Raw genomic sequence first — 576,716 nt, 5'->3', positions numbered from 1 at the left:
TTAACATCAAGTAGTAACTGTCTTAAAACGTACTGCGTAATTAGTTAGCATTAAGAGACACTTACTGTCTTATAAAATGTGTATTGTACCTGTACTTGGCTTGTAAAACGTCAGGCTCACAAACGTGTATTTTTTTCTGTCACATCATTCCTATCCTTGAAAATACATCACGTATAACCACGTATCACGAACAGGCGACACTTTTCACGTTAATACACCCTATCAAGCCCGTAACTCCGGGGTAAGTTCTCCCTGAAATGAAGTCACCGCCCACTCCTCTCTCCCGTAAGAGAACAAGTTCATATGCCATCCTTTGATACATCAGTTTTTCTATTTAGTTTTGTTTCTATGACAAAATTTATTAAACTGGAGAATGAGGGATACCATGTACTATGTTCCTTTAGAAATATGTAACCCTATTCACTTTGAATATTCTATTGTCATTACGGTCCCGTCGCGTATAGTCTGTTCATGGTATCACGAGATGAGTACAAACCTAAGTGTTGTCGCGGTTTCGTAATCTGTTTAGCGGCTGTAACTAAAGAAAAGAGCCGATTGTAACCCAGTGGTCAATGTGCCTCAATTTTGAAGTTGAGGCTCTGTGGTTCGCGTTCCATTACTGCTAGAAAAACAAAATATTGTATTCCTCACATTAGGTTCGGAGATACATTATAAGAGAGACGGTCAAATATCGCTATTCGATCTGACAAGATAATCCCAAGGATTAGCAGTGGGTGGTGGTGATTAGTTATCTTCCTTTCTGGTCTATGACATCATAACAAGGTACGTTTAGTCCCCGTGTAGTTTATGCATAAACAAAAGTTAATTCACAAATTGTAATGAAGGAAAACTCTTTATATTTGTTTTGATCCTTGAGATAGTTTTGCAAGTATTTTTCTCTAGTTTCGTCCATATGATGGCGCTTTTTTCAAGCTCTCAGATGCAGTAATATTGAATGTGCTTGCTAATTAATTCGTTTACACTTGGTGTATAAGCTGTAAAGGCTCAGTGGCAAGTCAGAGTGCTTTTTAAGCACAAAATATCGGGTTTCGATACTCTTGGTGAGCACAGCACAAATAGTCTGTTGTGTATAATTTCCTTAACTGTTTGTTTGTAGTTAAGCACAAAGCTACACAATGGACTATCTGTACTCTGCCCCTTCCCCTGAGTATCGAAACCTGGTTTCTAACGTTGTAAGTCCACAAACATACTGTTGTAACACTAGAGGGGAGCGTTTAATGATAAATAAAACATTAACTGTGTGCAGATTTTATATTCCTTTATACAGAATTGCCTGGGATGGCCAGGTGGTTAAGGCACTCGACTCGTAATCCGAGGGTCGCGGGTTCGAATCCCCGTCGCACCAAACATTTTTGCCCTTTAAGCCGTGGAGGCGTTATATTGTGACGGTCAATCCCTCTATTCGTTGCTAAAAGAGTAACTTAAGTGTTGGCGGTGGGTGGTGATGACTAGCTGCATTCCCTCTAGTCTTATAGTGCTAAATTACGGCCAGCTAGCGCAGATAGTCCTCGTGTAGCTTTACACGAAATTCAAAGTAAACCCAAGCAAATCTGCACAATTATGTGTTAAATCTGAAATATATTATTAAATATATCTGGTTTCAATAACTTTGTTGGCAGAGCACGGAAAGCTCAGAATGTAACTTTGTGCTCGGTATAAAAAACGAAAACATTTACGTATACTTATAATAAAGCTCAACAGGAATGTTTCCGAGAACTTATTTTGATTATGGTATAACATTCAGGAATTGTTTAGACTTTTATGTCTAAAATCTAGTTTGTGAAACTGTTAACCAATCAAGTTCTTTGATTTCCTACAATCAGTAAAACTTGTAGGTATTTTTTTTTCTCAATTTATGTAGACCTGCCTGCATTTTATTTCTATAAAAGTACGTCACAATATTTGACAATTAATTTTCAAAAAGTCTGAATATAATGTCTTGTAAATGAAATTATTGTGTTCTTTATTTCTTATTGGTTATGTATTAAAATATTTAATTTTGTTAAGTGTATATTATGCTCTCTTTCAATCTTTCTTACAATATTGTATTTCAATTTGGGGTGGCACATATAAGACTTTTTTAATTCCTATTCACAAGTTGCAAAAAAGTGTTTTCTCTCTTATTTTTACTCATAGGCTTGATAACGATTTCAGTAAATTTAACTCCCCTCTTTCATATGATAAACTTTATTTATATTTTTTAGCTTTATCTACATTGCATGTTTCTTTTAATAGGCCTTTTAAAGTCACTTCATATTTTACACGACTTCAATCTTTTTTTCCAATTAATGTACCCACACCACGTAAAACAGTTACACTTCATCAATATCTTTATTTGGCACCTCGTATTCATAATTTTATTCCTTATAGTATAAGATCTTCTATTAATCGTGTTAATCAAAAGAAATACTTAAAACAATGGATCTTAAATACTGATGATAATATTCTGGGAACTTTATATTGATTTTGTAAGTTTTGATTTTACTTTATTATGTGTTTAACCATCACAGGACGAGTTAACTCTTTGTTGATGGTTTTATATTGATATTTGATTTTTTGTGTCTAATTTATTGCTTAATAAATTTATTATTATTATTATTATTATTATAAACGTTATATATTTTATTTTGTTTTGATAATAACTGTAGAACCGAGGGCGATTAGCTGATAAGAAGATTTTGGGAGAAACGACACAAAATGAGCGGGTGTCTCCCTCTGGAGACCTGGAAAACAGCACAGAAGAATAGGCAAATAAACAGAGAAGTGAAAACGACGGCTTTCCTACAGATGACTACACGGATAGTTTCAAGGGCCTAACAATTCTAGCCCAAAATATTAAGTCAAGCCACCAGGGGGCTCTGACGACAATGGACACAGTGCGTAAACAAATTCGAGGGAAAAGGTAAATATTCTACCTCACTAGATTGTTAAATTTATTTTTTACACTGGTGTTTATACACTGATTACGTAAAAAAGGTAAAACCTCGGGTTATTAACTTGCTTCATTTGGAAGAGGTCACCTCACCTATTTTTTCATGTGATGACCAGCCAAAGAACGAACATAATAACTTGGAGCACCAAGTTCGTTTAATATGCTTTATCCAATTATATTATATTTATATAATATTCAATTATATTATATATATATACATATATATGAGCATACGTATATCACTGTTATGCCATCTACCCTGAAACGTTGAAACTGTAATTTTCTTGATTTCTGGAATTTATTCCTCAAAAATCTGCAAATTACTAGCCAAATGAAACTTTCAAAACAAAAAGGCATAGCATGGCCAGGTGGTTAAGGCACTCGACTCATAATCTGAGAATCGCTGGTTCGAATCGCCGTCGCAACTAACATGCTTGCCCTTTCAGCCGTGGGGGCGTTATAATGTTACTATCAATCCCACTATTCGTTGGTAAAAGAGTAAGTAGCCCAAGAGTTGGTGGTGGGTGGTGATGACTAGCTGTCTTCCCTTTAGTCTTACACTGCTAAATTAGGGACGGCTCATGAAAGGGCGAGCATGTTTGGTGCGACGGGGATTCGAATCGACAACCCTCAGATTACGAGTCGAGCGCCTTAACCACCTGGCCATGCCGGGCCATATGTGCTCTTTTCGTCACCGGTATCGAAAACCGGTTTTTAGGGTTTATAAGTCTGGAAACATATCGTTGTGCCACTGGGGGGCCAGCTAACTGGAAAAACTAATTATGATTGGTCGCTTTAAAATATATATTTTTAATTTTATAGTCGTTTTTGTATAGTTGCTGCTTGTTATTTTACACGTTTAAAAAGAAGATAGTCGTTGTTGGAAAGAAAATATTGTGTATTTGTTAATTTTTATATTTTGAAACAGAAACTCGGCAAACACGCATGATCGCTCTGACATTTACTCACTTAGTTTTAGTACACTAAATCCTGTTGGAGCTTTTGATTAGTTGATAATATTTTTAAACCACGCCTCCGATGAGATCAGCACACCAACCAAGACACTTAACGCTGGCGAAGCATTTGAAATCTGTAAGTATGAAATTTAAAATAAATAAAGATGAGCGGCAGGCCTGAGGGCTTAGGCACAGATAGCCCATTCTGTAGCTTTGTGATTAACAACAAACGAATACAAATTTTCATCGTAGCTTGTCTAATTCCTATTTCAGACAGGTCAACAAAACTGTACAATGAACTCTTCTACACCAGACAGGTCAAATAAACTGTACAATGAACCCTTCTACACCAGACAGGTCAACTAAACTGTACAATGAATCCTTCTATACCAGACAGGTCAACTAAACTGTACAATGAATCATTATATAGCAGACAGGTCAACTAAACTGTATAATGAATCCTTCTATACCAGACAGGTCAACTAAACTGTACAAGGAATCCTTATATAGCAGACAGGTGAACTAAACTGTACAAGGAATCCTTATATAGCAGACAGGTCAACTAAACTGTACAATGAATCATTATATAGCAGACAGGTCAACTAAACTGTACAATGAATCATTATATAGCAGACAGGTCAACTAAACTGTACAATGAATCATTATATAGCAGACAGGTCAACTAAACTGTACAATGAATCCTTCTATACCAGACAGGCCAACTAAACTGTACAATGAATCATTATATAGCAGACAGGTCAATTAACTGTACAATGAATCCTTCTATACTAGAGAAGTCAGCTAAGCTGTACAATGAGAGACAAAAATGTGCCTGTGAGGAGTTAGTTGTATGTTATATAAAACTTTAAATTCCGCTTTCAAACGCCTAAAGTTGACGAAACAAAGGAATCAGTAAGCCTAATATTTGTGATGACAAAAACATGCAGCCTACCCGATATATCATAAGCGTCAAGCCTATTGATAACCATAACATTTAGTAACACGTGCTATCTCGATGTGATCTGAGGCCTGCAGTTTCAAACAGTTTATCATCCCAATAATAATAGCCTGCTGATGAGAGTCGTTCATCTTCAGTGGGAAGAGTTTCACCTACGCCACCTAAGAAGGACGTAAGTTAAATTTTCACTCCTGTGTGTGTGTGTTTGTCACCAAGATATTTCGAAAACAGCTAAATGGATTTAGACTAAAGTTGGTTTACATTTGTACTATAGCCTAACATAGAAACAAATAAATTTGGGAGGGTAAAGGTCACGGCATGTTCAAGAAAATAAAAACAAACAAACAAACTATCTGTTAACATGAGGACTACTTTTCCGCACTATTTTTGCTCCATAGCGCAGTTAAAAATTATGGGATTTTGATGGAACGTGGTGGAAATGTGTAGAATATTGAGTTTAATGTCCTGCCAGAAATAATCCGCGTTCGTTAATAATAACAGACATGCGGACACATTTTAGTGTTATCTGAGTGCCGATTATAACCAACAATTCGTGACGGAGGTTTACGCTCTACTTTATAGAAAATATGCGACGTGATGTTTAATATTTATTATTCGTGTTCGTACATTGCTTAGGGTGGCCCGGCATGGCCAGACGGCTCGGGCGCTCGGCTTGCAATCTGCGGATGTGATCTCGAATTCTCATCACACCAAACATGCTCGTCCTTTTAGTTTTGGGACATTATAATGTTGCAAGCAATCCCATTATTTTTTAGTGAAAGAGTAGCCCGACAATTGGCGGTAGGTGGTGATGACTAGCTGTCTTCTCTGTCGTCTTTCATTACTAAGTTCGGTACAGCTTGCGCGGGTAGCCCTCGTGTAGATGTGCGCGAACTTCCAAACAAACACTGCTTTGGTATTTTCTTTATATGATTTCCATATCATATACAGTATATGGCATCGTACAATATACAATAGTACGGTATTGAACACTCGTGACGTAATTTCTGTTTGTGCTATTGATCGAGATGCCTTGACAATTGGCTTAAAATAACAATCAACGAATATCTGTCTTCTTTTTCCGATAAAAGTTTGTGGTCACTAAGCACTGACATTGAAAGAGATACCTAGTTATCACACAACTGAGAGTAGTTTCAAGATGGTTTTCTCTTTAGAATTGGTAGGAATATTGTCAGGTCAAAATAAGGTCAAAATTTTGGAATCTGGAACTCTGCTAGGCACTTTTAAAGTAGCGCTAGTATAATCGACTTTTTGTGATTTGTGTCAGGAGAGATTAGCGGGAAAATTACTGTGTCCACCAGAATCTTTGAGGTCAGGTAAAGGGCATAACCTGATGGTTAAGGCAATCTGAAGGTTGCGGCTTTTGATCCCTGTCACCGAGCATGCTCTCCTTTCTAGCTGTAGGGGCGTTACAACGTTACGAACAATCCCGCTATTTCATGGTAAAAAAGTAGCCGAAACGCACCTGGTGATTTTTACCTGCACACGACGCCTGGTGGTTAGGGCATTCGACTCGCAATCTGCAAGTCGAGAGTTCGAATATCCTCGCCCTTTCAGCCGTCAGGGCGCTATAATATGACGGTCAATCTCACTATTATTTGGTAAAATAGTCCAAGAATTGGCGTTGTATGGCGTTAAATGGCTGCATTTCTTCAGTCTATCACTGCTAAATTAGGAACGGCCAGCGCAGATAGTCTCGTGTAGCTTTGCAACAAACTAAAACAGATAAAAGTACAGGACGTGAAAAATGTACATGAAACTAAATTGTCATCGTCTCTCGACAATGAAAAGTCACAAGAAGGGAAGTACCTGTAGTTAACCTTGGAGTTACATAAAGCTCAAAACTGATCAGAAAGAGCTTAAAGGGGGGGGGGGGTAGAAAGAGGTAACGAAGTAAAATTAATTGGCATTATCTCAGGTGATGTGTGTGTGTGTGTGATTCGCCGGAGAAACTTCCACATATAACATGAACAGTTATGTGCACATGTTTGTCCAGATACATTTTAGTGTACTTTATAAAAACAGAAGAAAGAGAAACCAGGAAAAAACCTATCAACGATTCATGATGAAAAACAAAGGAAGCTAGACGATTTGACAGAGTTGATATTTAACATTGGGGATATCAAGGCGGAATCTGATATTGTCCTGATGCTCAAATTGTCAGATCTGACAAAGACGTATTCAGGCTTCTATTGGGTGTAACTTAGCTTCTTTCGTTTTCAATAGAAAGGTAAAGACAATTCCCTAGGATAGTGAGTCTGCTCTTTCCTATCAAATGACGATATTTCTGTTATATAATGCCTGACCTTGAACGCTTTGTTACTTTAATGTATGGCAGAACTAGTGTCTGTTTGACAACAGACCAGGTCCGGAAATGTCTTTTCACACGAACCAGAAGGGCAGTTGACCGTATTCCGCCCACTAGAGTTGCTTTGTTCCAACGTGTGAAACGAGTGGCGCTCCGAGCTGGATATTGCTGGAGCCAGTTTTTAAAACAAAAACCAGATGTACCGTGTCCGAGTTGTAGTTGAGGCTGGAAAAGTACAACCAATCAGATTACGGAACCGATTTGGGCACTCCTTTCAGAGCAGTCAAGTCTAGCCTGAAGCTTCTGTAGTGTCGCTGCGAAGTGGGAAATGAATGTGTAGGGAAGTGTAAACGTGTTGAAATTCGGTACCCCACATTATGTAAGTATGGTGGAGATGTCGACCAGGAGAATTAACAAAAGAAATGCTGTTCTTTGTCATAATTCTATATTGGAATGGTTGTTGATTGTTTGTTGTTTTAAAGCAAAGCCACATTTGGACTATCTGTTGTGTCCATGTCCACCGCGTGAAATAGAACCTCAGGGAACTTTTGTATCGAAAAGGGTTTTTGATGTTTGAATGTATTCTCAAGACGATTTGGATGGATATTAGCAATTTAATTGAAATAAAGGTATAGAACAACGTTTCGACCTTCTGAGGTCATCTTCAGGTTGACAAAGATTTTTGATGTTGTTATAGATTGGTAGCCATTTGTAGATTGAAATCACGTGGTGTGATGATGGAATGTGAACCCATGTCGACATACGTGCTATATATTGTGTATTTCATTGTATTTTAGAAATCGTTTTGAGTCAAATTAAAGCGGTTCTATCTGTAAAAATGTTTATTCGTAGCATGTTTGCCATTATCCAAACTGTACATTTTTATAAACATATATTTTTTATTAGGATCTGTGGAGGCCATCTTGACCATTTTAGGACGAAATCCAACTGAAAACATATCTGAAATTGTTTAGATATAGCCTGCCCACCGTCATGGCTTGTTCCATGTTTTTAAACCAAAATTAGCAACTTTAAACTGTAATGTTACTTATTTTTAAGATATCATGATGATCATCTTAGAAAATGGCCTGGCGTGGACAAGTGGGTTGAGGCGTTTGACTCATAATCTGAGGGTCGCAGGTTCAAATCCCCATCGCACCAACCATGCTCGCTCTTTCAGCCGTGGGAGCGTTATAATGTGACAGTTAATTTCACTATCGTTGGTAAAAGAGTATCTCAAGAGTTGGCGGTGGGTGGTGATGTCTAACTGCCTTCCATCTAGTCCTACACTACTAAATTAAGGACGGCTAGCGCAGAGAGCCCTTGAGTAGCTTTGCGCGAAATTCAAAACAAACAAACAAATACAATGACGCACTTACGTCACACCGAACATGCTTGCCCTTTCAGCCGTGGGGGCATTATAAAATAATGGTCAATTTCACTATTCTCTGGTAAAAGAGTAGCCCAGAAGTTGGCGGTGGATGTTGTTTACTACCTGCCTTTCATCTAGTCTATTAGTGTTAAATTAGGAACGCCTAACTCAGATAATCCTCGAGATACTTTGCTCGAAATTCAAACCAATTAATTTTTTTCCCTCCTGTATCACTTTATTAGTTTATCAGTTTCTTCTGTGCATCCAGTTATAAGTAATACATTGCAATGAACTCGCGCTAGTTTACTGAGTCCTCAACGGACTGGATGGTTTATTGAAACATCCTGAAAAGTCCATCTCGCTATGTGAAATGTGATATATAGTCTACCCTCTTTTCTTAGTTAACATAAAATTATATGACTTTAATCTGTGTGGAAATGGAATGTTGAGTACACTTAGGACATACTAATAACATTAAGACACAAGTCATACGAGAGAGTTACAGGTAAAATACATCCTCATGGGTGGAATATCTGCATGCGGCCTCCAACTAAGTGACCTTTATTAGCAGCAGAAGTGGATTCTCCAGGGAACACTTTATTAACAGCAAAAATAGGTTCTCCAAGGGACATTTTATTAACAAAAGTGGATTCTGTAGGGGACATTATTAGCAGAAAATGTGGGTTCTCCAGGGATATTTTATTTGCAGCAAACGTAGGTTCTTCAGGGATATTTTATTAGCAGAAAACGTGGGTTTTCCAGGGGACACTATTAACAGTAAAAGTGGGTTCTCCAGAGGGTATTTCACGGTTTCCACTTTGTACTTTATGTCACAATTAGATTTGATTTTCATGTCGCGTGCGAGGCCAAGCGTGTCTAGTTGTATGTGTAAATCGACTTTGAATCCGAGGATTGATGGTTCCCAACCCATTATCGGAAAAAACAAAACGTGCCCCGCTCTTTAGGACCATGGGTGCGCTACAAGAGTGACAGTCAAATTCCACTACTCGATCAAACGCGAATAGCCCAAGAGTTGACGGTGGGTGTTGTTGAATTACTGTCTTTTATTTTATCACTTGGGTCAGAATTAGGGTCAGTTTGAGTTTTATGTAGCTTTGTGCGAAAACTCTCAAACCAGTTCTGCTATAAGTGCTTTACATAATGTTACATAAGACTCGAGCACTTTGAGGCTGAACCAGTTGTATAGTTTGTTCTCCAATAGCACGCATAACAATACTTTCCCCTCAACTTCAGATCGGCACTTATCTGACTGACTTTCAACAGCCAGTGACATTTTCACTGCTAGGTCTTCATCCACATAACTTTCTACACATAACTTGAAATATCTACACTACGTTGGAATGCATTCCTTTGATGTTTACAAGACATTTGAGAGTACAAGTTTTTAAAAACAGGAACAAAACCGTGTCATTCTGCTTTAATAAACGACGGCTGTTTCTACCTTGAATAAAACGTGGGTATATTGTGTCTGTATAACAGTGGGTAGAAACAAATAATAATAAAAAACAGTATCCGAAACTTTCTCACGTGCGACTCTTTAGAAGTCACTTGGGATTTTCCCCACATCATGATCAGAAGTTTTCAAGTCCGCGAGAAAAGCGGTTGGAACGCCTTATCTGGTTATTACCAGGAGATTATACCAGGAGTCAAGGTTTCAGTATTGCTCATAATAAGTGTACAAAATTATCCATGTGCTTTGCACAGTTTTTAGTGAAACGGCGTAAACCAGTTATGATTTTTGTTGTTGTTTGTTATTAAGCAAAGCTACACAAAGGGCAATCTGTACTCTGCTTACTACGGGTATCCAAACCCGGTTTTTAGCAATATAATAATCAAAGTGAAACCAGTTTAATTCTGCCGTCGACACTTAGTGTTTCTGAAAATCAACTCTCACTGACACGTTAGAAAACTTTGAAGTCATATGGAATCCATTTCACGGCTATCCTATTGCTCGCGTACCCCATTGGCACAGCGTTAATTCGAAGTAGGATTCCTCGCTGTGGATAAAGCGCAAATGCCTGATTGCATAGATTTATGCAAAAGAAAACTAAATTAAAGTAACTGAGGTTCAGTTTCATCACAACAACATTAAAGCGTTTCGTACTCAAATAAAATACAGCAGTACCGAATATAAATATATGACGCTAATACTTATAGTGCATACATAATTGACGTTTGGAAGAACTTTTTGTTTCTCATTGTTAAGCCTAGCTGACAAGTTCTGGTTTTGGATAAAAGAAACGCTATTTTTTTACACGTTTTGAGTATGTAATCCGTAATGGATAAGTTAAGACGAATGTGAGAGGGGGTAAGGATATGAAATCTAAGTGATTTGTATCATAATTATTAGGCCTATTACCTTCTAATGTTTCTCCAGCTTCCATCATTTAAAGCGTAATTTTCTGATAAGTTCGAACTGGTTACAATATTATCAAACATTACACGTGTTGTTGATGGGGTTGATCTAACGCAAAACCATTGATTATTGACTGTATCCGTCCGCTGCAGGAAACTTAATCCCATATTCTAGTGTTGAAAGTCAGTAAACTTACCTCTGACTCACCAGGGGGACCTCTATTGTATTGTTTTTGAATTTCGCGCAAAGCTACACGAGGGTTATCTGCGCTAACCGTCCCTAATTTAGCAGTGTAACGCCAAAGGGAAGACAGCTAGTCATCACCACCCACCGCCAACTCTTGGAATACTCTTTTACCAACGAATAGTTGGATTGACCGTCACATTATAACGCTCCCACGGCTGAAAGGGCGAGCATGTTTAGTGCACCGGGGAAGGGGGCCTCTAACTGGAACTAAACTAAACGCCAACCCTATATCACTTTACAACTTTAACAAGTTAAAATGCAACGAAAAAATAAAGTCTCCTTTAAATACGGATTTTTATATTTTGCAATGTTTCTCCGTTAACAGTGCGTAGTAATAGGTGTAAGATGCATTATTAAACGCAACATAACTTTCTTACGTTCTTCCTGAGATAACGCTGTAAAAATCCTATTCCGAATGTTAACGTTATAACCCTACAAACTTGCCGTTGACCGTGTTCTGCACAATTAGCTTGCCGTTTTATGAAAAAAAAAAAAAATCCTGTCGTTTAAGTTATTCGGTTAATTTATTTGCTTGTTTTAGAATTATTGCTGCAAAGCAACACTAAAGTTTTCTGCGCATATCCGCCCTTATTAATGAAGTTCCAAGTTAAAGGGAAAGCGTCCAACTTACAGCAAGTCCCTCCTCCGCCAATTGTTGAATTATTCTATTCTAGCCAATAAGTGAAACTTGATTGTAACTCTTACATTACACTTGCGGTCCAGAATACAGAGTGGGTATAACGGCAACGAGTCGCGAACCAAGGATCCGAGGATTCATAATTCGAGCACGCTAACCACCCTATCAACAGCTATGCCGGCCACCTTCTAGTCTCTGGCTTGACTGTTCAACGCGCATGTCTCACGATTTGCCGTTCAGATTCAAGATACAAAATATATTGCATGCGAAGTGCACATAAACATATTTATTAATAACCTTGGCTGAATGCTATATTGAACACCGAGGGAAAAACGAATTTTGACAAACAAATTTTTTTTTTTTGCATTTAACGTGTTCCTTATTCTTTCCTTTTTTAAATATATTTATCAAAATTGTAGCTTGGAATAAATATCCTAATTAATGTAATTAAAAAGTCAAAGTTGTATCTCCAAGGACTGCTGTTGGCCGTCTTGACAAGCGTGCAATTATTATGCACCGGAATATTGTAACTACTCCCAATCTTTCGTCGTCAAAAGTCGTTATTTACCTTCTTGAAATAACAATACAGCCCCCTAATTATAGTTCTGTCTTCTTACCGTACTTGAAGATCATCAATTCTTCTATTTATTTCAACATGTTTTATCTCTCTTAGGTTTCGTACAGCGGTAAGTCTACGGACTTACAACGCTAAAATCAGGGGTTCGATTCTACCCCCGATGGGCTCAGCAGATAGACCGATGTGGCTTTGCTGTGAGTTGTTGTTGTTGTTTTGAATTAAGTACAAAACTACTCAATGGTCTATCTGTGCTCTGCTCACCACGGGTATCGAAAACCGGATTTTAGTGTTGTAAGTCCGCAGACATACCGCTGAGCCACTGGGGGCCTTGCTATAAGAAAACACACACACGCACACACTCTTAGTTTTCATGCTTCGAGTATTATATCATGATTAATTTGTTCGTGAAAGTTCGTGACTGTTAAGAGTTTCGTATTTTGCTATTCGAGAAATTAAACTTTTTTTTTTCTTGCTGAGAGTTCTATCTAATAGGACACAAAAAGTTGTTTTCTTTATAAATGGCCCGGCATGGCCAGGTGGTTAAGGAAATCGACTCGTAATCTGAAGTTGCACCAAACATGCTCGCCTTTTTAGCCGTTGGGCCTTATAATGTTACGGTCAATCCCACTATTCGTTGGTAAAAGAGTAGCCCAAGAGTTGGCGGTGGGTGGTGATGACTAGCTGCATTCCCTCTCGTCTTACACTACTAAATTAGGGACGACTAGCGCAGATAGCCCTCGTGTAGCCTTGTGCAAAATTCAAAAACTAATAAACAAACATTAATGTTAGATTAATAAAAAAGTATATTAGATAAATGTAAGGCTTCGAATCTGAAACGTCAAAGTGCTTGCTTATTAGTAATAAGTTGCAATTTAAGATAATTGTGTATAAAATTAGATGTCGTATGATTGGATTTTTATACAAGATCACGTGATTGAGTCAGTAAGAGGTTTCTTTCGAGTGGATTAGCAGATCACGTGATTTTATCTAATCTAAGTAACTTGCAACAATTGACCATACTGGTTATACAAAAGATATATTATATCCAAGTTAACGATACGATTTGTTTCTATTTTAACTGTGATATCCATAACATTCAAGCAACGGCTTCAGAATCTCGCAATTTTACTGAATTTGAAGGTGTTATAGCCCACGTTTGCTCGGAGTGTACAAAAAAAGAAAACCAAAACCTAACATGGATTTCCACGTTGTACATTCTTACTTACTGTCCAGGCAGACACAATCCGAAAGCTTTTCAAGTCTTGTACAGTTTACTATACATAGAACTCCTCTAAAATATTCAACGATTTTTTTCACAACTTTTTAAATCAAATCTCTCGATTAGTGCATAAATTGAAAATGAAAATTATTGAAAATATGAACACAAACATATATATATATATAAGCATAAACGTTATCTCAATAATGCAAGATTTTTTATCGGTTGTACGGAGTAAAACGTTTGTTTATTTTGTTCACAGTGTTCAATCAGGTTTACTTGGCATCTTGTTTGTCACCTGATCATGATGCCTGGTGAACCTAGTTAAACGTTGTGGACAAACGTTTTACTCTGTACAACCGATAAAAAAAACAAAAAAACTTGTGTGAGTTTTAAAAACATAGTTATTTCTAATAATTAATTATCTAAACATTTAATATATACTTCCAAGAGGAAGGATTGTGTTACAAACAAAACAGAGTCTATGATGAAATAGAACATACTTATAATACGTGACAAACCTTATCCAAAACGTTGCACATCCAAGAACACATAATGCAGGGCTTTGATTAAGGCTTGTTTTGTATTATAAAGTATATAAGTACACATACACACATAACAATGTGTTATATATATATATCACACATATATCACACAAGGCTTTTTATATATCAACAATGCTAACTACGCTTCCCACTTCTGTTTTCAAGGTTAAACACATCAAGAATGGTGATATTCTGAAATATCAACCATGTTAACCACGCTTCCCGCTTCTGTTTTCAAGGTTAAACACATCAAGAATGGCGATATTCTGAAATATCAACCATGTTAACCACGCTTCCCGCTTCTGTTTTCAAGGTTAAACACATCAAGAATGGTGATATTCTGAAATATCAACCATGTTAACCACGCTTCCCGCTTCTGTTTTCAAGGTTAAACACATCAAGAATGGTGATATTCTGAAATATCAACCATGTTAACCACGCTTCCCGCTTCTGCTTTCAAGGTTAAACACATCAAGAATGGTGATATTCTGAAATATCAACCATGTTAACCACGCTTCCCGCTTCTGTTTTCAAGGTTAAATTAAACACATCAAGGCTGGTCATATCTCCTCTTAGACTTTCAAGATAAACACATCAAGACAACAACATTTTCTTAAATATATTCCATTTTCTCGTGCAATGAACGAAATAAGTTTGCAAAGCCTGTAGGGGAAACTATGCATACATCAACGATCGCATACTATTTTGAAAAGGAGCATGCGCGTATTATTATTAGGAAGTTAATAAATAAAGCTGATACCACAGGAAAAGTGTGTTTTTACTCTGTGTTTCAGGGAAGATAACAATTAGTTTATTTCAGAGTTAAAGCCCATTTGTTTGAAATCAAATGAGATCCTTTAATACTGAGCTTGTTTTTGTTTGTTTCTTTGTTATATTTTTCTTTCGTATTTCCAGAGAAAACCGATTTGCTTGTTTAGGGGTAAGGGCGATTTATTTGTTGCTATTTGTCTTTTGCATTTTTCGTAAAGCTACTTGCATTCGCCGTCCCTAATTTAGCAGTTTTAGACTAGAGGGAAAGCAGCTAGTCATCACCACCTACCGTCAACTGTTGGGCTACTCTTTTTACCAATGAATAATTGGATTGACCGTTACCTTATGACGTCCCCCACAGCTGACAGGACGAGCATATTTGGTGGGAAGGAATTCGGACCCGTGACTCGCAGACAGCGAATCTAGCGCCTCTCCTTCAGCCACCTGGCCATGCCGGGCCTATTTGCTGAGAATTAACTTGTTTTTATTTTGAGTAAAGCTACTAAGTCAGTTTCTACTGTCCCTTATTTCTGCCTACTGGCCAGAGGAAAGGCAGCCAGTCAGCAGCACACCCTACCAACAACTATCCACACTAAAGAGTTGACTTTCACTCTTATAACGCATGCACAACTTCAAGTATGAGGAAACTTGCGTGATATCGCACTGATTCGAACTCGGATAATCAGCTCCGAAATCAAAATCTTTGCCACAGGACCGTGTCCATTCATTTACATCCATTGTTTTACCTATTATCACGAAAATTACTGAAAAATAACAATCAACTTACAAAAAAAAAGTTAGCATATCAAACACGTTGAACATTTATAGATATGTTATAAACTGTGATGTTAAATAAAATGAGTAGTAACTCAAACATTAATACTAATGTAAAGTTTCAAGTTTCTTCCTCAATTCGCAGGTCCATAGTTTTGAAACTTATTAAAACTTCATAGTTTTTTGTGTGTAATTGTACAACAAGAAGTTTCTTTACGACCTTTATCAGGCTACAGTGACGTATCGTACCAGTCTTTTTTACACGTTCGTTTTCAATCTCTCTCACGCGACACTTACTCTTTCATCGTTATGGAAATGGGCGGTTCACTTTGTGACAAACATTACAGTTGAACCTCTGTGAGAATAAGTATCATATTTTGCACGAGAGATAAGAAAGCAACATCCGCCTTCCCATCAGTTCACGACGGCGTATCGTATCCTGCCTCGGAGCAATTTGGACTTGTTATTTTCAGTGGCAGTCGTTCTCTTTGGTTTTTTATATTTTTTATCACCTGGTCCGTATTACGACCAGGTGTGTTATTTTCGACCGTCTGAGGTTTGGATTCTGGTTGATATCCCACGATATTGTCTCAGACCATGACAATGACATTAAAAAATGAAGGGGAAGGGGAAGAATACTACCTTGGGAACTGTTGAATTTCCTCTGTTTAATGGTTCTGTAGAAATTATACAGTGTATAGTGGGAAGCATATATTTGTGTCCTTTTTTTATTACTTGCTTAAAATAATATATATTATCAAGCCTTCATCAACGTTTATACAAGAAAAACCGAAGGAACGGTTCTCAGCAAACCGAATTGCCTCGGAAAGAACATTCGAGTAAATATTTGAAAACGTGAGCTGCCTTTGCTACGACTCAAAAGACAAAAAAAAAAAAAAAATTGTATTAATAATCGGTAGGTGGAGTTTCGTCTTTCATTTTAAAATCAAAGTTGGCTGAGCCTAGCATAAAAAAAAAAGTTCTATTATTTCACGAAATAATTTGGTTAAAATATGTTAAACACATACGTCTGCCATGTCGTATGTCGACAAGGTCTTTCGTCTGGCTCCAAAAGTCACCAAGTTGGCTGAGATACGACAGACACAGCGGTGTCGTGAACTGCATGCAACAGCTGTTGTGGTGTAGACTAGACATGTGACTGTTATCAGTAGAAGTATGTAAGCACGTTCCGAATCGGATTTACAGAAATTATTAATAGTACAATTAAACTAGTTTGTTTTAACGCCAATCACTTAGTCTTAAAGAGACTACCTTGTTGGGGGAAAAGTAGAACCCTCCGCTGAGAGTCTGTTATCCCCCCCTCTCCCATGGTCCTGTCTCTGATAACAAATGAGCCACACATTCGTTTAAATAATTATACTAAAAACATATTTCATCGCGGGATTCTAAATGACCAATTAAATTGGTGTACCCTGGTGAGACATTTACCAACTTACAAGTCGCCCGGCATGGCCACGTGGTTAGAGCGTTCGACTTGTAATCTGAGGGTCGCGGGTTTACTGTCACACCAAACATATTCGACCTTTCAACTGTGGAGGCGTTATAGTCCTGCGGTCAATCGTACTATTCGTTGATCAAAGAGCAGCCTAAGAGTTAGAGGTGGGTATTAATGACTAGCTGGCTTCCCTCTAGTCTTTCACAGCCAAATTAGGGACAACTAGCGCAGAGAGCTTTGCGCAAAGTTAAAAAAAAACACGAGCTTACAATGCTAAAGTCCGGAGTTTGATTTTCCTATTGTATACACAGTAAATAACCCAATGTGTCTTTATTCTAAAACAAACAACAACAACCACTTAAGTTGGCCAGAGCACGGATGTCTTACTGTGTGGCTTTGCGCTTTGCAACAAACAGGTAATAATACGTGACATCGAACACCTTAACTTATACCTGTTTTCAGTCTTTGATTTAGAACTCACTTATAATATAACAAGTTAACTGAAATTATTTTCACACTGCTATCTGGAATGTGGTCTTTTTTGTTTGTTTGTTTCTGAGGGCGTGGGTTGGCCCTGTGGTATAAGTCTAGATTTCGGTATTGATAAACTAGTTTAAAGTTTGGCGAATATTTCTGTGGGGATAACACAAACTTTACCTCGGACTCTAAGCTGTTGGTTCGTTATAAGAATGACAGTCAAACCCTTAGTTTGGATGGTAGATTCTGATTCGCTGTATCTCCTCTGTTCGTTGGCTCAAAACTAGGAACAGCAGCAGATAGCCCTCGAAGTTTTACATCAAATGAGATAAGAATTTGATTTGTTTCAATATATTTGCATAAAGTCACGCAAAGGGCTGATCGTTCATGATCTACCCGCGCAGGTAGCCCTCGAGTAGCTTTGCGCGAAATTCAAACAAACAAACAAGACCTACCCAATTTTGAAATTATGGGTTAGATCTAGAGAAATCATCTTCTTAACAGCACCCACAAATACATCTTGGACTGCTCTTATCTGGCCAGATAGTAAGAATTGGTCGTCAATCTTTAAATATAAAACCCAAAACTCCAAAGTGTGGAGCGCGTTTTTGCGGAAATAGGCCACGAACCACTCACACAGCCTCGTCTTGATATCAGAAATATCACTTTGTTATGTTACAAGAAAACAGGCCCCGGCATGGCCAGGTAGTAAGAATTGGTCGTCAATCTTTAAATATAACACCCAAAACTCCAAAGTGTGGAGCGCGTTTTTGCGGAAATAGGCCACGAACCACTCACACAGCCTCGTCTTGATATCAGAAATATCACTTTGTTATGTTACAAGAAAACAGGCCCCGGCATGGCCAGGTAGTTAAGGCACTCGACTCGTAATCCAAGAATCACGGGTTCGAATCCCGGTCGTACCAGACATGCTTGCCATTTCAGCCGTGGGGGCGTTATAATGTCACGGTCAATCCCACTGTTCGTTGGTTAAAGAGTAGCTCAAGAGTTGGCTGTGGGTGGTGATGACTAGTTACCTTCTCTCTAGTCTTATACTGCTAAATTAGGGACAGCTAGTGCAGATAGTCCTCGTGCAGCTTTGCGCGAAATTCAAAACCAAACGAACAAGCATGAAAAATGGATAAAAATCAGTCTACGTGTGATTAGACACACAAAACAAAATTCATTTTAGACATGCGCAGTCCTTGACGAACTCTTCATATGATATTACGAAAAATAATACTTTATTTTATGTACTGTCTGTGGCTTGGACTCGTGCTTAAGATAATAAATATTTTTAATAAATATTTTATTAATCAGAGCTAAATAAAACATAATTAAAGAACTCTTGCTTTTAGGATAAAAAAAAAGACTCGCGCATAAATTGCACAAAGGAAGAGTGACGTCATATCCGCAAACTTCGAAAATCATTCGTCAGTTCTATGATGTCTCCATTTGGCTTCCTTCTCATTAGGCCTTTTGACTTTGATTTAAAGCTTCTCTTATCAGTGATGTTTCTGGGATTTTATTTTATATGGGGATATGAAGTGACAAAGGGGTAGTTTGTAGGGTTAGAAAAATTAACACCTTAATTGTAGTTGGAGTCATAATGCGGAATATTTTAAAGTCTTAAAAGACTGTCTCAGATAGGCTGTTCCTGGGACAGGGCCCTCCAGAGGGAGGTGCCATCGCGGTAGACACTCCCTTGTCTCTAATAATGAATGACCCACACAAAAATGCACACATAAAAATACCATTACCTAATTCCACTAATTGTTCGCTAGGTGTTTCACATATAAAGTCGGTGATTTCACCCAGTTGGTCAATTTATTAAAATTAGTGTTAGAACAAGCAACGCCATGAAAGTATTTAATGTGTAACAGTTATGAACGTTGTAAAAATAAGTTGGTAATTTGAGGATTGGAATGTCATTAAGATATATCAAAACTTAATGCATTTCAAACCCATCCGAAATGTCAACTTACTCTCTGAGTAATAGCTATATAAATTGAACAAGACAATACTCCTATATAACCTTATATATATATTGATCGATAATCCGACTGGCTCTAGCAATTACTCTAACTAATTCTAAATTAACATGAGTGACCAGTGAGTTGATACTAACGTTTTTTTGGCGTTATTAAATTGGCAATTTCTTAAATGTGTAGATAAAATACTGAATGCACAATATCGATGTATAGATTTAGCACTGAAAAAGAGTGGCGGTTGGGTCCCCCGCTAGTACAGCGGTAAGTCTATGGATTTACAAAGCTAAAATCAATGGTTCGATTCCTCTCGGTGGACTCAACAGATAGCTCGATGTGGCTTTGCTGTAAGAAAACACGCGTATTAAACACGCGCGTTACGGTTAGAAACCTATAAAAAAAAACCGCCAACTGACAAACCGGCTCGTCGTCTTATTGGTGTTGCGTCATCTCAAGTTTGCTACGTCATTCTATCCAATGAAATGTTTACGTAGATTCAAAGCAGTTCCTCTTATCTTTTACCAATATCATTCGCCTTCCTCCATAGTTTTTCACAATAGCTCATTCACCCCATAAAAACTATTAAATTGAAATGTAAGGTTATGATTTAAATATACATCAAAGTAGAACAATTACAACGTAAAAATAAATACATGTATTTATCAAACTGTAACTAGAATAAATAATAATAACTGATTACTTTTTGGAGGGGGGGAGCTCTTGAATTTGTTTTATAATTGATAACACTCATTCACACTGGTTCTGAGCTCATTAACTGCTGGGTGAACCATTCACCCAGTTCAGAAGTACTGGTATAAACCATCACATCTGTGAAACTGACCTTTAGACATGGGAGTATTTAAATCAGTGTTTTTCGACCCGTGAGCCAATACCTAAAATGGGTCATCGGAATGTGTGAAGCGGTTGCAAACAGATCTTGAAAATAGATAATAGTTCATTTATTTATTTAGTAAACCAGGTGTTGTTAGTTTTAATTGGGGGGGAGGTGCGCTGTAGCTGTTTACCTTGTCGTAAATGGCAATCAATGTTGACAAATGGGTCGTAACCACGAGAGGTTGTGAACCGTTGCTCTGAGTTACATCCGCCAGGTGACAGCACTGTTGTACGTAAGTGACAGAAATGGTTATCATGATGAAGGTGGCATGTGATGATTAAATGTGAGTTTCGAAAACTCGACCTCAGAACAGATTTTTGTGACCCCAACAGTCTAAGTTGTTTTCACTAGGTTCAGTAAGCTGATTAGCCTATGACATGTTGCTGCGTGTGGCCTCTTCAAATGGATGGAGGCGTGACCAGCTTGCTTGTACTGTGAACCTGCGTTTTCATTTTGAAGCTGTAGATGCGTTATAAGATTGACAGTCAATCATCCCCCACTCTCATTCAAAAGAAATAGCCCAAGAGTTAACTCTGAGAATAGTTAACTAACTTCTCTTCAGTCTATCAGTTTAAAATTAAGAACGTCTCTGGGCTGCTTGTCCAATGTATAGAAATGAGCGAAAATTTTAAAACAAACTAAACCGCACGAACGACTCAAACATATAGATAAGTGAAATTCAAAAGTTTCAACCTTGAGGTGATTGTTATTACGATATTTTTATTATTGTTATTGATGTCCGTGCAATTATTTGGGTTGGTGACGTTTACTGTACAGCCGATTTTCAAAACATGTTATTCATTTAAAAGGAAAAGAAACATTTTATTTTAATTACATCTGTAATACGACAAGTGTGTAGTGTTAATTAAATACAAGAAACGTTAAACTTCAGTGTCGCTTCCTGATTAAACCCCATTACTCTCGGAGCAACGACATTAATTTGGTTAAGTTGTACTGCCTGCCATACATTACACTTTTTATTGTTTTGTGAATACAATTACAAACTGTTGTGGTGGGGCTGATGTTAATTGGAATCGTGACGTTTCCTTCAACCTTAAAAAAGAAAGAAAAAAAATCAAACCAGCAATGTGATTGTGTCTCACCCTCTATTAGTCATGTTGCCGGCTAAACAAGATACAATGACGTGGGTTTTGAACAACATCACTCGCTCGTTGTCCCTTAGTGAGAGCTTCTGGGTTTTGCAGAAAACTACTACAGCTAATTAGACGGTTGTCATTGACTGTCTTTGGTACTTGAGAGCACGTGAGAATTTGTAGGTAATAAAGTACAGGTAGACATAGGGGAGGACTGTTTTGTATGTGTTCGTTTTTTTTTAGAAATTATTCTTTAAATACTTGCATACATTAAAATATGTTATTGACAATTATCATATCTCATTTTGTAGGTCTTATTGTAAATTTTGTGTAATAGCAATATTTTCATTGAGTAGAGTAACAGCAGAATATGAACTAGATTTAAAATTATATTTCAATGAATGCTCTTTCAAATTTAAAGAGTTTGTTTTGTTTTTGAATTTCGTGCAAAGCTACTCGAGGGCTGTCTGTGCTAGCCGCCCTTAATTTATCAGTTTAAGACTAGAGGAAAGGCAGCTAGTCATCACCACCCACCGCCAACTCTTGGGCTGCTCTTTTACCAACAAATAGTGGGATTGACTGTAACATTATAACGTCAACACGGCTGAAAGGTCGAACATGTTTGGTGTGACGGGAATTCGAACCTACGACCCTCAGATTACGAGTCGAACGCCTTAACACACTTGACCATGCCGGGCAATTTGAAAAGAAATCGGTTTTGTATGTTGCGTGTGTTTTTGCACTGATGTTGCACGTATATTTCAATTGTGTAATTTCTCATTTTAAATTCCCATTTTACATCCGGGTTTTTTTGTATCTTGATACTCATTATAATTTTCCTTTATTCATCCAATTCGTGTTTTAACATTTTGTGACATTTTCTATATTTCATCCAGATTGTATTTAGATATTTAGTGAAATTTCTGATTGTTAATATGGATAGGACTATGAAAGATATAAAACTGCCCACATCCGAGTCGATCGTCCCGACCACTTGGCCATTTTGGGCCCTCTGGGCAGTTGCTCAAAATTAGAGGTGTCTGCAGAAAGCCTTAGTAGAGAAATGAAGAGATCAAATGTGAACTTCCACAAGATCAACAAATAGTGGTACAATTACATTTGTAATTGTGTTTTCTAACGGAATATGAGGCCTTAAGTGTTTGTATAACTCTGTCGTTCCATTCTATAGCACAAGGAGTAACAACTCTGAAACTTCATTTCGTAAACAACGTATTTATCAGGGTAGTATTTCATCACCACTAGAATAACTTATCAGTCACGAGATCTCTCACCAACAACCTGATTTGTATTAAAGAATTAACAGGCAAGTATATTAACCTAGCCTTTGAAATCGTTCAAACCTTAGTCACTGACGTGAAGTTTTAAAACGAGGAAATCGGTTAACCGTGTTCTTTGTACGAAAAATAAAAAAAGTGTGAGAGAAACCGGCCATAAGACATTATGTAACACAGTGGAATTTCCCGAATATATATCTCTGTCTATACGCTAAAGTGAACGATTTGATTTTACACAATTGTACGTTTGTTCTCTATGAAGATAAGTAGTTCTTATCACTTCATGACAACAAGTTTCTTCATCACTGTTTTGCTTGTCTTTTTTTTTTTGTTTAGAATTATTATTTAATCTGTGTTAGCAATACTTATCTTTGCTACTATTAACAACGGGTTTACCTTCTGGCAAAACAGAAAATATTTCATAAACCTGAAAGTTAGAGGTCACCTGAAAGGCAGTAATGTACCAGTTTAATATCAAAATACAAAATGTGTAAAATATGTTTCTTCTGATGTGATCAAAGCCTTTTTGTATGTATGCCCCGCAGAGGACACAGCAGATACCCCAACGTGGCCTTGCTCTGAAACAAACGCCCTTACTTACTACAGTGTTGCCCCCTGCTAGTATAGCGGTAAGTCTACGGATTTACAACGCTAAAATCAGGGGTTCGATTCCCCTCGGTGGGCTCAGCAGATAGCTCTATGTGGCATTACTATAAAAAAACAAAACACATACTACAATGTTTCTGAAAAATTTAGGGTTAAATAAGTTTCCTGAAAATGTTCTTAATTTTTATTCCAAAGCAACACAGTCAGCTGTTTGCACTCTGTTCATCGCTAGGAATCGAATCTCGAATTTAAGCTTTGTAAATACAGCTGAAACACTGGAAATTTAGTAACAATTAGTATTTATTTTGCATACTGTGAGAATATAAACAGAACTTAATAATATCTTGGCAAGGCTTAGTGAAAGGAATCTCAACGCCTTGATGTCTAGGTGGCGTTCAAGACATTGACTAACATTTCATTTACAGTAGGTTTACAGGTGTTTCAGTAAAATGGTTTTGTTTGCTAATGCTTAAAACTCAGTTCGTTCATAAATTAATATAAGATAATTATTCATTAAATGTGCACTATGTGTGTGTATAACTATAACATCCACCTCCGTAACACCAAATATGCCCACCCTTTCAGCTTTGGGAGCGTTATATGTGACGGTCAATCTCACTATTCGTTTGTAAAAGAGTAGCTCAAGAGTTGGCGGTGGGTAGTGATGACTAGCTGCATTTCCTCTAGTCTTACACTGCTAAATCAGGGACGGCTAGCGCAGATAGCCCTCGTGTAGCTTTGCGCGAAATAAATAAAACAAACAATACCAGTAACGCAGTCTAGCGTAGGGCTTAGTCTTTATATTTATGTTGTTACTCTGTTGATAAGCTATAATTGGAGCGTTACGTGAGTGCCCAACTGTTGTAACTGTTGTGGGTCAAAGAGTAGAATGAAACGGTAATTAAAACGTCTTTAGTGTGGAACTGATCATTACAAATCGATATTCAAATTATGATGCGTAATAACCAGTGGAAAATTGGAAGGTCTGACCGAGAAGCGCTGAAATCCTTAATAAAATAATCATTGGCCAGTTATTTTAAATTCTCACCCACTATTAGGTTGGTGTTTAGTGTACCTGACTAGATCCAAGGTTTACGTCCAGTTGCCGTACAGTTGCACTCTGCATTTTATTCTGTGGGCGTGTTAAAAGAATAACAGTTAAACCCACTATTTAGTTAGAGTTGTTCAAGATGCGACGGAAGGTGCTTTTGATTAGTTGCCTTCCCTCAAGTCTATTGTGTAATATTACTCGAATTTTCCGAAACAAATAAATACTGTCTACTTACATACGGAGAAGAATACGTAAACCCTCCGTATTTTTAATCCGTTTTCTTTTTCCAACCCCACGTTGAAGTAACGGAACGTTAAGCCTAATCTCCATTATCAACAAACTGAAATGAATTCTCTAAACACGTGTTTATATCTGTTCTAGTGATGTTTGTGTGTTTCTTCTCTAGCACTAGTCCTGAACCCAGGAGAGAGAGTCGTCTAACATCCATTATTGACCAGTTGCTAAGCAACAAGACTAAGGACAAGCACCTAACAGAAGTCTATAACAAAAGAAGTGAAAAACTCAGAGAAAATTTGTATGAAAATCAGCCTCACAGTCCAGCGTCTGATAATAATGGTAATAATCTTCTGATTGTCTTTGAACATTTATTTAAACAGATTAAAAAAAAACCTTCGAAAGATTCGTGTTTGGCAAAAATTTAAAGTATAACTGGTGATAAAAAAACATTGGATTATTATCTGTGTTAAACAACTTATCGTGGGTGATCTTCACTTGGAATAACACAATTATTTTACAAATAATTTATTTCTGAAAATATAAAGGTTATAGAAAATTAATTCAAACTTTGAAAACTAAAGAACCGCGATAGAATTATTTTCGTGTGTGGGTTGTAGCTGAATAATTCCCCAAAGGTGTATAAGAAAAGATATGTTGAGACCCAAATCTGTGAAATGTACTTCAAACAAGCAAGTAATCCACGGTATCTTTTTGTCGGGATTTAGGCTTAAGTTTTATATGTGGAGGATTTATTTATTGTACTCTGTAGTTTGGTAATTACAATATTTTGTTTATATTCTTTAACACTGAAATGATATAGTTATTACTTATTACTATATGTGTAAATATAACACAGTACTGTCTGTTGTATGTTCATGTTACTACCTATTTATATAAATATAGCACAGTACTGTCTGTTATATGTTCATATTACTACTTATCTATATAAATATAACACAGTACTGTCTATTGTATGTTCTTGTTACTGTTACGCAAGTTATGGATGAATCTTTACTAAATTTGGTATGATGGTTCATTTGGTCAGTACGGGAGAACACAGACATTTTTATTTCTGCGATTTTTATGGATGTGTTTGTACAACTATTTTGCGTCTGTTGATGAATCTTCACCAAATTTTTCAATTACATCTAAGTGAACCAACTTTTCATGCCCTAAGATGACCTTTCACCTTTCATTAATCATAAATTTACAAAATGTTAGGCCAGGGGACGGATACTCCAGCCAGTAGTAGAATAATTTTACTTAACAAAGACAATTGTGGCCCTCTCAGCAACACTGCAAACAAACGCATCGTTTGTTTGTTTTTTGTATTAATAAAGGGTCAATAGATACTCTCTTTTTGTCTTGGTTACCAGCTATGACTATAAACAAGCTTAATAAACTTTGTTGTCTTGGTTACTGGGCATGTTCTATGACGAGATAGCGTTCCATGTATTATTGACTCGTTGTAATTAAGCAAGGTTAATCGAATGTCTTGTTTGTTGCATTTCGCACAAAGCTACCAGCCGTTACTAATTTTGAACTGATACAACATAAGAAAAGCAGCTAGTCAACTCACGGTTCGCCGCCAACTCTTGAGCTACTCTTCATTAAAGAAGACCGCGAATGGCCGTCACATTATAATCCAAACCCTCAAGATTGAAAGGTTAAGGGGGGGGGTATGTTTGGTAGCGGGATTCGATCTCAAGGCTCTTAGATTGCGAGTTGTGAGGCCCGCATGTTAAGGATCTCAAGATTAGTAAACATTGTTCTGTTAATTACTGATTTTAAGCTCATAAACAAGGCCCCCCAATACAATACACCGTTATAACACTTATCATAATCTTTATAAATTATTTTTAATGGTATTTCTCTGTTTTCCATGTGATAGTACAGCATTATAACACTAATAATGTTCAAGAAGTCTTTCTTTCGTGGTCTTACTCGGGTTTCCATGTGGTATTACAGCATTATAATACTAATAATAACGTTAAGCAAGTCTTTATTTACTGTTCTTACTCGGGTTTCCAAAAATAAAAATATTAGTATCTCAACCCCACACAAACGAAGTGCTGCAAACGAAGCCTTTCGCTCAATACCAGAACTCATCAGGTCGATTAAAAGTATACGGTAAAGATGCTACGTGGTGAACCACAGAAAGGTCTACTGAAACGAAATGTTTAACGTACGGTAAAGATGCTACGTGGTGAACCACAGAAAGGTCTACTGAAACGATATATTTGATGTACGGTGAAGATGCTACGTGATGAACCACAGAAAGGTCTACTGAAACGACATATTTGATGTACGGTAAAGATGCTACGTGGTGAACCACAGAAGGGTCTACCAAAACGACATATTTAATGTACGGTAAAGATGCTACGTGGTGAACCACAGAAAGGTCTACTGAAACGACATATTTGATGTACGGTAAAGATGCTGCGTGGTGAACCGCAGAAAGGTCTACCGAAACGACATATTTAATGTACGGTAAAGATGCTACGTGGTGAACCACAGAAAGGTCTACTGAAACGATATATTTAATGTACGGTAAAGATGCTACGTGGTGAACCACAGAAAGGTCTACCGAAACGACATATTTAATGTACGGTAAAGATGCTACGTGGTGAACCACAGAAAGGTCTACTGAAACGACATATTTAATGTACGGTAAAGATGCTACGTGGTGAACCACAGAAAGGTCTACTGAAACGACATGTTTAATGTACGGTAAAGATGCTACGTTGTGAATCACAGAAAGGTCTACTGAAACGACATATTTGATGTACGGTAAAGATGCTACGTGGTGAACCACAGAAAGGTCTACTGAAACGACATATTTAATGTACGGTAAAGATGCTACGTTGTGAATCACAGAAAGGTCTACTGAAACGACATATTTGATGTACGGTAAAGATGCTACGTGGTCAACCACAGAAAGGTCTACTGAAACGACATATTTGATGTTCATTCGACAGAAAGAAACTGTTAATGTTATTATCAAAGTAACGAAGCTTCAACTTACTTCGGTTAGTTGTTCCAGTTCACTGATGAACAATGTGCTCTCCAGAAACAGAGGAAACGCCACATTTAGATTAATTTAAGAACATTTTTTTAGGGGATGGGTATTCAGTATTACTTTGTTTATGGGGATAGTTAAGAAATGTTTATTATATTTTATCTACAGATTGTTTTAGTTTTAACTATCTGCCCCCTCCCTTAGTGGCACAGTGGCATGTCTGCGGAATCGTGCCGCTATAAACCGAGTTTCGATACCCGTGATGTGCAGAGCAAAGATAGTCCACCCTGTAGCTTAGTGTTTAATTCTAAACACACAGACACACACTTTGAACTATTACCGCGTTTTTGCAAGGTATTTTTTGCAGTTTTATTTTTCATACAAACAGTAAAATGAGCAGGAAGGGAGATAACGTTTATACCCAAAGACCGTTATACAGCCCATTCCGTCCCCGTCTGGGTATAGTGGCCGCAGCAGATATGGTGGTTTACCAGTCTCCAAAGGAGGGCGTACTTGTCGACAGAAAGAGGGAGAGTGGTTTCCCGGGCTAACTTTTTGTACATTTGTGTGTGTGTTTATTTTAGAACAAAGTCACATTGGGTTATCCGCTGTGTCTACCGCAAGGAGTCGAATCCCGAATTGTACCAGGGAACCCTTTTGCACGAATCACTTTCTATACATTATCATTTGTTTTTATGAAACAATTTAACATTGCTTGAGGCATCATATTAATGTACAAATTTAACGACTTAGGAGGAATTCTGAGAAGATAAATTAGACAATGTCACAGAGGGACAGTGTTAACCCTTATTTTATTTCACATCCATGATTTACGCAGTTTCTGTTGTCTTATCAGAGACTTAATCCTACATGAAACAAGCGAGTATTCTAATTGCTCCCCGTATTCTATATAAGTGTATAACGTATCCGATTTCTCAGGTTTTTATTCGCAAACTTTGTTACACCATATAAAAAAAAAAGACACGTATTTTGGCGATCAAAGCTCATAATATTTGCTATATATTACGATAATGAAATTCATGTTATGTTCTATGTATTTTGACAGTTAGAGCCCATGTTTTTTCTGTGCGTTTAGACGATCGAGTTTCGTGTTTTCTTCAATTTAATTTAACTGTGGAATTTCATGTTATGTTCTGTATCGCGTATTTAACGAAGGGCAAGGATTTCCTTCCTTGTTCAGCACAAAATCACTTGTCTCTCTATCTTTTCTTTTTAAATATGTAAAGCAATATAGGGCACATTTTGATTTCGAACTCTGTACTGAGATGTTTAAAGATTAATGCTTGTTGTTTGTTTGTTTTTTTGAATTTCGCTCAAAGCTACTCGAGAGCTATCTGCGCTAGCCATCCCTAATTTAGCAGTGTAAGACTAGAGGGAAGGCAGCTAGTCATCACCACCCACGCCAACTCTTGGGCTACTCTTTTACCAACGAATAGTGGGATTGACCGTCACATGATAACGCCCCCATGGCTGAATGAGTGAGCTAGTTTGGTGTGACGGGGATTCGAACCTGCGACCCTCAGTTTACGAGTCGAGTCGAGTGCCTTAACCCACCTAGCCATGCCGGAGCTAAAGATTAATGCCCAAGCCTAATCCTGTTTAGTAAAACATGTTTATTAACAGTCATGTTCGTGATCTTCAATCGAAACAAACCAGAACAGATTACGATCTTAATCGTTGAACAGCGGGATTGAAACCTGTCGCCGAAAATTTCCTCTCTTTCCCCCTCGCCCTATTTCGTTTTAGCTGTGGAGACGTTATAATGTGGCCATCAAAACCACTAATTCGTTTGTAAAATAATAGCTCGAAAAGTTGGCGGTGGGTGGAATTGACCAGCTGCCTGCCATCTCGCAATAATTCAACAAACAAACAGCTTTTCATTTTACAGTAAAGAAAGAACAGTCAACGCTTAATATTCTCAAAACCAGTTCTTTTCACCTATAGTAAAATTTTGTTTTTTTTAATTAATAAAATATACTGCCATCTGCTGTGGTTAGGGTCGTAGACATCAATACTTTTGACACCAATTCATCAGTACGATGGGCCTGTGTGGTCGTGCACGTGGCGTGTGAGTGCAGGCAGCTTATCGACGACAGGATTGGTTTGTTGTTGTTGTTTATTTGGTTTGGAGCGATACTTTATAGATAACGTTAATTGTAAATCAGCTTATGTTGCTCTTTCTGCTACCAGCAACATGAATCCCTTTGCTTCACTATAAATGCAAAATTTTTCGCAACCCATTTTCGAAGACTAGTATTCTTTAATTATCTTTTTTTAAAGTTTCAATTACCCTTAATGACCGTTTCGCAACAGATTGTATTGAGAATAAAACTAAAATCTAGTTCTAGATTGATGAGGGTACACGTGAAACTAACGTACTTGTGGCCTGACTTTCATCTGGGATTTGCACAATAAAATAGATTATTTCTGTGATGTGAAGGAACGTTACGTTTTTTTATTTACAATGTCTTTGTTAAATTAAGCCAGAATCGGTAACTCGACAGACTAACAGTCTCGAGACCAACTCCTCACTTTTTAATGTGTCTGAGTAAAAATACATCAAAATTGGGAAAATTAATATCACGAAAAAGCAGGAGAATGCCTAAAATTTGATCCAGAACTACAAAACTTCCAGTTTTATAAAGTGAACTTTGACCTCGGCCTTAATCGCTCGGTCAAATAAACCTTGATCCTCCACTTTTAATTTGCTTCCTACACCTCCAATTAACATTACTTGGCTCTATCCCAAACCCTCATTCCCGGAGTCCTTCAAGTAAGTGAACTAAATAGGATGAATGATCCTTCTCGTGCACTGTTCACCCGAGTCACCTCGCAATTGGACTAAACGAACACCAAACGTTCTCGTGCACTGTTAAATTAAGAAGGATAGACCTAAGGCGATGGGACCTAAACAGCCCTTTACAATTCGGTTTCTTACATAGTACGACAAAACTGGGAATATGCAACTGAAATAAGTTTTCACTAATAGTTTTATTTTGACCTTTGACCCCGTAGTAATATACCTGTAAAAATTAGCTTTCTAAAGAGTATCAAACAGTTTATCATACTTGGATTGAGAGAACTGTTGTTGTTGTGTGTTTTTTGGTTGTTGTTTTTTAGCAAAGTCACACTGAATTATCCACTGTGCCCACCGCGGGGCATCAAATCAGGATTTTAACGTTTTAAGTCTTTAAGACATACCGTTTCCACACTTGGAACTAACTCATGTTGTGTTCTGTCTGCAAGTGATAAATAGGTTCAGAATTTTGTCATGTGTTGGTAATGTTTTTATCGTAGAATTGATAGATTATACACTTTCATTCGTAGTTTCTTATTATTGCATTGGTAGATACTAAATTAATAGTCACTGAGCCATTTAAGGTCGTGTCTGCCAGCCTTGACGACTTGGTTATCATTTGGTATTGTTATTTACATTAAGTTATCACCATTAGTACACAAATACACACGTTAATATTAAACCTATTAACTTGTATTCTAGACAACGCATTGTCCAAAAGTTAGCTGGTCAATGAACCTCTGCAAAGATAGTACGACACGCATGTAGAGGTTATTTTTTTAATGTTATACGTACCTGTTCACGGTGTCGTTTTACCAGGCAGCTGATAATTTGGATACGCACATGTGACAAGCGAATTAACTCATTTTTGTCTGTAATTGGAAGAGAGAGATTGGTTTGTTTTTCATTTCCCGCAAAGCTATTCGAGAGATATCTGTGCGAGCCGTCCCTAATCTAACAGTGATAGACTATAGGGAAAATATAGCTAGTCAACACCACCCACCCTGCCAACCCTTGGGTCTACTCTTTTACCAACAAATAGGGGGATTGACCATCACATTATTACGTCCTCACGATTGACAGAGTGATCAGGGATTCTAACCAGTTTAGTTCCATAACAACCAGACCAGGAAGTGGGGAAGAAGGGAAACTGGAGCTCGAAAAGGCACTCATCTCAGTGTACAATTTAATAGTAACAAATCAGGATAAGGTGTGGAGCGAAACTTTTATTGACTTTTCTTTAAGCCGCTAGGGGAATAAATTTGTTTGAGCCAGAAAGAAATTTGGGTATACATCTCCTTAGCTCGAGCCCTGGAATAAGGTAATGCGTATTAAATTAATAATTCGAACCGTTATGGCCATTAGCCTAATAATGAAGTTATACAATGCACTTGTGTTTTTTTCTTTTAAAAGTCAGTTTAGAATATCTATTTATTAATTAATTTTTATTTTTAAGTAATGCACTACATACCCCACTTTTGTATTAAACATCTTCTATTGAAAACGTATTGAAATGTTTTGTGAAAACATTTTAATCAGAAGAATCCTTTAAGTGTTTATTTTAAAGTTACGTCGCGGTTTTTTTTTTTACGACCTTTATCACGATGGTTATTTATTTCGCGTCTTATTTCTTATCTCTTCTCTTGCAGTCTCCGTTGTTTTTGGGTTTTGGTTTTGTTTTGTTTTTCTACCTCAGGAGAACTGGTAAAGCTACACTTTGTGGAAGATTTACGACCAATAAAAACGTCTGAACTCTTATGTACTGCTCGTTTAAATCTGCAGAGAGAGAGAAAAAAAATTGTGCGTGAATAGAAAGGAACAGCAAAATAAGTTTTAGGTTCTTTTCTTTTTCTGGGTTTTATAAATCAATACCTACTATAAGAAGTTTAGACATCTGTACTGACAATTATATAGTCGTTTTTGAAAGGCACCACTAGTTCCACGAGCCTCGAAATCACGTGCCCACTAAAGCGATCGACAGTAAAATAACCGTGAGTGTTTGACGCTCGGGGCGACTTCAGTTTTTGAGCGCTTTCTCCCTAGAAACGGTGGTGTATTTCATGAAGGAATGCCACCAACCTGCCAAACAAAAAACAAAGCTCTGGAAGTCGGTTCGGAGCCCGCGGTTCCTCTTATTGTAACTTCACGTCTCATCTGTTTGCTTGCATGAAAGTTCGACCTTTTAACGCCGATTTGGTAATGGGGCGGTGACCCAACAAATTACCTGTTGATGACTCTGAGGGTGAGAACGCAGTTGTTGTTGTTGCCCTTGCCAACTGGATTTCACCGAGAAAGCAGGTGTTGAAACACCACAGAATAAAAATGACCTATGTATCTTCTTATCGTTTTTTTATTTTTATTTTTTTGAAACTGTAAACAAAATTGACGGACCGATTCGTCATCTCTTGCCGTCCTTGAGCCGGCCCGGCATGGCCAGGTGGGTTAAGGAGTTCGACTCGTAATTTGAGAGTCCCGTCGCACCAAACATGCTCGCCCTTTCAGCCGTGGGTGCGTTATAATGTAACACTCAATCCCACTATTCGTTGGTAAAAGAGTAGCCTCAGAGCTGGCGGTGGGTGGTGACGACTAGTTGCCTTCCCTCTAGTCTTACACTGCTAAATTAATAACGGCTAGCGCAGATAGCTCTCGTGTAGCTTTGCGCGAAATTCAGAACAAATAAGATAAACTATTTTTCTTTCGAGTGTAATAATGAAGTACTTAAAGTAACCCCACCTTTGTAAGTAACGAATAAACGACAAAAAAAAACCGGAAAATTTGATGGAATTCATTAATTAAAACCTATTGTGAATAAACGTGTTTGTACGTTGCTATATTTGTATTTAACTCTTCTGAAACTCGCTCGCCGCCCATTTTTTTTGAAAAACCTAATCTACTATAAGCTTTCTTGTACTACAGAAATGAAAGAGAATACATTTAGCCACATTTGCTCGAAATTATTTCCTAAGCAGCTATAGAATAAACAATTTTTCAATTTTTCATTTTTGCTTTCCAGATTCCGATATTTGTTACTTCACGATCGTATCCTCTACTAATTGTAGACCTTGAAGAGGGTCGTTTCTGTCTGAATGATTTTGTTTTACGTTTCTGTATAAATGCTTTCATGTGAATGCCTTACTGTGTCGCTTTTGTATGAATACCTTTATGTGTAAATTCTGTACATTCGAATGCCTCACTGTTTCGTAGGTGTGTGACCGCTTTTCTGTTTTAGTCAGTTTATTTGGAACTTAAAAGCAACATGGATCTTTGCAATTCTGTTTTTACTGTTTTGTCACGCAGAATTGTATGGGTTTCTTTTCGTTGCCTGCCCTTACAACGATGTTGTAAGTATCGTTCACATCTGGCCTGTACAAGGATGTTGTACGTATCGTTCAGATCTGGCCTGTACAAGGATGTTGTACGTATCGTTCACATCTGGTCTGTGCAAAGATGTTGTACGTATCGTTCAGATCTGGCCTTTACAACGAGGTTGTGCGTATCATTCACATCTGGCCTGTACAAGGATGTTGTACGTATCGTTCACATCTGGTCTGTGCAAAGATGTTGTACGTATCGTTCAGATCTGGCCTTTACAACGATGTTGTGCGTATCTTTCACATCTGGCCTCTACGCGGATGTTGTACGTATCGTTCAGATCTGGCCTCTACGCGGATGTTTTACGCATTATTCAGATCTGGCCTGTACAAGGATGTTGTACATGTTATTTTCTAAGCTCCTGTTTCGATAACTGTCTTGAAGACTGAAGGGCCAATTTTTATCTGTCGTCACAATTGGAACTGAAAAGGAAGTCAAATAATGTTACCAAATGTTTCATTTGTTATCAACACTGAAAACTGTTGTTGTTTAGGCACATTTCTACTTATATAAAAAAAAACAGGTTTTGTTTTCCACATATGTAACTCATCTTTTAAATCTAAACGTTTTATTTTCCATGTGAATACCGATGCAACTGTGGCCAAATTCAACCAATTCTGATAGCTCTACCGCCTGTACAACACCTATTTGACTTCTCCCATCCTACATCATAATTGCATGAGTTCACATACATAAATTATAAAACTTTCTAAATATTTGTTTTTAAGTTAAGCTTCTGTCGTGATGTAGTTAATTTGCTTAATTAAGCTACACACGAAGTGAGTCACAACAGTTCCTGAATAAGGCAATGGGTATTTTGTAACTATGCAGTACGGTTACCTTACTTAATGGCTGCTATTACATGTATTTGGATCAAGGTAGCATTGAATTTGGAGCAGTTTTATATGCAGAGTCCATGAACCAATGGTTCATTAGGGCATGAATATCTAAGCAACGTAAAACTGGTAAACTACTTGTATTTTTTTTTTTTTTTATGCGTAACGAACAATTTTTGTCGATATTCGTACCTGTATGGGCCCTGGACAAAAACGTGATAAGCCAACATTTGGAGAGTTTTTGTTGTTGTTGTTGCGTATTCTCAATCGACGAGAAACGGTCTCGCAGGTTATCAGACAAGCGGGTAACAAAGACGATAGTCATCGCCAGGTGGTGTAACCCCCTGCAACCGCCAGAGGGTGTCCTGTGTTAAAGGTATTCATTTGATGTCAGAAGACGAAGGTCGTACTGATATGTCCAAGAAAAAAGAAACATTAGGAAGAAAATCCAACGTATTCTCAACCCCAGCTCTATCTTCCTATATAGCCCTCTATATTTTCCTCGTTCCTCATGTTCGTCATTTCTTTTCCTAAGAGAACCGGTTCTGACAAGGAATTCTTAATTTGAACTTTTCTGGGGGCTGTCGGTGATAGCGCTTGTCGAGCTGAATTTGAACTTGTGTTTGCCTTGATGACTTTGGTGTGTCGTGAGAAGTTTGCAGATGACACGTGCAGCACGCGCTACTCCCTTTTTTTTTTTTGCCACTCCCAGTGCCCAGGGTTTGAGACTACATCAACGGATTCGTTTTCCGTGACCTCTTGGAGGCCGCGTTAAGAACACGGGCCAGAGATCCTGAACAAAACAAAGAAAGGATCGCCGACGTTCGGTAGTTGATGCCCGCTATGAACAACTCGGCTCTGCTTCTGGAAATAACGTATAATGTCAAGGCTACAGACCCCGCCCTGGCTGGTCGGCGTGTGTGTGTGTGTTGCATTACTGACGTCCAGTCACGAGCGGAAGAGCAAGCTGCCGGAATTTCGAACCCCGGTTTTTTAAATGCTTTCTTAGTATACGTATGATTACATAAATCAAATAGTTTTTGTGATACAGTTTATCTACCTGTGACTATTACATCGTGACCGTGTCATGCCTCTTCAAGTAAAAAATAAAAGTCAACAGTTTCTAAATTATGTTTACTTTTAACCCTCAAAACTACACTAACGCCCTCTTTGACAAGCCAAGACAATATTGAATAAGTGTAAATATATTTAGTTTGCCTGTGGTTTTATTGGGTATTTTTGTACGATTTATTAACTTTTTTTTTATTTACTCTACATGTTTTCCTATCACGAGTATAATTATTTTCAGAGCTAGGCATTCATATTGCTTAATTAATAGCATATTTGTTTTTGAGCTAAGCCATATTTAGCTATTTGTTGTATCCACAGCGGGAGAATCGAATCCAGGATTTTAGCGGTGTCCCATGATTCGAACGAAGTAATGGTGACTGCCAACTTTTACAGACGCTAATGTGTCTTTGTTTCCTTCTTTCTGAAATTAGGAGATTATATTGAAACGGCTTTTGGTAGGGTTACAACAGTTATTTAATGCTGTACATTATCGTGTCTCACTGTTCGAGACCAAACGGTGCAACCAAAGGTAATGCGGCTACTAAAGTCTGTCGTCGAGAGATTTGTAATCTTTCAGTAAATGGAACTGTTTCACGTGCAGACTTCAATAACATAGTTTCCGGGTGTGATGTCACGGTTATTAAAACTTTTGGTACTTAACGCTTAATTCTGTAAACTACGCTAAGTTGATAGCATTATTTAATTTGTTTGTTTGTTGTTAAGCACAAAGCTACACAATGGGCTATCTGTGCTGTGCCCACCACAAGTAATAAAACCCGGATTTTAAGGTGTGACCTCCCAGACTTTCTACTGAGCCACTGGAAAAGTGGTTTTGAAATAAAATGTCTTCTGAATGTTCACAGCCTTACAACTTTCAAATGGGTATGGGTTCGAATCCCTGTTCTACCAAACATGCTCGCCCTTGCAGCCGAGCTGGCATTATTATGTTTTAGTCAATCCCGCTATTTGTTGGTGAAAGAGCAGCCTAAGAGTTGGCGGTGCATGATTATCACTATCTAGATGCCTTCCCTCTCTGTCTGTCACTGCTAAATTAGGGACAGCTAACACAAATAGCCCTCGTGTAGCTTTACGCAAAATTCGAAACAAACCAATTAAAAAGAGGTTTTTGCGTGGTACCTGGGACAGGCGTGGCCTGATGGTTAGCGTGCTGAACTGTGATTAAAGGAGTCTCGTTGTTACAAAACTCTTCCTCCTGCACTTTGGAGCTTTGGATGCGTTATAAGAGTGACAATCAAATTTTTCTGTTACGTCAGAATGCCCTGAAAGTTGACAGCGAATGTTGTTAACTAGCTGTTTTATCTTTTGTCTGTCACTTTGAAGTCAGGCTAACGAATTTTATCCTCCATACCTTTGCGTGCGCGAATATTTAAAAAAACAACAACAACAGATGCTTGGCACATGTGTATATGTGTGCGTTTCCACATTTATGCGTTCTACAGAAACTTACTACATAACTTCACTTTTCTATGTAACATTACTGTCCAAATGTTCAGTTAATTAGCTGATCCTGTTTTGAAATAATATCATGTTGTTTTTTTTCCAATTTCTCCATCAAAGGACTCGTCGGTATGGGAGCTGCCACACTAAATTATATATATATTTTCTTTCCCTTTCCGCTTGATTAAATCACCTGAGTTTGGCGCCATTTCTTTAATAGCAATGACAGAGTCTACTTTGTTTCCCGAAGTCTGTCCCGCTAGTAGGTCAACGACCTTCGTCAGGAATCTAGCTTAATAGCTTTCAAAATTATAACCTTCAACACACACCTTGACATTCACCACGATCATTTTTTTAGATCATTTTGAAATAAAATTCAATGATAAGATTAGGGTTAAAACTCTTTTCGGGACTTTTTTTAGCTATTTTGTTGTGTGTGTGTGTGTGTGTTTTTATGCATACAAGTAGACTTTTTTTCTCTTTCAAATATAAGTCCACTTCACCCAGCCAAGTACATCTACTCTGGTGTTGTTGTTTTTTTAGAATTTTCACCCGTGGGTGAGAGCCACTGTTAAATGTGTTTGATAAATTCTGGGTTCCTTCCTCTCCAACGCTATAGATCCTAATCTTCTTCTCTAAAACCAACTTATTTTCTGTAACTTGGTAACTGGGTTCAATTTACTGGCAGCCAGTAAAGTTTCGATCTTTCATCTTGCTTCGTTTTTCGGGAAATGTCTATTTTTTAAGAGTCACACTTGCCACCAACTGTGCCAACACAAAGGTTAAGTCAACGTAGGTCAACTGGTCTGCAACACGTTTCTCTAATCTAATTGCCTTATAATTGTTTTATTTCTAACGTTAGCTTGTCACTGGTGTAAAGTCAATCAAGTGATTTCTTTTTAACAAACCGAATTTTTGATTATCTGATAAGGATTTTCAGTGGGATTTTACTGGGCGATTAACAGTGTAGGATTAACAGTGCAGATTCTATGCATATAGGACCAGATATTGTATTTTTTTTTCACATTTTATTACCTGGAACAGGGGAAACAGGGAGGAGTAAAGAGGACCAGTCATGCGTACTAGTGTGGCATGTGCTCAAGTGCGTAGATAAAACTGTCACTCGGGTATGACTTTTTTTTTCTCTCTCTCTCTTTTTTTTTTTTTGTAACTGATCCAGGTCGAACGTAGTTACATTGGCAACTATGTGAGTTGAACGACCGATTTGTGTTTTCTGTACAACTTGAGAGTTGAGTGCATTTAGAAAACGCCGCCATTTCATTCTCTTAAAACTTTGACGTGAAGCTTTTATTTAACTTGGAAATTTAAATATATTTAGCAATTAATTTTTCAAAATTGTAATTCAAAAACTCGCCAACAGAGTATAAAATTACTCAGTTTGTGTAAGTAAGGGATTCTTGTAGAAAGTGTTACTAAAAATTTTAAAACAAAGAATCAATTTTTGTGATTTCTTTGAATAGTTACGTCTCTGAGTTACGGTTTAATGATGTTTCGAATCATATTTCGTTTTTGATTTTGATTTATCGGCATATAAAAGGACATTTCTATACAATTACCCACATAAAGCACATGGAATATAACACGTTTTAAGCAGTCACAGAACATGATGAGCAAAGAGTTACAGAACAATACATATTTCTACCAAGTTAGTAACTTATGTAAAAATACACGTGCTAAATTCTACAAATTGACTTTAAAACGTCTGTATACTTTATACTTCTTTCGGGTTTTAACTCAAATTATCAGTATTGCTATTAGATAGTTGTTGTGTAGAAATATTTCCTGATAGATGAGCAACAGATGTACACGATATCGCATTAGCTTGCATAAACTAGTTGTAAGGCAGCCATGTTAGTCTTACGTGCACTCGCTAATGGCTAATCAACATATACGTCATTCAATACGGAAAGAACGTGCAAACGACTTATATGCTACTAAATAATCCATCATGTTACTATGCTGAGTTATTAAAAGGCTTTAAAAACGTGTAATTTCGGGGGGAGGGGGAGTCAGTGATCCCGTCTGAAATGTTTTTTATCATTTTATTTTAGTTAGCATTTTATAACGTTACTTTGTCAGTTCCAGCCTCATTTAGGCAATCGGATCATACAGTCCGTTAATAGAATGCGAGCTAACATTAAGGGAACCTCGTCCCCTCCAGTAATAACTTTAAAGAAATTCTAGGAGTGAAAGAGGAAGAAGAATATGTTATAACAAAGATTCAGATTAGGTGTCTGTATATTATTTCATGAGACTGAACAACTGTGATGGTTGAAATAAATGAATAAAAAAAGCCTGTTGTTTGATCGAAATAAAACAAGTCTCCAAACAGGAGTTATACATAAGGTCTACATTGTGCATATTAACTTATGACCAAATCATGAAGCAATAATTTTTGTTAAGAGCGTATATATAAGGGGAAAAACAAACACACAAAATGTCTACTTTCATCTTGTTTAGAGCAAAACCACATTCAGCTATCTGGTGTGTCCATCTCGCACAAAATGTCTACATTCATCTTGTTTAGAGCAAAACTACATTTAGCTGACTGGTGTGTCAATCTCACACAAAATGTCTACTTTCATCTTGTTTAGAGCAAAACCACATTCAGCTATCTGGTGTGTCCATCTCGCACAAAATGTCTACATTCATCTTGTTTAGAGCAAAACTACATTTAGCTGTCTGGTGTGTCAATCTCACATAAAATGTCTACTTTCATCTTGTTTAGAGCAAAACTACATTTAGCTGTCTGGTGTGTCAATCTCACATAAAATGTCTACTTTCATCTTATTTAGAGCAAAACCACATTAAGCTATCTGGTGTGTCAATCTCGCACAAAATGTCTACTTTCATCTTTTTTGGAGCAAAACCACATTCAACTATCTGGTGTGTCCATCTCGCACAAAATGTCTACTTTCATCTTGTTTAGAGCAAAACTACATTGAGCTATTTGGTGTGTCCATCTTGCACAAAATGTCTACTTTCATCTTATTTAGAGCAAAACCACATTAAGCTATCTGGTGTGTCAATCTCGCACAAAATGTCTACTTTCATCTTTTTTGGAGCAAAACCACATTCAACTATCTGGTGTGTCCATCTCGCACAAAATGTCTACTTTCATCTTGTTTAGAGCAAACCACATTGAGCTATCTGGTATGTCCATCTCGCACAAAATGTCTACTTTCATCTTGTTTAGAGCAAACCACATTGAGCTATCTGGTGTGTCCATCTCGCACAAAATGTCTCCTTTCATCTTGTTTAGAGCAAAACCACATTGAGCTATCTGGTGTGTCCATCTCGCACAAAATGTCTACTTTCATCTTGTTTAGAGCAAAACCACATTCAGCTGTCTGATGTGTCCATCTCAAGGACACACATCCCGGATCTTAACATTGTAAGTCCATAAACTTACAACTCTTGCACTGGCGGACATCTACATTCGAGAAGACATGTTCTCTGGTATCAGTAACATCTTGTTATTTACTTATCACTTACTTCTGTTTATATTTATGGTAAGTTTGAAGCTACCAAGACTACCGATACGTCATCTACAAACTTTAGAGCGCTGCCACAAAGGTCACCTGTATGCACTACGTGTGGTCACTTCAGAAAGATCTATCTATTCGTTATGTCTCACATGTATAATATTATTATGCAGCGTTAATAGTATGAACGTACACTGACTCGCATGTTCAGTCGAATAGGTCACATAACTTTACGCTTCATGAAGCTATTTTGGACATCACGGATCGACGTCCTTTAGGAAGAGTGCACACCGACTTCCATATACGAATTAACTGTTCGAATGATTTTCACGAGCATTTCTATGGATGATCGCGCAAAGCTGTCCTTAATTACAGCAGAGAGAAGGAACTAACCAATCAACAGCACCCACTCTTGTTTTGTTTTTTTCTCTAATTGAATACAGAGATTGGACTGTCATTCTTATAACGCACCCACGGTTCAAAAAGATGCGTTACGCGATTTTGTGGAACGGGACGCGAACCAAGGACTTTTCAATTTTATGCTAGCCACTAGATTCTATCCGGCACTCAAGTGCAAGAAAAGTAGGCCCGGCATGGCCAGGTGGGTTAAGGCGTTCGACTCGTAATCCGAGGGTCGCGGGTTCGAATCCCGGTCGCACCAAACATGCTCGCCCTCCCAGCTGTGGGGGCGTTATAATGTTACGGTCAATCCCACTATTCGTTGGTAAAAGAGTAGCCCAAAAGTTGGCGGTGGGTGGTGATGGCTAGCTGCCTTCCCCCTAGTCTTACACTGCTAGCCAGCCCAGATAGCCCTCGAGTAACTTTGCGCGAAATTCAAAAACAAACAAGCAAGCAAAAAAGTACCACACTGGTGCAAAGATAGAATATTTAAAACTGTTTAACAATCTAACTTAAAGTTTAATTTTATGTTTCTAACTGCTATTAGTTACAGCCGTATTTTTAAGTAGGAACTTGAAAGGAAACACCTTTCTGACTATGTTCAAATTTTTCTCAACGAAACATGTAATAAGGTGTGTTTGTGTGTTTTTCTTATAGCAAAGCCACATCGGCCTATCTGCGGAGCCCACCGAGGGGAATCAAACCCCTGATTTTAGCGTTTAGACATATCGCTGTACTAGTGGGGAGCATATGGCCTATCTGTACTCTGCCCACCACGGGTATCGAAACCCGGTTTCTAGCGTTGTAAGTCCGCAGACATACCGCTGAGCCAAGGGGGCGCCATGTAATAAGGACTGGCTTTTTATTGTATACAGAATATTAATACTAAACACTCAAGTAAAATAAAACAAAACGAAAAGGAAGAACTGCGTTTAAAACAACAAATTCAAATCTTTGGTGTTATAAACAAAAACAGGGCCAAACAAAACTAAAAAAAAAACGCTACACCAATTGAAAGGATCCCCATGTTACAGGCTATAATGTGAGATATAAAATTATCCTAGGTATTGGAGGTAGCTGAAAGGTAGGACCCACATTGAGGTCTGGATACACCGTCTATTATTCTTTACCACTGTTCGTTAGTCTCACATGAATAGTAATTAAATAATATATTTCTATTACTTTGGTTATTGCATTATTAAATTTGATTGTATTTTACTTGGCTATTCACTGTTGGTATTATATAAATGTGTGTGTGTGTATGTGTGTCTGAAATAGCATTTATTATATTTTTTCTTCATTTATTTGATATTAGACTCTGATGGTCAACATCATCAGAAAACCACAGTTGACAAGCCGAGTGTAATCTGTACCAAGAACAATTTTGACATCGTTGTCGAAACTACACAACCTGACCGTCAGCCTCCGGTTAACCGTGAATCACCCACCTCTACGGGAAAGTTTCCCGCGAGTTCTCCCTCAAACGACACATCACAAACTCAGACTTATGGTACGTACGTATGTGTATGGTATTTTATTTCTTTTAAATACTACGTGTTTAAGCCTTTTCACTGCTTTACTTACCCCTAATTTTTGTGTAACTATCTTTGAATAAAACAAATTCCTGAGTTGTTGTTAATTTTTGGTTTCGGGAAAAGAATATGACCGCATATATTCCAAGTTATAGCTGGTTTCTGTTTTGTTTTTTCACGCCCTGTTAACGTATCGTTTGATCGCTAGAACATTTAGTGACAAAGTAAAGCAAGCTCGTGCTGATATTCAGTGAACAGTGTTGTCAGCTGACACAACTTTAAATCCTTCTTTTGTTATTCTTTTAAAGCAGATGTGAAACACAATCGTTGAATAATGTATAACATATTATGGGGAGTCTCAAGAGGTCGTGGTCTTACCCTGTTGGTCTCAGCTTTTTGCAACTTTTGTTTTTCGCTTTATCTTTGACGTTTCTCAAAATGTCCCAGTTTTAATATTAAATTTCGTTAAAATCCATCCCATTTATCCTTGTCTTTTATAAAACTCCAATCAACTTTATCCTAACTTCTTATTGAGATCTTTGTCACTTATACTTACCTTTCTTCTTCTTAGTGAATCTCATATCTGTTTCCCACTCGTTCCACTTGGACTTCAATGTTTCCATTTCCTATTCCACTGAAAACTTTGAATTTAGAGTACGTTTTTTTCTGTATTAAACGTAGTTACTAATTTATCCTAAAGGGGGCCAAAAACCATCTGGAGGGGTCACCAGTTTTAATCACTCGCACCACTTAACAGTCATGTGCTATCTGTCAGTCAGTCAGTAGACACTAGAATGGCGTCACACAAGGAACGCTTAACGTTGCAATTTGTGCTATCGTGACATCAGTAAAATGTGCGCATGCCATGGATCACGAGAATAATTATGCACTGTGTAGGCTACAAAACAGAACGAGAAGTGAATTTCAGAAACAAGGCTTACAAATGTTAGTTACTCTTAATTTTGGTTTTATTTACTTATGAAACAAAACAAGAATGTCTAGTTACCAAATGATTTTTTCAATACCAACGAAACAATTTTTGGGTTTTTGTAGTAAATGGATTTTTCGAATATTTAACGTTACGTGCTACAGCGTGTAAAGTCTAATGCCTCACATACACAATTAATCAGTATTCATTTATAAAAATAAATTGGCAAACTTGGCCTTTTTCTGAATTAACTATATACGTACATATATATATATATATATATATCTGAGATGTAAGTGGCTTAAAAATATTAGAAAAATAAAACATATTTAATTTGTATTTAATGAAAACTAAATCCAGAGTTCAACCAAAAAGCAAAGATTCCAATTATCTATATAATTATAATATTATTGTCTGTTGTATGTCCGTGTAAATAATTATCTATATAAATGTAATATTACTGCCTGTTGTATGTCTGTGTAACTACTTATCTATATAAATATAATATCACTGTATATTGTATGTCCGTGTAACTTTTTATCTATATAAATATAATATTGCTGTCTCTTGTATGTCCGTGTAACTTCTTATCTATATAAATATAATATTACTGTCTGTTGTATGTCCGTATAACTACTTCACACCCTGTTTATTGATAATATGACATAAATGTTTATTAGATCCATCCAAAAACTTCAATTTGACTTGTTCTATTTTGAAGTTTTTATGGACATTTTGTGTTTTTTACAATTACGTATAAGGAAAGCAACTTTTCATATCCTGAGATAACCTTTCATTAATCATGAACTTACATACCTTCCATCCAGAGGACAGATGTTCTAGATAGTTTTAATCATGGCCTTGGTTAATATTTCACTAAATTCAAATATAAAATTGAACAATTTTTTTTTCCTTTTTTTAATCCCCGTAAACGAGTGAATTACATTTACATGCGTATTTAAAAACGTCATATGTGAATCTCGTTTGTGCCAGTGAAACTAACGTGAATTACGGATAGCTGTGATCGAGTTTACATTTATGATCTGTTTACAGTTTCTCACGTAACCTCCCGCAGAAAAGAGTTCCACAGAACATATATTTCTAATTTCATCGTTCACAACTCCAACTGTATCCCTACTTTTATTAAAATTCTCCTTACGTAGTCACGTTGTCTCAAATTTTCTTTACGTTGTCTTTATAATTTTCTTTTAAATTCTTCCTTATGTTGCCCTTACTTTTATTGAAATCATCCTTATGTTGTCCTTACTTTTATTAAAACTCTCCTTATGTTGTCCTTACTTTTATTAAAACTCTCCTTTTGTTGTCCTTACTTTTATTAAAACTCTCCTTATGTTGTCCTTACATTTATTAAAACCCTCTCTAAGTTGTCCTTGCTTTTGTTAAAACTCTCCTTATGTTGTCCTTACTTTTAGTAAAACCCTCCTTAAGTAGTCCTTACTTTTATTGAAATCATCCTTATGTTATCTTTACTTATATTGAAATCATCCTTATGTTATCTTTACTTATATTGAAATCATTCTTAAGTTGTCCTTACTTTTATTAAAACTCTTCTTATGTTGTCCTTACTTTTATTAAAATTCTCCTTATGCTGTCCTTACTTTTATTGAAATCATCCTTATGTTATCTTTACTTATATTGAAATCATCCTTAAGTTGTCCTTACTTTTATTAAAACTCTCCTTATGTCGTCCTTACTTTTATTAAAACCCTCCTTATGTCGTCCTTACTTTTATTAAAACCCTCCTTATGTTGTCCTTACTTTTATTAAAACTCTCCTTATGTTGTCCTTACTTTTATTAAAACCCTCTTTAAGTTGTCCTTACTTTTATTAAAACCCTCTTTATGTTGTCCTTACTTTTATTAAAACCCTTTTTATGTTGTCCTTACTTTTATTAAAACCTTCTTTATGTTGTCCTTACTTTTATTAAAACCCTCTTTAAGTTGTCCTTACTTTTATTAAAACCCTCCTTATGTTGTCCTTACTTTTATTAAAACTCTCCTTATGTTGTCCTTACTTTTATTAAAACCCTCTTTATGTTGTCCTTACTTTTATTAAAACCCTCTTTATGTTGTCTTTACTTTTATTAAAGCCCTTTTTATGTTGTTCTTACTTTTATTAAAACCCTCTTTATGTTGTCCTTACTTTTATTAAAACCCTCTTTAAGTTGTCCTTACTTTTATTAAAACCCTTTTTATGTTGTCCTTACTTTTATTAAAGCCCTCTTTAAGTTGTCCTTACTTTTATTAAAACCCTTTTTATGTTGTCCTTACTTTTATTAAAACCCTCTTTATGTTGTCCTTACTTTAGTAAAACCCTCTTTATGTTGTCCTTACTTTTATTAACATTCTTACTGTTCTTTACTCTTACTTTTTCAAGTCATCCATTGTTAAACTGTTTTTAAAATACTTCCCTTTTCTCTTACTTTATCCCTGAGAGAACTTTCTACTTTTCCTTACTTGTTAGAAAATGTTTAATCTTAAAGTGTATAACGTGTTTTTTTTCTCCTAACAGGCACGATCTAATGGAATATAATACTTCGTTTTGTCAAGCCGTTCCTAGTTATAAAATGATAGGCCAGAAGGAAGGCAGCTAGCTCGTCAATACCCATCCACCACAAACTCATGGGTTACTTTAATCGAATAATAAGATTTGACCGTTACTCTTATAACACAACCACGGTCAAAATATGTAGAGCATGATTTTCTGCTTTTTTTTTTGGGGGGGGGGTAGAATAATTGGATTCGAATAACTACGAAACCTCGGTTAAACCACTGAGCAGCGGACAGACTGGTTTCAACACTAAACACCTTATAACACATTCGAACTAGTATCCATATTAACTTCTGATAAAAGCAAACTACCTACTTAGGCCACAACTAAAAGAATCTACTCAATAGAAACACAGTTTGTGAGATAAAGTATTCAGACTATCCTATTCCGACCAAACTAAACACGTTGTTTCGTTAGAACAGTATCGATGGCCCAGCATGGCCAAGTGGATTGAGGCGTTCGACTCATAATCTGAGGGTCGCGGGTTCGAATCCCTCGTTGCACTAAACATGCTCGCCCTTTTAGCCTTGGAAGCGTTATAATGTGACGGTCAATCCCACTATTCGTTGGTAAAAGAGTAGCCCAAGAGTTGGCGGTGGGTTGTGAAGACTAGCTACCTTCCCTCTAGTCTTACACTGCTAAATTAGGGACGGCTAGCACAGATACCCCTCGTGTAGCTTTGCGTGAAATTCGAGAAATAATTAAATATTTTAAATTTGATCAATTGTTTTCTGATTGAGCGACAGAATTGTTTTTTTATTATTTTATCAATAAAAATTTGCAACCATCAGAAGGTCATGTTACGGTAGGTTCAGTTAGCGATCAGTATATCAATTTACACCGGGTTAAGTATATGACCTGAAGATGACCTAGGAAGGTCTAAACGTTGTTCTCTCCTTATCAGTAAAAGTGTCAATACCCATACCAGCCGTTTTGAGATACATTTTTACTTCAAGTGGATTTCTCGTCATCAAGAACTTACATCACTTTCCATGACGGTTAACATTCACACCTTGTTAAATATTTTGTGTGTGTGTGACGATTTTCCTTCTGAAAAAAAAAATCAATCTTACTAGACCCTGTAAAAATAAACCTAAGAGTATGGTAAACAAACTTTTTTTTCAAAACTATCAACTCCTTATTTTATTTTACGTAGAATAAATAACCTCTGTGATAAGGGCAATCTATCTCGTGCTCCTGGTGCGTTCGTGACGATTATGTTTAATACGCTGCAGGAGGCCGACGTGGAGGTCTTCTCCAAACACGATCACCACCAGACAGGTGACAACCACACTGTCCTGATGTTCGTTACCTCACGATTACACATGACATTCCATGTTGATGTGATTTCTGCTTTTCGCCCTTAACCCACGAATTGGGGTCCAAGGAAGAAAAACCTACAAATATAATATGAGCAAAAACCAACAACAGAATCACTGCTGGACGAATCCGCCAGCAAGACATCACTGTAAGTCGATGTCAAACATTCTATTGGACGAATCCGCCAGCAAGACATCACTGTAAGTCGATGTCAAACATTCTATTGGGCGAATCCGCCAGAACAATGACACTGTAAATCAACATAAAACGTTATGTTGAACAAATCCTCCAGTAGGGGCCTGCCATGGCCAGGTGTGGTTAAGACGTTCGACTCGTAATCTGAGGGTCGCGGGTTCGAATCCTGGTCGTACCAAACATGCTCGCCCTTTCAGCCGTGGGGGCGTTATAATGTCACGGTCAATCCCACTATTTGTTGGTAAAAGAGTAGCCCAAGAGTTGGCGGTGGGTGGTGATGACTAGCTGCCTTTCCTCTGGTCTTACACTGCTAAATTAGGGACGGCTAGCACAGATAGCCCTTGAGTAGCTTTGTGCGAAATTAAAAACAAAACAAACAATCCTCCAGTAGGACGTGACAATAAAGAAATATCAAACGTTTTGTCAGATGGATCCAACAGAACAATAGGCTAAAAATTCTTTTGAATTTTAGGTACAAAAATCAGTAAAGGGTACTGTAAAAAGTTAAATGCTTTAACAAAACAAAAACAAGTGTCACCATCTCGCCTATTGAAATTTTTCTCTCCATCCCTGGATTATCGTTAAATGCAAACCATAGTTCTGACAAACAATTTTAACCAAACAAAGTTCTTGGAAGTTGTCATTTGTTCACAGCCTTCTTCTGCGATCTCTCGGAGGTTCAGAGGCAAATTTGATTATTTTAAACACTAAAATTCGGGATTCGATACACGCGATGGGCATACTTTGCGCTTAAAAATAAATATTTTGTCTGCAGCTCACTCTTTGGTTGTATTTAAATCATTTTCTTTGTTTCTACAACATATTATGGTTCGTATTTCTACGTGTCTGATGCTCAGTGCTATTTATTCTTTATCGCAAAAACAGTATATGTCCTTCAGTGTTTATAATTTATAAAAAAAATACACTGCAAAGTGTTTAACTTTGGTAACTTGCGACATAGAACAATCAGGTTAATGCGGTGTTAGATTCACATTTACTCAACTAGCCTGATTTGTTTATTGAAATACATTTTGCCTGTAACGAGAAACCCACTTGAAATAAAGATGTATCTCAGAACGGCTGGTATCAGTAAGCCCCGGCATGGCCAGGTGGGTTAAGGCATTCGACTCGTAATCTGAGGGTCGCGAGTTCGAATCCCCGTCGCACCAAACATGTTCTCCCTTTCAGTGGTGGGGGTGTTATAATGTGACGATCAATCTCACTATTCGTTGGTAAAAGAGTAGCCCAAGAGTTGGCGGTGGATTGTGATGAATAGCTACTTTTCCTCTGGTCTTACACTGCTAAATTAGGGACGGCTACCACAGATAGCCCTTGAGTAGCTTTGAGCGAAATTAAAAATAAACAAACCAAACCTTATCAGTTATTATGGTAATACCCATACCAGCCATTCTGAGATACATTAAGCTTTGAGTGTTGCTGGTTTTTGTTTTGTTTCTCTTTTTGCTGTTAGAGATGGGGTTGCGAGGTTATGTCTATTGGCACGTGAGTAGTGCCATGCTATTTTGAAAACCAAAACAAATATTCAGTCTACTTTCACAACAAGTCCAAATACAAGATCGAGCCTTTGTCCAAATCTATGCTTCTACCACAATTGTTTCAAATGCTAGAAAGCTACTTTTCGTACATTTGTCAACAGATCTAGATAGTTTTAGAGCACATTTAGCAATAGCACAACAGCTTTACAACTGTTTTAGATTAAATGAGCAGTAAGAAAAAACACAATAATATTATCATTCGTCTTGTTTTCCTTTGTTTGTTAACCACAAGGCTACTCAGTGGGCTATTTATGCTGTGCCAATCATGTGTATCGAAGCCTGGGTGTTAACATTATAACTTATAAACAAGCCTTCGACTTGCCGCTGAGTCACTGTGGGGGGGGGCTCTTATATTTATTTAATTGGTAAAACTTATCAAAAAAAATACAGAGAAAAACCGAAACGAAACAAAGCTTACACGGACTAATGCTGTGTTAGTTTTCATCAGGACAAAACAGTAGTGATAATAAATTTAAAAAAAAATACAGAGAAAAACCGAAACGAAACAAAGCTTACATGGACTAATGCTGTGTTAGTTTTCATCAGGACAAAACAGTAGTGATAATAAATTAAAATAAAAATACAGAGAAAAACCGAAACGAAACAAAGCTTACATGGACTAATGCTGTGTTAGTTTTCATCAGGACAAAACAGCAGACATTAAGAAGAAACGTATACGTCTTCCAACACCAAATTCAGGTTTCTATACCTGTAGTGGGCAGAGTACAGGTAGCCCACAGTGTGTGTACGCTTTAGGCTAAACAACATGATAAGTGTGTAAATACATAACAAGGTCCACAATCTCTCTATATTTGTTTTTAAATTTTTGCTTTTTGTAGTACAGGAGATACACGTATGGAACTTTTGTTGTGTGTGTATTTTGTAACCACTTGTTTGAGCCGTTGCGTCACCTACTAAAATGTGTTTCTTATAAACTTGTGTTAAATGTGCTTCACGTTAACCTCTAAATGATCATCTGATTACTAACGTAATACGTTTAATGCATACAATATTACGAGAAAGTAATAATAAATCTTGCAGTAGCAGAGCGGTTATATGTACTGAAAATGATTGTTGAGAAGAACGGATCTCTTGTTCATCACTCTTCCACAGTCCCTGCCTCTGACTCGCTATGATAATCCATCCAATCAATACTACTCTTGTCATGAGTTCACGAAACACCTGACGTTCTTATCTGGTGGCTTAATGACGTCAGCGTTACCGGAAGCCATTTCAATTCTGGGGTTCCTCATATTGCGGGGAGTGAAGAAGGAAAATGTAATATCTATAACATAATCCCCGTTAGTAGAGGGAAAAAAATCATTTCCGCTTAATCTGTGTTTGAGATTAAGTAGATGTCAGAAACTTTTTTGAGTTCCTTTAGGGCGTGTCGGATTTGTTACGCCTAAAAATGGTCACGATTGCTTAAAAGTCGTGTCCAAACACTTGTACGTGTGCCACCGAACCAGAGAAACAACAGTGTTAAGAGGCGTTCTTGAGGTTTCTTTTTTATATAAAACTTCCAATTACCTCTAGACTGTTCATGTCTACGTATCCAACTATGGGTTTGGGTTAGGCCTAAAATTTATAGATAGTTTCCATTCAAGATAAACAGATTACAGAAATCATTCGTCTGGTATTATTCCTTGAATACGTTACTACGTACACGTATTAAATATTCTAAACCTTACTTTAGCTTTTGAAATCTCAAGTTATATTAACTCTTGTACGTTCTTTTATAGAATGAATGGTCGTGGCTTTAGTTATATTAACTCTTGTACGTTCTTTTATAGAATGGATGGTCGTGGCTTCTTATTTTTAACAGTTATCTAATAAAACTGTGCTACGTAAGTGTTCAAGTAATTTCTTTTGTATATAAAAATAGCCATTTTATTTCATACATATAGTACCCTCCTTATAGAGGATTACCACTTTTCATGTTTTGCCATACTTTTGTTTCATACATATAGTACCTTCCTTATAGAGGATTACCACTTTTCATGTTTTACCATACTTTTGTTTCATACATATAGTACCTTCCTTATAGAGGATTACCACTTTTCATGTTTTACCATACTTTTGTTTCATACATATAGTACCTTCCTTATAAAGGATTACCACTTTTCATGTTTTACCATACTTTTGTTTCATACATATAGTACCTTCCTTATAGAGGATTACCACTTTTCATGTTTTACCATACTTTTGTTTCATACATATAGTACCTTCCTTATAGAGGATTACCACTTTTCATGTTTTACCATACTTTTGTTTCATACATATAGTACCTTCCTTATAGAGGATTACCACTTTCATGTTTTACCATACTTTTGTTTCATACATATAGTACCTTCCTTATAGAGGATTACCACTTTTCATGTTTTACCATACTTTTGTTTCATACATATAGTACCTTCCTTATAGAGGATTACCACTTTTCATGTTTTACCATACTTTTGTTTCATACATATAGTACCTTCCTTATAGAGGATTACCACTTTTCATGTTTTACCATACTTTTGTTTCATACAAATAGTACCTTCCTTATAGAGGGATTACCACTTTTCATGTTTTACCATACTTTTGTTTCATACATATAGTACCTTCCTTATAGAGGATTACCACTTTTCATGTTTTACCATACTTTTGTTTCATACATATAGTACCTTCCTTATAGAGGATTACCACTTTTCATGTTTTACCATACTTTTATTTCATACATATAGTACCTTCCTTATAGAGGATTACCACTTTTCATGTTTTACCATACTTTTGTTTCATACATATAGTACCTTCCTTATAGAGGATTACCACTTTTCATGTTTTACCATACTTTTGTTTCATACATATATTACCTTCCTTATAGAGGATTACCACTTTTCATGTTTTACCATACTTTTGTTTCATACATATAGTACCTTCCTTATGGAGGATTACCACTTTTCATGTTTTACCACACTTTTGTTTCATACATATAGTACCTTCCTTATGGAGGATTACCACTTTTCATTTTTTACCATACTTTTGTTTCATACATATAGTGCCTTCCTTATAGAGGATTACCACTTTTCATGTTTTACCATACTTTTGTTTATACATATAGTGCCTTCCTTATAGAGGATTACAACTTTTCATGTTTTACCATACTTTTGTTTATACATATAGTGCCTTCCTTATAGAGGATTACAACTTTTCATGTTTTACCATACTTTTGTTTCATACATATAGTACCTTCCTTATAGAGGATTACCACTTTTCATGTTTTACCATACTTTTGTTTCATACATATAGTACCTTCCTTATAGAGGATTACCACTTTTCATGTTTTACCATACTTTTGTTTCATACATATAGTACCTTCCTTATAGAGGATTACCACTTTTCATGTTTTACCATACTTTTGTTTCATACATATAGTACCTTCCTTATAGAGGATTACCACTTTTCATGTTTTACCATACTTTTGTTTCATACATATAGTACCTTCCTTATAGAGGATTACCACTTTTCATGTTTTACCATACTTTTGTTTCATACATATAGTACCTTCCTTATAGAGGATTACCACTTTTCATGTTTTACCATACTTTTGTTTCATACATATAGTACCTTCCTTATAGAGGATTACCACTTTCATGTTTTACCATACTTTTGTTTCATACATATAGTACCTTCCTTATAGAGGATTACCACTTTTCATGTTTTACCATACTTTTGTTTCATACATATAGTACCTTCCTTATAGAGGATTACCACTTTTCATGTTTTACCATACTTTTGTTTCATACAAATAGTACCTTCCTTATAGAGGATTACCACTTTTCATGTTTTACCATACTTTTGTTTCATACATATAGTACCTTCCTTATAGAGGATTACCACTTTTCATGTTTTACCATACTTTTGTTTCATACATATAGTACCTTCCTTATAGAGGATTACCACTTTTCATGTTTTACCATACTTTTGTTTCATACATATAGTACCTTCCTTATAGAGGATTACCACTTTTCATGTTTTACCATACTTTTGTTTCATACATATAGTACCTTCCTTATAGAGGATTACCACTTTTCATGTTTTACCATACTTTTGTTTCATACATATAGTACCTTCCTTATGGAGGATTACCACTTTTCATGTTTTACCACACTTTTGTTTCATACATATAGTACCTTCCTTATGGAGGATTACCACTTTTCATGTTTTACCATACTTTTGTTTCATACATATAGTACCTTCCTTATGGAAGATTACCACTTTTCATGTTTTACCATACTTTTGTTTCATACATATAGTACCTTCCTTATAGAGGATTACCACTTTTCATGTTTTACCATAATTTTGTTTCATACATATAGTACCTTCCTTATAGAGGATTACCACTTTTCATGTTTTACCATACTTTTGTTTCATACATATAGTACCTTCCTTATGGAAGATTACAACTTTTCATGTTTTACCATACTTTTGTTTCATACATATAGTACCTTACTTATAGAGGATTACCACTTTTCATGTTTCACCATACTTTTGTTTCATACATATAGTACCTTACTTATAGAGGATTACCACTTTTCATGTTTTACCATACTTTTGTTTCATACATATAGTACCTTCCTTATAGAGGATTACCACTTTTCATGTTTTACCATACTTTTGTTTCATACATATAGTACCTTCTTTATAGAGGATTACCACTTTTCATGTTTTACCATACTTTTGTTTCATACATATAGTACCTTCCTTATAGGGGATTACCACTTTTCATGTTTTACCATACTTTTGTTTCATACATATAGTACCTTCCTTATAGGGGATTACCACTTTTCATGTTTTACCATACTTTTGTTTCATACATATAGTACCTTCTTTATAGAGGATTACCACTTTTCATGTTTTACCATACTTTTGTTTCATACATATAGTACCTTCCTTATAGGGGATTACCACTTTTCATGTTTTACCATACTTTTGTTTCATACATATAGTACCTTCCTTATAGAGGATTACCACTTTTCATGTTTTACCATACTTTTGTTTCATACAAATAGTACCTTCCTTATAGAGGATTACCACTTTTCATGTTTTACCATACTTTTGTTTCATACATATAGTACCTTCCTTATAGAGGATTACCACTTTTCATGTTTTACCATACTTTTGTTTCATACATATAGTACCTTCCTTATAGAGGATTACCACTTTTCATGTTTTACCATACTTTTGTTTCATACATATAGTACCTTCCTTATGGAAGATTACAACTTTTCATGTTTTACCATACTTTTGTTTCACACATATAGTACCTTCCTTATAGAGGATTACCACTTTTCATGTTTTACCATACTTTTGTTTCATACATATAGTACCCTCCATATAGAGGATTACCACTTTTCATGTTTTACCATACTTTTGTTTCATACATATAGTACCTTCCTTATAGAGGATTACCACTTTTCATGTTTTACCATACTTTTGTTTCATACATATAGTACCTTCCTTATAGAGGATTACCACTTTTCATGTTTTACCATACTTTTGTTTTATACATACAGTACCTTCTATATATTAATTATTTTATATTTTCAAATCGTATTTTATCAAAATATTTCTCTACTTGTGTACAATACTTGCTTTGTTTGTTGTTTTTGTACATCGTCTATGTTTCGCAACGTTTTCATTTTCAAAGACTCCGAGTCATCCAGCTGAGGAAATAACGTTCGTTCTGTCAGACTGCAGTTTGTGCTTGAAAATGACATGACGAATCTAAACCAAACGGCCGTTTGATTGCTCGTGTGGACTAGCCTTCAACATACTTACATATTTATGAGTATAAAACTTTAACGATTGGCTCGCCTCAGGGGTTACATTTCTATATAAATATTGTACAATTAGGCTTAGGCGGTCATTTATAACTCGCTTTATGGAGCAAAGATAAAATAAGTAGTGAGAAGAGATCGGTTAATAAGATATGCCTCTTTTCAGTTGACTTCAAGATGTTTGTTTTTAATTTCGCGCAAAGCTACACGAAGGCTATCTGCGCAGGTCTGTGTTAATTAAGGTATCACAACACAAGTGCTTGTGACTTTTAAAGACGTGCTAACTCCGACCCCAAAGATCGCAATATTTTGGTCCCTCTGACATTAATTTCCAATTTAAAAGACCCAAATATCTATAACCAATGTATACAGTTATGGACTTTAGAGCACATTTCTTTAAATGTCACGTTTTAGTCTAAATGTTTTATTGTTATTAAACTTTCATTTTATTGTTCTTTGGGACATTCCGTGAGATGTCGTTGTCTCCTTGGCTTGAACGTCCTTCAGTAAGTGGTACAACATTTCACAGAATTTTTTAAGTTTGCAACAAACAGTTAGTGCTGCTGAACTGATCGTTAAGAGAACGCTTTGAATTTATAGATGCGGGCTCTCAATGTATACCACCAGCGGACATTTCTTAGTGGTTTGGTTTGAATTTTGCGCAAAGCTTTACGAGGGCTATTTACGCTAGACGCCTCTAGCGTCTAGCAGTGAAAATTTAGCAGTGAAAGCCTAGATAGAAAGTAGCTTGTCATCACCACCCACCGCCAACTCTTTGGCTGCTCTTTTACCAACAAATAGTGGGATTGACTCCCACATTATAATGCCCACACGGCTGAAAGGGCAAGTATGTTTTGTGAGACGTGGTTTTAAATTCACTACCACCGACTGCGAGTAGAGAGCGGTAACCAACTGGTCATGCAAGGCCATACATATTTCTTAGTGTATTTCACCAGTGAATATTTCTACTTATGTAGTTGGGCCCCTGAGTATCTGTTTTTGTCTCTGATCGTACTCTGCATCAAGACCTAAAACCTTCTGTCTGATTGAAAAACTTAATCAGTTGTAATGTTCCTAATAGTTCAGTCATTCCTTCCTACACGTAGTAGTGGGTTAAACTTTAGAGATCTCCTTTGTAAATGATTCTTTGAAGTTGATAAAGTTGATAGTGTAGTTATTTGGAGATTTAACTTGCCAGTATAACTTTTAAAACAAAACAAGTACCACTGTGGGTGGGATGGGGAGTGGGCTTACCATCATTGTTACTGTTGTCTCCGTCCGTGGCTTGGACTTGTCAGCAAATATTTTAAAATGTTAAATGGATTAAAGGTCAAGTCTTTTTTACCCTACGTGGTTTTATAACATCATGAATGTGCTTTAAAATGTTTGTAGGTTTAAATGTCAATTACTGCATGCAGGAAGCTACTTTGAGATTATCGGGGGGTACTTCCCCCTCGTTGTTTTGTTATTTTGTGAAGGTGCTTTTAAAAGACTACCTGTACGTACGAGCACTGTATATTGTATTCAACAAACTTTCTCAAAATTCCTAGTGGGGGATTTTTCTTAGTTGTAGTTTCTGCTATCGTTGGCAACAGGTTGATTTCGTCGACATACGTTGAAAAGCCCGTAGTCGAAAATAATTAAAGTAAAACATTAAATACTGCAGGGGAAAACGCAATGTTGAGATTTTTCGTGTTTTGTTTTTCACTGCTTTGTTGAATTTAATAACATAATTATGTAAGCTGCTAATTGTGGAACGGCCCCTTAAATTATCTCAAGACTGCTGATATGGGTGTTAAAGCTTTTATTAAAATAAAGTAGAGAACAGCGTTTCGACCTTTTTAGATCATCTTCAGGTTAACTGTCTTCTCTACTTTATTTTAATAAAAGTTTTAATACTCATATCTTGAGATACATTTGTACTTCAAGTAGGTTTCTCTTCATCACGAACTCCAACGTTAACTGAAAATCGCTGGTGATATGTCACACAAATACGTGTTATAACACTCGCTGGCTTAGCTGTTAGTTCCTTATCTTGAACGGTATTTTACTACGAGAAGTGTCATACGATTACAGTAAAACGTCTGTGTTAAGAAAGCTTTCTGGAAACCTCTTCATTTCACGTCACTTATTGCTTAGAAATATAGTTAGGAAGTTGTAAAAAATAGATACGATATAATTTGTTGTCGAGGAATCTCATGGAGCCGTAAGTTTGTGTTCACGCACGAGAGTCATCCGTTATGTTATGTGTGTGTGTGTGTGTTTTCTTCTAACAAAGCCACATTGGGCTGTCTTCTGAGTCCAAGTCATCCGTTATGCTATAAGAATACTGAAACCAGGTTAAAATATAGTATGATTTAAATTTGAAATAATGCAGAAAGTTTGCAGTTCCGTTATTGTTACCGCAAAAACGCACTCCGCACGTTGGGTTGTGGTTTTGCTGTAAGAACGATAATACAGACCTACGATTATTTTATTACCTTGAATTTTGTTACATGTTCTTCGACAATTCCCGTACGATGAATTCGAAAACGATATCCATTTTTCTCCATCGCGTACAGGTCCACCAGTAGCACAGCGGCATATCTGCGGACTCACGCTGCTAGAAACCCGGTTTTAATATCCGTGGTGGGCAAAGCACAGGTAGCCCATTGTGTAGGTTTGTGCTTTGTTCCAAACAAGCAGACAATCCATCGCGTACTGATTTTTCACAAAACGTCATACGTACTTTTACATAAGTGAATCAGTTTCGTTGAAATCGGGTCACATTTTGTTAGGCTTAAAATGTCGACAACTACTGGCCGTAGATTTCTCTAGACCAATCGCGACGCGAGTCTTATCGATCGTTTTGAAACCAAGACATAATAATAATAAAAGTTATTTAACTTCCCGATTTGTAGAAAACATCCTTACGTCACAGAAAAGAACAAAAGTATTATTTTCAAAATCTGCTCAGCTGAGTTATGGAAAATCTGTTATTAAAACCAAACAGCTTTTGTGAATTTTTGAATTTGCAGATCTGTGTAACTAAATTCTACTATTCGTTCAGTCAGACAAGATTATATTCTCGAAGGTACACAGTAAGGTATGCGTACTCTTTTCATCGCGGAAAGGCCCGGCATGGCCAGGTGGTTAAGGCACTCGACTCGTAATCCGAGGGATCGCGGGTTCGAATCCCCCTCACACCAAACATGCTCGCCCTTTCAGCCGTGGGGACGTTATAATGTGACGGTCAGTCTCACTATTCGTTGGTAAAAGAGTAGCCCAAGAGCTGGCGGTGGGTGGTGATGATTAGCTGCCTTCCCTCCAGCCTTACAATGCACAGTTAGAGACGGCTAGCGCAGATAGTCCTCGTGTAGCTTTTGGCCAAATGCAAAACAAACCAAACCATCGTGTAAAATCTAACCCCTGAATTTAGCACTCACGGCCAGACGAAATAATCCGAAAGTTAGCGATGGATGCTCTTGACAGTTTTGCGCAGATAGCCTGTGTCTAGCAAAAATTCCCGTAAAATACGACAAAAATACTTCAAAATATGTTGATTCAAATTCTCTGAGTCTTTGCCCAATATTTATACTTACTATTAACTGTCGAACAAAATATGGCACCCGCGAGCAATCATAGGTTCTTTCTTCTTTTAGGAAAGATACATAAATAACATTCAAGTCTCTTATCAGAAAGCAGGAAGTATATATCTACACTATTCATCCATGGCCAATGAAGCCCTTCTGTTTAGATTCGGGGAGTGTCAAACCAGTCAAATAAAGTAAATACACACACTAGAAATACACCCACCCCTTGGCGTAGATCTTGTTTATGACCTTCCGTGTGGCCTTGAACTTTAGCCTTCATAAGCTTCACTGTAGGTGAAAGAAAGAGAGAGAGAGAAAAAAAGGCAGTGTGAGACAGAAAGTAAACGTGTGTGGTTACATTCGTGTTAAAATAATTTTAACCTGTGAACCTGTGCTAGGTGAAGTATCAGTTGTTGTTTTTCACCATTCGACGTTGAGGAAAGAGTTGAATAATCTATGACACGTACAAACTCGACAAAATACTTGAGCATTCTCTGAGTAATCCGAGTGAAACCTAAGATTTAAAATGTTATGGTATTTAAACTCTCAACTATTAAAGGTCTTATTTTTTCATACACTTTACTAATTGTCTACGAATAAACGAAAGATTATCTACTTACTGCTTCTATATCAGGACGGCTGATGTGGATGTTAACACTTTTACCCTTCCGAAATACATTTTTACTTCAAGTGGGTTTCTTGTCATCACGAACTGCTTATTACTTGTTAAATGTGTGTTTTGATTGTTCGTTTCTGAATTTCACGCAAGTCTGCACGAGGGCTATCTGCGTTAGCCGTCCCTAATTTAGCACTATAAGACAAGAGGAAAAGCAGTTAGTCATCACCACCCACCGTTACTTCATGGGCTTCTCTTTACCAACAAATAATGGGATTGACTGTTACATTATAACGCCGACACCGCTGAAAGAACGACAGTTTTAGGTGTGACGGGGATTCCAACCCACGACCCTCAGATTACGAGTTGAGCACCCTAACCACCTGGCCATGCCGGGCTTATGTCTTTTGAACTGTCGAACTGGTGGTATGTTTTTGGATGTGATTGGACTCCCTATGACTTAAGGATTCGTATTCTGTATAAAAAAAAGTTTACATATAACCACGTGTCTTTAAAAAAACATCATCTCCGTGTTCAATAACTTACTTACTTTACTTATGAAGGTGCCTCCGTGTTCAATAACTTACTTAGCGTACTTGTGAAGGTGCCTCCGTGTTCAATAACTTACTTACTTTACTTATGAAGGTGCCTCCGTGTTCAATAACTTACTTAGCGTACTTGTGAAGGTGCCTCCGTGTTCAATAACTTACTTAGTTTACTTGTGAAGGTGCCTCCGTGTTCAATAACTTACTTTACTTGTGAAGGTGCCTTTAATTGTGAACATTTAAACTGAACTGATGAATGCAGATTATAAACAGAAACTACACACAGAAAGTAACCGTGTACTACTGTTTCAACACAATGTGATATCTTCGCTGTGTCCACAGTGGGATCGAACCTCGAACTTTATGAAAGGAGCCACGAACCTGGAAAACGTACGGAGACGAGTTTTCCCGAAATACAAATAAATTATTCATATTCCAAGAAATATCCGATGTTGTGCAGCACAGATGAGCACATGGGACTATCTGTGTTGTGTTCACTACAGGGATCGATGTGCACACATCCTGCTTTGTTTGTTTCATGTTGGATTGTGTTATTTTTCTCTACAGATAAAAGGGACACGTCAAGTAAAGAACCCATATGTCTAAGTAAAGAACGATAGTAGCAGAACATTTTTCTTGTGATTAGATGTCCAGATTTTAATGTGTATTCTCCTATTACGTGGCTTTGTCAAACCATGATACAATACTATAATCTCACATGATCTAATTATAGAAATCACGTTTCTGAAACTTCCTCGTTTATTTTCTACTGTTAAGCGAAGAACTGCCAACTTTAACTACAGAATAACGTGACTATTAAAATAACTTTTCTCGCTCCTATTTCGAGATTTATTGTTGAAATAAAATCCAGGTTTTAATGGGAGTTCCTTGTATGTAATCCTACACCATCTCAACTCAGTTAGTTCTTCGTTACGCTCAGCCCACCACATGAGATCTTATCATCTGGAGAAAACGCCCAGTAAGTTTCCATCTGTTACCTTTTCCACTTGTACAAGAACCTGACTGATGCTGAAAATCTCAAGCGAAATACTTCAGTACCTTCTGGTGGCTCGTTTTTACGTTACAAGAAAAAAAAAGTGACTAAAGTTCAATTTTAACTCTCATAAGTTGTTTGTTTGCTATCTGAGCTAGACGTCCCTAAGGTGGCAGTGAACAGCTAGAGTGAAGGTAGCTAATCATTACCATCCACCGCCAACTCTTGGGCTACTCTTTTACCAGGGAACAATGGGATTGACCGTCATATTATAATGCCTCACGGCTGAGGAGGGGGAGCATGTTTGGTGCGACGACGATTCGAACCCGAAACCCTGAGATTAATAGTCGAATGTTTTGGCCACTGGGCTCCCTCATAAGTGGAAAGAACGTTTAAATTGTATTGTCAGTATCTTTGGAAATTTCTTTTTTTGCGTAATAAAGCTTGTGTCTTCATATAGTCCAGAGTTTTTCAGTGTTATTTGGTGAGGATCTATCATATTTTATAAAAACGAACTAAAATATAAAAGAGATTAAAAATTAAAACTCCAAAACAAACGAAATTATATTACCAAATTAGCGGTCAAACCCTCGTTAACAAGCCTTGATTAAACCTAAATTCCTCACCGAACCAATTAGATGTTTTAAAGCTCGGCATAGCCAGGTGGTTAAGGCTCATGACTCATAATTCGAGGGTCGCGGGTTCGAATTCCCCTCACACCAAACATGCTCTCCCTTTCAGCCGCGGGGGCGTTATAAGTTACCATCAATCCCACTATTCGTTGTTTAAAAAACAGCCCAAGAGTTTACGGTGAGTGGTGATGAGTAGTTGCCTTCCCTCTAGTCTTACACTCTGCTGAATTAGAGACGGCTAGCGCAGATAGCCCTCGAGTAGCTTTGCGCGAAATTAAAAAAACAAACAAACAATTAGATGTTTTATTGAGAATTAAATATGAAGCACAACTATCATTCGACTTATCACTTATCATTGAGTTATACAGTTTTCTAGTATTTTAAACAGCTTGTCTTCTGATAAAATCAAGAGAATACATCAGTGTCATCAATGGTGGATATTCTTGAAATCTGCATATAAGATCATAACGTGAATTAAAGACATTCCAAAACATCATACGTATTATCTATTTTGTTCGCGTTTCAATCATGTTGCAATAATAGGCTTAAACAAGGTTTTATAAACATTGTTTACTCGATAAGTCACTCAGTGCTGTCTCGTTAAGATGGTATTGCTTATCCCTTTACTTTAGGCTTAAGCAAAGCTTTAAAAACAGCTTTTGTTCGAAACGTTCCCCCATTAAAAGTTTATTCAATTGAGTAACACTATCCATTCTCCTTTATCTTATTTAAGTAACATTATCTGTTCTCCTTTATCTTATTTAAATGTCAATAAGCTTTATTTATTTTTTTATTATGACCAAGTTGCCATTTTTAGCACCGATATCTCTTAATTAACGATGACGTCTAGAATTCGTTTGGAGTTTCACGCAAAGCTATACGAGGGTTATCTGCGCCAGCTGTTCCTAAGTAAGCACTATAAGACAAGAGAGAAGGCAGCTAGTCATCACCACCCACCGCCAACTCTTGGGCTACTCTTTTACCAACGAATAGTTGGATTGACCGTCACTTACGATGCCCCCACGGCTGAAAGGGCGAGCACGTTTGGTGTCTAGAATTATTACTTATCTGCTTTCAAATATGAAATATCTTAGGAACGTCAAAGCGATCTTTCAACATAAAACTTAATTTTCACGTGCGTGACACGATATGTTTTGCATTTTTGTAGATTCCTAGAAAAATACCGGTTTTAAAAACAAAAAACAACAAATACATTTTCTGGGAAATCTAGTAAAATGATCCAGTTTTAATCGGTTCAAGAACTTGTTACTGAGTGGCATGTCGCACTTTCAGAAGGGCCATGTCTCATCTTAACAAGAATCATGTTTAATTATTAGTATTTAAACCTTAACTGTCTTTTATTTGACACCGTAGTTCAATAAAACTAAATATGTTTATCATGACCAGGTGAGACATTGCCCAGTAATTAAACGTCACGATTTCGTAAAGTAACCTATACATGTTTGTGTCTGCGTTATGAGCCGCTTGTAAAAGCTGATCGTCGAGATGACAGGCAATTTTTGTGGGTTTTTTTTCTTTATCTAGGACATTGCAAACAATGAACGTAGGTTGAAACACAGAGCACAGAGTTTCGCTTGGCGATAAATTTGTGTAAACGTAACATTGTGTTCGTTATCGATGAAACCGTTCCGAAGTTTCGGCATTGTGGGCGAACTGTGTACAGGTTTCTTCTCACGCACCTAAATGCAATATTACGGTTGTAATAAGTGTAACTATAAAGCTTAAAAGTCAGAAACGTTCTGTTACAAGTGGACCTCTCTGACATGAGAAAACTACGACTTATAAATGATACACGCATATTCAACGTGTAAACTAATCACCGATAGTTCAGACCTTGTGGTACGTATACAACTATATAAAGGAGCGATAAACGACTTGGAGGAAAATTGTCGCAGGGGGCAAAAAACAAACGTAATTGTGTAAAGCTATGAAGCCTCGGGCCTATATATCAAAGACGGCAATAGTTACTTAGATCAGATAGGATTGAATGTGCGTTTCGGATACTTATGTTCTCTCTTTTTTGTTTCTCGGTAATTTTAATATGTAAGTTTGGACGTTTAATGGTCACTGAATAACGCTGCAATATTAATGTATTGTTGGCGAAATAGTGCTCGTAATATTAATCTTGTGGTCCGGCATGGCCAGGTGGTTAAGGCTTGCGACTCGTAATCTGAGGGTCGCGGATTCGCATCCCCTTCGCGCCAAACATGCTCGCCTTTTCAGCCGTGGGGGCGTTATAATGTGACGGTCAATCCCACTATTCGTTGGTAAAAGAGTAGCCCAAGAGTTGGCTGTGGGTGGTGATGACTAGCTGCCTTCACTCTAGCCTTACACTGCTAAATTAAGGACGACTAGCACAGATAGCCCTCGAGTAGCTTTGTGCGAAATTCAAAACGAACAAACAAACAAAGTATTAACCTACTAACGTTGCGATTCGACATTTTACTTTTCCGGTATTTCACATCATTCCAGGTTTTAAGGATACCGCGTGCCTGCATCACCGGGTTCATCGGTGCGTCTCTCTAATAAGTTGTTACGCTGTGTCTATTTCATCAATGTGCAAATTTGTTTGGCGTGGAGGGGTGGGGGGTGGGGACAATTACACTTAATTTCAAACAGGAGATGATAGTTTAATATATGTAAATATTCCATTATTGTAAACTAGTTTTTTGAAACCTCTTCAAAATGTTAATTGGTCCGTTTCAGCGCTGAAACTCAACTCTTATTTCCGTGTTATTGTTTTCTTTCTTTCTTTTTTGTGTTTCTTTGAAACAATTGCATTTTGATGATTTAGTGGTCTTACCTTACCTAAACGTAACTATAAAAAGTTTACGTTTGTACTTTTACGAGCTTTACAGGTAGGTTATGTGTTTTAATTGGTTAAAATAAAGGTAATAAGCGTTAAGAACGTTTCTTACTGTCACAGACGTTTGAAGCACACACCAGAACGTAATTAACAGGATACTGTTTCCATAGAAGCTGGGCGGGGTCAAGGAATGGCGCGCGCAATAGGCGGGTAAATTTCCGAATAGAAGATCTGTGCGTTTGATAATGGCCACTGTTGAGCGTTCTTAAAGATATATCATGACTACAATCTTTCCAACACTGGGTCCGTGGGCGCGTGCGTGCGCGTTGACCTGTAACGCTCGTGTGCACGCTTAGGTCATTCTCGAGCTGCTTAAGCTTCTGTTATCGCAACGTTTCACTGGTTTTAAAATAGTCTTGCATGCGTACAAACAGCCAAAGATAAAGAGTAGTTCGTACAATGGAAATCCGCGTTTGAGTTAAGCTGCATCCCATGAAATTAATTACATATATGTGTGAAAAAATAATATATCGCTGATCGAAATTAAACCTCAGTAAATTATTGTTTTCCATGGCCCATCTCTCCACAGATCAGCAGGGCTCCTCGCGTGGGGCACAACTCGGAAACGGTACAAACAAAGCAGAGGGGATTTGTCCTCCAGGCACTGACTACAAGGCACCACCTGGTGGAGGTCAGCGGCAGCTCGAAGCCCCAAGTTTCGGTTATTCGCTTTCTGCCACTTCTCGAGCCAACGACATGCCCACAGACACGTTGCCTGCTTCTGCGATTTCTCTGGAGTCCGTTCCGTTTCCCTTAAAGCCAGAGCGCCTCTCTCCGGAGTTCGAGTCTTCTTCACCGTCCGTTTCACCTCATTCACCGAATCCTGCCCGAGCCTTCCCTTCAACTGTCGGCCTTGGGTTCGGGCTCCGCGCGGCGCCGTTTCCTCCGTCCTCTACGGGTCTGGAAAGGTACACGTCTTCCGGACTGGTGTGTGGAGCATCGGCACTGAAACAAATGGAAATGATGACAAGAAACTACAGCGAGTTCATGCGAAGTCTCGCGGCAAAGTACAACAACCAAAACAGCCGGGAAAGGTAAGGTTTTTCTCGAGCTCTTAACAACTTATTTTGTCACAACATCACGCGGTATTCTTGACCCAGGTAAAGAACATGTTTAACTATCAAACGCTAAGTAAGATTCATGGTTTCGTATTCACCTTTTTCACATGAGTAGAATTTGTGCTCGTGGACAAAATAAATAAATACAAATTTTATGCCGTTTTTTTTCTTCGATGGTTTTACTAGTATTGTAATAAACTTGTAATTTATGTCTTGCTATAAACGCAATCAATATTAAATTGTCCTATCAGAGAGTCTGTGTATTATAATATAATAGTTTAGGAATCCGTGCAAAATCGTTCTGTGTGGTTACTGCCAAGAAATTTCGTAGCATTTGAAAATATTACGTAAAGGCCACGTAGGTTCATTAAAAAAAAATTAAAATGTTTGTAGGATTAAATTGCAACTGAACCCTTTTGGCCATCATCAGCCACCTAGGAATCTACATGTATTAAAATATATAAGAAAGCATGAGTTCCCTACTCTCGGTAAATCACACTATAACGAGAGTACACGTGAGTGTGTGTGTGAGTACATACGTAAACACACATTCCTTTAATATTTGGTCAAGGATCATCACCTTATGACCTAGTAGAAATCTTAATCAATAGCCAACCTGTGTTCCTGACGTTCATTGACACTTGGTTTTCGAGACAATAAAGAAACAACGTTGTATTGGTATATTTACTGCACCAAATAAAGTTCTCGCTAAAAATCTATTTTATTGTCCAGTGTCAGAGTAGTTTTAAAGAGAATATTCGACACGTGTTGAGGGTCTCGAAAGCTTCTCGCAGACCCCTGAAGTATCACTAACAAGGGTTGTTTAAGATAGGAATGAGAAATAGACACGAGAAAGAAATGGGCCGATTAGAACCGAATGTAACTTCTTGGCCGATACAACTTATGCACCGAGACTCTCGAGAACTTTCGTAAGGTGGACATTCCTTTTTCAGGTGAGCATAAATTCCCTAACCCCTGGAAAAGGAGTTTTGTTTGAATTTCGCGCAAAACTAGACGAGCGCTGTACGCTAGATATCCGTAATTTAGCAATGATAGATTAAAGGAAAGGCAAGCAGTCGTTCCCACCCACCGCCAACTCTTGGGCTACTCTTTTTACCAACAAATAGTGGGATTGACCATTACATGATAACGCCACCATGGCTTGAAAAGGCGAACGTGTTCTGTGACGGCAGAGCCATAGGGCGCAGTAAGGCCAAGTCAGGCCATAGCCTATCCACTCTATCATAAGGCCAGTCAGGCCATAGCCTATCCACTCTATCATAGCTTTTAAAGCAACATCTCGCGTATTAAAATTTGCTTCTTACAGTTCAATACATTACGTTGTGTGTTTGTAGTATTTGTATTTAAAGTGGCTCAAGATTCGTTCCCGTAACATTACAATTTCAAACATATCCTGAGGCCGTGCCCCCAGGCCCCCTGTGAATAGCAACGATGCAGTGGTCTTAAATTTATTTTTTAATAGGCATAAGATAGGGATTTAGAACTGCAACCTACAGATTGCGAAATGAGCGCCCCCTAACGACCAGGATGTGCCAGGCCCCGACAAAAAGGGAACGTCTACCCTTCCAAACTGCTCGGATTATCTAGTTTATTATGCTTTGCGATTCATTTAATTATAATTATAAATTATTTGTTATTTTCAATGAAAATTATTGTTTGTTGTTGTTGCTGCTGTGCACATACATTTTGTTGTTGTTGTTTTTGTAGCTGTATATTTTTTAGAACAGATCACCTTCCTGTAGTTTTTGTGAAATATACAAGCAAACAAACTTTCTGCACTTACTACTGGTATTCTTAAGCACGCCTAAATTTTACTTTAATATTTATATGTTGTTGTTTTCACTCTTTTAAATACAACATACTATTCTAACAAAAAGAGGCCCGGCACGGCCAAGTGGGTTAAGGCGTTCGACTCGTAATCTGAGGGTCGCTGGTTCGAGTCCCCGTCGCGCCAAACATGTTCACCCTTTCAGCCGTTGGAGCGTTATAATGTCACGATCAATCCCATTATTCGTTGGTAAAAGAGTAGCCCAAGAGTTGGCGATGGGTGGTGATCACTAGCTGCCTTCCCTCTAGTCTTACACAGCTAAGTTAGGGACGGCTTGCGCAGATAGCCCTCGAATAGCTTTATGCGAAATAAAAAAAAATAAAGAAATCTAACAGAAGGAAACAAACCTCTACAGCTATAGACACCTGTTCCATTTCGTGGGAATGTTGAGCAGGTTGGCCCTGTATTATAGTTCTGGATTTCAGAGACGGAGTTCGAATACGTGCGGTACCATAAAATACATTAAACTGCAGGTAAAGTTTAAAATTAGGAATTGTGGCAAATAGCGTTAATAGTTTTGTGATAAATACAAAATACAAGAACATTTTAATATTTGGATTATCAGCTATCTTGTCTTCCCTCCTCAGTGCAGTGGCACAGCGTTATGTCTGCACACTTACAACGCTAGAAACTGGGTTTCGATATCCGCGAACGACAGAGGACAAGTAGACCATTGTGCAGTTAGTTTTGTGCTTATCTGCAAACACACAAATGTACAAACTGACTTTTAAACAAAATATGTCCTAGTTTTAATTTCTGAAACTCAAACTACACGATGAAACATGTGCTCTGTTCACCGAAGGGAACCAAACCCCGGATTTTAGCCGGCAAGACCTAAGTGACAGTTAAGTGAGGGTTCGACCTGTTCTTGAATTATTATCGGCATAACTTAGTGGAACAAAAGTTTTCATTTTCGACAAGTAAACCATAAAACCTAAAACAACAAGCTAGACGTATTACTGTTTTTTGTGTGTTTTTTCTTACGTCTATTGAATATTTTCGAAGAAATGGAATACAAATGTAAATTAAAGGTAATGATGGAAGATTCATGTTTACTTTTTTTACAGAAAAAAATATACAGTAAATTAATTTACTTCTCTGTTTCCAAATATGTTTTTATCGTGGACTCGTATACATTGTCGTACAATTATACGTGTAATGGCACTAGACTGGACGCATGTAATCCTACACATTAAAACCAGTGATCTGTGAAACCTGTTAACAGAATAAATTAACTTCCAACTTCACGTCTTCTCGCTTATTTTCGACGTGACAACATCAAATATTCTGTTGTGTTCAACGCACCGTGTTTATTTATTAAGTTAACATAATTGTTACGGTAGTGTTAAACCTGAAAGAAAGAGAGCGTAACTTCATGGAGATGATTTATTCAAATTTCGGTAAAATAGGTCAGAAACAAAAGACGTCGTAAGCACACAATCGAAATTAAGGTAAACGCTTTGAATATCGAAACTGCAAAACTTATTCCTACTAAGAGAAGTATGCGCTGAACTAGGCCTCGTATCACTCTGTCTGTTAGATGTAATCTCTATTTATAAGCCTCACGTATAATGTGTAAGCAATTAAACAACTTAAAGATTAGAAATAGAGTTTTTTTGCTGAAGCCTGTAATGTTCCACGTATAAAATAACTTAATGTCTTAAGTTGGTTGTAACAAGGTCGTTGCTCCTAAAGAAACACAAACAAAACATTAACTAAAACAGGTTAATACAAATAAGTCAGTGGAGACGGGGGAAGAAACTGATAAGTAAGAGTTATTTCTTGAAACTGACATATTGGTCCTTATAATGATCCCACTTCGGTCTGAATATCGTATTGCTGTCTAAGGTATGAATGAACACTACGATTATAAGTAGGAAAAGTCGAGTTTATCCTTCGAATTCCAGTAGCGTAGTGCTACGCCCTTCCTTTAAGATGTTACACATTTCCAGTGAAAAACGAAATCTTCACTGAATATGAAACGCTCAATCATAAAACAGCTTTGTTCAGATCAGTTTAACAACACCTTTTTACTTCAAGCAAACGACCTTTAGGTGTGTGTCTTTTTATAGCAAAGCCACATCGAGCTATCTGCTGAGTCCACCGAGGAGGATCGAACCCCTGAGTTTAGCGTTATAAATCCATAGGCTTAACGCTGTACCAGCGAGGGAACAACCTTTAAGAGCATATCTTCACATACGTATAGATTTTTTTTTTTAAATTTGTTCAAATCAATTTCGGAACACCTTACTATTCCCCTGAGTAATGTAAAACTAAGTGTACGTGTTTCTAGAGCGTTTCTCAGAAGTCTGTTAAAATTCGGTTAGCAACACCTTATTTCAAGCAAATAACGTTTAGTCATGGCGACACGTCTGTGGATAATGTTTTGTTTTTTGTTTTTAATCTTGTTAAAATTAGTTTAACAACATCTTACTTCCCACAAGCAATATTTGATTATGGACTCTCATATTTGTATACAACTACCCCAGTGGCATAGCGGTATGTTTCACACCGCTAGAAACCGGATTTCGATACCCGTGATGGGCAGATGGGTTAGCCCGTTATGTATCTTTGTGTCTAATTCCAAACAACCAATCAATTGTAGATAAACTGATAATCTGAGGGTCGCGGGTTCGCATCCCCGTCGCGCCAAACATGCTCGCCCTTTCAGCCGTAGGGGCGTTATAATGTTATGGTCAATTCCATTATTCGTTGGTAAAAGAGTAGCCCAAGAGTTGGCGGTGGGTGGCGATGACTAGCTGCCTTCCCTCTAATCTTACACTGCTAAATTAGGGACGGCTAGCACAGATAGCCCTCGAGTTCCTTTGTGCGAAATTCAAAAACAAACAAACTTTGTTTTGATAAACCTGTTGAAAGCGGTTGAACAACGCCCTCTTGCTTTCCACAAATATATTCATGTTCGTTTCCACACATTATAGATACAGTTTTTGGAAAACCTGTTTAGGCAACATATTACTTCCAGCAGACAGCGTGTAGGTACGATAATTGTGAAAATTCTTCTTTCCCTTACCAAAATGTGTAATTTTTGTGTGTAGTGTGCGTGTGCTTATGTTTTCGAACTGTTTAAAATACATACGTATGTTTTGCGGCCCTCATAACATCACAAAATCAACATGGTAGAAACCAATTTAGAATTTCCGTTCAGTTTAATTGTGTATATTCAGATCGAATTTAGCCACACTAATGGAACGAGGACTTTTTATGTATCCTTGTAAAAAAATACTTGAAAAAATAAAATGGTGTCTGGATGACAATTTTAAAAATTACAGAAACAAGGTAACAATGAATACACAAAACCATACAAAGATTACAACATAAGTAGCCAGATATTTACAAGATAAACTTTTATCTATAACTTAATGTTGAATTCCTTTCATTTGCATAGATTTAGGCTTAATAAAATCAGTAACACTAAATTGTGTTATAAAGTCTTACAATGGCCAATTCACTGGAGGTTATAAGATTGACTCGGTGGCAGTTGTCTTGGTGGACATCACGTGCTGAAATTAGTACTTCTGTATTACTCAAGCATAAACGTAACATCGTGGTGTGTAAACCATCGCAACAACTGGTCAACTAGTCCTTCTGACGCCAGAATCAGAATAACCAATAGGCTGTTACGTTGCTTGCCGGTTCTCTGTTTTAGTTATATCTTGTGACTAAAGTGAAGGTTTTAATACCTATTGAAAAGCTAATTTAGGTTCTTATAATAACAATACATAATATACGGCGGCCATTTTTTTTTCGGGCCCAACCCGATATATTAAGCACTTCTGCGCTCAGCGATAACATGGAATTAAATCGAATTATTTTGTATAATGCTGATCGGTTTTTTTATTATGGTAGATTATCCGGAAATTAGTCTAACCTGGTTTTTATTATGCATAGATTAACCGGGCTTTAAGCCTAGCCGGGTGAGAAACTATATGGAACAGTATGTATACAATATTCTCTACATCAGAACTGAATGACGTAATGTAGTGTATCTTAAACTGTATTTATGCATTTTTATATAAACAACATTATTATTTTGTGGATACTGAGTCAGGCTAACACACTATTCCTTACACTGTCCAAGAGGTGTAAATAATACAACCAAGTACAGTCAAGCTTGGTGTCTCCCGCTGGAGCAGCAAGTTTCATTTAATGTTCATTTTGTTTCTGCTTCAGAAAATATTTCTAGTTATAGATACTTAGGTTGTAGATCAAAAGACAAATGCGTGAAATACTCCTAAATAAGAAGAGCAAACAGCAGATAAGCGTGTGTGTATGTACTTAATCACATGAACACAATAAAACATAATGTTCACCCACACAATTCAACAATATACTGTACTTTGCTCACTTTCTCAGATTTGGGGCTGACGCGGACTTTAGACAAAGATTGACGTCGAACTTAAAACTATATTTTTCTGTGGCAACGGAGAAACTATATCAATAATATTGATCCGTGGCTCAGGAGATACTATACAAATAATATCGTTCTGTGGCTTAGGAGAAACCATGTAAATAATATTGTTCCGTGGCTTAGGAGAAACCATGTAAATAATATTGTTCCGTGGCTAAGGAGAAACTATATAAATAATATTGTTCTGTAGCTTAGGAGAAACTATATCAATAATAGTGTTCTGTAGCTGCAGAGAATCTATATAAATAATATTGTTCCGTGGCTAAGGAGAAACTATATAAATAATATTGTTCTGTAGCTTAGGAGAAACTATATCAATAATAGTGTTCTGTAGCTGCAGAGAATCTATATAAATAATATTGTTCTGTAGCTTAGGAGAAACTATATCAATAATAGTGTTCTGTAGCTGCAGAGAAACTATATAAATAATATTGTTCCGTGGCTAAGGAGAAACTATATAAATAATATTGTTCTGTAGCTTAGGAGAAACTATATCAATAATAGTGTTCTGTAGCTGCAGAGAATCTATATAAATAATATTGTTCCGTGGCTAAGGAGAAACTATATAAATAATATTGTTCTGTAGCTTAGGAGAAACTATATCAATAATAGTGTTCTGTAGCTGCAGAGAATCTATATAAATAATATTGTTCTGTAGCTTAGGAGAAACTATATTAATAATAGTGTTCTGTAGCTGCAGAGAAACTATATAAATAATATTGTTCCGTGGCTAAGGAGAAACTATATAAATAATATTGTTCTGTAGCTTAGGAGAAACTATATCAATAATAGTGTTCTGTAGCTGCAGAGAATCTATATAAATAATATTGTTCCGTGGCTAAGGAGAAACTATATAAATAATATTATTCTGTAGCTTAGGAGAAACTATATCAATAATAGTGTTCTGTAGCTGCAGAGAATCTATATAAATAATATTGTTCCGTGGCTAAGGAGAAACTATATAAATAATATTGTTCTGTAGCTTAGGAGAAACTATATCAATAATAGTGTTCTGTAGCTGCAGAGAATCTATATAAATAATATTGTTCTGTAGCTTAGGAGAAACTATATCAATAATAGTGTTCTGTAGCTGCAGAGAAACTATATAAATAATATTGTTCCGTGGCTAAGGAGAAACTATATAAATAATATTGTTCTGTAGCTTAGGAGAAACTATATCAATAATAGTGTTCTGTAGCTGCAGAGAATCTTTATAAATAATATTGTTCCGTGGCTAAGGAGAAACTATATAAATAATATTGTTCTGTAGCTCAGGAGAAACTATATCAATAATAATGTTCTGTAGCTGCAGATAATCTATATAAATAATATTGTTCCATGGCTTAGGAGAAACTATATAAATAATATTGCTCCGTAGCCCAGGAGAAACTATATAAATAATAGTGTTCCGTGGCTTAGGAGAAACTATATAAATAATTGTGTTCTGTAACTATAGAGAATCTATATAGATAATATTGTTCCGTGGCTCAGGAGAAACTATATTAATAATATTGTTCCGTGATTACCTGGAAATCGCATTGATAACAATACAGAGGTTTTTGATACAAAACTCTTGTACTAGGGTAATCACTGCGATATATGTATAACGGAAGGATATATTTTGAAAACGAGTTATCTTCGCTCTGTTCAGCGCGGAATTCAAAGCCCGAGTTTTAAGTTCGTGAGCTTATCGCTGACCCACCTATGAGGACTATGATACTATGTTAACGAAATTGATGTTGCAAATAATACACATTATTTATTTGATTGTATAAAGTTGCATTGTAACATTATAACACTGAACTTTACGAGCGTTCTGGCCAATCCTGGAATGCGTAACAGATATGTATCTGATTGATGCCAGTATTTGTAAATGTGTAGCGTGAACTGATTGGGTGATTTCTAACTGATCAGAACATCCACAATTCTACATAATTCACACATTTTCCTACGTTTTCGGAGCATGCGTGACTGTTGCTGTTGATTTTTGTTTTCTAATCAGTCAGAACATGTGCAGTGTTTTAGTTTTATAATTATGGCTAATAAGAACATGTGTTATATTTAATTATTTTATTGGCCAATCAGATGATGTGTTTCATAGTAGTTTACCGTTAGATTACAGCAGTTTACACGTTTTTCTTACAAATCTAAGCATGTGCATCACATTCCAGTTACCACGTAATAAGATGTTTTACAGCTCGTGTTTTTTTCTTCTGGCCAGTCAGTATAGCTGTAACTCCTGTGTGTTTTGAACCAATCGTAGGACGTGTGATAAGACCTTACACCAATGACACTTTAGCTTAGAATAAAAACTGTTATTGCCTTCGATTTCACTCTATACCAGAGATGTAAAGCGTATAGGATTGTTATTATTATTAATCACAAATCTACACAACGGGCTATCTATAATCTAACAATCGCAGGTATTGTAACCCGGTTTTTAGCAGTTTAAGTCCGCACCATACTGGGGGACAAGTATATATAAGTGCCCTTCTTACTGCTCAAACAAAATCGAATCATTTTCACGAAGCCTGTTTTAAAGCAATTGTTTGTTCTTTTATCCCATAGAAGTAAAGAAATTTAAAACGTATAGAAAAGAAGGTACGTAGTCAATACGTTCTGCAGTGAGGATGAACCTTTGTTGTGTTAGCGCATATATGTATATATGTCATTACTGAAACCGTAATTAGTATACGAAACTGGAACAATACTAAAAATAATTGGTTCTCCACTGTAGCCACAGCGGGGAATCGAACAAATAAGTTTAGCGTTATATGTCCGTAAAGTTACCGCTGTCCCACCAGGGGGAACTCAAGACGAAGAGCCAAACCAAACCCGTGGTGCGACAAACAGTAGTAACAACGCTATACGTGATTACAATTTGCAAACATTTTGTTCACATCCAGTCGCGATGAGATGAAGGAAGTTATATGTGTTATATGCGTTATAATCAGATTCTTAGAACATTTCAGCTTGTGAAATGCTTGTGAAAAAAAAAAGAGAGACTGTTTTGTCCATTTTAGCATCCCTTGCTGTGGTCCTTCTTATGGTTCATGAAAAGCAGCTGTTACTGCGTAGTTGCTTACAATGAACACAGAATCTTCGGGAAAAGAAATTGTCCCCATTTCGTACTCCCCCTATTTAGTATAAGATGAGTCAGCGAAAGAAATATTACCTTGTTTAGTGGTCGCAGAATTTGTTCTTACGTACCTCCTTTGGCCTAACATGGCTAGCTCGGTCGTTAGAGGGCTCGACTAGCAGTATGTGGGTCGCAGGTTTAAATCCCCGTCACCGAATTTGCTCGCTATTTGAGTCGTGACGGATTTTGTCACGTTTCAGTCAATCCCACTATTAGTTGGTAAAAGAGTAGCCCAAGAGCTGTCGGTGGGTGTTATTAACTAGCTGCCTTTTTTGTAGTCAATCACTACTAAATTAGTGACGGCTAGCGCAGATAGCCCTCGTGTAGCTTTGCGCCAAATTCTGAACAAACCAAAAATAAAATAACTGTTGAAAAATGAATATTTTAAACAATTGTTTAAGAACAAATAGAAAAAGGCTGGTACGCAAAGAAATTTAAGGTTTTTCAGAATCGTGAAGCCGCGAACAGGTAAAAACATGGCTTAAGCTTCAAGATAAGGTTTCGATGACTAATTTCTCAATTTGAGTGAGTAAATATTTTTATGTTGTTTTTTTACTTGAACTTATACAGATGTCGCTTCTAGATTTAGATTTTTTTTTTTTTTTGAATTTCGCGCAAAGCTGCTCGAGAGCTATCTGCTCTTCTAGGTTTAGACAAAAACTATAAAATAGCGTTTGAAATGAACGTAATTTCTTTATCTCCCAGCGTCACACCATTGAGATGATTGGATCTAACTATCTTGCAACCTCTTCAGAAGAATATTTTAATATGCACGTTATAAACGGTGCTACGTGCTGTGGCGCTGTTTATAGGTCGTGTGAGACTTGTATTCATATACGAGTGATGAATTAAAATAAGAAAACCGAGGTGCTTGCACTTTGAGAAATGTTCGAAGAGAGGTCTCGAAAAATTGTAGCTATATCGCGAGAGCAATTAGCCTAAACTTAAAATTAAGAGATGGTTGTGAAATGTTAATGACTCAGTATAGTAGGAGATGGTTGTGAAATGTTAATGACTCAGTGTAGTAGGAGATGGTTGTGAAATGTTAATGACTCAGTATAGTAGGAGATGGTTGTGAAATGTTAATGACTCAGTATAGTAGGAGATGGTTGTGAAACGTTAATGACTCAGTATAGTAGGAGATGGTTGTGAAATGTTAATGACTCAGTATAGTAGGAGATGGTTGTGAAATGTTAAAGACTCAGTATGGTAGGAGATGGTTGTGAAATGTTAATGACTCAGTATAGTAGGAGATGGTTGTGAAATGTTAATGACTCAGTGTGGTAGGAGATGGTTGTGAAATGTTAATGACTCAGTATAGTAGGAGATGGTTGTGAAATGTTAATGACTCAGTATAGTAGGAGATGGTTGTGAAATGTTAATGACTCAGTATAGTAGGAGATGGTTGTGAAATGTTAATGACTCAGTATGGTAGGAGATGGTTGTGAAATGTTAATGACTCAGTATAGTAGGAGATGGTTGTGAAATGTTAATGACTCAGTATGGTAAGAGATGGTTGTGAAATGTTAAAGACTCAGTATAGTAAAAGATGGTTGTGAAATGTTAATGACTCAGTGTGGTAGGAGATGGTTGTGAAATGTTAATGACTCAGTATGGTAAGAGATGGTTGTGAAATGTTAAAGACTCAGTATAGTAGGAGATGGTTGTGAAATGTTAATGACTCAGTGTGGTAGGAGATGGTTGTGAAATGTTAATGACGCCATAAACTTGCCTTGTAACGTTATTAAAATCTGCAGTACTAAACGAAGGTTATCTGCGCGTAGACCTCTATAATATCAATCGGATATGCTATAGGGAATGCATATAGCCGATAGCGTCTACCTCCAACTCTTGGGCAGTCTTTCCAAGTCAAATAGCGGGATATGACTGTCACTTTTATAACGTAGTAACGTAATTTTTGTTCATCGGGACGCGAATCAAATATTCCCTGATGAGCAATCCAGACATTAACCTGTAAACCGTGGTGACCAATCACATATAACAAAATCTTGGAAAAACCATAAACCTAAAAGACCATGCTGGCATACCATAATTTAACTCGACAAAGCGAAATTTGAAATTAACGAACCGAGTATGTTTTAAAACTCAACTTATTATCATGATGACCAAAAACGAAATGCATAAAGATGAAAATCATGGCAAACAAAGAAGGAAAGAAAGGAAAATATGGCCGTCATAGATGAAATCGTCTTCCTTACTAAATTTATGAAATAAGAACGAGCTTGCTTATCTAGAAATTCAAAAGGAGGCGGCTAGGGTTTCCACGCTTGTTAAATGGAAGCTTATTTTCTCAGTGTCAACTCCACGAGACCTTTCTTAGACATGAATTCTCAACACGTATCCTTCGTGTCAGGTCGGTTGGTAGGAACTAACAGTAAGCTATTTATTTGCCCGTTTTTACCTCGCTCTAATTGGCATCGAGGAGAATTTGTCTGTTTTTATCTCACCTTACTATCTAAGATCGTATAAGGTCCCTGTCCGAGACGTGTTAAAAAAGAAATCTTATGTACATTCCATTGCAAAAAAGGGTCGTTTTCGAGTTGGTTTTTTTATATGGTAATTTATTTAAACTCTGGATTCACACTTTAAGTAGTTGGTACATTTGTTTAATGTAAAAAAAAAAACGGGGGGAAGGTAAATTTTGTCCAAGAACAAGGAGTGACTTCTTCCAGTTAAAGGATTTACACTACCCTCCAATAATTCGAAACCACATCCAGAAATGTTATTTTGTTTCACACACGTAATACATATATAACACATCACACGCCCCCCGCTAGTACAACGGTATGTCTGCGGATTTACAACGCTAAAATCAGAGGTTCGATTCCCCTCGGTGGGCCCAGCAGATAGTCTATGTGGCTTTGCTATAAGAAAAACACACACAAACACATCACATGATGTTTAATACACAAACCCGCAGAGGATCTCCTGTGTACGTGTAGACCTGCATAGAATGTTACAAGTGCTGTCGTGTTCTTCAGTGTGTAAAATTACGCATTCAGTACCACACGTTGTATTATTTTACAGGCAAGTAGTGTATTTTTCACTCTACAAAAGTATCCAAGTATACACCAAGATAAGGTTATTGTTGTTATCATAGTTAAAATGTAAATACCATCAGAAACTCCAGATAAATAAATTAAAAAATTAGTGCATCCGACGTTTCCATCTTTCAAGGCTTAGGTAAATATGGTGGTCAGTCGAAACATCAATACATTCAACGTTTTGTTTACATCGAGTTTGTGGTCGTATTTATTTGACTCATTTATATCATCTAGACGTCTAATTCTAAGTAATTTTTAATTACCGCTGTAACTACTGTTCTTTGATTCCTCAGAAGCTTAGGAGACACATTAAAAGGGGTAAGGGAGATTTATTTCAACGAGCGACGTGAGGGGAAGAATGTGCCTCACAGGTGCGCCCTTTACGGCCGGAGTCCAGGGCTCGCATTAGGGTCCTAGAAGCTCTTGAGTTCTATATTAAATTTTATGTATTCCCCTATTTTCCTTATAATAGTTATCGTAGTTTTGATGTATTTTTACTGAGATATACATATTTTTATGGAAAAAATATATATATAGATCTAGATGTACAGGTAGAGTATTTATTTACTGAGTAGGTCATGAGAGAACAAACTCAAGTGATCATAAATTTACATATTCTTATGCTACGTCACCGCTGGGGAAGCTGGTGTCAGTTTCGTCATACACACATATATTTACGCAAAATACAATTAATCATATAGAAGGAGAGTTAGGGTTTTAATGATAGATAATTATTTAGCATGTGCTCCGATTGGCCTTAGTAGTGTTGACTGATTAATTGTAGTTAAACGCAAAGCTGCACAATGGGCTATCTCTGTCATGGCCGTTACGGGTATCAAAACCCTGCTTTTGGCGTCATAAACCTTCAGACTTATCATTGAGATACTGGTGGCAGACATGTTTTTTATGAGTAGGAAACTGAATAAATCGCGTGGAACTTGAACTGACATCTTGTAAGCTCTTTTTCACCCAAGCGATGTTCTCGCCTGAGAATGCAAGTGGCGGGTGATAAGGCGCCACCATACGTGTGCGTATCTTTTAGAAATTAATTTATATTTATTACAACTGCCTGGCCAAAATAAAGTCTTCAGAAAAGTACTTCACAACCATTACATCTATAGTCAGTCCTTCTACGCTAGATTTGTTAACTGGTAACTCATTAATACCCCCAAGCAAAGAGGAAGGGGTGAGCTTCCCATTGGTAGCCAACACGTCCCACCCTTTACTGTGATCCGGTCTTCCCTCGTTCTTAGCCCGGCATGGCCAGGTGGTTAAGGCACTCGACTTGTATGCTGAGGGTCGCGGGTTCGAATCCCCGTCACACTAAACATGTTCTCCCTTTCAGCCGTGGGGCCATTATAATGTGACGGTCAATCCCACAATTCGTTGGTAAAAGAGTAGCTCAAGAGTTGGCGGTGGGTGGTGATGACTAGCTGCCTTCCCTCTAGTCTTACACTGCTGAATTAGGGACGGCTGGCGCAGATAGCCCTCGTGTAGCTTTGCGCGAAATTCAAAACAAACAATCCCTGGTTGTTCTTTGCGGTGGATTAATGTTATTTCTTGTAGCTTATTATGCTTAGCGATGATGGATTTGCTGTCTGGAACTTTATTAAGTCAGGCTTTGTTTTAGCAGTAATTGGCCTGAAATTATTCGAAAATTACGCTATGTACAATAGTACTTCCACTTTACGAAACTCGTTTCGTATTAGCTTATATTCTTCTCTTCTTAAGCACAATGAAGAGGGATATAAGACTACATGTATAATAATCGATTTTTCAGCTACCTCTCACGCACCTTAAAACTCTGATTGTTTTCTTCTTTCGGGTTCGAACTCGGGGACCTTCGTGTAACAGTCTGAGCCGATATTTGCATTCTAACCAGACGATTAACATATATAGATATCTACTTACTTCTACGCATTCGTGTCAGAAGAAAAAGTGCGTTATGTTAATTTTTCATGACCTTAAATAGTCACGTACTCTCGTTGGTCACTGCTTTAAAGAAGGTTCGGCTCTATACACGTCGAATAAAGTGCTCTGTGTGACAACAGCCGATTAGAGGTAGGTTATTACGGATTTTTCTGTGAAGACATAGTCGGTAACCAAGAAATACAGGAAGACAGCGTTCACGCAAACGACGCTAGGCCTACTTTTAGCCTTAAATCAGAGATTTGTGACGTTTCCGTGCAAATCGAAAATATGGGAGCCTTTTATCACCTCGATGACTGATTTAAAAGATAGTACTGTAATTAGTATTATCTCGCATGTAATTGCAGACACTTTTAGTGACTTATTAGGCAAAGTGGTTGGGACACTTGACTCGCAATTTGTTGATCGGGGGTTCGGACGTTATTATGTGACGATTAATCTCGTTATTCGTTGGTAAAAGAGAAGCCCAAGACTTGTCAGTAGGTGGTGATGACTAGCTGCCTTCCCTCTTGTCTTTCACAGCTAAATTAGGGGCGGCTAGCGTAGATCAACATTGTGTAGCTTTACACGAAATTGAAAACAAACAAACAAGTTCGATTCGACAAGACAAAAAATAATGCAGGTTCCAAAGATATGTAAGAGCATTTATGGCTAAAATGGCAGCGGTGACTTGAATGAGACATCACGAAAATGAGGTGGATGTCTTTAAAGACACTCATTTTTGTAATCATATTAACCTCGAGCCTTGCAAGGAAAAATTATGGTTTTGTTAGCTCAGAATATAATTTTGTAATATAAACAGATGATAAATATCTAAAGAACTTAATACTATATTCCTCCCTCGACCTATTTCAGAATAATTTTGTAAATGTTTGTATCAAAGTGTACTTTTTGAGAAAAACAGTCCCCCCCCGATGCACCAGAGGTTAGTCCCAGGGGGCATTTTGCACCATCCTCATTCACTTAGGCCAACAGGTTCAGGTGGTTAAAGCGCTCGAATTATAACCTGAAGGTCGCGAGTTAAAATCTCCATCATACCAAACATGCTAGTGGGGGCGTTATAATGTTACCGTCAATTCCACTATTAGTTGGTAATGGAGTAGCCAAAGAGTTGGTAGTGGGTAGTCTTGACGGGAGACAGCTAGCATAGATAGCCCTCGTGTAGCTTTGCGCGAACTTAAAACAAATAATCAAAGAAGCTCATTTGCTTATGCCATTGAAACCAGGGTTTCATCACTGACCATTTTGTACAGTTTTGGACTTAACTTTTAACTCCACAAAGTCAATGGCCTAAATTCGGTCAATGTAGTAAAAAAATCCGGTTAAATTCATCGTTATAAAAAAGAAATAAAGTTATGAACTATTCTCTATGTGATGTTTATATACAAGGTGTTCGGGAAGTCACTCTGCAGTTTTGTAATCAGCATTCATTCAATCCATTTCAAGCCAGCAATTGATAGCGGTGTTTAGAAACAAAGTAAGAAGGATCCAACGGAGGTCACTTTCGACAGTGTTTATAAATGTCATTCATATTTACCTTCTGTATTCTATATTGAAACATGTCTGTTAATAAATATGACACAGTGATTTTCTGAATACCCTCTATTATTTGTATACCAGCTGGATTATTCGTTCCTTGGACGGAAGTTGTGTAAATTCATGATGAATGAGAGGTTATCTTGGTATATGAAAAGTTGCTTCCCTTATATGTAATTGTAAAAAAATGTGAAAACCCCCATAAAAACTGTAAAACATTTTGAAACCTTAGGTTTGCATGTCTCTCCGCGTGGACCCAACAAACCTTCATGCCAAATTTGGCCAAAGGGGCGAAGTAATGGTAAAAAATATGCAAAACTGAAAATTTGTAGTTCTATAAATATACAACAGACAGTAAAGTTATATTTATATAAGTTACCAATGTTGCATCTTCATTCTGTGATACCAGTAACATTTTTTGTCATAACTCTAAGATAGAGACCACGTTCGAATACATATACCTTGTCTTGACAGTTTTGGATATGGCAGAACTAATCTTGGCAGGATGGATTCGAATCCCTGTAACATCAAAAGTACTCGCCCTTTCAACAATGGGGGCATTATAATGTCACGGTCAATCCCACTATTCGTTCGTAAAAGAGTCGTCGGTGGGTGGTGACGACTAGCTGCCTTTCCTGTACTCCTACACTGCAAAATTATGGACAGCTAGTGCAGATAGCCCTCGTGTAGCTTTGCGCGAAATAAAAAAACAAAATAATATTGACAGGATATCACATCAGGTGGCGCTATTTATATAACGTAACTCTTCTACTGTACTATAGTAAGGTTGAAACACACTCAATGGTTCACTCAGCATACCATGAGTAAAGCAGCATGTTGCCACATTCGCAGAGCTGGAATCTTACATCAAACTTTGTGTTTGTGGCGTCTCTTGGTATTCTGTAGGCTTAATGTCTGAAACTGTATTCATTCACAGTTCTACTCGTAAGCTGGAGGGATCAAACTTGGCATACATATGGGGTTTATTTTGTAGTAGCTATAGACTGTTTGTTGTGGAATTTCGCGCAAAGCTACACGAGGGCTATCTGCACTAGCCGTCCCTAATTTAGCCAGTGTAAGACTAGAGGAAGGCAGCTAGTCATCACCATCCACCGCCAACTCTTGGGCTACTCTTTTACCAACGAATAGTGGGATAACCGTCACATTATAACGCCCCCACGGCTGAAAGGGCGAACATATTCGGTGTGACGGGGATTCGAACCCGCGACCCTCAGATTACGAGTCGAACGCCTTAACCCACCTGGACAGGCCGGGCCTAGTAGTTATAGAAGTAACTGAACTTAGTAGAGGAGTTTATTCAGTATTCTGAAGCCACTGTGAATTACCAGGTGGCGTTTAAACTCCACAGTGAGGCGAAGTGTCTTATGTTAGTATATACAGAGAATGAGGGAGTAAAAATCATGTAATTAAAATTATCAGATATTATTTAAAAATATTTTGAGTTTCGATGTCTCGTGCAGCTGTACAGACGAATGTGTTATTAGAAGGTATTATGGTATTAGAAAGGGAATATGGATTTGAATTACCATCTAGCTTGATTTTTAGTTTCTAAATATGGATTTTCATATTTTAAGGTTTTTGTAATCTATATTTTTATTGTAGTTAAGGGCAAATATATACATTGGGTTACCTGTTACGTGTCGACCATGTTTATCGAAACTAGAATTTTATCGTCGTAAGCCTGAAGGGTGTGTGTTTGTGTGTGGTAACAGTCATTATTAGTACTGAACCACAATATTTCTCGAGCAAGATTGTTTGTTTGTTTGCTTTGAATTTCGCGCAAAGCTACACGAGGGCTATCTGCACTTGCCGTCCCTAATTTTGCAGTCTTAGAGTAGAGGGAAGACAGCTAGTCATTACTACTCACCGTCAGCTTTTGGGCTGTTTACTCTCTTAGGAACGAATAGTGGGATTGGTTGAAACATTACAACACCCCCACGACTGAAACGGCGAGCATGTTTGATGCGACGGGAATTCGAACCCGCGACCCTCAGATTACGAGTCGAGTGACTTAAACACCTGGCCATGTCTGGTCCTCGAGCGAGGTAATACATTTTAAAGCTAACTTAACGGCCGAAAATATCAGTGACAGAAAAGGTACCCAACTGACAAAACAATACATTGCAAGTAAGAACAGGTAAGTTGTTCTGATCTAAGTAGGTAACTTCCTCTCACCTAATTAGGTAAATTGTTGTGATCAGTGTAGGTTAGATAACTTGTTCTGATTTTAGAAGTTAGGTTACTTTTTTAAAAAAAGCTTAAATTTCTAAAAAACATTTATAAACTCGGGCTGTGCGTGGCGTTGTCACAACAACAAAAGGTCCAAGGTTTGAAATACTGCTAAACACTAAAAATGGTAGTCAATGCCGTTATTTGGTTCAAAGAACCCGATAAGTTCCGTATAGCAGCGGATGTCGCTGATTGAGTGGCTATCGTTTCACTGGTCAATAGTTCAAAATTAGACAGATCACGTCAGGGGTTTCTGACCCGGCTTTCAAGCTTACTTATACATAATATTTCGCTCAGGTTAAGAATTCCAGTTTATGAACTTTGTACAAGATGTCCAAATATGGGTATATTATATAAGGCGTAAGTATATCGATAAACCTGTCGAAGTATTTTCTAAAACATTTCTCTCTTTATGGTAAGTAAATTGTCTTTTGCAGACAACCAATGACATCGAATGTTGTACCATATTGCTCCCGAAACGAAATATTTAGATTACGTATTCATTTGTATTTAAGAAACGCCCCCTCCTCCAGTGAGACAGCAGTAAATCTGAAGGTTTATTACGATAAGAACTGGGTTTTGATACCCGTAGTGAACACATCAAAGATAGCCCATTGTATGTAACTTTGTGGTAAAATACAAACAACAATTCGTGAAAACTACTACACATGCGTAACTGAAATAAGAACCTCAATAATTTGGTTGTTGCTTTATAAACATCATTGTTCGTCGCTAGGGGGCGCTTCTCATCTATTTCATTAATTAATTTCTCCACTTGTAAATAGTGTACGTTTAGGTACTGATGATAGAAGTCGCAAGGTATGAAGTATTGTGCACTGACACAGATACACCGTGAACCTAAAGACAGTTGAACGTCCCTAATGCCTTTCTTGAGGCCTGATTTTTATCAAAACACTATTACGAAGAAAAATTTAACGTTACATAAGTGACGGACGTGGAAGTTAAGATAAAACGTTTAACCCATTGTTCTTGCCGGTATCTTATCGCACTCTAGTTCGTACATGTTAACTTTGATCTAGTACTACCGAGTATACTGGTCAGGCAGTGGTGCTGAAAGAGACGTGTGTAGAACACACATCTGGTGTAGAGATGCAAGGAAGGCTCAATCCTTGGGACTGACTTGAAAATGCTACAGATACGCAGGTCGCGAGCGGTTAGGCATGCGGATGTTGTGGGTCAATGTATTCCTAGTCTCAGATCCACGCTTTGCTTGGACGCGGACTTCTTTAGGTGGGGAATGAATGAGCCACGTGCTATATCTGATACTCTATTCACCACCCTCCCCGTCTGTCTGCCACGGCTAACTCGTTAATTAAACTACGTACCCTCTGGTCACTATGAAGGAGGTATACGTGGGCGAAGAAACTAGTTCACACTTGGGTGATAGGTGTACTTGCCTGTGACACGCCAGAATGACATACAATGGTGGACAGAAGCAGGACTGACCACTCTCTAACCCTATCAATAGAATGAAACGCTTTGATCCCCCTTGTTTACGTCATAGATATACATTGTAGATTACTTTGAGGGCACTGTTTATTTAAGCCTATTGGAGCACTATAGTAAAAGCCTTCCCATATGTGTGTGTGTGTGAGTTTTGGTGATACACGTACTATGTTTTTTAATATTTATTCTAGATTTTTTATACCTTAAAATAATTACTTCTCGGCTTTGTAGTTTGTTTTCCTTATTTTTATTTTTAATTCGCTAAGTTTCAGTATCGTAGGCCCGTTGATATAAACCCCGAAAATATAATTTTGTTTTCGCTATTACGGATAAGTTTGTTTTATTATTGGAAAGTCCTTATAATAATTAGATAAGCATATTTGTAGCCACATATTTAAAACAGAATTTATAATTCATTAATGTAATTTTAAAAAATGCGTATGGATTTTTATGTGTTGTTTCTTATCTAGGGACCCGGTATGCCCAAGTGGTTAAGGCACTAGACTCGTAAATTGGGGATCGCCGGTTCGAATCCCTTTCACACCAAACATGCTCGCCCTTTCAGCTGTGGGGGCATTATAATGTGACAATCAATCCCACTATTCGTTAGTAAAATAGTAGCCCAATAGTTGGCGGTGGGTAGTGATGACTAGCTGCTTTCCCTCTAGTCTTACACTGCAAACTTATGGACGGCTAACGCAGATAGACCTCATGTAGCTTTGCGCGAAATTCAAAAACATAAAAGCATAAACATTCAGTGTCGTACTTTGCTATCAAAAAGTAACAAGCGATCTACCAGTTCATCCATACTGCGTCAAGCCGTTCTACAAAATTCTACAATGCTAGACTATGTACCATAGAGAATGTTATTCCAGTTTCTTTGGTGGGTGTAGCAAGAATTAAGATGAGTTCCTTTCATATTCAAGGTGTGGAAAAAAATAATTAAGTGTTTTTGTGATTAGGCAGAAGACTACAGAATGGGCAATTTATGCTCTGCCCAATCAGGTATCGAAACCTGATTTCTTTGAAGTCTATATGTGTTTTAAATGTAAAGACGTCATACATTTACAAGGTTCTAAAAGGAAACGGCATATTTAATTCTGGTTTAATGAGTCTTAATTATCGAAAAATTAAGCTTGAAACTGGATCAAAACTCAGTAGATGTGTTTACCTTTCTCTATACTGCAGAGTTGTTTGGATTTTTTTCAGTTCTTCGCACCAGTCACAGCGAAAGATTTGGTTTGTTTTGAAATTCGCGCAAAGCTACACGAGGATTACCTGCGATAACCGTCCCTAATTTAACAGTGTAAGATTAGAGAGAAGGCAGCTAGTAATCATCACCCACCCACCCACCACCAACTTATAACGACCCCACGGCTGAAAGAGCGAGCATGTTTGGTGTGATGTGGTTTCGAACCCGCGATCCTCAGATTGGTAGTCGAGCGCCCTAACCTCTTGAAAAGAAACGTTCAATTATGGAAATATAACACACCCAGCATTTCCATGTTTTGCCCAGTGCAAAGACTGAACAAATTATTTACTCCCATTAAAGAAAACGGAAACCAGAACTGAACTCGCAACGAAACAGTTTTGTCCAATTGTGTATTAAAAGACTTTTATCCATTGTTAGGACCTGAGTTTTTATAGGTTTTTTTTTTATTAAGTAAATTCATAGATTAATAAGGAGATTTTTTTTAAAATTTCGCAATAACGTGTGTTACAGCGACATAGAAGACGGAACAAATTGGATTTTTATTTGGGGATGGTAGAGTCTCCGACTATGGGGTTCATGTTTTTGATATGCTAACCGTGACACTTGATTTCAAAGTTGAAACAGTGAAAAGGGCACTTCACTACAGGGTCAACATAGGGGCACAACTCCTCCCCCCTAAATTTCACCGATTCTAAATACTAAGCTCTGTGTTTAGTTTCAACCACGTAGTTTAACATCACGTAACGTGACTCTTTGTAAATTTTTTTCTGATGCATACTTTTTGTGTTCAGAACTTATACACGTGAATTTGTTTTTCAGTTTTAGTTTTGTTCAACCGAATGGAACCGCTCGACCCTTCGAAGGCCATTTGTCGTACAAAAGCGGAACTCCACCACTCTTGGGGAGGAGCTTGGAACTGCCGGAAAACAGCAATCTAAAAGTCGAAAATCATCTGAAATCGTCTCCAATTTTGGGAGAAAGTCGCTCAGTTCCTTTCAGTTTCGGGGACTTCTCCTCATCCCAAACTCTTCTAAACTTAGTTCGAACCGCGAGTGCGAAAAGTACATCACAGTTGGAGAACTACCTCCGAGGAGCAAACAAGAGACCATTCGAATCGGAGAACAAATCAGATCCTCTGGATTTAACAATGGGAGCTACGAAGCGCCCTCGTCTGGGTACTCCAGATACGTCTCCACATCACTGTTTGTATTTACCTATTTCACGAGATATTCGTGACATCATTGGCTCCATAAAAACGGACACAGAGACACTAAGAAATAATTACAGTGACACAAAATCAAAGGACAGCTTCCGCAAGACTTCGAGCTGGACAAACTTGTTGGAAGGAAGGCTCCTCAGGTCTGAAAATTCTTCCGCTCAGGCATCGCCGAAATCTTCCGACAGAGGTCGTTGCCCTTCCTTTTGTACTGACCAGTCTTGTTTAAACATATCAGATGCTAGTGAGATTGCGCAGTGGACTGTTGATGACGTAGTAAAGTTTGTGATGTCAGTGGAATCGTGTGCCGAATATGCAGATGTAAGTATAAAAATCATTGTTCTTTTGTCCCATATGTTAAAGAGGTATATCAAAGACCATCCATGTAAAATAAGTAATAGCACATCACGTAAAACCTATTTTCAAACTGCTTTAAACAAATAACACGTGAATTGAGAAAAGTTTGTATTTAACGAGCAAAAAGGACCGGCATGGCCAGGTGGTTAGGGGAACTCGACTCGTAATCTGATGATCGTGGGATCGAATCCCCCTCACACCAAACATGCTCCCCCTTCAGCCATGAGTGCGTTATAATGTAATGGTCAGTTTCACTATTCGTTGGTAAACTAGTAGACCTAGAGTTGGCGGTGAGTTGTGATAACTAGCTGCCTTCTCTCTAGTCTTACTCTGCCAAATTAGAGACGGCTAGCGCAGGTAGCCCTCGTGTAACTTTGCGCGAAATTCAAAAACAAATAAACAAACAAAAGAAACAACGAGCAAACAAAAATGAATAAATCATTGAAAACATTCGTCACTACTTTGTACAAGAAATAAACATAGTTTTAAAAAAAATTAAACATTTTTGTGTGCTCGTAAAGGCGTTGAAACTAATACTTTGTTACGAAACCGACAAGTGTCGCTATTAAAGTGATTACATTTGTTTTTAAGAAGACAGAAGATTGTAGATTGTAATTAAAGTCGACAATTGGTTAAGGCCACTGCATCACGTCATTGGGCTCATAACAATTTGGCAGATCGCATCTTATTAAATTCTACGATATATGCACCTTTAAGTTAACGATGCCGCTAGCTATTGTTTTCCAAACAAGTAGCTGTGCGCTAGATAGCGAGAGAATTATGACTTAGAACATTTTTACTTCCATGCTGTGAGAAGGAAATAAGATAGGAGGGTTACGGTGTAAGATACGCTACAAACTGTAAAACTTCATAGAAAGTGACAGCAAAGATATAGCGTGGAAAAGTTAAGAGGTCAGGTCTGATGCGTGTCTTTGGGCACACCAGGAGTCGACAATTGAACCCGGATGGTCTGTTGACCGTAATTACGTTTGTTTGTTTTTTTATACTTGAATTGTTGCAGTTGTTATAAGCCCCTAAAATATAATTTTGTTTTCGTATAACCTGTTGGTTTCGATTCGGTGATCATCAGTATTTACCTACTCGCAATGACTATCGTTTCTAGCTCCCCGCCAGTACAGCGGTAAGTTTACAGCTTTATAACGCTAACATTAGGGGTTCGATTCCCCTCGGTGGGCTCAGCGGATAGCTCGAAATGGCTTTGTTGTAAGAATACAGTCGTTTCTTTTCCTCTTTCGACTTGGAAATATGAAACTTCCTTTTTTATTTTTCGCTATCACGGATAAGTTTGTTTTATTATTGGAAAGTCCTTATAATAATTAGATAAGCATATTTGTAGCCACACATTTAAAACAGAATTTATAATTTACTGATGTAATTTAAAAAATTTTTTTTCGTATGGATGTTTATGTGTTTTCCTTACCTAGGGAGCCGACATGGCCAGGTGATTAAGGGACTCGACTCGTAATCTAGAGGGTCGCCGGTTCGAATCCTTTTCACACCCAACATTGCCACACTTTCAGCCGTGGGGACTTTATAATGTTACGTTCAATCCCACTATTCGTTGTTAAAAGAGTAGCCCAAGAGTTGACAGTGGGTGGTGGTGACTAGCTAGCTGCCTTCCCTCTAGTATTACACTGTTAAATTAAGAACAGCTAGCGCAGATAACCCGAATGTAGCTGTGGGAGAAATTCAAAACAAGTAAATAAACAGATAGATAAACGTAAGTGAACAATACGTCAACTTGTAAATAAAACGCAATATAACAGGATATATTTATGCAAAAGTAAATCTGAGTCCCAAGCTTTGGTCACCATTTGCGTGGGAAATTAAACTTCACAATAACTTTAGAGACCAACTCTTTTCATATCTCTTCACAATAACTTTAGAGACCAACTCTTTTCATCTCTCTTCACAATAACTTTAGAGACCAACTCTTCTCATCTCTCTTCACAATAACTTTAGAGACCAACTCTTCTCATATCTCTTCACAATAACTTTAGAGACCAACTCTTTTCATCTCTCTTCACAATAACTTTAGAGACCAACTCTTTTCACCTCACTTCACAATAACTTTAGAGACCAACTCTTTTCATCTCTCTTCACAATAACTTTAGAGACCAACTCTTTTCATCTCTCTTCACAATAACTTTAGAGACAAACTCTTTTCATCTCTCTTCACAATAACTTTAGAGACCAACTCTTCTCATCTCTCTTCACAATAACTTTAGAGACCAACTCTTTTCATCTCTCTTCACAATAACTTTAGAGACCAACTCTTCTCATCTCTCTTCACAATAAATTTAGAGACCAACTCTTTTCATCTCTCTTCACAATAACTTTAGAGACCAACTCTTTTCATCTCACTTCACAATAACTTTAGAGACCAACTCTTCTCATCTCTCTTCACAGTAACTTTAGAGACCAACTCTTTTCATCTCTCTTCACAATAACTTTAGAGACCAACTCTTCTCATCTCTCTTCACAATAACTTTAGAGACCAACTCTTTTCATCTCTCTTCACAATCTTTAGAGACCAACTCTCATCTCTCTTCACATAACTTTAGAGACCAACTCTTCTCATCTCTCTTCACAATAACTTTAGAGACCAACTCTTCTCATCTCTCTTCACAATAACTTTAGAGACCAACTCTTTTCATCTCTCTTCACAATAACTTTAGAGACCAACTCTTCTCATCTCTCTTCACAATAAATTTAGAGACCAACTCTTTTCATCTCTCTTCACAATAACTTTAGAGACCAACTCTTTTCATCTCTCTTCACAATAACTTTAAAGACCAACTCTTTTCATCTCTCTTCACAATAACTTTAGAGACCAACTTTTTCATTTAACTTCACAATAACTTTAGAGACCAACTCTTCTCATCTCACTTCACAATAACTTTAGAGACAAACTCTTCTCATCTCTCTTCACAATAACTTTAGAGACCAACTCTTCTCATCTCTCTTCACAATAACTTTAGAGACCAACTCTTTTCATCTCACTTCACAATAACTTTAGAGACCAACTCTTTTCATCTCTCTTCACAATAAATTTAGAGACCAACTCTTTTCATCTCACTTCACAATAACTTTAGAGACCAACTCTTTTCATCTCTCTTCACAATAACTTTAGAGACCAACTCTTTTCATCTCTCTTCACAATAACTTTAGAGACCAACTCTTTTCATCTCTCTTCACAGTAACTTTAGAGACCAACTCTTTTCACCTCACTTCACAATAACTTTAAATACCAACTCTTTTCTCTCTTTTCACAGTAACTTTAGAGACCAACTCTTCTCATCTCTCTTCACAATAACTTTAGAGACCAACTCTTTTCATCTCTCTTCACAGTAACTTTAGAGACCAACTCTTTTCACCTCACTTCACAATAACTTTAAAGACCAACTCTTTCATCTCTTTTCACAGTAACTTTAGAGACCAACTCTTTTCATCTCTCTTCACAATAACTTTAGAGACCAACTCTTTTCATCTCTCTTCACAATAACTTTAGAGACCAACTCTTTTCATCTCTCTTCACAATAACTTTAAAGACCAACTCTTTTCATCTCTCTTCACAATAACTTTAGAGACCAACTTTTTCATTTCACTTCACAATAACTTTAGAGACCAACTCTTTTCATCTCACTTCACAATAACTTTAGAGACAAACTCTTTTCATCTCTCTTCACAATAACTTTAGAGACCAACTCTTCTCATCTCTCTTCACAATAACTTTAGAGACCAACTTTTTTCATCTCACTTCACAATAACTTTAGAGACCAACTCTTTTCATCTCTCTTCACAATAACTTTAGAGACCAACTCTTTTCATCTCTCTTCACAATAACTTTAGAGACCAACTCTTTTCATCTCTCTTCACAGTAACTTTAGAGACCAACTCTTTTCATCTCTCTTCACAATAACTTTAAATACCAACTCTTTTCTCTCTTTTCACAGTAACTTTAGAGACCAACTCTTCTCATCTCTCTTCACAATAACTTTAGAGACCAACTCTTTTCATCTCTCTTCACAATAACTTTAAAGACCAACTCTTTTCGTCTCACTTCACAAAAAACAACAAGTGTGTGTTGATGAACAGAATGTGTGTGAAATATATTATTCCGAATTGTGGAATTAGCCGTCTCTTTGTCCGTGCTTTCATTACTTGAATGGAAATTGTCTAGAATAGGTTTTCATAAAAAATAACAAAAGCTGGTCTGCGACTGGGAGTTACCCGGTGAAAATTTATATATTTGGGAACTCCCACAACAAACGGACCGCAATTCCAAACCGCCGACGCCAGAGTTTCGTTCAGTAGCCTGAGAATTTATAGTTTTATCCGCCCCCTAACGGTGAGCGGCCCAGGCGCACGAAATGATTAAACTCCAACATCTTTTTCGCCGTTAAAGAAGAAAGCTGTGAGATTTTATTAACCAAAATTTCACGAGGATCACTAAATGACACGTAACGAAAAGATTACAGAAAAATAAGGTTCTCTTTAACATGTTAAAGCATTATTTGATTTCTATCCCACCCCATCCACCTATGCCACCCTCACCACAAAAGCGAAAACCGAGAGAGAGTGAATTTGATAAATAACGTCTGTTAAAATCCTGATGACAGACGAGATAGCTTGTACATTATTTTAATGCTAATACACATGTCTTAGGAACAGAACGTATTACATATAGAATCGTTTTCACAGCACTTATTTAAAGGCTTACTAAATTACGCTGTTAATCTTTCAACCGATTACTGCTTGGAAAAACGGCTGAGCACCATAATTAGGCGTTTACTGCCTAAAGATTTACATTTATTAATACCAATTATATTGGCGTTTATAAGCTTCGTACAAGAATTTCTGTGAGTTTTGTACTGATGTCTCTTTTAATCTTCATCTCAGTAATTCACTGAGTTTCGTAGTTTTGTGTTTGTGTCGTCTTATAGCAAAGCCACATCAGACTACCTGCCGAGTACACCGAAGGTAATCGAACCCCCGATTTTAGCATTGCAAATCCGTAGACTTACCGCTGTACTATCGGGGGACTCGTGGTTGTGTTTTTGTAAGTTTAATATTTATGTTTCATAATCGTATTTCCCTAAATTTCTTTCTGGTGTTTCTTTAAGTTTTATTCTGATGTTTCCTTACGTTTCGTATTGATAATTCACTTAGTTTCATGCTTTTGTTCCTGTAAGTAACATACTGACATTTCCTTAGGTTTCATAACATTTCTCTATGTTTCATGTTGATGTTTCCATAACTCTGACACTAGTTCTTCACCTCGTTTTAAACTAATGTTTCTCAAAGTTTATATATAATAAAAAAAATCACATATTTTAAGCCCCTACATATGTACCAGTTCTCCCCTTTTCCCAGTGATCCGTCAACCCTAGGGCTGCTTTGATGAATGACGTGTCTAACATTGATTCTCAGGCAGATGGTATGCGTAACTCCCTGGGGTATGCGAACGTCCTTGGAGAGGTACGCTAGAAACCTGGGCTGGTTATTAAAAATAATAAAGTCTGTAACGTAAAGTTAAACAAATGAAGTTCGAAGAAAGTGATTTAAACTGGCAAATCTCTCAGCCTTTTTGATTAGTTCGCTCAAGGTTCCTATCAGCCAATGACTATTGTTATATTTTAGGCTAAAGAGACACATTCTCACTATGATGTTTTTAGTATAATGATTAAATTCAGCCATGGGTTGGTTCGAAATAAAAACAATTATCTGAGCAACGCGTAACAATGTTCTGTAGCATTTCAGATTACAACAAGAAATTGTGGCTACGTTACTACGCGTGCGAGCCAAACGCGGCTCAGTGGTCAGAATGCTCTTTCTCTCGCTTCCAAAACTCGCATCGCGCTCTGAGACAGTGGACGGGCTATAAAAGCGACGTATCAAATCGTCCCCACCATTTAGTCAGATAGAAGTGGGCAGAGAGTGCTGTTGACCACATTTGCCTTCCACAATATCAGTTCAAATTTGTAGGCAGCTGTGGCTGGATCTCGTGTACCGAAGGAGTTGTAGACGCCGATGACAGGATAAATGAAAAAATAAACGTTCCGTATCTCGTTTGTGAGAATTCACATGAACAAAGCACCTCAAACTGATGTTTCTGTTGACACATGTTCAGAGCGTCTTTGCTCTCACTTCAAACTGATGTTTCTGTTGACATGTGTTCAGCGCGTCTTTGCTCCCACCTCAAACTGATGTTTCTGTTGACATATGTTCAGAGCGTCTTTGCTCCCACCTCAAACTGATGTTTCTGTTGACATATGTTCAGAGCGTCTTTGCTCCCACCTCAAACTGATATTTCTGTTGACTTATGTTCAGAGCGTCTTTGCTCCCACCTCAAACTGATATTTCTGTTGACATATGTTCAGAGCGTCTTTGCTCCCACCTCAAACTGATATTTCTGTTGACATATGTTCAGAGCGTCTTTGTTCCCACTTTTTTTCTAATTGCATAATCTATTACAGATTAACTCTACCCCCACCAAATTATAATTTGGTTTGAACAAAACAATAAATACAGATCTTGATGTAGTTCGCATCATACTAATCGTTGTTCATGAAGTTCGTAACGGAAAGCCTCGTCCTCAATGTGTATGGTTGATATATGATTACACGTTATTTTTTACTTTCACTCTCTAGCTTACATATGTTAATAGTGTTATCAAATAATCGACTGCAATTAACACAACTTTGTTTTATATGTTTCGGCCGTGTTTAAAACACCTTACCTTATCAGAGATACATTTTTGTCTATGCATGTGTTATAATACAATTGGTTTTGGTCCACCTTGTGTGTGTATATATAACAAAACGCCTGCTTCGGATGTGTATTTCACAATATATATGTACTACATAATGATAGCCAGTGAATAGCACCAAAACTGAGAACATTTTCCTGGTACACTGCAAGAGAAGTCTTATCAACAGATCCAAATCAGTCGCTGTTCGTCATCGGGACTGAAGAAGAACCTGAAGATGTTTACTGTAGCGTTATTACTTGTCATCAGGGCTAAAGATGTTTACTGTACCGTTATTACTTACCATCAGGGCTGAAGATGTTTACAGTACCGTTATTACTTGTCATCAGGGCTAAAGATGTTTACTGTACCGTTATTACTTACCATCAGGGCTGAAGATGTTTACAGTACCGTTATTACTTATCATCAGGGCTGAAGATGTTTACAGTACCGTTATTACTTGTCATCAGGGCTGAAGATGTTTACAGTACCGTTATTACTTACCATCAAAGCTGAAGATGTTTACAGTACCGTTATTACTTACCATCAGGGCTAAAGATGTTTACAGTACCGTTATTACTTACCATCAAAGTTGAAGATGTTTACAGTACCGTTATTACTTATCATCATAGCTAAGTATGTTGCAGTACCGTTATTACTTATCATCAGGGCTGAAGAAGAATCTGAATATGTTTACAGTACCGTTGTTACTTATCATCAGAGCTGAAGAAGAATCTGAATATGTTTACAGTACCGTTGTTACTTATCATCAGAGCTGAAGAAGAATCCGAATATGTTTACAGTACCGTTATCTACTTATCATCAGGGCTGAAGATGGATATTAGTAATTTTTAAAACACTGCTGTTACTCGTTGTCTGACCTCGAGATGGACCAGAGTACACAAAGGATCACTTGTAACACATAAATGATGGATCTGAGCATGTTTTAAGTCAGTTATTACTTATTATCAGTGCTAAAAATTGTTCGTCACTGACTATTTTAATTCGAAATACACAGGAACTGCCAAGTTTAGCAATGAAAAAATACAGTGGTATGACATGATTGTTTGTTTGTTTTGAATTTCGCGCAAAGCTACACAAGGGCTATCTGCGCTAGCTGTCTCAAATTTAGCAGTGTAAGACTAGAAGGAAGACAGCTAATCATCACAACCTACGCTCGGGCTACTCTTTTCCAACGAATAGTGGGATTGACCGTAACATTATAACGCCCCACGCCTGAAAAGGCGAGCATGTTTGGTGTGACGGGGATTCAAACTCGCGAACCTGAGATTGCGAAGAGAGAGCCCTAACCACCTGGCCATGCTGGGCCGGTGTGACATGAACTGCGTGATGTGGACATCCTGTTTGGATATACACTGTATCCCACCTTTGCTGTTCACTCGACTGCACGCGGGAAGCCGATGAAAATTCTGCTGTGACAAATGTGCTGACCAGTCTGACAATAAGAAAGACAACTACACAGTTATTATGATGACATCGGGGTCACGCTACATGGTATCTGTAGGTATAGAATTCATTGTTTGAAGGCGTGTTCCTCCTCATGTACTTTTTGTCCAGAGGAATTATCTTCAGTTTAAATGTAAATGCACGTCTCAAAATGGAAGTAACAAACTGACAAGTCCAGGAGATATGTTTGTTAAACTAACATCTGGAACTTCAGACAGATCACGAGGGCAAATCATTATAAGTCATTTCTTCTCATGTGATATCAAAACTATAGATATAGATTACCGAATACTTCATCAACACGTTTAGAACACTTCTTAGAAACGCTAAGGACATCTGTAACAACTTCATATTGTAGTGGCTAAGCAGTAAGTCTACGTGCTTACAATGCTAGAATTCGAGTTTTGATGGTTCTTTACTGTTCGTAACAAACTAGTTACCCATACAGAAGCAGTTTTGAACACGTCTTCCTACATGGCCCAGATTAAAATTCAGCAGTTTCCTGAACGCACTCGTCTGAACAGAGGAAGTAACTATGGAAACACCTGATATAAAGCTGGCAGTGGATGAATAGTGTATTAAAATTACTGTTATTACTAGTTGTGCGGTTGAAATTATATATACATAAGAAGCAAGTATCTCATTATTACTGATTTATCGCTCGTTAAAAAGGACGAGTTTTCCTGAGACGGTGGTTACCGATCATGTAAGTAAATTTGACTTCTGAGTGTCTAACACAGTAATTACTATACTTATCAATTACTTTCGAAGCCCAGGTATTAAATATGAATGTTCTATCATCTTTTCATTAGTTAAAACAACGTTCATTTAAAAAGCCATGAACCTTAGTCTTTTGGAATTAATAATAAACATTTCTAGTTGTTTTTGGTGCTCAAAACGAATATTTCGATTTGTGACGTGGGGAATATAATAAAAAAAAACAATTCCCACCTTAAAATACTTATTAACTAATTAACAACTTTTTTTAACCGAATCACAAAACAAAACTTAAACTAAAGTGATTTCATTAAGACCAACTCAAAAAACGTCTTTTGAAATTCTGAGCTCCAGTTAAACCGACCAGCAATTTATGCACTGCAACAACTGGCAAGAGATTACTGAAAAGTTCAATGTGTTGATCGAAATATAAATTTTTAATGATGCACAGGCCTAGATGTAATGGTACTTTTTTATCTCTGGTGTTTAGTTGTAAAACTCTCCGCTTATAAACCAAGTTTCGACTCGTTCATAATTTCTTCTACATTAAAAATTGTCTGTATACACAAGTAAAATTGTTTTGTACTCCCACAATAAAAAGAAATGTATAAATGAAGGTTTAATGAGAAATAATTAGGACATCTGGTGATAGCTGTACAAAGAAACAAGCGTTTTCTTGTTCTTTATACCAATTAAAAAAAAATGTAAAAAATGTTCCGTATTTTCCCCGGAGTTTTTGAGCAAATAACAAATAACTATAAAAATATGGTGTTATGGCATTTGTTATCGGCTTTCGTTTAATGCAACAATCAATGGGGTGTAAATAAGCTTATACAAACACTTGTGTGGTGTCCTTATGAAGGACTTGAATGGTGTACTTAAAAAGGATTTGAGTGGCGTACTGAAAAAGGACTTGTGTGGGGTCCCTAAAAATTACTTGTGTGGTGTCCCTAAAAGGGACTTGAGTGGCGTGCTGAAAAAGGACTTGTGTGGGTTCCCTAAAATGGACTTGAGTGGTGTATTTAAAAAGGATTTGATTGGTGTACTTAAAAATTACTTGTGTGGTGTCCTTATAAAGGACTTGATTGGTGCACTTATAAAGGACATGCTCGGAATAATATGATATTTTCCTCATTTTCTGAATTAGCACTAGAACTCATTGTAACAAATAAACCTGAACCATTTGTTTCACGCTTTAGAGCATTATGGGGTAATTTCGCAAGGACTAAATGCAAATAAGATTTGACCTAATTTTATGTGGTCTTTAAAAACAGCTAGACATCCATCCACCATTTTTGTTTTTAACATCTTTGATTAGGACCACTTAATATCGGGGAAAGCGTCTCTGCTTGGATCCAGAAAGTTCTGAAATCCGTAAAGAAGCATCAATGCACGAATATTTTCCTTTTCTCACTATTATTATTCTCAATTTGCCGTAAGGTTGCGGGGGTGGACTCCAAGTTTCCGCTAAGCATATCTCCGGAAGAGAAATTAAAAGACGTGTTATTTTACGAGCATGAGTCACCGTGGAACGTCTCTAATCGCTGACCCATGACGCGTGGAAAGACACACTATTTCGTGCTTTTGGGCACCAGATCCTGCTTGCAAATGGGGAGAAACGACCCCACATGTATGTAATGAAGCTAAACTGGCAGAAGATTCGGAAAATAAAGTGAGCATACAGCGTGAAGGTACTTTTTTTTTTTTTTATTCGGTCATATCCGCTTGAAAAGAGACAGAGAAGCCAGATAATGGTAGAATTTGCAACTAGATGATCAAACACGTGACGGGGTCTCCGCACTTGTGGAATATTTAGGATGTTACAATACAGCTAGAAGGGCATTAGCCTCGAGTGCGTTATCCTCGCCTCTCAATCATGAAGAAAACCCGTAATTTGAGCAGTAAGTGTTAAAATTACTCTGTGATGTAATTCCATTTTGTCACTTCGTGGCTGATTCTTCCAAATTTCTCGCTTTCCGAAAGTCATATCAACACTAAACTAGTCCTAACAATGATACACTTTTATTTTTTGTTTTCTACGTTACAGTATCATGAAGGATATTTTCATCCTAATACATCAGATGCATGTGTTACTAATAACTCAGATGCATTACGACGCTGTACAGGACGTACTCAATCTGAATACATCAGATGAGGGTTTCACTTCAACAGCCCTGGCCCCTTCCTCAGTGGCACAGCGGTATGTCTGCGGGAATCGCATCCCTATGGTGGGGTTTCGATACCCGTGGTGGGCAGAGCAAAGATAGCCCGTTGTGTAGCTTTGTGCTTAATTCAAAACAAATAAATCTTTAACAGTCAATAACAACTTAAAATTCATTATCTCATTTCAGTCTTCAGCGCCTCCTATAATACGAGACCGACATTTTTACTTGAAAGAATGGTTGTGTCACACATCGTTGTCCGTGTCGTGTTTTAACTCTTAAAACATCATGTTCCCAATCCGTATGGATTTAAATGTCCACTGGATTTTCTCATAACGATTAGTCCGTTTTCTAAACTGTACCTTCCAAAGGATGGTTTGGTGGTGGTTTTTTTTAATGTTCATGCAAAGTTACACAAAGGCTATCTTCGTTAGCCATCCCTAATTTAGCAGTGTAAGACTGGAGGGGAAGAAGCTAGACAACACTACCCACCACCAACTCCTGGGCTATTCTTTTACCAACGAATATTGTGATTTACCGTGACATTATAACACCCCCACGGTTGAAAGAACATGTTTCGTGTGTCGAAAAGATGGATTCAGTTGTTCGATCAAAATATAAGATTAATGTGATATATAAATATATAGATTTAATGTAATGATATATCTTATATAATAAAATATATAATTATTCTTTTAAGAATAATAATGCTAATAATAATGTAAAATAGCTGATGAATATTTTGTTGCTTCAAAAACTAAATAAAAAAGTCTGTGCTGTTCTTTTGCTCCCCAGTGGCGCAGATGTTGAGTTTTATTTATATTGATTGATATGAATATAAAAAAAACACCTCGTTCCTATTATATCTGGCCTTCCTAGTGGCACAGCGGGCTTACAATACTATAAACCAGGTTTCGATACCGTGATAGGCAAAGCACAGATTGCCCTTTGTGTAGTTTTGTGTTCAACTGCAAATAATAGCTGGTCTTTTGTTTGTTACTTGGGAAATATATGTGTCGTGACACTCTGGAAATCTCCTGTACCCGTGCCTGAAAGGGCCTTGCGGTTAGAGCGGACACTTCGCAACTTATGGGTCTCAGGTTCGAATCCCAATGACAAGCATGCTTGCCCTTTCAGTATGGGCCGTTATAAAATGCTGGTTAATCCAGATTTTCCTCAGTGGAGAGTCGTCAAAGACGCGGCAGTTGGTGGTATTGACGAACTACCTTTCTCCTAATCTCTGACTTCTAAATTAGGGGACTACTAGTGCAGGTAGCTTTCGAATAACATTCCTCAACACAAGCAAACAATCTCATGTCTACCCTAACACTGTTAATTTCTACCAGTTGTAGCGTAAAAAGCTTCATAAATCGTGGTAATTCCTAACAAATAGATTTTCTCAATCACGAGTTTTCGAATTTCTGAAAACATTCATTGATTTGTCCTTGCAATCTGTCATCTACTACTGGATAATCTGTGTTTTTGTAAGCCTCTACATTTCGTGTTCTGTGACTTAATGTGCTACCTTAGATTTTTGTCCAGTGATAATAGATGTTTTGTTAACATGCGCAGCGTGGTTTAAAAATTACATTATTTTTTGAATTTCGCACAAAGCTACACGAAGGCTGTCTGCGCTAGCCGTCCCTAATTTAGTAGTGTAAAACTAGAAGGAAGGCAGCTAGTCATTACCACCCACTGCCAACTCTTGAGCTACTCTTTTACCAACGAATAGTGGAATTGACCGTCACATTATAACGACCCTATTGCTGAAAGGTCGATCATGTTTGGTGCAACGGGGAATTCAAACCCGCGACCCTCAGATTACGAGTCGAGCGCCTTAACCATTTGGCCATGCCTGGCCTAAAAATTACGTTAAGAAACATTAAAATTAATGTAAACAAATTACCAATTTTCAAGCTTTCCTTGCATATATATTATCATTTTTTTTAGTGAAATACAAAACACTTTAATGAAAATTGTACCCCTCTATACATCAGTTTATTTTTTGTTGAATTTCAATGCCCTTTCAGATTAACATGATTAGATGTCTTAAAAAATGTCATATTATGTGGCTCTCTCACACAATTTCTCCTTTGAAAAGCAAAACTGAGTTTATGTTTTATTAACCGACATTGAGTATAATTCATTTTTCGTTTTTTTTAAACCAAAATTGAGTGTAATTCGATCTATGCCTGCTAAATTGAAATTGAGTATAATTCAATCAACACCTTTTTAACTGAAATTGAGTATAATAATTCAGTCTAGCCTTATTTTTGTACATCAGTGAGATGGCTTGTTCTACTAACTCAGGATACGTGATCCCAAGGTTTATCTTCCATTTTCATATTCCAGAACATTTCAACATTATCATACTACAGAGTGTTCGGAAAGTCTCTCTGCAGTTTTGTAATTATATTTTATTCAGTCTCTATCAAGCCAGCAACTGATAGCGGTGTTTAGAAACGAAATATGAAGGATCCAGGCCTGTATTGATGCCAACGGGGCCACTTTTAACATTGTTTAGAATTGTCATTCATATTTACCTCCTGTATTCTATATTGAAACATGCGTGTTAATAAATATATAAGTGCACAGTGACTTTCCGAATACCCTGTATAATGGAACTCTTGCTTATATGATACTGGATTTTTTTTTTTTTTATTACGCCCTAACTTGGCGAAAGTTTTATCCTGTTACGGAGAACTTTATTTTTTTAATTTTCAGGGTGTAAGTATGACGTCATGAATACGTCACACGCGGATCTAGTACGCTGCCGCCATCTATACAAATATAATAGTACTGTCTGTGGTACTATTGGGATAGTGGGATTGACCGTAACATTATAACGCCCCCACGGCTGAAAGGGCAAGCATGTTTGGTGTGATGGGGACTCAAACCCGCGACCCTTAGATTACTAGTCGAGTGTCATAACCACCTGGCCATGCCGGGCCATTTATAAAGAAAACAACTTTTTATGTCCGAAGATAACCTTTCATTGATCATGAATTTACATAACTTCCATCTAGGGTACGGGTGCCCTAGCTAGTATAATTAATGAGTATACTTCACAGCCATACGTGATTGTGGATCAGCCCTGAAGAGCACTGTCTTTTTAGTTTAACGTTGCATTCCAAATGCAAGAACAGGTTTACCAATAGAGGAGAGCATATGTCAAAATGTTTATTACGTCTCGTTGAATCCGCGACGTATTTTTAACATCAATTTGTTCTTAAATTTGATTCACCCATTTTTTTTTAATCAAGATAGAACCTTCGCCTGTATAAGGCTTAACTTGATCTGAGACTCAGCTGACAAAAACAAAATCTTATATCTTGGGAGGTCTTTAAAATAACGATGTGGTGTGAGATACATAGCTTTTGTTGTTTTAGATAGATGCGTTTTTCTGTTTGTGTCTGGTTATCACGTCATAAAGCTTCATACTTTTTTAAATACCTGTTTATTCCTGTTACCTTACACCTTGTTTTTTCCTGACGTTTTTAAAAAATAAACAGTTGTTTTAAAAATATGGAACTTTATGACTTGATAACCAGCCACAAACACGCGAGCAGTCTGCATAACTGAAACGTTTTGACCGTTAACTTTAACAGCGAACGTTCATAAAATAATTTTTTTTTAAGAATCTGATACAGATGGAATACTAGCTAGGGTTAAGACACTTTTTCGTTGAATTCATTCTATCGGATTCCTTGTTGTTGTTTTTGTCTGGATTGAGAAAACCTATCGCGATTACCACAGTGCACCACTATTCTGATTTCTTAACGTGCTATTCGAGCAGTATAGTAAACAATAAGTTGTGATATATTTCTCACGGTTAAACAGAATTAGAAGAAACAGTATGTGGTATCGTTCATTTCTCATGAAATAACATCCGGGAAGTTACAGAACAATTTAGCTCAATATGGTAGTCACGTGTTACGAGCATTGTTTTCCCTGAGTTCGTGAGATCAAGAAGCGTGTGTGTTTTCTTATAGCATAGCCACATCGGGCTGTATGTTGTGTCCACCAGGGGGAACAAGAAGCAACGGATGTGAATACTCGTTATTTCTTTTCGCTACTCAACAGAATATTCAAACCTCGTAACTGCAGCAATTGTCCCGGGTCAACAATCGCGGGTGGGTCCTGGTCCGTTTGCAAACTAGTCCCCTCCCTCATAAGCCAGCCAGACAACTTGTGTGGGGGGGAGGTACTGACGGCAGAATGGATTTAGTCATTATTGACCTTGCACGTAATTCTCTATAAGGTGGCGCTGAACAGGTGGACGAGTCTAGTTGAGTGTCTCGCGGTAAATTCTGCCTGGAATAATCTATTATCGGTCACAAACAATTGGTTGAGAACAGAACAGCGGGGTGTCTTAGAGAAACTTACTCTATAATTGAGAGGCGACCACCTGTGACCTTGACCACGAGAAGAACGGAAGTGTACAATCGAGTCCGAAGTCGCTGTTGGCTATTTCAATGACTTTTTTTTTTTTTTTCCTCTCTCCTCTCCGTGAGCGGTTTGGACAACAGCCTGTGGACGGTATAAATCAGAGCACAGATAGCACTGACATGTGATGTGTAATTAACGCCTTCGGCACTCAACAAATGGTCTGTTCCGGGAGCGAAGAGAGATCCGTAAAGTCGGAAACAAACCGCTGCAGACCATCATTAAGGATTGAACAAAAAAAACAAAACAACACCTTGTTCCATTAACCAATTCCTAGAGTGTTTGTTGTAGGGAGCGTGCCGCGTGCATTGACCTTTGTGTAATAGGCCCTGCAAGTGCGAATTAATACGCAAGACAATAAGCCCATAAATTACGTCCTTTGCCAACATAAGCAATAAAGACTGGCAAGATTATACGAGTTTCATACAACTGTTTTTGTTTTTAAATATAGCTAAACATATACTTTTCACTTTATAAATGGAAAATTCCTTATTTTATCTGAAGATTTGTTGTTTGTTTTTTTTGTTTTCATAGAAACTTTGCCAATTTTTAAGCCTCTCACGTAAATTTCATTTTAGATCGCACTTTGCTCATAAATAAACAGGTTTATCTTTATAGACTCAGATGCAATGTATAATTCATATATATATATTTTACACACACACACACTCGCTCATGGCTATATAAGAATATTTAGTGGTCAGGCACGTATGAATTCGTTTTGGTTTTATCGACAATTTCGTGTAAAGGAAGCCATTCTTATAAAGATCAAACTGTTGAACGTCCTACCTGGTATACCAACTGTTATCTGGACACCTTTCGCGGTGGTGCTGTAGACACATCGGTAATCATCGTAAAGACCGAATAAGCCACTGTCATTAGCGTGGACCCTCCTCCCCTGATGTGACCTTCCCAGCATTTCAACTGCGTTATGTGCTGAAGATGTAACTACATACATATCAGTGATAATAAATACACAGCTACATATTAATACGTCATCAACTGAGTTATGTGCTGAAGATGTAACTACATACATATCAGTGATAATAAATGCACAGCTACATATTAATACGTCATCAACTGAGTTATGTGCTGAAGATGTAACTACATACATATCAGTGATAATAAATACACAGCTACATATTAATACATCATCAACTGAGTTATGTGCTAAAGATGTAACTTACATCATCAGGTGTAAATGGACTCAACAACGGAGTGGAAACATCTTGAAATGTAATCCAAAAATTGGGAAAGACAAATATGGTACGAGAAACAAAATGTCAGAAATGCGTGTTGGCATGAGTGATGTATGTTTATATGTGTGTGTGGTTACTTAATAGTCGATAAATACAAGTTTACATTCACTGTTACAATAAACAAGCTTTGACATATTCGCTTGTATTCTTCAATCCAATTTTGTTTCATATGTTCACTTATCCAGTATATATTTTCTGATGTTTGTCATGGGTCCGGTAATCCGGATTTTTTTATCATTATTTATTACCCTATTTAGCAATAAGCCTAGCATGGTCATATGGTTCCCGGGTTCGAATCCACGTCGCACTAAACATGCTCGCCCTTTCAGCCGTGGAGGCGTTATAATGTTACGGTCAATCCCACTATTCGTTGGTAAAAGATTAGCTCAAGAGTAGTTTACGGTTGGTGGGTGGTGATGACCAGCTGCCTTCCCTCTAGTTTTACACTGCTAAGTTAGGGACGACTAGCGCAGATAGCCCCCGATGTAGCCTTGTGAGAAATTCAAAACAAACAATAATTAATAATATTAATAATGCTAGTTAATTATCAAATGTAACTACTATGTATTTTTGTTAGTCGTTTAATAATATACATTTATCAGAAAGGCTGTTCTGTCTTTTCGTTAGCCTAACATCTGTATTGGTCAAACCTCGTGAGATATTGTTGGCCGTAGTTCCAGAAAGGTTACCTAGGTGACTAAATAATACTTTCTACTTTTTATGTTAGAAACGGTAGAAGAGTAGATTGAATTTTCATTTCGCCTTAAGTACGTAACTTACTCTGATTCATCACTAATTGTATAGACTGCCGGTAGGGGTCCACGTATTTGATCTTTCTATAACAACACTCATTTTCTATGAAAAATATAGTAAGATACTCCAGCAAAAATTATTTGGACTAATTGCGGAATGAATGATGATTTCGTTTGTTATGTAATCAACGAAAATCATTGGTTGGTGCATACAAATTTAGAAACGTGTCAACAAAACACTACGGAAATCCACGTGAACCCAGTGTGTAACGGTAGAATTAAAATATGTATTTTTTTTAAAAATTAATAAATCTTGGAGAATATTCAACCTCACGAACACAGGTGAGCGTGTTATTTTATGTTATGCAGATAAAGCAGTCTCAAAGACGCAACTGAGCACATTAATTTATAAACTTGACCAAAACGAAATTCGGGGGAGCACAGCAGATAGCCCAATGTATTTATAAACTTGACAACAACAACAACAGCAGACAGCCCAATGTGGTTTTCCTGTAGAACAGTGTAATAAGTAATGGTATCAATACGCTAACTGTGGGGCTGACGTAAGTAACAAGTCCTTACTTATGTTTCTGATTCTTTCAACGTCGGATTTATGTCTTGAATGACCTGGGAGGGTCAGGTTCGAAATGACCTTTTCCACCATTCTTTGTTGTTGTTATATGTTTTCTTCTAACTGATTTAATGTGTGGGCTATTGTATAAACATGTTTTAATTTTGTTTGCATGTGTATCTTCTTTTCAGGGCACTGTCCGTGCAGTGTTATCTGGTTTCTGTTGTATTTATTGTACAAGCATTATTTTCTTTCTTGTGCCGTAGTATATTGTATATTTTATGATGTAAGGTTCATGATCTGTTGTATTATCTGTGAATTAGCGGTATAAAGTACTGTTTGGATATGTTTATTATTAGTGTGATGTAAGGTTCATGATCTGTTGTATTATCTATAAAATTAGCGGTATAAAGTATTGTTTGGATAAGCTGATGCTTAATGTGATCCAGTCGTCTTGTATGTTTCTATATTCAATAAAATCACAATTTTTTTGCTGCTTCAATTATTGGGTTTAATATTTGGCTTGGACATTTTCTTCTTGTGGTTTTGTGTTATGTTTACTGTGAGTTTTATGTTTTGTTTGCTTCGTTTGTTTGTGCGTTTCGTTTTTCTGTAATTTTGTGCTTGTGCTACCTGAGCGTGAGTGGGAGTTTTTGTGTTATGAGCGTATTTGTTAGCAGTGTTCTTTTTTTTGTGTTGTCTAGTATGTCTGTTTGATTTTGTGTGTTTTAGATGCATGTTTTGATGTCTTTATATTTGGAACAACCTTTGAAGTTGGCTGTAAGTTGTTGCTGGCAGTTGCAGCCGAATGGTCGAGAACTACTGTCCATCTGGTTTCAGGATTTTGTCCTTGATGACCTGGGAGCGTCAAGTGCTTTTGACCTCTTCCTCCAATGAGTGCTGTTTGTGAATCGGAAATAGTAAAACCAAATAACCCGGTTTGAATGGACAGCAACAAACTGTTAATTGATAGGGTAGGGATGACGTTTCGGGTTTTATAGTGAAGCCTTTTTCAATATAGAAGCCGAAACGTCGTCCTCTTTGCATTCAACAGGCTGTTGCTGTCCACTAAACCTACTATGTCTAATCTACCTCAAGTTCCACTGAAACATTCTTGTCTTGTATTACAGGATCGCATAATAATAATATAAATTTCCCTAGTCGTCCTGTACCTTTGCATTCATAAATTCTCAAAAGAATAAAGATTAGTTTTTGTTAGCTCGAATCCCTTGGATTGCTAATTTTGCTTTCCCAAAAAGAACTTCGTGGTTCAGAAGGAGGTTTGGGGGATAGCGGCTGTCAAAGAACAGCAAACAGTACTGTGATTCTCTCGGAAAAATTACCACCAAATCTCTTTGCATAAAATTAGAGTATGTTCTTGGTAATTTGTTTGTTAGCAAGCACAAAAATACACAATGGACTATCTGTGCTATGCTTGCAATGGTTTGGCGTAAAAGCTCTCAAACATACGTACCGCTGAGCCACCAGGGGGCAAATTAGTGGAAGTAACGGTCAATGTCCATTAGAAATTCCACCTTTAAGGTGTTTTTAATATTGTAGGTAGTTTAAATACATAATTAACCAAGTAGTGTGTATCTGTGACTTTTGCTCTGTCTTCTACAGATGAAGAAACCACACACACACACAAAGAAAGAGAACAAAAAGGAAACTGAAACTTAACTATACTGTATTTGATATTTTCTACTTAAACAGCGTGTAACGTTAACCTTAATTCTGAAATGCTAGTCATGGGAAAGACAACAAGTCAGCTTATCTGTCACCTGGATAACCACTCTTGAGTTTACCGTATGACAAAATTAACTGCGACAATTATAACACCCTCACAGTTGTAGCCCTCCAGTGGCACAGTGGTATGTCCGTGAAATTATTAGGCTGGAAACCGGTTTTTGATACCTGTGGTGGGCAGAGCACATATAGCCCGTTGTATAACTTTGTACTTAAACTCCCACTTGTACGTGAGGCGTGTTCAATTGCACACTGTGGTTCGAACGTTAGACACTCCAATTCTTTGCTTGTAAAATTACCACTAGGATGACTAGGCCATGCCTGCCTTCCTTTAGTGAAAAGAAGTAATAAACCATATATTACTGATTCTAGTTGTTGTTTTGTAAACTATATGAAAATACATGTTACTATTATAACACTGCACAACAATTTTTTTTTTGAAAGGTTTTGCTTCATGAAAAGTTTTTGCTGATTGTGACAGGTATCTGGTGGGTGTGCACAAACACAGTTTTGGTTTTGCTTCATCACGTAGGATCTCTGACAAATAGACGTTAACTGTTTACCGGCAATAACGTATTTAATTGCGTTTATGTTTCTAATACGCTATTAAGTTCAACATAAAAGTGTTTTGCTCCTGATTTTCGTTTGTATTCAATGTCCGGTGCATCACGTTGCAGTGTCCAACAGTAATCAGCAAGCATTGACGGATTCCAGTTGCCCTGATATCGTTTTTTTATTGTAATGTCCTGGTGAAACCTTTCACCGTGTTCGTCCTGACAGCACCGAGATTTGCGAAGAAGAAGTCCAAGTGTGATTGGAAGAAATGAATCTTGAGTGACATGTTGCACTTCATTGTTTTGTATGCTTTGAGAAGCTTGTCTACCAGGTGAATGTAATGTGGAGCTCTATAAATTGTCAACATCGTCTTTGAAGGTTTTCCAGGCAATCTTTTCCGGCCCAACTAACAGATCTTCGAACCGCTTGTCACTCATAACATGCCTGATCTGAGGGCCAACAAAAATACCCTCTTTGATATCAGTTATTCTTGGGAACATCTGTTTTCAATAACGAAAACCTTTGCCTTCTTTGTTCATTGCTTTCACGAAATTCTTCATAAGTCCCAATTTTATGCGAAGAGGAGGCAAAAAAATCTTTGCCGGGTCGACAATCGATTCATGCGCCACATTTTTCTGTCCTGGAACTAACTTTTTACGGCGTGACCAGCTCTGTCTAGAATAATGTGACTCTTTGGCACAACTGTCCCATTCACAGATGAAACAACAGTACTTTGTATAGCCGAGCTGCAGTCCCAGTAACAGAGCAGCGACTTCCAGATCTCCACAGATATTCCAGTTGTACTTGCTGTACTGGATGTGCTTCAGCATCATTTCCATGTTCTCATAGGTTTCTTTCATGTGTGCTGCATAGCCAACAGGTATTGAAGGGTGAACGTTGTCATTGTGTAACAGAACAGCTTTGAGGCTTAACATTGATGAATCAATAAAGAGACGCCACTCTTGCGAGTCATGGTCACAACCCAAAGCAGAGAACAATCCTTCGATGTCAACATACAAACAGAGACTGTCAACTTGTGCAAAGAATTTGGTTATATCATCTTGGCGGCTTCGAAAAACAGAAATTTTCGTACCTGGTGACAGCAAACACCATTCCTGCAGTCTCGAACCCAGTAATTCGGCTTTTGCTTTTGACAGACCCAAATCTCTGACCAGATCGTTTAATTCTGACTGTGTTATGAGATGTGGATCGCCTGAGGAGCACGGTTTAAAATCCGGATCAATGTCACTGCCAGTTCCCTATATTTCAGTTTCTTCATCTGGTTCGTCTAAGGTCCATTCCTCTGGTAGTTTCGGAATTGGAAGACTGTCGTCATGTGGCACGGGTCTCATTGCTGAAGACAGATTAGGGTATTCAATTGACTTCTTGTTTTTGGCAGAGAAACCAGACACATTAGTCAAACAGAAGTAACAGTCCGTCACATGGTATTTCTGTTCTCGCCATATCATCGGGACAGCAAACGACATTGTCTTTCGAGTGCCTCTGAGCCAAACTCTCAGACAGACATCACATGTTGCACAACAAATGTGAGGCGCCCATTCCTGGTCTGGATCACCAATTTTACAGTCGAAGTACAGATGATATGCTTTCTTCACAAGAGCAGTCATTGAGCGTCTCTGATGAACGAGCGTATACTCGCCACAAATATTGCAGAACGTATCGCGGCTGTTACGACATTGACGAGACATATTGACCGATACCAATCGTCCTGTAAAACGTCTAAACATCTAACTTGCTTGTTACAATGCTACTGAAGCAATGCTATATTCTGAAACAATACGTGCACATTATAAGTTTTGTATTAATCCAATGAGCAGCATCTATGTATGCAAGCCACATTTATAGCCTGCTGAGACAGTGTCAAGCTGGCTGCGGCCTGCCCAGGCATGCCCGGGCTGCATACTTCCACAGAACAGCTTCAAACCTCTCCTGATTTCATGGATGGACATGCCCAGACTGTACAAAACATTGTTCATAGGTCTCTTACAGAAACGAAACTTTTTGGACACAAATATAAGACAAAACATGATAAAACTGAAGATTTCGGTGAAACGGTACGTGATGGGCAAATCTGGATGTGATTTTCGTGATCAGCAGCGAAAAATATATAAGGAACACCCAACAGTGTTCAAGAAGCAAAAACTTTGTTGCGCAGTGTAATCTGTTATTCCGAGAATAAAACGATGAATAAGATAAAAGTCAAACTTACTTGTTAAATTTCATCTTCTTATCATAGGCACGAGCGTAAGAAAAGGCTACTGTGAAGGTTCGCTTAAAATATCACGCAAAGCTTCATGAGGGCTATCTGCGCTAGCCGTCCCTAATTTAGCAGTATAAGGTTAGAGGGAAGGCAGCTAGTCATCACCACCCACCGCCAACTCTTAGGCTACTCTTTTTACCAACGACTAGTGGGATTGATCGAAACATTATAACGCCCCCACGGCTGAAAGGGCGAACATGTTCGGTGCGACGGGGATTTGAACCCGCGACCCTCAGATTACGAGTCGAACGCCTTAACCCAACTGGCCATGCCGGGCCAATTCAGTAATGAAAATCCAGAGAGAAGCCAGACAGTCGATACAACTCTTGGGCTACTGTTTTATTAGCGCCTAATGGGATTAATCATAAAATTGTACCGCCCCCACGGCTTAAAGGGCAAGCATGTTTGGTAACGGGGATTTGAACCCGCGACCCTCAAATTCCGAATTTAACACCTTAACCACTCAACCATGTCAGGTCTTACCGTGAAGTAGTTGGAAGTCAAATAGCATAATATTTATAGAGAACATTTTAATATTTAAACTTGGCCCTTGAAGTAACAGTGCTCCAAAAGTTTACACTACCCACAGTTCTGTGTGCCGTTAATCGAGCTTACGACACGCTGTGAACGATAATGGCTAAAAATATCTAGCCCCAGTGATACACAGTAACTATGTTAATGTCACTTTAGTTTTCTGTGGAGGTTGACAGTGGGTTTCGTGGAATCTTAAAACAACAAATTTTATTCATATCTGTCGGATTTCGATCTGATTCACATTTCAAAGGAGAACCACAAAACAATTTGTTGGTTGTTGGTTTTTATAAATATCACATAAAACTTTATATATACTCTTTTTTTTGCCAATGATAGGGTACATCAACACGCATGAGCAAAATGTGATTGATACCTCCTTTAATGGTGACTCCGCGCGCCCCCTGTGATCAAGGTGAGACTCCAGCCGCGAGAGCTTCTGTGCGATATTCAGTGCGTGCAATATGGCTTAGTGGCCGTGAGAAACCATTTGACGCCTTCTAGACGTTTGCTCGTCTCAGTGTGTTCATTTTTAACCCCGTCTAGGACATCTATTACTGGTTAGGTTAACTTATGTTCTCGCTGAAGTCACGTGATGTGACGTTTTTCGGTTGTTTGTTTTTTTTTACTTAAGACTGGGCTAATCCTTAAGGTTGCACTGAGACTTATTATCGTACATAGGATGTTTATATTAAATAACATTAAATACACACGTTGCCATGGAAGATGGACGTCGTAATTCTAAAAACACATGAGTGAAAGCAAATGAAAATATGTTAGTATATATTAATTACCATTAATCTGTCATGTCCAGTGTCGACGAAGCCTTTCGTTCATATCCAGTTTTCATCGCAGAAGAAAAACATCTTCTGTATTTTATGAAGTGGTGAATGAACTGTCAAGTTCTTATGAAAATATTTTGTGTTATAGGAGGATATTTATTGTCTTGTATACACGGAGTCCAGGAGAGTTATTGTCCAGCATATACGGAGTCCAGGATATTTACTGTTTAGTATACACGGAGTCCAAGAGGTTTATTTTCTAGTATGCTCAGAGTCAAAATAATCTCTTCGTCTTTTTCCCCGTTCTTAATTCAATATTGTCATCTGGAAACTTACTATGCTGTATTAACTCTGTTACCTGTACGACGCCGTTCTAAGTGACTAAAGTAGTAACAAGCATCAAACCCGGTTCATCCTGATTCGCATGCAGTACTTTTCCAAAAGTAACCGAACTTTAAGTCAAAGATGAAGGAGGGATGTAGTCATAGAGATAATAGATTAATCTGGTATCGTTAAACGCCGCCTTTCGCTCAAATATATGTTTCTAATTTGCAAGGCATACTCCGATCCATGAGTTTCCATAGGTGTTTAATCCAATGGTGTTCCAATTAAAGACACAGGAAGGTTATATTCTAACATTCCAAATCAGTCCCCTTCAGATGGTACCAAAACTGTTCTATCGGACTAGATACAACTCTGTATTGATTATTACAAAATTACATAATATTATTTGGATTTTTGTAAAGTCTGGCTTCACTCATTTCAGTTTTGTGGAGTAATGTATTTATTTTCCCTAATGGAACGTCTTAATTAGTCTCCAAACTAAACAAACAAACAAAAAACACATTTCTGTAATATTTCTTGACATTCGTGGTCAAATAGGTTCACATCCAATGTAGTTAATACAATAAAGCCTCCTTCGTAGCTGGCTTGACACAATCGTGATTGAATTACTCACCTTTTGATCCAGATCCTTATTTACTAGTTCTTATTACTCTCCAAAGTCCATGATCAGTCAGATCTGGATCCTTATTCAAGTACCTCTTATTACTTTCCAAGATTCATGATCAGTTGTCATGGCTCTGTTGTTTATCAGTTTCCTCACCAAACTTATTGGTGTCGTCAATTTTTATGATTATGTACAATTTGCATAACCTAGCCTTTCTAACGTTTTCTTGGTCCAGCATGGCCACGTGATTAAGGCACCCGTAATCTGAAAGTCGCGGGTTCAAATCTTCATCACACCAAACATGCTTTCCCTTTCACCCGTGGGGGCGTTATAACGTGGCGATCAGTCCCACTATTCGTTGGTAAAAGAGTAGCCCAAGGGTTGGCGGTGGGTTGTGATGACTAGCTGCTTTCCCTCTAGTCCTACGCTGCTAAATTAGGGGCGGCTAGCGCAGATAATACTCGTGCAGCTTTGCGCAAAATTCAAAACAAGTAAACTAAACTTTCCCCATTCGTTTGAGAGAATGCTGCATCAACATCACAGATGGTACCTGAATACGTGCTCAACGCACACGGATCAGATGTAGAAAAATCGCAGAGAATTTGTTGCACATATTATTTCTTTCTCATTTTTTAGACAGTCTTAGAAAGATGTCCCTTGTAGGACGTTGTAGATGATCAGATATAATCAACGCTGTTTCCGTAATTTGTTTAGCGTCGTACATGCACACACACACACACACACACATATACACTCCTTTAGCTTTTGTTTTTGTCATAAAGAAATATTTATAACTGTTGTGGCACTAGGTAACACGTGTGTGTGTGTGTGATGGTGAAACTTGTGGTAAATACAAATTTTAAGTGACCAAACGAACGTACAAAAACTTTGACTATTGTAATATTGAATTATGGGTGAAGATTTTGTTAAGTGCGAAAGAAAATCGTCTGTGCATATGTGTAAAACTTGTGTTTATAAACACGCATGAGCACGAAGTACTTCATGATCGTTCCATTAAGTTGCAGCATATAAGGGTGAGCAACAGGTTAGATGTTAAACTTGAAAGAAAATCAATGATACTCGTAAGTAATTTGAAAACTAGGGGGCCTGTCTGTGAAATACCACGTTCTGTGTGGCTAACGACTATATACAATAAATTTTCAACCCCTTCCTTACATTCTTGTACATCCTTTGACCCCTGAATCACAGTTGCAACCTTGCGGGTTCTGTTTAACCATTCTTATGCGTTGGTAGGTGAGCAGGTGTCTATTTCATAGCTAAATCACGTGAACTCTTGTTTAATGATGTATGGAGCGCGTGACCTGAAGGCCGAGACCTCTATGAAACGTATGTATTCGCGGTAGCAGCGACGAACAAAGCAGCATCATACAAACAGTGGTCGTAATTACTGGTTTTATTGACCGGTATCACGTTGACATTTTTGTTAGCAGCGTCCCAGCCGTTTCCTCGCTACAAAATATAAAGTCAAATTATTATAATTACCACTGAATATCAACCAAAAGAAAAATTATTTTGCAAAAACCAAGGGGTTCAGAATTTCACTTTTGACCTTTACTGCCGGCAGAGGGCAGTCAGCCTTGAGAGTTGTTGGTGTACAGGTTGCTTTTTAACCTTTGCTTTACGCAAGTAGTTTCTTTTGGTGTTTGTTTTTTCAACGACTAATTTCTCTTTCGTTAACATACGTACACTGTTTTCTGTTTAATTTTTGCATTGTGAAGTGATAAATTAATTATAAATGTCAACATTTGTCCATAAACTTAGCAATATAAGATTAATTTCAGAAAGTATCTACTCTGAACAATACAAAACCCTGTCAAAACTGGAAAGGTAAGGTTATTGATTATCTAACCTCGGTATAAGAAACAGTGCACATAAATAGACTTACATTTATCCGTCATTAACGTTCTGAACTTCAAGTATTAAACTTGTAACGAGAATAAAATTCTAAAAAGGTGTGCAGTGTGACTAAACACCTTCTGTCAGTGTAACGTTCTGAACTTCAAGTATTAAAAACACCTTCTGTTTGTAACGAGAATACAAATTGTGACACAACACCTTCTGTGTGCAGTGGGACAGGTGTGCACTACAGGTGTGCAGTGTGACAAAACACCTTCTGTTGCTGGGACAGGTGTGCATGTGGACAGGTGTGCAGTGTGAGAAAACACCTTCTGTTGCTGGGACAGTCACAGTTTCTGATGGATACCTTCTATCCGTTGTTAGGGAAATAAAGCACTTGATTCGTTTGTAGCGTTGTGATAGAACCACTTAATAACTATCTATTTTTGATAGCCCTGGCCGGGCGGTTAAGGCGCTCGAATTTCTGTCCCACCCCACAGGCCCAGCATGGCCAAGTGGTTAGGGCACTCGACTCGTAATCCGAGGGTCGCGGGTTCGAATCCCGGTCGCACCAAACATGCTCGCCCTTTCAGTCGTGGGGGCGTTATAATGTGACGGTCAATCCCACTATTCGTTGGTAAAATGAGTAGCCCAAGAGTTGGCGGTGGATGGTGATGACTAGCTGCTGTCCCTCTAGCCTTACACTGCTAAACTAGGGACTGCTAGCACAGATAGCCCTAATGTAGCTTTGTGCGAAATTCAAAAAACAAACAAACAAAGCTTCTGATCAGAAAACATGGTGATTCATGGTCATTTTTTGTTAAATCTTAACTTTGTGTATTGGTTGATGCTACAATTAAGATTTCGCAGTAGGTTAGAATAAACATTTTATCCAACTACCGGCAATCTTGTGAATAATGTAATGCACCGAATCCTATACTTAAACCACGGTTACATTATTCAAACCTGAATTATGAAATTGAAACATAGAAGTGGTTTATACACTTTTAAAATAAACTCAAAGAAACCATAAGAGAACCCAATCTCTTAAGTAATAAAGGAGTGATCGTCAGTAGGTGGCAATGATGTAATGACTTTTTTTTATCTCTATGCGAATTGCGTAAATATTAAATAATATATTTTTATACCAGTTATCTCCAAAAGTGAAGTTAATAGAGGTGCATAAGACACCTATTGGTATCGTATTTTAACACGTTAAAAGGCTTAACTATTGCACAGTAGTTGGAGTAACACACTATCCATGTTTTATCTTTCTTTTTGTGTTAAAAATATCAAAATGTGTCATCCATTTCTATTGTGGTTGAAAATTTTTCATTTCGTTAATTGCATCGTAACCATATTTTTCACATTGTAAACAGAGACATTGGTTCTGTAATAGATAAAAATGATCCTTTGGTTTGTGATAGGCGAAAATGGCCCTCAAAAGTTTTCATTCATCGATAATTTTAACCTTTATCAACGTTCAAATTTTAAAAGTTTCTTCAAGAACTAGAACGTTGAACCTTATCTAAAGTATCGACTTAGGTTATTAATTTATTATTTGCGAGGACTTTACATTGTTGGTTCTGACACGAGCTACATCTGGTAATCTTTATCGTCTGATTTGGTTGCGTGTCAGTTACGTTTTTTTTTCTTTTCTTTTTTTAACAGGTGGTTATAAGTTAGACTTACTTTGAGCACAGTTGTCTGGTCTTCAAGCCATTGACGTCAGTGTGTTTTCAAATATTTAAGCCAACAAAACTTGTATGTTAGTCACGCAATCTCGAAAAAAAAATAAAAGAAATGTCTTTTAGCAGAAAACTGAACAGAAGTGTCATCGACTTGTCAGTTCATACAGTGTAATCTCCAACGTGGCTGAAGTTATCACCTGGGTCATTATCTACATAATGGTATTCGTTTGATAAGCCTGAGGTCACATTAAGCTTTCTTAAATTCTAGGCTTGCTGAAGGTCGATCTTTGAAAACTTGAACCTGTTGTCCTGATCCAGTTAACCAAGAAGCTTCGAGTTTATCGCACGTTATTGGCCTTATTCGATTATCCGAACTTCAAGCGTTTATTAAACTAACACGTGCATTTAAATTCTCTTTTTTTACGAATAGAAGAAATAAGAAACAATATTTTTTTTCACTTACGCATATTTTTTGTGTAATTTGCAAGTTTTCCTTAAAATATTTCAAACATTTTGTCATCTCAAACTTGCAGTTTGTGTCCACACAAAGACATTCACAATTAACCTTTTATTTAACACTGGAGGTCAGAAGCTAAAAGGGTCCCGGCATGGCCAAGTGGTTAAAGCGCTCGACTCGTAATGCGTGGGTTGCGGATTCAAATCCCCGTCACACCAAACATATTCGCCTTTTCAGCCGTGGGGGCGTTATAATTTGACGGTTAATCCCACTATTCGTTGGTAAAAAAATAGCCAAAGAATTGGCGGTTGATGGTGATGACTAGCTGCCTTCCCTCTACTCTTACACCGCTAGATTAGAGATGGCTAGCATAGATAACTCTCGTGTAGCTTTGCACCAAATTCAGAAACAAACAAATAAGCTAAAAGTTAGTGAAGGTTAGAGTACATTTAGTTGTCTGTGTTTCTACGTACTTTTTTTATCAAATAATATTGTATTTCGGTTGCTCAGATATAGGTTTAAAGACTTACAATTCTATTATTCGGTGCTTAAACTCCAGTATTCTTTACAGCTAACATTAAAACATATTTGGTCATAAACTTAAAATCAAAATCTCAATATTTTAAGAGCTTAACCTTTTAGCACGATAATGAGTTCTTGTTTGGTTTTTGAGAGGCACTAAGTTCGATCCCTGCAAAGGGAGGGCCATGGACTTAGAATATTTCAAGCATGTGTCAGTATTTCAATATTTAAGGAAAATGTATCGCTTCTTTTAGGTATTTTCAACATTAAACGTGTCACTTAATTTTCTTATGATCAGGCTTAACATGGTCAGGCGGTTAAAACATTCGACTCGTAATCTGAGGGTCCCAGGTTCGAATCCCCATTGCACCAAATATGCCCACCGTTTCAGCTGTGGGTCGTTATAATGTTATAGTCAATCCCACTATTCGTTGGTAAAAAAGTAGCCCAAGAGTTGGCGGTGATGACTAAGCTGCCTTTCCTCTAGTCTTACACTGGTAAATTAGGGAGGGCTCGTGTAACTTTGCACGAAATTTATAAACATTCTTATGTCCAACCGTTTCGTGGTTTTCGATTTAAACAATTAATAGCTACTCAAGAATATGGATTTTTTTTTTAATGACGTGTGTATTTCATTTAGTTCAATCTCCATGAACCATAAAATAGAAACATTACGTCAGTTCATTGTAATTTAAATATTTCGTTTGTTCTACTTTCCGTTCCAATGTAATCAAAATAAAATAAACGTTTACGTCATAATTCCAAAAGAAAATTTAAAATCAATGTTTTTCTCTTTTAGAATTTCCGGGAACAGTCGATTGATGGCTCCAGTTTACCACTTCTGAGTGAAGATCATTTGAAGACCTATCTAGGGATGAAACTTGGACCTGCATTAAAACTTAGGTCAACAGTAGCCAAAAAAATAGGACACTGTGTAGTGTGTATGCATTGTATCCACTGTCATTCAGAAGAATATGAAAAACAAAACGAATGGTCGACACTGGGAAAGTAACATAAAGAACACCAGCTTGTGGAACAGCGTTATTGGTGTAAATTACAATATATATATTTACAAGAACCAACTGTACAATATAATACCCTCCGAATATTGTGTCGCACGAGACGATTGGTACAAAATAATTAAGACAATTTTCAATCAATGATAAAACTCATCAGGGCCTTCCAAACTCAACAAACAGCCAATAGAAGGTCACCAACGTGGAACCTTTTTGACCCTTGTGGAAAGAACACGTGGACTGTACACAGTGATCAACTTGACGCTAATTAACGTTTGTTTGTTTGTTTTTCTGCCTCTCAACATTGTAAGTTCAAACCGGGATTAAAATTATTGTTTATTACACAAAATTTGCGCTAATTCTATAATCGCGAAACAAGAGACAGACGTGTTTCACGAGAAAACAAAATAGTTGTAAATCATAACGGCTGATATCTTGGAAGGAAAGTGGAATGAATGTCATCAGAAACCGCCTTTTGAAACCCAAGCATGAAACGATATACGAACATTTATTATACAATGAAAGGGCGTTATTATTATTATTATCCTTTCCCCCTATTTTGTTAAATATTACTCATGCACACTTAGTTTTGTTCTTTGTTAACAAAAATGATTGAAGTTTGTCGTAAATGATGGTCTGTTTGAATGACGTATGGTACAAGTTTTACCGGTGTATCTATAAAAACAAAAAGTTTAATTTATAGAAATATTTAGATATTATAGAAGAACTGGATGTCTTCCTTCAACTATGGAATTAAGAGAAGATTGTATATATTTATATATATTATTGACTGGTTCATTTAATTGTAAGAAAATTTGTCTCTTATTCGGTAAGAGTCCAATAATATTTTTAACACAAGGAGAATATTTTCTCCTCGACCGTACTTTTAGGACAAACAACAGACAGTGTTCCTACAACAGGCAGATGTTAAAGAAGTTTATATGCTAAAACTTATTGTCTTTTAACATCTTTCTGTTTTGTTTTTGTCTTTCGTTTTGTTTTTAGGTTTGGTTTCGGGTAAAACTTAATTAGTGATAACCGCGTGCAAAGTGATACGTATCTGTAAGTGCAAAAATAAGGCCTAATGTGAATTAAGTCTACTTCCCACTCGCAAATATGGCGTGTAAGTGCAAAAATAAGGCCTAATGTGAATTAAGTCTACTTCCCACTCGCAAATATGGCGTACAACCTTATGAATGACCATTGTAGAATTATTCTTTCTTCAGTTCTTAGGAACGGATATGTTGGTCCTGTTATTATGTATTCGTGCTAATTCAGCCTTTCCAAAGACAGTCTTCGTCAAGAAATGAAACTGTAAAACCGGTATAAAACTATACTGGTTTCAACGAACCCGATTCGTCACAATATTGTGGCTTTTTAATGTGTTCATTGTAATCTATGGTTGTTATTAACTGTGATATACATTGTATGAAATTTTGTGTTGTTCAAACTAAAATTTTCGCATAAACGTATGGTGTCAGTCGGTGACTTATTTTAATTTCTTTTTCCTTACGGTGGTTTTTGTTTTCTCCTAATGCTTTTTTATTTACTGTCATGTTTTTAAGTTTTAGTTTTGTTATGAATCAAATGCGCAACTGTTATATGTGTCTTAGCTGAGACAAGAGAGACCAAAACTCTTACTACCGTTATGACAGATTATCAAAATATAAAAATAAAAATATTTAAAAAAAATATTGTCTAAAAGATATTTACAAGATGCTTAATTTCTTGGATTTCAATGTGTTGTTTATAATCAAAACATTCAGTTTAACCTAGTAACGTTGTAAACTGAGAAGTGTCCCAAGGATATTTTGTTGGAACTCCACAAGTTATCGAGTACAAAGTAGGCCTAGAGAAAAAGTGAGGCCTACTTTTTCCTATTAAACGTTACCATTTCGAGACAAAGTCGCTAAATATCTTCACTGTAAAAAGTCTCTAACTGCCCAACAATGAAACATAATAGAAAAATAAATCATAAGTAAAATCCATAGCACGTTGCATTCTCCCAGTGTACATTCGCCATGTACATATGTCGACTTCTCAACTTCGTGAAATAGAGATAACATAATCTAATGATTTTATAGAATCTATATAATTCTTGCTTTATTAGAAATGGACTTTTAAACCTAGATTCAAGCATAGCTGTACTTACTTTATTTTGATCTACTAGCCTGTTGGAAGACAACCAGCCACCAGTAACTGTTAACTGAATAGCAGTATTGATTGCCACTTTTACAACTCGTGCATAGCTGAAAGTATGGGGCTTATACAGTGTTGCCATGTCTGGAAACTCTGAATTCATCGATATGTAACCCAATACACTTGTAAATCTATACCTTAGAATGTGATTTAAAAGAAAATCCTGCAATTTGCATAAGATAATTTTGGATTCTAAATTTCATATTCATCAATACAACAACAGCAACAAAAAGTTTGAACTATTGCCAAAAGGGTGCTAAGCCTAATTTTACCTTCTATCTCATGAAATAAAGCAAAAATGCCGATTTCATTATGGACGCTGCCAAAATGCGAATTGATTTCATGAACTTCTTTGGCGTCAGATTCGTACTTTAAAGATTTGACCCAACTAAAATGAACTCTGGCGAGTAAATGAATATTCTGCTTCGTATTCAAGTAAATATATATGAACGGAATCTAATTAATTTTTATGGTAGATTCTTTATATTGTATTTTCATCCTCAAATTTCGGGCTAAGTCATCAAAGATGTAACGACGTTAAACTACGGTCGTATTAAAATAATCGTTCAATATAAGTAATTATATTGTTTCTTCTCCAACTACTTTGTAGTCTGACACTGTGAATTAATATCAAATCCGATTTGAAACAAACTAAAATGTTTTTTTTTTTCAAAAGTAAAACACTTGCCAAAAAATATTACAACAACAACAACAACAAAACCAATGAATGCATTTGGAGAGCTGAAATTGTTTTGGGTTTTTACTAATTGTATTGTGCCTGAGTTTTATTTTAGATGTAAAAAAAAATATATATATATATATATATATATATGTTCCTGACATCGTGATGTATAAGAAGTATCTGAGAATTTCATGAACTTTGATCCCAAAGAAACTTGTTTTATTTACAGTGTATTGAGAACAGTGTCGCCCTCACCGTAAGTAGACTGAACTACCTTTATATATATATATGTGTGTGTGTATGTGTGTGTGTGTGCGCGCATGTGTACAAATGATATTTAAATAGATTTGAAAGTAAACATTCAGCGACGAATTTTATAAGGTGTACATCATGTAGTATGGGCTTTAATAAATCGGTTATCCTTGTGATTCTAGAATGTTCTTGTATTGTTATATTGCTTTTTAATCTCCCTTGGAAGTGAATTTTTCATAGCTTTCCGAGGACAAAGGGCCCGGCATGGCCAAGTGTCTTAAGGCGTTCGACTCGTAATCCGAGGGTCGCGGGTTCGAATCCCGGTTGCACCAAACATGCTTGCCCTTTCAGCCGTGGGGGCGTTATAATGTGGCTGTCAGTCCCACTATTCTTTGGTAAAAGAGTAGCCCAAGAGTTGGCGGTGGGTGGTGATGACTAGCTGCCTTCCCTCTAGTCTTACACTGCTAAATTAGGGACGGCTAGCGCAGATAGCTCTCGAATAGCTTTGCGCGAAATTCAAAAACAAACCGAGAACTAAATACTTCGAACGGTTTCACGAAGTGTCGTAATTGCATTCTTAATTCTGGACATAGTCTTTGCCCAGAAAAGTATGTTGAAAGAAAAGAAACTTCGATAGAACTATTCGATCATGAACAATCTTTTTTTGTACTACATTAGAATTGACCATCGATTGATCATTTTGGTAATATTGATATAAAATCATTTCGTAATTTTGTGAAGAAAAAAAAAAACAGAGAAATATTTCATTTCCATGAATTCGGTTGATTTTTAACTTATAAATAATGCCAATAATAAGCTGGCGTTTATTCGAAACGCAGAACTCAGCGGTTAGTCTGAGGGCTTAAAAGGCTAAGTATTAGGTTTCGATACCCATAGTAGGCAGAGCGCTGATAATCCGTTGTGTAACGACGTGCTTAACGAAAACCGAATAAATCGAACCCATTGGTTATCACATTGCTTTATTGTTAAAATGCTCGTGACAGGTATTTCAGGCGATCACGTCATGACATCCGGGTATGTGAATTATTACCTGACGCCACGATGTAAAACTGTCTATGATACAAACAGCATTGTAGTTTGACAACCTTTCAAAGGCATTGGTGTGAAAAAGTTCAGCAGTTAAGAGTTTTTAATTGTTTATCAGAAATCAAAGAAAGCTTTAGGACTTGCATGAAATAATTCAAGAAATCACATTTGAATGTGAACTTTTATATCCAGTGAAAGCTCAACAGTACCTCTCCTCGATTTTAAACTTGTTTGTCTTTAGAATAATGCCACATTGGGCTACCTGTTGTGTTCACTGCGGGGAATCGAACTCCTGATTTCAGTGTTGTGAGTCCGAAAATTTACCACTGTTTCATCGGAGGATTAAATACCAACTACTATTTGGATTCCCATTAAACATGCTCGTCCTTTCAGCCATAGGAGCGTCATAATGTACGGCCAATTTCATTATTCGTTGGTAAAAGAGTAGCCCAAGAGTTGGCGGTGAATGGTGATGACTTGTTGCCTTCCCTCTAGTCTTACACTGCTAAATTTGGGACGGCAAACGCAGGTGGCCCTCGTGTAGCTATGCGCGAAATTCAAAAAACAAACAAACAATTTCTGCTACAATAAAATAATATAAAGTAAATCACAGAAAATAAATCGACAGGATTAAAACTTTTGTAAACAAACGCTTTTATAGTTAGTAACTAACGGTAAATATTACCTACAAATCTTGGTATGCATAATACTTATACGAGGTCTGTTAAAAAAAATACGCGGACTGACGTCATAAAACAAAATGTACTTTATTTAGAAGTTACAGGTCTGGGACCCCTTCAAAGTACTCTCCTCCCCAACGCACACACTTATCTCAACGGTGTTTCCACTTGTTGAAACAGTCCTGGTACGCTTCTTTTGTAATGTCCTCCAGCTCCTTCGTCGCATTTGCCTTAATCTAGGAAATCGTCTCAAATCTTCTTCCTTTCAAGGGTCTTTTGAGTTTGGGGAACAAGAAAAAATCGCAAGGAGCAAGGTCAGGTGAGTAGGGGGGGTGGGGAAGAACAGTGATCGAGTGTTTGGCCAAAAACTCACGAGTTCTGAGGGCTAAATTTCGCAGCAACGCGGTGCATCTTCAATTTTTCGGTCAAAATCTCGTAACAAGATCTAACTGATATCCCACACTCTTCAGCAAGCTCCCTGACAGTCAGACGTCGATTTGCTCGCACCAGGGTGTTGATTTTGTCGACGTGTGGGTCGTCAGTTGACGTGGAAGGACGTCCAGGACGCTCATCATCTTCAATGGGCTGTCGACCATCCTTAAAACGTTCATGCCACTTGAAACATGCCGTACGCTTTATAGCAACATCACCGTAAGCCGTGTTAAGCATAGCAAAAGTTTCAGTTGCAGAGTTTCCAAGTTTAACACAAAATTTCACAGCAAGTCGTTGCTCCTTCAGGTCATTCATTCTGAAATCCGCCAAACGAAAAAATCGCACTTCACTTAAAACCGCGTAGCTAATACACAAATGAAGATATCTGCAATCGGGAAATGGCGTCGTAATCAGCTGATCTGTGCGAACCTAGCGACACCAAGCGGATTTCCATGGAACCAACTGGAGCCGCGCAATTGAAACAGTCCGCGTATTTTATGAACAGCCCTCGTACTGTGTGTTTGTATTTATAATAAAATTAAGGCTTAATCGTTTACTTTTTGAGACGGAATGAAGTGCTGTGCTAACAGAAATTGTCTTTCCTAACGTTTTGTCATTGGATATGGAGGCACGTGATTATTGACGTCATTGCTTCAGTTTTTATAAATTTCACGATTCTATCACCTACGTATATTATACATGAACGTTTTTATTTAATAAATATTTAATTAGTTTAGCTGTAAAATATTGTGTAGTGATTATAATTTTAACTTACTGTTATTACACCAGATGGCGTACAGAGGCTTTTTTTTCTTCTAACTTTTATTTGGTAATATTGAATAAAGTTATCTAAGTTCGATATGAAATCTTATCATGATGGAGATTGTGATGTATACATACAAAACTTGGGTCTTGGAAACTACCGATCACAATTGGTTGATATTTTTATAACGATAGAATATTTTGACAGTTGAGCTATAAATAAAACAATTGAAATTTCCACAAAAATTTGTTTTGGATTTATTCAATAAAAATTACAAACAAAAAGGAGTAAGTTTCATATAACAACAATTAAAAAACTTAAAATATCATTTGTGTTTCTTTAGTGAAAATGTCATGAATGTTGCAACAGGAAAAACAAAACACTGTCATTGCTATCTGCGTTTGGTTTGGTTTGTTTTGAATTTCGCGCAAAGCTACACGAGGACTATTTGCACTAGCAATGTAAGACTAGAGGGAAGCCAGCTAGTCATTACCATCCACCGCCAACTCTTGGGCTACTCTTTTACCAACGATTAGTGGAATTTACACCATATTATAACACTTCCACGGCTCAAAAGGCGAGCATGTTTGATGCGACAAAGATTCGAACCCGCGACCCTTAAATTACGAGTCGGCCCTAACCTCCTGGCCATGTCGGGCCTTTCTGCTAGTAATGCTAAGTTGATTTATTTTGCTGTATTTTATGGGTTACCATCTACTGCTTGCCCTCCCCATGCAGCTAATCAGTTGTAAGTCCTAAGGCTTATAATTCAAAATACGGTTTCAATACAAATGGCTGGCCCTGCACAAAAAGCCCATTGTGGAATTTTGGACTTAATGCAAATAAACACCTACTGTTCAAGATAGAGTAAAATATTGTGCTTTTTGTTTTCATTGGAGCGTTTTTAGACGGATTTCACGTATTTTATTTTACTACCGAATACACTTACACCGGAATCACTGTTGTTCAACTAAACCTTTTAAGGGATGCAACTCGCACGGGAAAGAAAATGGTATTGCATGGGATTTGTAAGTGTGGTTAATATCTTACACTTTCAAGAATACTGAGAAACGGGTAAGTGCTTCAGCTAAGGAGACGCAGGTTTAATTCCTTACTACTTGCCAATAGAGCTGCGATTAATATATACCATAAGATTTGCAAGAGCGAAAGTAAAAAGACACTGGCCGTGGTCGCTAGGTGCTCGCTTTGCAAGCGCTCACTCCAGTAACATTCGCTTAATGCATTTGACAAGCTTACGTGAGCCCGACATGGCCAAGTGTGTTAAGGCGTTCGACTCGTAATCCGAGAGTCGCGGGTTCGAATCCCGGTCGCACCAAACATGCTCGCCCTTTCAGCCGTGGGAACGTTATAATGTGACGGTCCATCCCACTATTCGTTGGTAAAAGAGTAACCTCAGAGTTGGCGGTGGGTGGTGATGACTAGCTGCCTTCCCTCTAGTCTTACACTGCAAAATTAGGGACAGCTTGCTCGTGTAGGTTTGCGCGAAATTCAAACCAAATCTTTTCGCTTATTTTAATGATAGTTAATGCGTACATTACAACTAGGCATCCCTTCCTCGCCGTTTGTTATTAATGTTATTAATTTATTCTAAAATATTCGAAAAGCTTACTGGGAGACACAAGTGTAGATGACGACGTTTTGAAAGTCTTTCGCCTGAAGACGAAAGGAGGAAGACTTTCAAAACGTCGTCCTCTGCGATAGGCAGATGCCATCCATTCTACAAAATATCATCGTGAATACTCTGCCTGAACAATCTATCAAAGAAAAACGTGACGAGTTTGGCTTCAGAAGGACATCATGTTTTATAATGTCAACAAGTGTATCGAGGCACGTGTTTTGTGGTTTTCTTTCTCGTCAGAAGTACTGGCCTTCCGATGTACGTATAAAACAGATAAAGTGTGACACTCTGTGATGCTGGGATCCACCAATAGCTTTATTTGATGCAAAATAATCGGTTTCAATCATTTTCTCTCATACATATACAGCTATCCTAATATCTTGAGCCTTGATTTCGAAACTATTTCATCATTAAATGAGATTTCTTTTTAAACCTTTGACTGCACGAGAAAGGTAAAAATCAATAATGCTTCGAATGAAAAAGGGAGGCGGTATGAGCGGCTTGTGACACAGCAGATAAGAAGATGGATATTTATTTGTTTCGGAGACCACAGTAGTCTTTCCCTAACTAATGGGTGTATAGTAACAATGATGTCCTCAGTTGGTGGTACATCAGTGTCAGGGTGCGGTGGTTTTACTTGGAGATTATTAGTTATGTTGTTGTTGTTTTTTTAAGAAAAAAAAAAGAATTTTATGTATACGAGCATCAGAGTTTTGTGGGTAACACCATTTAAAACACGTATAAAAGTTTTGTTTTGTTTTTTGAATTTCGCGCAAAGCTACTCAAAGGCTATCTGTGCTAGCCGTCCCTAATTTAGCAGTGTAAGACTAGAGGGAAGGCAGCTAGTCATCACCACCCACCGTCAACTCTTGGGCTACTATTTTACCAACGAATAGTGGGATTGACTGCGACGTTATAACGCCCACACGGCTGAAAGGGCGAGCATATTTGGATGCGATGAGGATTCGAACCCGCCACCCTCGGATTACGAGTCGCACGCCTTAACCCACCTGGCCATGCCGGGCCACGTATGAAAGAGAGAGAGAGAAAAAAAAGCTTGCCACCTAGTGGTACAAGTTCGAAACATTTTTATACAATTTCTGAATAAATATTTTATTTGTGTATGAATAAAATAGTGTTATTAATTGATAAACATGTTCTAGAACTGCAGTGTAGAAAAATAACGAAAACAAATGTACAAGTATTTAAAACTTTAATGTTAAAGCAGCTTCTGGTGTTCAAAAGTCTCTAAATCAACAAACATTTCCTGAGAGCGCTAACATTATGGATACTCGTTTAAAATATTTAATACTTGGTTGAGAAATTGTAATCACATTTTTGTTTAAAATGTTAAAACAAAAAACAGAACATGTGAAATAATTTCACGTCAGTGTTTTCTCAAATCCTGAAACAGATGAAGAAAAATATCAAACGAACAAGACATATGAATCCTTGAAGAGTTATATTTTTAAACTCCTAACTGAAATGTTTAATTCTGTTATGCCTAAGTAGGTGTTTTAAAGTCATCACTTCTGGATTAATAGTTACGAAAAATTAGCTTCTAGGAATAACTTCAAAAGACGTTTTTGTATACACGTCAGTAGTTATTTATTTATTAATTTGTGTAAATATCATGGTTCTTAAAAATTCATAGGATTTCAAAAAAAAAAGAACTTTTGACGAGAATAAACAACAGTGCCACCTAGCCAAATTTTAATAAAGCTTTAATAAATTTAAAAGATATTACTTCTTATATACGTGACCAGCTATTTATTTATTAATTCACATATACATCATCGTTCTTTAAAAATCCTAGGATTAACAAATGTCGTTTTTGGCAAGAATGATCATTAGCGCTACCTAGCTGAAATATGATAAAACTTCCTTTCCTTCAAGCTTATCGCGAAGCAGTTTCTACCACTACACAACCCTTAATTATCAAACATTGACTTTGTTTTTATATTGATCTATACCACAAATGTATTTTAAGCTGATTATCATAAGCGGATTATCTAACCAAGTTTATCATTCATTGGTGACACCTGGCGGAACGAACGTTCATTGTTTTCTTTTGAATTCATAAGTGGCTTTGTCAACAGGAGGTGATTATTTATGTGAATTCACTATTTTTTGTGCATGTTTGCGCGATATATAGATATTTTTAATTTTTTGGTAAGCATTGTTACTGGTAACTTCGAATCATTTCTTTAACAAAATGGTTTTTATGTTGTTGTGTTAAAAATGTTTAAGAGAATGAGCCCTTAAAAATGCTACTCGATGAATTTTGTCGTGATATTACAATCACGTTCCCTCGAGCTCCTCATTGTAGAAGGAATAACAACTGGAATCCTTTAAGCACTGACACGTGTACGTACATGACCATTGGAAGTAACAATAGCTTCGTGTTTGTTTGTTTTTTTGTCGCTGTACATTTGACACGTCTGACAAAGGGAAACTCCAAAAACTAAAAAAATGGATGTAATGGCAAGATGGTTAAAAAATACATCTTCCTAAAAGGAAGGAAATAAACAAGAACAATACACTTGTAAGTTTGTGATTTTTACGCAATTTCCATTATAACTCATGTTATTCTTACTGATTTCTAACCTCATAGTCCCCCGCTAGTACAGCGGTAAGTCTACGGATTTACAACTCTAAAATCAGCAGTTCGATTCCCTTCGGTGGACTTAGCAGATAGCCCGATGTAACTTTGCTATAAGAAAAAACACACACACACCATATATTCTGTGTAACAGTATTGGTAAAATAACTTTGGATGTCATAAAGTCTGACTACCACCACTCACACGCTGGAGATACAAAATGTGGCAGATATATGAGAGCCAGAATGGCAGAAATTTTTATTAAATTTTAGCTTGAGTTGCTGCTAAAAATATGAAAACGTTAATGAGGACGGAATCTCTGCATGTTAAGTTTGGAAAGTATCGACGCTTACTTTGTTTCTCATTAGTTTAAACGCCGTATAGGTGAACTAGGAAACAAAACTGGGAGTTTAGTTTTGATATAGCAGAACACAATATTCTAGTTTTGTTCTAATATGTCAGAACATGCTGTTTTAGTTTTGATTTAGTCTGAGAGAACACAGTGTTTTAGTTTCGTTTAATTATTCCTGAACAAAATATCATAGCATTATTCTAACAGCTATCTGCTGAGCACACCGAGAGAACTCGAACCCCTGATTTTAGCGTTGTAAATCCGGAGACATACCGTTCTACTAGCGGGGGGGAGGCGTAATACGAAAGAACACAGTACTGTAGGATTCGTTGTTTTTGATTCAGTGACACCAGTATTGATGTAGATACGTTAACAAAACATGGTCAATACGACTGTTGTGCTGCGGGTGACCTCTGACTTTTCGCTTTCTTCCCGTTTTCAGTGTTTGCGCAATTTCTGTAACAATATTGAAGCAGGTGGGCTCCATTCAGACTGTCCCTTTGTCAGCACATGGTAAACACGTTCTGTGGGATTTCCAAGCAAAGTTCAAAGGTCAGCCTCACTTCTTTCCTGCCCTGTTTGTCAGGCTTTGGGCGTGGTCCAAATTTGCGTTCTGGTTCTTCATCCCTTCTCCAACCTTCACCACGGCCCACTTGATCTTTCTGGCACTGCTTCCCTCAGAAGGGGTCGTTCGTTCTGGCAGCGAGCTTGTTATTATGCCTTATGAATAAACAACAGAAGATTTATCTCTCTAGAAGATAGCAGTCTATTAACCTGACACAGTCAGCTGAGCTGAGGGGTGGGGCACTCTTGACCGGGTGCGCCTGGGTCACCTGACGCTTCTGCGTTCTACAACAAGGAGGGAAGGTCTGAATGAAGGTTTGATGAGGAGATTTTTAAGTGGCTAGATATTCAGCAGAACGTGTACTGATAAATACAAGGAGTGCCCAGTTGATGTGGGAAGAAAACGACATATTCACAAGTTAGTTTGCTATTAGATCAGAGCGTTTCACAACGGAAAATTTTTATCTATTTTTACGCAACAGGGGGTTTATTACCCCTTCTCCCCCCTCGTGTGAACTTTAATTGTTGCGAGTGTAAAAGCTGACAATTTAGCTTTTCGAATTTTGTTTTTTTGTTTTTCCTTTCCTTTTGGCCTGGTATGGCCAGGTGGTTAAGCTACACGAAAGCTATCTGCTCTAGCCGTCACTAATTTAGCAGTGCAAGACCAGAGGAAAGGCAGCTAGTCATCACCACCCACCGCCAACTCTTGGGCTACTCTTTTACTAACGAATAGTAGGATTGAACGTTACATTATAACGCTCATATGGCTGAAAAGGCAAGCATGTCTTGGTGTGACGGGGATTCGAACACGCCACCCTCAGATTATGAGTCGAACGCCTTAACCCACCTGGCCATGCTAGACCTTGTTCCTCGTAATTATGGTTTTATTTACTCTAGAAACAAAACAGTTTCTGGTAGATCTAATATTCCTTGGCCAAAAACTGAGTACCATAAGATTAATGAAATGAAATCTTCTCTTTGAAATAGAATAATAATTATAATAAAGAAAGTGTGTGGAAAGGATAGCAACATGTATATATATATATTATTATTATTTATTTATTTATTTGGAGTAAACATTCTTTTCCCCAAAATGTTTGTGTAATACATTTGTAGAGCCACTGCCGCATGTTGACTGCAACTCGAAAGTTATTATCATATTTTCTCCTTGTTATACTATTTTCAAACAACTTTAGTTATTTTAATCGCTTGTTCTGTTCAACAAATAGAGAGAAAAGAATATAAAACCATATTTCAGTAGAATAGAACCATTTGAATGGCTCTGAAATTGTCAATAATTGAGTGTGTATTTCCTTATAGCAAAGCCACATCGGGCTATCTGCTGAGCCCATCGAGAGGAATCGAACCCCTGATTTTAGCGTTGTAAATCCGTAGACTAATCGCTTTGCTAGCGAGGGGCATCAGTAATTGGAAATACAAATATAAAAAAAACACTTTAAACTTTTATAATCAATCAGTGACAGGTCAAATAATCCCACCTCTTGAGTGGTGTTAATTACTTGTTCAAAATCGCTGATGCCCGGCATAGTTAGGGCGCTCGACTCGTAATCTGAGGATCGCGGGATCGAATTCCGATCGCACCAAACATGCTCGCCCTTTCAGCCGTGGGAGCTTTATAATGTAACGGTCAATCCCATTATTCGTTATTAAAAGAGTAGCTCAAGAGTTAGCGGTGGGTGATGATGTTGATTAGTTGCCTTCTCTCTAGTCTTACATCACTAAATAAGGACGACTAGCGCAGATAGCTCTTGTGTAGCTTTGCGCGAAATTCAAAAACGTACAAACAACATCGTTGAAATAAGAAACTCGAGTGAAGAGTGGGTGACTCTTATTTTGACAATTCACATAAAAAATCAAACAGTTGAGTTAACCCTCATTGTGAATAACTAAAACATACTATATGCTCGTCCTCATTGTGCATTCAAAGCTCCAGTTCAGAGGCGTGACAGTTACGTTTCAAGTCAACCAGTCGCTTCCTCGAGCCATTTTTTTTTTTCCTTTCAGGTGTGGCTGAATGTTCTCGAAATTTCTTGACATGGTTTTTGTGTGATTTGAAAACCTTGAGGCTTATCTTAACCTTCCTAGCGTTAAATTGTAACAACTACACGTTGCACTGATCGTGGTCGTTCATTGCAAATACTTTATTTATGTTTCCCAGAACTTGTTTGAACCCTTAAACCAGTGATATATTTCTATTCGGTGTCATCGATATAACAAAGAAGTGTTGCTACCGAAAGATGGAGTCAAATATTAAAAATCGTAAAACTAAATAAATAAATATAAAGTATTTGAACCATACAAAAGTGTATATTTTCTTGAATCAACTAAATTATTTGAATGTTTTCACGATGGTTTGTCAAGGTTTTGATGACCTCTAACCTAGGTTGCTGACTGTATTATGATATATAACACCAGTTGGGTAATGTAGAATAGTTTTTATTTGTTGTTCTTGTCGGATGTGGCTCACTTCCCATAATGTTAATACTATATCTTTTTGTTTTATGTTCATCTTCATAATGAGTTATTGCAGATAGGGTTAAAAGTAAACTCAGTGTGGTGTTAAGAATGAATCCACTAAAAGGTTAAACAAAAACTATGTATGGTTTTAAAAATAAACCCAGAGTATATTTGAAAGTAAATTATTACTAAATAAAGACAAGTATGATTAAGTTGTAATTAACTGACGATTATATGATAGAACTTTCAAGGCGTGTGGTTTCTAGTTAGTCCAAAGACAACATAAACTTATTTTTTAAAGTATAAAAATAAATAATATTGTTTAATGGTGGATAAGATGAATGATGGCTAATTGAAGATATGAACAGGAGATTAGTGAGTCCTAGTGTTTCTTGAAATATTGTTCTATGAAGTCGTATTGACAGTTGGAAAAGGTACTCGTAACCACAAATACTCAGCATAATGGTAAGGCTTGCAAGAACATTCCCTCTATAAGCCTTGGTTTAAAATGAATTGATACTCTTCCTGCATACAGTATGAACAGTATGAACTCTTCCCAGCCATGACTTAAAAGATATAACTAGTTCATTTTGTACTTACAGATATCGTCGGGTTTCCTTACATCGGTAAAGTTACATCATCAGAACACTCGTCTATTTCTGTCCAAATTAACCCATATTTTTTTATATTATTTTAACGATAAATTATGCGAGTACCTAAGTTTTCGGGTTTTAAAAATGTTCTACTGAACTTTAGTTTTGTACGAAACTGGTAATTTGAACCTTCCTTGGTGAAAGAGTCAGTCATAACTCCATAAATGATTGTTTTTGTAACGGGTAGCGCAACACTGCATAATGGCTGACTGTGTGGAAGAGGTGCAGATGTTTCACGAGTACCACGGTTTGTGCAACACGACAAAATGGATGTGACAGATTTACTGTTATACGTTTAGTTTAATACCAGGCCCGGCATGGCCAAGCGTGTTAAGGCGTGCGACTCGTAATCTGGGGATCGCGGGTTCGCATCCCCGTCGCGCCAGACATGCTCGTCCTCCACGCCGTGGGGGCGTTATAATGTGACGGTCAATCCCACTATTCGTTGGTAAAAGAGTAGCCCAAGAGATGGCGGTGGGTGGTGATGACTAGCTGCCTTCCCTCTAGTCTTACACTGCTAAATTAGGGACGGCTAGCACAGATAGCCCTCGAGTATCTTTGTGCGAAATTCAAAAAAAAAAAAAACAGTTTAATATCTACGCTTCTTACAGTATAGTTTTTGTTTTCATATGTGACGTATATTGTTGGATATTTATTACGTAAGTTCTGCCTGTTCTCGAAATTTGTAGAGTATTCTTGAGAGTAAGAATCAATAATATTTGTTTTGAGAAAACGCGTAGCGCGTTTTCGAACATTGTTGAAACTCCGAGAAACTCGCATGATTTGTATAAAAAGAAGCTAGCGAGAGACAGAAGAAGAATATTATTATTATTAGACAGCTTCAGTCAGTGCGCTTTAGGCCTCGAAAGCTATAATTGTGATTAACGTCTATTGATTGGAAGATTACAGAATGTTATTATTTCTACGAGCACACTGAGTATCTTCGCCGATAAAAGTCAGCTTGTAAGGATGTGAGACTAAACAAAAATATTCTAACTAGCATTCCCATCGAGTGAAATGCATCTGTGTATCAACATAAAAGTAATTTACGCCACGTGGACCTGGATCGTCGATGTTGTTGTTGTTTTGAACTAAGCACAAAGCTACACAATGGGCTATCTGTGCTCTGCCCATCATGGGTATCGAAACCCGATTTTTAACGTTGTAAATCTGCAGGCATACCGCTGAGCCACAAGGAGGCTCGATAAAATATTAAGTTCCAGAATAGATATGACTCAGTATTGTTTGTACAACTTTTGTATATAAACCATCATTTGTAATAACTATTAGTAATAACCGTTATTATAAATTTTATTACTATTTGTATATCAAAATATATTTGTGTTACGAAAGAAAATTGTGTGTATTAATCTTGTTGACAAATATAAATTTGATATACACTGACATGCAATTAAATTCTAAGTTCAAATTCAAGTTTTCTTTTATTTTAAATAGTAATACGTAACGTACGTAACATAATAAGGCGGAGACTCGTCTGAAATAAATTATAATACGTAACATGGGTTAATACGTGTAGGCGCTACAGAGTTTCACGAGTACCATTGGTTAGTGTAGCCCCATATGATGAGAGGACTACGTGATATGGTACAGATGTTTCACGAGTACCATTGGTTAGTGTAACCCATATGATGAGAGGACTGCATGATATGGTACAGATGTTTGACGAGTACCACGGCTGTAGTTTCACGAGTACCATTGGTTAATGTAACCCCATGTGATGAGAGGACTACGTGATATGGTACAGATGTTTCACGAGTACCATTGGTTAGTGTAACCCCATATGATGAGAGGACTGCATGATATGGTACAGATGTTTCACAAGTACCATGGCTGGCGAGATTTCTATAACCTTCGAGAAATATCCTATAAGCATCACAGTTAGTAACTGACCCGTTTCTGTTAATATTAACATCTGTTAAATTTCGCATAGAGCTACACGAGGGATTCTGCGTTAGCCCTCTCTAAGCTAGAGAAATGGCATCTGGGCAACAACACCCATCGCTACTTCTTGGGATAGTCTTGTCAGACCCAAGTGTGATTTGATCGTCACTTTTGTAATGCACCCGCAGTCCCAAAATGGGGAGCGCTGTTTCGTTTTGGTGCTGAGCACTAACTATTGAACTTTAAATCAACACTCCGGCACGATGACTATTGGGCCACACTCGGCCTTAATAGTAATTAAATGACGTGACCATGATTTCTATAGCATTGTATTTCAGTAAAACTGGTTTTATTGATTTTACCCCTCATGGCTCTTTCTCCTCACATGAAAATTGAGCCGATTTCTATAATCTACAGAGATGCTTTAAGCGACTAGTTTTAGGCCTAAGGTTTTAAAATTTAATTTTTTCTTAGGTCCTTGAAGATATTGCTGTAATGCATTTAAATATATTTTTATAGCACTTCATCTATTTGCAAGCGGAGAAAACAATAATGAGAAAAAATTTTTAAATTTTTAATTCAATCTACGGAGATGTTTATTGCTTTAGGCTTAAAGGCATATTCAAATTATATTTAGACCAAGGCTATTTAAGTAAAATTTTGCAGTAAAATTGTTTTTGAATTTTTTTAGCAGTTTTTTATTGTCTACCGTTGTTTTTTTCGGGGGCTGTATTTCAGTACGAGTCAGTAATGATGTTCTTTAGAGAGACTGACGGATCGTCTGTTCTCTGATGACACATTGTCGTTTCATATAACCGACCATACTCGGGTATGTACTGAGTGCACTAGGTCAAGTCCAGAAGACGATACGGAGGTGTATACGTAATAATTGTTTGTTTATTTGTTTTAATTTTTGCACAAAGCTACTCGAGGGCTATCTGTGCTAGTCGTCCCTAATTTAGCAGTGTAAGGCTAGAGGGAAAGCAGCTAGTCATCACTACCCACCGCCAACTCTTGGGCTACTCTTTTATCAATGAATAGTGGTATTGACCGTAACCTAATAACGCCCTCACGACTGAAAGGGCGAGCATATTTGGTGTGACAAGGATTCGAACCCGTGACCCTCGGATACATAATAATATCTTATTTGCCCTTTATTAGCAGGATTTGTTCAACAAGGGGTGGTAGTCTATCCCTGAACATGGGGTAGAGGTTGACAGATCAGTCGTTGAACTTTATTGTTTAATTTATTATTTTAGTTGGCCATATTGATCAACTGATTTAATCTTCACTACAGAAGGATTATTAGTTCCGCACGTTGTGTGTCAGTCTCTGTGGTTATAGTTGTTTTAATGAAGCGCTAATTTGCAATCTTATCAAATATTTCTGTTTCCATTTTTTATGGCATAAACTGAACGATGACCCTTTTAGACAACCAGTAAAATGTACTGTCTATAAAGGTCATTAATACAGAAATAGGGGAATTCCCTTTCTGTCTATACTGTGTTGTCGAGAGTATCTGTATCATTGCCAATTTTATTTATTATTAACAATATGCAGGGGGCGCTTCGGACTGAACAGTTTACATTTTAATGAAGGGCTGTGTGTCTGTCAATCACGCAGCACATTATGCTGTGTTCAAAGATAAACTGGATAATTAATTGTATAAAAACGTTGTCACCAGACTGACTTACGACTAGTTTTGGTCTATTAACATAAAGACTTTACACAAAAACTTATGTTGATCACAGCTTTTCTCGTTAGATGGCACGCGTGAAAGAATTTATTACAATAACATGAAAAAACAATATTTGCTGTGCAAACGTGGCAGAATGATCAGAGTTTAATGTTATTTTTAACATTTGCATTGGCTTTAAGCGTTTGTAATCTTCTAGGCGTTAAAATGTTAATTATCATGAGAGTAATATGGTTTAACGATTTCGTTGTTGTTTATCACCGACTCCCCAGAAAATTTAGGAACTTAAAAAGCTAACGTTGGTATACGGGGTTTAATTCTCTGCGGTAAACAGAACACAAATAGCTCATTGTGTAGTTTTGCAGTCAGAAGACATTTATCGCTGAAACATCCATACCTTTTAGAAGAGCGTCCCCTCAAAATGTAATATAAAAATAAGATTTGATAATCAAAAATAAATTAAAACCCACCATTGTTACATCATACGTATTTTAATAAATACAAGAACTATATCTCGGATTTAAATTTAAATTTCTATTAAGCCATCAACTATGTATCTCCTTTTATTTTTTAGTTGGCAACATTCGATTGATATCTCAAGAATCTTTACTTTTACAGATGCGAAACTCTCTGATATTTCGACATTTTTTTACCTCTTTCAGTAGTTGTAATATGAGTCTGCTTCCGCTTCGTTCATTGTTCGACTCACAATAGGCTGGGAGCGGCTTAATGGTTAGTGTACCAGTACAAGCATTGTGATAGCAGGGAAGCTCGTGCACTGCATTTCTATGCTCTATGAGACCGATGGTCAAGTCCAACTATTTGGTCAGACAATAGCAACTTAAGAGTGAGTGCTGTTAACTACATGCTTTCTCTACAGCCTACCAGTTCGAAATTTGGGACAGCTATGCGTAGAATGGCTCTTCATTTCGCTTTACCTGAAAATTCCAAAACAAGTGTTTGTTTGTTTGTTTTTTGAATTTCGCACAAAGCTACTCGAGGGCTATCTGTGCTAGCCGTCCCTAATTTAGCAGTGTAAGACTAGAGGGAAAGCAGCTAGTCATCACCACCCACCGCCAACTCTTGGGCTACTCTTTTAACAACGAATAGTGGGATTTACCGTCACATTATAACTCCCCACGGCTGAAAGGGCAAGCATGTTTGGCGCAACGGGGATGCGAACCGCGACCCTCAGATTACGAGTCGCACGCCTTAACACGCTTAACCATACCGGGCCCCCAAAAGAAGTGAAAAAAACAGTTCAAAATTAGGGACAGCTATGCGTAGAATGGCTCTTTATTTCGCTTTACCCGAAAATCCCAAAACAAGTGAAAAAACAAAATCAGCTAACAAAATTTAACGGCAAGCTACCTTATGTATTTTACGTAATTCATATGTAATATGTGATCGTCATACTTTGACATTTGCTGGACTTAATTATACTAGGTCTGAACTCGAGGCTGGTACGTAGTTTTCACAAACTCGTAACCCAAGCTACATAGTCCGTCCAAACTATTAACTCGCTTACCTTATACCCATGTTGAGTTACTGAAGTTTACAACCATAGCTAGCTGCTAAAGTTGTTTGTAAGGCAAGTTCTGAATTTTGCGACTACATCATTAGTTGTCTACCTTATGATGCGTGGAAGGACTGAAGCTCTGACGATAAGTAACGAATGAGACACTTTTTTAAAAAATAATAAATGAAAGACGAAGTTCGAAAACAAAGAAATAATACTAAGAGGGGAACCACCGAAAACCCCTTGTAAATCATTTTCGAGATTGAATATCAGAAGTCAGACAGAGAGTTCGAGAAAAAAAGAAATATATCCATAATCGTTGTTGCGTGACTGGACGTACAGTTTATTAATGTATTCCAAGTATGGTTTATTGTCAGTTTCAAATACTCCCAGAAACCACTTTTTCTTAAACTGTCTTTCGAAACATCAAACAATTCTATTCAAAATAAGGAAAATAATTACATTAAAAATAGTTTTGAACAACATAATAAGGAATTACAGAAAATACTAAGTATTGTCTTGGTAATTGTTTGAGTGGTATTCACGTGCGAACAAACTATTTAATAATGAGTGTGTGTGTTTTTCTTATAGCAAAGCCACATCGAACTGTCTGCTGAGTTCACCAAGGGGAATCAAACCCCTGATTTTAGAGTTGTAAATCTGTAGACTTACCGCTGTACTAGCGACGGAGGTTTAATAATAAACGACACATGAAAATGAAGTATTGTACGGTGAAATATTCCAGATATTCTAACCAATAAGGAAAAGGAAAATATAATTTTTTATATGTTTAACTTATTTGTAAATTAGTAAGTATCATAATTTTTACCATTGTAAGTTTACAAAAACAGAGAGAATATATATAGTAATAGAAACGAAACTTATTCGATGGTAAGATTTAGTTTTGTTAGATATAATTTCTGATATTTTTAATCGTTTACCTGGAAATATAGTTTAGAGAAAACAAACACGAAGAAGTGGTGTTTTGATTTACCTAGTGAATGGTAATACTTGGCCAGTGTACCTAAATTCGAACCCGAGGAATGCGCTTAGAAAGTAATTTGCAAATAAATATTTCTCTCGTTTCATTTCTTAGTATGACAGATCTTTTGTTGTTGTTGTTTTAATATATACATCAGCACCTTCGAACTTCACAAAAAGATTAAATTCTATTTGTTGTATTTGGTGTTTTCTATTGTAAGGAAGGTAATTAGCCAACAGGACCCGCAGCTAACACATGAACTACCTTTATCTGACTGAAAATTTAATTACGACCAGACACAAGAATTTCAAATGTGGTAATATCTTTTTTTCACATAAATAAAAATAATTATCTATTATACTTAATTTACATGAATATTACGTATTGAGTAGGCCCGTCATCGTCAGGTGGTGAAGGCACTCGACTCGTAATCCTAGGGTCGCGGGTTCGAATCTCTGTCACACCAAACATGCTTGCCCTTTCAGCCGTGGGGGCGTCATAATGTTACGGTCAATCCCACTATTCGTCGTTAAGAGAGTAGCCCAAGAGTTGGCGGTGGGTGGTGATAACTTAGCTGCCTTCCCTCTAGTCTTACACTGCTAAATTAGGGACGGCTAGCGCAGATAGCCCTCGAGTAGCTTTGCGCGAAATTCAATTTTTTTTTACGACGTTTAATTTACATATTTTTAACAAAGGGTCGCTGTGTAGGACCTAGAGAAAACTTGTTTGATATTGCATTTTTTGCTGTTAAAGTTATTCTTTGTGTGATAGCAACAAACAAATAAACTATAAGTACATATATATATCAGGAATCATCACAATAAGATTGCTAATAGATTTGCTATTTCGTTCTCAACTGGTTAGCTCAGACTGCATTGTTACCAAAATCGTACACACAAACTGGTATTATTTTCTGTCGTCACTTCATTCTTAAAAGATTAGCTCAGGGTACATTATTACAATATTGTACAACAGAACTTGTGTTGCTTTAAATCACTATTTCATTCTTAATCCATTAATTCACGGTACATTGTTATAATATTTTAGAATATAACTTGTATAGCTTTCAATAACTATTTTATTCACAATTACATCTGCAAAAAATATTTGTGATGTCATATACTTACTACGAAACTGATAATATGTGACCAAAACACTTTTGGCTGCTGCCACTTTACACGCAAAATGGCGAATTACTGTACCTCAATTGCAATGCGACGTCTAACGGAAACAAAGGCAACTAAGTGATAAAGATTTATGTGGAAAAGATAATGTATTTTAACAAGAAAAGACACTTTCATTTCGTCTCTACACCCGTTCTTTAAAACTCGTTTTTGTGGTATCTCATCATGATATCTCCCTATACCATTTAGACTTCAAAAATTTACCTTGCATCGCAACCTACCTACCTCTTTGGAGCATGTGTTAATAGTAACGTCCTAATGGGCTCTTTATCTTTATGTGATATTCCATTCTTTTGTTATGGCATCCTGATTCACTCCTTAAAGGCCTTGTTAGGAGCCAAAATCCTTTCGTTTTTTATTGTCCAGAGAAAATTAAAATAACCCGTTGAAGCGATGTAATTTTAACTCTATAAGCATTGTTCTGCATGTTTCAGTTAAAAAATAGTCAGTTACGGAGAACGTAAAATATTTCAAATAGACTGTTTAATGACTTAAACTGAACTCCCTGAAGAACTATAATTGGACCATAATAAATTATCGTGTACACTATATACATAATCATTACAAGTATACCGTACCGTAAACTTGTTAAGTCAATAAAATATTAAATTAAACGAATATAAACGAAAGGAAAAGTGACGTGTAGACAAAGGGGACAAAAATTAAAATAACAATAAACTAAGAAGTAGCTAAAAACATTTTTGCGAAAATTGATTTATTCCTTTTTTATATAGAGGTGGGAATAAATTTTGGGTCCTAACTTAATATTTTTTTGTAATGTGTTTCATGTTCATTTTGGTCGTATTGTTATACCTGTTTAATTTGATTCTAATATGATTCATGTTCATTTCGGTTGTAGCATGTTTGATGTTAATTTCAGTTACAATGTCATAAATATTTATTTCGGTTAAAACATGATTCATGTTTATTTCAGCAGTATTGTGATTCGTGCTCACTTCAATTCTAATATGACCCGTGTTTATTTCGGTTGCAGTGGGATTCATGTTTGGCGGATATGGCTTCTTATTTCTTAAGATAATATCGAGACTATTTTAGATCTTTTAGTTTCTTAACAGTCTGTGTTGAACCATAACTTCGTCCTTTGAATATAAGGTAGGCCTATTTCGGTGCTTTATTATTTTATTTGTTTGTTTTGACGTATTATAATCACTGTCTCGTTTTTCCATTATTAACAAGAGTAGAACTTTTTTTTTCTCCTTCTTGGTTGAACTAAGTGTTTTTTGTAATAAAGTATATCACTTACGTGAAATAAGACACCCTGTAAATTGTATTAACATATTAAAGTTCTGTTGGCAAAGCGAGTTCACGATTTTCTATGTCACGAACTAGATTGCGCTAGTCTCGTGCAACCGTAAGCTCGTGACTCTTTCTAAGGATGCAGAATATCACTTTGGTTTTCAATGAAAAGTTTAATTTCTTAAATTTTGTTTGTTTTGACAGTTTTATTTCCAACTAGAACATTGGAATAAGTGTGCTCATGAATTATAAGTGTATTAACAAGTTAAACGACTATTTATTTCAACAGGTGAAAACGAAAACTAATTAAATGAATAAGTTTTGCTAAATCTACATTCACAATAATATTTTAGTTGAACTATAAACTCGCGCATTCCCATAACATTCATAAACGAGTTAACATATAATTAATTCTTAAGATAAACCGTTGAATCAATCTTTCAAACAAATCACCAAAGAAGGAATCTTTCAAAAACGTTATCATGAAAAAAAAATAGTCTAGCATAAGATACAGATCAGATTAACCCTAAACCTCCCTAAGCTGGTCTAGCACGTGAATTATAATTGGGATTACGCCGAAAATACCACTAATAGCGAGTTCTTTAACTGACGAAACAATGCATTATTATTATTTTTTCAATAAAAACATAAGTTTGGTTTGTTTTGAATTTCGTGCAAAGCTACACAAGGGATGTTTAGGCTAGCCGCCCCTAATTCAGCAGTGTAAGACTAGAGGGAAGGCAGCTAGTCATCACCACCCACCGCCAACTCTTGGCCTATTCTTTTACTCACGAATAGTGGGATTGACCGCACATTATAACGCCCCGCAATTGAAATGGCGAGCATAGTTTGTGTGACGGGGATTTGAGCCCGCGACTCTCGGATTACGAGTTGAGTGCTTTAACCACCAGGCTATGTCGGGCAAGAGCATAAGAACAGCATAACATGTTTATTAGCTGTATATATTACTTGGTTGATTTTAATTTCCAGTCTGTAAAGGAGGCTTGCATTCATCAGAATTCAATATTAGTGAAAATTAACATTTTTATTTCTTTAAAACAGCATCATAGAATTATTCCTTCAGGCACTAGATCCTTTAATTAATACTTCAAGCAAAAGTTCTAAAATTAACTTTTGAAATAAAATAAGTTAAGATGAATATTTAATAAGAAAAAAATTATGTCGTTACTATATTATCCTAATGTTACAAAATTACTCATTAATTAAAATTATATAAAATCATTTATTCTTACGTAGCCGCATGGAATTAATCGTTTGAGCAAGTTGTCTATTAAATACCGTCTAATTATAAATGAAATTAAGCGTTTTTCCCCTGGTGGTTGAAATGTGTAAATTATACCGATGTTGAAGACAGACTTTTCTGTTGTTGGATAGAAGAGGGATAAGTAGTGTTAGCTGTGGAAATAAATGTAAGTAAAGCTAAGTCAGCTCTACATGAAAAAGTATTTTTAACAAGTTTAAATGTATTGGATAATAAGAACTATTTGAGTATTTCCAATATTTAATTAGCCAAAACTTCTAAGTTCTAGCTTTTAACTTAAGTTTAAACTCAAGCCTATATCCTATCTAGGCTTAACACAATGTTGAACTGTCAAAATAATTCTCTTGCATATATATTTACGATTTTGCATATTGTTGGCTGGTTTTGATATTTATATTAAACAGTAACTATGCAAAATCGTATGTTATTGGCTGGTTTTAATATTTATATTCAACAATAGTGATGTGTCTCTATGTTAGGTCTACTTTTTTATGGTTTAAGACATTTTTGGGCTTTGGGAACAAGCGATGCGTGAGCCGAGCGATAATAAATTATCTAGTTTGGTGCAAAAATAGGGGTGGTGTGAAACGTGAAGACTAAGAGAACAAATAATAAATAGCTAAGATAATGACGTTTTATTGCAAAATGAAACACATCCTGACCTAGTAAATTATAAAATGCTATAATTTTGATGCAACCACATACAGTTCACTCCCATTACATTGGATAGTTGTCTGGTCACAGACTCGCTCATACATACTAAAAGGACCAGAACAAGGTGTTTACATGACCTGGTGATGCCACAACAAAACTAAAACCTTTTCCAGTCCACTGGACATAATAGTTCTATCAATCATAGTTTAAAATGTAGATGTGATAAGCTGGTTCTTAACCTCCACATTACATACATGCAACTATACTGATATATGTCTCTTATATTACATCAACATTTTTCATAGTTCGTATCCCTACATTTAAATTTGCATTCTTGGCACTTTAACCTAACTTTATTGTAGACCATTCTCACATTTCTTTGAGGTTATTAAAAAGAACGCTGAAAACCATGTTTCCATACTCGCGGTGGGTAGAGCACAACAGATAGCCCATTGTGTAGCTTCGCGCTTAACAACAAACGAGCAAAACTTGGCTAATAGTCCAATGTCATGTTCGTCCATCCTTGTTCAAGGTTATTCAACACAAATGAAGTCGTTTCGATCGAACTGTTACCTGCCCATTCTATGATTTTGACTATAAAAAAATATTTTTTTTGTACATTCATCTTTGAACTTCAGTTCCTCCAGTGGGTCAGTGGAAGTTCACGAACTTACAATGATAAAAATCAGGATTCGACTCACCGCGGTGGACAGCGTGTAGGTAGCTCATTCTGTTGCTTTTCACTAAAATAGAAAATATATCTTGAAACTTTCGACTAATTGAAAAGCTTCTAGTGACTCTACGATAATTCTAAATACGTAACAGCGCTAAAAACCAGGTTGCTATACCCATGATGGACACAACACCTAGCCTATTGAGTAGTTTGTGTGTTTAACTATAAACAAACTAATGTGAAAACTATTACCTAATCAGTTTTTGAGATTTAATTTGTGTATTAGAAATTCTGTTTCAGTAGTACCTAATGATAATATCAGTTACGCACGCAAGTTTATACTGAACGTCCTTTTGTATTCAGGCCTAAAATTTGCCGTTGCAAATATTATTTGCGTTTATAGAGGTCGCCAACTTTGAATTGAAAGTATATCTAGGAGCTACGTGTACAATTAACGACGTTCCACGTAAAACTTAACAAAACGTATTTCCAAGTCGACGAGGATCCATTATTAACATACAAATAAGTGGCTATTGTTAGGGTCCCACTTATCAGGGATTTTTTTTTTTTTTTATGGATGTAAGAGGCCTAGACAAAACAGATAGGATCTCGGAAACAATGGCAACCCTAATGTCGGTTTCCAAGTCATTCATCTGTTGTTCAGTTTTAAGCCATTGTTTGAAGGTGGCGCCAGTACAGTTAGCTCTATCGGTAATCGACGCAATTCAAATATTTGTATACAGAATGCTGCACTAATTGCGAACGTTACTGTTTTTTATTACAACCCGATCAGTGTTTCTCCAGTTTGTTTCACAGGTTTTATTCTATTGTTTTGCTACCAAGAAATTTTCTTCTCTCCAATTGTACAGGGTGGTCCGTAAGTCCCTACCCATCCATATATCTTGTGTATCCACTGTATCTGTGTGCTGTCCCTCATTCTCGCTGCATAATATTATGCGACGCTATGTTCTGTGAGACATTTTCCTCAACATAGCAGGGGTAATTGTTACCAATGCCGCGCTAACAGCTGCCTTCAACTCATCATTAGTATTATAACGTTGTTTAGACGCAATGTGGATGGGTAGGGACTTACGGGCCACCCTGTAGAAATATGATATGTAGGAGTAAAATAAATAGTATATTCTAAATACTTGTGTAATGGCGTGTTTATTAAACAACATTGGTTTTGACCTGTAGATAGAAATAGAAATATTCTGATAAGATGACTAGAATGTACACAGACAAAGAACTTTAAGACAGATAAAACATGAAAGGATAAACTTTACGGGTGGCATACAGTTTTTTTTCCCCTTCAGAATTAATTATTAATTACGTTTAATGTTAAGGGAAACGTAAATTGTGTCAATTTGTTGTTTTATTTTTTGTTTTCTCAGAGAATATATGTAAATATGCAATGGCCTTTGATCTATCAAGTTAAAAGGTCATCACATGAAATATTCTTACGGAACCCTAAACACGTGAGCTTTCAAAATAATTTTAACTAACAATATATTTTGATTATGCATTCATCTTTGAACTAACAAACTCAGAGTGTTGATGGTCACTGTCTAATTTATTTGTGAAAGGCTGGGCGTGCCCTATTAAATAGTGTGCTTAGAGTGTGAATTCGAAGGTTCAACGTCGTTCGCGGTCCATTACCGAAAGAGCGCTATCCGTATTCTAGGGACGTCAGTGCAAGTGTCAGCAGGAGATGATAAAGACAAACGGTTTTATCTCTATTGCATCAGTTTAAATAATAACTTTTTGTATCTTTTTGTGTGAAATTTCATAAACAGTTATTTCTAATGCACAGTTAATGACAACGACCATGATTTGGGCTAGAAACATATCTTTTGTGTAAACTAGTGTTTGGTTTATTGATGCTAACCCCAAAGATACACAATGGGAAGTCAGTGTTCCGCTCACCACGGCTGTCGAAACCCAGTTTTTAGCGTCGTGAACACAAACATACTGCTGGGTATCCGGGATACTTAAACTAGTGCTCTTAGTTTTTATTGGTTTGTGAAAGAGCGAATTTATGGTTCATTTATCATTTCTTCTATCGTTTATTTATGAATGTTTAATTACATTGAAAACGCTGTTTCACTTTCTAGATAGGTTTATTTTGAGTATTTTGCGTGTATTATGAGACTGATATCAGTTCCCTTATCGGTAACGTACAGACATTATCAATGTTGCATAAGAGTATGCAAATTATGTACAAATATTTTGCACAGGATTATATAAATTCCAGTCACCTGATGTGTAATCTCGTGATCTAATCAGTGAATAAAAAAAACATTGAAATGTAGCAAGTTAGTTCACAGTATTGGTGATCATTACGAGACATTGTCAATGAGTTTTGTAATTTAAGTACAGAATATTGTGGTTTGGAATTAGTTTTTCTTATTTGCTTTTGTTTTTCTTATTATTTTTTGTATTGATTGAAATATTTATTAACGTGTTTTTTTTATATTGTATTGTTAGTTTCGAGTCCTGGCCAGCTTTACTCTATTTTGGTAAGTTATGAACTTTGTATTTCAAAAGTTTGAAAGCTACGGTTTGTATTTTTGTGGTTGTTAAAGTATAATAATGTTTTTTGTTATTTCTGTTCAACCATAGTTTCAGTGGTGAGTTATTTTAGGCCGTTACAGGTTAATTGAGAGTTCAGTTATTAGAATTAGACTATGACGAATTCAAATCTTTTATAAATATCTTCCCACCTCGACGTCTCGGCGGTAAATTATGTAGCGTTAAAATCAGGGTTTTGACACCCGCGGCATGCAAAGTAAAAGTAACTGACTTTTTTGTGCTTTACAGTAAACAAGGTAAATGTGATAAATTTGACATGAGTTCTTACTAACTGTTAATGGTTAATTTACTTTTAAAACAGGAAATAATATCACGGGAAGAATAACACATTAATAGACGACTGTAAACTGTACGCAAGAGTTGATAACAATTGATTTGTGAATAAGCGTTCTTGATCAAACAATAGCTCATGCGTTACTGTTGCTTAGTGCTCCGCTTGTGTCTGAATTTATTCAAGTTTTTATACTAATGATTATTTAAAACAGCGACACGTTCGCATGTGGATTATATTCCCCACGTTTAGTTGCTTAGAAAGGAGGACGATTTATTTTATCTAGTCTGGTGTCTTCGTTGAGAATTTGTGTAAAAAGGAAAACAAAAAAACGTTATATAAGTGATAAGTTAAAACTTATCAGGCCAGGTGGTTAAGGCACTCGACTCGTAGTCGGAGGGTCGAGGGTTCGAATCCCCGTCACAGCAAACATGCTCGTCCTTTTCAACCGTAGGAGCGTTTTAATGTGACAGTCAATCCAACTATTCGTTGGTGTAAGAGTAGCCCAAGAGTTGGCGGTGGGTGGTGAAGACTAGTTGCCTTCCCTCTGGTCTTACACTTCTAAATTAGGGACGGTTAGCGCAGGTAGCTCTCGAGTAGCTTTGCGCGAAATTCAAAACAACTCAAACCAAAAACTTATTAGCCGTGGTTCAATATCGTATCTAGCCAATACGAAGTTGACAAATAAAGTTCTGAAAATAATAAATAAAAATAATTTATTAGTGTCTGCAATATTGTTTCAAATATCCGATGTGGTACTGCTTATTTTTTTTTTTTTTTTACATAAATTTAATTAATATAAATAATAAAATAATCCGATTAGGATGTCAACAACCTCGATATCATTGTTTCTGTTTTTTTCGTGTACTAACTTAGTCCTATTACATATACATGGACAAACAAAATAATAGGGTGAAGGAACATCTTTATTTGTAACACTTATTTAATACCGGAGGTATGCTTTATGTAAAACTTTTATCGCTACATGCAATGGACATTTTAAAAGGGAATTACACATACAACTCCTGTGCAAGCACATACTTATTAGGTCCGGCATGGCCAACTGTGTTAAGGCGTTCGACTCGTAATCCGAGTGTCGAGGGCTCGAATCGCCGTCACACAAAACATGCTCGCCCTATTAGCCGTGGTGGTGTTATAATGTGAGAGTCAATCCCACTATTCACTGGTAAAGGAGTGGCTCAAAAGTTGGTAGTGGGTGGTGATGACTAGCTGCCTTTCCTCTGGTCTCACATTGCTAAGTGATGGACGACTAGCGCAAGTAGCCTTCGTGTAGCCTCGCGCGAAATTCAAAAACAAACAAACTATGAAATTCACTATCAAAGGTACTAACGGCCGTATAAGTCATAATGTTTCTCACAAGAGACTGGAAAAAGGAGGGAAGTTTTTATCATGAAGATGAAACAAGGAGCAGTTATTTTAACACCATTGAAATTCTTAAAAAAAAAAAAAAAAAGGCCAGGTGGGTCTAGACTCGTAATCTGAGGGTCGCGGGTTCAAATCTCCGCAGCACCAGACATGCTCGCCCTTTCACTCGTGGGGGCGCTATAATGTGACTATCAATCCCACTATTCGTTGGTAAAAGAGTAACCCAAGAACTGGTTGTGGGTGGTGATGACTAGCTGCGTTCTATCTGTTCTTACACTGCTAAATTAGGGACGGTTAGCGCAGATAGCCCTTTGCGCAAAATTCAAACAAAACCATATTTATTTACTCTGTTTTGGTAAGTTATGAACAATAATACAAACGTTTGGAAGCCACACTTTAGATTTTTGAGGTTGTCAAAGTATAATAATAATTGTTTTGTTTTGTTCAACTCTGGTTGTGATGGCGAGTTATTTTAGGCCTTTATAGGTTAATTGAAAGATAAGTTATTGAGTTTAATTTACGACGAATCCAGATATATATTTTATAAATATTTTCCCCCACCCGTAAATTATTCACCACCAAATGCCTGTGAAGAGACACCAACTTCGGTTGAATTTGAGCATTAGAAAGTTTATATCGGTTTCAGAACTTGAATACCAGGAAGGTAACAACACTCAAAATTTGTTGTGGATATCCCCTTAGTTCAGTCACATGTAAGACACAGGTGCTTCCCCTCGGGAGTCCTCCTGTGGGACAGCGATAACTTTATTGACTTACAATCCTGGGCTCGATTCCCTTCGGTGGACACAGTAGGTAGTCAATGTGGTTTTTCTCTAAAAACAAACGAGCTTATCACATCGATGGTTTAGTGGTAAACCTGAGAGTTTTAACGCTAAAATGCAGGTTTATATACTTGAGGTTGGCATATCAAAAACAGATTCTTATGTAACATTATGTTTAAACACGGGTGGGATACTTTTTATTTTTTATGTTGCTACCATAGATACCTTTTTGGAATTATATTCTTTCCATTGTTTTGCCAACTTTAGGACATATTAACTTCATTGATTTTATCCTATGCCATATCATGGAATATTGTCAAACATTAAAAAAAAAATTTAGCAAGGTTTTCTCTGTCTTCTCAAGATGGTTCCATACACTTTGTTCCAATTTCTATAACATTTTACGCAGTTATCATGAGAAACCGGCTACATAGAATTCATATTTTCATCTTTTAAGAGAGAAACTAAAATTCTAACATTTTTCGACATTAAAAATTTCGTTCGTCAAAGAAATATATCTTTGAAAGCATCAGTGAGATATAATAATAACGTTATTCTTTATTTTTGAGGCCTGGCATGGCCAAGCGCGTTAAGGCGTGCGACTCGTAATCTGAGGGTCGCAGGTTCGCATCCCCGTCGCGACAGACATGCTCGCCATTTCAGCCGTGGGGGCGTTATAATGTGACGGTCAATCCCACTATTCGTTGGTAAAAGAGTAGCCCAAGAATTGGCGGTGGGTGGTGATGACTAGCTGCCTTCCCTCTAGTCTTACACTGCTAAATTATGGACAGATAGCCCTCGAGTAGCTTTGTGCAAAAATTAAAACAAATAAACAAAATCTTTATTTTTACCTGTTGTTATTTGATAGTACGAGAATTAAAACTACAACTTCAGCGGTTGCTTGTGGCGGCATCTGTTATCGTTGTGTTCAATTTTAGAAATATTTCTTATGTTCTTCGTTTATTTAACTTGTGTTATTTGTTTATTGCTATAAAATTCATTTAAAACATTATGAAACTTTTAGACCAAAGTTGTTTTGTTTACTGTTTAATTATATAAAAATGTAAAAACAATTTCTCAAATCATTGAAGAGAAACAGATGTATATAAAAATTTACTTTGAACCTTATTAAATAGTTTCATGGTGTCTTTTATAGATGAAAAAACATCACTAAATAAACAAATAAAAAAACGTTTTCGTAGGCCATCTGTAGGAAGACAGAAGAAATTATTTTAAACTCTTAATTGTCCTTATTTTGTCGTTTTTCACTGTAATTGAATCGAACAAAAAATGGGTGAGCAGTAAAAATGTTGAACTATATTGGTGCTATTCATGCAGCTTTTAAAACATGCGCAAAAATGTTGTCTAAGATGTTATTAATAAATATAATTTATCAGAGGTGACACTGTTTGCGAAAATGCTGATTCGAACTGAGATTTTAAAACTTATATGATGGAGATTGTTGTACATAGTCCTAGGTATGCAAAATACTGAAATGTAGTATTTTTGAAGTATTATAATACATAATATTTATTCAGTAATATATACCAGTCAATCAGTTTAACTTATTCTGGTCATAGCGTTCATGTTGTGTTCACGTAACGTTATTTGTTAATAGTATGGACATTTTTAATTTTTATTTCTAAATTTGTGAATAGTAATAATGCAAACAAACAGATGGCGACTCTAAAAAGATTGCCAAAGCGATACGTCAATTTGTTAAACATATGGATCAATGTACTGGAAAGTAATTAAACGTAAAGTAAACAAGTTTGCTTTTAAAGATTTATAACATGTGTTCCTTTTCATACTTTAATTTATATCCATTAACCTATTTTCTCTCCCCAAATTTGCAAAGATTGTTTTTTTGTTCTTCGTTATTTAAAAACTAATAATCTTATCTCGCAAATTTTGAAACCAAAAGATGTGACCAAAAATTTGTTTTACTCTTATCGATAAATTATGCGTTCGCATTCAACCTTTAAACATTGATTTATTCATCAGAAATGTAATTGATTATTATTACAAATGTGTAGCTAGTCCTATGTTCGTTGTGCTGCTGCTCGGGAATCACATTCCTGACGCTGTGTATGCCCCCAGCCCACCCATTATCCTTACGCCTACACAACATAGATAATACCAGGTGAGTATAGCTGTGTATCTCCGACTTTCGTGCGAAAGCAAGCTAAACTTGAATCTCTGCACGGAAAGGGTTATTTCTTTTACTACCGAACAATACGCCGTACAGTCCAAAAGACGGATGTTCATGTGCGTATATGTGATACCACCTGCTTGAGCCAGTATACATCCAGTGTTAATGATCCAAAAAAATTCTTTGAGTCTAGTCTGTTGAATTGTTTCACCAGCTCAAGCATGTGTTGTGTATCAACATAACCTCTGTATTTTGTACGAGGAAAGACCAATAGCAATTGTCGCAGAAGAGCACTAGCAATCTTCCCATGAAAGAAACCTGCTGCCTGATCAGTATCTTCCACTGTTTTATGCCATAATCTGTAACTTCTTTAACACAACGTACTGTTGAGAGTAGCCTCGAAACACTAGATTTGTCTGCATTATTACACAGATCACGCAGAAAGGAATGACACGTGTACAACTTCTGTCAGTTTCGTTGTCACCTGGAGGGTTTTAAATAAGGGCAGTTAAGAAATAAAACACTGGGGCTTGAACTAAGGGCTTTACTAAGGGCATTAAAAAAATAGATATTCGTGACATTTGATATAAATGAAATAATCTTCGACAGTAGTTCAGCTCTTTCTCATTGAAGGTTTTTTTGCTGATGTGCTTTAGGTCCGTGCTTCACGTACCTTATAACACCTGTGTTGTTTCTCTTGATTGAATCACGTGTCAATAACATTAATACCAGCCACATGTACCACGTGGCAAGAAATGTGTAGAACATTGTTAGCTCCACACCTACAAAAGCTCTTCAAGTTTTTTGGACAATGTCGTTTTTGATGTGTAACCATGTGATTGGTTTCGTTGGTTAATAAGTAGGACGTACATGAGGTTTAAGGTGGGCTTGTTCAGATTTTTTGTTCTGTTTCGTCAGTGTTAACATATATATCTCATAATTCAGGTGTTAAACTTCTGAATTAGGAATATTGTTTAATGCTTGAATACCTTTTACACTTTAGGTATCAGTTTCGCTTTTATAACAATTTATAGGATTTATTAACATGCTTTGAAAAGAATTTTGGACACGGATTGGCCTGTCGTAGAGCTGTGGGTTTATGATGTGGCGACGCTGGTTCCATCCCTCTACATTGGTAATTATTGATCAGTCACCTGTGGTCAAAATGAGGGACGGTGGTAGATAGCGTAAGTGGCTTTATCATAAATACAAATTCAAAACTAGAAACACTCATAAAGGGAATTTTATTAGTGAATGAAAATAAACAAACGCGGACAGTACCTAATTGACGAACAAAGAATATCACATCGGTAAGAGTTTCTCAACCCTCTAGAAGTGATGTTTAATAAAATAAAACAGCTTAACAAGATTTAAAGTTCTAAAACTTTGTGTTTAATATGATCCATTCCTCTTGTTATCATAGAGATGATGATATCGGGCACAGGACAGGCAAAACTTTCGGCGCCTGTCCTGTGAAAGTGGGTTTTCTCGGGGCACTCCCGTTTCCCCCCACAGCAAAAACTTAGGCATTGGATTTTTAGATCCCAGCACAGGCAACTTTTTTGCCAGACCCTGAGTCGGGTCGCTTGATTTCATGTTCATATTTACTTTGACTTCTGCCTTTCGGGACGGGACCTGGCCTTTCTCTCCGGTGCTGCCTTTGCCTCGGTCTAGGATAACATTAAGAATGACCTCCTTCACCCAAAAAAAAAAAAGAGTCAAAAATTATTTAATAAATAAATAAATAAAAATAAACCTAATAACCTTTCACGACAGGGGACGAAGAGGAACCACAACGTTCCTGAACACCCCAGTTGGAGAGAGAATTCTTACGATTTCTCTCTCTCTAAACTAAACCCTTGCCACGTTAGTTTGCGTTTATCATAGAGGCAGACTTAGCATAACCGGAGAGTTAGGAAACATGTAATCAGAGAGTTTTTATTTTCTAGCTGTTGTTGTATAGTATCAACTAAAGTGTACGGAAGAGGAGAGGGTACTGGTTTGTAGGTACCGTAAGAGCAGTAAATTCTCCGTCTACTTTCTTAAGATGTCGTTGTAGGTGGCGCTGGTGCTATAACGAACATTTTTATGTCCAGAAACACGAAATTTTCACTTTGCAGTGAAAGCGTCTCTTCAAAAAAGGAACTTCAGGTTTATCGTAAAATTATAAAGCTAGTTCTAAAGATTGTTGTTCACTGTAAAAGATAAAAACAGGAGGGTAAGATAAAAGTTTTAAACTGTTTGCGAGTGTATAGAAACCAGTTTTGTAATTTCCTGAGTCAGTTGATTCTTATTAATAAAAATAAGCGAAATACAAATAAGGTCACTATGAATTCAGTTCATCCAAACAAACAGAACTAATGGAAACATGTTGAGGGGTGGAGAGTTAATAAAACTGGAAACGAGCCACGTTGTTCGATGTAAATTGGAAAATAAATTATAATCTTCTTACCTGAGATCTTACTTTATACACTTTGCAGTTCTCGGAGCCTAAACTGATGTTTCACGAAAGATGTAGATACATACGAGTGGAACAAAAATGTATATGTGGTGTGCTATTATGAGGAATAAATGAGATATGTCTATGGTTTTGAATAAAAGTGTCATGAAAGACACTAATATTCGTGGATAAAAGTGACATAAGTGCTTATATTTAAAACATAATTAATTAAATTTTATTAGAGTCTCTTGAAGACCGCTAGGGGAAATACCCCGTCACTAACGTCATCTCTGCTTTTGAGTTAGACCACATCTTTTGACTTTATATGCGGCTCGTTCAAGGGGGTGTGGTTCGATATATTCTCGCGCAGATATTTTTTTTTCAATTTGCATTAGATACGTGGATTAGATTATCGTAGATCCGTGGGCATTGTATTCGTTTTATTCCTTTTATTCGTTTAAGTATGTGACCAGATGATAATATTAATTAGCGCTTAAGAAATAAAGATAAGTGACTGTAGCCCAGGGAGTGGTTTGTTGTTAAAAGACGGCAAGAAAACATTTTCGATTCATTTATCTGATACCACTGCTCCATCTTCTGGTCATAATAGGACTTACATTTCGAGCGTATCGAGTTTCATTTCTTAAGACTAAATGAGGGTTAGTTATGGAGATTTCGTAAAAGGACTACACACAATCAGACCATATATCTAAAAACTTCGAGGAAGCGTATATTTATGAACGCCGTCCTTAAAGGGATTGGTAGGTTTAACGGATTAAAGATAAATTGCGTGATAATGCCTTGTAATTTGGAGTATAATTACCAACTATATAACGGTCTACAGTTTAGTTACAATGTTAATTATAGTATTCCTTCTACCACGTCGGAATAAAACCGAAAAAACTATTTTCTTTATTTTTGCGTCTCACTATATAAATACCGGGTAGCTACTTCGTTGTTTAAAATAAAGTTAAACACGTAATGAAGAGCAGCTTGCAACAAGAAACACGGAAGGAGGTATCGCACGTTGGCCCACGTGGGTGGGATGAACTGCACGAGGCATTTCCCGGAACGCGCCGTGAATCATATATCACAAAGTAACCAGTATGTTCGTCTGTGTAATAAACTCCTGTATCAGTTGTTTGTTTTATTAGAGGGTGTAACTATAAAGCGCTTCGTAGAATAAATCACAAATACGAGATTAAAATACACAGATAACAAATACTTTGTGTACAAGCTTATACTTAATATGCAAAATACAGTGGTTTAAAAACACCCGTGTGATGTGTGAGAAGATAAACCACTGCAGATAGCCTCACTGAAACCTCTTCACAAACAGCATAAACTTATGAATTTACAAGGATAGAAACCGTGTAAAAGCATTAGTTGACAATAAAATAAATTATGTAAACTCATAAATCAGTTGATATAAATATACACGCTATTTACGGATTTTTCATTAGGTATGATAACCCAGTGAGTCCACAACGTGGAATGGAGACAGGGGAACGACCAAATATTAAATCCACTAGATGACATCAGTATCCCACACGTTGTAAAGTTTAATATAAAAGTTTTACGAGTTTCCACAGTTTCGCAAGAATGAACTTGAATCAAATCGACCGCTAGAGGGCATACAATGGTTGGGTTTATGACTTGTTTTTAAAGTGATGCCAGCAACATATTTTAATGTATATAAATTTTAAACTTTATAAAACAATTGTATAATTGCTTACTTTCATAATTAAAGTATAGCTCCGTTTAATATTTAATTTTAAAATTTTGAATTACATGATTCTGGCCGTGTGAATGTTCAGTAACAAACTATGAAAAGTTGTTTTGGAATAAAAGATATTTGTTCATTACTGGGATAGATCTCAGGAAGAGTAGTTATAAGACACTTAAAAACAACTTGTAATTTAAATTTTATATACACATTCTGAATAAATTTGTTTTATTTTTATTTTGCATTAAATAAACTTTTGAAAATACATTTGTAAAACTAAAATTTTAAAACCATAATACTAATACACAATAACCGTATAAATCTAACACACACTTCAACTTTTTATTGGTCTTGCGCTGACGTCAAAAAGTCACGTGGTCACATATTAGTTTTAGGTCAGTGGTTCTTAATCTTATTGGAGGTACTGAACCCCGGAAGTTTCGTACTTGCATTCACTGAACTCTTCGTAATTGGAAAAATAAAATATGATTTTTTCAAATTCAAAACATAAGTAGATATTTTATTAGTGAACAAAATGAACCATGCATCACTTGCATACAATATCGCTGTGTTCAAAGAACAAAACCAACAAAACATGAATTTCACACAAAAGCATATATTAATGAATATTTACTGCGAATCAATGTGACTTTTGCTGTTGCCTTTCAGAAACAAGTTCAGAAATGCGCGGCTTCACCTTGGCAAGTGCCACTCTCATATCATTTTCGCAACAAAGTCTTCGTTTTTATGTCTACCATTTTCGAAAAGGATTGCTCGCTAAGATACGTTGTAACAAACGGTATGAATATCTCAAGGGCTTTCTCAGCAATAAGAGGGTATGCTACGATTTGGTGACACCAAAACGTTGAGAGCGTTGTTCTGAAAAGTTGCTGTTGAACCTGGCTCTGCTGAAGTTCGTCGACGTATTGATCATTGACATCTGCTGTTGCAACACCAAACGTGAACGTATCTCTCACCCATGCTGGATATGACTCTCTGGTGGGGAAGTATCCGTCGAGAGACTTTGCGAACTCATCTAAGTGCATGGCACATGCTTGCTTCAGTTCCCCGGGTACAGAAATGTCTCCGATTTCAGACGCATCTTCGATCTTTCTTACACAGTCGTCCAGCAGGGGAAAGTTTGCGAAGTTATCATTCTCTGTTCGTCTTTTCCATAACGGTAGCTTTTTTTAAAAGCCTTCAGGTTTTCTTCCGCTTCGATGATGTTAACTCCACCGCCCTGCATCTGTTGATTGAGATGATTGAGAGCATTGAAGATATCGGCCATGTACGCTAAAATGAGAATGAACTCAGATTTTTCGAAGCAATCTGCATGACAATGTTGGTGCTTTTTCAAAACAGGGCTAATTCCACACGCATGGCAAAAACACGATTCAGCACTTTTCCCCGGGATAACCACCGAACGTTAGAATGGTACAGAAGTACCTCGAATTCAGAGCCCATTTCATTACACAGCTCTTTGAAGATGCGATGCTTCAGGGCACTATTTCGCACAAAGTTCACACATTCCACTACAATTTTTAATACTTCTGCTAGTTTTGAAGGCAAGGTTTTTGTTGCCAACGCACGCCTGTGAAGAACACAGTGCGTTATAATGATGTGTGGTGCATCGGCTTTCACCAGTGCACCAAAACCCGAGTTTCGTCCCAGCTTGACTGGAGCTCCGTCCGAACAAACTGCAGAAACCATATCCCACGAAAGATCGTTGTCTCTGAAGAAGTCATCCACAAGTTTCTTTACGTCGGCTGCCTTAGTTATTGTTGTAAGAGGTTTACAAAATAAAAAATCTTTTATCTCGTTGTTCTTCACATAGCGCACGAATACAACAAGCTGGCTTAGATTGGAAACGTCGGTGGTCTTGTTGAGTTGAAGACTGAATTTTGCTGGGCTTGAAACCAGATCTGCAACTACTTGAGCCAAGATGTCATCGCTCATGTCATTTATTCTGCTGCTTATGGTGTCATTTGAAAGAGGAATTTGGGATAACTTATTTTCAGCAGCTTTTCCCAGCATGATATTCGCCATCTTCAATGCAGCTGGTTTTACGAGTGCTTCACCAATGGTGTGTGGTTTGCCCTGCTTTGCGATCAAGTACGCAACTTCGTACGATGCTATGAGGATCGGTTTGTCTATGGGTGCAAAGCCGAGAACAGGCAAAGTAGCCTTTTCATCGAACCTGGCTCTCTTTACCTTGAATTCAGCAAGCGTGTTGTGTTCTTGTATTTCCCATCTCGATGCAGCTTTAGGGAGCGTTCTCTTAGCTTTGCCGGTGCTAGATTAGAATTGCTCAACTTGGCATTGCAAATTATGCATTGAGGACGCTGACTCCCATCATGTTCCGTTATACACGTGAATCCATATTGTACGTATTCGTCCGACCACTTTCTGTTTTTGCTCGACATAGTTAGTATGAAGGGATTGAAAGATTAGGAAAAAATCACAAATGCCGCACGATTACTACAGTCACAAGTCGACTGCTAAGCGCACGAAGTTCCCTGCAGTACAGATATTAAGGCCGATTGATGTGACGTGATCAGCCGCATCCAATGATGGCCAAGTGGAGCATGACATTAGCGAATCATACGAGTGGGGTGAAAGGAACGAAACTCTGCCGAACACCTGAGACTGACTCACCGAACTCCTGGGGTTCGATTGAATCCAGGTTAAGAACCACTGTCTTAGGTGGAATTTTTTCCTGATATGTTATCAGACGTTATGAATTAACGATATTGTAATGAAAGACGTATCAAAGAACTGACCAGTAAGTGTCTGGGCTTACAATGTAAAAATAAGGTTTTTAATTTCCCTTGGTGGACACTACAAATATATGGCTTTACTATCAGTAAAACACATATCTTCTGTCAAAATTAATTTTTACGCAGTAAAGCTTTCGCGGATTTTCTGTGATATGCACTGCTATTGACCAGTATGATGCCTTCCCTCTAGTCTTACGCTGCTAAATTAGGGACAGCTAATGCAGATAGTCCTCATGTAACCTTGCGCGAAATAAAAAACAACAATAGAGATATATTTATTTGTATTTTATGTTATATTATTTATTACTTGCCCTAATATTGAGTTTCGTTTTTTGTAATCTACATTTTCTTCGTAATGATTCTCATCGTGCAATTTTTTCCACTTTGTTATACGACATTCTTATGAAACTCGCGCCCTCCAGTGGCGCAGCAGCATGTCTGAAGAGTTACAATGCTAGAAACCGGGTTTCGATACCCGTGGTGGGCAGAGTAAGATACCCCAAGGTGTAGCTTTGTACTTAACCCTAGTACACACACTCAAAAAAATTACGTTGCCCACACTGGGGGTCATTTTTGACCCCCACCAAAAATATTAAAAAAAAATCATTTTCATATAAGCAAAGTATAAATTTGGACAAATTATTCATTCTATACAATTTATGAAGAGGATAGGACTAACCACCCCTCCCTGAGAGACACCTGCCTCTGAAGTAAATAACTCTGAGAAGGTTCCCTTTACATATATTCCGCATTTTCTGTTTTCCAAAAAGTTTCATAGCCAGCGGTAGTTTTATTTCTGCCATTCAGAACCGGAGACTGTTCTGCCATACAGTGTCGAAAACTTTCTCAATATCAAGAAAGCATGCGACAGTGCATTCTTTTTTATTAATCTGTTCAGTGCAGTAGATGAGATAACTCGTCCAAGCCGATCGGTAACACAGTGTCACGGACGAGTTAATTTATTTTCAATAATACCTAACTTCAACGATAGATGTCAGCACCATGCATGCATTTGACCTACTTACAAATTGTTTCACTTTCGATCCAAAATGGCGTCACGAAAAAGTTAGAAAATGAAGAAGCATTAGAGTTGTATTGTAGCAGCTGAAATACTTTGCAGTAAACAGGTTAAAGCTTTCTACTATTGATTCAGGAAGTCTGACTAAGTGATCGGTCATCTGAATTTTCTGAAATCGTTGTGTACTTAGGTGTATTTGATGTTATCTCCAAGATTGTGGAGAGTCTACACAACTGGTTAGGCCGATTGGTCGGTAGCAATTTTGTTTATTGGCTGACTTTTCTTCTTCATGGAACATTGGTACTTTTCATGCTTCCAAGAAACTGGGATATATCTAAAGATTAGTGGTTGGTTGAAAATTGATGTTAAGTGTTTATATAACCTCTTGAGTTTTTTCTTTTTAAGGAGGATGGTTTGTATGCCATCTTTACCCGGAACTTTGTTTTTTTTATTGTTTTTCTGAGTTCCTGTTCGTGTTTTTTTTTGGTAACATCGTGGATGTGGAGTTATTTACTATGTTGGTGTTTCTGTCATTGAAATTATGGTTTGAATAATTATATATTATTTGTTATGTAGTTAAATGAGTAATTAGTTTGTTTTTTAATTTCGCGCAAAGCTACACGAGAGCTATCTGGGCTATCTGTCTCTAATTTAACAGTGTAAGAGTAGAGGGCAGGCAGTAAGTCATCACCACCCACCGACAATTCTCGGACTATTTTACCAACGAATTGTGGGATTTGTCGTCACATTACAACGCCCTCACGGCTGAAAGAGCGAGCACGTTTGGTGTGACTGGGATTCGAATCCTCGACCCTCCGATTACTAGTCGAATAATTAGTACTACATATTGTCTTAATTTGTTTAATTAAAAACATTACAAGCGAAGTAATATAACGATAACAAAACAGATTGACATATTAAACTTTTTTTTTTGGTTTATCAAATCTGAGAATTAAAAAGAACAATTTTACGCTGTGAAGTATTTAAACAAGGCAATGTTAGTAATGTAGATAAATTACAGGGAAGACTGTAGAACTTTGTAACAAACCGTTGGTAAAACTTTTGTATCTAAATACATATCGTATCGACTACTGTGGTGAGATGCAGATCACTAGTAATTACTAATGTTTCTTTTATCTTTCTTCTTGTGAAATATTTTATTTTCAAAGCTTCATTGAAAACTGTGATTAACCCTCGCAAGGTTTCTTGACTCTGAGTATATCCAATGTTATTTGACCATTTCCAGACGCTTGTTTATTTCTTCATTTGCTTCATGGCATTTTCCACTCCTAATTGATAATACATCTGTGTTATGTGGGCTTGTATTTCTCTTCCGTGTTTTCTTTTATCAAGACGTCTAATTCTTTATTTAATTCTGCGCTTATTAAAAAAATTATCATATGTTGTTTGTTATGTCTCTATTTCTGTACCACATTTCTTTAGACTCCTGACCTCTCTGTTATGCTCTCTCTCTCTCTTTTGTTCATTTTTTTAATTAACTGTCCTAATTTTATTTGGGAAGCTCCACCTTCTTGTTACCTGTATATTTGTTTCCGTTCGTCTGCTCATAAATGTTTCATATGTGTTTCCGTTTGTCTGTAAGGTCTGGCATGGCCAGGTGGTGAAGGCACTCGACTCGTAATTTGAGGGTTGCAGGTTCGAATCTCTGTCACACCAAACATGGTTGCCCTTTCCTGGGCTTCCACTAGAAAAATAACTCTCTTAGCCTCTGTTGCTAAACAAAGTAATTTTCTTTTAGCCACAGTGACAGTTGTTTAGCCCCAATTTTAGGTCGCCAAAAACTGTGTGGTGCGAGGCTTTTAATATGCATCAATTCCATCCAGTAAAAAATAGTTGTAATTATATGAAAATCTACAAGACATTAAGTTTTGTACTATTTTTTATTCCCTAGCAATCTTCCCCACCAAAAAAAAAAAACAAACGAAATAACATGATAAAGAGGAAAATGAAGAGATGCATTTCTCAAAATAACACAGAAACAAAAAATGACTTAAAACTAGAATACGGTAGCATGACTAGTAAGTAGATAAATCAAATGGCAGTTCTTTAGCCAACTCATTCTCAACAGAAGATGTGGTAGAAGTTGACACCTGAGGTTCTGAAGCACATTTCTTCAACAGGGAATGGTACCCACGTCTGTCTTTGTGAGTGATCCAGTATCTGAATGCAGAGTCGAAGTTAAAATGATCTAAAGGTTTGGACTCCATGGATAAGTTCAGTAACATTTCTGTCTTGGCCACAGACAGACTGCTCCTGGCATCTGTTTTGATGCTGTTGTACCTGCTAATTTTCCGCTCACAGTCAACAGGTGTAACTGGAATTATTAATCCAATTGCTGCAAGCTGAGACAGATTTGGAAAAGTTTGACGGGTCTGGTGGATGTATTCCTTGTAGAAGCTCTTCATGTTTCTGTTTTTTGTGAGCATCCTGTTCCATTATGTCCCTTAGTAGCAGCCATTCAGTCAGTGCCTTATTGACGAAAGGAGAGAAGTGCTGGATGAGTTTCTTCAGATCATCTTCATGAGATACTGCTCTGCTGTGGCATGGGCTAAATATTGAAAAAATGACATGATGTTTGTGTCTGGGAATGCTACTTGTAGTCTTGTGACCACCTCTTCAACAAATGACTCAGCAGTTGATCTGTACTTTTCACGTTGTTTATCAATATCTTTGATGTCATGGTCTCTGTAAGAAGTGTAACCACTGGCATCAGGAACTTGTGGGAGTTCCTTCAGTGCAATTTGAGTGTAAGGACCAGGGATGTGTACCAACAACTGAATTGACAGAATTGATCCATCAATAATTGCTTTAGCCTGATCATAAGATAAGTCAGCTCTCTGTAGAGATCTTGACAAAAGTTCAAGAATGCCAACAGCGTCAGCCAAAAAAATGTTTCATCATAACAAAGCTATAACATGATATTTGCTGGACTAAGCCATGCAGCAAGGCTCGGTCTGGAGTACCACATTCTATTGCTACGACCTACAGGCAGTTTATCACAGATGCAATACAGTTGACTAGTGCTTGGACGGACTGATTAAAAGTGAGCCATCATGTGAAGACTTGTTTGATTTTGTTGTTTTTCTCTCCATGCAATGCTTTGCTTTCTTCCAGAACCCGACACAGCTTGGGAGAATGTTTCAGGCTTTTTGCAAACTGGTTCAAAACTGAAATGTACTTCACCAGATATGGCACCTGGTTTGCTGCCTTTTCAGCTGCCAACTGTAATCTGTGTGCCAAACAATGACTTTTTATTATCCAGGGGCATTCCTCCTTACATTTTGTTGCAACATCTGTTTTTATTCCCACCGTGACATTTGCACCATCAATTGCAAGTCCAACCAAATCAACATCAAACAATCATCAATCTGCCATGACTGAGCGCATTGTGTTGTAGATAGAATCAGCCCCAGTGTTGGTCAACTCACGCACAGCAAGGAATCGACTTGTAACTACACCTAATGATGAAAGATACCTGATATAAATTATCAGTATAGAGGTGTTTCCTGCATCAGTTGCTTCACCTGCTTCAAGTCTGCCTGCATTTCATTCTGAACCATATGATTTAGAACACTGTACATATCATTCAGAGACTGGCTGTGGGTGTATATGAAGCTCTCTGTTCCACTTTGTGACTGAGTCTGTAATTTCTTTAGAGAGGTCACTTCTGTTAAAAAGTATACAAGAACTTGTGTTTTGAAATAAGACCACCAATTAAAGTAATAAACAAAGATATTTGGAAGAGTTGGCTGGCTACTTAATTTTTGGTGGATTTTTTCAAAATGTTTCACTTTTAGAAAATCGTCAAATTGCCTTTTGTTTTAAGAAAATACTGTAGAAAACAAAGTATCTTATTAATACTAGAATGAAGAATATTCTTACATGGAATACTTGTAGTGAAAGGAGGGATTGAAACGTCACAGTTGGGATGGCTTCCTTTGCTTGTACAAGTAATGTGGTCATCTGTGCCTGAATGCCACCTTTACACCCCACATACACATTCACAGCAGCAGTTGACATGTCCTTCTTCAAAACTTGTGATGCTACTGCACTGCGATGATCTTCTGACCGTGCATGCTTCACCAAGTCGTCTTTTTTTAGGCTTAGTAGCAGTTTTCCCAGTGGTAGCATAAATATTTGTCTTCTTGTTGTCCGTGCATAATTTGCAATGAAATGTATTTTGTTGGGACACATGTTCCAGCCAAGGAAACTGTGAAAACCAAGTTTCTTTAACAACTCTGTGAAAATCGCGGGTATATATTTTTTTTCACACCGACAGTCTGATCACTGTTGCAAGCTTCATTTCCTTCAGAGCTGTCTTTTCTTTTGTAAGTGGATTTCCCACCATCAGTTGATGTTGTTGCTTCGACCTTCTTTTGAAAAAAAAACTTTATATCTAACTGTTCAGACGTCTTTTTATCTGATCTAAGAATTGTCATGATCTCAATTCAAACAATTGTCAAACGAAACTTGGGATTTCCACTTTGATACAGACCATATGTTGGTTTGACGAAAGTTAGGCTTTCTCTGATTACTGTTTGTGTACCGCGGGCTGAATCAAACATGTAGCATAAGAAATGAAAATAAAAGAAATCATTAGCACAGCTGAGTAATTTTTTAAATTAGTTGTCATATCAATGAAATCATAAAAATACATATATAAATAAAATATAGATTACAGTCAGTGGTAGTTTTTAAATACGTTTCTTGTTTCTTCAACTCACTGGGGGCGCCTCAGGTCATTTTTCATCATTAATGGCGTGCATGGCGATAAAAACCACGAAAGCTGTTAAGACCGAAACGTGAGCAGAATAAATAAAGAAAAACCATCCAAGATCAAAAAATTATCTTTCGCCACTGTGGCAAAACTTACACTAGATTTTTTAGCCACAGGCTGTTTCTTTTCGCCAATGGCGATGTGGCTAATGACTAGCGGAAGCCTAGCTTTCAACCGTAGGGGCGTTATAATGTTACGGTCAATCCCACTATTCGTTGGTAAGAGTAGCCCAAGAGTTGGCGGTGGGTGGTGATGACTAGCTGCCTTCCCTTTAGTCTTACACTGCTAAATTAGGGATGGCTAGCGCAGATAGCCCTCAAGTATCTTTGAGATAAATTCAAAACGAACCAAACCATTTGTTTGTTCCAAAGTGCTTCATATCTGTTTACGTTTGTTTGCTCATAAGTGTTTCAGATCTTTGTACGAGGCTTATTCACTTCAAGCAGTTGTTTGTTTATCAGTGGTAGTTAATTCTTCGTTTTGTCTCAATTCTGGCTAGTTTTTCTTAAATATGTTGATTTTTGATTGTGGCTACTTCCAACATCAACTTCGTGATGAGTACACCACAATGGGCATCAACAACCTTCTATATAAAAAAAAAAAAGTGTAGAGGACAACGTTTATTTTTTTCATCGAAACGTTCTCCTGCAACAGGCATGTGATACCTACTTCAGTTCACTCATCATGAATACTCTGCCTAAAGAATCTATCAAATAATATTAGGTTGTTAGTTTTGGCATTGGGATAATCCCATGTCTGGCATCTGTTCATTGCTTTCTTGGATAGGTTTATCATAATAATTGTACACATGTTTTTCCTATGGCAAATTCAATCATCCTATTTCCTCTTTCATTTCTTCCTCCCATGATTTTGGTGTTGAAGTTTCTTGTCCGGTGATATTTTAGATGTCTTTCAGTACTTTATCAACGTTTTCCTACGTTATTTTTAGTTTCTTGCCATCGTGACATATCAAACTTTATTCCGTTAAGTTTCTTTTAGATAGAAACCCGTTTTAAAAATGGCTGCCATACTGATATATAAGTAACAATAGGATTTCCTAAGTAACCGCTGTAAATGATACTTATGGCAAAAACATATACCGTAAGTAAGTTGTGAACGTGACGAGTGTATATGTTCTACAGAACAACTGTTCTTAGATGATGTATTACTAGTGTTACATCTTGAAGTAATTTTCAGTTGATCTGGCTTCCTTCTCCATGATGACGAGAAACCCTCTTGAAGTAAAAAATGTATTCTAAAGGCCTAACAAACGTTTGTTAACCTGAAAGTGACCTCTAAAGGTCGAAATGTTGTTGTGTACTGTATTTTAATTATTGCTTTAGAATACATTTTCTGGCTTCCTTCGCTCTCTTGTGGATTGATTTTTTTAAAAAATGTGTGTGTATCTCCGGTCGCTCAGCGGTACGTTTATGGGTTTAAAACGCTACAAACCAGGCTTTGACGACCGTGGTGGACAAAGCACAGTTAACATATTGTATAGCTTTGTGTTTAGTAATAAACAAAGAAACAAAGCCTTTTTAAGCATTTTTTTAAAATTTTTGTTGTTCTTCTATCCATACGTCTACCAATTTCTATTTCAGATATCTTAAGAAACCTCATAAGTATACTTGGTGTATTGTCATCCAAATAGGAATTTACTTCGTAAAATCTACATTTGTTCATTTAAAAAAAGACACGTAGAGTGAAAACGATAAGTGCAAAGAAAGTGTAGACTTGAAAAAACCTCCGTAACTGTTATAGTAATTATTCACATATTTATCCGTCTTATTGTCCGATAAATCTCTGTTTTTTTTTTGTAGGCTTAGTTATTTTTAAAAAAACCAGAAAGTGATGCAGTTATTTTAAGCAATGTTAGTCCTCACATTTGAGAAACGAAATTTCGAGACGGTAAAACTATCATTTTTGCTTCAGTATTCTTTCCATTGTTAAACGTAAGTGGACTAGAAAATAGTTATTAATAGCTCACGTCAGAAGAATAATTAGTTTGAATAACGCTCTCATTTCTCATATAACACTATGTAACACAAATTTTGTTCCTGGATAGTATGTGTTATTTCTTAATTGCTTGTGTTGCAAAAGTACAGAAAATGGCCTTTATTCCCTTCAAACTTTGCTTTTGTGACCTGAATAATGAAATTTATTTTCTATGTAAAAACGGGCAAATTTGCACATTTTTATTTACATAAGATCCGAATAAAATAACACATGAATCAAGATTTACATGTATTTATATTAAAGTTATACAAAAATGTTTAGAAGTGTGTAATTTTTCGAGATGGCTGCTTTCTCCCTGGCAGAGTGGGTACAGAGAACTCAGGGCAGAGTAGCGCTGGAGCGATAGATGATGGAAGATCCGGATACATGATAGCAGATGCATTGTTGCCAGCCCAACGATTGGAAGGGTCCACCATGCAGAAGTAGCAGTTGCTTGAGTGGTCAGTGGGTTCACACCAAATTTTTGGAATAGCGAACTTCATGGCTCTCTTTTCCCCTCTGTACCATCCTGCAAAAGAGCAAAATAAAATTGTTATTATGAAGAAAAATTTATTTCATCCACAACTGATGTGTATGAGGTTCATGCAAAATATTTTATATGTGATATGTTTTCTATAGTATTGAAAATAAAAAATGAAAGATATTTACATTTTAAAAGGTCTAAAATTTGTATAATATAAAATCTTACTATTCACGCAAGCAAAAACTGTCCGTCTTACCTTCTGGAGTTTTTATGCTGTGCTCGCAGGTAAAATGAGGCGCCCAGGGTTTGTATTGATCCCCGACAAGCATGCTGAAATATGCCTTGTAGGCTTCACACATTTTAGCAGATGCTGTCACAGAGTACTTTTTCGCTCTTGTCTTGATAAATTGGCCACATACATTGCAGAATGCGTCTGGAGAATGCTTGCAGCTTCTTGGTGCCATCTCTGATAAAATCATATAGGTCTATGTGTTCACTTAAGCAGCTATAACTAAACTGAAGTGGTGAGTGGTGAACCCCTGTATATATATTAATATGGAAAGTTCTCGTAAATTCTACAACATTCTGGAAAATTCTTGAAAGTTCTTGAAAATTCTTGTAAGTTCGAGAAAATTCTCTGTCAGCTACTCAACAGTGAATCTACCTGGAATGTTTTTGAAAATGGGTAAATTTGAAAAGTTCATTACTCAGGTCACAAAAGCAAAGTTTGAAGAGAAAAATAGGTCTTTTCCATTTACTTTAGGCATAAGCAATTGGGAAATAACACTTTCTGCCCAGGAACAAGAAAAAGTAAAAATTTTGTTACATAGTGTAATTCTTTAATTGACCGCGATATTTCTTATAACAGTACCACCTAACCTATTATCATAAGAAACAGACTTTAATCCCGTTCACTCAAGCTGTGGCCCGGCAGAGCCAGGTGGTTAGGGCGGCTGTCAACTCGTAATCCGAGTATCACGGGTTCGAACCTCCATCACATCAAACATACTCGCCATTTCAGTCGTGGTGGCGTTATAATGTGATGGTCAATCCTACTATTAGTTAATAAAAAAGTAGCCCAAGAGTTGGCGGTAATGACTAGTTGTTTTCCCTCTAGTCTTATACGGCTAACTTAGGAACAGCTAGCGCAGATGGTCCTCGTGTAGCTTTTCGCGAAATTCAAAAAACAAACACTCGAATTGTAAAGAAGATAATCAGAGTTTCAACGAACGTTGTTTTTATTAAAATAATCATCAAAATGAATCTATTGGGTTGATGAATAATTCGTGAGCGTTTTTTCAAGTTAAAAAATATATTCATAAATGAAACGCTTTCGCAAAATATTTCATGTCATTTGGTAGATAATTTTTTGCTCTAATAGATGGTGTGTTTGATTTTCATATGTCTTTAATTTTTGCTTTCATTTTCAGCTTATTAAATGGAATGTCAAGTGGACAAAATCGAACATTTTCGACACCATCTGCTTTTCGCATTTAATTTCTTGCAATTTCGTTTAAAACAATGCATACTATATACCTAGGTATTACATGAAATAAAGTATCATAATAAATGTTTTGGGTGTAATGTGTTCATGCATTGAAGTATTGTATAGTCTTGCATGTAATGCTTGAATGAAATTATTTAAAAACGCTCACGAATTATTCCTCAACCTAATATTAGGCACTTGAAGAAACCTAAATATCAGCTGACAATGAAAGGGATACAAAGAAGTAACTGGCTCAGTTAGTCCACGTTTTATTATTGTTTTGTAGTAATTAGAATTAACGTAGACGCGAAAAAATGCGTTTTCATCCTTTCGTATGCCAGCGTTAATACTTTGATCAGATTTACTAACATGACTCAGATTTAGAAATATTAAAAGATTAATTAATTCACTTGCCCAGCATGGCCTGGTGGTTAGAGGGCGCTATCTTCTACCGAAATGCGTGTATCGGGGGTGAATCCTCGTTCCGTCAATCATGATCGCCCTTTCAGCTTTCAGGGCGTTATAATGTGTCGCTTAATTCCACTGTTCGTTGGTAAGAGAGTAGTCCAAAGCTAGAAGTGGGTGGTGATGACTAGTTGTCTTCCCTGTAGTCTTTAAATGCTAAATTATGAACAGTTAGCACAGATAGCTCTCATGTAGCTTCATGAGATATTCCTATGCTAACCATCGGATTTAAAAGAGTCATAAGCTGAAAAGTTAAGTGTCGGAAAATATTTAGAATGCGTGTTATTCTTTCAAAAAATACCTTTTTATACTAAAATCATTTTCAGTAATATGATAATCAGTGATTTGGTGTTGAGCCCCCTTTATATTTACCAACTGCATGTTGCTATACACTACATACAAAGTTTAGTTTTTCACGATTCTAAAAAAACTTTAAATAAATACCTTGGCCGGATAAAAGCGAATATAATAATAGTTATTGTATGTATTATAAAAGTATTTTTATAATTTCTTTATTTCTCGGGGATTGGCATACCAGACTATATCTGCGAGTCCGTTGTTCGCGCAAGTTGAGACCATGAGCTTGTTATAAGGGTGACTGTCAAACTCAAGCATTCGGTCAAATAAGAATAGTGTAAGAACTGGACCGGTGGATACTTATGACTAACTTGCTTTGTCCCTGGTCTATTAGTTCATTAGGGACAACTAGCACAGATAGTCGTTGAGTAGCTTTGTGCGAATATTCAAAATAAACACATTTTGTTATTAGAAAAGTCACTTAACTAGTAAAAATAATAATAATAATAAAATAGGTTTAAAATATGAAAGAGAACAAGTTTCGTTTGTTTTGAATTTCGCGCAAAGTTACACGAGGGCTATCTGCACTGTCTGTCCTTAATTTAGCATTTAAAGACTAGAGGGAAGACAACTAATCATCTCCACCCACCTCCAACTCTTGGGCTACTCTTTTACTAAAAACAGTAAGACTGAACATAATGTTATAATGACCACATGGCTAAAAGAGCGAGTATGTTTGGTGAGACCGGGATTCGATCACGTGGCCCACAAATTGCGACTAGAACGCCCTCTAACTGCCAGTCCGTACTAGGCCTAAGAGATTAAGTAACCAGAGATAATTGAGCATTTTAACTCGCTGTCACAAAACAATCTGAATAATAACAATTAACTGATGTTAATATATGTAATTTTCCCTGTTAAACGATATATATTATCATATATTCATGTGAAGAATTTTTACCGTAACTTATCTATATAAACAAAACCAACAAAAAAAAAGGCTAAGCTTTCCCCGAGCCAGACGAAACTTAAGATTCGTAGTTTGAGTCCTATCACCATAAACCGCGCAAAACTAAAGACTTTATACATCATTTCAAAATTAGGATAATATCCAGGGATAAATAGCCCTTTATTTAGCTTAACGCGATATATCTGGTACAAATATTCAAGGAAATTTTCAAAAGCGAATGAGACTTGAGCTTTGAAAAGTATTTTAAATCTGTTTCCTTTTGTAAACTAATCTGTTCTTTATATTATATTAAACATCCGACAAATCGCCTTTTTAAACGATATTATATATATATGTCTGTCTCTGTGTGTAATCCGTCTTGTTAGGAAAACAACTTTAATTACAGTTTTACCTTCAGCTATCTTCTCAACCATTCCTGAGAACCAATCATTAAGGTTTTGTCGAGTGTTTCTTTTTGTTACTGATTCCAAAGTTTAATCCTTTATAATAAGGCAGAATCTCCTTAATAATATGTTCTATACGTTTTTTCTTAGTGTTCTTGGTTTTATTAGAACAAGTTTTCCGAAGTTTGTTATGGTCTACAGAGAAACTGGCTTCCATCTTTGTAAATGTAATAGGTATTGGTCTGGGTTTCCGGTGACGCAGCGTTAATTCTGAGTGCTTATAGTTGTAAAAGAAATAGGGTTTCGATACCCGCGATGGGAAGAATACATATGGCCCATTATGTGCTTGAGAATAAACAATGTATTGGTTTGAATACACAGTAAAGAGAAGAAAACGTTCTTGTTTGTAAACTGAGTTCTGTGTTATACCGTTATTGTGACGATCACAGACTATAAGTGTGGGTCTCTAACAACTGAGAAGTACAGATACATAACCTCAACAAAGCCCAATAATTGAACTTTACATGTCTGTTTGTGTTTTTCATGCTGCCCCCTCCATGGTGGCACAGCAGAAGGACTGCGGGCTTACATCGCTAGAAATAGGGTTTTCATATCCGTGGTGGGCAGAGCACAGATAGCCTATTGTGTAATCAGTTACCTACTGATTTGTAGGTAACTTCAAACAAACTAATTTCCATACTTTTATTTTGTAATAAATATTAACCTCAAAAATTTTTTCCCAATTATTTAAACTAATTAGTTTCCCCTCGTGATGGAAACTACAGATAATTTAAAATATTTTTTGATTGTTTCTATTAGACAAAGCCACATGGGGCTATCTGTTCTGTTCACGACAAGGAATCAAACCCCACCTTCTAGCGTTGACAATCCTTAGACCTACCTCTGCCCCACCGGGTGATAAACTTTAAAGGCAATTCTTTTAAAATCAGATAAAACCTTTATCTGAGTAATCCTTTCTCTCCTACTTGTGCGTATCATTCAGGAACAAAGAAAAAACCTTAACAGAATAATGGAACATTACTCCAAGTTAACAACTGGTAGACATACCTTCATTGTTAAAGTAGTTTCTAAAGGACTGAGGAATTATAAGATTTTAAGAGTAAGCCACGTTATGAACACTTAATACTGAGTGAACACAACTTAGGGAGTAAAAAAATGACTTTAAATGTGTAATATGAAAGTTAAGAGTTTGGACAGAAATGTTAAACAGTATCACATTATTGAATATTTGAAACAAATCTAGAAAGAAACACGATAGGGTGGATAATATCTAAGATACAGTAGATAGTACATAAGATAAAATGGATATTATCCAAGTTACGATAGATAGTACTTAAGATAAGGTGGATAGTATCGGAGATAGAATAGATAGTACCTAAAATATGGTAGATAGTACCTCAGATAGGATAATAGTACTTTCTTTAGACAGACGTTCACATGGTTTAAGTGTTACAGTATATTAAACTTTATCAAGTAGTAAACAGTGTGAGGTGGGTACCGTGTTATAAGCTATTTTACCTAAGTACGAATCATCGTAGTTGGAAAGAAACCTTTCTGTGACCCAAGACAGCTAGTTATATCTCTTAACACCAGAGCACACGTGTAACAAAACTCAGGACAGCTATCAAATTATTGGAAGCTTCGCTTCTGGAATAGATTGGTTCACTTGCACAACTAAATTATATGTTCTTTATTCAAGAAACGTTTGAACGAAGTTCATACTAGGAGATGATCATTGTAATGCATTACGTATAAAATACATTATATAAGCCCTACAAATGAGCTAATTAATGAGTTACTTACCTCAAAGTCAACCATCAGCCATTCAGTGAATCATTATCCAAACAACAAATAGTTCTTCGTAACCATGTGAGATGGTAGACAATTCAAACCGTCTGTGAACTTTCATTACTTTGTTATTGAATAAGAATCACAGATGGAAGACAATTCAGACTGCCTGTGAACTTTCATTACTTTGTTATTGAATAAGAATCAGAGATGGAAGACAATTCAGACCGTCTGTGAACTTTCATTGCTTTGTTATTGAATAAGAATCACAGATTGAAGACAATTCAGACCGTCTGTGAACTTTCATTACTTTTGTTATTGAATAAGAATCACAGATATAAGACAATTCAGACCGACTGTGAACTTTCATTACTTTTGTTATTGAATAAGAATCAGAGATGGAAGACAATTCAGACCGTGTAAACTGTTATTGAATAAGAATCAGAGATGGAAGACAATTCAGACCGCCTGTAAACTTTCATTACTTTGTTATTGAATAAGAATCAGAGATGGAAGACAATTCAGACCGTCTGTGAACTTTCATTGCTTTGTTTTTAAATAAGAATCAGAGATTGAAGACAATTCAGACCGTCTGTGAACTTTCATTACTTTGTTATTGAATAAGAATCAGAGATGGAAGACAATTCAGACCGTCTGTGAACTTTCATTACTTTTATTATTGAATATGAATCAGAGATGAAAGACAATTCAGACCGTCTATGAACTTTCATTACTTTGTTATTGAATAAGAATCAGAGATGGAAGACAATTCAGACCGTCTGTGAACTTTCATTACTTTATTGAATATGAATCAGAGATGGAAGACAATTCAGACCGTCTGTGAACTTTCAGAGATGAGAAAGACAATTCAGACCGTCTGTGAACTTTCATTACTTTTGTTGTTGAATATGAATCAGAGGTGGAAGACAATTCAGACCGTCTGTGAACTTTCATTACTTTGTTATTGAATAAGAATCACAGATTAATTTGTAGGTTGAATACAAACGTTACATAATAATTCATTAGTTCTCGAACTCATTAAAGTCGTTAAGTGATAATTCGCAAATTTTGTGTTAGTTTGTAAGCTCAAAAATAAAAATATTTTTGTAAGATTTTTGTGGTGGTTTGTGAGTTGTATACAAACATCTACATAAATGTAATAGTACTATCTGTATGTCCATGTAACAACTTCGCAGGGTGTGGATGGATCTTCACCAAAACTAGTATGGAGTTTTATTCGGTCCAAGCTGAAATACGTACAATATTCTATTTTATATTTTGCTTTGTTTGTTTGTTTATTTTGTTAACCACTACGTCACCTCCAGAGGGTGAAACTTCGCAAAATTTGGTAAGAGGTTCATTGGGTCCATGCGAATATATATTCACATGTTGGGTTTTGTAGCTTTTATGGACTTTTTTACAATTACATATAAGGGAAGCAACTTTTCGTGTCCTAAGATAACCTTTCATTAATCGTAAACTTGCATACCTTCCGTCCAGGGAACTGGAACTCCAGCTAGTTATGTAACAACTTTGTGTTAATTTGTAAGTTCAATACAAACATTACTTGATAATTGTGTGTGTGTGTGTGTATACATTCCGTAAATGGATGGTCCTCTGTATTCATTTGTTTGTTTCTTTTTTTAACTTCGAGCAAAGCTACATAATGGCTATCTGTGCTAGCCACTCCTAATTTAGCAGTGAAAGACTAGAGGAAAGCTAGCTAGACATCACCAACCACCCGCCAACTCTTGGACAACTCATTTCCCAACGAATAGTGGGATTGAACATAACATAATAACAACCCCAAGGTTGGAAATGCGAGCATCTTTGGTGGGACGGGAAACGAATAGCCTAAGAGTTGGCGGTGGGTGGTAATGACTAGGTGCTTTCCTTCTAGTCTTACACTGCTAAATTAGGAACAGCTAGCGCAGATAACTCGTGTAATTTTGCACAAAATTGAAACCAAATCAAACTAAATACAGTTTCAACAAGCTCTGGGACGGCAGCGACACCGACCATTAACAATATCGTTATTTAAAATCTTGTTCAAAACACTGTTTAGACCAGTTGAGAATAAAGTTCTAAGTGAAACATTTTTTTAAGTTTTGTGGTATTTTATGTTATTAAATCTTCTGAAGGGAAGAAACAACAAAAAGCTAACCATCGAATAAAGCTTAATTTTAATACATCATTCATGTTTCCAGTTTTTTGTTTTATTTGTGCATCATACAGATATTCACATTTTACATTCAGTGCAGTTGACCAAACACATTACAAGCTGATAGATATTATTTTGATAATACTTAATAATTGCTACTTAAGTTATAGGTTTGAATATTTTCTCTTCCGTCACAGACTTCATATAATGACGATCCAAAAACTGGTCATTAGGTTCCATTATTGACAGGTATGAGTTCTTTTCGGGCTGACATGGCGACGTTTTGTTTGAGACCATCTTTTTCTTGGTGCCAGTGTAAAGGAACCAGATTGTTGTTCTCGTTATCGCTAAGTGGTTTACATCGCCTTGTTTGTTTTTGAAGTTCTGCGAGTTGATGCTTACTGGAAAATTGGTAGTTTGGAACAACACGAGAAAAACGGTGCAGAGGGACGATATAGTTGTCTCGCTTCAGCTCCCACCAGTTGGCGCTACTGTGCCAACGGGGTAGCTTCCCTGCGCGAGCAAGAACAGCAATGTTCCTCTTATGCAATGATGTAGGTTCGTCAATATCATTATTTTTTAAGTCCTTCTCATTACATTCTATTCTATCTCCTGCAAATTCCTTCTCAGTGGACGTGTCTGTATCTTCAAGATTAACAAACTTATGAAATGGAAGCATCTCTCTTTTCCAGTTATAACCAAAGCCTCTCGGAAAATAATTCTTATTGGGTGGTGAAGGTTTATAGGATCTCAGATCTGTTAACCAACCCTTCCGAGCCAAATGAGCAATGTTTCGCTTTTCAGCTGGTTTAGAAACATCTTTAGCAGTAAGCTCCAAAAGAAAACGGTCCAAAGCTTCCTCTTCAGAAGAATGAAGAACCATTCTTGGTCTGTTGGCATATTGCACAGCTTCATCACTAATGACCTCTGCCGGTGACTGAGTGCTGTGACCCAGCAATGGGCTTGATGCCTGTTCGGAATTCCAATAAGAACTATAGTCATCAGACCAGGTAAATGGATGTAAAGTAAACCCAGAGACAGAAGCAGGTAAAGATCTCCAAAACATTTTAACCTCGGCATTCGAGTCCAATGCGTGTGAGATTTGTTCTTCCATGTTTTTCTTGCCTTTGTGAATTATGGGTAGTCGACCATTTTTCGCTAAGTTTCCAATATGTCGCTTGGGTTGGTTCAATTCTCGGCCATTAGGAGCCGCCTTATGAATCTCTCCAGCAGCGCTTGCTATCTGTTGATAAAGAAAAAACTAAATCCATAAAAATCTTATAGCTTTATATATTTTTCGGTCAATTAATGGATATATAAAATGTGAAAGAAAAATCTTTGTTTTAGTAAATCTGGCTGGTAAACCTCTCATACTTGGCCCTTAACAACGGTAAGATTTTAGTGCATGCCAGCACACTGAAGTAACTTCAATGAAATGATGTGTTAATGTGACTAACATAAGTTTGAATTTCGCGCAAAGTTGCACGAGGGCTACCTGCGCTATCCGTCCAAAATTTAGCACTGTGAGACCAGAGGGAAGGCAGCTAGTCATCACCACTCACCGCCATCTCTTGGGCTACTCTTTTACCAACGAATAGAGAGATTGACCGTCATATTATAACGCCCTCACGGTTGAAAGGGCAAACATGTTCGGTGTGACGGAGATTCGAACCTGCGACCCTCAAATTACGAGTCTGTTGCCTTAACCACCTGGCATTGCCGGGCCTAACTAACTTAATTGAATCTAATATATTTTACATACGGGTATAAAGTAGAATATATTTAAAAATCTCATCTTTTTTAAAAAAAAAAACGTAAATTTAGCAAGACGTAGTGTTTTCAAAAACGAGGTTTTTGAATATATTTAGTTGTTTATATGTAAATAACAATATTAAAAAAATGTAAAACCTTTTCGATTTTTTAGAGTGAATATGTACATTATTTAGGTTGAATAAACAGGAATCGGCGCACTCGTATTCTGTCCTTTCTCCTCTACCATCAACATTTAGGTTTCATTTTTCAAACATCTATTAATCCTATAAAATGTCAGAAAACTACATAGACTGAGTGACATTACAACACGGACTTTTTGTGAACTGTTATAGCTCAACGATGATAAATCGCTAGATTTACGGTGGTTACAAAAGTGTTTCCAATACTGAGCTCATCTCACGAACTGTAGAATTACATGGCAACATGAAGCTAATGGTTAGCGTTACCCCAAAACGCGCTCAACACTTTGTGAATGCGTTATACGAGAGACAGTGAAACCAAACTATATCGTCAAATAAAAATAGCTCAAGAGTTGGTGGTGGATGCTGTTGACTAGCTGCATTTTCTCTGGTCTGTCAACTGAAACTTATGGTCGGCTGTGAAAAGGGAAGCCATTCTGTAGCTTTGCGCATGTTTTAAAACAAGTAATATTTTAACACAGATAAGACAAAACAGAAAAACTGTTTCTGGTGGTTCTTCTTGAAATCAGAATTCTAGGTGTTTTTTGTTATATTAAACTCTTGTATGAGTATTATTTAGTAAGCAAACTCAATATTCCGTATGAGAATATTTTCGTTGTTCAGCACAAAAAATATTGCACTTAGTCGGTAACCGCTGTATTCCAACAAATGGTTTATTTCATATTGTTGATTTTACTGGCTTTAAGTCACTAAGAATATGTTTGTTTGTTTTTTTAATTTCGTGCAAAGCTACACGAGGGCTATCTATGTTAGCCGTCCCTAATTTAGCAGTGTAAAAGTAGAGAAGACAATTAGTCATCACCACCCACTGCCAACTCTTGAGCTAATCTTTTATCAATGAATAGTGGGATTGACCGTACCATTATAACGCTCCCACAGCTGAGATGGTGAGCATGTTTAGTGTGACGTGGATTCGAACTCGCGACCCTGGGATTACGAGTCGAGTGCTTTAACCACCTGGCTATACGGTGTCCCCTTTGAATGTATCTTACATTCTGATCTGAACTTTCGTCTAACAGTTACATACACATAAAATCGATTTTTTTTTATTATTGCTACATATTTCGGAGCTGTGAAGTGCTGTTACAGATAACCACGTTAGTACCTGATTTCAGAGAAAGGAAAAGACTGATACTAAAGTGGACTTGCTAATCTACTCTAGTAGCTTAGAAAATCTGGAAAGTTCAATGGATAAACCTAATATTCTCAGGCACCAGAAATTCTAAAATCTCTCGAAGAAATCGGGTTAATATGAAGTTGTTTTTTTAATCAAACTTCTTTTCTTAAACACTTCAGATTTTAAACGCATGTTTTGTTTTTTGTTTGTATATTGACAGTGTATACATAATTGCAGGGCAAGTAGTGATTGACATTTAATATGAAATTCCGACATCAGAGACATCTGGTGGACGATTTCTTTTCCCAAAGTATATCGTAAAAGTATTGTTAGGGAAATATTTTCGGCAATAGCGGAATAATTTTCGACTGTCGAAATACGTTTTAAAATATAATCCAACAATGGCGACATCTAGTGAATGGTTGTGGAGGCATTATTATTTGATTAAAAAAACAACAAAAACGTAATGGCTAAACTTAATCAAATATATTGTACACCAATGTATCGTATTACTTTATACATCAGTGAAAACAATAGACGTCTAGGCTTTGTGCATTGAATACGTTTTATTGATAGCGTCTTCAGTTCTACGACTTAATATACTTTGCTACAACTGAAATACTGAAAGAAACATGATTATCTAAGTTTCTTAAAGCTTCTGTTTCTATCGATTAATTAACATTAATTAGGATACAAAAGAAGGCTCAGGTGTTGTGTTAAAGTAATGCTTTCTTCTCTCGAGGTTGAAAACCAGTGCTGATAAATGAACCAGATGAAATGTTTCTGATTTTATATTCTGGGAGAAAAACCCAACTTTGTATTATTTACATCGCTCAGAAACTGATACAGCATTTGTTAAAGTGTACGGAAAAAACATATGATTATTTGATATCAAGCTCTTCCTAGTGGTATTTCTCATACCGCTAGAAACCGGATTTTGATACCCGTGGTGAGCAGAGCACAGATAGCCCGTTGTGTAGCTTTGTGCTTAATTTCAAACAAACAATAAAAATCTGATATCAATAGTACTGAAGAAGAAAAAAAAACTCATGAGATTTATACGTGTGTGAAAATGGAAGATTTCGAAGAGTTGAAATGGTAACTCAGAGACCACTTGGAGATTATAACTTATTAAATGTAATGAGGTAGAATAAAAGGGGAAAAACATAAGCAGAACAGATCACATAATTGGAAGACATTAAAATGAGACAGGTGAGCAGGATGTATATGTCCAGATAATTAAAGACATCGTCATATTAGATAGATATAATCGAGTACTTCAAATGTAAAGTGGTGTAAATAGCAATGATAAACGTGAACTGTTAAAAATACGAAGTCTTGTATCACTCCTCCAGAAACACCTGTTTGTAGAAAACAGCTAATATCTTCATTTCAGCGTTGATATGGATGTAATAAAAGACATAGGAGTTTATATGAACACTGGCTTGTCGTCTACCAAAATCTACTGTAACGGGACTTTAAGAACATCATTGTGCCTATGACATCGATTTTTTAAATGCCGAGTAGAGTGAGTACCGCTTGTTATTTTGGAAAGCGGTATCAGATGACTTTATGCTTAGTACCTCTCAGATGGATGTGAATAGAGCACTATAACTAACCGTTAACTTGCAGATAATTTGAAACTCGATACAACGTTAAACAAGGTTCTGGCAGATGTAAGTGTCTGTAGCTCTTTAAATAAAAATTTTAAACTACAAAAGCCAGTAATAAAATGAGAGCGACATAATAATGCGCAAGTCAGTAATAAGGGTGAGAGAAATCAGGGTTAGTTTTTCTGAAACGTTTCTTGTCAGATTGAATTAGTCAGCCTTCTTCCCTCCCATTCAGGCCTTTTGTCCAACGACGCTCCTGAAAGGAACACTTTTTAAAACAATTGCACTACTATACAGTAGTATGTTGTCTGTCTGTCTGTCAGTCAATAGACACCACAATAATGTCACGTAAGAGATCGCTTAACGTTGCAATTTATACTGCCCTGGCGCCAGTAAAGCTTGCGCACGCCATGAATCACGAGAATAATTATTCACATTGTAGGCTACTATACAGCATGGCATATGAACTTGAAAAGCAAGAAATTAAAATACATTTTTTTCTTAATTTTGGTTTCATGTACTCTTGAACGAAAACAATTTTGGAGATTTTGCGCAAGTATATCTTGTATATATGTCAATCTTAGTAGCGCCACATATGTCAGTTCAGGGACAACACTTAAGCTAACAGTAGGTACGACAAAAAAATCAGTAGAAAGTAATACTTAAGTAGTGACACGAAAGCCAGTAGTAAAATTGGAGTCCGTACAAGGCTACACTTCGGTCATTACTAAGGGTACTTGCAGTCAGTATTGTTAATAACAAACATCAGTAGAAGTGTAATACTTGAGTCAGTAGTAGGGAAGATACAAAAGTCAGTAGATGGGTAATTTTCAAGTCAGGGTGCCACAAAAGACGTTTCAATCGTACTGGTTCCATTGTTGTGGAAAGTTTTGATCAAGACTAAATTCGAGACACGAACTGAGTCATCTATTCTCTTGCGACTCGGCTTCAGGACCATGGACGTCGTCATTAAAAACAGCCTTCTTGTCTTCTATTCTGCTCGCAACAAAAGACAAGAGGTGTACTACTCTGCTCGTCTCTTAGTTTCATTTTGTTTTATGAAGAAGGAAATGTTTCCAGTTGAGAGGAAATCCCATTAAGACGGTAATGGATCCTCGCCAGAAGCGCTCCACTACAAGTAGTCAGTTGCTTTTAGTTTGTCTGCATGTAAAATTACTTACAACACTCGGAACTCGAGCAAGTATAAACATATATATTTCGACAGTAAACGGGATAATGCGTACTTGTAGTCATGTAGACTTCGATACCGTGTATATCGTATTAAAATTGAAACGTTCGTAATTAGTTCCTGTTACCAGAATAGCGATAAGACCAAAACAATTTGTGATGATGAGAAAACCCATTTGTTCGCTCTTCTATATAGTGCTTTCTCTACCCATACCAGCCGATTTTTACATACATAAAACACAAGAGCATCGTGTGATAAAGCTAGGTTTCTTCAGTTTGTTAAATAATCATGTGGTGCAGTAGTAGAATATAGGGTAAAGACACGCGGACTCGAACGTGTGATATAGTTATGAGAAGATACCAAATGTTTGTTTTTGAATTTCGCACCAAGCCACATGAGGACTATCTGCATTATCCGTCCCTAACTTAGCGGTGTAAGAATAGAGGGAAGGTAGTTAGTCATCACCACCCACCGCCAATTCTTGGGCTACTCTTTTACCAACGAATAGTGGGATTGGCCGAACCATTATAACGCCCCCACGGCTGAAAGGGCGAGCGTATTTTGTGCAACGGATATTCGAACCCGTGACCCTCAGATTACGAGTCGAGTGGCTTAATCACCTGGCTGTGCCGGGCCTAAGACTAGAGGGAAGGCAGCTAGTTATCACTCCTCACCGCCAACTCTTGGGCTACTCTTTTACCAACGAATAGTGGGATTGATCGCTCCCACGGCTAAAAGGACGAGCGTGTTTGTTGCGACGAGGATTTGAACCCGCGACCCTCGGATTACGAGTCGAGCGCCCTGAACACCTGGCCATGCCGGGCCGATAACAAATGTGCTGGCATTAAAAATAAGGTTATGATTCTGAAAGAGAAAATACAAAGGACTTCAGAAATCAAGTTTCTGTTGATGTGTTTTTCTTTTTACGTTCTCTGGGCCCGGCATGGCCAAGTGTGTTAAGGCGTTCGACTCGTAATCCGATGGTCGCGGGTTCGAATCCCGGTCGCACCGAATATGCTCGCCCTTTCAGCCGTGGAGGCGTTATAATGTGACGGTCAATCCCACTATTCGTTGGTAAAAGTAGCCCAAGAGTTGGCGTGGGTGGTGATGACTAGCTGCCTTCCTTGTCGTCTTACACTGCTAAATTAGGGACGGCTAGCGCAGATAGCCCTCGAGATGCTTTGCGTGAAATTAAAAAACAAAACAAACATTTTACGTTCAGTGAGCATGTTTATCGTTGATTAGTTAATTTCAAATTGTTGTCTGTTTTTTCCTTCTATGTTAATCTGTCTGCAGATCAGCCTGAAGGACGACTTTATGTGACATATGAGCTAAACGACCAGGTTAGAAACACGTGGGACTCTCATAAGATGATGAACCCTCTGGCTAAAGGAAGGGCACTTACTTGTCGACACTCACTGGTATTGTGACTTTGGACAGAATGACGTAATTGAAAGGCTGGAGAGTGTTCAGCGTCATTACGGCTCGAACCTTGGACCATTCGAATCACAACCCCGCATGCTAACCATAAGGTCACGCCCGAGCTCTACTTACGGGCTATTTACCCACGAACTTGTTTCAACCGTTGAACAATCTGTACTATAAACTTTATCAGGCAAGCTGAAACGACAAATACATGTATAAACGTGTTTGTTTGTTGTTTTTTTTTACACTAGAACATTTGCTTCCATTTACGATAAGACAGTCGGTCATCGGGTTCACATCATTACCCGCTTTGGTATGTAGTTTTTCGTTTAAGTCTGATGGATTGAAAATATACTTGGGTCCATGCACAGTGAAGTCAGTGAATACTATGTTCACATTTTAATAAGAAAATACCTTCTTTACTTGAATTATTATAAATCAACTGATAAATGTCATGACATGAAAGGAGATATAGACGAATTATTACATTTTGTAGCGAATTCCTTTCTGTAAATATATATATCACTAATATATGTGTTTAAAGAGAGATAGATAGTGAGTGGAGTAAAAAGACCAACTGAGTGTATATGTGTTTAACGTAACTTATTAAACAAGTGTGAAAAAAACCTACACGGTAAAACGCCAACTGGTGCAATCAGTTGAGCTTTTGGTGACCCTTTAAGACTCGGTGGGGATTAGAGTTTCAGCTGCAGTTCTTGTTATCCTTTAGTTCTTTTCAGAGTCTATTCCCAACGTATAAAGAGGTTTTTGACCCCCCCCCAAAATCTGGGAGGAAGTGGGGGAACAGCGAGATTGCACACAAGTAAAAGTTGCCGCTCTGTTTCTATTCACGTCGTGCCATACTTGTCACTGAAATCTTGACGTCTAACCGGAGATGGTTTTCGGATTAGTATATTTATTCTTTGTATTAAGCACGTGCAATTCGATGGGTTTTGGATTAGGGTATTTGCTGTTTGTATTAGTACAAGTATTTGCAACGGAACGACTGTGGCTAATGGAGCGATGATCGATTATTTTAGGCTTTTTATTATTTCTATATTTGAACAATCTGTCGGTGGCTCGGCGTATGTTTGAGGACTTACTACGCTATAATTTAGGGTTAGATCTTGCAGTTCACACGGCGCAGATGGTTCGTTGTGCAACTTTACATTTCAAAATGAACAAACTGTATATGTATAGGAAAAGTTTGGAGACGGGTTTAATGAAAAACACTATTATAAATGTACAACGTTTAGACAGTATTATATCATCAGCAGGTAGGAATAGTCTTATAGATTGATAGATTTTAAAAAACAAAACTTATAAGGAATAAAATTTTGTCTTATAAGTGTGTTAGCTATTGCTTTGTCGTTTGTACAGATTAAGTGAACAAAAGAGCGTGACTGGTGTTTTGTAGATGAAATGTGATCAAATAGTAGGGTAAAGTCTCAGTGAGTGAACCTGGGAAAGATGGGGAGTTGTGAACAAATCCCCAAATCGTGGTTCAAATTGGTGAAGTAGTACAGCTTGTGGATCGTTCTAATCACTTGGCTAGAAATGCGTACTTGAAACGGAAGTTAGTCTGTTTGTTTTCTTGAATTTCTTTCAAAGCTACTTGAGGGCTATCTGCGCTAGCTGTCCCAAATTACTAATTGTCAGACTAGAGGTAAGCAGGTCGCTCAACAGCACCCACGGTCAACTCTTGGGCTACTCTTTATCAACGAATATTAGGATTCAGCGTAACATTATAACGCCCACACACCTGAAAGAGCAAGCATGTTCGGTGACGGGATTCGAATCCTCTAACCACCTGGCCTGTTTGATTTGTTTTGAATTTCGCGCAAAGCTACTCAAGGACTATCTGCGCTAACCGTCCCCAATTTACCAGTATAAGACTAGAAGGAAGGCAGCTAACCATCACCACCCACCGCCAACTCTTAGGCTCCCCTTTTTACCAACGAGTAGTGGGATTTATCGTCACATAATAACGCTCCCACGGATGAAAGAGCGAGAATGTTTGGTGTGACGGGTATTCGAACACCTTAACTACTAGGCCTGTCACATGGAATTAGGTAAAGCAGATTTCAGAGCTGGGTTCTGACATTTTTATGTGATGATATATTTCATGTCTGATTTTATTCACAATTTCTCTCTGTGTCATGAGTATAATGCTGTTTTGCTTCCATTTTATTTCTGCTTCACAATCCTGAATGTGACGTATTGATTGATGTCGAAAGACGTGTATTGTATTTGTGACTGTACATTGGTCTTAATTAATGTTTCTTATTGTGTAACCGAAAGGATGTGTGTTTAACCATTTTCACTTTTTTTTTTTCTGTCTCGAAGTGATTGAAGCGTTTTCAAAAATGTACCACTATATAGCATTTGATGTACGCGTGAAAGAGGGAATACCAGAAATGGGGTGTTACCAGAGAAAAAGGTAACACCCCATTTCAACTTCGGTGACTTCGTAAAGAGTTTGTCTCGAACATCAGTGGCATAAACTACGTATCCTCTCTTAGGGTTAACACATGTTATTTTAAATAGGAACGGCAGTAAAGGGTTGAATCTACCCTGCAGTGTGATTTGGCCTTTCCTGTAGCCCTCGTACTCGGCGAACAACGTTTACTGTTTAAAACTGGTTCATTTCCCATGTGATGTAGAATGCAACCCTCTCAATTTTTGTCTAGCCGACATCAGCGCCCTACCCGGAAAAAAGCTATAAACGCAATTTATTATACTAATTTAAAGTAGAAAATGGCACGGCATGGCTAGATGGTTAAGGCACTCGGCTTATAATCTGAGGGTTGCAGGTTCGAATCCTCGTCACACCAAACATGCTTGCCCTTTCAGCCGTTGGGGTGTTACAATGTGACGTTCAATCCCGCTATTCGTTGGTAAAAGAGTAGCCCAAGAGTTGGCGGTGGATGGCGATGGCAAGCTGCCTTACCTCTAGGGATGGCTAGCACAGATAGCCTTCGAGTAGCTTTGCGCGAAATTCAAAACCTTAGAATAGAAAATACATGAATCCACTGTGGTGAATTTCGACGGAGGCTTTGGTCGAATAAACGGGGAGAAAGAGTAAATGTATATATATATATAAAACTTTAGAAAACATCTCCGTATTTTTGACAAACTTTCATTATTAATGCGTGAGTTTATTGTATGTTTTTGTTTAAATTAAACTTCTCTGTCAAATCTTTAATAAAAATGATTTCGTAGAAGGTACCAATGTGTCAGGGCCAGTTGTACGTGAATTACTGGCGACATTTGGGGTAGGTTTAACCCACATGTAGGGTTAGTCATCTTACCCACATTAATTTTTTTTTTTTCAAATGATTTTCATTGTCTCCTTGGGCCCGGCATTACCAGGTGGCTGGGGCACTTGACTTGCAACATGAGGATCGCGGGTTCGAATGCCAGTCCCAGCAAACATCTTCTCTCTTTGAAGTGTGAGCGGCGTTGTTATCTTACGGCTAATCCCACCATTCGTTGGTAAGAGAGTAGTCCAACAGTTGGCGGTGGACGATGATGACTAGCTTCTTTTCCTGTAGTCGTACACTGCTAAATTATGGATAGTAGCGCAAATATCCCTTGTGTGGTTTTGCGCGAAATTCGAAACAAATAAACGTTCCTTTTCCGTTGGTAATGACAGTTTCAGTAAAACTAGCCATCAGAAACGCTTAAATCAAAATCTGCACAATGCCAACCGTCAGATGTTTGGGAATAAGAAAATAAAAATAAATAAGATATTACCTTAAAAATAAAAAACATCCATTTCGATTACAAATGAGAAAGTGGTCGAGTCTGCAAATCGCATCCTGGAAATGGAATATGTAAATACTGGTTGGCTGATAAATAAATCTACATTTAACTGAATAAACGTGCATGCATAGTGACTGTCTTGATCTGACAGGAAATGTTATTATAGGTACGATTGATAAGAGGTTATTCACAAATTTAAAAAAGTTTATACTCCGTTTTTTGTTGTTTTTTTAATAAATCACCCAACTTCTGGAGGGAATTTTTAAACATTCGCTTTGAGATGTGTGATAACTGAGACAATTCCAGTTAATACAGTTTCCAATCCCCAATGGACTGAATGTGGCTTGGTGATTAGTGTGATGGGCTGCGTCCATGTGATTCAAATCTCGATTCGTGATGCCGTCAAATACGCTTCGCACTTTCAGTGGTGTGTGCGTTATAAATGTGACAATCCTTCCTTTATTCGTTTTCAGAAGCTGAACCAATCTGTTGTGGCGGTGGATGCTGCTAACTGGTTGATATTTGTTTGGTACGTAGTTCCAAATTATTGGGCGATTGTACCCAAACTTTATAACTGGTCACTTCATATTATGGAAGACTGCACCTGAAATTTTTGCCTGGTCAGTTTAAATTATGGACGGCTGCATCTAAACTTTAACCCTGGTCATTTGTTTCAATTGAGTGCAAGTTCGCCGTTCGGATGGGAAATACCAAAATCAGTGTCCTAAAAATTAACGCGTGAATGCATACTGTATTCTAGTTTATATTGAAGTTTTACAGAAAGGCAAACTTTTGTTTTAATAATGCATCTTGTAGCAGCAGCAGACTTAGAAAATAAATGTAATCAACCCCCGAGCTTAAATACTTTATAACTACATGATGATCACTATCGCGTCGCGTGCATCTGTAACTACACTTTTGTTAGTTGCTTTCTGATTGTCATTAGTTCTTTTTTTTTCAATCAAAGAACCAGAACCACTAATGACTCAATTAGAAAGTATACAGAATGATGTTCTGACCAACTTTAATTCATGTATACTTGTTTTGTCCAACATTAAACTGAGTGTCTTGAAGCTACCAACTCTGGATTGCAGTGGAAAGTCACATATCACTCTACTGTTTATGTCTAAACGCTCGAAAACCTAGCTTTAAATGCCAAACTTGTATGTAATTCTAAAAATCTATATAAGTGACAACAAAGAAGAACATGTTGAAACACGTCAACCTTACTACATCTACTGTATTCAATGCTGACAAGGCCTTTCATCCAATACCAGGGTTCGTTAGGCCAGCTGGAACACGAAAGATATACTAGTGGCCCAGACGTTATTTATATCATCAGTTTTCATGTAAAAATTGTTAGGGTGTGAAACACAATACGCACGTGAACTGCAATTATTCAACTTCATTAGTGCTTGGTACTGCATAATTAGGCATAGCATACAGACTTAGGCCTCACTTACACTAGAACTGCCATGTTCTTATTAGTTTGTAATCATGTTAATGGTGTTTTCGCGTTGATTATTATGGTGTTAAATTTTCACAATGTATTACTAACTACTTGTTTATCGATGTAATGTCAACTTGTAATTTGATTTTTGTATGTGTTCAACAAAACACACATGTAGGTATTAACTCCATATTTCAACCGTGAAATTGAATCATATCTTTAATTTTTGTGTAGGCTTTCAGCTTTTAAAATATTTAATAAGTCACGTCTGATACTCGACTTTTGTAATCTGTGGCTGAAACTCCAAAAAGCCATTTTGGTTATATTGTGGTGAAAAAGAAACGTTCCTGTACGTTTAAAGGAAACACTGAAGCCTGTCATATCCAGGTGGCGCAATAAAAGCTTGCGTGGCATGTTCACCATAGCGTAACTTTTTCTGGGAAATATGAAGTTTTTAATATGAATGTAAATATATTATAATAGAAGAGGAAAAGTGGTGATTATAAAATATGAAGAAAAGGTTCTGATGGAAAGTTTAAATCCAAAATTACATTTGAACTTATTTTGACGAAATTCGATGCTAGCATCGGACCTGAATGTTTTAACTAGCGTTAAAATAGGCTTAGTGTTTAAGTTATACTGTATAGGTGGAAACGTCAATTAATGATATCATAGTGTGGTATAAACAATTTTGGCGCTATTTATTTAGTTCCATTTGCAATTTTGAATAAACTTACGATTATTACAGTAATCAATAATTAAGTAAAATTAAAAATGACTGCTGCCTCCTTGTGGTAAGTATTTCAGAATTATAGAGGGCACCACGCTACCTGTATTGCTCATTGACAAACGTTCCGCGACAAGATTCCGTAAATAGAGGGAGGAGAGCTAAACTAAATCATGGATTTAATTCTAACTGGTTGTATACTCAACTTAGGACTTAGAGAGCTAAACGTTTTGGGTTCAATCCCTGCGGTTGACACAGTATGCATTAAGTGTTACACAACAACAACATGTTCTGGTTATACTCGATTTAATCAATTTTCGTTACTAATAATGAAGTGACAAAGAACATCATATATTGATGTTGTGTAAAACAAAGAACATCATATATTGATGTTGTGTAATACAAAGAACATCAAATATACATATATAAATATATTGAACTTGTGTGAAACAAAGAACATCATATATTGAAGTTGTGTGAAACAAAGAACATCATATATTGAAGTTGTGTAAAACAAAGAACATCATATATACATGTATATTGAAGTTGTGTAAAACAAAGAACATCATATATACATGTATATTGAAGTTGTGTAAAACAAAGAACATCATATATTGAAGTTGTGTAAAACAAAGAACATCATATATTGAAGTTGTGTAAAACAAAGAACATCATATATACATATATATTGAAGTTGTGTAAAACAAAGAACATCATATATTGAAGTTGTGTGAAACAAAGAACATCATATATTGATGTTGTGTAAAACAAAGAACATCATACATTGATGTTGTGTAAAACAAAGAACATCATACATTGATGTTGTGTAAAACAAAGAACATCATATATTGATGTTGTGTAAAACAAAGAACATCAAATATACATACATATATATTGAAGTTCTGTAAAACAAAGATCATATATACATACATATATATTGAAGTTGTCCCTTACCTTTTCCAGACTGCAAACAAATAGAAGAGTAAGAATGGTCGACATAAATCGCTTTTTCATCTTCTGCTGGACTTGGAGTATTGGTTGAGTTTCTGAAACGGTCTTATGTCTGGAGTTTTATGCCAACCAGTCTTCTGGACAGTTGATGGAGAAATGAGCGAAGATTTCTCCTGTTGCTTCAATTCTATTCGAGGCGCCGTCGAAACGCTGGACACAAGTTCACATTAACGCTAACCGGTATATATATATACATAGGGCTATAACTGCATCACTGTTGGATGAAATCGATTCGATTACTGAAATGATTGGTCGGCAGAGATTCACGTATGTGCCGCACGCACACATACTACAAATGTATTCCTTAGCAGAAATGAATTTTGAGTTTTGCAGGAAAGCTGTGAACGACCAGGTTTTGAAACTTTCTATACAGAACATGAAGAAACGTAACAGTTTATTAGTTTGATAAGTATATCTGTACCATGCGAGCAGTGTTGAATCCAAGGGGTTTCAGTACCCACGGTAGCCAGAACAAAGATAGTTCAACTTCGTGCTTAACAACAAACATATTTAAGATTTGAGCAGCAGAAGGCGTTAGAAAGCCAATAGAAATATATCTCCAGACGGCTGGTATGGGTATTAAAACTTTTATTAAAATAGAGAACAACGTTTCGACCTTCTTAGGTCATATTCAGGTTAACAAAGATTTTTGTTTTAAAAAAATGGAAAACTAGTAAGTAACAGGTTAAAAATAAAACAAAAGATTAACCTGAAGATGACCTAAGAAGGTCGAAATGTTGTTCTCTACTTTATTTTAATAAAAGTTTTAATACCCATACTAGCCGTCTTGAGATACATTTGTACTTCAAGTTGGTTTCTCGTCATCACGAATTAGAAAACCCATTGGCTAAAAAATCGCTATAGAACAAAGTCTAGTAATTTAGACTTAGAGTTTACAATGATTATGCAATCAGTAGGTTTAAAATTGCTATAAAAGAAATTAAGTTAGTAATTTAGACTTAGAGTATCCAATGATTATACAATCAATAGGCTTAAAACTGTTATAAAACAAATTAACTAGGCCTAGAAATTAAGGCTTAGAGAATGTAGTGGTTATGCATTCATATGTTAAACATGCCAAAAGAATGCCGTGGCCGCACAAAAGGAATGTGAGAGAGACAAGTGTCTTTAAAATCAATATTCCAAGACTTTAATTTTTTAAGGTTTCGAAGCTTATTTTCCTTTCAGCCAAACTAAAACCGAAATTATTTTGTTTTATTTTTAACCCGTTACCTGCTAGTTTTCCTTTTTTTTAAGAAAAACTTTGCCCTGATTAATTACTTTTAATTTATTTTGCTTCAATCCCGGCATTGCCAGGTGGTTAGGGCACTTGACTCGCAATATGAAGGTCGTGGTTTTGAATCCTCGTCGCACCAAACATGCTCGCCCTTTCAGTCATGGGAGAATTATAATGTTATTGACAATCCCACTATTCGTTGGTAAAGTAATAGGAGATGGTGATGATTAGCTACAGTTTTCGTTGTCTGTCACTGCTAAATTAGAGACGGTTAGCTCAGGTAATCCTCATGTAGCTTTGCGCGAAATTCAAACCAAACCAGTTTTGGTTCACATATTTAGCTTCTTTTTTTTAATAAATTACCTTTGTAAGTAAATCGACGGTTTCGTTACGTGACGTTTAGAATTGCAGCGAAATACGAAGCATATGGTAAGTTGTTAATATTTTATTGTTGAAATATCGTGTTTGTTATTTCTCTATCATGATACGTATATAAAATTTGTATACTAAACATACAGTATTTTGTTAAGAAATAGCATTTCGCACTATTATACACTGTTGTCTGTCAGTCAGTCGACACTAAAATGACATCACATAAGGAAAGCTTAACACTGCAATTTGCAGTGTTGTGACGTCAGTAGAGCATATGCATGCCATGAATCACGAGAACTATGCACTCTTGTAGGCTGCAACACAGCATGGCATCTGAACTTCAGAAGCAAGAAATAAATCCATTTGTTAATCTTAAATTTGGTTATGTATATTACTTTTTAAAACTTAAAAAACAAGCTGAAACAAAAACACTGCACTAATTGAAAAGATCCGAGGGTGCAAGCTATAATGTGGGATTATAAGATGTACCCTAGGTTTTGGAGGTGACTCAATAAGTAGGACCCACATTGCGGTGGGGATACACCGTCTAGCAGTCTTAACCTCCATTCGCTAACCTCACATAAATAAAAGAGTAGCAATGGATATAGAAATAGAAATTAGAACAGCGAGGTATGGTTGCTCGAGCCCACAACGTCCTACATCTGTATCACCATAATGTGATTTTAAACCCCACGTACCGTTTGCAAAGAGCCAACCCAAAAGTTTGTGGTGTTGGTTAGTTGCTTTCCCTTCAGTCTATCACTTTTAAATTGGAAACGGAAAGTGGAGGTAGCGAGAAGTATTGTGCGAAATTCAATAAACAGGCAATTTGTCATGTTAAAATGAAGTTCAAAAATTAGATCATAATATTTTGCGTCTTAACATGTTAATGCGTGAATTTCAAGGTCCGTATACAAATTTGAAAGAATGTGACCTTTTGAACCAACTTACGTACTTGTACAAAAGTGGGTCAGGCGTGGCCTAGTGACTAACACGTTTGGCTGTGAACCGAAGGGTCCAAAGTTCGAGATGTGATGCCGCTGAACATGCCCTGCAGTGGCGTGTTTCAAACGTTGGCAGTAAATCCCATTATTCGGTTCAAAGAGCCAGATAAAGCCCTTATAGCGGTAGGTGCTGGTGGTTGGCTACCTTCCCTCTGGTCAGCTGTTCAAAATGAGGGAAGGATTATACTGGAGTTAATTCTAAAGGTGTGTGACCTGGTCAGTTAGCCCACGCATACGTAAGATGTCGTTCAAACTGAAGTAATAATTCGAATTCGTATCTCATCGCAGGCACATTTTATCTAATATTTTCAGTATAGTATAGGGAAAGTTATTTTCTTTTGTGACTTGTTAGCACTGAAGACCATGTTCACCCCCTTAAATGATGCTTTATCTGTTACCCCTGTAATACTGCTTCCATACCATCGGGCTTCTAAGTATAATAACTGTCCCACTCCTGTTTACACCAATAAGTTAGTTGTTTTTTTGTTAAGGTCAAAGATTTCAAAGTGCATGTTTAAACAAACCAAAGGTACAGAATTCCATTGAAGCTGTATCATGGGGCCTGACACACGTGTACATTGTCGAACAGGTATGCTGTAACTACAATTTATTTGGCTATCTTACTCATTAAAATAGTCATTAATATGGAGTACGGATATAAGTTTCTGAACTTTCGTGAACATAGAATGTTTGTCTATTATCACCTTAACGGCACCTGGAGACATGCTGCTCAGCTTCATCACAAACTTTTTTTTTGGTCGGAGGGTTCTCCTTCGTCGCTATATAATCTTTATGTTTCGCAAATACACATAATGAGTTTTCTTGCACTTTGCTCATCACAGGAAATTGAGTCCTCTTTATCGGGATTAAGATCTTTAAACACCAGGGAGGGTCGGGTTCATTAACATCTTGTCTCCTCTACCCCCCGTACAGTGTTATATGGTTGCTGTAGGGCAGTGTCCATGTAGATATCTACAGTTACTTTCCTGTATTATGTTCGATGATACATAGTCCTGTACTTCATAAACAATTCAGTATGTAAACCTCGCACACATTTCATCAGTTCTAATCTAATGTGAGAACGTTTTACATTATTAAACCCATAGAAATGTTTTTAGTTTAGTTTAAAACTGATGTAGATTGGTTTAGTCTAGCTAGGTGGCTTGATTAACTCCATTTCTAAAATATATGTTAATTAGCAAGAGGTGCCTAGATCTATTTCCACTATATATGTAGTAGCGGTCAAGTTCACACAGTAGGTCATTTTTATGCAAATTTTTCAGACGTTAAGTTATAGAATGATTCAAGTATCTATCGGCGATAGTTTGCATATTTGAGTAACTGTGCATGAATTTGAAATATGCGCTACGTGGTACTTTATAAGCTGTTGTGAGTAACGGGCGTTGTAGTGTTTGTATAATTTCACTGGTGAGGTGCTATGTTTATCCATACTGGGCATGCGTATTCTGTGAGTAGTGTGTGTATGCTTTGTATATTTTGATAATAGTAACCGGTGTGGTTCAGTGGATTTTGACTTTTAAATTACTTGCATATTTTATTCTTTTCCGAAGTTTTCTTAACATGTTTATATGTTTAACCCACGTTACTTTAGAATCATAGGCTAGGCCTAAACATTCTTCTGAAGTTGTGGTCCGGAGAAGTGTTTCATTCATATATTATTTTAGTGGGTTATTTTTATGTCTTGTTTGTTTTGAAATTACTCGTAGTTGATTTGGGGGGATATTTATTTTAATTCGATATTTTTAGTAGTATTTTATTATATTGTTTAGGATTGCTGAAGGTTTATAGCTGTTACAGATCGTCAGCGAATTGTGATGAAAATACTGAGTTTGGATATCTCCAGGGCATATTGCTTTCACACAGGATGAATAGAATAGGGCTAACCACCCCTCCTTCGCAGACGCCTGCCTCTGTAATAACAGACTCACAGTAGGTTCTCCTACTATTTATTTTACATTTTCTGCTTTCCAAAAATGAAGATACCCAGTGAATAATTCCACATAATAGATCCATTTCAGTCAAGCGGAACCGAAAACAGTGTGACAGTGTCGAATCGACATCGAGAAAACATGGACAGTGCCTTCATTATAGTTGAAACTATTTATAATAGTTTATGTTAATCTGATTAAGTGGTCAGTTGTTTGATTAAATTTTCTGAACCCATTTTGGATTTCTGGTAAATTTGAGTCCATTACCTTTTTTTTCCTCCAGAATTTTCCCTACACACCTGGTCAGGCTGATCGGACAGTAGTTGTTTGGTTCCTTCTTTAGTACATTAGTACCTTCGCTCGCTTCCAAGAAACTGGTATATATCCAAAGTTTAAGATAAGTTAAGCAGTGCAGTTAGGTGTTCATGCAGTTTATGGGTGCCTTTTTTTAAGAGGACGACCTGTATATGGTTCTTGTTCCCTCGTTTAACGTTATTTACCTTAAAATTTACCGTCGATCCACCAGAGGGCTTTATTCGTGGATGAGGTATTGATCCTTGATTAGCTCGTGATGTGGTTTCGAAGTCCGTTTTGGCCCTTAATGCTCTACTATACATGGAAGACATTGAAGAAACTTGTATAGAAGATTGTATCATTTGGCTCTGTATCGTTTTGTAATCCATCCATATGAATATCACTATTTTGGAAAAGAGATTTTTCGTGCCTCTCAAGACTTTAGTCATGTTTCAAAGAACATTTTACAAGCCTAAACAACACAGTTCGCTTTTGTGTGGGAACCTCGTGGATGAATTTCTATGATCGTCGTGTCGTACGCATGGACTTGTCGCCAATTTAGATGCGTTTTTATGGTCTACAAAGACACCCTCTTATTAAAGTTTTTGAAACGCTTTCATCATATGCAAAATTCGTTGCAGTCAGGGCCTGAACAACTCGAAAATCTTGTACTAGACAATTTGAAAAGACGAACTTTCGAGAACCAAGTCGTTAGCTTGTTTGACTGGCACATATTTAATAGAATTCGTCATGCAGACAATTCCGGTCACAAAGACTTCGAATTCAGTGTAGCTAGCAATGAAAGTCTTGATTTCACGAACAGTGAACATGTATTAACGATGCACGAGGAACAGTAACGTGCTTCGTCCCTAATTCTGTTACAGAGAACGTAATTTGCTACAGTTCTACCAGCTACAATATTGGATTTTCATTGTTTCAACGCTAACGCTATAATTATTTTACGAAACGTTACACACAACCGGCAGTTAAAAAAATAAAAATAAACGACTGTTGCAAAGGTCTAAATTAGCTTACACCTAATGAAATCATATACTGTCTGTCTTGTACTGCTGGAGAGAGACAGCCTTATTACAGTATCTATTATTTATGTTTCTCTTGTCCAGTTCAAGTTTTAGTTTCCAAAACAATTAACCAGTAATATTTATAAAATTACTGATCATTTGTGGCTGGAAAATTTTCTAATATTTTTCTCTTTTGTTGTTTTTAAGTACAACACTACAAAATGGGCTATCTGTGGTTTGCCCAGAGCGAGTATTGAAAACCTATATGTAGGGGTAAAAGCCCTCGGACTTGCCAGTGAATCACCAGAGGGTACTAGGTACTTAAAAGGGTTGCATGTTTAAAGTTAACCATAAAGCTACGTTATGGGCTATGTGTGCTCTGCCCACCATGGATATCGAAAACTCGAATTCTAGTGTTGTAAGTCTGCTGACATACCGCTGTGCCACGGGGTGGCGTACTTGAAAGAAATGTTTGTTTATTATTAAACACAAAGCTGGGCTTTTTGTGCTGTGCCCAATACGAATATCAAAACCTGATTTGTAGCTTTATAAACCTTTACACTTGGCTTAGTTGTTTCTAAGCACAGAGTTACACAATTGGCGACTTGTGATCTACCCGTCAAAGGTATTGAAATCCGAGTTGTATAGTTATAAGCCGACGGACTTTCTCCTGAACACTAGGACGGTAGGTATTAAATACAATTGAAAAATATCTCATGATACAGATTTTTTCTTTAAGCAATTCGATTGATTAGATATTAAAAAAGATTTTATGATTTATGAGTATTTTTTGTATACAACAAAATCGACTATATTAATATTTTTGAAGTCCATTGAAAAAGTTATAATTGATTTTGCTAGTTTTTCCATTAGACCAATTTCAAAGTGTTTCAACCTGATCACTCAACTGAAGATACTCACAGCTTAACAAGTTCATTAGTAAACCTTTATATTCATATTTTATTATAAAAATGTTGTTTAAATAAAAATCTTAAAAGTTATTTCTAGCTATTTTTAGTGAATACGTTTAAGAAGTCAAATATATAAGGATAGTTTGTTTTGTTTTGTTTGAATTTCGCACAAAGCTACTCGAGGGCTATCTGCGCGAGCCGTCCCTAATTTAGCAGTGTAAGACAAGAGGGAAGGCAGCTAGTCATCACCACCCAACGCCAACTCTTGGGCTACTCTTGTACCAACGAATAATGGCATTAACCGTCACATTATAACGCCCCACGGCTGAAAGGGCGAGCATGTTTGGCGCAACGGGGATGCGAACCCGCGACCCTCATATTACGATTCGCACGCCTTGATACGCTTGGCCATGTGGAGCTATATAAGGATAGATTTAACTATTTTAAGATACTCAACTATCCATCTCCGAAAGAAAAATTAATTATTTTAAGATACCGAATTTTGAATGATATGTTTGTTTGTTTAAAATTAAGCACAAAGCTACACAATTAGCTCTCTGTGCTCTTCCCATCACGGGTATCGAAATCCGGTTTCTAACGGTGTGAAGTCCGCAGACATACCGCTGTGCCACGGGGATGCAAAGGATATGCCTAACTATAATTTCACTAGACCTCTAAATAAATCCGAATTCTACAGCTACACCAATTTAATGATACTGTCGTGAAACCACCATCAGAAGCCCCGCAGCAGCAAAGCGGAAACACCTACGGACTTATAATTCTAGAAACAAAGTTTCGATACCTGTAGTGGGCAGAGCACACACAACCCTTTGGGTAGCTTTACACATAACTACAAACGAATATTAAAAACACGCATTGATATTCGTGAGCCTTAAAAACGCTTATTTATCTGTAATTAAATCTAATTTTTATTTTCCTTTATTGCCTTGATACTAAAGCCTAGGCTAATCTGCCCTAAAGTGATTATGCAGTCAAACATAAGGGTGTGGAACGTATGTGCTACCATACTTTAGGTTGTTTTTTCTCAGTCCTGCCTTTAAACTATTTGGTATGTACGTCGTTACACGAAGTTATTGTAAGTTTATGGCACCCCAACCACTTATTGTAGCAAAAGAAAACTGCGATAAGTGAATATAAGCAGGCCTTAGAAATGAAATGCTGATTCAAGCCTTTTAAATAAACTTGTAGTTTTGTATTTCAAAGTAAAGGAAGAAGTTTAAAACCACGTTTTAAAAAAATATAAAGATATTCACAGGGAACCAAAACTGTTCCAAATACGACCTTATAAATGTTGCTTTTCTTAGAAAGGTATGTTCAGTACTATAATGGAACGCTTGCTTACATGATACTGGAAAAACTTTTTTATTACGAGATGTGCAACGCCCAACTTTGCCTAATTTTTATTCTGTGTACATGTAAATTTGCAATAGGGGTCACGATTTTCCCGTTTCGACTAAGTTTCTCGTCACGGAGAACTTTGTCTTTCTCCATTCTTAGGGTGTATATATGACGCCGTTAATACGTCACACGCGGAAGTAATGCATTGGCGCCACGGGTAATCGGTTAGTAAAAACTAAAAACTGAACTAAGCTTATGATTCAGCTTTAGCAGCTCAATGATTGTCTTTGGAAGTTTAGAGCAAATTCAGACACATTTTGTTTTGTTTTTTTATTCTTACATGAAACCCGTAGTTAATTAAACAAACAGAAGTTAACTTGACATGATTTTTTTGTCGTCACTGAGGAAGTAAAATTTTTAAACCTGAACAGTATATTATGATTCAGCGAACGAGCGTCTTTAGGAGTAATCGTCTCTAATTTGGAGCAACTGACCAGATCAGAACAAAGGAAACCAGCCAGTGGTACCCGCCACCATTCGCAAAGATTTCATCTGGCTCTTTGAATTACGATATTAATAATTATTTTTATAGCGCACCCGCAGGTGAAAGTGAGAATTGTATTTACAGCGCCACTTTTCGAACCCCGAACCCTACGCTATGCAGCCTGACATGCTAACAAATAGGCCACAGATGGCCCTTGACCTTCATAATGTCTATAAGTTGATGCAAAAGTGTTTTTTTCATGGTTATGTATAAAATATTTTTATCGAATATTGTGACATACATTGTCTCCCATTGTGTAGATTTGCGCTTAGCAACAAGCAGACAAACTTCTATTGTTGTAAACTAGCTAGAGTAACAATCTCCTGGACGGAAGTTATGTTAATTCATGATTAATGAAAGGCTATCTTATGACATGAAAAGTTGCTTCCTTTATATGTAACTGAAAAAAAAAGGCCCATAAAAAGTTCAAAACACAAAATGTGAAAAAACAAACAAATGTACATGTATCTCTCCATGGCCCCAAAAAACTATCATAGTTAGATTTGGTGAAGATCCATCATTTAGTGGCGAAGTAGTGGTAAGAAACACAAAAGCATCTATTAGAAAAACACAAAACTAAAAATTTGTGTGTAGCCTCCTATGAACCTACATACAAATTTTGGTAAAAATCCTCCCAGATCCTGCGAAGTAGCTTTACGGATAGACAATTGACAGTAATATTATATTTATATAGATACCAGTTCTTAAACGTGGCATTTTTGTGTGATATCCACTAAACTATTTATAATAAATATTTATATTAGAATTACTTTTATGTGTTTGCCCCCCAGCGGTACAGCGAAATGTCTGCAGACTCACATCGTTAAAACCGGATTTCGATACCCGTGGTGGGCAGAGCACAAATAGCCATTGATGTAGCTTTGTGTTTAATTCTAAACAAACAAACAATTTTGTGTTTTCAATAAAATATCTTTAATATGATATCATTTCACTACATATAAGACCGAAATATTAGTTAATAAAATATCACCAGACTGAATTTTCAACGCGTTTCTGATAGAGCGCTTCAGTAGGAATAAGTAAGATGAGATGTAACGCTTCTTGATCGATTTGCTTCTTTAGCGAAACGTCTTACTTAGAAGTTGTATTCATCTCCTTGCGTAAATACGCCCATATTAAACGCATTTGATAAAAAGAAAAATATATACAAACACACACTTAAGGTAACACTTACTCACTTGTAGGAATATAATTTTGTCAAAAGTTCATGACCTATTTATTCTCTTTCTTTCGCCCCCCGCTAGTACAGCGGTATGTCTCCGGATTTACAACGCTAAAAGTAGGGGTTCGATTCCCCTCGGTGGGCTTAGTAGATAACCCTATGTGGCTTTGTTATAAGCAAACACACACTCATTATAATTCGTGGCCCGGCATGCCCAAGCGCGTTAAGTCGTGCGACTCGTAATCTGAGGGTCGCGGGTTCGCATCCACGTCGCGCCAAACATGCTCGCCCTCCCAGCCGTGGGGACGTTATAATGTTTCGGTCAATCCCACTATCCGTTGATAAAAGAGTAGCCCAAGAGTTGGTGGTAGGTGGTGATGACTAGCTGCCTTCCCTCTAGTCTTACACTGCTAAATTAGTCCTCGGGTAGCTTTGTGCGAAATTCCAAAACCAAACAAACACTTTGCAACCCAGTATATTAATGTTTTATGGCGCCATCTGTTGTTTTAAGTGTCAACTATTTCATACAGCTCACAATTACGTTTCATTTTTTGAAATGTATTATTCAACTTGTTTCTTATCTTCTTTTTTTTTATAAAATGTATAAAATTATAAATCGTCCATTCTCAATAAAATTAGTCTAACAGTTAATCACTTCAAGAATATCATTTGAAGAAACAAAATGACCACACCAGAAATATTTTAACATAATTTAACACGTGCAAGAGTTTAGCTTCTTACTTCGTTAAATATATAACCAAATGTTTATGTCAATACCTTTTATTGTATGTTCAGTCCTATAAACTAATTCCCTCTAGTAATTTTTTATCGAGATGAATATCTTTAATATTTATTTGTCTAGCTATTTTATTTAACTCTGAACTTCAACACTATCTAAATAAAATAATCTAAGCGACCTAGTTAACTTAATATAACAACAGAATAACTACTCAAAGATTGCGTCAGTTATTTACCGTCTTTTTAATGAGACATCTATTGGTTGAAAACTTCGTTTGAATTAATTAAAACCTGCCGAAAGTGTTATTAAAATTTTCATTCTGTTTTAAAAGTAACTGCTCAACTTCTCAACTTATATTTTACAAAATTCTTATAAAGGACATTAATCCTATAACAAGTTCTCTTTAATGTGTTTGCAAATTTGTATGTGTTATAGTTCTAGAAAATGTGTCCATTCTATGGTGAAAGATATATCAACTTTATTTTTTCGCAATGGACACATATGTGTTCGCATACACGTGTGTCCTCCGCTGGTACAGCGATAAGTCTACGGATTTACAATGCTAAAAACTGGAGTTTGATTCCCCTCGGTGGGCGTAGGAGATAGCCTGATGTGGTTTTGCTATAAGAAAAACACACACGTGTACTCACCTTGACTTCTTAATAAAACTTATTTTTAAAACCTCTTGTATTGATTGATTCGGTTAAACAGAGATCTTATTATTGGCATTAAGATTACTTTAGTACATTAAGTATGACTGATTGTTTGGAATTAAGCACAAAACTACACAATACACACATACACTACATGGCCAAAAGTATGTGGACACCCGACCATCACACCCATATGTGCTTGTTGAACATCTCATTCCAAAACCATGGGTATTAATACAGAGTTGGTCCCCTCCCCTTTGCTGCTACAACAAGCTTCACTCTTCTGGGAAGGCATTTTACTAGATTGCGGAACACGGTTGTGGGGATTCGCTTCTATTCAGTCACAAGAGCATTAGTGAGGTTGGGCGAGGAGGCGTGGCTCGCACTCAGCGTTCCAATTCATCCCAAAGGTGTTCGATGGGGTTGGGGTCAGGGCTCTGTGCAGGCCAGTCAAGTTCTTCCACTCCAACCTCGGCAAACTATGTATTTTATGGACCTTGCTTTGTGCACGGAGGCATTGTCATGCTGAAGCAAAAATGGGCCTTCCTCAAACTGTTGCCACAAAGTTGGAAGCACACAATTCTCTAGAATCTCATTGTATGCTATAGCATTAAGACTTTCATTCACTGGAACTAAAGATCCTAGCCTAAACCATGAAAAACAGCCCCAGCCCATTATTCCTTCTCCACAAAACATTACAGTTGGCATTATACATTCAGGCAGGTAGCGTTCTCCTGGCATCCGCCAAACCCAGATAGTGAAGCGTGATTCATCACTCCAGATAACGTGTTTCCACTGCTCTAGACTGCTTTACACTCTTCCAGCCGACGCTTGGTGATCTTACGCTTGTAGGCAGCTACTTGGCCAAGAAAACCCATTTCATGAAGCTCCCAACAAACAGTTCTTGTGCTGATTGCTTCCAGAGGCAGTTTGAAACTCGGTAGTGAGTGTTGCAACTCTGCACAGACGATTTTTACGCGATTCAACACTCGGCAGTCCCATTCTGTGAGCGTGTGTGGCCTACCGCTCCGTGGCTGAACTGTTGTTGCTCCTAGACGTTTCCACTTCACAATAACAGCACTTACAGTTGATCGAGGCAGCTCTACCAGGGCATAAATTTGACGAACTGACTTGTTGGAAAGGTGGCATCCTATGACAGTGCCATATTGAATATTACTGAGCTCTTCAGCACGATCCATTCTCCTGCCAGTGTTTGTCTTTAAAGATTTCATGGCTGTATGCTTGACTTGATGCACCTGTTAGCACTATATATTATAAGAGTGATGGTCAACTTTCATAATTAGATTAGGGTAGTCCAAGAATTGACCATAAATTAAGAATTGCTAGCTCAAGCCGCCATTACGTAAATAACAGAAATAAACAAATTTTAGTAATACTTCTTTCTGTACCTTAATGACATCAATATTATTGAAATTTGTTGTTTCTGTTGCTTTAAATGTACGATTTTTTACAGCAATAGCTGCACCAATGTTTAACCAAAAAGGTCCTTCACCAAGTGTGCTTATTTATTTCTGCATTATGTTTTCAACTTCCTTGTGATTATTGTTGTTTTAGTGTAAAACTACACAATGATATTGTATATCTGTAAATTTACCTCTGACAGCAAGGGACTTTTTTTCCTATGAATGGTCATCTAGAAGTTTCAACGAATACATTTTAGAATAATGTTGCGAGTGACAATAAGTTATTCATAGCTTTATGATCCTTGTTCTTAAAACTAAAAGGGAATAGTTCATTCATGGACAAAAATAGTTTGATTTTTTATTAATTTCAGGAAACTGGCTTGTGAAATTGACATTTTAAAATAAGTATGAAAATACAAACACAGTCACTGAGGTTTCGTATTGAAAACTTTTGATAAAACGAGCAATTATATTTGGAACTTTACTGATAAAACAAAGTTCTAAAAGTAGGGGGAGCTTTAATCGTCGTTCAAACCATGAGATATCTATGATTCAGACGGTGATACAAACTGAAAACCAAAACCGAGACATAATTAGCAAGTTACGGTTATGATAATTAAAGTATTTGAACTTTTATAGTTTCAGTTCTTGGAATATGTTCTGAAATTTGTATAAATCAACGTTATTCCTCAATGTAATATTGTGTAATTGGAACATATTTCAAAATTATTAATAATATTAAGTTGATTTGTTTTGCACTGTTGCAGTAAATACTTGAGAAGTTAAATACTACTTGCTAGTGATACTGATAGTGTTATTTATGTCAGTGATAAGATTAGGGGTAGCAGTTTACCGATACTGGCGGTACTTGTTTAATCTCGAAATCGTCAGAATGCAACAAATGACATATACGACTGTTAGCCTGCCGATTGATTTATTGTACACAGGCATAAATGTTCAGGCAGCAGCGATCGCAAATTTTCGAAAGCTGATTCTGTATTTATGTTTAAGCCTAATGATATCAAATACAGTGACTGTGACAACTGCTGTTCAGTCATTGCAAAATGACTGTCAGATTATTGAAGAAAAAGATCCAGTGATGAATAAAAGAGAGAAAGAACTTTTGAGTCGTCTTGATCCACTGAAAGGAAGCATGTATGTTAACAAGTTATATGGCATTGAATTAAAATATTTTTAAAGTATAAAATTTAATAGATTCAGTTTAGTGTAATAAATTAAATACTTTGTATCATATCTGGTAATAAGTAAAACAATAACATTTTCATTAAGTACTTGGGAAAAGTTGTTGTTATTGGATATTAACCGTTGTCATGTTTAGTAACATAAGAATAACAAACTTACAAAAGGAGGTTAGGGTGCTTGACTCCTTATTTGGAGAATCATGGATACAAATCTTTGTCACACCAAACATTGTTGACTTTTTAGTTGTAGGGTCATTATAATGTTACTGTCATTCCCACTATTTGTTGGTAAAGTAGTAGCCCAAGAGCTGGTGGTGGGTTGCAATGACTAGCTACCTTTTCTCTAGTCTCACGCTGCTAAATTAAGGATGGTTAGTGCAGATAGCCCTCATGTAGCTTTGCTCAAAATTCTAGAACAAACAAAGGTCCATTTGGTATTTCAAGGCTGGCTTTTGAAGGCCTTTGAGAACAATAAAAATGTAACCCCACCTTTTATTGTTAATGAAAACATTAATTTTCATCCTTAACTTGAGTCGTGTACTAGCCATCACTACTGCTGATGGAAATTCATTCCATCAACATATCACCTCGTTACAAAAATAAAACTGTTTGAATATGAGGTTAGCCATCATTTCATGATTATAGTTTGTGGTACATCATCCTTTTGTCTTCAGAATACAATATGAAGTCAGAAATGTTAATCATGAATAATGTTGTAAATTTTGATAAGATCACCTCTTACCATTATTTTCTAAAAAGAAAATTAATTAAGAGATTCTTGTCTATTCCTGTAAAATAATCATTCCAGCTTCATAATTGCCCTGGTGCTCCTGCTTTGAGCTATTTCCAATATATCAGTATCTTTCTAGGTAAGGTAACTAAACCTGTATGCAATATTTAAGTGATTCTTAATTTGTGATTTGCACAGAAAAATAATTTTCTCATTTGACTTATAATCAGTATGTCTACAAATAAACCCTAACATTTTGTTAACTTTACCAGTGGATACAGCTGACTGGTTTGAATTTGATTGGTTGAGTGACTTGTTCACCACTACTACAAAATTTGCTTTGTAGAATTAAAGGTCAGTTGCCCAACATTTGTTCAGTTTACCAGTTGGTCTAAATAATTCCTTAGTACTTCAGTGTAGCCAGAAATACCCAAGGGTTTTAGTGTCATAAATATAATATTAATCCCAACTGGCCTGTTTATCTGTGTGAGGTATTGGATGAAAGGCTTTATCATTACTGGATATGGCAGATAGTGTAGTTATGTTATCACACTTTTTTACTTTCTCTCACTCTGTTTTTAAAATATCATTAAAGTAATTAAAAACAACAACAACATAGGCCCACACACACATTTGAGGCACTCCACAACAAGGTTTCACTTTTACTGAAATCCTTTAATAATAAACATCTATCTCTACTTGTCTAACTACTATACAGTCCAATAAATTTTTTCCAAACTCGTATTGATATGATTTTCTCATCTGATCATGTGTGTGGCATCTTAGATATTTTTAATATACCATATTTTTTCAATAATCTACATAACAAGTCACTTCCCCTCAAAACAAAACCTATTAAAGCAAGAGTTTCTTGTAGTGAATCTATGTTGACCTTCTTTTAATATATCATATTTTACTAAATAATTTTGTAAAGTTTCCTTATTTCAGTCTCTACAGAATATTTTGATACTCTGGAAGTAAGGCTAACTGACCTATTGCTTCAAAAGCAACTTTTATTAACGTTTTAAAAATAGTGTTAGCAACTCTTCAGTTCTCAGGCATCTTCTCATTATCTGTTGACCTACAAAAAAATGGAAGAGAAAGAGGCTTTTAAATCAGTCCTCTAATCTCCTTTAAAACCCTGGAGTAAATCTTGTCTGGTGTTTTATGTTTGTACTTTCCACCAAGGGTCCAATACTACAAGATCCAGTAGTTCCAATGGATTCTCGGGGTCATGAACCTGCTACAACCTTTTCTTGTAAAGAAAAAAAGAGATTTTGAGAAAACAGTTGAATTCTCAAATATGCTTGCAATTATTACACTTATGAGTCCAATCCACATTTTAACATTTTGTTTACCTTTAACAGTCTCAAAAAAAAAGACTTTGCTGTTAATTTTAACAATGTTGGCAAGTCGTTTCTCATAAGCTCTTTGACTTCTCAATTTCTATTGTACCCAAGCACCTAACTTTCCTACAATTAATTATTAGACTGTTTAGGCTACTTGTAATCAATATGAAATAATAAGTTGAACAAAGCTGTTAATCTGTATGATCTGGTAAGTGCTAGCTGTAAACATCATCCTTCTGTATATAAAAATATTAAAGAACTTGGTGACAGTTAATCTGTTATTTAATTTTAATATTTTTGTCACGTATGTAGTTCTAACTTGTGTTTCTTTTAAGGCTGCTGAAAATGTTTGTTTTTGTAACATAGTTTTTATTTCCTTACAGATTCAGTACTTTAGATGATACAGAAAGTAAAAAAAGTGGATACTTCTACAAACTGGGAATTTGTAGCAACGTTAGTGATGTACCTTTTTCAGGAATGATGCAGTTCAATGAAACCTTCCCGAATCAGAAATGGTTAATTGGAAGGTATGATGCTACGAAGATCATGGGTGGAAGTGAGTAGTGTTGTTATATTCCAGAGATTGTCTAGATTGGTACCTTAACTCCCTCATTGATTTATGAAATTCGGCACTGTTCTGTAAATTATTTTGCACATATTACAGAAATTAATCATAGAAACGCTTATGACAGTGCATCAGTTTATTTGATGAATAAGCTTGCACTATTCTCTTTACATTCACTGTAAACACATGAGAACTGTAGAAGTTATAAGTTTTATATTTCTTGTTTTAAATTGTAGATTTGTATGCATTGTTTGATATAATAATTAACTATATTATAAATATGAACCTTTACTTTATTATTTCTGGCAAAGCATAGGAAGTAACCTTTTTATATTCATAACAGGACCTTAATTTGGACGTAGTATTACAAATCATTCATATTATTTGTGCAAAACTACAAGTTCCTGAAACAGACTACTTATAAGGTGTTTAATATAGATTTTTCAAAAAGCAACAATGTGTGCTTAATGGGATATTTTGAATATTAACAAATGGACTATGCTTTAGAATTAGTGAAACATTAATGTACTCTCAACCATAATTTCAGAATAGTTAAAACAAAAAGAAAAACTCGTCACATCATAGTTAAACTGTCAAGTTGTGGTTAATTTCATTAATAAAACCTGTATCACATCTCTCTCCAGTAGCTCAGCAGTAAGTCTGAAGGCTTGTAATGCCATTGAGCAGGGCAGAGCACAGATATAAACTGTACATCAGTAGAATAAGAAATCTTAAAACTTAATTCCTAATTCAATTGAAATAACAGTTTTCTCCTTCTAGCTGATTGGATGTTTCTTGCATATGGTAATGGTGAAGAGTACACGTCGAACTGCAACAAATCTAAACGCACAGCCAACATTATGATAGTTTGTGATCCTATTAACTTGAAGGTATGTCAGTACATTAATATCATAACTGTCTCTGTGGTCTTTCTAACCTGAAGGTATGTCAACATACCAACATCATAACTATCCATAGTCTTTCTAACCTGAAGGTATGTCAATATATCAATATCATAACTATCCATGGTCTTTCTAACCTGAATGTATGTCAATATACCAATGTCATAACTGTCCATGGTCTTTCTAACCTGAATGTATGTCAATATACCAATGTCATAACTGTCCATGGTCTTTCTAACCTGAATGTATGTCAATATACCAATGTTATAACTATCTATGGTTTTTTTAACCTGAAGGTATGTCAATATACCAATATCATAAGTATCCATGGTTGGTCTTTCTAACCTGAATGTATGTCAATATACCAATATCATAACTATCCATGGTCTTTCTGACCTGAATGTATATGTCTGTGATAACCGTATCCTGAAAATATTTCAATATATTAATATGACTAATGTACTTTTGTTGGGTTCCTGAAATTTTACTCTTTCAAGAGAAAATTAAGAGTTACAAATAATTTTATTTCTTCCTTTACAAGTTCATGTGTCATGCTTTGTTGTAGCCTGCAGAGTGCATAATTCATACATAATTCATAGCATTATGTATGTTTCATTGATGTCACGGCAGTTCAAATTGCAACGTTTAGCATCCATTATGTAGCATCATTTTATTGTCTGCTGACTAACTGACAGACATCACAATATTGTATACTGGATCAAGTGGTTAAAACAGGTGGTTTCTCTGAGTGGCCTTTGGTCCACTTTTGGGGAAATAACTGCCAATGATTTTTCAGTATACCAATATTATAACTGTGTGATTTTTGTTAAATTTGAATGTCAGTATTATAACTACCTGTGGTCTTTTTGATATAAATTTAACTCATCAGCAACTAAAACTGTCCTCTTTATGGTTTATTTTGAAAGTATGCATTTTCATTGTATTATGTTGTCTTACTGAAAGTTAATTGTTTTTTTATATTTCTATTTAAAGATTATGGCTTGAAAGAATGTCAGTAACATTGTTCTGAAGCTTAACAAGACCTCTAATCAATGTTGTCTTTTATCTGTGTTAGGCACTGCCATGTTCTATTTCATATTATCAATGTAAGACTGTTCAGTTCCACTATCCCTGTATGTAAAACTGTGTGTTTGGAAAATGTTCTATGAATTTTTATCAATTTTGAATCAAACACAGAAATCATAAGTCAGGTGGTAAAACATTTATTTGTTAACAGAAAAGTAATGTGCCAGTAAGTTAACAGAATGCTCATTATGTAAACATAACAATGATTCACATACACTATTATGTTATTGAAAGAAAAGATGATGGTTCTCTTTCCAATACTGAGGCCATCTTCACATAAAATACATTTTTCTAGTTTATTATTTGTGTGTAAGCCAGTGATAGTCATATTTATCCATATTAAAATAAAACATTTTATTGCAAAAACATTTCTGGTTATAACTTAAATTTTAATAATTTAAATATAAAGATATATTTCCTGAAAAATGTTTTGGTATGGAAGCCTTTTTCTTTCAACAGGCAGTTTCAGCCCATTAAAGTTCTCCAACATGTTATGTCTACTCTGTGTAAAATTTTAATGAAACAAATTAAAAACTTCTGTAAACAAATATCACTGTAAATGGTGTCACTATCAAATTCTTTCTTCACATAGGGTACATTTAAGATGCTCGAAGAACGGAGAAAAGACAAAACTGATTACTGCTACTATCTGTTTGAACTAGGCAGCAGTGTTGCCTGCACTGTATCACCAGTGAACAAACAACTAAGTAGTGGTTCTGTGTTTTGTATCATGTAAGTATTTGCCAGTTATGTCCTGTCTTCGTGAGACATGGGTAGATACCCTTCTTAATTACAGGTTTATTGTCGAAACACAAGCGTGAAAGTATTTCCGGTTCACTTAATGTGCGTGTGATTGATCTAATATGTTAATCCTATATTGGAAGAGAAATTTTCACTGTTATTCCAAATTTACTGAGTTTATCCACTCAAAATGTAGCAAATGTTTGGTAAATTTTACAGGTCTGTTGTACCCAAAAGGTCAGATGTGTCATAAAAACTGTCTTTAAACATGTCAATCAGTCAACGACATTAACTCGGACCGACTGAAAAACTGAAGGTAAAGTTAAGGTAAAGAAATGGAAATGTACTTTCACAAATTCTAGTGCTTCTGAAATGCATATTTACAGCTTTTTCAGTATCCCGTTAATTATATGTGGCACTTAGAACAAACTGTCACTAACTCAGCAATGTGTGGTAAAACAAATAGTGGTGACATATCCCATGTTTTGGGAGAAAATAAAATACAGCAGTTATATAGAGGAAAAAACCTGTGATGGAAATCCACTTGTAACATAACTAACTGACTTCAACATTAAGGTGGAGTGGCATAAGATAGACTCTAGCTGTTTTTCTTTGCTTTACAATGTTGTTCTAACTTTTAACTGGTCACTGAAGATGAGATAGCCATTTGAAACTAATGAATATAAGGCAGCACTTTTGTTAAGAAAGTTCTTATACTGTTATAACGTGAACAGTGTGGAATGTCTCCTTATTTGATGTAATTATTTTCATAACAACTTAACACATGTTACATATTGTAATGAACAGTAATAGATAAAATAATGCATATAATACCAAATTGAGTTATTTAAGTACACCTAATAAGTCGAGGATACTTTTACACCTTTAACATCACTTTTCATACGTAACAGAATGAAACACTGTATTGTTCTGAAATAATGTGCTCAAATGAATCACATATTTAAAACTTATTGAAATGTAATTCTTGATGACAAGAAATCCAACTTGAAATGTATCTCAGAATGACTGGTATGGGTATTAAACACTTCAGGTCAACCTGAAGATGACCTAGGAAGGTTGAAACATCGTTCTATCCTTAAGAATAAAAATGTTGTACCCATACCAGCTGTTCTGAGATAAGAATAAAAATGTTATACCCATACCAGCTGTTCTGAGATACATTTTTATTCAAATTTAACTTTGGTTTAGTGTATTAATTCACAAATATATTTAATTTTATAAACTTTATATATAATATATACACCGATGCTTCTTACATACAACTTTTATATAAGTGATAATGTATGTTAATTTTCATACAGCTAAAATTTAATGCTAAAGACAAAAAACAAAAGACAACTATTAAATGAAAGAAAACGTTTGAATTTCAAACAGTGGTGAAAAACTTATTTTATATTTATGGTTTGCTTACACACACAGTGGTGATTTGAGCAGAGAATAGCAAAAACACTTATTTACACTCACATTCCTTGTGTACCAGCTTGTTTCAAACAGTTAAACGTGTTTCCTCTGTTGGCTTCTACACATACTCCTGTGTCAGCAAGTATGAGTCCAAAGTAATGTGTCGGGAAGAGATACACATGAATTCATGTTTCCTGTAGACTAAATTGGCTTGCACATGTTGACACACACACACACACACACACAATATTTTGTTTCACTCACTTTTTTGAGAACAATGAGGATTTATTGTAAGAGAAAAAATTTCTGAATAATTTTGAAATAATGTCTTCCTATTTCCATACAAAACTTATTGCAAGGTTTTCAGCCTTTTCTGCACACACACACACACACACACACACACACACACTGAGTGTATCCTTGCTTTGTAAGGTTGTTGATTCCTGTTTACCATTCGTGTTATTGGTTTACTTAAGTATTATAAATGTTTTGCTGAAGTTAAAGACATGAATAAGTTGAAGTTACAAATGCCAATTTATGTTTAATTATTATTGTAATAAAACTTGTTTACCTTATTTGTAGCTTCTTCACTGTTACTGGAATCTACTTAATTGTTGGATTTTTGTACAAACGACTTTTTGTTGGAGCAAGAGGGTTGGAGCAGATCCCTCACTACTCTTTTTGGAGAGATTTTGGAAATCTACAAGCTGTAAGTTTTTAATAAAATACTTTATACTCAACAAACAAGAATATTCATAAAGTAGATTCCCAGCATATACTACAAGTAGGCCTTCATTCGTTATACCAAATTAATAAACAAGCTAGTAGTTAAGTAGCATAAATAAACAGAGATCATCAGGCTTTTTTTTTACCACTCTAATTTATTCTTAGTTCTGTAACACTTGTATATACGTTTTTTCACAAAATAACTAATATGAATTAAAACAAGTTTTTTCACTTTCATTGTTTATTGCTCTGTTGATGTGTATCAGCACAAGTTTTTTTTTTCATTTTCGTTGTTTCTTTCTTCTTTCATGTGTCTTAAAACAAGTTTTTCACTTTTATCTATATCTCTTTTCATGTGCATTAACCCATTTACACAACAGGCTTGGCATAATATACACTAGTTCATTTATGCATTTGCACATATTAAGTATTTGCACTATAACTTGATACAGCATGTGTATCTTCACAAAATTTGGTAGACTTTTAGTAAAGGTTACAAATTTATGTTTTTTGTAGACTCAAAATCAATTTTTTTAATGAACTATTTATACTAAATATTTGTGTAAATTGTCTGTTTTGTTACTCATCTGAGTGCAGAGTGATTTCATGTTATGATTAAGGAAACTGTCTTTGTTCTCAAATTTCTCAAATATTATTTGCATAGTCTGTAAAACCTCGTAAATATGTTTTGAATGTTTGTTTTCAGTAAGGCTATATTTTATTTTCTATACTCCAACTATATGGGGTGTAATATGACCAACCTTGTAACCATCACAAAAAATTAGAAAATATGTTTATGCTTTTTTCATGCTAGAATGAGCATATATTATGACATGCAAATACAAATGTTCAATTTAAGTAGCTTAAGTCTTGTAATGATATTTATATATATATTTATTATTTTGTATTATATGGACCTTCCAGACATGCCTAGTTAACATTACATAACTTGCATTGACATGGTGAATGTGCACTGTTCTCATTGTACACATCCAGTGATATAAAACTGATCTTTAGTCTTCCCTGTCTTGGCTGTGTTTTGGTGAACTAGTATTTTGTAACATACAATCACATTTCAATTATTATATATGTATATAGATTATTACTGGTTAAAAATACATTATTATACTTATTTTCCTTAAAATATATAATAATAAATCTAGAAGTAAAGTAAACATTTATTTCTTCTTGCTATGACCTTTGAACTCGGTTGCTGCTGGACATAGGTTGCTAATCCTTTTAAACATTCACACATGGAAGATATAGTACAATTTTCTTTTTTAAGTTTATATATACAATTGAATAAAAAACAACTCATAACTATACTGATACCACAGAATTCCACTATAATTTAAGCTTGTTAACTAAAATGTATTTTGATTTAAAACAATACGAAACTTTGAGCAGACTAAAAGACAAAACCTACCTCCATAAAATCTTGGTTCGGAAGAAATGTGGTAGCCTTTTCACAGATTAAAATGGTTGAGAAAACCACTAAGGGGACATTCTAATCTGTTGATTGGTTATTCACAAAATGAAAAGAGTTCAATGGGGCCACTGTGTTTGATTCAGTACATAAGCCATATTTCAGCAAACTAAAAAGATGTGTTTCTTAATTTATATTCTAACTTGTCAATATTAGTAATTTGAGTTTATAATTTGTAACAAAAACTTATAGTTAGCATTTTGACATCACAGACGTCTCATTTTAAATAGTGCTGCATTCAACATACAGCATGACTCACTAAAATCTGTATTTGAGTGTGTTCTTTTAATATTTACTTTTAAGTTAAGAAATGAACTTGTATATAACATTAAAGTTTGAATTGTAATCTACAATTTGATTCCAAACCTATTGACATAAATTAATAAAATATCAGTTCAATAAAGTTTGAGTGCAAGTCAGTGAATGTGATGACATGGTCTTTGACCCTTCGTGAAAGGGTTAAAGTGAGTTTATCAACTCTGTTGTATTGGGTACTTTTTTCTTATTATTAAACCTGATTTTTATGGGTAAAAAATGAGCGACCTTTTCAAAAATATCAAGTAATTTACTGAAGATTTTAGTGCATTTATAAAAACGTAAGCATTGCCTCTTTTGAACTTCTAAAAGGTTTTAAGCCCACATTTGTGTTTTATTATCCAAACCACTTCCTGGATCTACAGAGCTGTGGAAAACTAGTTCTTTCCCTTAAGGATCACAACTGTCATTAATTTTAGATTTATTATTGTTGTTCTTGTCATCAGGAAATTATTGGAGTCAAGTTTATAGTTACTAGAGTTCTCTTAACAAATATAATGAACTCGTAATACCAGAAATAAATGACCTTATAACACCAAAACATTGATTTTATTTAATTAAGACACTTGATATTTCACTCTACAGGTTATTGAGGAACATTCACTAAATCCCAAACCCAAACTGACAGTATAAAGCTTAATTTTCTGAGGCTTCATACCATCAGTTTGAGTGTAGTGAACACTACTGAATAACCTGTACAGTGAAATGTTGAGTGTCTTTATTAAATAAAACCAAAATGTTGGTGTTATAAGGTCGTTTATTTTTGGTATCAATGTCCTATATACACCAACCTGCACCATAGAGATTACCTAATTATGAATTCTTGTTAATTGTTTTTAGGATGGATGTGACTTAATTTGTCGTTGTGAGCCAGAACATGCTTATCGAGGCATTGATAATCACAGACCAACATATGAGGAGGGACCAGATGATCAGCTACTAAACATGTGAATGTTAAGAATACCGACACATGTGAGTCTGTTGTTTTCGGTTTCTTCTGTTTAAGCAGTGAACTTAACACTAGTTTATTAGTTACCCAGTCACTGAAGTTTCACGAGCATCTATACTTGAAGATTCAAGACATTTCAATAAATGAATGACACAATGAATTTGATTCTTTCTCATTTTTAAGAGTTAATGACCATCCATGTTTTTCACTTAAGGTGATGTTTCCCAACCTTTTTGGCCACAATGACCTCTTCTAATACATTTATAGACCATTTTATTACAATAATTTGTAAGGCAGTTATGGTCAATTCTTAATGTTTCAATTTAACAAATACAAATTTGAACTCTCAACACAACTTCTGTCTGTTAGAATCATTGACCTATGTCCTTAAAAGATTCAAACCAGTGCATGTTGAGCCTGGACTTTTTCACATTAGTTGTTTAGTTTAACTAAATAACAAGAATCCTATTTTGCTGACCCATGGTAGCCAGTATGTTTTATTTTTTTCCTACTTCTCCTTAAGATGAGAGTGGAAGAAACTTATATAATTTTAGAAGGGCTGCACAAAAGAATTTTGCCCTTGTTTGAAGTTCATTATGAAAAATAATCTTAAGTTTAGTGAGTAAAGAATAATTATGGAAAACCATTGTGTTTAAGTGTCAGTCAATCCACCTTTATTCTGTAAATATGTTTTAATGAGGCCAAGTTGTAGTACAGTATATATAATCTAGTCTCTTCAATATGACAACTCAAGAATTTTTGTAAAAGATGAATGTTTAATGTTTCTATATTTTAGTCAAGAGCGATATGTTTGTTGTTTCACTAGCCTTTACAAGTACTTTGTGTTGACCATAACTGTGTAATAAGTCAGATATATTGTCTATCTTAATGTGTTGGTTTCTCTGCAATACTTCAACTCTTTTAAAACAAGATAAAGTTTTGTTAAATAAACATTTATACAAGTTGAGTTGTTAATGTGAAAATCATGTATGGGAACTGTAATAAAGCTCCAGGAAAGAATTGACAACAACTCTGTATATATTCCACAAACATAATTTAATACACAAAATGTTTGGTTTTGTGAAAACAGTCCTCCATTCATTGAAGTCGTACATCTTACATTTCTCTCATCAGTTTGCCTACATATACACCTATACACAGGAAGTTAAACCTTAAATTAATTATAAGCCTGTTGCTTTTAACAACTCGGGAACAGTGCTAGTAACTCACTGAATGGGCTTTGTAAAACAATATTAATCCAAATATACTAAGTCTGTTTCAAACATACACCATATAGTTCTTCAAAAACAAAAACTGTGTAAAAAGATTACACAGCACAGAGAACAATCTCTGATAGTAAGTTAAAAGCAGATATATACACACATGCACTAAAAGTGGCAGAGTACTCAACTACTATTAGGTTCTAATGAGTATAAATTAACCTTTGCTTTAGGGACGGATATGAGATATTGTGATCTTTTAAACTCAGTTTGATACTTAAAGCTAATTTTATGTCCCTTCTCTTATAAAATGGTTGAAGAAGTCAAGTAATCAGAGATGTGAAAGGCTTCAGAAACTTCACTACAAATCTAAAAGCAGATATGAAAAACTTCACATACACTTGAAGTAACCAAATCAAAGTATTTACAAAATAAATTTCTCAATCCATATTAACACACAGTAGGAGAATTAGTCTTTTAAGATATTCTTGAGCTTTGTAGTGGTTCATTTATAACATACATCACATGTTAAAATATTGAGTGTACAGAACTGAACTCAAAACTAGGACTAGTTAGTGTGATTAAAAGGTAATTTTGCTAACTTGATTCTCTGATGACATCTATCTTATTAGCTCCTGTAATAAATGCTGAGAATTCAAAACTAATAGGTTTTATTTTTACATTAATAACTTTGGTTTATGTAGATCCATAAACCAATTTAATTTTGGTTTTTTAATTTAATTTAATTTTTTTAATTATACCCATAGTGGAAACATTTGATAAAAATATGGGAAGCCCAGCAGTAATTACTGGGATTTATGGTATATCTGTTTTTATTTGCTTTAATGGAACATTGGGGTAAAATGGAGACTTTTGACTAACAAGCAAAAACATGGGGATCTACTGGGGCTGAAAAAATATTTCAACATGGCAATTTTCATCCAGAAATAAGAAACACTAAACATAAGAATTTCTACTCTACAATCTTTAATACAACCAACTCTCTTTCCTCACAAAAAAAAACAGAGACGTCACTTAAACAACATCAGATATAAGTAAATTTTTTTCAGCTTAAATTAATTATCCTCGAAAAGTTTTGTCAGCTAGTATATATATAAATAACCAAGCTTAAATACTACAGTCACTAATAAGCAACCAAACTCCATCCTGGATCGGTCTTGTCATCAAAATAAATCCAACACACATTTTCAGAAAATAAGGTTTTCTCTTTTGATAATGCAGCTGCAGCATCCATAAGCTACTAAGCCTTTTGTCCCTTACAAAAAACGAACGGTCAATCATTTGAAGTGCTTGTAGTTTGTGCAAACATGCTTAAGGTGAAATCTGCACTAGCCATTCCTAATTTTGAAGTGATAGCTTAGAGCAAAGGCAGCTTAGTCAACACCACTCACAACCATGTTGTGAGGTACTCTCACTAGTGAATAACAAGTTTGATCATCACATTACAAGAGCCCAGGGCTGAAAGGGTGAGCATATTCAGCAATGAGGTTCTAATTCACAAACCCCAGAATATGAGTCAAGATCCCCTAACTGCAGTAACGAATTAGATAAAAATAATCTGTCTACTGTCCGTTAACATTGATAATGGGTTATCTGTGCTCTCTCTGTTACAGCTATGAAAACTTGAATGTCAGTATTGCAGGTCACTTGACTAATAAAACAAAAAGAAAATTTAGGTCTTTAAATTTTAAACTGAGAAAGATTCTAATTACTTAAAGTACTTTTTCCAAACAATTAATTCTTTAAAACATAATTGAAATTTTGTGGATGATATTTAAATCAAAATCTCAAGCACTTGTGTAAATCTATTTATTCTAGAAAATAATTTTCTTTATTACTGCAAGATTTAATAAAGCTCCACCTTTTCTTCAGATACCATTGTTACTACAGATATGCTTTTGTACACCAGTTTCTTCTGTTACAGTTCAGGCACCATAAAATAGTCAAATTAACTTCAATAACTAATTTGTGTGTGCCTGTTGAATTTAAAATAAACTGTTAACTGTAACATTCACTAGTTTCATATCCTAACAGTTGAAAACTGAAATAGTTGCAAGCTAAACTTTTGTTACATTTCTCATTCTCACCACTGGTCAACAAATATTTTAATATTACAAAAACATTAATGTAACAGTAAAGTATTTTTGTTAAAAAAGGTTGAAATAAAAAAAATACTAAAACTTCTAACTGCAACAACACAAGTTCACAATAAGTTTTTCTTTACTATTGGTTATTGCTTAGCACTACAATACTTTTTATATGTGCAATAAATAACCTTAGAATACCAAATATGTGATACTTAGAACTGGGAAACGTATACTATGCTTGATGTAAAAATATACAGTAGAATGGTCAGTTTTCAATATGATACTTCTCCTTCCTAAAGTATTAATGACTCATGTCAAAATGACCAGTAAGTGTTGACCTCTACAGTTAATGATTCATCATTAAATTATTTTAGTGGAATGCACTCTTTTTCTCTTTCATATGTTGACTTCAGTTGTGTGCTGCCCTTTTACCTTTCATATAGCCTATCCATCTGTCAGCAACATATTTAAAAATGGGGTCACTTTCAAATGTACTTAACAGCAGGAGCTGGTTAATGTGAGTGGTATGGTAGTCCCACCGAGCTAAATTGGGTGCAATCCCCAGTGAAAAGTGTCGAAGATCATACATTGACCCTGAACCTGTGTCAAAGAGAGGCAACAGTTGTCTTAAAGAAATCATTCCATCTTCATATAACTTTTCTACTTCTTTACGGTCCTTTTGTGTGCAGGTCATTTTAAGGTCGTAAAGACCAACGAGGGAGTAGATGAACCCGTTAAGTACGTACGAACCAGGAACAGTGGGGTACTCTTCGTACCAGATATATTTTCCTGCAAAAGTGGTCATCACACCGCCATTTTCTGATTGCATGCTAAATGGTTTAACAGCATTAATTGCCGTATGAAGGTAAGTCATATTCCCTGTGACTTTAAAAGCTCGAGTTAGGACAGAGATGGCCTGACCCTGTCCCATTGCAGAGTACCAGCCTGGAGCCAGATCTGCCATCACAGGAGAAAGATGGCGTGAAACCATGATTGGCCAACCACCATTTTCGTCTTGATGACGAACAAACCAGTCGGCAACTGCAAAAAAGTGAGCCATGTGTGCAGAAGTACACAGAGTAATGTTATCAATGTATCCCCACCCCCAAAGTGTAATACTACGAACCCTTAGGTGTCGAGGTCTTGCTCTTTTTTTTGAGCTCCTTATTAAGAGCAGTCCTTTTTGTAGATCCACGCTAAGGTCACGTGTTATTTTCATCCACTCTGTACCAGTTCCTATCCCAAGAAAGACTTCATTTACATGTGCAGACATAAGTGCATCAGTCATCACATAATGCAGCTTATAGATTGTATGTTTTCCTCCTACTATGGTCACTGACACAGTGACATTAGCCACCATCCTCAGGTCAAAGGTTAAAGTCATATGAGTAGAATCTTCTTTTAATGTCAAGGTGCACCCAGTACTGGAATCTGTGACAATTTTACAAAAGAAATCACAAAAATTAAAAATTAGTTTATTTTTAAAATAGAATGAAACAGTATATTCATTTTCACAAATGTAAATGCAGATATAGATATTACAGTAGGAAGCTAAATTCTAAACACTATACACGACCTTGAGGCACAACTAAATCTGTAATTCTTGTAGATTATACACACAAACATGGGTTATTTGAATAAAAAATATTTGTAAGAAGTATTGTGTTTTAAATAATTGACTCCCCCCACATCTAGATGGACAGAAAACTTTTGTTTTAATGTATATTGGGAATAAATATGTAAAAACTGCTTTTTATAAATGAGGCTAACACAGAACAGAATCAATTGGAGATTGCATTCATTTGTATTTGATAATATGAAACTTTATCTTTAAATAAATTCAGAAAATCCTTCTCAGGTCTGGAATGATCCAGATATCTCATCCTTAATGTACCTACTGAATTTAGTACAAATTCCAATAACACTTTACATAATTATTAGCACCAAACCACACAAATGCCGTATCTCCCCCTTATATAAGATGCTTCTAAGTGATACACATGTAGATCTGGACCAAATTGTGGCAAACTATCCTATACTGCATAACAGTTTTGTGTACCTCAATCTATTAGTTCTTGAGATACATTTGACATACCCACAAGCTTGATCCTCACAGGGCAAGGACAAAAGTAGTGTTAACATGTACCATTATACACGTGGTTGGAAGTTAACTGATACAATATCAGATGTCTTCCCTCTACTGTAGAAAAGTAGGTGGTTTGAATCAGGGGGTGAATAAAACACCTATATCGATCAATCCAAAAGCACAAATGTTTTAGTGAGCATCACCTTCACATTTTATTGGGTGTATAAAGCTACAAATGTTTTCTACTTAAAATTGGAGATGGATAAAGATAAGGAACTGTGGGGTGTGTCCATGATACCTTACCACTCAATGGTGTGCTCCACCATGATTTGGAGTGGGGGAGGTATGTTCCTATGAAACTATCTGTACTATTCTCCATACCAAATGCCCAAGTAAGTCACCATAACTTATTATGGATATATAATTATTCATCAAAACCTCACCCAGTAACTTCTCATTTTGTTTATTTTGTGAACGTCTAGTTTTATAAAAATTTCTGGCCAGCTCTTCACTGTAGATCACTTTTTGTTAGGTTGCACTTTTTCTTTGCAACCAGTATTCTGTTGTGATAGCATCCAAGGCATGTTTAAGTATTGTAAATTAGATTTGGAACCATCATCTGATCCATTTTCCCCACAGGTTATGCACAACCCTTTGCCTTTATAAATAACTTAGGAAGGTAAAAATTTGGAAGTGAATATTAGTGTGCCTCTAAATATCTTACAACTCCATCAGGTTTTAATCATCTGTAGTATAAGAAACTTGCAACTTATTTAAAAACCAGATTTACCAAAAATATACTATACTGACTGTCAAATATATATGTAAAACCGGCTCGTTTGGGTTGAGAAAATTCTTTTACATGGAGGAGTGAACAATGTTTCGACTTTCTTCGATCATCGTCAGGTTCACAAAGAAAGAGAGGTAACTGACCGGAAGCTGACCACATGTTTGAAAGGGGTTGTGTAACTGAGTGTCAGAATGTAGAGGGAGGACTTAGATGTTTGAATATATAATTTTATTAAAATTTCTCAACCCAAAGAGCCGTTTTTACATATATATTTCTCTTTACATATATATTGCTCGACGTGACTGTCAAATAGTTGAGAAATGACACCCAGGGATAACAGAACTATAAATGTGTCACTATGTTGTTTAAATACCCTATACACTCCCTATCATTAGCATTACAGAACACATTTAGTGAATTAAAGAAATGGTTTTAAAAGTTTCATGTCTATCTTATCACATTCAAATTACTAAAAATTAATGGAACATTTAACAGTATTTTTTTAACCACTCATTCTTTCACCTCGACTGGTCCCTTGTCACAACACTAATTTATGAACCAAAGAGTTTCCTAGCTAAGGTTCGTAAAGACATATACACAAAATCTCTGGGTTTAAAGCAAGAATAAAAGAGTTAGTTTAACACGTTACACTCATACTAAATATTTGATTGGATACTTGTATTGAAATGTATCAATGCAAGTACCATAAACAAATTAAAACATTTCTAACTCTTATTTATTACACAAGATAGTTTACCATTTCCAAAAATATATAAATCAAACTATGTGATGATAGTAAAATTTTGGTTATAAAAAGGTTATATCTATTTACACTTTCTACATGATTTACTTACAAATCCCAGATGCAGCAATACCATTTCTTATGTCCATCTACAGGTCAAATGTTTGGAAGTGAAGTAAGAAGGAATGGCAGATATATACAATTTATTTTTATTCTTCATTCTAATACCTGGATCATTGTCTTCCTGAACAAACAACTGTCTCCTCTTAATATGATGCTGCAGACATTGGTGATGTTTTTCATAAAGCCATCTGAGTGTGTCCTCCTTTCACTAGGAAGGTTGTTCACGTTGTATGATAACGTATAGTACTTTCATTTGAAATGTTTTAATTGTTAAAATTATGTAACTTTAAAGTTTGTTTTTTCTTTAATTTTGTGCAAAGCTACACGAAGGCTACCTGCACCAACCATCACTAATTTTGCAGTGTTAGACTAGATCTAAGGCTGTTAGTCTCTCTGCCAACTCTTAGACTACTATTTCACCAACAAATAGTGGGTCAGGGCAAGCATGTTTGGTGTGACGGGGATTCAAAGCCACGACCACTTAGCCATGCTGGAGCAATGCAACATTAGTGAGTTTTCTATTCTGTTAATCTAATAATACACTAAAACAATTATACTATAATTTCTTTTAACACTGACTACAGCTGTTTCAAATGCTCCCAGAATGGCTTATGAGCCACACACTCTAATTCAACTAACAAAGGTGGACCTTGGCAGGAAACACCATTTTGGAGTGAAATGGTGAGCCAACATTTTTCTTTATAAAACTCCAATCACAATAAAAGGGTCATATTTGAGCCTATGCTTAAATTCTAGAAAAGACTGCACTTTAAAACACATTTAGGTAATTATAAAAAATTTAACTGTTCAGAAACAAGCAATACATTTATTGTAGCCTGAATGTGGTTACCAGGCAACACTATCCTTCTCTGTTATATAGCTTTCCTAGTGGGAATACATCAAGCTACCCAGTACACTTTGTGAAGCATGATTTTGGAAAAAACATCTGTTCAAGTAGACACTGATTTTATGTAAGAATTGGACTGAAGAAGGATGAACAATATTGTATTTACCTCCAGCCCCTTTGTACATCATTTTTGATTCCATAATTTAGATTGTTAGTATTGTGGTTCACTATCAAAATGTTACCATTTCTTTTGCTCTTGAACTCCAGTACCTTCCCATCAGTAACTGCATCAGTCACCCTGTTTAGTGGGAACTTGACGTTGTTTGTAGATGGTGTCCACTGTACTGGAGGCAGTGTCGCACCAGCATCGAGTAGTTTTATAACCTCATCAGTAACCCTGTTTATGGAGAACCTGATGTTGTTGTTAGTAGACAGTGTCCACTGTGCTGAAGGAGGCATCCTGCCAGCTTCAAGAACTTTCAGGGACGGATTCCTTTCTGTGAGATTCTTACTGAAATGGCTCAGCCCAAACTGGGCAATTTGGATTGGATAAAGATGCCCTTGAGAGTTCCATTGAGTTGAAACAGGAACACCTGGAGGCAATACAAACAGAATTAACACTGGTAAATATAAAATCAGAATACTTCAGCGTCTTCAATAGAAAATAATGATTTTTTTTTTTTTTAGTCACCATAACAAGCAAAATATCAAACTCCATATGATATGAAATATTTCTACAAAAGTTTTTTCTGATGAAAAATAGAAGTATAAAGACTAGCATGTTATAGAAATACCAATGTTTCTGTCGATAAAAACAGTGCAATAAATTTGGAAGTGCAATTATTACTCTACATTGCAGAGCTAAAGAAACTCGTACTTGTGATCTACCTTGTTTATTGGCTTTGATCGTTCCTTAACAAACAGTAACCAGTATATAAAGATACATTTATGTGTATTGAAGATATAGGATACACTTAGATATATGTCTTTTTCCCACTTGGCTTGCGCTCAAACTTGCATGATTTACCAACAAATCACCTTTCTCGTGACTTGTGCACAGTATTTTTCACTGCCCTCATTGTCACGTTCTAAAAATCAATTTTAGTGAGATTCACCTTTGGAACTTGTTTAATTTCGTAGTATTTTTGTTACACTTTAAAGTTTAGTTCTACCCTAATGTTCATTCATTTCTCCAATAACTCACGTGCATACAAAATCATATGACACTTAAATCCTGTTATTATATATAATAGCATGACAAACGTGATACTGTACCATAAAGTAACCACTTAACAGCCGAAGTAAAAACTGCCGTTCCAAAAAGTTTCAAGTAATAGTGACACACTTTCAAGACCCTAACATCTCAAGTATTCAAAGCAATAAATTTTGAATAGGTGAGAGGTATTCAATAACAAAAAGCTTTAAATTCACATTTATACTGAAAACTAGGCAAACACCATGCGTGTGTGTAGTTTTGACGCTTGGAATGCTGTAATTTTTACTATATTTTATTTACCATTTTAATCGACAGATGGCAATACTTATATGATAAATTCATTTGTAAACAAACCTTAAGTTATTGTAAATATTGATTGCACCTGCCTCTCTCAGATACCTAAGATCTAGACCCCCAATAAAAGCTGTGATCTAATGATTTGCATTATAAGAGCAGAGAATTAAAGTTATAGTTTTAGTTGCAGAACATCAAAATCTATGCTATTCTTCCTTTATGGTACACTGCGTACTTCATCAGTAGTACCACCTAGTGGCACGTATATCGTCAACTCACTGAGCTTTGTGTATTCCAGATGTCAATTCTTGACACACTGTTGATTCGCTGTATCGCGTATGCTCCGCCTCCGGAAGTTGAATGAACGTGTGCTGTATATAGTGTATGGCTTGCAAAAATTCCACACACATTTAAAGCGACCACAGTTAAATGATTAAAAGTAATTATTCAAAACCTTCAAACTTATAGGCACAGCAAGTTTTAATGATAATAATTGTCACTTTGAAATAAAAGGTGATGAATTGGGCTGGCCAAGTCATATTTAATGTGACAAGGTTGTGTCGTATATCAAAACTGTTAAAGGACATTTGATTTGATGTGAAAAACGACTCGCGTACGTTAAGTAATTTACTAATAAAGTCACAAAAAAGGTCGCACTGTAAAAACCAAATAACATCTTACATAGTGACACATTTACGTAGGTATATCGCACTAATTTCTGTTACACGTCTATAAATATTAATATTCATTTCTCCCCTCTAGTGATAGTTCTGTTCACTGTGTACATCTTATAAGCGTTAGTCAAACACACTAGCATTGGTGATGACAACAATTAAAATGGATCGCACGCAACACTGAGCATCTAATTTTATTTCTCTTAACCCTAAAATTAATACGTTGTTAGTAATTGACACACTCACACTTGGATAACATGTCATTTTCCGATGGGCTTACATTAAATCTTACATTTACTTATAAATATCGCCTTCTTCACACAAATACACACACACGGGCAGTGTGTCACTGGCACATACACCTATCGGATAAGAAATTAAAAGAGTATACAGATAGTTTTTTCTCCATTCTGCCAGGACATACAATATATTATTAATCGCAGTATAAAGCATACGGGTTTGTTGTTTTTGGTAGATAATTCGCTTCAAATAAATGTGCGCGCGCACATACCTGTTGAAATAAGACGAACATGACAACCGTAATTTATTCATGTATTACCTATACCAATGCTTTTATTTGTTGTTGATCTAATGAAATAACTTATGATTAATCAAGTCGGAAATTTAAACCAGTAAAACCGAAAGTCGTGTTACTTTGAAAATGCAATTTCTGCTCGTGACGATGGTGAAGGGTATGTCAGGAAACAATGCAAGGCCTATTGTCTTCGTGTCACGAAACCATAGTATTATTTTTTTTCAATAAAATACTTTTTTTTTTAAACGTCAGCAACTATCCGGAGAAGAAAACAAAATCACTTAACTTTTCACTTCACATGTGAAAAAATTTGCGACAAAACACGTGAGAGCCAAAAATATTCAGTTTCACTTTTAATGCCTGTATATCGCTTCGCTTCTTCTTTGTGGGTAGCTGGGTATGTTGAAGTTTAGATACCCAGGAGGGTCAGATGCACAAGACCTCTTCCTCCAAGTGCCTGTATACTTTACGTTTGTTTCTTTTTGAATTTCGCGCAAAGCTGCACGAGGGCTAGCCGTCCCTAATTTAGAAGTGTAAGATTAGAAGAAAAGCAGCTAGTCATCACCACCCGCCGCCAACTCTTGGGGTACTCTTACCAACAAATAGTAGGATTGACCGTAACATTATAACGCCCCCCACGGCTGAAAAGGCGAGCATATTTGGTGTGATGGGGATTTGAACCCGACACTTTCGGATTATAAGTCGAACGCTTTAACCACCTGGCCATTCCGAGCCTCCTCTTTACGTAAAAAACAGTTTGCCATCTGTCTGTGACACAAGTTATTATGAGGAAATGGCTGACAATATCGATGAAATTTTGTAAAGAAACTCAAGTTCGAGTATGGCTTCAATTCCATTGTTGTTGCCTCAATGCTTAAAATAGCAAAACGATCGGTAGCAAGATATGCGAAACGGACCCAAAATGACATTCAAAACTTAGGCTTAGCAGATATACCTTTGCCATGGACGAAAATATCGTGTTTTACGGCTCAAAATAGTGGAAAGGGACGGCCCAATTCTCCATTTATAACGTTACTTCTTAATTCCGCAGTACCATGAACCTTAAATGCTTCAAAGTATGCTTCAGATTAGTTCGATGTCTTACTGAGATCATAACCATGTCAATTTAATGGATTTTCTGTATTAGTTACACGCACATACACATGAAAAAAAAAGATTTTTAAACCCCAGAGTGGGATTTCTCAAAAAATCCACAACTATTTTCCTTTCTCTGACATGCTCTTACTCGTACGAGACAATCACCTTTTCTCACCCAATTCGAGTAACATAAAACAAAACAACGTTGAGAATTATGCTTAAAATCATTTAACCTGAATGAAATACGGTGTGTGTCACCACACTTGATTTCTCGAAATAGGAGTCATAAAAGTCAAAATGCATTTATTCAAATATAATAATTCGATAACTGTCTGACCATTACGGTTTTGTTAACGGAGGTGAAAGAGTTGTGAGAAGGACGGTGCCGTGAAACCTTGTAAGTGTAGCGAATGTTGATATAATAAGTCTTACTGTGTGATCACGTAGCCGATTGCAAAGTGCATAAAATTTATCATAAAAGTAAAAATATTGATTCAATTTTAAACTTAAATTGTTTTACATATTTTTACACTTTTGTTTGTACAATTCACTTTATACTTTCAGTAAATATACTGACAATATTAAGTTACACTTTTGTTGCTAAGCTACATGACCAGAAAATCATTATCGGAACCGTCATGTTACTCAAATGGACTGGCTTTTCTATAAATTAGAAGTTGTTAATCTGATTTTTACTAACAGTTATACTATGAATATGCCACAAATTTCAGTTAATAAACGATCTTAGTTTTGATTGGCTCACAAGGAAATGTACTGACGTCTGACTACCCCAGCTGTACTTTTCTGCCTCTTTCATTGTCAAGCTTGACTTCGTGAAATGTATTTGTTTCAGCTAGATATGAGACGTGAGATTAAGGTACACTATGGTGTGGGGGTGGTAGTACTTCATATTTGACAGTCTGTACCCTAGTTCATCTCAAACGGTAAAGATGTCATGCGTGGGTACAGATCAACAGCAGAATTTTTGTCACCATAAAATTCATAACTTTCTTTAAATCACACGAGCATAGAGTGTCGCAGGCGTAAAATGCATTGACTCAGTTTACTGTGAAAATCGTTAATCAAAGCCACGTTGCCCGTATGTGTGACAAACACGCTTCTCTTGAAGCACATCAGACAGCCATGTTTGTGTTTGTCACGTCGCAGGGTAATTCGAGAAACTCGGGTCACTCAGACGATGCAACAAAAGTGACTACGTTTACGTCAACATTAAATCTCGCGTGACCGCTCAGTTAAGTTCAAATTTAACCACGACAAAAATATTTCACTCGACATAATTCTCTGAATATTTATGACTGACGTCCGACTAAAGTTAGAGCACTGTTCCTCACGAGTCGACAAAACCGAGAAGTTGCAAAAACATGCAGGTAGGTATGGAATTAGGAATACAAAGTGTGGAACTATAGAGCATCGAAACCCTAATAACACTGAGTAAGAAGAACGCGGTTTATCCTGCTAGTATCGCAATTACATTAACCATCTACTTCATATTCGAGTATTCACCAGTCGTTACATAAACTGTACATTTGAATCACCGAGTACGTAACTCTAACGCCATAGTTACTGGAACTGGCAACAACGATGCCAAACAAGCGAATTACTGACGTTCATATTATCTTTAAAAAATTAGCCTAATTCTTTTAATTTTTGGCTAACCAGACATTAATGTTCACGAATTTTTATATATATATATATATATTTTTACATAATAGGTGGCGAAAACTTAACCTTTATTCTAAAACGTTTAAACACCAAGTAAAGATTCAGTTTCCCAATAACCCTAACTTGCCACGTGTTGTGTATCATACTGGAAGCAACTTTTACAATTGCTGCGTCTCTCACATACTTAGAACATGCAGCCAGTAGTGTGTGTGGCTGTCTATATTTTATAGCGATTTATTACATACACCTGTCGTATTTTAAATAACCACGTTTGTTTTCTTTACCCAGCTTCGTGACAAAAACAAAACAAATGATAAATAAACAATGGTTGCATTACTAAGAAGGCTCATGTCGATACCGCATATTAATTTCATAAGATAAACTATGGTGATGCCAAATTACAACATATTATAAACACCAGCAGCTGGTTCAGTTTATTTTGGTTGATTACAAAGAAAAAATATAACCAAATTATAACAAGAACGACATTAGTATCCATGGGAACGAGACTAGAAGACGTCAATGTTGACGTCAAAATGGCGGGAATTGATATGACTAATGTGTGTAAATTACAAAGCTACCTTTCATACTTAGATTTTTCATAAAAACTTCAGTCCGTTTCGCTCATCCATAAGATAAATTAATTTAATATAATACAGTTTAGTGGAGATGACACGAAGTGATCGAATATTTACAGCGAAATTTGAGACTATATTTTTTTTTAACTATAAAACCACATGTATTTTGTTGCAAGTCTAATGTGCTTTATAATACTTTATTATACTCGCCCATTCGATTACATTACGAATTTATGCTGAATATTTCCACTTTATGTGTTGTTTTTTCTAAATAATTGAAAGTGTTAAATCTTGACGTTAGGGGTCGCTACGAAAGGAAAAAATTTCAGACAGTCATTGCTTGAAAGTTCAGTAGAGATTTCGGCTAATGATAAAATTTGATATTCTATAAAACGCTTCGCCTCAGATACACGTTACAACCACATCGATTTACGTTTTAATATAAAAGAAACACGGAAAACTATACGAACTCGACAAAAGTAGGCCTCAACTTATGTTACAAGAGTTTCCATAGCAGGCATTTAGTACTAGGGTTAGTATTTGCACTTTTCGATTAGGTTGTTACTGATGTAAGATTATCTTACGTAAGTTACATAGTATCTGCTCCGTTTAATGTCGGGCACTTACGTTAGAAATAAAAAGAAAAAATAATACGATAAAATGGCTAATGACGTAAGTCACGTTTCGAGATATTTAAGTTAATTTTTAGTTAAACAATTATTGCATTACGTACGAACTGGAATAACAACATATAGGAATATAATTTATGTACGAAGCACAGACACGTCACTGGCCCTTGCTCTAAAAGTGGAAAAACAGCGCTCTCTTGTGACCTCACTAACGTGCCAAGTTGAAATCATGCGGCTTGAGTAGAATGAATGAATATCTGCTGTGAGGTTCTTATAAATTTTTATTTACATATTAAAATATGTACAAAATTCACAAAAGTAATAACTGCATATTGCTCGATTTCGTTTGTTTTGAATTTCGCGCAAAACTACACGAGGGGTATCTGCGCTAGCCGTCCCAATTTAGCAGTGTAAGACCAGAGGGAATGAGCTAATCACCACCACCCACCGCCAGCTCGTATGAAACTCTCTTACTAACAGTCGGATTAACCATCACATTATAACGCCCCCAGGACTGAAAGGGGCAAGTGTGTTTAGTGTGACTGATTCGAACCTGCGACTCTCATATTATGAGTCTAGCGCCCTAACCACCTACCTGTCCATGCTGAGCCTCATATAGCTCAGATGATAAAAGTAATCTTACCTAAAACGTTATGGGCCTGTATAATTTGGTAATAAACAGATTAGAAAAATGTTTAAACCTAAGTCTTCAGTACTTCTAGAGTTAAAAAACAAACTGCAAGACGCTCTCGCAATTAAATTAGATTCAAATATACAACACATGAATTAAGCCAGTTGCCAATACATCTCGAGAAATATGAGAGAACCAATCGAAACTATCAACACAATATCGTCAGTTGTTCCAGGTAGTTGGACAACACTTAACAAATTTCACGAAACGATAGCCATGTAGAACAGATACCTGGAGAAAAGGGCGTCGACACCGAACACCATAAGTTTATGTTTGAAGGATTGATGTCATGATGTCTTAACCGTATTCCAGAAGGACAACACAGCCAAGTCTAGTAAATTGTTATATACCCATACTCTTAATTAAAAAAAAAAACAACAGTACATTATTTCGTTTAGAAGTGTGTTTTGAAAGAAGAGAGACCTTAATGGAAAAAATTATATCGAAACAGTGTGGCGAACCCGCTTAAAGACGTTTTCTCTACCAGCTCGGGAAAAACTGGAATCACACCAATAATTAGGAAACTGTGTTTATATACTACAGCCACACGAACGTAACAATACTTATAAGATATCAAATCAAAGTTGTTTCTATCATTATTACTGTACTTAACCGCGTGTTATAAACAAATATGCGCATATTTAAACTTATTTGGTGTAGGATGTAGCACATCAGGTTCTAAATATTGCATACCAGTTTACAAGGCGTAGTGCTTTAGAATACTGACACTGAAACCAGAAATCCAGCCTTTCAACTGTGGTAATAATGGCTCGAAAACACTGAAACCCGACAATTAAACATTTAAACAGTAACCTGTCTGTTATCTCTATCGAACCAGTACAATACCGTGTCTACCTGGTTTGACCACTATCTCGTCCCTCCATCTTCTCTTCTGCATTCTCTAATCTACTTTGTCATTTCATTGTTGTTAAATATGTTATCAAAATATCTTGCTACATGCCCAGCCCATTTCTATTTATTTCTTAGAAGGGACTTCACTGCATCTGTTACATCTGTCGTTTCTTTCATTTCACCAACTATTTTGTAGCGTTGGTGATGGTGTTACAACACGCCCGGTCAGTGAAGGACAAGAATCGCGTTAGAGCATGGTAAGCAGTGATAATGACAATACACTAAAAACAGAGAAAGTTTAAACAGTGATAACGAATAAGAAACAACGGGAAAAAAAGAAAGTCTATTAGGAACCTGCACAGAAAACTACGCAAGTTAAAAACCACAAAGGAATATTATGAAAAGACTAAGGTATGTGAGATGGCAAAAATCTGGAAGAAGGCAACTCATTTGGAACGAATAAACGTATATTAGAATCACATACACAGGGACAACTTACCTTCCGTTCCACTGATGCACAATACCCGATCTCTTACTGCAACATTATAGTTCTCAAACCACATAAAGACACCGTGTGGATCGTACTTCCCTCTCGGGTAGTAAACTTTGGAGTAGCTGTGTTGCCATTCGAAACGTTCTTCCCCATTTTGCTTCACAATCTTCCCGTAAACTTCAAAGTACTCGTGCAAGAAAGAAAAGGGGACATACACCTCATCCTCTTCCTGTTTGCACGGTACGGTGTATTTTTCGTTAATGAGACAATCGATGTCGTCGAGTTTATTCAGTCCTCCTCGTGTACGGACCCGAGGACCGTCTTCCACAGATAGAGGACCAACGCCATCTTCCCAGTAGTTGGCATCGTTCGATTCTAGATTGTAAAGGTTACCTTTAACGTCAGCGCTTGGAACGTCCCCACATCGAATCCAGTAAGTTAAAGTTGTAGCAGTCACGAAAACAATGAGGACAGCCAGTAAAGCTCGAAGGTTTACTCGCATCCTCATTGGACCGCTGAATCTGTGTAAGGAAATAAACAAAAGTTACTTGTTTTCCTATGCAAGTATGTATTGCACTTTCGACTGCTTAAAAAGTGCTAAAAATAAGGTGAAAGTTAGAGTTTATAAGCTTCCTTGTTTTCTTATTGTATACCAGTTGTTAGTAAGTACTTCTACATAAAACCAGTGTTCTACTAGATGTAAAGGGCTGCAAGGTCCCTGAAAGAGTTATTTTACAACGGTAAATAATACCAGAATTAAAAGTAACAAAAATTTGATTCATTGCTTTTGAAGTCCTTATGTCATGCTCTGATGTAGCCTACAGGGTGGATAATTCTTCTCGCAATCCATGGCATGTGCACGTTTTACTGACGTAACGACAATGCAAATTGCAATGTTAAGCGTCCCATATGTGACGTCATTTTAGTTTCCTTAAGCACCTGGCCATGAGGTGCAAAGGTTTCATATTTATGCATATTTTATCTTTTTCTTTTAACGTTCGAAAATATGGGATTTAGTTAAGGACCTTACAAGAAATTAGGGTACAGTTTCACGGGTGAAAAGACCTATCATTTTCAAACCATTTGTCTTTTTACACAAAGTTATTTTTATATATTTTTGACACAACACGGTTGTTGTTCTGCTTTTGCCAGCATTTTTACCGATGGCTGTTCATAAACACTTTTATTCGTTTTTGTTGTTTTTTTTCTATAGTTATGTGTTCTGTATCAGTGGGCTTCAAAATTTATCTTCGCCCCAACTTTAGGATTCGGTTCAAATGGAATGGGATAATTTATAATAAAACCAAATCAGATTGAATCTGGAAAACATATATATATGTATATATTTGAACAAAACTAAATATAATCTCTATGAAAAATAGGCTAGAAATTCAATAAATTCACATACATTTCACAAATGCAAAAAATGAATATTCCAAAAAGTTTGGGACCACTTAAATATTGAACACAAAAACATAAAACATGACATATAGAATAATGTTTACCTAGAATATATCCATTATACATGATTAGATCCATCAACAGGTAGCTCACATTCATTCATACACAGGAGCCATGAACGAGCCGCCATTTTCTGCAAAACCCAAAAAGACGTAAATGCTTTACATCAGCAACTTACTGCGAGAACTATTTTCATTTTACCAATAATTTACCCCATATAGCATCAACTGTCTACAGCCAATAATATATTTTGTGAAAGATAAGTGAATCAAGAATAATGACGCTGGTCCTCAGCAGTCCTCGTGATACGTAGAAAGTTATCTTAAAATACTGGAAGTGAAACTCAAGTGTATTAACGTTTTGACGAGCGATCGGTAACAATCAACCAGTTGATGGTGTTGATAAAAAGAGTGATAACTGAGATGGTTAAAGCAATTCCGTTCAAAATCTACGTTTATGAATTTACAACGTGAAAATCCGAGGTTCGATTTCCCGCAGTGGATAGAGCATAGCTTGAGCTGAAAGAAAAACAGTAGGGACAACCAAAAACTGGAGTAACTTTAATTTGGAAACTTAGGTTTCAAGTTCCTTTTTATTATTACTTAAACTCTTAATGATACAAGACTGGTTTAAATAACTGATTCGTGATTTACAGGTGAAATGACGGTAAAAGAAAAAAACGCCTTCCTACGGTACGAAAACTTGCTAACTTAACGTCCATAAAGACACACACTGGGAGAAAAACAAGTGGATACGATAAGAAATTCACAGTAACGAATATATCTGTTGTTTGATCTTCCATCTCTAAAGACATAAAGTACAATTCTAGTTTAAGATGCAGTGCAGCCACTCTTGCTTTGTTTGAGATTTAACAGAAAGCGTGCAAAAGACCAGAGACATGAATATTAAATGATGCTCATAAGGTAGTAGGAGTAGCTTTACTCCATTAGATAAAACAAAAAGCTCGTTTGGCCAGAAACGAAAAGCAGGAGCTTTAAAAAGAAATCCAGTCCCCATAGAAACCTGCGAGAGATTTTAGAACGTATATAAAGGGTTTCAAGAAGCTTGGCACAGTAGAAATACCAACACGGCTGTAGTAAATAATTCAAAGCATTTGTCGTGTCGCATGGGTCGATCCTTGAAATACGCAACTAAATGAAGTTTGATTTTCACTCGACACATATATTAAAGTTAGATATGGCTATCGAATGTATGTACAGGCCTGATAAATCAATAAAAACAGGTCAGAAGCTCTGTGCACAACTTTTATCTGCCGATATTTGTCTTGACGTAGCCAGATCGTTTAAGACCTACACCATGAATATATACTAGTAATAACACCAGCCCTCCGTGCAGCTATAACTGCTCGTTCCTGCAGAAGGCTTTTGCGCCCAAGGCCTTTTTCTGGAATTGCCTGACGGTTCTACAATAATGTACTTATACTTGATGTTCGGCAATGTTCACCATCCGTGAGAAAATGGATTTTATTAACATTTTAGTTTACAAATAATACATCATAACAGAGTAGATGTTATTGGCATGTTTCTTTCTAGGCCTAGTTATCAATGACACTCTCATGTTTTCCTGTTTTCATGACGTTTTCAGTAAAGGATAACAATTTAATTTTTTTTCTTATTGTTTTTATATTTTAAACTTACACCTTTTGGTTTGTAAATTTTCTGGTTAAGTGTCAAACATATTTTTGTGTAACTTTTAGTTGTTTTATTTATTGCTCAGCTAGAAAAATATTACCCAGTTATGGTTTGTGGCGATCGGTGCGGTGATTTTCGAGACACGAGTTTCGGACACACACATCACAAGCTCTATTATAATAAGATAACGTTGTATTCAGCTACAAGTAAATATGATGCCAGACAAGGGTTTGTCGCACTTGGACACCAGACGATGATAGAAACTAGAATTTATTCACAGCTCTCTATGCGTCTCCACCCAAAACTATTAATCTGCAATTTGCGTCGTTTGGCACCAAACCAAAGGTGACCAACCTTACCTGGTTACAGAGCATGATTCTTAAAGGATAAAGTCAGACACATCCAATTCAAACAATGTGAGCATTATTATCAACACCACAAATAAATGAATAAGCCTTAATTTCTATAATGGTTTATTAATAAATCACTCTAATTTCTTAAACATTATCTTCACCAGGTGTGAATTTCATCATCAGCCTCAAAACTGTTTGTTCCTCAAGCGTGATATGTTCTGCCCGCCGAAGATATCAAAACCAATTTTTACGGTTACACGCCTTATGATTTACTGCGTCCCGCTCGGGATGGGGAACATCTACATTAAAAATGAGAGTAATTATAACAAACGCGAGCAACATTTATTTGTTAATCTGTGAAGATATATAACGGACTATTTTATTTGGGATGCTATTTTGACCACTGGTCAAAGGTCAACTTCACAACGTTATCCCTAGAGGAAACACCAGAAGATTAACTTCACATAACTAATGAGCCATGTTTTCTCTAGTTATTTAAATTAATTATCACATCAGTTTCTCTAGCTTTGTTTTTGCTTTTTGTACAAATCATAAAACCTGAATATAAAAGTCGACGTGAAGGAAAACAAACATAGCTAGATAATTATGCGTGTATGTGATCACTGGTTAAGTAACTTTAACCTCCAGTAAAAGGTCAAAGGTGTCGCATGAGCATGATACAGGTGGACGCCAGAAGATTTGAAGGAGGCTTTGTCGTTTACTTTTCAACTTTACTACACTTAGTTTGTATTGCTAAACTATTCTTAAAAAATAAAAACAGTTTATTATAAGTGTCTGAAAAAAACACGAAATGCTACACCTCTGTACAGGCTGTTCGACGATTTGGTTCTGTACACACCTGGGAGGTCCTGCGTCCAGCAGACGATATAATTCCCTCAGCAGACACTTAACCTGTTCAGTGCCGTAGACGAGATAACTCGTCCAAGCCGATCGGTAACACAGTGCCACGGACGAGTTAATTCGTTATCAGTACTACCTAACTTCAACGCTAGATGTCAGCACCATACGTGCATCTGACCTACTTACGAATTGTTTCACTTTCGATCCAAAATGGCGTCACAAAAAAGTTGCAAAATGAAGAAGCATTAGAGTTGTAATTTGAACTTGGTTCGGAGTTGTCGTAACAGCTGAAATACTTGGCAGTCAACAGGTTAAAGGATTGTTCGCATCCAGCATCCGTGAATATTTTAACATTAGTTCTTTCATCAAGTACACGTACATACAAACTCTCCTTGAAAAAGTGTATTATGGTTTGTCGATTTTATTGCTCAATAAATCTAAGCTTTTACTTCTTTGGTAACTGACAGACGAAGTAATGTCTAAAGAAAACGTTCAGCGACAGTACTGGCCACGTGCTTACTTTAAAACCGAGCCATACGCTACAGATAACGAAACTCGTTTCTCCTTAGAAATGAGGAACTTGTGGTAATAAAAATATCCTTATTGCTTCGTAAAAGTTGCTATCAAACGAAACTATCTTTGAAATAAATAGTTTTTTATTTATTTATTTAAAGTTATTAACAGAGATCGATCGACTATGAAACTCTACGCCATCCTAATCAACAGAACTGGATTATTTCGTGTAATAAATGGTTAGCCTAAAAGTTATAAACGAGGTTTCGATAGAGCAAATGTTTTCTTCATTTTGTAAACCCATCGGAAACGCATCGAGTTGACCTACTTAGTTTTTTTTGCCGCATTTATGATGTGTTATCTTGATAGAGGTCGCTGCCGAGAAATGAATTTCTGTTCCACACGTTTCCTGAACCCTATTAAACTTACTTGTCTCGGATGAGAAGGTAACACAAAACTAGGGAAATGTTTTTGTTAAGTATTTCTGACAAAAGTAACAAATATAGTACGTAGAGTATCTGAAGACAAGGGCCGAAATTACTTTCCCAGAGACACAATCAAATATACATGTCCCTATCTTGGAACAAAATATTGTGAATATAGTGCAAGCAGGGGTAACGTAAAAAAAAAAAAAAAAAAAAGTGCAATATTAAATATGCAACAGTTTGTTGCATGTTATGTCTCGTTGTGTTTTCCATCTCGTTTCTTTCCGATTTTATGTATTCAATACGTTTTGTTGTTAAGCGCAAAGGTGGATAATAGCCTTCCATTTTGTGATGTGCACCCTCCCCGCGACTAACGAAGCCAGAATTTCCACCGTTATAAGCCCCCCCATACTTTCTGCTGGGCCACCAGGGGGCCTTTTATAATGTTAAATAGTTATTTATCAAAGCACGTTCTTGGATACCACAGATACAAACACCAGTAACTGGTTGTGTGTTAGGGGTTCTGTTACAAAGTATTATACCAACAAAAATCAACACCAGTATCCATAATCCTTTATAACTACATTACTGCTGATGTATTATGTTGTAACGATTAGTTATCGTGAAACTCGAAATGCTATTGGATTAAATGGTTTATCAAATGATGTGTGTAGACGAACAGGTGCATTGAAAGACACTGTTTAAAATCTCTTTACATCCGTTGTTTTAGCACCGTTTAGTTATATCAGAGGTCTGTAATTGCGTAGAAATCCTGCGTTTATTTATATAAATTAGTGTTTAACATGTGTGTGAAATTAAAACCTGGTCTCTTAACAGAAACTATAACTAAGAAACTTAGAGCTTTGGTTGGTTTGTTTGCTTTTTTTAATTTCGCGCAAAGCTACACGAGGGCTATCTGTGCCAGCCGTCCCTAATTTAGCAGTGTAAGACTAGAGGGAAGGCAGCTAGTCATCACCACCCACCGCCAACTCTCAGGCCACTCTTACCAACGAATAGTAGGATTGATCGTACATTATAACGACCCCCACAGCTGAAAGAGCGAGCATGTTTCGTGTGACGGGGATTCGAAGCCACGACCCTCAGATTACGAGTCGAGAGCCCTAATTACGTCGCCATGACGACCACACAAGTACATACAAACAGACGTCTTTATGTAAGTAAGATACCTAACACGTAGGAACTTGTTACTGTTATTTGTATCAGCCATGGTATTGCACAATAACCGAATAAGGAGCAGCAAGACAGACACAGCCAGCCATGATTCAGTAATTCGTTATTTTATCAAGACACACGGTAGCAGATACCAAAAACACGAGACGCGTTGTGCACAATGGGTTATTCACGGGAACCAACGAACCGCAGTTTTCAACCATCCGTAACTTGGTGCTCTGTCCATGAAATTTTTTTCTCGGTTCACTTATGTTGCCTCCCAGTTTGTATAACTTACATTCCAAACTGTGGGGTATTTTGAAAAAAAATATATTTCCCAACCTTCGATTTTTACTAAATAAGGTATACATTTAACATACCTTAGGACATCTTCAGGTTAACAAACCTGATATTTGTATCAGCCATGGTACTGTACAATAACGGAATAAGGTTGTTAGCCCGAAGACGACGTAAAAAGGTCGAAAGGTCATTCTGTAGGTTATTTTAATCAAAGTGCTAAATACCCGTACCAGCCGTCCTGAGAATACATTTTTACGTTAAGTGGGTTTTTTTCTTGTCATCACGAATTTCACAAAGTCAATATACAGACTAGACCACACTGTCTCGTAAACTTAAGATACCTTTCATATATGCAACAATATAATATTGTACTATAATACTCTGTAAATGTTCTTCACACTTTACTGTTTCTCACGGTGGACAAACAATTGATATGTAGGTCAAATAACGCTTGACGTCATAAATATACGTAAGTGTGTGTAAAATCAATACACTTAACGGCTCACACTTGTACAAACATACGTGTATTTTTTTAGGCTTTATTGACCGGAAAAAAAAAGCCTAGTGATATCCTTCACAATCACGTGCACATGCTGATTTTTTTTAAAACAACGTCTAAGCCCAAAACGGCCCAGCTGTATAAAAAAAAAAAAAAATGCGGCCGAGAAATACTAACAGATGTGTCAAGCCAGTGTAGTAATATAGTTGACGATAATGTAACATTTGTTACAGATTTGTAACTGAAACATGGACAATGGTGAAACTATATTTGTCTGAAACCCCATTATTAAAATTGTAATTGTGGCCAACAATATTACTAAGGTGGCTTCAACGCCAATTTCTATTCTCACATCTGTTAGTCTTTCTTTTCTACAGTGCACGCGACTATGACATAATGAAGAATTGAAGCACGAGAACCTAGTCGTATATGTAAACGTAGTACCGTGTTTCTCCGAAAATAAGACAGGGCTTATATTAATTTTCACTCCAAAATATGACACTAGGGCTTATTTTCGGGGGATGTCTTATTTTGATATATTAAAAAAATGAAGTTATAAAGTAAAACTATTAAACTAACCATTTAAAATAAACTATTATTAAACTATTAAACTAACTGATTAATACTTAAACAAACTAATTAACTAACTATTAAACTAATTAATAAATTATTTTTTTTATTTCTTTCCTCTTCCTGCCACTCTTAACTAGGGCTTATTTTAAGGGTAGGGCTTATCTTAAAACTATCCCCAAAAATCACACTAGGTCTTATTATCGGAGAAACACGGTATCAGCTGTAGGCTTAACGTTACTTATTGTTACAGCTAAATTTACACAAGGTTTCTTCCACTTCACACTACAGAATAATTAAATATTAAGACATGCCTTGAATAAAAACATTTTTCGCTAACTCTTACACTAGCGAAACTGAAGTAATGAACACGACATTTTAAATATTGGTAAAATCCAATGAACTTCACTTATCCTGATTTTATTTCTTTTTTTTTTCAGACACCTTTCCATTTTTCGATCGGTTTTCATTCCTTGCATAGATTTAACTTAATATTCCAAAATAAGTCATTTTCTCATCGCAATTTTAATCTTTATTTAAAACCTTTCAACAACATAAAATCAGGGCTACGATCAGTCGGACTTTTCTCGCCTTGTGACTGGCTAATTAAACGAACGACTGTCTGATGCAAATTTATTCTATATTGAACTTCCACTTACAGCTTTATAAAACCACCATAAAATCGAAGCTATGACCATTAAAAACTAATGATTTTCTGACGCACATTTTTTTTTAAACTTGCTTATTTCATTCGCAGATTTAAGGAAACGGAAGAACACATTTCCGTACGTATCTTGTTTCTTCTGTTTTTGTTTTTTGAATTTCGCGCAAAGCTACACGAGAGCTATCTGCGCTAGTCGTCCCTAATTTATTAGTGTAATACTAGAGGGAAGGCAGCTAGTCATCACCACTCATCGCCAACTCTTGGGCTACTCTTTTACCAACGAATAGTGGGATTGACCGTTACATTATAACGCCCCCACGGCTGAAAGGGCGAGCATATTTGGTGTGATGGGGATTCGAACACGCGACCCTTGGATTACGAGTCGAATGCCTTAACCCACCTGGCCATGCCGGGCCCCTCCCGTACAAATGAACGAAAGGATTGAGACAACTGTTCGCTCTCTCTCCGTCTCTGCGTGCAGTAAATTTGTTTTCAAAACATTTCGGTCCGGTCTCCAGGTTTGAGATATTAGATGCACTTCCGCATGGTCCCCGAAAATGTTTTGTTTCAAGAGTAAATACAGCCAAAACTAAGAGTAACGAATACCTTTATTTCTTGTTTTGAATTTCATCTGTCATGCTGTGTTGTTACCGACAGAGTGCAAAATTCTTCTCGTGATTCATGGCATGCGCACGTTTTACTGACGTCAGGACAAACTGCAACGTTTAGCGACTCTTATGAGACGCCATTTGCGTCTACTGACTGACTGACACGCTACTGTATTGGTGCCAGGTGACCCCTCCAGACTGTCGTGCCCGACCCTTACCTAACTCTTCCTAGCACAACGGTTTCTCCTGAAAATTAAATATCAGTTTGCTTTGATTGATTCATTGATTTAGTGTTTTATGGCACAAAGCAGCGAGGCTATCTGCGCCAGACATTCGGTAAAAATGTAATAAAAAAATAAATAAATGTAGTAATAGACATAAATGGAAATGAAGGTAAAACAAAAAAGTTTGATTGATTGATTGATTTAGTGTTTTATGGCACAAAGCAGCGAGGCTATCTGCGCCAGACATTCGGTAAAAATGTAAAAAAAAAATAAATGTAAAATAAATAAATAAATGTAGTAATAGACATAAATGGAAATGAAGGTAAAACAAAAAAGTATAAAACCAATGTTGACACCTAGTCTACAATGTTAAGATAGAAGGCAGAGTATAAGAAGTTATAAGGTATTTACTCTAGCAAAAAGGTAATGATCATAACCCGCCAGGAAGATTAACAGGTAAGTTCAAGAACCACCGTCAATCACCTGAAGTTGGCCTTTCCAGTCCTGGTTCCGGGTTATGTGTCATAGCAGCTATTATCAAAATGTAAAAGAATAAAAGTTTTAAAAGACACTCCGCAAAATCGTAATAATGAGTAGCCAAATGTCCAGTAAAAAGATAAAAGTCAAGTAAATGGAGTAAAATTTGTAAAAGTAATTGAAGATAAAAGCAAAACGGCAATTAAAACAGAAAATGGCGTAAAAACCAATGTTGACATCCAGTCAACAAAGTTGTAAAGGACTACCTGTAGCAGAATGGTAATGATCATAACCCGCCAGGAAGACTAACAGGTAAGTATAAAACCACCACCTGAAGTTGGTCTTTCCAGTCCTGGTTCCGGGTTATGAGTCAATATGGCCAGTACTAAAAGTTAAGTAGTAAAGTGTGAAATGATATGCAGCGTATAGTCACCTGAAGTTGACTAACGAGTAGTTCCGGATAGTCCTGGTTCACGAAGTTGGCCTTATGAGTCAATATGGCCAGTACTAAAAGTAAAGTAGTAAAAGTGTGAAATGATATGCAGCAAAGTATAATAACAACTCGCCAGGACGACTAACGAGTAGTTCAAACGGATAGTTCAAACAGTAGCGTTAGTCACCTGAAGTTGGCCTTTCCAGTCCTGGTGTCGAGTTATTTAATGTTCTGGCCATTGTCCAATGTCAAATTGAATGAGAGAGATTAAAACTGTAAAAAAGGAACCACAATTAAAAGGTGTAATGAATAAATATGCAACACTTAAATGAGATTAAAAGATTAATGGCCATTAAAAATTAAAAACATTATCAAGGTGGACAGAGTCACCATCACCAATAACTCTGTCCAATGTTACAGACTGACCCTGGGAAAAATATGTTTAAAATATTGCCGTCGTTGAGAATTGTAACGATGGCAAGAAAGTAAAACGTGGCTGATAGTGATTTGAGTGTTACACAAACTACACATTGGTGCATCAGTTCCAGATAAAAGAAAATGATGAGTTAAAAAACTGTGACCAATGCGTAGCCTAGTGAGAACAACTTCCTCCTTCCGAACTTTACGGAAGCTAGATGGCCAAAGTCCAATTTTGGGTTTGATTTGAAAAGTTTGTTGTCACGTTGCTCACCCAAGTGGACTGCCAGCTGGCACGGAGCCGAGCCTTGAAGACAACACTATAGTCCATGTACGGAATAGGCATAGGAGTGATGGTGCTGAAGCAGATATATTTAGCTGCCATGTCTGCAAGCTCGTTCCCGCGAATACCAACATGGCCTGGTATCCAGAAAAACTGGATTGAAGTAGCTGCTAATGAGAAATGGGACAGTCGGTTTCGAATATCAGCGAGAATAGGATGTGAGCCAACGTGTAGCGATTCCAAGGCAAGTATAGAACTAAGCGAATCAGTATAAATAGTGCAGTTGGAGTACTGCTCAGCTGCAATATGATCCAGGGCAAGAGATATGGCATACAGTTCAGCAGTGAACACAGAAGCTGTAGAAGGGATTCTGCGCGCAACTACTGACCCATAGCAAACCATAGCAGAGCCCACTGAATTACCTGATTTGGAACCATCTGATTGTTTGAAAGATATTCATTGAATAAAAGACGGTACTTCCAATCTGGAGTATCTGCCTTTTTTAGGTGACTGAAAGAAAGGTCACATTTGGGGGCTGTAATAAGCCATGGTGGGATGGGCTGACTTGTGGAATCTGCAATGTTATCCAAGGACAGACCCAATTCATCCAATTGCGCCCGGATGCTAAGGCCAAACGGAGCAATGACAGATCGTCTGTTCTGAAAAAGTACTGCCCACCGAGGAAGGAAAACACATTTCCAGGTGGGATGCTTTGGTAAGGAATGAAGTTTCGAAGTATATTGTAAAGATAGTTGCAAACGGCGAAGGTGTAGAGAAGGTTCATGAGATTCAATGTATATACTTTGAACTGGAAAGGTACGGAAAGCCCCAGTGCAGAGTCAAAGTCCTTGGTGATGAATGGGGTCCAGCATCTTTAAGGCCGAGGGTCTGGCAGAGCCATAGACCATTGATCCATAATCGAGTTTCGATCTAATAAGAGCACGATATACCTTTAACATTGAACAGCGATCTGCCCCCCAACTGGTAGAAGAGAGAACACGGAGGATGTTCAGTGCTCTTGTGCATTTGACCCGAAGCTGCTTTAAGTGTGGTATAAAGGTCAGTTTACGATCAAAGATAAGCCCCAAGAACTTGGTCTCCGGGACCACTGGCAGCAAAACTTCACCGATATGAAGTTCAGGATCAGGGTGAATACCCCGTCGACGGCAAAAGTGCATGCATACAGTTTTGGAGAGAGAGAAATTAAAGCCGTTCGCCAGAGTCCACTTCCGTACACAATTGAGGGCGGTTTGTAGTTGCCGCTCAATAATCTCATGTTTGACGACTGACATGAGATGTGAAAGTCGTCGACATACAGCCCATTCGCAACAGTGAGAGGGAGTTGTTCAGTGATGGCATTTATCTTTATACTGAAGAGTGTAACACTCAATACCCAGCCTTGAGGGACTCCAAGTTCCTGTACAAAAGAACGGGAAAGTGTCGAACCCACACGAACTTGGAATCTCCTGTCCATTAAAAAAAAATTAATAAACATGGGTAGATGGCCACGTAACCCATATGTATGGAGGTCTCGCAAAACGCCATACCTCCATGTTGTGTTGTAAGCCTTCTCTATGTCAAAGAATATTGATACAAGATGTTGGCGGTTGAGAAAGGCTTCTCTGATAGATGTTTCAAGACGAATAAGGTGGTCTGTGGTGGAGTGCTGTCGACGGAACCCACACTGGGTGGGCGAGAGGAGGTTGTTTGATTCAAGGAACCAAACAAGACGAGCATTAACCATCCTTTCTAATATCTTACAGAGACAGCTCGTCAAAGCAATTGGACGGTAGTTTGAAGGAATCTCGGGATCTCTCCCTGGCTTAGAGAAAGGTAAAATAATAGCCTGGCGCCAGGCATCAGGAAAAATATTCTCCTGCCAGATTCGGTTGAAAACAATCAGAAGGACATCAAGAGAAGCAGGAGATAGATGGTGCAGCATGTCATAATGAATATCATCAGGTCCAACAGACGTACTGGCAGATCGATGAAGGGCCATTTTAGTTCCACCAGGGTAAAGGGACAATTATAGTCAAAGAAACAGTCAGTTCGAAAGGAAAGAGGTGATCGCTCTGCCCGAGTCTTGATGGCCAGGAAGGTGGAGGAACAAGCAGAAGTGCTAGATACCCGGCAAAAGCTTTCACCTAGTGTTAGCGATGTTCCGAACATCAGTCACCTCCTGACCATCAGAGAGTAAGATCGAGAGGGGATAGAATTGTAGTGTCCATTAACCTTTCGAATCCTGTCCCATATGATCTTGGAACTGGTGGTAGAAGATATGCTGGTTGTGAACTTAATCCAAGATTCCTTCTGGCTTTGACGTCTTACCCACCTAGCATGTGCACGGGCCCGTTGGAAAGCAACCCGGTTTGAAAGTGTGGGATATCTACGAAAAGTATCCCAGGCCCGCTTTTGAGCCTTCCGTGCTAAGTGGCAAGCAGGATTCCACCACGGACGAGGATATCGTGGAAAACGTGTCGAGGTTATGGGAATACACTGAGCAGCTGCATGTGTAATACAGTCAGTTACCGCTGCTACACAGTCGTCTATTGATGGCTGATTTACGATGGCAGGATCAAGTTCTGCGAGAGCAGTGAAAGTGGACCAGTCTGCCTGATCCAGTTTCCACCGGGGCACGCGGGTAGGGTGGCATCGACCACGGCCAGTCTCTCAAAATTATAGGAAAATGATCACTGCCTAGTGGATTACTGTCAACCCTCCATGAAAAATGGAAGAATAATGAAGGGGAGCAAACTGAGTCATCAATAGCGGTAAAGGACTGACTAGGTGCATGAAAGTAAGTGGAAGAGCCAGTATTGAAAAGAGAAAGATTGTGATCAGAGAGCATCCGCTCTACAGATCGGCTCCTCCCATCAATAATAGCACTTCCCCAGAGGGGATGATGTCCATTAAAATCCCCTAGGATTAGAAATGGAGATGGCAACTGTTCAACGAGAGCATCAAGATCTGATTGATCATATGTCTCTCCAGGGGGACAGGTACAGAGAACAAACAGTGATGGTATGACCCAAGGAAACACGGATGGCTACAGCCTCCATGGGTGTGTTGAGTGACAAGGACAGGGTGGGCACGTGTTGATCAACCAACAGTGCCACCCCTCCATGTACTCGACCGTCACACAACCTGTCATTTCTGTACAGAGAAAACTGCCGAATGGAGACAGTATCAGCAGTTTTGAGAAATGTTTCTTGTAAAGAAAGACAAACAGGATGGTAGGAAGCAATCAGCGTTTTGATATCATCCAGATTAGAACGTAAACCTCGACAGTTCTATTGTATCAAGGTGGCCATTTTTAAGAACGGGTAGGTGAAGTAGCTGGAAAACCCTTCGGTTTACGACCACGTCTTTTTTCTTTACTGTCTTTAGTCGGAGGAGGTCTATCAACCTCCATGGATCCTGCTCTGGGTCGGGTGGGCAGGTTTTTGTTATTGGAAGGGGAATCCAGTGACTGAGGACGCGAACGAATAATTGTTTTGTCTCTTGTGGTGGGAGAAAAAGATGTATCAGAAGAAATGCCTATATTTGAAACTGAAGGACGTGGATCTTGAGGTTTGTTGGAATGTATGGGAGGAACAGAGATGGGTGTGGAAGTCGATTCATCAACCTTTTTTAACCACGGAGGTCAAAAGGCTTTTCATTTGTTTTGAAAACGATTCTCTTGGAGGCACAAAGAGATCTGTCTGCACTCCCACTGTAGTTGTGGAATGAAGTGCAGCAGCATATGTCCGAGATGGAGTTGTGGACAGCAATTTCCGAGCCTCTGGATAACTAATGTTATGTGTCGTTTTCAAACGCTGCACCTCTTTTTCCTCCAACCATTTTGGGCAAGAATGAAAGTAAGAGAGGTGAGAACCATTGCAGTTTACGCAATGTGGGTTCATGTCACAGTCATAGGCATCGTGGTCCTTGCCTCCACAACGAGCACATGTCAGGGAACCACGACAAGATGTCTTTGAGTGGCCGAATCTCTGACATTGGAAACATCGAAGAGGGTTTGGTATGTATGGCCGAACCCTGCAAAATGAGATAACCTGCCTTGATGGTGGCAGGTGCACGTGGTGAAGTAAATGTTAAAACGAGGGTATTTGTTGGCAGTGTAACTCCATCTTTGCGAGTGGAGATGCGCCTCACTGCAGAAACTCCTTGAGTGGAGAGACCAGCGAGAATCTCTGACTCGGGAACGTTCTTCAAATCCATTTCAACAATAACTCCTCGTGAAGAATTCGAGGTAGCATGGGGTGTAACCTCAATAGGTATATCCCCAATTGCCTTTGAATTCAAGAGGAGTTCACTGTGTTGGGATGTGGATTTTTCAACTAATATGTCACCAGATCGAAGTTTCTTTACTGATTTTGGAGAGCCAGCAAGTCCCTCTAGTCCCTTTTGAATAAAAAAGGGGACATTTGCCCTAAAGGTTTTTCTGAAAGAGAATGTAATATAAGAAAATGAGGTACGTGTGTTACTGATGTTGAAGATTGCTGTTCTGAGTATTCAAGACGTGGTCGCTTACCCATTGACTGTTTTTTTACAATTTTATTTAAATTTTTTTGAGGATCCATAGGAAAAAGAAAAAATTTCGGTACCCACTGACCCCACCCACCATGGAGCCCTACAAGGGGACGCACTACAAAGTCATGCAAGAACAATGCAGCAACGCCAGGGTTTCGTGAGCACTATACCCAAACACCAACATCAGGCACAATGGCCACAACACCCGTTGAGAACTTCCAACACTGGTACTTGGTTGACTCTAGCCCAAGTGGACCAGCCGATTGACCAAAGGGGGGCCACCCAAAGGCCGCCCGTCTACAGGAATTCGAGGCCAAAGTGGTGTGTTAGGGTTGGACCCCTCAACCACCAGGATCCTCTCCTCCCCTTCACGGGTCGCCACGCACGGCAAACACGTGGGTGGATGTTTAGATCCCAGAGAAGGTAACCAGATAGAACAGAACCTTCCTGGGAGGTCCCCTCACCACGTACAGGAATCCACACCGAGGGGATATCAGTTTGCAACTGTCCCAAACGAGAAAGCTGTTTTACAGAAGGGATCGATCCCAGAATTGTAGCGTTTTAAGCTCTCAAGCTTACCATTGAGCCACAATGTAGAATTATTACGTTGACGAGAACACAAAGAAAACATTATTTCTGACGGAAAGTGTATATTTTACAGAATATAAAATAGAAAGATTTTCACAGCACAAATGGTGTTCCATTATAAAGAAACTAGTAGAAGTTTAGAAAGAAATCTGTTTAAAATATTATTAGGTTGACAGAAAGGTCACAAAATCGATGCCCATTAAAAAAAAAAAAACACTAATGGGTTCATTTTACTGAATTTTACGAGTCTTCAGAAAGGTCTACACCTCCCACCCCCATAATGTCCCAAATCCCAAGGCAGCTCACATATGAAAACAAATAGGTTCTAGGGTTTAGGTCTGTTTTCAATTTGTGACCATGTTGGTTATCCCTAAAAGCATTAATAATTTAATGTAATTAAAGTGATGTACTAATAAAGCAAAAAAAAAAAAAAGCCCTCCTCCTAAACTGACTATCGTTACAAAATCAAATAAAAATTCCAGGCAGGGCGAGACTAAGTTAACTGCTTCAAGTTAACCAAGTTAGTGGTATACTAAATGTTTTAATTCAAGTTAACCTTTCCAGTCGTGGTACACTAAATGTTTTAAATCAAGTTAACCTTTCCAGCCGCGGTATACTAAATGTTTTAAATCAAGTTAACCTTTCCAGCCGCGGTATACTAAATGTTTTAAATCAAGTTAACCTTTCCAGCCGCGGTATACTAAATGTTTTAAATCAAGTTAACCTTTCCAGCCGCGGTATACTAAATGTTTTAAATCAAGTTAACCTTTCCAGCCGCGGTATACTAAATGTTTTAAATCAAGTTAACCTTTCCAGCCGCGGTATACTAAATGTTTTAATTCAAGTTAACCTTTCCAGCCGTGGTATACTAAATGTTTTAATTCAAGTTAACCTTTCCAGCCGTCGTATACTAAATGTTTTAAATCAGGCGGTAAATTTCTTTTAACTAATATTTAAATGAATTTAAAAATTGAATAAATATATGAAAGCATAACCCAAAGAAAGATGCAAAACTGGATAAAGTGCGTTTATTTCTCGGTGGCAAGAGTACGTTGTTGTGATATCCTTGTAGAGTGCAACATAAAATACATTACCGTGATTGGTTAACTCCTGAAACGAAAAACGTCAGTGGTATAAGCTTTTTTAAATAAAGACAAAACGAGAAAATTTACACCAATTACAGTTCACGTTATATAGAGCTGGTTATCCCTTTTTTTGGAACGAAGGACATGATTTGTCATAATTTCCTCCTCATGTTTCCCTCCCATAAAAGCGCAGTTATTTGTACTTTATTAAGAGGAATATTCAAATCATATACAACTGTTCCTAATATTATTACTATTTTAACAGATAGTTAACTTTCACAAATAAATTAATATTTAATGTATATAAAGCCTTATAAATTAGTATTTTAAACTCATAATAAATATCACCATTTCTTAAGTATTGTTACGATTTTTAATGTGCAATCGTTTATATAAAATTCGTGCTTTCATGTGATATGTACACAACACACCAATAAAACGCTTGCATAGGTTCCGAGACAGCTAAAATAACAGGTTATATTATTTCTACACAACAGATATCCATTAGAGGTCGCTTTAAGGTTTAGTTTGCCCGTATTTTGTACTTTTTCTATTTTCAGTTTATAATAGACTGTGGACAAAATTATTTCTAAGGCTCTATAATAATAAACTATCAACTTTAAACCATTTTAAATTTAAACTTGTAATTACGCAACTGCTGTTAGCATCAGGTGTGTGTGTGCGCGCGCGCGTGTTATGGCAAAGCCACATCGGCTATCTTTCGTATACACCAAAGGGAATCGAACCCCTGATTTTAGCGTTGTAAGTTCGAAGACTTACCGTTGTCTCATCGGAGGGACCAAGTTATTGCGAGTAAAAACACAAACTCGAGCAGACTAGTAATGATAGAAAAGTTACACACACGCTGAACTGAGGTTTGAAAACATTACTTTATAAAGTATATAAGCAAACATTATAGCACACTACTATATATTCCCATAGTTATCTATATTTCACTTTATTCCAGTATACATCTAAAGCTAAAACATTAAATTTTAAAGACCAATAGGGTGTGCCCAGATATACTTAACGTGTGTCTATGTAGAATATAACAACGAATTATATAAAAGTGTCTGGACAGAATCAATGAGATATGTTCATTCTAATTTTGTTTGTAGCAACATGTAGTGAATAAAAGTGTCTTAAGGTTGTACAACCCTAAGGCTGTCAGGTGGCGCAACTACACCCTACACACAAATTCACAAATATAGATGAATTAAAATATCAATATGCAGTGTGCATGAAACAGTAGTTTTAATGTCACGACCGAGTTTTTGTTCACACACACACACACACTTTTTATAACGCTCTTCATCTCCTAACGAAACACAAACTGCACGGCTTGGATACACACTTATGAATATGCGTCTTACAAGTACTTTATGAAATGTGGACTGGAAACATACCACGGACTATCTGGTTAAATAAACTACAAGCCAGTCCAAAGTTTCTTACCAAAGGCGATATTCGCTGCGCAAATAACATCTGAAAATTTCCAAGCAAGATTCATTTAAAAGTTCTGTAATTAGTGGATTTACCATCAGCATGTAACACCTTTTAACATCAAATCGTAGAACAAGTGACTCGTCTGAAGTCAACCCTCACTTCCAACAGGATGCACACATATATAATTACCACTTTAATGTGTTTTTCTCGTCTTCAAAGAGTTCACAGACTTCTACCGCCCCGTTTTTACTTGAGAGAGATTATTCAAGAAAACCTAATAATACCATCAAAATCACTTTCTCAAATCACGATGTCTTATCTGTTAAGTAGAATAAACAAACATTCAACACAGTGTCCGCCTTTCTTTTCCACCAAGGCCCTGGTTTTCCGGACGACAAAATCAAAAGGCAGATTCAGTGTTTTTCATCTGATAAAAATAACGAATCTTGTCGCCATCTGTGAAAGGAGGGACAAGTTAAACTTTCTCCGTCTGTTGCCGAGGTTAATGTAACCGGAAATGATGATTCACAACAACAGGTTGTAAGAACGAGAAATTAATAAGTTGAACTGTCAAGAAAGTTAAGGATCTGATCCCGTAGACATTCCGTCATAAAAACATGTAAAGGTAATGTTTCGTGGCTCGGTAGGCATTCCGTCATAAAAACACGTAAAGGTAAAGTTTCGTGGCTCGGTAGGCATTCCGTCATAAAAACACGTAAAGGTAAGGTTTCATGGCTCGATAGGCATTCCGTCATAAAAACACGTAAAGGTAAGGTTTCGTGGCTGGGTAGGCATTCCGTCATAAAAACACGTAAAGGTAAGGTTTCGTGGCTGGGTAGGCATTCTGTCATAAAAACACGTAAAGGTAATGTTTCGTGGCTCGGTAGGCATTCCGTCATAAAAACACGTAAAGGTAAAGTTTCGTGGCTCGGTAGGCATTCCGTCATAAAAACACGTAAAGGTAAGGTTTCGTGGCTCGATAGGCATTCCGTCATAAAAACCCGTACAGGTAAGGTTTCGTGGCTCGATAGGCATTCCGTCATAAAAACACGTAAAGGTAAGGTTTCGTGGCTGGGTAGGCATTCTGTCATAAAAACACGTAAAGGTAAGGTTTCGTGACTCGGTAGACATTCCGTCATAAAAACACGTAAAGGTAAGGTTTCGTGGCTCGGTAGGCATTCTGTCATAAAAACACGTAAAGGTAAGGTTTCGTGGCTCGGTAGGCATTCTGTCATAAAAACACGTAAAGGTAAGGTTTCGTGTCTCGGTAGACATTCCGTCATAAAACACGTAAAGGTAATGTTTCGTGGCTCGGTAGGATTTCTGTCATAAAAACACGTAAAGGTAATGTTTCGTGGCTCGGTAGGCATTCCGTCATAAAAACACGTAAAGGTAAGGTTTCGTGGCTCGGTAGGCATTCCGTCATAAAAACCCGTAAAGGTAAGGTTTCGTGGCTCGGTAGGCATTCCGTCATAAAAACCCGTAAAGGTAAGGTTTCGTGGCTCGGTAGGCATTCCGTCATAAAAACACGTAAAGGTAAGGTTTCGTGGCTGGGTAGGCATTCCGTCATAAAAACACGTAAAGGTAAGGTTTCGTGGCTCGGTAGGCATTCCGTCATAAAAACACGTAAAGGTAAGGTTTCGTGGCTCGGTAGGCATTCCGTCATAAAAACACGTAAAGGTAAGGTTTCGTGGCTCGGTAGACATTCCGTCATAAAAACACGTAAAGGTAAGGTTTCGTGGCTCGGTAGGATTTCTGTCATAAAAACACGTAAAGGTAAAGTTTCGTGGCTCGGTAGGCATTCCGTCATAAAAACACGTAAAGGTAAGGTTTCGTGGCTCGGTAGGCATTCTGTCATAAAAACACGTAAAGGTAAGGTTTCGTGGCTGGGTAGGCATTCTGTCATAAAAACACGTAAAGGTAAGGTTTCGTGGCTCGGTAGGCATTCCGTCATAAAAACACGTAAAGGTAAGGTTTCGTGGCTCGGTAGGCATTCCGTCATAAAAATAAGGATAGTAAACCTCTTTTCACAGTTTGATCCACGACTGTAGGATTGAACATGTTACACAAATACATCCATACACACACACATCCCCTGGAAAGTTATGTAAACTCATGATTAGTGAAAGGTTATCTCAAAACATGAAAATTTGTTCCCCTTATTTATAGTTGTAAAAAACGCACATAAAATCTACAAAACAAAATGTGAAACCTCAAATTTGTATGTGTGTCTTTCTCCCCAAGACGCAACAAACCTTCATGCCAAATTTAATTCAAAAAATCCATCTACAGGGAAGGAAGTAGTGATAAAAACCGTAAAACTGAAATCTGTGTGTATTCTCACATGGATATAACAAACATCCATAGCAATTTTGATGAAAATCAATCTACACTTTGCGAAGACAACAGAATGGTTATATTTATGAACATATATCCGACATTTTCCATAGTGTAATAACGACCTTAAGCAATGCACATATAAGCACAAAATTATATATATTTAAAAGCTATGGTGTATAAACATTATAAATAAATTACGATTTAAAAAAAGTCACTGAAATCTAGGTAGAAACCAGTGCTGTTACAACACCGATAACAGTGTCTCGATTTTGTTTAGGATACACTAACAATGATAATGGAATAGTTCTTTGTTGAATAGCCCAACTTATGTCGACAGTTATAAAAATATTCGATGCAGAACTGTATTACCAAAACTTGATGGAGCTTTCTAACAAGCGTCGCAAAACTGTGGGTTGTTGTTTTGAATTAAGCACACAGCTACACAATGGGCTAATCTGTGCTCACAAAACTGTGGAGTGAGAAGACGTAAGCTTCTAAAAAACAATAAATACTTACACCCATTTTTTCTGTTTAAACACGGAGACTTTATTTGTTCGTTCACTTCAAGTTTCTTTTCCATCTGTACTGTTGAGTATTGAGGAAAAGTACGGTTTACAGGGGCTACATGCGAGACTAAAGTGATCAAACCAGTTCTCTAATATCGTAAGACCCACTACCAATTTGTGCAGAGTCATGTGGAGAACCACATCTTCAAAGGTCAAACAAGTCACAGTGACTGGTAATCTGATCCGCCTCGTTGATACGCATGAGGCACTGTGGTGATAATTAAATGTATACGGTGTAGAAAAAAAAAAAAAGGTTTAATGAATAAACCAGACCTGCTAACTTTCATATTTAAACTGAACCAATATCACACACAGAGACTAACAAATAGACAAACAATATTAGCTTGTCACTCAAATTGGTTTTAGTGGGATATCACTATGCAACAAAACTGAAAGAAAAGAATAAATATATCAACGTAAAGATCTCCTTTCACTGTACCATACAAAAGGTTCCTGGTTAGTTTTACTTGTTTAATATATATAGGAAAGAACTATACGAACTTTAACTGTGTAGTCATCACAACAACATAAATAACCGTCACGCGTGCAATGAAACAGTAGTGACTGAAATTGTCTTTGAAATAACAAACATATAGAAAAAAAAACTGCTCACAAATCTCACGTGGTCGAATACTTCGGTATCGTCGTCACAATCGCTATCGAAGCTCGAAGGGCGAATTAACGCTAAGCCTTGTTTCTCTTATTAACAAGTTACAATAGATATCTTTACCTTAAGGTCGTGTCAGTCTTTCAGAAGTGAGGTTGAAGGTTATGGAAACACGTGAACCTCAGAGACAACAAAACTAAAATTTTGGTTACAAAGAACAAGTAACTTGATTGTTTAAAAACAAAAGCGTCCGTTCTCCATCCTAGCCAAACAATCACTGCATTGTTACGATACAGAATTAAGCACAAGCCGTCTTTATTGTACTAGGTAAAACTGCTTTCTGGCTGTCGGAAGCGAAACGCGTCCATTCTGAAACTGCTAAAGCCTGCGAGATAAATAAACGCACGTGTTAAACGGAAGAAAATATGTCAATCTCACAGGCTGTTCAACAGCTACTGTAAGTTTGTTCAAAATTCAAGTTTTGTTTTTGTTTGTGATGACAAAACATACTTTACATCTGTTTCAGCTCTTCTTCCAAATGAGTTCGATTTACATAAAACATTTGCAAGAGCGATGGACTATATAAACATAAATAAAAGTAACCATATTAGTCCACGTCGTTGTTTTCATATAACCACACAATTATCTTCTAAAATAAGGTTCAATTCTGGTTCCAAGTATAGGTGAAAAAAACAACAACTCAACCTTAAGCCTAACTGTGTAAAAATATTTGTTATCCATACTTAAGGTATTCAGTGTTATTGCACTTATGACTGTATTATCGAAACAATAAATAAAACAAGACAAAAAATACTATGATGAGGTAATAGATATACAACTGAGATTATCTTTGTGTTCCATCATTTTTCATTCTGCATTACCTGCAATACGTTGTCCACATGAAATTTCTCTTATGGCTATTTTTCAACCATTTTATTAAGTGATTTCGAGAGGCTAAGAATACAAAATAAAAACAAACGATTTAACCATCGTTAACGGTAAGTTTGGTTGGTTAACAACGTCAGTATTGCCCACCATTACCAACAATTTGGGATTGTTAACTTGTTAGAAAATTGTTATAATGTATGCAGTTAATTATTTTTAATTAATAATAGCACCTGACAAACAAAACTATAAAGTAGGGATAAATTTATTAACGTTTAACAACAGTTATTTGTTTCCAAACAAAATACAGAAATAAAACTTAAGTTAAACATTCTGCTCTTAAAATTATATTACAAATTTAAAAAAGAAACTTAAAATTTACTTCAACAGTATTAACTCACGAACATTCAAAAATATAAAAGTTTTCCGCTTCTTTGAATAACACATTCTCGTGAGCTGCCCAACACATAAAAATGTACTTTATGTATACAAACACAAGAGAAATAACCTCGACGTGTTCGATCCCAACCTGTCGATGTTGCCTTGAAACAAATATATTAAAGTCTGATATACCGAATTATTACTTACACGTGAACTATTCTTGGAAAAACGAGATAAAATACACAATAACGCATCAAATATTTAGGCCTTGCCTTTTAAGTTTGTAGACAACCAAAGTTTCAATACCTTTGTTTAAATTTAATCTTTATGTTTCTTCTGTTACAAAAGTTTGTTTGTTTGTTTTTGAATTTCGCGCAAAGCTACTCGAGGGCTATCTGTGCTAGCCGTCCCCAATTTAGTAGTGTAAGACTAGAGGGAAGGCAGCTAGTCATCACCACCCACCGCCAACTCTTGGGCTACTCTTTTACCAACGAATAGTGGGACTGACCGTGACATTATAACGCCCCCACGGCTGAAAGGGCGAGCATGTTTGGCGCGACGGGGATGCGAACCCGCGACCCTCAGATTACGAGTCGAACGCCTTAACACGCCTGGTCAGCGATGCGCGTTTCGAAAATCTGTAATCTACTGTTGTATCGTATCACACACACCGGTTCCCATGATAGAACAACGGGATCGGGGGTTCAAGGTTCGCGGACCATAACCGTAAAAATGCGCTCTCGCTTCGTGGACGTGTGTATTGCAGTAATGGTCAAATTTCAGTGTTCGGTAAAACAGGAGATGACAACAGACGTTGTCGAGTAGCTAACACTAACCTTCCTGTTCGAAATGAGACATCTAAAGAGGTCGCCTTTGTATGGATACATAAACAAAACATTTTTAATAATCGACATCTGATGTCTATTACCTTAACGAAGAAACAGTACCTCTGACGTTGTTTGTTTATACTAAGTGTTCTGTTATTATTCTAATGCATCCTACCACCATCCTACTCGGGGAAGATTTGCGCAAAAGCAATTAGTTTCCGCTAATAACAAAATGAACCGAACAGGGATACTCTATCAAAACGGGATCTGATAGCTTAGCGGTTTGTGTTAGAAGAGTTTTAAAAAAAATCAACACAAAATTTATAACACAAAACTAAAACTACTCACAAACAAATGCAAAAAGCGTACCAAAATTTGATTAGAATGTAAACTCAGGATAACGAAATTAGAAAATTAAATTGAAGTAAAATGATCAGCAAGGAAGGAAAATATAACACTTCAAGTTCAAGCGAGTCGACTCCATGACAAAGAACAAAAGACGAGATGAACTCAAATAGTTAACTTGTTTCATAGATAATATGAAAATATAAAGCTGAGAATTCCAAGCGCGAGGCTGTTACCGTCTCTATATTTGGACCAATTACAAGTAGGCAGCACGGATGAAAAATGATTATATCCAATGTAACGATCTTGCATGTTAATAGCATCCAAATGGCTAGTGAGACAGAGAAAAGAATCCAGAATGGCACTTACTACAGAGGCTACACTCCTAGAGCTATCACTACATACAGTCAATGGATTGCGCTGGCTCACAATGAGCACGATTAAAATTCAATTTTTCTCTTCTTTTTTTTTAATTTCATCTTCGAAATATATAGAAAAGACGATTTTTACCGCACTAACCTAAAAGATGGAGAACCCTCATAACTGATTTACTGTACGACAGGTTGGCTTAATTTATAATTGTTGTTAATCTGTTTGTTTGTTTGTTTTGGAATTTCGCACAAAGCTACTCGAGGGCTATCTGTGCTAGCCGTCCCTAAATTTAGCAATGTAAGACTAGAGGGAAGGCAGCTAGTCATCACCGCCAACTCTTGGGCTACTCTTTTACCAACGAATAGTGGGATCGACCATCACATTATAACGCCCCCACGGCTGGGAGGGCGAGCATGTTTGGCGCGACGCGGACCCGCGACCCTCGGATTACGAGTCGCACGCCTTACGCGCTAGGCCATGCCGGGCCGTTGTTAATCTAACAAGTGGTAAAATAATAAGATTCACAGCAAATCTAAAGATTGATTGTTTTTAATTTCGCGCAAAGCTACAAGAGGGCTATCTGCGCTAACCGTCCCTAATTTAACAGTGTAAGACTAGAGGGAAGGCAGCTAGTCATCATCACCCACCGCCAACTCTTGGGCTACTCTTTTACCAACGAATAGTGGGATTGACCGTCACATTATAACGCCCCCATGGCTGAAATGGCGAGCATGTTTGGTGCGACCGGGATTCGAACTCGCGACCCTCAGATTACGAGTCAAACGCCTTAATCCACCTGGCCATGCCGGGCCAAATCTCAATATAAACGTAAAGGTTTAAAAAAAAATCACAAACTAATACTGATCTCTAAGTGTAACAGCTATAGCAACCTCTCCGATGTCGTGTCCACCACATCTTATTAATATCTCCTTTAAAACCTTTTCAAAACATATAATAAATGCAATTCCATAGACTGATATGTCATCCGAAATGTGACACTACGGGTTTCTTGGAAAACAAGTTAGAGGCGACAGTAATGAAAAATAAAATGTCAAGATGACAGAACCTTCAGATTCTTGAAAGTTATGTATTATGTAAGAGTTCTTGTTTATATTACATTTCATACTTGGCAAATGAATAAGTGGAAACATTTAGAGATGAAAAATGTAATCCTAAAGATAAAATTTTAATTTTCTTTTGAAAATAATTTCACTGGAAAAACAACTCGGTAACATGAACTAATTTAGTGAAAAAATACATATTTACGAAAAGTAAATTATGGGGAAAGGGTCATCTTAATGGTCAGTCCGAAACTTTTCCACGTGGAATTCAAATTCTTCTCTATTTTTACTGTTTATTTGTTTGTTTTGAATTTCGCACAAAGCTACTATAGGGCTGTCTGTGCTAGCTGTCCCTAATTTAGCAGTGTAAGACAAGAGGGAAGGCAGCTAGTCATCAGCGCCCACCGGCAACTCTTGGGCTACTCTTTTACCAAGGAACAGTGGAATTGACGGTCACATTATAACGCCCCCACAGCTGAAAGGGTGAGCATGTTTGGCGCGACGGGGATGCGAACCCGCGACCCTCAGATTACGAGTCGCACGCCTTAACACGCTTAGCCATGATGGGTCCCTATTTTTACTGTAATAGAAAATAAATCTAACCTTATTAACAGTCATTCCAATACATACGGTTAGTTTACGTGCCTTGAGAACAAAAATTAAAACACGGTTATCGGACAAAAACAAAAGAAAAACAACCTTTCAAGATGGTCTAATTTCATCGATCAATTGTTCTGTAATCATAAAAAAAAAAAAAAAAACATCTACTCGTGAGCATCATCCACGTGTCACGAGCCTCGCGTTCGTGCACGTCGGTTGTTGTTCTGAACTTGCACGGATGTCGTATGGACAAGAACGGTGACAACTAACAATTACACACGAGAAAATTCTTTAACATTGGCATAAGATGTGGCAGAACTATTCACGATAGCCGTGTTTAATTGTGAACTGACATACAAGAGGTAAGGTAGCTAATAAAAAGAGCCCACCGCCAAATCCTGTGTTAATTTTGTCTGACCGTATATAAATATGACAAGAAAACAACTTTCATTTTTAGTTGATAACGAGATGTGAACACTGGACACAGACCAGTATCCTAACCACAGACTCAAATATAAACAGAACGGGTGGTAAACAGATAACTAAACTTAGAAAAACAAAATAGTTCAACACGGAAACAGAAAGGGCGAAAGAAAACGTAATTAAACACGTGCAAACTGGAGAACAAAGATCACGAGAAAAACGCAAAGCAATTGAACAGACAAACAAACTGGAAAATAAAAAGACGACCATGTTTAATAATTTTCCAACAAACGTAACAGTTTCCGTTGTACAGGGACACAACGAAATACAGAAAGAAAAGCATATTCAAAATTTATGTTACGTCGTACGGTAGGGCTGTTTGCTTGTGGAATTTAGCAAAAAGCTAATGACCGAAAAGTGGAATGTCACCGTCACTCCTATAACGCACTCGTGATTCCAAACTGCAGAACGTTATTTTACTTTTGGCAGTAAGAGGGCGCCAACCACAGATCCGCAATCTGGGACGGTAACCACTAGGTTACACTCGACCTAGACAGAAGGATGGGTGTTTTCTTGTAGCAAAGCCACACTGGGCTACCTGCTGAGCCAACCGAAGTGAATCGAACCCCTGACTGTAAATCCGCTGTACTAGCAGGGGTGCTAGACAGAAGGAATACTCATACTTGGTCTTGGTTCACATTCCGAATACGTCATTGATGGTTCTTTATTTTACTTGTTCCAGTAACAATTATTATGGACTGTATAAAACATTGCGTTTGTTACTTTGAAGTAACTCCTACTCGTTTCGTGAACGTATTCTGTCAGTACTTTGATTAACGTAAATGGAGTTTGTGCGTGTTTTCTTATAGCAAAGCCACATCAGGCTATCTGCCGAGTCCACCGAGGGGAATCGAACCCCTGATTTTAGCGTTGTAAATCCATAGAATTATCGCTGTACCAGCGGGGGCCCCGGTAAATATAGATCTTGGTTTTATTTATGTAAATAATTCATATTCAAGATCATTAGTGTGTTAAAACATTTTCATCACATGCGAAACCATGTTTGGCTTACCCAAATAAAACTACAATGTTTTAACTCGGGTGTACACTAACAGTACTGAATTCACAGTATTCTGTCAGTACTATACTTAAATATAAACCTCCAAAAATACTAAACTGTCTTCAAGGTGTACCAATCTTAAATGCCTGGAGTTTGTTTTGAATTTCGCGCAAAGCTGCACGAGAGCTATCTGCGCTAGCCGTCCCTAATTTAGCAGTGTAACACTAGAGGAAAGGCAGCTAGTCATCACCACCCACCACCGACTCTTGGGCTACTCTTTCCAACGAATAGTGGGATTGACCGTAACATTATAACGTCCCCACGGCTGAAAGGCCGAGCATGTTTGGTGTGACGGTGATTCGAACCCGCGACCCTCGGATTACGAGTCGAGTGCCTTAACCATCTGACCATGTCGGGCCAAATACGAGGAGATTGCGGCTTAAAATTTTAAAACATGCATCCATCTTTGTACCGATAAAGTAGAGTATGTGGGTTCTATTCCAGCATATCTACAGTAGTTTGATATGGATGAAAAGTGTAAGACTAAAACGTACAGAGTGAGACAAAAGTTACTGTACAGTTCGTACTAAAGAAAATATTACGAAGACAACAAAATCAACCTACTCATTGTTTCGAAGCAATAGCTAGAACTTGCGCTTTATTCTAAATGAAAAAACTGCACAGTCACTACCCACAGACTAAGTATCACACAACCACTTACAATGAATTATGTTAATTTAAAACTGATCACGACCCCAAACCGCTTATAGTAGTTTTCATGCCATTTGCTTGATTTTTCTTTATTCTATCATTTCTCACGCACAGAATTTTAGCTACGTTATGTTGAAGACATTGTGTTAGATCCGATAAATTCTGGTCTGTTTGAAACAAAAATTAGACGGTCAGACAAACAAGTTCACGTGGACATTAATCTATGGAATAACAAAACGAAACCTTGGCAGGGGTTTAGTTTAGAGAGAGAGAGAAATCTGAGGAACTCTCTCCTCGACAAGGGTGTTCAGGAACGTTGTGGTTCCTCTTTGTCCCCGCTCATGGAAGATTATTTATCTGTACGTGGAGGTTTTCCTATCTTTTAATTTGGCTTATTTGAGGCAATGAAGTGAGATGGGGCAGTATGAGAATGTAGAGTGAAATCGCTGAGCGAAACAATAGCAGCAAAAAGAAAGTGGACAAGTTCGGAGCCCGCAGTCAGAAAAGAAGCTGACTGCAGACTAACCCCACGATAATCTGTGGAACGTCCCGTGATCAGGGCCACGGAGTGGCTGGAATCTATAAATCCAAGTTCCTCTCAATGTAGTAATCCAACACAATGCAAATAAAGTAATGATACTGATACTAGTGTACAGAGTGTGGAACAGTTGTGAGCATTCAGCTTATGACGATTTTACGAGTTGAAACAAAAATAATATGGAAAAATAAAACCCACAGTAAAGAAAAAAGTAGCTGAAATGTGTTTAGAACTATACGAAACAAAACCAAAGTTAAATTATTACAAAGTAAAGCAAATGTAAAGTTTTAATGAGGGCAAACTCAGCTGAATATGCCGAAACGTCTGAATAAGTATTCATAAAGCAATAAGAGTAGTAGTTAACGAACTACGCGTGAGTATTTTAGGCCTAGGCAAGTCGGAAAAAAAGACATTTAAATTATATTTGGTGTAACATTAATGTTTTAAGAAATGATATGCGAAATAAGTGTTGTTTGTGTGAAACACTTTGCAAATAACAAAACTAAAGTTAAAATAGAAACCAGTTGTCATGTGATGACAATGACATTGTGCAATCGTATACCATACTTCTTGCATTGAGAAGTTTGACTAAGAAAAAATTGGTAAGGTGATTCTGAATTGAAAGGCCAATATGTAATCCAGACTTCTCTAACAGAAGCTTTTCTAACGATTAGGTTTGGTGCGTCTTATCAAACAATGTACAATAAAACTTCCGAACAGACAAACGCCAGCGTATTACTTGTACAGTTTTTGTTTTGTTTTTATAATAATCAGATGTCCCTAATTCTGAAATGAAAGAGAAAAGGCAGCATGTCAAGAGTACGTACCGCCAATCATTTTGATCTAATACTGCGAATAAAGCGTCACATTTCTAACGCACCCACAAACCAAAAGTAGAGTGCGTTTTTTTTTACGGTAGCAAAACGGGAATCGTGAACCCTGGGATTCACAATCCGTAACGCTAAGTGTTTGGCCACACCTGACAACTATTGCTTTGGTCTAACATTTATATCGTCGTGTATTTCTTATAGCGGTTTCATTCTGAGTCATGCTTACCAAACACACACAATGAAAAAATACAGAAAGTTCTGGCACATGCTGTCACAGACTTAAAATATCTTATTCGACACATTTTCTGTGATAAGAAGTACAGCTTCTACGTAGAGTAAACGTCACATCGCTACATGTTTAAATCTCGTAGATTCTCGTAGAACACACCAGATGTGTGATTCCTTGCTGTATCTTTTTCTCAGACTTTTAGTCTACTAGTCGACAAAAACCATGTTTGGCTAATTTCTCTACTAATGTTGAGTTCGTGTCCAGCCAAAATCTGATAAACGGGTTAATGTGAAGACATAAAATAATGAGTAAACGTACCCCAAAAGTAGGGCAGGTGGTTGATAGCCCCTCAGAATTCTCGTTTCTTCGAACTTCACGAAAAGCTAATCGTGCGCTAGCCGTCCCTAATTTAGAAAGGCTACTATTTTACCAACCAAAAGTGGGATTGACAGTGACATTATAATGATCCCGTGGCTAAAAGGTAAACATGTTCGAAGACGAAAGTTGAGTCCGGAGTTGAACGCCCGAACCACCAAGTCACGCCATACCCATGTAATTTTAAATATATACGTATGTATCATTTGTCTTTTTAATGTTAAAACAGTAACGAACATATTGGGAAAATGACTTACAAGTTCGCATTCCTTACACAGTAGAACTTCCGTTTGAATCACGTCACGTCCGTCTTATTTTTTTTTATATAGATGTTTGTTTTCAATATCCTCGCAAGACAACATCCGGTACGTGTCTCTACAGACTTAAATTCGCAATTAACCCTTTCTCTCTAGGGGCAGCTTTCACCAGAATTTTACTTGGATTGTAAACATTTCCGTCATAATCTACGACAAACATCGTTAGGGTAAAACATACGTCAAGCTTGCGAGTCCAAACAGACCATGAGAGAGAAAAATGTTGGCTAGATTTTTTTCTTTTAATATATACCGGAGTCAGATATCATGTTCCGTATTTTACCACGAAATGGGACGGACTTGCACAGTTATACCATCACAACTTCCTATTCCCCGACTGATGTGGGCAGTTGAGAAGAGAAAAACCATATTAACACGTGATAATAACAGTGCATGTGTGTATTATATAATACAAACCTACACAGTGAAAAGTAATATGCATCTCTTAAAGCTTTTATGTAGCAAATGCAAGACATGTTTGCATCATTAGGTTAAGTAAACAAAATATATACATATGTCCGCGTTTTATACACGTATGAGAAATAGTGGGAAGACTGAAATTGTGCTGCCACCCAACGGTGAAACAAACTGACAGCAAGATAGTTTGTCAGAATAACTAATAACTTATCCCTTTTCACTTTCTTTGATCACTTCCCGTTATATCATATATTGTTATGGTATTAACCGCCAAAACCGGCGATGAAATATGGCGGACAAGAAATAATTTAAATGCTTTTTATTCGCCTCTTACTTGAAATACGTAACTAAGGAGAAAAAAAATTTAGTGCACTTCTTATCACTAGTATTATACCTAGTACAGGGGCGTAGATCCTGGAGGGATGGGTTGGATACATCCCTCCTTTCATTTTAGGTGGGGGGTATGGTGCATACAATCACCCCCCTACAGTTTGGTCTGTTGAATTGTTTTATTGCATCACAGGCCTACAAATTATGTGTTTGTTCTTGTGATTCTCGTGTTCTTACCAATTGAATTACATAATGTAGATTCAGGCTTTTTCAGTAGCCGAAATGTACATCTTTAATATAGGCGTGCTTCTAAGCTTTTCGATCTATGCGATAGTTCGTAAGTATCAGTCAGTAGGCCTAAGTATACATGCAAGTATCGTGGCAACAAGATTACTCTGTGACTGCATGTTTACAGCTTTCAGGTTCACGTAATCTGAGATTACCAATTTGCAAATTGAACAGTCCACATAAGTGGTTGCAAAAATCATCCCCCCCTCGGGTGTAAAAATTCTACGCCTCTGACCTTGTGGGTTTTTTGTCTTTTTCGTCTGACTAAACATTTTTTACATAATACTGTCTTCACAACAAGCAACACCTAGAGTAGCGAACTACCATGATGCCAAAAGGTAACATTAAACACTAACAAACACGATGTGCAGTTTGAAATGAGAAATATCGAAATAAATTAATTATTAATTTCGCTTTTCATTAAAACTTTCCTTTGTTTCTCTCATATATTCCCGAAAAGTTACACGGTTTCTATCTGCGTAAATCGTCCATAATTCCGAGCTGATAAAAATGGAAAGCAGCTAGCCAACAGCACACACACCACCAACTCTTGATCCACTTTAATTGAGCAGTAGGATTATAATGCACCTACGATTTCAAAGTGCAGAGCGCAATTTTGCGGCAACGGGATGCGAGTCACGAACCTCGGATTCACAGTCCAGCCAGCTAACGACTAAGCTACTCCCCATCTTTAACAGTTCTGTGTAGAACCGTTATACAAACTTGAATTTAAACACCCTGAAAGAAACGGTTTTGCAAATAGATACATCCATTAATCCATTATAATAGCAAGATCCAATAAAATACAAAAAAATTGATCAGTTCACTGGCATGTGAAGACTTTTAAAGTAAACTCTCCTAATTTAACCAAAAGGGGGACAAAGGCTTCCTTGTTTCATCCTCCAATTTAACCACTGGCACCACTATAGTATTGTGTTGTCTGCAAGTCAGTCAGTAGACACTAAAATGATGTCACATAAGGAATACTTAACATTGGAATCTAAACTGTTGTAAAATCAGTAAAACATGCACATCCCATGGATCATGAAAAGGATTCTAGAGTCTGTGGGTAACAACATAGTTTATCACAAGAACTTCAAAAATGCCAAATAAAAAATATTTGTAATGGCTTCCAAAAGAAACCCAAATCGAGCACTTTTGAATAATTCATAGCTATTTTTTTTATTTTCCTGAAAAATTGTGACCTATTTGAAAGTGGTCAAATTTTTAAACTCATTTGTAAACCTAATATTATGACTTTTATTAGCTTCTGTGTACTAACTTCTTCATCGGAAAATAAAAATATTTGTTACTCCTAACTTCAGTTTTATGATTGAAACAGAACACCATTAGGGACTCTGCAGAAATACAGCTAGCATCAATGATATGCTTTATTGCCCAAACACTGAAATAATTGGTTTTTAAAGGTACCTAACTTTTGGAGAATAGTTATTACAATAAATACCACCAAGATAAATCATCATGTGAACCCAAACTTTCAAAATGGGTATTGTTAAGTTGGTGCTACACTGGTCCTAAATGCTCACAAAGTCAGTATTTTATTATATTGATTTAGACTATTTAGGTTATTTTTTCAATAAAATGTCTCTAAAATTGACAGCTAAACTTGAAAGAGTAAAAGCTTCCATAAACAACTCAATTACTTTTCACTGTTAATAAATTACAGTTAAAAGGTTCAGACATGTCTACAACCATACTAACTCAGTTGTAAACTAAGCCTAAAACTGAAATTTTCAGTGCCCTAAGATAAACACTGGATTCAAGCTATAATTAATACACCTGTTGAGCACATTCCCTCCATTCACTTGGTGAAATAAACTTTGCTTCCTACATCACTAGGATTGTACATAAAAAGTCAACATTTCATTAAAATAAGATAAAAGATGTGCAGATTGTGTTTATGAAATATTTATTGCTCAATAATGTGAAACTATGCTTAAAAATCCTACAAACTTGACTGATCTTGACCTATAGCCCATGACCTTCAAATGTTCATGATGTCTTGAACTTTGTATGTTGTAACTTCTACACAACTTTGATCACATCCAGTCATGTGATTTCCTGTCCACAATATAGAGAAATAGACCAAAAGGGGCAACCTCATCCCCCTAACTCTTCTTTGCAAAGCAACAGGGGCCATAATAATTTCCACATTCTATGATCACACACAAAATAGTTGATAAGAAAGTGAATATCTTCCATAATAATTTCCACATTCTATGTTCACACACAAAATAGTTGATAAGAAAGTGAATATCTTCCATAATAATTTCCACATTCTATGTTCACACACAAAATAGTTGATAAGAAAGTGAATATTTTAGCAACCATAGAAAAATTTTGAATTTCTGTAAAAACAATTGTGGGATGTAAGCTGTTTTAATTACACCTTGGTCTTGGGTACCAAGATAATCCTTGTAGAATACACCAATAACTAACAAACAGCAGCGAGAGACCACTGTTTTAGATAAAGGTTGTACTTTCAAACCCACTAATGATAATAGAATATTAAAACCTTCACTTTCAGGAATTCATCTTTGTTTAAAACGTTCATGAAATTAGATCCCATGACATACTTAAACATTTAACATACCTTGTTAATTATAATGTACAGTACCAATCCTACATAACATGTACAAGGAGACAATCAGCTAAAGCTGTCAGTTTCATAATCTACACTGTCAAGGACAACATTGTTATGAAATTGAAGAACAGAATTTAATAAAGTGGGTAGCTGAAAACAAATGGAAAATAACAAACCAAGCATCTGTTGACATCTCAGCAGATGTCAAACAATCACCTTGTATGTTGACATCTCAGCAGATGTCAAACAATCACCTTGTATGTTGACATCTCAGCAGATGTCAAACAATCACCTTTGTATGTTGACATCTCAGCAGATGTCAAACAATCACCTTGCATGTTGACATCTCAGCAGATGTCAAACAATCACCTTGCATGTTGACATCTCAGCAGATGTCAAACAATCACCTTGCATGTTGACATCTCAGCAGATGTCAAACAATCATCTTGCATGTTGACATCTCAGCAGATGTCAAACAATCACCTTGCATGTTGACATCTCAGCAGATGTCAAACAATCACCTTGCATGTTGACATCTCAGCAGATGTCAAACAATCACATTTTGCTCAGCAGATGTCAAATCATGCATGTTGACATCTCAGCAGATGTCAAACAATCACCTTGCATGTTGACATCTCAGCAGATGTCAAACAATCACCTTGTATGTTTTAACTCATATCAAACACCCTTAAGCATAAGAAGATGTGTATACAAACTTTTGTGAAACAACCAACATAAAAACCATGTAGAAACAGTAGTCTTTCTGTTTGCATGCAACTAGCTATGTAAATATGTCGCTATTCGTTCAATTATTTAACATTACATCAACTGATACCATAACAAGTAACACTTGTTTCAGCATATTTTGGAGGGTTGTAGAAAGTTTTTCTTGTAAGCTGTTAACATCAAATCTACATCAAGAGAACTTGAAGTCAACATCTAGTATTGGCATGTTCCAGTACGTTAGCTACCGTGTTCCAGTACGTTAGTTACTCAATATTATTACTTTATCACTACTTTTCTTAACAGTATTGGTTAAAATATTTAACATACCTTATTCTAATATTCTATTTTTGATATTACAGAAATTATTTGCATTTTTATCTTAATAAATATGTATTCAGAATTAACCTAAGCCTCCTCAGCTAGCCAAATCACGTTACTGGATTTATGACAAAAAACATCACCAACAATTAGGGTGTTCGGTGTCTAACTGATGGGAAAAAAAATGTACTCTAGTCTTTATTGATAAAAATACACATGAAATCAGTTGTATTCATTATCAAGTTGATTCTTTAGCTTTGCCCAGATAAATAACTAAGTTATTTTGATCAAAGGTTAACAGTAACATTCCTCACAATGTAACCTGACATTAAATCAGGGTCATGAACAGAGTCAGACACGAGCTTCCATACACACACAAAGTTTTTGGTGTTTTTAACTCAAGCATGGATTTTCTAAAGCTCATAAGTACCAAAGATTTGAAAAAACAAAATCCTTTAAAAGTCTAGTAAGTTTCTTGTGCATGGACTTCCAATGCTCACTCATTGGTACATCATATATTGTGTCAACTTGATAGAAAATGTAAATTTAACAAAATCTGAGGATTACAATCATTCACCAATACGTGATGCTATTGTAATAACCTATGTATTCTATTTGAAAGTTTCCACACTTATATATGTACTATTAATTTATTTGCTCATAGTGCTTATAAATATGTTATTTTTTCATAAGTTATTGAGTTTATATGCATTGTTCACAAGCTACCAAGGATACATTTGTCTTGTTTGTAAAACATTTACAATGTTTATTGATTAACAATCAACAAAAGTAAATAACGATTAATTTTAATTTTAAGTAAAAAAATATTCCAATTTAATTGTAACATTCTTACAGATCAAATAAAGATTTCTAAAACTAAATATTCAAGTTGTCCAGTCTCTCACTAATTATTGAAGATTTAATTTTTATTAAAGAAATATGAAAACTTGGAAGATACCAGTCTGCAGAGAGCAAAGTATTTGAATGCAGCTCAAACATATGGAATACTTTCACTTCAGTGATTGTCTAGATTGGGAGGTTTCCAAAAATAAGACATGATTTCACAGGCTGATTGCTCAAGAAACAGAATATTCCTTCTCAAAGGATCTAAAAGATATGAAAATTACTCATGCTAACATGTGTACCTTTGTGCCAGCAAAAGTGGATGATTGTTAGGAAAACAAAATAAGCCACATTAAATCAAATTCTACAAACTTATTGGTTGGAGACTAAGGTTCAGCTTATTTTAGGTTTATAGCACAGTTTTTTTTAGAATCTTTAAATATTTCAAGTTAAGAGTTACAATAATTTCAGAAAAAGCTTTGAAATGCATAATTCTAGGATAAAAATATTCCAGGATGCAGTCTTGAAACAAAAGTAAACAGGTATGTGTGTACATATTCAGTAAGTATAAAGGTTTAGAATCTTTTTGTTATTTCTCATTAAATGTGTATGTCCTATCGTTAGCATTAACATTTATGTAAATGTTAATATACATTTACTCATGTTAAATTAAAAATTATATAATTTGCAGAACAATACAGTTTCACACCACATTATGGTCAGCTCCGCTGTATTGAGGTGATTAAGTGAACAAAGCTGATAAATACATATCTAAACCTAGAACAGTGATCTGAAACTAACAGGTCAAATATTATTCATCCAAATGCATTCAAGTCAGTAACTCATCACACGTAAAGAGTAAGGTTTAAACATTGTTTTAACTTCTTGCACGCCCTAAACTCGCTGTTTACTAAATCTTCAAAACAAATGATACACAACTGAATTCTAATACCAACATACTACCATTGTACCAGCATATTACGATTAATATTAATAATGCTACCACTATACCCCTACTAGTACACATAAATTTACACTAAACTTAGCGAATTAGTTTGCAATAATTTACCTTCTGCATTTTTGCAGGTCTCTATTTCACAACTAAAATCGCTGGATACTAAACCTTTTTATAAAAACTAAAAAACAACAACCAAGGTAGTAAGTGTATACACTGTTACAAAACAGTATTTCATTTCAGCTTCTCACCTATTTTCAGTAGATTAGTATAGTACTTATGACTTATTACGTCTAAAAGTTAAAAATTAAAGATGTTAAGAGACAATTTAAATTTCCTTACATTGAGAAAAGTTAGTTAAAATATTTCATACCTTTAAGAAACTTTTTGGGGGCCTCATTCAATAATACTATCGACAAAACAAGCAACTAACATAACTAGACACACTACGTACGAACTACTGGAAACATTTAAAGTAAAAGCACATCGGAACCAAAGACACATTAGCGAACAGCGACGTCTATCGTCTAAAATCCTAGATAAAGGTAGATAAAGAAAAAAGCTGGTTATGAAATGTATATATGCATGAAAGAATAATGAATCGTACTCAGTAACATGCCAAGACTTTTCTCTTTTGATAAAATTTAAGAGCAAAATGATCTTTACACACTACATAAATATAAAAGAATTATAAAACAATATATATATATCTAGAACGTAAAAAGTCGTTTTTTTCTCAACTTTTAGCAAAATATGTGAATCTCTTGAGTATACACCCAAAATTTTGGAACTTTTCTCTACCAATTCTTTAAAAAATTATTGGATGTTGATGTCACATAAAACTTTTAACACATTACATAAGTGAATGTTAAAAACTTCCAAGGAATACAAAGTTTGTTCATATTTATCACTATTATTATTTAAATATTAAACCCTATAACTGTTTGTTTGTTTTGGAATTTCGCACAAAGCTACTCGAGGGCTATCTGTGCTAGCCGTCCCTAATTTAGCAGTGTAAAACTAGAGAGAAGGCAGCTAGTCATCACCACCCACCGCCACCTCTTGGGCTACTCTTGTACCAACGAATAGTGGGATTGACCATCACATTATAACGCCTCCACGGCTGGGAGGGCGAGCATGTTTGGCGCGACGGGGATGCGAACCCTATAACAATAGATCTAGCTTTCAAATAGCAGTGCCATTTAGATGGGACAGCAGAAAGCTTGTTTGTTTGTTTTGAATTTCGCGCAAAGCTACTCGAGAGCTATCTGCGCTATCCGTCCCTAATTTTGCAGTGTAAGACTAGAGGGAATGCAGCTAGTCATCACCACCCACCGCCAACTCTTGGGCTACTCTTTTACCAACGAATAGTGGTATTGACCGTCACATTATAACGCCACCAAAGTTGAAAGGGCAAGCATGTTTGGTGTGACAGAGATTCGAACCCGCGACCCTAGGATTACGAGTCGAGTGCCTTCACCACCTGGTCATGACGGACCCAGCAGAAAGCGATTACCTCCGATGTGTTGTAATATTATTTATTTATATAAATTTGTAATATGTGATTTGCACTATTTGAATTGTTACTAATTATTGGAAACAATTAGAATAACTACGTCCATAATATATTGCATTTTATATTTTCACCTTTATAAAACATAAGACAGTCAGTCTGTGGACATACTCCCATAGACCTTAAATAAAAGTTCGCTTCCCAGTTGAAATTTGAAATGGTTATTCTACTTATGCTGTGAATTTCAAACTTTTATGTGGTTGGACAAGTTATGCCACACTATCAACAGGTCCCATGTTGGTACAGCGATATGTCTACAAATTTACAACGCTAAAATCAGGGGTTCAATTCCCCTCGGTGGAATTATAGCTTTGCTATAAGGAAAACACAACCACTATTAAGAGATCTATATTAAAAATATCAAAAAGGCAACTTTAAGACTTAAACGTACTAAAATTTTAAAACATTTTTACTGTATCTAATTCTCCCCTTACGACAAATATATGTCTTAAAGCTGTATATGATATTCTTTTGTCCCCAACCCCTCAAGGAAGCAGTAGTTCTATAGGCTTACTTTCAAAGACGAAAAAGATGCTAAAACGTTTTATTCCATCTCTTAAGAGAACTTTCATAAACAGGCTTTAACAATATTAACGTTTAGTGAAAAGCAAAGTAATGTTGCTAATAGTAAGGACAACAACTTGATTTCAGGAGTTCAAAGGCTCATCGACTTGTACAAAGAAATTATGTTATTAATAAACAATAAGTTAATTGTAGATTGTAATTATTTATCAACCTTTCCGTAAAGTGTGTGTGTGTGTGTGTGTGTGTTTCGTATAGCAAAGCCACAGAGGGCTATCTGCTCAGCCCAGCGAGGGGAATCGAACCCCTGATTTTAGCGCTAGTAAATCCGGAGACATACCGCTGTACTAGCGGGGGGCCCTTTTCGTATACTTGTAAACATAAACAATAAGTGGTTTCAAACTCGTTTTGCTTTCGATACTTTACAAAATACAATCATAATATTGGCGCAAAAACTCATTTTGAAACTTAGTTACAGTGATGTGTTCTCTTTTTTTTTACTTGATTAACCTAATTTTAGAGCACTGTTAAGATAATTGAAGTTGCAGAATAAAAGACATAGAATTAAAAACTTAGAAATTATAAATTATTTGAAATATGTCGTTACTTTTGACAACTTAAAAAAAGACTGAAATAGTAAAAGTTTTATTTCTTTTAATTTAAACCTCTTGCTTTTTACTTATATTACTTGGTACTGTTTTGTATTTCTCTGACATAAAATAGCTACATACATATCTAAATTTCGTAAATATAAGACTGTATTACTAAATGACCAAAAACATTAAACGAAAGTCTACAATGACTTCAGTAAAACAAGCCTAACCTTAAGCAATATTGTAACTGTTATTATAAACAGAACACTTCTTACATCACATCTTACGTCCTTTCTTGTCACTCGACACCAACACCCAGGAGTGCGTCATAACACCATAACGCCTACCTTCAAACAACGTTTTTTTAAAATAAAAAATAAAAATAACGCCTGCATCTTGTTACTCTGACGTTTCGGTGTGAGACTCGTCAAGTTAATGTTAATAAATAGAAAAGCATTAACTTGTGGTTGGATTTACAAATGAATATTGAATAATAATTATTTCAAAAGTAAATATATTCAATAACACAATGTGTGGGTTTTGACAGGTTTAACGTATTTGGAAACTTACAACCAAAGAGAAAAAGAAATGCTCAACTCTATTTATCATATAGTAAGCCATACATCATCAAATTACATGTTTATACACGGTGCACTATAAAACCTTACGTATACACAGTACAATCATGTATATAAATTGAAAGGATCATTTTAAAACAGCCCCTTATAAAAATAAATAATTCATAAAATGAAAAATATTTTATAAGAATGAGAGAAAGACATGTCATAATCAAAAAATGTTAATTAAACTTTAGTAAAATATAAATTTTACTCTATTAAATTACGTAGATGTACAAAACGACTAGACTACTGAAAACTTAAACATAGATCTTAATAATATTGGAAAGAGAGGGGAAAAGATGTGACTTACTCTCATAGAAACTTTAAAACTCATGAAGCTACGTCAATAAAGTTTGTTTTTTTGTGTAAATCGATATCACGATAACAGATTTCTAACAAAAAAAATATAGGCTAAACTGTTGGATAGCTGACAAAGCTACGACTTTGATAAATGATTTAGGTATAGTTCATTGTAATTTAACATAATATTTTGCTCTCCTGTACAATATTTTAGGAAAAAAATCTCTCACTAAATTAAGTTACTCTTCATATTTCCTTCCACCACTTTAGTATAAAATATTCTTCAGCTCGATTATATTGTGATAAATATATATCACATATATATTAATATATATATATACACAAACAATAATATATATATATTATTGCGTTCATAAAATATAATCTTAATTTTGTGCCAATTTACTGCTTTTTAATAACATTTAAATTTTAACCGATTAGTAAATTTAAAACTGTAACAGCAGTTTAAGCAATGTGTATATAGCTGACCCTAAATCACGTGTATTTTATATGTAAATACCTGTGTGTGTAGGTTAAGGGACCCTAGGAAAATGTTTATTTTTCTCCTAACCCTCGGGCCCTGTAGCAGTGCTGTAGCTGCTCTAGTGGTGTGTATGCCACTGGATTCACGTCATAATAAATCACACCAAGAGACAGTAACCTCAGTTAACTTTGGTATCATTGTAATACGTTTGTTGTGGCGTCTAATGTTCTTAGCCTGAAAATGCCAAAATTATAGTCGCGTTTTTGATATCGGTGCAAGACATTTCTTGTGGTCTGTCATGTTCCTAGCGACCTAGCCTCAAGATACCGACCTGTAGATTAAAAATCTAGTCACATTTTCTACACGAAGCCAGATTATCAAAACGTTATTTAGATTTATTTGCTGTTTGGTGAAAGCAAAGAGAGAAAAATATGAAGAACTCAATGAAAAATATAGTTCCTATTCTGTATTTATTATAATATTTGATTATTGTTCTGTACTAAGTTTACGTAATAGACTGAATAATAATGATACCTTTGAATAACATTTAGGAGATAAAACTAAAGATATCACAAACTTAGTACTAAGTTTACGTAATAGACTGAATAATAATGACAGTTTTTGATAACATTTAGGAAATAAAATTAAAGATATCACAAACTTTCTGATTCTAGCCTATGGTGTCAAAATTCAGGTTTTGATACCCGTTGTAAGCAGACAATAAACAGTTGTTTGTGATTAACAAAAACTGTGAGGTATAATAAAATGAGATTAAGCATAGTATTGATTGATACGTGATCTTACAAATAATGTGAATTTAAAGGCCACTCTTTTACCAACGCATAGTGGGATTGATCGTACCTTCATAACGACACAACAGCTCAAAGGGGGGACATGTTTGGTGTGACTGGCATTCGAACTCACAACCCTCAGATTACGACTCGAACGCCTTAATCGGCTTGGCCGTGCCAGGCAATTGTTAAGCTAACGTCACTAGATCGTCAATTGTTTCCACCAGGAAAAGTTTAGTTTGTACTGTCCCCTATTTAAATTGCACGTTTTGCAGAGATTGGAGATTAAATTGATTGTAAAGATAGTTGTGCTTTTTTATGTTATGTTAGATTCGTATTTATAAAAACTGCGATGAAAAATATTTTTCTCATAGCAAATGAACCTTAGAATTGGCTTACATCTTTATTAAGATTAGTGTGTTTTTGTTATAGCAAAACTCAACATTGGGCTATCTGCTAAGCCCACAGAGAAGAACCAAACCCCTGATTTTAGCGTTGTAAGTCAGTAGACTTAAGGCTGTACAAGCGGGGGTGGTAAGATTACTGAAACACTTGGTAATTTTAGCTTTGGATTAGAGCAACTTATGTACTAAGAGAGAAACTAAAAATAAACATGGCAATCAGAATAACAAATTAAATATATGTGTTTAGGTTCCTGCTTATACAGACTGGAATACATTGTTTCATTTGTTGCATAGCCTCGCTATAAACGACATTTTTAACCGTAATTTGCTAAACATTCTTTTTAAAACTTGAATGAAGCTGCATAATCCTACTTATAAGATCCCTTGAAATATACAACAATGAATACAAGGAAACATGTCCCATAAAAAATTTTAAGCAAACGTTTTAATTGAATATTTTATGGAGCATGAAATTATCGCCAATAAGAGTAATCAAACATCATTATAACCTTAATATAATTGACATCGCAACAAGGTTATCTTTTAAAATAGTCTCATTAACTTACTTCGTCTGAAAGCTCCTAAAAGGTACAATCTTCTATATATTTCTAATGGAAATGAAAGTTCAAAACTAACGCATTAAATCTTTTCCAGCCCAAAGTAGCGTAAAATAAAAAATTAATGCTAAGTAATCCAAGCTAACTAAACTAAACTAACGTGGCAGGGGTTTAGTTTAGAGAGAGAGAAATCTTCTGTTGTGGTTCCTCTTCGTCCCCTTTCGTGAATTGTTGTTAGGTTTAGTTTTATTATTTATTTATTAAATAATTTTTGGCTTTTTTTTTTTTTGGATGGAGGATGTCACTCTAAATGTTATCTTGGACGGAGGCAAAGGCAGCAACGGAGAGAATGGCCAGGTCCCTTCCCGAAAGGAAGAAGTCAAGCAAATATGAACGTGAATTCAATTCAAACGACACGACTCAGGGTCTGGCAATAAAGTTGCCTGGGCTGGGATCTAAAATTCCAATGCCTAAGTTTTTGCTGTGGGGGGAAACAGGAGTGCCCCGAGAAAACCCACTTTCACAGGACAGGCGCCGAAAGTTTTGCCTATCGTGTGCCTGACATCTGAAAAAAAGGAATACATATTATTGACATGAATTTATTTCTTTAGATGCTTTGTTGTGTAATTTGTGATTATTGAAATATGTTGTAAGGTGAAATGTATTTTGTTGGTGCACTAGTTAATTTGTAAAGTGATGCCGTTAGTTTGTTTCTATTTTCTGCTTTCAGATAATATTTGTGTGATATTTCCGTTAGTCTATCTCTTAGTGTTGGTAAATTGCTAATTTGATGTATATAATTTACTGGCGTGAATGACGGTAGACTGAATGCAGATCTTAGTATTCTGTTCTGTTGAATTTGGATTTTCTGGTGTGTGTTATTTGATATATTGTATACTACTTGACATCCGTACTCTATTAGTGGACGGATGTAGGCCTTGTATATTTGGATAATGGTGTTTGGTGAACATTTCGATTGTCTACTGGTTAGAGTCATTAGGGGTGAAATCCTTTTTCTAATTGATGAGTGTATATTGTTTACATGTTTTTTCCATGTTAGTTTTGTGTCGAAAGTGATGCCAAGGAATGTGATGTTTTTGCTCATGTTAATGGTTGTATTTCCGAGATATAATTTTATTTTTTCTAGATTTTTTCTTTGCTTTTTTAATTTCCTGTAGAAGGTAATTGCTTGTGTTTTGGTTGGATTTAACACAACTCTTCACTTGTTGCTCCATGTTGAGACGTTGTTTAGTGATTCTTGTACGCGAGACATGGCCATCACTGGGTTTCTGGAGGTGCTCCAGATAGCGATGTCGTCTGCGTATTGTGAATTATGCGTGTATGTTAGATTTGGGAAAGGTATGTCACTGACGAAAATTATGTATAGAAGTGGAGAGAGAACTGATCCTTGGGGCACTCCTGCGGTTATATTAAATGATTTGGATATAGTTTTATTGACTTTTACTTGTGCTGTTCTATCTGTTAAGAAATTTGAAACCCATTTAACTATCGTGGGATTTATTTGCAGGTGATTTAGTTTGTATTTGATGGCATTGTGCCAAACGCTGTCGAATGCTTTTTTGACATCTAGGAATACCCCGATGGTTACTTGATTGTTGTTGAAAGCTTTATAGATTGATTCGGTGAGTCGTGTGAGGTGATCTGTTGTTTGTCTATTTTTCCTGGAGGCATTTTGAGATTCTGATAGGATGTTATTCGATTCGCAAAAATGGAGGAGACGGTTGGAGATAATTATCTCCATCAGTTTGCCAAGGCAGCTTAACAGACTGATGGGGCGGAAATTATCTGGATTGGTTCTGTTGGTTTGTTTCTTTGGGATCGTGGTTATGATGGCTTTTTTCCAAGTGTCTGGGTAATATCCAGTCGCTAGTGAAATGTTCATGATCTTTGTGAGGTGTTGTAACAGGAGAGTAGAGCTATTTTTCAGAATACTGTTTGGTAAAGTAATCCAAGAAAACTGTAAAAATTCTTGAATATATTAGTGTCAAAACTGATACGTATTTCTAATTCAAACTGAATAGTATATTGTTTGTTATTCAACTCTATTATCATGTGGCTAATGTTTAAGTGCGATTTTGTTTCCCAAATAAATGTACACATTAACCATAGAAACTATATTAGTTATTTTATTTATGTGGTTTTCACCCTGAAATTTTCCATGTTGGAGCAGTTGTAAAATTACTAGCAACACTAAAATCCAGAATTTGATCCCATTCGATGGACACAGGAAATAGCCAAATTTGGCTTTATTCTAAAGCAAACAAAAAATTCTGTGAATCTTGCACAAAAGCTTTGAATTGTTAAAATCCTGTCGTTAGATGTCGCGTGTGTGAAAAAAAAAGAATATTACACAGGCAAATACTTGTGATTAATTTTAATAAAACATAAGATTAGACCTGTTTGTTATTCATAACAATATTTATAGCTTAATATACGTATAATGTTCCTCATCTTCGTTTTTAACCTATAAAAATATTTAAAATGTTTCCGAATGAATTTCAGGTTTCGAGACTATTGTGTCGCCATTTTGAACTGTGACTTGAGGAGAAGGATCTTTATGAAGTCGATTAATTTTCGGAGAAATGTCATTGACCGATTCCAATATTAACAGTAGTACTTGCAGCAAATATTTGTTGTGGATATTATTTTCATGGAAGTGGATTTAGTTTTATGAATAGCAAAGAAGTCTGTATGTTTGAAGGAATTTGACGAGACAATAGTAGATTGAGGAAAAAATACGATTTCATTTTGTTAAAAAGTTAAGTCAGAACGTCATATACGTAATTTTTCTCAATAAGTTGAATAACTGAAAAAGATCATGGGCCTTAACTTTTACAAACAGTGCATACTACAGCTTAAAGTTAAACTGTAAAGACTAAATGCAATTTGATGTAATGTCAATGTGTTATATGACGTTAAACAGTAACAGTTTGTTGAAAAACAGACTCGACCTACTGTCTTGAATACTTTAAAATTTAGAACAAGAAGTATTATAATTACTGCTAGTACGTTGCAAGTCTCTCTTAAGACTTAGTACTTTAAGATATTTCTGGAACTATAGTTTGTATTGCTAGTACCAGTAGTATAAAAATGAAATTTGGATCATATCATGATTAAATTTATAGACCTAGGGTATGTGTTTTGAAAAATAACTAATAAAAAATGGAAGAAACTAAAATTATCTATCACGTTGAAGAAGAGGAAACACCATATTTGGTAAAATTACCAATTCATCCTGAACGAGTTACCCTGGGTGATTTTAAAAATGTTCTGAATCGACCAAACTTCAAGTTTTTTTTCAAGTCAATGGATGATGATTTTGGGTATGTATGTTATTTTGATATATGTCAGAAGATATGTCATAAATTCTCAGATTCATTTCAACAATACATGTCATTATTCTCATATGATGTGCTTTTTTTGTACAGTTACAATGAAACCAGTGTTGAAAGATATTAAACTATTAATTCAATATCATAATCTTCAAGTGGTTAATTTATTGCTGTTACATTTCTCCAAAATACTGCTAAACATAGATGCAAAATCACCAGTGTAAGTTGTGTTCGTTTTTATATTTCTATTTTAGGCTTAATAATGTTAAGTTGAAATATTAAATGTACTGTTGTTTTTATATTTGAAGTTGATGAGAAAGTAAATTTTTCAGGCTTTTTTCTTAAAGAAGGTGGCACTTTCCCTAACTGCATCACCAATGTTTTATTATCAGTATTATTTTGATGTCAGTTATTAATACTAATTATTTTTATATTGTTATTCATTTACTGATTTATTTGAAATATTGTCACTCAGTTTATCTACTTTGAAATATAGTAAGCATTTTTTTCTTATTGTTTTTATGTTTCTGATTATACTGAGACATCTTACTAAGTTTTTATGGTAACTTATAGTTTTATTATTATTATTACCATAGAATTTAGCTCTTGTTTCAAAATTTAAAGTTAAACCACTAATTTGAATGTATAGGTTATTGGTAGTTTATCTTGATATAAATTGTAAAGAGTAAAACTTGGAGAAATTAGTGACATATATAATATTCCTATCACATTAATTTGACATTGTGCTTTCTTTATGAATTGTTCATATCACTCTAAATTTGTGTATTTAATTAGATTGTTCTCATATTGCTGTTCTTGACAAGTTGAATCTGCATCTCACAATATTGTTAGTATTACTTCCAGAATTTATGTGATACTTGAAAGTTTTTGGCGGAAAATTATCTTTGACTAAGTCTTTGCTACATCCATACATATAATAAAATTTTTTTTTAGCTAACTTTATAAAGGAGTTTTAAAATGTCTGTGGATTATGTGAACACATTTTTCTCTATCATGCTAATTTTGGTTTCTAATTATTTTTTGAAGATACAGATGGTATTGTTATATGCTATACTTGATGGTTACAGATGGTATTGTTATATGCTGCTATGCTTGATGTTTTTTTAATACTAACATTTCTATTAATTAAATTTCAAATAGCGTGATTCTGAATAAAATGATTTATTACGGTGTCTTGATTAAAAAAGAAACTAACTGAATCAAAAGTTTCTCAAAACTTTTGGAAACAGTTGTATCTGTGCCTGTTTTAGTTTGCATGTGCTAGTACTTGGTGTTACCTTATTTGAAGATTTGTCTCAACATGACAATAATAATATAACCATTAGCATTTTTAAAGTATAACTTATTTACTTTTTGGTCTCAGTATATGTTTGAACAAGTTTTGTTCATCATTGGCTCTTGTAAAGAACTTAAAATAATTTGAGTGGATGTCTATTTCACATTTGTCTCAAATTATTTTAAGGTCTTAACAATTACCAGTTGTTTGCTGAGCCATGGTGTAAAAGGACAGCTTGATTATACATCAACTAAAACCAGAGATTCATCATTTAAACTACTAAAAGTGGTCTGGGAATTACAATGACTTACAAGTTTAGAGGACACATTTCTCCCTCTTTCAATGTGCTTTTATCATAAATCTAGACTAACTGCTGAGTTAAAATATTTGTGATACTGCTATCAAAAAATAGTTATAAAGTCAATTAATTAAGCAGATAAATAGTGAATTCTTTAGGGTTGGGTACCAGAAAATATCTGTTTATATTTACCTCATAGAAAGACAGTTGCAGGAAACATGATGCCAAAGAACTTGTATATATTTTAAGACCAGTTGGGCTTGCACTGTGTGACTTCAAGTTAAACAAAAATTGTTCATTTTAGCAAAATTTACTAAAGAGTTTCTTTTAAAATTGAAACTTTAGTTGTGTATTTTAAGAAAACTGAGTATTAATGGCAGTAGTGAATTATGATCTATAGCACACTTACTGGTATGAATGTTTTCTGTCCTGTTAAATATACAAGTGTTTGGTCAGTTAAATATTTTTTTCTGTATTATTCATTGTTTAAGAAAAAAACCAACAAAAAACAAACTTTGATTCATATAAATGTTAAAACTGACTGATGTTGATTAAAACTGTTTCTGTAGCATTACATTTTAGGCTGCCACTTTCTAAATATTAAGACGTTCAGGATAACTGTATTTGAAGGAAGTCTTAAACTAGATTTTTTGTTTCTGAGGTTGTTTAATTATGGTTTCAGCTATGTTACTAAATAAAATCACCAGTATATAACTGAACTTAAGTATGACTGAAGGATTATTTTCAGCATCCGGGGACAAAGTCAGTTTTTGTGCCCCCTCGTGACAAAATGTAAGCCATAACTCCTAATTATGTAACATCAATTTGGTGCCCCCAACCCCCGATGCTGCACCCAGGAACAGATGTACCCCCTTGCCCCCCCTAGCTACGCCTCTGTAAAGATTAAGCCACTGCAGTCTTGCCGTAGGGTAGAATCAATTCAAGACTTTGAAGCTTTGTTCCAAAAATGTTGGTTTAATAAATAGTCTTCTTATTCATAGGTTCTTATTGGTGGGTTACCTTTTGTTTTTACATACTTAACAGTACACATGAATGTTTATAATAAAGTACACTATAGTGGCTGTCTTTGTCCCTTTTCTGTGTGTGACAAACTTAGTTAATGGTTTTTGGCTAAAATACTGAAAACTAAACATTAAAAGCTACAGTTGTGTCAATAAACTGTCATATATACTCGTGACACTCCCACGCATACACACTTATTTACACTTAATTATTGTTACTTAAGAGAGGAAAAAATGGAAAGGTTCTTTGTGAGCAAGCGTGATACTTTTCTTATTTTAAATTCATGTTATCCTCTAGGGTGGTCAAAGAAGAAATTATAGATGACGATGCCAAGTTACCCTGCTTCAATGGAAGAGTAGTGTCTTGGGTAAGTACAAGTTTGTAGTAAGCTGATGTTGCAAAGAGTGAGCCAAAGGTGTCAGCGTTATTTACATTTTTATACACATAAATTTAATTAATTTTGCAAATTAGTTAAACTGCTAAGACAAGAAACTGTCATATGCCTGAAAAATGCAGTAAACATATTACTTTACAGCAGATTTTCAACTTTAGTTAAACTTTTATGAATTTCAAATGGAGGAGGGACATCAAAATATACTCTGAGATTCATTTTCTTGTTTGTATTTTATTTTCCTGGCTGAGTTATCAGGAAGGTTCTTCTTCAGCACTGAAATTGTATACAAGGAACCTCTTGTGCATGTGGTACAGTGATGGTCAGAAGATTGGGTACTTCTGTGTTCCATAGGGTTTAAAATTTTTATTGGTAATATGGCTGTAACAAAGGGTTGGTTTTGATTCTTGAAGGTTTGGAACACATTACTGAACAAAGGTTTTGACCTTTGATGGAACCTGAAAAGTGACACTGATAGTTTGATTAGAATGTAAGTACAGACCTGTAACTACAACAGATGTTTACAAGAGACAGTTACAGTTGTTAGTGTTATTTTTTTATGTTTCATATTTATTGTTACATGTAAGTAGCTTTAAAAGATGGATGTTGCAATGAATCACATTTTTTTATGCAAATCTTTGACTCGCTGTACAAAATATGTTGCAGGAACTGTTTGTATGTGAGGCATTGTATTAAAGCAATGCATCAACTTATTGTACTCCTCTGTGCTCTAGCACATGATATTAGCTGTTATGTATAATGGTTTGGTAGTTTTTTGTTTTATTTTAAATACATCATCTTATGTTTAAGTAATGTGGTTTACAGAACCTTAAATATTGAATCTGAACGATATTTAATACATTTATTATTTAAATATTTACAAACAGTTTTTGTTAGCAAGAGAGAGAGAGAGAAGAGTAGCTGACAGCACTTGAATATTGTCTGATGAACCTTTGAAGGTTTAGAACTGTTTTCACATTTCTAACCAACAAACTTTAGAACACAAACTTACATTTTATTCAAGCTGGAGGTTCTACTTTTGTTACACAATGTTGATCGCGTTTAGTCCTGAAAAAAATACACATTTATTATTTTAAGAAACATGGACAGTTTGGGGCAGGGAAATAAAGAATAATATTCTGGATATGTCCACCACATTTCATCAAAATTCAGTCATTTTTGACTAAGTTATAGTAAAAATATAAAAGTGAAACATTAGATCCCTTGTTAATGGATGTTTATATGTTTTCTTCATGGCCTCGACACTCCAAAAACTAAACTTCTAAGTTGTGTCGTGGTCAGGGGTGAAAACATGATCTTAGTTGCTTATGATAGTGGAGGTAATGATTAAAGACCTTAAAACTTCTGTAACAAATGATTAAACTGTCTTCTTTACCCATTATCTACAAATAAAAACTTGTATCGAGTAAGTGGCAGTAGAAAATATATTTTAAAATTACAACTCAAACATTTGTCTGAAGTATTTCTCAGATAAACAAATATTAGTTTGAATATTTGTAAATTTAAAGTTGTTGATATGAAAGGCAAAGTTTAATGAATTGCTTAATGTGTCATTTTAGGGCCAAATTGGAAGTATGTTGACATATATATAATATAATTAGATGATTTTAAAGTCTCGAGATTTCTGATTATGTAATTCTTTGACATTATTTAAAAATATTATTCATTTAGTCACTAAAAATACATAAATTTTTAGCTAGTGTCTGCTGAAGGGAGCAATGTTTCGGATGGAAATTCTCAGTGTACTGACTTGACGTCTCATAGGTCAGATATTCAGGTTTCTGGTGAGAGCAGGGCTCTTCATTATCGGTAAAACTTTTCTTAATCCATTAACACTTCTTTTGAGATAAGTGTGGTGATGCTATTTTACCCATCTGTATTTGAATTAATTGTCACTTTACTATAAATTGGCATCTTGTAAACTGCCAAATAAAACTATTTTCCAGATTATTTTTGTTAGTCATTATCTAGTTTAAGAACTCTACATAAAATAGAAACCATGTTGAAAGTTATTGACAAAAATATTAAGTAAATTTATGCTTTATGATGGTATAACAGTAGATTTGCTGATTAAACCTTTGTATTTCAGTAATCAGGAATTCTGAAAATAGCAGTTATAATGGTACCAAGACGGGGTTTTTAAAATATCTAACTGTTTAATATGCATTGATGGTGTATGTGTCGTCGTTCTTTTTTATTTCATTTTGTCTTTAAGATAATACATACAAATTAGCTGTGGTTGATTTTTCCAGGTCATTATGAAAAGAAGAAAGAAAGGTTTAGATGACCACACTGTTTTTGGGTGGTCACCTATACCTTTCTGTTCCACTAAAACTGTATTAATACATCTTTAATATTAGGACAAGTATAAGATACAAATGAAAGTAGGGCAGGGTGTGTGCTTTTGTATAGGAAAGCCGCATTGGTCTATCTGTTGTGTCCACTGAGGGAATTCGAATCCCTGATTTTAGCATTGTAAATTTGAATACTTCCGTCCCACTGGGGGATAAGTAAGGCAGACAAAGAACATAAATTGGAATTTGAAATATTTATTAAATACACGTGTGGACGTTTGTTTAGGTACATGTGATGTGTAATAAACGTCCATGTATATTACAAACCTCAACTGTATAAACGTTCACAAAAGTACAGATATTCACCTATTGTTCTTGCTCTTTATCATAAAATTCTGAAACAGTAACCTTTTTTTTTTTAGATTGGAACATTGATTGATTATTTTGATTTTATTTACTTAAGCACAACCGGAGTAGACCACAGAGAGATTTTGGCTGACACTACTTGTACAGAAACTGAGTCTGTGATTAGTTCTCGAAAAGGTAAGTACAGATGTTCTACCTCATCTACGTGACCTGTATAATGAGGTTATAAAAGCCTGTCAATTAGTTCTTCAGCTCATTAAATAATGTATTTCTAAAAATATTATTTTCAGCTGCTCATTTAGAATATAAATTACATTTCTTAGTTGTGGTCATCGACACCTTGTTGCCAGTAATATATTAATATTCATAAGTACAAGGTTAGGAACATTACACTTGCTTGTTGGTTCTTACAGTTGGACATAATTATAATATAGCAACTCTGCAAGAGACATTTTGTTATAATTAGTCTATTTTAAAGATTGACAACAGCAACAGACATTACTGAAATGCTTGGAAATATTTCTTTGAAATGTAATGAAAGAATAAGTGATATAATGTGAGTTGTTTATATGATGTTTTTAATATAAAAATGTAACAGTCATCAACTGCATTTATGCAGCAAAACATTCTTCCCTCTGAACTGGTGATCGAATCAGCTTTTTGTAACACATTTTAGTTATTTTTACCACTTTCGTGTTACACCTTAATAATATCACTGCTCCTAAAAACCCTCTGAACTGGTGATCGAATCAGCTTTTTGTAACACATTTTAGTTATTGTTACCACTTTCGCGTTACACCTTAATAATATCACTGCTCCTAAAAACGATTTGTCTAAGTACAGTTTTTGGCTCCATTATATAACTGTGTATGTAACGGTGAAGAGCTTGTTTCAAATCTGTGCAGTACAAAACAAGCTCTTAACCTGTGTGTGAAGTATAAAAGTGACAGTCAGCCCCTTTGTTTTGGTGTCGGTTTGGGCAATAGTTCATCATTAAGAATTTTGTAACTGAAAACAAAAATCGTTACTCTAAAAACGTCCAGTTACTTAATGCTTTAATTAAACTTTGATAAGAATCTAGAAATGTCTCGTAACATAGGTAGCTGTATGTACGTCTCACACGTATTGTTCCTGTGTTACTAGATCGACACGCCCACAGATCTTCCAAGCATCGAGATAAGTATTTCCACGATGATCATGGTAAGGAACAGTTTGTCAAACATTTTAAATTACTACACACTGAGTGCAGTTTTCTAAGTAGATAATCTCAGAACTAAGAATTTGAGAGAAAACTAAACCCACCCAGTTGCAAAACTATTTCAGTAAGGCTTAGCTGCGTGGTGGAAGAAATCACCTAGCAGGTACCAAGAAGCATGAACTAAAACCACATCTGATTTAGGTTATTCTTTTCCTCACCTGTTTGAGGAGTAAAGATCTTTTAACAGGTACGAAAAGTGTGAATTAAAACTATTTCAGTTAGGCTTAGATGTGTTTTTTCCTTACTACACCCTCTAAAGCAGCCACCTTCAGGACTAAGACAAACTGGCCTGATTAGAGGGGTTCCACTGTACATAATTAGGGATTATGTAAAGAAAAAAAGGGACTGTGATTGAATGACCACTTTCAAAGGGTGACCACTTAGAGGGGTTCCTCTGTATATTTCAGTTGTATGTTAATCCATAATTTTTTTTGATGAGATAAACATCATCTACAAATTATTAAGTTATAGGAAAGATGTGCCAGGGTTTACGCAGACTTGGTTTATTTCTTCCTTTTGTGCGAGTGTGTGTTTAGGCAGTTAAAGCTTGTTCAGCTATTGGGAAGTTAATTTATAATTCTCAATAACTGAAAAGAAAATTGAATCACTTGAACACCAGTTCTAATTTTTTTCATATCAGTTTTGGTGTGTAAAACGTTTTTTTACACACTGTGCTGTTAGTTTAATAAATAAAAAGTAATGGTTTACTCAGTTGTAGAAAGTTTCATGTGGACATTGTTTGAACTTTTCCTCACCTTTTGATATTACTGTTAAATATAAAATATAATTCCATAGTTAGTAACTGAAAGATATCTTCTCCTTTTTTTTCGCAGTTCGTACCAATGGCCATAGCAAGCACGGTGGTCATGGTCGAGGAGACCGCCATAGAAGTGGACACCACTATGAATCTTCATCTATGGTAACTAGTGACATTGAAACCACAAGTTTTCTTGATTCTGAAGAAGAGTCCATTAGCAGGTATTCTTGCTGGTTCTTGTTAACAATAACTTTCTTTTTTTTTAAATGATTGCATTTTATGTACAATAGTGAAAATAAATATGAAAATTATACATAAATGTAATTAGAAACAGTGTACAACATTAATTAATGGTACTTGTCAACAGGCCTCTTACAGTTTGAAATGCTGCATTGTTTATATGGTTCCTCAGGGATTTTCAATGATTAGAAGAGTGTATAATAATAGTATACCAACCATGTCATATTTATTTATTTGAACAGAAGAAGGAGAAAGAAAACCAACTATAAAACTATACATATATCTTACTGTAAAATAGACAATACAGTTGGTGACAACATAGTAGAACATTTTGTTTACATGGAACTCTGTGAATAATTACTATCTATCTAGTAAGACAGTATCATTCAGTCTTACTAACAGTGTAAACATAGTCACTGGTACCACCTCCTCATTACGTGTAGTGAAAAAGACATGGCTTAAAAGAAGAAAATAACTTACCACAAATGTACAACAACTACTGTTTTGGATGTTGAACATTACCGCTTAAAACAAGTTGAATTCAAACTGAACATATCAGTGGTGCTGTTAATTAGGAATCCATTAAAGGAAGAGAGGTGAGTCTTTCCACTGTAATCTTGGTTCAAGCACAGGTGTTTGTCACCTGAGAACAGTTGTAAACAGTTTGATTGAGTGCAGTTTCATTGAACATTCAGCTGCCTGAACATGTTTGTTGTGGAGAATCAACTGAAAAAAAAACTGAAACTGGTGATGTAAATGTAACAATGAAATGAACAAGACTTCCAGAGGGTGTTGTTTACCATTGACTTCATGTCAGCCTTATTCAGCATTCATCAACAGCAGCATATTCAAAGAAGAAAACAGAGACAGTACCGCTACCAAAGTACAACAACTACAGGGTAACGTGGGGTTGAATCTAGGTAGCTATGAATATAGTCTCCTTCAACTGTGTTTGAGGCTTAGTAAATATTGACAACACACTGATGGCATGGAAGTTCAAATGGATTCTAATACACTAAGGCATTCTATTAGGAACCTCTTCCAGTGAGATAGCAGTAAGTCTGTGATTTTTACAGTGCAGAAATCTGGGGTTTGATTTCTTGCAGTAGACACAGGAGATAGTCTAATATTGCTTTGCTCTAAATAAAACATCTAATTGGCCAAGGTTTTGTGTTTCATCAGTCTAACGATTCTAAACATAAGAGGAACTTGTTAAACCCCCACCAGAAAAGTAACATGCTGTCATAACACTAAACTTTTATCTTAGCCTGCTTATAATTCACATCTGTACAACACTGAGGGAATTTAGACCATCAGGGTTATGAGGGTGTCAAGAATTGTGTAATTTGCTGCAGGGTATTCGAAGGAATATTCCGTGCACTTTTGTAAATTAACCTTTACAACATATTAATCAAATATCCCAACCTAAAGAGAACAAATGGTTTACATACCAAGCACTGATGTATGCAGTTACATACCTCTGTGCCATCATATGTCAGCCTATTGTAATTCTAGACCTAATTAAGTCGCTATGCTTAAATGAAATTAATACTTCTGCAGTACATTACTGTACATAAATAAATAGTTTTATAATGTTACCCACTGAGTGAATACAAATGTAAGTTTAAGAGTGATTATTAGCATATGCTAAACATTTGGTGTTGAATTACAAAACATGAATCAATCCTTTGCTTGTAGATTTGTAAACATTAACAGTTATTTTTAGCAGATAGTAATAGTAAGTACCTTTTATGTTATTGGTAAGAAGACAAAAGTTTACAGAAACAAACACATTAACTGTGATTGGTCTTGTCATATTTCTATTCATTAGAAGAATAACACTAAAGGTACAAAACAAATTGAGCCACTGTTTCTATAGATCTATTTGTATTTTGTATTTCAGAATATCAACCACAACTGAGGGGAGCAGCGTCTCCAAAATTAATGGTCGTCATAGACGAAGAAGGAAAAAACACAGGATGCCACCAATGAGTAGGGTAAGTTCAGTACAGAAATACCAGAGGAAATATGTTTAAATATGAGATTAGTTATAAATATTTTTATTCTAGCATATTAAAAGATCCAGTGAAACACGTTAGATTTAAAACTTGCAACTAATGAGAAAGAATTCCTGGTCTTTTTGTAAAGAAATATTCAACAGGAATTATCACTTAACTTTGTTTATAAATTTAAGTAAATCTTCAGAATTTAAACAGCATTTTTTGTTAAATTTATTTACATACTTTACAATATAACATGAGAGATAAGGAGACCTGAATTTCCTTTTTGTCTGAAATTTAAGACAGTATTACCTGTAAAGTGATATAAAACTTTAGCTTTTATAACGTAACAGTAAGTTTGAACGTGGAGAAAAACTGAAGAAATATAAAGTTAAAAATATAATGAATTCATTCATCCAACAGGTGTTTGAGACTCACTTTTCACCTGACATATGGTGTCTTTTAATTGGTACTAAAGCTGTTTAAAAAATAAAACTTAACAAACTCTATTGTATTGTTGTGGTATTTTTCTTTTATCATTATCTGAATGAGATGTTAAACAAAGAACAATTATCAAAAGAGCAAATTAAAACTTTTCATGTGATATTTGATGTTTTAACATCATATTTGTAGACATGTACATCGTAAAAAAAACAAAAAAAACAGTCAAGCCTGAAAACTAACCTGCACTAAATATCTGCTGGACAGTGTTTACACATGCGTACTTTAACCTTGTTGTGTCCAGATGTGTGGGCCACACCTTGAATATTTTTCAAAAATAATATAGCACTTGTTTTTAATCAAACGGTTCTAATCTGATCATGTACTTCAGCATGGATTTAGTTCTATATATTTTAGTTGATCATTGTTTCTTAACCTTGGTTATCATCGTGTTGTATAATTGTCTACATCTCAGCTTTGAGAAGCCATAGACGGATGACCTAAACATGTAGTGAAAGCTCTTGTATTTTTTTGTTCTTTTCAACTGTACAAGTTTTGTTTTAACTCTTTCACTTCCAGTTCAGTGAAGATCAGAAGAAAGTGATAAAAGCTTAACTTAACCGTACGTTGGTAGTAGGAATGTTAGTTTGCGTCATCTTTTGTCATTGTCCATCTCAGTTTGTTTTTAAACTTATGGAAAAGCTACTTATGTGGTACTTCTTTTTTAATTATAATAGAAAAAGAAATTTTGTTCATGGAACAAAATGAGTTATCTTTAGATTAATATGCACTTGACCCTATCAGAAGGTTTGCAATAGGTATTATCACTTTTAGTAACTGCTTAAATGGAGAAAGAAAACTAACTAAAAAAAATTTCAAAATATACATGCATGTAAATGAATGTAAAATGGATTTAAAATTCAATAAATGGAATCTTCTGGTTAACAAGTTTTCAAAAAAGTTCAGTTAGCTTGCTTTTAATTTTGGTATAGTGAAAATGTTTTTCTTGTCTTCGGTGACAGTAAGCACAGTGAAACTGTATGCCATGTTTTGTTTCTAAATCAAAAACTGATAAAGTTAATATTTTTCAGAGGCTACATAGCAAGTAGAAAGTAATTCTAAAGTATCAAACTATTTTATTTTTTAATATTTAAACACATTAAAAAGTCCATAAAACAATGCATTAAGTCAAAATATCTGGGTATTTGAGAGCTGATCAAATTATAACGTGAACATGTGTGAAGTTATGGAATATAGAAATTTCCTTTTGACATTTAATGTTTTGATGTAACAAGTAAAACTAGTGGTGCCATCACTTGTCACTTAAGTCAAACATTGAGTGTTACGAGTGAAAAGACATTGTCAGTAACATTACTAGGTTTTGTACATGTTTAAAATCTCTGTAGTGAAATGTTATGGGAAGCTTAAAAAATGACATTGCACTATGCATGTACATCTTTGAACTCTAACTGTTTGATTGTTTTGCCTTACTTCTTGTAATTGGTAGCATTTTTAAAGAAAATTGAGAACAAGCACTATTCTAACTTTAATTTCTAATGATTAGATCCCAAACTGGGGTTACAAAGTATTCACTCTGTAAGTATTGGTTTCAGTTTAAATCCACCACCCCACCTTGGTTTTTGTTTTAATTTCTTCAGCAAAGTATGACGTTACAGGTAACAGTGTGACTGTCAGTGAAGGAAATGAAACTGGATGCAAATATTTGTCTTGTGCTGAAACAAATCTGCATTTCAGTTTATCTTTGTGAATCAGTATTTGTTTAAAAAAGGTTTGCTTTCTTTCATCACTTGTGTTGTTAGTAAGTGAAATCTCTCAGTATCCTAACATTCTTTAAAAAAATATTAGTTTATGTGCAGAGTTATCCACTGATAGATGCTTTTTTTTGTCTTTTTAGCATGAGAGTTATTTCTCATTAGTTTTTATTTTGTGTATTTTGCAGACTTCATCCATTAGCAGTATTACGGAGTCAACAATGTCCCTTAATATCATTACAGTTACTCTTTATTTAGGTATGTATTACGTAAGCTATTAAAACGTCAAGTAGTCTTGGGTTTGTATGGGTAGAAACAGATTTATGGATACAGTTAGTCATAACATATTAATTAAATAAGTGCCTTTTATGTTGTTTATTTGGGTATAAACAGATTTGTGTATTGTTATCTGTAATACATCAGACAAGAATATTTAAACTCCCAGTTTAGTGTGGCTACCAAACGATATATGAATGTAGGTTGTTCTGAACCTCACCCTGTAGAGCAAATCACAAGAAATAAAATAATTTAGTATTTTTGTTGTTTAATATGCAGGTCTTATCATGTGTCTTTTTTTTTTTTTTTTAATTCCAGACAGTGTTAACTTCTTAGGAATCAGTATTGTTGGTAATTCTTATAAAGGAAGTGATGGTGGAATTTATGTTGGTTCCATAATGAAAGGGTGAGTGACAATAAACGATACTATTTTAAGTAATTGACTATAAAACTTAAGTCCACAATAACAGATTAATACCAAATCTATGTGGATACTAATTTTGATACTGTCATGTTCTGCTATCATAGATTTAAAGTGTATTTTAGCTACCTAGGTTCTACAGTGAAAAGGAAAGCTTTAGTAGAACCTTTCCTCCTAATATGTATGTAAGCATATATAATGAAAGGCTTAGTAACTATTTTTTCTTTCCAAATGAAACCTTAAATATTTTTGATGGTCAAATGATCTTTGCAATATTAGGAAAACACAAAAATTAAAAAAAGCCAGTTAAAGACAAAAAAGTACAAAACTCTTAATCCGAGTGCTTTGACGGTTAAATTGGTAACTAACAAATTCCCACATTTCCTGAAGTGCATGGTTTCTAGAGTATCGTATTTTTGTCACCAAATAACATTGACATTATTTAGTTGTACTTGTTGAAAATGAATTTTTTTACTTGGGGCCTCCCTGCTAGTACAACAGTAAGTCTTCGGGTTTACAACACCATAATCAGGGGTTCATTTCCCCTTAGTGAACTCAGCAGATAGCCCAATGTGGCGTGGCTTTGCTATAAGAAAACACAACTCCTTGGGAGAACATTAAATTGTATTTGTGTCAAACTTACTTGAGTTAGCAATCTTAAATGAAAATGTGTTAAACATGACTTTTTAGAAGTTAATGTAATTTGATGTAATAAAACAGTAATCAGTTGTGATTATTTTCTTAAATGTTTACTCTTACATTTTCTATCTGTTGCACACATTTTTTGTGTTTTAAGATTTAGTGAAATTTATTGATGGTAAATGTTTTTGAACATTTTACGTTCTTAATATTTCAGTATAAACATATACCAGTTTCAAACTAGAACTTAAGAAATAGACATTACAAAGAGAAAAAAATTAAAAGATGTTTGTTTGTTTTTTTTAAAGATGTGCCAGCATTATGCTAGCAAAAATACCCTTCTGAACACCCTGATGCACCATTTCTAATAAAAACCTGATGTATATATATATATATATACTGTCTAATTATTATGATAGTTACACTGGCTGTTTAAATTGTTGTGCAGTAAACAAGTTAGTATGGATAATGAAAGTTGCAGATCACTCCTTAATTAATTTTGGAATTTCTAGTAAATAGTAATGATAAATACATTTCTCCATGATGAACAGATCCCACTATTAAGACAGTTTGAAAATTTACTTTTAAATAACTTGGTATAAATTAGTACTTTTTTTCTTCAGATATCCTTCGTGTTGTTTATAGATTCATTGGCTTATTTTTTATTTGGTAATGAAACATAGCTCATACCTCTTTCGTTCCTTTGTTTTTTTAACCACATCAGACTTTAGAATGGTAGGATAATTTTTTTCTACTACAAATTGTATCCTCAAAACTTAAAATCAATTAGATTTTGTTTGTTTGGGGTTTTAACAAACTTATTTTCTTGCAGTTTAAATGGTTGTGAAACATTCAAGCATTTTGTACAAAGCATAGTTGGTAACAGCTACTTTTAATACCATGCAGAATGGTTATGTGGCAGTTATTAAAAACGAACTGAGCTTGGCTTTCTAAGTACATGTGTGTTTGGAATTTTATCTTGAAAGTATACTGTTTTAATTTATTCTATTATTATTAAAATGTTAAGTTTCGAAGATGTTTAAAGCTTATTGCATTCTTTCAACTCTTCCCGACAGAGGAGCAGTTGCTTTAGATGGAAGAATTGAACCTGGAGACATGATTCTTCAAGTTAATGATATTAATTTTGAAAACATGGGAAATGAAGCTGCTGTCAAAGTGCTAAGAGAAGCAGTTCAGAAACCTGGGTAGGAAATTATGTATACAGCATTGGATGTGTAGTTTGTTATCATGAAAAATGAGGTTTTTGTTACTTTCCCTTTTCCAAATGTTAAATTCTTAACACTTCAGTCAGAAGAAACATGATGTGTAAAGTGTTTGAACATACACGTCCACAACGTTCTGAACATAAAATTCCTTTCTTGTACAGAGAGATGGGCATGTGATATGAAAGTGAATTTGAACAGTCGAATCCGCAAGTTCTAACAACTACAACAGATAAAGAATTATAGTGGAACAGATTTCATGTGTCAAAACAACATTTTAAAATTGTCATTTTATAGGTAGTGTTTTCCATCAAAAGTTGATCACTTTTGGAGAAAATATATAACATCTCTTTCTGGCACAATATATTCATACACTCAGACCTTTACATTGGGAATGCAGAATTTCCATGATGAGAATATACCTTGTGCTTAATGGTATTAAATAACAAAGGATATGGATTAATTTGGGTTACCAGAATCATCCATTAAGATACCTGCAACAAGTCATACAACATCTATGATCAGCAAATGCAGAATGTTGTAGCAGGTGAGATTCCAGAAGAGAAAGATCAGTGGTGAAAGCCATCACATGCACAAGGCAAGAGTATGCAACATAACCAAGAAGGATTTTCATTTGTAAAACCAACAAAAATTCTGTACCCAAGCTGCTTCCACAACATATGTTCAAACATCATATACCTCAAACAACTGAGGAAAGAGATGGTTATTCACACTCTTGGATACAAAAAAAATATACTTGTTATTGAATGCAGCATTTATGGATTTCCATGAAATTGGATTGTTGTAACATTTACACAGAAATAGTCATCCTCATAGACAATGGATTATGGAATTTGGCAGAGTGGAATGATGAGCTTTGGCTGTGACATATTTATTTTCAGATATTTTTGCAATTAAATATTGCATTTTAATAGAATGTACTTTAACCTCTTTATTCAATTAAGATTAATATTCCAATGAGCATTAAACACATACATTTAGAATTTATTCTTTTAATTCTATCTCTTTTCTACACTGCTTCTTTACACCAAGAATTTTTAGTGAGTGTACATAGTATATTATTTAAATGTTTACTTGTTTAATGTTATTATTTTAGTCATTGATAAAAATGAACAGTATACATTTTTATATCGTAAAAAAAAATGTGTAATTATTCCTTCAAAATGTACTATTTTCTTAATTTGATCAATTTGACATATATCTAAATTTTATTGTGGGTTTGACAGCTACATTTTTTTTTATTTTTAGGCCAATAAAATTAGTTGTAGCAAAATGCTGGGATCCTAACCCTAAGGGCTACTTTACCATTCCCTGGACTGAGCCAGTTCGGCCAATTGATCCAGGGGCCTGGGTTGCACACACAGAGGCAGTTAGAGGTACATATATTGCATATTTAATCATAAAATGATAGAACTAAAATATTAATATTTTTGTTTGGGAATCTCAAAGTATTTGTTTTGAATAATCAAATGTAATCAGTATTTTACAATGTAGCTGTTCAGGATGATAGCATGATTGTCATAAATATGCATGGATGGGTGGAAGTTTTTCTGTTTTGTAAAACTGTCAGATACTTGTACACCACTGATTGTTTTTTTTTGGTTTCCCTCCCAGCTGGGGATTATCCATTGCGCCCTCCGTCTGTGAGCACCCTAACCTCCACTAGCTCCTCCATCACCAACTCAATCCCTGAATCTGATCGTGAGTTTATGTTCTTTGTTTTTTTACGACCTGTAGATTAGGGTAAGTTTTTATTTATTGGTTTGACTTGTGCATGGAACCTAAGAAGCTGTTTGTGGAGTTAATGTTTGAGTTTAGAGCACATTGGTGTAGTTACAGTGCCCTAAATAAGGTGAATTTTTTAAAGTATGTTTAGCTTTTCATTTATAAATAACTATTTTATTTAAATGTAGTTTTTGAGTTTAGAGCACATTGGTGAAGTTAGTGTCCTAAATGAGGTGAATTTTTTTTAAAGTATGTTTAGCTTTTTTTTAAAATCTTTTATTTAAATGTAGTTTTTGAGTACATAGATGGAGCTACAGAAAGTTAAATGAAGTGAATTTAGTTGTATTTACCTGCTTTATTAATATAAATAAATTTTTAAAAAGAAAATTAATTTATGTATTAAAGGGAAGTGGAAGCCATAACATCATTAAGTAATCTCTGAGAAGCATCATTAAGTTGTAATTATTAATATGAAATATAGAATCATAAGAATCAGGGCTACTTTTACTTCTTTTGTTAACCTAACCATATGGATACTTGGCTTATATCATTTTGAGAGACTTTGTATATGCTATGTAACCATGAAAACATACATACTGTAACTCGAAATGTACTGAGTGTACCTTCACAATATTTGACAAGCTTTCAGAGAACATTACAGGCCTGTTGTATACAAAAAATTGGATTGTTTGTAGTTGTAAATTGCTCATACTGAAGATTTGCCTGTGAATATTTGAAGCTTCTACTAAGTCAGTTTCAGTGCAAGGTGATTTTCATGCAAAGAAGAAGAATTGTTGTTATGTGTTTTCATATTTCATTTGCTTAACCTGCAGAACCACAATGAATATCAAAAGGTTTTTTGTGTTTTTGGTGAGGGTGTGTGAAAACTTAATACTTTTTCACCAAATATTTCTGTTTTAACACTAACTGTAGTGAATTTATCTATATACAGGAAGTTGTCTCTACAAGGACTACAGTTTGTAAGAGATTGTTTCAATTAACCAACTTCAAAATTTCAGGTTTCTTACCTACTGTGTTTCCTTGTTTTTTTAATTTTTATTACTTTGAACCATCTTTAGTACAGTGAAAAACAATGTATTATGTGGAAGGAACACAAAAAGCTTAAGTTAAAAAAAAACAGTTTGCATACTTTGTGTTAGTGAGTGATCATGTGAATATAAATCTTCTCTAACCTAGTAATTTTCTAGTTTTTACATTTTAGTTACTTGTGTTAAAATATATAACAATAAATAAACAATATAATTTTATGGAATGATATTTAGCCTGTATATGGAGCTTGGTTTAGTAAACCTTTTGTTTCCTCACTATGTCACTTCTCCAAAAAATAATTAATGTTCTTGAAATATGAATTTGAAGAAAAACCAAACTTCATTCGCTAGATTAGGTTGTCCAAAAACTACTATAATTTATCTGATCTTTTAACTAGCCTACAAATGTGATAAGAAAAAAAAGTTATTCTTCAGAGTAGGGTACTGAATTCAAACCCTCATGGCAAATTGTCAGTTTTCGATGTTTAAGTAAGACTGTGTGATTTATGTAGTGTAGAATTTGTTCTTTCTTTTTGTGGTAGACATGTTCAATAGCAATGTCAGAGAGAATTAATAAACAGAGGGTATGAGGTGGGCTTGTCTGTGTGAGTGGAATGAATGTAGTGACATCTCATTAGAGCTGGGAGAGTTTGCAATCTTATGTTTCAATTTGTCAGTATCTATACTGTATGCTTCTAATTGGTTGAACAACCTAAAACCTATGTAAAGGAAGAGAAGATACTTAATAAATGAAATAATACTTCAGAAAATAGGTATCTGTAATGTGGTGAACACAGTGTGGTGTTGAGGCTAGCTTTTCACATCACATTTCCTGTAAGACACTGACATGTGATTTACATGCCTAGTCGTGGGTGATTATTGACTCGTGAATATTAAGTTCCTGCTAACAGTTGGACTTGAATGTTTTTTGGGATCATTGTCATTGCATGACTTCTAGTAAACTTTTTCTTTAGCAGAACTGTGTAACTTTGAACTGTTTAGGGTTAGAAAAACACAAGTTTTTTTTGTTTGTTTTCATTTTAGCTGCACATATAATAGAAATATTCCTCTAAAAGTGTATATTAACACTGTTACTTGTATATGTTGAACTTTACTGCACTTAATAAAACCAATCAAGTTATGACATTGCTCTGTGGCCTGACATTAGATCTTTCTAAAAATGTTAGAAAGTTTTTAATATATTGTTGTACAAAATGCCTACTGAAGTGGTTTTTACATAAATCTACCTTTTGTTTACATCCAGTGAAATTAATTTTGCAAACATGCACACTTAGGTATTAAGTTGTGTGTTATCCAACTATAAGTCCTTGTGTGAATATATTATATTCAGGACAGACAAAAATTGAGTATAATTATAATAAATAAGAAAATTTTAAATAAATTCATATTTTACACTTCTGAATCATATGATGTAGAGGTGCTTTGGTTTCTCACATATTGATTTTTGTTTTTTTGCTTACAAAAGGGCTTCAGTTTGTTCAACTGTTTCTAAACACATGCTGTACTAATTGACAAACTACATTATGTAGTTTCAACCCGTTCTTGCTTGAATGAGATATCACTCTGTTTATTCGACACGTTAACGGGTCATTCCCACGTCTTCTGTCTTTTAAAAAAATGTCCGCAGTTCTCTTTTATATTGCATTGTAATATGTTTATAAACAACAAAAAGTAAACTCTTCATAAAACAGGAAATTGTTTGTTGTTTTTTTAGAGGTAAAAGTCAGTAGTTTGCCATGAAAGCTAAACATGTTTGGAACAATATTCATACAGGATATTATGGAATTTTTTAACCTACATATAGGTTAGAAAGCCAGACAAATTACACTAGTTTTGAGACATTTTGATTTGATGTATTTTTTCATTCTAAAATATATATTTGAAAGCTACATGAATTATTTTTGGACAATCAACATAGTGAGAAAAAATAAGGCTTACTAAACCATGTACTCAAGTGCAAAAGACCTTAATGGTAAAAGTAACTGCTAAAAAAAAGTTATTGTTTTTTATGTGTATTTTTTATTTATTGTCATATATTTTTTATTAAAGTAACTAAAATGTAAATATTAGAAAATTATTAAGTTAAGTAATAAAATTGCAATAAAAACTTGTATTCTGGAGGAATGAAAGAGGGCTACTATCACATGATGTAATTCTATGCTTTGTTTAGTTTACTATAGCTTCCTCTAAGCTCTCCCTGTGTTATTTATTGCTTCACTTCTCTAGTTATACACAGTTAAAAAAATAATAAAACATTAAAATTAAAAGTAGATTTGAAACTGTGAGAAACCTCAGACTTTTTGAGATACCAAAAAAACTCAATTATAAATGGTAGTCAGTGTCATGTTAAAAGAAAACTGTATATTTGATTTGTTCATATTTTTAAACTTTCTTACAAATGATTTAACTTTAATTAATGTTATTAATTAATTAAATTAGAGAACATTTTACTCAACAAATTTAGCATTTATTTAAGAGGTTCTAGAGGTTATGAAAATCCTTTTAGATTGACTCAGAAATGGCTTTGTAAATTCACATACAAAACCTGATTTTTAGTGTGCAGTAAACTTGTTATGTTTACTAAAAGCTCGGTGAATTAAACGAAGATGCACTTAGTACTTTCAGAGTTATATTGTGTATGTGTGTGTGTGTGTACATTGTAACATGGTCAAAAAATTGACTCTGTCCTTATACATGGAATTAAAAAGATAAAATCTACTCCAGGTACATTTGAACAAGTTTCCAATTGTTTAGAGAACTTAAGATTGCATGTTGTTATAGTTTGAATGAATGTGACAGTCAAGAAATTTTCAGTGAAGTTTTATAGGTTTGAGAGGAAATGAATGTCTAATACACGAATTATGGGCTAGTTTAGTATTGAATTCAAAGATTTAGAATCCACACTGAATGTGTAAATAAAGGTCTTAAGTGAAATTTTTCTGTTGAAGATCATAATGCTCAAATGTATTTCTTCATTGCACATTGAATATTTTTACTGTTTTACCACATTCTGCAAAAAACAAAATGCTTAAGTATATTTCTGTTGCACACTGAATAATTGTGTTATAAAGTTCGTGTTCTTTAACAAACAAAATGTTCAAATGTATATCTTTATTGCACATTGAATATTGTTATTGTATCATAAAGAAAGCTTAGAGTTTCTTAAATAACAAAATGCTTAAATCTATTTCTTTATTGCAAGTTGAAATTTTTGTCCTTTATCAAATAAAGCTTACAATTCTATTTTCCTTAAACAAATCCTGTAAGTTATATGTTCTGTTTTATACAGGAAGGTTTGGACATGCACAGTATAAAACTTGATACTATTAAGCTCGGCTATAAAATAAGGTTTTGTTTAAACTAATACTATGTACGTTTAGGCCAGTTTCATGACACTCCACTAACAACGGACACTGACATGGCCACTATTGTAAAATTCATGTCAGCACCAGACTCTGGATTGGATGTCAGAGACCGCATGTGGTTGAAGATAACAATACCTAAAGCCTTTATTGGTATGGTTTTATTTAAATAAAATATTGATTATTTATAAATAGCAAGCTTTAATGAGCAGTAAAAATTTATGACCAATTTTAATTTTTATAAAAGTTAATTTTTTTTTGTAGAAAGTGTAAGACTTAATCAGGAACTTTTAATTTATTTTAGATATCTTGGGAGAATTTTTTGTTTTTTGTATTTTCTCTGTTATGGCCATATGACTATACTTTTTTAAGTACATAAATGTTGTTGATGTTTTGAAATATATTTTTGATATAAGAATAGGTCCACGTGAATGTTTCATTCAGATACTTGCATGTACAAATTAACTTAGTTATGTATCTTTTTGGTTTAGCATAAATTACACAACAGCACTGACATATCTAACTGTATTAAGGGTAAACTTTAAAGTACATGTTATAGAATTAATCAGAAAATGTACTTTTTCATCTTTTTGGTTTAGTGAAACCAAAATACGATCAAGCGAGACTCAAATTCCTAATTAACTTCTTAATAAAATCCTTGTGCTTTATCATTCCAAAAGGTATGGGATTTTACGTTGTCTTGTAAAGCTGGGAAAGTATCTTACAATGTAAATTTAAGGGTTTTCTGAAGTTAGGCCCGTGTGTCTCTTAGATCTTGTATGGATTTTTTTTTTTTTTTTCTGTTGTAGGTGCCGATGTAGTTGACTGGCTGTTTACGCATGTACAGGGGTTTCAAGACAGACGGGAAGCACGCAAGTATGCCACTCAGATGTTGAAAACTGGCTATATTCGTCACACGGTGAACAAAATCACCTTTTCGGAACAGTGCTATTACGTCTTTGGAACTCTGTGCAGTAGTAAGTTCATGTGATTCCTTGAAATTAACAATATTTTATGGAAATATGTAAGTTTACTTATTAAGGTGTAAAAAAATACAGGCATTCTAATCCTATGATGACAACTCCATTTTTAAACCCGTTGTTATGCATGTTATTTGTGTTACATTTAATTATGCTGTTTCACTATAGGTGTGTTCTAACAAAATGGTTATTATCAAATGTACACTGTAATTCTAAGTTCAATATATGTTTTTATTGCAATGAAACCTCTGAAACAATAACTGAAACATTTGGCATATACAGTATTCCCTCGCTATTCGCGGGGGTTACTTTCTTTACCCCAATAGCGAAAAACCGCGAATATTGGATGCAGTTTTAGAACTTCTATGTATGAGATTATATACGGTACTAAATGCTTCCCAGACACTTTCTAAAGACACTCTTACTCATTAATACAGTAATAATGTAGTAATATTGCATGCAGTCATGTATTTCACTAATGTAGTAATGATAATGTAAACACATTTTAATTTTGTACTGCAACAATATTTTAATCAAAAAGAAACGTAAGTACAGGAGGACAGTAACACCGCATAGTATAGTTACCCATACTGTATTACTGTACCGTAAAGTCATTTTCTATGCGTACAACACATGTATTAGAATTGACAGAAAGTGGAACAAATTTAAAGGCAAACTTAGACAGATAAATACAGTATGCACAGTTCAGGTAATAATAATACAGTACAGTACAATTCAATAATAATTGTTCGATAAAGACGTCAATCGATAAAACTGCTTGAGAGAGTAAATACAGACATACCCTCGAAAAAAAAGCGCTTTTAGTCTCTATGACCTACAAAAACCCGGTTTACAGAGCATTCGTTTTTATGACGTTATGACGCTAGCCCGGTATATCGGCATACGATGCGATAGGGTTAAGAGCCTAACCCGCGAATATGCGGGGCCGCGAATGGGGAACCGCGAACAGGTGAGGATATGCTGTATTGCAACCTTGGTTAAAAATCTCAAGCTATATGAAAGAAGATGAGTGCTTAATTAATAGCTTTAAGGCACACGGTATGCTTATAACCAACAGAAAGAGCAAGTTTCACTTATTACTGTAATAATATCATGTCTTTATACATCCAGATTAAATTGAGAGAGGATGAATCTTGAATCCATTGTTGGGAGTGAAGTACCTAGAGTTTGTCTATACTATTTTGGACTACACATGCCATATTGATACAGTGAAATTGCATTTAAGTTTTAATTTTATATATCAGTTAATTATGTGTGATCTGTGCCTTATTTGAAAGGTTTATAAGTTTATATATTTGTCTCTTATCTCTTTAAAACTTCTAAACACAGGATGTATGGAAAATATTTTGCCTAGAGGTAAAGCATGTTTCTCCTAAACTGTTCCTTTATAAAGGCCAGCAGGCACCAGATGACATTTTGATATAATTAAAGACACAATTAAAAATAAACTATGAGTGAAGAAGTAAAGATGTAACATTACACATATTAAAAGAATATATCTAAGATATTCTGTATAAAACTAAAAAGGTATATACGTTTTTTTCCATTTCTTAATTGTGAACACTTCATTACACTGTATATTGATGATAATAACCAGAGGTAGTGATATCGTAGAGAAAATAGAATACAAGACATAAATATTTACCTTAAAAAAGTTCTGATATTCATGTAGAAGATTTTAGAGATTACATGAACAAAAGATGAAAACACTCTAAGATAATAGATAGTATTTTTATATTCTGAGTAAAAATAACCTTGCATATGAACTATTCAGAGTGTGAGTACAAGTGACGAATATTTAATTTAAACAGTAGAAATAAAACAAATTAAAGATTTTTCCGAAACAACGTACTTTTAAGAAAGTTTGTGTCGGATTTTGAACAGTTTCACCTACTTGACATATTTGAAAACCACGTACGTCGTTAACGAAGATTTAGTGGTACTTGAAAAACAAGAATAATTGAGAATTTATGAAAACCCCACAATCAAAACAAATATAGTTTTGAACAAAAATGTATTTTTGATGGGGTGGGGGACAGTTTGGAAGTATTTATAGGTGCGAAAAGGTGGATGTAAGTGTTTTACGCTTCAGGCCCAGTTGAACAGTTGTAGTACAAGAGTCTACTTTGCAGAGAAATATATTACACACTGAATACAAATATGGTGTTCTGTTTTTTTTTTTTATTATTATTATTTAAGGAACTGATTGGTAGCAAAGCCGTAAGAAACATGCCATGAATAAAAAAAACCAGTTGGTTTTTGAATTTGATGAATAAAACCTTATTTAGAGTATGTTAACAACAGTTATATAGTGCATCATTTGAAATTCAGTTCAGGTGGTTATGGTATGCTCAAAGCCTTAATTAAACTAATTTATTATCAGTGTATACAAATCAACTTGGCAACAAAACATGTATAATATTAAAATTTGGTTTATTAACTAAGTTATTTCTTTTAGGTATAATGAAATGTTTAAACAAGTCTTTAATATCTTCTGGTATGAAAATTGTGATATTTATGTTTTAGATCTCCACCTTCTAACTTACTTACCTCTCTTCTATGAAGTAAGACATTTAACATAAATTACTTGTTATAATATGGATAATACTGAGCAAAGTCTAATTTTCAGAACCATAGGTCTTTGTTTATGAAAATTGATGGCTACTTTTGAATTACAAGGTTGGTCACATCGAACAACTCTGTATAGAAAAAGTTAATCATAATATTTCATTATCAAGAAAAAACCTGTATTTCTTTTTCTTCAGTAGATATTGGTTTTGTAATTATCTATTTGACTTGACAAGAAAGTTAAAGTAATGATTACTTTTGCCAAACAAAAACTGCTGTGTAACAACTCATCCACAGTAATTGAATTCAACTGTTTCTAACATTTCTTACTGTTTCCAGCATACATTTAAATATTTCATTTACTTAATTCGTACATTATTTTATGTAATTCTAGACATGGCTGGATTAAAAATAAGTGGAGATGATTCTGTTAGTGAGGCTGACAGAGATACCCTGGGACCACTTCCTCCTCCCACAGTTCAGGCTTCTTGGGGCACACAGATGCCTTACTCTGGTAGTTATGTTCCCCAGACCACTGGTTTTATTCCAATGCCATTCAACTACAATACTGAGACTCCTGTGTACACAAACCTGATTCAGGAAGGGAGCATTCAAAGTGGTTCAGGTACCCAGAAGTTGTGTTTTATACTAAAACAAAAAGTTGTTAAAAGTTCCATAAAGGAAGAACCGGTGGTGAAACTAAAAAGTAACTTTAATTTAAACACAAACTCTTGCAAAAACTTGAGAAATTGAATGATGAGATGGAAAAAAAAGATGTTTAATAGTGTTTAGGTGGTGAGTGAACACATTTTTATCATCTGGAAATCGTCTAAATATCATAACTTGTACGTAGAGATAAAAAGTATCACAGAAGGTAAAACTGTTCTGAAATATGTTTTAAATTATTTAAATATTTTGTGTAGGAGGCAGCAGCAACGGAGGAGCCAAGGATAAAAATAGAAAAAGCGGCAGTCCTGGAGGAAGCGACTCTGAGGTAGCTAGTCAGAGAAGTGGTGGGCGGCTAGGCAAAGCAGTTGGTAGTGAAGGTGGTGGAAGCAGTGAAAGTGAACCTAGTCTCAATACTCAAACATCTCAAAATGTTGCTTGCCTCGAAGCCGTCCCTGCAGAGCTTGCTGGTGGCAGAAAGTCCTTTGGCAGAGATATGGCCAGTCCATGTGAATATTTTGTCGATGTGATGTGATGCTATTCTGGAATTGGTCAAATTAGCAAGGTCTTTTTTTTTTTTTGGTTTTTATAACTACATGCATGTTTGTATTGTGCATTTGGGGTTTCAAGTTTGTTTGTTTTTTCACATATGAGGCTTGTCACAAGTACGTTGTTATAACATATTGGTGCTATTTTAGCTGGAAAGAAGTAAGAATCAGTACCGCATGACTGTTTATGTGTGTGTGTGTATATATATATGTATAGTCTGTTGTTTTTTTTTATAACTACCATAGTCATTTGTTTTGAACATAAATATTGTAGTGCCATTCACTTTTGTAGAAAGTTGGTTTTGTTTTAATGTTTTGTATTTTTATAAATTCTGGTTCAGTGTGGGTTTTATTGACATCCCTTATTTGTCATCAGTTGATTAATTGCAAACTTTGGTCATTGAGGGTCAGCTTTCAGTGTTGATATTCATCCAGTTTTGTTTTTCAAACAACAACACAAGTCACTGAATGTATTAAGTTTACATTTTTTGGATGTTTTAGGCCAAGTATGTTTTGTACTGTATTACTCCTCGTTAAGGCCACGAAGAATATTTCCTATTGATACAAAGTTTGTTTTTTTGCCATTTGTTACCTTCAGAAGTTATAATTTATACAACAATAAAATAATAAATTCCTATAGTATAGATGGTTTGAGTTTGATATGAAGGAAACGCAAAGATTTACTCAATTTTTTTTGCAATAGTCTTCTGCTATAAAGTTAACGATGAACTTGTGTTTTGATATTCGTGGGCACTGACCTTGTATAACGTTACCAGACTCTAGGAGTTGGAGACATATTTTGTTGTTTTTTTTATTCGTGTGTTCTCCGACTGGGATCTTTCTCGCTTTGAACCTGATGTGTTACATTAAGGGACAGGATGTTATTTTTGTAATTTCATGTAATTGTTCTGCTGTAGTTGAGTGCATCTGGCATTCAGATTTAAGATGCATTATTAGATCTGCAAAGATTAACACTGTTTATGGGTTTAAAGATATGTGATTTAAATGGAATTTGAAATATTAAGAGAACCACACCACTAGTGACTTGTTCATCAGCCCTCTCCTTTGTTTAGTCTTCAAGCTGTTTTTTGTTGGTTTTTTTCATTATAGATAATACCGTTATTTTTATGCTTGTATACATGTTCACTGTGATGTATTTCAAATAGGTTATTTTTCACATACAAGAGGCAGTAACATGATGTGCCAGTGAGTCATCATGTTTAGGCTTTAATTCTGAGCAGCTTGTTGCTTCAATTACTTTATTTTTGTTAACCCTAATTGCTAGAGATACTATGTAAAATTGTTCTGCAGACCATTTGGTTTGACAAATGAACTAGTTTGTGAGAACTTTAGAAATGCACTTTGCTTTTTGCAGAATTCTTGTGCATCACATTTGCTTTGCTCAAGGAATCTTGTGCCAGACTAGGGAAGAATGATAAGGAAATTGTATATGCATGTATAACACACAGATATATATGTATATACACACATGTAACTGTTATTTCATCTTTAGTTAGAATCCTGTTTCCAAACCTTGATACTTTAAATTTTCAAAGAAGCACTTCTGTGCTTCAGTTAATTGAAAATGGAAGAAAATATTTCTTTCTAATTCTTGGAAGTAATGCATACTATGATTCTAAAAGCTGTTTTATTTCAGCATAGAAAAATACAATTTAGATCTTTTAAAAGTTGTTACATTACAGTTTCAGTTTTCTTTTTATTTAGGCATAATTAATTCTCAGTTTAGTTTAAATTAAAATATTTTGGACGTTCAAAATCTAAAAGCCATAAAAGAGATTGTTAGACTTGGAGAAAACTATCCTCTTCTGTGTGATTATTAAAAACTAGCATCAGAAATGGACTTCGGCAGAGGTTGAAACTACATTAAAATAAATGCAATAAGTAAAGATAATTTTGTATAACAAATTGATAGGAAATAATGTTATAAATGAATACACCATTAAAACTAGAACTTAGAACGAAAATTATTAGATTGCTTCAGCTCATTTTCAGTTGACTGCTCTCACCGAAAAAATACATAATATCAACTGTAAGATTTATGCAAAGTTAAGTCATCATTACACAGAATTTCTACATGTAATGGGTTTTCCTTTGAGAAAGCAACAAACATCTGTGATCGCAGTTTGGATATTAAAAATGTTTTTGCTGGAACGTCTTGTATGAAAACATAAACTGTATCTTGTATACTAATACCATTAAGAAAGTTTTCAGTGTAGCTGGTATTGTAATTAGATGTTTTAAATGTAGTTTATCTCATTTGCTTGATACCAGTGCTTTTGTTTAAATTAAAATATTGGTGTTTTTGGTACATTTTCTTGCCATAAAATGCAAGTAACCATTAAAATTCTTGAAGCTTAATTGTCAAATGCTTCTGTGGTTAATTAAGGGCTAAGGAAGGCATTAGTGATATAAGCTAGGTTTCATCCATAGATGATGTTTTTGGCTGACTGTTGCTTTCTCACAATTATACTGAAACTTAAGCCAGAAAGAAATTATTTTTACATCTTTTTATATACATGTCTATAAAATGTGGTTATTTTTTTGTGCTGTGTTTTGAGTTGTCTACTAAAACAAAGCCTCAATAACAAATTACACTTATGAGGATGCAATAGTAGAAGTTAATTTATTGCATGACACTATTGAACCGTAGATTTCTCTTGTTTTTTCATGTCTATCAGTTGAGGATGACATATTGGAGTGCCAATTCTCAGACGAAGGAGTTGTGTAATGGAAGGCCTGTATCTTGTTTTTATTTTATTTAGTAGTTCTGCCATTATTCATTGCCATATGTTTTATTAGTTGTTTTAGCCCACAGTTTTGTTTAAACTGATGTCTCTTGGAAATTAATTATTTAGTTAATATGAGAAAATTGAAGCTGTGCAATTGGGAAATAGGTAAGATCCTGTTGTCTTTGACTTGAGTATTTGAAACAAGTCATTTATTGTGATTTGTGATTATACAATATTTCTTGTATTTCAGACTTGAAATATCACTGGTCAGTAAACTAATTAATGGATAAAATTAAAATAAACATTTTTCTACTGTGATAGTTTTTCATCTGTCAGTGCTATTACCCTGTTCATTGGTCATTTATATTAATATCCAAGCTTACTACCATAATTTAATGCACATTAGAGAACGAATCCTGTTTTAATCCAGTGGTCTTAAATGAAGCCATTTCATTCCTTTCATCAAGCCACCTCAACCCTAGATGAAAGTTACCAAAATCTGATGTCATTGTAACTGTGGAGAAGACCAAATATCAACTGACTTGTGATTTTTGAGATTAGGTTTGGTCCCTAACAACAAAAACTATCATTACCCATTGTTTTTGTGGTGAACTCCTGATAACCCTGGAGTTCCATGGAACACAGCTCTCATCAGTTCAGTTGTGTATTAGGCCATTTACCATTATGCTCTGATAAAATAAGCAAAGATTTGTGATGGCTAAAGTGATTGTAATAATTTTTCTAGCCCAAATTGGTGACTGTAATGGTGTTTTTGTGAAGCGTTTTCATAACATGTACAGGTGTGTATTATGGGTTGTGTGTGCCACCACTTTTAAATAGTGCTAAACTAACTTTCTGGACAGGTTTGCAAAAGTGAAACAAATTTGTTAGTAAGACTTGAGCTTTCATGATGGCTTCAAATTAACCGAATTAACTTTTCCGTAACGAGGTTAATGTTAAACCAAGACAATTGTAAATAGCTATAGGTGGAGTGGACTATAATTAACTTAAGTTGTTATAAAAAAAAAGTTCTTTTCATAAACGTGGGCACTGAATGATGCTGAGATAATTTTGATGAAAGAAAATGCATACTTAAAAAAACAAATTGCAAACATGTCCTAAATTGTGTGTACATGTGAAAAAAAGAAATATATATATATTTATACCTTTTTCTGTTGACGTGATTGTTTTAAGAAATTCTTGTCTTTGACAATCACGATAAATAGGCTAGAAAAATAAACTGCTTTTGACTTTACTTGCAATTATGAATGGCAGTTTAGTAAGTGTTTGCAGCAAAAATTATGAATTTTTTTTAACCAAAACAAAAGGGGCAATAATATTGTAAACTTAACTGCTTTATCCATGCCTGTTTAGTATAAAGTTTAAGGCTTATGTTGCTTCATATATAATGTTAAATAAACTGATTAAAACTGTCGAGAGACAAATATTATTGTATTTTAAATTGATATTTGCATTATTGTTCTTATTGAGTTAAACTTTAAGAGAACGTGAATACTGACCATGACTCGAGATTGCCAGCAAGTTTTCATAGCTTGTGAAAAAAAAAAAGTAAAACTTTCATCAGTGGTCTGTTATTAGTCTGTAAGAGGTTAAAACTCCCATGTTAAAGGAAATAATTTCATAGAGGGGCCAATTGTTAATTTGTAAAAAAATAAAAAAAATCCAAGCCGTATTTTCGTGCATTTGCCATGAACAATTTTTTTGCCCTTCAACAATCCAAAGTGATTTTTGAATACGAGTACAGATCTTAAGGATTGACAGGAAAGTATCTTGCACATTAGGAATCTAATTGTACGACATTTTCTCACACTCAGTAGTAGATGTACTGAATATTAATATGTATCTTTCATATTAGCAGAATCTTTATTGTAGTGCTTGTCAGTTTGTTGCATGTAATTTCATTTACTCATCTTTAATCTGTGTTGGAAATACATGTAACAAAATAAACCATTGAATTAACTTCATCCTTTAGTGTTGTTTTTAATCATATCATCCAATCCAGGTCAACCAGGTTTTCGACACACTTGCAAATACAAATTTCACGTATTAAAGTAGAGTGTTAACACTTTGGTCACAAATATTTCTAGGTTAAAACAAAAATGGATTTTTGTTACTTAATGTTTTGATCATTTACAATTACTGCAAAACTACATGTAATATAAACTTAGAAACTGAAAATAAAGACTAAAGTTTGAAGTTCAGACTGTTTGCATGGTCTTGCACTAGAAATAAAAATTCTTCCCGTACACATAAATTGAGTGTTGAAAATTTTTCACGAATCATAAACTACAAAATTTCTAATTTTACCAACTGAACATCAGAGCTATAACGTTGGATTAAGTCAATATTTCAAATAAACTTGCACCTCACAGAAACCTGGATAACTTAATTTTATTAAGCATAATGTTCTGGATTTGGAAACTTGATTATACAAATAAAATGCTATGACACTTTGAATATATTCCACTTAACCATCTCTCACATAACAGAATTTTTAATAACTTGGTGTAAAAAAAAAGGTACCAACAAGTCACTACTATGTTCCTAAATACAAAATGTTTTGCATTAGAATACACATATTATACTCTGAAACTATCACATCTGAATAAATACTCTGTGTATCACAACCACTGATATTTAAGTAGATATTAGACTGTGTCAAGAATCTAAGACAGGAAAGAGAAAACCAGTGATACTTCGTTTTTTTTTGGCATGTCAAGATCAAACATTTGCTTACCGTACTTTAATAAAGAATTAATTTGAGTTTTATTATATATATACACACACACCTACAGAGACAAAGAATAATATTAGCTCTGATATTATGAATAAGAATATGGAACAACCCGAATAAAAAGAAAAGACGACGCACATGAAGTTATTCTTAAACTAAATTCAATAATAATAATACTTTAATACACAATTAAATAATAGGTTAAAAAAGTTTCTCCAAACAAGGATAAACATCACTGTATATAATTTATTAACGTCCTCAACACAAACTGAGTTTATAAAAAACAACTATTAAAGATCATTCACCTGTATGGAAAGGTTAAATCATTTTCCTCACTGTGTGCTGCACCACCACTGAGTGAACTATGATCAAACAGCATTATGATCGTTATAATTAATGCCTTTATTTAATTAATTACATTATGCTGTCAGGTTAGGGATACACTCCGTTTCAAAACTATTACACACGTTAACCAACTACTCAACCGTAGTTTCACTAATCCTAACAAATAACCATTTATTACAGTTTGATAGAGTAATTTCTCAAGCTAAAATTAGAATATATAAATAAATTGGGTATAAATGCACAGTAGTTTGTTGTTGTCATTTATTAAACTAAATAGAAGTCCTAGCTTAAACCTGACATTATTTAATCAGGACCTTATGCCCGTAACAAATACTTTCCATAATTTTACAAGTTCTGTTGGGCTAATAAACTTACAAATTTCTAAAGTTTTAATTTGTTATGATTTAGTATTGGCTCCAAGACTAAATAACCTCAAACTTATCTGTACTGACAAAGTTCAAAACGTTTTCACAAAACTAGCTAGGAGAATGTTCAATAAATTACTTACAAAAATCTCTAATAATAAAGTTAAAACTTCCATTAAAAATAAAACAAACATGTACAACATAACCATATAGACAACATACGTATAAATTATCATTTCAGGAAATTCTCACTAAAACCTTTCTCACACACAATTTTCCTCTACAATGTATAAAACTGTCTTACCAAACACTACAAATATTTAATTTAAATACAAGAACAATCAATAGTAATGGAATTCAACAACTGCTAGACAGAACAATTATTAATGAAAAATCAAGTTTCATAATGAATGGACTATCAAGTCTCACTTATTAATTACTTGGGTTACATGAAAGCAAGCTAAAAATCAATGATTTTGGTCCATTTATTTTCGAATATAAACACGACACTTTTCATAAATATTATTAATAAATACTTGGGTTCAGAAAGACTGATAACTTTTGACAGGTTCATCTTTTGAAAGTTCTACAATTTTACTGTTTTTCATTTATCATATTTTTGTAACAAAATAATAAAATATTTATGTTAATAACACACACATTACCATTATTATCTTTCAAGCTTTTCACTAAGTACACATACACTTGTTTGTCTAAGTATATATCTACAATAATCAATTGACGTTAATGTCGAACTAAAAAACAGGTTGCTCTGCCCACAAATAATTACAGCAGTACGTTTTTTGGGTGTTTTTTTACAAAAACAAGACGGACATTACCAATTTAAACAACTGTAACTAATCATTAGTTTTTTAAAGAGAACATCAATTCAAAATTCTCCTCTTTTAAACATAAATCATTTACTTTAACAGCTGACGATAAATTACTTCACCAAGTTTTTCTTTTCTATATTAGAAGATTATAGATCATCAGAAGAATGTTCTGTGGAATGATTTATTTTAAAATTGTGCACAATTAGATTGGAATTTATTATCAAAAGCACAAACTGCAAAGAGCAAGTTTTATTGGAATGTTTCTCAATTATTTTCTAACTTCAGTGATAAAAAATAACAGAACTAAAACTTAAGCTGAAAGACTGAAAAAAAAGTTGTTCATTTCTCATGTATAACTTGAACTTAAAGTAATAGAAGGAATGTGACATCATTTCTAAAGATTCTTACTTACTTGAAGCTTACTTAAAAACTAAAGTTAACACCAATAAATTATTCACATAAACCTTCAAACCATCAGTCCTTTATCAACTTAAAATTTATAGCACAAAAACTGTTTTTCTCCACTTCGAGTGGAACAAGTAATAATAAAAATTAAACTTCTGCCCTCTTCCACTCATTGTATACAAATCTAACAGTTATAGAATAGCAGTGATAAAAGGAAGTGACTTTTTGTCTATGATCTTCACCGAGTCAGTACTTAATGCACGTACAATTATATACAAATATACTTTAAAGCAAATTCAAATTGTGCATAATATTTTGACTAGATACACCTTGATTAAATAGCTATTCTAAGAGAATATGCAAAATAAAACAAAAAAAAATGGCCAACAGAACTACAATCGTAGGAGACTTTCCTTACTACAAGTCTTTGGACAAAATAGTGAAGTTTAACCATTTTTTGGCTAAATAAAACATTAGCTTTTAATGAAGTGAAACTGATACACCAACATCCTTATTTAACTGTATCTAACACAATCTACAGAAGACCCATGTTAGACCAGAATGCAATGTATATTTTTTCATTTTTGACAGAACCTTGGCATATTGCTGATCATAATTTAAAAAACTCAACGTAATACATTTTTTATTCACAACAATTAGTTGCTATTTATTAATGAAAGAAATTTCAGTAACTCATGTTTTACCAGTTTAATTTTCACTAAATCACAAGATTAAATCTCCAGTTCCTATTTATACTACCAAAGAGTCTAACTACACCCAAAGTAATAATACTAATAGTAAAATAAATAAAAAAAGAGTGAAAGAAGGATTTTAATAGAAACTATCCTTCCTTTGAACTCGAAATATTATAGGACAAAAACATATGCACCGAAGTAGCAGCTTCCTAACAAAAACAATCTTGGCCTCCATCAGTCACAGATATTCAGGAACTTTCTAGAACTCTAACAAGTGGTATGGCACATCCAATTTCATTCTTTATATTCATAACTTCAATGCTCTGAAGCATTTTATACAAGCTCCTATCAGAGCTTATGTAAATACTTAACATTTTACAGGGTGAAACTACTATGAACATTTTAACAAACAGACAATAAAATATTGAGTCTCTGGACAGAAACAAAAAGTTTTAAAATGAGTAAATGCGAAACATAATATGACGATTATATCATAAGTAAGGAAAAAACAACAACTCTGAAGTGTAATAACTAGATGCATGGTGTATTAGCAGGTAATCAAGTTTTAACATGTTGGCAATATAAAAGTACAATTGTGTAAGCAGAGGTATTCAAGCCCAAGTTCAAGCCAGAAGATGTAAACTTCAATAGGAAATAAAGACTAAAAATTGATCAATCAGAAAATACAGGTTTCAGACCTATCACAAATAATCACACCAAAAATGAGGTAGATTTTAGATTTAGAAACGTACACACAAAACAAGCAGTATTATGAACTCGAATGAAATGGAAACATCACAGCATCAATTTCGATATTGGAGGAGAAACTGAAGTCAAAATTTTTTGCTCATTTATGCTCTATTTTTTTTTTCTCTCTCTCTAGAATAAAACTGTTCCCTTTTTTCATTAATAATACAGATCTGTTCAGGAAAAAAATACTGTCATTTTGTAAGCTTGTCCACAAGTACTAATGATACACAAGTGGAGAAACAAAACAAACGTCACTTTCTTTTTTAAATACTAAACATATTTAAAGCTATCACACACACAAAAAAAATAAAATATAAAGCAGACATTCACTTGTCTTTCAATAATTTTAATTCATTCAGAAGGGACTGAAAGTTGAAGCTTTCCAGTAAAGTGTTTGACATCTAGTGGCTGCTGTGGTTCATTCAAGCTTGTTTCTTCTGTTAAACCTGCAGAGATATAATACAAACATATCTGTTAATCCTTTCTTCCCCTCTTGATGACGAGAAACCAACTTGAAATAAAATGTATCTCAGAACGGCTGGTATGGGTATTAACACTTTTATTGATAAACAGTGAATAATATTTTGACCTTCCTGGGTCATCTTCATGCTAATCTTTTGTTTTATTTTTAACCCGTGACTAGTTTTCCATTTTTTGAAGAAAAATCTTTGTTAACCTGAAAATGACCTAAGAAGGTTGAAACATTATTCTCTGTTATAATACCCATACCAGCCATTCTGAGATACCTTGTTTTTCCCTATCTCTCTCTTCTCCTATATCTCTCTACTTAAATCAGAAAACAATTAAGTCCTTCAACTATTATATTATTTCAGTGTTAGCATGTATTTTACAGTAAACTCCACACTGGTAGTTTTAGACACATGTGGCTGTAAAGCAGTCAGAGGACATTAACACTGTGGCTCAGTTGTGTTGCTTATTTGATCCATTCTGGCAACGAATCAATTTAACCTTCAGAGTAATACATGCCAAGTTGCCAATGGACTTTACCAATAAATAATACACTTAGCTCTCTCTTTACCAAGAAACTATTGACTCTTGAGACTATGGTTATCCATGTCTTGGTTCTCAAGTTTTTTGTTACTACAATTGTTCTAGATTTTAACAGTCTAAATATCTCAAAGTTGTTTTTTTGAAACAACTGTAGTAAAATGTAATATGTTTCATACAGTAACTCCAGCCTTGTTTAGAAGTTGTGATATTATATTAAAGTATTACTGGTAAGAATAGAGGCCCTGGAATTGAACTTTGAAAGGAACCACCATAGCACAAGTACCACAGACTTCGTGATGAATCTCTTTGAAGTAGAGTTGAAAGTTACAAATTTCCTTCACAATTTTTGAAAGTATGGAGAAAACCGACTTAACAACTCTACCACTGGATGTTACACAACATGCATATAGAATCTGATCTATAGAATGTCAAGCAATAAAACAAATATTTAGATTGAGTCAACAACTGTTTGTACTTTAACTCATTTTTTCTCAAAGTCAAATCAATGGTTCCCAACCTGTGGAGCACACATCCCTGGGGTAGTAGCACTGAAGGGGTGGGGGTGGAGGGAATGAGCTATCTCAGAATAAGATTGTCATAAACCAGTTATTCAGAGCAATTATATTTTCAAGGTGACTGAGAAAGGGGTGAGAAAACATAGTTTTAGTCTATATTCTCATACAGGGAGATGTGTGTAAAAAAACAGTCATGCTATTGGCCTAAGTAATTAATAAACTTTGTCTTTTTCAAAGCCAGTGGAACAAATAACATCAGGCAAAGAAGATAAGTCGTGTACACCATGCATCTTGGCATGCTTACAACATCAAAGAACCTAGAATACGAGATTTGTTTATGAGGTGACATAGAAGTAAAACATTGAAAACAGTCAGTGCTAAACATCAAGAAGTTTGCTTTAGAACTTACGGTTTTAACAACTCCTTATTTTGGTTTTAATATAACACGTGCTATTGGAGGAGAATGAAACAGGAAGCTGTTTTGTGAAGCAGCCAATACCAGGGTTCATATACCTTTTATTAACAAGAAATACAAGGGGAATAAATACAGCAAATTTTTAAGGATAATTTAAGTCAACAATGAGGTATTCACCTGATATATTACACACACATGTCAAACGTCTAATGCACCATTCTCACACCTGGTTTGTTGTGGTCAAATAATTGCTATAAGGATGGAAAACCCTTCTATGAATGATGAGAGCTTATAAACAAAATACTTTTTCAATCAGTGATTTAGCATCAGTTATCGTAATTAAAATGTGAATTTGTAGTTAGCTCGTTAATCACAGATTTTACCATTTTAATAATTTCTGTTTTAATGGCAGCTCATAAAAGAAATTGATGTTTATAAAAGATACCTCCTTAAGAAAAGGTGAGTATGCTCAGTTGATGTGTTAACTGTACTTTGTTTGGCCTAGTCAGGTTTCTCTCTTTCACGTGTTTAATATTAGAGCTATTTGTCCTTTGTTAGAAAATCCATAGATTTGTTTGAGAGGAAGTAAAAGCTTTGTTTAAATAACTGTTGTCCTTCTTCAATCATGATTTGTTCTCTTCCTTTATCCAGCCATTTATCATCAAAATTAGATAAGGTAATCAATTATGCTAATTAAATCAAACAAACAATGGAAACAATGTAATGTTTTCAAATAATACAATGGAGAAATTGATAGGAGAATATGTGGTGTTTTTCAAACCAATGTACCACAGAAGATGTAACAGTTTGTCAAATATGTTTCAAAGGTTTATCTTTGTTACGATTCAAAAAATATATTTATTGACATAGCATAAATTCTAACAGACCTCAAACTGATCCAACTGTCATAACTGTTGCTTTTATAGGCCCAGGAATTACTTATGCAAAATTCAACGATTATAAAGGGGAAGCACAAATTCTGAATCATTAACCAACCCATTTGTGAAACCTTTCACCAGTTAATATCTATATATTTTATTGTACTTCTTACTTCTCTGAACAATTCATTAAAATATCAGTAAAAAACCATTAAAAGATGCAAAATATTTCCATAAATTAAACTTTTCCTTTGCATAACATTATCTCCACAATAACTGACACATTTTTTATATGCTACATACTACATTATAGCAAAGGTTTACCTACTTTTTTACATGGACCAATAAACAAACCAAATCATTGAGAACAGAAGCTTTCATCACTTGTGTCTCCAGTACAAATGTCCATCTGATTGACCTAAGTTCAGCATGATAAACAGGTTAAAATATAGATGATTACAACAGCATTACAACTGATAAAAACTTTGAATAACAATATGTATTCACAGCATGAGTTATCAGATATCTTTAAATGATCACATGTTATATTAATGGTTCTGAATATGCAAGTCATTAAGTCATGACTACCACTGCCAATATAAAGTTGGAATCAAAACAAATTTATCAGAAATAGATTGTAACATTAGTTAGCATTTCACATATAATGTGATGCCCTGAAAAACTGATCCCTTTTGAGAAGGGTAGGGAAAAGTCCTTTCAATATACAAGATGTTCATACACTCATATCACAAAGATGTGTTTAGATCAAGAATTTAGAATTTCCAATATGGGGAATCTCTCTTGTACTTTGTAACATTAGAAAATAAGGAAAATGGATCAACTTGGAGTTCAGGACCATCCAATAACAGATCTGAAACAAGTCATACTCCAGGCATGGTAAGCAAAGTGCTGCATTCAAAACAAATGTTAAGGATGTAATGTAGTCAAGTATCATGTGTTAAGAACAGAGCATAAATTTTATAGACCAAACGTTAAAGATGTAGTACTCCAACAGGGGCAAGTTCACAAATATAAAGGTCAGTGGCAAAAACCATCAATGTATCCCAGGTACCACTGCACAATATAATCATGAAGGATCTTCACCTGAAAATGATGCTATCTGGGTACAGGTTCACCAAAATAAGGTAAGCAGTTATACCTCCCATTCAACACTTGCATTCCTCAATCAGCTGGAAAATGAAATATACATTCATGCTATTCCATACAAAGAAATACCCAACCAAGTTATCAGGTGCAGTCCCTGTGGACTTCTCTATGTTAAGACTATTAAAATTGGCATTAGGAAATCATCATCCTTATACAATAGTTGAATACTGAAAGTATGTAGGGAGGAAAAATGTGTTTTAGATAAGACAACCTACAATGAAGCTTTTGCAGTGGAAACTATACTGTACACCTATTGTTAAAATGTACAGTTTTTAGATAGAGTAATACTATATCCTGCAACATAGACTGTGATGGTGTAATAAGGCTCAGAAATACTTTCTATGTAACATACTCAACCTCTGCATAACACTCAGGCTTAAAGGTATCTTTGGTTTTTCTCGAAATTCATTACAAAACCAAGTATTCAAAACAAAGTTGTAAAGAAAACTTGTGACAGGCTGTTTAGGACTAATAATGATAAGAAATACCTGCCATGAAAACAAACTTCATTAAAAAAAACACTTTTATTTTGTAGATCCTAAAAGAGTTTGTTTGACTGTTTTGTGCATTGTAGATCATAAAAGCACACTTTTATTTTACTTTTTATATTTCTGCCTACTTTATAACTTTAGTTTCATAAAACATTTGTTCATTACTTTCAACTAAAAACAAGTTCTTCTCAAACTGTTTTGTGTAAGTTACCTACATAGCTTCAAATTAGATACAATTCAGAAAATTAAACTGAAACTATAAGAAACTATACCCACACATACAATCGTTCTTGAATTCTCAAGTGAAAAATGTCATGTTTGAAAACAAGTCAATACAAGTTCTTCAAGTAAAAATTCAAATAATATTTTGTTGTTTTTTAATCTATACTGGATACTGAATTTGAACTCTACAAATTTAGTCCATCATTTTAACCAATCTTGTAAACTCTCCAAGAAACCATATCATAACTCATAATATACCAAACCTATCTTCACAAAATTTGGCAAGCTTTTAGTAAATATTACATATCTATTGCATACAAAAAAATCATATTTTTATCTCAAAGTATTTTTACTAAATCCTTTGTCTATGAATTTCCAAAATCTTCACCAGATCAATCTATTACTTTCAGTATCCTAACATTACTTGCAGTGAAAACAGTAATGTGGAGTACAATTAAAAAGTGAAAAATATGAAATAAATTAAATTGTTTTTTGAATTTTGTGCAAAGCTACACAAGGGCTATCTGTGCTAGCCATCCCTAATTTAGCAGTGTAAGACTAGAGGGAAGGCAGCTAGTCATCACCACCCACCACCAACTCTTGGGCTACTCTTTTACCAATGAATAGTGGGATTGATCATAACATTATAATGCTCCCACAGCTGAAAGGGAAATCACATTTGGTGCAATGGGGATTTGAACCCACGACCCTCAGATTACGAGTCGAACACTTTAACTTGGCTAGCCATGCCGGGCCATAAATTAAATTGATTGTTCTTCTATCTTACCAGAATAACTGCATATTCAAATAAAACAATTCACACTTATCTATTTTAACCTACTAACTAACTCTTAACACCTACTTTCACTTAATCTTACTGCTTCACATAAATACTTAGACCATCACAGAGTAATAAAAAAACAAAATCACCGTGGGGCAGCTTTTGCAAACAAACAATCAAGTTCAGTTTTGAAGATGAGGAACCCACTTTTTATGGAAAATAATCTGGAGACAGAATGAATTGGCAGTGAAAGAAATTTATTGTTTTAACCAGCTTATGTTATCTTCATATACAAATATTTAAATAGGTTTAAAATCTTCATTCTACCTTAGTATGAGAATCGTAATGTTTAGTCTCCAGGTTTTCACCTTTCTCCATTAATTCTGAAGTACAGAATTTAATATTATTACTTATTATAATAGATAATACCAAGGCAAAGTCTGATCCTTATAGCCTTCAATCTTATTTGTCTATGGAGTCATAAACTAAAAGATAGAGATAATAAATACTCTGTTATTTATTGCTAACAAAAAGGCAAAGTTTAAATATATTGAAAGACATCATATTACACTGTTTTTAGTAGAGAGTACTGTCTATCTTACCTTCAGTTGGAATGTTTCTCTCTCAATGTTAAGATCGACATGATGAGAGAATTATTTTTCAGCTACTTATGCCACAGTTAGAAAGCCAGTTCAAATTAAATAGCTATATGACATTGTTTGCTTTGTGTGTTATTATTTTGTGTTGTTAGGTACATTATTCAAGTGAATAATTTAGTGTCATAGTATCATTATAAAAAAACATAAGGTTAAATTTCATCGTTAACCAATAGCAAAATACAAAACAAGGTTAAAAGTTAATGCTATATTTCTTATTTTTCGTGTGTATTCTTTATCATTATAAAAGTAAATAAAATGTAAAAATTAGGAAATTATTAGGTTAGATAATGAATAAGAAGAATTATTCACAGGATATGGGGGTTATTTCATTCAATGTGGTAACATGAACTACATTGTTTGCCGAGTGATTTATAACTCCTATGGTGGAACTTTTAATTAGACATGGGGCAAAGGGCAATAAAACAACAAAGTTAAATATAAACACCTGCACACTGTTACAAGCTTTAAGCTGTTTAGAACAAACAACTGTAGTTTTCTTTTACATCCTGCAGACATTACAGAAAGAAATGGGTAATTTAGATATATTTCATATTTTTATGGTGGTTACAAGGTTGATGAAATCAAGTTTGTATAGAGTTAGGGTAGAGAAAATACCAGGTAAAATACAGAATTTATTAAAAAAAATAATTTATCTCATGTGTATTAGAAGCTATGCAAATGAAGTATAAAAATCTTCATATAAAGAAAAGTATTTTAAACCTCAATGAAAAAATATTTGCAATCTCGGCAGTCAAGACTGATTTTGTACATTCATGAGCAAAACTTTAATAAAAATACTTAATTAAAAAATAAATCTGATTTTTGGTGTACAAAAGACTTGTAATGTTTACTGAAAGCTTGACAACTTTTGTGAAGATACACAAAATATATTAAAAGTTACAGTATGAAATCTTAATGGTTGAATTGTGATTACGAGGTTGGTCACTTTGACCGACCCCATATATAAAGCAAAAACACAATTTTCATGAGTTTATCATTATCATACAACACTATATCCTAATTTATAGTGTAAATCTACTAAAACTTTGGTTTCTTAAACATAATCTCCTTTTGCTAATAAGCTACTGTTGTTTATAAACAGAAAAAAAGTTACCAAGCATTATTGGTGCACTGATATAGGAATCCTTGTAGTCCCTGGGATTCATTTTTAGCACACCCTATAAACAGTGAAAATATTATAAAAAGAACAGAATTAATTTTTCAAAATTTCACTAAGCATGTGAAACTCAAACTTTACATGTACTGATACATATAATTTAGACTTTTTGTTCAATACAAATAATGTATTCTAACATCAATTAAAATAACAGGTACAGAGATAAAATAACTGTGCTGTATTTTTTCTTCTAAGTTCAATCCCCACTTTTAAAAAAATAAATACACCTTTGCATTACATTATTAGAAACTTATGACACCTCTGATAAAGGATCTACATTGATAAATGTATACTACAAGCAAGTGAAGCAGCTGTATAGGTGGGAAACATTTTTAAGAAAGAATAGAATATTTATCAAAAGTGAATTGTTGTAATTTAATCTTACACAACAAGATATCTATATTAATTATAATTCTACACAAGTTAAAATTTAAGCAAATAGATGTTAGAAGCCATCTTTGTAAATTTTCTAGCTTTTATTCTAACATGTTCGTTTTCAACAATATTAACTTAAGTATGAAATACTAATATTTTACCAACCAATATCTAGGCCTTCTATAAAATATACATAAATTGCACTCTCTGCTGTGTTCTGAGAGGAAACAAGCCCCTGATTTTAGTATAGTAAACTCCTAGACTTACTGCTGTCCCAGGAGAGAACCTTCTATAAATTTTTCTTTTCTTCTTCAGAATAGAATAACCCAATTTTTATTGTTCATGTGTTTTAATTATCAAACAATCATCTTGCCCAGTAAGGGAAGTTTTAAAATAATTATTATTATTTTTATTACTAGATCACCACATTTTTATACTAATTAAACATTCAGGATAAGTGTCTTCACGAGTTTGGTTTCCAGAAGAGAACAAAGTACTGAACCTGGGAAATATTGTTTAAAGAAGTATTAATACACGACTGTTGCAGATCCAGAACTCACCTCAATGACTTCTCCTTTCTTCAGACTTTGTTGGACATCACACAGGGGGACAAAAACTTCAAACTGTTGGGATAATCAAAAACACAATTCAAAACGTTTGCTGTTAAAACACAAAAGAACAAAAGCAATAGTTCTTTTGTTTCACTTTGCGATGTCAATGTTAAAAAATGTACCATTAACAATTCAGTTATTCAGATACCAGTGACACATGATAAATTTTTCATTAGTCTTTTTACATGTCAATGTTCAAGTAATTTTGGAAAAAAATTAAAGTATTAAAAATAGGGTTTAGGCCTAAATATCAATTATTTAACTATACAGCTAAAGTTTTACTTGAATTTTTTTATTTATAAAAATCCTAATAAATTAATCACTTTTTTATATACTTTTAGTGCTCTGCAAGTTTTTTACTTAACTAACTCTTGAGGTGGATATTTTACTTTCTTTTACTTGGAGCTATTTTCAAGTAATATTCACATAGAACCAAACGAAACCCTAGTGTACATTTAAAACCAGTTTTTTGTTGGATATACAGAGTACAATATCTATGGTTACAATTCCATAGATCCAATAATAATAACAAATTTTACATTTTACATAAAAGGGTATATCCTTTAATTATTTAAACCAGGAATAGACAGAAAACAAAAACACTAAGTATGCTATGTCAAACAACTATAAAGCATTCAGAAATTACATTGAACTAAACTGTTTACCTGTGGAGGCTAATATTTTTAATGTAACATTTGGACACCCTTTACAGTAGAAACTGTCTTTATGGCTACAACTTTTATATTTTATATTCTGTATATTAAACCAGTTTGCCAGCTTTCTGCACTATAATATTTTCAAAACATTTTATCTTTAACAAATAAAAGTACTCATCTCCAGTAACAGGAAAGGTTTAAGTTAATCTACAAATTTAAATTATTTCATGGACTTTGAATAGGTTTATTGAGTTGAACTCTTGGTTTCACTAAGAGCCAAAGTTTTGAGCTACTTGTTTCATCCACCACAAAAAATAATTGTTGAGTATTTCAGTCATGCTAAGAGCAGGTCAACAATAACATGTGGTAAATGTGCATTTTATTTTTTAAGTTACGTCACATTTTCCAATATGAATGATAGTGTGGTTAACTCCTTACAATGTAACGGTTGTGAAATAAAATTAGGCAACAACACCACTCATGTTTATTATCTCATAATTTCAAAATCAAATGTCAAACTTCGCCTACGTGCATCGTTTTTCAAACTCAGTGCTGGAAAAGGCTAACATGAATGGGATACAGACAAGCACACAGTCAGACATCACAGTTAGCAACATATATAAGATTAGGAACACAAGTTCCACCTTCAGTTATTTTCTTACTATACTAAAACACCCACCTTTGAGTTCTTTCTTCGTTTAACCTTTGAAATCTTTTTATCTGATTCTAATGAGAAAGAAATTAGAAACAAATTACATACGAGCTTCAGTAAAATCAGAGAAAAGTAACAAAAAGGACTTCATACTTTATAAGACAAACAAAGATTTTACTAGGAAAATATTTAATGTGTTGTACATTTTTATAGAAGTTATTTAAAATTAACTGCTTTTGATAATTCTATTAAAAAAGATTCAGTTAAAAAATATTGAATTTGCAGTAAAATTACACAAATGTTACAGTTTATAATTTGCAGTAAAATTACACAAATGTTACAGTTTATAATTTGCAGTAAAATTACACAAATGTTACAGTTTATAATTTGCAGTAAAATTACACAAATGTTACAGTTTATAATTTGCAGTAAGGCAAGAACAAGCAGTTTTGTTTGTTTTGCTTCAACAGTTAACATTTACATCCTAACAGAAAATAACTTAGCTGATTTCATTCATATCAGTTGGCTGTAATTTGTTTTACATACATCTATTGTATTCATTAAAGGGAATTGAGTCCCTAACTATAACATTGCAAATCCACAGACTTACAGTTGTCTTGCCAGGAGGATCTGTTTTGTAATCACTTAAGTTAAAAAACAAAACATTATAATTAAAAGGAACATTCTTATGATGCCCTTAATTTGCTTCTATAGATGAAAATTTGGTTTTCAGCTCTTACTTTTGCTGAGGTCAAGCGTACATACTGACGAAGGTGCTGCAGCTCCCTCGTCAGGTAAACTGGGACTAGTCTGGCCCTCTGCTGGAGAAACACCTGAACCACTGTCAGATTCTGACCTAAAAATTACAGGATTATGATTCATGTTAATACACATCTATAAAAACTTCAGGAACTGTAACCAATTACACATTAAGTAATATAATCATTAATTAATTGTCTTTAAAGTATTATAATAATTATTTTACTTTATTCTTCCCTGGCACAACACACACACATACATTTTGTGTTTATAAACAGCTTTCTATTGTGTATCATCTTCTCCATGTTTCTCAATTTTTAAAAGCTAGATATTTAAAATTTGGTTATTTGTCGTTAAGACTAAAGCTACACAATGTGCCATGTCCACCCAATTAGGAACCAAATTTTTGGTTTTATTAGCCTTCAATTACTAGAGAGTCACCAGGATGCAGATATTTAAGAAACCAAAGCGAGACCTTATGTGATGATGACTAAACTGTCAATGGTCATTTATTTTTCGAAATGCACAGCAGCTAGCCACTATAAAGTTTACTACATAAAGGTACTTCTTTAAAGTTTCATTTGACACTTCACTGGCAAACCTCACATAACATATATATTTTAAAATGTCGTTTTACTTATAAATAGCAAATATTAAGAATCTCAATCCCTTCTTTTATAATTTTTAGGTTTAATAGTAAAAAAAATCCAAGTAATTCTAAGTTTGTTTGGTTTTTAACTAAACACTACTTAAAAATTTGAAATTGTTTCAAAGAGATTTATTGATGTTTGCTTGTAGTCAACTTTTGAAAGCATTAGTAAACAAAGTTCCTAGTAACAGGAAGATATCTGTATAAGGTTACCACTTACTTACAGCATCAGACTTAATAGATCCTGTCTTAACTGCCTCATTTAATACTGCTAAAAAATATTAGAATGTAGGTCAGTATAAAGATAAGTGAAACTAGAACATATACAATATCATTAGACTAATACCAGTAGATTGTGTCAGACACATGTCCTCAGTGTGTGTACATTTTAATTTTTGCAAAAGGAGTAAGTTCATAATACACACTTAAACTTATATTGGTATTGCTTTAATAACTTTATAAGTAGCTAAACAGTTTTTATGCTATTTTTATTTATTAATTTTGAAACTACTAATTAAACTAAAAGAAACTGGCTGTTACAGAAAATATATGTTACTTACAGAAAATAAAGCAACACCAAATATTTATTTCTTTGAGCCACACCTGATATCTTTTTTATATCTTCAAATACAGTTCCAAAAAAATTATTAAAAAAACAAGAGGATCTTACAAGCAAAATCTGAACAGCAAAATCATAAACCACATTAATGGTTCATAATAGGGATCGTCTATTTGTTCTCTACCATTATTTAATATTGTTTCCCCAGCCTACAGTAAAAATAGCTGAGTATTTTAATAAAATCTGGGCAACATTATTAAATACATCATTGCACATTGTTTATGGCAGTTTTTCAGTTTATTTGATTACCTAACAAGTAACAGTGGCTGTATAACTGTTGACACCCAACCATTTTAATGTAGTCTGTAGTTTATATGGAGCCTCATAATCTACTACATGCATAACTATATAGCTGCATGTATGCCATGGATGTAATTTAAGGTTTATATTGCAAACATAGCAGTTATTGATTTATTTTTGTAACTGTTCTGATATTGCGTGTAATTTGCTAATGCATAGACAGGGATTTAAATATTACTTTCAAACATTCCTGAGAAATTTATCTTTGCTTACGAAATATTTATCTTTTTTAGTTGCCTTTTCCAGTTGTAAACATAAGGTACATCCATATTCTCTTAGTTATGACCAATGAAAGTGAACATATTTCATGTATAAATACTCTATTCATAAAGAAATACAACTTTACATAAGGGAATGCAAACTTCCTGACAGCTTTCTCTCTGTTAAATGTTGCAAAACAGTTTTTTCCTTCTTATGATTATGGTTGTGTTTATCATTCATTCATTATTTCCTTCTGTCATTAAGTTTATCTGTGAAACTTTAATTCCATTAAAACTAACTCACCTTTGAGATAATCATTTGTATAAGTATGTTTTGGAACATGGATTTTGTGTGTTTTTGTTCTGATTTTATTATTATTGATTTCCTAATATTGTTGTGAAGTCCCATGTTTTGATAAGCATCAAATTTATTTCTAACTGTTGTTAACATGAAATAATTTTGTTGTTGTTGAAATCCGATTGTAGCAGCATGTTCATTTTAGACAATTACAATTCTTCAATTTTATTTCATTACTTCTAACCATGTACAGAATTTCTGGTCTTCCATACATCACACTGCTGACAGGATCACAGTTTGTTTTTGTTTTTCTTACAACTGCATGATCAATTTTATCCATGTTATACAAACATCCATGCTGTCTCCCATAAAAAAAAAAATCTTTAAGTCATATTTTAAAAAACAACACCAAGCTCAGTTTTAAGCAGCATACCAGCCACTCACAATGATGGCTGATGCAAGTGTTGAAATATACCCAATGATATGTGATTGTGAATTTTACAGATACTGTAGTTTGAAAAGCTACAATATATTACAAGCATATAAATAAAATATGGTATTTTAATCACCATGCATCATATTGATCATATAATGTGGTAAACCAATATTAATGACATCAGGAGCAGCAGCCATCCAATCTGCATGAAGCTAATCCAGAGGATGTCTCTGTTTCCTCATCATGAGAGCATCGTACACCATCTACGTATTTCATTAAACTAAAGTGTTTCAAATAGAACAGCATTGTTATTATGTAGATTTATGTTACATAAAAGAATAAAGAAGCAAAATTATTAAAACTATTACATAAACAAGATAAACAGCTTAAAGTGAAAATGAAATTGCAAGAAAAGCAAACAAACATGTTTAATGTTTGAGAAATACAGTAGCCATTATTTTCTCAATCTACAAATCCCTATCTTGACTCCATTATTAAAAGCTGTAATACTGCAAAGAGTCAAAATAAGGATTTGTATCTTGATGAACAAATACCAACACTATGTCTCAAACCTTAAGCTTGTTTGTTTACCTTTTCTTTGTGACTGCATTTTTGTTTTAAGCTATCGATCTTGTTCCTGCATACTGTAAAATTCCTATTCAATTTCCACATAATTTATAAAGCATAGCTCACATGCATCAACCCACTAAAGGCTTAATATATGATCATCAAATTACTCACCAACCACATTTGTGTGCCGCATGTTGATCTCTAAGGCCACGAGGAAGAAGATAGCCTTGTTCAGTGAAGGAGTCAGAGTGCAGTCGAGGCCGATAGCTCGACGTGTGAAATCTTGCTCCTCCTGAGGAATGAGAAGATGAGCTTGAAGGTGTGGACGGTCCTTTTCTTTGGGGTCCACATCCACCACTTGGACTATGTCTCAAGCGTAACATTTCCCAAGTGGGATCACTTGCCGAGAGTTGTGGCCTCTTCTTTTGGGTTCCACGTTCAGTAAAGCTACGACTCCCAAACTTTGTTTTTGATAGGACCTGGCCTTTTTTCCAACTCTCAAGTTGTAGTCCTGCAGATCTTTGTTCAGGCTTTTCATCTGAACTGGAGGTACTTGTTTTGGAACTCATATTTGTTTTATCTCTCGTGTCCTTTTTCAGGTTAGTAGTTTTGAGAGACAGACTAGCCATACGAGTGTTAACTTCCTCTTCAATGTTCGTTCGGTCATGTTTTAAAACAGGAGTTCTTGCTTTAGCCATCTTCGTGTTAGGTCACTAATAAGAAATTACTTATCATTGTTAAACCAATGGACATTTCAAAGTTTTCACCCAAAAAAATAATCTTAAAACCTTTTTTTCAATTTTCACAATGTACCACTCACTATTTTAGGTTTCCAGCTGCTTAAACAAATAACTTAAAATTGATTTTTCCAAATATAGTACCAAGATATGATTCATTTCTACATTTTAATGTGCAATTAGGACACATTCAATAAAAGACTTCTAGCTTGTCAAGCTAATCATTTGAATAACCTTTTCTAGAAGTCTTAACTTGCAGAACTGTTTCAAATGACAAAATCAAGCGAAATATTTAACTGAATTATATAAGAACCCACAATTTTGTGATAACAATATCAGTAAATAATAATAAAGCAAACAAAACCCTAAATTATTCTACAACCAGCAGGCACTTATTAGCTTTCTACACAAAATGATTAGCTATTTATTCAAATATAGTATGTTGTAAGATAAAAGTTTTTAGGAAGATACCCAATAAGTATTCAAAAGCACCTAAATAACAAACACTGGGAAAAACTATGGTAAACAGTTGGTATTATGTATAAAATATCAGGGTATTCAATACAAGTTTCACCCATAACCTATGCAGAAAACAACAGGGTTAACAGTTAGTATTACCTATGAGATGCCTTCATAACAGTTTCACTTGCATCTTGAATGAAAAACGTCACAATGGATGAGTGACAATCAATGTGAAAACAATGTTTGGCACAAATTACAGAAAAATTTCCTTGTGAAAATAACAAATACAATCATACCAGACTGTTATTACTAAAGATTGAACAAGAGAAACCAGTTATACAGGAAGCTATTTTATTTTATTAATATACACTTTATATTTAATTGGCAAACTAAATTAATATACTCTAAATAGAATTGGTTATAATAGTTACTGAAAAACACAAAACTATATATTCAACTTGGATGACAGCATGAACAACATCTGTAGAATTTTAACGATTTTCAGTAAAACATCAACTTTTATATGCGACTGCAACAAACAGGAAATTACACCCGAGAAACCACAAAACCCAAAATATTTACTAAACCTAGTATAAAACATTACTCAACCTACTGTAAAATATTATTTAACCCACTATAAAACATTATTTAACTAATCTGTGATTTGCACAAGACAATTCAAGCATCCTCAACATTTCAAAACATATTTGCCTAAATTCATTCAGACAACCCATTTCTTATATTTTTAATTGTTTCTCCAAATATATCTGCATTTTATTATGTTTTACAATGAGTGTTCTCTAGATGACATTAAAAACACTGTTTACGGTGATTTCTTTCAGGTTGATTCTAATGTAACATAAAATAAACAACATTCCTATCTGTTACTAAAGTTTCATTACAGATATGTAACATTTGTTTAACAAACACATTCTGTGCAGAAATATTACAAAAAAATCAAAAAATAACTTTTCATTTATACACAAGTATAGACTAAGAAAAAAATCTAAATAGAAAACTTAACTCATTTCCAAAAAAAAAACATTCTGACACAGAAAGAGTTGACATATCATACAAGATACATATTGTGATGTATTTAGAATTTAGCTACATAAATAAGATACTTATTTTGTTGTTGTTGTTGTTCATTTTTTTAATTTAAAGCCTCTCTAAGTACATTTTTGTTACATTAACTATTTTAAATGGAAATCATAGCAAACAAATTAGAAGAACTGCTGACAAAGATTATGTAAAGATGGAGAGACAAGTTTTGCACTTTACACATTTTTCATTTGGAAGTCTCAGTTTAAAACAATTCTGAAAATTAGAGAGAGAGAATATCAAACTTATCTTACTAGATATTATTTCACTGAAACCCAACACAGTAAAAACGTAGCACTGATGACATGGACAAACTTAACTAATACAAAGCTCAATAATCAGACTGTTATCAGAAAGTACAATGTTACACCTCGGATATAGCCTGAAAAAATAGAATAGCAATTTATTTATTGACAATTAAAGGCAATAAAACCTTTAATTTTTTGATTCTTTCAAAAGATTCTTTTAGGACAAGTCCCTGTTTTAAAAATTATATATTGTACAAGATTTTAACATTGTATTGCTTTTAATTGTAGGTAGATCCTTTAACACAAATGTCATTTTTAAACTATTTAGAAAAACAACTGTTTGATGAAAAACAATTTAGAGCAGTTACAGCCAAATAGGCTTGAATGACACAGCTCAGTGCTTCAATGTAATGAAAAAAATAAGGTAAATAATTTTTTCTAAAAGCAAATTAACAATCATATACACATAGGGGTTCATTTTCAGAGCTTTTGATCAGATTAGGTAGATTGGCACCAAAGAAGGAAAATTAGAATTGATATTTATTTACAAACTTAATTCAAAATGTCAGACGTAAATCAAATTTATTTTCTTTGGGTTGATGGGGTATTGCTACCATTGGGATGGGCGTACTTTTGATGACAGAGAAATCACTGTAAAAATTCTACCTATATTCTATAATTCTACACACAAGTCTATAAAAATGGTCATAACCTATGAGTTTTTTTTATGTTTTTAATGTTTTTTCTCAGTGATCAACATTTGTAGTCATTACAGAAATTAAAAGTCATTCTTACATTCTGTGATATTACTAAATCAATGTCATCATTAGGTAAGACTACATTTACTTTTATCTTGTAACTCGAACCAGAAAAAAAAAACCATGTTATGGAAAGTTAATAAAATTTCAAAATATAAAGCAAAACAACAGATCATACAAAAAAATATACAAGTATGTGAGACTGCAAACTGTCTGAATTATTGAGTTTTGGTTTCAGTAGTTAAATGTTTTTTTATAAAAATAATATTTCTTTAAAGATATTATAAAAGAAATCTACTCTGATAACAATCAAGCATTGTTACTATTTATGTACACTAATTAACACCTTTCAGTCAATTGTCTTCTGTCACTTATATATGACTTAAAATGGTCATTTAGAGGTTCAGGCAGATACATAATACAACCAGTGTTCTCCGGATGCATTGAAAATATTGTTTATGGTGATTTATGTTAGATTTATTCTGAATTATGTAGCATGATCAAAGAAAAAGCATTTTTATCATTTACTGTAGTTTCATTAAAATAGTACAGATCTAGATAAGTAACAATTATTTATCAAACATATTTTCTGCAGAAATATTATAACAGACCATAAACAAACTTCTCATTGATACATAAGTATATACTAAGACAGATCTAAACAGAAAACAAATTTTAAATTCAATTTCAAAAAAAGACACAGAAGAGGTTAGCAGATCATAAGATACACATTGTGATCTACTGAGATTTTCATTACATAAAAAAAAAAATACCTATTTGGTTGTTTTTTTAATTCGTAGCTTCTCCGAGCACTTCTTTCATAAACAAATATTTTTTTGATATATTAACTGTTTTAAATGGAAAATGGTAGCAAATAAGTTGGAAGAACTGCTCACAAAGTTTATTGAAAGTGGAGAGAGAGGTTTTTCTCAGAGAACTAGCCAAACACACACAGAGCTCAATACCCAAATGTTTGCTCACATCAAACAATCACAGCACCAAATATTTGCAGAGTAATCTTATGTTCTTCAACCAGGTACAAAGTTCTTATCATCCCAACTACAGTGGCATCATCATGTTGCAACAAAGTAAACCTCAAAATGTGCTTCATAAATTAAGATTCTACTGCTGAATAATGCTGAGTTGCTATGTATAATATGACACAAATAAGCTAAAACTGCATGTCATTTGAAACAGATCATCCACTGCTTTGGCATGATGTAAGAATGAAACTGTTAAAACACTGTAGAGAATGAACTCATTTCTTCAGCTACATCAGGCAAGAGCAATAAATTTTACAGTAAAAAGTTTCATCTAATTATTTATGCAACATACCTTAGAAAGCTGAAGTTCCAGAGATCTGTCTGATGAGCAGGTTATGTTTCAATTACACTGAAGGAAACTGACAGTCAATTGACAACAGTTAAGCATCTTATACTTTGTAATACCACTTAGTGTATGCTTGGATACCCTTTATTACCAACAATTGGCCAAGTATGCAATATCATAATCACTTAAAGTTCTCAGACTAATAGAAAGGGATCACACATGAAGTTACAATGAAAAACAAAACTTAAATCCACTACCTAAGTAATTCATTCTTTACAACTGTATTTCCTGTATGCATGATTACAGAAGGAAAGAGATAATTTTCTTTTAAACACTCTTGAATGAAAGTACCTGACTTAATCATCACCAGACATACCATGTTCTACAAGAAAAATATGTGCACATCCTTAATGTACTGTCCGTCTTACCATTTCCTTGATAGTCGAAGATTTTGTTTTTCCCCACATTTTGGAACTAGTTCTTACACACTTCAGATGTTTTTGTGCGTGTGCCATTATCTCAATTCATGTCATCCATGACAAGTTTTCAAGGTTATTTAAGACATTAATCAACAAGATACATGTATTTGTTTATACTGTTTGAAATACTTTTTTTTCTGTAAAAAGTATGTTCATCAGTGTTAGTGCATATCAGCACAGTTACAGAACCATATCACCTCGTGTACTCCATTAATCCATAATCCTAAAATTTTCAAAAATATCACTGGCTTTTTAAACCTTTTTTTTTTTTTTGGGGTGCCTAACATTGTTGATTACAAAGAACCTATTAATATACAAATCACAAAACAATTTACACAAAAACTACCATCAATATTACAATTCATTACATTTGGGATCCCTTAAGAATTTTAAACAGGAAATCCACAATTTCATCAAACATAAAATTACCTGTAGGGAATATTAGGTGGCCCCACCAGTGATAAAAAAATTAGAACTAGTTAGTCAAATTAGGGTTAAAACTCCACACATTACCTAAAATACTATAACTTCTTCATATTATTAAGGTTCAGAATTTCCTGTCTTTTTTGAGTGTGTGTTAAAAATATTTGAAAACCTTGCATATCAGAACTTTCCTTAAGAAAACATTCTGCAACAGCTGTTTCTATTTTTGCAAGATTTAAAACTACCAACTTTGAGGTTAGAGTCACAGCTTTATATATTCTTTCCTGAAAATCTTTAAAAAAATAGAGAGATACAGATAAAGGAATTCTTACTATCTACCTTTAGGTTGTGCAGATATTTGATTTGATAAAACATACTGATAAAACTTATCAGATTAGTTCTTTATTTAAAAAGTATTATCTTCAGAAATTACCTACATATCACAAATTCTTTGGCCTTGTCATAAAATTAAATTAGTTCAAGTGCTGACAACAGAAACAGAACTGAATAAGTCTGTAGTGCAACCACAACATTACAGAAAAGTCTTACTTTGAATTACAAATTTCCATTATCACTCTGACATGTTGGTTGTAATTCAACGTCTTAGCAAGGAAGCCTTTAATTACCCTGATATATATGAATAACACAATAGAAAATTATAACAAAATAACATATATAGGTATATTTTATACATTATGAACAACTAAAAGGACAAAATCTTACAGACTGTAAATCAAGTTTAACGACTACCAAATGCTGTGAAACTACTGTTAATTTTATCTAATGTAAGTTATTTTATTCTTATATATCTGTCTTGACACACTCTGATGTGAAGCTATTGTTAACTATGTAAGATTTCACATCTTGTATTTCTCCATATCTGTCTTGACACTCTCTGATGTGAAGCTGTTAACTATGTAAGATTTCACATCTTGTATTTCTCCATATCTGTCTTAACACTCTCTGATATGAAGCTGTTGTTAACTATGTAAGATTTCACATCTTGTATTTCTCCATATCTGTCTTGACACTCTCTGATGTGAAGCTATTGTTAACTATGTAAGATTTCACATCTTGTATTTCTCCATATCTGTCTTAACACTCTCTGATGTGAAGCTATTGTTAACTATGCAAGATTTTAGAAGCCATACATTACTGTTGTTTCACATTTGGGCTAGTAATATTTTTTTTGTCTCTTACCAAAAATATAATAGTTTCAGTTAATTTCATGTTATATCCATTACCAATAACATTATCTGCCTTTGGAGAGTCCAATTATATCTTTGAGAGCTGTTAAAAGTAGCATGTAAACTACCACTGGACACCCAAATAATTAACACTCCCAAAACATCCAGAATAATGTTTCGCCAGTACATTTGCATTCCTTTAATCCAAATCCAAAAACCATTTTGTGGTGATTTTATGAAGAAACTGGTCACTATAACTGTGAAGTTACCATTAAAAATATGTAGGAAGTTCCCCACCTTTCTTCTCTGTAAGCCAGTATGACAAAACATGGAAGAATATGAACAAAGTAAGACAGGTATGATGAAAGTCCATGAAGATAACGACAAAATCAACAAAGAAGATAAAGCAAACAGATTAAAACATATGATAAGAATTAGAAAATGCAGAGATAAAACCAGCAACATGGTTCTCTACATCTGCACCGAAATTTCAAATAAAAAACCAATTAACTATGAGATATAAAAAAGGAGAACCAATCTGGTCTAAATCTGTTACTATTACTACGATGTGAACTAATACAGTAGAACCTTCATCAAATTTCAAAACTTAAGTGGCTAGTTCAACAATGTACCCAGTTGAGAAACAAGCAAGTCATAATGAGAAAACTTTGTTGAAAATATATCAAGCTCAGTTTCGAATGGCTTCAAAAGTGAATGGATGGAACAGTGATAAATAAGTCTTCCATTTTGTTGCCCATTTAAACAAGCTTTAACAATAAGCAATCTTACCACTGAGAGCCATAAAACCCATCAGGCATTAGTGGCTGTCTTAACAAACAGATCTGTAGTAATACATCAGAAAGAAGTTTCCAAAGCAAAGTAAGGAGAAGGAAGAATGAGACCATAGCTGAACTTGCAGAAGATGCAAAAAGGCTTTACAAATTATCTTACATAGATAATTTGTAGAAAATGGTGCATTCTCTGGCACAGAACCAATCCATAGACACTATTGATGGATGAGATGTGAATTAGGCTAAAGCAAAGTCAAGATACATCTTTAACTAAGAGCTGTACCTGTTGGTAAGAGGCCTAGAAACAACGGAAGTCAGTCTTCACAACCTGCAGCACCCAAGACTTTAATATTGTCAGCAAATGTAAACACTGCTTATACAATTAGTAGCTCTTAATGGATGTCTGAAATTTAAGAAAATAAACTTGAACTTTCTCTGTTTCTCATGGCTTATTGTAAGATTTTCAAAAATATTCTTCAATGTCATGGCAGTCTGCCTCTAAATCTTTTCCAATAGGTCAATATCTCTTTAGACAAGCAGACCAAAACAACATATACCAACTAAGGTATAACTAGTGATTTGTACAGAGAGAATATTATCTCTTTTGACTTGTAATAAATATGCCTATAATTTATAAATACATCCTTGAATTTTATTAGTTTTCCTAATCAAGAGAGAACCTCAATTTAGTGGCTTTAGAGATTTAGTACCCACTGTACCAAGATCTTTCTTAAATCACATTACTAAGCAGATTCCCATCTACTGTAAAAGTGTAAATACAAAAAAAATTCAAATCATATCCCAAATTAATTACCAAAACTCATCCAAGTCATTCAGCAGAACTTCAACATCCTCAAGACAGTTACTGAGTTTGGAATAACTAGAAGTTTAATGTTATGGGCAAATTCTACTAATGCATTAGCTATACCCCAATGGCACTAGGAACAATAGTCCAGTTTGAGTCAAGTTCATTACTAAAAATTAAATTCCTTGTTCACACTCAACAAGCTTCCTTAATAACCAATTAAATAATATTTCTCCAAATGCCACCAGTGTAATTTAATAGTTTATTTATTCTTCTGTATGGCACATAATTAAGTCTTAAAACTTAATGCTGAAAATGCAAATAAAGTATTAACCACGTCTATCCCATAAGTAAAAATTGGAATCAAAAGGCTGAGGCTATGAGATTAATTTTCAAAACGCTAAACCTTGCTGAGCCCATGTTCACCATATTCTATCTAACCTTAACTTATAAATAACTTTTCAGGAAAATTTAATCCCAGGAAAATCTCACATTTCGTTATCACTGCATGGTTATATTGGATGGTCAAAATATACTTAAAATACTTTATTTTAGTTTATATTATATAATCTGTACAACATTACTCGCTGCTTCGAATGACTTTGATTCTCACACACTAGTACGAGTATGACACCGACATTGCAGATTATACATATTAATTTACAATAAAAAATTAAACTTTTATTTTAAAATTGTAAGATATCTTTACTTACATAACCTTCACGATATCTCCAAATCCAACCCTCTTCGTGCAGTAACAGAGACCAATAATACATGAGCCAGGTAAGAACAGTTTGAAAATTTGCTCAATAACATCTTACATCATGACTATCTGTTGATTCTATGTTAGAGCGTATAGGACGAGTATGGAGTGTAGCGTCCTCTGTTGTTTTGTAAAATAGTTCTATAAATTTCAGTATTTTTAGTGTTATGTATTAGATGTGTTTTTCTTATAGCAAAGCCACATCGGACTATCAGTTGAGCCCACCAAGGGGAACCGAACTCCTGATTTTAGCGTTGTAAATCCGTAGACTTACTGCTGTACTAGCGGGGGGGCGTTATGTAATAGATCCGAAGAACATTGTGCTTGTCTCACGGTAACGATAGCCAATTATTGGATAGATGAAAGGCATGTCCATCACGATGGCGTGTGGAGCAAATCCTCATTGGAGAGCTATACCTCTCATCTAAACTATTAAGGTTTAGGTCTTTAAGGATTTTCAAATTCTCCCGACTTTATAACACCTACTGACATGAAAGTGTTATTTTTGGATGGACGCCTTATCCATACTATGGACCTCAAATCAAAAGAAGTATCTTCAATCAGATTGAACCCAGGGGTGGATTTAATTATAGTTTGAAATAGCATTAAATCTTCAGAAAGCTGTGCAAAGAGAACACGATGTAGCTTTAACTTTACATGGGGAGTGGACGGTAATTAAAATGAAAAACTAGACACTTAGTAAAGGCAGAAAAAAGCATATTTATTTTGTTTTTTATAAAATTTGACCCACTTCTATACTCCTCCTCCTAATCAACTCTTTGCTCCTTCTGTTCTCACACAAAAAATTCTAGTAATGCCACTGGTTTATATGAACTCTCAATATTCACTATTCTCAAATGGGACAGCTTTAAGTCGATGGCTTTCCAACGCTAAAACCAGGGTTTGATTCCCCACAGGAGCCTGGCATGGCCTAGCGCGTTAAGGCGTGCGCTTCGTAATCTGAGGGTCGCGGGTTTGCGCCCGAGTCGCGCCAAACATGCTCGCCCTCCCAGCCGTGGGGGCGTTATAATGTGACGGTCAATCCCACTATTCGTTGGTAAAAGAGTAGCCCAAGAGTTGGCGGTGGGTGGTGATGACTAGCTGCTTTCCCTCTAGTCTTACACTGCTAAATTAGGGACGGCTAGCACAGATAGCCCTCGAGTAGCTTTGTGCGAAATTAAAAAAAAACCAAAACAAACAAACAAATTCCCCACAGCGGACGAAGCAAATGCCTAATGTGCCTTTTTATTAAAAAAAAAAAAAAAAGAGAGACACAAAATGTTCAACTTTCAGTGTATTTATTCTACTTCTTCATTTTCTACCTTAACAATTTTAATTTTGCAGCTTTTGAAATGTATACTTCTTAAAATCAAAATTAATTTATTAGATGTGTATCTACAATAAAACTGTTTATAAATTATATTTCTTTTTAACAAACTCTCTTTTATGTACCCACGGAGGTCAGATGTAATTTTTTGGCTTTATGACGGTGGAGTCCGGGTATAATACCCTGCAGTGGACAGAGCATGGATAGTCCGTTATTTAGCTTTGTGCCAAAAACAAACAAAACCAAATTTGAATAAATTAATGTGAAATACTGATTCATTCAAAATGGAAGGAACGTTGGACACAAGTGTGCATCAGCTGGGGAAGACTAATTTGAAGGGGATAGCATATAATTCTGATGTATGTACATTATTCTTCGGAACAAAAGTGAAGTCTTATAACTTTTTGCTCACACCTCGTATATGTTCATTTAACACTCCTACGAAAAGACGTTTCTAGTCCTGATTTCTCCAAGCCCGTTCCCCTGGCTGTGGTTTCGCTAGATAGTAGATAGGGACAGTGGGAATCTCGTTAATCCATTCATTAATGGATTTAAATGGCAATTTCATTTAAATACAAAATTATTAGCCTAATATTAATAACCTTTCAAGTTGCTCTGGGGCCTAATAGGCCCCAATTTTCGTAGGAGTGTTAATCATGATCATTAGCTTAAAACGTGCTTGAGTTAAGGTTGTATCTCAGTTTAATGTGATAGTAAGATAATTCGCCCATTTTACACTTTAATTACTTACAGAGTATAGTTTATAAATGTTTATAGCTGTTATCAAAACTGTGTATGTTAATTTAAAACTTAAAACACATGAGATTGGGTGAGTCATTCTTCTGAGACTGAAAGGGCAGGTGCATGATGGAATTGAACACAATTTGTACTATTTTATATGCTAATAAGTTTATGAAATATTTAGATGTATTACATTGTTTACACTCACGCTTTAAAATTTACACTGAAACCACTAATTTGATAAAACATACCAAACATATGGGCACCATTCAATCACTCTCCCTTAAAGTAAACTTACTGTTAGGCCATGTACTTGCGAAATACACCGTTAGCCAAAATCTTAAGGTCAATGAACATAAAGAAAAAATATGCACTTTGCGTTGTTAGACTCAACCACTTATTTGAGTAGAGCTTCGAAAATGAAAATAAGAAAAGGGAAAATAAAAAAAAAACTTTTTTAGCAGTTAATAGGGAAAATGTGAACACTATGAAATTAGCCTAAATACTATCTGGTCAAAAGTTTAAGACCATACTGAAACGAAGCGTTAATCGGTAAACACATAACGAAATTTAGTCATTTGTGTTCAAGCATGACGTTAACATCTCCCACTGACATCTCCTGTGTTATATTGGGTAAAAACATGGCAAAGGCTAAAAAGCTGACAGAGTTTGAACGTGACAGAATTGTCGAGCTGCAAAAGCAAGGCCTCTCTCAGCGTGCCATTGCTGGTGAGATTGGGCGTAGTAAAACTGCTGTTGCAAATTTCTTAGAAGACCCTGAGGGAAACGGAACGAGAATTTTAAGTGGTCGGCCCAAGAAAATTTCGCCGGCGTTGAGCAGGAGGATTAGACGGGTTGTCCGGCAAAACACCAGCCAATCGTCGAACCAGATTAAGGTCCTTACAGACGCAGAATGCAGCTCAAGAACAATAAGACGGCATCTTCGAGAGAAAGGCTTTAAAAACCGAAAACGTCTTCAAAGACCACGCCTCCTTCCACACCACAAAACAGCTCGGCTAAACTTTGTTGAGAAGCACCAAACATGGAACGTAGAAAAGTGGAAGAAGGTTTAGTTCTCTGATGAGAAAAAAATTTAACCTGAATTGTCCAGATGACTTCCAACGTTAATGGTACGATAAGGATATCCCACTGAAGATATTTTCTATACGATACAGTGGAGGAGGTTCCATCATGATTTGGGGTGCTTTCTCTTTCCATGGAACAATGGTGCTTCAGGTTATACAGGGGCGTCAAACAGCAGATGGCTACATTGGCATGTTGGAGAGAGCATCCTTATTGCCTGAAAGCCCTCGCTTGTGTGGAAATAACTGGATCTTTCAGCAGGACAATGCTGCAGTCCACAATGCCCGCAGAAAAAGGACTTTTTCATGGCAAATAACGTGATTCTTTTGGACCATCTAGCGTGTTCGCCCAAACTGAACCCCATTGAAAATATTTGGGGGTGATTGGCAAGGGAAGTCTATAGAAATGGATGTCAATTCCAAACAGTGTATGATCTTCGTGAAGCCACCTTCACCACTTAGAATAACATTTCAGCCAGCCTTCTGCAAACGCTTATATCAACCATGCCAAAGCGTATGTTTGAAGTTATTCGCAATGACGGCCATGAAACTCACTACTGAGACTCCCTGTTGGACATTTCCTACCCTGTTTAGGGCTTCTTTTTGGTATGGTCTTAAACTTTTGACCATCTAGTATTCAGGCTAATTTCATAGTGTTCAGATTTTCCCTATTAAATGCTAAAAAATTTTTTTACTTTTATTTTCCCTTTTCTTATTTTCATCTTTTGAAGCTCTACTCAAATAAGTGGTTGAGTCTAACAACGTAAAATGCATATTTTTTATTTGTGTTCATTGGCCTTAAGATTTTGGCCAGCAGTGTATATATATATTACAATTATCAATTAAAAAGTTAGAAGAAAGAAAGAGGTAAATGTAACAGTTTACCACAACATTACAGCATACTTTAAACATTAAAAAGAAAAGGAAAACACTAAAAGTGACAATAACTTACTGCCTAAGAAAAGAACCTGTATAATATATTTTGTGGAATATCTCATTATGTTTTTGTAATAAAATAGAAAAAAATAAAAGGGAAACTATATACAGGTTCCTCAATTTCAGTGCCATAATTTCCATTTTTGGCATTTAACACAACTCTTAGGTGACAGGTAAAATAAAATGAACAGGAAATGCAAGATGTAATACTCATTCAACTACTTATAATGATAGATTTGATTAAAAATATAAAAGTTGATTTCACTTCTTTTCAGAATTTGAAAACCTGAAAACAAGTAATGTTTGTGTTCAAGTACTATACAACCTTGTTTTCCAACTAATTGAATTACATTGGTAACTACACATCAGAACAGACTTTCAAATTAGCAGATTCATCACAGTTTGTAGAAAAATATGTAAATATTTTGTTTAATAAAAACTGTCAAAGATGTGCCACATAGTTCCAAATTCGATTTTTGGTTTAAACGTATTTTTGTAAATTTTTGTCTCATGATCCAAGACTGTATTTTGAAATTTTTCAGGCGCTTTAAATATTTTATAGTTAATTTAAATTGGAATTATTTAATAGTTCAAAAGTTAATACCAATTGCAGAGTGGCAGAAAGCACTAATGTACCACTTTATTACATAATTTTAAGGTTTCGTGTGGTAATACATAATATATAAACATGTATGGAGCTACTACTTTACTAAAAAATATGTTTCACAAATTTTATCTAAATTTTATTAGTAGATTCATAATAAGGAAGTTGGGTAAAATAATGGTAGTACATGATTTAAACTAATTGTTTTCATTGTGTTCAGTCTTATTTTTCTTAATATTAAATCACACAACAATAATCAGAGTAACTTTGTGATTAAAGAATGTAGCTTTGTCAAAAAAACAAACAACAAGGTTTGGTTTTTTGAATTTCGCACAAAGCTACTCGAGGGCTATCTGTGCTAGCCATCCCTAATTTAGCAGTGTAAGACTAGAGGGAAGGCAGCTAGTCATCACCACCCACCGCCAACTCTTGGGCTACTCTTTTACCAACGAATAGTGGGATTGACCGTCACATTATAACGTCCCCACGGCTGGGAGGGCGAGCATGTTTGGCGCGGCTCAGGCACGAACCAGTGACCCTCAGATTACGAAGCGCACACCTTAACGTGCTAGGCCATGCCAGGCCACAAACAACAAATAAAAAGCACTTATTTTTTAAAAACAATGTTAAAATTAATAATTATTTTTTGCCAAGTTCCCCCTTTTTATGCAAGTTTTTTTAAAGATTGCATTAACTCAGAGAGTAAAGCCTGTTATTAGTTTCTAAATTTCCTGGGCCCATTGTTTTAAAAATAGTGATTGCAGTAGCAGTCTTTTGGTCACTAAATCCTTATTTGAATTCAAGGTTTTGGGATAGATCTTGTAGGCATAAGAGTTTTATTACACATTTTTCAAACTTTTTTGGGATAGCTACATCAGCATACATACAATTTCCACAAAGCCTTAAAAGGTCTTAAAAATACAAACAAAATCATACTATACAAAAAAGAAATTGATGATTTTTGCTCAATTAGAAATAATGCACTTTAATTTTTTTTTTTGTAAAAATCATCTCGTATTGGACTGGTCTCTTTTTGTTGCATTTCATCATATTGTACTACTTATTGTTAACTCATGACAGAGCTGTTTTTTTTTAAATGCCAAATGCTATATTTTAATCAAAAACAAATTTTAAACGTGTTTTTTTCAATAACTAGTCAAGTAACATCAAGAAAAAATGTTAAAAATCTCCAGAAGAGAAAGGGTAAGAGAAAGAAGACACAGCTGAAGTTCATTGTGGATTGTAGTCACCCAGTTGAAGATGGAATTGTGGATGTTAACAACTTTATAAGATCAAAACAGTTTTCCTGTTTTATATTGTTACACTGTTGATGGAATACCTTTTTTAGTCTTAGAAAGCATATTAACTTAATGTTCTATTTCAGTGAAGAAATTATTCACAATTTTAGCAAGTATTCATATAAAACCAGAATATTTGAAAAACTGAATGTTGGAGGAAAGTTTTACCAAAAAGTGTTGCACATTGCAGTGTAAATTTGAGAAATAGAGTGAAACAAATTTCAGTATTTTTGTATTTGATGTAATAAATATAATTAAAATATTTGTGAGCATACATTTTTTGTGAAAGAACTTTAGTTCAAAAATGACAACTTGAAACATGCTTAAATATATACATGTGTGTGTGTGTGTGTGGGTTTACAATTGTTTCATTTGACTTAATAATAAAATCATTTTAATATTTTTTTGCAACAAGAAAAGTTGCTGAAAGAAAGGATAAGAGTGGAAAATTAACAACCTTGGGAATGTTGGAACTGAAGAAAAAAGTAAAATATAATTGTTGGTTAATGCAGGTGTACGGTTCTCAAGAAGGTTAGCTAAGTGTTAGTATTACAGCATGCACATGATTTGCCATATTCATTTTGTGGAAAATTGAAATATATTAATAAACCTTTGATTTAACCAACCTACAGTAGCTTTTCACATGAATGATAATAAAAGCTATTAATAAATATTTTCATTTTTAACCTTAATCCTGTTTTGTTATTTACGTTTTTGTAAAGAAAGTAAGTCACATCGATTGACTTTTGAATTTTTTTAATGTACGTTTAATAACCAACAAAAACATTACCATTTTGGTTATTGGATATTTTAAAATCTCTTAGATTGTTTTGTTCCCCATTAGTGGACAAATTAAAACAAAAAATAAAGGTATTCTAGCTGCTTGTAGGTAACTGGAAAAAATATTGTGCATTTCTTTAATTATAATTAGATTCACAGTTGTCAAGTTTGTGACGTTTTAGTTGTCTTGGTTTCTTTTTCATTTTGTCAACTCAATTATGAGTGAGAAATTTAATTTGATTGGATGTACATTAACTTCCATACAGTTAGCAAATTTGACAATTTTTTAAAATGATAAACAGTAAGGGTGTTAAATTTTTGGGGAAAAATGTACTTCCTCCTTTCAGCCCCACAAACCACACATTAAAAGGTAGAACATAACATTGTATAACTACTTTAATGTTGTGTGTCATTTATTATTTTGACATTATACACAAATGTCATGAAATAACTTAAAACTGTTGAAGTTTCCTTAATTATTCCAAATTAGTCATATCAGTTGGTGAAAGATAAAACTTATCATAAAATTTCTTTATATACACATTAAAACAGGATTACATGAACACATTTATGTTAAAAATTTAATAATTTCTTTTAATTTTTCAGGACAAAACTTTTGTTTAAAGAATTTTTCAGTCCACTGAGCTCTGTACATTGGATGAGTCTGTTGGACAATATGGATTTCACGTCTCTGAATAGTAATTCCATTTTTTTCTCCTTTAATAACAGCAGTATATTTTCACAAATGTTTTAGGTTTGTGAAATCTATGTTACATCTTTTAAGAAAACTGACAAATTTATCTTGGAATGGGAACAAATTAGAAATTTCAATAGACTGGTTTATTCCATTACATCCATGTCTTTGTAATGTACATCTTACAACATGTATTTTCCTTTTTTTTGTTTCCAGATACCTTAAATATTTGACAAAGAAATATCTGAAAAAGAACAGTCTACGTGATTGGTTAAGAGTTGTAGCTGCAAGTAAAGCTTCCTACGAGTTACATTACTTCCAGATTAACAAGAAAGAGCAAGATAATGAATTTGTTTAATTAAAATCAGTCATTTTCTTATAAATTTTGAATTTGAAATAACATTTTAACTTGAGTAAAGACTATAAAATATAAGTTGTTAGAGCACTATAACTTTTAACTGGTTAATATACAAAGTATGCAGTAATTATTTTAAATACATAAAAATTGGTAAAATTGTAAAGACAGTTAATTAAAAGAGATTTTGATTATTTTTAATTCAAAAATCAGGTAGAATTGTGCTGAATGTGAAATTAACTTAAGTGCCACCTGGACACAGTCATTAAAATTTATAGGTGCTAGAAAAATTTTTGTCCAATTATTGCTAAGTTTTTTTTTCCCTCTTCAAATACATGAAAGTTTATTATCAATGCCCAGCATTATTATGGTAAACTTTATTACTGGTATCCACTGTCTCCCTTTCACTGATGAACATTCCTGAGTGTGGATGCAATGTTTGCACCATGTTATCCTTTCCCAAAACAATCTCACTTTGCACTTTGGGGCTGTACTACTGCTGACAGTTAAATCCCATTATTTGGTTACAGTAGTCCACGAGTTGGTAGTGGGGGTTTTCACTAGTTGCCTTCACTCTGTCTAGTCTGTTACTTCAGAATTAGGGAAACTTTGAGTAGATTTGTGTAAAATTCAACAAATAACAAAAGCCTCTTTTCTCTACGTTTTGTTTTAATTGGCTAGCCTACATGTATGTAGATCTAGATTTGGATCTAAGTGGTTAACTTAGATTGAAACTGACAATGAACACACATCCTTCTAGATCTAGACATTTCCAGTGCTTGGATTGCATAAACTTATAAAAGAAGAAATTAATGAGAAAACATTTTTCTACTGTAGTAATTATGTAGATTAGGTCACCAACTTTCAAGTCTTATAGATTTTGCCAAGTCTTGTATCTAGGCTTTCCAACTGGCATTAGATACCCATTAGTTCATTTCTCTTCGTGTTAGCCAAACTAGTTTAGGCTTAGATTTACTGTAAGGGAAGTAATAAGTATGTATTTGCATGTTGAGGTTTAAATAGGTTGGAAAATATGTACAAACTGGTAATTGCTTACACTGGTATTAGATATAATAGTTTCAGTTTATACAGTCCCCTATGACTTTAATAACTAGTATTAACCAAGGTTGAAACAAGATAAGGCCTGTAATAGTTTTAAGCTATGAAATAAAATGCATGGTACAAAAACACAAAATCTTAATTTACACTGAGTACTCTTTTAGGTTTAAGCTCTGTACAGAACATTCCAATTTTCTAGTTAAGAGTTTATACATACAATTCCATAAATTTCCAGGTTATCTTGGGCAGTTTCAACTTTCTTTGCAGCATGCTGCAAAGCTCTTATCCCTGGCGTGGCATTCCACTTAGCAGCGAGTCTTTGTACCTTGAACTATGCATTTTGGGAATAGGCTGTCTGCTTTTACTACATTTGGCCTTTGTACCAGGCAAAGTTGATTAAGATGGGTCTGACTTTGGATGTTACAGCAGAATACAATATTTAACTCATTTTACCATGACTTGTTACCATTTCCCAGTCATAAGCTTTCTTTGAGTCACTTGATACATCATATATTTATGACAAAGTATACACTTATATTTAACGAATACCTTTTAAAGTATCTTTAAGAACTACCCAAGATTTTGTGACTGTGGGCTCTGTCATAGTTTGCTGTGGCTCTGTAGTTGCTTACAGTGTCTTTCTACATATTCTGTGCTAATTACTGAGTTGTATCCAATATTTCTCTTGCTCTGAATCACATAAAAGTAGTATATACTAATTGTACCATCTATAGTGACATGCTTAGCTCTTTGAAGCTCAAAAACGATTTAACCTTACTTCATACTTATTTTGTTTGAAAAAAACATCGACTCATTTATCATTATTGTCAATCTCTATTTAGTTTTTCCATAAACCTAACCATTGGTGGAATCCAAAGGAAAAAGCTCTTTGTCATCTTGGCCAAACTAGCTTCTGCAAGTTTTATGACAGTTCTGCTTTTTTTTATATTTGGATTTTAAACATGTCATCAACATTTCAGTAGGAATTTGCTGAGTGCCTTGTGGTTTGTGTAGGAATCTGAAAAAGGAAGTTGTCCAACCAAGGCTCCTTTGTTGCCTTACAAACTATTTTCATTTACAAGAAACAGATTCATTAGCATGTAAGCACTTTGACAATCAAGTCACAATTGTCAGCATTTCAGTTCTGTTCCTGAATATAATGCTGAAAAACAGTACCATTTAACACATTTTAACTTCATGAGATCCTTTAAATTGGACAATTTTGCTAACAATGACACTGTCTAGATTAATTGTATTTTTACCTTTTTAAACTCCATTTAAGGTTTTTATCAACTTTTAAATAACATTAATGCTTACTTTCACACACACAAAAAAACACACACACACACACATAAACACAAAATTCACAACAAAACTCTTTTGGAATGATAGCCTGTGTAATTTTGCACCAATAAATAAACCACCAACTAAACACTTCTTTTTATACTAACTGGAAATGGCAGTTTTAATTTATTGAGTATTGTATGGTAACAACAATACTTTTAAATATTTTACATGCTGCATGTGACTTTTAAGAACATTAGACTCTATGTACCTATTAATTTCATTCCTTGTCCTGGAATCATACATGATGTAATGTGGTGTGCAAGTGCCAAGACAGAATCAATTAATTTTGTCTATCCAATCAAACAACAGCAGTGTCTGGTTTATTTAAATACAGTATTCATAATGTAGATTTAGGGCCGAGCACATTTTAGTGCTTTGAGTTTTTGTATAATAATGTGTTAATGATGCATGAAAAGTATACATTCTGCTCAAAAACTTCGTGTAACACTTGCCAATTTGAGAAGCAGGTTTCAAATAGTGTTATAAAAACCAAAATGTGCTATATTTGGCAATATTATACATGAAAGGCACTACTATTAACACTTGAGAGGAATCTAAAAGTTTGAACTGCTTGGCTAAAGCAATGTTTCAGGATGATGTTTCAGTACTGGTGAAACCAAATATCACAATGCTCGAGTATCTTTACAAAAACGCTATATTATCGTTTCCTTCAATATAAACTCATCGCAGCTTAAAAAATCTCAAATCCAAGTTTGATTATTTGTTAATAACTGCAAGTTTTCTCAAAGTTGATAGAATTTAATAAGTTTGAAACTGCACAATACTTATAGACTACTCAAGTATTTAGCCAAAGGGCCAAGGAAGTGTTCAACATAATGCTGAAGTCGAAAGCATCCAGATTTAGTAGACACTACAGCCTGTTTTTCCCATATAACCACTCCATCCATACTGAATTTGAAGGCTTGTCCCATGGTGTTGAACAAGTCTGTCTGAAATGAAATGGTATCCATGAGCACAGTTATTTGTTAAATGTTGTACAATGACAAAATAAAACTATTTCCTAGCATATTCATAATTTTTGTTATAATATTCACTATGAACTATTTTGATTGTTTTTGTTATTTTTCTGTTTTGTTTTTTTTGTGGAAATGTGTTAAAGAAAAGTGTGCATGTTTCTTATAACAAAGCCACACTGGGCTATCTGCTGAGTCTACTGAAGGAAATGGAACCTCTGATTTTAGCATTGTAAATCTATAAACTTAAGCTGTATCAGCAGGGGACATTAAAGAAGGAGAAGCTAGTTTACTGTGACATAACATGGGAATAAATTTGGACAAATACTTAAAAATACATGAAACTGGCTAAATATATTCATTTATTTATGTAGTGCCTTTATGGGAGCATTACATTTCACCATGTAATAGAGTTTACGACTGGTGTTCTCAAAATAAAAAGTTCCTTTTGTTTGTTTGTTTTTTTGAACAATATACAAATACTTCATTATGTGTTAGCTCTACACAAGTTACATAAAAAAACATATTTAGAGTATAGAACATTAATTCTGTTACTTGTTAAAAACATACAATTTGAGTCTTATTTCCATATAAATTATCACAACATAATTTTAAAATGTTTTCATTTTTTTACAATAGTGTAAATATTTCTCGTACTGAGTGTTCTTTAAACTGATGCTAACAAAAGTCGGGTGAACCAAAAAATGTGATTGGTTTTACTTACACTGGAACAAAAACTTAATACCACACTTACATCACAGTATAGTAACTGATTGGTTTTACTTACACTGGAACAAAACTTAATACCACACTTACATCACAGTATAGTAACTGATTGGTTTTACTTACACTGGAACAAAACTTAATACCACACTTACATCACAGTATAGTAACTGATTGGTTTTACTTACACTGGAACAAAACTTAATACCACACTTACATCACAGTATAGTAACTGATTGGTTTTACTTACACTGGAACAAAACTTAATACCACACTTACATCACAGTATAGTAACTGATTGGTTTTACTTACACTGGAACAAAACTTAATACCACACTTACATCACAGTATAGTAACTGATTGGTTTTACTTACACTGGAACAAAACTTAATACCACACTTACATCACAGTATAGTAACTGATTGGTTTTACTTACACTGGAACAAAACTTAATACCACACTTACATCACAGTATAGTAACTGATTGGTTTTACTTACACTGGAACAAAACTTAATACCACATCACAGTATAGTAAATGATTGGTTTTACTTACACTGGAACAAAACTTAATACCACACTTACATCACAGTATAGTAACTGATTGGTTTTACTTACACTGGAACAAAACTTAATACCACACTTACATCACAGTATAGTAACTGATTGGTTTTACTTACACTGGAACAAAACTTAATACCACACTTACATCACAGTATAGTAACTGATATTTAACTCAGCATTCATGTGCAATAATACAAACATATTTGTTACTACTATTTTTTTTCACTGGTATTCAGAGTGCAAAACTAGATAAAGAAGTATTTCTCAAAGTGATATGTGTTGTAAAGAAAGTGTGTGTTAAATTAAAAATCAAACTAAATTGCACACACAGGATGACAGTAGTATGTTAGAAGGTTGGTTGAACCTGAAACTCAAACTAAATCGCACACACACACATGGGATGATAGTAGTAGGTTAGAAGGTTGGTTGAACCTGAAACTCAAACTAAATCGCACACACACACATGGGATGATAGTAGTAGGTTAGAAGGTTGGTTGAACCTGAAACTCAAACTAAATTGCACATGCACACACACACACAGGATGATAGTAGTGTGTTAGAAGGTTAGTTGAAACTATGTACCTTCCAAAATTGAGAAGCTGAGCATAATACGAGAGAAAAACTTTTTTAAAAAGTAGTTTTTATCTTTCCAAGTATAGAAAGGTGTTGCAGAGTATAACTGGAATTTTTCTTTTGTAAGTAACCATCCGTTACAATGGAGAACAGGAGTAAACCATTTGTCTTCCAGTAGAGGACGGAATACAAAGTTTTAAAAAACAGCGTAAACCAGAATTTACTTTATAATACAAATACTTAATACATACCAAGCAGTACTCATGATTGTAATCCCTGTAAAATATCCTCATGTAGGGATAAGCTATAATTTGATGTTTCACAGACTTCATGACACGTTGAGTCTCTGAAAGGTGACCATAAACATACAATGCTCTCTGATCTGGTGTCATGCCTGTATGTGACAGATAGATTGATGGATAAAGAGCGCTACTTGCTTCAAATAACCATGATAACCTGTAAAATTATATTGTAAAGAGTAAAATTATACAACTGTGTGTGTAAGTTTTTTGCTTTGTAAAATATGTCAAACAAGAAAACTAGCTACAATAATTCAGGTAGGTCTGCTCTTGTAAAGTACATGATAAATACAATACAAAAAATTATTTTCATTTAATAAAACACACACATATAGTGCTGGAAATTGTTAAGAAAACCAATAATGTAGGTAATACTATGTGAATATTGTGGCATCACTTTCCTTCTATTATGAGAATGAACCTCACCAGATCAGTGTATTCATGCAGTGATAGTTTACACTGTCATTGGACAGTAGCACACTATCCTACTGCTTATATGTACAGGCAATCATTCCCAGTAGTACTGTAGTGAATGCATTCCTTACTCCCACAAGATAAATACTTGCATAAAAAATGGTGTAAAGTCAAAAGCTGTGGCTGGTGAAGGCTACTCTGTGTGACAGATTAATACAAAATTTCAGGATTGTGTAGAAACTATACTGAAACTAATGAGGGTATGTTGAATTAGTAGAGCTAATAATGGAAATAATCATGGGAGAAAACCAAACTTCTTCAGATGTGATGTCACAACACTTGGGGTAGTCACCACGCAATACATCACAAGTACTAACAATGTCATTAATAACCTAACTGTAAGTACAGATGTGGACATTACCTAAAAACTGCAAGACAGAAGTTAACATCAAGAGGCCTCAGTGTACATCTAGCAACTGAAAAAACCACCATTAAGAAACAAAAGCTTAAACTAGGTTCAAGAGTTTAAACTGTGGAATGAGAAAAGGTGGAAGAGGGTGCTTTTTACAAGTTAATTTAAATTTTGTGGAAGTAATGATGGTTTGTTCAGCAACACAGAATAGAATAGTGAAACATGCTGGGGGGGTCAATATAAACAAAAGCTTCATCTCACCCTGACAATTAACAAGTGCAAGCAATTTCTTATCCATAATCACATAACACCTTAAACAAAACCTCACGAGAAGGGATTCATCTTTCAGCTAGATTGACATACCAAGTGTGCATCAAAATGGTGAAATATTTGAAATGGAAAAAAAACAAACAAAAAACTTACAACCATGGTTTCACTTAAACAAACAGAGACTTCATATGATCATTATTAAGGCTGTATGGGATTATACAATCTAAGATTAAATAGCAACCACAATCTTAGCTTAATTATAAGATATAACAGGACATTTGGAACAATGCATTTCTACAATCACACTAGGACACAAAATTACTAATACTGGGTGGCACTAAGATATTTTATAGAGATAACTATAATACAAAAACATGTACACATCAATTTGGAACTGTGTAAAAACTAGGAGTATAAAACAAGTTTTACTGTTGTTTCTACAGCACACAGAAGGTAATTGTTTTTGCTTTATACTTTCTGTAATAATGGATAAATAATAAAACTTACCATACATTTCTAGTTATTTTCAGTACTGTATATATATATATATATATATATATATATACACACATACAGGACTTTATTTTTTGAATCACAAATTTTTATTTATTTGTATAAAAATATTAAATACTAGTACCACACTACCGTGTAACTTTCACCTGTCATTTTCTTCCTTTATTTTCACAGAGCAGTCTCTCTGACCTGGATAGTGATTATAACAATCTGGAAAACCATAATAACCCCACCAACCCAGAGGTCTCAAGGCCGTTATTACTTGTAGTGTCGTTTCCATAAATGCTCTGAAAAGTGAAACGTATAAAATTGTGCTATTCATCAGAAAAACCAGAGTAAAGAAGAAGAAAAAAAACGTAATGTGTACATTAAATAGTACGTGTTCTATAAAAATTACGAAAAATATATCTTCTTTTCGAAACTATATGGATTTTTTTAAATTTCGTTATAACTTAAACAATGCTTGACCTGGATTTTTCTATTCATTACTTTTAATTTTAACTTAAGTAATTCTTTTTTTTTTTTATCTTAGAACCTAATCTAAGTGTTTCTGAATTTCGCGCAAAGCTACTCGAGGGCCGTCTGCGCTAGCCGTCCCTAATTTAGCAGTGTAAGACTAGAGGAAAGGCAGCTAGTCATCACCACCCACCGCCAACTCTTGGGCTACTTTTTTTACCAACGAATAGTAGGATTGTCCGTAACATTATAACGCCCCCACGGCTGAAAGGGCGAGCATATTTTGTTGCGACCGGGATTTGAACCCGCGACTCTCGGATTACAAGTCGAACGCCTTAACACGCTTGGCCATGCCGGGCCCCTAATCTAAGTGAGAAGCACATTAAATTAATAAAAAAAATACTAGATCGTGCCTAAATATTCAATTTGGGGCAAAATAATTACCTGGCAGATAATTCAAACTGACACTTGGCTTCCTTTTCAATATCTTCTGGGTTCCATGTTGGGTGTTCTTTACGAACTAGGTTTCTTGATTCTGAACGATATACTTCCATCTTGTCCCAGTCTCGTTCCCATATAGGTCGCCATTTCTCTTGGTCAATGACACCAAGACCACGAAAGTCTCGTTTAGGAATTGTTTCTTCCACGTCTCTTTTCACTCTTTCGAGGTGATGGCTTAAGTTCCCTAGCTAACAAGAACGTTACAGAATATATTTATAGTTGGCCATGCTGCAGTTAAAAAGATGAATCACAATGGAAATACACGTATGACATATTATATCAATTTCTCTAACTTTTTAAGTCTTAGTTTTTAATTTGAAACACAATTGTTGTTTTAACTGCTCTTCAACCATGTAGCTTTAAATGAAGTGTTAGAATTTAATAAAATAGTCACAATAGCCTTGGTATTATACGATAAACCTCGACGGCACTTGCCATGGTAGACATGCACTACTTTCACGCAGTTCTAAATAACCATCAAGGTAAAATATTTTTAAGTTTTAACTTAGAATGTGCAAATTGCTTAACTTTACAGCTATCAAAAATCTTTACACTTTAGCTAATACTTTTGAAAGATCGCTAATGTTGTTGCTCCTTTATTTTAACTGTACAATTTCTACTTTATTATTTATGTGTAGGTAACTCTAGTGTTGTTTCAAAAATGTAAAAATTACATTTTCAAATAAGATTCACGCATATCAACGTGTAATAAAGCATATTTTGGAAATATAGTACAGCAGACGTAGTTAATTTTAATTTTTAATTGAAATTTTAAATCTTACTTGAGGAAGACCTCCATTGAACCATTGATTATTGTCGTCGATATACGGAAATAAACCAAGATCATAAAATATATTAATGGAATTACCAGTAAAACTTTCATTTAAATTCGAAATAATTGCATAATAACTAAAATTTAGAAAACAGCCAAAGGTGTGACATTTATCGCTAGGAATATTCCATACGACGGAAAAATTTGGTTTTCGATGGTACGGTCGAAATTCGTCTTTCTTGACACGGTAATGCGCGTTTTTGTTAGATAATTCATCTTCACTGCTGTAGAAAAAATTTAACTCGACGATATTAGCAGTTTTATAAATTTTAAAATATACTATTGCACTAAGTACAATTACAAACTGAGCAAAGATTTTCATCTTGTGGTATCTTGCAAAGCATTAAGCATTATCACGTGAACTATCACGTGATGCACGAACAGTTAATTTTACGGCTAGATTTTAAAAGTAGATAGTGATTTTTAATTGTTATATATTGCTTTATGTTGGAATATTGAATATTAACATTTGAGATAGTTGTACTTAATTATTGTTAGTAATTATTATTTTTCTATTTACATACCCTTTTTATATATCATGTGGTTGAATTTATTTATGGATAATTCATGATAAAACCTAATTAGAATTAAAATGATAAAAATTATTGATGCTGGATGGCGCTGAAGATTTTGTAGAAAGAGCGATAGCGCAAGTCATAGGTAAATTGATATGGCACAGTATTAGATTGACGCAATGCTTTGTTAATAGCCAATAATCATTTTATGTTGAATTGAAATTATACTGTTGTCGTTTAATAGCAAATCTAAATTATTATCTACCAAGTAATAACAGTAATAACTGGTAAATCGCGTGACCGATTGTTACCAATTCTGGCATCAAGCCTCACAGACCACCGTGGAAGGACACAGGTTTTTCATACTTTTACCACCAGAGCTACAGAAAAAAACCCAAAAAACCTTCGGTTACTTCCTCAGCCTCGGGCTCAAGATATACATGATTTATTGTATTAATGTAACACTCCATGATATCTATGAGATAATTCAATGAATAGTGTAGTCCCTAGCTTACGACGCTTAACATAAAAACTTTACTATCAAATATCCACGTTTTGTTGCGATTTTCAACAATCTATTTATTGTGTGGTTAGGGTAAGGGTACTCATGGCTGGTTGTGTCTTTTTTGTGTGTGTGTGTGTGTGTGCATGATGTTCGTTTGTTTCCTTTTTTTAATTTCACGCAAAGCTACTCAAGGGCTGTCTGCGCTAGCCGTCCCTAAATTAGCAGTATAAAACTAGAGAGAAGGCAACTAGTTATCACCACCCACCCCCAACTCTTGGGCTTCTCTTTTATCAACGAATAGTGGGATTGACCATCATATTATAACGCCCCCACGGCTGAAAGGGCGAGCATGTTTGGTGCGACGGGGATTCGAACCCGCAGCCCTCTAATTAAGAGTCGGACGCTTTAACCCACCTGATCATGCTGGACCCTTTCCTGTTTGTCTCCATCTCCTTTGGAGTGTTGGCAGGCTAATATAGCTTATAATTCCTTCAAGGTTATATTCTTTTCCACTTATAACATGATATTTTGTGCCGATTTTAATACCCATAATTAGATTTGGAGGTCGGATCATTTTTATCACAACATTTTGTTGTTTTTGTGTTAACTTCGCGCAAAGCTCCACGAGGGTTATCTGTGTTAGCTGTCCCTAAATAAGCAGTGTAAGACTAGAGAGAAAGCAGTTAGTCATCACTAGCAACTGTCAACCCTTGGGCTATTCTTTTACCAACGAATAATGAAACTGACCGTCATATTATAACGCCCCCACCGCTGGAAGGCCGAGCATGTTTGGTGCGACGGGGATTTGAAACCCGCGACCCTCAAATTACGAGTTGAGTGCCCTAACCACCTGGCTATGCCAGGCTGATCACAAGAGAGAACTATAGAAACATTATAAGATCTCTCTGGAATGATTTCACTGAATTATAATTTCCACTGTAATAAGAAATAATAAACATTATCCTCTTGATTTAACCCTTATTTCTAGTCACTTGACCATATTTTATCTGACTTATTAAGTAATAAACGCTTCCTGTTATGTTTTCTATTTATATTACTCTTCCAAGTTTCTTTAAACTTTGATACGTTCGTTGGAGAAAAAAAGATGTACTGAAAATTGCTTTTTGTTTTTAATCTATTGAACCTATTCTTACAATGTAGGTCATTTTGTTTCTAGAGTTGTCCCCCGCTGTTACAGCGGTAAGTCTACGGATTTACAACGCTAAAATCAGGAGTTTGACTCCCCTCGATGGACTCGGCAGATATCCCACGTGGCTTTACCATAAGAAAACACACACGTTACTGGAGTCAATGGCCAAAACAACTAATTCACAAGGGAAACTTCCATTACATTAATAAGGATGGTAGGCTCCTTGGTTATATACTAAATACAGTTATATCATAGAACTTCCCCTGATTTTAGAAGGCATGATCTCAATGCATTGACACTTTATTGGTCAGTTAGGGTGAAATGAAAAGATATGTTTATATACGCAGAACGATTGTTGCAAGCATCTTCCTTTTCACCCTAATCTTTGACTCTGTCTATATCTCCATCAAAATGTTTTTTATCATTCTTCGAACTTTTCATAACTCTGCTGTACTTAATGATTTTCTTCACTTTCAAGGGGGGTACGGCATGGCCAGGTGGATGAGGCACTCAATTCGTAATCTGAGGGTCGCGGGTTCGAATTCCCGTCACACCAAACATCCTTGCCCTTTGAGCCATGGGGACGTTATAATGTTACCGTCAATCCCACTATTCGTTGGAAAAAGAGTAGTTCAAGAGTTGGCAGTGGGTGGTGATGACTAGCTGCCTTCCCTCTAGTCTTACACTGTTAAATTAGGGATGGCTAGCGCAGATAGCCCTCGAGTAGCTTGGCACAAAATTCAAAATAAACCAAGGAGTTTATTGTTGCATTACATCGACGCCCTTCTATTGGACTAGATAACGTATACCATGTTATTTCATATTGCTATTAATTCTTGGACTTTTCTGTGAAGACTGCATTATAATCATGGTTGGATGTCAGGGAAACAAGTGATTATTACTCCTGTTCTTAAACTTGAACATCCTTTCTCTTTTATGTTTTTATCCATTTTTTTCTTCATGTGTTGCTAAAATACTAGAAAGTATGGGTCGTAGAATATTACGTACAGCTCTCTCTCATACAAGTTGGATTTCATAAACGTATAAATAATCTGGATGTTTTATATATATTCAGAAATACATTATTTTAGCTTCAGCTAGTTGTGGTTACATTGCTACTGTTTTTTTTTTTTTTATCAATGTAAACTGCCTTTGACAATATTTATGTTGATGGACCTTTTAGGATATTTTATATCACTTCTCATGGACTCATCTTATGGACTCCATAATGAGTCAAATTCGATATAATTGTTCTACACCTATATTTGCCATAAGAAGAATGCCATAAGGCTCAAATCTAGTCCTACACTTTAACAATAAACTCAGTGACCTAGAGAAATCCTGTAATACTTCCTCATGTTATTCCCTATAGCAAGTTTTTGATGGATCTAAAACTTAAGCTGTTTCCTTGAATGATCTTTTGGTGGGAAAAAAGATAAACATACGGATTTTACTTTCTCACGACATTTTTCTGTTGCATACCTTCATATACATGTATATAACTCTGTTATCTCACCAGTAGATGAATATTTAATTAGAAATCACCCTTGATTAGAACTGGAGCTGTAAACATAAAATTTATCTGGGGCTCCTCATGGTGAGCCAATAGGCTCAATTTATGGCTCTTATATCATGGATTAATTTGTTCCAAGATGGATGATGGGTGAATCCTTTATGATTATGGATCTTCTCTTTCACTGAAACACTTATTGTTCCTCAATCTAAACCTTGTGTTTCTGTTTGGCAGCCATGTCACGTATCCCCTCACAAATAATGGTCTGAATATTATAGCTGGCACTTCTCCCCTGTCTTTGAGCTGGTAATATTCCAAGAGTCAGTATGTAATTAACTTACTCTGTTTTATTGGAATATATATCTAGTCTTTCATTTACAATTTTAAGCTTCTTAATCGCTGTAAGTTAGGGTACAGAACCTATACAGATTTATTTAACTTTCTCCATACATTTTCATTCTCTTTGTAATAATAGCAATTCTCTTTTGCAAGTTTCTTTGGAAACACAAATTTGGAATTTTATCACTGCACTATAACTTCACAATCCTGTCTTAGCCTTTTAAAACAAAAAAAATTTTAAAGTTTATTGCATAGTCCATATTCACGCTTTTAAAAATTCCATGGGTATTTAAACTGATGGATCTTATGACCCGGGTGTGAGTAGAATATTTTGCTCTTTTTTTTTTAAATATTAGATCATTTCAATTTATTTTATCCTATCATCCCCAAGACTGTTCGAGAAGTTTTCGAAGGTATTATTATTTCCTAGTCAGATCAGTCTGATACCTTCTCTTTGGATTTATGTTTTCGGACTGTCTGTTTCTTTTCAATCGTCTTAATCGCAGTAATAATCAAACGTGTTGCAGGTGAACCATATAGTTTCTACGTTCTCACATTAATGTATAATTTTCTTCTTTCTTTCGTTTATTTTTAAACATATGCAACTTTTACATATGACGTCTCCAAGAAAGTCACTAATTTGAATTCCCTCTATCTAGCATTGTTCTTTTGTCATTCTATGTAAATAACACCTACTCTGCTCATGGGAAGCATCTATATAAAGTTGCACATTGTGCAAGAACGTAGTCAACAGTGATCTTTAATGACAGGTCAGCTGGTATCTCGAGGTTACAAACTACTCTATGTTTGAATGAGAATGACCAGACACGTTGTAATATTAGTTGCTACGGGTAAATCTAATATTTCCCATTAAGTAAGAAATATTAGATTTAAACATTCATGCACAGAATCTTGAGTGAACTGGTTAATGTGAATGCGTCAGTCTAATCTACTGATGAATCCATCAAACACAAGTAAATAAGTAACTGTATTTTGCGTCTTTGAACAATAACAATTGTTTCATTGTGTTTTACACCTTCTGCTAACTCTATTTATTTATTCGCCTAAACTAATTTAGGTTTAGTTAAATTCAATGTCACTTCATAATATACTCTGTCCACACTTTCACTCATTATATAGTGAACTTTCCTAATACTTCTTGAGGAATTTAGTTTTCTCTGAGACTGTTTCAGAGTTACGTTCCTTTGAATTTCTGGATACCCTGATATTCCAAGAAATGAAGCTACTGATTACTGATATTCCAAGAAATGAAGCTACTGATTAAGTGACAAAAATGGCATTGTGTATCGACAGGTTTTCAGTTGTGATACCTATCAGCATGTTATGCCAACAGAATTGATTATACTTCACAGGAGTATTCACAAGTTTGGTTGTACATCCTCTCAATACCATCTGGTCAAAGCACAAAAATTGAAACTTCTCTCACGACGCTATGGTATTTTCTGATTCGTAAATTTCCCTCGGAGTGAGCAGATGTCGCCTAATAACTGTAGATTTTGAAGAATATCAAATAATGGAATGCGTGTCTGTTTATTTCTCCAACCTGTAACAGAATTAATTAGAAAGAAGAGTCGAATCATGGAAAGTGCAAAATAGCAGAGCTATTTACAGTAGGGTTTGAAAAATCAGTCCCCGAAATTTTCTTTCAAAATATTTATGTATTCTATTTTATTTTGAGTATTTTTAATGAGGCTTTCCTATGAAACTTGTTTAAAAAGTCAAAGTTCTTAGTTCCAGAAAAGGAAAATATCCAACAAAATTGAAAATAAACCAAATAGACTGCTGGAGTGAAAACGTCGTTCAATGGGAGATAATAATTTATCTAGGTACATTTTTTCTCCAAATTAAAGCTCTGGCCACGGTCTTACAGAATAACATTCTTCACTGACAAATAATGACTAAAACACAATCACAAATAAAACAATGAAACAAGAGAAAATGTGTATTTGATGTGGCTGAGTTGAACTGTCAAGAGCAGTAACGTGTAGAAGACATCAAGGAGGCACGGACTCATTGCTAAAAAAGTGATATTTTTCAACTATTATAAGGAAAGAGTTTTGATGGGTGTTAAGGAAAACTATGGATACTGTGGGTTGTCTTTGCTACATGTAAGATAGAAAACCACAGGAAGCAAACAGGTCTTTTTTTTCTTATTCAATCAGTCTTATAAACACTTAAAATATAAAACTAAACACGAATTATTGCATATTAAGACTTAACAGATTATCACAATTACTTTTTTGCTATAAAGACCAAAAAGTCTCCGTCTGTCATTCGCTTGAAACTTGATTTTTTTGATAGTTAGGTGTGAAATCAAACATGCCTTTTAGTAGTTGTGGGCAAATAACTTTTTTATGTTATGACTGAGAAAAAAGCTCGGTACTTTTGCAGTATAAAAGGAGGAAGGCGGGTGATTGAGTTCACCCAATTACCCCTCTGTATACGTCACTATGAGAAAAAGAGAGAAAGACGGGAAATAAAACCTTGGTGAGTTCTCTATCACCAGTTCAATGTGTGTGCTTCCTACTAAGGTAAAGTACAACTAAATGAAATTACAAAATGAAAACAAAACAAAATTAAAATAATATTTGAAAACATAAATGCTAAGATCTCAGCTAAAATAAGCCCCCCCCCAGTGACACAGCAGTACGTCTGTGGACTTGCACCGCTAAAAACTGGGTTTTTTATACCCATGGTGGGCAGAGCACAAAGAGTCCACTGTGTATCTTTGTGCTTAGTTCCAAACAAACAGCTAAAATAAAATAACATTATATCTTACAAAAATTTTACAGCACAAAGTTAAGTCAATATGATACAAAGATCTCTTAGTGCACTAAACAAACTTTAGTAAAGAAAAATCTGCCTGAAATGGAAAGGTCTTGCTTTTAATACTGGAAAACACAATACACGAAACACCTTTCACTCATGCTCTAGTGCAAGAAACTTGGTCGAATGTCAATCAGTAGAGTAAATTCTGGACAGAGTTAACCAGATGCATAATTAAGATGAGTTTATGTGAAAGAAATTTCTGTGTCCAAATTTGAATTAAAAAAAGTATAGAAAGTTTTAAAAATACATATTAACAAAGAAAGTAGAAAATACATGGTAGTCTTCTGTACACACCACACTACCAAGTTTCTATGGTGCATATTATTAGGAGGCATTAATATAAACTATTGCCAGTCAGTTAATTTTTTTAAGCATATAATTTATTTAAGATTGTAATGTTTTTGAATTTTTTGCTCCTTACCATGTTCACTGGGTTTGAAAATAAAATAAAATGTTAGAAGTGTTTTCAGGTCTTATTTGAGGGTCGTGCACTGATGTAGAAGTTTAATTTTACACCCGCTTCGGATGTTAACCAAAGATTCACCATACACAAGACAAGTGTTCTTCCATGCTAGGCTGACACTTGTGAGTAGACTAATAACTCAAACTACTAAATGCTTAAAATTTTCAAAAGTAAAGCTTCTAGTTTATTTCTAAGGAACATAGTTTCACTTTCCAAAAAAAACCCTATTCGTGTGTGTGTGTGTGAATTACTGTTACACTAAGAGTTATGCAGAAATATAGCTCCCGGCATGGCCAGGCGGTTAAGCCATTCGACCCGTAATATGAGAGTCGCAGGTTCGAATCCCAGTCGCACCAAACATGCTCGCCTTTTCAGCTGTGGGAGCGTTATAATGTGACGGTCAATCCCACTATTCGTTGGAAAAAGAGTAGTTCAAGAGTTGGCGGTGGGTGGTGATGACTAGCTGCCTTCCCTCTAGTCTTACACTGCTAAATTAGGGACGACAAGCTCAGATAGCCCTCGTGTAGCTTTGCGCAAAATTCCAAAAACAAACAAGTAGAAATGTAAATATACACACATGAATGGCACTTTATTGATGTGGCAATGATATATTACTGAAAAATTACATTAATTAAAAATAAATAATAATGGTGAATGTTTGTTACTGTGTAAGTACTTCAGTTTATATTTTTATCTAAACCCGATAAATAACAGAGAATCACGTTAGAGATAGATAAAGCATCATAACGTTGTACACAGATAATTATTTGCATATCTCCAAGTAGACAAGCGCCCTTTGCTACAATGAAACTGAATGAATGGGAAACTGGTAATTTAAAACGAGCACTGTTTGTTTGCTGAAATGATTTTCAACCTGAACACTAGTGTTTATAACTGAATATATTTGAATTTTGTTGTATTTGTTTTGTCTCTTAATGTCTCATATGTTAAAAAATAGTTGTAATGAAAGAGTAACACAGCGTTGAAATCACAATATAATAAGAGGTTTTCAGTTGTTTATATATAAAATAAAACAGTGTGTATAAATTAATACTTTGAGATGTCGCCTCAGTCTATATTTTAGAAGGGGTAAACCTGATCACCACGGTATAATTGCTGATGTTATTGTAGTTATAGTGGTGTAATTTTTTTAAAGTTTTGTTATTTCATTTACAGGCTTTTCTCAGTAAGTGACGTTAAATGACATTATTTACAGCAGAATGGAGCCCACTGGGCAAGAAAGAATATTACAGAAGGATAGAACTTTATTCTATCGAATGGGGCGAGCAACTCAACTTATCAGACTACATAGTTGCTGCAGGTCAGTTTGGAGGACCAATAGCTATCGTACGTGATGATAAACAAATACAACGAGTCCAAGTGAGTGGAAAGCCAGTTGTATATATTTTCTCGTCGTGTGGACAGGCAATATCGTCATTTAAATGGAAAAGTGGCCGCCTAATTCACATGGCATGGTCGTCAACAGAGGAGCTTATATGTGTGCAAGACGATGGTAGTGTTCTGTTGTACGATTTATTTGGCAATCATCAATCTGCTTTCAGCATGAGTCAGGAAGCAAAAGATACAAAGGTTCTTGAATGTAAAATGTTTAATGGAAATTATGGAACAGGAATTGCTATATTAACTGGATCATACAGAATTTTTTTAACAAATAATATTAAGGATCCTAGGGTTAGAAGATTAGCAGAAATACCTGGGCTTGAAGCACCACCTAGTAGCTGGGCAGTAGTAGTAGACGATCGTGAGAGTAAAGTTTACGTAGCTTGTGAAGCATGCCTTTACAGGTTGGATCAAAGTGAGAGACGTTGCATACAAATGAACCCTAGTTTTGATTCACCAATCAATGCCATTATAGAAATTACAGTTTCTTGGGATGGACAACATATTGCTTTGTTCTCTGACACTGGTGCTCTCTGGACTGGATCCAGTGACTTGGAAAAAAAGTATTCTGAATTTGATACCAAATGCAAGTCCCGTCCACAGCAACTTGTTTGGTGTGGTACAGCTGCTGTTATAGGTTACTGGCAAAATATCCTGCTTCTAGTCGGTATGGAAAAAGACTGGATTAATTATGTTATGGATACTTCTGTTTTTCTTATACCAGAGTTAGATGGAGTTAGAATAATTGGAAATATGACACATGAATTTCTTCAGAAAGTACCAGATGCTGTATCTGAAATATTTCGTATTGGTTCTTTGGCACCTGGTGCTCTGCTTTTGGAAGCTTCTAAGGAATTTCAGCGAAAGAGCCACAAAGCAGATGAATACATTCGTATGATTCGTGAGAAAGATCAGTTAGAGGTTGCAGTGCAGCAGTGTATTCAGGCTGCAGCCCATGAGACTTTACCAACTACCCAGAAAATGCTCTTAAGGGCTGCTTCTTTTGGGAAGTGCTTTGTTCCAGAAATAGATTCAGCGACATTTGTTAAGGTCTGTCAGAATTTGAGGGTGTTAAATGCCATTCGTGACCATGCAGTTGGGTTGCCACTGAGTTGGATGCAGCTGGAATATTTAACCATTCCTATGCTATTAGATCGTTTGGTACTTCGCCGCCTGTACTGCTTAGCCATTAGAATATGTCAGTACCTTAAAGTACCAGATGTGCAAGGAGCCAGCCGCATACTGAAACACTGGGCATGTAGCAAAGTGAGACAGACTCAGCTGGATGATGACAAGGTTGCTAAGCAGATAGCTAATAAACTGGGTTTTAACCCAGGAATTTCTTATTCTGAGATTGCCACCGAAGCAGTAGAACATGGACACACGCAACTAGCAATAAAACTTCTGGACTTTGAACCCCGAGCTTCAGAACAAGTTCCATTACTAATGAAACTGAAGCAAAATCCTCAAGCTATGAGTAAAGCAATTGAGAGTGGGGATTCAGACTTGGTTTATTCTGTAATACTTCATCTTAGAGACACGATGACAGCAGGTGAATTTCATATGACCATCAGGAACTTTCCTGAAGCCTATTCTCTGTTCTTGAAGTTCTGTAAGGAACAGGATTTGGAGCGTCTGAGAGACATGTTTTATCAAGAAGATGATTATGGGAATGAAGCAAACTGTCGAGTATTAGAAAGTTACCTAACAGCTCGTGTAGAACGTCGTATTAGTTGCTTGAAGTCTGCTTCTGAAGGGTACAGAAAGGCAAAAAATGAATTTAATGCAACTCAAACTGAAGATGAAATCAAGCTCTTAAAATACCAGACAAAACTTGAAGAAAAGTACGTCGAACAAAAGTTTTTAGATCTCTCTCTTCATCAGACAATCCAGCAGTTGCTAATTGATAAACTGCACAAGTTAGCTGATGAACTTGGAAAGGAATTTAAAGTTCCAGACAAGAGGTTCTGGTGGCTGAAAATAACGGTGCTGGCCGAAACTGGAGACTGGTTGGAACTGGATAAATTTTCTAAAAGTAAAAAGTCTCCTGTTGGATATGAACCTTTCGTTGATGTGTGTTTAAAGAATGGTAACAAATATGAAGCCCAGAAATATGCAAGTAAAGTACGTGACGACAATAAAGTAAAATACTACATTAAGGTTGGGCTTCTTGACGAGGCTGCAAAGGTTGCTTTTGAACAAAAGAACAAAATGGCTTTAGATATGGTACAGAGTCAGTGTGGAATAATGAATAGGGCTTTGGCAGAGAAAATTAATTCTATGAAAGCTCAGCTGGGCTGATATTTTTGTAAGAAATAATTTGTGGTTATTAATTAACTATTTTCACAAAAATGTAGCCAGGTTCATTGCAAACTTGCCAAGAAACTGAATACTTCTATCACTCTAATTTAGTCTTGATTAATTGTGAAAGCCCAAAGAATGGACTTGTTTCAAGTATATATATATATCAGTAGTAAACCAATGTTTTAAATAAGCTAACCTCTAAAGTGGTAATTACCAGTTAAGGAAATTTGCAGGTTTAAAGATATTACACACACATAATTATGTAGAAAATCAGAAACCTTCATAGGACTTAAAGAGCTGATTTTTTATGAACTGATTGTAATGACTTAATGTTAACTGTTTTAAGGTAGTTTTATTTCCTCAGCATAATTTCTCAAAACTAACAGATTATTATATAAAAAATAACTTATTTTCTAAATTGATTTTGGATGTCTTCTTATCACTGGCTGATGATAGCCTATTAAAACTGTAATTATTAGTTACAAAAAATATTCACAATTTTGGTCTGCTAAGGCATTTGAGCCATGGAATCTTGCTTCCTTCCCATTGGTAGAAGAAATACCTTGTAACTGTTTTTCTTAAACATTGGCAAGAATGTCTTTGTGTCTTAAAAGTGGGAAAAGTGACAGCTTTTTTCTTTAAATGCATTGCTTGTTATGGTGCACTCCAATTCTAGTCCAACTGGAAGTTGCTGTTTGTTTAGTGTTTCTTCTGTATTATAGATGAGTTGTATTCACTCGCTACTGTTGTTACTGAACCATTACTTTTGTAAAATGTTGTACATATTTAAGTGAAAGTTGGATATATTAATAAAGGATGATCAAGATATAAAAAATATTTTCTGCCACCTTGGTTTTTGTTATGCTTGTAAGTATAATTCTAGTATGTTAATGTAAAAATCCTCTGCTGGTACAGCGATAAGTCTATGGATTTACAATGCTGAAATCAGGGGTGCAGTTCCCCTCGGTGGACTCAGCAGATAACCCAATGTGGTTTTGTTATAAGAAAACACATTAATATAAAGAACTCAGAAAATATGGAAAACGTGAATTGTGTTTTGGTAAGAAAGAGATGAGGTGGTGGTGGCAGTGTGGGCATAAATCAGATGCCTGGTTCTGCTCAGAGCTGGTTCAAGGTTACAAGTACTTGACTTACTTGAGCAAGCCAAGAAATTTTTATAAGGATGTATTAGTTAATCATGTAAAAGCATGTTATAGTACATTAAATTACAGAGAGACAGAAATAAATGTGTTTGTAGACAACTTTATTAATAACTACATGTGACTGAGGCAAGAGAAAAATATTAAGTCTTTGTTTTTTAATACGATTTAACATTATTTTTTATTTATAATTTTACTTAAAATATAGACAAATATTTTAATTTTATATTTCCATTCCATGACGTGGTTGCACTGACCATCTGCTTTTTATGCTAAATCTTTTTTTATTCTTGACCATGACAATTTCTCGCTTGTCCCCACATTCTTCACAAAAAAAAAAAACTAGTGTTGTTTTAACAATATAATTGATAACCAGTTTCAAAAACAAAGGTACCTGTCATCTTGTGTAATTAAGGTATTTGTATACTGATAAAAATTTACGGGCCATTTTCATGGTGAGTTATTAAAGTAATATAAATTTCACTATATCTTTATTAACTTGTGCAAATTTAAGTGGAAAGGTGAGAAGTGTGAAAATAATGTTTTATTAAATTTTGATTATTTGTAGTAATTTTGATTCATTTGCTAAGCTATTTCACAAAGTCACTAATTCAAATGTCGAGTTACACTTCATCTTTATCAACGGAGATGGTAAGTTCAAGGAAAAGCTTGATATATATTTGAGTGATAAGCACAGGTGATTTTATTTTGTCTCCATGTCTTCAGTTTAGTGGATGAGACAATCACAGTGCTTGACATACATTTATTCTTAAACATTAACCCTCTTTTGGACTAATTATGAAACTGTTGAAAAAAATGTATTTTTTAAATTTCCTACTTACATAAATGTGTATTGCATAAAAAACACATTTTAGTGAAATATATTTTGATAAGTTATACGTGAGTGAGTCACATAAAACTAACAATATTCACAACGTAAAGTTTTGGGACCTGTTGGTCCATCTCGACTCTTCCATCCTCTAAATTAAATTAAAATATTAATAAATAAATTTCGAAAAAAAATTTAAAACCAGCCCAGTCCTCAAACGTGATAATTAGCATAAATAATTCTATGGTTTATTCAGACTTTTACCTGGAAGTAAGAGTATCCAGATACAGTATTGAAATACTTATCAAGGAACAAGTGCTTTTATTTATAAGTTACAATGTGCAAAAGAGGGTTATTGAGGCAAGATGTTACTTGTCAAGAAACTTAATTTACAAATTCTTAACTAAATGGTGAAGTAAAGTTCTCAAAGATTCTTTTCCAGTTAATATGGTTGATTTGTGGTACAATAATTTGTCAGTCTTTTATACAGGGTGGCCCATAAGCCCCTACCCATCCATCTATCTAATGTATCCAGTTTATCTGTATGATGTCCCTCATTCTCACTGCATATTATATGACGCCATGTTCTGTGAGACATTTTCCTAAACGTAGCAGGGGTCATTCTTCCAAATGCTGTGGTAACAGCTGCCTTCAACTCATCATTAGTATTATTAAATATAATATAATATAACATATGGATGGGTAGGGACTTATGGGCCACCCTGTAGTTAAAGAATTGAGCTAAGACTAATTAGTGTTCATTTGAGGTACTGTTTTGAAAATTTTCTTGAAATGCTTTCTCTCAGTTTTATGGAGCATTTTGATAATGTTCCAGAAACCAGAATAACATGCAGGAGAATGGGTGTAGAAAACCTTTTTGATTGGAATAACATACGAGTGAAAGTTCAGAAGCATGTAAAACAGTGTAAACTTTAAAGTAAGACGTTTATTGTTAATTTACTGTTTCATTCAACACCTGACTGGAAATGTACGTGGGTGTAGTGGCTTCGTGAAGGTGTCTGATACAGGGAGCAAAACAGAATTTGGTACCCCACCAAACCTCAACTTTGGTGTTCACAAAATTACTGAATTTCTTATCAACAGAGAGATGTTAGTTATTTTAATCAATCTAACACTGAAACCCAGGGAATCCTGTAGGCTTAGTATTTTTGATATGGTAATATATGATGTCGAGCATAACATTTTCTTAAGCCTTATGAAAACTGCTCAATTTTGGGCAAACTGGTCGTTAATATGGCGCCCGGGGACAAATTCTTTTAATGTACCTCATCTTTTCAATGTTACTGTCTTGAGTGGAATAAATGAAAGGGTATTCTTAAAGGGTAGGATACGTGTGAAATTTTGGGCCGAGAATGCATTGAATAAAACAGTATTATATATACAAGTTGAAAACACTAGATAAAATATTAAAAATAGGGAATTTAATTATTATACTTTATTTTGAAGCAAAAACAACAACGTTATAGATATTTGTATATTTACAAATGTTATTGTGAAAATGTTTCAAGAACTACCACTAGGTGGCAGCCGTCACAGTAAATACCCGCGTGTAGTGCGACGTTGAAGTTAAGTGTGCAGAGCAGGTGTAACAGTTAGTCGACATTTTTGTGGCCAATTTTTCTCATGTTTTTATGTTCAGTTATAACTAAAACTGCCAACTACTTAACTGTATTGCTTGATGAACAAAAATAAATTCGTGATTAGTGTGAATGTAGCCAGTTGTAAGTTTAACTACAAGGCTAAATAAAGAAACTGCTGCAGAATAGAAGATTCGAGGTGTGAAAATTACAATTTGAGGGTGAAACTATGTCACTTTGAATAACATTTACTTGGTTATTCCACGGAAAATTTAATCGCAAGTGTCAGTAACGGATTTATAAACTTAAATTATTTTTAACAAGTCTGAGGAATCGTAAACAGTATATTTCGATTTTGGGATTAATTTTTTTCCTTTTATTAAAACGCATCACATTTCAATGTTTTAAACAACAAACATCCGTTTGTAATTTATTATTTTTCTATACAAAATAATCCTCGATATGTGAATTTAAATGTTGCAGAATTCGAAGAAGGAAAAAGTCTAGACACAAAGTAACAGAAATGATGAATGAATAAAACAAATTATCACTTTCCAGGGGTAAGTGCCCCTCTTGTCTCCCTTCCCCCTGGTAGATGCTCATGCTTGGCGATAAAAAAAAAGTCACGAGACTGAGAGAGCACAACATTTAGATTTTGTTGTACTAACAGTGTTCAGGCACTACCCACGTCATTGTTGGCCATTCACAATAAAACATGGAAGATTTATCTCACACTATCATCTGACATGCTGATAGAAAATATCGCTGTGTACCTTTTTATAACCTATTTCGCTATACAGCAATCTTTTCAGTAAACAAAAGTAAAGGTAAATGCCCTAGGGGAATGGATAATTAGGGGCAAAGAAATCAAATGATACGTTATATATAGCTACATTATGACGTAATAAACATGTACTGTATTGTAACTTATAACAATATCAAACTCTCCTTTTTTTTACATATTTAATTTTCATTAATATGTTACAAGACTTTACAGTGCATTTCATACTATCTTTTCCCTCAGCAAGGACCCGGCCTGGCCAGGTGGTTAAGGCACTCGACTCGTAATCCGAGAGTTGCGGGTTCGAACCCCGTCGCACCAAACATGCTCGTCATCTCAGCCGTGGGGGTGTTATAATGTACGGTCAATCTCACTATTCGTTGGTGTAAGAGTAGCCAAAGAGTTGGCGGTGGGTGGTGATGACTAGCTGCCTCCCCTCTAGTCTTATACTGCTAAATTAGATACGGCGAGCGCAGAAAGCCCTCGTGTTGTTTTGCGCTAAATTCAAACCAAACCCTCAGGAAGACTTCATAAATTTCTCCGAGTCAATGCTGTTAAATACACGCACGAACATGAAATAAACAATAAAACTTTTGTGTATGTATTTATATTTTAAAAAATTACGTTTAATCTTAAGAGGTACGTACATGAAAAATTACAATCTTAGTTCAATTTTTGTCGTTCCAACATAACGCCGTTACATTCAAGGCCTGTGCGACCGGGGATGCGGCACGTGCACTTCCGCAGGGCGGCAGGTTCTTCAGTGCGTAACCGTGTAGAATTCCTACAATGGCGGAAGAGTTGAAATGACGAGTGGGCGGAAGGGTTAGCTTTTACACATGGCGACAAAACACGTCGTGCCGGCCCCGATTCAGTTTGTTTGTTTGAATTTCGCACAAAGCTACTCGAGAGCTATCTGTGCCAGCCGTCCCTAATTTAGCAGTGTAAGACTAGAGGGAAGGCAGCTAGTCATCACCATCCACCGCCAACTCTTGGCCTACTCTTTTACCAACGAATAGGGATTGACCGTCACATTATAACACCCCCCCCGACTAAAAGGGCGAGCATGTTTGGCAGGAGGGGGATGCGAACCCGCGACCCTCAGATTACGAGTCGCACGCCTTAACACGCTTGGCCATGCCGGGCTACTGATTCAGTTTGAAAATGTATGTAAATATATAATAGAAGCTACTATAACAGATACGTGAAAACAGAGAGAAAGTTTATTCATTTACCTTTAGTGAATTACACTATGAAGACCAGGTGATGGTGGTTTTAAATTAATACAGAAGGATGGGGGGCTTGCTGAGGCTAACGATACCTCAGAACGTGCTTCTAGATCTAGCATCCTACCAAAAGTAACAACAATATTATCGAACCTGGTTACTTCCTAATTTTTACAGTAAGAGTGCACGCAAGAGACACACCACAGTCCTTAATGTTTTGTCTAGCTCCCCCTGTTGATATGTTAAAGTAATTCAAGCTGTCGTAGTCACGTGATCAAGTAACGCGAGGCCGAATGTGTGACAGTAGTTTACTTCCAGATACCAAACGATGTGTAACAATGCCCGATGAAACGTATATACTTTAAATATGTACCCCAGTAGCACAGCGGAAGGTCTGTGGACTTAAAAAGCTAGAAACCTGGTTTCGATACCCGTGGTGAGTAGAGCACAGATAGCTCATTGCGTAGGTTTGTGCTTAATTACAAAAAACAACTTTAAATATAGTTTGTTTTTTTTTCTAAAGTACTGATTAATTAAAAGGCTTCGCTTCTTCTGTGTGGGTATTTGGGTAGGTTAATTTTTTTGAATACCCAGGAGGGTCAGGTGCACGAGACCTCTTCCTCCATCCCTAACTTTGGGCCAGAGTATTACCCAGTACTCCGGCCCTTTTCAGGTCAATGTCAATGTATTGTCTTGAGTTGCCCTTTTTCACTCATATTTTTTATTTTTTAAATCTATTTATATATATATTTAACGTGAAAGAGAAAGAAAGAAAGAAAAATAAACTAATTATAATAATACAAAAAACAATGAATATTATACTAGTTTTAAGCGTCTAGTGCATGGTGGCCAGCTTGATTTATATTTCTTAAATATAAATTCACAGGAGAGAGGTACTTAGGCCTGTGTTCATCATGTATGTGGTATCTGTCGTGATCATACAATAAATCATTTTTATGCTAATTTTTATTATAATAATTTAGTGTATTATGCAGGAGTCTTACAGATACTGTCTCTATGTTTATATACTTGTGTATGAATGTGTATGAAGTGCTACATGGTACTTTATAGGCTGAAGTTAGAATTGAGTTTTGTATTCTTTGTAGTTTCTGTAATTGTTTTGTGTTATGTTTATCCAGGCAGGAGATGTGTATTCTATTACAGGTCTAATGTATGTTTTGTAGATTTTTATTATATTATCAGGTGATGTTCCTTGGTTTTTACCTGGAAGACTTCTTCCATAATTTGCTCTTTTCCAGATTCTAGTCAGGATATTGTTAGTATGCTGTATCCACGTTAATTTGGTATCGTAAGTTAATCCTAAAAATTTATCAGAAGTAGCAGTCAGTAAAAGTGATCCATTCATGCCATTCATGTATAACTTTGGTGGGTCTTTTTTTAGTTTATGTAATCTACTGAATAATATTATTTGGGTTTTCGGAATATTTATTTTTATTCTATATTTCTGGCAGTATTCTTCTATATTATTCACGACTGGTTCGAGGTTTGTTACTGCTATTGAAGGAGTGGGGGCGCTTTTCCAGATTGCTACATTGTCAGCAAATTGTGGTGCAAAACCTAAATTTAGGTCCGACAGTGGCATATTACTCACATGCATGATAAATAATATAGGACTAACTACCCCTCCCTGCGGGACTCCTGCCTCGTGTGAAAAGGACCCAGTGTGGGCCCCATTCACACCTACTTTACACGTTCTGTTTTCCAGGAAGTTGGATAGCTGGCGAATAACTCCCTGGGGTAAAGCCATTTCCGTTAACCGATGACGTAACCGTTATGCCACACCTGTCAAAAGCTTTCTTAATGTCGAGAAAGCAAGATACAGTGCATTCGTTTTTGTTAAAGCTGTCTGTAATTGATTCTGTTTGTCTAATTATGTAGTCTGTAGTTTGACAGTATTTTCTAAATCCGTTTTTAATTTCGGGTAATTTTGAATTTATTTCTAAGTATATTGATAGTCGATTACTAATTATTCTTTATAAAAATTTTGCCGATACAACTGGTTAGGCTAATTGGGCGGTAGTTGTTTGATTTATTAAAAAGCATTTTTTCGATTTGGTTTGTTTTGAATTTCGCGCAAAGCTACATGAGGGCTATCTGTGCTAGCCGTCCTTCATTTAGCAGTGTAAGACTAGAGGGAAGGCAGCTAGTCATCACCACCCACCGCCAACTCTTGGGATACTCTTTTACCAACGAATAATGGGATTGACCGTAATATTATAACGCTCCACGGCTGAAAGGGCGTGCATGTTTGGTGCGACGGGGATTCGAACCCGCGACACTAAGATTACAAGTCGAATGCTTTAACCACCTGTCCATCCCAGACCCCTTACCGCTGGACACTCGGAGAGCAACGGAAAACCAATCTGTAGCGTTGTCGGTCAGCTAAAGATTTCGGAAAAGTCAAATCTGGCAACACATCTTACATACGAGTACAAAACTTTAAGATTGCTGATAAACTATATTTGATCAACACAATATTCTTTGGCCATACTGTTTCTAACAATAAAGTAATGTGTTATAAACAAAATGCTCAATAGTAAAAACAAACATGAATCTTGGTTACTAAACACATAATATAATATGTAAACAAGGAGTACTTTCAATAGTCTTGAAATTCTTAAAGACAGGATTAGAGTACATTAATCTAGGCTACTCCCCCCCCTCCCATTTATTATAAGCTATGTTTTTGTGAAGCAGCAATATCAAACGTCGGCTTTGCGCGTACCGATTCGACTGCATTACTTATCATGAACTCTACCAGCCTACCCTCAAACGGAAATTAGTTTTGGTAGAATTAGAATAAATAAATCTGTGTTATCTTAGGCGTGGTCGAATATGCCAATCGAAAGGGTTTGACTCTTGAGTCCAAAACTCAAAATCAAATAAATATCAAATCGGTCAATAGATGACGAAGCTATGAGTTAAAAGTTTGTACTTGGAAAATAATCAGTACCATTTTATGAGCCGATATGCCGCGGCTAAAACCTGATGTGGAATGTTTTCTCAACATTTAAATATTTTCCCTCTAATTGCCCGATGAAGGGGGTGAAAGCTCGCAATTAAAGAAATAGTTCTTTTAATGTAAAGAATGACTGTATAAATAAAACAGTGCCCTTAAAGGCAGGGCTTCTGTGTCATTCAGTTTATTGATCAATTCTAAACTGATTTTTTTTTAAAAAAAAGGCATACAAGCATCTTTAACATACAAGGTGAGTATATTATATTAAAAATCACGAGAAAAGTTCATGGTATCAGTTGGTTAAAATAAGCCTAAAACACTGTATAAGGATTAACTAAAATCTGTGTCCCCCCATCTATTTAAATATCTTTCTGTTATACCGTGGAATTTATAACGCATAAACTTGTTGGCCATTCTTAAGTTTATGTACTATGTTTATATGTTAATCTGATCTGAAGTACGTGGGGCAGTAGTTTCCAAACTATGTCACGAGAGTTTCATCAAAAGAAGAATAATTAAAAGCATGAGTAAAAACTGTACGAAAAAAAAAAAATTGCACGTGAAAGCAAGGGTGTCGCGCGAATCACAGTTAGTGGATTAGGGTGACGTCAGAGAAAAAATTGGGGAGCCATTGATGTGGAAATTTTAAAACTTATATTGCTCTGAAGCGATTATCTTTGGACGACCCTGTACACGCATATTTTAATAATAATCTGACAAGTAATTAAGTTGTTTGTTGAGGGAGAAATATTTTAAGTTTCCACGTGGAAACACACTGGTATCAGGTTTGATTTCACCTCTAATTATTCTGTAAATAAAATAATTCACTTCTTGAAGGAGCGGATTATTTATTAGGCACAATAGGCATAGTGCCTAAGGCCTACGGAAACTATGAGTCCAATGGAATTTCTAGGAAATCTTCGTAAATATTTGAATGATAAGTAATGGTCTTAAGTGTCTTATTTTAAAGTTTAGTTTAGTAGATAAGATGGCCCCATAGGCCTCTTGTTGTCGATGAATCACACGTATAACAGCTAGATACACGATATATTTCAGTTGAGATGGCAAATCTGTTAAATTGGCAGCACTGTGTACAACATATTCTGACTGTTACTATTTTTGTAATAGTAATCCCCCTACCCAGATCTTTAAACATGCATGAAGGTCTTGATACACTGCAAGTTAAAATGTTTAACATTTTCTAACATAAACATTTCAGAGATACAGTGTTATTACATTGGACAAAATTTACAGAAAACCACAACTGCCACTGCATGTGTACGTGTATCTATAAAATGTATAATAAAATATTGCTAAAACGAGTTATTAAATATACAGTATTAAATACCGGTTATTAAAAAACATTAACTTCTGTAATAAAATCTAAAAAGTAAGTTATGTTAATAAAAATAAGAACAAAAACATTTCTATTGCAAAGTTTACTTAACAATTTCGATTCCAATGGATGAACAATTAAGAAAAATAAGTAAAGAAAATTCAGTTTCTGTTAGGTCAGAACACTGATAATGAGTCATCCCTAATTTCAAGGAAGGCTGCAGGTTAAAGGTTAGCAAAAACATAAAATCAGACGATGTCATTCTGGGTGTAAAATTTAAGGCTTCGGTTTCCTTTCTGGCTAACATGAAAAGTTCTATATCCTGGATAAAGTAAAATATTTTTTTAGTATATTACACACTAGTAATAAATCACAATAATTACACCTTTACACTAGAAAAAAGTAAACTTAATTATAGAGAAGTGACTTCATCCATGTTCAATTGTTGGCCCAGTCATTTTTACTTCTGTTTTTGAAGTGAAATGTTATTACTTGCCTTCAGATTACAAAACAAACAACAAACTTTTCACAGTGTATTTGAACTAAACTGTGTCACACTTCTAGTTTAAATTATAACAAAATTTGTGATATTACTATATCACTGATACAGAACCACTGCGACAGAACAATATCAATCACCCCTCCTACTATATTGTTTTAAAAATTAAGACACTGGATGACCAATCATATCATGACCTGAAGCGAATGATGGTCTCATGTAATGCTGTTTAGCCACTTGTCGAAAGTTTGAGGTGACAGAAGCATCATTTCACAAAAGGCTTATGGGGTAAACAAAAACAAATACTGATATTAGTGTGGCCCCACACTAGCTGGGGGTATTGTACTATGGTTTAAATTTGCATATGAATGTGTTAATCTGGTCTAATTAGAAATATCTCAAACTGCTGTTTGGTGTTCCCCTTCCTGAGTATGAAGGGAGCAAGACCCACCCCATATTAAGAATCATATTGTTTAAAGTACCCCAAACTGTTCATGAATAATGACTAGATATGAGAGAACAGAGAAGGCATTTGATTGTTTCACTCACTAGAAAAAACATCAAATAAATAGATGCCAGCCAATTTCAAGTTTTCACAATTGTCATTGCTAGAATGTGAAACTGCTTATAAACCAATGGTATGGTTTTTTCAGATACCTGAATAAGGAAGTGGGTGTCATTTATGACACCACAATGATCAACATCTGGCGATCTTGGCTCACTGGAACTGTAGAATACATGCACTGAGATTGAACCAAATGTACCAATATTAGATAGGTAGCATTAACATAATAAGTCTGGGCTGCATGTGCCCAATGTTCAGAGTAAGTCATAACAACAACATGGGGCAATAATGTACAGAAAACATCTGGCTGAGGGCAGTGAGTGCAGCAGAAGTGTGATTTCTTTAAAGATGAGCCACATTTCAGTCTGTAGCCAGATAATATATATCACATTATATTCACACATAGAATGGCAAATGATCAGAAACAGACACATGTGAACATATGACCAGTACATCCTGTGCAGTGGTATCATTAATGTCATAGACGAGAGAAACCACATGTTACAAACTTTTGTACCACTATATCTTGGTGCAATCAGCTTTGACTTCAAACAAATGGGACATAATTTTAACCTTGCCATGCAAGCAAAACTGGTCACTACGTTACTAAAACGAATAAGAGAGTTGATAAATGGTACGACATTAATGCTCGGTGGACTTCAATTTCACGTGAATCTTATATTCATGAAATGACACCATACAATAAATATGCCTCAAACTGAAGTTTTCATTGGTGACTCTGCTCTGTGAAATATTACAAACACTGTGTAATCCATATCTTAAAAGTGCTCACTTGTGGGCACAGGATGAAAGGTTAATCAGGTGGCTAATTTGCAAAAACTAAAGGGCACCTGAAATCATTTTTACAATATTATTTTTAAATAATCATAGTTACAATATTATAAATTATAATTATTCTTTAACTGGTATAAATGTAATGTAGTTATCAAGAAGAACAATATACAGTGTCATCAACTTTAAGTAACGTTTCAAAAACTTCTAAAGAACAGAACTGGAACACAAATTTGAAGGTCAGTTCTGATTTTTTTTTTGTACACAAGTTAAACACAAACTGTAACAGAAATTTTGCAGAATAAATTAAAATATCTGTAGAAAACAGAAGTAGGGCAGAGCTTCCATTTCAATTAATAGGAATGAAATATAACCAACTGCTGTTATGAATATTTGCTAGTTGATGCATCGTAAGATAAGTTTTTCGAAGTAATACTTACTTAAATGGATGTAACTTTCTATAGTTCTGCATCAGAAAAGTATTCTGAAAATATAAACAAACAAATAGTATTTTTTGTCAAAGCAAATCAATGTCTAGTTAATTTTTTGTATTTATTAGATTTCACAAATTACCATTTCTAAAATTAGTTACCACTAAAGAAATTAATAGCTGAATTAACATTTGATGTACTTCAGTGACTCAGCAGTAAACTTGCATTGAGCACACAGCACAGATTTCCCATTGGGCAGCTTTAAGAACAAACCTTTAATTTAGTTTATTTAAAAGAAAATTAAATAAATTAATTAGAGCTGTCATCATATGTTCATGCCAAATTCAATTTTTATCACCAAAACAGGAGCTTGAAAATATTTTAAAATGAATACTATTTTAGCTGTATTTTACTTTTTAATAAAATATGATTTGTTTAGTTTGTTTTGAATTTGGTGCAAAGCTACATAAGAGCTCTCTGTGCTAGTTGTCCCACTAGCAGGGAAAGGCAGCTTGTCATCACCACCCACTGCCAACTCTTGGGCTACTCTTTTACCAACAAACAGTGGGTTTGACCGTCACATTATAAACACCTCCACAGCTGAAAGGGTGAGCATGTTTGGTGTGAAGGCAATTTGAACCAGTGACCTTCAGATTATGAGTCAAGTGCCTTAACCACCTGGCCATGCCAGGCCAATAAAATATGAATAGGATATTTTGCTTTGTCCACTTTGGAAAACTGAACTCCAGATTTTAGTAATACAAATCTGAAAACAACCACCAAGCACACTATGGGAAAATGTATTTGAATGAAGTTGTAAATTAATTATTGTTAGGGTAAAGACATGTAAACATTCTTTTAATTTTTTGTAATAAATAAAACAATCATTTGCAGTCTGAACAAATACAAAATATACAATATACTGTTAATAATTGAAGTGCTAAAAACATATATGTACCCAATATCACCAAACTTCACATTTTTTGCTGGGGTTCATGTTGCTACCAATGGGACACTGAAATTCCTCTGCAAACTTGTAGAAGTTAGACAAAGCTCCATTGACACTATTAGAAACAAAAGCAAACAAACTAGAAAATACTTCAAGAAAATAAAACTTTATTAACACTTGGTTTTATATATATGAAATAGACAGTGCAAAAAACACATAAAAACACCTGTAATAAAAATAATGATTTCATTTCCTTCTACAATACTTTCTTTCAAGATTTCAGTTGTGGTATTACACACAAATATGTACACCTAAAATATAACAATAATTGGAAGAGATGTAAATCCCCCCTCCCTGTATATTTATGGTAAATAATTCAAACCACATTTGAATTTTCTATCATACACAAATACGGACTGTTCTACCAAACCTGGTATAGCTGTAAGGTTTGTAAATGTTAACAATTTTTTTAGTAACACATTACTTTATCAAATTACTTGTTTTAAACATGACCATTTCCTTGTCATGCAAATATCTGAATACATATACTTAGTTCAGACTTATTGAACGTTTTGTAAGCTTTTGATACTTTGAAATAAGTTAATTTCAGGTGTAAAATTAATAAATAAAAACTATTACAAGTCTAAATAAAAGAGTGGTTAAACACACATTAATTACTAACTTTTAATGATATGAAAGAAGAAATTATGTATGACAATATCTGCGAAAAGTCTGATAACAGCAGACTTTACATCAAAAAAGAAAAATCACACATGCATAGACAAAGTCTAATTGTCAAGCTATTCCCTGAACATACTGACAGATTTCACTGTAACTTAGATACACTGAGAAGATAAAATCTCTTTACTTTATCATTGTTAGTTAAGGCTCTATAATTAGTATTTTTAGATATGTTGTTCTCTGCTGAAAAAATGTATTCCAAAGTTCATCCATTTTTCCACCACAGCTCAAATGTGTAACACATTTAGCACATTATTGAGTACTCCCGTTTTTTAGTCACATTAAGTTTCTCTTACTTAAAAAAGCACACATTAAACAGAAACAAAATATATTACTTCAGGCAATCTTTTTCATTTAAAACTTGGTAATGATATTACGACAAGCTGCTTAGCAGAATATCGTTTTTAATTCAGAATTAAACTTGCAAGGAAATTGTGAAACACGTACTGACCGATAATTTGATGGACTGTGCACATCATTTAGAATTTGGAGCTGTTGTGTTTTGGGAGTGCTCACTGAGCACCAGACCTGAGAAAATCCTATGAAAATCAACTGTCTGTGTGTAAGATTAACACCTGGGAGAGGCAACTCCATCTGGTGTGAATTACTCCATTCTTCATAAGCCTTAACAACAACAACAACAAATTAAGTTTAATTTTTCAGAACATATCACAAGTTTCTAAATAATATTACAAGAAGTAAGAGAAATAACAAGTTTAAAAGGTAATTAAAATGTAGGCAAAATTAAAAATTATTTTATATTAATTTATTAATCCTACCTTTCACAGATACCTAACTACATCATCGAATTATTAACTACAAAAATTTTAATATTTTATAATTATAAATTATGCATCTCAGTAAAAGTAACACATATTTCAGCGACTGTGAGAAGAACTCAATGAGTAAACAGATGACGTTAGGTAGAAATAAACTCCATAAGATAAAGACACTTACACGAAAAGCTGCTTTGATACCACCATTGTCAGCTATATTTTCTCCAAGTGTTTGTTTTCCATTTATCTGTATATTAAAAGAGAAAGTATACAGCTATATGTACTTCAATTGTAAAGTAACTGTTTTTATGTAAACATTACTGTTGTTTTGGGTGGATACAATGTCAAATTGTATTATTAATGTTTCATTCTAACTAAACCACATCTAGAGATTAGATTGATATGTGGAATATCAATCATATATATATACATACATCTTTTATAAGTTTTGTTATGACTGGACGAAATTTTTTACTTTCATGTAATATAGAATGAGTTTCATAGAGTGTTTCAATTCAGTTAACCCATATTATAATTTTCAATCTTATTTTTTTAGTACTTTTTTTAATTTTATTTTATTTCTGGAATTTTATTAGTAGGAAAGGCTTGTAACGGTTTTTACTAAATATAAAATGGCTCCAAAGAAATATCACAACTGTGTAAATACAAAATAGTTTCTAATAAAACAGCTACAATAATGTGTTTGGTATCCTGTTGGAATCAACAAGCACACTAAAGATCCTCGACCATGTGGAAGTTCGAGAAATGAACACCCAGGTGCAAAAGGGTGGAAGATTGAACCTATAGATATATTACCACAACTCTAGTACGTATAACGTACAATAAGGATAGACGAGACAAGTGAAAAAGATTGAGCAGCAAGCATATACATTTTCAGGTGCTTACTTTCAGGTTTACTTTCATAACCAGTTATGATGTCTGAAAGATGGAGATAGAGGTTAAATTATAGCATCAACATTTGAAGTTATTACGTCACTTCTTTTTTTTTTTTAATTAACTTTCTTATACTTTAACAAAATGAATAAATACTAATGATAGAATGTGCAAAGACATAAGAAATACTCCAAGATGTGAACACCACTGTTTGCTTGTTTTGAATTTCGTGCAAAGCTACAGGAGGGCTATCTGCACCAGACATCCCTAATTTACCAATGTAAGACTAGAGGAAAGGCAGATAGTCATTACCACCTACTGCCAAACCTTGGGGTACTCTTTTTACCAATAAACAGTGAGATTGACCACAACTTTATAATGCCCCCATGGTTGAAAAAGCAAGCATGTTTAGTGTGATGGGGATTTAAATTCTTAACCCTCAAATTCCGAGTTGATTGCCCTAACGATGAGAAAAGTATTCCCAGCCATAAGGCCAAACAAATTTCACTGCCCTTAAAGTACTTTTTCCTGACAAAAAGGTAATAGACGTTAAATTTTTAATGGCTTCCATCACTTTTTCTCTCATTTCTTCAACTAACCTATCATACAATCTTCTGATAACCATAGATAGTTTAAACATTTTCAGAATATGTCTTTATATAAATGGACAAGTTATACACATCACAGAAATTGTATGACATATATATGATATACAAAGACAGCATGAATTGAATGAAACTAATCACTTTGTGAAATTTGTCATCATTGGTAGAATATCAGATTTTGTTCACCAATCTACAAAGTTTCTTGCTTGAACCATCTAGTGCCATAAAAAATACTTTCAATAATGTCATTCACTCATTTAATAAAGTGAGATTAAAAGCTAAAAATCATAAAACTTATTTAACTCTGTACTCAATTCGGGTTCCAGCTTTTCTTAACTGTGGATGAGGTGTTACCTTTTATAGGATCTAAACCTAAAATAAATATAATATTATTGGATGGTATTACCTTGGAGGGGGGGATTTAACCCCCTCCAAAAATGCTGAACTAGTTGAAATAGTATGCTTATTGACACTATAACTGCGAACCTACAGACAAGTTGTTGAATATTTTTATTTCCAAGAAGATCTATAACTGTAAAGATTACACACGAGTGATTAACAATCGTTCTATACTCACGTGATTACCGTTAACTGAGTAGGAAGAATACTGGTCGATGAAACACTTTGCTCGTTTCCGAAATTCCTCAATCGTCTTGTTCTTCCACCACTGTTTTAGGTTTCCATTTTTGTCGTACTTTCTGCCTTGGAGTGAAATATAAAAGAAAGGACTATTTGTTTTTTTTACAATAAAAAGATAATTATGATATATTCAGTGTTTCTAAGTTGTAATTTCATTGGTTAGATTTGTGTTTTTATCTCTTTACCTTGGCATTTCTTATCTTAAAATAGCGTTTTCGGTATTACAAATTTTCTTCAGTACATACTCGTAACTTGATAATAAACATTGTTAATTCATTTCACAGTTAAAACTTTCTTTTGAAAAGCAAGGGGGATAATTCTTTGAGTAAATACAAATCTAGTAAGAAAAACTATATAAAATGAAAGCACATTTTTTTTCAATAAAGATGAATAAAAACTATAACCCAGGTTTATAGGGTTTTTATTCATTTCTGTTAAGACTTCATGAACTTATGTGTTCTTCTAACATCATAAATATTCATGAATGATAAAATTCAGCTTAACTTTATTTGTTTCTTATGTTTTAATTGCTTCACATTTATTTAGGGATATTTCAAATTTTCTGGGACAACAAAACATGAAATGCAGTGGGACCTCAGTTCTTGAACTACTCCCTTCTTGAACAATTCAGTTTTCGAACATATTGTTTGAGAAAAAAATGTCTTGATTGTTGAACATAAACTCGGTTCCCGAACCAAGCTGTCGTGGCCCGAACCCTGGAAATAACCTGACTGATGACCCAAACGACCCTTCGTCCATTTTGGCCCACGCCAAGCTTGCCCAAAACATTTTACCTGCCCCTGTCGCTCAGTCCACACCCCCGCTAAAATCTGCTGTGAACGTTCTCATTTTACTTTGTTGTTTTTATAAATATTCTGATTAAATAAGCCACCATGGGATCAAAGAAGGATAATGAAAGCAGCAAACCAAAAAGAAAAGTTGTTAGAGCCACAATAGAGGTGAAAAAAGATCTCATAGTGAAGTATGAGAGTGGTGTTCACATGTCTGATTTTGCTACACAGTTTGGTATGGTGAAGTCTACAGTCTGCACCATACTGAAAAATAAAGAGGTCATTAAAGGAGCTGATGTTGCAAAAGGAGTAACAGTGCTTACGAAACAAAGATCACAAACAATGGAAGAGGTAGAAAAACTTTTGATTTGGTAAACGAAAAACAGTTAGCTGGTGATAGCATTTCTGAGACCATCATTTGTGAAAAGCAAAGCAGTTGCATGCTGACCTCCTGAAAAACAGGAAACCCTAGAATGAGTGCTGATACAAGTGATGCCTTTAAGGCTAGTAGGGGGTGGTTTGAAAAATTTAGGAAGAGTAGTGGCATACTGTGGTGAGACATCGGGAGGGTGCCAGTTCCAACAAAGACGCTGCTGATAAATTTGTTAGGGAATTTAAGGACTATGTAGAAGCTGAGGGTTTTATTCCCAACAAGTGTTCAACTGTGATGAGACAGTCCTTTTGGAAGAAAATGCCAAAGAGGACCTAGATCACCAAGGAGGAGAAGTCACTGCTAGGACACAAGCCAATGGAGGACAGGCTAACTCTATTGTTATGTAGTAATGCAAGTGGGGACTTAAAACTTAAGCCTTTGCTTGTGTACCATTCTGAGAACCTGAGGGTTTTTAAGAAAAATAATGTCCTGAAAAGTAAACTAAATGTCATGTGGAGGGCTTATAGTAAAGCATGGGTAACCAGGCAATTTTTTATGGAGTGGGTCCATGAAGTGTTTGCCCCAAGTGTAAAGAATTACCTCACAGAAAAACAGTTTCCACTCAAGGCCTTTCTTGTGGTGGACAATGCACCTGATCACCCATCAGGCTTGGAGGACGGGTTGTTGGAGATGTACAGTTTTATTACAGTGAAGTTCTTACCCCCTAACATGACTCCTCTCATTCAGCCCATGGACCAGCAGGTCATATCAACTTTAAGAAACTACACCAAAGCATTGTTTCAAAGGTGCTTTGAAGTGACCTCTGACACAGAGTTAACCCTCAGAGAGTTCTGGAAAATCACTTTAATATCCTCCATTGCTTGAGGATCATAGACAAAGCCTGGATGGAAGTGTCTTTGAGGACCATGAACTCGGCTTGGAAGAAATTGTGGTCAGACTCAGTAGCAGATAGAGACTTTGAAGGCTTTGAGGCTGAGCCTGTTGTCGAGGCTATTGTCTCACTAAGCAAGTATATGGGCTTGAATGTGAGTGGTGATGATGTGGAGGAGTTGGTGGAAGACCACAACACTGAGCTCACCACGGAAGAACTCCAAGACCTTCAGAAGGAGCAGCAACAGAAGGCAACTGAGGAAGTGTCTTCAGATGAGGAGGAGGGAAGAAAGGATGTCCCTAGTTCACTAATCAAGGAAAATGGGGAGAGTTACAAAGTTTTGTGGAAAAATTTCACCCTGGCAAAGCTGTAGCAAACCGCAACATAAACCTTTTCAATGACAATGTCATGTCTTACTTCAGAAACATTTTAAAATGCAGGCAGAAACAAACCTCATTAGACAAGTTTTTAGTGAGAAATAGGTCCAGTGAGTCTCAAGCAGGTTGTAGCAGTACAAAGAGACAGAAAAGAGAACCCCAGAAGGAGAGTTACCTGATGTTTTTATGGAAGGTGACTCCCTTCCAAACAATAATAACCCTCCTACTCCAAGTTCCTCACCACCTTCACTTATACCATCAGCTCTCCTCAGCACAGGTAAAATGCAGTTAATTTTTCATTTATTGTTTTTTTATTGTGTTTATAGTTTTTGTGGTTGACTTTTTGCTTGCAAGTCTTATTATACAGGTATAAATAAGCAATATTTTTACTTAAAATGCTTCATAATGCATAATTTTTGTAGGCCTATAATGGATTAATTTAATTTATAGTATTTCTTATGGGAAAAATTGATTCAGTTTTCAAACAGCATTCTGGAATGGATTAAGTTCGAGAACTGAGGTACCACTGTATTTTAACTTGACAGCTGTTTAGATATTTTTCTAAAAGTTATATAATAAATATATGTTCACCTTGGTCATCAAAAGCATGTGTCAATTCATGCCCCATCACACCTCCCATTGCCCCAAAATTGAGTGACCTAAGTTGACAAAAAAAAACAAAAAAACTGGGAAAAATAAAATCAGTAATGCAAGAACATTATTGAAGTATCTTCACATTTGTGTTCTCATGAAATTTAAGGAAAAGAAACTATAATTAATCCATTACTGAAATAAAACAGAAAAATTTAAAATTATGAAGTAATAAAAATATTCATATGTTATAATTTATCAAGCTGAAATGTAAACAAAGCTGCTTGTTAAAATATTTTAATTTCATGTGACAAAGTGTTATTTTTTAGTGTTATATATACTATAACTTTTGAGATAAAACATCAGCATTTTGTTTAATAAGAATTTCAACATTAAACACTGTTCAATCTACTTTCTCACAAAGCCTAAAATTCTTATAATCACACAGTATTTTTCTACTATGAACATTACAGTCCTTCAGTCATAATTATGAATTCAACTTACATTGGGTATTCTTTATCATACAATGGACTCTGAAGGATTCCAGCTGGAAAAACTGAAGAAAGAACCACAATATTTTAAACGTACAAGTTTGGGGAATTTGTTTAATTCATGCTAAATTAGTAATTTACTCCAAAATATATAATGAAACAGTATACTTATAAATCCTAATATTTTAACAAGTCAAAGAACCAAGAAATAAACTTTGTATCTGCAGTTAAACAATTAACTTATGAACAATACTGCGTGAACTAAAAAAAAGTTTATTCTGTTAAAAGCTCTATGATGGATTTGACATATAATTCCTATAAAACTAAATACTGTATTTAATAATTCTTTCTTATTGAGTAGCTGTAACTGGATTTGTCTTTATTTATTATGAAATTTAAAGTTTTAAAATGACTATTTTTTTTGTAGGAAATGATTTCTATATACTAACCATTACCATATGTTATCATACATCAAAATTTTGCTCAAATTCATTAAGTTAACTGAATATTATGGAAGAACATATCATACAGTTATTGAGACTTTTCTGTTAAGAAGTCTGAAGGTGTCTCCATAAATCAAAATCTCAAAACATGACACATATACTTAAAATTAATTTACCAATTCGATTTTTTGTTGGAGTGTAATATGCATTAACAGTAGCAGGCGACATTTCCCATTCCGTTTTGCTTACTGGCTGGTCCAAATGTTTCATATTTCTGATGAGAGAAAACTTTTTGACTTGAATGTTGTTTTCAAAATACTCATTTTCCATAAAAGTGAGCTAAAAAAAACAATATATTGCTATTTAATGAAGGAAAAAAACAACCCTTTTCTAAAATGCATTCTATTGATAAAAATACATGAACCATGTTCCATCTAATAGAAGATTAATAGCTTATGTGTATAAAACCAACACAACTGCAGGCTACTTGTCTTATTACTGTTCTATAAATGAATTTTCCCATTCAAAAACACTAGATGGGGCTAGCCAAAATAGTTTGTATAATATATAATCCTAAAGATCTGAGTAACAACCCAAAGATATTGACATTATCCATCTATAAGTTTGACATTACTAACAACTGTAAGAAAATATGAAATAAAATAACATACAGTTAATCATAATTTGCACATTTAAACCCATTTTGGTATGCACAAGTGCTTATCATTATTCTCTCAACTATTGGAGAGTTTGACAACCATGCTTAAACAAATTCACATTTTACAGTCCAAGCCTGCAGGCTTATTATGCTAAAAATCAGGTTTCAATATCCATGATTTGCAAAACACAGATAACCTATTGTGTAGCTTTGCAGCTAACAACAACCAAAACGTAACAAACAAGGTTGAAAACTGCAAAAAGAACTTACCCCATTGTATCTTTCATCCAGTTTATCGGGGCTCATTATGAAATCTGGAAATCCAATCATTTCAGTGATTGCATCAGCCTATAAAAACAGATTATTCAAAATGTAAATTACTAACCACACAAACTGAGCTTATTTCACCTTCTTCAGTTTTACTTTATATTGCTAAAACACATGTGAATGCAATATCTGATCATACATATAATTACTTTGAAAAAAAACCAACTTGTATCCTATATGTTAGAAAAACAACAACTTTAATCTTGTAAATATAAAATGGATGAGAAAATGTACATTATATGCATATATAAATTCTTTTACAGCCTTAACTCCAACGAGTTTGGGGTTGGGCATTAACATTATACATCAAGAATCTTTATACCCGTGTGGTTGGTTCAACCACACAGAATGAGCACATTTCGTGATGAGGGTTTGAGCATGTGACCTTTAGCTCCCTAACCACCAGGCCCCATCACAAGTACAACAGTAATTTTCATAATACTTCATAGCATTGCTTAAATAAACTATAATCAATTCCACTTGACCAATAACTAAATGTTAAAATTTAATGTGTCATGAAATGGATTGAAAATTTAAAGTTATAAACAAATAAAGTTTTAAAGATTTAGTGTAACTAGAAAAATTAGCTGAGGTTATCTGTTTTTTAGAAAGTGCAGAAAACTATTAAAATTTGTTTCCCCCTTAAGTTTTACACCACAAAGATCATTCATTGATTAATCAATTCTACTTTTATTTTTATTAATTTGTCTCATGCCAAAACTTACTTTAAAAAAGTGTTTTATTTTGAGCTTCTTGCAAAAGCACATGAGGGCTATCTGCACTAGACATTCCTAATTTTGCAGTGATAGACTAGAAGAAAGGCAGCTAGTCATCACCACCCACCACCAATTCTTGGGCTACCATTTTAATAACGAATACTGCAATTCAATGTCACATAATAACACCCCCATGGCTGAAAAGACAAGCATGTATGGTGGAGCAGGGAATTTGAACCAGCAACCCTCAGCCTGCAAGTCAAGCATCCTAACCACTTGCCACCCAGCCAAATTTTGTTGTATTTTAAATTACTTAATAATTGGTTTTATGACAGCACTAGCTTAATATAACTTTTTACTCTAAAAGCTTTTCTTTTAAAGTACTTAACAAGTTTGTATTAAGTATATTATTTAAATAATCAGTGCCTAGCTGAACCTTGACAAACCTAACTGAAAATATGTTATATTTGTTTCTAGCATACCACATGAAAATAGTGTGTGTGATGTGGGAAAGAATATATGGACAATGAAACAGATTACCTTTTCTTTAGCCAGATGTCTTGTTTCTTCATCCATCCAGTCTAAAAGAGGCATATTATCTTTGAAAGATTTCTTTATCTCACTGATCATGTTTTCTGCCTATAAAAGAACCGGTACAACTTCACTGTAAAAACATAAACTTCCAACACAGTGGTAACTCACTCCTACATTTTCTTAATGTTGGATGTTTCCTGATTCCAACCTCTGCAGTATTCTGTTGGTAAAAATCTAGTGCTTTTACCTTGTTAGTTAATACTTGTCCTACCTAAATGTAAAACGAAAAACTGGTTCCACCCACCCATGTAGGAAGTTTAGTTCCAAAAGAAGAGTATATGAAAATAATCTGATACATACATTTTGGGTGACATCCATTACCAATTATCAGGTTTATACAATTTTCCCATGAAATTACAGTCGTGGGAATGGTGAATTTTCCTCCTGTTTCAGTTGACACATTTAGTTATAGAGTACCTTGAAATTGTGTTGGTGACATGTTGTGGGAAAAAGAACATAAATCATCTGATATTTTAATAATTATTAAATAGAGGCTTGCTTCCCAAACAATTAATTGGTATGTATATTAATGTTTTTTGGTTGTTATTTTTTAAAAAAAACAGGCCTGTCACTGTTTTGTGCATCTGTTACCAATTTTGATGTCTCTACAATCTTTATTGGTTATTAATGATAAATTTTATTTTCAGCAAATCTTTTTATTTCAGTTTTTATACATATATTCAAGAACATTTTTAAACCACCCCAAAATTTAAATTCATGACAAATTTTGTTATGATGAAATCTGATGAAAACAAAATATAATTAATTAAGATCACAAATATTCATAGGTAATTACTATGAACTACAGTACTGCATAAATTTACATATCATTACCACCTACTACTGAACGTACAGTAAATGCCGTTATAGGATAAAAGTTCTATTTAATTGCTAAAGGTCTAAGTTTCAGTGTGAATGAATACAACATTAATGCCACCAACAAATTTAGTTTCAGAAATGTTCTTTCGTAAGCAATAAGTTTGAGGACATATGGTGCTAATATAAAGTTTAAATTCCATAAGGTTTGCAAAGCAAAATAAATAAATAAAAAACAAAATCAAAGATGAAATAATTCCTCAATAAATGTTCCATAGAAGTACTATAGTAAAGCATTAGCAGTGACAAGAAAAGAGCTAACTTATTAGTAAGTGTAATTTGTAAGGTTATTAAATTATTAGTAGAAACATCATGGGTTACTTTTCATCATTATATAAAAACAACTTGACAAGTAACTTCATTGAAACTGTACTGACACCTTGCTTTAAGTGAAATGACAATGAAACTTAACTAACAAATCAATAATGTTACTACTTGTGAATATGTGATAATTTCAAACCATATGTTTTACTCCAGTAATGTATATCTGCTTCATTTTTCTAAACTTTCATGAAAATTCTGCATATGTTTAGTTACATCCACATTAACAAGCTGTATAAAGGTTGTAAACATGTACTAATATTTTTTAAGTAAAGGTCACAACATTAATTCATTCTTAGAGCCCATACAAACACCAATCTGTCAAGCTTATATGTACAATGTTTGGAAGAGGTTTTTTTTTCTAACTTGTGAGGAAAAAGCCAACACATATTATGCAATGAGTATGGGGATATGTCATGAGTTGACATGAGCTAGGATTTATTACCCCCTTAAATATATTTCAAATGACTATTAGTGTAGGTAGACAATGGATTATGGGATACTGCACCAGGACCTCAGTCTGACTACAATAGTGAAGGCATCAACATAGCTCTCTATATACTCTGAATTTGCATTTTGTTTTGTGGACATATTTAGGAAGCTAATGTAAAGTCGAAACACAAAACAGAAGACAGATGATTGGGGGGAAAAAGTGTGTGTAAACAAAGCATTTTATTTCACTTCAATGTTCGTGTTAAAAAAATGTTCTCTGCATAACATTTTCCGAGCTTATTGTATTGTGGATATTTCACAGCTATTCTAGTTAAGTTTATTTATACTGTGTTTCAGTACACTGATAGTTACCTCATTAGTCTTAACACAAGTAACAAGATCTTATAGTTCTTTCTTTTTTAATTATTATATGGTATTTCAGAGTAGCTATTAGGTAAACAGTTTTCATTGAAGTTATTTTCAAGGTGGTATTTTCATAAATATCATTAATTCACTTTAAAAAACAAATAAAAGGAGAGAAACCTTAGCCTTGCTGTCTCCCTGGAAAACATTTTGCACAAACATGGCACCTATGGCAAATTTAACTACATTGTTCGTTTCTTCAACGCAGTGTCTCCAACGTACTTTCACACCTTCAGAACCAGTCAAAGCTTTTAGTAAAACCTTTAGAGAGTCTCTGAAAGGCGTGGACAGAAAAGAAACCAGACTTTTCACAACAGACCATCCTAGGTAATTGTTCAAGGTCCTGTTAACAAAATACATAGTAATGTATATAATAAAATACAAAATTGTCTACACTTAAATCTTCAAATCGCTACTTACTTATTTTCTTAGTTATGCAAAGCCAATCAATAAACTATTTTGTGTCTTCCTACTTGGGAAAATAGCATTTTCCTTAAAAACTTAAAGCCTTCATTTAATATGACTCTTAATCATAACACAATGACCATACTATAGGAAGGTAAACTGTCTATTGTTTTCATCTGTCTTGGGTATGGACTACAGTAATAATTGTTATAATATTGCAAATGACTATCCTATTCTCATTTCAGATTGCTTGTAAGTTATTTCTTGGCCTGAAAATGAAAAATACTTATGTGTAATAAATCACTCTGTGATTTCATCATGGTGAAAGGTGTGTCCAAATGGTGGACTAGAACAGAACAGCTGTAAGTTCATCATAGTGAAAGGTGTGTCCAAATGGTGGAGTAGAACAGAACAGCTGTAAGTTAATCATAGTGAAAGGTGTGTCCAAATGGTTGACTAGAACAGAACAGCTGTAAGTTCATCATGGTGAAAGGTGTGTCCAAATGGTGGACTAGAATAGAACAGCTGTAAGTTCATCATAGTGAAAGGTGTGTCCAAATGGTGGACTAGAACAGAACAGCTGTAAGTTCATCATAGTGAAAGGTGTGTCCAAATGGTGGACTAGAACAGAACAGCTGTAAGTTTATCATAGTGAAAGGTGTGTCCAAATGGTGGACTAGAACAGAACAGCTGTAAGTTCATCATAGTGAAAGGTGTGTCTAAATGGTGGACTAGAACAGAACAGCTGTAAGTTTATCATAGTGAAAGGTGTGTCCAAATGGTGGACTAGAACAGAACAGCTGTAAGTTCATCATAGTGAAAGGTGTGTCCAAATGGTGGACTAGAACAGAGCAGCTGTAAGTGTTAAAAGAAAAAAATAGGAGTAAATAGTAAGATACCCATACATTTTAATAGTTCTGTTCAAAAGGCTCATCACTACATAGGATAAGCAGGTGAAGTGATTTTACACACTTGTTTTGTGATATTTAAAAGAGAATTAATTTGTAGAAATCTTATATTAACTAATATTTTTTTATCCTGATCAAACCACCTTTCTTCTGTCATAAATAAGGATATTTGGAAACTATATACTCTATTTAATCTTCAAATGCTTTTAACAACAACTTACGTTTTGCCTTCAGGGGTAGACAAGTATTTAGTAACTAAACTTGACATATCACGCAGGAACTCTGGGGCATGAACAACAATATACTCTGAACTCTTAATATTTCTCCCAATTTTTTCGAATCCATGGTTAAAGTACTGCACCCAGTCGATCACAGGAGCAAGCTTTTGCAGCTGAGCAATGGTCATCTTGTGGTAAACCTTTGCTTCGCCTCTCCGCTGATCATTTGGTATGGTAATCTATATTATACAGAAATAGAAAACAAACTCAGTGATAAGAAAAGTACAATTACACAAATTCAAAGGAACTGCTTCCTTTACACACAATACATGCCATGTGCAGGTTATATTCTGAAAAGCAAAAAACAACCTAATATATGAATTATTCTGATATAAACAGCATGTATGACAGTTGCATATCTTAAATCCTAACTGACCTGATATTTCTAACAGATATGCCATTGGTTTGTGGCTATTTATATTGAATAAAGGCATCTGCATTAACCCTATTAATAATAACACTTTCATAATTAATCATGGTAGGGTTCAAATCCCCATTGCACCAAACATGATCGCCCTTTCAACTGTGGGGGTGTTATAATGTTACGGTCAATCCTACTATTCATTCGTAAAAGAGCAGCCCAAGAGTTGGCAGTGGGTGGTGATGACTAGCTGCCTTCCCTCTTGTCTCACACTATTAAATTAGGGACAGTTAGCGCAGATAATCCTCTTGTAGCTTTGCGTGAAATTCAAAAAGCAAACAATTAGTCATGGTGAAAATAGGACAGATAAAAATGACATAAAGAAATGAGAGTTGTTATTGATAGTCAATTTTGAGACCTGTAAATAACAAAAAATGTGACTATGATGAGAAAACAAACAGTAACAATTTTATACATGTAAATATCATGTGGATATCTGTACAGAGATTTTTCCAGCTACTAAACACCAGCTGGTGATCTCTAACTCTCAGATCCTCCATGTATACATTTACCTCTCATCATGTTTATACTACACAGGAGCAGGGTTAAGGTACATTTATAAATATCTCAACACTGCCCCTGTGTAGTTAAAACATACTGAGACAAAAAAACACAGGTAGGTAAACATATTGAGCAGTACAAAAAGACAAAAGAAACATAAATAGACAGATCAAACATATATAGAGGTCAAAAGGAAGAAACAACACATATGAAGGTATGGTGAAATGTATTGTTGATACTGATGTATTTGGTATTGCTCGTTGTGGTATTTTGATTAGATTATTTTGATTTCAGTGTTTTGGTTGATCAATCTCATAAGTCATCAAGCAGTGTGCTGTTGCTAGTGGTAGGGCAGATAAGATTATATGTTATATTTCCAGATATACTGAATACATGTCTAGAGTTAGTTTACATTTGGAGTATTGCATTTAGTCTTGGTTTGGATCCTTTGGAACAGCATTGAATTCTTAGGAATGATTCAGAGGAGAGCTACTAGGATGATACCTAGGATGGAAAAGTTCTTATACAAGGACAGGTTAATATTCTCTTGAAGAAACAAGAGTTAGAGAGGATTCACCAAGTTAAGATTGTTATGTGAACTGGTAGTAGTAATGCATAATATATATATTTTTTTATACTTAATGGTGAAAATGTTGAAACAAAAGGACACAATTATAAATTTTGGTAAAATGGGAGCCAACTTCAGTTAAGACAGTTTTATTTTATTAACTGGACAGTTGATCTTTGTAATGGGCTACCATCAGGAGTGGTGGATGAAATAAATTAAGGAAGTTTATGGGGAGATTTAATAAATAAGTAAATGATAAGGGCTGGCTTTGAGTTGTTGTTTTTCTACTTTAGTTTAATTGAATGAGTAACATGACTTATACGAATCAAGACTCCTTGCTGTCCTCAAATTTTATGTCATTAGACAAAGTTAACCTGTTCAGTGCCGTAGATGAGATAACTTGTCCAAGCCGATCAGTAACACAGTGCTATGGACGAGTTAATTCGTTCTCAATAATACCTAACTTCAATGCTAGATGTCAGAACCATACATGCATTTGACCTACTTACAAATTGTTTCACTTTCGATCCAAAATGGCGTCACAAAAAAAGTTACAAAATGAAGAAGCATAGGAGCTGCCGTAGCTGCTGAAAAATACTTGGCAGTCAACAGGTTAAAGAAAAAAAGTAGGAAAACACAGGTAGATAAATTAAATGAAATAACAGTTTAAAATGAAAAGAAAACATGCAGAGTGAATAAACTAATAGATAAACTTACAGATTAAAATAAGAAGAATCAAATCAAATGAAATGACAGGTAAAACTAAAGAGGAAAACCACGACCAGTCAAATAAACAAAACTAAGAACTACAGATAAAATATATATTAGGAAGATTTAAAAATAAGGAAGGGCAAAAACACAAGTAGTTAAATTAGGTAAGGAACAAAAATTGATGAAGAAAAGAAACAAAGGTATATGAATTCGACAAGAAAGACAAATAAAAAAGAAACATGTATATATATATACATTAGACAAACAAATGAACAAAATATATTTATACTTACATTTGCAAGTTTTGTCTCAAGTTCAATAACATCAGACATTTGACGACTAACTTCTCTTTCATCAGCCCCTAACAAACTTCCAACTATTGTCATATATTTCAGGTAAGCTCCCAAGATCTTGAAAGTACAAACAAACACCAGTGGTTAAAAGGTACAATTTATTATTTCAAATTAAGTTTACAATATTTAATGTATAAAGTCATACACTGCACCTTCATGGCACCGATTGTTCATGGAACCATGGAAACATTTAAATTACATATTATCTTTCCCATGATTTAGAAAAAAAAATTGTAGCATTTCAATTTATATGTTATTAATTACTACAAGCTTTGTATTCTAAAGATGGCTGGTGTGGGTTTTAAAACTTTAATTTAATACATTACAGAACAATGTTTCGACCTTCTCAGGCCATCTTTGGGTTGTGTTTTTTGTTAACCCAAAGTTTTTAAAGTTTTAAATACCCATACCAGCCATCTTTAGAATATATTTTTACTTCAAGTGGGTTTCTTGTCTTCATTTAGCAGAACTTCACATTCCTACCAGTTTTATGTAACTTCTCTTCAAGCTAATGATGAATCTGTGACAGTTTGACAAATAATATATTTTCAGGTAATAATATTAAAAAGCCTTCATTTTTTATTACATGATAAAAGTTAATTAAAAATGAGTTTGACAATGTTTTCTGCCACATCATTTATGTTTTACAGAAAAATAATTTTTAAATCTTGTTTTTATGACAACATCACTTGATGAATTAGGCAAGTCTTCAGAACACAAAAATTGGAAAACAAGGAAATATAGATAAATAATAATTATGCTTAATCATTCATGAAAAATACATTGGTTTCTCCCTTCAGCATAAGTATTAATATTTTTTCCACATTATATATGCTCTACACATCTTGTGAAGTAATATTTTATGCAATATTGATACAACAGAAGTTTGTTTTTATGGTTGACAAAGATTTAGATAATTTATATGCCTTCCTGATGCAACCTTGAATCTCATTCAAGAATATAATTAATTTTGAAAGATCATACTAGTGGATGATTATTCTTCAAATAGTAAAACAGTGCCTGATAAATATATTTTTTAATCATTCCCTGGTTTCTGGTCACCCAGTGGATCCTTTTCTGGGATTTGAACAATATTCTAAATACATAAAATCTAATTAATTTCATGTTTTCATCTTAATGACTATTTATTCTGAGATAATATTTTCACACCTAATTATTTAACTTTGTACATTTTGCCCTTCTGTCTAATTATTTTTTTGGATCTTGTTCCAATGACTATAGCTACATTCCACATTTACACCTGTTGCCCGAAGTTTTTTACATACACGCCTTTATTACAGTGTATGATAAATATACTCAAACTTTTCTGATGTTTGATTCATTTACTACATCCCACTTTGTGTGTGATTATTTCTCAGAAAACCCAGAATTCTGTATTACTCTCTAGTCATACTCCGGGTATTGAATTAATGTTAGATTCCCCAAATATCTCGTGCGAGATATTTTCACTTTATGAAATATTCCTCAAAACTTGATCATTTCAAAAGATGCTGTCTTGATGCCATATCATTTCCTTCTTCAATTTGGTTATGTGCCTCATTCTTTCATCTGTATCAGTTTACTTTCTAAGTACTTTCCTGATGACTGATTGTTGTTCAGTTGTTTTTTTTTTCAGAATATTGTTCTGGTACCTGATTAATTTTCAGATTCAGTTTGAATGTTTGCTCAGTTTTTGTGTATTGTTATTTTACAATCCTGAACAATTATAACATACCACACACCTCATCATCTAGGGTTTTGTTTAAATAATAATCTCGGGAAGGCAGATTTATTGCTCCTTGGTCCACCTGGAGGATGTTGAGTGATGAATTCTTCTCATCTTCTCCCTACGTGCCACAAAAAAAAGCCTCCTTGATTGTAGGTGTTATGAATCAGTGTTAGAGTATTTTGAAAGTTCCAGTTCTCAACATCAAAATCCCCCGTGATGTTCCAGCCACCAATCTACAAGTAATAAACATACTTTTGATTCAAATCAGTTTTACTACTTTTTGTGAGAAAAATTATTAAGGCAAACTATCCATACATGCAAGCCTCACATGTAGTGTCTAGGTCCCTGAATAACATAAAACAGTTTCAGTTGAAACATATATTATTACTTCTCAGGGACAAGACACAAACAGAGATTTCTTTAACTTCTGTTTGATTAAAGTTTCAGCATTTCTAGAGTCAAACAAAAAATAACAAATTAAACTAATAACTTATACTACTGGGCACTTTGGTTTAGAACACTGCAGAGTTAAGTTTTAGTTTCAATACAATCTTGGTGTTTGGAGAGCACTGTAGTCCCATATGCCTGTTTGATTTGTCAAAGAAAAAGTCAAATCTTAGAAAAACAAAGTTTAAAATTATGTTTTGAGACTTGTTTGAAATGGAAGTTATAAATTAAATTTGTAAATATTTTTCATTACTAATGCTATCATTAATCAAAATAAGTCACTCACTGTAAGAAACTGCCATGAAAAACTGTTGTGTGACCAGAAATTTAAATCGGTTTTTTAATTAGCTGTTGTGATTTTACATCATGAAATGAGAAGCAAATGGGATACAGTGTTTTAATAAAATCACTCTTGAAGCTGTGATGTTCTTTCTTGTTTCCAATCATTAAAAAAAATGTACGTTTAACATCTGAAACAGACCAGTTTGGCTGATTTAATATCTGAAACAGACCAGTTTGACTGATTTAACATCTGAAACAAACCAGTTTGGCTGATTTAACATCTGAAACAAACCAGTTTGGCTGATTTAACATCTGAAACAAACCAGTTTGGCTGATTTAACATCTGAATCAGACCAGTTTGGCTGATTCATCTTGTACATCTTCCAGTGTTTGATTATTTCCAATGAAACTTAAGTTCAATCAAGTACAAAACAGAAACTTTATTACTGTGCATGTACCAGAGTCATTTGAAGTTTAAAACAAGCTATAATTGAAAGTTAATACCATAATAGTAGTATTCTGCATCATATTTCTTTTCAATATAATATAAATTAAGTTCGAGATAAGACAGAAAACCTTAACCTGTTATTGCTCTGTGTTCATAAGACAAGAAACATTTACCTTCATAGTTCTGTGTGCAGATAAAAGGTAAAAAGTCATAACATGCTCTGTGTTCAAGGAAGAAACAAGAAATCCTAACCTTTTGCTACTCAATGTTCTTTCATTGCTCTGTGTCTGTTATGATACAGTTCAAGGGTCAAAAGTCAATAGTACATAATAGTATGCTCATCAAAATAGTCGAAACTTAAGCAACACCCATGCATAAATATATATATTTACTAAAAGGCAGTAGTTAAGGTATGATGAATAAGTCTCTTATTATTGCATCTTTCAATGTCCAGTACAATGTATTCATATACAGTGTTATTTTGTAACAATTTTGTTGATTAATATTGTCTCATTTTAACCAACCCACAGTGAAATGTGTTGTTAATTTCATAGTTCTGGAAAGTAAACCTCCTAACTCACTTCATGCATCCCTCATTCAAGTATACTGTTATTTTTATGGTTAACCCTTTGTAACTTCAGTCAACCCACGCTGAATATATATTATTTTTATAATTCTCTGGATTAAGCTTTGGTCACTTCAGTCAAACCTTACGTGATTTAAATATATGTTACATGCGATTCATAACTCAGAGATGTGTCTAACAACAGGAAAAAAAAATCACCCAGAAAACATTTTTTTGTTGAGAGTTCAAAATATTACTCACTTTTTTAATGAAATCCCTAAGAGGCTTGGCTCCTAGATTTTCCAACATACCATTTTTATCAAGACATGAATGGTAGTAAATTCGGGCATTTCTTTCTGCCTCACTTTTGTGTTGGATAGACTCATCCTCTGAAGTGAAAAAAAAAACCTTATCGTTTGTCTTTCCTAACGAGATGAGGAGCACGAACAACCGTACTATAATAAATTACATGATAAAAGAAAATGCTGTGGCACTGTTCGAAACTAATACTAGTAATATTATTCACAGTGTTTTGAAGCATTATTTTCAATTTTAAGGATATAGGTCCATACGAGACGCAGATCTCCTCTGTGCTTTGGTCTTTTTGGACTCTTTTTAACACATCCAAGAGTTTGCACATCCTTGGTTAACTTTACACTGCAGAATGTTTTTATGGCAAATAAGGCAATAGAAATTAATAAATGTTAACAATCACTTTTATTTTAATTAAGTTTTCCTCTGGCGAGAAGCTATTTCATAATTTTTGTTTGTTAAGTACAAAGCTACAAAATAGATTGTCTGTGTTTCGCCCAAAACAGATGTCGATACTAAATTTTTCATTTTGTAGTCCCTCAGACCCACCATTGAACCAGTAGTGAGGAAGTAGAGGATGATATATCTCTGATTGGTTCTCGTGCTGCTGTGATTTATTAAGCCTACTGACAAGTTGTAAGTATTATAACGTTTTATTCTAAACGGAAAAAAATCAAAAAATCTTGCAACTCGCATGCTAGTTTGTATTTAGTATATTATATATATTGAGGTGAGGTTAGTTTTAAACATATATTTTATTTTTTTTAAAAAGCGTATTCCGTTTTCGTCATAAATTTCACATAATGATTCGTTGTTTGTAAATTCTAATGTAACACTTTTCAGTTCTCGCCCATTTATGTTTTACTATGATTATTTCTAGTTATTGGTAGCGAGAGTATATTAAGTTGTATATAATAGAGGTATTTGATATTTAAAAGTATAAGAAAGCAAAAACAGGTAGGAAATAAAGAGCATACCCATAATAAACAGTTTCGACCGCTGTTAACGTGGCATTGTATATGATGCTACGTTAACAGCGGTACAATGAGGTAATGTGTATTCTTTATTTCATTTACACTTGTAGCTGACTTAATGTATATATTTGATTGTATTGTTTAAAAATTTGATATTGTTTACCTAAAATGTTCTTTAATATCAGTTTGTTTTTCTCCCACAATTTTGCGAAAGCTCCCCATATGAGGTTCCCCTCAGGCAATGGATTGGATTTAATCCACCCTCCACAAGAGTACTGGTAGAAGTCGTCACAAGGATTCACAGTGTGATCCATTGCATTAATGATGGCACTGGCGACTGTGACACACGCTGGGGTAAGGCAGTAAGGCAGATTCCCTAGAAAAAAAAATTGAAAAGTTGTACTTTAAACAAAAATATAGGCCCGGCATGGCCAGGTGGTTAAGACATTCGACTCCTAATCAGAGGATCGCGGGTTCGACTCCTCGTCACACCAAACATGCTCGCTCTTTCAAACATGGGGGTGTTGTAATGTAACGGCCAATCCCACTATGCGTTGGTAAAAGAGTAGCCAAAGAGTTGGCGGTGGATGGTGATAACTAGCTGCCTTCCCTCTAGTCTTACACTGCTAAATTAGGAACGGCTAGCGCAGATGACCCTCGTGTAGCTTTGCACGAAATTAAAAACAAACAAACAAATAAACCATGAATACGCCACGAATTCATTTCACGAACGATCTTAATTTTGAGTGGCACACAAAGAAACGTATAAACATTTGGCTGCCTCGAATGCACTTTTCCTTCTTTCTTCGTAAAGCTTGACTTCGTAAAACTGATTTGTTTCAGCTGGCTATGAAATGTGAAGTTAGGGTATACTATGATAGAACTTGCCCAGTCATTTCTGATGAACTAAATGCTAGTTCAGATGTAACGTAAGTTAAACAAACATTTGCAAGGTGTTATTTAATTTCTACTAAAATAAAGACGTGGTCGTCAGGCACTAATAAAAGATGAAAACCAATCCGGTAAATACAAAAGCTGGAGGAGTAGAATAATTGTGGTTTTGTTATGAACGTTTCTTTCTGAGAGCTACATACTCGTATTTTTACTTTCATTCTATTGAATTGGTGTGTGTGTCATCATTATAATTTATAATGGGAAAAACTTTCAGTTGTGGGGGCGTCATAATGTGACGGTCAATCCCACTATTCGTTGGTAAAAAGAGTAGCCCAAGAGTTGGCGGTGGGTGGTGATGACTAGCTTCCTTCCCTCTTGCCTTACACTGCTAAATTAAGGACAGCTAGCGCAGATAGCCCTCGTGTAGCTTTGCGCGAAATTCAAAAAACACGAAACGTACATCTTTTAAACCTGTTTTTCAAATGGAATCAGGACCGGGGCGACGTGTTTTGCCGCCCCATGCAAGTATTAACCGTTCCGCTCACTCATTTTTCTAGTTCTTCCGCCATAGTAGGAATTATACACAATTATGCACTGAAGAACCTGCCGCCCTGCGGAAGTGCACGTGCAGCACCCTCGGTCGCACCGTCCTTGAATGTAACATTATAATTATGTCTAAACGATAAATATTGAACTGAGATTGTAATTTTTCATGTACGTACATCTTAAGATAAAACATGTATGTTTTAAATATAAATACATACACAAAAGTTTTATTGTTTATTTCATGTTCGTGCTTGTATTTAACAACATTGACTCAGAGAAATTTATGAAGTCTTCCTGAGGGTTTGGTTTGAATTTAGCGCAAAACGACACGAGGGCTATCTGCGCTAGCCGTCCTCAATTTAGTAGTGTAAGACTAGAAGGAAGGCAACTAGTCATCACCACCCACCTCAAACTCTTGGGATACTCTTTTACTAACGCACAGTGGGATTGATCGTCACATTATAATGCTCCCACGGCTGAAAGGGCGAGCATGTTTGGTGTGAAGGGGGTTCGAACCCGCGACCCTCAGGTGACGAGTCGAGTACCTTAACCACCTGGCCTGCCACCATAGTTTGTTGCTATAGTTACTCAATAACAATTCCCTTCAGTTGCTTGTTTGTTTGTTTGTTAAAAATCACGCGAAGCTACTGAAGGGCTATCTGCAAAATAAAAGTGACAGACTTAGAGAGAAAGCAAATAGTGAACACCAGCCACGAATAATGGAATAAACAGCTACATTATAACTCTCGATGTCTGAAAAGACGAGCATGTTTGGTGACTGAATTTGAATCCGTGACTCACGTACTTTGAGTCGAGTGTCCTAACCATTAGGTCGTGCAAGGCTCAGTTCACGTGAAGTGATATCTGAAAATATCGAGTTATTTTAAAGTTGCTTTCGCAGGTTTTTTAAAAAAAATCATACCCCACTTTATTCATTTAGTTTCTAATAATAACTGAGGAAAGCATGTTTATTTCTGCACTGAAAGCTAGTTTTATATGGCCTTTTATTTACTGTTAGTTGATCAAGTACCGTTTTTATTCGTTTATAAGACGATTCGCTTATAAGACGGGTCCCAACTTCACCTGAGAGATTGTCGATATTCTGTTTAGACTCGTTCATAAGACGAAGGAAGGAAATCTTTATTGATTCTTCTTCGTTAGCACTGTGGATGCATTGTGCTTACCGGTATGACGTTATAGGGAAAAACGAAGTCCCGCGCGCCCTTCAACGAACGATGCGCTGACTCACAATCACAGATCTAATAATAACAAGATAGCTCACTTCCCTATTTTCACTGTCTGAAATATCTGCACAGTTCTGAGTGAACTAAATTTATTTTCTATGTCTGTAGACCTCGCCTATAAGACGGGCCCCCCCAATTTGAGCCCGAAATCTCGAGGAAAAATCCCCGTCTTATAAGCGAGTGAACACGGTACCTTATAGCAAAACTACTAGCTCTGTATTTTATTTCTGTATTTGTGTCATATAGTTTAGTTTAAGTGGATTTGTAGTCACATGACATGTTAAATTTAAAGTTTTCCAATGTTAGAGGTCATCTGAAGTTTACAAGACTTTATACAATTATTATTATCTATCTAATTTTGCCCCCCGCTAGTACAGCGGTAAGTCTACGGATTTACAACGCTAAAATCAGGGGTTCGATTCCCCTCGGTGGGCTCAGCAGATAGCCCGATGTGGCTTTGCTATAAGAAAAAACACAACTGTATAATTTATGATAGGTTAATATGTGTGTGTATTTCAACGTAAACCCCGACCTAAGAATACTATTCTTACCATTTTTAAGAGGAAGTTTCTGAACAACTTTCAAAAGCGACGGTTGTGATTGAGCACCCAAGACGGCTGACAGGATGATGACTGCTAGTACCAAAGTAAGCGATAACACTATCAGGAGTTTTTCCAAGGGGGAAGCCCTCTGCCAGAAATTTCGTTTGTGGTGAGGGTAACTTACATCAGGCGATCCTCCCACCGTTCCCCCTTGACTACTCCCAGGCCCCACACCTTCAGCTACGAAGGCATCTGTTGAAAAATTATTGGTATTACCAATTTCAGCTTCTTCAAACTCTGTTTTTTTATAGTTGGGCATCTGCAAGGAAATAAAAAACCATAATGAAATTATGGTGTGCGTGTATTGTTTTTGTCAAATATAGACCAATATTATCCAAATGTTTTTATGTTAGAGCTTTGCAACTTGTAATTTTTACGACTTTTAGAATAAGAACCGGGTGTCTACATCTATCAGTAAATAAGTCAGAATTTTTACCAGGTTTTTTTAAACTGTAAACTATAATATTTTACAAACTTTGAACAACTCAGCAAAGTAAAATATTATAGAATCAAATAATCCCGAGCTCGACTTTGATGACAATCTAATGTTTTTGGATTTTCCAGATGAACATTAATGTACACTTACGTTAAAAACACTTATTTTATCAGAAAACATATATTTTGAAGGTTTCATTGATAATTTTCTATAATCAAATATATTATAATGCTTTTCATGATATAAAACTGTGTTAAAATATGGCATCTAACATTATGTTACTGGATTTAAAGTGAGCTTTATTAAGCAAACGAAGAATTGTTTTAGTTGTGGTTGCATGATAACTGTATAATATTACTTTGGATGAAAACTCAAAACTCAGTTGAGTATTTCTGAGAAGTTCTAAACCACTAGACGACACGTTGTTGCTTTGCGCCATAAAATGCCAAACTTACCTGTGTTTGCCGCGAATATCGAGCCCAACACTTTAGCGTTATATAAGCCCCCAAAATTATGTTTACCACTTAGTTATCGAGGGACTTTTACAAAGAACAGACGATTTTAATATACGCTAGTAAAGTAGGCCTCTTTTATAATAATAACACAGGGATCTGAAACTAATACTGCTACCAAACCTGACAACAGAGTCTTAAATTTGACCTAATGTCAACTAGGGGGGAAAATATAACCATCTTCGTCTTTAACTGTTGTCTATAGATCAGAGTTAATAAACGGGCACGATCTATTTGGTTATCAGCATAATACGTATAGACTGATTGTATTGCGTTTGCTTACAATAAACTACTCATTAATTACACCGCATTGGACTTTAATTAATTACTGAGTGCAAATATCGTGTCTCTTCGTGCCTAAACTGATTTTACTGCTTTAGTACATATATTAGAAAGTATTAAAACAGTTGTGGCTGCGATAATTAAGCCCGCCTTGTGAAAAGATCACGTAACATAGATTTAATCGTTGATTTAGGTTTTATACTATCAATGGGCAGAAATGACCTAGATCGTTACCATTCAAACTTCGCTCCATTTTTTTTTCTGTAGTACTTAGTAAAAAAAACGCTTTCGGACGTAGTAGTAGGAATACACATCGATTTAATGGGTTTTGGTATTTAGATAAAGAAAAATAGCTCCAGTAAACCTTTCCAAATAGCACAATTTTCACTCTTTCCAACAATACTGTTGTGTTGTAATTATGTTCCTCTTATAAAACTGGAACTAAAAACTTATAAATTCAAACTCTTTACTGAAATATCTTCCATCTCTATGGTAAATAAGCCTTTGGCAGTAATGCGCATACGTATTACGTAAGCGAGACGATCATCCAAGTTCTGTCCTTCTTGCCAAGTCCTTATAATTCTCGCGTGTTGAGCAAGGCAGATGTTTTGGGTGATATTACTGGTTTGATTGCTTTCTTGGTCATTATAGCAATTTACCTTGTTTATTTCGTTTAGTGAAAGTAACTTTGTGTGTGTACTTGTTGTGACTCAAAAAAATATTAATGTTTACAGTAGTTTTAGAATGTTTTTACGAGGTATCACGGAAAAACCCGAGCGGTGTTCCGATTGAGTCCGTTTGTTAAAACTTTATAAACTGAGAGTGAATCAGTATATACAGGATTGGAGAAGAAACTATTTCTCAAGAAAATGTGGCATTTGAATAAATTACCAACAGTTTGACTCGTAAATATAAGTAGAGCAAACATACAGTGGTGGAAGTAGTTTCGATTTCTCATCTGAACAGTATTAGTGTCAGCCCTACTTTCCCACATTCTACATAAATAAATATTGATCGTTTGTGCGGACGAAACTTGAACATATGTACACTGAAATTTTTAAACTAACGGCTACTACAGTTTCATAGAAAAATAAATAAATCAAAGTTTGATCTAAAACCAGTTTTTAGGTTGTGTGAATCCTACCAACCTGAAACAAGGAACTGTTTTACAGCAATGTAACATCAAACCTAGCAAGACTGTTAAAAACCGTTGTGATAAGTCGAAATGTAAAACGAACTTGAGCCGTATCAGACCGTCCAGATTTTACGTCATAAAGTACACCTAATGAACTGTTAAAAAGTGCTTTAAATGTTAACTAACCCTTAATCGTGGTAATAAAAATCATCAGTGGATTATGGTATCTTATTTTGAAATGAAAGACCGTATAAAGAAACCCAGTAACCCGGTAAGTTCAACTTTCCTACATCCACTTATCACAAGTGTACGGATTATTGCGTTTATTTTTTAACGCTAATTTTTTCCTGTTAACCTCGTATACTTTGTAACATCGTGTATGCAATCACAGCATTACAAATAAACCTCCTCACATAAGAACTAAATAAACCAATCATTTGATGAGTGCTTGAAGTTTATATAAACAAGTATTCATAAGATGGTTAGTTTAAAACATAACGGACAAGAATCCTGTCGACTTTCAAAATACCAAGATTATTGCTATTAAAGCCAGTTACCTCAATTAAACAACCCGCCCAAAGGTATCTACCATTAGAGTCTATTAAAAATACAGCAGAGAGGAAATCCATCTGTACTACGAAGTACTACGGTTTCCACCCATTGGTGCCTGACTGAAACTAAATGTTATTTTGCAGTTTTTGTGTTTCTTTTTAAGTGCAACGAACATTATTATGTTCCAAATGATAATAATATCACTTTTATCCATTCTGAATGTAGAGTAAAAATACAAAGAAAACAGTTTAAGACATTTGACCTGTGCTAGTGTTGTTAGTGCAAGAACTGTTGGGGGTATGTAATGGTGCGTGATATGTTCTTGTAGCAGAAATTCATTCTTTTTTGTAAATTTTATTAGAACATTAAGTCACATTCAGCATATAAGCCCGCGTGATATTGCTGATCATGTCTCTAAAACCTCCAATACTTCATTTCAATCTCGATGAAAACAAACAAGAGTTCTTCCAAGAAATTAATGAAACAATTCGCCATGTTCGAACTGAATAAATTGGTTGAAAAACCATAACAGTGACATAGATGAACTTCCATGACCATAATAATCAACAGAACTTCATCTAATTCAACAACCTTTGGAAGAACTTGAACATTACTTTGGTCCAACACCTGTGCACTACATACAGCCCACACTCTTTGATGAATGGACTACAATCGAACAAGACACCTTTTGGCATCCCGTGAAAGGTATTTAGTGCCGAATCTAAACTATTATCATGGCAGAAAAAAAAGTAGTTCGACCAAGATATTTGATACAACTCCAACAAAGTAACAACTCATTATAATATTTATAGATGTACACATTTATATATATATCCTACTAAAATACATTAGAGTAGATGTACACATTTATAGATATATCCTACTAAAATACATTAGTGTAGATGTACACATTTATAGATATATCCTACTAAAATACATTAGTGTTGATGTACACATAGATATATCCTACTAAAATACATTAGTGTTGATGTACACATTTATAGATATATCCTACTAAAATACATTAGTGTAGATGTACACATTTATAGATATATCCTACTAAAATACATTAGTGTAGATGTACACATTTATAGATATATCCTACTAAAATACATTAGAGTAGATGTACACATTTATAGATATATCCTACTAAAATACATTAGTGTAGATGTACACATTTATAGATATATCCTACTAAAATACATTAGTGTAGATGTACACAGTTATAGATATATCCTACTAAAATACATTAATGTAGATGTACACATTTATAGATATATCCTACTAAAATACATTAGTGTAGATGTACACATAGATATATCCTACTAAAATACATTAGTGTTGATGTACACATAGATATATCCTACTAAAATACATTAGTGTTGATGTACACATTTATAGATATATCCTACTAAAATACATTAGTGTAGATGTACACATAGATATATCCTACTAAAATACATTAGTGTTGATGTACACATAGATATATCCTACTAAAATACATTAGTGTTGATGTACACATAGATATATCCTACTAAAATACATTAGTGTTGATGTACACATTTATAGATATATCCTACTAAAATACATTAGTGTAGATGTACACAGTTATAAATATATCCTACTAAAATACATTAATGTAGATGTACACATTTATAGATATATCCTACTAAAATACATTAGTGTAGATGTACACATAGATATATCCTACTAAAATACATTAGTGTTGATGTACACATAGATATATCCTACTAAAATACATTAGTGTTGACGTACACATTTATAGATATATCCTATTAAAATACATTAATGTAGATGTACACATTTATAGATATATCCTACTAAAATACATTAGTGTTGATGTACACATAGATATATCCTACTAAAATACATTAGTGTTGATGTACACATTTATAGATATATCCTACTAAAATACATTAGTGTAGATGTACACAGTTATAGATATATCCTACTAAAATACATTAGTGTTGATGTACACATAGATATATCCTACTAAAATACATTAGTGTTGATGTACACATAGATATATCCTACTAAAATACATTAATGTAGATGTACACATTTATAGATATATCCTACTAAAATACATTAGTGTTGATGTACACATAGATATATCCTACTAAAATACATTAGTGTTGACGTACACATTTATAGATATATCCTATTAAAATACATTAGTGTAGATGTACACATTTATAGATATATCCTACTAAAATACATTAGTGTAGATGTACACATAGATATATCCTTCTAAAATACATTAGTGTTGATGTACACATTTATAGATATATCCTACTAAAATACATTAGTGTTGATGTACACATTTATAGATATATCCTACTAAAATACATTAGTGTAGATGTACACATTTATAGATATATCCTACTAAAATACATTAGTGTAGATGTACACATTTATAGATATATCCTACTAAAATACATTAGTGTTGATGTACACATTTATAGATATATCCTACTAAAATACATTAGTGTTGATGTACACATAGATATATCCTACTAAAATACATTAGTGTTGATGTACACATTTATAGATATATCCTACTAAAATACATTAGTGTAGATGTACACAGTTATAGATATATCCTACTAAAATACATTAATGTTGATGTACACATTTATAGATATATCCTACTAAAATACATTAATGTAGATGTACACATTTATAGATATATCCTACTAAAATACATTAGTGTTGATGTACAGATTTATAGATATATCCTACTAAAATACATTAGTGTAGATGTACACATTTATAGATATATCCTACTAAAATACATTAGTGTTGATGTACACATTTATAGATATATCCTACTAAAATACATTAGTGTAGATGTACACATTTATAGATATATCCTACTAAAATACATTAGTGTAGATGTACACATAGATATATCCTACTAAAATACATTAGTGTTGATGTACACATTTTTCGATATATCCTACTAAAATACATTAGTGTTGATGTACACATTTATAGATATATCCTACTAAAATACATTAGTGTAGATGTACACATAGATATATCCTACTAAAATACATTAGTGTTGATGTACACATTTATAGATATATCCTACTAAAATACATTAGTGTTGATGTACACATTTATAGATATATCCTACTAAAATACATTAGTGTAGATGTACACATTTATAGATATATCCTACTAAAATACATTAGTGTAGATGTACACATTTATAGATATATCCTACTAAAATACATTAGAGTAGATGTACACATTTATAGATATATCCTACTAAAATACATTAGTGTAGATGTACACATTTATAGATATATCCTACTAAAATACATTAGTGTAGATGTACACAGTTATAGATATATCCTACTAAAATACATTAATGTAGATGTACACATTTATAGATATATCCTACTAAAATACATTAGTGTAGATGTACACATAGATATATCCTACTAAAATACATTAGTGTTGATGTACACATAGATATATCCTACTAAAATACATTAGTGTTGATGTACACATTTATAGATATATCCTACTAAAATACATTAGTGTAGATGTACACATAGATATATCCTACTAAAATACATTAGTGTTGATGTACACATAGATATATCCTACTAAAATACATTAGTGTTGATGTACACATAGATATATCCTACTAAAATACATTAGTGTTGATGTACACATTTATAGATATATCCTACTAAAATACATTAGTGTAGATGTACACAGTTATAAATATATCCTACTAAAATACATTAATGTAGATGTACACATTTATAGATATATCCTACTAAAATACATTAGTGTAGATGTACACATAGATATATCCTACTAAAATACATTAGTGTTGATGTACACATAGATATATCCTACTAAAATACATTAGTGTTGATGTACACATTTATAGATATATCCTATTAAAATACATTAATGTAGATGTACACATTTATAGATATATCCTACTAAAATACATTAGTGTAGATGTACACATAGATATATCCTTCTAAAATACATTAGTGTTGATGTACACATTTATAGATATATCCTACTAAAATACATTAGTGTTGATGTACACATTTATAGATATATCCTACTAAAATACATTAGTGTAGATGTACACATTTATAGATATATCCTACTAAAATACATTAGTGTAGATGTACACAGTTATAGATATATCCTACTAAAATACATTAGTGTTGATGTACACATAGATATATCCTACTAAAATACATTAGTGTTGATGTACACATAGATATATCCTACTAAAATACATTAATGTAGATGTACACATTTATAGATATATCCTACTAAAATACATTAGTGTTGATGTACACATAGATATATCCTACTAAAATACATTAGTGTTGACGTACACATTTATAGATATATCCTATTAAAATACATTAGTGTAGATGTACACATTTATAGATATATCCTACTAAAATACATTAGTGTAGATGTACACATAGATATATCCTTCTAAAATACATTAGTGTTGATGTACACATTTATAGATATATCCTACTAAAATACATTAGTGTTGATGTACACATTTATAGATATATCCTACTAAAATACATTAGTGTAGATGTACACATTTATAGATATATCCTACTAAAATACATTAGTGTAGATGTACACATTTATAGATATATCCTACTAAAATACATTAGTGTTGATGTACACATTTATAGATATATCCTACTAAAATACATTAGTGTTGATGTACACATAGATATATCCTACTAAAATACATTAGTGTTGATGTACACATTTATAGATATATCCTACTAAAATACATTAGTGTAGATGTACACAGTTATAGATATATCCTACTAAAATACATTAATGTTGATGTACACATTTATAGATATATCCTACTAAAATACATTAATGTAGATGTACACATTTATAGATATATCCTACTAAAATACATTAGTGTTGATGTACAGATTTATAGATATATCCTACTAAAATACATTAGTGTAGATGTACACATTTATAGATATATCCTACTAAAATACATTAGTGTTGATGTACACATTTATAGATATATCCTACTAAAATACATTAGTGTAGATGTACACATTTATAGATATATCCTACTAAAATACATTAGTGTAGATGTACACATAGATATATCCTACTAAAATACATTAGTGTTGATGTACACATTTTTCGATATATCCTACTAAAATACATTAGTGTTGATGTACACATTTATAGATATATCCTACTAAAATACATTAGTGTAGATGTACACATAGATATATCCTACTAAAATACATTAGTGTTGATGTACACATTTATAGATATATCCTACTAAAATACATTAGTGTTGATGTACACATTTATAGATATATCCTACTAAAATACATTAGTGTTGATGTACACATTTATAGATATATCCTACTAAAATACATTAGTGTAGATGTACACATAGATATATCCTACTAAAATACATTAGTGTTGATGTACACATTTATAGATATATCCTACTAAAATACATTAGTGTTGATGTACACATTTATAGATATATCCTACTAAAATACATTAGTGTTGATGTACACATTTATAGATATATCCTACTAAAATACATTAGTGTAGATGTACACATTTATAGATATATCCTACTAAAATACATTAGTGTTGATGTACACATTTATAGATATATCCTACTAAAATACATTAGTGTTGATGTACACATAGATATATCCTACTAAAATACATTAGTGTTGATGTACACATTTATAGATATATCCTACTAAAATACATTAGTGTAGATGTACACAGTTATAGATATATCCTACTAAAATACATTAATGTTGATGTACACATTTATAGATATAGCCTACTAAAATACATTAATGTAGATGTACACATTTATAGATATATCCTACTAAAATACATTAGTGTTGATGTACACATTTATAGATATATCCTACTAAAATACATTAATGTAGATGTACACATTTATAGATATATCCTACTAAAATACATTAGTGTTGATGTACACATTTATAGATATATCCTACTAAAATATATTAGTGTAGATGTACACATTTATAGATATATCCTACTAAAATACATTAGTGTAGATGTACACATAGATATATCCTACTAAAATACATTAGTGTTGATGTACACATTTTTCGATATATCCTACTAAAATACATTAGTGTTGATGTACACATTTATAGATATATCCTACTAAAATACATTAGTGTAGATGTACACATAGATATATCCTACTAAAATACATTAGTATTGATGTACACATTTATAGATATATCCTACTAAAATACATTAGTGTAGATGTACACATTTATAGATATATCCTACTAAAATACATTAGTGTAGATGTACACATAGATATATCCTACTAAAATACATTAGTGTTGATGTACACATTTTTCGATATATCCTACTAAAATACATTAGTGTTGATGTACACATTTATAGATATATCCTACTAAAATACATTAGTGTTCGAACGAACGTTTCAAAGAACTATTTGAAAGTTATGAACAGTTCCTTAGGCAAATAAGTTTCTCTTTCTTCAATATTAAAACTAAAATATTAACATTTATACACAATCTTACACGAACACACGAATTAATTTGTATTTATATATTACGTTTCAAATATAAAATGTTGAAAACTGTATATGGTCCTTTCTTTATGAAAACTGTATATGATCCTTTCTTTATGGAAACTGTATGTGTTCCTTTCTTTATGAAAACTGTATGTGTTCCTTTCTTTATGAAAACTGTATGTGTTCCTTTCTTTATGAAAACTGTATGTGTTCCTTTCTTTATGGACTTTTTTACTATATACGACAATTTCTTTTCATAAAATGTTGATATTTATGAGCAGTTTTTGTGAATTTACAAACTTTTATATCTATTTCGTCTTTCGTAGTGAAATAAATATTTGACTTATAACGTCTAAAGAAGACACCGCGGGGTTCATTTTTGTTTGTTTTGAATTTTCGCGCAAAGCTACTCGAGGGCTATCTGCGCTAGCCGTCCCTAATTTAGAAGTGTAAGACTAGAGGGAAGGCAGCTAGTCATCACCACCCACCATCAACATTTCAGGCTACTCTTTTACCAACGAATAGTGGGATTGACCGTTACTTTATAACGGTCTGAAAGGGCGAGCATGTTTGGTGCGACCGGGATTCGAATCCGCGACCCTCAGATTACGAGTCGAACGCCTTAACACACTTGGCCAGGCCATGCCCCGCGGGGTTCATTGTTTCAGCTTTTCAAGTTCAAAATAACTTATCGTGGAAACTAAAATCTCAAATGAAACGTAAATATGAATACGCAAAAAATAAAACATGCCAATTTTATATTTTAACAGTGAATTAGGATATATATTTAGCACAATAAAAAAGCTGTACAACTTACCATTTTTTATTTTTTAGCAGGTTTAGAACTCCAAAGCGATCATTGTTGTTAGTAAGTGTTTTGTTTTTTTTTAATCAAGTTTTTGCCCGTCACTGACCTCGACTTGTTTGGAGGTCGAGGGGCATGTAAAGTAACCACGAAAATTACAACTCGTATCACGAGGTAAGTCACCTCCTTCGTTAACTTTCTTATAAGAGCAACATGTTAAGAGACCAAAATTTCATTGTCCACTTTCAATCTCTCTATCTTATTATGTAGTCTTGAATAACAGGTTAAAATATTTAATACAAAAATAGTCAAATGAGTTAACACTTAGCTTTTAACACTTCTCTACATATTCGTATTTCACTATTATTCATCAATGGTTGCATCATTCAGATGTGTAACCAACGTCTGTTAGCACCGAGTTTTGGAAAATACTGAAGTCATCACGAACCTTTTCCTTTGACGTGAAAATGACCAAGAATTGTTTCTGGTGTACACGTGTGTGCAGCTGTCCCTACTTGTGAACTGACAGACTGGTGGTGGTGGTGGGTGACGACAGCGTTCTCCTTTTACCGCTAATTTTTGTCTGATTGAATAATAGGCTTTGACCTTCACTGTTGTAACGCATTCTTACACAGAGCACTAACGTATTAGTGCTAGAACTATACTAAGGAAAATCATGCGACCTGTTAACACTGTTATGATACACGAAGAGAAGAAGATAGAAAGTAGTAAGATAAAGGATGGGTAAAACCTAGATCGTTAATTTAGTTTAGGGCCTACAATGAAGGCGGTTCGTCATTTAACTCAAGCTAAAACACAAACAAAACTCAGAATTTATACAGATGTGGCAATACTGATTAACATGAAGAATTCGCTTATAAAAGAGGCTTTCTTTGTAAACGTGTAAAACAAGTTAATTCTAAACCGGATGTAGGAAAAAAACGTAAAAGTTTTTAACTTTAAGTTGACACAAAAAGTAAAAGTAACACAGACTAGTATTATAAATGGAAATAACTATTTAAAAATTTAGAACTGACAAGTAGGAGACACTAAACATAGAAACAGCTTTTCATAGTGAGCTTATCAGCTGGTTTTACGGACAGAGGCGTCGCTCGGGTGTTTAGCGCCCCCTCGTTACACAATTTTCTTAATTATGTAACATCAATTTGGCACCTCCCTCAACCCCGATGCTGCACCCGGAGACAGATGCCCCCTTGCTCCCTCCCACTAGCTACGCCACTGTTCACGGACCGATTTTCACTGGTGGATGACAAAGAAAAAGACAACGTTAAGAAACCACCATTGCAATTTATATCTTTAGTAAGGTATGTTCAGGAACATTTTTTTTACATTTTCAGCGTTTTTCATACAGATAAGGGCATTCTTGTAAACCAGATATCAAAGATTCGTAAATATGTACTATTCTTCTTAGGTGTAGGTTACACATGGCACCAGCTATCTCATGGATGCTTGTACCAGTTTGATCCTATTTCTGTGCCCCCTTCCTGAGGCTGGATAAACCTATCTCAGTGGAATTATAAGTACACGTAAAAATGGTATGGGTTGGAGTTATTTTTATAGTAGATCTTATTTGGCATTGTTGTTGAAGTCTGTAATCTAAGTACTACGAGATACCCCATTAGAGTCCCTTGGACTGACAGTAGTCCTTATATTGTCTTGGTCCTATGTGGACGACTTGGGAAACCATTCTACCCCAGAAACCAGTTAAAGACTAAACAAATATATACTTCAACCAGTATGCAAGATACATTACACTTTTCTGGAGAAAAACATTTTTGTTCATTTTCTTTCGGCCCCCAGCTAGTACAGCGGTATGTCTCCGGATTTACAACGCTAAAATCAGGGGTTCGATTCCCCTCGGTGGGCTGAGCAGATAGCCCTTTGTGGCTTTGCTATATGAAAAACAAACAAACGAACAAATTTTCTTTCGTTTTGTTAACTTTCTTTTGTTTGTTCTTCCTTTGTTCAACTTATTCCATCCATAACATTACCGGGACCTAATTTTTGCGAACATTTGAACTTATTTATTGGACACCATAGTATTTGAAGACCACACTTCATTTCAAGGGCTAAACAACGGCCACCTAGTGAGTAAGTCACATGTCATTTACTAAGGTTGAGAATTTAATAGATAAACAGTCTTCATGTTCTGAAAGCTGTTATCACTTTATCTGTTGGTTTCAATAAGCAAACAGCCTTCATCTGTTGACAGTGCTAATACCAGTGTTGAATCTTAACCTTTCCACTGGGAGGGTTTGTGACGCTTAGGGGGAATGAAGCAAGATTCAAATTCGACAAAATAAAAAAAATATTGTACTTCAGAGAGGGACTTTTTGCGCAGGGGGAATTCCTCTTTCACACCCCTGAATTCAACACTGTTTAACGATTTTTTTTTCTGTTGATTTCAAGAGATTTTTTTTTTAATTTCGCGCAAAGCTACTCGAGGGCTATCGATAGCCGTCCCTAATTTGCAGTGTAAGACTAGAGGGAAGACAGCTAGTTATCACCACCCACCGCCAACATGTTGGGCAACTCTTTTACTAACGAATAGTTGGATTGACCGTCACATTATAACGCCCCACGGCTGAAAGGGCGAACATGTTTGCTGCGGCCGGGATTCGAACCCGCGACCCTCAGATTACGAGTCGAACGCCTTAATCCACCTGGCCATGCCGGGCTCGATTTCAATAGAATCTGCTAAGTCTCCTAGAGTTCACTTACTTCTCAGGTATTTGACAGAAGCTGTAAGTTACAGTAACTATCATGGAAAGTTAGATAAAGAATAAAACAAACGTGAATATAAGAAATCGTATAACAATGATTACGTAACAAGATATACTAGAATTCATTCAAACAATATAATATTGTACCAAGTGAAAAATTTATCTTTAATTTTTTGTTATATGTTAGAATGACAATATCGGCATTATATTCCAGGAGCTTCGCGTTGCCAACCAATGGTAAAATAGTGAAAACATAAAACAACCGACTGAAGCGAAATTATCTTTTATTTATTACCTCCTTCCTAGTGGCACAGCGGTATTCTGGCGAACTTATATCTGGCGGTTTATGCTATAAACCGGAGTTCGATACCCATGGTGGGCAGCAGAGCACAGATAGCCCTTTGTGTAGTTTTGTACTTAATTAAAAACAACCAAACTTTATTTATTTTTACCAACCTGTCGTTTATCGAGTCGTGTGGTTATATCTGCCCCCAGCTAGTACAGCGGTATGTCTACGGATTTATAACGCTAAAATCAGGTGTTCGATTCCCTTCGGTGGGCTCAGCACATAGCCCGATGTGGCTGTACTATAAGAAACACACACACACGGTTATATCTACACATTCATATTTTATCTCGAACAATTTTAAATTATTTTAAAGGTGATGTTATTTTTAGAAAATATTTGAGTTTGCAGAAAGAAAAAAAAAGATTTATAAAAATTATGAAATTAAAAAACATATCCAAGGAAAGTGGGTCTAGCATAACAAGTTGTCTTCATGCAAACAGGAAATTAAAACAGCCGGTAATGTGTTTTTCGAGTTTCACCGTGTGGGTATTTGGGTATTGATGTTAAATACCCAGGAGGGTCAGGTAAATTAGACCTCTTCCTCCCTCCCGAACGTTGATAGCGTCTGTCGTTCAGGGATTTGTTTTATAATAGCTTTGGGCCAGAGTAAAAGTATAACACCGTACTCAGGCCCATTTCAGGGCACAGTCCATGCATGGACGCACAAGAAAAGTTTGTTTTTTTTTCGTAATTTTTCTCCTTGTTGTTTTTCTCCATAGAGAAAATGCTACTACTACTTGTAGTAACAATAATGGTAATAAAAAAATAATAATAAAAAAAATAAATAAATAAATTAAAAAAAATAAAAAATTAATTGTCTAGTGCAAGGTGGCCAGCTTGTGCAACATTCCTTAAATAGATGTTAAAAGGGGAGAGGTATTTAGGGCTATTTACATCATGTACGTGGTATCTGTCGAGATCACACATTAAGTCATTCTTATGCCAATTCTTATTGAAATATTTTAGAGAATTATGCAAGAGTCTTTCAGCTATTGTGTCAATGTTTGCATACTTGTGGATGAAGTGCTACGTGGTACTTTGTATGCTGAAGTTAGTACAGAATTTTGTATTCGTTGAAGCTTCTGTACATGTGTGGGTGGTATGTTAATCCAGGCAGGTGATGCATATTCTATTATGGGTCTAATGTACGTTTTGTAGATTTTAAGTATATTGTCTGGTGATGTTCCTTGGTTTTTACCTGAAAGACTTCTTACATAGTTTGCTCTTTTCCAGATTCGTTTCATTATATTTTTAGTGTGCGGTAACCACGTTAATTTTGAGTCGTATGTTAGACCTAGAAATTTAGCAGATGTGGCAGTCAGTAAAAGTGATCCATTCATGTAGAGCTTTGGTGGATCTTTTTTCAGCTTGTTCAGTCTGCTGAATAATATCACTTGGGTTTTCGGAATATTGATTCCGAAACTGGTTACTGGGAATTTCTATAGTTGGGTTAGGGTCTCGGATATAGAGTTCTAAGGCTATCTTGCAGGCTTCAGTGGTTGGAACTTCTGTAAAGAGGGATATAACATCGAAACTGGCCATTAAGGCTTTATGATTAAGTTGATTTAGATTAGACTTGAAATTAAAAGAGTCTTTGATGAATGAGCTGGCTGATGTTACATATTTGGAGAATGCCCATGCTATGTATTTACCAAGATTGTAATTAAACGATTCATATGTGGACATTATTGGTCGTAATGGACAATCTGGTTTATGAGGTTTGGGGATGCCGTATATTTGCGGTGTGCGTGAGTCGGTTTTACGTAGGTAGGAATAAAGTGTTTGTGAAATTGTGTTGGCTTTTTCATTTGTAGTAGCAATTTGTTCAGTTGCGTCTCGTGTGTGTTTGTTGGATTTGTGTGTATTGGTTTAAATTTGTTCGTGTCTGATAGGATGTTATTCATTTTTGGATGTATTCATTCGTGTTCATTATGACTATAGCGTTACCTTTATCTGCTTTTAGAATTTTTATGTTTTTGTCTTGTTTTAGGTTTTTAATGGAATTAATGTCTCTTTTTGTAAGGTTGTTTTTTAGTTTTCTGTTTTGTGAAATTATGTTGATGGTTTTGTGAGAAAATTCTTTGAAAAAATCGTTTAAGATGTTGTTTTTAGGTGTTTCTGGAAAATATAAATTTGTAATTTTACCTGGGAAGTTTGGCTGTTGGATGTCAATCAAATTATCTAAATTGTCTTCTTTCTGTTGGTTGTGAAAATGAATAACATCCTATCAGACACAAACAAATTTAAACCAATACACACAAATCCAACAAAGACACACGAGACGCAACTGAACAAATTATGCTTAATAACAAACAACATCGATATTCATGGTGGGCACAGCACAGAGAACCCATTGTGTAGCTTTGTGATTAACTACAAAATAAACAAATTCTAAACGTCTGTTTCCAACTTATGAAAGAAATGACAGGAGTACACACAAGAGAACTCTAACCTATATTCCGTATTAAAAGTTATGGAAAATAAAAATAACTAAAACTGAACATTTGTTTGTTTGTTGAATTTCGCGAAAAGCTACTCGAGGGCTATCTGCACTAGCCGTCCCTAATTTAGCAGTGTAAAACTAGAGGGAAGGCAGCTAGTCATCACCACCCACCGCCAACTCTTGGGCTACTCTTTTACCAACGAATAGTGGAATTGACCGTCACATTATAACGCCCCCACGACTGAAAGGGCGAGTATATTTGGTGCGATGGGGATTGGAACCCGCGACCCTAAGATTACGAGTCGAATGCCTTAACCACCCGGCCATGCCGGTCTCCATCAAGTAGTAATGATGATCTTGAAACCTTCGATTAATGTTTATTTAATAATAATGAATTATTTATGCAGTTTATTTGTTTGCATCAGTACTATACACTCACAAATCTTAACGTCATGTTCAAAACTGTTTCCAGTAAATGGCTAACGAGGTCTTTAAAAACCCAGAGGATGTGATAATATGTCTATGTCTAAACCACTATATGTTAAGCGCAAAGCTGCACAAAGGGCACTCTGTCCACTACCTTCCATGGGTATCGAACCCCGGTTTTTCGCGTGGTAAGTTAGTATAATAACAATACTCTGTCTGCTATGTCTAGTGTCGTCGAGACCTTTTGAAATACCGATGCGCTTCAGGTCGGCTGGAATGCGACGGATAGAGCAGTGGTCAAGACGCCAAGTCATCAGTTCTAATAACCACAACTGTTATGGTGTTCGAGTACATAGTTTAGGACTTTAGTAAAGCATCATTGTTGATAAGCATCTCCACGCCAGTGTGATACATGAGAACAAATATAGGTTCTTTTGTAACCTAAAACCACTTAACGTAATCATTGCGTTTCATCTCTCTTGCCTTTTCGACTACTTAAAGCTTGAAACTAGTTTTTCTTTTCTTTTCATCGAGCAACGCAATAAAACAATCGATATGGACGAAGAGATATGTTACAGCATGAGTTAACTTTCAGTCTGAACATGTTGCTTTTAGATGTATTCATCGTATTTACGATACGTTAAAATTAAAACACTCAAGTTTCTATGTAATTCTTTTTAAATATTTAATTCAGTTCAACTAAATCATTGTTTTCTTGTTTGTGAATTCAGCACAAAGCTACACAATGGGCTATCTGTGCTCTGCCAACCACGGGTATCGAAACCCGATTTTTAGCGTGTAAGTCCGCAGACACACCACTGTGCCACTCAAATAAATCATTTTACAATTTTGAATAATTATAAATAAAACAAACAAATCAATGCATAAGTGATCGTAGTCTCCATGTCGTGTAGACAAGATATCAACAAATAAAAGATAGTTACTACATTTTTTTTGTTTGGAATTAAGCCCGAAAATACACAACGAATTATTTGTGCTCTGCCCACCCCAGGTATCGAAACTGGGTATCTAGCAGTGTGAGTCCACAAACATGCCACTGTACGGGAGGGGCGCGTTGCTACACGAAAAAAAACAAAGAGAAACAACAAGACACACAACAGTGAACGTATTAGCATCCTCTGTACGAAAAACGAAAAGATGACAAAGACAGGATATTGAAGACAAGTGACTCAACAACATGAAAGGCTTGCAAATTCAAATTTCAGGTTAATTATAAAGGATAATTAGAAACAAATTAAGTACACTAATAGCGGAAAGACTGGTAATAATAATAAGTTAATAAGCCTAATAATGAAATAGCATAATTTATGATACAGATAGCTCAATGTGACTTTGCTATAAGAAAACACACACACGCACACATGCAGTATGATCGTGATCTGCTTGTGGGTGTGCCGGACTGTGAGTCCGAAGGTTATATTTAGCGTTCCATTACAGAAAAATTGTGCTCCGTACTTATGGACCGTGGGTGGATTATAAGCGTAATATCAAATCCCATTATATTATTAAAGTGAGCCAGGGGTCGACTGTGGATACTGTTAAGTGGAAGATGCCTTCCCTCATGTTTTAACGAATGTTCGAAACAGTATTATACAGCGTCATCTATAAGAGGAACTTAGAAATAAATAGAACAAAAATTATCGCTTGTGTATCAAATCCAGATACTTTACTTTTTTGTACGTGAGGTTATCAAATTAAGACTTCCCTTAGGAAACTCCTATAAAGTTTTATTCGTTTACAAAGAAACTCGTAAGACGTAATTTCTCTGTCATCTCTCACACAAAAAAAATATTTATAAAACTAACGAGAGCCGATTGTTTGTTTTTTTGCACAAAGCTACTCGAGGGCTATCTGTGCTAGCCGTCCCTAATTTAGCAGTGTAAGACTAGAGAGAAGGCAGCTAGTCATCACCACCCACCGCCAACTCTTGGGCTACTCTTTTACCAACGAATAGTGGGATTGACCGTCACATTATAACGCCCCCACGGCTGGGAGGGCGAGCATGTTTGGCGCGACTCGGGCGCGAACCCGCGACTCTCAGATTACGAAGCGCACGCCTTAACGCGCTAGGCCATGCCAGGCCTAACGAAAGCCGAGCATGAATGAACGTAAGTAAAAGTTTGAGACTGTATGATTTAAAACAAATATTATAACCTTAAAAAAACTATCCTAAAGTAAAAATTTGGAAGTACCTGCTTTATGCACGAGCATGTTTTGTATTCCATTCAATGTGATGCAAAACTCAAGTCAAAAGTATAACAGAACTAATGAATCACGTGATAGGCATGGAATCACACGCCATCTAGCGGTCATAAAAATTATCACAAAAACGTTATATTCACATTACTTCCTGTATTTTTCAAGCGTGCTATTGAAATCATAAAGAGTACAAGTTCCCATTAAACCTCTTTTATTAAGATTCCTGTCCTTGAAAACACCATTGTATTATATTCATAATAAGGAAGTGGTTTGTCTCTGAGAGGTTACTTTATAAGTTTGTTAATACACTAACTGTTACGTGAGTTACTAATTCATGGGTTAGGTAATTTTATAACTGCTCTTCCACGATCGAGATAATGCTGCACGCATTTTTCGCCCTTCAGAATTATGTGAAGTTAATCCGTTTTATGCCGTAGGGCAGGACGAACGATTGTGGTACAGCTTCAGGTCAAGGACAAAAACCATATGATCTAGCTCTGCGGTCCTCAAACCTTTAAGGCTCCTGCATCACTAATTATTTCAACTTTATTTCAAGTACAAACCATTTAAAAACTAGTTACAAAAACAACAACAGAAACAAACAAATAAACTTAGAAAGAATGTGTTTGATTTCTTATGACGCAGTTGAAGAATATGGGGTGTGATTTTTGTTAACTGGAAAGTAAGAAAACACTAGTGTGTCTCTACAAACGGATGGTAAGAATAAGTACTGATTTGCTTTTTTACTGCTTTCGTACAAGACGCCTCCCAGTGACATTGTGGTTATTCCAAGAAATTATAACGCTAGAAATTGAGTTTCGATACCAGTGGTGGGTATAGTACAGGTTTGGTTGGTTGGAATACGCGCAAAACCACATGAGGGCTGTCTGCGCTATCCTTCTCTAATTGAGCAACAATAGATTAGAGATAACGCAGCTTAGCAACACCACCCACCGCCAACTCTTGTGCTACTCTTTTACCAACGTATAGTGGGATTGATAGTAACATTATAACGCCCCCCACGACTGAAAGGGCGAGCATGTTTGGTGCGACGGTAATTCGAACCCGCGACCCTCAGATAACAAGTCGAACGCCTTAACCCACCTGACCATGCCGGGCCAAAAGCGAAAGAACGTGCAGGAAACTGGTATTTTTGTCAAGGCTGGTCATGGCTGGTATGAGAAATTTATGAAAACAGAAGGTTTATCATTACGGCGAAGGACAACAATTAGTTAAAAATTGCTGTCAGATTTTAAGGATGTGGAAGATGGAACACAAAATCACATTCTTTTGCACAATAGTGAATCACGCGTTGATGTTTTAACTTCAGAATGGCCCGGCATGTCCAGGTGGTTAAGGCACTCGACTCGTAATCCGAGGGTCGTGAGTTCGAATCCCCATCACACCACACATGCTCGCCCTTTCATCCGTGGGGGAATAATAATGTAAGTCAATCCTACTATTCGTTGGTAAAAAAGTAGCCCAAGAGTTGGCGGTGGGTGGTGATAACTAGCTGCCTTCCCTCTAGTCTTACACTGCTGAATTAGGGACGGCTAGCGCAGATAGCCCTCGAGTAGCTTTGCGCGAAATTCAAAAACAAAAGACAAATATAATGGGAAAACCAGTTCCACTAAACGAAACATTTTCAATACAAAGAAGCCTTTGAGGAGTGGTATTTCTGAAGTCTAACTGACAAGAATTTCTGGCTTTTTCTTTTTTATGAAACGAAAAAACGTCTTGTGGTAATATAAAAACACATCTGGGGCTGTACCATTTTTTGAAACAACAGACCGAAGAGAGAGTATTAAAACATACATGTGTTTGGTTGTAGGCTTAGAATGACATAATTCTAATAATCTCTGATGCAGTGATTCTCAACCTGTGTGCCGCGAGAGATTGGCAGGTGTGCCACAGTGTTTTTGAAACACATTCAACTTGCTTGGGATTTTACAAGCAAGTCGAACACATCAGTTAATAAAAGCTACTATAGAGACACTATGAAACCTTCCAAAACATTTGATGGTTTTCATTGAACTCGAGCACTGAGAAGTTCATACTTAAATTCCATTCTCGACTGCAACAGTTCAACTTTTAGTTTAATTGTGGAGCAACAAGCGCTTCGTGCGTCATAAATGATGCATCAAACAATCAACTTGCTTTCTGAAACACGTTCTCATTCTGCAGTAAGCTACAGCTACTACACTGTAGGTAGGAATTTTTTATCAACTGTAGAACTTCGTGCTCATTGTGTATGAATTAGCTTTATCATTTATCCATGGAAAAATATTTAAGTAAGTCTGATGCTGCGAAGGAGAACGTGTTGAATCAAATGAAAGTACAAAAACGAATACATCGAATACGATTTTATCGCTTTGGAATCGGAACATTCTCAATCACCATTCTGCCTACTCTGCAATGCAGCTTTATCGAACGAGGCGCTTGTTCCTAGCAAATTGAAGAGACACTTGGAAACAAAACATTCAGCTGTGAAGGATAAACCAAAAGAATACTTCGAGAATCTCGCGGCTCAACAACATGAACAATCAAGGAAGCTTGTGAACTACAAGAAGCTGCCCGAAAAAGGATTTATTGCAAGGTTGCTCAATTTTGGCAAAACGCAAGAAAGCGCATACGGAGGCCGAATCAGTCATTGCGCCAGCGTTAGCAATCATCGTTGAAACTATGCTTGGAACGGATGCCGCCAAAGAGGTCAAGCAAGTTCTACTGTCAAATGACACAATTTCGCGCAGAACTGTAGACTTGTTGTCGGGTTTGGAGGATCAAGTTTGCGAACACTTCGAAGTGTCTGAAGATGAATTGTCTCTTCTATGGTCTCTTCAAGTTGATGAATCCACTGACGTTAGTGGAAAAGCTCAAGTTCTGGCTTTTGTTCGATTCATAAAAAGATGGAAAAATCGCAAACGAATACTTATTTTGCAAAGATTTAAAAAGTACAGCGAAAGGCCAAGACATTTTCGAGTTGGTGAATGAAAACATTTTGCTCTTCAAATTACATTGGAATAACTGTGTCAGCATTTGTACCGATGGCTGTCCTTCAATACAAGGAAAAAAGAAGGTATTCGTCACTCTGGTGCGCCAACAAAATCCAAACATTAGGATTGTTCATTGCATGATTTACAGAGAGGCGCTCGCCTCACTAATCGTTGCCGAAAGATTTGTAGTTTGTTATGAATTAAGTTATTCAAGTGGTGAATTTCATCAAGTCTCTGCCACTTCAATCTCGACTTTTCTCTCTTCTCTGTGAGGCGATGGATTCAGACTACACAAAGCTACTGTGTCCAACTGAAGTTCGATGGCTTTCGAAAGCAAAGGTGTTAAAGCGTCTTGTCCAACTAAAAACTAAAGTAATTTCTTTCTTGGAGGTTGAGAAAGCAGGTTTTTTAATTTTCTTTTCATGATGAGATCTGGTGGCTGAAGGCTCAATTTCTCTCCGACTTGCTTGACAAATTAAATTATCTGGACTTAAGTCTCCAAGGTCCATTTAAAACATCATTACTGCAACGTCCAAACTGAAGGCCTTCGATGAAAAGGTGACGCTGTGGAATAATAAGATCTCGAAAGGAGTCCTTGATTGTTTTCATTCTGTTAACGAATGTCCGTCAAAGAAGAAAATTGTCCCTCAAATTCTGAACACATTAAGCGACCTACAGTCCGCACTAAAACATTACTTCCCGTCACTTGCTGTCGTCGAATATAACTGGGTGACCTATCCATTCGGAATCAACGAGACAACAAATCTTACAACTGAGGAGGAAGAACAACTCATTGATTTACGAAACAACAAATTTTATCAGTCTTTGTTTCCCGAAAAGAGCTTGGATGAGTTTTGAATCTCCATTAAAATTCATATCCTGCAATCAGTTCAAAAGCAGTTGAAGATCTGCTTTCATTTGCATCTTCGTGGTTTTGCGAAAGTGGATTTTCAGCATTGACTGAAATTAAAGCCAGAAAGAGAGAGAGGCTTCTTACAGTCGATGATGAAATACGAGCTTGTTTATCTACGTTAGAGCCTCGCTTCAATTTGATTTGTTCTCAGTTTGTTTGTTTGTTTGTTTGTTTTTGGAATTTCGCACAAAGCTACTCGAGGGCTATCTGTGCTAGCCGTCCCTAATTTAGCAGTGTAAGACTAGAAAGGCAGCTGTCATCACCAAAAACTACTCTTTTACCAACGAATAGTGGGATTGACCGGATTTGTTCTCAGAAGCAGGCACAAGCGTCACATTGAAAACATGTGTAAAATTAAAAAGTTTTGATTTTTCTGCTATACCACAAAATCGTTAAAAAGCCTTAGAACGACACTCACGGCCAAAGCAAGCGATAGTATTGTCAATGTGCAGATAACATTAATATCGCTTCCTCTGGCCGTAATTTTCGTTCTAAAGCTTTTTAAGTTAACTATTCTGTGTTATGTGTATCTAAACGTGATGCACAATGACATTAATATCGCTTGCTTTGGCCGTGATTTTCGTTCTAAGGCTTTTAACGCTTGCCGTATAACGTGTACCTAAAAAAATCGTTAAGGCTTTCCAGGTGTGCTGCGAAAATTTTCAGATTGTCGTAGCGTGCCGCAAGTCAGAAAAGGTTGAAAACCACTGCTCTGATGTATTATTATTAGAGCTAGTTGTTTTTTTTAACAAACTGTACGGCAAATAGGGTAGAGCGGTGGACTAGATACATTTGTTACCACTGTTAATTAGCCAAACTGGCATCTCGTTAACTGCCATAGGCAAGTTTTTTGTTTGTTTTTTAGTGCTTGTCAATTTCAATAGTGCTAGACAAAGTGTTGAGAATTTGTTACGTATTAATGAAAAGCATATAGCTTTAAGTTTTGTGGTTTATATACATTTCAAAGTTCGAAAAATAGCGTTTATCAAACTGCAATTTACAATATTTCGTTATTGGACACAATTTCCAAGTAAAATCCCTAGATGGCATGTGATCCAATAAGCTCTTAGCCAGGTCTGGAAATGAGGAAAGTATTTCTTTTTGGTCCAAAGTGGAACTTTAGTTTCCAGGGACAAAAAGAAAAATCTGAAAGATGTAAAGACCCCTTTATTTCCATTGTAAATAAATAATTCTGATAAATTTCCTCTGATAATAATGAAGGTGCTATTTCCGCAAGCAATTATATGCCATCATTAAAGAAAAGAAAAAATTAAACGTTACTAGGCCAGAAGAACTCCGATGGGCGTGGGAAGGTTCGTTTGCACCCACTTCCAGAAACATCTTGGCTACAGAACTGTTACATGAGGACTATACTTATTAGATGATCATAGAGTCGTAAATCAAGGGAGAGCTCTGGTCACGTGACCATGTGACGACATGGGAGAAGTTGCCACCATTGTTAAAATGGGAACAGACGCCCGAATATCACTGACGAATAACTGCTAACTTTTCAAACAATGCCCAAGAGTTGCGTTTGCTTTAAGTGTACAAATAAGCGTTATAAAGGGTCTAAGAAATCTCCTTCAGTAAGTAAATATTCACATTTATGAACTTTACTTTCAAAATGAAGGCTTTGAAGCTCGAGCAGTTGCAAACTGTCGTCTGCTTTGCGTCTGTTAAGGTCCAAACTGTATTGTAATGTACTAATTTCTATTAAATCTATTAGGCTATACACCGCAGGCCTAATTAAGATATTGGACGTCAGAACTGAGTTTGATATGGTACTGATTTAGACTGAGGTATTAAATATACCAGTATTTAGGTATGAATAACCGATCAAACAGCCAAATCATGAATGGCAATAGCTGCTGGTGGAAATTAGGCACAAACTAACCACGTTTTTTATCCCAATGCTGTTTTTTTTTTCTTGTCCGATTTTAAAATTTGAAAAAAAGATTTTATATAGATGTAGCAGAGAGATGTCGGAAAGTGTATCCTCAAAATCAGTTACATCATTTTTCGGTTGATTTGATGGTTGAATAATGCAAGTCGTGAAGGATTTCAGGCATCACAGGGTGCGCAGTGAATACTGTCAACACTTGTTAATATTTTTGAAAAATACAATCAATGACTTTTTAACACATATAAAATACATAATAATAACTACCTATGTTTGTTACTGTTTATAGGATATGTACATTTAATTTCAGGTCTGTTTAAAAACTGAGATAATGACAAACTACCAGTGGTCTTCTTCGTAAAAACCAGCTGCAATCACAAAACTTAAAAAGTAGTTTTCATTTGTTTCCAGGAGTGCAATCAAGAGACATAAAAGAAGATGACATCTTAAATTATGAACCGAGACCTCTTGCAGTGCCTACCATCTTTCCAGGTCATCCTCGACATAAGCAAATTGTACAATCACAAAGTAGACCACCTCCAAGAAAACGAGTTGCTGAAATCAAGGAAACATGCCAAGAAGAAAAAGAAGACACCTAGTGTCGAGCATTTCACTGTTCAACTGTACCAGTGGAAGATCAGCTTGAAGCATCTGAGGACAAGCTAAAAAATTACAAGATGATTTTGAGAATATGCAAGCAATAAATGAAAAGGAAAACTGAATATATCGCAAAACTGCTACAAATCCTAAAAGAAAAGAATCTTCTCACCAAAGCGCAAGTTGATTTGATGTCACTAAACGTCAGAGATAAAACTCTGAATCTTACTGAAAATGAATTGTAGGCAAGTGAGACTGATTCCAAGGGAATGCGTAACTCAGATCGTCTCAAACAATTTACAATCACACTTCATTTTTATAGTTCACAAGCATATAAATTTCTACGAAGCTACCTGGCACTACTGCATGTGACAACTATTAGACAGTGGTGTTCCAGTATAAATTGTGAGTCTGGCTTTCTCAAAGAGATTTTGAATCACTTGAAGGAAATGAGCAAAGATACGTGAGACTGCATGCTTCTTTTTGATGCCATGGCAATCAAGAAAGAAATTGTTTTCAACCCAGCTACGAAGAAATACAAAGGCTTTGTTAATTTTGTCCACTTTCAACTATCTTGTGGGGACTTTCTAGCAACTGAAGCACTCGTTTTCATGGTGGTAGGATTGTGTGGGCGATGGAAGTATCCATTTGCGTACTTCCTAGTCCGTTACTTCCCAGGTGACATTCAAGCAGAAATTATATGACAAATTGATAACTGCTCCAACCAATGCTGGACTCAAAGTTCATGGTGTAACATGTGATGGATCGTATGCAAATCAGACAACAGCCTCAATGCTTGGATGCTCTCTTATAAGCAGTGTTATTCTACCCAACTTTCCACATCCAAATCAAACACATGCAAAAGATAATATTAATTCCATATTTGATGCATGTCACATGCTTAAACTAGTGAGAAACTGTTTTGCGATGCAAGAAATCATCATTTATCAAAGTAAAGAGATTCGGTGGTATTATACTGAGAAGCTTCATGATATCCAGCTGTCAGACAATCTGTATTTAGAAACGAACTGCCTACCAAACACATTTTGTAGCAATATCACAAAATAAATGTCAGATTTGCAGCACAAACACTAAGCAGATCAGTGGCAGATGCTACTGACTTTCTATGTGAAGACCCCTGTCATCCGAATTTCGTTGACAGCTGGGAAACAGCAAACTTCATCAGAAGAATGGACAAGCTATTTGATTTATTAAATTCCAAAAATCCTGCAGCTGGTGGACAGAAGGCTCCCATGAAGTTAGGAAATTTAGATGCAAGGTTGAAGTGGCTTCTGGAAATGGTAACATATATATCAGAGCTCGAAGACTTGCAAGGCAATAAGCTTTGTACGGGTAGAAAGAAGACACCATGGATAGGGTTTATGAAATACTATCCTTTCAATTATTGATATATGCAATACTCTTCTAACAAGGGTCTGCAATGAATTGTCTTATGCGTGTACTTACAAGGTCTCTTAGGATCACATTGAAATGCTGTTCAGCAGGGTACGTCGTCGTGGTGGGTAGAACAACAACACCAACACTGTAATTCAAGTATGCTCTGAGAGCCATTCTTGCAAAAAAATTACATAATGCCATTAGAAAATGCTAATGTTTCCATTGAAGAGCTTACTGCTACCTTATTCCGTAAAGTACCATCAGAAGCTGTGCTAAAAAATGATGAACACCTTCAGAGATTTGCCGATACACTGTCATCTCCCTCAGAGTTACGATCACGCACTTCATTATATGACGGGATATATTACAAGACATATTATAGCAGACTATAAATGTACTCAGTGTTGTGTAGCCTTGTATATAAATGACAGCGTACCTTCACCCAGCTCGCTCACAAACAGAAAGGGCAGAGGAAGTCTTACTGTGTCAAAGACCGACAGATTTAACATTGTGAAAATGACAGATATAAGTTTGGGGTAAATAAAGTGTAAGAGCAAAACTTAAAACCTATCATTAGCACTGAAAGTGAATTTCATAAATATGTATTTAACAAAGGTGTGTGTGTGCGCCAATTATATATTTGTTTTGTAATACGGTAATAAACTATGCCACCAGGTTTGGAAAATACATGTAGTTGTAAAATAGAATAACACTCATCAATATAGATCTGGAACGATATATTCTGATATATCTTTACCTTTTTAGGAGAACTCTTGTGCAAGAGGGTGCAATGAAAATCTCAGTGAATACAATTCAGCGTGTGGAACATGATGTCCTTTCAAGTGTTTGCCTGTCTGTGTTCAGTGCTCTGACTGAACACTATGCTGATCATGACCCACTGAAAGAACATGATCACGTCACACCAGTAGACTATTTTGCAAAATAATCGTGCATCACCATGGTCGTTTATTTGCAAATCGATTTGTCAATGACTGAGGGATCTCTTGTTTTCATGAACTGGCAAAGACTTTTATTCTTGCATAGGTGTTGAATCTGTATTTCCGACAGAGTAATGATTAACAATTTTATACAGTAGTTCATTTGTTATACAGTTATTAAAATCAAAACTGTGGATGTTGAAATCATGTTTTTTCTATTATTGTAAACTGTCATAATTCGAAAAACTCCAACAAGAGCAAATATGAATATGTTATACGTGTATATTAAACTAATTACTGTTACGAAATACTCGATAATCAATTAAACTATTTAAAATGTTATATATAATGTATTCCTTTTATGTATGAGGCCCCAAGCGCATCATACATTTACGTCTCACTCTATCAATTTATGTAAAAATTGCTAAACCGTGTTTAATGTTGTTATATATATAATACTGCACAGCAATGTGGCACTGTAAAATGATTTTATATTTGACATATACAACATTCGCACACATAGGACGTACAATGTAGTAGTAATATTTGAAACAAAAGAGATACTTAATTAGCAATGCTGTCAATTCAAAATTACAAAAATCATTTGTCAATAATATATAATTATATACACTTGTACTATATATTATATGTTTTTAATTCAGCTGTGTTGTTACATAGGTGTTTCTGTTGTTCTGAAGGTCCATACATTTACTTGTAGTTTATGTAAATTCTTACATTCTGAAATTAACATAGCAAAATTTAATAAATCTTTGACATTGTATGCATATGATGTAACTAATGCTAGTTTGCATACCTTCCGAATAACAGTGCATATTATGACTTATTTTTCAGTAATATACATCTAGGTCTGATTATGTTTTCTTTGCTGTAAACTCTCGAAATGTACGAGATGTATTAAATTGAATAAACTACTCAAAAAAGTTATTGACGATTTAAAATAGCTAGAACTATGTATGATATGCTAAATATCTCGACTAACCACAAGTCGAAATTACCGCTTGGATCGTTTTACGATATATCAGGCATGGCAGGTTTCCGGGTCATAACAGCGAGGGCCGAAACAGCATATTAGTCTTTATCATTTTTTTTATCTTCATGTCCATGTAATATCGGCTTCTATAAGTTAAATGGGAATTAGCGCACAATGAACGGAAATAGCGCCCAGTCGCACATGTTGAAGCTTACGAACCATAGGGCCTAAATTCACCACTGGGCTTATAAAAGTCTGCAGATGGGAGCTTTCAATGTGGAATTTGAACATTTTTATATTCCAGACTGTCTACAATGCTTTTCAGTCACAAAAGTAGTGGAAATTTATTTGTTGAAATATATATAACCTTATTGGCGAAATTAGGCAGTATGGTTCGTACTCATACGTAAATATAGACTAAATTTCTACGGTTTGTTTTGAATTTCGCACAAAGCTACTCGAGGGCTATCTGTGCTAGCCGTCCCTAATTTTGCAGTGTAAGACTAGTCATCACCACCCACCGCCAACTCTTGGGCTACTCTTTTACCAACGAATAGTGGTATTGACCGTCACATTATAACGCCCCCACGGCTGAAAGGGCGAGCATGTTTGGTGCGACCGGGATGCGAACCCGCGACCCTCAGATTACGAGTCGTACGCCTTAACATGCTTAGCCATGCCAAATTTCTACGAAACCAGGTATGTTATGAGGCCCACCGAGCGTTATTCAATAATAAGGCTGGCAGTTAACCGCGCAAATTTACTTCATGCACGCGATTTGCTTCATAATTGCTATAATCGCAGACATGTTTAGTCAATCATATAGTTTTCTCAGGAAATTCTCGCTCCCTTTGAAACTTACATGTGCTAGTGTGTTGGTTGCGTGTTGTTGACATTGTTCCCGTTTTGGCGGCCATTTTGAAATCTCCATTACGTCACAGTCTGTGATTGGTCAATGTATGAGGGTGCTCCCTCTCTGTTTATAATTCTATGTAGCTGATCTTTCAAGGTGCCATACTTTTTCATACCTAGTAATAGCCTGTTAAAATTTTGAAAATATGCAAAAACATAATTTTTAAAGGCGTAGAACTCCTTAGCTGGCTCGAGATAATTAATAGCAGTATATGTGTGACACTGCACCACAGTAGAGTTCGTAACAATTTAAGCCACAGAATACTTTACTGGATTTTTCCATAAGAACTAAAGAGAATGAATGCATAACAGCATTCCAATTATGCTTTTTTCATTGTATGTCGCTGCTGTAGAGATCTTATCTGATCTGATAAGCTCTGCTGGAGTCTTAGCTGGAGTCTTTTCAGTCTTAGCTGAAAAATGTTTTGTACCAGTACTTTCACATAACAAACCAAAAAGTCTGGTTACACGATCGATTTGTGTCGAAAGTCATAATAAGATTTCTGAAAAATCGATCATGTGATGATTTTGTTTTGTAGTTTCGTGCGACAAAATTTTTCAACTTCGAAACTTTGTCCTCCGACACGATTGTCAAAAACATTGACGAGTGCTGGACTAAGTGTACTGATATCAATAAGGCATGTATTAAAAACTAGCTGAAATGACCGTCCCCTGGACGAAAGTTATGTAAAAACATGATTTATTAAAGGTTATTTTAGGACATAAAAAGTTGCTCCCCTTATATGTAATTGTTAAAAACGCCCATAAAAACTGCAAGACACAAAATGTGAAACTGCCAATTTGCAAGTATCTCTGCATGGACACAATAAACCTTCGTGCTAAATTAACATGGGCAAAGTAGTGGTAAAAAGCGTAAAACGCAAAACTGAAATTTTGTTTGTATTCATGCACAGGCCTAAAGAATCTTTATACCAATTTTGGTGAAGATCCATCCACGTCCTGCGAAGTAGTCACATGGACATACAACAGACAGTACTATTATATTTATATATATGAATAAACAAATCAGCGCATGAACATTACACAGCGAACACCCATGCATATATAATTCAGTTTGACATAACTTTAACTTTTGTTCCTTCAAAAACTTAAGTTATAGATATAATTATACTAAACTTGTGACCATATAATCTAGTTAATAAAACTAATACGCCATTTACGTGTGTGTGTATGTTTGTACTATGTCATTTAAATAGATTGTCATGATATAAAAAACTGTTTAGTGTACACATTATTGATTAATTTATTTTGAGTGAATATTTTATAATTGTTTAGTTCTGTTCATAACAAAAAAGTTAGAACCAAATATTTTAAAGTAAATGTTATGAGAAGTTTAGTTATTTAACTCGGTAAGAGCTGTTCATTTTGTTTATAATTCATTGATGTAGAGATTATAACCCATTGCGCGAAATTTATTGACATCGAGAGTGTATAGGGAGCAGACGAGTTAGTATTAAACATATACATAGTATTAGATGAGCGGGAAGCAGCAGTCTGATGAAGGTAGAGCAGACGAGAAACTAAGTCATATAAAAGAGACATTCAGACAGAGAAGGAAGGCTTAACGATTGATATATACTAAAGTTAGACTAACGGTGTTAAAATGGATAAGAATAATAGTTTATTTCATCAAAGAGAATTCTAAAGTAATTTAAACTGCTTGTGTGAATTTTGACAAAAGGTGGACCATTGTTTGGAAGTAGGCCTGTATGCAAAAAGTAGACGTCTGTTGGAAATAGGCCTAAACGCGAAAAAGGAGCAGATAACTTTCAACGTACAGGATATAACCATGGTAACTCGACGAAATGTAAGTGAACAATGCTTGGATAATAATACAGGGTGACCTGTAAGTCCCTACCCTTCCATATGTTATTATGTTATATTCAATTACGCATGTATTATAAATTTGTTTCTTTTTTTTCAGAGAAATATGGCCGATGTAAGCCCATTTACACTTGAAGAGCGTACTGTGACAAGTATTATGCAGCGAGAATGAGGGACAGCACACAGATACACTGGATACATAAGATATATGGATGGGTAGGGACTTACGGGCCACCCTGTAGTGAAAAACAGTTCGGCTTGTCAACTGAAATTCTAAAGCAATTGAATAAGCCTTCGTGGACTTTTGACAATAAAAAGAGAACTGTATAGCGTTTATGATATGCTGTGATCACCTATAGTGTAAAAAATGTGTTGTTCATATGTTTAATTAGTTCTGAATATATATATTATTTTGAAAAGAAGCAAAGTGAGTGCGGCTCATTTATTTTTTCGATTTTATCGCCAAGAAGTCACAGACACCTACTGTAGAAAAATTTTGAGCCCAGTAACAACACAGTATATATTTATACTATTAAGAAGTGGCGAACAAATCCTTAACATCAGGTACAGATCGTTCATTTAAAGTTGACATGGACTATGCTATTTATTATACTACATGTAATATATAGTATATCTCAGAATTTGAAATGCTTACTGGAGGGATTTAGACATTTAAATCAGGATCGCATTAACCATCGCGCAGTGCGCGTGGCCCCAAACGATGAGGGGACCCAACTGACTATTCGGACTGTCAGTTTGACTCTCTCTTTTTTCGATAAACTTTCATATTTTATCTGTTATTTGGTCTATTCTGATTCAATACAAACTAGATCGATTTTACTTATCTCGTAACCATCATAAAAATACAAAATCAAAATTATCATTTTTTATCTTTTTAGAATTACTTCATATTGTAGCAGAAAACAACATTTTCTTACACAAAATAGTTTAAAACTTCTGTTTAACCTTATACAACTGTTTATAATTAAATGTTACTGTTTTATTGCCTTTTGGACCGTAATTTTAAAAATTCCCACCAAAAGAAGTGTCAAAATATGTGGTAACAGGAAGCAGATGCTACTGTATCCAAGTTACACGAAGCTACATATATCTATATATTTCAAACTAAGCATATTTTAACCGGTTAATGCTGCAGTTTAGGCCTAAGCACAGAAGCTCAGTAGAGTAGTATATTTATCAATTAGTGTGTTATGCCTTGTAGTCGTAGCCTGTTACGAAAGATTATAACAAATTTTAGCTTGCTGGACTTAATTTGGCATTAATTTAAGGATTATCACTTGTACATCATTAAACTAACAAATATTGTACTGGACATATACAGTCTATAAGCAGTCATTTTAGGCTTATAATCCGCTTAATGCTCTTTGGCTTTAAATCTCGGAAGTAAACTCTTGTAAGTTATGCTTATGCAATATGTTATAGGCTTAGCATTTAATGATATATCCGTCATTACACTATGGATATTTATCAGTTTAGAATTAAATACAAAGCTACACAATGGGCTATCTGTGCTCTGCCCACCACGAGTATCGAAACTCGGTCTTCAGTGGTGTAAGTCTGCAGACATACTGCTGTGCCACTGGAGGGGGGCAATATTTATCAGAATGTAAACTCAAAAATAAAAATAAATATTAGAGGAATTTATTAATTTATCCTTATTTTTTAAAATCATATCTACAGGAGGTAATTCGCAAACATACATAGAGTTACACACTTCTATATTCTTAATTTCTTCTACAGTAGGTAATTCTCTCTATATACTTTTTTTTACTTAGATTAATTCGGGTTTATTAGGTTTCCTGACAACAGTTACTTTAAGAGAACAGTAGTAAGTCTACAGATTTACAACGTTAAAAACAGGGGTTCGTTTCCTATCGGTGGACACAGCAGATAGTCCATATGGCTTTCCAAAAAGAAAACGCACTTTAACAGAGACACCTACAAAACAATTGAGAAAATTTTGTATTTAATGTGTACTGTAGTTGTTATTATTCATTATAATACCGTTATTACATTAATTTACAATTTGGTGTTTTTTTATATATTTTTTTCGAAATTCGCTCAAAGCTAGATGAGGGCTATCTGCGCTAACCGTCCCTAATTTAGCAGTGTAAGACTAGAGGGAAGGCACACAATCATTACCACCCACTGCCAACTCTTGGGTTACTCTTTTAGCAACGAATAATGGGATTGGCGAGTATGTTTGATGCGACGGGCATTCGAACCCGCGACCCTCAGATTACAAGTCGAATGCCTTAACCACCTTTCCATGCCAGGCCTTACCGTAGTTTTAACATTGCATTGCAAGTACGATGCCATCACGCTATTAAAACTTAATAAGGTCTAGTGGCATTATTTATTATTTAAATAACATAATAATAAAGTGAACTGAAAATTAACAAATATTTTAGAAATTTAGTATTGAAATGTGTCGTAAATTTTTTAAAACCTTGCTACGAATGAAACTTGCTATCTGGGAACGGCTGGCTATTTTTAGGGTAATACTTAAACTAACGTCAGTATGAGATTCAGTTCCGTATTACATGACATTCAGAGAAGAACTCTCAGATGGCAAAAAGCAACTACAGACCCCTTCAATTTGTAGTCCAACTATCTCTTCAGATACCAAATTATCACTAATTCCTCAGTCAATACTTTTGTTGTAGCAGCTCATGAGAATATGAGGGTTAAAGGAGAGACGTCCCAGAAATCCCGAAACACATGCAGATTATGATGTATCCACGCGCAAGGGGAAGGCACATATTTATAGATAGGGTTGGGTAACAGAGGCATGTTTTTGTGAAAGTCAATTAAATTCGAAAATATCTCTGTAACTCTGAATTTCAGGTAAGGCCAGAGTAATGTTTGTAGCAAAGCCCACTGACATAGCTATGTACTGGATATAATTTCTTCACGAAATCATGACAATTCATTAGCTGAAGCCTTAAGTAGAATAGAATAAATTACGCTTACGTGTAAACTCGCTTATTAATGATAACGTTTACATGAGTTTGTCAGGCCTGTTTTAACACGTTTGCTGCTACGTTCCCCACCGGTGGGTCACAATCAACTTTTAGCTTTGGATCACGTTATAAGTCGCTGGGTCACAGAGAATTATTTTTCAAAGCCAAGTTTCTCTTGTTACATAAGAGTTTGAGGTTCTGCTCCTTTGCACCTCATGAATATTTAATTTTATTCTATGTTTAATTTATTATGTGGCAGCGGACTTGTTAAGAACCTTTATCGAATTCCGGTCGCACCAAACATGCTCGCCCTTTCAGCCGTGGAGGCGTTATAATGTTACGGTCAATCTCATTATTCGTTGGTAAAAGAATAGCCCAAGGGTTGACGGTGGCTGGTAATGACTAACTGCTCTCTCTCTAGTCTTACACTGTTAAATTAGGGACCGCTAGCACAGATAACCCTTGTAGAGCTTTGCGCGAAATTAAAAATAAAACAAAAACAACAAAATGTGATAAAATGATCCGAGCTCCAACTCTAATTATGGGCATTAAAATCGGCACAAAATATCATGTTACAAGCTGGTGAGTGGTGATGACTAGCTGCTTTCTCTCTAGTCTTACACTGCTAAATTAGGGACCGCTAGCACAGATAACCCTTGTGGAGCTTTGCGCAAAATTAAAAAAAACAACAAAGAACCTTTACATAAAGCCTATAGTGCGATGAACTGAGATATGATTTACAAAGTAATCCACTCAGAAGTTCTAAAAACTCAGAATGAATATATAGATAGCACAACCCTTACCTCTCCCTTTAACTTTTTGTAAAATTTGATTTCTGGTGATATCACTGCACAACAATGTTTTTGAAAACTTTTGCTTCCTGAAGAGTTTTTGCTGATTGTGACAGGTGCCTGGTGGGTATGTACAAATATAGTTTTGGTTTTGCTTCATCACGTAGGAATTCTGAGAAATAGACAGTTAACTGTTTACCGGCAATAACGTATTTAATTGCGTTTATGTTTCTAATACGCTATTAAGTTCAACATAAGTAAAAGTGTTTTGCTTCTGATTTTCGTTTGTATTCAATGTCCGGTGCATCACGTTGCAGTGTCCAACAGTAGTCAGCAAGCATTGACGGATTCCAGTTGCCTTAATGTCGTTTTTCCATTGTAGCAAAACTGAAGGTTTCGATGAAACGGTACGTGTTGGGCAAATTTGGATGTGATTTTCGTGATCAGCAGCCAAAAATCTATAAGGAACACCCAACGGTGTTCAAGAAGCAAAAACTTTGTTGTGCAGTGTTATACAGAAGAAAAAAATAATTCAAACGGTAGCTTATGGAATGATGAGACAGTTGTAGTGATTGTACACGCAAGGTAGATAGACAGGCACAAAGTCTTTTATAATGAAATTACATATCAGTAATAGTTGTGTGACACAAAAAGGTTGGCCACCCTCCATACTGAATGTTGACTTTTACGACCGAAATCAATATGGTCCGTCTGGTCATCATTTCAATAAATCAGGGTTACAACACAAGTTTAAAAAGTGCGAATTTAAACAATTCATTTAACGTGGACTTAAGAGAAACAAAAAGTTAAAATAAAAAAGCAAGAAGTGGACTTTAAAGTTGTTGGTTAATTGGAATTTACAAAGCTACACAATGGGCTATCTTTGCTCTGCCCACAACGGGTATCGAACCCCAGTTTCTAATGGTTTTAGTTCACACTAAGGGCCAGCATTTTGAAGGACAACGCTGCTTCAAGTAGTATGCTCAGCCTCGAATAGAATCAAACTTCACTCCTAGTTACAAAGTATTCGACCCGATATCCCGTGATGGTTAGGACATTCGACTTCCAATCTGCGTGATTTTAATCCCTTCACAGAAAATATTCCCTCTTTCAGCTGCGGGAACGTTATAAGTGACGGTCAATCCCATTCTTCGTGGGTAAAGAGTAACACACAAGTTAGCGATGGGTGGTGTTGGGTAGCTGCTTTCCTTCTAATCTCTTACTTCAACTATTAATAAAAAGAGTGTTAGAATTTTAAACAAGTCGTTTTGGGATGTCTTTGTTTGTTATACAAAGCTATACAATGGAATATCCCTGCTCTGTTCACCATGAGTATCGAAACTCTGATTCTAGCTTTGTAAGCTGTGAGACTTATAACTGAACCAGTGAGAGGCTTTTGGGGTATCAAATACAAATGTTCGATAAAACGTGAACTATTGGATCCCCTGAAAACATTTCTGTCTGATTACCCAAAAGCACCTCACTGGCTCAGTCGTAAGTCTCACTGTTTACAACGCTAGAATTAGAGTTTTAATAATCATGGTGGACAAAGCAGGGCTATCCCATTGTATAGCTTTGTATTTAATAACAAACAAACAAACAAAGACATCTCAAAACGACTTGTTTAAAATTCTAACACTCATTTATATTAATAGTTGAAGTAAGAGATTAGAAGGAAAGCAGCTACCCAACACCACCCATCGCTAACTTGTGTGTTACTCTTTACCCACGAAGAATGGGATTGACCGTCACTTATAACGTTCCCGCAGCTGAAAGAGGGAATATTTTCTGTAAAAGGATTAAAATTCCGCAGACTGTAAGTCGAGTGTCCAAACCACTGCGGACAGAAAGTAATAAAAAACTGTGTACTTACTGTCCGCAGAAACTAAATATTTTTATACATGTGGTTTATCACGATCTCTAATACGTTAGTGGTACTAAACTGACTCTCGCCGTACTATCGTAAGTTTAACGTAATTATTAATAATGTAATCATTTACAAACATCAAATTATATGTTACATATTACTTTCTGGGCAACCACTTTTGCTCACATATGCAGAATTTATCAAAATCGTCCTTGTGATATAATTACTTTAATTTCGCTATCTAGTGACGACAAATGAAACGACTTTAATTTACGCTGTACCTTTTATTAGGAATGTGTATCAGTTTGTCCTTGTTGTTTTTTTTATGAATGCTTTTATAGAAATATTCTTCTAACGTCGTCTAATTGGATCGACCATAATTAAAATAATTTGAAACATTTATTTTGTACGTCAGCATCTTGAAGAGAAAATAAATGGCACCAAGTTTGGATTGCTGTCTTCCTTAATGGTTAGAAGAATGCAGGAATGTCTAGTCCAAATAATTATATAATTTAATGTTAGCACATACAAATTTCTTTTTCTTTTAATACAAAAAAGTTATATTAGAATTTATACAATAAACAAATACCTTACTTTCAAAACATTCAACCTCTTTTTTTTTTCCCTGTAATTCATTTTAATTTTCGTAATTGCAGTTCAGAAACTCTGAAAAGAATAGACTGTTCTAATTTAAAAACGCCCTCTAATGTAACTATTTTTGTTCACAACAGGAAGTTAAAACAGTTTACACTCAAAGTATTCAGTTGCAGTAATAAATGTATACAAAAAAAACCCTAAACTGTGAAAAAAATCATAATATTTGAAATAACCAATTAACCATTTAGATACTACTGGGAAACGAATAACTAAAGTACAATGAACAAATGACTGATAAATATCGGAATATGAGTTAAGCCTAATTAAGGACTTTAAAAGAACTATTTGTTTGTTCGTTTATTTTGAATTTCGCGCAAAGCTACACGAGGGCTATCTGCACTAGCCATCCCTAATTTAGTAGTGTAAGACTAGAGGGAAGACAGCTAGTCACCGCCAACTCTTGGGTTACTCTTTCACCAACGAATAATAGGATCTACCGTAACATTATAACGCCCCCACGGGTGAAAGGGCGAGCATGTTTAGAACGACGGGGAATCGAATCCACGACCCTCAGATTACGAGTCAAGCATCCTATCCACCTGGCCATGCCGGACCTTTTAAAAGAAAATTGAGCTATTGAATTTTCAGGATTAAAAGAAAGTTTGATGTTTTATTATATGCACAATCTACGACTAATAGGATCAATACTCGAAAAAATACCGAGTACAAATACTAAAGTGTATACTTTAAAGAATCGTAGACGCGAATTTGTTAATACATTAGGATGACAGTGCGTGTAAATACAAAAATAACGACACCACCGTTTAAAGGTATACCTTTACTTGTATAAGATTAAGAGAAAGAAAGAAAAAAGTTGCATGTTTCAGTGGACAACAAAATCCGCATGCAGGTTTCGGTTCCTGAAAATGGTGGGTCATGTTGTCCTCTGAAATTTGTAGAGCAGGTGTTTTCTTTTAACCTTATAAGTTTATTATATACATGATACGCTGATGTCGAGATTTTTGCTCTTGTCCCCAAAGGGGGAGGGAAGAAGGTCCGAGTAAATGTGTGTATGTCTGTGTTTCCGTGCACGTATCTCGAAAACTGATAGACCAATGCACATAAAAAAAAATTACACAAGATGAAAAAAGTGAATGTGGGACAATCCTCCCCAAATTTGGTTCACTTTGAAGCATTTTTTATAATGGTGGTGATGGGGCATTTTCGCGGTTTAAGGTTAATTACTCTGTAAAGTATGAATGGACAAGTACCAAAGTTTATGGATACTTTGAGGCTGCGACACCTCAACATACTACAAAAACTGATCCGAATCCTTGATCATTCTGGATCTGAGAAGGATTTTCTGAGTTTTCGACGGCGAAATTTGACGTAATCCAACATAAACTCATACAATCTTGAAAAGAAGCGGCGGGGCGAAGGTATGAATCTCTCTGATTGCTCTTGTGTGTTTTATGGTAATTTTTGTTGTCATTAAGGGAATAATAAATTATACAAATGTATGTGTGTGTGTATATTACAAGGCTGATAATAAACCGATTTATTCAAGACGCCCCCAGTGGCAGAGTGGTATGTCTGCTGACTCACACCGCTAGAAACTGGGTTTCGATACTCGCGGTGGGCGAAGCACAGATAGCCCATTGGGTAGCTTTGTGCTTAATTCTAAACAAACAGTATTCATGATATTTATTAGACGCAACGCATGGAGGTACAATAAAATTAAAGGTATCCAATTTCTTTTATAAATTAGAAGCTACATAAAAAATATTTATGGGTGTGTGTGTGTGTGTGTGTTTTTATAGCAAAGCCACATCGGGCTATCTGCTGAGTTCACTGAGGGTAATTATTTATGGAAGGTAAGGTAACTGTTGTAAATAGTCCTACCTCTACTTTAACTTTGGAACAACAGATCTAAGCAGTGACTTCAGATAGTTTTTGACTCCTGTATGGTATTCTGAGATTGTCCTGATTTCCCTGGGAATAGATTGTAGGGTGAGCAAAATAACAGGGAGATTTGACGGAGCAACGACTGTGTTTTCTCAGCTTTTGGCTGAGTTTTTACACAAAAGAAAGAAACTGGAAACAAAACAGCAACCACAGTTTTTAATACAACAAAGTTTTACACTAGAACAAGTGCTCGTGCTCGACTGGAAAGAGAGAAACTTGTTTGTTTCACTAGAGTACTCTTTAACTCAGAGAGATCTCTCTGTCTTTTGAGAATCTATCAGTATCCAGAGCTGTACCAAACTGATTCATAATGCAACCTGGAAAAATCTATATGTCAATATAGATTATTTCAAAACGTAGTTATCTCTGAAGTCAAGCAAAAGGTATGTATTGAACAGATAAAATACAGTAAAGCCTGACTAAGGCGGAATCGCACGGGACCGAGTAAACTTTCCTGCTTTTACAGCTTTTCTGGCTTAGACACAGTGAACACGCATTTCCTTAATTATATATAATTTTGAGCAGAACGTTATACTTGCTTGACTCAAGGGAAGTAAGATATTTGTGAATAAAGTTATTATACTGTTTATGCTATATTTATTAGAATAAGAACAAAAATAGACAGTCAAAATATGCATAGGTACACAAAATCTTAATCAAATTTATTTGAAGCGTCCATTTCAACTATTCCGTTTTTTTTAATGGGCTTTCTCATGCGGTTAAAAGGGAACGCCAATTCTACGACCTTTTCATGAAGTTCATTTTCCACCTTCATTTTTTGCATACAATTTGATATAACTTAACACTTGCGATGAAGTAGGAATTTCTATTTCCTCACTATCTTTTCCATTTTGTTCATCTTCTGAAGCTCTCACACTGTTACCATCTTGCGATTCTATTATAGATTTTAAATCAATTTCAACAGTTTCTGTTAAAACATTCTTGTCAACGTTCACAAAACTTTTCGCGTTCACAGAATCATCTGCATCAATCTTCTTAGTGTTTGGACTTCACTAGAATCGTCACAACAAACAACTTCTCCATAATCTCCACCATTATCAAGAATAAAGCCACAGTTTTGAAAGCACTTTATTACACATTCATCTTTTATACATTTGATTGAATGACTTAAAAATACAATTGCATCTAAGACGTCAATTTTCATGGTCATTTCAGATGCTCTCTTATAGTCGTCCATGTTTGCAATAATATGCTGAAACATCAGTTTTCTGTATTTCAATTTTCTACACTGTACGAGGGCTGTTCAAAAAATATGCGGACTGACGTCATAAAACAAAATGTACTTTATTTAGAAGTTACAGGTCTGAGACCCCTTCAAAGTACTCTCCTCCCCCAACGCACACACTTATCCCAACGGTGTTTCCACTTGTTGAAACAGTCCTGGTACGCTTCTTTTGTAATGTCCTCCAGCTCCTTCGTCGCATTTGCCTTAATCTTGGGAATCGTCTCAAATCTTCTTCCTTTCAAGGGTCTTTTGAGTTTGGGGAACAAGAAAAAATCGAAAGGAGCAAGGTCAGGTGAGTAGGGGGGGTGGAGAAGAACAGTGATCGAGTGTTTGGCCAAAAACTCACGAGTTTTGAGACACAAATTTCGCAGCAACGCGGTGCATCTTCAATTTTTCGGTCAAAATCTCGTAACAAGATCCAACTGATATTCCACACTCTTCAGCAAGCTCCCTGACAGTCAGACGTCGATTTGCCCGCAACAAGGTGTTGATTTTGTCGACGTGTGGGTCGTCAGTTGACGTGGAAGGACGTCCAGGACGCTCATCATCTTCAATGGACTGTCGACCATCCTTAAAACGTTCATGCCACTTGAAACATGCCGTACGATTTATAGCAACATCACCGTAAGCCGTGTTAAGCATAGCAAAAGTTTCAGTCGCAGATTTTCCAAGTTTAATACAAAGTTTCACAGCAAATCGTTGCTCCTTCAGGTCATTCATTCTGAAATCCGCTAAACGAGAAAATCGCACTTCACTTAAAACCGCGTAGCTAATACACAAATGAAGATATCTGCAATCGGGAAATGGCGTCGTAATCAGCTGATCTGTGCAAACCTAGCGACACCAAGCGGATTCCCCTGGAACCAACTGGAGCCGCGCAATTCAAACAGTCCGCGTATTTTTTGAACAGCCCTCGTATAATTCCATTATCTAGTGGCTGTAGAACTGATGTTGTACATGGAGGTAAAAAGACTAAACGAACATTTGAAAGTTGAACTTTTGGGTGACAAGTTGCACTATCTAAGAAAAGTAGAATATTCCTATATTCTTTTTCCATTCTTTTGTTTAATTTGTTCAAAAATTCCTCAAATATAACACTTGTCATCAACACTTTATTATTCGCTTTCCATTCTACAGGAAGTTGATTTTTCTTTAAACATTTGAAACCGCGCGGATTTTCACTTTTACCTGTTACCCATGGTTTCTCTAGTTTTCCATCGGCAAATGCGACCAGAAGTTCAGTCAATCATTCTTTGAAATAATGACTTCCGGAATAATGACGGCAGAACAAAGAACAGAATATATTTAACCAATACTTACTGTAACAAAATGTCAGAGGATTTATTAATATTTAAAAAAAAATTATTAATTAAATAAGAAATTAATACTTAATCAAAAACAGTTTTTCGCCTTACTCAGGTTTTAATCCTACTAGTTGATAGATGAAGAAGGTGAAAGATAGTTTTCCGTCCGCTTTACGCAAATTCCGCCATATAGAGGGACTTTTATAAGAGAAATCTTAAGATAATGCTGCAAAATGTTAATATTTCCGGCTTGTACAGATGTCCGCCCCGTCTTCCGGCTTAGAGAGGTTTTACTGTATAATAATACGTGTACATGTGAAAACACCCTCAACGTGACCTATGTCCACTCTCATCTCAATGTCAAACCTTTTGAAAATCACATAGTCCATTTGAGTTGGTAATTTTTTCTATTTATAATTTTGTTTTATGTTTTATTTGAAGCACAGCCATATTGAACTATTTGATGTGTTCATTACGGGGAATCGAACCCCAGATTTTTGCACTGTAAGTCCATAAACTTTCCGCTGTTCCTCTGAGGGACTCTGTTCATAGTATTTGTCATGATCTTTTATACTACGAACGAAATCTGAAACACACCAAAAATTAAAAAACAAAACAAAAAACAAACACATTTCGCAACTAGGGATAGAAAATGCATTATATGTCGGCATAATAAACCATGCATAGCCATCGCTAATTAGAAATGCCGTCCAAAATTAGGAAAACTGTTCTGAGGCACCCGCCGCTTATGCATCTACCCTTGAGTAAATAGCGGGTTTGTCTGTCCGCTATTATAACGTCTTAACAGCTAAAAGTGTGGAGCATGTTCAGTGAGTCATTACGGGTCAAATTCTAGACCAACCTCGAGCTGGGCACATTAACAAATGGACCATGTCAAGCCTGTCAAGATTGGAAACATATCATTTCTAAAAATATCGTTAACATAGTCATGAGGTGGCGCTAAACAGAAGACTTAAAGAAAAACATATACAACTAAAGCACTAAAGTTATTTTTTGTTGCATGAACATGTTTATACATTTTACACACAATTCATCAGATGTAGCTTCAAGCAGGCCCCAACATGGCCAGGTGGTTAAGGCACTCGACTCGTAATCTGAGGATCGCGGGTTCGAATCCCCGTCAAATCAAACATGCTTGCCAATCCCAGTGTTCTTTGGTAGAAGAGTAACCCAAGAGTTGGCGGTGGGTGGTGATGACTAGCTGCCTCCCCTCTAGTCTTACACTGCTAACTTAGGGAAGGCTAGCGCAGATAGCCTTCGTGTAGCTTTGCGTGAAATTCGAAAAACAGTGAATCAAACTTCAAGTATTGATTTGTAAGAGAGCACACGTCTCTTTATGAACTTTCGCTCCTCTGCTTCCGAAATTATGCTTATTATATTTTAAAAAATAACTTCAATCAGTATAATTAGCATAACTGGTTTCAGCTTACCAATTTTCTTCTTAATTTACTGGCCTATCAGTCTTCAGACACTGTTACCTTTCTTCCTGATGTTTGCTTAGCCATCTCTTCTCAGATGACATGCCGTTCATAATTATGCAATCTTTTCACCTGTTTTAGACTTCAGGAAATAATTTTCTAACTTACAATAAGAACATTTGTTTTCTGTTGTTTCTCTTTCGAGAAACTCCGGCATGGCCAGGTGGTTAGGGCGCTCGACTCATAATCTGAGGGTGGTGGGTTCGACTCCCCGTTCCACCAAACATGCTCGCCCTTTCAGCCATGGGGGCATTATAAGTGACGGTAAATCCCACTATTTGTTTGTAAAAATAGTCCAAGAGTTGGCGGTGGATGGTGATGACTAGCTGCCTTCCCAACAAGCCAAATGCACGAAAAAATGTTTTGGTGTGTATGGAACCTAATTTGAGAACCTAAAAGTATTGAATTCCATTAAAAAATACAGAAAGTGATTAATTTTTACAGATTTTAAACTATTGACTTTTATAACGTTCATGTGTTGTTTGTTTTAGTGATGCAAAAAGTCTTTCACTGATGTCAAAAATTTGTGTGGCCAATATAAACCTCTAATTTGGTAACAGTGTAGTCCAAAAGTAAGTGGTGGGTGGTGACGACTAGCTGCTTTTCCTCTAGTCTTATACTGCTAAATTAGGGACGGCTAGCGCAAATAGCCCTCGTGTAGCTTCGCGGAAATTCAAACCAAACCAATCTTTGTTGAAGATTTTAAAACATGGGCATGTTTTCTATCGTTTGCACATACATTACCATTATTAGGGGAGTCAAACACTGAGGATGAATGGGGTAAAGCAATTAATTAGAAGTCAAGTAACATGCCGAAAGCGATAAAAGAGGATAAAATCACTGATTAAAAAAAAACGGGGAGCACTTTTAAAGCATTGTAAGGTAGGCATCTTTTGGGTGAAGTGTTATGGGAAACACTAGGTTGCCTCTGATAGATATTGGATGAAAAACAAAAATCACCAAGAATAAAACAAATAGCCTTTTCTTCATATCCATATGTGCGTATCACAGTTTTGTCTTTATATTTTTTACTGTAACGACCTACAAGTTCCTGAGTTCGATTAATTTTAAAACTGAAATCTTTTTTATCTAATAACTCGCAACAAGAAGTATGAAAACAGGCGTATAATTCAGTAGTTTTTTTATATTTCTTATGCCTGAGAAAAATGGAACTTTTGGGGCATAAAAGCAAGGGTTTGAACATCGCAACTATCGCCCTGTGCACGTCACTGTAAAAGTCTACTTTTATAAATATAAATATTATTTTTGAATGAATGACTTAAAAGGAAAAACATTGAAACAAAACCAGGGCAAACCAATTAATTAGGAGTCACTTTCGTAAATATAAGTATTATTTTCGAACGAATGGCCTCAAGTTCATTTAGTAATTAATAATTATGCTGTCTATTGAAACTTCTTACACGAATTGGCTCTGCATGGCCAGGTGGTTAAGGCGCTCGAATCGTAATCTGAGGGTCGCGGGTTGGAATCCCCGTCGCACCAAACACGCTTGCCTTTTCAGCCGTGGAGACATTATAATGTGACGGTCAATCACACTATTCTTTGATAAAAGAGTAGCCTAAAAGTGGGATGACTAGCTGTCTTCCTTCTAGTGTTACACTGCTAAATTAGGGACGGCTATCGCAGATAGCCCTCGTGTAGCTTTGTGCAAAATTACACGAATTAATTTTAAATGCTTTTACCATACCACTCTCAATTAAATTACACACGTGCTCTCTCGTGAAATGGTGAGAAAGGCGGTAGTGATATAAACCTGTTAAAGTTTATCTGTTGTTAATCACATGGGCTGCATGTGCTCAACCAATTTGTAACGTTATTAGATCTCACTCGGACTTGTCATTGGTCATACTGTTTTCTGATACCATCCAACTACTAAGATAAACATCACTAAAATGCTTATATGGACACATTTTGTTTGAAATGATGAAAATCATATAACTTTTATTTATCTTTAATCAAGAACAAGAGGTTTATGAAAAAAACTGACACATTATTTACCATTTCTCTTCTACCAGGTTTCAAAAACTGGCGAAGTATTTATACATTAACCACCACCTATATTCTCTCACACTCCAAAAAAGGGTGATTTATTATACGTCACTTTTAGTATTAGGTATTAGAAAATTATATCGCCCAACAAGCGAATGGCATAAAAAAATGTTTTGGTGGTGCTTTTGAAGAAAAAAAGTCACCAACTCAATTTGGGAACCTAAGGATTGAGTTCCATGAAATAAATACGGAAAACGGTCATTTTCACAGACTTAAACTCTTAACTTTTATAACTAAAAGCAATTCAGTATGACGTCCACGTGCATATTTTTTTAATGGAGCAAAAAGTCTTGCACTGACGTTAAAAATTCATGCGGCCTATAGTTTATTCTGCCATATTGGATGTTCAGTTTTAGATTTACCCTAAGTGAGAAGTGGAAAAATTAGTTTTATGGTATCGTTTTATCCGGTTTTATAAATAATCTCAACGATGAACGTAAAGAAGGCTATACTGAGAAACTGAACAGTCATAGAATTTTGGATCCGTATACCTTGCCCAAAACAGTATTTATGTTATATTGATAGCTTGTAAAGTTTTATTGAAACTTGTATTGACATGGATTGCTATTGATTATAGAAGAGAATGTTTGATGGCCAATAAGACAGTAATGAATGATTGTTTGTTTGCTTGTAATTATGCACGAATCGACACAATGGGCTGTCTGTGCTCTGCCCACCATGGGTATCGAAACATGATTTTTAGCGTTGTAACTCAGCAGGCATACTGCTGTATCACTGGGGAGCAGCACTGAATGAATCAGGAAGTTGTGTGACGTCACAGACAAGACCTAATTATATATGTTGTTCTATAGTATGGGTGAGACAGGAAAATTATATCCAAACACCATGGGAGTTAGGTAACAGGGGGGTGATTCATTAAACCACCCACCTCCAACCCAGTTTCAAGTTATCTACTGGGATTTAAATTAAAATTATTTACTTTTGGTTGGCCACAATGCCCTTCAGCAACGCAGTAGTTATAAAAAACAACGCTCATGATGACAACACTGTTGTAAAAGAGCTAATGAACGTGTAAGAAAATACTTAATTATTTGAAATAACAATATAAAAAAGTGTACATAGTACTGCAATAATGCAAAATAAACTTTCAAAACAGAATGAAAATCCAAATTAAAAATATTAACTGCACCATCGTTTAGGACTTGTGTTAGTACCAGAAGTTAAAGCTGGATTTTACCTGAAATATCTTTTCTTGTGATGCCAAGTGACATCCTGTAAAGATTGTACTAAAGTACTGTAAGTCAAAGCTTCAAAAAAGTATACTTTTATTTTTATACTGTGGTAATTCCTGTGACTTCTGAACTGCTTGTAGTAATCCCCATATAATGCCACTCGTCTACAGCGCTTCTAGAACTGATGATTTGTTCCGTAACAGTAAATATTCTTACTCTACAACGTTTCTAGAACTAATTACACAGGCCTGAAACTTCAAGTTCATAAGAATTGTTTTGATTTTCATAACAGATTTTCCATGATTCAGCTACGCAATTTCGAAGATAATATATATTTTTTTTCTATCACGTAAAGATTTTTTTAACAAATCAGGAAGGAAAAAAACTCTTACTTAGATCAAATTATTATTTCGTTCACCACAATGATTTGTTTGTTTTGAATTTCGCACAAAGCTACTCGAGTACCATCTGTGCTAGCCGTCCCTAATTTAGCAGTGTAAGACCAGAGGGAAGACAGCTAGTCATTACCACCCACCGCTAAACTCTTGGGCTACTCTTTTACCAACGAATAGTGAGATTGACTGTTACATTATAACGTACCCACGGCTAAAGGGGCGAGCATGTGTGGTGCGACCGGGATTCGAACCCACGCCCCTCAGATTAGGAGTCGAATGCCTTAACGCACTTGGCCATGCCGGGCCACACCACAATGAACAAACATTTTGAAAAACATAATAACAAAGTGAAGAAATGGGAAGAACATTGATGTGAAATAAACATGCGTCCTCACTCATCGTGGTTTGTGTGAAATCTATGTGCTGTGCTCTTTTTTGTATGTGTTGCACCTGGAACATCTCGTTTGAATGAACAGCAGTAATTATTCATAATGCTAATACTCCATCTTCCCTCATACCTCCTCCCCTGAAACTTAATAAGTTCCTTCCCTTTGTTCTTCGCTGACGACACCAGAGATTAGCATGGAAATAGTCAATATGTGAGCATAAGAAATTAACTTTCAAATTCATGTTACAACCAAACTTATCGACCACGCTATAACAATATTTTCGTGATTTGGATCTTTATTGTTCCGTAGCAAACTGTCAGTAGCATCTTCAAAGGCAACCCGCGCTTATGTTTTTTCAACTTTCTTCGTTGTCTTTTCGAATAGTTCATTTGAAGTTGATTTCCTAATATGAGGCCTAATAAAAATTACTACAAATATAAAAGAATAGGTTTCGGTCATTTACAGAACCTCTTATTATCATAGAGACGAACAAATAACACCGAAAAGAAAACAAATGTCAAAGTACCCGCACAAACAAATACCATCTGGAAATAACACGTTATGTGGTCTGTTAACCGTTTATATCCTAACGGTGTATTCCTCGTGAGTTCAAGAACGATTGATAACACTTTAATGTTGCGATTTGGTCTAGAGAAATCTACAGCCAGTGGTTGTCACCATTTTAAGTATAACCAAATGTGACCCGATTTTAATAAAAATGATTCAGTTCTGTAAAGTACATAAGACGTTTTGTGAAAAACCTCGTATGTGATGGAGAAAAATTAATATCATTTTTGGATTCCGGACACAGGACATGTAAAAAATTCAAGACAATAAAACCATCGCAGACCTGTGTTATTTGTTTTACGACAGTAAATATTCTTCCCTTATGACACTTCTAGAACTGATGATATGTACCACAACAGTAAATATTCTTCCCTTACGACACTTCTAGAACTGATGATATGTTCTACAACAGTAAATATTCTTCCCTTACGACACTTCTAGAGCTGACAACATGTTCCACAACAGTAAATATTCTTCCCTTACGACACTTCTAGAACTGATGATATGTTCTACAACAGTAAATATTCTTCCCTTACGACACTTCTAGAGCTGACAACATGTTCCACAACAGTAAATATTCTTCCCTTACGACACTTCTAGAACTGATAATATGTTCTACAACAGTAAATATTCTTCCATTATGACACTTCTAGAACTGATGACATGTTCTACAACAGTAAATATTCTTCCCTTATGACACTTTTAGAACTGATGATATGTTCTACAACAGTAAATATTCTTCCCTTACGACACTTCTAGAGCTGATGACATATTCTACAACAGTAAATATTCTTCCCTTAAGACACTTCTAGAACTGATGACATGTTCTACAACAATAAATATTCTTCCCTTATGACACTTCTATAACTGACGATATGTTCTACAACAGTAAATATTCTTCCCTTATGACAATTCTAGAACTGACGATATGTTCTACAACAGTAAATATTCTTCCCTTACGACACTTCTAGAACTGACGATATATTCTACAACAGTAAATATTCTTCCCTTACGACACTTCTAGAACTGATGACATGTTCTATAACAGTAAATATTCTTCCCTTACGACACTTCTAGAACTGATGATATGTTCTACAACAGTAAATATTCTTCCCTTATGACACTTCTAGAACTGACGATATGTTCTACAACAGTAAATATTCTTCCCTTACGACACTTCTAGAACTGACGATATGTTCTACAACAGTAAATATTCTTCCCTTATGACACTTCTAGAACTGATGATATGTTCTACAACAGTAAATATTCTTCCCTTATGACACTTCTAGAACTGATGACATGTTCTACAACAGTAAATATTCTTCCCTTATGACACTTCTAGAACTGACGATATGTTCTACAACAGTAAATATTCTTCCCTTATGACACTTCTAGAACTGATGACATGTTCTACAACAGTAAATATTCTTCCCTTATGACACTTCTAGAACTGATGACATGTTCTACAACAGTAAATATTCTTCCCTTATGACACTTCTAGAACTGATGACATGTTCTACAACAGTAAATATTCTTCCCTTATGACACTTCTAGAACTGATGACATGTTCTACAACAGTAAATATTCTTCCCTTATGACACTTCTAGAACTGACGATATGTTCTACAACAGTAAATATTCTTCCTTTATGACACTTCTAGAACTGATGACATGTTCTACAACAGTAAATATTCTTCCCTTATGACACTTCTAGAACTGATGACATGTTCTACAACAGTAAATATTCTTCCCTTATGACACTTCTAGAACTGATGACAGGTTCTACAACAGTAAATATTCTTCCCTTATGACACTTCTAGAACTGATGACATGTTCTACAACAGTAAATATTCTTCCCTTATGACACTTCTAGAACTGATGACGTTCTACAACAATAAATATTCTTCACTTATGACACTTCTAGAACTGATGACATGTTCTACAACAGTAAATATTCTTCCCTTATGACACTTCTAGAACTGATGACATGTTCTACAACAGTAAATATTCTTCCCTTATGACACTTCTAGAACTGATGACATGTTCTACAACAGTAAATATTCTTCCCTTATGACACTTCTAGAATTGATGACATGTTCTACAACAGTAAATATTCTTCCCTTATGACACTTCTAGAACTGATGACATGTTCTACAACAGTAAATATTCTTCCCTTATGACACTTCTAGAACTGATGACATGTTCTACAACAGTAAATATTATTCCCTTATGACACTTCTAGAAGTGATGATATGTTCTACAACAGTAAATATTCTTCCCTTATGACACTTCTAGAACTGATAATATGTTCTACAACAGTAAATATTCTTCCCTTATGACACTTCTAGAACTTATAATATGTTCTACAACAGTAAATATTCTTCCCTTATGACACTTCTAGAACTGATAATATGTTCTACAACAGTAAATATTCTTCCCTTATGACACTTCTAGAACTGATAATATGTTCTACAACAGTAAATATTCTTCCCTTATGACACTTCTAGAACTGATGATATGTTCTACAACAGTAAATATTCTTCCATTATGACACTTCTAGAACTGATAATATGTTCTACAACAGTAAATATTCTTCCCTTATGGCACTTCTAGAACTGATAATATGTTCTACAACAGTAAATATTCTTCCCTTATGACACTTCTAGAACTGATAATATGTTCTACAACAGTAAATATTCTTCCCTTATGACACTTCTAGAACTGATGACATGTTCTACAACAGTAAATATTCTTCCCTTACGACACTTCTAGAACTGATAATATGTTCTACAACAGTAAATATTCTTCCCTTATGACACTTCTAGAACTGATGACATGTTCTACAACAGTAAATATTCTTCCCTTATGACACTTCTAGAACTGATGACATGTTCTACAACAGTAAATATTCTTCCCTTATGACACTTCTAGAACTGATGATATGTTCTACAACAGTAAATATTCTTCCCTTATGACACTTCTAGAATTGATGACATGTTCTACAACAGTAAATATTCTTCCCTTATGACACTTCTAGAACTGATGACATGTTCTACAACAGTAAATATTCTTCCCTTATGACACTTCTAGAACTGATGACATGTTCTACAACAGTAAATATTATTCCCTTATGACACTTCTAGAAGTGATGATATGTTCTACAACAGTAAATATTCTTCCCTTATGACACTTCTAGAACTGATAATATGTTCTACAACAGTAAATATTCTTCCCTTATGACACTTCTAGAACTTATAATATGTTCTACAACAGTAAATATTCTTCCCTTATGACACTTCTAGAACTGATAATATGTTCTACAACAGTAAATATTCTTCCCTTATGACACTTCTAGAACTGATAATATGTTCTACAACAGTAAATATTCTTCCCTTATGACACTTCTAGAACTGATGATATGTTCTACAACAGTAAATATTCTTCCATTATGACACTTCTAGAACTGATAATATGTTCTACAACAGTAAATATTCTTCCCTTATGGCACTTCTAGAACTGATAATATGTTCTACAACAGTAAATATTCTTCCCTTATGACACTTCTAGAACTGATAATATGTTCTACAACAGTAAATATTATTCCCTTATGACACTTCTAGAACTGATGACATGTTCTACAACAGTAAATATTCTTCCCTTATGACACTTCTAGAACTGATAATATGTTCTACAACAGTAAATATTCTTCCCTTATGACACTTCTAGAACTGATGATATGTTCTACAACAGTAAATATTCTTCCCTTATGACACTTCTAGAACTGATAATATGTTCTACAACAGTAAATATTCTTCCCTTACGACACTTCTGGAACTGATAATATGTTCTACAACAGTAAATATTCTTCCCTTATGACACTTCTAGAACTGATGACATGTTCTACAACAGTAAATATTCTTCCCTTATGACACTTCTAGAACTGATGACATGTTCTACAACAGTAAATATTCTTCCCTTATGACACTTCTAGAACTTATAATATGTTCTACAACAGTAAATATTCTTCCCTTATGACACTTCTAGAACTGATAATATGTTCTACAACAGTAAATATTCTTCCCTTATGACACTTCTAGAACTGATAATATGTTCTACAACAGTAAATATTCTTCCCTTATGACACTTCTAGAACTGATGATATGTTCTACAACAGTAAATATTCTTCCATTATGACACTTCTAGAACTGATAATATGTTCTACAACAGTAAATATTCTTCCCTTATGGCACTTCTAGAACTGATAATATGTTCTACAACAGTAAATATTCTTCCCTTATGACACTTCTAGAACTGATAATATGTTCTACAACAGTAAATATTATTCCCTTATGACACTTCTAGAACTGATGACATGTTCTACAACAGTAAATATTCTTCCCTTATGACACTTCTAGAACTGATAATATGTTCTACAACAGTAAATATTCTTCCCTTATGACACTTCTAGAACTGATGATATGTTCTACAACAGTAAATATTCTTCCCTTATGACACTTCTAGAACTGATAATATGTTCTACAACAGTAAATATTCTTCCCTTACGACACTTCTGGAACTGATAATATGTTCTACAACAGTAAATATTCTTCCCTTATGACACTTCTAGAACTGATGACATGTTCTACAACAGTAAATATTCTTCCCTTATGACACTTCTAGAACTGATGACATGTTCTACAACAGTAAATATTCTTCCCTTATGACACTTCTAGAACTGATGATATGTTCTACAACAGTAAATATTCTTCCCTTACGACACTTCTGGAACTGATGATATGTTCTACAACAGTAAATATTCTTCCCTTATGACACTTCTAGAACTGATAATATGTTGTATGGTATTTACTGCTTCTCCTCTACTATATTTGTAAAAGTGGCAAGTGGTTTTATTTGATGGTATATAATATATATAACTATATATATAACTATCTAAAATTACGGTTAATTATCTTTATCTCTTATCTGCAGTGCTTAAAGAACTAATGTACCTGTTTACTATAGTTTACCTGTTACATTCTATCTCACCTTCAGAACTAATGTACCTGTTTATTATAGTTTACTTATTACCTTCTATTACACCTTCAGAATTATTGAACCCGTTTACTGTAGTTTACTTGTGTCCTTCTATTACACCTTCAGAATTATTGAACCCGTTTACTGTAGTTAACTTGTTACCTTCTTTTACACCTTCAGAATCATTGAACTCGTTTACTGTAGTTAACTTGTTACCTTCTTTTACACCTTCAGAATCATTGAACCCATTTACTGTAGTTTACTTGTGTCCTTCTATCATACCTTCAGAACTAATGTACGCGTTTACTATAGTTTACTTGTCTCCGTCTATCACACCTTCAGAATTAATGAATTCGTCTCTTGTCATGTATTATAAAAACTAAGGTGTTATAAAGTAGTTCACTAAAATGACGTCTTGATTCAATATTAAAACAAAATAAAACTGGAGGAGATAAAAATATTGATGGATTATCGTGGGTATTTTCGGAAATTATTTTTCCAAGCCTGGAATTGCTAATGGGGTACAGCTCATGGACTCGGTAAACACATTTTGATAAACAACTGGTAGGACAGTAGTCAGATTTACATCGCTAAATTACAGGATTGGATTTCTCGCGGTGGACACAGCAAATAGCTATTGTAGCTTTGTTTAAAAAAAAAAAACAATAAAAACTAAACAGCTGTACACAATGCTGCTCATGTGTCCGTCATTTTGTTTGTCAAAGTATTCTTAATGAAACAAAAGTCACTCAAAAATCACATTAATATTAATTAATCTCACCGCGGGGGGTCGCTAGGTGTTCATAATAGCAAGTAAGCAAAAACATGTAGATTCATTTCGATTCTATATGATGCAGTCTGTGGATTCCATTGCACTTAACGGCATAGAAATAAACCGGCAGTTTTAGGTTAATTAATATTAGTTCGTTAGTTTAAAGATAATCACAAGGCTATACAATAGAATATCTGTTCTCTGCCCACCATAGATATCGAAACTTCCTGGTAAATCCGAAGACTTGCTGTTATGCCATTGAATGGGAGGGCAGCTGTAACGCAAAATTTACTGACATTTTGTATACTACAATAAATTTCTTGAAACGTAATTCGTGTACATTAGACCAGTAGACTTATTAAATTTAATAAGTTGGCCGCTTTATATGGTACACTTAACAACTACACTCTTAGTTTTTCGTTTGAACTGGTTTCTTGAACCAGAATATACTGAGTAAAATAATTACCTTAATTGTATATTTCTCATCTTTGTTTCCATGTAGAGAAGTTGGATCCTGAGAGATGGCATGCAGTTGACGTGCCATTGTGTTTGTTATCGCTTAACAGGTGGCATCTGACAGCAACGTTCCAGTACAAGGGCTTAAAAATACATTAGTACCAGTGTGACGATAAAAGAAACGTGTTCTCTCGTGAGTGATCAAGTGTTTTACAAGAACTCTCCACTACAGCAAACCATACATATATCGCATTATTTTCCCAAGCATTAACGTAGGAATATCTTTACTCCAGGGGGAGCTACTGCGCTTTAAATGCACCTACAATTTACAGGCATGTTATAGATATGAAGGTTTTGTCACTAGGTTAATTGATGACGTTGTACTATATATTTTTAACGAATAAAAATGTAGAATATTTTAAATTAAGATTTCGTTGTTGGTTTGATCCATGCAGAAATTTCTCTAAATCACGGTAACCACTACTATTCACAGTTGCGCCCTCTACACAAATACAGTGGAGCGCCGTTAAGCCGCGATATTTGGGGGGTCAACCTGCTTAACCGCGACTTAAACCTTTGTGACTGAAAAGCCGAAGTCGCCAACAGCTCCGCCGAGGAGCCTCATCCGGGCCATTCCATGATAATTATATCGGATTATCGAATTAAAAATAATACTTTAATTACTGATCACTTTTTTCACGGATTTACCGCGGATTAACTTTAATGTATGGAGAGGTGTGAATCGGTAACAATGGCGGCCTCCATAAAGCTGACATAGAGAGCGGATAAGGTAGATTAACGGTCGATTTCTATTGTAATATATTTTATTTATTTCCCAAATTAAAGCAAATCCTTTTAAATATCCCCTTGAAGTTATAAAGCCAGGATTAAATTCGTAAGCCGCGTTTTTACACGTTCTTAAATTAGCGGTGAGCCGCGATAATCCTCGCTCACATCGTTCACAAGACTTGCTACAGCGGTTTAAGCGATTTCGCGGTTTACTGGTCCGCGGCTTAATGGCGCTCCACTGTATAGCGTGTGGGAGTAATCGGCCCCCTATTGTCTGTGCCACTGTCAACATGCAAAATTTATTTCAATGAACAACAAACGTTTATGAAATAGATTCAGTAATACTGAGAGAAGTTGACTCCTACAACTTCTGTCAGGCCCGACGTGGCTAAGAGGTTAAGGCTCTCGACTCATAATCCGAGGATCGCGGGTTCGAATCCCAGTCGCACCAAACATGCTCGCCCTTTCAGCCGTGGGGGCGTTATAATGTTTCGGTCAATCCCACTATTCGTTGGTAAAAGAGTAGCCCAAGAGTTGGCGGTGGGTGTCTTCCCTCTAGTCTTACACTGCTACATTAGGGACGGCTAGCACAGATAGCTCTCGAGTAACTTTGTGCGAAATTCAAAACAAACAACTTTAGTTAGGTGATCAGTAGTTTAGGCTACAATTAAACAATGATTAACAACACGCGAGGAAAAATAGTTCCCTTGAATCGTATTCGTTTAGAAATTTAGTTTTCAAGTTTTGTGCAAGGCGAATAAATTTACAACCGTAATAAATTGATGCAATCGCAGGGTCGTATCCAAGTCATTTACCAGAGATATATTAAAGAATAATTTTTTTAGAATATTGCATTAGTTGTATTCAAATATATCTGTTTGTTTGTTTGGGAATTTCGCACAAAGCTACTCGAGGGCTATCTGTGCTAGCCGTCCCTAATTTAGCAGTGTAAGACTAGAGGGAAGGCAGCTGCTAGTCATCACCACCCACCGCCAACTCTTGGGCTACTCTTTTACCAACGAATAGTGGGATTGACCGTCACATTATACACCCCCACGGCTGGGAGGGCGAGCATGTTTAGCGCGACGCGGGCGCGAACCCGCGACCCTCGGATTACGAGTCACACGCCTTACGCGCTAGGCCATGCCGGGCCTCAAATATCTCTTGCCAATGTTTATTTTTGAATTTTGCGCAAAGCTGCATGAGAGCTATTTCCGCTAGCCCTCCCTAATTTAGCAGTGTAAGACTAGAGGGAAGGCAGCTAGTCATCACCACCCACCGCCAACTCTTGGGCTACTCTTTTACCAACGAATAGTGGGATTGACCGTCACATGATAACGCTCCCACGGCTGAAAGGGCGGACATGTTTGGTGCGACCGGGATTACGAGTCAAACGTCTCAACACTCTTGGCCATGCCGGGCCTTTTCGGAAGGACATAGAAATAATGATATTTGACAATGACAAACAAGCTTGAATTTTTCATCACTAGGTAATATCATAGATGCCAAACTTAAGATTAATTTTTTATAAAGAAGTGAGACAATCATGCCAACTTTATGTAACTTGATTTTTTTTTGTATTCTGTGATACAGAAAAGTGCGAAAGTCAAATGAGGCTTCTAAATTGACAATTATTATCAAGTTTTTCATTTTTTACCCAAGTGAAGGAAAAACATCAGTATTGTATAAGTCTTCCCCTGTTTGATAAACAAGAAAAGTTATTTTTTATATGTTGTTACATTAGGTTTACTATTTTCGTACGGATGATAATCGACAGTGACGAATAAGCTTTGATTTTTCATCACCAGGTGTATATTACAGACGCCAAACTTAAGATGAATATTTTAGAAAAATACCAATATCCAGTTTTTGATGTTTAGTATAAATTCTAGCCCAACAACATATTATTTAAGCTTAACTTTAATTAAACTGGTTTGTTTTTATTCTCTAATTTTAATACGAGTAGACTACGCGAATGCTTATGTGAAAGCCTGTGTGTATAATTGCACTGTCATGCAGAAAAAATTTCAAGTTCTCAAACACACAGAGAAACTGGTGAGTCGTTTGTTGAAAAATTGAAAACAAATCATAGGTAAAACAGATTTTAATTAAAAATACAGTACCGTTAAATTTTACAGAAGGAAAGTAATTATATTAATAATTACAATATTTCGGTCCATATCATCGAGTTATTTTTTAATGTGTTCTTAATTTATGATGACTCAATACTATGGATATAAACGTTTTAATAATAAATATAACAGCTTGTCCTGCCCGGCACTCAATTCCTAATCCGAGGGTCACGGGTTCGAATCCTCATCACACTAAAATACACGTCCTTTCAGCAGTGGGAGCGTTATACTGTTTCAGTCAATCCCACTATTCGTTAGTGGAGAGGAGCCCAAGAGTTTGTGGTTGGTGGTGATGACTAATTGCATTCCTCTAGTCTTACACTACTAAATTAGGGATGGCTAGCGCAGATAGCTCTCAGTAACTTTGCGCGATATTCAAAAACAAACAAACAGCTTGTCTACAGTAAAAGATGCTTTTATTGTGTTTTGAATTATTTTTTATTAAATTCTGTTGGCTGTTCACATTAGACTCACGACGACTAAATGTATTGCCAAACGCTTGTCGTTAATATTACCTAATATGCATACTTTGTTATTAATTTCCACTAAAATCTTAAAATATTCCTAATTATTGTAATACACTAGCCATTGTCAGCATACGCACACAAAACCAACAACTCGTTTTAATGACGCGTGTTTCCATGGTACCGCTATCTCCAGTCGACTGCCGGCTGATGCATTAGTGATGTCTGGGTTGGTGATCTCTTGAGTGAACGAATGTGTATACTGTATATTTTCAACTGTTGTACTTCATAAAGAATAATTCACTTTACACACAGGGAAAATTAATCTTATCTAAATTGCTGGTTAACAAATTTCTTTGTTAATATGAATTTCGATAAGACGACTATAACCAAACGCTACATTGGTGCAAGTAATCGTCTAGTCGCCATTTTATTTTAAGGCGTACAGATTGCTCCTAGATGGCGCAGTTTCTCCGCAGAGTGAGAAACATACAGAGACACATTCTTGCCTTCACTAGAGGGTCCAGCATGGCCAGGTGGGTAAAGGCGTTCAACTCGTAATTTGAGGGTCGCAGGTTCAAATCCCCGTCGCACCAAGCATTCTCGCCCTTTCAGCCATATAGGCGTTATAACGTGACGGTCAATACCACTATTCGTTGGTAAAATAGTAGCCCAAGAGTTGGCGGTGGGTAGTGATGACTAGCTGCTTTCCCTTTAGTCTTACACTGCTAAATTAGAGACGGCTAGCGCAGATAGCCCTCAGATGACATACATTTGTTTGAAACACCAAGGAAAGGAAAATAAACATATTTTAGTCTCAGTGAGACTTCTACAGCTGCGCCAACGATGACAGATATTTTATATCAGACTTGTGTTTGATTGTTTTGAGAGCTATACATACAGCACTAGTTTCATCAACAAGTCTATTCCTATAATTACACATTACTGATAATAAAGACTCACATAAATATGTTGATTAAAATACAATTAATACTGTCATTGTGACATTATTTATACAGTTACAAGTTTCAGGAACAGAGTTTCAGAACTTTATTTTCTGTGTTATTCCAGCTGCTTACTGATCTCTTTTCTAATTCAGCTCTTAAGTCGACAAATTTCTGCCTCCAAATTGAGTTGCTTTGTGAATCAATCAATTACATTTTAAAATTATCCAAGTCAATCTACTGCAACATTTCAAAATTCAGTTTGTCTAATGTTACACTGTCTGTATACTTTGTGGATTATTCAAGTAACTTGAACTTATTAAATCTCAAAGTAAATAGTTCAACAGTTAATTTAATGATGTTTGAAAATTCTATTAACAACCTCCGAATGTATATTTTATCATGAATTTCAAGATATGTGATGTGTTTTTTTTAGGTTCGGGAAATATTTAAAAGTGCCATTGTAAACATCACGTTTAAAAACTTTCAGTTTGATTTCAAAAGCTTTAATGTTATCAAACATAACATCAAGTGTTTTGTCAGATCCCTGCAATTTGGTGTTCAAGTCATTTATATGTGAGAAGAAATCTGTAAAAAACATCAATCTACAGATCCAAACATCAAATAATTCTTGACGAGAAAATTTTTCATTTGCCAAAAACAGACGAATTTCATCCAAACACTCAACAAATTGTTTAAGGACAGAATCTCTACATAGTCAACGAACATTGTCGTACATAAGTAGTCCTGTGTACACCGAATTCGCTTCTCTCAATAAAGTCTAAATTTGTTATTTCAAGGCATGCGCAGAAATAAAATGAACTTGGTTATAATTTCCATCACTTTTGTCAAGCTCTTTAAGGCCAACATTTGCATACAAAGCCTCCTCATGTATAATACAATGAAAGTGAACCAGTGGATGTCCAACATATTTTGCAAACAGATTTACAAAACCTTCTTCTTTACCAAGGGTGCACCATCAGTTGTCACGGAAACTATTTTTGAAAGGTCAACTTGTCGACTGGATAATTCGTCTACTACTGTCTTACATATTTCAGCCCATGTGGTGTGTTCAGGTAAGGTTACCAAGTTAACCAGTTCTTCACAGATTTCATCATCCCTACTAAATCGAGAAATAATGACTAGCCTAGCTGATGATGTAACATCAGTGATCTCATCAAGACAAATATCTTTTGTTAGTTGTTCTGCTATGTTTGTTTCCATCTGTAATATTCTATATTTTACTGTGTTTCTTACTCACTTACAATTTCTTAATGCGCTGAATTTTTTTTTTTTTGGTAAACCGTTAAAAATGAAAGGACCATATCATAGTCATGATTCTCGAATACACTGCCCATCAGTAAGTGGTTTTCCATGTTGAGCAATAATCTCAAAACTAGCAGTAACTAAGTTGGAACTACCTGAAACAAGTTTCATCAAAACATTTGACTGCATGTTGTTGTTGCTGTCTTCCAGAGAAATGTGGTCTTTTTGTTCTTTCTCACTCTTATTACAAATCCATTTAAGAACAGTTTCAAAATGACACTTTATGGACGAAGTCTTGCACATCACTGTTTCAGAACAAAAACATTTTTGCTCGTCATAGGTCCATAAACTTACCACTGTCCTACAGAAAGATTGAATTAAACCTGAAACATGCCATAATATTTCACCACCTTTCTTAACCTATAGATGACGTAGGAAGGCCGAAACGTTGTTCTCGCCTTATAAATAAGTGTTAATACCCGTTCAGAGATACCTTTTTATTTCAAGTGGGTTTCTTGTCATTAACCATATTGCATTCATTTGATGATGTGGCCCAGTATGGCCAGGTGGCTAAAGCACTCGACTCGTAATCCGAGGGTCGCGGGTTCGAATTCCCGTCCCACCAAACATGCTCGCCATTTCATACGTGGGGGCGTTATAATGTGTCAGTCAATCCCACTATTCGTTGGTAGAAAAGTTTACGGTGGGTGGTAATGACTAGCTGCCTTCCCTCTAGTCTTACACTACTAAATTAGGGACGGATAGCGCAGATAACCCTCGAGTAGCTCTGCGCGATTTCAAAACAAACAAACAATTTGATGATGTTAATTACCTAACAGTTGGGATCTCTGGTGACTTATCGGTAAGCTTTGGGGTTTATAATGATAAATATCAATGTACGGTCCCCGTAGTGGTCACAGCACAAATAGACCAGTGATATTTTTGCATCAAAACCAACTTAACAAATAGCACATGTTAAAAAGGAGTTAATGGTTCTGTTAAAAGACTAGAGCAACAATGTAATTATTCAATACCTTTACCGAGAATACTGTTACGATAAATCATTGATTATTGAGATAGTTTTTTTTTCAATAATTTTTATATACGTTCCCGATAACAGTGTGATTGATTGATCTAACTTAGATGCCAGAAGAGTTTAGAACCGGCCAAAGAAACGGGCTGTCATTCATAATATTACGTAATTCTGTCGCATCACGTTCATTGGTCAGAATCGAAACAGCGTGGCGCTTTCCTACACTTCGAAACACCGATCACAGGGAAGCGAGACAGGCTCCAGCAACAACGTTTAATCTATCACTATTTACCTTTGTATATCTCTTTTATTTTTTATTTTCAATATACATAAGATTATTTTGATACTATTACTTCTGCGTTTAAACAGCCGAATATAGTCCAAATGATGAAGCAATGCATTCTAATCTCTACAGGTAACAGTATACTTAATTGCCTTTTCTCATTACTTGGCTGATGTTTATTTTTGACCCAAGTAAGCAGTTTGCTCTGCACTGAATTTAATATTATATAAGCCTGAGAGAGGTTCGTCACTGACTGACTGGCCTTGGTACAAACTGTCGTACATGCAATATTTCTTCTTGTCATAAAATGTCAAATTCAATTCTATTTTAGTATCATTTACCCTTTCCACTTTTAAACGACAAACCTTTTCTGACTTTTCTAATTATTGCGCTGTGTTATACATTAAATGTTGTATTGAATCTAGTGTCCGTATTATGTGTTATACATTAAACGTTGTACTGAATTTAGTGTGTATTATGTGTTATACATTAAATGTTGCACTGAATCTAGTGTATTATGTGTTATACATTAATGTATTGAATTTAGTATGTGTTATACATTAAATGTATTGAATCTAGTGTCTGAAATATGCGTTATACATTAAATGTTGTATTGAATCTAGTGTCCGTATTATGTGTTATACATTAAACGTTGTACTGAATTTAGTGTGTATTATGTGTTATACATTAAATGTTGCACTGAATCTAGTGTATTATGTGTTATACATTAATGTATTGAATTTAGTATGTGTTATACATTAAATGTATTGAATCTAGTGTCTGAAATATGCGTTATACATTAAATGTTGTATTAAATCTAGTGTCCGTATTATGCGTTATACATTAAATGTTGTAGTGTATTTAGTGTGTATTATGTGTTATACATTAAACGTTGCATTGAATCTAGTGTGTGTGTATTCTGTGGTATACATCACATATTTAAAAATATACCATTTATTTAGTAGATATATTTTATCGTTCACGAAACCTAAAATATAAAATCTGAAGTATTTGTCTACACTGATAGTACTTCATGACTTTGTCTTATGAACTTTATGAAAATAAATAATAATAGTAAGTAAAGGAAAATGCTAAATATAAATTTATTCACAATATATATATATAAAGAAAAAACAAAACGTCACTCATAATGTTTGGTAACTTTCTAAGGTACGTTTATCTGCATATTTTTCCACTAACTCTATTGGTTAAATTCAGATTATACTAAAACTCTAAACAAATAGGCGGCCCAGCATGGTCAGGTGGTTAAGGCACTCGACTCGTAATCCGACGTTCGCGGGTTCAAATCCCCGTCACATGAAACATGCTCGCCCTTTCAGCCGTGGAGACGTTATAATGTGACGATCTATCCTACTTTTCGTTAGTAAAAGAGTAGCCCGAGAGTTGGCGGTGATGACTAGCTGCCTTCCCTCTGGTCTTACACTGTTAAATTGTGGATGGCTAGTGCAGATAGCCCTCGTGTAGCTTTGAGCGAAATTCAAAAACAAACCAAACAAATAGGAAGGGGTAAGTTTGAGGACTAACAACATTTAGATAGTAAATAGAGCACAATAAAATCAACGCAGATATCTCTCATTTACTAACTGTACAGTAAACTTGCCAGATTTACTTAAAATAAATTGTTACTAGTTTTATGTGACTTCAATTGTATTCAATGATTTTAATTAATCAAAGTTTTATTATATCATCTTTGAGAAGTAACGAAGCTACGATAGGGCCTCCAAGAAGTTACAAATAAAATTAGGTGAACAAATTTTGTGTGTCTATATACATATATGTAGTAAAATATGAAAATAGATATTTGAAAAATAGATTAAATGTTCATGTCTATGAATCTTATTGTTTTGAGACTAATATATTAACTCTCACTATGTAACGTAGTCTGACGACTGTCTTAAATTTTTCATTATATTCAATATTCAGACTAACGAATAGATAGTATAAATTGTATAATGAAATTATATCAACCCTGCGATAGAAAAGAATGTACTACAATGACTATATTATAGTATGAACAAAATAAAACAGCGTTTCCAACTGACTCGTTTAATACCATGGCTGGTGCATGCGTGTGTCTGAGTGATAGCGACCTCTAGTTGTGAGTTACCACCTTTGCTATTTATTATTTTATTTTCGAATTTTCACACAAAGCTATTAAAGGGTTATCTGCGCATAACTACGTTTTAAATTAATAGTGTAAATAGAAAGTAATCAATGGACAACACCTATCACTGGTACTTAATTTATAGAGGAAAATGAAGGAACAGGTAGGAGATATTTTGAAGATAACAACTTAAGCCTTGAGACTGCTATCTGGAATGGGATTTTATGGGGGGTAATGTGTGTTTTCTTATAGCAACCCCACATCGAGTTATCTCCTGAGCCCACCGAGGGGAATCAAACCCCTGATTTTAGCGTCGTAAATCAGTAGACTTACCGCTGTACCAGCGGGGAGCTAAAGACGGAAACTAATAAATACTACAGCAGATAGTCCGATGTGGCTTTGCTATAAGAAAACACACACTTCCGTCTTTAGATTAAAAAATAAAAATCCAAGACAGGTTCCAAATCTCAGATCCTACAGAAATTAAGAAATGTCCACTGCCAACTCTTGGGCTACTCTTGTGTGACTGGATAGTGGAATTTGACTGTCACTCTTACAGTGCACCCACGTTTCCAGTGTGCGGAACGTATCCTTGCGATAAAAACATGTGAATTGTGAATACTCGAAATCACTGTCCAGGAACACTAACTGCTTGACAACACGCGACTCTCTGTGAATGAATTAAAAGAGTTGTTGAGATATGTTGTTAGCCAACATTACAGTTCTCTGTCAATTTTAGAACGTTATTAGTCAACAGTGCTGCTCTCTGTTAATCACCACATCATGTTTTTTCGTGGATGTCGTATTAGCCAACAGTGCTGCTCTCTGTTAATCACCATATCATATCGTTTCGTGGATGTCGTATTAGCCAACAGTGCTGCTCTCTGTTAATTATCATATCATGTCGTTTTCTAGTCTAGCTGGAAGCAACTTTACTATGAAACTCGATGTAGTACATTCACTAACTCCCTATACAAAACTTTATATTAATCATTTGGACAGAAAAAAAAACAGAGGTGAATAACTTGTATCACCAATGTGCAAGTTATGAACACAGTTATTCGGAAAACGAACTTGCTTATTTTTATGATTGGAACAGAAAAGTGTCTTATGTGCTGGAACGAGAAATTTACAACGTACCTGCACTGCCTGCCATCAGTCAAATGGCATCTAACTCCCGCATACCCATCATATGTATATATAAATACAGGATGCACCAAAAATGAACCAACATTTCTAATACTCATACGACTATATTAAATGAACCTACAAGCCACCAACCATCCTCATTAATATAAACATACAACAAATTAACTGTTCATCCACTGCTGTACCATTTAAGGTGTTAAAACTGTGCTCCACCAGCATTCAAACAATCATGACATCTTCGACGGAATGCTTGACATGCTGTCACACAAATCTCAACTCTGATTCGATAGAAAACATGTCATCTGTTCCTTTAATTTGTCAGTGGTTTGGGGTTTATTTTTAGAAATCCCCAATACTATCTGAAGTACATATACAACTTTCAGAAATCGATATAAAGAAGTTGCATAACCTAAAGGATGGTTACATGTTTCTTTGGGGGAGGCCATATTGTATATATATATCGAACTGTGTACATCTTGTCTGTTTCTTCTTTTAAAAGCTCTACCCTTTACATTCTCGGTAATAAAACGATTCTCATATTGTTACAAGCTAATGTCACACAACCTCACCATTATAATCTTGTATGTTGAACGGTTGGACATGTTATCGCCTGGAGACAGTGGTGTTTTGCACACGTTAATAATAACGTTCCTCATCTCCGAAGGGGGGTATTAATCTCAATTTGCGAGTAAACTCTAATCATGCATACGAAATCGCCGAAGGGACTTACAAAATGTATGTATTTACTCACACAGTTGAGCCCCAAATTGTAAAACTCCTCTTATTAAACCTAAAGTGACATTATTATGTAAATATAGGTGGAGATATATTAGTTTAACTAGTAGTTTTTGTTTACTAGACTTTGATTACAGTTTCTGTAAGGATTTGTTTTGAAGAGCAAAACTACACAATGAGCTACATGTGTTGTTCACTAGAAGGATTCGAACCCAGGATGTCTGATATTTAGTTCTTACATTTATCGTTTAGTCAGAGAGGGTTCTAATTTAAAATTTCAAGTTTTCTTAATGTGAAACTACAATATAGACTATTTGCATTTTGCCAGATTTTAGTCTGTAACTCCACATACTTAGCATTGACCCAAGGGGAAAAAAATCTTATCGCTTTGAAAAGTCACCAACCATTATCCGGACAAAAGATGCCCGGCATGGCCAGGTGGTTAAGACACTCGACTCGTAATCTGAAGGTAGCGGGTTCGAAGCTCCGTCACACCAAACATGCTCGCCCTTTCAGCCGTGGGAGCGTTATAATTTTGCGGTCAATCCCACTATTCGTTGGTAAAAAGAGTAGCTTAAGAGTTGGCGGTGGGTGATGGTAACTAGCTGCCTTCCCTCTAGTATTGCACTGCTAAATTAGGGACGGCTAGCACAGATGGCCCTCGTGTAGCTTTGCGCGAAATTAAAAACAAACAAACAAACCGGACAAAATAATATTAATAAATTGATATAAATATTTCTGAAAATCTGTGATCATTCAAAAGAAATGAAAAAAAAAATTTAAGAGCTTCAGTAGTGGCAACTTACAGGTTTTAATCTTTCTTAATAAAGCACTAGAAGTTAAGCAAATGTATTCACATAAACGTGCATTAGTTTTCAGAAAATTTCATAACATTTTTATTAATTCTTTTATTTCTTCAGCACGTTGCTGTATTCGAAGTTATGTAATTTCTAAGTCTTAATGGGACTTTTGAGTGTTGTCTATTGAAGTAAAATTGGTTGAAATACTATTTATATGAATATTCACTGATGAGAGACGTTTGCTCGGTAGGTTATTACTTTTACGACTCTTCCTGCACGTATAATGATGTTATCGACTTACATGCAGCTGGAATTATTGGATAATAAAATACCCGAGGAAATTAAGTTTCTGTAACATTTCAAGATCAATTATAGAAATGCCACTCCAAAGCACAGCTGCCGTCTCCAACGCTTTATTATGTAGGAATCGAAAGGAATAACAAAAAATGATCGTCAACAATACATGAGATGGACAAGAATAAATTACTTCTTGCACGCGATAAAGATCAATAGCTGCGACATATAGAGTTCACGGTTTATGAGCGGCCGTAAGAGAGAGCTTCAAGTGGACCATTACAGACAAAGACCGCCTGTTGACGTTCTCGTGCACATCATCTGTATAGATCCAAGTGGCCTTTAAGGCATCGGTGAACTGGAAACCTTAAAAACGAAGAGGAAAGTTCTCGAAGATAACCATCGCCAGTATCTGCAGTATTGTGTTACTGGCTTAGCGCTATTTCACTTAAATACAGTCTAGTCTTTCAGTTGAAGCGCAACTTGCCTTTGATTTAGATAATAAAAAAAAAAAAGGAACGTCGGGTGAGTGTTTGGTTTCTCTAAATCTTTTAACTATTTAACATTAGAGTATAGAGTGCTTTATCTATTTTCTATTATTATTTCTTTGTTAGTTGCAAAGTCGATTAACAGTATTATTTAGTCTTAGAATTACCAATGCAGACAAGCTTCATCGGCTTTCTAAACTAATTACGTATCAAATTCACTGTATTTACCGACTTCCTTATTTATAGGATCCCTAATTTAAAAAGGTTAATTAAAAAAAACACATCAACATTTGTAACCAATCCCAAATTACCTCTGAGATTCCCCTATGTATTTTGCACAGAAAATGAGGGATTTCACCCTATCGGAGAGAGCGACACTTCTTTATACTGAGTATAGACATAAAATTACTCGATATAAAGCGATAACTGGACACCATCGGTGATGAAGAGTACAGGACAGGTCTTTAATTTTAAGGTTAAGCGATCTTTTGGTTGAGACCTAGCGACTGTATCTACTAGTAATTGAACTATATTGCTTTACACAAGTGTTTCCCAACCTTTTTTATGTCCCGCACCCCTAAAAAATTTTAATATGTTCTCTCACCCCTCACAGTAATTATTTATTTAAGAATAAAGATGAAGGTGGCTAAAACAAATTTTTATAATTAGTTTTTAATGATATACAAACAAAAACGAAACATTTGGAAAAGAAAAAATATTACAGCAAACTAAAAGTTACCTAAACCCTACATGGCCTACAAAAAAAATAAATTTTTATCCATGCATGAAATGAAATTTCTCTGAATTTGAAATGTTCAAATGTTCATAAACCAATTCAAATTTAATGACTCTTTTGTTTCTGTTTATTTCTTACGAGTTTTTCAAAGCGTGGCACAATTTTTGAATATATAGGACAGCACCCTTAATATAAACAACAAAAACAACTGAAATGTTATCTCGCACCCCTGGTTGGGAACCACTGCTTCACAGAAACAGTGGCTGATCTTAAAATTATTTGTTTTGACATCTTCCCTACTGATTGAAATACGTCAATGTGTGTACGTTAGAATGTGCATCCCGTCTCCGAACAAAGGCGTGCGACTCGTACTCTGAGGGTCTCAGGTTCGCATCCACGTCGCGCCAAACATGCTCGCCCTTTCAGCCGTGGAGGCGTTATAATGTGACTGTTAATCCCACTATTCGTTGGTAAAAGAGTAGCCCAAGAGTTGGCGGTGGGTGGTGATGACTAGTTAGTTACCTTCCCTCTAGTCTTACACTACTAAATTAGGGACGGCTAGCGCAGATAGCCCTCGAGTAGCTTTGTGCGAAATTCAAAACAAACAAACAATCAGCTGTGGGGGTGTAATAATGATATTGTCAATCCTATTATTTGTTATTAAAAATAGTCCAATAGTTAGCGGTGGGTAATGTTGAACGTCAGTCATCTCTCTAGTCTATTGCTCCAAAATTAGGGACAATTAGCGCTGATAGTCCTCGATTAGCTGCACGCGAAATTCGGTGAATAACACACAAACAAACAAACAGAAAACGTACGTTTTGATGTCGATGGAATGACAAATTGAAGTTGTTGGTTTGGTTCTTACATTTTCTAAGTCCAGGTACAAAACAACGAAAAGTATCAACAGTAGACATATCACAAATAAACCTGTTGATGTAAATCCGCATGACTCCAATCATTACGAATAACATTAATTCTGAAAAAAAAATTAAAGAAACCCAGTTTTACTATATCGTTCAAAATGAGAGAAAAAAAAATACTATGTTTATCCCTGCAGAAGGTCGATATGAGTTGACCTTTATATCTTGTCAACAAGAACATAGTCGTAACGTTTGTTGTGATACGGTTAGTTTTACAGTAACCCTCGTTCTTACGTTTTACTGTTTGGTTTGTACATCTGATGACACCTAAAAAAAAAATAAAGGTCTACTGATTTCAGAGTACACCTTCAGAAGAAAACATGTAATACCGAGTTTTAGTTTTCAAGAATAATTTGTTTAACGATTGTAACAACAAGTGTATAAAAGTGTTGCCTACTTAAGTTGCTTCTAATGCACACTAATCTCTAACCCTAGAAAGAGTCTCTTTTTCAGATCGTGCCACTAAATCATGCTTAGAAACTAACCTTTAAAACCTTGACTCTCTAATAAACTAGTTCAAGAAAGTGTAGTACTGCTAAGATGTGTCAGGAATAATGTTAATAAAGGTGAGATAACATGGTTTGTGCCTTATTCTCGTCGAAAGGATATATTGCGTGAAGCTCTAACGAACAGCTCTAAGCTCTCGTTAATAGTTTCTTCAGCACTGGACTCAGTAGCCGTACTTGCACCTATCTATTCGAATTATGAGTTACTGACTCTGAAAATATTCAGTTCTCAGTTATTCCACAATTGTTCTATTGTCTGTATATTCGAGCCATTAATCTCGAGGGGCGCAAGTGTATCTGTCCGAAGTCTATAACTAAAGGTCAAAGGCTCTGTCCTAGAAAACAGTTCTTCACATCTTGACCACTGGCTTACTGATTTGAAATTAATTACTATATTTTAGAGGCATATCGAACACAATTCCCATTTCACACCTGACCCAGTCAATTACGCAAATTAACTACAAACACGCACACACACAAAGATGAAAAAGAAACAAAAATGAACTGTATGATTCACCTGAATCAGTAGATGCAACTTATGGGATAACTGCTGTTATTACAAAGTACTTTTGTCCAACATGTAATTATATTAGGTACCACAATAACAGAAGGATCTTCAAAAAATGTATACAGAAACCTGAACAAATCAAACTCGGCCAAAAGAAACGATAATGGTACAGTCTTGTCTTTGAGACACACAATAAACTTCACGTATGATATAAAACGATATTATAACGCCTCCACGGCTAAAACTGTTAGCATGTTTGGTGCGATCGGGATTCGAACCTCCGACCCTCAGATTACGAGTCAAAAAACGCCCTAATCCAGCCGGCCATGACGGTTTTCTCGCAGACACAGTCAGGTTACTTATACTGCGACGTTAAGTTTATTATAAGTCAACAGCATGGCTATTTTACACGTCACATGTGACGAAGCCAATCAATGACTTAACAGTGTGCTAATCACATACAGAAACAAACACATCTCTTCTAAGTTATAAAAATTATACATATTACCAAAATAAAGACTTATTCACTTTCTGCATTATGACTTACACAAAACCCGTCACACCATATGGTGTCATTCTATCAGAAATCATATTCGTTAGAATAGCACATAAAAATTTATTTAAAAAAACAAGGAGTGCATAAATAGTTATTATATCTATGTGTAAAATGTCGATTTATTCCTCTAACCATTTCTTTCTGTTAGTTGTCGCTGTTTCTTATTTAATAATGTGAAGTTGCGAGTCCTGTGTACACAGGCGGAAGACATTACTTTTTGGAAAAGGGGGGTCACTACGTAAAAATGAAATGATACTGAGTACGTTATGTCTGATGAATAAAAATGGGGAATAAACCCGCTCTACATACTTTCATAACATTAAACAATCTGGTACAAGCCTACTTACTCTTATAACATTAAACAATCTGGTCCAGGCCTATTTACTCTTATAACATTAAACAATCTGGTCCAGGACTATTTACTCTTATACCATTAAACAATCTGGTCCAGGCCTACTTACTCTTATAACATTAAACAATCTGGTTCAGGCCTACTTACTCTTATAACATTAAACAGTCTAGTCCAGACCTAGATACTCTTACAACAATAAACAGTCTAGTCCAGGCCTATATACTCTTACAACAATAAACATTCTGGTCCAGGCCTATATACTCTTACAACAATAAACAGTCTAGTCCAGGCCTATATACTCTTATAACATTAAACAATCTGGTCCAGGCCTATTTACTCTTATAACATTAAACAATCTGCTCCAGGCCTACTTACTCTTATAACATTAAACAACCTGGTCGAGGCCTACTTACTCTTACAACAATAAACAGTCTAGTCCAGGCCTATATACTCTTACAACAATAAACAGTCTGGTCCAGGCCTATATACTCTTACAACAATAAACAGTCTAGTCCAGGCCTATATACGCTTATAACATTAAACAATCTGGTCCAGGCCTATTTACTCTTATAACATTAAACAATCTGGTCCAGGCCTACTTACTCTTATAACATTAAACAACCTGGTCGAGGCCTACTTACTCTTACAACATTAAACAATCTGGTCCAGGCCTATATACTCTTATACCATTAAACAATCTGGTCCAGGCCTATTTACTCTTATAACATTAAACAATCTGGTCCAGGCCTACTTACTCTTATAACATTAAACAATCTGGTCCAGGCCTACTTACTCTTACAACAATAAACAGTGTAGTCCATGCCTAGATACTCTTACAACAATAAACAGTCTGGCCCAGGCCTAGATACTATTACAACAATAAACAGTCTGGTCTAGGCCTACTTACTCTTATAACATTAAAGAATCTGGTTCAGGCCTACTTACTCTTATAACATTAAACAATCTGGTCCAGGCCTACTTACTCTTACAACATTAAACAATCTGGTCCAGGCCTATTTACTCTTACAACAATAAACAGTGTAGTCCATGCCTGGATACTCTTACAACAATAAACAGTCTGGCTCAGGCCTAGATACTATTACAACAATAAACAGTCTGGTCTAGGCCTACTTACTCTTATAACATTAAACAATCTGGTTCAGGCCTACTTACTCTTATAACATTAAACAATCTGGTTCAGGCCTACTTACTCTTATAACATTAAACAATCTGGTCCAGGCCTACTTACTCTTACAACATTAAACAATCTGGTCCAAGCCTACATACTCTTATACCATTAAACAATCTGGTCCAGGCCTATTTACTGTTATAACATTAAACAATCTGGTCCAGGCCTATATACTCTTACAATAATAAATAGTCTAGTTCAGGCCTATATACTCTTACAACAATAAACAGTCTAGTCCAGAACTAGATACTCATACAACAATAAACAGTCTAGTCCAGAACTAGATACTCATACAACAATAAACAGTCTAGTCCAGGCCTAGATACTCTTACTACAATAAACAGTCTAGTCCAGGTCTAGATTCTCTTACTACAATAAACAGTCTAGTCCATGGGTAGATTCTCTTACAACAATAAACAGTGTAGACCAGGCCTATATACTCTAACAACAATTAGTTTGGACCAGTCATAATTACTGCTATAACAAGAAACAGGCGTGTTCCAGATACTTCTATGACAATAAATGAGATAACACCGTGATTGTATAGGATATTTGTTCTTTTACGTTGGGAGAACAGTCAAATAAAAATCACTCATGGAAGTTAGTTTTGGATATTCACGCAAAGATTCACGATTAATATCTTTGCTAGTCGTTCTTAATTTTGAACTGCTGGACTAAAGGAATGGTAGTTAATTACTTGCACATTGGTAAATTGATGTAATTTAACCGTCACCATTATAAGCTACAGCCCGAAGGTGCAGAGTGTGATGCTACGAATCGGGAACCACCTTATGTCCGATTACACCTGGACAGAATTTGCACATCTTCGTGATAGCGACAGAACAGCAGAAAGACAAACTGATCCAACAACATCGATGTATTTAACTTTATTCTACTTTTGACAACTAATGCATTTTTTTTCCTTTGCAGCCTTCCATCCTGAATCAAATTCCTTTCGCGAAACCGAAAAAAAAATCCGAAACGGCATCGGTTACATCGCAACCGGAGATGAAAACGGGAAGAATTCTTACTTTAACTTTCATCCTATGTCTTCTTCTTGTCGCAGAATCTATCAAGTTCAGGGGATGGCGCAGGAGAGGCGGAAGGCGACGGCACCCTCTAGCTCCTAAATTTATGTTTTACACCCATCCTGGCCGTAAAGATTATTATGATAATCCGAATGTAAGTTGGAAAACATATCTACGTGTAAAAGAAAAGGTTTAACGTACAGGTATAGTTGGAAAAGCAATTGCTCGAGATATCAGTTCTAACTTAAATCTTGAAAGAAAATTGATGGATAAGACAAAAATTTGACAATACATCAGACATAAGAGGTTTAAGAAGGTAGTATCATAAATATACAGCATGCATTAAAACAGATGTTGTGACGAATATAATACGATAATAGGAAAGATAATATATTAATTGTTGTCTGTATTTTTGACCAGTTACAGTTTGGAATAATTATTATTTTACGTTACGTACAACTTCGTTGACTCGCATTGAAAAAAGTGAGTGACCTTTAAAACAAGATACCCTCAGTGGTACAGCAATATGTCTGCGGATTCACACCACCAGAAATCGGGTTTCGACACCCGTGGTAAGCAGACCACAAACAGCCCATTGTACGGTTTTGATCTTCATTACAAACAGACATTCGAAAAAAATTATATTTGAATCATCAGATACTTCTAACTGTAAAGGAGAAAAAATCATAGTTTTTAAAATATATTTACGGGTCAAACTGTACCTAGATTAGTGAATACTTAATTTGGGAAATGTTCCGAGTTACTATATTTACGTTAATCTTAACATATTATGAGATACCAACGTAACCTTAACCTAAAAATATTTTTTACCGTTATGTTGAAGAGTGTATCCTGATTACGTCAGTATTAGTTTACACATAAAGGGTATGTAACGCTAATGTAAAAATATTTTTTAGTATATTAAGATAAAGACTGTAATGTGATTACGTTGATATATTTTTAGGAAAAAATTCAACTGTTGATGGACTAGAAATAAACTTCTGTTCTTCGATTACGAAGAGTCCTACAGTTCTGACATCTTGTTCATTGGTTGAACTGCATGTTATTTACCAATTCCTTTCATCTGCACTCCTGTAACATTCGGCCTGGTGATTAGGACTCTCGACTAGAAATCCGAGGGTCACGGGTTCGAATCCCCGTCACATCAAACATGCTCACTCTATCAGTAGTGGGGGCGTTATAATGTGGCGCTCAATCCCACTATTCGTTGGTAAAAGAGTAGCCCAAGCGTTGGCGGTGGGTGGTGATGACTAGTTGCCTTCCCTCTAGTCTTACACTGCTAAATTAGGGACGGCTAGCGCAGGTAGCCCTTGAGTATATTTGACCGAAATTCAAAAACAAAAAATTCCTTCTATTCTTACGCTGCTAAATTAGGGGACGCTAGCATAGCTCTTGAGTAGATTTGGCCGAAATTAAAAAAAAAAAAATTCCTTCTAGTCTCACACTGCTAAATTAGGGGCCGCTAGCGCAGATAGCCCTCGTGTAGCCTTGCGCGAAATTGTAAAACATAGAAACAAGCAAATCTGTCACATTCCTGGACAATACGTTTGAAAACTACCATCAAGAAGGCTTCAGATGACGTTTTATAAGCTTCTAAACGACTCCTGGTTGACCCCACAGACTTTTGTACACTTCGAGCATCGATAAACAAAGTAAGAAAGTTGAAGTTTATTACTTATATTCTTTTTCTTGAAGAACGTTCTCTGAACTCATCTTGATTTTAAAGCTACATATACTGAAATTTGTCACCCATTTACGAGTGAAGATATTTAATGATCTGACAAATGTAGTGAACAATATCTTGAAATCAACACTGTCCACACATTTCAGCGTATGTGTAGTTTTAAAACCAGTTTCTAGAATACAAAACTTTTTGTAGATAAAGGGCAGAATAGGGGATCTTCAACGTTCTTACGTTATTTATCGATATGGTTTCCCTCTGTAATATCTCGTAGTTGATCATCAGTGTCGGAAAGATAAACCTGTTAACTACTGGAGAGTTTTGAACTTGAATGTGTATTTCCATTAGAGTTAAAATCACGTGGAACAAGACAACATAGAAGTTAATACAAATAACACATACTTAGTAGGATGTTGGTTTTGAATTTCGCGCAAAGCTACACGAGGGCTATATGCGCTAGCCGTCCCTAATTTAGCAGTGTAAGACCAGAGGGAAGGCAGCTAGCCATCACCACCAACTGCCAACTCTTGGGCTACTCTTTTACCAACAAATAATGGGATTGACTATTACATTATAACGCCCCCACGGCTGAAAGGGCGAGCATGTTTGGTGTGATGGGAACTCGAACCCGTGACCCTAAGATTATGAGTCGAGTGCCTTAACCACCTGGCCATGTCTTTAATAGTACTTTCACAATTTACAATAGAGCAAACAATACACTACAACGTAATACAATACGCAAGAGCAAAATTAACAACACGGCTAGTGATTTTGTGAGTGTTTATAGACTGAAAAGAGCTGACAGAAAGTTTAATAAAACAGAAAATGTCTTGTTGGTACGTGTTGGCTACTTTGCAAGTTAAACTAAATGAAAGGAAAGAAGTTAAAATAAAACATTAATTTAAAAGACTACAATCATAGACCCCGCTAGTACAGCGGTATGTCTACGGATTTACAACGCTAAAATCAAGGGTTCGATTTCCCTCGGTGGCCTTAGCAGATGGCCCGATGTGGCTTTGCTATAAAAAAACACCGAAACTTTAATCAATATTTTAGTACACTCTTTACTGAATCTTACGTGTATGTAAATTTCACCCTAAAAACTCCAAAGGCTAATACCAAATAGCGGATGAAACTCTAAATGAATCATGTTTATCGTGTACCGACGCTTTGTTCGCAAAAAAAGATAACACAATCAACACTTAATAGTCTCAATGTTTCTTCGTTTCAATAAAAAGTAATATGTCAGAAAGAGGAATTCTCTGTCGAGGACCCTTCCTCAGTGGCACGTGGTATGTTTGTGGACTTAAAAAAGCTAAAAACCAGGTTTCGATACACATGGTGGGAAGAGCTTAGTTAGCCCACTGTGCTTAACTTCAGATAGATAAATAAATATCTTCCTAATACTTACACGGTTAAAAGGGAATTACCCACATAATAGCAGCTTAGTGAAACTAAAAAAACATTTATAAGCCCTAAGTTCCTAATACACAGAAACAGTGGCTGGCTGTATTTAGAGCAGTTAGCCAACGGGTGGTGCACATCAACGGAGAGTCCACTGGTAACCATTATCTGAATTACCGATAAGAAGAACAGGAATCAATAATTAAACACATTACTGCTCTTCTGTCAATGACCTCCAGCCACTGCTTGCCTCAGAGAGAAAGCTAAAGTTAGTAACGCACTGAAGGATCCCCCTGTGTCCGAGAGAGGAACTGGAAAAACAACATGATTTCGAAAATTGTACTGTTTTTTTTTTTTTCTTTAACTAAAGAGGTAGAAAACATAGTAAGTTCCCTTACTACAGTCTGATGTAAGCGAGACTATGTATGATCAAGCACGCCTCGTTTAGGCTTTACAGTGGTGTATAAATGAACATCAGAAGCCATCTGCTGGCGGTTCATCAAGTAACTAGTTCAGGAAAGAGACGGGACTGTAGATGAAAAAGAACTTATCCGTAGTTTCAACAACGAACGAGATTTAAGAATCAAAGAAACTTACACCGACATTAGTTTCTAATGGCTACTGTATAATATTAAGCTAAAGATCGTATTGCAAGTGATTACACCGATGTCTTTCCTCTAAAGGATATTGTGTTCACTCCAATATTAACCTCCACAGGATACTGTAATTACACAAGTATTAACATTTAAAGGGTACCGTAATTACACCAGTAATAATATTTAAAGGGTACTGTAATTACACCAGTATTATTATTTAATAGGTACTGTAATTACACCAGTATTAATATTTAAAGGGTACCGTAATTACACCAGTATTATTATTTAATAGGTACTGTAATTACACCAGTATTAATATTTAAAGGGTACCGTAATTACACCAGTATTATTATTTAAAGGGTACTGTAATTACACCAGTATTAATATTTAATTATTTTATGTTAATTATTTTATTTTATTCATTACTGTCTTTCTTTCACGAGCTTTTACATCGTTTTGTATTTATAATAGTTTTATTAACATAATTTTAATGTAACTTTTATATATGTTTTGGTATTTCTATTGCTCTACACCATGTCTGTTTTGCAATATTAGCGTAGAGAATTCCGGGGGTGTAATTAAAAAAGAAAAATTGGGGAAGGGGTAGAGCAATGAATTCTAACGTCACGTGAGCCCGCAATTCAGCTGAGACTTTACATTACGGCACGATTTGCGTATATATGTTAATCCGACCTGACTAGAAACAATTCCCAGAAACTATGGTTTAGAACCCCACCCCTTCCTCCAAAGTGACGTCCATAGAACACTTGCGAGAATGTGAAAGTGTCATTAATTCGTTTATTGAAAACTAAAAGTAATGGGTATGGTAGTGTTACATATTTATTTATTTTATGTATACATTTTTTTTTCAGGGAGCAAAGATAACCAGGTCATCACACTTTGAATACGAATTTTTTCTGGGTCACAGGATAGTTTTTATATGTGTCGCGAGGGGTGATCCTCGGCCTCGAATCACGTGGTATAAAGATAGTATTGAACTGTACGAACATCCATATCTTCAGGTGAGTTAAATTGTATATAAACATAGTGTATTTATTTTATATACTCGCCCCACACCGATGGTTCAGCGGTAAGCTCGAGGGTTTTAATGCTTACTCTTAGAATTCGATCCCTGCTGTGGGCAAACCAAGGATAGATTGTGCAACCTTGCGTTTAACAATATTACTTGATGCGCATGACCATTTTCCGGTGGCTTAGCGGTAAGCTCGGGGATTTATTATGCCAAATTTCGGAATTCGATCCCCACGGTGGGCAAAAACACAGATAATTTTTTGTGTAACTTTGCGCTTAACAACAAATAAGATGAAACGAATTTTACAAAACGGTTTGGTTGGTTGAGAGCAAAGCCACATTGGACTATCTGCTGTGTCCAGTGCGGGGTTTAGCGTTGTAGGTTCAAGCCCCCTCTGACCCCCGCTGGTACAGCGGTAAGTCTACGGATTTACAACTCTACAATCAGGGGTTCTATTCCCCTCGGTGGGCTCAGCAGATAGCCCGATGTGGCTTCGCTATAAAGAAAACAAAAAAAACACGCCCCCCCCCAGTGTCTCAGCGGTACGTCTGCGGACTTACAACGCTAAAAACCGGGTTTCGATACCCGTGGTGGGCAGAGCACAGATGGCCCATTGTGTAGCTTTGTACTTAATTCAAAACAACAACAACTTGTAGGTTCATAGAATTAGCGCTATTCCACCAGAGGGGTAGGAACTAATCATACAGAAACCCACGTGGTGTTTTAGAATAGAGATTTGGGTTTGTGGAAGTCAAGACTTATTTTTGCTCACATTGAATCACGTTTAACGTTCACCGAGACATTTTTCCCCGAATAAGATTTGATATTCTCTTTGCCTGTTTTCACCTAATCTCGTTAATTTTAAACCGCCTCTGTTTTCACTGAATTTCGTTAAATTATGCAAATCCATTTTCACAGAATCATTTTTTTTTTCTGAATTAACAATAATACTCTAATTTCCATATTACTAGATAACTGCTTTTCGGAATGTTAATTTTAACAATTATTAAATATTCTAAGAACTTTATTCATTTGCATGTAGGAATTCTTATGACGTTTACTCTTGTTTGTATACACAAGCACCTTTTTTCAAAATGGTGATCGATCGATTCTTGTTACAGTCGTATTAATTAAATGCTAAACAACTATATTTAACAGTGTCGTAATTATATTAACAGCGCTTTTTAAAAGGAATTTTTTAAATGCCTTTTTCCTTTATGATAATTACAACTACGAAGTTTCAGACCACAGAAGCAAGCCCTCTCCAGGTAACGTATGGGCTGTATCTTTAACCTTTAGAATTCAATGAATCAAGTTTTTATCAAATAATACACGAACTGAAAGAGCAAAACTTCTAACTGTTAATATAGCGGAAGTGAAAGCATTGTAAAAATTATGTGATTTTTTTTTTTTAACGGCGCTCTACAGACAGGCTATATACTCAGGGGCGGTCTTAGTCATTCTAGGGCCCCGGGCAGAATTCAGTAAATGAGGCTCCATAATGATAAGAAAACTCGGAAGTGAATAAAAAGACATAGCATCTAGAGCTCTTCTATGTGTGGGGTCCCCCTCTAGTACAGCGGTATGTCTCCGGATTTACAATGTTAAAATCAGGGGTTCGATTCCCCTCGGTGGGCTCAGCAGATAGCTCGATGTGGCTTTGCTATAAGAAAAAACACACAAACACTATGTGTGGAGCTGCGGACAGTTGCCCAGTAGATAAGACTGCCTATGACTATACTGCCAGATCAAAGAAACAGCCCAAGACACAGCTGTCCCTAATTTAGAACTGCTAGAAACACAATTAGTTAACAGCATTCGCTGCCTAAAGGGCTACTCTTAACCAAATATCAGGATTAGCTATCATTTCTTCGACGCGCGCACATAGATCGATGTGTGGGGGTGTTTTAGCGACATACTGCACGTTCGAAATTTCTTAGCGGAAATCCGTCGCGCCACTTACTGGGCCACGCATGGACTCTCTAAAAAATTTAAGTTAGACTTTTCATAAACTTTAACAGAAAGCTTTTTTTTTAATCTGTAATAATAAAATATTAAACTATAAACAGTAATTACGTTTACTTGCTACATATTATTTTGCAGATATCTGAATGGCATCATGGGAAGGCTAAGTTAAAAGCAAATTAGAAATCACTCCCGCCAGACAAATGGATTCAGGAACTTACGAATGTCAAGCCAATAATAAGTACGCCGTTGACAGAAAAATTTTCAAAGCAGATTTCTCTTCTTACTCATAAAAAGACAAACAATTTTTGTTTAAGATATATAAACTGTATTAACTAGTGATATCTATCGGTTGTTTTACATTTCACGTAGTTATAATATATTTAATTACAGCTCATAAGGTGTCGTTTAAAACATCGTTAGAATATGGAACGTATAACTTATGGAAAGAAACCAGTTCTATGTTGTCGCAACATATATATATATGTGTGTGTGTGTCTGTGTGTGTGTATGTATTCTGACAAATAACTAGTGTAATTTAAAGTTTTTATGGCGCCTAAAACAACAGTAATTAACTTATTATATTCTCATGTTAGTGATTGAAAGATGATACCCCAGCATATCCATGTTTACTTTATTTTTATCAGTAAGTTTTGTCAATAGGAAAGATGTAAGATATGCTGATTTCAGTTAAATTCACCAATCTCTTGTACCGAAAAATTATTTGGTGGTTGTCATTTGAACCTTGGTAGCATTTCTAAAAGCTTTCTATGTTAACCATACTTAACACTTAATCTGCCATATCCATCACTGACAAGACCTTTCGCCAAATACCTGGGCTTAGTAGGCTGGTTAGGGTATTGTCATGTGCATGAACAAGAATTGTTATGACTGGCACCAGACTGAAAGAATTGTAATTATTATTATTTTATTTATAAATTAGAATTAACGTAACGATTCATAATACTTCTCCATCGCCAAAGTATTTTTTTTAAAATTATGATAGGTAACCTAGGGGATTAAAAGGAAGTTAATTCATGAGTAAATAAAACAGTTTCTGTTAATTCAACGTATTAAGAAAACTGTGGTGATGAAGGAAAAACGTCAACTTTGTAAAATTAAAAAAAAAAATAGAGATATGACGTGTGTAGACAAATATTTATGAATATTTAAGTAGCTTAAACAACTCTGATATAGTTGCAATGATGTACTCATAGTTCTGGTATTTACCAACCCAAAGCGTAATTTCAAAACGTTTCATTCTCAATATCCTCTCTCCAAATCACTGTAATATTTAACAAAACGCCCATATATCAGTATGTTATTGATGTTTCAAGAGTGACACAAAATTGTGTATCCCAACTCCTTAACGCAAAAAAAATGTAAATAAACTTTTGAAATGGTTTATATTTAAATATATATATCTATAATAATCTTACTTTTCTGATATCTATTAGCTTTAATGTGACTTAAGAGATAACAATAACTAACTACACTCGAATAAACATGCACAATAAAATCAAACCAGTACTCTTGAAAAAGTCCTCGTCAAATCATTCTAGTTACAAAGGTACAATGAGACAATTCTTCACAATTACGATAAATACAGTCATCGCTTGATCAAGAGCTAGGCCTAAAGCCATCTCTTGTTCAAGAACAAAGCCTACAGTCATACTTGATCAAGAGATAGGCCTATAGCCATCTCTTGTTCAAGAACTAAGCCTATAGTCACCACTTGATCAAGAGTTAGGCCTATAGCTATCTCTTATTCAAGAGCTAAGCCTATAGTCATTTCTTGTTCAATAGCGAGACCTATAGTCACGAATGGGAGACCAGCATCCAAAAACTTCAAGTTAATTCCTAAAACTTACAGTTTTCTGTAAACGAAGCAGCGCCGAACCTTGGTGATAATTATAATATAATAAAGTTTAGCATGTGTGATGTGGTTGGATCCTTTTTAGGCAACATAGCTCTCAGGTACCATTGTTACGTATCCCTCAACAGCTACCAAAGGAATAGCTGTAACGCGACAAATCGATAAGTAATAATTAATTGATAATTAATAATTAATTCTGTAAAAAAAATCAATTCTCACTTTTTCGGGTTCGAGTGGACTCCATTTTGAAAAATATTAAAAAATAATACACTGTTATTTTGGAAAGAAAAAACCACACACACACACACTAACATTAAGATATTTTCCTTTATTAATCAATAAATGAACGTTGATATTTTTTTTCTTTTTCGCCACCTCAACTGAGTGTAACAATTTAACACAAACTAGCTTGATACTGGAGCTACTGAGAACAACAAATATATATGTGCTATTTTCTATCGCCGCCGATGTTTATAAAGTATTTGAAATCCTTAAAGATCCCAGAAGACTCGCACATCCACTAATACAATGTTTTATTAATCATACCTCAACTGAAAATAATATAAAAGAAGCGAAAAGCGAGAGTGAAAGCAATCAGAACGCACCTGCTCAGTAAAAAAAGGCATGGGTTTGAATCTTTCCAGTCTCATTTTTCATTCGCTTAGAATCAATTAGTAGTAGAGAAGTGTTTCGATTTTGTCGTTTTTATGGTTAAGCCTTAATATGAATTAATATTACGTAGTTAGTTAAACATAAATTAGTACTTTGTTAAGATGATCATTTTTCTTCATTACCATCCCAATACAGCATTTCCCAAATATTTGTCATCCACATTCCTCCCTTTTTCTTCTTCTCAATGAGTGAAAGAGGGAGTGAAGTGACGAAATGTAAAACACTGATACACATTAAAATACTGTATCTTTTGTAGTAATTATTTATTATTTTGATTAATACAAATTATATTGAAACCTAATTTTGCATTACTGCATTATCGACTTTATCGGACCCCCGCTAGTACAGCGGTATGTCTCCCGATTAACAACGCTAAAATCAGGGGTTCGATTCCCCTCGGTGGGCTGAGCAGATAGCCCTTTGTGGCTTTGCTATACGAAAAACACAACACACACACACGACTTTATCGTAATTACCCTTACTCTTTGGGAAGTGCTGTTCTAATGCATAAAAAAGCGACAGAATTATATCCCTGGTAGTTAGTTTGTCTAAATACATATGTGTTATCTATCTTCCCTTTCGATAAAGGTAAACTAATATTAATTTGTCTCAATATATCGATAATCATTAGATTTCAATTTCAATGTCATTAAACAAAGCCAATCTGCATAACATTTCAATTATGAACTTGTATATGAATGGAAAAACCAAACAAATAAGAAGTTTTTACAACTTTATTATTCAAATTTGTATAATTATATCGATTTTGTTATTGTATGATGAAAAATGATTAACATTTATTAAGGATGCATTTGCAACTATTTTAGTAAAGAGGTAAGTATTTTCCATGAGCTGATTATAAGTTTCTGTTCATTACTAAATTTACCAGAAAATATTAAAGTTCGTATTTTGTGTAATTACACTATCCTGACCAACTCTAATTATTATTAGTTTTTTTTCTTCAAATGATCACAAATTATAAGATGTAAGTTCAAAAATAAATTTGTATCTTATAGATACTGTGATTTGTTTGTCATAATGTAATGATTGTACGTGTTGTATTTGTAAATATATGTGAACATAAATTAAAAACAATAAAATAAATGTTTACAAACTGAAATAGTGAATGCTATAAAATATTTAGGCTTACAAGTCAATAAAAATTTAAGTTGGAAACATGTTAAAGATTTGGTAAAAATACCAGATTCATGTTCATTAAAATATATTAGTTGACAAAAAAAAGGTAAGTGTTCAAATGTAAAGAATTCTTTATTTCTCACTGATAAAGACAGTATTTCAGTATTAAATTTTGATGAGGAAAAATTTATCCAACCATACTAAAGTCAAATTATAAAAGGCATATTTTTGTGAGATATTTATTAATATATGAAATATTATATTATAAAAGTTATTATTTACAGGTTAAAAAAATGTTTACCCTAATAGAATACAGGAATAAACCTCCAATACTTTAGAAAATTATGCATAAATAAATTTGTTACTTAGCATTAAAATTATTTAATAATTTACTCTTAATGATAAAACATGAAAATAGCATAAATAAGTTTAAGGTACTTGTAAGAGAATGTTTAATTAAATATAGTTTTTTTTATTAAATTGATAATTATTGTTAACTTCCTTCTAGTGGCTTAGTGACAAGTCTGTAAATTTAAAATATCACCTTTTCGACATCCATGGTTGGCACAGCACAGATGGATAGTCCATTTTGTAGTCTTGCACCACATAAACAAACAAACATCATTAACCCTATTTATATGCACAAACTCAAAAAAATATTTTACATAGAAGAGCGAACAACGTTGTTCGCTCTTCACTCAACAAGGGGTTTCATTTTTATCATTAACCCTAGTACACACACCAAAAAAAATACGTTACACTGGGGTCATTTTTGACCCCAAAAATTTTTATTTTCATATAAGCAAAGTATAAATTTGGACAAAATATTTATTCTATACAATTTATGCATACACTCTGGGTAACTTTATGGTCATTGCAAGCCATTTTACTACATTTGATACACTTTGAAAAAGTTTTTTCCTTGAATCACGTTCGCATATTTGACACCATTTCCTAACGTTCTCTTCAGCAACTTTTTGGTCTTTTGGAGGGATCACTTCATTTGTATCTTCTTCAGGCAGTAATTCATCAGTAAGCAACTTCAGAAATTCACGTCTTGCTCTTTTTTGGTACTTTGATGCGAATTCTGGATGGCGCTGGCGATAGAGAAGGTAAGCATTGTATGCGGCAGCATCAAGAATGTTATAAAATAGTGCCATTGGCCACCTTCTGGTCTTTCTTTTTGTGGAAAAGAATCTAACTATTTGGTCTAATTTATCGACTCCTCCTTTGGTGGAGTTATAGTATGATATTATTTCAGGTTTTCCTGATTCATCATCGATTGAGGGCTCTCTATGCAACGTAGATAAGAATATTGTAGAATGCTCGAGAACATTTATAGAGTGTTCTAGAACATAAAATTTCATATAAATATATTATTTGATTGTTTACCAGAAATGTAATTGAGTTTTTTAAACGGGGGTCAAAAAATGACCCCCAATGTGGAAAACGTGAATTTCGACATTAGACAAGGGGTGTAATACCCCATTTGCATAAAATACATGTTAAACGTATTAGTATAGTATGTTATTAGTATAGATTAAATTAGGTACATTTTTAGGCCCGAAAGTCCCACCTTTGATATTTCTATAACAACTTAAACACAAGTGGGCCCATTTTTGACCCCCACCGTGTGTATGAGGGTTAACTTAAGCATTTTGTAAAATGCATGTTTGTTTTTTTTATCCTCGTAGAAATGATAAAAATTCTGTACGATCTTTAAATGCATGAGGTAATCTGTTTTAAAATATCACAGTTGCACTGGTTTTCAAAACTATTGTTAAAATGTAATTTTACATAGTGTTGAGGTTTTAAATTGTATTCTCAAGATTATAATTTTCCGATCTGTACATACTTCAAAAACAAATGATGTAATACTTATTATTCTGAGTTTACAACACATTTTCTTTCCTCTTCAGTTTCATTCAGATATTTAAATCGACCACAGTCAAACCATGAAATAATTGCTCATTCAGTAAAAGACGACCAAGGAACTATTCAATAAAAAGGGAAGATCTTCCAAGACAGGAGATACTCAGATAAGGTCATGAATTTTGTTTGAAACTAAACTTTAACCAAAGTTACACATCTGCAACACAAAGCTTTCATGTTTAGAAAACAAGCTGCACTAAAACGAAAACATAGGCCTCACTTTTAATTTTAATTTCTTTAGAATAATTACCAAGAGATACAGAAAACAATTCGCACTAAAACAAAACCATAGGCTTCACTTTATTTTAATTTCTTTAGAATTATTGCCGAGAGGTACAGAAAACAAGTTGCACCCAAACGAAAACATAGGCATCACTCTCTTAAATTTCTTCCAAATCATTGTCAAGTGAAATAAAAAAAAACAACAATTTGCACCAAAACAAAACCATGGCACTCGCTTTAAATTACTTTACAATTATTGCCAAGAAATACAGAAAACAATTCGCACCAAAACGAAAATATAGGCTTCACTTTTTTAAAATTTCTTCAGAATAATTACCAAGAGATACAGAAAACAATTCGCACCAAAACGAAAACATAGGCTTCACGTTTTTTTAAATTTCTTTAGAATAATTGACAAGAGGTACAGAAAACAATTTGCACCCAAATAAAACCATGGGCCTCACTTTAAATTACTTTAGAATCGTTTAGTCTTAGCATCGGAAAACTAATCGCGAATCGAGAGGTGCTGTCGTGACCTCCTCGTGTCTTACTGTTCTGTGAATAATTAACGATTTAGTGTAATATCAATGTAGAATGGTATTGAAGACTTTATCATGAGATCATCTACTAAAAATATTTTATGTATAAGTGAATTAAATGTTTAGGCACGAAAAACTGACTTCTTAACATTGAGTAACTGAAAAATACTTTTAACTTTTATATTTTTTAAAGCTAAACGACAAGATCAAGTACAGTCTTATGTATTTTGACCTGATGAAAGACAGCCAGCAATACTGACTGCAACCAGGACTTTGTCCTGTTGTTTGAGTCTAATTTCTCCGAAAAAGGGCCGAAGACTGCCTGGAAGGGTTACTTGTTTTAGCCATTCGCACAATTTTACAGCACTATCTCGCCTGTTAGCATATATTAAAATGACGTCACGTTAGGAACTCAACGTTGCAATTATTATGGTGAGGTCAGTAAAACATGCACATGTAATTAATCACGAGAATAATTATTCATATGAATTTAAAAAGCAATAAATAAAAACGCATGTTACTCTTTACAATTTTGATTTTATTTACTTTTGAAACAGAACTCTTTTGGGAATCCTGTGGGTCTGGTCATAGTATATTCTAGTACTTTTTCACTATCTCACACCTGTAAGTCCATTACGTATTCAGTAGCATTAAATCTCAAGTCTGGATCTTGCGATTAGAAGCCGGAGATACATATCAATGAGCCATAAAAAAATATTAATGAATACTTCTTGTGTTACATCATTAATATAAATGAACAGTTTCAGAGTGAGATCTAACATTATTAAAAGACGTATCTCTTCCCAAAATGTGGCAGAAAAGCTCTCGATAGCACTCACTTTGCATCTAATACAAAAACATTCGAAACAAATTATGTAAAGACATTTTTATTACATTATACTACGTTATTAGTTCGACTTTACAGTTCTATCAAATATCTCCATCAGAGTTAAACTAAGCCTTTAAAATTCTCGTATGTGCTGATGTTATTCTTTTCAAAAATAAGTTATGTATCGTGGCAATTGCTTGCAAGTTACTATTAATCTAATCTTACATGAGTTGGAGATGAACAACACTAGATTAAAGCAATGAGTTAACAGAACCCACTGCCAACTCGTGCGACTGGGTAACAGAATTTGACGGTCACACGTATAGCGCTCCCAAAAGGTGTATTGGTTTGATGGTAAAGGTTCGCGAGTCATGAAGCCCAAGATTCAAAGTTCTTGCAACTAACCACGAGGCCCCACGTTATCAACAGCGCTCAAACAAACCACGTGCATGTGAGGTGGACGTTTTAAGATTAAGACCTCACCGACGTCTTGGCCTTAAAGAAGTATTGTGTGAAGCCACATTCCCACTAATTTTTCTCTTCTACCAGATATCAAGAATTGTTTTTTTACAGTTTGTTATGTGGAAAGTTATTAAATGTGAATTTAACCCGATTAGAAACATACCAATGGAGTTAAAAGATTTACTGTATCTGTGTGTGTGTTCGTAAGTTCAAGTATAGCGATTCACGAGCGTTCATCTTGGCATATCTCACAACGAAGCACTAGTTCCTACCGGTTTAAGACTTTGTCGACGGCATTTTTTTTAATTTTTTTTTGCCTACAGTGAAGTATTGGAAAACAATGTTGAGTGGCATTTCTATTGTTTTTATTGAATCTCTAACACAACTGAGTGTTATTAAGACAAACACCTTTATTAGTCAAGATAAATTACATAATTAAGGGAAGTCCACAAACAAGACTGAATGCTACATTATTCAGACTAATAACAAATGTCACCAGTAGAGGTACGGGTAGTGAAGGTTGAAATTTCACACAAAAGGAACAGGATGGAAAGCACGTGGCTTTAATCAAAACTTACATCAAAAATGTAGTGGCCACAAAGCTTTCCATGAAAAAGCTTTAATTTTTTTTTTCACTACCAATACGAGAGAGAGATTTCTCCCCCCTGTTCTCTCACACATTAAATCACCTGCTCAAGTTCTTGTCTTTATATTTCGACTTTATCAATTAACAAAATATCAGTCTTCCAGTTAACTCCACACTAGTTCGTGTACTGAAGCCACAAAGCAGGTATACATCGTTATCAAAAGACTAAGGATGATGATTATACCAAGAACATCCTTATAACAACTTGATGACTTTTGTTAATTCATCAAAGCTAAACAGACATAATGCTGCAAAAGTGTTTCCTTTCTCTCCAGAATCTAGAAAACGTTCCATAATAAAGAAAAAGACCTTTTCACATTTGATAACTTGTGTGAAACAGGTCTAGAAATTAAACTCAATGACAACAACAGGGAATCTACTTTTGTTTTCTTCTTTTAAATGTTCCTTTGTAACTTAGACCATAACGTATGCATGGTTGCTAGTTAACCTGGAGATCATATATAGAGAATGAAATACAGACCACGACATCATAATGACCTTTCCTCCTTTCCTGGACGGTGGCTTGTTTAAACTGGGGCTCATGTTTGAACAACGACCACAGTCCAGGCCCCATTATGTGGTTAATTCTTCATGAGATCACACAGACTCACAAAACAGTGAAATATAACCACAACATTATAACAATTTTCTCTGCTTTCCTGGATGGTGGCTTGTTCAAACTGGGGCTCACGTCTGAACAAGGACCATGGTCCAGCAGACCCCATTATGTGATTAATTCTTGTAATGTCCATATATACTCACAAACATTGAAACACAGACCACAACATCATAATGGCCTTCATGTTTTCCTGGATGGTGGCTTGTTCAAACTGGGGCTCACGTTTGAACAAGGACCACAGTCCAGACCCCATTATGTGATTAATTCTTCTAAAGATCATACACACTTACAAACAATGAATATACAGACCACAACATTATAATCTCCACCTGCTTTCCTGGACAATGGCTTGTTCAAACTGGGGCTCATGTTTGAACAAGTACCACAGTCCAGAACCCACTGTGATTAGATCTACAAAACTACATAGCATTTTGACGTGAAATTTAAAGGTAAGAGAATGTCTACTATATCCTCTTGTTTTTATCATTACAACTGCAGGGTAGAAGCGCACACTACATAGACAGCACAGATATCTAAAGATTGCATCAACTAGGCACAGTTAAGAGTATACATTTTGTTTTACTGGAATTTATTTACCAATTTTAATTCAACACCAAAGTTTGGTCATAACTTTCCAACTGAAAAACCTTTTGAAGGTTTTTTTTTATCTTTTTTAAAAATTAAGAAAAGAACTTGAGAATCATTCATCTTATTTTCTTTTCACTAATTATTCAATTATTTAAAAACTTCTATCCAATAGCATCTGAAATACAAAAATACATAACACAAAACTAAGTACTTTAATCATGTGCATTTCTGGTGGTAAATATAATGGAAACATACATGCATTTCTATAAACAATTTATAACTAAATAACTAGAATGGTGATTACAGGAAAAAAAACAAAAACAAAGGATGTAAGAGGAAGAAATATTAACTGGTACCTAGGTAAAAATATTTCTGGTTGGGATAGGCTATTTCTAATTCATAACTACATGGTCCCAAAAATTTGAAAGCTATTCCCAAGATAAGTAATAGTTTTGCTTTTTCCTGAAGAGTGCCTGAAAGTTTGCAAAATCTTCAATTATGTTATTTATCCATACATAATTATTTTGCCACAATAAACATTTTGCTCAAACATGCAAAGACAAAAACAAGCACTTGTACAAATATTTACATATAATGCAATAAAATAGTAGCACAGTTAATTCTAAAACGGGAGAGTGTGTGAATTACAAAAAGCAGTCATAATCTGGTGTAAAGAATTTTTTTTTTGTGTCCTTAACTTAAACTTCAGCCAGAGCATTTGAGTACACACAGACAAAGCAAAGGTAGGTACCAATCAGGTGAAGGGTAAGATTCAGAAAGGGAGCCATTATTACAAAGCTAAGGCTGTGTTGCCTGAAGGGGTGTAGGGCTCATTAGTGTCCCATTGAGGCCATCACAGACTTTAGCACAAAGAAAGAAATACAGCACCTTCAGTTCCCTCTGCTTGCAGGGGCTCGATGCAAGCAAAAAGGAATAAATGACAAACTATATGCACAGCACAATCAAACAACACACAGTAATGATTCCTACCCTTCACCTGCCACCAATCAAAAATGAGGCCTTGTAGTAAAATGAAAAAACTCTTCAACACAGACACTGTTACCCAAGTACTTGTACTTCGGGGAGTTGAAAGTGCATGTTCTTACATCTCTGGTGATGTGCATGGTAGCGTTGCTGTTTTTTAAAATTATGTACTACTTTTGTAATTTAAACATTTATATATATATAAATATATATATATCTGTGTGTGTGTGTGTGTGTGTGTGTGTGAAACCTGACTAGAAGGTTGAAAAGTCCTGAAAATACAAATGAAATAAAATAAAAATACACTTTCTTGGCTTCTTGAAAAAATAATTGCATTAAATTTGTTGTTCACAGAAAAAAAAAAAAAAAAATTAATGTGGCAAAAGACTTCTAATAATGATTACAAATCATGTGGGTATACAACCCATAAATCATATCACGATTTAAACCATTAGCATGTTTAACCATGACTCAAACAAAAGAAGTTTCAAAATTAAACAATATTTTCTTCTCGGTTGTTTTTTAAATTTGATTTAATAAATTCAATTGTATGATGAGCTTGTGTTCCAGTCAGCAGTCTAGAACTGTATTGTTAACAGGGTAGAGGCTCTTGGCGTGTGGGATAGCAACATGGGCTGATATATTTAGTTCCAAATCTTTAAGAAGCTGTCCCAAGACCCAGTGGCTATTGCCATTCCGTCTTCAGTTACACCAAGACAGCTGACTCTGTTGTCATGACCAGCTAGAACGCCTGAAAAACAACATAGTTATCAGTTTATGATTTATACAAAGCGAGGTAAATACCAGATTTCATAAGGTGTATTTTAGTGTAGCAATTTGCACATTACACAATTTTAGTGTTTCTTTTCCTATGCTCTATTAGAAATTTAGCCTAAACATCTTAGTATAACACCTGCATTGAATCCCATTAAAAATGTAAACACAATGTTTCAAGACCTGAAATAAATATCTGAATTAAGATAAAGCTTTTTAATGAATATTTGAAACAGATATATATATACACACACACACACACATTTTCAACCACTTTTCTCATGTTCTAAACATTCTTAATGTCTCTTTGGATACTGAATGCAAAATATAAAAGCAATGCCAACATCTGAATACAAACTATAAATACACATCTTCTTTCCTATTGATCCACCACCAGAAATCCAAATAATTTGGTAATAAAATTTTATTTCATTTTCAGCCACAACATAGTGACTCCGTAGAATGGCTCCGAGTTTCAAGGAAAAACTTTTAGCTCGTATCTCCATTTCTTGACTGATTTGAGATCTCATTAAAGCTGGGGCTACTGAAGACTCCCTCTTTTTATAAATCTCAGTAAACATTGTCTTAATTGGAAAAACTTTGGTTCCCTGGATATACCCTTCAGAGGTTCCAAATTATGTTATTAATCCAAATATACACTGTAGGCCAGGTTTATTACAACTGTTCAGTACTTTTCACAGACTTGTGAACACAGATGGATGAATAAAAATATATTTAAAAATGGGGGGGGGGAGATTAAATCAAATCTATCAAATCCCCTCCACTAGAAGTTAACCAAGACAGTCATAAACATATTCCAAAACCCGGCAGTAGTAAAACAAAAATTTAACCCTTGTTAACAGGCCTGAAACTAGAAGAAACTGCCAAGAAATCAAAGTATTTTTAAGTAAAACAAATCATATATTGTGTCAGATAAATATTTTTGCATATTGCGACAAATATTAGAATTTTAGGCTGAAATAGCAATAAGGATGAAGTATGACAAAGCCAAGTACACCATAATATTACCTCATATCTTGGAACAAACAAAAGGCGATGATATTTTTTGTACTGAATCTTCAAATACAGATAACAAATAACTGAAAAACAAAACTCTGATAATCAGTTCTCACTGAAAATTAAACAAAATGTTCACAATTCTTTGGTCAAAAGTAACTGGTAAAACAAAATCCAACAGAGGAAAAGGTTGCCAAAACAAGTCAAAGAATCAGTAACACCATCCCAATCTTTTATTAGGTCAGTCATGCAAAGAAAGGGTTTAATATCAATTCAATGGGTGGTGTGTGGATGATACTGCAGAGGGGTTGAATAAAGTCCTAGGGAATGACAACTAACCACCCTGCACCTATTCATAACAGCACTAGTAGCAAGAGTGGATAACACTTGTTCCTTTTCTTGATATAAATTCACAAAATAATCTTTTAAAAACAACTTTTTATCTAATTACTTGCTTTATTTAATGTTTCTTAGAAAAATATATAACAGTCTTATGATTAATGAAATAAACTGAGGCCCATCCATCTCATTAAAAAACAATTAAAACCTCATTCATATACATTTAGATTTGATGTTAGCTACTGATTATATGTTGAATAAAAAACTGATTATTATAGTGATGTTTCTTGACTGTGAAGTTTTAGTTATAATTTATATTCTGAGAACCTGTGACTTGATCACAACTTTCCATTTTGTTTTCAGAATTTTGTCAAGGGGTTGACAACTCAAAAAACTTTGGGAAACTCTAGTGTAGAATATATACAACTACTGCATTTCCCATTCTATAGCAGTGACATGCATTATACATTATGGTTTTCATGAAAGATTGTACCCATCAATACAATGGTTAGCAGATGAAACATTTTACTGAAACACTTTTGCTACAGAATCATTCCTTGTGAAAGGTTACCCCATTCACCAGACCTAACACAAACCAGTTATCTGACTGTGGTGGTACCTGAAGTTAACAGAAAACCTTGCACTATTCCAGACATTGGGAAATGACCAGCATACCAAATGATACGCATGGTCTTGCCATAATTCCAATTGTCACAGAAAAGTAACATACACTGGATGCTGGAAAAGCATGTCTTTAATAGTTGCTGAGAGTGATTAGACATGAGATTTTAGTAGCATCCCTGGTGGCAACTATGGCAATTGCATTTTAATTATACCTTTAAGGCCCCTGTGCAATTTCAGTTTCCTATGTCATACTGTTCAGTAGATATAACAAGATAAACTTCCAAACTTCTTCACTTCAAAACTCATTTAAAAAACTTTCTAAAACAATTAAACATGTGAACAAACTTTAAATACCATTACGGTACCTCAAAACATTAACCTATGAACTTATCGTGGACATAATAAAATATACAAAGGTATACCTGCTCGTTCTGCCTTCATCGAATCCCACACGTTACAGTTAAAGTCGTCATAACCTGCCATTAGAAGTCGGCCACTTTTCGAGAAAGCCACAGAGGTAATGCCACAAATGATGTTGTCATGAGAGTACATAGCCAACTCCTGGTCTGCACGAATGTCAAACAGACGGCAAGTAGCATCATCTGATCCCGTGGCAAAAGCATAGCCATTGGGAAAGAACTGAATAACAAAACATTATCTCCTCAGTTGTTTATTTGATAATAAATGTGAAAACTAGAAAGGTATTTATTTACTGATTTTATAATTGTAAGTCATGATAAAACTGGCAAAAACAAGAAGGCTGGGTTAAAATTGTCCACCTACTAACACAGTTACTTGTTGCATTGACATGTAAAATTTACTTTGATCACAGTTGCTTAGTCAGATGAAGACTGGATTACCTTTAGTTAAAATTAATTCATAATTTTATAAGAGAAAAACTACAGAGGAAAAGGAATATTTGGTATCACCTTATACCACTGCTGATATTATAAATATTAACATATACAAGAAAGTTATTTACAGAAGAAAAACTAACTAGATTCCACCACTTGTGTACCTAAGCCTAATGCATGAGGTCTTTGGTTTAATATCAGAGATATGTAAGCTTACTTTAATATAAGTTACACACATCGCAAGACATAATATATTTTTAAGTGCAAAAATATTAGTTTGACTTTGGTTTCACGAGTGCAAACGTCACTAAACACACATCCCAACTTAAAATAACCAGAGGTCATACCAACATTTAATGTTCCCTATAACTGCTTGTAATCTTGGTTTTTACAAAGATTTCTGGAGAAAGAGATTAATAGTGCTAATATGTGATGAAGGAAAACACAGTCAACAGTTTAAGTAGTGTGGCCAAGGTATTTCTGAAGAAACTAAAATTCAAACCACCATAAAATATGTGATGTATCAGCAGTTGACATTTAATATGCATTTTTTTCACAGATTTATTTTAAAACAATGACGAACTAGCAAAATTATGTTTGTTTTTAATTAAGCACAATGCTGCATAATGGGCTCTCTGTGCTCTGTCCATCACGAGTATCAAAATCAGGTGTCTTGCATTCTAAATCAGTACAAATACCATTGTGCCACTGTGTAATAACAGCATTACAACTTTTGAAATTTATCTAATTAAACTTATTTAACTGTATCCAACTTAATGTTTCTCAATGCAGTAGAACATAAAGCACTTACAGTCACAGCATTGATGTCCGATTCATGTCCAGGAAAAGTTTGTTTACACATTCCATCACGGATGTCCCACAACTATAAAATAAATATCAAATTAACATGTAATAACCACAACTGGTTAGAACCAAAAATAAACTAAATAAGGCAGATAATATACATTTTAATTCTACAAAATCACATATTTCTTAGTTGTTTAAGAAATTTGTTACAGTAATATAAAAAAAACAAACATTAAAAAAGAAACCATTTGAAATGAATACCTTTAGTCTTACTGTTATGAAGACATTTATGATTAACTATCAATTTAAAGAAGTCAAAATCCCCAGAAGGTACTTATAAATTCTCTCATCATCAAATTCATCAGTACCAATATTTCACTTTCAGCATTTGAAACATTTTGAGTTTGATTAAAAAAAAAACATCTTTGAGACTGGTTGTCTCTATTTACATGAGGGTTAAATGCTACTTTCAGTGTGTACTTGGCCAGAAAAATAGTATCTGAAGAGGTGCAGTAAGTAACAAAGTACAAGAACATTTTGTCAAAGAAACAAGCAGAAGGAAAAAGAAAACACTTCTGTTGCTTTAATAGCAATCTTAAGAGATTCATAAGTTAATAAACTACATTCAGTTTGAACTTTGACAAACTTTCAATGAAACTACTGCAATGTTTACATATTCTACAACAATTCATGTGTGCTGAATCCAAAGATTATATTCATTTTTCTCCATCACTACAGATTTTTCTGAAAACATCATATGTACTTTTACACAAGTGAATCATTTTCAATGAAATCAGATCACATTTTGTCAGGCTTAAGATGTTGGCAACCACTACCTATAGATTTCTCTAGGCCAATAGCAACGCAAAAGTCTTACCTATTGTTTATGAACCCACAAGACACACACCACTAGTACATAAACGGTTAACAGGCGTTACATGTCATTTCTAGATAGTTTGTTCATGAGTGCACGTTGACATTATGATTTTTTTAATGTTATTTATTATTGGTAACACTATGGCAACAAGAGGTTGTATAAATGACCCAAACACAGTTATATTTGTAGTGAATTTGTTGTAAATATGACCTAAATATTTTTTTATTCCTGATTTGTAAAACATTCTCATGTGATAGAAAAAAAAAGAACATTATTTTAAAAATCTGCACAGCTGATTTATGGAAAATCTATTATTAAAACCAAAACAAATTAAGAGATTTAGTTTCAAAGGCCTGTATTATTTTTTCTGAAACTCTGTTCCTTTGTATCTTTCTTGTAATGGATATCTCATAATGTTATCATCCACACTGATTGTATTTACAGCATTCAAAACACATTTTTACTTTGTGTTTTGTGATTTTATGACAGGAAATAGCACAGAAGAAAAAACAAAACCTTTTGTTACGAAAATGTAAAACACAATCACAAAACATTAGGTAATTCCCCAGTGAATAAAGATCACTGATGTTACAATAATCCAGATGTATAACCAATATGGGTCTGGTCAATTTGTAAGTTTAGGGTTAGAAAACAGCAACACAGAATATAAATTTGTTACAGTTTATAAAAGAACTCAATGTTCTCTTTGACTAATTAAAACACACCAATCAGTTAATTCTTCTATTAAAATTCTGTACTATAAAAGGAATTTGAAAAACAAAATGTATATTTTTTTAAATAAACTAACTTCATGAAGTAACTGCACCAGATTTAAAACAGAAAATAATTTTAAAACATAGTATACATGTCATAGTGACATAGCATATAATGGAAAAAACTAAACTCTTTAATTATATAATACTTTTAAAGTCCAAATTTACAGCACAACAAGAACTTATAAGGAACAATTTAAAACTGTAGCAATGCTTGAAAAAAATCTACTACCTATAAATTCTGATAAAACAAAGTAATATTAAAAATTTATTCTTTTATATACATAAAACAACCTTAGTGAGCAGTCACTGTTTCACTTGAAAAAACTACAATAATGTGTGAATACTTGGTAAAGAAATAAATTATCAACTGATGCTAGAAATAATTAACTTATTTGAAATGTTACACAATTCACGTTACCTTACTTTTAGTTTACTTTATATATTTTACTTCTGTGTCTATCATTCATTTCACTCTTTATGAAACAATTAATAATTCTCCAACCACGATTTCTTATTTGCAAAGCAGTGTTAATAAAAGTTACAAAATGGACTACAACACCAGTCTCCGTAATGGATAGTTTCTTATATATTAATAAATAAATAACAAAAAACATGTCATAACAACTGTTTCATCACATAACGGGAACAGAAAGTGTTTCTGACACAACTGTATATCTATAATCAGAGCCAGTTCTTTAGCCAGCCATTTTTAAAGTGAAACTTGCAAACCACAGTTAAATAATAAAACATTTTAACTGTTACAGTGTCTTACTTTGGAAGAAGCATCACAAGCTCCAGAGACAAAAGTCTTCATATCTGGTGACAGTGAAAGAGACATCACATCTCCAGTATGTCCTGTGAATGAGGTGCACTGTTGACCAGTTTCTATATCCCACAGTGCACTAAAAAAAGTAATATGCTATATACATACATTTTATGTATATTTAAATACTACTTAAAAACAAGTAATTTAAGTAAACATTTCTTCATTCAACAAATAAAAGTAAAATCACCATTACTACAACTTTTATTTTGATTTGTTGTTAAACCCAAAACTACACAATGTGCTATTGGTGCTGCACACACTGAAATGATCAAAACCTAATTTTTAGGGAAATAAAGCCCTCATACTTACCACTTGGAGCTTTTATCAACAAGAGGATTTCTTTAAACTGAAGTGAGAGCTTAGAGAAAGTGTTTATCCAATGTTTGTGTTTTAGCAACAAATAAAATTTAGCCTGTACTTAGATACTGCTAAAGTAATCACTTGTGTTAAACAAGTTGTGGTCACTCTTCACATGTTGTGACCATTTATCGTGATATAACACTATCCAAGTAGGCTGGTGTTGATTTACATTCTGCATTCTGTTCAGATATTGAAGAGTTTAAATCAGTTTTTAAACTTAATGCTGAACTAATAAAGGGTTGAATCTATTTAGTTAAATAAATTATTCTTAGTGTCCTTTTGTGTAAATAACACCTAGTTTAAAATGATTAAGACGTGGTTACTTTAGATATAACCTGCCCATAAAAACAGTGAATAACTACCATGTCATGTCTCCTGAACTTGTTACTATTTGGTTATCGTCTAGAAATCGACAGCAAGAGAGATATCCTGTGTGGCCAGGTAGCTCCCTGCTGACCCTCACATTGCCTTCCCTGGTCTTAAGGCTGTAGATAGAACAGATGTTGTCAAGCCCACCACAGGCAACGTAACTGCCCGATGAAGCGTAGGCACAGGTCATGACCCAGCTAGAACGCAATGGAATGGCATGAACCTAAGAATAACAAAATTCGATCTTTGTGTTATGGGGATTTATAAATGGGAAGATTTTGTTTTTTTGTCACTAACTTAAACATTAAACCACTGACCAGTTTTGGGTGAAAGGTTATTAAAGACCATAAATCAACAGCAATTGTGATATGCAATAATACAGTGTCAATTATTCACAATAAAACACTACATATCCAACAGAAACACAGGCTTTATTTAATATCCTGAGAAACCATGGGGTGCTATACAAAAAAGAGAGAGAGATTATAACAGGTTAAAAAATGAATAATCAGTATTTGTAAAAGTAATTACATTAACGAGTCCAAACTCTGAACCAACAGTATCTGCATATAACTTATCTGCTTTTCCCAGCTATTTTATACTGAAAATGGAGTCTTTACAAAACATAGTTGAAAAATAAAAGAATGGTATTACAAGTTCCTTAAGAAAAATTTAATACCACTGTTTTACTCATCCACCCAGTAATATCACAAAATACACAACAGTTTTTAATAGAATCCTGAATCCACATTCTACAAAATAATATTCCCAGTCAAGCTATTCTCATAAATATGCAGGTTCAATCCTGGTCTATCATTCCTCACTATTATATAAATATCAAAATCTGCATAGGTTAGGTTATTTGGACTGGCTTCATGTCAGAGATGGAATACCAATAATAACTCTGAATTTACTATCTGCATCTACACAAAATGTGCCAAGCTTAAAGTAAAACGTACAAGACTTAACCAACAGAAAGAACTATATTTTTAAAATTCACACAAGATTTTATCGGTTGTACCAAGCAAACTTTTATTTTTTTCACAATGTTTCACCAGGTTTACTTGGCACCATCAGTATTTCCATTCCACCTCGTGAAACATCAAGAGATATATCTACTTTTAACACATTGAGTAATATTTACCTATTGTGAAGAAGGCCTAAAACACATAGTTGAAAAGCCAACATCTTTCATCAGTTATATGTATTTCATGTTCTGTACAAGCTTAATAAAAAGCTACATTTCATGTTAAGTTCTAAAATCGTTTTATTTTCTTACACAATCTCTTACACCATATATTACTTTAACTTGTTTTTCTTACTTACACTTCGAGTTTAAAATTTCTTCCTGGTGTACTTTTAAACAAATAGACCTTAAAGTTGAAAAGTTCATTTTTAATTATACAAAATATTACAAGAACTGCACTCACAATAAACATTTATAAGCTGTATTAGAAAATTTTGAAACTAACACGGGTAGAATTTTATACCACCGAAACATCTGTATTTATAGAAGAAATAAGCAAAGAAATAACTGTTAAGATTTGATGACAATGGACCAAAGCAAATGCACCGAACTTCTTCCATCATACCTTGTTTGTTGTGAACGCATCCCACACGATTAGTTTGCCATCTTGTGAGGCTGATACAAGGTAACTACAAAGATAATGAACAAATGATTACAACATGAGAAACTTGTTACTTACATACCAGGCTGAATAGTTTCACTAACTACAGTATTAGTACAAATGACATGTATGCATGATTTAGGAATTACTCATATGATTTTTCATATTCCTAATTTTTCCAGCAGTTTTAATAAACACTTATATTTGAAAAATATAATCCTGAAGTTAAAACCCCACAAATTATCTGTTGTTTATACATAGACTTTAATTATGCCAATGCTAGATAATTAAAAATCTATACAATATTCAAAGTTTTGTTCATAATATTTAAATAAATGTCTATAAATCAACACTACCTCTTATCCTATTCTTTCTATGCATACATCACAAAATGTTGGCACAAAACAATACCATAATTTACCATTTTTTAAAAGACCCTTTACTGACAACAGCGCCCTCTGTTGATACTGCTTAGCATCTTTCAGCAATGCTGAAGTTTTGATATTAAGGACCCTGTTTGTTGGCTGCACCAAAAACATATTTAACAAAAACTGTTAAAAAAACTAAAATTACTTTTTAACATTGTAAAGCTGTCAATGTCCCAATTCTACCACTGTGAAATTAAATTTCTGTTATGGATTTTAGATTTTTTTTTTTTTTTTGTTGGATATATAACTTTATTAATATGTTTTTAAGACTTCACTAACCTATACTTCCATTTATTTAAAGAGGAAGAGAAAAAAAGTCAGGCAATACATCACCAACATTATCATAAACTGACCAATACCTAATCACCTGGAATATCTAGTTTAAACCACATCACAATATCCAAAAACGTTTATTTTGTTTCCTTAACAAATATTGCACTATGTTTTTGATATTAAACTACCAAAAAAATGCAACTAATGTTTCAAAACAATTATCCACAAGGATGTATCTTAGAATGGCTGTTATGGGTATTAACACTTACTGATAAAGAGAGAATGTTTTGACCTTCCTAGGCCATCTTCAGGTTATGGAAGAGAGAATTTGAATATGACCATCGACGAACAAGTCTTAGGTACAAGAGTATAAACGGGTACGGGACTGTAGGGAGAGTTCCAGCTGAATGTTAAGTTATTAATCAGTATAGGTAAAGAGGGGTTCCTTTATTTCGGTTTAATTTTGATTTTACTTGCTATATAAGTAGGGCTTCTTTGGTTTTGCATTTGTTTCCCTACTTAATATCTGGGTGTTTTCTATGGTAATGTTGTGTTTATTTGATTTGTAGTGTTCAAAAACGTGTAAACGTGTTTTTGTGTTCTTTGAATCTAGTTTTAATTTTTCTGCTTGTTTCTCCAATACAGAAGTTGTTGCATTGTATTTTCTAAATTATGTTGGTGTTGTGTTTGTCAGCGTAGTTTTTACATAGTATGGACTTTAGTTTTGTACCTGGTTTTTGAATAAATTTGGTGTTTATTAGAATGTTGTGTTTTAAGTTTTTCCAAATGTTGGTTATTTTTTCGCTGATGTTGAGAACATACGGTATGCAACAATTTCCTGTATTCTGGGATTTACTGTTGTTGGTCTAGATGTGTGCCTGTAATTTTTTCCATGGTTTCCACAAAAGTTCTTTTCACCTTGCTAGGTTTGATATGTATAAAAATAACGTTACAAAATAACATAGAAAATTGAACAAAATGAAATATGAGGGCTAATACTTACCGTGAATCTGAGCCCCAGTGCATGGCATAAATTTTTGCCAAGTGTCCACGAAGTGTACGTCGAGTACGCATCTGAATTCGGCCCACAGGCTCCATGTTTGCTGTGGCCTGAACCAGGGTCGTGTCACACGCGGCTTTTCTGGCATCCTGAAAACAAAAGGACACAAACCATGTAGAACTGATTAGGAATTCTCCAGTACTGAACTCATGATCACAAAATACAATAAATCTTAACATTGTAACTAATTTTAAAACAATTTTTAAATTAAAATACTTTTATAAACAGAAAAAGAAGGATGGCCTGATCCATTATGATTTACCAAAAACATAATCAGCATACAATAAATTTATGTTTTATCCTTTGTTCTAAGAAATTTTTTTGTTCGTTCATTACAAAGCACCAACTTACACAATCGACTAAACGTATATCGAATGAACTAACCCACTGGGGAATGTGCATGTGGGGGGATAAATAGAATAAATATTAAAAAGTTTAACTTCAGTTTTACAAACCTATCAAATTAATAAATATAAACAAAAACTGGTCATTACACAGGTTACCTGCAGGTATTCATATAGAAAAACACCGTTAAGTAACTAAAATGAATGCTTACATTGACGCATGAATGGTAGTCAGAAAACAAAAATATAGTTTTCACTAACAGTTATCCTATGTTTTTCTTCGTTATTTTTTATTACGTCTTGAAAAATTTTTGGATGACGGATTTTTATTTATTATCAATAAAGATTTCCAAGTGTTTTGAACTTAAAAATCCGTTAATATCGTAAATATTTCCCATAGTACAGAATTATCCTAACAGATGGCAATGCAGTAGTGTATAATATATTAATAAAAGAGCATATTTAATTTCCATTCTACTTATGTTAGTCACTACTTCCGATCTGCAAGTTTATACCTCAACCACAAGGTGTGTCAATGCAACCCTCCAGTAATGGCTGCAGACATTTTGAACACTTATAATAGAAAGAAATCAATTTTACTCGTGAAAAAAAGTTTGCCGTTTTACTTAAGTTCTTTCCATTTATACTTATTTGATCAGGATAAAGATCATTAAGGAAGTGACAAAATGCTCTAAAGACCAGTTCCACAGATATTAACTGAACTTCCGTTACGATTCTTTAAAATAAACTACTTTCCTGAGAAGTATTTTTAGTGTGTTTTTCAATAAAAAGGCCTAAGTATTTTGTAGTTTTTTTAAACAAAATGACCAATAGAAGGGTAAATTAAATTGATCTGTGCAAATTTTATATTGGTTCGTATCCTGTAACATTCTTATATTTGTTTACATATTCAGAAGTAGCTGTTCCCAATGTTTAACCAGCAAACTGGAGTGCGAGCAGTCAGCAACACCCACCGCCAAATCTTGGGCTACTCTAATTAAATAGTGGGGTTGGACCCTCACTTTTATAAGGTTTTCGCGGTCCAAAAGGTACAAGTTTTTACGGTAACAGGACATGGACCACTGGATTCACAGTCAAGTACTCTAGTGACAAGATTTTGCATGACACTGTATCCAGAAGGAACTAAATTGTCAAGTAAAAGGGATGGATTATAACCTAACAACACATGAAAACTGAAATACAGTTGCTTTCAATGTACGTCCATACGTTGACAAACTTCTTTCAAGTGGTGGGTCTGTATACGTGACCATCGCCACGATCTAAGCAAGTGCCCAGTTCATTCTCAATTTCAACATATTAAAAAAACGAAAGTTTAACACCACGTAACTAACGCATGTGGATTGTGGTAAATATGCACTGAACGCTTTGTAAGACACGACCATTGGCAACCAGCCAGCTACTTCACTCTGCACCGGTGTCAGCAACACTAACATTTGAGTGGGCTAAGCCAAATCACGTTATTTTATTTTTATTTGTGATTTTGGACAGCATATTCTTAGCACAAACAAGTAGAGTGGAGTATATATTTAACGTTTCTTCAGTAACACAATATTTATTTCGCTAATTCTTTAAGTATATATTTTTCTTTTGGAAGAGGTATAAAGAAAATTACCCAAGTTATGCTGTGTGTCCGAAAAGAGAAACAAAGATTATATATTACCGGGCAGTACACGACTACAAGAAGTTAATTTTCGTTTCCTTATAAAATGGATTTTTTTTTCATTATAATCTTGATGTCGTGACGACGAACTCCGGAATCTGTTGTGTTTTTCTTTTTATCCCCTTCTTTCCTACAGCAATGTTATGACGTAACTAGTTCACTGTTTGTCGTCATAAAACCTGGAGTTACTATGGCAACAACAATCGGAACGAGTTTCTTAAGTTGTGAATATTGGGTACTGATGCCACAATATGGAACAAAGGTCACATTTTGCTAACCGGCAGGCTTTGTTGTTTTGTGTAATATAATAGGTTTGTTCCAAGACTTTGAATTAACAAACAGTGCTTTGACTTTCTAAGCACGTGACTTGTTAAGCAAACAACGGCGCTCGTTAATTGAGAGATGTTTTCTTAAAGCCAGTTCGTAACTGCAATATATAGACACACACAAACTGAGCATAATTTTAGTTCGAATAGGATGTATAACAACGGTTCGTTACATCACAAAACGCACGCACGTTATTGTGAATTTATTTGTTTGTCCGCGAGCTCTTCATGCAGTTCTTAAAAAGCTAGTTGAAGTAAACTCGGGGAGAGGATTCTTTTGAATAAAGCACAAAGCTACAAAATGGGCTAAATTAAATTTAAAACTTTTCTCTTTTCAAGATTCCCATCTGGAGATTTGTGACATACAATCGTGATCAGAATATTGGAGCTGGTACAAGTTATGACTTTGTTTTGGACAAGGTTAAATACAGAAATCACAACATTACGTTAAATCTGCGATTAAACTCGAAACAGATCAATAAATACTCCGAAAGAAGTCCCGCCATTTGTTCCGGAATTATTCTTCCTATTGTTATTGGTCCAACATGATCAGGTGATTAAGACACTCGACTCGTAATCCGAGGGTCGCGGGTTCGAGTCCCCGTCCCACCAAACATACTCGCCCTTTCAGTCGTGGGGTCGTTATAATGTAACGGTCAATCCCACTATTCGTTGGTAAAAGAGTAGCCCAAGAGTTGGCGGGTGGTGGTGATGACTAGCTGCCTTCTCTCTATTCTTACACTGCTAAATTAGGGACGCCTAGCGCAGAAGCCCTCGAGTAGCTTTGCGCAAAATTTAAAACAAACCAAACCTATTCTCATTAAACTTTTTCGTTCTGTTTCTAAAATATTATTATTATTATTATGAAAATTGTGTAATTTTTTTTAAGAAGGTGAAAAGCTTGAAATATAGGTAATAATGATATAGGTCTCTGGGACGATTACAAATATATTATCCAAGCTCTTTCAAATGTTCAGAGAGAGGCCCCTGGCTACAATAATAATACAATAAATAATGACACGAGAACAAAATAGGATAATTATTATCCCAAATTGTATGTATGACTTGCAGAACCAAGCTATGTGTGTGTGTGTGTGTGTGTATTGGGGGGGGGGTGTTACAGTTTAGTATGAATAGGAGGTACAGACAACAAATCGCGCAATATATCTAAATGTGAGACCCCCTATGAGCTTAAGAACCTAATCAAATGGCCCCTCCTGTTTTTAATGTAACATTATATACTTACTACTATGTAATACAACAACCTGATGAAACGTTAAGCCTATTTATTACTCTTGGTGATGGTTCGTTAGTTAGTTAGTTAAGTGTTTTTTTAACAGTTAACATGTTGAATTGATTGTGTGGTTAAAATTTTGAAATCATATAACAAAACCATCCCTGGATATGACTTAAAATATTGTCACTTCTTATCAACAGATGTAAAATGTTCGTCGTTAATTTCCAATGTGTTATTTTATTCTATACATGTATAATGCTAGCCGTAGTTTGGTCTTTTTAGAAGTCCGCGCAAGGATTCATTAGAACCCTAATGTAGCAGTGATAGACCACCTACTGTCGACCCATGGGCTAGGCAATTCTTCCACCAACGCAATGAACGTAAATTTATAGCGGACCCACCACTGAAAGAGCATGTTCGGTGTAGTAACATGAATTCGAACCCCCAGGTCGGGTGCAAGTAGAGCACTTAGACATGCCAGGCCTTTTAGCTGTAGAACCAGAATATTTACATATTAGGATTGAACTTGGGAAACCGACCCTTCTGAGTAAACGAACACTCCACATTTCTGTTCCACAGTACAATAACAACGAATGTTGAAATCTTCCAGTCAGAAAACTTATCTTGACATCTAGCCAACACAATCAGCAGTATATTACAATGTCGATTAAAATATTTATTGTTATTTAAAACGACAGCAAGCCGTCAGAGGTTGGTCACCCGAAAGTCCGCCAAGCTTACATTCATCTGTAATGTACCTACAAATTTGTCTGTTCATTCAATTTTGAATTTACATCGTAAAAACCAAAAACCTGCGATTTTTAGGGCTTCCAGAATACTGAGTTGTATCTATACAGATTTAAAATATAGGTTTTTCTATGACCTGGTTTTCTCCACCTTCCAATAATTGCGGAAACTTGTTCCAAAGCTACGCTGACAAGGCATTAGAATCCAATAGGCCTAACATTTGTGATCAAACTCACTAGGCCTAACATTTGTGATCAAACTCACTAGGCCAAGCTACATTCATGATGCCAGAAAAACACTTAGGTTAAAGACGTTTTAATAAAAAATGATAAAGGCCCTTTAACCTGAGCGTTTTCGAAAGTCGGACCTTTCTTCTTCAGGGGTAAAATGGTTATTTTTATAGTACGCCAGACTATATATACATTCTGTGACATACAAAAATTTGTATTGCTATAGACTTGGTGTTATTTGTACCACAGTCGAAGTTGTTTCGCAGTTTTGTACAACTTACTGCAATGGCCTACACAGATCTTTACAACTTAATACTGAAGGTGTGGTGATATCCTTGGGGTAAAAAAAAGAAAAATTCTAAATAGTCCAGAATATAATAAAATAAGAAATAAACACAACAAAAATAATTTTTAATTAAGAGTTTAAGGAAACATGGTTGTTAAATATGAGTGTTTAATATAGTATTATTTATTGATTTATTTTGTATTTGTAATTCAAAAGTGACGGAGATTTTCAGAAGGCCTAAGCATAGACTCATAAATAGTTGTGACCAGACGAACGGAAACGGAGAAAAAAGGTCATGTGAAAGAAGTTTGATCAGACAAAAGTTAGAAAACGTAGTCATAGGATTGAAAGGCCTAATACGTCAGAGTGAAATCAACAGTTTGAAAAAGGTAAGGAGAATAACGTACCGTAAAAGGGTTTTGTAAAGTAACAATCTTCTCGTGAGGACTTTGATGAAAGGCAGACGATTATTAGAAGTAGGAAGAGAAAGAAAATACTGGAAGTTTAATATACATAAACTAAAGTAACCTTTGCCGATAACAACCTGTAATGAAACTGAAAGTCAGGCAAACAAGCCGCGATTTATTTCATTAGACATCTTCCCCCTGCCGCACCAACGACACATATTGTGACATACAGATTACAAGGTCCGTGTGTAAACTAAATTTAACAGCCTTGTTCGGTAGTTTCCGTGCACCGATGACGTAACCTTCGGGTCACGATGTTTCTGAACAGACACCCTCTCTCTGATATCTGGCTGTCTCCATATAATTTACATAGCCTAATAAATCCATGCGTTCAATAAACGGAACAGCCGTTCTTGTTGTTTGCAGTTTGTGTGGTTTTATTAAAGAATATGAATTTGTTGAAATATTTTAAAAAGTGAAGGAAATCTGATGACGAGAGTATTAGAATTGAATACATAAAGTGATATTGGTACAGACAGTAGTAGCTGTAGTAAAGATGACAGGACTGAGAAGGATAAAAAAGTCGAGAAAAAATCAGGCACCACCATGAGGGTCAGTGGTCATAAGAGGGCCACTCCTGCCACATCGGCAGCAAGGTCAAGCAATCAGAGGATAACCCAATGTCTTTGGCGGAACGCAATAAAAAGTATGACTTATAGAAGCGATCTCGGAGTGACCTGCCGAAATGGGAAAAATAATTCCATTGGTTAGAGTTTGATCAAGAAACTAATGAAATGTTTTGCAAGGCATGTGAAAGCCACAAAAACGTGTGCCAGGAAGATAGTGTCTTTGTGAAAGGTACCAGTAATTTTCGTAATTTGAAGAAATTGTATTTGTTAAGGCAGGAAATGTTGTTACAAAATTTTTGATTTCCACCTCTATTAAAGGTGATAAAAAATATAACAATGAATAACCTTACACTCACCATAATTAAATCCCATTGGTCACAAGTTTGTCCTACACCCAGCTAAAACCAAACCCAGCCTACAACTTATCTAAAAATCATAGCACCTTTGTTAGAGTAAGTTGGACATAAGATTTTTTTACATGACCTTTTCCAACTTCCTGACTCTACCTCTACAAGTATTATTAATATCAATAAGAGAAGGCAGAAGCCCAAGAACTGAACCCCAAGGTTTGCATCATCACCAGAAACAGGGGTCTGTTCTGCTTGGACTCTTTCAAAAATACTCTTTTGTTCTTTTCTTTATATCTAACTACCTTAAAACAATTACCAATACTATTCTTACTAATTTTATATTTGTGACACCCTTGTCAAATAGTTTTTGAGAAATATGTGAACATAATTTACACACACAAATTAGCAAGACAAGATTTACCATTAACGAATCCATGTTGGCTTGCTATTATTATCATATTTCACCAACTGGTTTTACAAAGATTCTTATCAGATTCTCCCAGGTTTTGTCTGACAACAAAAGTATAACTATTCTAGAATTCTCCGTTTCTCACCCTCTTTACAAACCAAACTCTCATCTGTCCTACCAAATAAAAGTTAAACGTTGGCTTCCTTTAAAACTCTGGAAAATATAGATGTCTCTAAATTTTTCTACTTACCACCAAGGGATTAATATTTACATGATTCAAGTAAACTCTAATTTCACCATACAATGCTCAAGATTTATGCCAATGTCTTTTCTGCAATGGCAGATTTAGGATGGGAGGCTAGCCACCCTCTTTTTATATTGTTTAAAAAAATTACATCATTTTGGAAAATATGGAAATGTGACAACTGTTTTTAAACAATATAAAAAGGGGAGTGACTAGCCACCCTCACCCCAATGCCCAAATATGTCACTGTTCTGGTAAAAACAGAAAAGAAAGCATTTTAATGCATAGTCGCCTTGTATTATGTAACAATAACCTTACCATTTGCATCTTTTAAGACCACGGTATTCAAATGAAGCAAACTGGTGGTTTAATTCAACCACCTACTTTGTTTAATATAATTAATTCTATCAATATATAATTGAAAACTGTATTTTTATACCCCTCTATTTTTAATTATTCACAGTTAACTTTTTGTCATGTAGTAAAAATGTTAACACAAACTCCACAGTATAGGTAATTATGAAAAACTGTTAGACACTACTGTTTTTACGTTTGTGGTGAAATTATGCACAAAATTATTCCAATTCACTAATCATACATCTTGCCTCAAGGCTTCAAAATCTGGCTTTTGAAAACTAGGAACTAAAAGTTTATTTCTTGTAACATAAGTTTGCAGCAAAACTAGTGATACATGTACTCAAACGCCCAAGGCAGAGCACACCAATAGACTGTGTGACTGGTTCCATTCAGGGTTGCTGATCAACCATGGTTTCAAACACGTTCTCAATGAAAGAGGGGCTTAAGCCTTACCTTTTAGCCATAAACTTTTAGAATTTGTGCAATATATATTACATATATAAAAGGAAAAATTGTATCTTATAAGGATGAATACTTATTTATAATCTGAACTACATTAAAATAGAAAACCCATTTTTTTCTACGTAAGCATTACAACACTCTTCATTTTTACGTATTTGTTCGAGTCTTTTGACTGTAAATACAAATGACATGGTGTTGTAATCCAACCTACAGTGTAAAAAGAAATAATGATTTGTTATTTTGTATATTGTTATGGCTAAACTTTAGAGTTTAATTTTAATAGATCTGTTTTGTTTTTAAATAATCATCAAATATTACTTAAAATATGGAATATCTGCTGTTTCTTTGTCAAAAATATAACCTGGTAGTAACTTGTATAAACATATTTTTGGTATGATCATGCACTTTTAGTGTTTGCAAAATATATTTCTTATAGAAATCCTATATATCATTATTTTCAAACATCTTTTATATCTATACATTTAAAATATATTTGATAACATTATTAAATTGTGGTAAATGTATTAACAATTTTCAAAATGCAACAAACGATATAATTAAGTTATAAGTATTGTAATCTGTAACATGAGCTTTATGTTAACTTATTAACACCTTTACATGCTGGTGGTTAAAAACAACATACAAAGATGGAGGCAAACATGTAAGTAATGTACAACAATGCTATGAGGGTTATTCTCTAACAGTACTAAAATATATGAGATACTTGTACTGAAGGGAATACTGCAACTGAAGTCTCCACAACTGACAGAAACTAAAGGTAAAAATGACTTGAGCCGTCTGACGGTAATAAAAAAAATTGGATACTTGAATTGTTTGTTATTAAACAAAGTGACACAAATGAGCTATGCTGTTCCCACCACTGGCATCAAGACCAGATATTTAGAAGTATATGCCTTCAAACTTAATGCTGAGTCACAAGAAGGGAGCTAACCAAAACTGAACAAGTACTACAGTGAAAAGATTTGACCAAATTATCAAGAATATAGAAACAATTTGAAATAATTGTATCTTCATTATCAGGTTCATAAAGACAGCAAATTTGCTACATGTAGCTAATATGAAATATCAAAATAAAACCACATAGATTTAATTTCCTCAAACCAGTACTGTAAAATTATTAATAGACATGGATTAATTTCTTACAATACTGTTTCATTTTTATACTTTAGAGCAGACTTGAATAAACATTCTCGACACATAAATCCTTTCTTGTAACTTCTAAATCACCCGCTACTGGAAATGGTATAAAAATAATTATAAAATTAACCAAGATGCATTTTTTTCTTTTAAAATTTGACTGTTTCTTAAACTTATAAAACATTAATTCATGCAAGACAATTTTTATCTACTTAGTTTCAAATATTTTAGTTTCACAGTCCTCTGGATGCTGAATGGCAACCCTCAAGTTGGGTCTGCAAAGGTGCAAATACATGAAGCAGTTAATTCAGAGAATTTCCTTAATATCAAAGGATTAATTGTTTTTCCTTAAATATTTTTAATCATTAATTTACTTGCTATCGAGCAAATGTAATTCATATACACATATATTTGAGTGTGAATATGTTTTAAAAGTATTAGGTATTCATCGTATTTATATATGGGAACAGTAATTGACTAGACATGTATAAAAGGAAATCACTACACTTTTATTTAATGGATAACTGTTTTATCCACAGCCAATCATAATAAATTTTCTGTCTAAGATCACTCAAGTTCTGGTGTAAATGTGTCATTATCAATCAAAGGGCTCAATTCTGTAGTTTACACAACATCCAGGACAACATTTCTCAACCCCCAGTCCACAGACTGGAGCCAATCTGTGAAAAAACCATCTAGCCAGTCCATGAGATTCCATGGAAACAAACACAAACTAGCAGGATATTAATATATAAATCATAATTTTCAGCGATCCAGGGCAGGTTGCAGGGGTAGCAAATTGGGCTCTGGTATCAAGACACTGGTCTACAAAATAGTATTTTAATTATTTTGATTAAATATGGAGCTACACTATGCTATTTAAGCAAACAAGATGTTACACCTGACAATAGGGAAGCTCTAAAATAAAAATCAAATTAAACCGTACTTCAAAGAATTATGTGAAAATTAATAACCTCAATAAAACAAAAAAATGAGAAGGGAGAGAAAGAAAATACTTATTTTATTTAAAGTCATTTTGGAATGTACAACAACAGGAGAACAATATTAAAACATTTCATCTCTACTTCACATCCAAAACAACTCTTCTCAACCGTAACTCGGGTCAACAAAATGTGTCAAAAACTTTATGCTAAGCCTTGTTCTGCACTGTTAAACACAGAAGACGACTAAAAAATAGCTTTCTGTGTCTGATTTTGTTTGTGTTAAGCCTAATACTATGCTGCTGCACACAGGGTAGAGCAGACAGTGTAAAACGAATCACTTTGGTGGACTAAATCCTGAATTTTTTGTTATACAGGACTAGATATTGATAACACATTGTTCTCTACACATGCAATGCCCAAATTAGAAACAAAAGTTTAATATTTTTTTGTTTTTTTCTTATCTCACTAAAGCTAATTAATGCATCGTGACTGGGCGTCAATAAATTGTTTATAAATTGTTCCCAAGTCAAAAAGGGTTAACAAACATCACTCTAGGGTATTGCATATAATAATGAACTTTGTATGTGGTATGGGAAGTCAGGTCAAATGAGCACTGCAAGTCAGTCTACGAGAAATGATCATTCATTAATGGGCATAGTTATCCCTAAATATGGGGGAAGTCAATAATATATGGATATTTTATCAAACATGAAGAACTTGTGATTTATATGAAAATCAAGTTTTCTTAAATGACAGTGGACCTTTCATACTAAGAATTTTTTCAATGCAAGTTCATCTCCTTCGACCATTAACTACACAATAGTAACAATACAGTAATGTGATATCACATAGATGAAAATTATGATGAAAATGTAAAGTATGACAACGAAAGAAACTGCAAATCCATGTTTTAATTTTAAAATATGTCGTCCACAAACCATGAAAACCTTTATTTTTTGTTTCACAGAAAAGTTCGTGAAAATTATTCTAAACAACCCTAATTTATGTCTCACTTCTATCTTCACTTAGAAACCATGCTATACGAACCAAGATATGAAAATATATATAAATGATTACTTTGATATATATTAACTCGTAAACTCAATATTCTAGTTATGGTGACAGTGAAGCAATATGGCAGTAACGACTACCATAACACGTCAACGCCCATCCCGTACCGTTACCATAGCAACAGACAACCTCTCTACCTTGGTGGAAAAAAAGGGGTTAGTCATTGATTATGTCGCTCGAAATTTGTGTAAGCTCAAGCCTTATATCATGCTTCACGAGCTATTTGGGTCTATAACGCATGTTCCTATTTACACCTTTATTAAAAATAAAGTGTATTTCGCGTTATCTACCAAACTTAATTATATTTATTGATTAATTTACACATCTGTCTTTTAAATCTATTAACTGAAACTATAAAACTACTTGTTATTTAAACTTAAATTAAGCACTTATTTATGTTGTTCCAAGTGCAAAAAGAAAAAAAAATTTTTGATGATTATATATGCGTAAATGCTTTTCTGAGGGCGCTGAGAATATTCCGTCTTTCCAGATAAATCTCAAGTGGAAAAAAACAACAACAAAACGCATGAACAACATTGGAAACATTTTCTAATGGTTTAAAATGCACAACATTCGCAATCTGCGGCATGGTAAGTTTCATATTAACCTAGTTCTAATAAAAAAAAAACCATTTACAATACGCATTAACTTCAAAGTTAAAACAACAACGTTTTTATTTCAATAGCTAAATAATAAACAAACTTAGTGGTGTTTATCGTAAACAATTTTACATCCGGTGTAAATGTAGAAAAACCAGCAAGAGTTTGCGGCCCTAATCTCTAGGGAGGGCCAGCAATTCACTCAGCTACGATGCCAATTTTAGCAGAGGGAATGCAATACACAACTAGCGCCCTCTAAACGTTTGAACTGGCGCACATCTTGCCACTGTAAGTGAAACCATGTGCAAATAAACCAGTTGCTAAAATGCCAATAAACACAGTTTAGGTGGCACGGAGTGTCTTCAGCAGTGAAATATATGCAAGGGCTGATAGTTTTCCGCACTAAATAAACTCTGCACAGGAGTCAAAACTGGGAGGAAGGACAGCAACATCACCTGTGATTCACTATCAGCAAAGATTTTAACATTAATTTGATAGTTCATGATAACAAGTGCAAAAAGATAGGAAGTTCGACGCTAATAAAAGCAATGTGGAAGTTAGTAATAAAACTGCGTATTTATTATTTTCCGTGTGTTATCTCACCGACTTCAATCATATCTTAGCTTCCAAAATAGGCCTAAGTTATAACTAACAAGCTCTACAAGTGGCGTGTTTTGACAGGCCTTGCTCATCAAGAAAAATATTCACATATTAAATTTCACATTTTCGACGGGGAGCACGCCCCCACCCCCATACCAGTGTACTTTTGGTAGGTACACTTTTCACTCAAGAGATATTCTGCTTCCAACGTCTACACCAGTTCTGCAACAAAAATCAATACAGGATACACATACATACACCGTGCGAGTCCAAGTCTAGAAACACAGAGGTATAAAATGTTAGTCATGAAGAACAAGGCGGTGTGGACATGCTTTGTGATATCTAGAATATTCAAACATAATTTAAAACTTCTACTAATGCATATCACACACACCAAAAATGTGATTTGTAGAGTTGTAGAAAATAAACATTTAAGCATTTTATACAAAATATTAAATATACTCCACAACGCCAACTGTCAAAGACAAATTCTAACATTTTTTACGAAATAGTGACAATCAATATCCGTGCTTTTTGTACGACCCAAATGTGACAAATGGTAATGTAGCGGCTCCTTTATCAGTACCGGTTATTGTATGTCAATGGGTAAATGAGTCTGTAGTACGCAGCCGCTAATACGCATTTCCTATTATATCATATGAAAGATGACGTTCATCCTGGAATTTTTGACATATGATGCGACAGCAGCCAAGTTTGAAATGCCCTTCAACAAGAAACCAATTATTTAGATGATTTTTGGCAGCTGCCGCATGGTGATTGTGCACTACCTTACTCAGGAAGCTTTGATATAAATACTTTGGGCCCTTGAAAGTCACAATGACCTGCTTACGAAAAATCCCGATTCTGCACCTCACCTCTCATTTGTCCATCATCTAGATTTCGATTTTCTATGAAGCAACTGGAAATGCATAGAAGGTTTGCACTTATAACTACTGTTTTTGAGTAGCAAGTTTGGTACTTTTGTTAAAAAATGATAATCCTTTAGTTGAAAAATAAACACAGTTTTTGTTTCAGAAAAGGCTGTCAAAAATACCACTACGTACAAAACGTTATGAAAAAGGATTCCTTAATCCAAGTCGTTTCCACCTATATACAAGTACAGGTAATGTTAACGAACCAATATTTTCCTCAGAAAAAGAGCCGACCATCCATACCAAGTTCTAATTCCCTTTTCTAATGAACATTATGGAACAACTGTATTTGACCATCACTTAAACCTAGTTTATACATGTCTGTTCATCACATTAACGTTTTCCAGTTTACACTGTTTATAAATGGAATAAGGCTACAAGCCTCAACCAACTTCGACTGACACTAGTAAGACATAATCCACCTCAAACAGATCCCTCTATATATATATTTTGATGCAAAAAAAACAAAACAAAAAACGATTATGAAGTGTTATTAAGGTTTAATGTATTTTTTATCCACTAAGTTTCCTATTGCAGTCCACGACTTCCTCACCACATTACCGTATTCAGTGTAGGATTTTTAAGTTCCTATTATTTCACGGAAAAATATCTGGGATTGAAGCATACGAGAAATCACTTTGTTAACACTACCGGGCTTACATATAAGCATGATCATGACCTCACTATATTACAATAATAATAATAAAAACCCAATGCAGTTGGACACTCCCGTAAAATAAAAGTTACGGTGTAACATAAGGCTTTTTCGATTTTACGATGGAGAGGGGTTACGTCACAACTTTTAGTCCGAACCATAAGTAAACTTTCCCAAATTGTATTACAGTTCAAATTACATACATCGGCATAAAAACGTGCTAACATCAGTTACAATTTTGTTATAAACGTCTTGCGACATGTAAACAAAGGACAACGCGATACGTTACGTATGTTTGCAATCCTTTTACAAGTTTCAGTTTAATTAGATATTTTTTCTCCATATCCCTCTTAATTTGTCCATTTGTTGGATGAAAAGCTTATGAAGCGGTCACTTCTGAAGACAAAAGGTAGGTGTGAAATCCTTGTTCTTTTTTACACCTGTGATTCCAAGCCACAATAGGCAAATCATGATAAAATAGGGTTAGCGTCACCTACAATTAACTTGTTTTCGTTTTTATGAATAAGGTGTATTCCCTTTTCTATGCTTCTAATTTATTAATTTCACAAATTACTTCGGCATCTTATTCCGTTAACAGCTGCTAACAAAAAAAGTATGGAAAAACTGATATGCTCTCAGATTTATCATTAGTTAACTTTTGTTTGCCGTGAGCGTGGACAAAACTAATTACAGCAATTTTTTTTTTAAAACAGCGTAATAGATTTAAAAATACAAAATACATGAATCCGCTGCTCACAAAACGCAGAGGATGGCCATTATTTCTCAGGAAACAGTAAGGTATACTCTCAGACCCATGCTTCCTTCAAAGTTGCTTAATTTCCGACACAATCCAAGGATGTAGCACTAACAGTTAAATATGTCGGATACACATGAACCTCAAAATTAATAAAACACCATGCTTGATTATCATGATGGTGTCTGGAGAAAGTTCTAGCGTTCATTGAGGCAAACCCCACGCGACCTTTGACGTCAGGTTTCAAAGAACCTAGTGTAATTGTACATTTTGTTAGCGGGGAGAAAAAAATAAAAAACAAAACAAAACAAACCACGTAATTTAACATGATTTTAACTTGTATTATTAACCTTAATGACAAAAAATGGTTTCAGGTATATTTGTTACTGACTGACCTGATATATATATATATATATATATACACATACATACATACAAGAGATGGTTGACCTGAATCAATTCCAGAAGGAAGATACAGCACTGACCACACATGAAACAGGTTTCTTCAAGCTGTGTTCCACACTTGAAGATTTGTTTCCAATTTAACTACAAAAGGCTTAACGGTTTGAACATTAAAGTAAATCATATCGAGCCACGCAACTTAAAGTTTTATTATAATTTTACTATTAAGCTTAAGAATGGAAGTTGTTTGAATATAACCCTTTATTAAATCTTCATATCAATTAATTTAACATTACTGTCGAAGGCGAGATGAAAGAAACGGCTGCCGCAGAAAGCCAGATTAAAATACAAATACAACTTTTGCTACTTTTAAAACCACGTGTACAATTACTAATAATTAACTCATGTTATATATTTATACTGTCAATAAAAAGTTTGTCTGCGTTATATTATAATCAATATAAATTGGCCTGGCAAGCATCATTTTCCAAATAAAGTTAAACTACTATAAACTTTGGATTAGACAGTGTATTATCATTTTTGAATTAAATATATCGGTAATGATAAAAACATGGACAGAAATGTACGATAAAACTTTGAGACAAATACAAAGCACAACTATATGACACGACTTCAACCAGATCAAATTTCAAAGACGCCGTCTTGAAAAACAAACAAACACGTCTTCAAGGAGTGGGACGTGTGCGTAGCTCGCCATTTGTCGCCACATATATGTATTTAAAGCACACCCTTAATTTTTAACGTTTACTTTCCACCACGCTATATATCTGCTATGCCCATTGCCAACGAGGCCTTACCTATAATACCAAGGCTCTTCGGATCGGCTAAAAAAACAGGACATAGTGACCTAGATGCTATTTATATTACCATTATATTTTATGAAATGGAATATCCGAAAGAACACAAGTACACATATCAAGCAGGTGGTTCTCAGAAGTCGGTCACTGTAATGAGGTCACGACATCAGATGTCTTTCTGTGACATAACCACGGCGACCATCATATTAAAACAGGATACACAAATTTATGCCACAATGAAAGATATCTACACGTTTAGAAACAGAAGAAACGTAATTTCCGATTTGCAGTATTTCCGGGAAAACGTCAAATTAAACGAGCTGACGTGTCATTACTCTTCAAAAATTATATAAATGTTTTATCATGCTTTCATAGGTATTAAATTTGTAGTCAAACCACTGTATGGTTTTTAGAATAGTTCATAGAACATAAATATATTTCCAATTCACCTCGTGAATACAATCAAATTAATGTAATTTATAGTGACACCCAATACAAAAAAATCAAACAATGCCAAGTAAACGTCCGGCTGAGGGACAGCGGCAAGGAAGGATTTATAACGCAAAAATCAGTGATTAGATTCCCTTTGGTGGACACAGTAAATAGAAACACATGTGCAAGAGGAACTGTGGAATAGAGACAATCGTTTGTGTGTATCCACTACCAACCAACACAGTTTACGACACATCTTCAGATAACACTGTAGATGTAACGACTGGGAAAGTAGCTCACAACACTTCCTTCGTAATGACCAATACAAAACGAACCCTTTATGTGGCTCATTCATTAGTTGATTTCTTTTTGTTGTTGTGAGCCTCTAAATGAAACAAGTGGTAGACGTCCCAGGAAGGAAAGAAAAACATGCTGGAACTGATAAAGACCAAGACGTTATTTATTTTGGTACTATTATTATTTAAAAGTATCTATTTACAGAATTATGCTGGGGATACTTTTGGTTTGCAGTTTCTCACCTCTGAAATTACCTATTTCTGGTATAGCTCACACAACTCCATCGTTGTATAGACTGTTTTAAATTTCGCTCAAAGCTACTTGAAAGCTATCTGCGCTAGCCGTCCATAATTTAGCAGTGTAAGACTAAAGGGAAGGGAGCTAGTCATTACCACCCACTTTCAACTCTTCTACCAACGAATAGTGGGATTGACTGTAACATTACAACGCCCCCACGGCTAAAAGGGCGGGCATGTTTGGTGCGACGGTGATTCGAACCCTAGACCCTCGGATTGCGAGCCGAGTGCCTGAACCACCTGTGTAGAAGTTCCATCAATCATTTTGTCTGTAACAATACTTTTAGTAAAGAGTTGATAAACCTGGAATGTGTTGTGTCAAATCACTTTACTTCTACGTAATATAAGAGGGAGGGGCTTTAACAGTAATTAATGAAATTAAAAACGATATTGGTGGTATTTTTGCTTAGTTTTTAACTTGGTGTACAAAAATTTAAAAAAAATGTATTTAAAAAGCTGACGTGATGGCCATATTGTTAATTTCACGGTTAAACAATTTATAAGAGTCGATGAAGATTAGAAATTTTATCAATTACGCTTCACGTGTCTATTTTTTTTTCACGAGTTTTATTCAAAGCAGAACTTGTTAATTTCTTCACTCTGGTCACGAGAAGAAATCGAATATTTTTAAATTTAATTTAAAATATTGCACGTGTGTGTAAACTAAACACAGAAATACTGTAGCTAGTTCGATAAAATTTAGATTATAATTACGCGCCAGAAGGGCTTATTTACGAAGAGTTTTGTAATAAATCCAGGTGTCTCTCTTGATCAATTTTTCAGTAACAACCTTCATTAGGTTCTAACTAGCAATGCAAGCACAGTAACTGAAATACTGAGTAATAACGCAAACGGTAACATCCTTAAACCACTGCCACCCCTCAAGTTCTTCAATATCAAGAAAGCTAAGTTTGCTTTTATGAAATTTTTTAAGCTATTGTACTGTATGTGCAAAAAGACAACAATATAAAGTATATTTTTAAGTACTACAGTCAGCTTCGTAAGTTTTAGTACTGGGCGAATAAATAATACGGTATTTATATTTTTTAAAAACCTAAAACCAATGATACAACTGACCAATTACACTACAACAATTTCTATACTAAGAAGGGGTTTCAGTAAAACATAGTTTTGTATCCCTACTGGCCTGACGCGCTCTGGTGTTAAACAAAACACGTCTTCGGCACGGCGAAAATGGTAAAAATACTATTATACGCCAACCGAATAAACATCATAGTTATTTAATAACCAAGTAAAAGAAATGTCGCTTTTTAGTAATTAAACTCTTTGAATAACTACAAAGAACTGGATATTTGGTAAATTGTCCAGGACGTCTTGGCAAAAAAAAGTAGCTTTCCAAGTTATTAATATTGAACGCGTATCCTAAAACGTAGTTCGAGATTGATAAAACAATTTCACAGCTAAGTAAACGTCATGCACGTGTCGATTTCCGCATAATAAATACTGTTTGCAACAAGCTCCCGCCCGATACACGCAGTTGCTGCTAAGGTTGACAAAAAGAAGCCTTGAAATAACCGTCAAATAAACCTTATTATACGAAGAGGTTTTTATTATTACCAAAACAAAAACTACTGTATGTTATAGAGAAACCATACAAGCATCTACAAAGTAAAACATTTTTAAAGTTATTTTAATATGGAGTGCTTTACATCGGTGGCCGTCTTAAGTAATGAAGTTTGCGCTTACATTAAACGCTCAGACTAAACTATGTTTGGTTTAAATATATACCGTATCGCATACGCTTAGGTTTACATTTCTTTTAGTAATACAGCGATGTTCAAATGTTTTAAATAGTCCTTCGTAAATAACGTCACTTAATAAGCATTTCCGTAACCCAACAACACACAGTAAACTCTGGGTTAGATCCCTACGCCTTTCAAACAAAAAATATCCACACAGCAAATAAACGTTTCGGTTGGATAATTAAATAACTTACAATCTGTAAGTTAAGAAAAGATGTAACAATTGTAATTACGCTTCACGAAAGGATTCTGGTTCGTACCTCGTGATGTATACAGTTTATCTGAAAAAGTACGCATACTTCAGTATTCATTAGAATTAAGTATTTTTTTTTGCATCTGAATTCCGCATCGTACAGTTAGAAAATTACTTCCATTATTGTGGTACAAAATTGTTAGAAAGTTACACATTTTTGGAATCTATTAATGTTTTTCTGGTTCGGGTGAATTAAAGTGCAACAAAAAGGAGACATTCATATAGCAAGTTCCTAAATATTATTTTGCTTCTGCAAATGCAGAAATGAGCCAAACACATTCTGACTAGTGGTATAACAGACTTACTTATGGACGCCCACAGAAATATTTTCATGCCCCCTCCCATGAACATGTATACGGGGGGGGGGGGATCAGCTTTTACAGCTCATGTCAACAGACTGTACGATGTAGGCTTAGTCATAAAAAATTACTGAAAATGATTTATTTTAACTACAATGGTAAAATTACAATTGTGCAATATTTTGTGAAACAAAGTGAGGTGCAAATGTTCCTTGTTCATTCTTCCTGAAGACACCAACGGATGTCAACAAAAACACTTAAGTTTTGAAATGAAATTACGGAAATACACAGTTACACGTGCATCAATTACATGTGCTACAGAATCAGTCGCAGCGACTTGTGGATTAAACGTCATTCTTACAGTTGCAAATGGATAGAATTAGTCACTCGTACGTCAGAGAATACAAAGTGTATTAAAATATAAGTCATTATTGGATTAATGCATCCAACGCGTAGTTACCTTGATTGAAGAAGCTAAAAATGTAAATTACTAAAATACTAAAAAAAAAAGTCCACAAGTAAAGACGCTTATTACACGACAGTGAATTAACCTACGTGTTGATACCACGATAGATCCCAAAATAAATGCTTTATAATTTGTATATTATTGCTTGATATTTCTAATAAATAAAAACAACTACAAATAATACACTATTATACTTACTTCCACTACCCAGTATTTATGCTTGAATTTTATCTGACTTCTCTGTACAAATATCTATTGTTTGTTTTTAGTGTTAACTTTATAGTATAGCACAAGTTACATTGTTAAACAGCATGGTTCATAATCTCACGATGTATGTTACATAACAAATACAATAAAACAAAACTTCCCAAACTGTGGTATGTGTACCACTGGTACCCAACAAAAATTCATATAAAAATTATAAAATTAATAAAGGGTTTAATTTAGTTTCTTCAGTTGATACACACATTGCTCTCTTGTCCTTTGCATGCACAAAATTACCAGTGTGCTCTTCCCTTCAAACTGACAAAAATCACACTAGATATTGCCAATTACACCAAAAACCAAACAAAAAAGTCACATACTTTCAATTAATAGATAAGTGTTAAAACATATAACCTTTTGCTACTGATGCAGAAAACTTGTTACTATTCGTTTTAATTAGGTCCGAGTTTGTAATTAAAAAAAGTTTAAACAAACAGAGTGATACAGAAGCGTGGATAGTTTGAGAACTACTGAAACAGAATATACCTGCAAGTTTACTGAACAGATCTTAAGTGATTATATACAAAATCCTTAGTTCTACCACCATCAATAGCACAAATGGTCCATCCATGAAAGTAAGGTTTCACTTCACTTACAGAAAAAGTAAATTTTTACAGGTTTTCCTGTAGTATATGTTTGCACAGCAGTGTAATAAAAGTTACTGCAGTGGCATTTTTTTTTCCCAAATATATACAAGACCATTAATGTTTTGTAAATATAATAACAAGTGTACCTCACTCCAAGCACTCTTAACCAAAATGCTTTACAATTAAGTTGAAAAGGTTATTCCTGGAAATAAATTGAGCTCAGGTTTTTGTAATAGCATACCATAATGACAGAACAAATAATTTTCCAACCCAACAGATGAGTTTCACTGCATTCAACTTGGTGAATGTAAGGACAAAATGTTTTCAGCATATAAATATATATACAATACATTCTTTAACTTTTAATGGCTGTTCGATGATCAATTTTATTGAAACTAGTCTAGGTGAGGCACTTCCTTAAATGCTCCTAATAACACTTAAAAACTGAAATATTTTCCATGTAACCAAATATAAAAGAATTCACGTACCTACAAAATTAAAAAAAAAACAATTTTACAGTGAGAACTATATCACATTACCAAATATGAAGAAAGAAAAAACAGTGCAATTCTAAGCCTATTTTACAACTTATTGTGGTCTATTAAATCTGCAATTTATTTGAATTTCCACAAAAGATAATTACCACTGCCATATATACTGGGGATTATCATGGAACAATTCAAAGATTCTGTGATCACTCCAATGTATTAATTTTTTTTATGTAAAAATTCGTAACAGCTGTACACATTGACATGTTACACAACACCTTGTGAATTCATTTGCACCTCACATTGTGGTTGTATTATTCTCTACCTAGGCACAACAGGATTAACCTTTTTACTTCATATAAAATATTACTTACTCTGATAGCATTCTTTAGTGTTTCTGCCTCTTGACGTAGACTATCCAGCTCATTCATTCTTCAGTAAAAATTAGGAAACTGAAACCTGTAATCAATTAACAATAAACCATCAATGACACAGAAATAACACGAGAAACAGGTTAGGTCTGTTTACCACTAACAACATGGTAAACAAATCTAGAGAAAAATCTTAAGATTATGACATAAAATATCTGAATAAATTTTCCAACATTTTTGTTTGTCACACAAATGCCTGACATTCAGAATAGCACTGCTTAATTGAAAGAAGGCTTATGCAAGAACCATCAGTAAAAAACTGTTATTTTACATGACACAAATATAATTTTTAAACTTGTAATTTATGGTTTTAAACCTTTTTCTTGAACCTGTGTACTATATTGGCCTCATACAGGTAAGTGTAATTAAATCAAACCTAGTTCCATGATTTCTTTTTCTCACAAGAATGCAAGAAAACAGTCAATATTAATAACTTGAGTTTTGTTTAAAAACACAAACTATAGGAGAATTATATGCATACTTCAAATTAATTTTCACATGAAACAAAGCATGTAAAATACACGAAAACTAATCTCTCTCTCACACTGGCCAAATAATTTTCTCAACAGTACAAATCACTAAAGATATTTAAGTCATCATTTAAAAAAAATTTATGGATCATGTTATTTTTTTACAAAAAAAACTAACAGTTGTGTTTATTAACTCTTATGAAGCCACAAAGGTTAAAATTTAAAAAAAAATATTTATCTTGAACGTAAAGGTGATTTTTTTTTAATCTTGTTTTCAAATGTGTAAATCCCTCTAGTATGTACTACAAATTTTGAAAAACATCCCTATAGCTGAAAGCATACAGAATGCATATTAACATCTATAAAATTTGTACCAGAAAAAGGTTTCTTAAATAAGGGTCTGAGAAGAAAAAAAAACGTTTGACCTGCAACATTAATAAGCACAAGTTTTATTACAGGAAGCACAGACATTGAATAGATAGACTGTTCCAAAGCCATATAATATAATATTGCATACCCAAGTCACTACTTTTTCAACAGGATTCGTGATTTGAATAGAACTTGTATCAGTCTGCACTAGGATATGAGAATGAACAAACACAACAGAACATATGATTGCACAGCTTCATTTTGAAGTAGACAAAATAATACAAGTGAGTATAGTAAGAATTTTGAACGTCTAGTGTAAGAGTTTTTAAAACACATTGTAGCATGTCTAAACCTACTTAAACCTGGGACTCTTTAATAAGCAGTTAAAATATAATAATTTTAAATATTGAATTTTCTGTGTAATCACCCTTCTATATTAATCCCCTTTTTTATACATTCACTAAGTCTAGGACTGTATGCAATCAAATAGGCAAGCCAGTGTTTAATGAAATTTTAAAGAACATCACCTATTTAAAAAAAAAAAAGGCTTCCTAATAAATCGCATTCAAAGCCTAACCTAAATTTACCATTTAAAACACGTAATCTAAAATGACTGATAAAAATACACTGAAAAATGTATTTAGGCTTGACTTAACAATCCCTTCATTCACGTATCCGTTCAACAAGTATAGACAAAACTCAACACTACACATCTCAAATAGTTTCATATTGGGACAAAATAAGGCGATATTTTTGAGAAAGTCACATCTATGAGTACTCAAAGACCAGCAGTAATAGTATCAATTCTATAAGACAGTTGTTTCAACGTATTCCACAACAAACTAGAGTTTTGGGTTGGTAACCTAAGTTACAAACTCGCCCTCAACGGTAAACAAGTATTATAAAATTTACAATACAATCCGTTTTAGAATATTTATAATCAAGAAAGCAGATGTAACAGAGTCCAATGTTAATGAGAAAAAAAAGTCGTGTTAACTACACCCTCTTCAATAACCTCATACTTACTAAATATAAACTACATCACGTCTAACACTTTTCACCAACAAAATCTCTGACTTCTAAACGGACGAGTCGATCACTCTTCGTTACACAACAACCCGGCCTGAATAATTACAAACTACACAACCAGACGTCGCAATACGGATTATTTTTCTCTATTTAAAACTGTAAATCTTCTCTTCATAAGATGTGGGGTGTATGAAATACAAACACACAATGACTGAAACTCTAGTAGATTATAACTGTATATTTTTTTCACACTTAAGCACCAAATGGTTTGAATTAATTCTAGCCAAAAGGCCTACACGCTACCGCTACACCATGAAAACAGAGGCAAGCCTACAGACGGAAGCTTATACTGGAAACTGCTTGCGATACCAGCATATTCAGACGCCCAGCTTCGCTGCGTATTCCACCAGTCGCAATGGTATCACCGTGATCAATACTGGGCTGCGCCATCAACCATGGCGACTTGAACAGCATCGAAACGTACTTTTAAACACTGTATTAATAAACATAGCCGCAACAAACAGATAACAAAATACGGTTCAATTTAATTATAATACACACCGACAACACGCATAAGTGTGAACACACAAAACCACTTCATTATTACGAAAGCAATAGAAAACAATCGTAAAGTGTATATTCAAAATGTTATAATTTGAAAAATCAACACGAAACCCAACTTATTATTGGATACACCGGTGAACTTGTTACTGGGTTACACCGATTTCTGGAGATTCCATCCCTTAACAGCGAAGTAACCGTGCATAAGAGTTAATCGAAAAATAGGGCAAGGCTTACAGTGGCGAACTGCATGGTAGGTTGTGTTTTACTTACTAGTAATATTTGAAGATAACGTAACACCGATACTACGAATTTATTCTTATAAATTATTATAGAAACACTGTTTAAAGTACTAAAGTATTATAATATGCTTGCTCAATATGCCATATTTAATATTAAGATGACATGCATCTATCATTCTTTCGTTTTTCTGACACTAGAAATAATTCACTGATAGAAGTAAAATATAAAAATGTTAAAAAAATTAAAAAGTACGAAGTAGCCTGGTATAATTAAATTAGTAAATTCGACTAAGAGGCTAAGTGCGTGGTAACCAAGTCCGCATTAAGGGTTTTATTGGCCCAAGACTTTTCAACTTATAGAAGTCCCCTCGAGATAGAACCTCTACAATCAATAAATTTATAGTCATAATTAGTGTAAGGTCCTGGGCTTCAGCTCCCTAAGCCCATGCCTTATTCTGGGGTTGTGTACAACTTAAACACTTTACTACAGCCTACAGAATATGTTATCTCATGATAAACAAACCTGAACATAGACTGATAGACACAGAACAAGTCTACAGATGCAAGTTCTGCCCACTCTTCACATTTTTATTTACAAATTAAATCTCACCCAATTTTGCCCATAACCCACCCACTGTACATACCAAGTATATTTAAATTGTTCATTTTCAGTCACTGTTCATAATTCATCCACTTTACATACCAAGTACGTTTAAATTGTTCACATTCCACCTTCAGCCACTGCTCAATTCACCAGAAGTGTTACTGATGATTATAAAAGTATCCTGAACATTCTAGTCCTGTATTCCATGCACTACAGGAACAACATTCCTGACATCAGGCACCTAGATGACACCGTCAATACTACCAAGATAGCATATGTAAGCTGAATTCTGACAGAGTATACAGTACTTCAAAGAGGCAGGTCTGATGAACCTGTGTGTGGATACTTTTCACTAGTAACTAACACATCATACACTCCAACCTGTGTCACTGCAAGCAGGAATCCTTCAGACAATGATATAAATGTTCAAAATTGCAGCCCTTCCTTCAGTATTTTTCAAAACTTTTAAACTCTACACTCTGTAGCTTATAGGGTGTTTTACCACTTCAAGTGTTGTGTAACAATGCAATCAACTTCTATAGATTGTATGAAGAAATACCAATGATTGATAGTACGTCCAGTATTCCCCAATCTTTTGTGTAACCATTTACTGATTCTCACATCCAGTCCTGAAGGAGATTAGGTCTAAACTTTCCATTCATGATGGCCATATGTGGCTGTATCCAGGAGTGAAAGTTTCTTTCCAACATCACTGCAGTATTACTAGTTTTATCCATCAGTAGTATATGACCATCACTAGTTTTGCAAATGGTCAGTTTCTGCATACTGTTATGTATCTAGAGGAAGTATTTTATAATTTTCTGTGTGTTATGTGTACGTGTAAATATACACAAACATAACATCTAGAACTAAGGATGAGTATAGTTCTTGGAGACTGGCATGTTCCGATACAAACTTCAAAAGAAGGAAGTCACTTAAGAAAGCAAAGTTAGTCGCACGTATTACTCTCTTCACAGGAAAAATAATTTGGACTATCCTGTAATGTGTTTAATAAAAACAACTCCCCAATATGTTCATGTACATCTTATATGGGTGTTCCTCTACCATAAACCCCTGAATGCCAGTTAATACAACTGAGACTTGATCAAGAACTTAGTTTCATTTCTTATCACAGAAAAACTCTCACTGGCATCTAACAGAAGTAATCTTTTCAAAGTTGTCACGAAAAAAATGTTGGGTAATATAAGCATTAAATGGTCACATAAACAAATGGAAAGTACTGGACATGCTATCAGTCTTTCCTCATACAATCCACAGAAGCTGATTGACTCCTAGAAGACAGTTGATACAATATACTTGATCAATCTAGTTAAAAGTATCAGACATCACTTAGCTTGCGAGACTGGCCAAAGTTAGTTCCAATCAATATTTCTGCTACTGTTTCCTGATGCTATTACTTCTGCAGCACTCAGATCCATTAAAAGTGATAATACCACACACAACACAGAGTTGGGTTCATGTCTAACATTCAGCTAAATAAAGTTTAGAGGCACGTAGCACATTTGACTTGACTATCACACTTCTGACCTCACACTCTGGGTTTTATACAGATTGGTGTGCTTCGGAATAAAAAAGAATTGGGATATAGAAATTTGTTTCAGATGTTTGTACAAAGCCACAGGTGGGGTATTACCTCAACTAGCTAAATTAATTTTGAGGGACAAGAGGACAGGTAGTTAAATCAACACTAACAAATCTAACTGAATAACGAGATTTGACTATCATTAGTACAAATAGGAACTATCTTTTTCTATCTCTTCTTTTTTTATATATACTATACATACATCACATAAATTAGAGAGAACAGACGCTTCAAGTTTCTAATGAATACATGAACATGAAAGTCGTGTACTTGTCATTTTATCCCAGATTTTCCCACAAGTTATTCATAAGTTAAAATTTAGCAATTGCCAAAACACTTTAACAGTCCTGTCACAACATATTTGTTACTTGAAGATCAGGTTGGATTGCACCATCCCAAATTATGAGACACCAATCATGGAGTTTGGTTGGAATTTTGCACAACACTTCTCCAGGGAGATCAGTAACAGCTATCCACAATTTAGCAGTGATGGACTAGCAGGGAGACAACTAGTAAACACCATCAACTGCCAAGTTTTGGACTAGTCTTTTACCAATAAATAATGTATTCTTCTCACAGCAAAGCCACATTGAGCTATCTGCTGTGTCTATTGAAGGAAATCAAACTCTGAATTTTAGCATTGTAAACTCAAAGATTTACTGCTGTCTCAGTGTGGGAACAATAAATAATGGGATTGACCATTACATTATAGCACTACTAGGCTGGAAGGACAAACGTATTCAGTAACAGCGATTTGAGCCCATAATCCTCTGAAGAGTTGAGTGCCCTAACCACCAGGGCTACTTTTAGTTTATTCCTTATAGTGATATTAATCAATATTTATTGCTTTTTTTATAATAATTAATCATTAATGCCAGGTAACCAAAGTAAAAAAGATTATTTAAATATTACTTATATTATTTTACATCAGAAAAATCTGCTCTCATTCCTCCTTTCAAAGACCTTTTCAACAGTCTTTCACATCATAATAGTTAATTCAGCTTGGTTTATGAAGTATTGTTTCCACACAACTCTACTTCCTTAAGCCGACCTTCTTTACTCCAGTCGAACAGCAACCTCTATTCCCATGATTTAAACAATTCTTGGAATTTTGATCTTAGCTTAAAGAACAGAGGAAGTGCATTTAACTCTTCATTGCATCTGCCACTTTGATATTGTACCAAGACAACAAATGTATATCTTGTAGCAGTTTTTAGGTCATATGAAGCAAAAGGATGAAGCTGGGTTTCTGAGGTCTTTTTGCCTTCCACAAAGATCGAAACTCCGTTTCTTGAGTTGTAAGTTCTCAGTCATATTGCTGAGCCACTGTTTGTTGGGGAGTAAGGTCATATTCAGTTTTAGCTTACACAATTCATCATTTTAGCAGGAAATCTTCCTCTGAAAACATAACTGTTTGAATATAGCATATCTTAAGACCAAAATAAATATACCAATTTTCATGACTTCTGTCAAAAGTGAATACACCTCAAATTTTTACAATATATCCACTCCACTAAAATGGGTTTAAACAGGGGTTTTCCCACTGTGCAGCAGATCACAAACTGTACACGTGTACAGTTGAAAATTCACCCATTTCATTTAGTTCACGTGGATATATATTAAAAGACATCTTTACGATGATAAAATTCCACTCTACAGTTCATAAACAAATGTACTTGTTAGAATATTTTTCATTTTGTGGATCATTTGTTACTAGATCTATATACCTACAAGGTACAACAAGATGTAATATACTAATAAAAAAGTAGTTGAAACATAACTTTGCAACTGAAGAAAACCTCTGCATTAAAACACTTTGAAATATGATAAAAGATTTACTGAAACTTCAATATAAGTTACCTTATATGACAAAATAGGTTTCATTTAAAGGAGAAACTAAAATACATTTTACACCTTTTATATTCCGATTTTTTCAGACCTTGTAAATGTTTGTGACATTCTAGACTAAGTTGTATGTTATTTTTGAGTTCAGTCTCTTTTGTGTTGAATTTTACCACTGTGAAATTTCCTAATAATTTCTTGGTGTTGCATTTATTGTAAGCATTTACAAACCCTCCAATTCATTTATTTTGACAAATAAAAATACTGCAACATTTTTAGACTTTGAAGTTGTATTTTAGATTGGTCAACCTGGACTACTAGTTAATGTGACACTAATCATTCAGGCCCATAATGTCCCTCTGAAAAGGTACGTAGTTTACGTACATAAAAACAAGATCCAAAGATTTAGAACTTATCACAAAAAGCCAAATACGCCATTTAATATTGAGGGAAATGACAACTGAGAATGTTTTTTGCCGAGGAAATACATTTTTAAAGTTATCAGCAATGTATATGAATGAAGAACACATTTTATAACTTGTGTCATCTTCAAAATACAAAAGAGAAATAAAGGGACTTTAGCCTATCAATTTTCCAAATAATCTTAAAAACTTCAATAATATCACCCCTGACTGTCTTTTCTCAATAAAAAATAAGAGATCTTAATCCTATAAATCTTTCACCCCTAATAGGCGTCCTCTTGGCCCTTGTCAACGTAAAAGAAACCATAACTATTTCCAGTATTCCAAAATAGGCCTAACTAGTGACTTGTACACAGAGAAACTGTGTGTGCAGTAGATAACAATAATCTTTAATTTATTATTTTAAATAATGCACAAACTGAAATACAAGATTGGTACTTATTAAATAATAATAACGAACATTAAGGTGGTCATACAATTAAGTTTCATTGTGAAAACTTTACCAAGTGTTTTTTCCCTTTTTGTTTTGCAAGTAGCTACTACACTGTTAAGAGCAAAATTAACAGTAATGCCTCAAAGTGAGAACCAGGCACGTCTTGAACAATTAAAAAAAACACAGCAAGTCAATGAAACATTTTGCAATCACTTTTACTATCATCCTGATGATGGCAAGTTGATTTCCTGAAATGTTGATTATGTAATTACATTTCAGTTGAACCTTTAGTAGTTTTAATAAATAGTGCTTCTGTTAACTCTCAACTTTCGTGTCAAAAAGTTGAATTTTTAAACAGCATTAACTTTTTTCTGAGAAAACGAGGAAATAAAACAATATGTGTGATATTGTAGAGAACAGAAACCCTTTACATACAAGTTGACAGTTAAGCCTTGAGGAAGATGAACAATAACTGAATTTTCTGATAAAATATTTTAATCAAGTCAAACAATACTGAGTATGGATGAAGATGAAACAGATCAGTAAGTTATAAAAATATCTTTGTTTTAAAACAGAAAGTGATTTAAACTTAAAAAGAAAAAGGAGTAGGTGATAATGAATCAACTATCTCTGGGATAGAGGTTTAAAATTATCTTTAACTACAGACAGATGCAACCATTTTCCTGGAACACAAGATGTTCTTTCACCAAAACATAGTCTCACAAAAATAAAGTGTATTAAAATGTGCAGCATTTGGTTTTCTCAGTTACTTCACATGAAGGGGGGGGCAAAGTTGTATGTGCCAATACAACAATTATTGGTGAATTACAGGCCAAAATACCGACACTAGAAATACAGAAATGATGTGATATTTTCATATACTTTTCTCTACGTGCACCGCCTGTGAACAAAACAGAAAAAATATACATACACAAATAACATGATCGACATTCCATGTTCACCCATAAAAACACAATTTCTCCACGAGGTGAATCGCTATAATAAATCATAATAAAATTTATTTTACTTTATTGGAAACAAAAGTCAAACAAAGTGTCAGGCCAGCAATGCCCAAAATCACTAACATTACAGGACATAAACTATCATGGTAGAAACATGTGCAAAATCTAATGAAAACGTGTTACAAACATTAAGTAGCAGATAATGTAATAATGATAATTTCAGAATTCTTTTGTTGCAGTTATATATTAAGCCTTCTTTTTTAACTTTCAAATTGCTAATTTCTTTCTGTTAAATACAGCTCATCTTCACAAAGTGAACTAAAATTGGAAATACAGTTGTAAATATACAGTGAAAGAAAAAGGTACAAGAAGCCTGTTACATGTGAAAAAGAAAGAAAGTGAATGTGCCCTTTTCTTATTCGAAATTTATGGAATCATTGTAATACTATGGTTTTGACCATATTCTCAAGTCTTCATTGATAGCAGTTTTGATTCAATACTATTACACACTGAACTTTCAAAAACAATTCTATGGGAGACACAGATACCTCACAAACGTATTGTGAAATAAAATCTTTAGAAATCATAAAAATAAATATTTAATTTCTTTGTATTAAGTTCTCAAGAAGTTAGATTTCAATTCCACCCCAGTTCGGTGACTTATAACGTCAATGTAAGGATAAAATTTTCCTACTAATTACACAATTTGTTATACCTTCAAGTGACTGAATGTCTTAAACCACAACACTTCGTATAATTTTTAACAGAGTCTACTTGGATTATCAAGTAGGTGGACTGGACCAGAACTATTTTACTCTGCACATTTTTAAGTTTGGTTTGTTTTGTAATTTCGCACAAAGCTACTCGAGGGCGATCTGTGCTAGCCATCCCTAATTTAGCAGTGTCAGACTAGAGGGAAGGCAGCTAGTCATCACCACCCACTGCCAACTCTTGGGATACTCTTTTACCAACAAATAGTGGGATTGACCGTCACATTATAACTCCCCCACGGCCAAAAGGGCAAACATGTTTGGCGAAATGGGGATGCAAACCCGCGACCCTCAGATTACGAGTCACATGCCTTAACACGCTTGTCCATGCTGGGCCACATTTTTAAGTAGCATAATAAATTAGTATCAGGAAAAAAAAAATGTTACTATATGAATAGTACTTAAGAGAACCATATCACATTTAATACAGTACTGTTAAACCATTTTTGAATGTTTGTAGGGCATTGCACACAGGTTATTTTAATGCAATATTACTGGTTCATTTCTATTTCCTGTATTTGCTTTAGATATTTTTGATGTGGGCAGGCCACTTGGTTGTCCTTTTCATACCACGTGATCTGCGCTTGAAAAAAAATCCCTGTTTCACCCCTGAAAGACTTAATTGTTTAGTGTGAATTCCAATCCATGATAATTTATGATACATGACCTGCAACACTAACACTTCTTTCTCAAATGTTTAAAAAAATCTTTGTTAAGACTACAATTACTTTTTTGTAAAAATTACCATTAAAAAACAAAAACATCCTTGTTCTAAAACTAATCACACAACGATAAATCAATAACACGCCTTTCTGGCACTATCATTGCAAGCTTTTACACCGAGTTCATTCGACAAAAGGAAATGCAGATGCTGCAAGATACGCAGATAACATTGAAAAAAGCAATCATTAATGATGAGTAACAATTTTCAGAAGTCTTCACGTATAAGATAGTAGGAAAATTAACAATATGATCCTTGTTTTGAAAAGGTCAGATGAGAAATGCAGCTCTCACAGTTTTGCCTCGTTAATTAAAAATTTACATTTGATGATCCACAGCATAATTTTATATAGGATTCTCTGTTGCCCTAAAAACTTGGTATTTTTTGAAAAAGGATTTTATTTTCTGGATGAAGAAACCCCAGATGATGTTACATAGTTAAATATTTATGGGGTGTGACGTAAAAACTGAAAAGAACAGAAAACTGGTTTGAAGGTGGATCTTGACAAGTAGGGTCCATTGTGGGCTTGCTTTTGAGTCCTTTTTACTTCATACATTAATTCTGATAAATTATGCGGAAAAGTATTCTCCAAAATGTTGATGGCACTGAAATCAAGATTAGCATATTACCTTTATCATAACATGTGCTAGTTGTTTAAACTGTAGTATATATTTGTTGTTGTTGTCTTTACACGAAATCTGTGGATGCGTGTTTGTGTGTGTGTAGTCATGTTTTACTGGACCAGATTTCTTCATTTTGTTGGTCAACATTGATGGGATAGAAACCATCGAGCCTAATACAACTCAAATCTCTGGAAAACAATAAAAGTGAAAAAACAAATATTGCAAAATAAATATTAATGTTGCTTTACTTGTAAACCATGATGGTGGATTTTAAACTTTTATAACAAGAACAATTCAGCTGAAAGAAAGTTGCTCTTGCTTGTGTTTCATGATCCACAGAACAAATTAGTTTTAACCATAAGATTATCAAGAAATAATACTTTTTTTTTTTTAATGAAACTAAACTGCTATGTAACTATCACAACATAGAAGTCTGAAGCACTCAAAGCAACACAAGTTATTTGGTTGACATTGAACCACAAGAACATAACACCACACAGTGTGTTTTATTTACCATAACTTTTAAAAAGGTATGTTCTTATGTTTTAACAATAATGAACAACTGTAGAAGTCAGGGCTATGCACAATTTACATACAGTATGGAGGAACAGCCAGTTTTTTTACCTATAAACAACTTGACTATAAAGATATTAAATTGGAAGCAAAACCACAAAATCTAATACAGTTATGTTAGCATCAAAGGTATTTTTTTAGATTTGAGTTAAGACTCAATATATTATAACTGTATAAATACAGTAACTACAAACAAGACAATAATTAATATCTGAATAATGAAGTTAGATTTGTTATTCATGTTCTTTGTTAGCTGGAACTTGGTGGCTCCAATTAGTCAGTTAATGTAACATTGAAGTACACATCTTTTTGTTTATTACATGCACAAATAAGATGTACAAGTACACTTCTTTGAGCTAATAGCAGGTTGATTTTATACCATGCAAGTTACACATATGTATGCATCTCACAACCAAAGATATTTCTGACTGTAGTTTCTATGCCATAATTAGCGTATAAAAGTAAAACACTTACGAACGTGAAGCCTGAATTCTATGGATGCGTTTGGCTTAGGCAGTTTAATATCAGCTCCAATATCCTAGAAATAACTAACAATAAACATTTAAAAGAAATTTAAACACTGAAACAGCTTGTAAAGATTTAAAATCCAAATTCCAAGTTGGCCTCTGTTATTATTATTATTGGTGAAATAATAAAACAGTAATAATTTGATTTCTTGAAAATGAGCACCAGGCAGTACATACGTAATTTGTAAAGATTAAATCAGTAAAATAATAATCAATTTATCATAATTAATTAAATTCAATTATAAAATTAACTGTGGTCTATATTATACACCATTATTATATAAATGTCAAATTTATAATGGTGGCAAGTAATAAGAGTAACGACTAGTAACAGTAATATATATTTGAGGCTGTGAACTTTGTAATAGTAGCACTAACAATAGTGTTAGCGTTACAACTTACGCCTAAAGTGTTACTGCTCGAGTTCATTTACAAACTTCGAAGTTACAGTAGCTATTTCACTTTTCGATAAAATTCAGAAGTTTATCGATTACACTACCCAAGCAGTTTGTTTCTCTTGAGGAGGGAAAGAGTAATAATAATCAGTAAGAGAAATATTACCTGACTTTGTAAGTTGAATATTTTTGGTATTCAACTAATGTTGCTGTTAATATGTTACGCTAACCCTAAATCGCACAACTTCAATGATCAAGCACGATGCAAGTAGACCCTCTTCCCGGGATCGAACTAGCTACGGGCCGTCCCTAGCGGGTCTTCCGACAGAGGCGATACGTCGTATATTTCAACATAGAAATGTTCACCTTCTAATTTAGATATAAAAAGTAGAGAAAAGGATGACTTGATATTATGATATGAAAATCCCGTTTTTCGTCAGACATACGTAAAAAAAAAAGAAATACGTTTTTTTCCCTCTTTTTCATACACTCAAATTTTATCTTTGATAACCAACCAGGGTGCGGCTCCCGTGCAATATAATCATGAAAACCCCGTATTTATCATTGCTACGTAAAGCACGCATGAGCACATCATGATAAATCAGCTAGTCTTTAACGCAGAAACCAAATATAAACATCACCAAAGTTAGATTTATTTTAATATGACTTTTATAATCCACTTTTCTACAGTTATTAATTAGTTACATCTGCTAGATAAATGTAATTTTAAACCACAACACTATTGCTAACTTGCTCTAGGTTAACCAGTATATTTAGTTGGTCTGTTTTTTTTTATTACGAAAGGCTTATTATTTCCAAGAGATTCAGTTTAAGCAATGGCGCAAGTTTACTAAGATATTTGAACAATTTAAATATCCGTATGTTTCTGCACTTAACTCTTATTTATGTAATGGTCAATGACACGTACTGCAAAGTGTGTGACCCAAACAAGACACATTAAACTGCAATGAGCATGTCATGACATTTCTCAAACTAGACTTTATCCCTTGTGAAAGAATATCTGAGTAAATGTTAGGTTAAAGCCTAACAGATTATAATCTTATGTATGCCCGAAAGAAGACTTACAAGTGGCAGGTCAAGTGCTCAGAATTGTTAAAGGTTTGTAGCAGGATTGAATAATCTACACAAATAATCTCTTTAAATTATCATTTTTGTTCTTTCTAGTGCCATCTAGGTTGTTAATATGTTTACCAGAGCCCTTCTTAATTTATCCAAAACAAACAAATAAACATCTTTATCCCTGAAAAAGACTTATTAACACTAGTTGAAAAAAAAAAACGAGTGTTTATCGCGATTTTTGTTGCTTTTTAATGCAAAACTACACCATGGAAATTCGAACCTTGTATTTTTTAGAGGTGCAAGTCTTTGAATTTGGTTTTCCAGGATTGTTATATACAAATGTTTAATCATTGATTCTCTCATCTTTAAACTTTGGAATGCCATTGTCACACAATTTAATATTATTTCAACTGATGACATTAAATATTCTCCATTAACCGTATAAAAGTTTTAAGGGATATAAATAAGTTAAATCTAATGTTTTAATGTTTGTTTTGGAATTTCGCACAAAGCTACTCGAGGGCTATCTGTGCTAGCCGTTCCTAATTTAGCAGTGTAAGACTAGAGGGAAGGCAGCTAGTCATCATCACTCACCGCCAACTCTTGGGCTACTCTTTTACCAACGAATAGTGGGATTGACCGTATAACTGTATTAACTGTATAAAAGTTTTAAGGGATATAAATAAGTTAAATCTAATGTTTTAATGTTTGTTTTGGAATTTCGCACAAAGCTACTCGAGGGCTATCTGTGCTACCCGTCCCTAATTTAGCAGTGTAAGACTAAAGGGAAGGCAGCTAGTCATCACCACTCACCGCCAACTCTTGGGCTACTCTTTTACCAACGAATAGTGGGATTGACCGTAACATTATACACCCCCACGGCTGGGAGGGCAAGCATGTTTAGCGCGACGCGGGCGCGAACCCGCGACCCTCAGATTACGAGTCGCACGCCTTACGCGCTTGGCCATGTCTAATGTTTTATGTATATATGTAAGTTATCATGTGCTATGTGTATATATATATACCACGAAGATTATAGCTAAAAATACAAAAAAAAAATAAAACGTTGGTAGTGAGCAAAGTGCGACACTTAATCTAGAAAGAAATTATATGTAAAATTTTATTTTAGAAATTAAGGTTAGAGGTATTAATAATGAACTATTGAACTAAAATCATAGTTAACATATCTTGTCAGTTTCGGATTCATCGTATTTTGATTGACATAAGAAAGCTTCACGCTCTGCCAATTACAAATTAATTACAAATTACGAAACTTAAAGATTGAGGTAATCACATACGTATGACTAGTTTTCTTAATAGGTTATACTCGAATTTTGTTCAAGTTTGATAAAATGCATATTGAGACAATCGTTTATTTTGTTCACCACCTATAAAATCTCTCACTTTGATTCCGAAATTGAGTCACGGCTAGTTGTGAGTACCGGTTTCGATATTTATGTATACGTCTTTAGTTAGGTTAAGATAACATAACAATAATAACAAATAAATCATTCAAAAATTAACTACCGTTGTTAATTTTGACATTGTCAGAATATATTCCTTTATATTTCTCCAGTACACCTTCAAGAAACCTTTAAGAACCTCAAAAACTGCAGAAGTTCTTAAAATATTTCATTAATAAAATCCCACACCATTGTTATCGTTAAACATGTACACAAGTTTTGCATTTTTGTTTTTCTTCTTTCTCCTTTACTCAAATTTTATATTGTATAAACATCCTGAGTGCGAATTCATAGCAATATAAACTGAAACACATATGAGCATATCACGATAAAACAGTGGTTTTGTGTGCATGTAACATTAGCCTAAGGTTCTTAACCTGGGTTAAATCGAACCCCAGGGGTTTGGTGAGTCAGTCTCAGGGTTTCGGCGGAGGACAAGACACACACGCTGTGTGTGTGTCCGTTCCGTTCACCCCACTCGTATGATTCGTGACGTCATGCTCCACTTGGCCATCATTGGATGCGGCTGATCACGTCACATCACTTGGCCAAAATATCTGTGCTGCAGGGAACTTCGTGCGCTTAGCAGTTGACTTGTGACTGTAGTAATCCTGCGTTATTGTGATTTTTTTCCTAATCTTTCAATCCCTTCATACTAACTATGTCCAGCAAAAACAGAAAGTGGTCGGACGAATACGTACAATATGGATTCACGTGTATAACGGAACATGATGGGAGTCAGCGTCCTCAATGCATGATTTGCAATGTGAAGTTGAGCAATTCTAGTGTAGCACTGGCAAAACTAAGAGAACACTCCCTAAAGCTGCATGGAGATGGGAAATACAAGAACACAACGCTTGATGAATTCAAGGTAAAGAGAGCCAGGTTCGATGAAAAGGCTACTTTGCCTGTTCTAGGTTTTGTACCCATCGACAAACCGATCCTCACAGCATCGTACGAAGTTGCGTACTTGATCGCAAAGCAGGGCAAACCACACACCATTGGTGAAGCACTCGTAAAACCAGCTGCGTTGAAGATGGCGAATATCATGCTGGGAAAAGCTGCTAAAAATAAGTTATCTCAAATTCCTCTTTCAAATGACACCATCAGCAGCAGAATAGATGACATGAGCGATGACATCTTGGCTCAAGTAGTTGTGGATCTGATTTCAATCCCAGCAAAATTCAGCCTTCAACTCGACGAGACCACCAACGTTTCCAATCTAAACCAGCTTGTTGTATTCGTGCGCTATGTGAAGAACGACGAGATAATAGAAGATTTTTTTATTTTGTAAGCCTCTTACAACAACAACTAAGGCAGCCGACGTGAAGAAACTTGTGGATGACTTCTTCAGAGAGAACGATCTTTCGTGGGATATGGTTTCTTCAGTTTGTTTGGACGGAGTTCCAATCATGCTTGGACGAAACTCCAAGTTTTGTGTGCTGGTGAAAGCCGATGCACCACACATCATTGTAACGCACTGTGTTATGCACAGGCATGCATTGGCAACAAAAACCTTGCCTTCAAAACTGGCAAAAGTATTAAAAATTGCAGTGGAATGTGTGAACTTTGTGCGAAATAGTGCCCTAAAGCACCACATCTTCTAAAAGCTGTGTAATGAAATGGGCTCTGAATTCGAGGTACCTTTGTACCATTCTAATGTTCGTTGGTTATCCCGGGGAAAGGCCCTGAATCGTGTTTTTGCCATGCGTGTGGAATTAGACCTGTTTTGGACGACTATGTAAGCAAGATCGAAGATGTGTCTGAAATCGGAGACATTTCTGTACCCGGGGAACTGAAGCAAGCAATTTCCATACACTGAAATGAGCTCGCAAAGTCTCTTGACGGATACTTCCCCACCAGAGAGTCATATCCAGCATGGGTGAGACAGCCGTTCACGTTTAGTGTTGCGACAGCAGATGACAATGATGAATTCCTCGACGAAATCATTGAACTTCAGCAGAGCCAGATTCAACATCAACTTTTCAGAACAACAACGCTCTCAACGTTTTGGTGTCACCAAATCGTAGCGTACCCTTTTATTGCTAAGAAAGCCCTTGAGATACTCATACCGTTTGTTACAACGTATCTTTGCGAGCAATCCTTTTCGAGGATGGTAGACATAAAAACGAAGAAAAGAAACATATTTTGTTACGAAAATAATATAAGAGTGGCACTTGCCAACGTGAAGCCGCGCGTTTTTGAACTTGTCTCTGAAAGGCAACAACAAAAGTCACATTCATTTGCAGTAACTATTCATTGAGTTATGTTTTTGTTCGGGCCCGGCATGGCCAAGCGTGTTAAGGCGTGCGACTCGTAATCTGAGGGTCGCGGGTTCGCATCCCCGTTGCGCCAAACATGCTTGCCCTTTCAGCCGTGGGGGAGTTATAATGTGACGGTAAATCCCACTATTCGTTGTTAAAAGAGTAGCCCAAGAGTTGGCGGTGGGTGGTGATGACTAGCTGCCTTCCCTCTAGTCTTACACTGCTAAATTAGGGACAGCTAAGGCAGATAGCCCTCGAGTAGCTTTGTGCAAAATTCAAAAAACAAACAAACAATATTTTTGTTTTTGTGTGAAATTCATGTTTTGTTCGTTGAACACAGTGATATTGTGTGCAACTGATGCATGGTTCATTTTGTGCACGAATAAAATATCTACTTATGTTTTGAATTTGAAAAAATAATGTTTTTCATTAGCTAAGCTATACGAGGGCGCTGGCTGTCCTAAATTTAGCTTCTTGGGCTTCTCTTTATACCAACGGATAATGGGATTGACCAACACATGGTAACGCCCCCGCAGCTGAAAGGGCGAGCATGTTTGGTGTTATGGGAATTTACCCACTATCTTTAGCTTGCCACTCGAGCGCCCTAACCACCTAGCCATGTCGGGTTAGAAGTTTTTATTACTAATTAAATAAAAAGAAAACAACATCAATATTGATGTTAGAGTGACTAATTTTAATATTAAACTTTTTCGCGTTATTTCAACTGAGAACACTACGTTTCCATTTTTAAATATTGTTTAGTCCTGTTGTATGAAAGATTCTAAGTGTTACAAATAAGTTAAATGGGGGGTTGCGCAATTAAATTATTATACGTTATGTATATATATGTGTACATATATATATAAAGAGATTTTTTTTGAGAGATACCATAATGACCACGAATAAACAAACAAAATCATCAGCACTCAATAAAGCAGTGAATAATTTGTCTTTTGTTAAATGTATAGTGGTAGTACAGCATAAATTTGAATTCACAAACTTTTTATCGGAGAATGTTATTAATATATTATATATGCACACAACTGAAAAACACAACGACAATAGCAAAAACTTACTAGCAGTATTTTACATGACTTCCCGTAGTTACTGATTCCAAACGCTTATAAGAATTAATACAAGGCTAGGGTTGAGTATGTAACATTAAACATTATATAGTCACGTAAAATAATATTTTGACACTTATCAGCAGAATCTAAGTAACAATACGAATATGACCATAAGGCATAGATTTGATTACTTACATTTTACAGAGTGAGAGATAAGTTGAGTACGATTTTAAATATTTAGATTTTTTTTGCTAATTGACAAGTCACATGACAACCACCGTTGATATGAAGCCACGATGAAAATGTATGTATACCAGGAAAATATTTTAACATTGTTTGAAGTGTTGTAACTCGATTTTAACATTGTTTGAAGTGTTGTAACTCGATTTTAACATTGTTTGAAGTGTCATAACTCGAGTAATGCCACCATAAACTGTCCACTTTGGGCCAGGATAAATAACACCCCTTTTCGACTCAAAATATTCATATATTAAGATACGTTTATGTTGGGATTTTTGAATTTCGCGCAAAGCTACTCAAGGGGCTATCTGTGCTAGCCGTCCCTGTTTTAGCAGTGTAAAACTAGAGGGAAGGCAACTATTTATCACTACCCACCGCCAACTCTTTTACCAACGAATAGTGAGATTGACCATCACATTATAAGGCCCCCACGGCTGAAAAAGCGAGCATGTTTGGTGTGACGGGGATTCGACCTCATAACCCTCGGATTACGAGTCGAGTGCCTTAACAACCTGGCTATGCGGGTCATTATCATTTGAACTTTTTGTATTTGTATTTGAAAAAGTTGTTATTTTTGTATTTTCAATACCAAATGAGTTAGTGGTAAGCCATGCCGGGCCCCTTAGACTTAATGGCATTGGAAGCAAAGGCAATATATGAATCATATACGAGGGACCAGAACCATATTAAAATGAAATGGGTTTTGATATTCCAATACCAACATACAATTTAGTCATCAAATACAGTAACTATGGATTTCTGTGCAACTGAACTGTCGAAATGGGTACTGGGAAACTGTTGTCTTCATACATTAGATAGATTATGGAAAGTACTGAGAGAGGAGAGGAGAGATTTGAACATCATAACTATATAGTGGAGCTTTCAGCACTAGAAACTACGCTGCAAGGTTACTTTCAAAGACTCAAGTTACACAATCTTTAAGCATGACCAGACATGGTGACGTGGACTGTAATGACATGGTGACATTCCAAAATCGTTGTTAATATAATGAGCTCAAGTTCTGTCGTCTTGTTAATATTTACCCACGAATATGACCACTAAAATAAAATGTCATAAACCCTTTAGATAACCAACTCTTTATTGATACAATTCTTCTTATTTCTGTTGTTTATTAATATATCAAGTCATCCCACAAGTAATGTCCAAAACTTTAATACAGAAAGTGCATCATCATTTCTATCTTTATAGAAGGCTTTAATGTCTAGAATATGTAGTGGGACGTGTATAAAAATGTTCAGACAAATAAGAGAAACTAAGCCACCTCCACCTTTTCAAATAAACCTCAATGAAGATGGATGCGTCTCAGGAGCACATTGGGCATATAATGCTTTATAAGTTTAAAAAAGGCAATAGTGCAGAAGAAACTACACGAAACATTCAATGTGTTTATGGTGCGGAGTCTCTCAATGAAAGAAAATGTCAAAAGTGGTTTCAGAAGTTCAGATCAGGTGACTACAGCTTCAGTGATGGCCACGTTCAGGTCGTCCTGTTAAGTTTAATGATGACTTGCTGCTGGCTGCACTTGATGAAGATTGTGCTTTAACAGTTGAATAACTAGCACAGAAGCTTAATTCAACCCATTCAATAGTTCACTCTCATCTGCAACAGTTTGGAAAGGTGTCAAAACTTGGAAAATGGGTCCCCCATGATTGTACAAAAGCCAACCTCAGAGCAAGAATGGACAGTTGCACTTCTCTTCACCCTTGTGAACGTAAGTAACTAACCTTTTTTTGGACAGGTAAGTGGCTGGAGATGAAATATGAATATTTTATAAAAGTGTTAAGCGCCGCAGACAACCACTCAGTGCAAAAAAACTGGCTAAATCACAGCCCAAAATGGATCTCCACCCTAGGAAAGTCTTCTGAAGCGTTTGCTGGGATATTATTGAATGTAATCCACTTTGAGCTGCTACTACTCAATGTAACGATTACATCGGACTTCTATTGTCAACAGTTAGAGCGTTTGAATGTGTGCACTGAAAGAAAAGAGGCCTGCTTTGATCAATCGTGAAGGCGTTGTGCTAAATCAGGAAATTGCAAGCGCCTCTTCCCCCAAAGCAGAACTATCTTGATGGAAAAAGAGCTTGGAACACATGAAGATGCCAAAACTACTCTCTCTACATTCTTTTCCTCTAAACTGCAATAATTTTATAGAAGTAACATTCAGAAGTTTGTGAATCGTTGACAGGAAATAATTAATAATAATGGAACATACATTAATGATTAAATAACATTAAAACCGTTTGAAATCATTTTTCTTTTTCTAAACCCAAAATCGAACATTACTTAAGGGAAGACCTGATAGTTGTTGATGAGATGTTTGAAATGAGTTATGAAGTGATACCCCCAAATCACTTAAACATAACGTTTGTTTTTTGAAATTTGCGTAAAGCTACACGAGGGCTATCTGCGCTAGCCGTCCATAATTTCGCAGCGTAGGACTAGAGGGAAGGCAGCTAGTCATCACCACCCACCGCCAACTCTTTTACCAACGAATAGTGGGATCGACCGTCACATTATAACGCCCCCACGGCTGAAAGTGTGAGCATGTTTGGTGCGGCCGCGATTCGAACCCGCGACCCTCAGATTACGTGTCAAACGCCTTTACCCACCTAGCCTAAATATAACGTATTCAACCTATGTACTTTTTATAAGTGTGAAACAAATACCATCAATAAAAAGTGAAAGATTTTAGTATAAAATACATTTTATAACAGTCTCAACTTACTCGTCAGTAACCATACTGTTACATTTGCGTAGTAATATAGTTCTGTTATGTCTAACATGATTTATTAAGCTGCTGCAAGTTGAAATTTCCGTAACTAAATTTTCTTGTATATTATGAAGCTTTCAAAGCGTTTACCTAAAACTTTACATGTCCTACATAATGAGAAAACAAACATTTCTATTGTGCGACATCACCACAAATTTAAAAGTTCGCCGAATTTATCTTTTAATGAACAAAACTGTTGAATTATTTAGACTATAGATGAGAAAACACGGGATGTACGCACATTCTACTTTTTATGTAGTCACAGACAGAATCTTAAACTTGCACCTTAAATCTGAATATTTAATAGAGTAAACGTTATATTACAGTTTACCTTCTTCTAGTCATATGGTACGTTAGAGTGGTTAGTGAATTTATATTTGTTGGATCTAAAGTTACTAACACGGTTTGGAGTGTATATTACAGCGAATAGTTTGTCTTTAAAGGGAAGATATTTTAATTAAAAAAACATATTCCCTTCTTCTGTGGCTTATAGGAAGAGTCAATAAATTACATTTTCATATCATATTAAGGTCTTGGGTGTTGCTAGCTGTGAAAAGGATGCTACTGATTTACAAAATGGTAGATGGGTTTTAGTTATAAAAAATGCAAAATAATGCATATGGGTTATCATAATTTGGATAGGAATAATCTTGTTATTAAAGAAAAGGAAATTGCTAGTGATAGGACTAATGGGATGGTACGTTGTAGCTAAAAAGCTACTGAAAACATGTCTAAACAGGTTATAATTTTACTGTACAGGACACTGGTTAGGGAATATTTTGAATATTGTTTTCAGTCATGGGCTCTTTACCTTAGGAGAAATAGTGAATTGTCGGAAAGGGTTCAGAAAAGAGTTACTCGAATGGTACCTGGGATGGAGGGGTTGTGTAGACTGAAATCTCTCAAATTAATTTTTAAAAAGAAGAATTGGGATCAGACTGAGGTGTTTATGATTGTAAAGGGAATTGATAATGTTGACATATCTTTTTTCATACTTAATACTGAGATAAGTAAGACTAGGGGGCACATGTACAAATTTTGGTACAGTTGGAGTCATTTTCGTCTCAAGTTGGACCTTGGAATGGGTTGCTTTCAGATGTTATGGAGGTAGTAAATTTAACCAAGTTTAAGAGAAAGCTTAGTAAGTATATGAGTGATAGGGCTGGCTTTAAAATATTTAAAAACATTTATTAATAGTTTAGAGGAGAGAACAGCCAAGATGGACCAATAGGTCCAAAAGTTATCCCAAAACATTGCTATTTTATGATTTGTGATTCTCTCATTTATGCAATGATTACTAAGACCTTTCCATCATTATCAAAATTCCATGACAATTCATTTTCATCAACAATGCATAAAGCTCTAATTAAAGAAAAAAAAATTCAATAATGTGATACACAACTCAAGTTATAAAAAAACAACAACTCAAATTATCAGGAGCCTTACTAAAACTGTCACTGTTACATTCTTTTATGCAAAAAGCAACAAACATTTTCATAAAGTATTAATAGTTGCAATTAATTTGAGAGATTTCAGTCTACACAACCCCTCCATCCCAGGTACCATTCGAGTAACTCTTTTCTGAACCCTTTCCGACAATAAAACATTGCAATTGAAATTCATAAAACATAATAAATACGTAGTATATATGAACAACAAACAAACAATATCAGTGTCAAATTGGATTATAAAAGCTCAAGCTGAGTCTAGTTATGGGCAATTGGTCAAATGTTATTGATTAAAATGTTTCTTCTTTGGTGATTTGTCTAAGCCTATCCTTCATTTTCTGCATCGAAATATTTGTAGTTGGGTTAGCATAATTAATTTCAAAACAAAAAAAAACAATATTGTGTGCTTTTTAATGTTTTTATTCAGAACCTATTAAAAAGTAAAACAGTCAAACAATACACCATACATTATAGTGTAACTTAGCAACATTGTAACAAAACTGAGAAACATTACAGAAAGTAAAACTGTATTAATAAACAGCTAATTAACATTACTGACACAAAATTAAATTTAAAATACCATCAATTTTGTGTTTTCCACGTGTAACAAACTTCATTACCTTTATCTTGAGCACTGTAATCAGAATGAATTTGTTTGGAGTTCTATAACACATTAGAAGTAGTAATTTCTTTAGTCATTAATAAAAAGAATGAATTACAATTGTCAAACTGTTCCATGTAGAAAAAACAAAATGCTTCGGAGGTTGATGTTTGTTAGGAAAACGTGCAGAACTAGCACCTATGATTTTGTTGAAATTTACAAATTCTAAAAATAAAATAAAATTAGGTTCTGTTTTCAGTACCCTACGGTACTTTTCCATGCACTCGTATTTTTATAATATTAAGAAATATCTGTTCGTCTACTCAGATAATTCATCTCAAAAACAAAACAAAGAAAAAACAGACAAAAAACAGCCCATCCAGAAAGGAAGTTTTAGATTGAGAAAGAAAGAAAAGAGCTCAGAGCAGCTGGTCATGTTTCTCATGGTATCAAATGTCAGCATCCAGATCCCATTCATAATCTCCACAGAAACCATTCAGGATTGGCTGGGTAGGAATTCCACGCCTGATGAAATGTAAGAAGACATCGCTAAATATTTGATATGAATCTATGGTCCACGAGATATTTATTCTTTAAATTTCACATCAACTTTTATTTCCAAATGTTAATATTTAGTAATAGTAATAAAATAAACAATTTTTTAAAAAGTTTAAGTAAAAATACCAAAATCAATTCAAGTTCAAGCACCTCTAAACAGTTTTCTTAATTTTTCAGTTGCTAACTTTCACACCGTAAACAGCGACTTTACAGTTTACTGCAATGCATCAGTAATTTTCCAGTCTAAACACCTAGAACGCCAATTTTAATAGAAACTTACAAGGTTAGAATTATATTCCTGTACAACTTTCGTTTTAATAAAATTACCTAAGCATTCTGCAACGTTGTTGGTCGAGTCTGAAATTTGCACTGTCAACATCTCGTACAGAGGTATCACTCCACAATCTCTCAGCTACAGCTGATGCACGAGGCCTTCAGTTATTAAAACACGATAATTTTATTTACACATTCAACAATGTTTTTCATAATTCAAAATATGAATAGAGAGTGGAACCATTTTTAAATAAAATAATTTACAGAATTCTAGATTATTTGGTGTAGTTATTTCATACATACATTATTTTAAATTTTTATTATATCTAACAACTATTTTTTTTGTTAAAATGGAAAATAAAAGAAAGACTGGTTTACAAAATATTCAGAGTAAGAACAGATTGTTATTTTAACAAGTTCTTATATAGTTACTAAACTCATTTTAATGGCTATGATCAACTTCATGTAAAAAAATGTACTAACTTACAGCAACACTTTCTTCACTTACGGGCAGATTCTACTGTGTTTAGCAACTGATTCAAGTTATTAGGAACTACTAAAGATGATGACAAATTAATCAGGGATAATCAACAGTCCAGTACTTTTTTGGTCCTGTTGAACTTCATATTTTTTTAATATTACTTCATCTGCAGCTTATATCACAATAAAACATGAAAAGAACTTAGCCATCACAGCTGATAGCATTTCACTACAAGCCAAGAAATTTCCAAAACAAAATTGTGTTTCTGTAAAGCTACTAAAACATGTCTACGTTTAAATAACCCAATAAACTAACTAACAAATCCAAAAGTTTCATTAATACATTATAACGTGAGTGATGATGTACGTATATATAATGTTAAAAAAAAAAACTGATTCATTAGTTTTATTGTAGCTTAGAAACATATCTGCAATAATTACCACAAACGAGAAAGTAGGTTAGTTCCGTCAACATATTCACCCCACATGCAGGCTTCTCCTCCAACCACAAGGTCCTTTTCTTCCTCAGTACCTGAATGTTATGAAGGTCAAACACGGTAATTACACTCCAAAGAATTTTTTAACATCTTTAATGTTAAAAAAAGTGGTCTCTTCACGACTGCCATTCATGGTTAAAATAAAAATCAACATTTCAGATCTAAGTTCATGAATTAGCAATACAAAAATATCTGGATGAATATTTTACAGATTGTTACAAACTTTTTATTGATTTCAAGTAACACAACAATTTTGGTAAATAAAAGCAAGACGGTCAATGTTTTAACTTAAAGTTTAGTGTAAATTTTACTTTTACCTTAAAATAGGGTAAGTATGTGTAACTGTACTTTAGGCTTGAGTATATTCAACTTACTGATAAATCATAAAACAGGATAAACCCATTGTTTTATCAAATAAATATAATCTAAAAACTAGTTTATTGTCTCTTGAGGCTTTAAAAATTAAGTTCTTTTCTATGTTCTATACGATAAAAGAGGAGCTTTGTTACTTTAGTGGCAAATTAGTGATAAAAATAATATAATTGGTTCATATACATTAGATTTAATAGTAACAGAGTTAAAAACAGATTATTGGTATTTACTATCGAGCATTTATTTTCAGTTCATAAGTCTAAGTATAAATACAATGGTAAAGACTCAAGTTATATCAAGCACTCACAGTTTGTATGTGTGATGGATGCAATGAGTGGGTTTCATTTGGGAACTCAGGACTGACATGTACTTTAAGAAAGCTAATAATGAAGACAGATGTGCAATTTGTATGTAAAGTTTGTAGGTTGTAGAAGTTGAAGGTTATCATAATTAAAGCAGAGACAATATATAAAGAGAAATATAGACTGTGGGAAATGGTAGCAAAATTTCAAGGGGAGCTTAAGCTTTTATATGCAAAGAATACATCAGCTAACAATGTTTTTCAGGAAATTCGAAATATTACTATCAGGGTTAAACGTAGAGAATTGTAATGAGCTTATTCTGTTGAGCAACAAGTTTCAGCTCTTGGCTTCTACAGATGAGGAACTACAGGACAAAAAGAAAATAAAAGGAAGAGAGAAGAATGTGGATGATAGAGAGGTTATAGGTGATTCCTTGACAAGACATGTGGATAGAATAGCCTGTGAGGTAATAATGGAGAAAAGAATCAAATCATGCTATCCAAAAACACATGTGGAGGATATAACTGACAGAACAGGAGACAGAAAAAGAGGCAAAAATGCAGTTTTTGTGGTGCACATAGCAATTAATTGTGTAAGGAAAGGTAGGTCAGAGGAGCTAATTAACAAGTACAGGAGACTGATAAAGGCACTTGAAGTAAAAGGCCATAACTGATATTGCCCACAATTAACTATGGGAATGGAGTTATAAGTAAGTCACTTGGGCTAAACGCTAAGCTCAGGTTAATATGTAAGAATGAATAGATTGGCTGGTTGGACTTGTGGGATCAGTTTAGTGGAAGAAAAATGTTTTAAAACGAATGGTTTAAATTTAAACAGGGTAATGGCTGGCTTGTTTGCTAAGGCTATTAACTGAGCTGTACAGGATGCTTTAAACTGGGAATAGACAGTGATGACGGCCAGGAGGAAGTAAACACAAAAAGAATATGAGGTATAGAAAAGTTTAGTGTAGGAAATGAGTACAGAAGTAGTTATAAGGGCAGGCTTAATTATTACTACTGTAATACCAGATAGGAAATGAGTACAGAAGTAGTTATAAGGGCAGGCTTAATTATTACTACTGTAATACCAGATAGGAACTGAGTACAGAAGTAGTTATAAGGGCAGGCTTAATTATTACTACTGTAATACCAGATAGGAACTGAGTACAGTAGTAGTTATAAGGGTAGGCTTAATTATTACTACTATAATACTAGAAGTACAGGAAATAAAATAGATGACTTTAGAGCCCTGATAAGAATGGAGGTTTTTGATGTAATGGGAATAACTGAAACGTGTTTAAACATAGATGATTCTGATGACAGAAGTTTTTGGTAATACAGGTTTACAGGTTAATTAATAGGGATAAAGTATTAAAAAGGGGAGAAGGAGTGGCTTTATATGTAAAATCTGAGTACATCCTGTTGAAATTGAGGACATCAAATATAATAACAAAGAAAATGTACCCATTTGGGATTCTACAGGGTGTTCAGAAAGTCACTATGCACTTGTATATTTATTAACAGACATGTATCAATATAGAATACAGGAAGTAAATATGAATGACAATTATAAACAATGTTGAAATTGACCCACATTGGCATCAGTACAGGCTTGAATCCCTCTTATTTTGTTTCTAAACACTGCTATCAGTTGCTGGCTTGAAATATACTGAATAAAATATGATTACAAAACTGCACAGTGACTTTCCAAACACCCTGTACTAGGGAATATGAAAGAAAAAGGTTTTTGGAAACTATTCAAAATGGCTTTCTTCTACAATTAGCCAAGAAGCCTTCTAGAAACAATGCTATTTTAGAATTATTGTTAACTTCAAATGTAGGAATGATCTGGAGGATGGAAATTGGGGAACACCTGGGAGCAAGTGGTTGTTGCTCCATTAGGTTCAATATTTTGCTGCATTTGGAGACAACAATTAATGATATTTCAGTTACAAATTTAAACAAAACATATTTTGAAGGGACGTGACAACAATCTTCTGTTATGAATTGGGTAGAAGAGTTATTTCAAGACATTCCTCAGATGTGGAAAATTTTAAATATAAATTTTTAAATATTCAACATAACCCTAATCCTTATAGAATGAAAATGGTAGCTGCAAGTAAAAACCAATTTGGCTCACAGAGTTTAAAATAAAATTAAATGAAAGCATAAAAATGTTGAAAAATTTAAATCAACTGATATGACAGGAAACTTGGATTACAGAAGACCAAACATGTTGGTGAAATGGGATACGAGGACATCAAAAAGGATTTATGAGAAAAGGTTGGTTGAAGATGCAAATATTAAGAGTAAAGATTTATTAAAATACATTAAGGGTAAACAAAATGATAAAATGAGGGTAGGACCCTTAAATGAGGATAAAGAAAGGCTAGTTTCTGATGATAACACTATGTAACAAAATTTTTACTTTTTCTTGTTCCTGGGCAGAAAGTGTTATTTCCCAATTGCTTATGACCAAAGTAAATGGAAAAGACCTATTTTTCTCTTCAAACTGTGCTTTTGTGACATGGGTAATGAAATTTACCCATTTTCCAGAACATTCCAGGTAAATTCAGTGCTGAGTAGCTGATAGAAAATTTTCTTGAACTTGCAAGAACTTTTTAGAATATCAGAAGCCCCAAAGCTGTGTTGCTCCATAATGGGAGCAAGTATACGTTTCTTCTCCTAGCTCATTTGGTGCACCTCAAAGAGGAATATAATAGCACTAAGACCTTGCTAGAAGCCTTGAAGTATGATGAGTATGGCTGGGATGTTAATGGAGACTTCAAAATGGTGGCATTCCTGATGGGTCTCTGAGGAGGCTTTACCAAGTTTCCTTGTTATCTTTGCCTTTGGGACAGCAGGGATACCACAGCTCACTACAACAGGAAGCATTGGCCACAATGGACCAAATTCTCTGTGGACAGGCACAATGTCAAGTGTAAGCCAGTAGTGGACTTCCAGAAAGTATTGTTCCAACCATTGCACATAAAATTGGTTCTTATGAAACAATTTGTCACAGCCCTTAATAAGGAGTCTGCAGCCTTCAAGTACCTTCGAGACTTCTTCCCTAAGCTGTCTAAGGCAAAGCTGGTGTCTTCGTTGCACCACAAATAAAAAAGATCCTGGAATGCACAGAATTCCCAAAGAAGCTCAGCAGGGAGAAAAAAAAGTTTGGGGTAGTTTTGTCGAAGTGGTTTGGGGCTCCTTGGGCAACCACAAGGTCAAAAGTTATGTGATACTGGTTGAGGCTCTGGTGAAGAACTATGGCAAAATGGGCTGCAGGATATCCCTGAAAGTCCATATCCTTGATGCTCATCTTGATAAATTCAAGGAAAATACGGGAACATACTCAGAGGAGCAAGGCAAGCACTTCCACCAGGATATACTGAACTTTGAATGCTGCTACCAAGGAACGTATACCGAAAACATGATGGGAGTCTATATTTGAGAGCTGATACGTGAAAGTGATTTACATTACAGTCGCAAATCTTGAAAACCTCCTCACTTTTAAAATGTTTGTTCATTTTTGTATAACTTTAGTATAAATACATGTAAATCTTGATTTATGTTGTTTTATTCAGACCTTATGTAAATAAAAATGTGCAAATTTGCCCATTTTCACACAGAAAATAGGTTAATTTCTAAATTTCATTATCCAGGTCACAAAAGCAAAGTTTGAAGGGAATAATGGCCATTTTCTGTACTTTTACAATATAAGCAAATAAGGAATAACACATACTATCCAGGAACAAAATTTGTGTTACATAGTGTAATGAGATAACTGGATTATTATATTCTACTTTTCCTTCAGTTTTTACTAACAAAGGTTTAAGCAGCATTCCACATCTTGAACAGTTAATAAATGGACATGAAATCAAACAAAATGACTGCATTAATTCTGAGCTGGTATAAAAACTGAGAAGTTTAAAAAAATAAGGTTCCTGGGACCAGATAATATTTCTCCAAGGGTTTTGAAGAAGGTTAGAAAATTATGTTTGTGAGCTACTTCTGTTTTCTGTCAGGGGTAGGTACCAGAGGATTGGAAGTTAGCTAATGTAACTCTTCTTTTCAAGAAAGGTGATAAAAATTGTCCCAGTTATTACTGACCCATTAATCTTACATCAGTTGTGGGAAACTATCTGGCAAGTCTATTAAAAGTGCTTTACAATATCATTTAACAAAGTTTAGAACTTTGTTGGATAGTCAAAATGGTTTCACCGAGGGGAAAAACTTGCCTTACAAATCTTATGAAATTCTTTGTGAAGGTTACTGCTTATGTACATGAACGCAAAGGCATAAATTTGATGTACCTAGATTTTCAGAGAGCACAAAGCCCTACATAAAAGCCTTGTAAAAAAATTATGTTTATAGTTGTGAGGGGTAAGTTAGGAAATTGGATAGAAGAGTGACCGTATGGAAAAAAGCAGAGGGTTGTTACAAATGGAGGTCAGTCAAATTATATTAATGTCACAAGTACCTCAGGGTTCATTCTTAGGACCTATGCTCTTTGATGTACCTGAATGACAGATGAAAGAATGGTTGATAAATTACTTAGATTTGCTGTTGATAAAGGTCTTGGGTGTTGTAGTTGTGAAAATGATGCTGTTGATTTACAAAAGGACTTAAGGCCATTCAATAAATAGGACAAATAAATGGGAGATGGGTTTGAATTATAATAAAGGCAAGATAATGCCTGTGAATTATCAAAATTTTAATTATAATTTGGATTGGAATAACCCAAACAGTGTTATGAAGAGAAGGGATTTTGATGTAATAGCTGATCAGTTTATAAAGCCATCCAACCAGTATGTTCTTGCAAGAAGTAGGGCTAATAGTATTATGTTGTATCTACAAAAATACTGAACACATGTCTAATCAGGTTATAATTTCATTGTACATGTCACTGATCAGACTACATTTGGAATATTGTGTTCAGTCTTAAACTCCTTACCTTAGGAAAGATATTTAACTGTTGGAAAGGGTTCAGAGTAAGGTTATTGGGATGGCACCTTGGATGGAGGGGTTGTTATATGGGGAAGAGGTTGAAATTTCTCAAATTGTTTTCTTTTGAGAAAAGAAGAGTTGGAGTAGATCTATTGAGGTGTTTAGGTGTAAAAACAATGATAGTGTTGATGTGCGTGTTTGTGCATTTTTCTTATAGCAAAGCCACATCGGGCTATCTGCTGAGCCCACCGAAGGGAATCGAACCCCTGATTTTAACGTACATCCGTCGACTTATTGCTGTACTAGTGAAAGGCAGTGTTGATACACCATCATCTTTTACATTTAACAGCAAGAATAGCAGGACTTAGGGTCACAAATATAAAGTTTGGCAGGATAGGAGTCATCCTCAACTTAGAAAGTTCTAAGTTTCTAACAGAATGGTTGGCAGATGGAATGGATTACCTTCTGATGTTGTAAAGTCAGTATATACAAGTGAGTTTAAGAAAAAGCTTGGTAAGTATATGAATAATAAGGGCTGATTTTAAGAGTTATTAATTTTTTAAATAATTTTATTTAGTTCAGAGAGTATGACAGCCAGGGTAAGCCAATAGGTCTAAGGTTGTTCATTGTTCCAAAACCTTATGCTAAGCCTGGAATCGTGTTCTTTAACTGGAGTACAATATTTTTCTTTTTAAGAGATCCTACAAAAACAAACCAATAATGATGAATTACAGCTATGAAAATGTCAATGAATTAATTAAACAGTTATAAAGGTTCTATTTTCAGTTTTTATAGAAATTCTACACACTAAGTTCGTTAAAGTATAATCATTAGAGTTTTTTTTTAAATTCTCTTCAATTAATTTTAATTGCATATGTAGTGTACGTACGTGATTCATTTCAGTATTTTAATTGAAAAACAAACATTATTCCACTAGATTATATAGTAATAAAAATAAATAAGAAATTTGTTTTAATATTCTCACAGGTTTGTTTCCATGTAATTCAATGTGATGACAAGAATATTTTTTAAAATCTGCCTGAAAAACGTTTTCTACACACAGGTTTGGAAACATTCTACATGAACACATCAATGTACAAACTAAACAGCTGCACCGTTAATCTGTTGCGTTATGTTAGTTTTTAACCTGTCCAGTGCCGTAAACGAGATAACTCGTCCAAGCCAATCGGTTACACAGTGTCACGGACGAGTTAAATTGTTCTCAACAATACCTAACTTCAACGCTAAATGTCAGAACCATACATGCATTTGACCTACTTACATATTGTTTCACTTTCGATCCAAAATGGCGTCACAAAAAGGTTACAAAATGAAGAAGCATTAGAGTTGTATTTTGAACTTGGTTAAGAGTTGCTGTAGCAGCTGAAATACTTGGGAGTCAACAGGTTAATCAAGATTTTGTTTAATATTACCTGTGAGTTGAAATGCAAGATACTTATGCATTATAAAAGCAGAACAAAAAATAGCAGCTTATAAATAGTTGGATGCAGTTAAAAAAAAATACTACTGCCAAAACTCTAATGCACTGTTCAATGGAGAAAATGTAGCAAACAAAAAGGCAGTAACATGTGACAGCATCGGTAGGTGTACATTATAAATACAATGTTTTGTAGGCTCTTTTAAAAAAAAGAGTGAGTGAAGTTCAGAATTGTACAATATGGTATAATATTCACAAAACAGATAAGTTTGAACTTTGAATATTTCCTCTCACCATTAAATTCTCTAGGATCACATTCATAATACTTTTTCCAATCAGGTCCATAGCTGATATAGTTTAGATACCAGCATGCAGATAACACCATCTTGTAACCTTTTTTAGCAATGGGAACAACATAATTCTGCCAGTAATCCAGTTTGGAATCTAAATACTTGTCCTTCCAAACTTCCACAATCGTGTCTGGTGATGCCTTAAAGAAAAAAGAAACAAGTACTATAATATTCTGTAGTTATCTGTCATTGCCTCACCTGTTGAATAAAATAAGTGACAAACTCCCAGAATTTGGTGATGACCTCTGACCTAGGAACTGAACATTTTCATGATGCTTGTTTTAACTGCATCCTCTGCCCATACATTATGTTGTTCAATCGAAACTAGAAAACAGTTATTAATGTATTTGAAAGCAAACGAATACACTGTTATTTCCTGGTTTAAAACTTTTACATACATATATGACACCTAATCTTCTATTTGCATACAAGAATTGGTCACAATCATTTAGTTTTATACAAGTCCATATTTACCATTATGTAAACTTGGGGCCCCACATGGGCAAAACCTGGATGGATAATTCTTTCTGAATTAAGAATATGATTCATTAAAAAATTATTATTCTTTATAAATTTAGTGGTGAAGGAACAAGACAACCCACATTTTTTGTTTTGTATTTCTTATTGCATGCTTAAAAAGTACTGGAAGTCAAGTGCAGTTACCACTGCTGTCCTGCTTCCAGCTAATAATGAATAAAGTAATTGTCTTTCAATGATGGCATCACATGCACTTTCTCAAGGGAAAGGTTGCTGTAATATAATTTATACTGTAGAAAAATGGACCAGTCACATCCTCTCTTTCAGGATTAATTAGTAGTTCTCTCTTAAATTGAATTCTGTATTATCTATAATGAATAGAAAGCCAAGGTTTTCAACTATCAAATTATGTATTATATTGCATTGTGATATGGGTATTAAAAATTTTATTCAACACAAAACAAGTAATAATGTTTCAACCCACCCCACCTTCCTTTAGGTTATCATAAGAACTAAAGGGGATCCAAATGTTGTTTTGTCATTAACAACTCAGGTGATGGACTAGGAATATACCATTCCTTGTTTTATAATGAGCACGAGCTTTAGTCAAGTTAGAATCTACATCCTGAAAAGGAAGATACTGTTTTCCCTATATTATGTTGCTTATTTTTCTGTCTGTAACTAAAATATTGAGGAAAATACATTGTTTTAGCTACTGTAAAGACGCTACAATACATACCGTTACAAACTTTGGTCAATTTTTGTAAGTGTTTGAATAGATATTGTTTGACAATGTGACACATTGTCCCCAGTCTCTTTCTTTGTATCAAATGCCATCAAGGTTAAGAGAATTTAGGTTTCACTCTGTAAAACATTTTTTTGGCAAACCTCGACTTATTCTGCATCTCCTATCTGGTTACTGAATGGAAATCAGTGAACCTTTTAATACCACAAATGCTATGGTCTTCCAATGGGCAGTTAGCATTGCTAATTTATGATTTTGTACAAGTTTTGTGACTACAAATGTACTTAGTTTGAAGATATCATTCTTTGCATGTAGGATTTTGTTAAAAGCTATTTCCTCACTAATACCTATTGTAATAAAATACTATGTTTTATTTCAGGATGTTATGAAGTCAATAATAGAATTCAATGGATTATTAATACAATATGAGGTGGGACAAATGAGGCCTAGTGTTAACTTGTTGAACTGTGGATCCCAGATTCTGTGATGTGTCATATTACCATTATATATATCTAAAAACAAATAAACAAAACAAAAATAACAACAACATGATCTACAATTTAGGAATATGGGAAGATCATAAACAAGATGATCAAATCCCACAATCTGGAGCCATGGATGCATAAGTGAGACACTCAAGTCACACTATTTAGGCTGACAAGAATAGCCAAAGTGTTGGTGCTATTGTTTAGTCACTTATTTAAAAATTAGGGACAACTACCATATTTAGCCCTCAGATAACTTTGCATAAAATAAAACAAAAACAACTCAATTGTTCACAGTTTGATAAGAAAATGAAAACAAGCCTTCCCTGACCTGACAGGGGGAGCTGACAGAACTTCTTCAGACCCTCTAACTTTCTGATTGTCTGCTTCTTGCACTTGCCTACAAACACTTCATAATTTGCTTCCACAAATTGATGAGCTATCAATTACGATAGATTATTATGTTTATAAAAAAAACTCACCTGAACGTCATTATCTATAGGATCTTGCCAGATCATGTACTTGTATCCAATGTCTTTCACGTTAGCAAGTGTGCGTTTAACGTAATACTGTTCTACTTCATTTATTTTTGTCATGTTGTTTTCCTCCATGAATTTTTTTATGTTGGGATTAGATTCCCTGAAAACAAACAAATATATAAATCTTAAAAAATTTTAATTACCTTAAAACTATATATTAAATCCAAATCTTTCTTATTTATTCTTCTGCTTATGACAAAGAAACAAAGGTCTATTATTATTTAATTTTTTTTTTTTTTTAAATACATGCTGTATTTTAACATACAGAATCAAAACTGGTATGGATGCGATTTTCTACAGGGTGTTCGGAAAGTCACTGTGCACTTGTATATTTATTAACAGACATGTTTCAATATAGAATACAGGAGGTAAATACGAATGACAATTATAAACAATGTTGAAAGTGACCCCCCGTTAGCATCGATACAGGCTTGGATCCTTCTTATTTTGTTTCTAAACACCGCTATCAGTTGCTGGCTTGAAATAGACTGAATGATCATGCCTTTTGAACATTATTATAATTTATTTTTTTATTACTCATAAATAGTCTTTATTTACCCCCTGAGCCAGACATAAATTTAACCATATTATTTCAGTAGCCAATATGGTCACATAATATACAATTAATTATATGCTGTAATCAGTAATTAACATTAATTTCCTTGTGTATGTATTATTTCTGGATAAAGAGTGCACAACAACAAAATCTGAAAAAAACAATATCACTTGTGACAACAAAGTTCATGAATACTCTGAAGAATTCATTCTTAAGTTTCCATATCATTAATGCTACTGGTTAGACATCAACATAAAACATGTTAAAATATTTGAGATATAGCACAACCAAAATCGTTGTGAAGTACTGGCAACCTTCAAGTTATCTCCGAGTTACTTTTAAACTAATTTTTTACTATTGGTGGGGTCCACATATTGCACCATATTAAACAGTTTTATCGTTATAAGAAACTAACCCTTAAAAAATTAGGTTAAATACATTAAGTTCTATGTAAAATATGTAGGAAACAAACTAAACCAGAAATTAGTTGGATCAATTACAATTCTGATGTTAATTTTCAATGTTTTCCTGTGTGACTCACAGGAGATTGAAGATTTTTGTATCTAATAGCATCATGAACTTACAAGCAATCTAATGTGCACCTAAAGCCAGTGGTAGTTTGAGTTATTTAAAAGTGTCTTACTAGCAACAGCTAGTAGAGTTAACCCTTGAGACAAATTATTAGATCATCATTTAGCATACAAGAGGTCTCAGTTTTGGATAAGGCCAGAGAATGGGGCTTGTTTGTGGGAGAGAAAGGACATGGTAGTTTGCATTAGTTGTTAAAAAGTGACTTACTAGCAAGCGTTTATGAATTAATGCTTTAGCTCAGTTTCTAGAGCACTTGCAAGGTGGGCAAGAGATCTCAGGTTCAAATCTGAGGTGAGGAAATTACCATAAATGCAACAATTCTCACTTAGCAATAAAACAACAAAAAAGAAAAATTGAATTATAGTAGCTTAATAATATTTACCAACAAGCATAGTAAACTTCATCCATTCCCAAATGAATATAGTCATCAACAAACACATTTTTCATTTCCGAAACAAGTTCTTTAACAAACTCATAAGTGCTATCCTGCATCGGATTCAACATTTCTGCTTCAGCATGCTCTGGGTGGTTTGGTGTGTATGGATTCTCTCCATCTCCATAGCAGGGTGTTATTAGATCTAGAATCATTTATGAAAAAACAACTCTGAAAATAAACAACCATATATCACTTTTAATTACCCCAACAATCATGGAAAAAATAAATCCATGAAATGTTAAATAAACAATTATAGGATTACACAACAATAAGAAGTTAAAACTCCAGGCAGCATTCTACATTAAGCTGGACATCTAGAAAGTTGTAAAAACTTCCTCATGAAGGAATATAAAAGGTCGTTGGTCCTCAGAAAAGCAATTAACAGAAAAATGAGTAATGACAAATAGAGAAAACTGGAAGTCAGATAAAAGGTTTGATTATCTTCATCACTAATGCACAGAAACAAGTAACCTCTTCTATCTTGTATATATTTACTGGTTAAATTTAAAAATTGTAATAAATCAAAACCTTAAATGACAACTATTCATTGTAGTTCCTTGGTGTTTTAAATTTGTACACAAAGCTACTGAAGGACTAACTGCACTAACCACAGATGGGTAATTAGTAGTTTTTGATAAACAACCAATCATCACCTCTATTAGTCTGTTATTTTCAACTAATCAATTATCATAAGAATAATAATAAATAGCAATAACTGGAAATCCTAATTTTAATTAAAGGATAATTTTTCATGAGTTATGAGACTAATCAATTAAACTGAATAACCTTAATTTAATAAAAACTAGTAGAGAAATCATAATGCCAATAACACTGCATAACAATTTTTTCTAAAAGTTTTTGCTGATTGTGACAGATACCTGGTGGGTATGCACAAATATAGTTTTGGTTTTGCTTCATCACGTAAAAATGTTGAGAAATAAACAGTTAACTGTTTACCTGCAATAACGTATTTAATTGCGTTTATGTTTCTAATACGCTATTAAGTTCAACATAATTAAGTGTTTTGCTCCTGATTTTCGTTTGTATTCAATGTCCGGTGCATCATGTTGCAGTGTCCAACAGAAGTCAGCAAGCATTGACAGATTCCAGTGGCCCTGATATCGTTTCCATTGTAGCAAAACTGAAGATTTCAATAAAACAGTACGTGTTGGGCAAAGTTGGATGCGATTTTCGTGATTAGCAGCAAAAATCTATAAGGAACACCCAACAGTGTTCAAGAAGTTGAAAACTTTGTTGTGCAGTGTATTTAGATATTCTAATTTCAATTAACCAATTATTTAATGTTACACTAGTTGATGCCCATAGATAATTAAGATACTTGCCCAGCTGTAGCTACCTATCCATAATTTTGAAGTAACAAACTAAAGAGAAAGCAGTTTGCCACCATCGTCTCGAGAGACTTTTGCCAATGAAGAGAGAGATTGATCGTCACATTATATTGGTCTCATGGCTAAAAGGACAAGCATATCTGGTAACAATCTTCAAGCCTCTGACCTGCAGAATGTGATTCAACCACCCTAACCAACAGACTAAACAAATAAAATAACTTTCTTAAAACTAACTGTAAAGGATCAGTAACCTTAACACTTTGTTATGATAACACACACACACACACACACACTCACTACAGAAACTAAAATATATCTATTTAATTTTTCTATTTTAAACTCAAGTAGAAATGAAATAAATGCTCACGAGGAAAGGCTTTAGCAAGTCCTTGAGTGTGACCTGGAGTGTCAAATTCAGGAATAACTCTTATTCCCCGCAGCCTAGCATATTCAATTATCTCTTTCACGTCCTCCTGTGTGTAGACATGACGAGGAGTGTATGCTCCCTAGAGAAAAACAAGTGTATAATGTAACTATTAATAAATAATAAATTAATAAATGTCAGTACAGAAAACAGAAGCACAGTTATTCAAGCTTTAAACTTGCTTCCTACAGGTTATTATTGTACGTACTATGCAACTCTGGTTCTATAAATGTTTGATTAGTAATCTGCATTTTGAAATGTAATGAAAAAATATATCTCATGTTAAGTTATCTTATGCATCACTAATATAGTTCTAGAAAACAAACTGCTGGTACTTGTGTGAACAAGTATAACTCAGATAACAATTCATGTTAAATAATCTATGTACATGCATAATAAAGATGAAATGTGCATTTGTTTCCACCACAATTCCTCTGAGCCTGTCTCACTCATAATTTGTATATAAATACTATGAACTATAGAGAATGTCCTAAAGGGATCAAACTTCAGTTTAACCCTGTTTATTTTCTGTGAAGTTTCTGGGTTAATTACTCCCAGCCTATTTAGCTAATCTCAAACAGTCTTTGCAGGATGAGGCTTTAGATAATGTTGAATATTATAAAGAGTTTAAGGGTTAAAATATTAAAGTTCCAGGATTGTTTCTTCCACAACTACTGTTTTTCTCATGATCAACGAGATGTAGGGTGTTCAAGGATGGTATTAACTCAATCTTTATCTGTTGGTAGATGGAAAGCAAACAGAAAATGTGTCTATGAAGAAGCTTTATCATAATTTTAAAATTCTGGAGATAAAGTTTTGTTCAAGCTACTACTCAGAAATATGCAACTTCTGTTTAAGTTTAAACATTCCCCCATTAGTAGATGAGTATTTCACCTTGTATAATATAAAAACACAATCATTTAGTTAAAAAAGGAAGATATAATACCATGGTTTAAGATGTTACCTTGTTCACAGCTTGTTATTTTATGTATTTTTCTAAGATGGCATTCTATTTGTGCTTCTTGTTAAATTATTATATTTTTCTTTCACTCCTAACTTGATTTAAAATTCAAACTGACTTGTTAGGTTCACTTTATTACTGTTATGGAGCTAGTATTTTAGTCTTATTTTCCCAAGTGCTAAACACAGGTTATGGTTAACTTGAAGTAGTTTACACTTTATGTTAAATCAAAATGTGAAAAAATTTGCTGCAGTTAAAAACAAATAACGTTTTTAAATTCTAAAGAAAATAAAGTTGTACATCCATAACTTCTTACATACAAAGTTCAATTTACTTACAATTAAAACGTGATTAATTGACATTAACATACAAAGCACAAGATTAGCCGAATTTCAACTACAACCATCAGTGTGGACTGTGGTGCTATAGATTTAAGGTTTTCCCTCATAATTCACCTAATTTTAATTATATGAAAACTTCATTCCACTCAAAGAAGAATTTTTAATCTAAGATATAGAATATCAGCAATAATTACTAAAAAAATCATATAATAGTTGTTATAATAACAAAATAACTTACAAACACTGTCAGATTAGGGAAACGTTTACTCTCGAACGGAAATGACTGATCATCAACAAGGTGCCAGTGAAATACGTTGAACTTGTTATATGCCATTGCATCCTGTGGAGACAAAGAAAAGCCTATACTTTCAACACATAAATATATAGGTAGCCAAAGTTGTGATTGCACTTCATCCAATATGCAAAGTTTTCAAAAACTGTGAAATAGTTCAATTTGAAAGTTAGGTTTGAAACTAAAGACTGAAACTAAAGATGCTTAATTGTTTCTTACAAATTTCACCACCGTTACAAGAAGTTGGTTTGGTTTTTGAATTTTACACAAAGCTACACGAGGGTTATCTGTGCTACCTGTCCTTAATTTTGCAGTGTAAGACTAGAGGGAAGGCAGCTAGTCTGCACCACCCACCACCAACTATAGGACTACTTTTTTTTACCAATGAATAGTGGGATTGACCATCACATTATAATGCCCCCACAGCTGAAAGGGCAAGCACATTTGGTTTGATAGAGATTCAAACCCGTGACCCTCAGATTATGAGTTGAATGCCTTAACCACCTGGCCATGCCAAGCCTACAAGAAGTTAGAGAATTTAGTTTTTAAGACATATCAATATTCCAAGATGACATTTTCTTTGCAAAGAGTGGCAAGTTAAAGAGATTGAATGCAAATATGTACTCTTAAACACTTCACATCACTATGATATACCTTAAGTCCTGAAATTTAGCTTGAAATACACCTTCATCTCATGCCATGAATCTATGAATCTACACATCACCAGGAAAAACTCAAACTCGTTTAAATGTAGATAATTTTAGTGACAGAAATTTTTGAAATAAAGGTTATAGTGTTGAAAAGTAGGCATATTATTTCTCTTTTGAATGGAGGTGATAAAAAGAGTCTCAATAAATATAGGCCTAGGTTTATGTCCGTTATGGGAAAAGATTTTCAAAATCTGATAAAAGACACTTTGAAAAGTTATTTGGCAAAGTTTAAACTGTTTATACTGTAAAACATAATTTCACTACAGGAACTTTTGCCTACTAACCTTTTTACCTTATTTGTAGAAGTTACTGCTTATGTAAATGTTGTGTCTGTGAAATTTTAGAAAAGACTTTAATTGATGCCACAAAGAAAGCTTGTTAATTAAACCAGTTCTCTCTGTCAGTGTGAGGGATAAGGTGGCTCATTGGTTAGAAAAAATAGCTAGGCGAAAGAAAGAAGAGGGTTGTCAAAAATGGAATTCAGTCAAACTGGATTAACGTTATAATAGGATACCTCAGGACTTAGTGTTAAGATCTTCCTGTTTTTATTTAGATGAATGACAAAAATTAAAGAATGGTCAAATTAGTTAAATATGCAGATGATACTAAGGTTTTGGGTATTGTTGGATGTAAGGACAATGTTGTGGCTTTAAAGGATTTGGGTTATTCTGCGAGTTTGGTGAATAAATGGCTGATAGCATTTAATTATAATAAATGTAAAGTAATACATTTGGGTTACCATAATCTGAATTATTTGTATAATAAAAGTATCTTCACGTTCTGGTTGATCCATCTTAAGTCATCCAAGAAATGTATTGTCAGTGGTACGAAAAATAGCATTTTATGTTGTACCTACAGAATTACTGAGAACAAGTCTAAAGATGTAATAATTTCATTGTCTGTGTTGATGGTTAGACCATTTTTGGAGCATTATATTCAGTCTTGGGCTCATGACCTTAGGAAGGGCATTGAATTGTTCAAATTACTTTGAAGGATGTCTATTAGATGATACCCAAGATAAAAGATTATCATAAAAGAATAGGTTAAGGTCTCTAAAATTATATTCATTTGAAAAAAGAAGAGTTAGATAGGAATCTGATTGAGGTTTTTACACTTACAAAGGGAAATAAACGTTTTGCTGCATCACTGTTTTAGGTACTTAATGGTAAGAGCAGTAGGCCTTGGGTACATAAAGATAAATATTTCAGGGTAGGAGTCATCTTAAGCTTATTAGTTTTATTTTTTAAAAGGATGATTGGTTTTTGAAATGGGTAGCCTTTGGATGTGATGGATGCAGTAACTTTGAAAACATTTAAGGTAAGGTTAGATAAATAAGGAGTGGTAAGGGTTGCATAACTTTGTTTTATTTTTAATGTTTAGTGGATGGGATGGCCAAAATCTGGACCATTAGGCCCCTTGTCGTCCATAAGTGATGGTATATTATAACCTAACAATTGTTAAATTTAGGATAGAGTACACTTTTATATTATACCACTGAATTATTAATAGAACCAAGAAACTTTATACTTAAAAAAAAAATCAAATGATCTCATTTTCTAAACTACGAAAGCCAAGTAATGTACAACCTCAATAACATCTTGAGAAAAATCTCAAAGAATCACATAAAAAAAACACTGAAAGATACAGGAACAATTATGGTTTATTAGAAGCTTCTTTTGACAGGTGCACAAGTGGACTTATAAAGGACACACATTATTAAACCATCACCACCCCTTCTCTACCCTAAAACAGCTGTGAGTTACATATTTAGATATATATCACATAACTTGTGACTCAAGTTCACTCTGGTTTAAATCTGATGCTCAATCCACATGTCAGCAAAACTTACCAACAATGCAAGTACTGTTTACTCACTCTAATTAAACTACAACAGTAAAGCATACATTTATTATGCTATAGAAAATCACAATTAAGAAATGTGATAATTGTAGATGTAATGTGAAATAAAGACAAACAAACTTATGTATCTAAAATAGAATTGTATGAAAAAATTGACTTTGGTAACTATGTATTTTGTGCACAACAGTACATTTGAGAAAAAACCTCAGAAACAACTGTCAGCATTTACATTTGTTTTTGACTAATAACAAAACTTTATCTATAAAGTATTATTCATATTGACCAATGGATACTTAAGCAGGAATGACATTAAGAATGCAATAAACAGATCTTTATTTTCTCAATGTTTCAACTACAAGTCTTTTTAAGGAAAGTGTGACACTGTCAGAAGACCCAATACAACCAGTGTAACAGTAGCACATGCAGGGAAAGCAGGACACATGCCTAAATGAAAGGAAATTAAAAACGAGAGATAGTAGAGCAACAAAGGAAAGCTACAGAAGCTACTTACATCTTATAAGAAGATGTAACCACAGCAGCATTACAGCATCACCTGAAAGAGACTTGCTACCAAATTGTTAAAAATAAAGGCCATGTTAAAGCATTCTTTGTTCCATCGCTACCTTAATGTCTATATATCTGTTAAATTGGAAAGAAATTCTTACCAAATTTTGTTTGAGAGTCTTCATTGGCTGAAAATGGCGAGCGGTGTCTAAAAGGAGACCACGATACGTATATCGTGGATAATCTTCGATGTTGGTAACATTGATAAGGTACTGAAAGAAGAAAATAATGTTAAAAATATCTTAGTTGATGTGTAGTTATATGATTCATACTGGCTTGAAATATTTATAAAAGAGGGTAGTGAAACACACTTCACAGAAAAGATACTAGCGACATATATATAATATAACATACGTCAATATGACTGTGCTTTCTTTGTCTTCAGCAGGTTTAGCCAGTAAAAGAATACTTTTGCTAGCAATGGGAGAGGAAATCACCCATACTAGACATCAAAATGGTGGACAGTAGTAACTAAACTCAACAGGGTAGGGAAATTTAAAAAAAAATCTATTGTAGCTTGGATTATTTATTGTGGATGAGAAATTATTGTCCAGTTTATTACATCAATAAAATTAGCTTATCATGTGACTAAAAGAGCAATAATTAGTACACAGGTAATTTTCCTTCAGAATTATTCCACAACAATGTGTACATGTCTACATGAAAGAGGTAGACATGTATTCCTGTAAAAAACTAATCCATTAAATCTAGCAGTAAACCTCTACTGGAAGAGGTAGAGCTGTCTTTAACATTTCTATGTCTCCTTGTTCAGTAAGTCTGTAAATATCTGCCTTTATTTTGTGACGTCTGTGATTATTGAAGGTGTGAACATTTTCTTTCTTACATCTGTGAACATATAAATTCTGTATGTTTCTTGTTTTTGATATCTCTAAATGCCTAAATATCTGTGCATCTCCTTGGTTTTTTTGCAAACACCTCAACATGTCTCTAACTTTTGATGTATGTAGACACCTGAATATTTTGGTCCCTTGTTCTGCGATGTTTATAAACATTTAAATGTACTCATGTTTCATTGTTTTGCAATATTTGTAAATGATTAATACTTTGCTTTTTCTGTAATCACCTTAGTCTGTATGCCTCCTTTGTTTGTTTTTTTTTATATGTGAAGACACTTGGAGATCTTTATGTTTCCTCCTTTGAGATGTCTCTAAATATCACTGTATGTGTACTTTTTTACGATGAACGTATTTATATGAAGATGTGGATCGAAACACAATTTGTTTTGGATTTGGCAAAAAAGTACAAATTCTTCAATGATTAAAATAAATACATGGTTTGACTCAGAAGAAATGTTTTGCCCATGACAACAAAAGATTTGGAGAAAAAGTTATGTCAAATAATATAATAAACTCATATTGTAAAATATCAAGTAACATGCCACAACACTAATTATAATTTTAAAACAACTTACAAAAAACTTGAAAAATTAAGTTTTATACATGAACTAAATGTTATTAATAAAAGACATCCTATATTAATTTTATATTTATACATGTATTACTTACATGTAGAAAAAAAAAAAAAGTCACTCAATCATGGCTTCAGTGAATTGTGAGATTTAACCTCTTGATGGAAGGCAATTTTGTGAACTTAATTTGCATGTTTCTACTTCCCCATTTCAACATGGTTTTTAAAAGTTTATTTCCAAAATATGTTTTTGTCTCAAATATATATGTAAATTTCTTGAAACTTTAGAATACAGCACCAGGAAAATCACCTATCTACATAAATCCATTCTAACCCTAAAATGTGACAGCCTCACTGAGCACTTACTGCTTTGTTCTTGTCTTGATATACCAACTGACTGAAAGTCTCGAGAGCTGTAAGAAGAACATTCCATAACTTCAGTTGTTTTCATAATCCAGATAAAAGAACATCAACATAAAAAACATTTATGAGGAAAATGAACTAATGGTTAAATGTTCTCACCTGAAAACATGACAGCAAAAATACAATAATGGAATATATTATAATAAGTAATGATTTCATACACTCATATAGAACTACACAAGTTACTACACATTGAAAATATAAAGTTTAATAGCTTTTAAACTTTAAGGCTTCAAAGTTTTATTACATTGTTTAAACCTCATCATTGTGTCATAGTAAGTAAATTATTTATTCAATTTTCAAAACAAACCTATGATTATGGTGTTTTTGCTATTTCCACAACTGGAATATTTTAATTATCATAAACCATCTCCTACTTCATTACACATTTGTTTACAGAAAGAAAGACATCTCTCTGTTTGTGTACTTTTCATGAAATTATAGTTTCTATTTAACATTTTATGTACAACCTGATAAAAGCCATAATAAAAGATTTAGTGCCAAGGGCATGTCATCATGTTTGCACCCCTTTGCAAGTTTCATATTAATCAATTTTGGTCATTTTACTGCCCTTTGCTGCTTTGTTCCTGAAGTAGTTGCCCTGACTACCCCACCCTAACTACAGTTCTGAGCCAAAGTCTCATATGTCTGAGTCTCAGGAAACAGAAGTTAAATAATACATACTGGTCATGTGTGCTTTTAAGGCATTTTAAATATTATTTCAGCTACAATAACTAAGATGGCATAATTAATATCTTATCCTTCATATCTACTTGTGTTTATACAAAAAGAATTGACTACAAAATATGAAATTCTATAAAATCCAATAAAAGAACTAGTTGGTTAATCTCCTACTTTACATCTTTGAATCACCAATGTTTTGTTTATTTTATGATACGGGTTACAGTTTGTTGTCAATTTAAAAAAAATTATTAATTTATGGAAGTTAAATATATCTAGTAGTTATGTTCTTGAAGCTATTCTGTGATGAACACATGAATTCCTCAAGGATGTTAACCAAATAGTAAACTGTGAAAAAAACAAAAACCTTATTAGTTGTTAAAGCCAAGAACACTCACTTGTACTATTAATATTCATGACTCAAACAACTGTTACAATGTAGGCTGTACATGAATAGTATCTGCCGTTAATCAAAACTAAAAAAAATCATTGTTACCCTTCAAAAGTACGATGATTATGTGCGAGTAGAATAGTTTACTTTCCAATTTTCAGAGAATCCAGTAAATAAAACAAAGAACCAGCATGGCACAGGTGCTTACAGTTAAACACTAATTAAAAATATTTTGTCAAAATTAAGGATTACTGGCACGTGATCTCTGTAAAGATTAGAGTTTTGTGTATTAACTCTGTACAGAGATGAAGGCAAAATAAAAATAAAATACATTATTAAGGTTGGAAGAAGACTGATTGTGTAGCAGCTACACTATTATAAAAATGTATCTGAATACAAGTGTACAAATAAACTTCACTTGAGGATAAACACCAAAATAAAAAAAATAACGTAAGAGTACTAGATATGTAAATGCTAAATCTTGGCTCTCAAATCAAATACAAAAGTTTAAATTAATGTGGTCTGAAAGTGTCAAAGCTTTGTATACACACTCTCTGTAGCTGACAACCCGTAAACAGGCAGCAATATCTCTGCATGGACCATGTTATAAGTGCATGGTAGTCCTATATATATATATATATACACAAGAATACATTGTAGATATGAAACAGTAGATGAGTTCCTTGACCATATTGTTAACAGAAAGTAACAACCATTTCAAATGTAGAACTCAAAAAAACATTAACATCCAGTATACATGATACATACCCTACAATATTGTAAGGTAAACAAAATTTATCACAAGGTAAGTTGAATATATGGATCAGAAGTGAAAACAACTTATAAATTAATAGGGCTAGTTCATCATAGGAAAATGGATTTAAGTATGTAATGTCATATATCAATACAAAAGATAATTACAACCTATAATGACTGTAGGATGTATTGATTTACTGAGTATCCAGCCCAGGGGTGGAGTTCATAAACCTTGTTTAACAAACAGAAAGCTACAAAAATATTTATTCTTCTTAAAAACAAACACTCACAAAGAAAGAACTTTCATGATTTTTACTTTAATTTAATATATGATTATGATCAATACAGTGCTATTAGTGATAGTTGAATTTTGTTGTGAGTAGCATATACTTAATTTTACACAAGCTCTTCATTAGTTCATACATATTTCATTCACGTTTTTTTATGTTTAGAAATTATAATTTTACTATGCAGTGTGCATAACACTCCAAGATTGATTTAGATTAATCCTGGCACAATTAAAATAATGTTTAATACAGAAAGATTTACAGAGTTCCAACTGTAAACTAAACCAATATAATTCCATTTTATTAATTTAAATAAATTCGATACTGAATGTATGTGGCTAAGGACACAGAAATTAAAGGGATATATATATAATTGTACAAATTTGTGTGTGTTTATAGTTGTGGTTAAATGTTTTTATCTACATCTGCATGCTGGACCTCAACAGTCCACAATTTTCAGGAACTTAGGTGCCTCCACAATGTGTTTTTATAGCAAAAGAACAATAAAAGGAAAAAAAAAAACCTTGCCAAATGAGCAAAGTATAATATTAAAACTAATTGTTCTGGCTGTTTCTCATTATGAATTCTTCACTCCAGCCTCCTTGTTGGCGAGATAATTTTTTATATCAATGTAGCCATCTCATTGCTGTTTCTGTCAAGAAGTGTTTTATAAACAACTTGTACACAACTGTTACAACCAAAATTAATATGAAACAAATGAAATTTTACAATATCAGACGACTGTTCCTACCTCTTAGTGCTCCCCATACTGTTTTAGTTTCGATAACAGCGGGACCTGATGTTGGAACGTCAATTGAATCTATAAAAAATTAACAAGATACAAATTATTTCACATCTCTATGGTACATAAAATTACACATTATTGATACTATTTAGAATTCACAATTTAAATAATTTAGTTAAAACAGTATTTGCTTTGCTTTTAAACAAAAATAATTGCCATTGGATATTTGAAATACAGATAAGAAAACAAAAGTGAAAATATGTTGAAAAATCTTTTACAAAGCCTTCGATGTAAGTTCTTTGAAATACACTGTCTAAAATTTTGTTTCTAAAACGTGCTTCACAACTTGGACACAAAATTATTATTATCTGACTGACACTCTTTGAACAGAATTTAGAATATTTGATATTTTATCTGTGTGTTGTCCTTGGTCTGGGTGGTATATATAATGCATTTACTTTTTTTAGCATGCTCCAGTATGGTGATGCTGCACAACTTTGCAGAGGTTGTTTCTTGGAAAACAGTCACCTTACTCTTTTGAAAATCTGTGAAACGTCTGGTACACGTCATATCTTTCCATCAACCAGACAACTGTTCTTAATAAAACTTTAAAAGAATTCTTGTTCACAGATTGCATACACTTCTTGTTGACCACAGCTTGCTCCCTCGTACTTACGTTAGCTTTACCTTCATCCTTCGCTAATGGATCAGCTCCTAAGATGTTTGGCCACCATTTAAAGTCATTTTGACTCAGTTAAACCTTCATATAAAGCAGGCTTTTCACTCTGACATTGTGACCTTATATACAAGGTCCATACATATGGTATTTCCACTTACTCTATCTGATTTATACACTCCTTTCTCCTTGAATAAGGAGCAAATATCTTCATAGAGGGAGTTAATTTTCCTTATCTTTTGTTGGACACAGTAACTCCACAAGGTTTGGTTCTGCCACCTGTGCTTTAAATTCTCTATGGTGCTCATACGTCCATCCATAAATCTCTTTCACTATGCAAAATGACTTAACTCTTATTCTTGTCTGCAAGAAAATTATCATGATGAACAAAATCCTATTAAACCAAAGTCAACGCTTTTTTTTCCACAGTGACTCCTACACCTTACCATTAATTACAACCAAAGACATTAACTTTATTCCAACAAAATTCATTTTGGCCATGTTGAGACCTGTAAAATGTTTGATATCTGAATCAGTACTATTCTCTGCAGTTTTCTGATACAGTCAGATATCTTGGGGTCATATTTAGAAAATACATTACTTGACCAGTCTTGAACAACAAGTCTCTTTGACTCCCATCTGCTTTGGAGATTGACAGGAACTTACTGGGACTGTCTACAAATAAAGCCTTAATTTGAACTCGTCTGACTTATGATTAAAATGCAAGAATCTTTTTCCCTTTTACCTACAGACAACAGGTTCTTGAGCTACATATCCTATGGATATCTCCATAATAAGACTAATAAGTCTAACTAAGGAACTTTATGACTATCTATTTTCCACAGATTCTGGGCATCTCAGAAATTTTTTTACTATTAATCGCAGTTTCCAGATCCATAATGCTTTTTTTCGAATACTTCTGACTTACTTTTTGTTACCCAAGGAAATTTTACCACTTGAATACCTTGTGTCAAACCAATGTCACGTTCTTCTCACCAAACGATCCTGTGCAGAACCTCCCAAAATTATAAACACCCTGATAGTTAACTGTTCTTTCAATATTTCCACTGTTTCCTCAACGCCTTTCCGTCTTCTCTGTTAGCACATAAAATATAGATCATCCACACTCATGAGATATACCATCAGTACGATCAGTAATAAATTTTATCTCCTCACATCAAATTTTATAAATTTCAAAAGTATGGTCATTCTGTATTAAGCCTTCCACAACAATAGCTGGTTTTAGATCTACTTGTACAAAGGCCATTCAAATACGAAAACGAAGAACAAAACCTTTTGAAATTGCTAACTAATTCTCTACTTTTTTCTTGTTTGAAATTATACTTTAACGTTTAGAAGACGACAGTTCATTTCTTAGTTCAGTTCAGATCTTTTTGTAAAGAAACTATTAAAAGTTATCTTTTTTTAAATTTCGCACAAAACTACTCAAAGGCTATCTACGCTATCCGTCCTAATTTTGCAATGTAAGACTAGAGGGAAGGCAACTAGTTACCACCACCTACCGCCAACTCTTGGGCTACTCTTTTACCAACGAATAGTGGCATTGACTATAACATTATAACGCCCCCACGGCTGAAAGGGCGAACATGTTTGGTGCGACGGGGATCCAAACCCGCAACCCTCGGATTACGAGTCGAGAGCCCTAATCCACCTGACCATACCGGGCCATAGGAATTATTACTTAAGCTCTATCTTTGAACCTGAGTATAAGACGAAGGGTAAAACAGTATCGTCTTCTTCACTGACTAATATGGCATATGTATGTGGAGGCAAATTGAGGTTTTAAAAATGTATCCATTCATTTGTTTTATTACTACTCAGAAAACAGATTAATAAAGAAAATATTTCTACTAATAAATATTTATTAGTTGTCTCCGAGTTTAAAAGAAAAATACACGAATAAGTATTAACTAATTAAGATTTATTAACTACCAAAATGTAAATAAAAACACTAATAAAATTATGAGCGATATAAAAAATACAATTAAATCAATAAACTTACATTTTTCATCAACGTAAGACTCTGGAAGCTTAGGATATCCACAAGACTTGTCTTCAACTTCGACTTTCAGTCCTTCTAACACCGGAAGTGAGGTATCGGTTACACCATTCTTTTCGTCTATGAGAATATACTGCTGATAACGTTTAAGAGCATTTCGAATGATGTCACATTCTCGGGCATTTGTTTGTAAATAGAATGTGCTGGGATATAAAGTCAAAACTGTAGATGAATTCTGCCAAGACCTTGGAAGTGGCCATGGTGCTCCAGGTGGTGCACGTGTTCCCTACGAAGAAAAAAAAAAAACGTGTATTTTTTTTTCATATTGTCTTACTTTTCAGACAAAGTTGGAAATTATTCTGAAGCGATCTCTATGCTTATTGCTGTTGAGAGTAACTTCAAACTTATACTTAATTATTTGGGGATAATATCAGATATTACAGTATCAGGTGGAATTATAATAATTTTATTTGTGTTGTAACAGATGTTTAAACAAAAGCATTGGCAAAAGCTTGCGAAATAAGACGTATTGACTGAATGATTATTTCATTTAATATTATTAGTTAATAAAAAGTAACAGAAAAAGTGGTATATATTATTTTATTCCTTTTCTTGGTTTAGATGTCGCAAAGTTGACTGGGGAAAAACTGACCACTACCCACAAATTGAAACATTATTACGGCGATTTAAAAAAAAAAAAAATTACTGCCGCAAAGCACAGATAGCTAAATATTAGCTTATTCTTTGGTTCGACACATTTATGCCTTGATAGGTTTGTACACTAGCAATGGAACATCAATAAATACATTTCTGGAATACTGGGGTCGTTTGTAAACATTATTATTAAATTTGTGAAGTTAGTTTTTGTTATGAATTTGGTTCAGCGGAGACTCAACGAACGTTTTAACAATAACGCAATATTCATTACTATCAAGAAAGTATTTGTTTGTTTGTTTGGAAATTTCGCACAAAGCTACTCGAGGGCTATCTGTGCTAGCCGTCCCTAATTTAGCAGTGTAAGACTAGAGGGAAGGCAGCTAGTCATCACCACCCACCGCCAACTCTTGGACTACTCTTTACCAACGAATAGTGGGATTGACCGTCACATTATACACCCCAACGGCTGGGAGGGCGAGCATGTTTAGCGCGACGCGTGCGCGAACCCGCGACCTTCGGATTACGAGTCGCACGCCTTACGCGCTAGGCCATGCCGGGCCCATCAAGAAAGTAAATGGAAGCCTTTATATACTTTACTTGTCCTCTAAATCTTTGAAGTATAGCTTCACATCTAGCGACAATAAAAAACAAATATTAAAAGGACCAGTCTCACGAAATGAGGTAAAAACCAAATCAAGACATCACCACTCCTAAATATCACAATGTTTAGGTATGTTTGGAGTTTTGACCTACATAATTATCATTGCCTATGATGGGCGTTGTCCCAGAATATTGAGTGCATTGATTTCACATCCTCAGGAAACATTCTAAATTTATATTCTAAAACAGGTTGCTCGTTTTATGCATTACATTGCACCGAGAATGGTATGAACAAAGTAGACAAAATATGTTAGATGTTGAATTTATAATATATGTAGAAATAAAAGATTGTTGTTGGAAGTTGCTTTTTCGAATTTCGCGCAAAGCTACACGAGGGCTATCTGCGCTAACCGTCCCTAATTTAGCAGTGTGAGAATAGAGAGAAGGCAGCTAATCATTACCACCCACCGCCAACTCTTGGGCTACTCTTTTACCAACGAATAGTGGGAGTAACCGTCACATTATAACGCCCCCACGGCTGAAAGGGCGAGCAAGTTTGGTGTGACGGGAACTCGAACCCGCCACCTTCGGATTAAGAGTCGAGTGCCTTAACCACGCGGCCATGCCGGGCATTATCGTTGAAGAAACGAAAAAGTTATTACTTTATTTTTGTATTTTAAAAGAACAACAAAAAATATTTTATTGTTTATGAGAATTCTATCAGAGGGATCAAGGCATTTGTAACCCCCCCCCCCTAATGAGTTAGTGGCAAGTCTGAAATAAAAGTTATTTTCGTAATTATATAGAGAGTAGAGGCAATTTTAGTAGATTTATTACCAAAACAACAAGAATAATTGAGATATTTCGTCAGTTCCTTATTGGAGTGTAAATATTTCAAGACATTATTAGCATTTATATGAAGTAAGTTTTACGTGTGTTTTCCCCAGAGTGCTATTTACATCTACTAAAAGTAAGAAAAGCCTCTACCAAAGTAATATTACGGCGTAACTTTGAAAACAACTGAAGATAAAACATTTATTTTATTCCTTCAAATTTATATTTTATGATACTTTAATAAAATCGTGCAAAATTAACGACTTGAGAATCTTATTATAACAGTAAATGTTGTTTTGTGGACGATTCATTAAATAATAAATTATTAATACAATTCCATTTGCTTTGTGCGCTACTCTGGGTATCCCGTTGGTACAGCGGTAAGTCTACGGATTTACAACATTCAAATCAGGGGTTTGATTCCTCTAGATGGACTCCGTAAATAGTCCTATGTGGGTTTGCTGTAATAAAACCACACAAACATCACTGTAGATACCCCCCCTCCAGTGGCATGTCAACGGATTTATACTGCAAGGAACAAGGTTTCGATACCAGTGGTGGGAAGAACACAAATAGACCTTTGGGTAGCTTTGAGTTTACTAACAAACAACAGCATCACTGTATGAAAGTAAGACACCATTATAATAATTTTTCGTAATACTAGCAGTAGCCTACACCTTCTTTCTAAACATGGTATACGTATTTCTATCATCGTTATGACCAGATAACTTAGCTTAAAGAGCTAGTTTATTGTATAATTGTTCATCCAAGGTTTATTTTTATTCGTTCAAATACTTTTTGACTCATTACAGGTTTCTACACACAACTAGTTTCTTAACTCCATAAAATGTTTATAGAAATATCTATAAGCCTTACATCATTTACATAATATAAAATAACCTAATTAATCACAATTAATTTAAAAATATCATTTATTTATGCGATTGTTTTTCTATAAGTTCTTTTACGTCGAGGATATTGCAAAGATTGATTATGTGCGTGTTTTTCGTATAATAAAGCCACTTTCGGCTATCTGCGGAGTCCACCAAGGGGAATCGAACCCCTTCTTTTCGCGTTTTAAATCTGCAGACTTACTGCTGTACTAGCGGGGTAGAAATTGATGTTAAAAACGTAATAAACGGCCACACATCTTCAGTTTCAACCATCTCACAATTGGACGGAGCACAAGCAATTAATTAATTTTTTCTGTTACTATTTTCGGAATAATAAAATACGTTTTATCGTTATTTTGTTTACAATGAACTAATTAAAATCACTTACTGTATTTTACGCCTTGTAAGACGTACTTTTTTTCTTTAGAAACACCTTGAAAAATCCCCATGTGTCTTCCAAGACAAAAGTGATGAGTTAAGACAAGAAGTAAGTTTAGGGTCTGCTCAAAATGACCTCTTATACAGATCGTAATCTCATTACTTACCAATTACAAGTATTGTCAATAGCATAAAACATTCAATTTAACTAATACTGTCGATATACTGTGAATAATATGACGTATTTGACTGTATTTACCCAGTAGGTTGAAAAAAGTCAAGGTTACATCAAGATGTTGCTTGCTGTCAAAATATTTTTTTCTTAGAATTGTCTTTCCAAAATTAGGGGACATCTTCCACGATGTAGCGTCTTACAAGGCATAAAATACGGTATATGATTTTACATGGTCATTTAAAAGATATTGTTCACAATATTTAAATATAATGAATGTGCTTTTCTGTTACTTAGCATAACCAACATTATTTTCAAATTTTCTGTCATTATTCTTAAATTATCTTCAGGTGACATATATAGCCTCATTCAAAACCAGTAAACTTTGAAACACAAAACTATATTTCATCCTTTATACAGTTTCTTTTTCTTATAGCAAAGCCACATGGGGCTATCTGCTGACCCCACCGAGGGGAACTTTGATACAGACTTTAATGCCTCGACCTTTACTGTCTTGTCTAATCGAATTAGAAGCGGAGTAACCTTCAATATCAAACATTAAAATATCATTTATATGCCAAGTTTACCAAATAAGTAAAATCGAATTTTGTACTTTGTAATTCCTGTAAAATTTCATTCCGTGTCGTTCTGAGACTTCTTACATTCACATGATATGTTTACAATCCAACAAAATCACAAATTTTAATTGGATCGATTTTAGTATAATAACCCATATTATAAAAAACCTAAATGTAAATGAATGAAACTACTTAAATTATAAAACAAAAATATATAATTTAGATTACAATATTTCGGGATCATTTTCATTTCTAATATGTATAACATTCAGAGATTACTCCTTTTTTAAAATAAAAATAAAACTCCACCATTCTTAGAACCTAGAAATATACATATATTTCACTATTAATATTTCTCTCCTTACGAAATTAATATTTTAAAATGTTCGTTTATGTATTGTAGTCTTCATTAGCGAAACGTGCTTCCTTCGATGTTGAGGGTCGCGGGTTCGAATCCACGTCACACCAAACATGGTCGCCCTTTCAGCCGTTGGGGCGTTATAATCTCCGATTAATCCCACTATTTGTTGGTAAAAATGTAGCCCAAGAGTAAGCGGTGGGTGGTGATGACTAGCTGCCTTCCCTCTAGTCTTACACTGCTAAATTAGGGACAGCTAGCGCAGTATAGTTTTGCACGTAATTCAAAAACAAACCAAACCTTCAATGTTAAATTTTGTCACACCTTGTAACAAGTAGTTACTAAGAGACCCGTCACGTAATGATCTTTGAAATTTTCCACTAATGTTCCGAGTCGAGTGTCTTAACCACCTGACCATGCCGGGCTTCCATTGATGTATTTTATGTTTTAACTGTTCTATGCAAGGTTTCAGTACCACTGTGCCCTACTTTTCAGCGTTACCTCTGTATTTTCTAAAATCGTTTCGGGGACTCCCAAGATTACTACTTTGGTTGCAATGTTGTTGTTCGACTTCGTTAAGAAACTTTTTAATTTTTCAATTTAATTTTTATAATCGACTACATTTCAAACCTATTTTTACTTAGTTTAACGGTTCTTCATACTTCCGAGAGTTAGAACTTACATTTTGAATCTCTTTTACTCTTGTAACACTAAACGTCTACGTCGCTGTAACTAAAATATCGACGTTTACTACAGTTCGTTTTCGATCTATTTACTTCCGAAAAACTTACGAACATTTTGGTTTTATAAATCCAACAACATAAAGATGATATGTACCACAACAGTTCACAATACACTTTATCAGACCATTTCTGTCAAAAATATCTTCAATGCACATAATTACACACACATATATATAAGTTAAGGACAACAAAAGCCCTATTGGTCCACACAGGTTGTCCCATCCACTAAACTAAACTGTACAATAAAAACAAAATACTTAGCTCCAACTTTTATGATCCAAATATTTATAGTCTTCCCTTGAATACTCTAATTACATTTTCCAAAAACATTTTTTGTTTGTTTGTTTTGGAATTTCGCACAAAGCTACTCGAGGGCTATCTGTGCTAGCCATCCCTAATTTAGCAGTGTAAGACTAGAGGGAAGGCAGCAGCTAGTCAACACCACCCACCGCCAACTCTTGGGCTACTCTTTTACCAACGAATAGTGGGATTTATCGTGGCATTATAATGCCCTCACGGCTGATAGAACGAATTTGTTTGGCAGGACAGGGGTATTAGAACCCGCGACCCTCGGATTACCAGTCCCACGCCTTACGCTCTTGGCCATGCCTGCCCTTTCCAAAACAAATTTACTCCGCATATTTAATAATATATCTATTTTGCTATCATTTTTAATTTTTTGATCAAGTTTAATTTAACCCCAAAAATTTCAACACCGTAGTTTCGTAAATAATGCCTCCTACAAATATAGGTGGGCACATTATTAAACATAAGCTGATAATATACAACTTCAACTTTACGTCTTTGAGGCATATGTAATATACTGGTTTCAAAAATCATTCGAAACCACATAATTAGTTACTTTAATCTAATAAACTTTGTCATGAGTAAGTCTTTAATCGAAATAATTTCATAAGTGCTTCATAAATCCAAAGTTTGTAAATACAGTGCACGATATTGTTTAATATGCATTTTTCTTTCTGGAAACTGAATGTAACACGTAATTTATTAATTTAGTGAGGCTAATACAAGACAAGCTGGCTGCGTTATACTTACTGGTAAAGGTAATCTTGCTTCTATGTAAGTAATGTAGCAATAACCAGCATCTAGCGTGCACAGGAATGCAAGCAAAGACATTGACCAAAAGAAGTTCATGGTGTGTTCTGGTGCAATACGACCTACAACTGGAAGATGTTTTTCGCTGGTGTAAATAATTTACACAGTTAACCGTCACCGAGTTTTGTTCGTTAGAAGGTGTAGTCACGTGCCATTTAAATTGTTATTCCACCAATCAGTAGAGGTTAGGAAGTTTTCCAACAACCTGTCTTTAGCTTTGAATACGCTGCAGATTTAGTCCCCCTTTTCTCTCATAGTCCTAAAAATTGTCCGGTTTTTTTCATCTTCTTTCCCTGTCTTATTTTAATTATTTAGAATAAGCAATTTACCTTTCTAACTCAAATTACATCTAAACTGAAAAAAAAACCGTTTCACGAAAATTACTTTCTCTAACGAATAATGTTAAGATATTCATAAAACTCTATTTCAGCCAATCAGCAATGACTTTAAGTGGATCTTAGAAACAGCCTGAAGTCTTGGAAAATCT

General features: G+C 34.9%; 10 protein-coding genes, 1 long non-coding RNA gene and 3 pseudogenes across 34 annotated transcripts in view; 7 read left to right on the top strand and 7 right to left on the bottom strand.

Moving 5' to 3' along the window:
• The window catches only part of LOC143254308 (uncharacterized), a 405,605-nt gene extending 239,098 nt beyond the window's left edge, over nt 1–166,507 (top strand). For 5 of the 6 annotated variants that reach the window (XM_076509279.1, XM_076509282.1, XM_076509283.1 and 2 more), the window contains 6 exons: nt 2,670–2,923; nt 24,983–25,152; nt 42,608–42,802; nt 64,992–65,496; nt 87,217–87,934; nt 118,287–121,812. In XM_076509279.1, coding sequence (XP_076365394.1) covers nt 2,889–2,923; nt 24,983–25,152; nt 42,608–42,802; nt 64,992–65,496; nt 87,217–87,934; nt 118,287–118,499 — 1,836 coding nt within the window. In that variant the 5' untranslated portion in view covers nt 2,670–2,888 and the 3' untranslated portion in view covers nt 118,500–121,812. Of the gene's footprint in view, nt 1–2,669; nt 2,924–24,982; nt 25,153–42,607; nt 42,803–64,991; nt 65,497–87,216; nt 87,935–118,286; nt 121,813–146,482; nt 146,515–166,255 lie in introns of those variants that run through there. The other variant, XM_076509284.1, reaches the window with a different exon arrangement.
• Nucleotides 166,508–174,000: 7,493 nt separating this feature from the next.
• On the bottom strand, nt 174,001–188,431 carry LOC143254303 (uncharacterized). Its single transcript, XM_076509240.1, has 2 exons — nt 188,201–188,431; nt 174,001–175,230 (listed from the first exon to the last, which is right to left on the bottom strand). The coding sequence occupies exons 1-2, from the start codon at nt 188,258–188,260 to the stop codon at nt 174,217–174,219; spliced, it is 1,074 nt and encodes a 357-aa protein (XP_076365355.1). The 5' UTR covers nt 188,261–188,431; the 3' UTR covers nt 174,001–174,216.
• A 13,046-nt stretch (nt 188,432–201,477) lies between these two features.
• On the top strand, nt 201,478–213,384 carry LOC143254309 (cation-dependent mannose-6-phosphate receptor-like). Its single transcript, XM_076509285.1, has 6 exons — nt 201,478–202,103; nt 204,613–204,785; nt 205,575–205,684; nt 207,375–207,514; nt 209,528–209,654; nt 212,313–213,384. Exons 1-6 carry the CDS (start codon nt 201,769–201,771, stop codon nt 212,421–212,423), a joined length of 996 nt encoding a protein of 331 aa, XP_076365400.1. The 5' UTR covers nt 201,478–201,768; the 3' UTR covers nt 212,424–213,384.
• Nucleotides 213,385–213,456: 72 nt separating this feature from the next.
• Nucleotides 213,457–267,094, bottom strand: LOC143254307 (D-glucuronyl C5-epimerase B-like). Of its 5 annotated transcripts, XM_076509274.1 has the most exons (6): nt 266,959–267,085; nt 265,746–265,894; nt 230,586–230,674; nt 229,087–229,601; nt 220,580–220,930; nt 213,457–217,180 (listed from the first exon to the last, which is right to left on the bottom strand). In XM_076509274.1, the coding sequence occupies exons 4-6, from the start codon at nt 229,586–229,588 to the stop codon at nt 216,159–216,161; spliced, it is 1,875 nt and encodes a 624-aa protein (XP_076365389.1). In that variant the 5' UTR covers nt 229,589–229,601; nt 230,586–230,674; nt 265,746–265,894; nt 266,959–267,085; the 3' UTR covers nt 213,457–216,158. The 5 variants fall into 5 exon arrangements, with proteins under 5 accessions (XP_076365389.1, XP_076365388.1, XP_076365390.1 ...); XM_076509273.1 differs by lacking the exon at nt 265,746–265,894; XM_076509275.1 differs by lacking the exons at nt 265,746–265,894; nt 266,959–267,085 and adding an exon at nt 260,047–260,364.
• Nucleotides 267,095–274,957: 7,863 nt separating this feature from the next.
• LOC143254299 (segment polarity protein dishevelled homolog DVL-1-like) lies at nt 274,958–306,195 on the top strand. 4 transcript variants are annotated; one of them, XM_076509234.1, is made up of 17 exons: nt 274,958–275,773; nt 278,698–278,767; nt 280,509–280,621; nt 281,570–281,649; nt 282,616–282,672; nt 283,564–283,708; nt 285,631–285,724; nt 288,129–288,198; nt 288,535–288,622; nt 290,353–290,481; nt 291,769–291,896; nt 292,135–292,221; nt 296,696–296,830; nt 297,487–297,654; nt 300,641–300,871; nt 301,170–301,477; nt 304,160–306,195. In XM_076509234.1, exons 1-16 carry the CDS (start codon nt 275,613–275,615, stop codon nt 301,445–301,447), a joined length of 2,034 nt encoding a protein of 677 aa, XP_076365349.1. In that variant the 5' UTR covers nt 274,958–275,612; the 3' UTR covers nt 301,448–301,477; nt 304,160–306,195. The 4 variants fall into 4 exon arrangements, with proteins under 4 accessions (XP_076365349.1, XP_076365348.1, XP_076365351.1 ...); XM_076509233.1 differs by having other exon boundaries at nt 301,170–306,195; XM_076509236.1 differs by lacking the exon at nt 282,616–282,672 and having other exon boundaries at nt 274,960–275,773.
• Nucleotides 306,196–306,606: 411 nt separating this feature from the next.
• Nucleotides 306,607–332,974, bottom strand: LOC143254301 (uncharacterized). Of its 3 annotated transcripts, XM_076509238.1 has the most exons (9): nt 332,833–332,947; nt 325,155–325,188; nt 323,971–324,512; nt 320,709–320,824; nt 319,996–320,042; nt 318,610–318,672; nt 317,612–317,675; nt 313,506–313,595; nt 310,667–310,804 (listed from the first exon to the last, which is right to left on the bottom strand). In XM_076509238.1, the coding sequence occupies exons 3-8, from the start codon at nt 324,495–324,497 to the stop codon at nt 313,558–313,560; spliced, it is 855 nt and encodes a 284-aa protein (XP_076365353.1). In that variant the 5' UTR covers nt 324,498–324,512; nt 325,155–325,188; nt 332,833–332,947; the 3' UTR covers nt 310,667–310,804; nt 313,506–313,557. The 3 variants fall into 3 exon arrangements, with proteins under 3 accessions (XP_076365352.1, XP_076365353.1, XP_076365354.1); XM_076509237.1 differs by lacking the exon at nt 325,155–325,188 and having other exon boundaries at nt 306,607–310,804; nt 332,833–332,974; XM_076509239.1 differs by lacking the exons at nt 325,155–325,188; nt 332,833–332,947 and adding an exon at nt 327,879–328,017.
• On the top strand, nt 327,970–340,702 carry LOC143251798 (large ribosomal subunit protein eL22-like; annotated as a pseudogene).
• A 646-nt stretch (nt 340,703–341,348) lies between these two features.
• Nucleotides 341,349–349,986, bottom strand: LOC143254298 (hyaluronidase-like). Of its 2 annotated transcripts, none has more exons than XM_076509232.1 (5): nt 349,585–349,986; nt 348,746–348,990; nt 347,992–348,132; nt 346,189–346,393; nt 341,349–344,051 (listed from the first exon to the last, which is right to left on the bottom strand). In XM_076509232.1, the coding sequence occupies exons 1-5, from the start codon at nt 349,954–349,956 to the stop codon at nt 343,977–343,979; spliced, it is 1,038 nt and encodes a 345-aa protein (XP_076365347.1). In that variant the 5' UTR covers nt 349,957–349,986; the 3' UTR covers nt 341,349–343,976. The 2 variants fall into 2 exon arrangements, with proteins under 2 accessions (XP_076365347.1, XP_076365346.1); XM_076509231.1 differs by having other exon boundaries at nt 343,197–344,055; nt 349,585–349,983.
• Nucleotides 349,987–358,034: 8,048 nt separating this feature from the next.
• LOC143254295 (vacuolar protein sorting-associated protein 16 homolog) lies at nt 358,035–361,509 on the top strand. The gene has a single exon (XM_076509229.1). The coding sequence runs from the start codon at nt 358,170–358,172 to the stop codon at nt 360,669–360,671; it is 2,502 nt and encodes an 833-aa protein (XP_076365344.1). The 5' UTR covers nt 358,035–358,169; the 3' UTR covers nt 360,672–361,509.
• Nucleotides 361,510–370,672: 9,163 nt separating this feature from the next.
• Nucleotides 370,673–452,322, bottom strand: LOC143254296 (endothelin-converting enzyme homolog; annotated as a pseudogene). The gene is made up of 19 exons (XR_013030127.1): nt 452,120–452,322; nt 397,918–398,227; nt 394,846–395,058; nt 393,658–393,785; nt 391,668–391,887; nt 389,866–389,982; nt 387,315–387,550; nt 385,901–386,123; nt 383,675–383,773; nt 382,362–382,439; nt 381,610–381,772; nt 381,004–381,055; nt 380,500–380,567; nt 377,414–377,538; nt 375,519–375,584; nt 375,013–375,185; nt 373,830–373,935; nt 372,881–372,924; nt 370,673–370,906 (listed from the first exon to the last, which is right to left on the bottom strand). The product of XR_013030127.1 is annotated as an endothelin-converting enzyme homolog (transcript).
• On the top strand, nt 400,467–429,401 carry LOC143254297 (uncharacterized). Of its 4 annotated transcripts, XR_013030130.1 has the most exons (3): nt 417,100–417,211; nt 425,061–428,964; nt 429,082–429,401. It is a non-coding gene; the product is annotated as an uncharacterized LOC143254297 (long non-coding RNA). The 4 variants fall into 4 exon arrangements; XR_013030131.1 differs by lacking the exons at nt 417,100–417,211; nt 429,082–429,401 and adding an exon at nt 400,467–400,604 and having other exon boundaries at nt 425,061–425,194; XR_013030128.1 differs by lacking the exons at nt 417,100–417,211; nt 429,082–429,401 and adding an exon at nt 409,408–409,637 and having other exon boundaries at nt 425,061–428,316.
• A 12,190-nt stretch (nt 452,323–464,512) lies between the features above and the next one.
• LOC143254293 (immunoglobulin domain-containing protein oig-4-like) lies at nt 464,513–477,543 on the top strand (annotated as a pseudogene). The gene is made up of 4 exons (XR_013030126.1): nt 464,513–464,648; nt 470,312–470,563; nt 474,984–475,133; nt 477,248–477,543. The product of XR_013030126.1 is annotated as an immunoglobulin domain-containing protein oig-4-like (transcript).
• A 7,625-nt stretch (nt 477,544–485,168) lies between these two features.
• Nucleotides 485,169–532,636, bottom strand: LOC143254294 (guanine nucleotide-binding protein G(I)/G(S)/G(T) subunit beta-1-like). 4 transcript variants are annotated; one of them, XM_076509227.1, is made up of 10 exons: nt 532,158–532,636; nt 531,544–531,607; nt 519,789–519,873; nt 498,571–498,716; nt 496,831–496,894; nt 495,232–495,461; nt 494,456–494,585; nt 492,035–492,106; nt 490,792–491,008; nt 485,169–488,366 (listed from the first exon to the last, which is right to left on the bottom strand). In XM_076509227.1, exons 3-10 carry the CDS (start codon nt 519,843–519,845, stop codon nt 488,260–488,262), a joined length of 1,023 nt encoding a protein of 340 aa, XP_076365342.1. In that variant the 5' UTR covers nt 519,846–519,873; nt 531,544–531,607; nt 532,158–532,636; the 3' UTR covers nt 485,169–488,259. The 4 variants fall into 4 exon arrangements, with proteins under 4 accessions (XP_076365342.1, XP_076365340.1, XP_076365343.1 ...); XM_076509225.1 differs by lacking the exon at nt 531,544–531,607 and having other exon boundaries at nt 532,158–532,560; XM_076509228.1 differs by lacking the exon at nt 532,158–532,636 and having other exon boundaries at nt 531,544–531,617.
• A 10,112-nt stretch (nt 532,637–542,748) lies between these two features.
• LOC143254292 (beta-hexosaminidase subunit beta-like) lies at nt 542,749–576,339 on the bottom strand. The gene is made up of 13 exons (XM_076509224.1): nt 576,170–576,339; nt 569,904–570,186; nt 567,211–567,279; nt 564,288–564,334; nt 562,595–562,705; nt 559,306–559,407; nt 557,709–557,847; nt 555,939–556,134; nt 554,353–554,509; nt 552,108–552,303; nt 544,700–544,790; nt 543,833–543,937; nt 542,749–543,472 (listed from the first exon to the last, which is right to left on the bottom strand). Exons 1-13 carry the CDS (start codon nt 576,266–576,268, stop codon nt 543,397–543,399), a joined length of 1,671 nt encoding a protein of 556 aa, XP_076365339.1. The 5' UTR covers nt 576,269–576,339; the 3' UTR covers nt 542,749–543,396.
• Nucleotides 576,340–576,716: the final 377 nt, after the last annotated feature.

This window comes from Tachypleus tridentatus, chromosome 6, assembly GCF_004210375.1.
Source record: "Tachypleus tridentatus isolate NWPU-2018 chromosome 6, ASM421037v1, whole genome shotgun sequence".
Lineage (NCBI taxonomy): Eukaryota > Metazoa > Arthropoda > Merostomata > Xiphosura > Limulidae > Tachypleus > Tachypleus tridentatus.
Note: the sequence above shows the minus strand (reverse complement) of the source record. Positions and strands in the feature narration are given on the sequence as shown.

What these genes read in the sequence shown, in the direction of transcription:
- LOC143254303 (XM_076509240.1), bottom strand. Translation starts at nt 188,260, where the DNA reads ATGAAAAAGCGATTTATGTCGACCATTCTTACTCTTCTATTTGTTTGC. An exon ending in TTGTTTGCAGTCTGGAAAAG is followed by an intron (nt 175,231 to 188,200) that starts GTAAGGGACAAC and finishes CTTTATCAACAG; the next exon opens with ATAGCAAGCGCTGCTGGAGA.
- LOC143254309 (XM_076509285.1), top strand. Translation starts at nt 201,769, where the DNA reads ATGTCAGTGATAAGATTAGGGGTAGCAGTTTACCGATACTGGCGGTAC. An exon ending in GTGATCCTATTAACTTGAAG is followed by an intron (nt 205,685 to 207,374) that starts GTATGTCAGTAC and finishes TTCTTCACATAG; the next exon opens with GGTACATTTAAGATGCTCGA. An exon ending in ATTTTGGAAATCTACAAGCT is followed by an intron (nt 209,655 to 212,312) that starts GTAAGTTTTTAA and finishes AATTGTTTTTAG; the next exon opens with GATGGATGTGACTTAATTTG.
- LOC143254307 (XM_076509276.1), bottom strand. Translation starts at nt 229,588, where the DNA reads ATGAGGATGCGAGTAAACCTTCGAGCTTTACTGGCTGTCCTCATTGTT. An exon ending in GTGCATCAGTGGAACGGAAG is followed by an intron (nt 220,931 to 229,086) that starts GTAAGTTGTCCC and finishes TATTGCCTCCAG; the next exon opens with GTGTTCCTGTTTCAACTCAA. An exon ending in GTTCAAGAGCAAAAGAAATG is followed by an intron (nt 217,181 to 220,579) that starts GTAACATTTTGA and finishes AAATTGTCACAG; the next exon opens with ATTCCAGTACTGGGTGCACC.
- LOC143254299 (XM_076509234.1), top strand. Translation starts at nt 275,613, where the DNA reads ATGGAAGAAACTAAAATTATCTATCACGTTGAAGAAGAGGAAACACCA. An exon ending in GTATTTCCACGATGATCATG is followed by an intron (nt 282,673 to 283,563) that starts GTAAGGAACAGT and finishes TTTTTTTCGCAG; the next exon opens with TTCGTACCAATGGCCATAGC. An exon ending in GTTGGTTCCATAATGAAAGG is followed by an intron (nt 288,623 to 290,352) that starts GTGAGTGACAAT and finishes TCTTCCCGACAG; the next exon opens with AGGAGCAGTTGCTTTAGATG.
- LOC143254301 (XM_076509237.1), bottom strand. Translation starts at nt 324,497, where the DNA reads ATGGCTAAAGCAAGAACTCCTGTTTTAAAACATGACCGAACGAACATT. An exon ending in AGAAAGGAGAAGTCATTGAG is followed by an intron (nt 317,676 to 318,609) that starts GTGAGTTCTGGA and finishes CACTGTTTATAG; the next exon opens with GGTGTGCTAAAAATGAATCC. An exon ending in CAGTGCACCAATAATGCTTG is followed by an intron (nt 313,596 to 317,611) that starts GTAACTTTTTTT and finishes TGCTGAACTTAG; the next exon opens with GTCAATCAGATGGACATTTG.
- LOC143254298 (XM_076509231.1), bottom strand. Translation starts at nt 349,956, where the DNA reads ATGAAAATCTTTGCTCAGTTTGTAATTGTACTTAGTGCAATAGTATAT. An exon ending in CAGTTTGAATTATCTGCCAG is followed by an intron (nt 348,133 to 348,745) that starts GTAATTATTTTG and finishes TTCACTTTTCAG; the next exon opens with AGCATTTATGGAAACGACAC. An exon ending in ACAATCATGAGTACTGCTTG is followed by an intron (nt 344,056 to 346,188) that starts GTATGTATTAAG and finishes ATTTCATTTCAG; the next exon opens with ACAGACTTGTTCAACACCAT.
- LOC143254295 (XM_076509229.1), top strand. Translation starts at nt 358,170, where the DNA reads ATGACATTATTTACAGCAGAATGGAGCCCACTGGGCAAGAAAGAATAT.
- LOC143254294 (XM_076509227.1), bottom strand. Translation starts at nt 519,845, where the DNA reads ATGAATGAGCTGGATAGTCTACGTCAAGAGGCAGAAACACTAAAGAAT. An exon ending in CACTAAAGAATGCTATCAGA is followed by an intron (nt 498,717 to 519,788) that starts GTAAGTAATATT and finishes TTTTGTTTTCAG; the next exon opens with GATGCCAGAAAAGCCGCGTG. An exon ending in CTTGTGATGCTTCTTCCAAA is followed by an intron (nt 492,107 to 494,455) that starts GTAAGACACTGT and finishes TTTATTTTATAG; the next exon opens with TTGTGGGACATCCGTGATGG.
- LOC143254292 (XM_076509224.1), bottom strand. Translation starts at nt 576,268, where the DNA reads ATGAACTTCTTTTGGTCAATGTCTTTGCTTGCATTCCTGTGCACGCTA. An exon ending in GTCTTACGTTGATGAAAAAT is followed by an intron (nt 567,280 to 569,903) that starts GTAAGTTTATTG and finishes AATTTTTTATAG; the next exon opens with ATTCAATTGACGTTCCAACA. An exon ending in GAAGTTTACTATGCTTGTTG is followed by an intron (nt 554,510 to 555,938) that starts GTAAATATTATT and finishes GTTTGTTTTCAG; the next exon opens with GGAATCTAATCCCAACATAA.